The sequence below is a fragment of the Oryzias latipes genome, chromosome 13, assembly GCF_053564925.1.
Source record: "Oryzias latipes strain Hd-rR chromosome 13, Olatipes_Hd-rR_3.1".
NCBI lineage: Eukaryota > Metazoa > Chordata > Actinopteri > Beloniformes > Adrianichthyidae > Oryzias > Oryzias latipes.
In genome coordinates, this window is record NC_136249.1 from 2,610,655 (window position 1) to 3,044,421 (window position 433,767).

The following is a 433,767-nucleotide window of genomic DNA, read 5'->3' on the forward strand; positions in this document are numbered from 1 at the left end:
TATTTTTTTAGCTGATGTAGTCTGGTTCCCCCGTTGCCGGTCCCCAGCCCGGATAAATGACAGGGTGGTGTCAGGAAGGACGTCCAGCATAAAACTCCCCGCCAGACCATTGAAAGCTGATTCACTGTGACAATCCCCGAAAGGACACAATGGGGCAAAAAAGTAGCTTTTGCCCCATTGTGACACAAACAGAAAAGCCCTGGTGTCAGCGCAGGTTCCAGGGTTTAGAGGGAGAAATGTGTTGTTGTTGTTCTGGTCCGCCCGGGATCAGCTGTGCTCCCAGTCTCCTCCGCAAGGAACAACAAACCCGAAGCAGCCGGGCAGTTTCATTCACAAAAAGAGAAGGGGGTGCAGGCGCACGCGCTGCAGGCAGAGGAAGCTGCAGACGGAGGGGCTGCAGACGGAGGAAGCACCTCATTGGTAGTTGCGGTTTTGTCTGCCTCCGCTGAAAACTCGCTCGGTTCCGTCAGTAACTCGGTTCTGTTCGTTTTTGGGAACAACACTGTTGGTCATCTTTTAAATCAGAAGCGCGTGGGGCCGGTTATGGATGGAGGGAAATAGAAACTGGAAACATGTTTCCTGGAGAGGTCAGACTATCCCTCCCAAAGGTCACGTTTTCCAGTGAATGAAACCCTGGACTGGTTTGTGTCCATAGTCACGCGCTCCGTCTGACATAACGTCACGACCACCTTTGAACGTCGATGCAATATATTATATAGATATGTGTTTCATTGCCACGCGCGTTGTCTTTATGTAATTGCAACATTTGATCAGTTGTTTGGCTCGGTATTACTCCGCGTTGTCGTAACCGGCCGGCTCCAACGCCCCACGGTCCACACAACATGAGATTCCACGTGCGCGGGGAGACTTGTTTATATAAAGCGACGGACAGCCTCCCGGGCCAATCAGACGCCGACGCTGCGATTCCGTAACGTTCTCCATGGAAACCCCTCGCTTTCAGCCAATCGGGTGGCGCTGTGGGAGGAGTCTGAAATGAGGTCGAGCACGGCGCTCGCTGATTGGTCCGTGGCTCCTGACCGGCGAAAGCTGGGAGGGCGCTGCGTCTTACTGTGTCACCCAGTCTGGAGAGCGGCTCCCGTTCAGGAATACCGCGCGTCTCCGGTTAACGTCTTCACCGGCGGCGCTTTCTCCCGGTTTTCGTCGTAGACGAACGCAGAGGCGAATCCTTCACCTGACACGTAGGTAGGTTTTCATTTTCTCCCTCCATTCAGTCTTAAAGCGTGAAAAATAAGTTGCATAACAAAATAGCGAACTGCGCATGCGCGATTTCCCTAAACGCTCTACTTATTGCCCTTTTTCGCCCAAAAGCGCTTCCCTGAACCCCCCCCCCCGGTGCACATACGTGAAACAGACTGACATCGGCTCGTCCAACGAGCCTTTCTGGTGTGAAAAGCGAGCGTTTGGGGGCCACATTTGATGGAAACGGCCACTTTTACATAACTGTGTCAGTGTACCGTGCTGTGGATTGCAGGTCAACGTGTGTGGATTTCTATAGCAGGTCAATGGGAAGTGGGAGGGGCGGATTCCTTTTGCTGAAGTTTGGGGGCTTTATCGTTAGTTTTTATCAGCTGACATTTACGTATGTCATTAATTAGTAAAAAAGAAAGAAAAGTTAAAAGTTTATTTTGTTAGGTTGCGTAGAAAAACTCTGACCTTTCACAAGAAAAGTCGGTTTAACTAGAAAAAAAAGCTTTTCAAGCCTCATTAGCTTTTCTTACACAAACAGAACACACTTTTACTTTAGTAAAAAATGTGTTTTTTTTTAATCTAAAGGCCCACCAAACTAAATAAAAGAACCTCTTCTGCTTTCTCTACCTGTCCAAATGTAACCACAACGCATGTGTATGTGTGTGAGAGGCGAACACACACACACACACACACACACACACATCTAAACAACCTGGAGTGAAGTAGCAGCAGCTGAAGCTGCTATTTGTGTGAAATCACTAAGACGTTTCCTATGTCTCCATTTGCATGCTGAATCTTGCATAACAGCGTGAATGTGCTGCTCTGCAGGCCCGTGTGGTGCTGTATGAAACACAAAGTGTCATGTAACTTCCCTGGTGTGGTCACTTTCAAGGAATCCTCATGTAGACGGTTTTTCCTGATTAAGCAGAAAAACTGTCACTTGTGTTTTTTGTCGTGTTGTGTTTCAAAATCATGACAAAAGTGTATTTTTTCATGCATTGGGAGCAACAGAGTCATGGGCTATAATGTCAGTATTTCAGTGGGAAAGTTCAAGAAGAACGGCAGTGATTGGTGGGAGGCTGCAGGCTTTATGAAACAGATCTGTCAGCGCTGTGCTGATCGCTGCATCCATGTGACTGGAGCAGGGCTTGTGTAATGCCCCAGATCTGTGCCGCCGGGGCCGCCGGGGCCGCCGGCTCTGAGCTCACTTGGAGGCAGAACGGCTCCTGCTGATCTCTGGCTCTTCCCATTCATGCCTGTTTGACGTTTGGAGGGTTTTGAGGAGTGGGTGTGGCTGTTTCTGGTGGAGGTCGTAGAGGTCAGGGTCTCAGGTAAGTCCAGCTTTATGCTATGAACTACCATGACACGGTTTGTTACAGCTGTGAGGGAAAGTTAAAGGAGGTTTTAATCCCATGTTTTAAAATTGGATTCTTCCAAATGGTGGCGCCTGCTTTGAATGTTTCATCCATCTATTGGTGACGGGCTCATCCAGATGTGTGTGTGTGTGTGTGTGCTAAATGTCAGATCCGCCGTGTCCCGTTCCCGGTTGTTCCTGGTGTTTTGCCGTAACCAGGAAGGTGGGTTTGGGAAATCTGGTGGGTTTCTGGCAGAGAAATCAACACAAGTCAAATAAAGAGGCAGCAGGGTGACGGGGGTCAAGATCTACCGGCAAGAAGCTCCTTTCTTCTTCTGGAAGCTCATTGGTGCACAATTTAAAATCCACATGAAGGCGTTTGTGAGACTTTGACATGGCTGATGTCTTTATCTTTGCCACCTCTAGATATGTTATTAATTCATGTGAAAATGAAAAGTGTCCTTTTCTAAAGGTGCAACAGGTCATCAAGCTGTAATCAATGACCTAAGAGGTTGAGAACTGTGGACCTGGGGGTGTCGGCGTGCGATGGGGGGTACAGAGCAGCTGTGAATGAATGAAACCAGCTGCTGCTTGTTTAAATCTTGATTCTTCAATCTGTCACACAGAAAATCCTATGTTTGCTATATTCTTCCAGTTAAATTGTCCAAAGCGTCTGTGCCTGAAGTACCTGAGCGTTCCCGGCTGTTGTCGCCAGCCTGGTAACGTGTTTGTAACCGTGACGCCTCAGCAGTCTCAGCAGCTTCATGTTGTTGATGCTTGTTAAGGATCTGGATCACCGTGGTCAGAGGCTTAACCCCCCCTCAGGGAGGGCAGGCCTGTGTGCTGCTCTTATTATGAAAGCAGGATGGCGGTGTGTGACATCACAGGCCTCTCTGTCCTTTGATTTTTATCGGCGTGCAGAGACAGCCGGCCGTCTGCATCAGGGTGACGCCTGCTGGACTTTTCATGAGGTTTCAGGCTTTTTCTATTCATTGAAAGTGCTCTGAATTATTGCTCTGAGTAATTTCCCTTTTCTCTTCCCTCCCTCCCAGATTGCCCCCCCCTGGTCTTCTGAAGCCTCCTCCTCCTTTGCCTCCCAGGGTCTCACACCTCATGCTTTTGCCATGTAAACAGTTCCCTGATCTGCCACTCTCCGCCTTTGGGGCCGTTTTAATTAGGAGGATCCAAAGCAGAAGCGGTTCTCAGCTCTGTCCGGCAGCCAGCAGCACCGGGACGGAGCGGATTCCAGACTAAGGAAGAGCAGGGCCCTCTTTGTGGCTCTATGAGCCAATTGCAGCGCATGGCCAGCAGTTACGGCAACGCGTGTGGCGGTCAGGGCGGCGTGGAGCTCGACCCTGACCTGGGACTGGCCTCTGAAGGCAGCGACAGCAGCCACGAAAATGCAGCCCTGCTGGGCTCCCCCCACGACGACAGGAAGCGGCAGCGGCCGGCGTTGCACGAGGATGTAGAGATGGGCGGCAGCGGCTCGAGCGGCAGCGGGACCGAATCCCACGGAAACGAGTCGCACGGTAACGAGTCCCACTGCAACGAGTCCGTGGTGAGCTCCAACGGCAACGGAAAGGATTCGGCTCTTCTGGAGTCTTCAGGGAGCAACAAGAGGTGAGCCACTGTCTGTCCGTGCACAGAATCACCTTTTTAGCTCTCCCTGCAGGGGACACGCCGTGTAGGTCAAGGCGGTAAAGGTCACAGAACCCTGAGTCATGTCTGCAGCCAGGAATCCTCACACTGAGGTCATGATCCACACCAAACCCTGTTACCAGGAGGCCTTTAGATCCAGACTCTTCCAGCAGTCAGTCTCATTCATGCTGTTTTATATTTAACTTCAATTAGGATTCAAGTCTGTGCAAAACGGGTTTAAACTGATTCAATTCTTTCTCGTCTTGTTACTTGCAGGACCTTGAATAGCCTTGATTCATCGATTTCTGTACCTTTTTTATTTTTTCACACGGCCCTGGCGTCTGTCTGTCACTCCAACCAGCAGTCTGGAAAAAGGGGATCAACGACTAGAAAGTGTTTTGTTGCATAACTAGTGCTGCTGTGTTTCCTCCTTTGTCCTCATGGGGACGTGGAGAAGAAGAAACCGTGATGACATGTCCTCACTGAGATTCCACAACCCACCTGCTGCAGGTTTATCTGATCATGCCATAGTCTCTGTGGGTAAATGGATCCACTGCCTCCGTCACAACTGCCCTGATGGGTGGAGACGGCCTCCTCAGCACTCGGACGGGTCGACCACTTTCTTCATTAAGCGTCAAAACATTCACAAATACATCTAATGACATGGAAAACAGCATCAAATAGCTGCTTTTTGCACAGGAATGCCGTGACCTTAACGTGTCGTAGGCATGACCACATGCGTCTTCCTAGGAACAAATGCTTGCAGCTTGGTGGTGAAAACGAAGCCTTTTTTTGAGTCCCGGCAGCACAAATGCAGTTTCATGGGAAGCTTTCGTTTGCTCGTCATGTGAGAAGCTGCGCTCGATGAATTCATGTCACCAACACGAGTCGAGAGGAAGCCGTTTGAAAAAGGTAGTCGGTTTGACGGTGAACCTACAGTGGGCGGGGCCAAAGCTGCTCTGCTCCATTCTGATCATCCACTGTCAGACATGCAGATCCATGAAGGCCTTTGGAGAGCATGTAGACACAAGGACTATGGGAAATGGGACTTGGTTGGTTGCACACAGACCCAGCCTCTCATGGCTGTTAGAGCGTCAAGCAGGAAGAAGGTCATAATGGAGCCGCTGTCGCCAAAGACCAGAGTTTCGGTTGGACACCACAGTCCATAGATGCATGTGAAAGCACTTTGTGCCGCTCCACAGCAAGTTCTGGAGTTTTAAAAACATTTCACTCTTTTTCTCAAACAATAAAGGAAAGGTTTTGTGTTTTCCAGCTCCAACTCCCACAGTCCCTCCCCTCCGAGCAGTTCCAACGCCTTCAGCCTGGTCAGCTCCGAGCAGGACAACCCTTCCACCAGCGGCTGCAGGTCAGTGACACGGCCAGACTGGCCTTTTCTAGAAACGTCTGCAGGTTCCCATGGCAGAGGGCGCACGCCTCTTCCTCGCGCTCTGCTTCGGCGTGAACACCGACTGTGTCGTTGCTGGTGAGATGCTGTCATCCTGAAGCACACGTGTCTGCCTCTGACATTCAACAGCAGCGAGCAGTCGGCCAAAGCCAAGACGCAGAAGGAGCTGTTCAAGACCCTCAAGGAGCTGAAGATGCATCTGCCCTCGGAGAAAAGGAACAAGGGCAAGTCCAGCACCGTCAACACGCTCAAGTACGCGCTGCGGTGCATCAAACAGGTCAAAGGTGAGGCCCGGCCGCCGTTAATGTGTCACCTTTCTGAATCCAATGTTTCCTTTGGGAACACAATCTCCAACAGTCCATTGCAACGTTTTCATGCTTCTGTTTGGCAGCCAACGAGGAATACTACCAGATGCTGATGATCAATGACAGTCAGCCTCCGGGGTTCGATGTGTCATCCTACACCATCGAGGAGATCAACACCATCACGTCAGAGTACACCCTCAAAAACACGGTGAGTTTCCCGCTCTGCAGCTCACGGTTAGAAAGCACTTCCTCACCAGTCTCCGGTCACAGCTGGTGTCAAAAGCTGAACAATGGCACCGTCTGCTCTGGGCTCCCCGCCTTCCAGAAGAGTCTCAGGAGGCTTTCTGTTAAAGCTGCCGACTCCCCCAGGGATCAAGCGGATCCGTAGTTGTAGATCAGGAAGGATCCCTTCAGACCGGATCCTGCCCGTTTGGAGGAGGCATGCTCACAAACGGCACATGACCGTTCATGAATCCACCGGGTTCTGATGATAAAAGAACCAGTTTGAATGACAAATCATTCAAAGGCAATGCATTGTGGTCTATCATCTCCAATCTCGTCAGCATCAATGCACACCAGACTTCTGAGCATTTCTAGAGCGTTTCTCCCACAAAATGGCAAACGGTCTACACAGAGCACTTAGTACAGAGTCAGTTTGGACTCAGGCAGTGGAAAAAAACACAAAACCAAGCAAGAAATGTAGAAAAGGTTTGTGAAAAGGGGCTTATTTTTGGTGTGAAGTGAAATCTTTTGAGTCTGCCTCTAGTGGTCATGTGACAGCAGTGTCCTCACGCGCCTCACGAAGCAGTTGAACACACAACTTCGTCATGCTTGCCCAGCAAACATGACTAATGTTGCATGTCTTTGACACTCCTGCAGGACATATTTGCCGTCGCCGTGTCCCTCATCACTGGGAAGATCGTCTACATCTCCGACCAGGCTGCTTCCATCCTGAACTGCAAGAGGGAGGTGTTCAAGAACGCCAAGTTCGTGGAGTTCCTGACGCCGCAGGACGTCAGCGTGTTCTACAGCTTCACCACGCCCTACCGCCTCCCGTCATGGAGCATGTGCACCGGAGCAGGTACGCATGTGGGATGTCTTCACCGTGGATCTGTGGAGCTCCAAATGCCAGCACGTTGCAAAGCCACATGTAGCATGACCCACATCACCTACACACGCACATGTCTCCCCATCCTTAACACGTATTTTATTAACACGCCGAGTCACTCGCCTAAAAACAGAACCCTGGAAGATCAGCTGAATGTGGGATCACATATGGATGCCGACAGAAACTGTGACCAGAGCGGCTCCTTCCATTCAATGTGTTCAGCAAAAGTCTCAAAAGCATTTGGAATGGGCTTTGATCTGAAGGGCAGATAGGAACATTCTTAATTGGAATGAATCCCATGATTGTCTGTGGTTTCTGTTTGTCATTTGACAAAGACTAGATTTAAAAAAATATTGCATCCAATTCAATCATTACACAGTATTGACCAATCAAATCAGTTCATCTTTATTATTTTCTTGTATTTTTCAGACATGAAGCAGTTTGTAATTTAAGAATTTACCATTTTACCTTTGAAAGTTCTGCTTTTGTTGTGTTTAAATCCCTGTTTGTGTGGAAAACTGTAGTTTTAGAACAAAGAGTGGCACAAATAAATGACATGTATTCCAATTGTGTTGAATCAGCTCAGTCAAAGACTTTGTAGAAGATGCTCAGTCCAGCAGAACTTCAGGGTTGTTTTAGTCAGAGTTCCTGGGCTTCCCTCCATCAGACGGGGTTTTAAAACCTTTTCAATACTCCGAACAGGCGGGCGAGCAGAAGCCGGGCCGGCTGAAATGCAGATGCTCACCACAGGTTTTGCTTTCTTGCACAGAGTCGTCCCCCACGGAGTGCATGCAGGAGAAATCCTTCTTTTGTCGCATCAGGTGAGTGATCGCGGCGCATCTTTGAGGTTTTCTACTCACAACACTTCTGATTTCACAAAGCAAAATGACACACTACAATTCGTCACAAAACTAAAAAAATAGCTCACAGCACACAATAACTCACAACACAACACTTTAACTCAAAACGGAACGCAACTTTGTGTTCCGTTTTGAGTAAAACTGTTGTGTTTTGAGTTAATTTTTTTAGTGTTTTGGCTAATTGCAGTGTGTCATTTTGTGTTGCGAAATCTAAAATGTCATTTTTGTGACCCTTCACGGCCACCATAGTTTTCTGCTCAGACAGTCCTCAGCTGGAGGGCAGAATGGCAGAGAAACGTTTTGTCTCCATCTAGTGGCCAGATGAAATATTACCTCTTGTTGATAAATTTAGCAACACCTCAACTTCCTGCCGAGCTCTATTATTATTTATTTATTTATTCATCCATCTACTGTCTTTCATGATAAGAGACCGACATCTCATTATAAAGGCATTCGTAACAGAAAGCCAAAGCTCTGCAGGAGCGTTTAGTCCATTTCCTTGTTCAAAACACTAGAATTTAACAAAGCAACAGTTATTTTTAAACATCCATAAATACACAATAAAAGGGAAGCTAATGCAGAGCTCTTCTCTGACACAAACGGCATCGTTTCGTGAGTTCAAACCCCTTTGGCTAGAAACGTCCAGACAGCTCTGAAATGAAGATGAAACGCACTTTCAGACGTTTGTCTCACGGCGCCGTCTTCCCGTTGCAGCGGTGGGAAGGAGCGCGAGGGGGACCTGCAGTACTACCCTTTCCGCATGACGCCGTACCTGATGAAGGTGCAGGACGCCGAGCTGTCTGAGGAGCAGTTCTGCTGCCTGCTGCTGGCTGAGAGGGTGCACTCCGGCTACGAAGGTGAGCCCCTTTGACCGTGAGGCGCCACAAGGAGGAGGAGAAAGCGTCCAGATGCTGCATTCTGTGTCTCAGCCAAGAGAACGAGAGTCATTGCTGAGTTCAGACGTCAGATGAATCACGGCTTCTTTTAAACCATGCAGCAGCAGCTAGGGGTGTGACGATCACAGCATCACCGCGGTGATCAAAAATCCCAGACCGTCACAGCTCTACCAGCAGCTGCTCTGCTTCTTCCCCACGACATGTGGGTCGGCAGTGGATGCTGTGCCGTGGGGAAAAACACCAACCCCTGCAGCACAAGGCAGAAGACAGGCAGAATATTCGCATGGTGTAGATTTCCAAGAAAGATTCTATTTTTGTGTGATTGACAGGAGGAATTCACTTAGACCGCCCCAAAAAACAACCACTAGAATAATCCAGGGATGACTGATCTGACCTCGTTATCAGAGTCGATTCAGACGCCTTCAGAATCGGATGCTGTGTGCTGATCAGGGACGCTGATGAAACTGTGTTCTATTCTTGTTTTGATCAGCTCTGGGTATTTCCAGCTCATTATTATCAAATCAATGCCTTAGAAGTCTGGATATCATGACCGCATCACGACATTTAGTATCCGTGAAGTGCAGCAGAAAACAACCCTATTTAGAGCAAGAAGCACACAGTTATCAGGATATTCACAGACTCAATAAGTTCATGTTTAAACTGACAGCAAGTGTGTCTATTGGGTTGTTTTAATGCCATCAACGACCTACAAAGGCTGATCAATAGAAAAAAGATATGAGACGGCTGCTGAGGGACCGTCTGCAAAGTTTAAGCCTCAGGAAAAGGTCATTAAAAAAACAGAACTAATAAATGGTTACATTAATATGAGCCTCATCATTATAGTTTTGTTTTTCATTTTTAATGGTCCAAAAAGATCAGAAGGTCTGGAGATGCTTTAAAAAGCTGCTTGGTTTGGATGTTTCATCTGCAAATATGTCTTCCGTGTCCCTTTCAGCCCCCAGAATACCCCCGGACAAAAGGATCTTCACCACCACACACACCCCCAACTGTGTGTTCCAGGATGTGGATGAGAGGTGGGTTCTCTGGCTGCTTTCTCTGCCGCTGTGACGTGCGCTGTTGCCGTTCGATGACGCCTTGCTCTGGTTTCTCCAAAAGGGCCGTGCCTCTGTTGGGCTACCTCCCCCAGGACCTGATTGGGACACCGGTGCTTCTCAACCTGCACCCGAGCGACCGCCCCCTGATGCTGGCCGTACATCGCAAGAGTAAGGAGCCTTTGCTGAAACCAGCCAGAGTGTTGCATTCAAGAGCTTCAGGATCCTTCTGGGCTTCCTGGGAGACTCACCGCCGCTGCTTCTTCTCCTTCCATAGTTCTGCAGTACGCTGGTCAGGCGTTCGACCACTCTTCCATCCGCTTCTGTGCGAGAAACGGCGAATACATCACCATCGACACCAGCTGGTCCAGCTTTGTCAACCCCTGGAGCCGCAAGGTCTCCTTTGTTATCGGCAGGCACAAAGTGCGCATGTGAGTATTTCCCTGCTTGTGCTTCGGCTTTGCCCACTTTGCTCTGGCTCTGAACGGGATGAGTGACGGCGCTCGACCTGCTTTCAGGGGACCCGTCAACGAAGATGTTTTTGCAGCTCCGGCTTTCCACGAAGGGAAGATGATGGATTCCGACATCCAAGAAATAAGCGAGCAGATCCACAGACTGTTACTTCAGGTGAGCTGGGCAGCCTTTACGACCAGACCCTGAAGACGTTTGGCGTTTAACACCACGTTTGTTTTCTCTGCAGCCGGTTCACAACATGGGCTCCAGCGGCTACGGAAGCCTCGGCAGCAACGGTTCTCATGAGCAGCAGGTGAGCATCAGCTCGTCCAGCGAAAGCAACGGCAACCTCCCAGCGGCAAACGCAGCAGAGGAGACGTGCAAGACCAAGCCCTCCAGGACGTTCCAAGAGATCTGCAAAGGAGTCCACATGCTGAAGAACCAGGACGCGCAGGTCGGCCTGCACTCCTCCTCATGCTCAGCGTGGCCGTCCAGACACGACCAGAGAAAAGCAGCAGACAGTGAGTTCCTTCCCTCTTTTGTTTTCACTTTTATCATTAGTTTTTGTTCACACTGGCAGCAGCTGAAAACCATTGACTGTAGATGAGACCTGGACTGGGTGAGCGTGACGTCATCCATAGAAAACGGTTTACTTCTGGCAGTGTTTTGTGGTATGGATGTCGCCATGTTGGAGCCAGATGGAGTCAGTAGCAGTGATGGGTCCGAGTTGGTCTGAGCCAGAGGTGGGCACTGAGGGCCGCATTCCTGCATGTTTTCCAGCATACCCTGCTCTGGCATGTTCTAATTGGCTGGACACACCTGAACCAGGTAATCAGACATGAGTAGGGCAAGACTATCTGGAAATCATGCAGACACACCGGCCCTCGAGGCCTGGAATTGCCCACCCCTGGTCTGAGCCTTTCTTTGGATGGAAACCACTCTCACCAATCAGGAGTGAGCTTTTTGGAAGGCCACACCCCTTCCACTAAAAGCCGGCTCAGGAGAATCCATCAGTCAAATTTTTTGAGCATTTACCGCGAAACCACATGACCACAGACCACGGATTGGTCAGTTTATGACCCGAAGAACTCAAAATGACAAAATTGTATTATTAGAAGATGTAAAAAAAGGCGTCTGATCCAGAACAGCTCTCCTGACCAATAGAATGATTGAGGAACAGCTGATTGTTTCTCTATAAAAGTCTGTGGGGTTTTGGCTTCTTGGAGCCAGCAGGTACTTCCTGTTTGCAACGCCAGGGGGAGGGGTCACTCAGTCCACTTCTCATATACAGTCAATGGTCAAAACTGTTGTTGAAATCATGTCTTGAAAATGGATGTAAAAGAATCCAAATGTATTTGCAATTCTGAGTCTGCTACTTGCTCTTTTGATGGGAAGCAAAGACAAAGTTCAGCAGAAAAATGTCTTCTGGGCTCAAAAGGACCAAATTCTTTAGGGGGTTCTGAAAAGCGTCTAACGTTTCTTCTCTCTCTGTTCGCCTGGAGCAGCTCAGAAACACTGTGCGGTTCGCACGAGGGACTCGTCCCCCCCCGTCCACGTCAGAGACGGCCCTGCAGCCAGCATGGAGGACTTTGCCTGCAAAGACCAGAGCGTCTGCTCGTACCAGCAGATCAGCTGCCTGGACAGCGTCATCAGGTAAAGAGATGACACAACCTAGAATGTCATGAGAGGAAAGGCCCGCTCCAGTCAGAACCGTCTTTCTAACTCATTTTGCTCATGAGGGAGGACATTTATAAAGAAAATTAAGATTAAAACGGCAGTTTTTTGAGTCGGGAGCAGACAAACGATGCTGTTTGAGAAAGATCGCAACAGAGCTTTCAGCAATGGGAAAGGGAAGGGCGGTGGGGTTGCTTGTGGGTTGATATGAGACATAAAAGCGTTCTGGGGTTGCTAATGGTCACGCCCACAATTTCTAATAAACTCCTGCAGAAACTATGTGCTAGAAAACGACAGGATTTTGATTTAACGGCATTGTCGTCACTAAAAGCCCACAGGGGACACTGAAAACAGATCAGAGGATGACTGGAGAGGATATTCAGACCTTTTTGGTTTTATTCAAAGGTATCTGGAGAGTTGCAACATCCCTATTACAGTGAAACGGAAGTACCAGTTCTCCTCCAACACCACCTCCTCCAACTCTGACGATGACAAGAAGGGCTCAGAGGACGGCATGCAGGGCGCCCACCCAGGTACGCCGGACCGCCGTGCTTCCTGTCCCTGCATGGGCGCTGAGATGTGCTGACATGAAGCAACGATTCTCTCCACCCCCAGATCCTCTGCTAGACACGCAGTCAGGCCTGTCCAACCTGAAGGCACCTAAGAAACCTCCATCCGGGGCAGCTCCTGTGGTGGGGGGCACGCTGGCTCCCCTGACGCTGCCTAGCAAGGCTGAAAGCGTGGTGTCCATCACGTCACAGTGCAGCTACAGCAGCACCATCGTGCACGTGGGCGACAAAAAGCCTCAGCCGGAGTCAGGTGAGGTCCTGACAGAGTGACAAACACCACTGAGTGTGTTGTTCTTTGACATCACAGCGTGCTTTTGTGTCGCAGAGATCATCGAGGACGTTGCAGAGAGCCCCGCGCCTCCCGCTGCCCCCGTCAGCGTGGTGTCCCCCCCCAGCCAAGAGAAGGAGGCCTACAAAAGGCTGGGCTTGACGAAGCAGGTGCTGGCCGCACACACCCAGAAGGAGGAGCAGGCCTTCCTGAACCGCTGCCGAGAGCTGCGCAGCGCCAGGAGCCTCCAGAGGGAAGGCTCCTCCCACCTGCACCGACAGAGGAGTCCGGCCAACGCTGCAGGTACTGCCGGCACCGCCAAAGCGGTTGACACTCCAGAGCGGCTCACTCATGGGCCAGAAAACAGCTCGTCTTACGACTTTGCCCCGCCCACTGTAGTTTCTGCGTCACATATACGATCTTTCCAAACTGCATTTTTTTTTGTCTGCTCCTGATTTACAACGATTTGCATAAAAAAATACTCAGAAGTGCAATTTAGAGTTAAATCATCTTTAATATATGTCCTCCGTCACGATGAAGATGCCTCATGTTCAATCCACCAAAACACAATTATCATTGGAGGGGGTCTGTCTGTGGGTCTGACTACTAGCAGTTGCCTAAACTAACTTTCCGTCATCTTTTCCTCCCCTCAACCCAGAAACATCTGGATTTCGAGGCGCTGCCAAACAAAGCATCACCAAGCCTGAAACTGCAACCACCACCAAGAAAGGCAACTACCGCAACCGCAAGTCCAAGAAGCCCCGAATGAAGCATCCCGACTCATCCGACAGCGCCGTGTCCAACCGCAGACCTCGTCCCCCTCTCCAGGGTCTCAACCAGACCTCATGGTCCCCGTCTGAGGCCTCTCAGTCCGCCTTCAGCGTCTCCTACCCCACCATGGTTCCCGCATACCCGCTCTACCCCCCAACACCCGCCGCCCCAACTCAGGCCCCCCGCCCTGACCCGTCTCTTCCCGCCGGCTTTGGGGAAGTGCCAAACACCCAGGTTCCGGCTCCAGCAGCCCCCTTCCCGACCCCCATTGTGACGCCCGTCGTTGCTCTGGTGCTGCCAAACTACCTCTTCCCTCAAATAGGACAGTTGGGTCAGATGGGATCTGCCCCGAGACCCGCTTTCTTCACAGAGCAGACCCAGCCCGCATACTCTGCCCCGCAGCCCTTTCCCGCCTCGCAGCCAGCCTACGCCCTGCAAACACAGCCCCCCTTCAGCAGCCAGGAGCCCTATCCTGTGCAAACGGCCTTCTCCCCCCCCCCCTTCACCGCCCAGCAGCCCTTCCAGGGCCCTCAGGCTGCCTACACTACCCAGCAGCCCTTTGCGCCCCAGCCATCTTTCGCCGTGCAAACTCAGTTTGTGGCTCAGGCCCCGTTCCCGCCTCAACCCTTCCCCTACGCCATGGCTCCAGAACTCCCCAAAGCTCCTGCTGTGGAGCCCAGAGAAGGCGCCGCGTCCCGCTCCTCCACCCCGGCCTCCGGAGCACGAGAGCCCACCACGTCACCGCCGCTCTTTGAGTCCCGCTGCAGTTCTCCCCTGCAGCTCAACCTGCTGATCATGGAGGAGGGCCAGCGCTCAGTGGAACGGCAGGACAACACGGCGCCCCCTGCTGGAGGCCAGGCCGGCACTGCAGCCGGCGCCTCATATATGGGAAAGAACGGAGGCGCCGCCAAGGCCGACGATCCCCAACAGGTGAGACCTGCAGTGGGATTCACAGACACTCTGTGGGGGCGCAGCAGCACATTTACCCCCGGCTGCCTTTCAGGTGGAGTCTCCATGCGATGGTGCGCACAGTGACGATAAATCCTCGTCCTGTGACCTCCTGGACCTCCTGCTGCAGAAACAGGAGGACTCTCACTCTGGCACCGGATCGGCCACCTCTGGCTCCATGGGCTCTGGATCCGGCTCCGGCTGCCAAACCTCTGCCAGCGAAGCATCTGCCAGCCAAACAGGTCAGCTGAGAATTCAGTGGATCATCACAAGAGAAAACGTCACATTTTCCCAAGATTTAAATGCATTTTGTGCCTCTTAAACGTGATGTACTCTGTAAACAAAACCACGTTTCTGGGCATGCTCAGTAGCTAATGTGTGCAGGTTAAAAATAAGCTCAGAAGTCCTTCATGAGGACGGAACAAAGCAGTTTTTAGGTGGTTTAAACATTTCCTTGGGTAAATATAGAAAAGTCTTCTTTTAAGCTGATGACGTTTTCTTTACCGTGACTGCATGCAGGGAGCAGCAACACCAGCAAGTACTTTGGCAGCGTCGACTCCCTGGAGCATGATCCCAACGGGAAAGCCAAAATGAGGGGAGAAGGAGCCTCCGGATGCACCAAGTCACAGGTCAAAGCCGCAGCCCATGAAGAGGGGGAGCATTTCATCAAATGTGTCCTGCAAGAGCCGCTCTGGCTGCTGATGGCCAACGCAGATGAGAAGGTCATGATGACGTACCAGATGCCGTCCAGGTGAGCTGGAACGCTTCCTTTTCTGTTTTACATCTGATGTGGGGTCACTCATAGCCCTCTGCGTCGCCCCCTCTAACCCCCAGAGACATCCAGAGGGTTCTGCGAGAAGATAAGGAGCAGCTGAGGCAGATGCAGAAAAGCCAGCCTCACTTCACCTCAGACCAGCGGCGGGAGCTGGTGGAGGAGCATCCCTGGATGAGGAGGGGGGGTCTGCCTGCAGCCATCAATGTGAAGGTGAGCATCACACGGACGGACGCTGACCAGCCTTGTAGCTCCAGAGCACAGACTGAGCGCGGTGTGTTTTTCCTCAGGAGTGTGTGTACTGTGAAGATGTAGCCGCTGCTCCTCTAGAAGAGGACCTGCCAGACATGGACATGGGCGAGCTGACTGAGGATCTGAGCAGAGAGGGTCGCAGCTCCCACAGCCAATCAGCAGAGACTCCACCCCAGCCGGACTCTGGCTCCTGAACCAGCAGGCGGACCCACTCACCCGGGCGGAGCTTGTTGGGATTCCTGCCGGCAGACACTCGTGTGTCATCCCCACAGAAAGACAATGGAAGCCGGTGTTGATAGATGTACGCACACGTGTGTTGGTGTGTGTGTGAGGCTGGTGGAGCGTCTGCCGCCACTCGTGGGGTTCTCCGGGACGATCCAGTTGTGTTTACGAGGGGTCCCGTAGGAAAACCCCCCATGTGGCGTTTTAAACACCTTTTACCGCCACTTTTTAACTTCTGCTCCAAGAGAGCCGTTATTCCAGAACAGGCCCAGCTCAACAGTCATGTGCCCCTTGAATTAGTTTTTTAAGAGTTTTATTTTTACAAAAAAAAAAAAAAAAAAAGGTTGTGATAAAAATGTTCCTATCAGGCTGTCTGGGATCATTGTTTTTTCTTTTTATTTGTATGTATTTGATTCCCTGCAGCCTTCAAAGCTGCTGCTTTCCCCCTACATGTATGACAGAGAGCCCAAAGGCAGGTGCTTACACGCGTGTGTCATGAATGCATTTGCATGTCACTGTTATCTGTGGGGTTTTGAGGCTCACAGCAGTGTCTGCATTTAAAGTCCTTTAAACTGGACGATGACCTCAGTGGCGACAATCTCATAATCTTTCCTTAAAGTATATTATTTATTGTTTTTTGCTAATGTTTGCAGAGTACACTTCAACTTCAAGCCAAAAGAGCAGAGCTATAGGATAATATATGAACACTTTATGAACTCGGACAGAAAGCATTGTACTTCTTAAAGGGGGGCAAAGCCCCGCCCCTTCATTTCTGCATATGACGTGTAGTCAAGCCTCCACTTAAAACGGCACAGGTGCTATTAAAAAAGTGGGAATCACAAAAGGTTACGGAGCTTTTCTAGTGTTTTTCTAAAGACTGTCAGGATCTTTAAAATGATGCCCATAAAGATTGTGTTGGCTGAGATTGGAGGCTCAGAGCCGTAGAACCGTGGGAACAGACGTGCACCTTTGCTCAGTGACAACTTTCATGATACAAGTTCCATTTATTGCAGATTTTAACGAATAGTCTTTATATCCTTGTTCTGACAGACTGAGGCAGCACTACATCCCCCATCATGCAGAGCTGCAGGGTTTCCATTGCACCTTGTGGTTGCTCTCTTCAAAAGTTGCTGCTTTGCAGCCCTATTGTTATTCAATGAGTCAGCAGCTTTGAAGCGGTTTCTGGCTGTTTGTGTGTTTGTTGTGGCTCAGCGGCGTGCAGGAGTCTGCAGCAAACCAGAGGAAACTCCCAACCATAGGTGTAGCAAAACGGGGATCTGTGACGGCAGGTTTAGCCCAGAAGAGGGTCAACGGGGTTCATGAAAGCCCCCCTTTCACCAAGTATTAACCCCACTGTGACCCACTCCAGGACCTAGAACAATGCAGAAAAACCAGAGCTTGTGAATGTTACACAAGCTGGACCAAGAGCATCTCCCTGCCTTCATGTTTCATTTCCAGTCTCGTCAGAACGTTTTTGTAATTATTCTATTTTTCTATGTGTCTCCTCGTGTGTGTTTTAATGTAATTTTTTGGGGGGGGGCGAAGCCCACCTCTGCTGTTTCCAGGCCTGGTTACTGCAGGCCGGGTGTGAGGGTGGAGCAGAACAGAAACTGAAATGCACCCTGGGAGTCGTGATGTAGACTGTCACATTCCCCTCTGCCTGCTCCCCAACTCTACGCCCAAATGCACAGGAAGTCCAGGCATCCATGAGCGCCTTTAGCAACCGAACTCTATCTCTGTCTTTTGCCCGTTGTGGGCGGGACGTCTGGAAGGGGCCTCCGTTTTGAACCTGCGTATAAACTTAGGAAGGCCAGTATGTCGGTGAAATGTTTGAAGAACAACGCGCTTTGGTGCGTCCAAGCATAAGAGAAAAACACTTTTGAATGACTTGCACACTAGTCGCCTTTTAGAGACTCCCTGATCTGTACAAGAGCAGTCAGCACTGACACACCATGCTGTTGATAGTCATGTACATTTGTCTCATTGCCACTGTATGTTATATATACCAGCACATTTTGTGCTGTTTTGTAGCTGAGATGTGTGGTTTGTAACTTTGAAGCAAAGCTGTAATAAAACTACAGCGAAATAACCGACTCATTGATTTCATGTCATGTGATGAAGTGCAAATCTCACCAAGTCATCACTCCATGCTCAAACACAACGACAATTAAAGAATAAATACTAAAGACACAAGATGACATTCTAGAAATAAACACAGAAACCAAAAAAAATTAACTAAATAACAATAAAACATTTTGGGGGAAAAACACAATTAGAATTACAATTAGAGACAAGAAAAAGTAGGTACTAAGGGTCATTGCTGATTGGATGGTGACTTTGTCTTTTATTATTTTATTTCTAACTTGTCCTGTCCAACAGCTGAGCAAGCAGATCAGAGCTGAAGGCCTCTTCTGTTGGACAGACTTTACTGTTACAATCAGGTTTATGGATCTTCAGACAAACAGAGTTTATTTGGATAAACCCCTTTTGTATTTGAGGCTAAGCTTTATTTATAATTATTATATTTCTATGCATTCCTTGTTGGACCGGACGGAAGAAATAAACAGAGAGAGAGAGAAGGATGTTGGAATTAGGGAGGGGGGGGGGGGGGGGGTTCAATAATACAGAATAAAAACACAAGTGTTTCATAAGTAAATTTCAGGACTTAGTTCTCACAGACACACACCAACACATAGTCTGCACACAACTATTTACAGGTTTTGAGTGTTTTCATACCTTCATGATGGAAGATTTAGCTCACTAGAATTCTGCACACAGACAGACACACACTAGATCTGCATAAGCAATATTCTAGAAGAGGGGGGTAAAGACTACCCATGCCCATATTGGTGCAAAAGTGAACAAGCAGGTGGGTTGAATGAATGTGAGCTTCTTTTGGGAGTTCTTGGATGCCGATCCAGGCAGGCATTGTAAAGAGGTTTAAACATGAGTCAGCACTTTTAATTTCCAGTCTGAATTCTTATTTGGAAGAAATTCCACAATTTGGCTTATTTTACGATGAAATTAAAAAGCCACAAACAAGAATGTTTATGTTTAGATTTGAAGATGAACAATTAATCTTCATATTCCTGTGCATGAAGGCAAATGACTCAGAGATAATCTAAAATTCAATTTATTGTTCCCATATTACACAAATTATTTGGTTAAGAATTTAGAAGCAGATTAGAGAAGATTTAACCCATTATCTGATTTGATCATAAAATGCTGCAATGTTATTGACACTGAAACGATAGTGAACTATCCAGGATGACACCCAGACTCTTCACCTGCGGGGGGGGGGCGGCAGAAGATAAGTCGATGGAAAGAGTCAGATCTGGAACCAACGACCAATTTGATTCCAAAAGGAACTTTTGTTCATCCAGCTACGTATTCATACTTTTCTAATGGACAACTTTATAATATCAGCTTTTATCAAATGTGTCCTTTTTCAGTTATAATCAATTAAAGGACATTTCCACAGAATCCATTTTATTCAAAAACACGCATTTCTTCACAAAGCTCCAAGTTTCATCTTCCAAATCTGCAAAACTGCTGCATGAAAGTGAAAACCTCAACATTCCATTTGTTCAACTGTGTATGAACGCTCACTGCCTTCATTCAAATTGCCCAACTCTTTGAAGTTGCAGTAGTTTTTGTTCTGGATTTTTGGGGGGTGGGGTTGTAAACAGGTCTAAGTGGGTTTCTTTACACTCTTTTGTATTTTCATATTCTTTCTTCATGTAGAGTTGTAGATGGATTTACATTTTAAATGCACATCTTTGCATTTATCCTGTAACATCTCTTTTTTTCTATAGATTTTTCTGCCCACTTTAACCCTTGTGCTATCTTAGATGACCCCCCCCCCCCCTTCCATTGACGTGTTCTCCCTACCATGACAAAGGTGGATAAAGGTGGAAAGATTTCATGTAATCCATGGACACCAGTGAAGATCACAAATCATTGAAGAAAAAAGGTTCAGAGCACTGTCTAGTGGGTCTAGATGACCCCACTCCCAACGTTAAAGTGCCTAGGATAGCACAAGGGTTAAAGAGGACTGCCCCTGCATCTCATTCTGCATATCTAATGCTTTCTATTCCACTCTATTCTAAACTCACGTTTTTCTTATGGGCAGAGGAAATGGTCCTATTTGGGTTTGCTGTGATTCTTACACTTTGAACTGGAACAAAGAGCAACGCGTTGGTCGGTCGGTCGCTCCACGGCTGTTGCTGTCCTGAGAGGGGACTGTTCCCTCGGCCACAGACGGTTGAAAAGCCCCCGAGGACGACCAGGCTCCCCCGGGGATCCGTTTCAGCACCAGATGCTCTCCTCTGCCGTTGGCTTTCTTGGACCAACTGTTGCACTGCAGTGACCTGTGACCTCAGAATTCATTTGCTCTGTCACAAACTCACAGATTTAGGTCAGCGAGTGTCTGACGTCTGCTTTCCCTTTCTAAAGCTGAATTTGTCCAGTCTGTCCTTTTCAACCAGCAGATTGAGCAACAAGGATTTCTCACGGTTATTTGTTGAGGTTTGCTCGCGTACTGACTTTGTTTGGATTTCTAAAATGTAATGTTAATAAAATGCTTTGTTCATTGTCAGAGTGTGAATGTGTGTGTGCTTCAGGACTTAAGGTAAAAAAGTGTTGTATGGTTAGGCCTGCATGCCATGTACCGTTTGTCTCTGTTTGGGAGGAGCACCAACAGCAGCACGAGCTTCTCCACGGTGGTTCTAGACTCCACCTGCTGATCACTTCCTGAGGGCCTCAGTGATTGGTTGACAGGACATGAATTTACGCCCAAGTTCCGACCTTTCCCTGGAGGATTCGACTTTTGCTGGCCTTCATAATTGTGCTGCAAAGCCCAAAACTCCCAGATGAAGCCGGTTTGGACCTCTTACTGCATGTTCACAGACACCAGCGTTTTTCTCGTGGTTACAAGGTTCTCTTGTTGTGAATTTGAATTGATTAACTGTGAACCCTGGGTTAACAGTCAAACCTGTTAACATGTTTACATCTGCAGCAGTTTCCACATCTGTCTTATCATGGTTCCATCATCAGGTGCTTCTGTGGGGAGTCTTCACAGCCTCCTATACCAGAGATTTGGACTCGAGTCACATGACCTGGACTCGAGTCACATGACGTGGACTCACACATTGGACCAACATCCAAAGATGAAAATGTATGCAGACAAAGTGTGCCTTGCTGTCTCTGTCCCTCTGTGTGTGCATCTGTGGGCACTTTCAGCACAACATCCAATCAAATTAGGTTCACATTTTGTTTGAGCTGACAATCCAACCAATCAAATTGCAGAATAACAGATGAGACAATCTGTCAATCAAAGCAACAGTTCCTGTTTGCAGGCATTATAAGTTCCAGTATAAAAGTTCCAGTTGTGCTCAAACGTTTACATACCCTGGCAGAAAGTATGAATATAGATGATAACACAAAAACTTGTTCCGCTCATGGTTTGGGCTTGAATTAAGCCGTGGTTCTACTCTGTATGACTGAAGACACAATCGATACAGTGAGTCTGCCTGCAAGCGCCGTCAAGGGTCTTTGCCTTGTCTATTCTATCCTGTCAAGGCAAAGACACTTGACAGGATAGAATAGACATTCAATAGAATACGCCAAGCAAACTCCCTTCCTTCAACCCCTTACCCTGGTTACTACGTTTCCCATTTGTATTATTTGAAGAAGCCAGGTCCACCAAGAGAACAAACTACTGCCATAACTGTTTTGGCTGAATTGGATTTGATCCTTTGAAGAACTCCCCCCCCCATTTCACAGAGCTTCCTATTCGATGGGACAATTCTCGTAACATTCACTCAGAGGTGAAACATGCTTACTAAATATATAACATGCATTGGAAACAAGCAGATATTTCTACTTGAATGACACCCACTGGGTGATTGACTGTGTGACACTGCAGAAGAAATGAGGGCGGTTGACCGCTGGTCCGGCAGGATGTAACAGGCGTCTGTGAAGAGCTGGGCTGCAGGTGACAAGAAGGACACTTTTGGGGAAAGCACGCACTGTTCAACTGTCCTGAGGGCTAAAGGGACAAAAGATGTTTGAACAAATGTTCTGACACACCTCTCCAAAAATAACAACAAAACACCACACGCTGTTTCTACGCTTCTAAAGGTGCCTTTTTTTTGGCTACATCCACTTATCAAACTTATTTGAATTTGTGTGAGTGCCATTTTTAGAAGCTTTTATCTGTAAACACAGGCATTTTACTGTTATTACTGTGTTTTATTAATAGTTACTCAGACCAGAAAAAAGCCATCCAGATGCAAACTTTATTGAACCAGGTTTAAAATGATTACTTGCATCTCTATAAGCATTACAATGTAAAGAGTAGCTAGTTTATCGATGAACTAGAAAATACCGTTAAAATATTTATATTAAAAGAAGCATTGCAGAAACAAACTGGTTCTAAAAAGAGCTTTTCTTCTCTCCAGTGACACACAAAAAACAGTCTTTTGTTGAGTTACGAGGCTTGAAAGGGAAGGCTTTTTTTCAGCAGGTGTGAAGGGAAGTGTCAGGGTGTCGCGAGGGGGGGGTCCTTTCAGGGGGTCCCTGTCTGGAGGGGGGGCCATGACAGACAGTGAGATAAAAGAGAGCTGCAGCTTCTAACAAATCCCAATTGCTTCAAGCGACTTTTCTGATTTTGTTTCATCAACTTGAAATGTCTCCATCCGTGTCAGAAGGAGGAGGAAAGAGCGGAAGCTTCTGCATTTGGCTTTACAAGTCAAGAAACGTTATATTCCATTCGGAGCTGCTCTGTATCCTCAACTCTGGACTTGTGCTACCAAGGTCTCCACATGAAGCGAGGATAGGCCACGGTGGGCATGCTCAGACCCCCTCGGCTCCCAGCAGCCACCTCTGTGGAGCTCTGGTGGTGCTCGCCGTCGACCTCGTCCAGGTCCGAGCACGAGTCCTCGCTGGACGGGGACGTGGCCGGAGAGAGGGCCGACGCCTCACAGCCGGAGAGGCTGCCTCCTCCTGGGGAAGCCAGAGTGCTGCTGTTGCAGGCGGACGTGTCCGTGATCAGGTCCATCAGCACGTCCTGCAGGTGGTCCTCGTTCAGCGGCATGCACTCCAGCAGATGGTTGAGAAGCTCGGCCGCCACTGCTGCGTCGATCCCCGGACAGCTGGTCACGAACGTGTGGACCTCGTGCATGCACTGGATGTAGCCGGCTGCAAACCTCTCACTGGCCTCCCGGTTCAGAGCGTCCTTCTCTGTGATGAGAAAAGAAGATGTGACCGGAGAAATGTTGGGTTTAGGAAGGGTCAAACCTTCTGGGTTCAAGAAGCAAAAACCTGCTTCTAAATGAGGAGTGCTAGAGACCCGCTCTGATGAAAGTTGTGTCTTTGGTTTTTTAACACGATCCTATGGCATTTTTCTCACATTTATATAGAAAATTAAGCATAAAATTGCTTTCCTTTGTATTTCTTCATTGCCATTTGTCAAATACAGTGACGACCCCGCTCTGCTCCTTTCTGATCATCCACCTGCAGACAAACCATGAACGTCTCTGTTTTCCTGGTCTGAGCTGGAATCTGGATCACATATTGCTGGCCAGTGTTGTTAGCTTGAAGTTGTTAGGGGCTGTAAGCTAGTGGGAGAAGGTGTAAACAGATGGATGATGGGATATGGAGAGAGGGTACACTCCCGTCCACAATTCAGAGGCAGGTTTTGGATTTGGCCTAAACGTCATCATCATCATTGAAAGACACTTTGATAATAGATCAGACGATGATCAGAGGGGGACTTTAGGAGCTCCTTCTCTCCACTTTCTCCAAATCCTGCTGTCTCCAACAGCAGCTTTCTGGCTAACATCAAGAAAATGGTTGCATCAGTCGTCCACATGACAGCTGCTCCTCAAAGCCAGAGCGGACCTCAGAACAGAGGAGAAAGTGGATTTCTGAAGCTGCTTTTGAACGGATTAAAGGAACTAGATGTCATCTACTGTGTGCCAGCCCAGAGAGCCACCAGAACAGTCAGACTGAAAGGGGACAGTTAGTCAGCAGCAGCAGCAGCACAGAAACACGCAGAAGGCCGTTCATGACCAAAGTATGTGGAGCATCAGAGCTGATGAAACTACAAAGTCTGACATTCTGTAGCCTGTTTGTCATCAATATTCTGACCTCTTCTTTTAGAACCACAGTGTTACAGTGTGTGTGTGTGGGGGGGGGGGGGGGTTCCCCCACATCACAAAGTCCAGATGATCTCACGTTACTTTGGAGCAGAGATTAGAAATTACAAGGATTTTGGCTGCATCTGGAGCAAAAACGCTGCATTAGACATGGAAGGAGGTGCAAAACAACAGCCGCCTGCTTCTGAACGGCGTGACAGGCTGAAGGAGGCCGGGCTCACCTTGGCTCCGGCTCTTCAGGATGTCCTCCACCTTCTTCACCGTCACCTCCAGAACCTCTGCGTTCTCCATCTTCGAGTTAAACTGTGAAAACAACCCAACAGCGCCATCAGAAGCAGATCTCTTCCTCAGACCGGTTCCTCGGACCCCACAGGGCGCCGCACTCGGACACGCGCGCTCATCACTCACGTCTGCGTCCGCGAGCAGCGTCCGCAGCTCCTGCAAGCTCTCGTTGATGCGAGCGCGCCTCTTCTTCTCCACCAGAGGTTTCCTGACCTGCGGGAGAGCAGAACTGTTCAATCATTTTGCTTGTCAATAAAGACAGGATCGAGCTGCTCCTGCTGCACACGCAGAGTGACAGGTGCGTTTCCGTGCGGGGACCACCCCGCAGCAGGTACCTACCTTTCTGTCTGCTCTCTGGATCCCGTAGGGCTCGTCATCCTCCGTGCACACGTCGCTGCTGCTGCTGCTGCTGCTGCTGGGCTGGACCGACGGGGCCATGTTGGCTGTCTGTCTGCAGCTGAAGCTTTCTCCCGCGTCTGCAGCCAAAGAGCCGTTTCATGCAAAGGAAACCATGGATGGAGGAAGCGAGGCGAGGCGAGGCGCCCTCCGTTTATTGTGCGGCCCTATAGAGTCGTGCTGCCGGCGCTGAGTGGCTGTTCTTAGTATTTATAGCAGCTTATTAACATGTGAATGGGGGCCGAGCTGCTCGCGCTGGGGACAACAGGGCGCACATGGCTGGAGCCAATGAGCGCGCAGCCCTTTTGTGTGTGTGGTCAACCCCGCTCTGCGCCCTGAGGAGCTGCACGGGCTTTAATCAGGCATTGTGTTGGCTTAGTCCCCCCCCCGCCCCCCAGTCTCCTCCTGTTCACTCAGATTCAGCTGCGCGTATTAATTATGCAGACAAAGAACAGTTCATTCCAGCCTCATTTTTGACAGACCAAACTGTCGTGTTGACTTTAGCTTTAGGCGGAAGGAGAAAACCTCAAACATTTGCAGATTCTAATGTCCCTCTGAATAAACATGACTTGATCTGATCTTCTGGTTTCATCTCCACACGGCCGTCTGCTGCTGCCACTGCTGCTGCGTGTCTTCCTCTCCTCCTTTGTGTGCGCGCCGCGGCGCGTTTCCCCCCTCTCTGTTCCGCGGATGTAACGCGATGCCTTCAGTTGGCAGCTGCTCTGCTGCCGCCGGCGGCCCCTCGGCCTGAACTGAGCCAGCCGGTGGAAACAAGGGCCCTTCTGCAAAGGCAGCGACAGGTGTTGGCCTGCGCCTCGTCTGTTGTTTGGCCACTTCTGTTTGGTGTGAGACATGCGCTCTCACGCCGCGTGGCACTGGTGTTGGCGCTTTGACGAAAACAAATAATCAAAAGTTTTGCGCGTGGAAAAATGTTTTGCTGTTGCGCGCGGTCACCACCTGTCTATTTGTTTTAGTCCAAGAGACTGTGCCTCCCTCATTATACATGTTCTGTACACATCATTATCATGCTAATCATCCCCACAATGGAGCAGAGCCTCCTGTTCATGGAGGGGGGCAGCAGCTGCCAGTACAGTCTGTACATCCATCCAGGTGGGTTTCTTTTTCCGGGTTTCCTTGCACTTTGACGCACAGCCTTTCCATGATTGCGCCACAACAGCAGCAAAGTGTAGTGCAGTGAAGGAAGCGCGGCAGACCCTTTGAAGTGCAGGCTTTTTTGCCCCCCCCCCAAACACACACACCCGCGCGCACATACACGCACACGTTACTGCCTCTGAGTTTTAATGGTGTAGACTGCAAAGAGAGGGAGAGCAGCTGTCTGGCTCTCCTTTGTTCGAGAACTCCAGTGACCCCCCCCCCCCCCCCACACACACACATACAAACACACACAGACCCACCACCTTGCTCCATGTAACAGTCGAACATCACTGTAGGAAATCAGATCTTGGTGAATGATCTCCCCCCTTTCTCTTGCTACAGCTGATGGGGCGTTTTGCCCCCCCCCCTCCCCCCGCAGGGGTTAACTAGGAAGTTGTAAAAACTTTCTAACTATATGTAGAAAAAAAACATCTAATTTGTATCTCAGTGTTGGTTTAAAATGACCTAATTTATCATGTAGCCAGTAATACTTTTATTACATGATCTCTTTTTTTGGCTGATACAATATTGCTGTTTTGATGTACAATGAGAAAGAGAGCTTGTTCTTCATGGAAACTGTACATGTGCTGGCTCAACAAAAGTTATTAAAAAATCTAAAATCCATTACATTTCAGCCACATAGACATCTTTTCATGGGGTAGCACCTTCAGACTCAGATCATTCTTCATTCAGATTCAAGAAATAAAAGCATGAATATTTTGTCTTTATATTAAACTTGTTTTGATTACACACCACTAAAACAGTGATATTACAGGTTGGAATATGGACTCCAAAGCTGATTAAAAGTAACTGTGTCGATCCAGAGCCCTTTTTCTGGAATCAAAATTTGCTCCTGGGGAGTTAAAGTGCAGAGTAAATTCCTGCTGCAACCACAGGGTGGATCTGGACTTCAATCAACAGCTTTCTCAGCTCATCAGACAGATCAGAACAAGAGGATTCAGTCATCAAAGAACTGCTCTTAGGCCTCTGCTGCACCCAAGGACGATTCTAAAACAATCCACGTTCACTGTGAACTCCAGGAGAGGGGTCACATCTGCCCACCACCTCACCTCGCAACACAAACCCAAAAAGCACAGTTTCTTTACGTTTTCTCCTCACATTCAATGTGAAATTTAAATTCTAATTCAAACAGCAGTATTTATCCCCGAGGGGCAATTCTTTTTAATATGCAGACAGCAGCTATGAAAAATTAACATGACACATTAAAAAGATGACTAATAGAGGCCTAATAGTACACAATAAAAAACAAAATACACACACACAAAACCAAAAATAACATGAAGTGACAGTGTGTGCATGTTCAAGTGAGTCTATTGCACTGATTAGCTAGACTGTGAGTTAGCGTTAAGCAGCTGGACTCCCCTGGGGAGAAAGGTTGTCTTCTTTTTGCATCCAGGAAGGGAAAGTCTGCAATGCTTAACATGGGAGGGGTCCTGGAGGACCCCGTGGGCTTTTTGGTTGTTTGCTGATCACATAAAGGGACACGAGTTCTGACTAGCTGCTCAGTGATTTTTGAGGTGGGTGTGAGATGGTTTCAGTTCTGTACAGTTAGGGAGTGAAAGCAGCAGATGAACAAGGAGGTTCTAACATTTTCAGTGAAAGGACAATAGAATCTGGTCAGAATGTCACTGCTGGCTCCACATAGCTTTACCCTTCTCAGGAGGTATTGCCTCTCACTGCCCTTTGTCAAAACATCCTCAGTTTGGTCATCAGAGATGGTTCCCAGGTATTTGTATTCATTAATAATCTAATAAGCATAACTTTGAAGATCTAAACAGATGGGCTGTTACTTTCCCTGCAGCCCATGCACTGCTCAGTAATGGACCGGTACGCACACCTCACTAACGAGTAGGGTGCAGCTTCCATACGGCAACATCAACATCATAAGTCATTTACATTTTCCCTACATGATACACTTACCACACACTCAACATTGGTACGTTCCACTTTCATGACATCCCTTAAGTAGCCACATGCACCTCCAGAGAACTGCAAGACCTGCACTCCCTGTACGACCGTCTACGGGCCCGGACAACCCAAAAACCAGATTCCGCCAAACAAACGTTTTGAAATAAGTAGTTGTAGAGTTAGATAAGTTAATTGTTCTCTATGAGTTCTGGCATCGCCTGTCCGTCCTGGGGGAGGATCCCTCCTTCATGTGGACACCCCTGAGGTTTCTTCTTTTTTTTAGGAGTTTTTCCTTACAGAGGAGGAGGGTCTAAGGGCAGGGATGCCAGTTTAGTTTAGAATTGAATTGAATTGACAACAACACACAAAAGTGTCATGGGACCTCGGAGGTTAAAGACTCCTCAAACAATTCTTTTTGGTTCAAAATAAAATTCCAGTTTGATTTTTTACTTTTGAAAGCTTTTGAACCGCAAATTTTTTATGGTCAGACAAAATGACATTTTTTTTCTCAGATTGGATGCATTTTATAGCTAAACTACATTACACAACTGAGTCTAGAACCAACTTCATCTGAACTTCATGAGGTAAAACTGTGTGAAAATAATCTAAACTCAATAAAACACCAAATCTTGAGCGACTGCAGATGATGGTCTCAGCAGTGCATGTGTGGCCATTTGCATAATTCTGTTTTCCTGCATGGTTTATTTTGCTCTACTCATTTCCTTGACTGCTCAGTCAAGTACTTGATGACATATCAAAAACGTATTTTCAAAAATAGGGATTGCATGTATTATTGAAAAAAGTCAAATCGAAAGAGAAAAAAAACGTTCCTCATTGCCTTTTTTCCATAAAGGGTTACGGACGGATCTAAGGTGACATTTGATGTCACATTCTTTCCATTAGGTTGAGTGGATTTTAGGTCCTCTGCTGCAAACCTCCACCTCAGCCCCTGCTGCGACTGGATACAGAGGTTTTACAGCTTTGATTAAAAGTTGCTATATTGTCATGAATGGCTTTTATCTCTTTTGTGAGGTTTTGCTTAGGCCATCATTCCGTGCATAAGTCCCTAAAACATAAGAATAAATTCTATGTGTTTGAAAAGTTTAGCTTCTGTTATTTGAAAATCAGTGTAAATGCCACTGCAAAAACTAAAGAAAAATGATCTTTCCGAGAACGTTTGTCAATAAAACACATGTCACAGTGATTTTTTTTAATAAGACTTCTTAGTAAGACCTTTTTCTTTTTCCCATTGGCAGATTCTTGTTACAACAATTTTTGACTTATTTCTAAGGAGCCGGTTTTTAGAGTGTAGTTAAAGTAGTGACGTCCAAATCCAAGCCCTCTGTGTTCTGCTGCTTCTCCGTCTTTCCCTCCTCTGACTGCTCTTCATCGAGGGAGAATAGCTGATTCAGATCATCTGCAGCAGGCAGGAAAGGAATTTATTCAAACAACGATCATGCAGGATTGGGATTTTACACCCCAGGGTCCTTGTATTTTCATTCAGTGAGACACAATCCATTTTCCTTATCTGTGTTTTTTTTCTTGAAGTCAAGGTTCTTCAAACTTTATCCTGCTAGAATTGTAAAGTATCTCTAAAAATATATTAAAGGGTGAATTAGTCTTATTTTATTGTTTTTTTTTCTATTTTCTTGAGAAAAGACACAAGCTGAACTAAAAAAACAACAACAAAATCTTTCCAAACGTGTGGTTAACTTTATTTTATAATAACAAATTCTTAAAGGTTAATTATTCTGAAAAGAGGAAATGATAGTAATAAGCAAGTAGTCTAAGATACAATTACAAGCTTTATAAAATCAAATAAATACAGGGGTTAGTACAATAAATAGCTGAAGGATTAATAACAGCCTTCTACAATTCAGGCTACAAGAGGTCACCTTCTTCAGGGAAGTACAGAGAAAAGGTTATCCTAGGAATATAATGACTGGAACAAAAGCGCCCCACTTTTTGTCTTCTGAGCTGCATATCTATAAGATACATAACACCGGATGAGCTAACCAAACGGATAACCAAGATCATTCAAGCCCTCGTCTTCACCAGGGCCTCCACATCTCCATCATGCTCAGATGACTGCTGTGGAGTTCTGGCCTCTCCTGCTGTCCCCCCAGCAGAGGGGGCGAACCCTCCTTCTGACGTGGCTTTTTGGGGAGCCCTCTGAGGGGCGTGGCCAACACGGATCGCAGAGGGACATCTAAAAGGGCATCGTGTCTGGGCTGGTTCCGGCTGGAGTCGTCAGTGGACCTGGGCAGTGATTTGAGGAGGTGGTTGAGCAGCCTGGAGCCCAGAGTCTTGTCCATCCAGTCGCAGGTGAGAAGCATGTTGTGGACCTCGTGCATGCACTGAATGTACCCTGTGCTGTATCTCTGCTGGGCCTCCAGGCCAAGTGTTGGATCTGGAGGTGAAGGAGAAGATGTCATGTGTGTAGAGTGTGTAGAGACCCCTGGTGGTGAAAGTGCAAAGTGCCGCTAGTTCTTTCAGAGCGTGGGCTCAGCTCCTAACCCAGGCATCAACACACCTACACGTGTGCAGCGCCGCCTCTCAGAAACAACATGCATGTCTTACCGGGCATTTGAGAGTTCTGAATATTCTGCAGGTGTTTCACTGTCATCTCCAGAATATCCGCTTTTTCCAGTTTGGATTGCTGAGGAGATAAAGGAGGTCAGCTTCTCTGCCACCACCATGACGGCCAAAGAAGGGAGGGAAGGGACTCACATCAAGCCTGAACGCTCCGATCACCGTTTCCTTCAGCTGATCCAGACAGTTGTTAATCCTCTCCCGTCGTTTCCTCTCAATCAGCGGCTTTCTCATCTGAAAACATCATCACAAGGCTTAGACAACCCGCATTCCTCTCTTCAGGAGCTAAAATGTCCACATCTAAAATACCTTTCTCTCCTCTTTGGCACTGGGATGTTTATCCACGTCCTGCACCACAGAGGAGGCAGTCATGTTTGTCCCTGCTGCGCTTCTTCTCTCCTCCAGATCTCCTCTCCAGAGTCCTCGGCAAAGGTTGGACCCTCTTTTTTATAGGACAAAATTAGCATGTGAATGCTCCCAACTCTTTGCCTGCAGGATTTTCCCACACACGGGGCCCGATCAGTCAAGATTGGCAGGTCACTGGCTCCATTCAAAGGCCTGGAAGGAGAGAGTTAGGGAGAGGGGAGGAGAGAAAAACCCCTCCGGCGACAGATGTCCAGCCTGAAACCACGCTCGCCTCTCCCTCCATCCATCTAGCCCCACAACAGAAAAACAGCAGCCTTCTTTTCTCCCGCTGAGGAACAAGAGTGTGCAATTACGCAGCTTTACTCCCGGGAGCCCCCTCCCTCATTCTTTTCCAGAGCAACACAGAACCATGCTGTCCTCATCACAAAACCTGCTTCCGCGGGACACAACCAGCAAAACACCACAATATAACAGCGTTGTTCAGTTCAAACCTGCAAACGTGTGTACTTTCATCAAAACTAGAGAGTTTGCAGCATGTGGGAGGTCATGACCCGCTGCCCGGAGCTGCATCCGTTTCATACTGACATATTAGCAGATGTCAGATTGAGCAGATGTACGCCCCCCCCACACACACACCTTTTCCTCTGCCCCTTCCCTAAGGCTGGGGCCCTTGGTTAGGAGCCACGCGACTGCAAGGCGAATGCCGGGTCGTGGGAAACGGAGCCAAACAAAAGCCTCCATTCACCCAAACCCAACCAGCATGAAGAGAGTAATGACCGTCAGAGGAGGAAGAGGAGGAAGAGGAGGAAGAGGGGGAAGAGGTGGACGCCGAACGCTGGCAGGTGACCGTTGTTGACCAGGTGAGGGGTGAAAGCAGCAATGCATCCATTGGAAAACGTCAAAGAGAAATTCCTTTGTTGGAAAGTCATATGACTGTAGGCACGGACTGGTTAAAGTCTCTCTCTGACCATCTTTTGACCCATCGTCAAAGCGTTCTCGGTGGTCTTTTCATGATGATCATGACGTTTTTAGCCAAAACCTACTATCAATCTCTAGGAAATAGTTTCTGCAGAGCGGCAATAGTTCATTAGAAATTCAGCCCTGAAATGTGGGCGGGACCGTTGGTGAAGAACAAACCCCACTTCCTGTCACCCACAACTGAGCTCTCTGTTTAGACTCTCCCACTAGCTTACAGCCCCTCACCACACAACCTAAATTTAGCGGTGCAAAAAAAATGGCAGCATCATCGTAGATGTCCTTCCATCCGGTTTAGATGTGGATTCAAGCTCAGGACCAGGAAAACAAAGACGTTCATGGATCTGCTTGTCTGGAGGTGGATGATCAGAATGGAGCAGAGCAGGGAGACTCTGACCCTGCCCAGCGTAGTTTCACTATCAAAGCTACAATATTTTTAAAACTGCATTTTTTTGTCTGCTCCTTATTAACAACAAGTTTGATAAATGAAATACTCAGATTGTGGAGATTTCACACTGAACCTTCAGCAGCTACTGGACCTCTAGCACCTATTGGACCTCTAGCAGCTACTGGACCTCTAGCACCTATCGGACCTCCAGCAGTTACTGGACCCTCAGCAGTTACTGGACCTCTAGCAGCTGCTAGAACTCCAGCAACTACTGTACCCCTAGCAGCTACTGGACCTCTAGCAGCTACTGGACCTCTAGCACCTATCGGACCTCCAGCAGTTACTGGACCTTCAGCAGCTACTGGACCTCTAGCAGCTACTGGACCTCTAGCAGGTACTGGACTTCTAGCAGCTATTGGACCTCTAGCAACTACTGGACCTCGAGCAGGTATTGGACCTCTAGCAGATACTAGACCTTCAGCACCTATCGGACCTGCAGCAGCTTCTGGACCTCCAGCAGCTACTGGACCTCTAGCAGCTACTGGACCTCTAGCAGCTACTGGACTTCTAGCAGCTATTGGACCTCTAGCAGATACTGGACCTTCAGCAGCTACTGGACCTCTAGCACCTATTGGACCTCTAGCAGCTACTGGACCTCTAGCACCTATCGGACCTCCAGCAGTTACTGGACCTTCAGCAGCTACTGGACCTCTAGCACCTATCGGACATCCAGCAGCTTCTGGACCTCCAGCAGCTACTGGACCTCTAGCACCTATTGGACCTCTAGCAGCTACTGGACCTCTAGCACCTATCGGACCTCCAGCAGTTACTGGACCCTCAGCAGCTACTGGACCTCTAGCAGCTGCTAGAACTCCAGCAACTACTGGACCTCTAGCAGCTACTGGACCTCTAGCAGCTGCTAGAACTCCAGCAACTACTGGACCTCTAGCAGCTACTGGACCTCTAGCAGCTACTGGACCTCTAGCAGCTACTGGACCTCTAGCACCTATCGGACCTCCAGCAGTTACTGGACCTTCAGCAGCTACTGGACCTCTAGCAGCTGGTAAAACTCCAGCAACTACTGGACCTCTAGCAGCTACTGGACCTCTAGCAGCTACTGGACCTCTAGCAGCTACTGGACCTCCAGCACCCATCAGACCTCCAGCAGCTACTGGACCTTCAGCAGCTTCTGGACCTCGAGCAGCTACTGGACCTCTAGAGGCTGCTAGAACTCCAGCAACTACTGGACCTCGAGCAGCTATTGGACCTCTAGCAGATACTAGACCTTCAGCACCTATCGGACCTGCAGCAGCTTCTGGACCTCCAGCAGCTACTGGACCTCTAGCAGCTCCTGGACCTCTAGCAGCTACTGGACCTCTAGCACCCATCGGACCTCTAGCAGCAGTTACTGGACCTTCAGCAGCTACTGGACCTCTAACAGCAACTGGACCTCGAGCAGTTACTGGACCTTCAGCAGCTACTGGACCTCTAGCAGCAACTGGACCTCGAGCAGCTACTGGACCTCTAGCACCCATCGGACTTCCAGCAGCTACTGGACCTTCAGCAGCTACTGGACCTCTAGCAGCAACTGGACTTCGAGCAGATACTGGACCTTCAGCACCTATCGGACCTCCAGCAGCTTCTGGACCTCCAGCAGCTACTGGACCTCTAGCACCTATTGGACCTCTAGCAGCTACTGGACCTCTAGCAGCTGCTAGAACTCCAGCAACTACTGGACCTCTAGCAGCTACTGGACCTTCAGCACCCATCGGACCTCCAGCACCAATCGGACCTCCAGCAGCAACTGGACCTTCAGCAGCTTCTGGACCTCTAGCAGCTGCTAGAACTCCAGCAACTACTGGACCTCTGGCAGCTACTGGACCTCTAGCACCCATCGGACCTCCAGCAGCTACTGGACCTTCAGCAGCTTCTGGACCTCGAGCAGCTACTGGACCTCTAGCAGCTGCTAGAACTCCAGCAACTACTGGACCTCGAGCAGCTATTGGACCTCTAGCAGATACTTGACCTTCAGCACCTATCGGACCTGCAGTAGCTTCTGGACCTCCAGCAGCTACTGGACCTCTAGCAGCTACTGGACCTCTAGCACCCATCGGACCTCCAGCAGCTACTGTACCTTCAGCAGCTACTGGACCTCTAGCAGCTACTGGACTTCTAGCACCCATCGGACCTCTAGCAGCAGTTACTGGACCTTCAACAGCTACTGGACCTCTAGCAGCTACTGGACCTCTAGCACCCATCAGACCTCCAGCAGCTACTGGACCTCTAGCAGTTATTGGACCTCTAGCAGCTACTGGACCTCTAGCACCCATCAGACCTCTAGCAGCAGTTACTGGACCTTCAGCAGCTACTGGACCTCGAGCAGCTACTGGACCTCTTGCAGCTGCTGGAACTCCAGCAACTACTGGACCTCTAGCAGCTGCTGGACCTTCAGCAGCTACTGGAGCTTTAGCAACTACTAGACCTCTAGCACCCATCGGACCTCCAGCAGCTACTGGACCTTCAGCAGCTACTGGAGCTTTAGCAACTACTAGACCTCTAGCACCCATCGGACCTCCAGCAGCTACTGGTCCTTCAGCAGCTACTGGACCTCTAGCAGCTATTGGACTTCTAGCAGCTTCTGGACCTTCAGCACCTATAGGACTTCCAGCAGCTTCTGGACCTCCAGCAGCTACTGGACCTCTAGCACCCATCGGATCTCCAGCAGTTACTGAACCTTCAGCAGCTACTGGACCTCTAGCAGCTACTGGACCTCTTGTAGCTACTGGTCCCCCAGCAGTTACTGTACCTTTAGCAGCTACTGGACCTCCAGCAGCTACTGGACCGTCAGTGGGTATTGGATCTTTGGCAGCTACTGGACCTCTAGCAGCTGCTAGAACTCCAGCAACTACTGGACCTCTTGCAGCTACTGGACCTTCAGCAGTTACTGGAGCTCTAGCAGCTTCTGGACCTCTAGCAGCTACTGGACCTCTAGCAGCTACTGGACCCCCAGCAGTTACTGGACCTTTAGCAGCTACTGGACCTCCAGCAGCTACTGGACTTCCAGTGGGTACTGGACCTCCAGCAGCTACTGGACCTCCAGCAGCTACTGGATCTTTAGCAGCTACTGGACCTCACAGTCTAAAGACCATCAAATCTGTCGAAAACTCACTTGAAAGTCCAACAAGTTCAAGCCTTTGTTCATGTCTTTGTTAGGTTCTGAATTAAACACTAGTTCATGGGATTTAGCACTGCTAAAATTCAAGTAATCATTTTACAGAAATCCTTATGGTATTCAGAATGATATGGATCACTATTGAAAAATAAACTAAATATGTTTTTTTTTAAATCTTGATTTCATTAATAGTTTATTTAGTTAAACTACCTACTAAAAAGAACAAGTCAGATAAGTCCTCATCAAAAGGCTTGGAGAATACTCAGCAAATTAGAGCGATCTTCATGAGAAAAAGAGTGCTTTACGCCTTGTGCTATCCAAGGCACTTTAAAATTGGGAGTTGGGTCATCTAGACCCACTAGACAGTGCTCTGAACCTTTTTTCTTCAATGATTTGTGATCTTCACTGGTGTCCATGGATTACATGAAATCTTTCCACCTTTATCCACCTTTGTCATGGTGGGAGAACACGTCAATGTAAGGATCGGGTCATCTGAACCCCGTAGGATAGCACAAGGGATAAAGACCCACTCCAATGAAAATGGTGTTTTTAGCATGTTGTCGTAATGTTTCTCTCATGATGGAGGACATAGATAAAATAATTTTCTTTATGTAAATTGCGATGAATCAGAAGTAGATGAAAAAATGCGGTTTGAAAAAGCTCTCTGTGATTCAGCAAGTGAAATGGGTGGAAACAAAGTCTCCCTGCTCTGCTCCATTCTGATCATCCACCTGCAGACACACAGATCCATGAACGGCTTGGTTTTCCTGGTCTGAGCTGGAATCTGGATCTAAAGTGTACAACTGGATGGCTTAAATATTGTTTACCATTTTTTTGCACCGCAAAAAAAGGTTAGGGGCTGTAAGCTTGCGGGAGAGAATGCAAACAAAGGGATGATGGGATATCAACAGACGATTACTTCCGCCTCAAGAGTCCTGCTCACAATTTAGTGGAACGTTGTTCTAGAAAACGACAGTTTTTTTAAAAATTTAGGCTAAAAATAGCATAATCATAATTAAAAGACCACTGAGACCACTTTGACTATAGATGATTGGAGTGGGACTTCAATTCAATCAGCCATCCCTTCCATAATAATGGATGGATGATATAACTGCACTTGGGTCAAATGATTTTTCTTTGGGGGATCTTTTGGGCCAGGGCTGAGTCTGTGGTTATTGGCGCCATTCTCTGGTGGACCCTGCTGCTGTCCCGGTCCAGGTAGGCATTCTGGACCAGTGTTCCTGAGTCTGAGCTGCCTCCTGGTATAAATATATTCCCAACATGTTTTTGCTTCACAGCTCAGTCAACCCATGGGTTTCTTATACAAGAAGTATTCATTGGTTGGGGTCATTCATAGATAGATTCATAGTGTTCATAGAGGGGGAGGGTAAAGGGTGGATTCGTTTTTATTTTAATTTATGTGCCTTTGTTTTGCTTTCAGATGTAATTTTTATTGTTTGTAATTGAAATTAATTTAATTTGAGCTGCACAAAGAAGTGCTTATTATGAATAAAGGTTGATTTGGGGAGTAATGTATAGTAGAAAATAATATTCTGTGATTTGTTGGTATTGTTGTGAATGTAATAGATTAACTACCTTTACCTATTATTACCCTGATTTGAATAAAAAATGTAATCATTAGGCTATCCATCATATTTAAGTATATTGACCCTTTTTCTTGGCACAATGCGCCCTCTTATGGCCAACGGGCGCCTCTGCTACTGCGTTACCATAAAGCGTCCAGCAGGGGCGCTCGCGGGCGCTGCGGGTGTCAGCCTCTCCGTTTCAATAGTTACCGCACGCGCTCAGAGAAAGGACTCGGAGGTAACAGAGGCCGCCGTCATCAACACTAGAATCGAGTGGGGGCGAGCAGGCAAAACAAGCCGTATTTGTCATAAGGAGTCTCTACCTTTTTCTGTGCTGTCTTTATCATTGGGAGGGGAAACCGGTGGAGACGCTCTTGCAAGGTAAAGGCTCGTGCTTTTCCGGGAAATGTCACGATTTTACCTTTAAATCTCCCCAGTCGTGTCTGAGTGGCTTTAGCCGAAAGCTAGCCCGCTGCTGAGGTTTGAACTGCTGGCACGGGGACACTGGGAGGCCTAGCTAGGCTAAGTTGACGAGTTAACATGACGATACGTGGATATAAACCCGATGATCCGAGGTCCAGTTTGTGTATTTTGATCTTGTGTCGCTGCTTAGCCGGTTTAAACGTCTGAAGTAGCGGGACGTCAAGCTAGCAGCCGCAGAGTTGTGTGGGGCGCTGTGATTGAAATGGTACAGGCCACGCCGACTTGACACCAATGGGAAGTTATATGAGCAAACACGCAACGAAAAAACGGCTAATTATTCTAACTCGGCGCTGAAATTCAGCCCTCTAGCTAGCTAGCTAGGGGTTAGTTTTGTGGGCTCTGTGGCGAGCTGGCCGGCGCCGGCAGAGCATCCCAGCCCGGCCACGGAGACCCAGATGGGCGGTACTCACTGTCAGCTTCCATGATCAGGTGCTGTGCGGCTCTAAAGCTTCTCCTCGTCTGCCTGGAGCCTTCAATCCTCACAAAGGGCCCCGGGCCGCAGGTGATCGCTCACTGTCAGGAGGTGGAACATCTGTCTGGACTGACTGAGGCTCCGGCTGCTGCTGGGGGGCCTGTTTTCTACGTGGGTGCGTGTCTTTGAGCTTTACCTGGAGGGGTGATGACCACTGTGCTGTTTTGCATTTGGAGGAGAGGACATCGGTTTACCATCTCTCTGTAGCTGTGACATTAAAGTCCAGCAGTTTTTGTGGCCCCATTTTTTACATTGGAATCAAACCAAACATTTTGTTTGAAGGGCCAGAGATCATGGTCAGACGACAAGAGTCAGAAAGCTGGTAGAGGAGGGTGTGTGGTGACTGGCTGGTACTGAACCCGCCATATGTGGAGTCTTCCTGTGTGCGTCACTGAAGTGGGTCATGAGGAGAGAGGCGGTTCTGCTGCCTTCTGGCTTCATTACTGGGCATTAGACGGATTTGGCCACCTGCTGAAAGGTTGGAGGTCTGTCTGTTTGGTGTCACCGGTCTGCACGCTTCAGCCCGTGCTCGCCTGGTGAGGCCAGATTTTTGTCTTTGGGCCGGGTCACACATGACGCAGCGTACAAAGGGGAGATCTGTACCTCCCACTCGCCTCCCTCTCAGTTCATATTCCTGGCCTCAACATTTCGTTCTAAATGTGGACTCCTTGCCGGTGCGCGTGTGACTGCTCCAGAGTTTGCACTTCTAGGATCACGGCAGGACAAAAGGTTGGTGTCCGGTTTTGTAGCCTCTTAGAATATGAACACGGGTATTATGGTCTGTCATAAGGTGATTTCCTGATAACCTAATAGATGTTTTTGATTTGAGAAGTTTAAAAATATTCATTATCTTAAGCTGGATGGTACATTTTCATACTTGGATCAGGCGCCGTCTTAGTGGTATGTTCAGAGAAATGTGGACTTTGTTTTGGCTTGTTCTTGTTGGACAGGCAGTTGTAACAGCTGAGCCGTCTTTGGAGCCTCATCCCCCTTTTCTGTTTGTAGTGTGACACAGTTTTTCCTCAGTATTTTTTGTTGTTTGGTAAATCATTTACCGAGAGTAGCTGGTTTGTCACAGTGAAGGCAGTTGGTCATTGGAAGGTCTGAGGTGATGTTGGTGTGTTGAGGTTTGTGTCAGAGCAAACATTTCATGGTTAATCATTTACCGTTACTGGAGTCAGTTTTCAGGCGTGTGGCCGTTCTCACTGAACCGTTGCAGGTATGTGGATGTCAGCGTAAATATGCCAACTCCAATGAAAATGGTGTCTTTGGTTTTTAACATGTTCATGTAGCATTATTCTCATGATTGATGACAAATACAAAAAAAAAAAAAGATTAAAAAAGTATTTTTCAGTAGTTTGTTATTAAAATCAGGAAAAAAAAGCTCTCTGACGTAGAAACTGAAATGGGTGGGGCAAAGTCTCCATGCTCCGCCCCTTTCTGATCATCCACTGTCAGACCAACAGAGCCATGAATGTCTCTGTTTTCCTGGTCTGTGCTGGAATCTGGATCAGAACTGGACAGATGGACAGATCTGATGTTGATCACTGTTTTTGTTGCACCGCTAATGTTAGCTTGGGGGTGTGAGGGGCTGTAAGCTAGCGGGAGTGGGGTTAGATGGAGAGTTCTCAGCAACCGGGAGGAGAATGAAGGGCAATCGGTCCCGCCCACAACTTGCAGGCATCTGATGATGTACTGCTGCTCTGCAGAAACTATGTCCTGTAAAACTACAGGTGTTTTTATTTTGGCTAAAAACATCATCTTTGTTCGTAAAAGACCACTGAAAACACTTTGAAAATAGATCAAAAGATGATCAGTGTCGACTTTCAGAAGTTTATCTGGTATAAAAATGTTAGCAGTTAATCAGAAATGAAAGTTTGTTTTTGCTTTATTTGAGTTTGTTCAGGATAAGTAAACCCTGTCTGTCTGTAACAGTAAGTCTAAAGATCTGCAAGTCAGCCCTTCTCTAAATAGCAATCTGCACGGTCTGTAAATGCATAAAATAAACCCCCTTTATTTCTGACATCTCCTTTTTTTAGGTGGACAGTCTGCTGCTTGCTTCCTCGTGGTAACTTCCCACCATGCCTTTCCCCTTTGGCAAGTCCCACAAGTCGCCGGCAGACATTGTCAAGAACCTTAAGGACAGCATGACGGTGCTGGAGAAGCACGATATCTCGGACAAGAAGGCTGAAAAGGTATGAAAAAAGCTGCAGAAGCTCTCAGGAGCTCCACCACAGCTCTGACAGAAGTTGGCGTTAAAACATGTCCACTGTGCAAAAGGGAGACAGAAATGATTACCTGAAAGTGGAACTGTCATTTCCTGCTCATTTGTTCTTCAGTAACATCCACACTCTTAGTTAGATCTAGCATAAAGATAAACTGATGCCTGATTTGGGGCTTTTTTTGGACTAAAGAGGATATTTTTTAAGAAAGCTCCAAAATATCACAGTTGCTACACATGATGGCTCAGTTGGCTGCGTTTGGGCAAACCAGCTTCTGTTTCCCAGGAGCCGTGATGAGTTTCATCCAGTGTGGTCCTTGAGCAAGACCCCTTCACGCTACTGTCTAATTATGTACCTACATGGGGGCCCAAGTCTGGCTTCCCTTGTGCCGGTCCCCAGCCCGGAAAAATCCATGGTTGTGTCCACAGAAAAAATCCGCCACACCACCTGTGTGAATCAGTTCAAGCTGATTCGCTGTGGCGACCCCTGAAGGGATTTGCCAAAAGGAGATCAACAACAACACACATTTGAAGTTTTTTTGTTGTTGTTTTTCAGGCTACAGAGGAGGTGTCAAAGAGCCTGGTCGCCATGAAGGAGATCCTCTATGGTACCAATGAAAAGGAGCCCCAGACGGAAGCGGTGGCCCAGTTAGCACAGGAGCTCTACAACAGCGGCTTACTCAGCACTCTGATTGCAGACCTGCAGCTCATTGACTTTGAGGTGAGACTTCGCTTCTCCTGATGTGGAGTACAATTAGCCTTTGACACTACAAGAACTGAAAAAGTAGAAAAGACGAACACAGCAAGTGAATAGAAAGTTATCCACATCTGTTTTTTTATATTTATGAACTGAAATATCATTAAGCACTCTTTGCTTTTGCTAGAAGTTTGACATCAGTATGAAGTCAAGTCTTTTTACCACATGTCAGTCTGCAGCTGGGAATATTAGGGCTGTGTTGATATAATCGATTAATCGATCTGGATTGATCCAAGCTTAATAGATCAATAATCAATCCATAACAGATCAATCCTTCATGCCTTTCCTTTTCCGGTGACCTGACGAACAACAGCAGTAACGCCAAAGTCTGCTAGCTTGATGCTAACGTTTAATGGAATTTCCCATAGAACGGCTAATGCTAACAGTCTTCCAACCTAAACATACGTTGGTGACTACATAAACAGCTTTATATAATCACAGGCAGGAATTTTACAAACTCTTTTAAGGAAACATTTTAAAAATAACCGTTTGTAGTATAAAGCACAGTTTTTTCTCTCTCAAATCTTCTGGACTGAAGTTTAATGCTATAGCGCCAGCTCCACCTAGTGGCCAAACGGAAACGTCCTCCAGGAGAAGCAGAACATTTATTTTACAATTACAATTTAGAATTTAATGATCTGCACATTTTTGTTGGAGTTTCTCTGTTTGCAAAACCATGTAACACTGTAAGGTGTTGATTATTTCACTGATGCATTATGTGAACTAAATCTGATTCATATGAGGATCTTCAAAACGTCAATGCGACGGTTAGGGACCAGAGCAGTAATGTATATTACTGGGTTGGCCTTCATGTGACATACGACGTGACGCGCATGCGTCATCGCTATGCATTTAGTCGTGCTCGTCTGGTCGAGTAAAGAAAAGACGAGGTCCAAACAAGTCCAAAAAGAATCTCATTCGGGGACGCAAGGTTTTGCAATCAACTGCAAAAATTATGGCAACAAAATGATCCGATCAAGAGGAATCACCTGTCACAGCTCATTTCTATGAAGACTCTCATTCATCCAGGTAAATGACAACTTTAAACTTCTACTATACTGTCACTGCTCAGTAATCACATTTTAATAGAGAAAAATCTGGCTGGGAAGCGTGAAGTGGCTGCTAGAAAGTAGCATGCTAGTTTGATTCATCGATGTATATTTTCTAGAAAGTAAGTATTTGCACGCAATTTTCTAAATATGTGCAGCGTGTGCTGAACTGGCGGATGTTATTCGCACATATTTATGTGTGACCAGCACAGGAACTGATGGAAATTCAGGTATTTTAGGTGTGTCCAAGGCTAAATGTTGCTGTTGGTCTTACATATTTAAAGTTTAAGTCCCATTAGTTGTCACGCATCTACTTGTGACATTTGTACTCCCCATCCCCTGGTACTTTATAACGCATTAGGGGGGTTTGTGCCTTAAAACCAGGATTCTGTGCTTCCTCCCAGTTTAGTGTCGGAGGTCCTGCAGTGCGGTTTAAGTGTCGGGCACGACCCTCAGTCCAGCAGCAGCGTGATTTGAGCGTCACTTCCTCCAGAACAGCCTGGTTTCATCCACCATTCATTCATCCAGATGATGATTATTCCGCGCGATTATCTTCCTCAGCTATCAAAAAATATTCCTGTCGCTTCTGAATTAGCCGATGCCACAGGTAGACGTGCCGGCGTGGTCTTCATCGCTGCTCCCCTCCTCCTCCGCTGCACCTCCCTCAGACACAAATGTCTCATACAAGCGTCGTGAGCTGAGTTTTTGTATTAGGGGTGTTGGAAACAATCGTTTCGGCGATATATCGTGATAGTCCATTTGATGATACTTGTATGGATTCCAAATTCTGTCAGGATGATATTCATTTAATTATTTCTGAGCGTCCTTCAGCGTCTGACTCTTGTCTTCACTTCAACCTCCAACCACTAGTTGGCAGCAGAGAACATGGAGGCTCTTTGAGCAGCTCTACACCACAAAACTACAAGACCTCAGAGAAGCAGCTGGTTCTGTTGCTATCAGACATGAACGACTTTGTTTTTACTTAGAATGGATACAGAACCCAAACTCTGTTCCATGTTGCTGTCGGTATCGTATAAAAACACAGATTGTGGTTCTTTGTAGCTCAGATCAGAACCAGTGAAGCTCTGCAGCTGCACAGCGGCTGATGCACGGAGACAAAATGCTGTCTGCAAAGCGGGCCAAAGTTCTGCAGAACCTCGCAGCAATAGATTCTAGTTCTGATGGATCAGAATGATGTGTCCAACGCTCTGGAAAAAGGCCACTGTGGTGGAGATGAGCGTTAAAGTCCGTGTTTACTTCCACGTGTGAGAAAGTGCAGCTGCAGAGCAGACTGTGGTGGAAATAAAGCATCTTAGCCACATTAAAGCTCTTCATCCTGTCATGCTGCCTCATCATCATCACTTTATTGTTTCTGGATAGAATTAGTGTTTTATTTCTTTTTTTCTTTATGTTTGAAGTACTGGTCAGATTCCTGAATAGTTTAAAAATACTGGAGAAGCTACATTAATGTTGGAAATAAACAGCACTTTATTTCCCCAATAGAAACTTATTGGTTAAGGCTCATTTATTCTATTTTTTTTCTTATACTGTAAAATATTTGGTTGTGGAAATCGGACAACGCTGACTGTTCCCTTTCTATATTTAAAGTTACCAAAATAAAAGCCCTGTGAGTTTGCCTGGGTAAAACCAACTTCTATATGAGACACAGTTGCAGTGCTTAACACTGTGATCATTGAATAAACAGAATTACTTATTATTTTTTCAAAGTCATACTTGTGTTCCGGTACAATATCAGGATACTTGTCGTATCGCGACAGACTCTTGCCAATACGCACCCCTAGTTTCTATACAAATATGTCTAAATGTGTTAACCGTATACATTTAAAACTGAATTGCATCAAGTGGATCGAAAGATTGGCAAAAAATCGTGAATCCAATCCATCCAGGCTCTGGTCAATTGAATGAAATCAATTCTGGAAATGATTGGTGATTCCCAGCCCTAGTGAATAGCAGATGCTAATGGCTTTCCTGACTCACCTATTCACTCCATTAGTCATGGCGTGGCGGCCGTGGCCACTCGCTGTTGTACACACTCTAGAAAACACTGCTGGTTACAAGTCACCCGTCAGAGAATTTACATGTCTTTGAAATTTAGAATACTTTGGATGCTGCAAAAAATAGACTTTATTACTAAAACTATTGGCTTATCTGTTTTACATGCATACGAGCTCAACCAACATCCTGTTCTTAATCCGTTGGCCTAATCTGATGTCGGCCCATCCTTTACAGCTGGATCTGCTCCCTCTTTCCGGATGTTTAGGAGTGTTGATGGGAATTTCTGGCCGTTCCTTCAGAAGGACACAAGTCATCGTGTCTCAGTTGGATTTATCCAAAAGGCCTTCTGTTGAAATTAGATCAAGACTGAATTCTTCCGCAGAAAACTGGCTCCTCCGTGTCTTATTGGAATAATGTTGGAACTAATGGACCCTCCCCAAATTGTTACGATAGAGGTCCTAAAACTAAGCCCACAGCCACCAAACTTCACAATGCTGTCATACTCGTGCAGCTCTTGGATTTCTAGACATGGAAGCATAGTTTGCCTCTCCAGAGAACACATCTCCTTGTTCTAGAGTCCAGAGGAGGCGTGTTTTACCGCACCTGAAGCTCTCAGCGCCGTTCTAATGGTCACCATCTGTTCACCATGAGCTTCAGACTCTACTGAGCTGCTGTCACTTTAACTAGCGACCACTCTCTAACCTCCACTTTGTTAACCCTTTAACCCCAGAGATGTCGTCGGCAACACCTAAATAACACGCGCACTTTGACCTGCTGTAACTCTCTGACCTTTTAACCCAATCAACATAAATCAGCTGATTCTGACGTGAAGAAAAGGGGCTTTTCATATCGGCGCAAGGCCGCTTTTCTCCAAAACACATTGACTGATTTATGTTGGTTGTGTAAGCATGTTGTTACTGTATAGTGTTGTATATCAGTGCACAGTTGCTGCTCTCCACTTCAGAATGACCTTAAATGCGTGAACAGTGGAAGATTCTTCCGGTAGTCGAAAGAATCATTCCTTAACATCGAAGCTAAGAATTAAAAAAGCGCTGAAAGTTGGTGTAGGAATTTTTAGTAATGTGAAAATGTCATGTTTGGGATTGTTGCAGAGGTGTCGTCTTTAAAAACCTTTTGTAGTAGCAGTCTGTCTGGACGCATTTATTTCGCCAAACGCGTGACGATGGAAGAGGCTAGAACACCTAAACTCCATCAAACTCTTTGTCAAGAGCGTGTTTCTTGCTTTTCTGTGTTATGTGTCGTATCCTGGCATTCATTAATGTATTCATTTAAATCTAAATGAAAAAGCATAATTCAGTGATTCTATTATTTTTCCTTTTTTTTTTTTTGCTTTAGACCCCAATCTGTTCTTTATGAAAAATGCATCCCTTTTATGTAAAAATAAATCTGCTTTTTATCCCACTTGTTTTTTTTTATAAACAGGGTAAAAAAGATGTAGCCCAGATCTTCAACAACATCTTAAGGCGGCAGATTGGCACTCGGACCCCCACTGTGGAGTACCTGTGCACCCAGCAGAATATCCTCTTCATGCTTCTGAAAGGGTAAGAAGATCGGATTGGATCACAGCACCCCCACATTGAACTGAGCAACGGGTTTGCTTCCTGTTTGGAGGAACAGCAGTGGAAGTCTGAATGTCGTAAAATAGTCAAGCAGTTAGAGGAAGAAAGACATAAAGGGTCAGTATAAGGCCTTAACAATGCAAAGTGGGCCGTGCAGAAGATGCAGAAGTGCTGCACGGCAACGGTAAAAGTCAGCAGCAGACAAAGATTTGTGGAATCTTATTGAGGTAATTTTCTATTACACTGCATATTCACCTTTGTACTCAATACTTCTGCATTAACTGCACCTTTTCCATAAGAATTCCTGCTGTTGGTTTGTTTACTTTTCTTTGGTTGGAAAATAGTTTGGCTCCCAGTCAAAAGGGAGACATGACCATATCTGCAGGTGTTTTTTCTTATTGGAAAGCATGACTGATGAAGAGTAAAGTCTACCTGTACATAAGAACTCACTCCTTGCATAACTCAAGCTCTTATTAAAGTCACAGAGGTGCAACAAAAGGCTTTGGGAGAGAAACGACGACACTCCAAACTAGAAAGACAAACACAAATGTCTGTTTTTTTAAAAATGGCCCCCCCAAAAAAAAGTAAGAATAAGAAATGGCCTCCATTTGTAGCTACAAGTGCTACAGTTTGTGATGTTAGGTCTACTCTTCGTGTGTACGTTCAGGTGAACTGCGCTGCCTTTTTTGGCTTCTGAAGGAAAACCACAAGAACTGGACTGAGCGAGCGTTACTTCCTGCCTCACTTCCGGCTCCAACCAAATGAAGGCAATTCAGTCACCTTTTTGTTTTTACAGTACGGGTGTCGCCATGTTGGAAGCAGATGAGGTCAGTGAGGGGTGATTGGTCCAAGAGTCACCATTTCTATGACAACCACTCTCACCAACTGGCATTGACCTGTCAGAGGGCCACACCCCTACCACTGGAAAGCAGACTTGAGCTCAGGCCCCGGCTCAGGCTTCGATGCAATTTCACATACTTTCATTGAGGCATCTGATTGGTCAGCTGATAACTTAAAATATAAAAAAAAGAGAATGATCAAGAAGATGTTAAAAAAGGTATCAGAGTCAGAACGGTTCTTCTGACCAATGGAACGACTCAGGAACAGCTGTTTATATATAGAGGTCTATGGGACTTTGGCTTTTTGGAGCCACTTCCTGTTTGGAATGTGGGGAGGGAGGGGTCACTCAGCCCAGTTCTCATATACAGTCGATGATAAAAACACGTTTTCATTTATTGAAATTGGCTGGAATTGACATGACTGCATCCATTTTGTGGTCTGCATTTCCTCATTTGGTTCACTAGATTCCACCAATCACACAGCAGAAAACTCACTTTAGTAGTCTGTTAGTTACTTCAGTTTAGTATTTTTTCATTGAATTCTATGTATTCATGATCCCTTTGATTTTTGGTATACTTTACAATCACCGGTACGAAGCCCAGTGAGACGACTGCTGTTGTAATCGAAATAAAATGGAATTCAATATATGCTGTAATGCGCTGTAATCCCAACGTAATTGGACTGATTGGAACTTCTGTTCTCTGAGGTCGATTGGATCCGGTCCGTCTGTGGTTCAAACACCATCAGCGGCCTCAGTCACTGCTTTTTATTGTTCTTTAATACAACATCTGCAAACAGCAGATTTACCCCCTTTAAATCGGGTTTATCTACATGTTTTTCATACACTGTTTATAGAAAAAAAGGGAGATCATAACCATTGTATTCTGGGATGCACATGTAACGATGATCGGTCCTACTATGAGTTCAGTGTCAAAAGGAGCTCGAGTCAAAACAAATCAATGACGGTAGTGCTGAGCATCAAAAATCAACTCATCTTAGTCAAACTTCCTTAAAAGATAAATATTGATTCATCAAATCCATACGCCATTTACCATTTATTTTTGTTTAAAGTCATTGTTTTTTGTGAGATTACGTTGTGAGATTCTTAATAATAATGAAAGTTTCTCCTTTGTCCACAAAGGAGTCAATGATCTAATCTATTTTTAAGCTTCTTGAGGTCCCTCCAATTATCCAATCCCTGCCTGATTTCTTGAATGGACATGTAGACTGAAAAAACTCTCTTTTAACCAATAATGGCATTATAATCCAATAATAACCTATCAAAATAACAAGTGAATTTAGTCAATCCTTTCTGTCTTGTCTGGCTCTTTGTCCAAAAGCTGATCATCTTCACATGTGTAAACAAGACAAAGCAGAGTCGTGTGGCATATCCAAGGAAACTGCCTTTTGGTCGCAGAGTCAAACTGAGGGCACTAGACGCGTCTTCACTGTACAAATGTAGCTCCTACATAAACCTCGGTGTTTACGATGAACAGACGGGCCTTGTTCTCTTTTTCCTTTGTGTATGTAGTTCTCTGAAATCAACCAGACAATAGGCCGCCATGGAGAGCGGTGACCTTTTTATGGTCACATGTCCACAGTCTCTATCGTGAAAAATCTGGTATTAAGGCAGTTAGACCTGTCCAATGGAAGGGCACCAAGCTCTGTCTATCTATGGGTAGAAGTTTCACCTTAAGTCGACATGCAATCAATTAAAAACAAGACTTACAAACACGTGGAGAAAACTTGTTGTTTCTGCGTTTTAAAATGTTTCCCCCTGAGCTCCAGCGTTTACGTCCTTTCCACTACTGGAACTTCAGCCATAACGTACCTCCAGTGGATTCTGAAAAGGAGAAAAGCAGCCGTGTGCTTTGCTGTAGTGAAGTGTTTACGCGATTCACGTGTTCCACATCAGCTGGTTCTTCCGTGGAGAAAAGTTTTCTGTGAGCAAAGCTGACGCGAAAAGCCGCTTTTCCAATATTTCCAGAATGTTAGAGCGTGTGTTACTGAGGGTTGTCGGCAACATCTCTGGGGTCAAAGGCTCAATCAGTTGCCTTTTTATGCATTAAACAACAGATTTGATGTTGCAGTTCATTTACTCATTGGTCCACTGTCTAAGGCTGATTGTTAAGGAGTGAGCAGTGCTTGTTTGTGGTCGAGGCCTCATTTTTCTGACCTTTTCTGCAGGTACGAGTCGCCGGACATTGCGCTGAACTGCGGTATCATGCTGAGAGAGTGCATCAGACACGAGCCGCTGGCCAAAATCACGCTGGGGTCAGAGCAGTTCTATGACTTCTTCAGATACGTGGAGATGTCGACGTTTGACATCGCTTCAGACGCTTTTGCCACCTTCAAGGTGAGGGGTCCGTTTCCCCCCCTCAGAGATGTCATGATTCCACAACTGTCTTCTTGACACGGTTCACTCTTTAGTCTCCTGTACTTCCAAAGCGTAACAGAAATAATACTGATAATTGATTGAAAACAAAACAAAGACATGTGCTTGTCACATTTTCTGTGGAGATACTGATGCAGAGGAAAGCAGCCTCACACTGAATGACCCAAAGCATGCAGCTGTACACCACAACACTGCCGTTTCACAGCAGCACAACACACTGGAAGATATTCTAACCCAGTGCAGAACACACACAAAGGAAACGGGTGTTTGCTTCTTTCTTCCAGGACCTTCTCACAAGACACAAGCTACTGAGTGCTGAGTTTCTGGAGCAACATTATGACAAAGTAGGTGCACACAGGAGTAAGGCTTGGAGCACCATAACATGCCTGGAAAGCCAATTATCCATCATAACAGATAATGCAAAAATCCCCAGCAGATGTTGTTGATTGTGTTGTGTGTCGGAGCTGCCCTTTGATCTAGTAGAGGTCATTGATAAAAGCCTCAGCTGGCTAATCTGCATTTTGGCAGACGTCAGATCAAGCAGCACATCTGAGAATGATTACCGTATGTTTTGGATTGTGCTTTTAATGCATTTTGCTGTTTTGTGAAGCACTTCCTGTATGAAATTTGGAACACAGTTTGAACGGTGAAAACTCAGTTACTGTCCGTCTGAGAAGTTTCCTCCTTCTGGAACGCCAACATCCCAAACTGTGTTCAGTTGGTGAACTTTTGTCTGTCGTCCTGTTGTAGTTCTTCAGTGAATATGAGAAGTTACTGCACTCAGAGAACTATGTGACTAAACGGCAGTCGCTCAAGGTAAAACCCTCCTCCTGCTTTTACTGATTTGGTGGGATCAGTGTTTTCCCCTCGGCTTTCAGTTTACTTGTAGAAAATGGAAAGTATTTGTTGTAAAACAATTGTTGACATTTTGAAGCTAAACTATTAAGTTACAGAGTATTTTCTCTTTTTATCCCATCTTTTTCTTTGAGGGGAGACATTTTCTTTCTTTATGTGAAGGTTGAAGGAAAAGTGTTGATGAAATGTGGACCATTTCCTTTCTCTCGCCCTGAAACAAACCAGTTGCTGGGAGAGCTGCTTCTCGACAGGCACAACTTCACCATAATGACCAAGTACATCAGCAAGCCAGAGAATCTCAAGCTGATGATGAATCTTCTACGGGACAAGAGTCGCAACATCCAGTTTGAGGCTTTCCACGTCTTCAAGGTGAGATGTGAAAAACATCTCTGGAAGCAGAAGAGCCATGCTCCTGTTCATCTCAACCGTCTCTGAAAGCTGACGTCATCAACCGCCTTTACATACCCAACAGTTTTCCCGCCATCAGATTTCTTGTGCTATCGGATTTTTTTTTACTTGTCCAGACGAACAGCAGCAGCAGCAGCAGCAAGCAGATCAGAGCGGAAGGCCTCGTATGTTAGACAGACTTGACTGTTACAATCAGGTTTATGGATCTTCAGTTATGTTTAGGACTCCCACATTTGATTTGAAGTCATCTTGACACCAAATATGATTTATTTCAGTTTCAGTTTGAGTCTTTTGTCCCAAGAAAAAAAGGCTTTCACTGGGGCTCCGTGTTTTTAACACTTGTGCACAAATGACGTCTCTGTTGCACAGAGCGATTCTGATTGGGAGTCTTCCTGAGGGACAGGCTTTACGTTGGTGGCTTGAATATTTTTAGGGACTTTATTAATCAGCAAATCAATAAACTTTGAGTTGCTGTCAATTTGTTGAAAAAAAGCTTTTGTTTTTCTGACCAGGTGTTTGTGGCCAACCCCAACAAAACCCAGCCCATCCTGGACATCCTGCTGAAGAACCAGGCCAAGCTCATCGAGTTTCTCAGCAAGTTCCAGAACGACCGAACGGAAGACGAACAGTTCAACGATGAAAAGACTTATCTAATCAAACAGATCAGGGACCTGAAGAGGCCTGCCCCCCAGGAGGCCTGAATCATGCACAGGAGTGGAAGGACCCACAAAGGAGCCGGTCCGGGCGGCGTCCAGACGGCGTCAGGACGGCGTCCAGACGGCGCCGCTGGATGGACCCGACGGCGGCTGTTTGTTTCAACAAAAAACACTGAGGAACAAAGAAAAAGCAGCCAGATCCCCAGCAGCTCCTCTGCAGGTCGCCAGGTCCTCTGCCCCTCTGAACGTTCAAGACCCTCCTCTCTTTGCTCCCGTCTTTTTTCTTCTTGTCAAAAGAATTGAGAATAGTAGTTGCTGCTGCTTTCTTGCACATTGAAATATTTAAGGTATCCATGTTCACGGGAGCCCATTAGACGCTGACAGACAGTAAACCCGTTTACGACACGCTTATCACAAAACGACACAACGCACACGCTCCACAACCCAACCGTACAGGCACTGAGGGGAACGGGGCGGAGCTTCCCCTGAACCGGTGCCTGCCCAGTCTGTCACAACCGCTTCCACCACGCCGCCGGTTTGAATCCCACCAATACTTGGCGCAGACCCATGCTCTGCTGTGACAGACCCTAACGCACATGCAGAGCAGAGGGAATGCTGGGTATTGAAAGGGGAGCACGGTTGATATGTACATATTCCTCTTTTCTTTTTAGTTTGGGTTCTACGGTGACACATAAAAAAATGACCTGAAACCAGACGTTTTCGGTCAGAAACGGCTGCTGGTTGACGGGTTTCCCTGTGACTTTGAGCGCCGCCGCCGTTCAGCTGACCTGTAGGCGATGAACAAACTGTACAGCGGAGGAATGTTTTTGTCAGAGCTCCGGTCGTGTCGCGGCTCCTCCGCAGAGGGGGAGGAGCCTGCACAGGAGATGCTGGATGATCGATGTCGTTTAACTGGAAGTGCGGGTGTTTTCTTATTTTTCAGCCAGAACCCCCCCCCTTACACTAAATCTCTGAGTGCCATGTGAAGCCAGTTATTGCTTTTCAGCTGTAAACTTGATGTCATCTTGCATATTTTCCGGGCACAACATTGCCTCTTTTTGCTGTCCGTTGTGTTGTGGGGCTTTGACCGAGGCGTCATAAATCCGGCACAACAGCGAGTGCACAGCATTGTGGGTAACTGTTCTGCAAGCGTGCATGATGCTTAAAACAAGACTGAAGAAAGCGTCACACTCTGCAGTAACTAAACGTATACATCCTGAACGAAGCCACTGGAGGTGAGAAGGAGACCCCCCCCTCCATGCACAGCATGTTGCTGCACTACAGCTGGACTGGAGTTTTATTTTCCCCCCTCTGACATATTAAACAGCGTTCAGACGACATGAAGAACTCTGGGCTGCAGACTCATAGGATCTGCAGGTGAGCTTAAAGTGGGGGTGCTTTCAGATGTGTCAAAGGCCTGGGCCCAACAGTTGAAATAAAGAGACGTTTTAAATATATCAAGTGGTTGTTTTTGACATTGATGTAGAAAAAATGTCCCCTTTTATTCACAGGAAATCTGCACCTAAAATTGTAAAGGTCCTTTTTCCTTAGTTTAATTAGGAAAAAAAAAGAATTGGCTCATGCAATAAGTTCTTTAGACCAGTGTTTTTCAACCAGTGTGCCGCGGCACACTAGTGTGCCGTTGGAGATGGTCAAGTGTGCCGTGGAAAATTGCCCTCATTAACTGATCTAAAAGCATTTCCCATCTCCAGGATATCAGCTCTGTGTTCATCCAAACAGGTCCTGATAAAACACTGAGTAGTTAGGAATATAAACGATCATAAAATACTTTTTTCTTTGTGTTTATTTGATTCTATTAAAGACATTATGATAAGAATGACGGTAACGCGAAATAGCTGCAGCTATAACTGTGTAAGGAAAAGTCCCGCAGCTTTTACTGTCTCCACGACTCCACCAATCATTCTTGAAGGCTTAATCACATGTCATCAGTCTGACCAATCAGAAGTGGTTAAAGTCTCCACTTCCTTGTTCCAATTTAGCTCATAACTCAGTCAGTTCCGACAAAAACACCAGCTAAAGCTCGTCTTTAGCGGTGTAGCTTTCCACAGAATCCGGTATCAGACCGTGGAACAAGTGAACAAAACCATGAAGCTCAGAGACGCGAGTCTTTCTGCCGTTTTCTCGCAGTTTTCAGACTACACCTCCCATGATGCATTGGCTTAAAGGGACAGCGTCTTGAAAACACAACGAACATACAGTTTGTATGTAACTTAACTTTTATTACATCTTTTAGAAAAACATCTGCAACTTCCTGCTTTTTCTGCCACAATTATCACAAAAATGCACGTCAGATTGCCGGGGGGGGGGGGGGGGGGGGCGCTGTAGATCAAAACAGACTATGAGTTTCTGCTTTTTATTTTATTTTTGGATGCTGGTGTGCCGCGGGATTTTTGTCAAGGTTAAAGTGTGCCGTGGCTCAAAAAAGGTTGAAAAACACTGCTTTAGACCAACCGTTTCCTTTCTTAAAAATTGACGTATTTTAAAAGTAAATGTTTTTTGTTGGGCAATATTTAACTAACTCAACCTTATGGAACTATATGGAATCCTATACTGTTCACAATTAAATAAATATTTAATTAAATAAATAAATATGACCTCATACAAATACACAATCAACCAATAAATCTCTCATAAATATATAAAAAGATCAAGAAATTGTGAAAAACCTGCACACTGATTTTAAATTAGCCATTATATTATTCAATATATTTCATTTTGCTTTAAAAACCTGTTCATTATTTTTTTATTTTTTTTTTTTTTTATTTGTTTATTTTTTTAACTTGTCCTGTCCAACAGCTGGGCAGACAGATGAGAGCTGAGGGCCTCTTGTGTTGGACATATTTTATTTTAACAAGAGGGGTTATTAATCTTCAGACAAACCAAAGGTATGTCTGAATAAACCCCTTTTGTAATTGAGGCCAAACTTTATTAATTTCAATCATGTTTGAAAATCTTTGGTGTTGGACCGGACGGAAAAGGAAAGAAGGGAAGAAGAGAGAGGGATGTTAGAGAGGGGGGGGGTGATAGTGGGAGGGGGGGGGATAAGACCATGAAGCAGCATAGAGCAGACAGGTTTACTGGTTGTTTATCATTACGGTACGGTTCAAATGTAGTACAAAAAGGGCGGGGCCTGTCCACACACACACACTCAAATGTTATCAACACATCACATGTCAACATGAACACAAAACAGATAGTGTTCATAAACGCATACTTGTGCCTTTAAACCAACTAGTGTGAAATATTTCATTCATTCTATCACGCAAACTATTAGTGCAAAGGTGAGCTAACACCTGTGCTCAGGTGAGTGTTTATATTCTTCTAAAATGGATGGTGGAATGTGAAAAGAAGGAGGAGGAGCGCCCAGCCACACCCAGACCCCCACCGCAGCAGCAGCGGCAGCCGGAACCCCCCAACGCCACACGGCAGCAGGCAGGGGACAACCGCCCCCCCGGGCGACCAAATCCGCCACTCAGGCCAGGACCAGCAGGACCGCCGCGAGGCCCCCAGAGCCAGAGAGCAGGGAAGTACGGGGGAAAGAGAGCGGCGCCCCAGCCCAACCAGGAGAGCAGCCCCCCCCGCCGCGCCGGAAGAGCCCAACGCAGGGCCCCACCCGAGAAGGGCACCCACAGCCCCAGACGAGCACCCCATCACCACCCAGGAGTTCCGGGCATGCCCCCGCCCCAACCCCAGGTACGAGCCAGGACCCCCCAAGGGAGACCCGCTCCGCGCTCCAGGCAGCCACCCACCTGGCCCATGGTTGGTCCAGGGAGGAGCAAGGCATGGGCCAGCCACCCCCACCCCGTAGGGGTGTACCACGGGGAGAAAGGGGGGCCCACAAGGGGTGTTGTAAACGTGGCCCCACCAGGCTCGGCCACTGTTGGAAGTTTGGCGGGGCCCAGCGCCCAGGGGCAATGACCATGACCCACCCCCATGGGACACGAACACCCCCAGCTCAGGTGTAATGTGAACCCCCCCCCCGAGCAGAGAGAGCACCGCCGGGCCTAGGAGACCGGCACCCAGGGGACATGGCAGCCGCCGCCATGGGACCCGTACCCCCCACCAGGGAAGGGGCAGGGGACAGATGGTCCTAGGTCCCACCTTCCTTGCAAAATGTGTGTGTGCGTGTATGTGTGTTTGTGAGGGTGTGTGTGTGCATGTGTGTGTGTTATATGTTGGAGTGTATATTTTGAGGGGGAAGGGGTGTGTGTACTAAGGGGGGTGCAGTTAAAATTGGCGGGTAGGGCACTGAGGGGACATCTCCTGATTACTCACAGTGATGTCCCCTCACCCTCCCCACCAAGGGGCCCTAAATGTCTACGGTGCGGTTAAAATCGGCGGGTAGGGTGCTAGGAGGACATCCGCTGCTTGCTGGCAGTGATGTCCAAGCACCCCCCCCACCAAGGGCCCTACATGTCTAAGGTGCAAATAAAACCGAAAGAGCAGGGCCCACTTTATACGGCAACCATGGGAGGGGTACCACTGACAAGTAGCTCCCCCCCCAAGGCGCATCGCAGGCTAAACCCCCCACCCCTTCACCCTAATATGAGGATATATGAGGAAGGGGGTAGGTTGGGGACAGCTGGTAGACTGTCCCCCCGGCGGTCAAACAGCCGTCCCCCAGCCCCCCCCCCCCCCCCCCCCCCCCCCAGCCCAGGGACCCCATCCCCCGAGGAGCCGACACCCCAGGCCCAGCACCACCCACCCCACACAGAGAGAGAGGAGCCAGAAAGCGCCGCCCCCCCCGGAGCAAGCCCAGGCCCCCCCCCAAGCGCCGACCCTAGAAGAGCTCTGGTCAGGCCTCGACGGGACCGAGGCAGCCAACCGGCCGGGGCAACCGCCGATTGCCTCAGCGGAGACCCCGACCCGTCAACCCCCCAAGGCCCCGTACCAATAGTGGGCTCCCCCTCCCCCCCCCAGAACGGCCCCCCACAGGACAGGGCCGACAAGCCCCCCCACCCCCCACCCCCACCCCAGACCCCGCAGCCGAAGCGGATGACCCCCAGAGCGACCGGGGGCCCCAAGAGGGTATTCCCGTCCCGTCCCAGAGCCAGGGAAGGGCCGATCCCAGCCCCAGGTGTAGATGGTCAGCCTGCCCAGCGCCGCTGCCCCCCCCCCCCCCCCCCCCCCCCCCCCCCCCGAGCAGGGCCCCCCGCCGACCCCCCCCAGCACAGGCAAAGGGACCACCCCCCCACCGCTCCCGCCAGGCACCGGAGACCCCGACCCCAAACCACGGCAGAAGGGCAAGGAGCAGCGACGACCAGGCCCCCCACCCCCTAAGTCATGGAGTTAGCTATGGGAGACCAGAGAGACTGAATTCTTTCAAAGTTACTTGAACTTTGGGCTGACATTTTTTCCAAGCTGATATGATCAAGCAGCAGATTTCTGTATTGACTTACAGTAATATTTTTATTGTTTTTCCAGTTTATTAAAATTGTTTTTTAGCAATACAAAGAGATATGAAAATGATAGATAATAATCCTCCTTCTACATCGATGGCACTCATGTCAACAAGCACACAAAGTGATGGTAAAGCAGTGATTGAAACCTTAAGCCAGACTGATAGATCGGCACATACCTGCTGCCAGAGAGCCTGGACAGGCGTACAGAACCACAGTGCGTGCATGTAACTGTCGGGTAGATTACTGTCACAGTGCTCGCAAATGTCTGAGTTACTGAGACCCATCTTGAACATCCTCTGTCCAGTGTAGTAAATTCTGTGAAGAGTTTTGAGATGGATTAGCTGAAAATTTGGACTTTTTGTCAGTTTAAAGGTGTTTAGACAAAGTTCTGACCAGAAGCTTTCATCTGTGCTGATGCTCAAATCTGCATCCCATTTTGTTGTCGGAAGTGAAATATTGTTATCTAAATTACATAAAAGTTTGTATATTTTGGAGAGAGTTCTATTCATTGAAAAATTAATCAGAGTGGTAACTACATCTGGTAGCTTTAAATTGTTGTCTTTATATTTAAACTTTTTAGTAATAATTGATTTAAGTTGCTGATATTCCAAGAAGTTATTTATTCCATGTTTGTCTTGAAGTTCCTGGGGAGTTATGAATCTTCTATCAATAATTACGTGCTCTAGTTGTTTTATGCCCCCTGCTTGCCAAGCTGGGAAGTGAATCATTTTTTTGTTTATAAGGATGTCCGGGTTGTTCCAGATGGGTGTCATTTTGCACGGTTGAATTGATGATTTTGATATTTTGAGAAATTCCCACCAGGCTGTTAAAGTGGCGTTTATATTAATAGTTTTGAAACAATCCTGTTTTTTAACTGTTTGGCTAATAAATGGTAGCTCTGAGAGGTTGATCTTTCCACATAACGCCTGTTCCAAGTCTAACCATGAGTTGGTTTCTGTTATCTGTTCATTATTTTAAAACAGCATTGCTGCAGCAAACATGGACGACTCTGTTTTTGTAGTTTGAGGGTTTGTTTGGACCAAACCACAGAGGAGCTCTGGTCGTCCACGTCTACAAGTCCCCCGTTGAAACACTCCTCATTCTTACGCCATTCACTCAGAGCTCACATCGTGCCTTATGTCGGCTCGCAGGAGGCGAGCTGGCGGACCGACAGACTCAGACCAGGCAGCTGTGCAAAGCGGAACACGCCTGCTCAGGCCTCCTGAACCTTATGATATTTTTCTATTTTCAATGAGACAATGATTATAATCAGGTCCTCTGATTTTATTTTTTGCTCCCGGGAAAATGTTGAACCTTTCCTGCGACGTTTCTGACCGTGGTCGGAAAACGCAGCGGAGATCCGGGATTGATTGAGCAATTCTGCAGCCAGGGTTTACTCCAAGAATCAGGCTCTATACTTTGGAGGAAACCTTTTTTTACTATTACTTTTCCGGGGGACTAGGCAACAGACCCTTAACTTGCGCTCATACATACACTCTCGCGCTGCCTGGGCGCTCTGATTTACACGTAATTTAAGACGTAGTGACTGCAGGACCTGAAGCAGAGACTCTGGGATGATCACGGAGCTGACCAAGATGGCGGCTTGAGCAGACGCTACTTTTCAACCTGTTGTGCCTAACTTTGAAAAATACTGCGGAAAGCTACTATTTAAACGCTACTTGCACATTTCTTGCTGTTATAACCAAAAAGGAAACAATTTTACTGTCCAATGCCATCTCGAGAGCGGAAAAGAACCTCTAAGGAGAGCAAAGCCATGGCTAACACTAACAGCAGCGGTGCTGTCAGTGGTGCAGGACACGACTATACTCTGAAGACAAATCCTGAACAAGACATGATCATCCCGGATGAAGAAGATTTTCCAGCCCTGCCTATTTCAGCTGAAGGGACCCCATGTAAAGAACCAGCTTTAAAAAAAGCATTACTGGCAACACCGCAAGGTGAGGGGAGAAGCAGCAGCGCTGGTAACAACGATGTTATTGATGTTCTTTCAAGCCTAATTAACATCCGCTTTGACGCCATGGAGAAATTAATCAATGACAATTCGCTCAAAATCGAGGGCCTACAAAAATTCGTTGACTTTGCCTTTGAAGAAATAAAAGATGTAAAGACAAGAATGGACATAGTTGAAAAGAAAACAAATAGAGATGAAGCTACTGTTCTGCGGCTGCAGGAAAGACTCCTGGAATCTGAACGCTACTCAAGACATGGAATTTAAAATTATATGGAGTACCGGAAACAGTGTCCAGAGAAGATGTGAGAAGAGAAACCATCAACATTTGTCAAATGATTTTCCCGGAGGGAAAACAGAAGCTTCCAGATGTGATCGACACTGTGCACCGTTTGGGAAAGCTGAAAGAAAACGAGAGGAAGCCCAGAGGGATCATTCTCCAGTTTTCATCCAGAACCTACAGAGATGCCGTGTGGAAAGCCGCAAAAAACAATCCCATCCTGAAGGAGCGTCATCTCCGCTTCACGGAGGACCTGTGCCCAGCCGACCGGGACACCAGAGCAGCGCTTTGGCCCTTAATACAAGCAGCAAGAAGAGAAGGGAAAATCGCCTACTATGTGGGGGCCCGAGCCTATATTAACGGTAAAGAAGTGGGTCTTCCAGAGAACTCAGACCCTCAGAAATGACTGCATCCTGAGCAGCTTTTGCTGTTAAAGCCTTAATGAAAAACACACATTTTGTTCTGATCTCACGAGTTCTGCCATTTATTTCTTTAAGCCATGTTGACAGTTAATTACATTGAGATGTTATTATAATAAGTTTTTGTTTGTGTTAAATCCAGGTTGGCAGCTAAAGCAAGTTCTGAATGTGATACATATTTGCTCTTTTTTTGTATATTTTAATTTAATTCTTCAAAGTGGCGTAAAGGTTATTTAAAATACTTTTTCCCCACTCTACGTGCAATTTGGCGCACAGATTGAAAGTAACAACACTCCTATTTACTCAGATTTATTTTTTCTCTCTTTTTTATTTTAAATCTTGTCTTTATCTTTAGGTTCTTTAAATGTCAGGGGATTAAAAAATGCCATAAAACGTAAAGCGCTGTTTCTATTCGCTAAACAATTGAAAACAGACTTTTTTCTTTCAAGAATCACATTCTACCAGTAATGATATAAACTTCTGGAAATCTCAATGGGGTGAAAGTTTATATCCATCACATGGTAGTCAGCATTCAGCTGGAAGTCTCACAGTTAAAAATACATTTGAGGGTGACATTCTTCTGAGCAAATGTGACAGTCAGGGTCATTATGTTTTTCTGATAATATCCACTCAAAATAAGATCTTTATTACTATTAACATATATGGTTACAACTCCAAACTTGAAAACGTTGAGCTCCTTTCTTTGATTGAAAATGATGTAATTTTTGGTCTAAACAAATTTCCTGATGCAATTATTATAATAGGAGGGGATTTTAATATAGCTTTAAATAATCAGCTAGACAAATGGCCCCCACGTGCTCTATCTTCTGATAGTCCCTTACATTCATTCATGCAGAGATATAACTTGAAAGATGTCTGGAGAGAAAAATTCCCATCAGATTAATAATAATAATAATAATGAATTTTATTTATATGGCGCCTTTCTAGACACCCAAGGTCGCCTTACAGATAGAGAACAATAAAATACAGAACACAATAAGATTGTGTTTTTACCTGGAGTAATAATGATGGATCCAAACAATCTCACATAGATTACTGGCTGGTGTCTGATTGTCTAAGTGCAGATGATATTGAAGTAAATATTCTTCCTTCTCCACTAACAGATCATAAAGCAATTTACATTTCTATTAAATTATCCGAAACTAGATCCCAAAATAAGAAAGCATACTGGATGTTAAATAACTCCCTGATTAAGATAGACATAGTACAACAAAAGGTTTCTGAATTCATCTCTTACTTTTATAATCTACTAAAGAAGAAAATTGTTACGGTAAAAACTGGGAACTTTTTAAATTTGAAATCACTAATTTTCTTAGAAAGCTTAGTTCAGAACCAAATAAAACTAAAAAGGCTAAAGAAAGCCAAATTATCAATGACATTATGACAATTTCAAAAAAAAATCCTGCAGAGTTATCAGATGATGATAAAATAAATTTGGCATTATTCCAAAAAGAATTAGACAGTATTTATAAGAACAGAGCTGAAGGAGCCTTTGTAAGATCAAGGCTGAAATGGTTAGAAGAGGGGGAAAATAATTCCTCTTATTTTTTTCAATTGGAGAAATGTTGTGCCAAGACAAATACACTACAGCAATTAAACATTGAAGACCAGATTACCTCTGATCCCAAAATGATTGCAAATTACGTTAGCCTGTTCTACAGTAAACTGTCTGCCTTTGAACCCAGTGAAGATCCTGATCACTTCTTAAACTATAATCTACAACAAATCCAGGCCTCTGAACGGGATCTCTGTGATTCTCCTCTTTCAGAAAATGAAGTACTTTTTTCTATTAACCACCTTAAGAACAACAAATCTCCTGGACCAGATGGCTTAACGGGAGAATTTTATAAACAATTTAGTGATAAAATTACCCCCTTTCTAACACAGGTATTTATTGAGAGCAGAGAAAAAGGCTTCCTTCCTCCAACATTAAATCAAGGTGTTCTTACTCTGATACCCAAACCCAACAAAGATGGACTTCTCATTGACAACTGGCGTCCCATATGTCTATTAAATAATGATTACAAGATTCTTGCATCTGTCTTTGCAAAAAGACTTAAATCTGTTCTAAAGCTGTTCTAAGCAGTTTTAGACCCATTTCTAACCTTCCTTTCATGTCTAAAATTTTAGAAAAGGTTGTTGCCAAACAACTTACAGCTGCTCTCGACAGTCATGGGATACTTGATCATTTTCAGTCAGGTTTTCGCAGAGCTCACTCCACTGAAACAGCCCTTCTCAGAGTCACTAATGACATCCTGATGCAGGGTGATGCAGGAAAATGCTCTGTGTTACTGTTATTGGACCTGACCGCAGCCTTTGACACTGTGGACCATTACACCCTCTTGGACAGGCTGAAAAACTGGGTTGGGGTCTCCGGATCAGCCTTAAACTGGTTTTCATCATATTTGACTGGCAGATCTTTCTCTGTTGTCTTCTCCAAGTTTAAGTCTTCCTCTGCTCCTCTCACTTCTGGTGTGCCCCAAGGCTCAGTTTTGGGACCTTTATTGTTTATTTTATATCTGCTGCCTTTACAGCATATTTTAAGTTCTTTTAATGACATTTCTTATCACTTTTATGCTGACGATATTCAGCTTTATGTGTCTTTTAAACCCCAGGATGTTTTTAAAATACAGACTTTACAAAAGTGTCTGGATTCAGTTAAGAGCTGGATGAATCACAACTTTCTCCAACTCAATGAAGCCAAAACTGAGGTCCTAGTTTGTGCTCCTGACAGTTGTCTCCCCAAGATAATCCATGAGCTCGGCTCACTTGCTTCTTTTATCAAGCCCTCTGTCAGGAACCTAGGTGTAACTTTAGACCCGGTTTTATCCCTGGACTCCCATGTCGGGTCACTCGTTCGCTCTTGTTTTTATCATCTTAAAAACATTGCAAAATTGAGTCCAGTTGTGTCCCGTTCTGAGATGGAGATGCTCATTCACAGTTTTATATCCTCCCGTCTCGACTATTGCAACTCCATCTTCACATGTTTAAGTAAAAAATCTCTAGAACGGCTCCAGATTGTCCAGAACGCTGCTGCTAGGCTTTTAACCAAGTCATCCAAGTTCTCACACATCACCCCGTTGTTAATGCAGCTGCACTGGCTCCCCATTCACTACAGAGTGCATTTTAAAATCCTGGTCTTAACATACAGAGCTCTTAATGACCAAGCACCAGTCTACATAAAAGACCTGGTGCAGCCATACACTCCCAGCAGGTCACTGAGGTCATGTGACCAGGGTCTGCTGGCTGTTAAGAGAACCCGTTTAAAGACTAAAGGAGACAGAGCCTTTGCCACGGTGGCCCCATCCCTCTGGAACTCTCTTCCTCTCAGCCTCAGATCTGTGGACTCAGTGTTTTCTTTTAAAAAGCAGCTAAAAACATATCTTTTTAAAATAGCTTTTTCTTAATTTCTTTTTAACATGTGTTTTTACTGTGTTTTACTGTTGTTTTATCGTGTTGTACTGTGAAGCACTTTGTGATTTTTATCTGGAAAGGTGCTATACAAATAAAGTTATTAAACTCAGTTATTGCAGAGACACATAAGGATTCATGCAAAACAGACACATCTCCAATAACATTCGTCTTGTTCTTGATATTTTAGATTGCTCACACCTGATCTCTGATGACAGTTTTATACTCTTTTTAGACTTTTACAAAGCGTTTGACTCTGTTAATCATCATTTTATCTTCAGCTGTCTTCATAAATTTGGTTTTGGCCCTTTCTTCTGTAATACAGTTAGAACTCTGTATAATAATGCTAATTGTTCTGTCAAACTAAAACATGGCACCTTCCCTAGATTCAATCTTAATAGAAGAATCAGACAGGGGTGTCTTTTTCACCGTATCTTTTTCTTCTAGTTACCCAAACTCTTGCTGATTATATTACTATTCATAAGTTAAAAGGCATCTCAGTTCTTACTAAAGAAATTTTAATTACCGGTAGTCAGCTAGCTGATGACACAGTCAGGTTTCCTGTGCTCTGAACCTTATTCAGTCTTTCTCTGATGTCTCAGGTCTACGTCTCAATCTAAACAAATGTGAACTTCTTTCTGTTAAAGATTTTTCTTTAGAATCCATCTGCAACATTCCTGTAAAAGAAAATGTAACATATTTAGGTGTTATTATTTCCAAAAATAATTTAGGAAGATGCTCATTAAATTTCACTCCCCTCATTGATAAAGCCAAGAAACGTTTGAACCAATGGCTGAGTCTGAGAGGAAGAATTTGACTCTCCAAAGCAGAAGGGATTTCTAGACTAACTTACTCCGCTCTTTCTCTGCACCTGGACAATCAGACTCTTAAATCTATTGATCAAATGCTACTAAACTTCATCTAGAAAAACCGTATTCATTATTTAAAAAAATCTGTATTAATGAACTCCTATGAAAAAGGAGGCCTAAATTTTCTTGATTTTACTACTTTAAATAATACTTTTAAAATAAACTGGATTAAGTCATATTTAAAATATCCACTCTCCATTTGGAATATTTTCTCTCATCAAATGTTTACTAAAGTAGGTGGTCTCCATTTTCTTATGCTTTGTGATTATAATATCAACAAAAATCCTAGTGAAACTTTCTGCTTTTCACAGACAAACTCTTCTTTCATGGGCACTTATCTATAAACACAAGTTTTCCCCTCATAAGTTTTTTATTTGGAATAACAGATATATCCTTTACAAGAACAAATCTTTATTTTACAATAATTGGTTTGACAATAATATCCTACTGGTGGGTCAGCTCTTTAACCACGATGGTCAATTACTTAGAAATGAGGAATTTAACCTTAAATACAACCTTGCTGTTCCTCCTAAAGAGTATGCCATTGTTTTTGATGCTGTCACTAATGAAATCTGTGAACTCATTGGTCTTGTTGTTAGACCTTGGTCACAGGGACACGGTGATTGGCCAATGATTGGCAGCAAAGCACGCTGGGAAACGTGACGTACTGCTATTGTTGTTATGCTACAAGCTAAAGGTAAGTGCTTTAGGCGAAGCATCCAGCCTAATATGATATTTTTCAGATTTTCATCGAGAAAATAACAGATCGACCATTCTTGCTTTTATTTTTACCCCTATTGAATGCTCACAGAGACACGGAAGTAGCGGCAGGAAGCGGCTTTTGCAGCAAGATGACTGAGGGCGTACCAGATCAGGATGTGAATGAACGTGAATACGATGGATGCTTTTGTGCTTTTAGAAATAAATAAATCTGTTTTCTAAACATCCTCCGTGTCTTCAATGCAATGTAATGAGACACACACAGACAGAAATGTGAAGGTATCTGCTGTAAATCTATGACGTAAATTAATAACAGGATATGATCGGCTAGTCAGTTAGCATGTAGCCTAATAGCCTTCGAATGTAAAGCGACTGACTGCTAAAGTTAATGAAAGACAAGTCCTGAATATTATTATTCCTATTCGACCCTAAACTACCATATCAGCTGTCTGACAACAGACCAGCCAGTTGCCCAAATGCCGGCATACATCAAAGAGCTCTGTGGCGGCGCTAGTAGTAGCCTAGCAGGAGCTATCGTATGACAAAGCAGCCTAGTTATCATAAATCTTTTGATATTTTTCTTATATTCATTGAGACAGTAATAAAGTGATCATTTTTGTTTTTCATGTTCCTTTTTTGAACAAATATGGGTCACAGAGACACGGAAGTTACCGCTGAAAGCGGCTTAGTTTTGCCGGCGTACAGAGAGCATAGCCGCGTGAATGACTTATGACGTGAATAATTATTGCGTTCGAACGGATTAATTATTGCGTTCGAACGACATAATTATTGCGTTCGCACCAGTTAATCATTTCGAGGGAACGGAATAGTATTTTGAGGGAACGCAATAGTATCTTGTGGGAACGAATAGTATTTCGTGCGAACGAGATAATAATCTGTGGGAACAAGATATATTTTTATATTTTAATGTCAGGACACGGGCTCCGTAAGTTTAAACAAAAAGGCCATACATATTTATGAAAACTGTCTGTCTGAATATTTTCAATGCATAGCATCGGTAATCTTTTTGTAATACATGTACCATCCCCTGACATTGTTGTTTTTATGACTATTGTTCCTGTCAAACATATCTGTTCTATTTGTGTTGAATAAGAACGTTTAAAAAAAAACTTAAAAAAAAAAGACTCTGGGATGATCTCATGAACTCAAACATGGAAACATTGTTATCATGAGAAACTATTCAAAATAAATAAACCTGATCTTTTAACACTCCATGTACATTGTGCATCCATGCATTTTTACTGAGATAAGCGCAGGCAACCGCTCCATGTGGCTATCAGGCTAAAAACATTAGCTGGTAGCCCCTCCCATACGCGGCATGTTGCGTTCATGGAACACCAGTTCATAGAAATTTTGTGGAACTCCAACAACCACCCAGCCTAACTTAGACCACTACTAGATGTTCATGAGAAGATGAAAATTGCCGAACCGACCAGAAAATCACCAGAATTATGCACACTCGCCCAAAGCCATTTTTATCCGCAAATTTAGAACAAAAACTGCCCAATTTTGTGTAACACTGTGGATGTGTTGAGGTGCATACTCCCCCTAGTGTTGAGGAGTGTGGATTGCGCCGTCAGGTTTGGTGAAGCATCTTCAATCGATGTAGTCAGGGTGCTGCTGCTCATGTCTGAGTTAAGGAGTAGCCAATCACAAAAGTGTCTCCGCCTTGTCTGGTTTGATTGACAGATAGACTCAGTCTCCTGAAAAAGTTCTTCATAAAATAAATACTCCACATGATTAAAATGAATATTTTAAAATGCTGTTTTAAAATAATGAACAGGTTTTTAAAGCACAATTAAATATATTGAATAATATAATGGCTAATTTAAAATTTGTGTGCAGGTTTTTCACCATTTCATGATCTTTTTATATATTTATGAGAGATTTATTGGTATATTGTGTATTTGCATGAGGCCATATTTATTTATTTAATTAAATATTTATTTATTTAATTATGAACAGTATAGGGGCCTGTTTCAGAAAGGAGGTTCAACCAACTCTGAGGTTAAACTTGAACTCTGAGTTGGTCAATCGGGAGATTAACAACTCTGGGTTTTCTGTTTCAGAGAAGCTGATCGGAGTTAGGTCAATCAACTCTGAGTGGACTGATTCGGAGGTAAAAGTGCGCACCGCGACTATAAGAAGCCATTATCAATGGAGCGCAGATATTGCGAGTCACCATGGCAACCGTGGAAAAAAAGAGGTCTGCGTATTTTTCGCCAGCTGAACTTGACGTGCTGCTGCAGAGTTACAGTGAATATGAGCACATATTCCAGAAGAAAAGCAACACCGCTGCATCTGCAAAACAGAGACAGTTAGCGTGGGAAAACATAGCTGCTCAAGTTAATACGCAAGTTTGCATTTAAATCATTGTTATAAAATATTGACTGTAATAACTTTCTAAATAGCGTAAGGTGTGAAATAAAAAATGGCGATATTTAGGTGTACTTTTGAAGTGTTATTCCTGGTGTAATTGCATGAAATGCTGCATAATGTACAGAACCAATCTGGGGGGAAAATGCATTTAATGTTGATAATGTTTAGAGGACTTTTTTGTTAACCTTCCCCTTTTGCAAACGTTGGTCAGTTTAATATTAATACATGCAATTGTGTTTTTAAAAGTGAACTTTTGTCTACCCTTGTATTGATCAAGTGGTATAGGTTTATATGGGATTAAGAAAGTAAGCAGTGCTAGAAAATTGTGTTTCCAAAAAGTAATTGTTACATTAATCTAATTCAATGTCCCTGATTTCATTTTCATGTAGATGCAATCCTGCAGGAATTAAAAGAACATGGCAGCAGCTAAAAATGAAGTATAAAAACATAATTCAATCAGGTCAAATTTGAGCATGTCATGGATGTAGGGTTTGTTGACAATATTTGACATATGAAACATCTACATAGCAATACATATCTAATGTTGTTTTCATTGTATATATGTAATTGACTGCAACGAAAAACGGTAACGCTCAAACAAAAACGTATGGGGAAATGACAAAAAATCGAGTCTAGGTCTCAAAATCCTCGTACGACGTAAATGTAATTCTCTACGAATTAATGCAGCCTCCTCGTCTATTGGGTCCTCCAAAAAAGGACAAGCCATTCTTGTCACTTAGACCGTCTCTGTGTGACGGAAATTTGGGCAATGAAGGTTAAAGCGACAAATACCGCTTCGTCTTTAAAAAGGGGAGGGGACCGGCAGAAACCTTGAGTTTGGAGAATAAAACCTGCTCCCGACCAGGTTAGGTTCACAGCATAAGTAACCATGGACACCGACTCCGAGTATAAGTTACCTCTCTTTCAGAAATGGGTTTGACTTACTCTGCTTCCTCTGGTTTAACAAACGTCCCATTCTGAAACAGAAAACCCAGGTTTTCCCTGATTTCAGGGTTAACGCACTCAGAGTTTACACTTAACCTCCTTTCTGAAACAGGCCCTAGGACTCCATAGGAACTAAACTTGTACCAAACAATAGAAAATGTTGAAACCGTGTTTTGGTTGTTTTTCATGGGAAAGGTGAGAACAGGGTTCTGTCGGCCTCTAGTGGTTAGCTGTAGAAACTACATTTAGAAAATAAATTAAATATGACTGTGGTCTTGACTAAAGTAGTCAAGCATGTTTGCAGTAGTGCTATTTTTATCTGCATTTGGGAGAAAAAAACTTAACTTTAACCTTTAATCTATAACCTTTTTTTTACTGACTTCAAAAAAAGTTTTGGATACAATTAATGGACATTTTTTTAATCCAATCACAACAAAGTGGAATGGGATTCAAACTGTTCTCCAACGTCTTCCTCCTGGACTCCCATGTTTGGGATCCCGAGGTTCTGCCAGATGGGTGACGTACTATATAAACAGTAAACCCCAGAGAGAATAGCGAGGGCTGGGATTAACGACCACGAGGAGAATTGGTGCAACAGGTCATAGACTCAGGCAAAGAATTGAATCAAAACCATAATTACACAAATACTTTATTAGGTTTGTGGTCAGATTACATTTAACAGCTGAAATTTGAGTTTCATTGAAATTCCTTTGATCTTTACTATAATGGGACACATTTCTCTGCAGTCGGAGTCTCTGAGAACATTTAATGTGTTTCTGTAATCAGATTACATTTTGTTTCCTAGAAAAGTCTGTTGGTCCCTCCACCTCTGAGGAAGAACCTTGGATCTGTTACTGTTATCAAATTACATGATTTAGAGTTACTTTGCATCTTGAGGATCTTTTAATCCACTGCTAGAATCCTATTACCTTTTTAGTCATTTAGAATACCTCTGCCATCTCAGCCTACGTGAGGAGAAACCAAATATCCAATATTGTAACCAGATTACATTCTGAGAGTATTAGAGTTACCCTTCGGTTTGAGTCTCTGGGATGTGAAGCTTTTGATGTATCAATGTAATCAAATTTCAGTCTGACTGCAGAATACCTGAGTCTGTCAAAGTTGCTCTTCAACATGCAACTTGATGGGTAAAGTTGAAAACCTTTGGAATAAAACCCGGGTTTGGGTCTACTGCGACTTCCACCTGGCTGAGAATGATGGGGGGGGGGGTCACTGTGGGGTCCCGGTCATGGATGCTGTGGCAGAGTCGGTGGTGACCCCCATCAGGCTGGAGGACGGGCTGTAGGGCGAGATCAGACAGAAGACACAGCCGGCTTCCTGGAAGGCCTGACGCATCTCCATCTGCAGGAGAAGAAGAGGAGCTGGTCAGACACCGGGACGCACCTCTGCAGGGCGGGGATCTACTTCTACCAGATGGGGGGGGGCGCGAATCGGAAGGTAGGAACAAAAGCCAACTAGCCAGTTTTGTGGGGACCTCCTTTTATCAGTGTTTCTATGTTTTGGTTTTGATTATGTCTGTAATTTCTCCCTTAGGTGTGAATGTGAGTGCGATCGGTCGTCTGTGACGGCGGCGTCTCCAACCCTGTTCCTCATGAACTACGGCCCTGCTTGTTTTGGAGCTAACCCTGCTTCAGTACTGCCGGATTAGCTGCATTGAGTGAGCCAAGTTTCTGATTGATTGTACAGACCTGATCCAGGTGAGCAGTGATTACTGAAACAAGGTTGGCTGAAAAGCAAGCAGTGGCTGGGATAGGCTCCAGCATCCCTGTGACCCCAAAAAGGATTAAATTGGGTTTGCAAAAGGCTTGGGTGGAAGGTTGGTTTGAGGTATTGTCACTACATTTCCAATGAGCACTAAACCATGAAATTAGAGGAAATTCTATCCAGTAATTGGCTATGTCCTGACTTTAGCTCACTTGGGTAAAGTAGGGGTTTGCCTGGATGAAATTTTAACAAGTTATTATGTTGAGATGATTGAACTGTGGAAAACTAAGAAAACAAACTTTACGACTGTGTAGAAAATAACACCAAAAAGAGAACTGAAAGTTTCTGAAATGTGTCAGATTAAGAGGGACGAAAGACCCAAGTTTTAAAAGGGGCTCCAAAAAAACTTGGAACATGTTAAACAAATACGGAGTTGGGGAAAATTAATTGCATTGAGGTGAAACTAAAGTATACTAAATGTAGGTTTCTGTAGTGTAGTGGTTATCACATTCGCCTAACATGCGAAAGGTCCCCAGCTCAAAACTGGGCAGAAACATTACTCTTTAGTGCAAAACAATAAAAGACCTTGTAGTGACATGACAATTTACATAATGCTACCAGATTCCTTTGCTCAAAACGTGACTACTAAAAATCCTGTGACGACAAGCGGTCAGCTAACAATGACGCAAAACAAATGTACGTGAATAGTATTGTCCATCTATTCTAAGATGATAATACTCGTGATTATGCAACTAAATCATCATGTAAAGGCTAGAACACATGGGTCACATTCAAAAGAAAAGTCATTTGAACCTCATGATAAAATGGTAAACAGGTTAAATCAGCACAAATTTCACACAATGTTTCTCCCTGATTTTCTATAAACTATCCCTAAAGTTCCATGAGCAAATCTGGTAGCCATTAAGGTTTCTGTAGTGTAGTGGTTATCACGTTCGTCTTACACGCGGGGGCCAGCCGTATATACCTGTAACACGGAACAGCCAATCAAATTGCAGCTACTGCAGCATAGTCAGCCAATCAAACTGTGGCTTGTGTAGCGCTGTCCAAGCTGATGAAATCCTTTGGTCCCGAGTTCGAACCCCGGTTAGAGTGATGTCAGTCAGAAGTTGTGGTATAATAAATGTTTTTGTTAAACTGAATATGACATTTCATAATTATTGTTTTCTACTTCTGTCTCTCCTTGTTCCAAATAACAGTCATGATCTGTTGCTCATTTCAATTTCAACTATGTTTTATTAAGAAATCAACATGAAAATAAATAAAACACAGTATTTAACACAAAATGTACCAAAATGTTCAACCATGGATTTACAATTGAAGGGCAGAAGGGTTTAAACAGGCAAAACTTTAATACAAGTATTTTAAAGGTGTAAAATGAATTGAGGAAGTAGTAAATATGTTTGCTTTTTCTATCAAAACTAAACACTAATAATAAATATGTAAGAAAATTGTATTCACAAAATAGATTTCACAAACTAAATTACAAATATTTTCACATTGATAGATAACACCACGAGTTCTATCATAATCAGTGTGTTATCAGAAGAGAACTTAATACAGGCAAACATATAGACAGGTTTAGCAGAGATTTTGACGTTTTACACTTATTTCTCATCCAATATGACAAGCTGAGGTAAAATGAGACAAAAGTGGTCAAAACAGCAACATCTTTTGATAACAAATAGAACAGACATAAAAGCTATCTCTTTCCCTCTTCTGCTTGCCGGCCAGCAGCCCACCTCATCTTTTCAGCCTCATAAAAAGGAGACTGAGAGAACTCCTCCCAGGTCATTTCTTGAGTCATCCCATTTGCCCGGTGGAGGGACAAGACTCTGGCAGGACAGTAAACATACTTCCCCACAACACCAGGGAACCCGGTGTGTATGTGTGGACTCTCTGGACCTTGTTTCAGTGGTTTGTGGCAGAACCTGCACAGACGCCCACTGGGATGCTGCTCCCTTGCCTTTCTTTTCTGTCGGTCCTCCAAAACCTTTCTGCATTGTGCAGACCTCTGCTTTGCAGCCTTTAACTCTCTCTCAAAAAATGGCGTGGCAGCAAAGTCTGCAAATGGCATCCTGGGGTTTGTAAGGCCTTCTGCTGCATAGATCTGGAGTACTTTTTTGGAGCAGTAGAAGTATCTCACATCCCCAGACTGATAAAAGAAATGAACAGAAGATCCATCACCAAGGTAACGAGACTTTGGCTGCCCACAAGCAAGACAGTTCCTTGTCATTTTTTTTTCAGGTTTCTGCTGTTGTTGCTGCAGACCTACAATCTCCTTCACCATTTTTTCAACGTCAGTCTTCGTTAAAGGAGCTTCATCTGGTTTAGAGCTGGGGGGGTTCACTGGAGCAGGAGGGAGAGTCACAACTGGCACAGTGACAGTTTCACTGCCTTCAGTGAGTTTATGCCACAGCTGCTGGGTTTCCAAAAGTTTTTCGGGACTAGTGTTCATAGACGAACTTCTGTTAATCATCTTCGCCATGTGCTTCACGTAGCGGGAGATGTGCTGTTTAGTGGTGGGGTGGAGGAGGCTGTTGGGATTCCTGGAGGCAGTTTGAACAAGGGCGGCATACTCTGCGTCTACCTTGCTCAGAAAGTCCTTTTGTCCATGGTGCTTTGCCAGAAGGACATCAATGGCATCTCTCATTGGATTTGTCCAACGAGAATGGTCCAGGACAAAAAGCAGACCCCCTGCTTTGATAGGACCAGTGCGAGCTGCGCGTGGAGAGGCAGCAAAAGGCAGTGGTGGTGGTGTCGTTGAGACATCTGATGGAGAGGAAAAAAGAGAAAAGTTAACCCTTCTCACTTCTCTTTCCTTGAATGCAATGCACAAATAAATTAAAAAAGGCTGAAAATTTGAACTAAATTACCTTTCACTTCAGGGGCTTGGGTCATTGCTAGTGAGTCATCAGCAACCACACCTAAGACATTATCCTGAAACATTGGACCATTCAGTTAGTTTAAACTTGTTATGTAGCTGCAGTTTTATTGTAATAGAGTGAGGATGTTTGTTACAACAAACTTACATGAGCAGAGTGTTCTTCTCCATGTTCTTCAGGCAGGTCGATGACTGTTTCATTGGAAGGAGGTGGTTCTGGAGACAAACGCTCTTCTTCCTCAACAACCGGGTCTCTCTGAGACTTGTGTTTGTCCCAGTGAAGAGGAACCGGACGGCAGCCAGGCTCCACATACTGCAGTCCAAACCTTTCCCCAGTGTCGGCCTGTGACAAGACTAAGGCAGGGTACTTAGCTTGTCCTGTCACTTCCTTTGACAGTTTGTTCAGCTGTACAATCAGAGCTGGATTAAAAACTGAAGGAAGCTTCAGACCAGGTTGCTTCAGGCTCACAAGGCGCTGGAAGTTCCACCGAGCTACTCCAGTCATGCCTTGGGCCTGGAAAAGTTCTGTCGAGACCTGATTTCCTGTCACCCATTTGGACTGGTGGAAATGAAATCCCTCCTGCTGGGATGTTCCTCGCACCGGGATCCAGATCGGTACCGCTGCCGCTTCCCCCTTGATGTGGTTCAGCTGTAACGTGCCACCGTGTCTGTAGAGGATCCCGTCTCCCACCTCCGGGTCGCTCAGACAGCCCCTGAGGATGTGAACGCGCTGAATCCTCCACACTTTCAGCATTGTTGCCTTAAACAGTGGTATGCCATCTGGATCCGATTCCAAAAAGAACCTCTTCAGAACACTCTCCACCCGCACCAGCAGCTCTCTGGGTTCTGGGATCTTGGTGCGGCAGTGCTCCCTGATGTGCTGCTTTGTGGGGTTAGCTGGCTGGATCCCACAGAAGGTGTAGGCCTCCTTCAGCCTCTGAAGATCGGTTTGGTCCACCACACAAAAAGCTGCCGAAAGGAACTTGCAGAAGGAGCTGTGAAGTGGATGATGCTCTGAGATGCACTCCCTGGTGAACCGCCGCATGCAGTGAAACAAGTCCAGCTTGATGCTTATTTCTCTGTTGTATTTGGTACGGGATGCACATCTATTGGTGAAGTCTCCAGATGTTGCTTCACCCACTATAGCCTCTGTGGTCTTCCAGGAATCCCAGAGAAGATGCTCCTGAGGCTGGGAGTTTGGGATCCTGAATGGAGAGCAGCAATCCCTGTCCATGCACACAGGTAAAGCACCTTTTAATTGTTTATTGTGCAAATAAAGGGATTGTTTTTAAAACAATATTTACTTATGTTTTTCACGTTTTTACTGTTGAAACCATTAAATTAGAAGTAAAATGAACAAAGTTTTGTCTCACCTGTCAACCCACTGGTACTTTGCTTTTGGCAGCGCTGCAGAAATGTAACGCCGGGACAGCCCGTCGTACATTGGCTCCAGAGACTTGTCGCTTTCTGACTGCAGCATCACCCAGGACAAAATCATCCAGTTTTCATTCATAACTGCATAAGATGACATTGTGCCTGATGCCAGGACAACCTTCCGTGCCACCTTTCGGGTGTGGTCAGCCCTCAAGACCTCACCAAAAGTGCCTTGAAGGAGCAGATTGAGCGTGCCCTCCTCCCTATGGTACTCCTGAATGAGGCAGTCCACCAGGTAGTGTGAAGTCACTGTTACCCCACACCAGCCATCTATGTCTGTATACCCACCAAAAGGATCTGGTGTGGATGTTTTCCTCATTGCCCCCGTGATTGTCTGCTGGCCATATAGTCCGCTCTCTCCATCCAGAACATTCTTCACTGTCCCCAGATAAGCCACGTGTGCACGCTCGTATCTTAGGTGAAGAGCTTCATTTAGCTGATTGGCCATATCACCTGGAGACTTTGCTGTACGCCGCAGCTCATCCATCACAGTCTTGCATACTGCCTTTTTGTGGGTCAGGAAGGCTGGAAAAATCTCCTGAAAACGACGAGGCAGCATGTCCATCCATGAAGGTTTGTCTGCAAACCAGTGCTTCTTGCAGACTTTACAGGTCAGCCGAGAAGCAAGTATGTAGTACTGACCACTTGTGCCAATTATGACACGGGGCCGACCTGTTCCAGAGGAGACCACGAGGGGTTTTGGGCAGCCATGCAGACACGGGAGGGGGTAGTTGTTACGCACTCTTTCCATTATTGCATGGTCTGGTTTCCAGATAAAAAAAGGATGGAGGTGAAAGTACTTTGGGGATGGTAGCTCATAAATTGAGTCAATGAGTTCCGGCTGAGGTGGGTTACGCCACAAGGAGATCATATTCATGGCATGTCTTACAGGTGGAGACCCAGGCCACAGTCCTAAGGCTTCCATCTCTGTTTTCATCCAGATCCTCTGCTGGGGAGAGCAGTTCCAGCTGCTAACATCCTGGTCATAAGATGGAAGTGGTGAAGCAGCAGGCGTTGGCTGAAAGTGAGCAGGAGAAGGAGCTGCAGACTGAGCTGAGGGTCTTCCAACGACTGCTGCAAAAATAAAAAAATACCTTGAGTTGTTGTTGAATAAAATATTATCTCAAAGTCCAAATGAATACAGTACTTTGCATTTTTGTCAAAGTTAATGCACTGACTGTAGGTTTTATCCTGGACACGTTGAGGCAGTTCCAAAGCGAGCAACTCTGGTGGTACTGGCAGAGGAGTCTTCACTGGAGCTGAAGTAACTGGTGAAAAAGACAGTCAGAAACAGACAGGAAGCTGCAGCAGAGTAAAGCTGACAAATGATCCTCAACACTCACCTGCATGTGTGGCAGCAGGACAGCTGGACCTCTCAGGCTGGTCTGGATTCAGATCAACAGAAATATCCATCAGTAATGGCCAAATCATTGACAGTTCTTTGGTAGTAACTGTGCAAAACACTCAAAACCATGCAAGAAAACATGCTCAATAGAACAGGTGTGGTATGAAAATCAATAAATTAACTATTAGTTTCATCTTTTTATCTTTTGATTGACCAGGAAAGGTTCCATTATGATGTAATAATCCATGTGTAACCACTTTACTCTGACGTGTTAAGACATGTACTTTTGTTGTAATTCTGCTTTTTAAGACTGGTTTCCTTCAATCATTTTCATACCAAACCTATAACCAAACCCATGCAAATAACATAAGTCTGTACTTACCCTCGACGACGAACAATGAATACCTTCAGCATCATAAAAGCAGTCAAACAAAACACCTGCATTAGAACAGGCCTGAACGTGGCCAACCAGCAAACAGAGGAAAGGAAAAGGTGATCCTGGTTTACGACAGAACCATCAGGTACCAGCGGCGGCGGTGGCAGTGGCAGCAGCAGCATCTAGACCTTTACTCAGTGAACCTGAAAGAAAATAAACCAATGAATATTCTTCTTTTTGAACAGACACATTTAAAAGTGCTGAGTGTAAAGAAAGGACTGATCTAAGACTAACATGTAGTCTAATATCAGTTTTTCAACTACCAGTACTACTACTCCACATACAGAAACATAACACGTGATGCATGATGTGTGCACGTTGGTGCTGCTCACTTGGTTGGGTTGGGATTGTTTCTAAACATGTTGGGCCTGTCATCTTCTTCACTAAATGTCTCTGCTCTTTAGTAAAAAAAATAAGAAAACAGGTTTGAATTAGAAGTAGTAATTAACACTCAGTGTGTACTTGTGTGTGATTTAGTTTTACCTTGTAAAGGGAGGAGTTTGGATGGAGAGACAGAAAGCATCATTCTCTCCAACTCTTCATCATCTTCCATCTCTAACGAAGATACTGAAAAGATGGGAAACATCATTTCTACCATCTTTCCTAACATCAGCATTAACGTCTAGTCTGCCACAGACCTGGAGGACTAGAAGAAGGTTTAGTAAGAGCAGGTTCTGAAGAGCTCTGAGTCTGAGCCTCTTTCTTCTTCAGGTACTGCTGGAGCAGGAACATTTTGCTGCCTGAAACACACTGTTTCCTGAGGATAAATGATGCATATCCATCTTCTCTTTTCTCCCAGACATCCTTCCAGGTCTTCTTAGAATGCACACCAAATCCAACCAGCTGGTTGTCCTCACTACTTGAAGGTGGCTCCACTGATCTTTCAGCTAAACAGTTTCTCAGATCTCTGATTTCGTGAAAGTGTCGGGTATAATCCAGAAATGAAAAGAGACTCTCCTTCTTTGGTCCCTCGGCATTAAAGAGTCCAGCTCTCTCCTCTTCCTCAACCTTGTTAATTAAATAAATGGTGTAGCCAATATCATTTTCTAGCAGCCACCGAAAGGACTTCCCCTTGTATTTGCCAAATTGAAGAACATACTCCCCCAACACCTCCTGCCTGTCAGATGTATCTCCACCCCTAATGAAGACTTTTGACAGGGCGTTTTCCTTCACTTTTTCCTCTCTCTGGGGAGCAGACTTGTCCTGGAGCTCAGGATTTTTTTTGATCCTCTTGGCTTCATCTGAAGGGTCCTGCCTGAGAAACCCAGTTGGGCCTCGTCTGAAGCTCACGCAGATTTTTCCAGGAAAAATTAATTTCCTCTTCATTCTGGAGATCTATAACCAAAGATACATTTATTGTCGTTAGTGGGTGAAGTAGCCCAGGTCTACTGTAACTCAAAAATAGTTAAAAAAAAACAACAACATACAAATATATATATATATATATATATATATATATATATATATATATATATATATATATATATATATATATATATATATATATATATATATATATATGTGTGTGTGTGTGTGTGTGTAAATGCACATATAGATATTATTAAAGTTATCTACCTTTGGTAAAATTCAAAAGCTTTTGAAAACACACACAAACTATCATGACTAAGTTTGAAGAGGTTTTTCATCTCTTACGAGTAGCCGTATCCTCACCGCTGGAGTTTCAGACCTTTCATGCTCAACAAAAAATAACGGGAAGAGAAATGTCTTCAAACTAGGAACAGTTTTTTTTTTAACTTTTTACTTACATCAGACTTTAACTTGACTTTAACTTGTTGTGCTCTTGTGTTTTAACAGCGATCGGATCAAATCTGGCCGCAGGATTATTGTTGTTTTGTCTTCCTAAAGGCTCTTCCTGTGAAAACCTTACTACTAAGACGATGTGGAAACAGCGCCCCCAAAATCTCGCTAGTGGTGAAAAAGTATATTACATCCGTAGTGTTAAGAACTACCATAGAGAATGAATGAGAAAAGTTAAGAGAGTTAAGCTTAACCATTTTCGGCTCCCGCACGAAAGGACCCCAGCTCGAACCTGGGCAGAGACAGGACTTTCCCTTCTTAAATTGAAGACGTCAGAAGATTCGACTTTTTTCTAACACCGCTCCTGTTCTAAAAAAAAAAGTTCCTGATCATGTCTAACAAAACCGTTGTACCAACAAGCAGTAAGTCTTTCAGAGGCCAGTTAGCTCAGCTGGTTTAGAGCGTGGTGCTAATAACGCCAAGGTCGTGGGTTCAATCCCCATACTGGCCAAAGACTGTTTCTTATGACAGCTGTGAAATGCCACAGTTGAGTTCCAAGTCTGTCTTCATGCTGTCTACAGAATTCAGTGCTTGATTAAAGACATTCACAATGGTTCAAGAGATTAAAAAACTAAGCCTGTTGTGTCTTTTGACAACAAACAAAAGAAGAAATTTCCAAGTGGATCAAATCATTATAGGACTTCCTTTGTCAAGTGTTTCTACTTTTTTGTGTAATTTTCCCACACTTGAAGAGGGCTGAGTGTCCAACGTTGAAGATCGATTTACTCAGACTGCCACTTGAGATCAATTTCCAAACTTTAATTAATTTCCATTTGATCTGGCAGCAATCAATAGGTAAAAACCTTAAACACACACAATAACAGTAATAAATATTTACAAATTCAACATACACATTAAGAACAAACATTTATGTAGTTTATAGTGCCTCAGTTAATTAGCAACATTACTCATTTACTTTAATAACATTCTTATTTAAGTTAATGTATTAATTCCAAATTTATTCAAGAATTACTTTAAAATCTCATTATTTAGCAAAAATTCACATTCATAAAGAACTTCCCAGTGTAAATTTACAAAAGTTACAAAGCACACCGACGAAATAAACATCTAATCCTTAATGCTGAAAATTCCCACTGGTACCTGAAGTACACACAAACATTTGCGAAGCGCACACTCCGGTCCCACAACACACCAAACAAACAAGGAAACAAATGATCGCGCAATTTTAGCGGCCAGATAAAGTCTCTTCTTACCGGCTGCCTCTTCAACAAATTAATATGGACCACTCAATTGCACACAGGTACGAAACAAGCTTTATGCATGGACTGACAAGGCTTGTGTCTCGCCGGTGCTTTTTCCTGAATGAAGTGCATGCGTCGCCATTAAATAAATGACGCGGCCCGCTCAGCTGTTCAATCCATATCACGTGACCAGTCAGATGCTTTGCGCAACACCTCCCACTCGAGCTTTATGCGCATGCGCCATAAAGGTCGCATAAGTCAAAGTTCATGTCAGAGAGTCTGTTCTTCGGCTGGAAGAAGGACCACAAGGCGGCGAACATCCCGATGAAGCACCACACCATTAAATGTTTTGCTCTCCCTTAGAGACTGAATGCTTGGGATAGCAGACTTTTGTGTTGAATGTGGCACGCTGTGTCCTGGAACGACGATAACATCAACGTCCCTCACGATGCCCTTGTGATCTGGGACTGCAGCCACGACTCTTCCAAGACGAAACTGACCTCGCAGAGTGTTTTGATCACACAACCACACGACATCTCCAACAGCAACATTCCGCTGTAGCGTGTGCCACTTGCTTCTGATGAACAGATTCGGTCCAGCAAGTTGAGACCATGCTCTCCAGAAGTTGTTTAACTTGCATCTCGATTTCCTGTAGACGCTTGAAAGAATAATTTTCAAAACTGAAGGTCTTGACATCTCCACTGTGATACGCTCGCCCCATAAGCAGTGTATTAGGTGACACATAGTGGATGCAATCCTCTTGACTTTGAACCCTAGCGTCGATTGGTCGCTCGTTTGCTAAATTAGCAGCAAGTTGTAGTACAGTCAGAAATTCGCTGAAGGTTAGATTGAGTGATTTATTTAGACTTTGAAGAGCTCTCTTTACGATTCGAACTGCAGCCTCAGCAGCTCCATTTCGATTTGGGGAATCAGCAGGAAGCACTTTCCAAGTCCAGTTTGTCCCATTCCTGATGGCATATTCCTCCAGTTCAGTTTTGTTTTGGGCCTGCAGGAACTTGTATAAATCTTCAAGTATGGGTTTTGCCCCAATAAAGTTGGTCCCAGGATCTGACCAAACCTTCTGGGGGTGTCCTCTCAGAGCGGTGAACCGTTGATAAGCCATAAGAAAGCTCTCTGTAGACATACTGTTAACAAGTTCAACATGCAATGCTCTGCTTGCCATACAGCTGAATACAACTCCCCAGACTTTCATGGTCACTCTTCTCTTCACATCATCTTTCACCAAGTAAGGACCGAACATATCCACCGCAATGAACTGGAAGGGCGCAGAAGGCTTCGTTCTTTCGACTGGCAAGTCACCCATTACTTGTTGACACACCTTTGCTTTTACCTTGCGACAAGTAATACACTGGTTAACAGTCTTTTGTGTGAGTCTTCTCCCCTGTATAACCCAAGCTTTCTTCCTCATCCTTAGCAATGTTCCAGCAACACCTTCATGACCTTCATCATGACTTTTTTCTTGCCAACAAAACTCCAAGCCAGCAGTTGGGAGGGATTAGTGGTACCCCAATTTCACTGTTCTTGAAGTGCTGAATTCTGCCTCCACACAACAACAGTCCGCTTGCTTCATCCTTGTACACAACAAGTCTCTCAATTGCAGTATTTGGAAAGACAAAGCCTCTTTGAGCTTCTGCACAGAGATCTCGAAATGCGTCTTCTCGTTTGTGTAGTGTGGGAACCCCAGAGGACTTGAATGCATCCCACTTTGGTCTTTCAACATCTTTGACTTGAATGGCTTTAAAGAACCTTTTAGCAGCTCTCCAAATGATGGCGATGGTTCGAAGCAACTTCTGCAGGTTACTGAAACGCTTGATATAAACCAGCTGATTGATAACAGTACCAGCAGGAGGTCTGTGCATCTCTTGGTCCTCAGTGGACTGGGATTTTGCACTGGCTCTAGTTGTTACCGCTACAAATACTTTCTTTTGAAGCTTCATGATGTTTTCTCGTGCGGTATCAGCAAGTTCTCTCGCAGACTTGACTGGCCAACTGCTTTCTGGCAGATAAAGAAACTTGGGGCCACTTTGCCACTCAGAGCCTTGACTTAATTCATCTGGCCTGGCTCCTCTTGAGATTATATCAGCAATGTTTACTGATCCAGGGATCCACAACCAGTCCTGAATATTTGTACTGCTTTGGATTTCTCCAATTCTTTTGGCAAAAAATGTCTGGTATCCATAGCTCTCTCGCTGAACAGCACCTAGTACGGTTTGGCTATCTATCAGATGGAACCACTTCTGCACTTGAATTGTGCAATTCTTCTCAAAATACTTTTTGAGCCTTGCAGCATAGACTGCACCACAGACTTCAGCCATCACAGCATCCCCCTTATGGTCCAATGGTGTTAATTTAGCTTTTGACTCAACCATCCGAATGACTGTATCCTGCTGACAACTCCACCTCAGGTACAGCACTGCTCCATAGGAGTGCTCACTACTATCAGAGAACGTGATGCCATAAGGTGGATTTGTTGCGTTTGGTGGTGTCAGTGCTCTGGGAAACCTTAATTTGTTGACCTTAGCATTGTCTTCTAGCAGGCATATGGCATCTTCCCTCAGATTGTCAGACAATGCAGTGTCCCACGTACTCTCCACTCGACTGCATTTGCCTTTTACTTCCTGAAATGCTCTCCTGACGAGGATTGCACCTTTTTGCTTAACAGGTGTAACAAAGCCCAGAGGATCATCGAGTCCGGAGACTTGATTTAAAAGTTCTCTTCGAGTGAGTGGGTTTGGTGCCTGTTGCCTCACTTCCTCTTTTGATAGATCTTTTCCCAACCTCATCTTTTTCCGTCTTTTCGAAAAGTTTACAGACACCATGAGGTGGAATTCATCAGGGACTGGGGTATATCCCATGCTGAGTGCCTTATTGTCCTCCTCTGACAGTTGGTTTGGGAGTACAAGGACTGTGGAATCCACTTCTTTCCTATAGTCTTCGGGATGCTCCCTCCCACTTTGACCTGAGCAGATCCAAGGTTTGAGTTTGAACCCACCTGCTCTCAGAATCTTCTCCACATTAGTCATTATTTGTTGAAGCTGAGCCCAGTCGTTATGCGAGGTGAGTATGTCATCAACGTATGTGTCCTCTTCAAGCACTCTACGTTCAGCCTTGAGATGAGAAAACTCTGGTAGACTCGCTGTCTCCCTCATAGCGACTTGAGCGATACAGCCGGCAGGTTTATCACCAATATTTACTCTTGTGATGGCGTATTGGCTGATTTCATCTTCCTCTGTGTCTCTCCACAAAAAGCGATGCAGGTGCATTTCTTTGTCTTCAAGCCATACAGAGTTATACATTTTCTTTATGTCCCCGAGCGCAGCATAGACTCCTTCCCGGAACCGTATGAGGACAGCTCGAATGTTATTCAGGACGTCAGGACCTTTAAGAAGGATGTTGTTTAAACTCTGGCCTTTAAACACCTGGCTGCTGTTCCAGACGAGACGCACAGGGGTTGTGACTGAATGGGGATTAGGAGCGACTAGATGGCTGATGTACCATACAGGTCCATTCCAACTACTCAAAATTTCTTCTGACAATTCAACAGCAGCTTTCCTATTGACCATTTCATGAACTTGGTTCTTATAGGCTTCTTTCCACTTCGGTTCTTTAGCAAGTTGCCGCTCTGTCCTCAAGAAGGTCGCTTCCACTGCCTGCTTATTGTTTGGCAAAACCGCAGGGTCAGATGTCCATGGATATTTTGCATGCCAGTAAGGTTCGTTGCAGTGATGATCTCCAGTGACGTATATGAGACCACTTTTGATTTGTTCAAGCTCTCTCTCTTCAGAAAGACTCATTTCTTTGCCCCCCGGTTGACACTTCCCACACCAACAGCCTCCACATTTTGGATCACACGCGGCGCCAATGCTATCCCATTTCCACCACTTCAGGAAATCACAGCTGGTACTTGTGGTGGTTGCCAGCGTGGCTTCGGCATCCAAACTTTTGTGAATGACTTCTTTGTATTTTCTAGCAGCTGATCGCATAGAGCGGGCAAAATGAGTTTTTGACAGGTGAGTGGTTACATCAACTCTTTCAGAGAGATCTGGATGAGAGCCTGCCACAGTTTTCCCCAGGGGACCATCCCATAGCACAAGATCTCCAACTGAGCGGATCTTTTGAGGCACAAGCCTGCCCTCCTTGTGACTGATGAGAAGCTTTATTTTGGTGGGTCTTCTCAGTTCCTTAAGGGGGATATCTGGGAAGATTTTCTGCAGTTTACTGGGCGAGACATGGTGGTGAATCTCAGCAATACTGTCCAGACCATAACAGATCAGCTGATGAGATCTCAACGTACCTTTTGGGGTGCCAACCCGAATCTTCAAGAGGTAACGCTTTGTCTCTACAGACACCTGCATGCCACCGACTCCATGGACGAATAGTGTGACAACCTCGCTTTGCAAGTTTAGCTCATCAGCTGCCTCATGGGTTATATAGTTGGTATCTGACGCCAGATCTATTAGCGTTCCTAGCCGCTGTCCCGCATTTGCAGTGACCTCAAGGATCATCATGATGACAGGAAACTCCTGTAAGCGAGCTCCTTCCAGCAACTGCCTGCTTACAGCTGAGTTGAGTGTCTTTGCTGCCGTGTTGCAAAACACATTTCGGCATTGCTGTGCCAGTTCTGGGGTTAGTCTTGTTAAGAACTCTTCCTGGTCTTCCGTACACTTTTTATCAACTTGAGACGAAAGGCTTGGCTTTGGTTTCCCCTTGAACGGGCCTTTATTTACAGGACTTGGACACAAGAGATAATGATGTTTCATCCGTCCTCTGCAGCACTCATTCTTACAGAGAAAAGTTGCTTTGCATTAGCCTTCTTCGTGAACTTCAAGACAGTCTTTGCAACTTCCAGTTTTTTGAACTGCTTCTTTCTTTTCTTCCAAGCTGAAAACTCTGAATTTCTTGCATCTGTACAATCTCCGCTTATGCCCACTCTCTCCACAAACAATACAAGCTCCTTGTGGGCTTGTGGTTTTGGTGGCTTTAGTTCTGGCATGCTTTAGCTGTACTTTTACATCTTTCCTTTGAGGTTCTTCATCTCTCAACTGTTCCAACTCTTCATAGATTCCCTCCTTACTCTTCAAAAATGAAAGCAGCATGTCAAAGCGGTCCTTTGAGGGTTCCGCGCCTCTCTTCTCGGCCACAAACATGAGCCACTCCTTCTTTAACATCTCAGGTAGCTTGGTTTCGAGGGACTTGGTCATCAATGGATTTTTAAGTGCACCTATATCACCCAGCTCAATTGTTGATGACCTTTAATTGAAGGCAATGCTTGGAGTTCTTCAACAATTTCCAAAGCTATAGCAGTTTTATTTCCAAATCGGTTCTCCAGTGTTCTGAAAATCTCTTCTGAAGATCCGCAGGTTGACAAACGAAGATCCTTTGCAATTTTTTCTTCTAAGCTATCTAGTAGCTGAAATTTGCGAACCTCCTTTGAACCAGTAGGCTCTCCCTGTGCTTGGAGTGCTTCCCAGTCCTTTTTCCAACTGTGAAAGTGTCTTTTACAGCCATCAAACCTTGGAAGGGCAGTTGGTTTCAACTTTATTGCTGGTACTTGATGGATCACTTCTTGTTCAGATCACTTCTTGTTCAGCTTTAGATTGAATTAAACCAGCCTTTCGTGCGGCTAGTTTAGCTGAGCCAATTTCTAATTCCTTTATTCGGTGCTGAAGGTCTGGCTTCTCCTGCTCCGGTGCCCACTGATTCAACTGATTGTAGGCCTCTTTGGCTGCTTTAACTCTCATTTCTACTTGAAGTTGTAAGCTTCCAAGCTTATATCAGGAGCTGCAGCAGAAGTCGCATTGCATTCACCCTCAGCCAATTCAAGGTTCAGTGACAGCTCAGGATGCCCGAAATTAGTCCAAATTACATTCCGAATAACATTTTGCACTTCCTCCAGCTTTTCTTCACACTCCTCTGCTGTATTTTTAATGTCCTCGCGTTGTTCCTCTCTCATTGTCCCGCCATCTTTGTCCCAGGTTTCAGCCAGTGCTAATTCAAGATCGTCATTTGCATCAATTACTTTGTCTGCCTCTGCTGAAATTTTCCCAAAGGCATCTTTCAATTCATCAATTGACATATTTTTGCATGCCCTCATAATCTTGTTAGCTAGTCGAGAAAATGTCCTCTTGGCAATTGTTCTGTTGGACTTGAGGTGTTGCAGGGCTTTGGCTTCCGTCATTTTGGAGCTGGAGCGCAGGCTTTGGAGCTGGAGCGCAGGCTTTTGGAGCTGGAGCGCAGGCTTTTGGAGCTGGAGCACAGGCTTTTTAGCTGGAGCACAGGCTTTTTAGCTGGAGCACAGGCCCTCGATCTGGAGCTTTGGATCCTTTGCAGCCAATCTTAGCCGGTAGCAGTCTCTGTAGCTTTTTACTGCATCCGGTTTTTACTGTCAAGTGTTTCTACTTTTTTGTGTAATTTTCCCACACTTGAAAAGGGCTGAGTGTCCAACGTTGAAGATCGATTTACTCAGACTGCCACTTGAGATCAATTTCCAAACTTTAATTAATTTCCATTTGATCTGGCAGCAATCAATAGGTAAAAACCTTAAACACACACAATAACAGTAATAAATATTTACAAATTCAACATACACATTAAGTACAAACATTTATGTAGTTTAAAGTGCCTCAGTTAATTAGCAACATTACTCATTTACTTTAATAACATTCTTATTTAAGTTAATGTATTATTTCCAAATTTATTCAAGAATTACTTTAAAATCTCATTATTTAGCAAAAATTCACATTCATAAAGAACTTCCCAGTGTAAATTTACAAAAGTTACAAAGCACACCGACGAAATAAACATCTAATCCTTAATGCTGAAAATTCCCACTGATACCTGAAGTACACACAAACATTTGCGAAGCGCACACTCCGGTCCCACAACACACCAAACAAACAAGGAAACAAATGATCGCGCTATTTTAGCGCCCAGATAAAGTCTCTTCTTACCGGCTGCCTCTTCAACAAATTAATATGGACCACTCAATTGCACACAGGTACGAAACAAGCTTTATGCACGGACTGACAAGGCTTGTGTCTCGCCGGTGCTTTTTCCTGAATGAAGTGCGTGCGTCGCCATTAAATAAATGACGCACCCCGCTCAGCTGTTCAATCCATATCACGTGACCAGTCAGATGCTTTGCGCAACATCCTTGATGAGCATCACAAGCAAATGGTATTAGGACCGTCAGTCAAGACCCAAGTCATCAAATTGTTGTTTGGAGATTCTAATTCCTTGGGTACCTGAACCCATTTAATAGGTCACTCATTCATGTTGTAAACAAACTTGTTAGTGTACAGGTTGACATACATTTTGTAGCGTCAGCAATTCTGGGCCTTCAGACATAGTTTGGCCCTACTTTTCTATAAGGCCTCCAACAAATTGTGTTATTCTTTCTCTCCAGACACATAGGTTTCTGTAGTGTAGTGGTTATCACATTCGCCTAACACGTGAAAGGTCCCCAGCTCAGAACTGGGCAGAAACATTACTCTTTAGTGCAAAACAATAAAAGACCTTGTGGTGATATGACAATTTACATAATGCTACCAGATTCCTTTGCTCAAAACGTGACTACTAAAAATCCTGTGACGACAAGCGGTCAGCTAACAATGACGCAAAACAAATGTTCGTCAATAGTATTGTACGTGAACAGTATTGTACATCTATTCTAAGATGATAATACTCGTGATTATGCAACTAAATCATCATGTAAAGGCTAGAACACATGGTTCACATTCAAAAGAAGAGTAATTTGAACCTCATGATAAAATGGTAAACAGGTTAAGTCAGCACAAATTTCACACAATGTTTCTCCCTGATTTTCTATAAACTATCCCTAAAGTTCCATGAGCAAATCTGGTAGCCATTAAGGTTTCTGTAGTGTAGTGGTTATCACGTTCGTCTCACACACGAAAGGACCCCAGCTCGTACCTGGGCAGAAACAGGATTTTCCCTTCTTAAATTGAAGACGTCAGAAGATTCGACTTTTTTCTAACACCGCTCCTGTTCTAAAAAAAAAAAAGTTCCTGATCATGTCTAACAAAACCGTTGTACCAACAAGCAGTAAGTCTTTCAGAGGCCAGTTAGCTCAGCTGGTTTAGAGCGTGGTGCTAATAACGCCAAGGTCGTGGGTTCAATCCCCATACTGGCCAAAGACTGTTTTTATGACAGCTGTGAAATGCAACAGTTGAGTTTCAAGTCTGTCTTCATGCTGTCTACAGAAATCAGTGCTTGCTTAAAGACATTCACAATGGTTCAAGAGATTAAAAAACTAAGCCTGTTTTGTCTTTTGACAACAAACAAAAGAAGAAATTTCCAAGAGGATCAAATTATTATAGGACTTCCTTGATGAGCATCACAAGCAGATGGTATTAGGACCGTCAGTCAAGACCCAAGTCATCAAATTGTTGTTTGGAGATTCTAATTCCTTGTGTACCTGAACCCATTTAATAGGTCACTCATTCATGTTGTAAACAAACTTGTTAGTGTACAGGTTGACATACATTTTGTAGCGTCAGCAATTCTGGGCCTTCAGACATAGTTTGGCCCTACTTTTCTATAAGGCCTCCAACAAATTGTGTTTTTTTTTTTCTCTCCAGACACGTAGGTTTCTGTAGTGTAGTGGTTATCACATTCGCCTAACACGCGAAAGGTCCCCAGCTCAAAACTGGGCAGAAACATTACTCTTTAGTGCAAAACAATAAAAGACCTTTTAGTGACATGACAATTTACATAATGCTACCAGATTCCTTTGCTCAAAACGTGACTACTAAAAATCCTGTGACGACAAGCGGTCAGCTAACAATGACGCAAAACAAATGTACGTGAATAGTATTGTCCATCTATTCTAAGATGATAATACTCGTGATTATGCAACTAAATCATCATGTAAAGGCTAGAACACATGGTTCACATTCAAAAGAAGAGTAATTTGAACCTCATGATAAAATGGTAAACAGGTTAAATCAGCACAAATTTCACACAATGTTTCTCCCTGATTTTCTATAAACTATCCCTAAAGTTCCATGAGCAAATCTGGTAGCCATTAAGGTTTCTGTAGTGTAGTGGTTATCACGTTCGTCTTACACACGAAAGGACCCCAGCTCGAACCTGGGCAGAAACAGGATTTTCCCTTCTTAAATTGAAGACGTCAGAAGATTCGACTTTTTTCTAACACCGCTCCTGTTCTAAAAAATAAAAGTTCCTGATCATGTCTAACAAAACCGTTGTACCAACAAGCAGTAAGTCTTTCAGAGGCCAGTTAGCTCAGCTGGTTTAGAGCGTGGTGCTAATAACGCCAAGGTCGTGGGTTCAATCCCCATACTGGCCAAAGACTGTTTTAATGACAGCTGTGAAATGCCACAGTTGAGTTCCAAGTCTGTCTTCATGCTTTCTACAGAATTCAGTGCTTGCTTAAAGACATTCACAATGGTTCAAGAGATTAAAAAACTAAGCCTGTTGTGTCATTTGACAACAACACACAAAAGAAGAAATTTCCAAGTGGATCAAATCATTATAGGACTTCCTTGATGAGCATCACAAGCAGATGGTATTAGGACCGTCAGTCAAGACCCAAGTCATCAAATTGTTGTTTGGATATTCTAATTCCTTGGGTACCTGAACCCATTTAATAGGTCACTCATTCATGTTGTAAACAAACTTATTAGTGTAAAGGTTGACATACATTTTGTAGCGTCAGCAATTCTGGGCCTTCAGACATAGTTTGGCCCTACTTTTCTATAAGGCCTCCAACAAATTGTGTTATTTTTTCTCTCCAGACATGTAGGTTTCTGTAGTGTAGTGGTTATCACATTCGCCTAACACGCGAAAGGTCCCCAGCTCAAAACTGGGCAGAAACATTACTCTTTAGTGCAAAACAATAAAAGACCTAGTGGTGATATGACAATTTACATAATGCTACCAGATTCCTTTGCTCAAAACGTGACTACTAAAAATCCTGTGACGACAAGCGGTCAGCTAACAATGACGCAAAACAAATGTACGTGAATAGTATTGTCCATCTATTCTAAGATGATAATACTCGTGATTATGCAACTAAATCATCATGTAAAGGCTAGAACACATGGTTCACATTCAAAAGAAGAGTAATTTGAACCTCATGATAAAATGGTAAACAGGTTAAATCAGCACAAATTTCACACAATGTTTCTCCCTGATTTTCTATAAACTATCCCTAAAGTTCCATGAGCAAATCTGGTACCCATTAAGGTTTCTGTAGTGTAGTGGTTATCACGTTCGTCTTACACACGAAAGGACCCCAGCTCGAACCTGGGCAGAAACAGGATTTTCCCTTCTTAAATTGAAGACGTCAGAAGATTCGACTTTTTTCTAACACCGCTCCTGTTCTAAAAAAAGTTCCTGATCATGTGTCTACCAAAACCGTTGTACCAACAAAAAGTGAAACTTTCTGAGGCCAGTTAGCTCAGCTGGTTTAGAGCGTGGTGCTAATAACGCCAAGGTCGTGGGTTCACTCCCCATACTGGCCAAAGACTGTTTCTTATGACAGCTATGAAATGCCACAGTTCAGTTTCAAGTCTGTCTTCATGCTGTCTACAGAAATCAGTGCTTGCTTAAAGACATTCACAATGGTTCAAGAGATTAAAAAACTAAGCCTGTTGTGTCTTTTGACAACAAACAAAAGAAGAAATTTCCAAGAGGATCAAATTATTATAGGACTTCCTTGATGAGCATCACAAGCAAATGGTATTAGGACCGTCAGTCAAGACCCAAGTCATCAAATTGTTGTTTGGAGATTCTAATTCCTTGTGTACCTGAACCCATTTAATAGGTCACTCATTCATGTTGTAAACAAACTTGTTAGTGTACAGGTTGACATACATTTTGTAGCGTCAGCAATTCTGGGCCTTCAGACATAGTTTGGCCCTACTTTTCTATAAGGCCTCCAACAAATTGTGTTTTTTTTTTCTCTCCAGCCACGTAGGTTTCTGTAGTGTAGTGGTTATCACATTCGCCTAACACGCGAAAGGTCCCCAGCTCAAAACTGGGCAGAAACATTACTCTTTAGTGCAAAACAATAAAAGACCTTGTAGTGACATGACAATTTACATAATGCTACCAGATTCCTTTGCTCAAAACGTGACTACTAAAAATCCTGTGACGACAAGCGGTCAGCTAACAATGACGCAAAACAAATGTACGTCAATAGTATTGTCCATCTATTCTAAGATGATAATACTTGATATTATGCAACTAAATCATCATGTAAAGGCTAGAACACATGGTTCACATTCAAAAGAAGAGTAATTTGAACCTCATGATAAAATGGTAAACAGGTTAAATCAGCACAAATTTCACACAATGTTTCTCCCTGATTTTCTATAAACTATCCCTAAAGTTCCATGAGCAAATCTGGTAGCCATTAAGATTTCTGTAGTGTAGTGGTTATCACGTTCGTCTTACACACGAAAGGACCCCAGCTCGAACCTGGGCAGAAACAGGATTTTCCCTTCTTAAATTGAAGACGTCAGAAGATTCGACTTTTTTCTAACACCGCTCCTGTTCTAAAAAAAAAAAAAGTTCCTGATCATGTCTAACAAAACCGTTGTACCAACAAGCATTAAGTCTTTCAGAGGCCAGTTAGCTCAGCTGGTTTAGAGTGTGGTGCTAATAATGCCAAGGTCGTGGGTTCAATCCCCATACTGGCCAAAGACTGTTTCTTATGACAGCTATGAAATGCCACAGTTGAGTTTCAAGTCTGTCTTCATGCTGTCTACAGAATTCAGTGCTTGCTTAAAGACATTCACAATGGTTCAAGAGATTAAAAAACTAAGCCTGTTTTGTCTTTTGACAACAACACACAAAAGAAGAAATTTCCAAGTGGATCAAATTATTATAGGACTTCCTTGATGAGCATCACCAGCAAATGGTATTAGGACCGTCAGTCAAGACCCAAGTCATCAAATTGTTGTTTGGAGATTCTAATTCCTTGGGTACCTGAACCCATTTAATAGGTCACTCATTCATGTTGTAAACAAACTTGTTAGTGTACAGGTTGACATACATTTTGTAGCGTCAGCAATTCTGGGCCTTCAGACATAGTTTGGCCCTACTTTTCTATAAGGCCTCCAACAAATTGTGGTTTTTTTTCTCTCCAGACATGTAGGTTTCTGTAGTGTAGTGGTTATCACATTCGCCTAACATGCGAAAGGTCCCCAGCTCAAAACTGGGCAGAAACATTACTCTTTAGTGCAAAACAATAAAAGACCTTGTGGTGATATGACAATTTACATAATGCTACCAGATTCCTTTGCTCAAAACGTGACTACTAAAAATCCTGTGACGACAAGCGGTCAGCTAACAATGACGCAAAACAAATGTACGTCAATAGTATTGTACGTGAATAGTATTGTCCATCTATTCTAAGATGATAATACTCGTGATTATGCAACTAAATCATCATGTAAAGGCTAGAACACATGGTTCACATTCAAAAGAAGAGTAATTTGAACCACATGATAAAATGGTAAACAGGTTAAGTCAGCACAAATTTCACACAATGTTTCTCCCTGATTTTCTATAAACTATCCCTAAAGTTCCATGAGCAAATGTGGTAGCCATTAAGGTTTCTGTAGTGTAGTGGTTATCACGTTCGTCTTACACACGAAAGGACCCCAGCTCGAACCTGGGCAGAAACAGGATTTTCCCTTCTTAAATTGAAGACGTCAGAAGATTCGACTTTTTTCTAACACCGCTCCTGTTCTAAAAAAAAAAAGTTCCTGATCATGTCTAACAAAACCGTTGTACCAACAAGCAGTAAGTCTTTCAGAGGCCAGTTAGCTCAGCTGGTTTAGAGCGTGGTGCTAATAACACCAAGGTCGTGGGTTCAATCCCCATACTGGCCAAAGACAGTTTTTATGACAGCTGTGAAATGCCACAGTTGAGTTTCAAGTCTGTCTTCATGCTGTCTACAGAAATCAGTGCTTGCTTAAAGACATTCACAATGGTTCAAGAGATTAAAAAACTAAGCCTGTTGTGTCTTTTGACAACAAACAAAAGAAGAAATTTCCAAGAGGATCAAATTATTATAGGACTTCCTTGATGAGCATCACAAGCAGATGGTATTAGGACCGTCAGTCAAGACCCAAGTCATCAAATTGTTGTTTGGAGATTCTAATTCCTTGTGTACCTGAACCCATTTAATAGGTCACTCATTCATGTTGTAAACAAACTTGTTAGTGTACAGGTTGACATACATTTTGTAGCGTCAGCAATTCTGGGCCTTCAGACATAGTTTGGCCCTACTTTTCTATAAGGCCTCCAACAAATTGTGTTATTTTTTCTCTCCAGACACATAGGTTTCTGTAGTGTAGTGGTTATCACATTCGCCTAACACGCAAAAGGTCCCCAGCTCAAAACTGGGCAGAAACATTACTCTTTAGTGCAAAACAATAAAAGACCTTGTGGTGATATGACAATTTACATAATGCTACCAGATTCCTTTGCTCAAAACGTGACTACTAAAAATCCTGTGACGACAAGCGGTCAGCTAACAATGACGCAAAACAAATGTACGTCAATAGTATTGTACGTGAATAGTATTGTCCATCTATTCTAAGATGATAATACTCGTGATTATGCAACTAAATCATCATGTAAAGGCTAGAACACATGGGTCACATTCAAAAGAAAAGTCATTTGAACCTCATGATAAAATGGTAAACAGGTTAAATCAGCACAAATTTCACACAATGTTTCTCCCTGATTTTCTATAAACTATCCCTAAAGTTCCATGAGCAAATGTGGTAGCCATTAAGGTTTCTGTAGTGTAGTGGTTATCACGTTCGTCTCACACACGAAAGGACCCCAGCTCGAACCTGGGCAGAAACAGGATTTTCCCTTCTTAAATTGAAGACGTCAGAAGATTCGACTTTTTTCTAACACTGCTCCTGTTCTAAAAAAAATTTCCTGATCATGTCTAACAAAACCGTTGTACCAACAAGCAGTAAGTCTTTCAGAGGCCAGTTAGCTCAGCTGGTTTAGAGCGTGGTGCTAATAACGCCAAGGTCGTGGGTTCAATCCCCATACTGGCCAAAGACTGTTTCTTATGACAGCTGTGAAATGCCACAGTTGAGTTCCAAGTCTGTCTTCATGCTGTCTACAGAATTCAGTGCTTGCTTAAAGACATTCACAATGGTTCAAGAGATTAAAAAACTAAGCCTGTTGTGTCTTTTGACAACAACACACAAAAGAAGAGATTTCCAAGTGGATCAAATCATTATAGGACTTCCTTGATGAGCATCACAAGCAAATGGTATTAGGACCGTCAGTCAAGACCCAAGTCATCAAATTGTTGTTTGGAGATTCTAATTCCTTGGGTACCTGAACCCATTTAATAGGTCACTCATTCATGTTGTAAACAAACTTATTAGTGTAAAAGTTGACATACATTTTGTAGCGTCAGCAATTCTGGGCCTTCAGACATAGTTTGGCCCTACTTTTCTATAAGGCCTCCAACAAATTGTGTTATTTTTTCTCTCCAGAGACGTAGGTTTCTGTAGTGTAGTGGTTATCACATTCGCCTAACACGCAAAAGGTCCCCAGCTCAAAACTGGGCAGAAACATTACTCTTTAGTGCAAAACAATAAAATACCTTGTGGTGATATGACAATTTACATAATGCTACCAGATTCCTTTGCTCAAAACGTGACTACTAAAATTCCTGTGACGACAAGCGGTCAGCTAACAATGACGCAAAACAAATGTACGTCAATAGTATTGTACGTGAATAGTATTGTCCATCTATTCTAAGATGATAATACTCGTGATTATGCAACTAAATCATCATGTAAAGGCTAGAACACATGGGTCACATTCAAAAGAAAAGTCATTTGAACCTCATGATAAAATGGTAAACAGGTTAAATCAGCACAAATTTCACACAATGTTTCTCCCTGATTTTCTATAAACTATCCCTAAAGTTCCATGAGCAAATGTGGTAGCCATTAAGGTTTCTGTAGTGTAGTGGTTATCACGTTCGTCTCACACACGAAAGGACCCCAGCTCGAACCTGGGCAGAAACAGGATTTTCCCTTCTTAAATTGAAGACGTCAGAAGATTCGACTTTTTTCTAACACTGCTCCTGTTCTAAAAAAAATTTCCTGATCATGTCTAACAAAACCGTTGTACCAACAAGCAGTAAGTCTTTCAGAGGCCAGTTAGCTCAGCTGGTTTAGAGCGTGGTGCTAATAACGCCAAGGTCGTGGGTTCAATCCCCATACTGGCCAAAGACTGTTTTTATGACAGCTGTGAAATGCCACAGTTGAGTTCCAAGTCTGTCTTCATGCTGTCTACAGAATTCAGTGCTTGCTTAAAGACATTCACAATGGTTCAAGAGATTAAAAAACTAAGCCTGTTGTGTCTTTTGACAACAAACAAAAGAAGAAATTTCCAAGTGGATCAAATCATTATAGGACTTCCTTGATGAGCATCACAAGCAAATGGTATTAGGACCGTCAGTCAAGACCCAAGTCATCAAATTGTTGTTTGGAGATTCTAATTCCTTGGGTACCTGAACCCATTTAATAGGTCACTCATTCATGTTGTAAACAAACTTGTTAGTGTACAGGTTGACATACATTTTGTAGCGTCAGCAATTCTGGGCCTTCAGACATAGTTTGGCCCTACTTTTCTATAAGGCCTCCAACAAATTGTGGTTTTTTTTTCTCTCCAGACACATAGGTTTCTGTAGTGTAGTGGTTATCACATTCGCCTAACACGCGAAAGGTCCCCAGCTCAAAACTGGGCAGAAACATTACTCTTTAGTGCAAAACAATAAAAGACCTTGTAGTGACATGACAATTTACATAATGCTACCAGATTCCTTTGCTCAAAACGTGACTACTAAAAATCCTGTGACGACAAGCGGTCAGCTAACAATGACGCAAAACAAATGTACGTGAATAGTATTGTCCATCTATTCTAAGATGATAATACTCGTGATTATGCAACTATATCATCATGTAAAGGCTAGAACACATGGTTCACATTCAAAAGAAGAGTAATTTGAACCTCATGATAAAATGGTAAACAGGTTAAGTCAGCACAAATTTCACACAATGTTTCTCCCTGATTTTCTATAAACTATCCCTAAAGTTCCATGAGCAAATCTGGTAGCCATTAAGGTTTCTGTAGTGTAGTGGTTATCACGTTCGTCTTACACACGAAAGGACCCCAGCTCGAACCTGGGCAGAAACAGGATTTTCCCTTCTTAAATTGAAGACGTCAGAAGATTCAACTTTTTTCTAACACCGCTCCTGTTCTAAAAAAAAAAAGTTCCTGATCATGTGTCTACCAAAACCGTTGTACCAACAAAAAGTGAAATTTTCTGAGGCCAGTTAGCTCAGCTGGTTTAGAGCGTGGTGCTAATAACGCCAAGGTCGTGGGTTCAATCCCCATACTGGCCAAAGACTGTTTCTTATGACAGCTATGAAATGCCACAGTTGAGTTCCAAGTCTGTCTTCATGCTGTCTACAGAATTCAGTGCTTGCTTAAAGACATTCACAATGGTTCAAGAGATTAAAAAACTAAGCCTGTTTTGTCTTTTGACAACAACACACAAAAGAAGAAATTTCCAAGTGGATCAAATCATTATAGGACTTCCTTGATGAGCATCACAAGCAGATGGTATTAGGACCGTCAGTCAAGACCCAAGTCATCAAATTGTTGTTTGGAGATTCTAATTCCTTGGGTACCTGAACCCATTTAATAGGTCACTCATTTATGTTGTAAACAAACTTATTAGTGTAAAGGTTGACATACATTTTGTAGCGTCAGCAATTCTGGGCCTTCAGACATAGTTTGGCCCTACTTTTCTATAAGGCCTCCAACAAATTGTGTTATTTTTTCTCTCCAGACATGTAGGTTTCTGTAGTGTAGTGGTTATCACATTCGCCTAACACGCGAAAGGCTCCCAGTTCAAAACTGGGCAGAAACATTACTCTTTAGTGCAAAACAATAAAAGACCTTGTAGTGACATGACAATTTACATAATGCTACCAGATTCCTTTGCTCAAAACGTGACTACTAAAAATCCTGTGACGACAAGCGGTCAGCTAACAATGACGCAAAACAAATGTACGTGAATAGTATTGTACGTGAATAGTATTGTCCATCTATTCTAAGATGATAATACTCGTGATTATGCAACTAAATCATCATGTAAAGGCTAGAACACATGGTTCACATTCAAAAGAAGAGTAATTTGAACCTCATGATAAAATGGTAAACAGGTTAAATCAGCACAAATTTCACACAATGTTTCTCCCTGATTTTCTATAAACTATCCCTAAAGTTCCATGAGCAAATGTGGTAGCCTTTAAGGTTTCTGTAGTGTAGTGGTTGTCACGTTCGTCTCACACACGAAAGGACCCCAGCTCGAACCTGGGCAGAAACAGGATTTTCCCTTCTTAAATTGAAGACGTCAGAAGATTCGACTTTTTTCTAACACTGCTCCTGTTCTAAAAAAAAGTTCCTGATCATGTCTAAAAAAACCGTTGTACCAAAAAGCAGTAAGTCTTTCAGAGGCCAGTTAGCTCAGTTGGTTTAGAGCGTGGTGCTAATAACGCCAAGGTCGTGGGTTCAATCCCCATACTGGCCAAAGACTGTTTTTATGACAGCTGTGAAATGCCACAGTTGAGTTCCAAGTCTGTCTTCATGCTGTCTACAGAATTCAGTGCTTGCTTAAAGACATTCACAATGGTTCAAGAGATTAAAAAACTAAGCCTGTTGTGTCTTTTGACAACAACACACAAAAGAAGAAATTTCCAAGTGGATCAAATCATTATAGGACTTCCTTGATGAGCATCACAAGCAAATGGTATTAGGACCGTCAGTCAAGACCCAAGTCATCAAATTGTTGTTTGGAGATTCTAATTCCTTGGGTACCTGAACCCATTTAATAGGTCACTCATTCATGTTGTAAACAAACTTATTAGTGTACAGGTTGACATACATATTGTAGCGTCAGCAATTCTGGGCCTTCAGACATAGTTTGGCCCTACTTTTCTATAAGGCCTCCAACAAATTGTGTTATTTTTTCTCTCCAGACACGTAGGTTTCTGTAGTGTAGTGGTTATCACATTCGCCTAACACGCGAAAGGTCCCCAGCTCAAAACTGGGCAGAAACATTACTCTTTAGTGCAAAACAATAAAAGACCTTGTGGTGATATGACAATTTACATAATGCTACCAGATTCCTTTGCTCAAAACGTGACTACTAAAAATCCTGTGACGACAAGCGGTCAGCTAACAATGACGCAAAACAAATGTACGTGAATAGTATTGTCCATCTATTCTAAGATGATAATACTCGTGATTATGCAACTAAATCATCATGTAAAGGCTAGAACACATGGTTCACATTCAAAAGAAGAGTAATTTGAACCTCATGATAAAATGGTAAACAGGTTAAATCAGCACAAATTTCACACAATGTTTCTCCCTGATTTTCTATAAACTATCCCTAAAGTTCCATGAGCAAATCTGATACCCATTAAGATTTCTGTAGTGTAGTGGTTATCACGTTCGTCTTACACACAAAAGGACCCCAGCTCGAACCTGGGCAGAAACAGGATTTTCCCTTCTTAAATTGAAGACGTCAGAAGATTAGACTTTTTTCTAACACTGCTCCTGTTCTAAAAAAACTTCCTGATCATGTGTCTACCAAAACCGTTGTACCAACAAAAAGTGAAACTTTCTGGGGTCAGTTAGCTCAGCTGGTTTAGAGCGTGGTGCTAATAACGCCAAGGTCGTGGGTTCAATCCCCATACTGGCCAAAGACTGTTTTTATGACAGCTGTGAAATGCCACAGTTGAGTTCCAAGTCTGTCTTCATGCTGTCTACAGAATTCAGTGCTTGCTTAAAGACATTCACAATGGTTCAAGAGATTAAAAAACTAAGCCTGTTTTGTCTTTTGACAACAACACACAAAAGAAGAAATTTCCAAGTGGATCAAATCATTATAGGACTTCCTTGATGAGCATCACAAGCAGATGGTATTAGGACCGTCAGTCAAGACCCAAGTCATCAAATTGTTGTTTGGAGATTCTAATTCCTTGGGTACCTGAACCCATTAAATAGGTCACTCATTTATGTTGTAAACAAACTTATTAGTGTAAAGGTTGACATACATTTTGTAGCGTCAGCAATTCTGGGCCTTAAGACATAGTTTGGCCCTACTTTTCTATAAGGCCTCCAACAAATTGTGTTATTTTTTCTCTCCAGACACGTAGGTTTCTGTAGTGTAGTGGTTATCACATTCGCCTAACACGCGAAAGGTCCCCAGCTCAAAACTGGGCAGAAACATTACTCTTTAGTGCAAAACATTAAAAGACCTTGTGGTGATATGACAATTTACATAATGCTACCAGATTCCTTTGCTCAAAACGTGACTACTAAAAATCCTGTGACGACAAGCGTTCAGCTAACAATGACGCAAAACAAATGTACGTCAATAGTATTGTCCATCTATTCTAAGATGATAATACTCGTGATTATGCAACTAAATCATCATGTAAAGGCTAGAACACATGGTTCACATTCAAAAGAAAAGTAATATGAACCTCATGATAAAATGGTAAGCAGGTTAAGTCAGCACAAATTTCACACAATGTTTCTCCCTGATTTTCTATAAAATATCCCTAAAGTTCCATGAGCAAATCTGGTAGCCATGAAGGTTTCTGTAGTGTACTGGTTATCACGTTCGTCTCACACACGAAAGGACCCCAGCTCGAACCTGGGCAGAAACAGGATTTTCCCTTCTTAAATTGAAGACGTCAGAAGATTCGACTTTTTTCTAACACCGCTCCTGTTCTAAAAAAAAAAGTTCCTGATCATGTCTAACAAAACCGTTGTACCAACAAGCAGTAAGTCTTTTAGAGGCCAGTTAGCTCAGCTGGTTTAGAGCGTGGTGCTAATAACGCCAAGGTCGTGGGTTCAATCCCCATACTGGCCAAAGACTGTTTCTTATGACAGCTATGAAATGCCACAGTTGAGTTTCAAGTCTGTCTTCATGCTGTCTACAGAAATCAGTGCTTGCTTAAAGACATTCACAATGGTTCAAGAGATTAAAAAACTAAGCCTGTTGTGTCTTTTGACAACAAACAAAAGAAGAAATTTCCAAGAGGATCAAATTATTATAGGACTTCCTTGATGAGCATCACAAGCAAATGGTATTAGGACCGTCAGTCAAGACCCAAGTCATCAAATTGTTGTTTGGAGATTCTAATTCCTTGGGTACCTGAACCCATTTAATAGGTCACTCATTCATGTTGTAAACAAACTTGTTAGTGTACAGGTTGACATACATTTTGTAGCGTCAGCAATTCTGGGCCTTCAGACATAGTTTGGCCCTACTTTTCTATAAGGCCTCCAACAAATTGTGTTTTTTTTTCTCTCCAGACACGTAGGTTTCTGTAGTGTAGTGGTTATCACATTCGCCTAACACGCGAAAGGTCCCCAGCTCAAAACTGGGCAGAAACATTACTCTTTAGTGCAAAACAATAAAAGACCTTGTGGTGACATGACAATTTACATAATGCTACCAGATTCCTTTGCTCAAAACGTGACTACTAAAAATCCTGTGACGACAAGCGGTCAGCTAACAATGACGCAAAACAAATGTACGTGAATAGTATTGTCCATCTATTCTAAGATGATAATACTCGTGATTATGCAACTAAATCATCATGTAAAGGCTAGAACACATGGGTCACATTCAAAAGAAGAGTAATTTGAACCTCATGATAAAATGGTAAACAGGTTAAGTCAGCACAAATTTCACACAATGTTTCTCCCTGATTTTCTATAAACTATCCCTAAAGTTCCATGAGCAAATCTGGTAGCCATTAAGGTTTCTGTAGTGTAGTGGTTATCACGTTCGTCTTACACACGAAAGGACCCCAGCTCGAACCTGGGCAGATACAGGATTTTCCCTTCTTAAATTGAAGACGTCAGAAGATACGACTTTTTTCTAACACCGCTCCTGTTCTAAAAAATAAAAGTTCCTGATCATGTCTAACAAAACCGTTGTACCAACAAGCAGTAAGTCTTTCAGAGGCCAGTTAGCTCAGCTGGTTTAGAGCGTGGTGCTAATAACGCCAAGGTCGTGGGTTCAATCCCCATACTGGCCAAAGACTGTTTCTTATGACAGCTATGAAATGCCACAGTTGAGTTTCAAGTCTGTCTTCATGCTGTCTACAGAAATCAGTGCTTGCTTAAAGACATTCACAATGGTTCAAGAGATTAAAAAACTAAGCCTGTTGTGCCTTTTGACAACAAACAAAAGAAGAAATTTCCAAGAGGATCAAATTATTATAGGACTTCCTTGATGAGCATCACAAGCAAATGGTATTAGGACCGTCAGTCAAGACCCAAGTCATCAAATTGTTGTTTGGAGATTCTAATTCCTTGGGTACCTGAACCCATTTAATAGGTCACTCATTCATGTTGTAAACAAACTTGTTAGTGTACAGGTTGACATACATTTTGTAGCGTCAGCAATTCTGGGCCTTCAGACATAGTTTGGCCCTACTTTTCTATAAGGCCTCCAACAAATTGTGTTATTTTTCTCTCCAGCCACGTAGGTTTCTGTAGTGTAGTGGTTATCACATTCGCCTAACACGCGAAAGGTCCCCAGCTCAAAACTGGGCAGAAACATTACTCTTTAGTGCAAAACAATAAAAGACCTTGTAGTGACATGACAATTTACATAATGCTACCAGATTCCTTTGCTCAAAACGTGACTACTAAAAATCCTGTGACGACAAGCGGTCAGCTAACAATGACGCAAAACAAATGTACGTGAATAGTATTGTCCATCTATTCTAAGATGATAATACTCGTGATTATGCAACTAAATCATCATGTAAAGGCTAGAACACATGGTTCACATTCAAAAGAAGAGTAATTTGAACCTCATGATAAAATGGTAAACAGGTTAAGTCAGCACAAATTTCACACAATGTTTCTCCCTGATTTTCTATAAACTATCCCTAAAGTTCCATGAGCAAATCTGGTAGCCATTAAGGTTTCTGTAGTGTAGTGGTTATCACGTTCGTCTTACACACGAAAGGACCCCAGCTCGAACCTGGGCAGAAACAGGATTTTCCCTTCTTAAATTGAAGACGTCAGAAGATTCGACTTTTTTCTAACACCGCTCCTGTTCTAAAAAAAAAAAAGTTCCTGATCATGTCTAACAAAACCGTTGTACCAACAAGCAGTAAGTCTTTTAGAGGCCAGTTAGCTCAGCTGGTTTAGAGCGTAGTGCTAATAACGCCAAGGTCGTGGGTTCAATCCCCATACTGGCCAAAGACTGTTTCTTATGACAGCTATGAAATGCCACAGTTGAGTTCCAAGTCTGTCTTCATGCTGTCTACAGAATTCAGTGCTTGCTTAAAGACATTCACAATGGTTCAAGAGATTAAAAAACTAAGCCTGTTGTGTCTTTTGACAACAAACAAAAGAAGAAATTTCCAAGAGGATCAAATTATTATAGGACTTCCTTGATGAGCATCACAAGCAAATGGTATTAGGACCGTCAGTCAAGACCCAAGTCATCAAATTGTTGTTTGGAGATTCTAATTCCTTGGGTACCTGAACCCATTTAATAGGTCACTCATTCATGTTGTAAACAAACTTGTTAGTGTACAGGTTGACATACATTTTGTAGCGTCAGCAATTCTGGGCCTTCAGACATAGTTTGGCCCTACTTTTCTATAAGGCCTCCAACAAATTGTGTTTTTTTTTCTCTCCAGACATGTAGGTTTCTGTAGTGTAGTGGTTATCACATTCGCCTAACACGCGAAAGGTCCCCAGCTCAAAACTGGGCAGAAACATTACTCTTTAGTGCAAAACAATAAAAGACCTTGTAGTGACATGACAATTTACATAATGCTACCAGATTCCTTTGCTCAAAACGTGACTACTAAAAATCCTGTGACGACAAGCGGTCAGCTAACAATGACGCAAAACAAATGTACGTGAATAGTATTGTCCATCTATTCTAAGATGATAATACTCGTGATTATGCAACTAAATCATCATGTAAAGGCTAGAACACATGGTTCACATTCAAAAGAAGAGTAATTTGAACCTCATGATAAAATGGTAAAAAAGGTTAAGTCAGCACAAATTTCACACAATGTTTCTCCCTGATTTTCTATAAACTATCCCTAAAGTTCCATGAGCAAATCTGGTAGCCATTAAGGTTTCTGTAGTGTAGTGGTTATCACGTTCGTCTTACACACGAAAGGACCCCAGCTCGAACCTGGGCAGAAACAGGATTTTCCCTTCTTAAATTGAAGACGTCAGAAGATTCGACTTTTTTCTAACACCGCTCCTGTTCTAAAAAAAAAAAGTTCCTGATCATGTCTAACAAAACCGTTGTACCAACAAGCAGTAAGTCTTTCAGAGGCCAGTTAGCTCAGCTGGTTTAGAGCGTGGTGCTAATAACGCCAAGGTCGTGGGTTCAATCCCCATACTGGCCAAAGACTGTTTCTTATGACAGCTATGAAATGCCACAGTTGAGTTTCAAGTCTGTCTTCATGCTGTCTACAGAAATCAGTGCTTGCTTAAAGACATTCACAATGGTTCAAGAGATTAAAAAACTAAGCCTGTTGTGTCTTTTGACAACAAACAAAAGAAGAAATTTCCAAGAGGATCAAATTATTATAGGACTTCCTTGATGAGCATCACAAGCAAATGGTATTAGGACTGTCAGTCAAGACCCAAGTCATCAAATTGTTGTTTGGAGATTCTAATTCCTTGGGTACCTGAACCCATTTAATAGGTCACTCATTCATGTTGTAAACAAACTTGTTAGTGTACAGGTTGACATACATTTTGTAGCGTCAGCAATTCTGGGCCTTCAGACATAGTTTGGCCCTACTTTTCTATAAGGCCTCCAACAAATTGTGTTTTTTTTTCTCTCCAGACACGTAGGTTTCTGTAGTGTAGTGGTTATCACATTCGCCTAACACGTGAAAGGTCCCCAGCTCAAAACTGGGCAGAAACATTACTCTTTAGTGCAAAACAATAAAAGACCTTGTGGTGACATGACAATTTACATAATGCTACCAGATTCCTTTGCTCAAAACGTGACTACTAAAAATCCTGTGACGACAAGCGGTCAGCTAACAATGACGCAAAACAAATGTACGTGAATAGTATTGTCCATCTATTCTAAGATGATAATACTCGTGATTATGCAACTAAATCATCATGTAAAGGCTAGAACACATGGGTCACATTCAAAAGAAGAGTAATTTGAACCTCATGATAAAATGGTAAACAGGTTAAGTCAGCACAAATTTCACACAATGTTTCTCCCTGATTTTCTATAAACTATCCCTAAAGTTCCATGAGCAAATCTGGTAGCCATGAAGGTTTCAGTAGTGTAGTGGTTATCACATCCGGCTAACACGCGAAAGGTCCCCAGCTCAAAACTGGGCAGAAACATTACTCTTTAGTGCTAAACAATAAAAGACCTTGTGGTGATATGACAATTTACATAATGCTACCAGATTCCTTTGCTCAAAACCTGACTACTAAAAATCCTGTGACGACAAGCGGTCAGCTAACAATGACGCAAAACAAATGTACGTCAATAGTATTGTACGTGAATAGTATTGTACATCTATTCTAAGATGATAATACTCGTGATTATGCAACTAAATCATCATGTAAAGGCTAGAACACATGGGTCACATTCAAAAGAAAAGTCGTTTGAACCACATGATAAAATGGTGAGCAGGTTAAATCAGCACAAATTTCACACAATGTTTCTCCCTGATTTTCCATAAACTATCCCTAAAGTTCCATGAGCAAATCTGGTAGCCATGAAGGTTTCAGTAGTGTAGTGGTTATCACGTTCGTCTTACACACGAAAGGACCCCAGCTCGAACCTGGGCAGATACAGGATTTTCCCTTCTTAAATTGAAGACGTCAGAAGATTCGACTTTTTTCTAACACCGCTCCTGTTCTAAAAAAAAAAAAAAGTCCTGATCATGTCTAACAAAACCGTTGTACCAACAAGCAGTAAGTCTTTCAGAGGCCAGTTAGCTCAGCTGGTTTAGAGCGTGGTGCTAATAACGCCAAGGTCGTGGGTTCAATCCCCATACTGGCCAAAGACTGTTTCTTATGACAGCTATGAAATGCCACAGTTGAGTTTCAAGTCTGTCTTCATGCTGTCTACAGAAATCAGTGCTTGCTTAAAGACATTCACAATGGTTCAAGAGATTAAAAAACTAAGCCTGTTGTGTCTTTTGACAACAAACAAAAGAAGAAATTTCCAAGAGGATCAAATTATTATAGGACTTCCTTGATGAGCATCACAAGCAAATGGTATTAGGACCGTCAGTCAAGACCCAAGTCATCAAATTGTTGTTTGGAGATTCTAATTCCTTGGGTACCTGAACCCATTTAATAGGTCACTCATTCATGTTGTAAACAAACTTGTTAGTGTACAGCAGGGGTCGGGAACCTTTTTGGCCAAGAGAGCCATAAATGCCACATATTTTGAAATTTAATTTCGAAAGAGCCATACAATAATGTAGTGTCCTTTCCCCACACTGAGGCACGGAGACTTCCGATTACTGCAGACCGCAACAAACGCCCTTCAATTAATTCAGCAACTCCTGAATCTCTCCCGCCGACACGAGAGCGCTTCTCCCAACTTTATATTCCCCTGCTCCCGCTGCAGCCCTCCCATTTCCCTTATTCGGCCCATAGCTGAACCCCATTGGTCCAAACTACCTAACAACAGGCTGAGCGACAGAACTGAGGGCCAATCAGATCTCTGCTTGACGCGTTCAATGAACTCCAGAACTTTTAACGCGGCCCAACAGCCATCCAACTCAGTCCGCGACAATTTGTTTAAAACTAAATATACAAATGAATGTGTGCATTTGATTTAATTTTAACATTTTTAAAGTAAAATAAGTCTGTGGATTCTTTTTAATAACATTGTTATTCTGTTGCTAATAAATGATGAGTATTTCTCGTGGTAGTTTTGCTGATGGTCTAGTCTGGTTGATACGTGGTGAGTTTCTGCTTCGTTCAGGCGTTGAGACTTTAAACGTCATCGTAGGTCTGAATGTTCTGTAGATGTGACAAAGACTGCTCACATGCAGACGGGGAGCCAAACACACACTCACACGCTGCAGTGAGTGACGGGTTTTACGTTTTTACAATCCCTGCGCGATTCACCTGCTGCCTGTCCCCACAACCCCTCACCCCCACCCTCTGCTTTCTCCCTCACACATCCCGTCCCCGCATCTGCGCGCTCTTTCTCAGAGACGGGAGCGCGCAGTTTTAGGCACGTCAATTCACAGGTTTCCAGCTGGTACAAACTCTGTGAAATAATAGATAATAGTAACTGATAGCGCTGGCGCAGATTTCTCTCTCCAAGCACCGCTACTACTGCGCGCCTCTGACATCGCATCGCGCCCGAGAAGGACTGGTCTAATGAAAAAAAAAAACTATAATTAAAGATTTGTCTGCGAGCCACATGTGACCATCAAAAGAGCCATATATGGCTCGCGAGCCATAGGTTCCCGACCCCTGGTGTACAGGTTGACATACATTTTGTAGCGTCAGCAATTCTGGGCCTTCAGACATAGTTTGGCCCTACTTTTCTATAAGGCCTCCAACAAATTGTGTTTTTTTTTCTCTCCAGACACGTAGGTTTCTGTAGTGAAGTGGTTATCACATTCGCCTAACACGCCAAAGGTCCCCAGCTCAAAACTGGGCAGAAACATTACTCTTTAGTGCAAAACAATAAAAGACCTTGTGGTGATATGACAATTTACATAATGCTACCAGATTCCTTTGCTCAAAACGTGACTACTAAAAATCCTGTGACGACAAGCGGTCAGCTAACAATGACGCAAAACAATTGTACGTCAATAGTATTGTCCATCTATTCTAAGATGATAATACTCGTGATTATGCAACTAAATCATCATGTAAAGGCTAGAACACATGGGTCACATTCAAAAGAAGAGTAATTTGAACCTCATGATAAAATGGTAAACAGGTTAAGTCAGCACAAATTTCACACAATGTTTCTCCCTGATTTTCTATAAACTATCCCTAAAGTTCCATGAGCAAATCTGGAAGCCATTAAGGTTTCTGTAGTGTAGTGGTTATCACATCCGGCTAACACGCGAAAGGTCCCCAGCTCAAAACTGGGCAGAAACATTACTCTTTAGTGCTAAACAATAAAAGACCTTGTGGTGATATGACAATTTACATAATGCTACCAGATTCCTTTGCTCAAAACCTGACTACTAAAAATCCTGTGACGACAAGCGGTCAGCTAACAATGACGCAAAACAAATGTACGTCAATAGTATTGTACGTGAATAGTATTGTACATCTATTCTAAGATGATAATACTCGTGATTATGCAACTAAATCATCATGTAAAGGCTAGAACACATGGGTCACATTCAAAAGAAAAGTCGTTTGAACCACATGATAAAATGGTAAACAGGTTAAATCAGCACTAATTTCACACAGTTTCTCCCTGATTTTCTATAAACTATCCCTAAAGTTCCATGAGCAAATCTGGTAGCCATGAAGGTTTCAGTAGTGTAGTGGTTATCACGTTCGTCTTACACACGAAAGGACCCCAGCTCGAACCTGGGCAGATACAGGATTTTCCCTTCTTAAATTGAAGACGTCAGAAGATTCGACTTTTTTCTAACACCGCTCCTGTTCTAAAAAAAAAAAAAGTCCTGATCATGTCTAACAAAACCGTTGTACCAACAAGCAGTAAGTCTTTCAGAGGCCAGTTAGCTCAGCTGGTTTAGAGCGTGGTGCTAATAACACCAAGGTCGTGGGTTCAATCCCCATACTGGCCAAAGACTGTTTCTTATGACAGCTATGAAATGCCACAGTTGAGTTTCAAGTCTGTCTTCATAATGTCTACAGAAATCAGTGCTTGCTTAAAGACATTGACAATGGTTCAAGAGATTAAAAAATTAAGCCTGTTGTGTCTTTTGACAACAAACAAAAGAAGAAATTTCCAAGAGGATCAAATTATTATAGGACTTCCTTGATGAGCATCACAAGCAAATGGTATTAGGACCGTCAGTCAAGACCCAAGTCATCAAATTGTTGTTTGGAGATTCTAATTCCTTGGGTACCTGAACCCATTTAATAGGTCACTCATTCATGTTGTAAACAAACTTGTTAGTGTACAGGTTGACATACATTTTGTAGCGTCAGCAATTCTGGGCCTTCAGACATAGTTTGGCCCTACTTTTCTATAAGGCCTCCAACAAATTGTGTTTTTTTTTTCTCTCCAGACACGTAGGTTTCTGTAGTGTAGTGGTTATCACATTCGCCTAACACGCGAAAGGTCCCCAGCTCAAAACTGGGCAGAAACATTAATCTTTAGTGCAAAACAATAAAAAACCTTGTGGTGATATGACAATTTACATAATGCTACCAGATTCCTTTGCTCAAAACGTGACTACTAAAAATCCTGTGACGACAAGCGGTCAGCTAACAATGACGCAAAACAAATGTACGTGAATAGTATTGTCCATCTATTCTAAGATGATAATACTCGTGATTATGCAACTAAATCATCATGTAAAGGCTAGAACACATGGGTCACATTCAAAAGAAGAGTAATTTGAACCTCATGATAAAATGGTAAACAGGTTAAGTCAGCACAAATTTCACACAATGTTTCTCCCTGATTTTCTATAAACTATCCCTAAAGTTCCATGAGCAAATCTGGTAGCCATTAAGGTTTCTGTAGTGTAGTGGTTATCACGTTCGTCTTACACACGAAAGGACCCCAGCTCGAACCTGGGCAGAAACAGGATTTTCCCTTCATAAATTGAAGATGTCAGAAGATTCGACTTTATTCTAACACCGCTCCTGTTCTAAAAAAAAAGTTCCTGATCATGTCTACCAAAACCGTTGTACCAACAAAAAGTGAAACTTTCTAAGGCCAGTTAGCTCAGCTGGTTTAGAGCGTGGTGCTAATAACGCCAAGGTCGTGGGTTCAATCCCCATACTGGCCAAAGACTGTTTTTATGACAGCTGTGAAATGCCACAGTTGAGTTCCAAGTCTGTCTTCATGCTGTCTACAGAATTCAGTGCTTGCTTAAAGACATTCACAATGGTTCAAGAGATTAAAAAACTAAGCCTGTTTTGTCTTTTGACAACAACACACAAAAGAAGAAATTTCCAAGTGGATCAAATCATTATAGGACTTCCTTGATGAGCATCACAAGCAAATGGTATTAGGACCGTCAGTCAAGACCCAAGTCATCAAATTGTTGTTTGGAGATTCTAATTCCTTGGGTACCTGAACCCATTTAATAGGTCACTCATTCATGTTGTAAACAAACTTATTAGTGTAAAGGTTGACATACATTTTGTAGCGTCAGCAATTCTGGGCCTTCAGACATAGTTTGGCCCTACTTTACTATAAGGCCTCCAACAAATTGTGTTATTTTTTCTCTCCAGACATGTAGGTTTCTGTAGTCTAGTGGTTATCACATTCGCCTAACATGCGAAAGGTCCCCAGCTCAAAACTGGGCAGAAACATTACTCTTTAGTGCAAAACAATAAAAGACCTTGTAGTGATATGACAATTTACATAATGCTACCAGATTCCTTTGCTCAAAACGTGACTACTAAAAATCCTGTGACGACAAGCGGTCAGCTAACAATGACGCAAAACAATTGTACGTCAATAGTATTGTACGTGAATAGTATTGTCCATCTATTCTAAGATGATAATACTCGTGATTATGCAACTAAATCATCATGTAAAGGCTAGAACACATGGGTCACATTCAAAAGAAAAGTCATTTGAACCTCATGATAAAATGGTAAACAGGTTAAATCAGCACAAATTTCACACAATGTTTCTCCCTGATTTTCTATAAACTATCCCTAAAGTTCCATGAGCAAATGTGGTAGCCATTAAGGTTTCTGTAGTGTAGTGGTTATCACGTTCGTCTCACACACGAAAGGACCCCAGCTCGAACCTGGGCAGAAACAGGATTTTCCCTTCTTAAATTGAAGACGTCAGAAGATTCGACTTTTTTCTAACACTGCTCCTGTTCTAAAAAAAAGTTCCTGATCATGTCTAACAAAACCGTTGTACCAACAAGCAGTAAGTCTTTCAGAGGCCAGTTAGCTCAGCTGGTTTAGAGCGTGGTGCTAATAACGCCAAGGTCGTGGGTTCAATCCCCATACTGGCCAAAGACTGTTTTTATGACAGCTGTGAAATGCCACAGTTGAGTTCCAAGTCTGTCTTCATGCTGTCTACAGAATTCATTGCTTGCTTAAAGACATTCACAATGGTTCAAGAGATTAAAAAACTAAGCCTGTTTTGTCTTTTGACAACAACACACAAAAGAAGAAATTTCCAAGTGGATCAAATCATTATAGGACTTCCTTGATGAGCATCACAAGCAGATGGTATTAGGACCGTCAGTCAAGACCCAAGTCATCAAATTGTTGTTTGGAGATTCTAATTCCTTGGGTACCTGAACCCATTTAATAGGTCACTCATTCATGTTGTAAACAAACTTATTAGTGTAAAAGTTGACATACATTTTGTAGCGTCAGCAATTCTGGGCCTTCAGACATAGTTTGGCCCTACTTTTTTATAAGGCCTCCAACAAATTGTGTTTTTTTTTTCTCTCCAGACACGTAGGTTTCTGTAGTGTAGTGGTTATCACATTCGCCTAACACGCGAAAGGTCCCCAGCTCAAAACTGGGCAGAAACATTAATCTTTAGTGCAAAACAATAAAAAACCTTGTGGTGATATGACAATTTACATAATGCTACCAGATTCCTTTGCTCAAAACGTGACTACTAAAAATCCTGTGACGACAAGCGGTCAGCTAACAATGACGCAAAACAAATGTACGTGAATAGTATTGTCCATCTATTCTAAGATGATAATACTCGTGATTATGCAACTAAATCATCATGTAAAGGCTAGAACACATGGTTCACATTCAAAAGAAGAGTAATTTGAACCTCATGATAAAATGGTAAACAGGTTAAATCAGCACAAATTTCACACAATGTTTCTCCCTGATTTTCTATAAACTATCCCTAAAGTTCCATGAGCAAATGTGGTAGCCTTTAAGGTTTCTGTAGTGTAGTGGTTGTCACGTTCGTCTCACACACGAAAGGACCCCAGCTCGAACCTGGGCAGAAACAGGATTTTCCCTTCTTAAATTGAAGACGTCAGAAGATTCGACTTTTTTCTAACACTGCTCCTGTTCTAAAAAAAAGTTCCTGATCATGTCTAAAAAAACCGTTGTACCAAAAAGCAGTAAGTCTTTCAGAGGCCAGTTAGCTCAGTTGGTTTAGAGCGTGGTGCTAATAACGCCAAGGTCGTGGGTTCAATCCCCATACTGGCCAAAGACTGTTTTTATGACAGCTGTGAAATGCCACAGTTGAGTTCCAAGTCTGTCTTCATGCTGTCTACAGAATTCAGTGCTTGCTTAAAGACATTCACAATGGTTCAAGAGATTAAAAAACTAAGCCTGTTGTGTCTTTTGACAACAACACACAAAAGAAGAAATTTCCAAGTGGATCAAATCATTATAGGACTTCCTTGATGAGCATCACAAGCAAATGGTATTAGGACCGTCAGTCAAGACCCAAGTCATCAAATTGTTGTTTGGAGATTCTAATTCCTTGGGTACCTGAACCCATTTAATAGGTCACTCATTCATGTTGTAAACAAACTTATTAGTGTAAAGGTCACATACATATTGTAGCGTCAGCAATTCTGGGCCTTCAGACATAGTTTGGCCCTACTTTTCTATAAGGCCTCCAACAAATTGTGTTATTTTTTCTCTCCAGACACATAGGTTTCTGTAGTGTAGTGGTTATCACATTCGCCTAACACGCGAAAGGTCCCCAGCTCAAAACTGGGCAGAAACATTACTCTTTAGTGCAAAACAATAAAAGACCTTGTGGTGATATGACAATTTACATAATGCTACCAGATTCCTTTGCTCAAAACGTGACTACTAAAAATCCTGTGACGACAAGCGGTCAGCTAACAATGACGCAAAACAAATGTACGTGAATAGTATTGTCCATCTATTCTAAGATGATAATACTCGTGATTATGCAACTAAATCATCATGTAAAGGCTAGAACACATGGTTCACATTCAAAAGAAGAGTAATTTGAACCTCATGATAAAATGGTAAACAGGTTAAATCAGCACAAATTTCACACGTTTCTCCCTGATTTTCTATAAACTATCCCTAAAGTTCCATGAGCAAATCTGATACCCATTAAGATTTCTGTAGTGTAGTGGTTATCACGTTCGTCTTACACACAAAAGGACCCCAGCTCGAACCTGGGCAGAAACAGGATGTTCCCTTCTTAAATTGAAGACGTCAGAAGATTTGACTTTTTTCTAACACTGCTCCTGTTCTAAAAAAACTTCCTGATCATGTGTCTACCAAAACCGTTGTACCAACAAAAAGTGAAACTTTCTGGGGTCAGTTAGCTCAGCTGGTTTAGAGCGTGGTGCTAATAACGCCAAGGTCGTGGGTTCAATCCCCATACTGGCCAAAGACTGTTTTTATGACAGCTGTGAAATGCCACAGTTGAGTTCCAAGTCTGTCTTCATGCTGTCTACAGAATTCAGTGCTTGCTTAAAGACATTCACAATGGTTCAAGAGATTAAAAAACTAAGCCTGTTTTGTCTTTTGACAACAACACACAAAAGAAGAAATTTCCAAGTGGATCAAATCATTATAGGACTTCCTTGATGAGCATCACAAGCAGATGGTATTATGACCGTCAGTCAAGACCCAAGTCATCAAATTGTTGTTTGGAGATTCTAATTCCTTGTGTACCTGAACCCATTTAATAGGTCACTCATTCATGTTGTAAACAAACTTATTAGTGTAAAGGTTGACATACATATTGTAGCGTCAGCAATTTTGGGCCTTCAGACATAGTTTGGCCCTACTTTTCTATAAGGCCTCCAACAAATTGTGTTATTTTTTCTCTCCAGACACGTAGGTTTCTGTAGTGTAGTGGTTATCACATTCGCCTAACACGCGAAAGGTCCCCAGCTCAAAACTGGGCAGAAACATTACTCTTTAGTGCAAAACAATAAAAGACCTTGTGGTGATATGACAATTTACATAATGCTACCAGATTCCTTTGCTCAAAACGTGACTACTAAAAATCCTGTGACGACAAGTGGTCAGCTAACAATGACGCAAAACAAATGTACGTCAATAGTATTGTACGTGAATAGTATTGTACATCTATTCTAAGATGATAATACTCGTGATTATGCAACTAAATCATCATGTAAAGGCTAGAACACATGGGTCACATTCAAAAGAAAAGTCATTTGAACCACATGATAAAATGGTAAACAGGTTAAGTCAGCATAAATTTCACACAATGTTTCTCCCTGATTTTCTATAAACTATCCCTAAAGTTCCATGAGCAAATCTGGTAGCCATTGTTTCTGTAGTGTAGTGGTTATCACGTTCGTCTTACACACGAAAGGACCCCAGCTCGAACCTGGGCAGAAACAGGATTTTCCCTTCTTAAATTGAAGACGTCAGAAGATTCAACTTTTTTCTAACACCGCTCCTGTTCTAAAAAAAAAAGTTCCTGATCATGTCTAACAAAACCGTTGTACCAACAAGCAGTAAGTCTTTCAGAGGCCAGTTAGCTCAGCTGGTTTAGAGCGTGGTGCTAATAACGCCAAGGTCGTGGGTTCAATCCCCATACTGGCCAAAGACTGTTTTTATGACAGCTGTGAAATGCCACAGTTGAGTTCCAAGTCTGTCTTCATGCTGTCTACAGAATTCAGTGCTTGCTTAAAGACATTCACAATGGTTCAAGAGATTAAAAAACTAAGCCTGTTTTGTCTTTTGACAACAACACACAAAAGAAGAAATTTCCAAGTGGATCAAATCATTATAGGACTTCCTTGATGAGCATCACAAGCAGATGGTATTAGGACCGTCAGTCAAGACCCAAGTCATCAAATTGTTGTTTGGAGATTCTAATTCCTTGGGTACCTGAACCCATTTAATAGGTCACTCATTCATGTTGTAAACAAACTTGTTAGTGTACAGGTTGACATACATTTTGTAGCGTCAGCAATTCTGGGCCTTCAGACATAGTTTGGCCCTACTTTTCTATAAGGCCTCCAACAAATTGTGTTTTTTTTTCTCTCCAGACACGTAGGTTTCTGTAGTGTAGTGGTTATCACATTCGCCTAACACGCGAAAGGTCCCCAGCTCAAAACTGGGCAGAAACATTACTCTTTAGTGCAAAACAATAAAAGACCTTGTGGTGACATGACAATTTACATAATGCTACCAGATTCCTTTGCTCAAAACGTGACTACTAAAAATCCTGTGACGACAAGCGGTCAGCTAACAATGACGCAAAACAAATGTACGTGAATAGTATTGTCCATCTATTCTAAGATGATAATACTCGTGATTATGCAACTAAATCATCATGTAAAGGCTAGAACACATGGGTCACATTCAAAAGAAGAGTAATTTGAACCTCATGATAAAATGGTAAACAGGTTAAGTCAGCACAAATTTCACACAATGTTTCTCCCTGATTTTCTATAAACTATCCCTAAAGTTCCATGAGCAAATCTGGTAGCCATTAAGGTTTCTGTAGTGTAGTGGTTATCACGTTCGTCTTACACACGAAAGGACCCCAGCTCGAACCTGGGCAGATACAGGATTTTCCCTTCTTAAATTGAAGACGTCAGAAGATACGACTTTTTTCTAACACCGCTCCTGTTCTAAAAAATAAAAGTTCCTGATCATGTCTAACAAAACCGTTGTACCAACAAGCAGTAAGTCTTTCAGAGGCCAGTTAGCTCAGCTGGTTTAGAGCGTGGTGCTAATAACGCCAAGGTCGTGGGTTCAATCCCCATACTGGCCAAAGACTGTTTCTTATGACAGCTATGAAATGCCACAGTTGAGTTTCAAGTCTGTCTTCATGCTGTCTACAGAAATCAGTGCTTGCTTAAAGACATTCACAATGGTTCAAGAGATTAAAAAACTAAGCCTGTTGTGCCTTTTGACAACAAACAAAAGAAGAAATTTCCAAGAGGATCAAATTATTATAGGACTTCCTTGATGAGCATCACAAGCAAATGGTATTAGGACCGTCAGTCAAGACCCAAGTCATCAAATTGTTGTTTGGAGATTCTAATTCCTTGGGTACCTGAACCCATTTAATAGGTCACTCATTCATGTTGTAAACAAACTTGTTAGTGTACAGGTTGACATACATTTTGTAGCGTCAGCAATTCTGGGCCTTCAGACATAGTTTGGCCCTACTTTTCTATAAGGCCTCCAACAAATTGTGTTATTTTTCTCTCCAGCCACGTAGGTTTCTGTAGTGTAGTGGTTATCACATTCGCCTAACACGCGAAAGGTCCCCAGCTCAAAACTGGGCAGAAACATTACTCTTTAGTGCAAAACAATAAAAGACCTTGTAGTGACATGACAATTTACATAATGCTACCAGATTCCTTTGCTCAAAACGTGACTACTAAAAATCCTGTGACGACAAACGGTCAGCTAACAATGACGCAAAACAAATGTACGTGAATAGTATTGTCCATCTATTCTAAGATGATAATACTCGTGATTATGCAACTAAATCATCATGTAAAGGCTAGAACACATGGTTCACATTCAAAAGAAGAGTAATTTGAACCTCATGATAAAATGGTAAACAGGTTAAGTCAGCACAAATTTCACACAATGTTTCTCCCTGATTTTCTATAAACTATCCCTAAAGTTCCATGAGCAAATCTGGTAGCCATTAAGGTTTCTGTAGTGTAGTGGTTATCACGTTCGTCTTACACACGAAAGGACCCCAGCTCGAACCTGGGCAGAAACAGGATTTTCCCTTCTTAAATTGAAGACGTCAGAAGATTCGACTTTTTTCTAACACCGCTCCTGTTCTAAAAAAAAAAGTTCCTGATCATGTCTAACAAAACCGTTGTACCAACAAGCAGTAAGTCTTTCAGAGGCCAGTTAGCTCAGCTGGTTTAGAGCGTGGTGCTAATAACGCCAAGGTCGTGGGTTCAATCCCCATACTGGCCAAAGACTGTTTCTTATGACAGCTATGAAATGCCACAGTTGAGTTTCAAGTCTGTCTTCATGCTGTCTACAGAAATCAGTGCTTGCTTAAAGACATTCACAATGGTTCAAGAGATTAAAAAACTAAGCCTGTTGTGTCTTTTGACAACAAACAAAAGAAGAAATTTCCAAGAGGATCAAATTATTATAGGACTTCCTTGATGAGCATCACAAGCAAATGGTATTAGGACCGTCAGTCAAGACCCAAGTCATCAAATTGTTGTTTGGAGATTCTAATTTCTTGGGTACCTGAACCCATTTAATAGGTCACTCATTCATGTTGTAAACAAACTTGTTAGTGTACAGGTTGACATACATTTTGTAGCGTCAGCAATTCTGGGCCTTCAGACATAGTTTGGCCCTACTTTTCTATAAGGCCTCCAACAAATGGTGTTATTTTTCTCTCCAGCCACGTAGGTTTCTGTAGTGTAGTGGTTATCACATTCGCCTAACACGCGAAAGGTCCCCAGCTCAAAACTGGGCAGAAACATTACTCTTTAGTGCAAAACAATAAAAGACCTTGTAGTGACATGACAATTTACATAATGCTACCAGATTCCTTTGCTCAAAACGTGACTACTAAAAATCCTGTGACGACAAGCGGTCAGCTAACAATGACGCAAAACAAATGTACGTGAATAGTATTGTCCATCTATTCTAAGATGATAATACTCGTGATTATGCAACTAAATCATCATGTAAAGGCTAGAACACATGGTTCACATTCAAAAGAAGAGTAATTTGAACCTCATGATAAAATGGTAAACAGGTTAAGTCAGCACAAATTTCACACAATGTTTCTCCCTGATTTTCTATAAACTATCCCTAAAGTTCCATGAGCAAATCTGGTAGCCATTAAGGTTTCTGTAGTGTAGTGGTTATCACGTTCGTCTTACACACGAAAGGACCCCAGCTCGAACCTGGGCAGAAACAGGATTTTCCCTTCTTAAATTGAAGACGTCAGAAGATTCGACTTTTTTCTAACACCGCTCCTGTTCTAAAAAAAAAAAGTTCCTGATCATGTCTAACAAAACCGTTGTACCAACAAGCAGTAAGTCTTTTAGAGGCCAGTTAGCTCAGCTGGTTTAGAGCGTGGTGCTAATAACGCCAAGGTCGTGGGTTCAATCCCCATACTGGCCAAAGACTGTTTCTTATGACAGCTATGAAATGCCACAGTTGAGTTTCAAGTCTGTCTTCATGCTGTCTACAGAAATCAGTGCTTGCTTAAAGACATTCACAATGGTTCAAGAGATTAAAAAACTAAGCCTGTTGTGTCTTTTGACAACAAACAAAAGAAGAAATTTCCAAGAGGATCAAATTATTATAGGACTTCCTTGATGAGCATCACAAGCAAATGGTATTAGGACCGTCAGTCAAGACCCAAGTCATCAAATTGTTGTTTGGAGATTCTAATTCCTTGGGTACCTGAACCCATTTAATAGGTCACTCATTCATGTTGTAAACAAACTTGTTAGTGTACAGGTTGACATACATTTTGTAGCATCAGCAATTCTGGGCCTTCAGACATAGTTTGGCCCTACTTTTCTATAAGGCCTCCAACAAATTGTGTTTTTTTTTCTCTCCAGACATGTAGGTTTCTGTAGTGTAGTGGTTATCACATTCGCCTAACACGCGAAAGGTCCCCAGCTCAAAACTGGGCAGAAACATTACTCTTTAGTGCAAAACAATAAAAGACCTTGTAGTGACATGACAATTTACATAATGCTACCAGATTCCTTTGCTCAAAACGTGACTACTAAAAATCCTGTGACGACAAGCGGTCAGCTAACAATGACGCAAAACAAATGTACGTGAATAGTATTGTCCATCTATTCTAAGATGATAATACTCGTGATTATGCAACTAAATCATCATGTAAAGGCTAGAACACATGGTTCACATTCAAAAGAAGAGTAATTTGAACCTCATTATAAAATGGTAAAAAAGGTTAAGTCAGCACAAATTTCACACAATGTTTCTCCCTGATTTTCTATAAACTATCCCTAAAGTTCCATGAGCAAATCTGGTAGCCATTAAGGTTTCTGTAGTGTAGTGGTTATCACGTTCGTCTTACACACGAAAGGACCCCAGCTCGAACCTGGGCAGAAACAGGATTTTCCCTTCTTAAATTGAAGACGTCAGAAGATTCGACTTTTTTCTAACACCGCTCCTGTTCTAAAAAAAAAAGTTCCTGATCATGTCTAACAAAACCGTTGTACCAACAAGCAGTAAGTCTTTCAGAGGCCAGTTAGCTCAGCTGGTTTAGAGCGTGGTGCTAATAACGCCAAGGTCGTGGGTTCAATCCCCATACTGGCCAAAGACTGTTTCTTATGACAGCTATGAAATGCCACAGTTGAGTTTCAAGTCTGTCTTCATGCTGTCTACAGAAATCAGTGCTTGCTTAAAGACATTCACAATGGTTCAAGAGATTAAAAAACTAAGCCTGTTGTGTCTTTTGACAACAAACAAAAGAAGAAATTTCCAAGAGGATCAAATTATTATAGGACTTCCTTGATGAGCATCACAAGCAAATGGTATTAGGACCGTCAGTCAAGACCCAAGTCATCAAATTGTTGTTTGGAGATTCTAATTCCTTGGGTACCTGAACCCATTTAATAGGTCACTCATTCATGTTGTAAACAAACTTGTTAGTGTACAGGTTGACATACATTTTGTAGCGTCAGCAATTCTGGGCCTTCAGACATAGTTTGGCCCTACTTTTCTATAAGGCCTCCAACAAATTGTGTTTTTTTTTCTCTCCAGACACGTAGGTTTCTGTAGTGTAGTGGTTATCACATTCGCCTAACACGTGAAAGGTCCCCAGCTCAAAACTGGGCAGAAACATTACTCTTTAGTGCAAAACAATAAAAGACCTTGTGGTGACATGACAATTTACATAATGCTACCAGATTCCTTTGCTCAAAACGTGACTACTAAAAATCCTGTGACGACAAGCGGTCAGCTAACAATGACGCAAAACAAATGTACGTGAATAGTATTGTCCATCTATTCTAAGATGATAATACTCGTGATTATGCAACTAAATCATCATGTAAAGGCTAGAACACATGGTTCACATTCAAAAGAAGAGTAATTTGAACCTCATGATAAAATGGTAAACAGGTTAAGTCAGCACAAATTTCACACAATGTTTCTCCCTGATTTTCTATAAACTATCCCTAAAGTTCCATGAGCAAATCTGGTAGCCATTAAGGTTTCTGTAGTGTAGTGGTTATCACATCCGGCTAACACGCGAAAGGTCCCCAGCTCAAAACTGGGCAGAAACATTACTCTTTAGTGCTAAACAATAAAAGACCTTGTGGTGATATGACAATTTACATAATGCTACCAGATTCCTTTGCTCAAAACCTGACTACTAAAAATCCTGTGACGACAAGCGGTCAGCTAACAATGACGCAAAACAAATGTACGTCAATAGTATTGTACGTGAATAGTATTGTACATCTATTCTAAGATGATAATACTCGTGATTATGCAACTAAATCATCATGTAAAGGCTAGAACACATGGGTCACATTCAAAAGAAAAGTCGTTTGAACCACATGATAAAATGGTAAACAGGTTAAGTCAGCACAAATTTCACACAATGTTTCTCCCTGATTTTCCATAAACTATCCCTAAAGTTCCATGAGCAAATCTGGTAGCCATGAAGGTTTCAGTAGTGTAGTGGTTATCACGTTCGTCTTACACACGAAAGGACCCCAGCTCGAACCTGGGCAGATACAGGATTTTCCCTTCTTAAATTGAAGACGTCAGAAGATTCGACTTTTTTCTAACACCGCTCCTGTTCTAAAAAAAAAAAAGTCCTGATCATGTCTAACAAAACCGTTGTACCAACAAGCAGTAAGTCTTTCAGAGGCCATTTAGCTCAGCTGGTTTAGAGCGTGGTGCTAATAACACCAAGGTCGTGAGTTCAATCCCCATACTGGCCAAAGACTGTTTCTTATGACAGCTATGAAATGCCACAGTTGAGTTTCAAGTCTGTCTTCATAATGTCTACAGAAATCAGTGCTTGCTTAAAGACATTGACAATGGTTCAAGAGATTAAAAAATTAAGCCTGTTGTGTCTTTTGACAACAAACAAAAGAAGAAATTTCCAAGAGGATCAAATTATTATAGGACTTCCTTGATGAGCATCACAAGCAAATGGTATTAGGACCGTCAGTCAAGACCCAAGTCATCAAATTGTTGTTTGGAGATTCTAATTCCTTGGGTACCTGAACCCATTTAATAGGTCACTCATTCATGTTGTAAACAAACTTGTTAGTGTACAGGTTGACATACATTTTGTAGCGTCAGCAATTCTGGGCCTTCAGACATAGTTTGGCCCTACTTTTCTATAAGGCCTCCAACAAATTGTGTTTTTTTTTTCTCTCCAGACACGTAGGTTTCTGTAGTGTAGTGGTTATCACATTCGCCTAACACGCGAAAGGTCCCCAGCTCAAAACTGGGCAGAAACATTAATCTTTAGTGCAAAACAATAAAAAACCTTGTGGTGATATGACAATTTACATAATGCTACCAGATTCCTTTGCTCAAAACGTGACTACTAAAAATCCTGTGACGACAAGCGGTCAGCTAACAATGACGCAAAACAAATGTACGTGAATAGTATTGTCCATCTATTCTAAGATGATAATACTCGTGATTATGCAACTAAATCATCATGTAAAGGCTAGAACACATGGGTCACATTCAAAAGAAGAGTAATTTGAACCTCATGATAAAATGGTAAACAGGTTAAGTCAGCACAAATTTCACACAATGTTTCTCCCTGATTTTCTATAAACTATCCCTAAAGTTCCATGAGCAAATCTGGTAGCCATTAAGGTTTCTGTAGTGTAGTGGTTATCACGTTCGTCTTACACACGAAAGGACCCCAGCTCGAACCTGGGCAGAAACAGGATTTTCCCTTCATAAATTGAAGATGTCAGAAGATTCGACTTTATTCTAACACCGCTCCTGTTCTAAAAAAAAAGTTCCTGATCATGTCTAACAAAACCGTTGTACCAACAAGCAGTAAGTCTTTCAGAGGCCAGTTAGCTCAGCTGGTTTAGAGCGTGGTGCTAATAACGCCAAGGTCGTGGGTTCAATCCCCATACTGGCCAAAGACTGTTTTTATGACAGCTGTGAAATGCCACAGTTGAGTTTCAAGTCTGTCTTCATGCTGTCTACAGAAATCAGTGCTTGCTTAAAGACATTCACAATGGTTCAATAGATTAAAAAACTAAGCCTGTTTTGTCTTTTGACAACAAACAAAAGAAGAAATTTCCAAGAGGATCAAATTATTATAGGACTTCCTTGATGAGCATCACAAGCAAATGGTATTAGGACCGTCAGTCAAGACCCAAGTCATCAAATTGTTGTTTGGAGATTCTAATTCCTTGGGTACCTGAACCCATTTAATAGGTCACTCATTCATGTTGTAAACAAACTTGTTAGTGTACAGGTTGACATACATTTTGTAGCGTCAGCAATTCTGGGCCTTCAGACATAGTTTGGCAGTACTTTTCTATAAGGCCTCCAACAAATTGTGTTTTTTTTTTCTCTCCAGACACGTAGGTTTCTGTAGTGTAGTGGTTATCACATTCGCCTAACACGCGAAAGGTCCCCAGCTCAAAACTGTGCAGAAACATTACTCATTAGTAAAAGACAATAAAAGACCTTGTAGTGACATGACAATTTACATAATGCTACCAGATTCCTTTGCTCAAAACGTGACTACTAAAAATCCTGTGACGACAAGCGGTCAGCTAACAATGACGCAAAACAAATGTACGTGAATAGTATTGTCCATCTATTCTAAGATGATAATACTCGTGATTATGCAACTAAATCATCATGTAAAGGCTAGAACACATGGTTCACATTCAAAAGAAGAGTAATTTGAACCTCATGATAAAATGGTAAACAGGTTAAATCAGCACAAATTTCACACAATGTTTCTCCCTGATTTTCTATAAACTATCTTTGAAGTTCCATGAGCATATCTGGTGGCCATTAAGGTTTCTGTAGTGTAGTGGTTATCACGTTCGTCTTACACACGAAAGGACCCCAGCTCGAACCTGGGCAGAAACAGGATTTTCCCTTCTTAAATTGAAGACGTCAGAAGATTCGACTTTTTTCTAACACCGCTCCTGTTCTAAAAAAAGTTCCTGATCATGTGTCTACCAAAACCGTTGTACCAACAAAAAGTGAAACTTTCTAAGGCCAGTTAGCTCAGCTGGTTTAGAGCGTGGTGCTAATAACGCCAAGGTCGTGGGTTCAATCCCCATACTGGCCAAAGACTGTTTTTATGACAGCTGTGAAATGCCACAGTTGAGTTCCAAGTCTGTCTTCATGCTGTCTACAGAATTCAGTGCTTGCTTAAAGACATTCACAATGGTTCAAGAGATTAAAAAACTAAGCCTGTTTTGTCTTTTGACAACAACACACAAAAGAAGAAATTTCCAAGTGGATCAAATCATTATAGGACTTCCTTGATGAGCATCACAAGCAAATGGTATTAGGACCGTCAGTCAAGACCCAAGTCATCAAATTGTTGTTTGGAGATTCTAATTCCTTGGGTACCTGAACCCATTTAATAGGTCACTCATTCATGTTGTAAACAAACTTATTAGTGTAAAGGTTGACATACATTTTGTAGCGTCAGCAATTCTGGGCCTTCAGACATGGTTTGGCCCTACTTTACTATAAGGCCTCCAACAAATTGTGTTATTTTTTCTCTCCAGACATGTAGGTTTCTGTAGTCTAGTGGTTATCACATTCGCCTAACATGCGAAAGGTCCCCAGCTCAAAACTGGGCAGAAACATTACTCTTTAGTGCAAAACAATAAAAGACCTTGTAGTGATATGACAATTTACATAATGCTACCAGATTCCTTTGCTCAAAACGTGACTACTAAAAATCCTGTGACGACAAGCGGTCAGCTAACAATGACGCAAAACAATTGTACGTCAATAGTATTGTACGTGAATAGTATTGTACATCTATTCTAAGATGATAATACTCGTGATTATGCAACTAAATCATCATGTAAAGGCTAGAACACATGGGTCAATTTCAAAAGAAAAGTCGTTTGAACCACATGATAAAATGGTAAACAGGTTAAGTCAGCACAAATTTCACACAATGTTTCTCCCTGATTTTCTATAAACTATCCCTAAAGTTCCATGAGCAAATCTGGTAGCCATTAAGGTTTCAGTAGTGTAGTGGTTATCACGTTCGTCTTACACACGAAAGGACCCCAGCTCGAACCTGGGCAGAAACAGGATTTTCCCTTCTTAAATTGAAGACGTCAGAAGATTCGACTTTTTTCTAACACCGCTCCTGTTCTAAAAAAAAAAAGTTCCTGATCATGTCTAACAAAACCGTTGTACCAACAAGCAGTAAGTCTTTCAGAGGCCAGTTAGCTCAGCTGGTTTAGAGCGTGGTGCTAATAACGCCAAGGTCGTGGGTTCAATCCCCATACTGGCCAAAGACTGTTTCTTATGACAGCTATGAAATGCCACAGTTGAGTTCCAAGTCTGTCTTCATGCTGTCTACAGAAATCAGTGCTTGCTTAAAGACATTCACAATGGTTCAAGAGATTAAAAAACTAAGCCTGTTGTGTCTTTTGACAACAAACAAAAGAAGAAATTTCCAAGTGGATCAAATTATTATAGGACTTCCTTGATGAGCATCACAAGCAAATGGTATTAGGACCGTCAGTCAAGACCCAAGTCATCAAATTGTTGTTTGGAGATTCTAATTCCTTGGGTACCTGAACCCATTTAATAGGTCACTCATTCATGTTGTAAACAAACTTATTAGTGTAAAGGTTGACATACATTTTGTAGCGTCAGCAATTCTGGGCTTTCAGACATAGTTTGGCAGTACTTTTCTATAAGGCCTCCAACAAATTGTGTTTTTTTTTTCTCTCCAGACATGTAGGTTTCTGTAGTGTAGTGGTTATCACATTCGCCTAACACGCGAAAGGTCCCCAGCTCAAAACTGGGCAGAAACATTACTCTTTAGTGCAAAACAATAAAAGACCTTGTGGTGATATGACAATTTACATAATGCTACCAGATTCCTTTGCTCAAAACGTGACTACTAAAAATCCTGTGACGACAAGCGGTCAGCTAACAATGACGCAAAACAAATGTACGTGAATAGTATTGTCCATCTATTCTAAGATGATAATACTCGTGATTATGCAACTAAATCATCATGTAAAGGCTAGAACACATGGGTCACATTCAAAAGAAAAGTCATTTGAACCTCATGATGAAATGGTAAACAGGTTAAATCAGCACAAATTTCACACAATGTTTCTCCCTGATTTTCTATAAACTATCCCTAAAGTTCCATGAGCAAATGTGGTAGCCATTAAGGTTTCTGTAGTGTAGTGGTTATCACGTTCGTCTCACACACGAAAGGACCCCAGCTCGAACCTGGGCAGAAACAGGATTTTCCCTTCTTAAATTGAAGACGTCAGAAGATTCGACTTTTTTCTAACACTGCTCCTGTTCTAAAAAAAAGTTCCTGATCATGTCTAACAAAACCGTTGTACCAACAAGCAGTAAGTCTTTCAGAGGCCAGTTAGCTCAGCTGGTTTAGAGCGTGGTGCTAATAACGCCAAGGTCGTGGGTTCAATCCCCATACTGGCCAAAGACTGTTTTTATGACAGCTGTGAAATGCCACAGTTGAGTTCCAAGTCTGTCTTCATGCTGTCTACAGAATTCATTGCTTGCTTAAAGACATTCACAATGGTTCAAGAGATTAAAAAACTAAGCCTGTTTTGTCTTTTGACAACAACACACAAAAGAAGAAATTTCCAAGTGGATCAAATCATTATAGGACTTCCTTGATGAGCATCACAAGCAGATGGTATTAGGACCGTCAGTCAAGACCCAAGTCATCAAATTGTTGTTTGGAGATTCTAATTCCTTGGGTACCTGAACCCATTTAATAGGTCACTCATTCATGTTGTAAACAAACTTATTAGTGTAAAAGTTGACATACATTTTGTAGCGTCAGCAATTCTGGGCCTTCAGACATAGTTTGGCCCTACTTTTTTATAAGGCCTCCAACAAATTGTGTTTTTTTTTTCTCTCCAGACACGTAGGTTTCTGTAGTGTAGTGGTTATCACATTCGCCTAACACGCGAAAGGTCCCCAGCTCAAAACTGGGCAGAAACATTAATCTTTAGTGCAAAACAATAAAAAACCTTGTGGTGATATGACAATTTACATAATGCTACCAGATTCCTTTGCTCAAAACGTGACTACTAAAAATCCTGTGACGACAAGCGGTCAGCTAACAATGACGCAAAACAAATGTACGTGAATAGTATTGTCCATCTATTCTAAGATGATAATACTCGTGATTATGCAACTAAATCATCATGTAAAGGCTAGAACACATGGTTCACATTCAAAAGAAAAGTCATTTGAACCTCATGCTAAAATGGTAAACAGGTTAAGTCAGCACAAATTTCACACAATGTTTCTCCCTGATTTTCTATAAACTATCCCTAAAGTTCCATGAGCAAATCTGGTAGCCATTAAGGTTTCTGTAGTGTAGTGGTTATCACGTTCGTCTCACACACGAAAGGACCCCAGCTCGAACCTGGGCAGAAACAGGATTTTCCCTTCTTAAATTGAAGACGTCAGAAGATTCGACTTTTTTCTAACACCGCTCCTGTTCTAAAAAAAAAAAGTTCCTGATCATGTCTAACAAAACCGTTGTACCAACAAGCAGTAAGTCTTTCAGAGGCCAGTTAGCTCAGCTGGTTTAGAGCGTGGTGCTAATAACGCCAAGGTCGTGGGTTCAATCCCCATACTGGCCAAAGACTGTTTCTTATGACAGCTGTGAAATGCCACAGTTGAGTTCCAATTCTGTCTTCATGCTGTCTACAGAAATCAGTGCTTGCTTAAAGACATTCACAATGGTTCAAGAGATTAAAAAACTAAGCCTATTGTGTCTTTTGACAACAAACAAAAGAAGAAATTTCCAAGAGGATCAAATTATTATAGGACTTTCTTGATGAGCATCACAAGCAAATGGTATTAGGACCGTCAGTCAAGACCCAAGTCATCAAATTGTTGTTTGGAGATTCTAATTCCTTGGGTACCTGAACCCATTTAATAGGTCACTCATTCATGTTGTAAACAAACTTGTTAGTGTACAGGTTGACATACATTTTGTAGCGTCAGCAATTCTGGGCCTTCAGACATAGTTTGGCCCTACTTTTCTATAAGGCCTCCAACAAATTGTGTTTTTTTTTTCTCTCCAGACACGTAGGTTTCTGTAGTGTAGTGGTTATCACATTCGCCTAACACGCGAAAGGCCCCCAGCTCAAAACTGGGCAGAAACATTACTCTTTAGTGCAAAACAATAAAAGACCTTGTAGTGACATGACAATTTACATAATGCTACCAGATTCCTTTGCTCAAAACGTGACTACTAAAAATCCTGTGACGACAAGCGGTCAGCTAACAATGACGCAAAACAAATGTACGTGAATAGTATTGTCCATCTATTCTAAGATGATAATACTCGTGATTATGCAACTAAATCATCATGTAAAGGCTAGAACACATGGGTCACATTCAAAAGAAGAGTAATTTGAACCTCATGATAAAATGGTAAACAGGTTAAGTCAGCACAAATTTCACACAATGTTTCTCCCTGATTTTCTATAAACTATCCCTAAAGTTCCATGAGCAAATCTGGTAGCCGTTAAGGTTTCTGTAGTGTAGTGGTTATCACGTTCGTCTTACACACGAAAGGACCCCAGCTCGAACCTGGGCAGAAGCAGGATTTTCCCTTCTTAAATTGAAGACGTCAGAAGATTCGACTTTTTTCTAACACTGCTCCTGTTCTAAAAGAAAAAGTTCCTGATCATGTCTAACAAAACCGTTGTACCAACAAGCAGTAAGTCTTTCAGAGGCCAGTTAGCTCAGTTGGTTTAGAGCGTGGTGCTAATAACGCCAAGGTCGTGGGTTCAATCCCCATACTGGCCAAAGACTGTTTTTATGACAGCTGTGAAATGCCACAGTTGAGTTCCAAGTCTGTCTTGATGCTGTCTACAGAATTCAGTGCTTGCTTAAAGACATTCACAATGGTTCAAGAGATTAAAAAACTAAGCCTGTTGTGTCTTTTGACAACAAACAAAAGAAATTTCCAAGAGGATCAAATTATTATAGGACTTCCTTGATGAGCATCACAAGCAGATGGTATTAGGACCGTCAGTCAAGACCCAAGTCATCAAATTGTTGTTTGGAGATTCTAATTCCTTGGGTACCTGAACCCATTTAATAGGTCACTCATTCATGTTGTAAACAAACTTGTTAGTGTACAGGTTGACATACATTTTGTAGCGTCAGCAATTCTGGGCCTTCAGACATAGTTTGGCCCTACTTTTCTATAATGCCTCTCACAAATTGTGTTATTTTTTCTCTCCAGACACGTAGGTTTCTGTAGTGTAGTGGTTATCACATTCGCCTAACACGCGAAAGGTCCCCAGCTCAAAACTGGGCAGAAACATTACTCTTTAGTGCAAAACAATAAAAGACCTTGTAGTGACATGACAATTTACATAATGCTACCAGATTCCTTTGCTCAAAACCTGACTACTAAAAATCCTGTGACGACAAGCGGTCAGCTAACAATGACGCAAAACAAATGTACGTCAATAGTATTGTACGTGAATAGTATTGTACATCTATTCTAAGATGATAATACTCGTGATTATGCAACTAAATCCTCATGTAAAGGCTAGAACACATGGGTCACATTCAAAAGAAAAGTCATTTGAACCACATGATAAAATGGTAAACAGGTTAAGTCAGCACAAATTTCACACAATGTTTCTCCCTGATTTTCTATAAACTATCCCTAAAGTTCCATGAGCAAATGTGCTAGCCATTAAGGTTTCTGTAGTGTAGTGTTTATCACGTTCGTCTTACACACGAAAGGACCCCAGCTCGAACCTGGGCAGAGACAGGATTTTCCCTTCTTAAATTGAAGACGTCAGAAGATTCGACTTTTTTCTAACACCGCTCCTGTTCTAAAAAAAAAAAGTTCCTGATCATGTCTAACAAAACCGTTGTACCAACAAGCAGTAAGTCTTTCAGAGGCCAGTTAGCTCAGCTGGTTTAGAGCGTGGTGCTAATAACGCCAAGGTCGTGGGTTCAATCCCCATACTGGCCAAAGACTGTTTCTTATGACAGCTATGAAATGCCACAGTTGAGTTTCAAGTCTGTCTTCATGCTGTCTACAGAAATCAGTGCTTGCTTAAAGACATTCACAATGGTTCAAGAGATTAAAAAACTAAGCCTGTTGTGTCTTTTGACAACAAACAAAAGAAGAAATTTCCAAGAGGATCAAATTATTATAGGACTTCCTTGATGAGCATCACAAGCAAATGGTATTAGGACCGTCAGTCAAGACCCAAGTCATCAAATTGTTGTTTGGAGATTCTAATTCCTTGGGTACCTGAACCCATTTAATAGGTCACTCATTCATGTTGTAAACAAACTTGTTAGTGTACAGGTTGACATACATTTTGTAGCGTCAGCAATTCTGGGCCTTCAGACATAGTTTGGCCCTACTTTTCTATAAGGCCTCCAACAAATTGTGTTTTTTTTTTCTCTCCAGACACGTAGGTTTCTGTAGTGTAGTGGTTATCACATTCGCCTAACACGCGAAAGGTCCCCAGCTCAAAACTGGGCAGAAACATTACTCTTTAGTGCAAAACAATAAAAGACCTTGTAGTGACATGACAATTTACATAATGCTACCAGATTCCTTTGCTCAAAACGTGACTACTAAAAATCCTGTGACGACAAGCGGTCAGCTAACAATGACGCAAAACAAATGTACGTGAATAGTATTGTCCATCTATTCTAAGATGATAATACTCGTGATTATGCAACTAAATCATCATGTAAAGGCTAGAACACATGGTTCACATTCAAAAGAAGAGTAATTTGAACCTCATGATAAAATGGTAAACAGGTTAAGTCAGCACAAATTTCACACAATGTTTCTCCCTGATTTTCTATAAACTATCCCTAAAGTTCCATGAGCAAATCTGGTAGCCATTAAGGTTTCTGTAGTGTAGTGGTTATCACGTTCGTCTTACACACGAAAGGACCCCAGCTCGAACCTGGGCAGAAACAGGATTTTCCCTTCTTAAATTGAAGACGTCAGAAGATTCAACTTTTTTCTAACACCGCTCCTGTTCTAAAAAAAAAAGTTCCTGATCATGTGTCTACCAAAACCGTTGTACCAACAAAAAGTGAAACTTTCTGAGGCCAGTTAGCTCAGCTGGTTTAGAGCGTGGTGCTAATAACGCCAAGGTCGTGGGTTCAATCCCCATACTGGCCAAAGACTGTTTTTATGACAGCTGTGAAATGCCACAGTTGAGTTCCAAGTCTGTCTTCATACTGTCTACAGAATTCAGTGCTTGCTTAAAGACATTCACAATGGTTCAAGAGATTAAAAAACTAAGCCTGTTTTGTCTTTTGACAACAACACACAAAAGAAGAAATTTCCAAGTGGATCAAATCATTATAGGACTTCCTTGATGAGCATCACAAGCAAATGGTATTAGGACCGTCAGTCAAGACCCAAGTCATCAAATTGTTGTTTGGAGATTCTAATTCCTTGGGTACCTGAACCCATTTAATAGGTCACTCATTCATGTTGTAAACAAACTTATTAGTGTAAAGGTTGACATACATTTTGTAGCGTCAGCAATTCTGGGCCTTTAGACATAGTTTGGCCCTACTTTTCTATAAGGCCTCCAACAAATTGTGTTATTTTTTCTCTCCAGACACGTAGGTTTCTGTAGTGTAGTGGTTATCACATTCGCCTAACACGCGAAAGGCCCCCAGTTCAGAACTGGGCAGAAACATTACTCTTTAGTGCAAAACAATAAAAGACCTTGTAGCGACATGACAATTTACATAATGCTACCAGATTCCTTTGCTCAAAACCTGACTACTAAAAATCCTGTGACGACAAGCGGTCAGCTAATAATGACGCAAAACAAATGTACGTCAATAGTATTGTACGTGAATAGTATTGTACATCTATTCTAAGATGATAATACTCGTGATTATGCAACTAAATCCTCATGTAAAGGCTAGAACACATGGGTCACATTCAAAAGAAAAGTCATTTGAACCACATGATAAAATGGTAAACAGGTTAAGTCAGCACAAATTTCACACAATGTTTCTCCCTGATTTTCTATAAACTATCCCTAAAGTTCCATGAGCAAATCTGGTAGCCATTGTTTCTGTAGTGTAGTGGTTATCACGTTCGTCTTACACACGAAAGGACCCCAGCTCGAACCTGGGCAGAGACAGGATTTTCCCTTCTTAAATTGAAGACGTCAGAAGATTCGACTTTTTTCTAACACCGCTCCTGTTCTAAAAAAAAAAAGTTCCTGATCATGTCTAACAAAACCGTTGTACCAACAAGCAGTAAGTCTTTCAGAGGCCAGTTAGCTCAGCTGGTTTAGAGCGTGGTGCTAATAACGCCAAGGTCGTGGGTTCAATCCCCATACTGGCCAAAGACTGTTTCTTATGACAGCTATGAAATGCCACAGTTGAGTTTCAAGTCTGTCTTCATGCTGTCTACAGAAATCAGTGCTTGCTTAAAGACATTCACAATGGTTCAAGAGATTAAAAAACTAAGCCTGTTGTGTCTTTTGACAACAAACAAAAGAAGAAATTTCCAAGAGGATCAAATTATTATAGGACTTCCTTGATGAGCATCACAAGCAAATGGTATTAGGACCGTCAGTCAAGACCCAAGTCATCAAATTGTTGTTTGGAGATTCTAATTCCTTGGGTACCTGAACCCATTTAATAGGTCACTCATTCATGTTGTAAACAAACTTGTTAGTGTACAGGTTGACATACATTTTGTAGCGTCAGCAATTCTGGGCCTTCAGACATAGTTTGGCCCTACTTTTCTATAAGGCCTCCAACAAATTGTGTTTTTTTTTTCTCTCCAGACACGTAGGTTTCTGTAGTGTAGTGGTTATCACATTCGCCTAACACGCGAAAGGTCCCCAGCTCAAAACTGGGCAGAAACATTACTCTTTAGTGCAAAACAATAAAAGACCTTGTAGTGACATGACAATTTACATAATGCTACCAGATTCCTTTGCTCAAAACGTGACTACTAAAAATCCTGTGACGACAAGCGGTCAGCTAACAATGACGCAAAACAAATGTACGTGAATAGTATTGTCCATCTATTCTAAGATGATAATACTCGTGATTATGCAACTAAATCATCATGTAAAGGCTAGAACACATGGTTCACATTCAAAAGAAGAGTAATTTGAACCTCATGATAAAATGGTAAACAGGTTAAGTCAGCACAAATTTCACACAATGTTTCTCCCTGATTTTCTATAAACTATCCCTAAAGTTCCATGAGCAAATCTGATAGCCATTAAGGTTTCTGTAGTGTAGTGGTTATCACGTTCGTCTTACACACGAAAGGACCCCAGCTCGAACCTGGGCAGAAACAGGATTTTCCCTTCTTAAATTGAAGACGTCAGAAGATTCGACTTTTTTCTAACACCGCTCCTGTTCTAAAAAAAGTTCCTGATCATGTGTCTACCAAAACCGTTGTACCAACAAAAAGTGAAACTTTCTAAGGCCAGTTAGCTCAGCTGGTTTAGAGCATGGTGCTAATAACGCCAAGGTCGTGGGTTCAATCCCCATACTGGCCAAAGACTGTTTTTATGACAGCTGTGAAATGCCACAGTTGAGTTCCAAGTCTGTCTTCATGCTGTCTACAGAATTCAGTGCTTGCTTAAAGACATTCACAATGGTTCAAGAGATTAAAAAACTAAGCCTGTTTTGTCTTTTGACAACAAACAAAAGAAGCAATTTCCAAGTGGATCAAATCATTATAGGACTTCCTTGATGAGCATCACAAGCAAATGGTATTAGGACCGTCAGTCAAGACCCAAGTCATCAAATTGTTGTTTGGAGATTCTAATTCCTTGGGTACCTGAACCCATTTAATAGGTCACTCATTCATGTTGTAAACAAACTTATTAGTGTAAAGGTTGACATACATTTTGTAGCGTCAGCAATTCTGGGCCTTCAGACATGGTTTGGCCCTACTTTACTATAAGGCCTCCAACAAATTGTGTTATTTTTTCTCTCCAGACATGTAGGTTTCTGTAGTGTAGTGGTTATCACATTCGCCTAACATGCGAAAGGTCCCCAGCTCAAAACTGGGCAGAAACATTACTCTTTAGTGCAAAACAATAAAAGACCTTGTGGTGATATGACAATTTACATAATGCTACCAGATTCCTTTGCTCAAAACGTGACTACTAAAAATCCTGTGACGACAAGCGGTCAGCTAACAATGACGCAAAACAATTGTACGTCAATAGTATTGTACGTGAATAGTATTGTACATCTATTCTAAGATGATAATACTCGTGATTATGCAACTAAATCATCATGTAAAGGCTAGAACACATGGGTCACATTCAAAAGAAAAGTCATTTGAACCATATGATAAAATGGTAAACAGGTTAAGTCAGCACAAATTTCACACAATGTTTCTCCCTGATTTTCTATAAACTATCCCTAAAGTTCCATGAGCAAATCTGGTAGCCATTAAGGTTTCTGTAGTGTAGTGGTTATCACGTTCGTCTCACACACGAAAGGACCCCAGCTCGAACCTGGGCAGAAACAGGATTTTCCCTTTTTAAATTGAAGACGTCAGAAGATTCGACTTTTTTCTAACACCGCTCCTGTTCTAAAAAAAAAAAGTTCCTGATCATGTCTAACAAAACCGTTGTACCAACAAGCACTAAGTCTTTCAGAGGCCAGTTAGCTCAGCTGGTTTAGAGCGTGGTGCTAATAACGCCAAGGTCGTGGGTTCAATGCCCATACTAGCCAAAGACTGTTTCTTATGACAGCTATGAAATGCCACAGTTGAGTTTCAAGTCTGTCTTCATGCTGTCTACAGAAATCAGTGCTTGCTTAAAGACATTCACAATGGTTCAAGAGATTAAAAAACTAAGCCTGTTTTGTCTTTTGACAACAACACACAAAAGAAGAAATTTCCAAGTGGATCAAATCATTATAGGACTTCCTTGATGAGCATCACAAGCAAATGGTATTAGGACCGTCAGTCAAGACCCAAGTCATCAAATTGTTGTTTGGAGATTCTAATTCCTTGGGTACCTGAACCCATTTAATAGGTCACTCATTCATGTTGTAAACAAACTTATTAGTGTAAAGGTTGACATACATTTTGTAGCGTCAGCAATTCTGGGCCTTCAGACATAGTTTGGCCCTACTTTTCTATAAGGCCTCCAACAAATTGTGTTATTTTTTCTCTCCAGACATGTAGGTTTCTGTAGTGTAGTGGTTATCACATTCGCCTAACACGCGAAAGGTCCCCAGCTCAAAACTGGGCAGAAACATTAATCTTTAGTGCAAAACAATAAAAGACCTTGTGGTGATATGACAATTTACATAATGCTACCAGATTCCTTTGCTCAAAACGTGACTACTAAAAATCCTGTGACGACAAGCGGTCAGCTAACAATGACGCAAAACAAATGTACGTCAATAGTATTGTACGTGAATAGTATTGTACATCTATTCTAAGATGATAATACTCGTGATTATGCAACTAAATCATCATGTAAAGGCTAGAACACATGGTTCACATTCAAAAGAAGAGTAATTTGAACCTCATGATAAAATGGTAAACAGGTTAAGTCAGCACAAATTTCACACAATGTTTCTCCCTGATTTTCTATAAACTATCCCTAAAGTTCCATGAGCAAATCTGGTAGCCATTAAGGTTTCTGTAGTGTAGTGGTTATCACGTTCGTCTCACACACGAAAGGACCCCAGCTTGAACCTGTGCAGAAACAGGATTTTCCCTTTTTAAATTGAAGACGTCAGAAGATTCGACTTTTTTCTAACACCGCTCCTGTTCTAAAAAAAAAAAAGTTCCTGATCATGTCTAACAAAACCGTTGTACCAACAAGCAGTAAGTCTTTCAGAGGCCAGTTAGCTCAGCTGGTTTAGAGCGTGGTGCTAATAACGCCAAGGTCGTGGGTTCAATCCCCATACTAGCCAAAGACTGTTTCTTATGACAGCTATGAAATGCCACAGTTGAGTTTCAAGTCTGTCTTCATGCTGTCTACAGAAATCAGTGCTTGCTTAAAGACATTCACAATGGTTCAAGAGATTAAAAAACTAAGCCTGTTGTGTCTTTTGACAACAAACAAAAGAAATTTCCAAGAGGATCAAATTATTATAGGACTTCCTTGATGAGCATCACAAGCAGATGGTATTAGGACCGTCAGTCAAGACCCAAGTCATCAAATTGTTGTTTGGAGATTCTAATTCCTTGGGTACCTGAACCCATTTAATAGGTCACTCATTCATGTTGTAAACAAACTTATTAGTGTAAAGGTTGACATACATTTTGTAGCGTCAGCAATTCTGGGCCTTCAGACATAGTTTGGCCCTACTTTTCTATAAGGCCTCCAACAAATTGTGTTTTTTTTTCTCTCCAGACATGTAGGTTTCTGTAGTGTAGTGGTTATCACATTCGCCTAACATGCGAAAGGTCCCCAGCTCAAAACTGGGCAGAAACATTACTCTTTAGTGCAAAACAATAAAAGACCTTGTAGTGACATGACAATTTACATAATGCTACCAGATTCCTTTGCTCAAAACGTGACTACTAAAAATCCTGTGACGACAAGCGGTCAGCTAACAATGACGCAAAACAAATGTACGTGAATAGTATTGTCCATCTATTCTAAGATGATAATACTCGTGATTATGCAACTAAATCATCATGTAAAGGCTAGAACACATGGGTCACATTCAAAAGAAGAGTAATTTGAACCTCATGATAAAATGGTAAACAGGTTAAATCAGCACAAATTTCACACAATGTTTCTCCCTGATTTTCTATAAACTATCCCTAAAGTTCCATGAGCAAATCTGGCAGCCATTAAGATTTCTGTAGTGTAGTGGTTATCACGTTCGTCTTACACACGAAAGGGACCCCAGCTCGAACCTGGGCAGAAACAGGATTTTCCCTTCTTAAATTGAAGACGTCAGAAGATTCGACTTTTTTCTAACACCGCTCCTGTTCTAAAAAAAAAAAAGTTCCTGATCATGTCTAACAAAACCGTTGTACCAACAAGCAGTAAGTCTTTCAGAGGCCAGTTAGCTCAGCTGGTTTAGAGCGTGGTGCTAATAACGCCAAGGTCGTGGGTTCAATCCCCATACTGGCCAAAGACTGTTTTTATGACAGCTGTGAAATGCCACAGTTGAGTTCCAAGTCTGTCTTCATGCTGTCTACAGAATTCAGTGCTTGCTTAAAGACATTCACAATGGTTCAAGAGATTAAAAAACTAAGCCTGTTGTGTCTTTTGACAACAACACACAAAAGAAGAAATTTCCAAGTGGATCAAATCATTATAGGACTTCCTTGATGAGCATCACAAGCAAATGGTATTAGGACCGTCAGTCAAGACCCAAGTCATCAAATTGTTGTTTGGAGATTCTAATTCCTTGGGTACCTGAACCCATTTAATAGGTCACTCATTCATGTTGTAAACAAACTTATTAGTGTAAAAGTTGACATACATTTTGTAGCGTCAGCAATTCTGGGCTTTCAGACATAGTTTGGCCCTACTTTTCTATAAGGCCTCCAACAAATTGTGTTTATTTTTTCTCTCCAGACACGTAGGTTTCTGTAGTGTAGTGGTTATCACATTCGCCAAACACGCGAAAGGTCCTAAGCTCAAAACTGGGCAGAAACATTACTCTTTAGTGCAAAACAATAAAAGACCTTGTGGTGATATGACAATTTACATAATGCTACCAGATTCCTTTGCTCAAAACGTGACTACTAAAAATCCTGTGACGACAAGCGGTCAGCTAACAATGACGCAAAACAAATGTACGTGAATAGTATTGTCCATCTATTCTAAGATGATAATACTCGTGATTATGCAACTAAATCATCATGTAAAGGCTAGAACACATGGGTCACATTCAAAAGAAAAGTCATTTGAACCATATGATAAAATGGTAAACAGGTTAAGTCAGCACAAATTTCACACAATGTTTCTCCCTGATTTTCTATAAACTATCCCTAAAGTTCCATGAGCAAATCTGGTAGCCATTAAGGTTTCTGTAGTGTAGTGGTTATCACGTTCGTCTCACACACGAAAGGACCCCAGCTCGAACCTGGGCAGAAACAGGATTTTCCCTTTTTAAATTGAAGACGTCAGAAGATTCGACTTTTTTCTAACACCGCTCCTGTTCTAAAAAAAAAAAGTTCCTGATCATGTCTAACAAAACCGTTGTACCAACAAGCACTAAGTCTTTCAGAGGCCAGTTAGCTCAGCTGGTTTAGAGCGTGGTGCTAATAACGCCAAGGTCGTGGGTTCAATGCCCATACTAGCCAAAGACTGTTTCTTATGACAGCTATGAAATGCCACAGTTGAGTTTCAAGTCTGTCTTCATGCTGTCTACAGAAATCAGTGCTTGCTTAAAGACATTCACAATGGTTCAAGAGATTAAAAAACTAAGCCTGTTTTGTCTTTTGACAACAACACACAAAAGAAGAAATTTCCAAGTGGATCAAATCATTATAGGACTTCCTTGATGAGCATCACAAGCAAATGGTATTAGGACCGTCAGTCAAGACCCAAGTCATCAAATTGTTGTTTGGAGATTCTAATTCCTTGGGTACCTGAACCCATTTAATAGGTCACTCATTCATGTTGTAAACAAACTTATTAGTGTAAAGGTTGACATACATTTTGTAGCGTCAGCAATTCTGGGCCTTCAGACATAGTTTGGCCCTACTTTTCTATAAGGCCTCCAACAAATTGTGTTATTTTTTCTCTCCAGACATGTAGGTTTCTGTAGTGTAGTGGTTATCACATTCGCCTAACACGCGAAAGGTCCCCAGCTCAAAACTGGGCAGAAACATTAATCTTTAGTGCAAAACAATAAAAGACCTTGTGGTGATATGACAATTTACATAATGCTACCAGATTCCTTTGCTCAAAACGTGACTACTAAAAATCCTGTGACGACAAGCGGTCAGCTAACATTGACGCAAAACAAATGTAAGTGAATAGTATTGTCCATCTATTCTAAGATGATAATACTCGTGATTATGCAACTAAATCATCATGTAAAGGCTAGAACACATGGGTCACATTCAAAAGAAAAGTCATTTGAACCTCATGATAAAATGGTAAACAGGTTAAATCAGCACAAATTTCACACAATGTTTCTCCCTGATTTTCTATAAACTATCCCTGAAGTTCCATGAGCAAATCTGGTGGCCATTAAGGTTTCTGTAGTGTAGTGGTTATCACGTTCGTCTCACACACGAAAGGACCCCAGCTCGAACCTGGGCAGAAACAGGATTTTCCCTTCTTAAATTGAAGATGTCAGAAGATTCGACTTTTTTCTAACACGGCTCCTGTTCTAAAAAAAAAGTTCCTGATCATGTCTAACAAAACCGTTGTACCAACAAGCAGTAAGTCTTTCAGAGGCCAGTTAGCTCAGCTTGTTTAGAGCGTGGTGCTAATAACGCCAAGGTCGTGGGTTCAATCCCCATACTGGCCAAAGACTGTTTTTATGACAGCTGTGAAATGCCACAGTTGAGTTCCAAGTCTGTCTTCATGCTGTCTACAGAATTCAGTGCTTGCTTAAAGACATTCACAATGGTTCAAGAGATTAAAAAACTAAGCCTGTTGTGTCTTTTGACAACAAACAAAAGAAGAAATTTCCAAGTGGATCAAATTATTATAGGACTTCCTTGATGAGGATCACAAGCAAATGGTATTAGGACCGTCAGTCAAGACCCAAGTCATCAAATTGTTGTTTGGAGATTCTAATTCCTTTGGTACCTCAACCCATTTAATAGGTCACTCATTCATGTTGTAAACAAACTTGTTAGTGTACAGGTTGACATACATTTTGTAGCGTCAGCAATTCTGGGCCTTCAGACATAGTTTGGCCCTACTTTTCTATAAGGCCTCCAACAAATTGTGTTTTTTTTTTCTCTCCAGACACGTAGGTTTCTGTAGCGTAGTGGTTATCAGATTCGCCTAACACGCGAAAGGTCCCCAGCTCAAAACTGGGCAGAAACATTACTCTTTAGTGCAAAACAATAAAAGACCTTGTGGTGATATGACAATTTACATAATGCTACCAGATTCCTTTGCTCAAAACGTGACTACTAAAAATCCTGTGACGACAAGCGGTCAGCTAACAATGACGCAAAACAAATGTACGTGAATAGTATTGTCCATCTATTCTAAGATGATAATACTCGTGATTATGCAACTAAATCATCATGTAAAGGCTAGAACACATGGTTCACATTCAAAAGAAGAGTAATTTGAACCTCATGATAAAATGGTAAACAGGTTAAATCAGCACAAATTTCACACAAGGTTTCTCCCTGATTTTCTATAAACTATCCCTAAAGTTCCATGAGCAAATCTGGTGGCCATTAAGGTTTCTGTAGTGTAGTGGTTATCACGTTCGTCTCACACACGAAAGGACCCCAGCTCGAACCTGGGCAGAAACAGGATTTTCCCTTCTTAAATTGAAGATGTCAGAAGATTCGACTTTTTTCTAACACCGCTCCTGTTCTAAAAAAAAGTTCCTGATCATGTCTAACAAAACCGTTGTACCAACAAGCAGTAAGTCTTTCAGAGGCCAGTTAGCTCAGCTTGTTTAGAGCGTGGTGCTAATAACGCCAAGGTCGTGGGTTCAATCCCCATACTGGCCAAAGACTGTTTTTATGACAGCTGTGAAATGCCACAGTTGAGTTCCAAGTCTGTCTTCATGCTGTCTACAGAATTCAGTGCTTGCTTAAAGACATTCACAATGGTTCAAGAGATTAAAAAACTAAGCCTGTTGTGTCTTTTGACAACAAACAAAAGAAGAAATTTCCAAGAGGATCAAATTATTATAGGACTTCCTTGATGAGGATCACAAGCAAATGGTATTAGGACCGTCAGTCAAGACCCAAGTCATCAAATTGTTGTTTGGAGATTCTAATTCCTTTGGTACCTGAACCCATTTAATAGGTCACTCATTCATGTTGTAAACAAACTTGTTAGTGTACAGGTTGACATACATTTTGTAGCGTCAGCAATTCTGGGCCTTCAGACATAGTTTGGCCCTACTTTTCTATAAGGCCTCCAACAAATTGTGTTTTTTTTTTCTCTCCAGACACGTAGGTTTCTGTAGCGTAGTGGTTATCAGATTCGCCTAACACGCGAAAGGTCCCCAGCTCAAAACTGGGCAGAAACATTACTCTTTAGTGCAAAACAATAAAAGACCTAGTGGTGATATGACAATTTACATAATGCTACCAGATTCCTTTGCTCAAAACGTGACTACTAAAAATCCTGTGACGACAAGCGGTCAGCTAACAATGACGCAAAACAAATGTACGTGAATAGTATTGTCCATCTATTCTAAGATGATAATACTCGTGATTATGCAACTAAATCATCATGTAAAGGCTAGAACACATGGGTCACATTCAAAAGAAAATTCATTTGAACCTCATGATGAAATGGTGAGCAGGTTAAATCAGCACAAATTTCACACAAGGTTTCTCCCTGATTTTCTATAAACTATCCCTAAAGTTCCATGAGCAAATCTGGTAGCCATTAAGGTTTCTGTAGTGTAGTGGTTATCACGTTCGTCTTACACACGAAAGGACCCCAGCTCGAACCTGGGCAGAAACAGGATTTTCCCTTCTTAAATTGAAGATGTCAGAAGATTTGACTTTTTTCTAACACCGCTCCTGTTCTAAAAAAAGTTCCTGATCATGTGTCTACCAAAACCGTTGTACCAACAAAAAGTGAAACTTTCTGAGGCCAGTTAGCTCAGCTGGTTTAGAGCGTGGTGCTAATAACGCCAAGGTCGTGGGTTCAATCCCCATACTGGCCAAAGACTGTTTTTATGACAGCTGTGAAATGCCACAGTTGAGTTCCAAGTCTGTCTTCATGCTGTCTACAGAATTCAGTGCTTGCTTAAAGACATTCACAATGGTTCAAGAGATTAAAAAACTAAGCCTGTTGTGTCTTTTGACAACAAACAAAAGAAGAAATTTCCAAGAGGATCAAATTATTATAGGACTTCCTTGATGAGCATCACAAGCAAATGGTATTAGGACCGTCAGTCAAGACCCAAGTCATCAAATTGTTGTTTGGAGATTCTAATTCCTTGGGTACCTGAACCCATTTAATAGGTCACTCATTCATGTTGTAAGCAAACTTATTAGTGTAAAGGTTGACATACATTTTGTAGCGTCAGCAATTCTGGGCCTTCAGACATAGTTTGGCCCTACTTTTCTATAAGGCCTCCAACAAATTGTGTTATTTTTTCTCTCCAGACATGTACGTTTCTGTAGTGTAGTGGTTATCACATTCGCCTAACACGCGAAAGGTCCCCAGCTCAAAACTGGGCAGAAACATTACTCTTTAGTGCAAAACAATAAAAGACCTTGTGGTGATATGACAATTTACATAATGCTACCAGATTCCTTTGCTCAAAACGTGACTACTAAAAATCCTGTGACGACAAGCGGTCAGCTAACAATGACGCAAAACAAATGTACGTCAATAGTATTGTCCATCTATTCTAAGATGATAATACTCGTGATTATGCAACTAAATCATCATGTAAAGGCTAGAACACATGGGTCACATTCAAAAGAAAAGTCATTTGAACCTCATGATGAAATGGTAAGCAGGTTAAATCAGCACAAATCTCACACAATGTTTCTCCCTGATTTTCTATAAACTATCCCTAAAGTTCCATGAGCATATCTGGTGGCCATTAAGGTTTCTGTAGTGTAGTGGTTATCACGTTCGTCTCACACACGAAAGGACCCCAGCTCGAACCTGGGCAGAAACAGGATTTTCCCTTCATAAATTGGAGACGTCAGAAGATTCGACTTTTTTCTAACACCGCTCCTGTTCTAAAAAAAGTTCCTGATCATGTGTCTACCAAAACCGTTGTACCAACAAAAAGTGAAACTTTCTGAGGCCAGTTAGCTCAGCTGGTTTAGAGCGTGGTGCTAATAACGCCAAGGTCGTGGGTTCAATCCCCATACTGGCCAAAGACTGTTTCTTATGACAGCTGTGAAATGCCACAGTTGAGTTCCAAGTCTGTCTTCATGCTGTCTACAGAATTCAGTGCTTGCTTAAAGACATTCACAATGGTTCAAGAGATTAAAAAACTAAGCCTGTTTTGTCTTTTGACAACAACACACAAAAGAAGAAATTTCCAAGAGGATCAAATTATTATAGGACTTCCTTGATGAGCATCACAAGCAAATGGTATTAGGACCGTCAGTCAAGACCCAAGTCATCAAATTGTTGTTTGGAGATTCTAATTCCTTGTGTACCTGAACCCATTTAATAGGTCACTCATTCATGTTGTAAACAAACTTGTTAGTGTACAGGTTGACATACATTTTGTAGCGTCAGCAATTCTGGGCCTTCAGACATAGTTTGGCCCTACTTTTCTATAAGGCCTCCAACAAATTGTGTTTTTTTTTCTCTCCAGACATGTAGGTTTCTGTAGTGTAGTGGTTATCACATTCGCCTAACATGCGAAAGGTCCCCAGCTCAAAACTGGGCAGAAACATTACTCTTTAGTGCAAAACAATAAAAGACCTTGTGGTGATATGACAATTTACATAATGCTACCAGATTCCTTTGCTCAAAACGTGACTACTAAAAATCCTGTGACGACAAGCGGTCAGCTAACAATGACGCAAAACAAATGTTCGTCAATAGTATTGTACGTGAATAGTATTGTACATCTATTCTAAGATGATAATACTCGTGATTATGCAACTAAATCATCATGTAAAGGCTAGAACACATGGTTCACATTCAAAAGAAGAGTAATTTGAACCTCATGATAAAATGGTAAACAGGTTAAGTCAGCACAAATTTCACACAATGTTTCTCCCTGATTTTCTATAAACTATCCCTAAAGTTCCATGAGCAAATCTGGTAGCCATTAAGGTTTCTGTAGTGTAGTGGTTGTCACGTTCGTCTCACACACGAAAGGACCCCAGCTCGAACCTGGGCAGAAACAGGATTTTCCCTTCTTAAATTGAAGACGTCAGAAGATTCGACTTTTTTCTAACACCGCTCCTGTTCTAAAAAAAAAAAAGTTCCTGATCATGTCTAACAAAACCGTTGTACCAACAAGCAGTAAGTCTTTCAGAGGCCAGTTAGCTCAGCTGGTTTAGAGCGTGGTGCTAATAACACCAAGGTCGTGGGTTCAATCCCCATACTAGCCAAAGACTGTTTCTTATGACAGCTGTGAAATGCCACAGTTGAGTTTCAAGTCTGTCTTCATGCTGTCTACAGAAATCAGTGCTTGCTTAAAGACATTCACAATGGTTCAAGAGATTAAAAAACTAAGCCTGTTGTGTCTTTTGACAACAAACAAAAGAAGAAATTTCCAAGAGGATCAAATTATTATAGGACTTCCTTGATGAGCATCACAAGCAGATGGTATTAGGACCGTCAGTCAAGACCCAAGTCATCAAATTGTTGTTTGGAGATTCTAATTCCTTGTGTACCTGAACCCATTTAATAGGTCACTCATTCATGTTGTAAACAAACTTGTTAGTGTACAGGTTGACATACATTTTGTAGCGTCAGCAATTCTGGGCCTTCAGACATAGTTTGGCCCTACTTTTCTATAAGGCCTCCAACAAATTGTGTTTTTTTTTTCTCTCCAGACACGTAGGTTTCTGTAGTGTAGTGGTTATCACATTCGCCTAACACGCGAAAGGTCCCCAGCTCAAAACTGGGCAGAAATATTACTCTTTAGTGCAAAACAATAAAAGACCTTTTAGTGACATGACAATTTACATAATGCTACCAGATTCCTTTGCTCAAAACGTGACTACTAAAAATCCTGTGACGACAAGCGGTCAGCTAACAATGACGCAAAACAAATGTACGTGAATAGTATTGTCCATCTATTCTAAGATGATAATACTCGTGATTATGCAACTAAATCATCATGTAAAGGCTAGAACACATGGTTCACATTCAAAAGAAGAGTAATTTGAACCTCATGATAAAATGGTAAACAGGTTAAATCAGCACAAATTTCACACAATGTTTCTCCCTGATTTTCTATAAACTATCCCTAAAGTTCCATGAGCAAATCTGGTAGCCATTAAGATTTCTGTAGTGTAGTGGTTATCACGTTCGTCTTACACACGAAAGGACCCCAGCTCGAACCTGGGCAGAAACAGGATTTTCCCTTCTTAAATTGAAGACGTCAGAAGATTCGACTTTTTTCTAACACCGCTCCTGTTCTAAAAAAAAAAGTTCCTGATCATGTGTCTACCAAAACCGTTGTACCAACAAAAAGTGAAACTTTCTGAGGCCAGTTAGCTCAGCTGGTTTAGAGCGTGGTGCTAATAACGCCAAGGTCGTGGGTTCAATCCCCATACTGGCCAAAGACTGTTTTAATGACAGCTGTGAAATGCCACAGTTGAGTTCCAAGTCTGTCTTCATGCTGTCTACAGAATTCAGTGCTTGCTTAAAGACATTCACAATGGTTCAAGAGATTAAAAAACTAAGCCTGTTTTGTCTTTTGACAACAACACACAAAAGAAGAAATTTCCAAGTGGATCAAATCATTATAGGACTTCCTTGATGAGCATCACAAGCAGATGGTATTAGGACCGTCAGTCAAGACCCAAGTCATCAAATTGTTGTTTGGAGATTCTAATTCCTTGGGTACCTGAACCCATTTAATAGGTCACTCATTCATGTTGTAAACAAACTTGTTAGTGTACAGGTTGACATACATTTTGTAGCGTCAGCAATTCTGGGCCTTCAGACATAGTTTGGCCCTACTTTTCTATAAGGCCTCCAACAAATTGTGTTTTTTTTTTCTCTCCAGACACGTAGGTTTCTGTAGTGTAGTGGTTATCACATTCGCCTAACACGCGAAAGGTCCCCAGCTCAAAACTGGGCAGAAACATTACTCTTTAGTGCAAAACAATAAAAGACCTTGTGGTGATATGACAATTTACATAATGCTACCAGATTCCTTTGCTCAAAACGTGACTACTAAAAATCCTGTGACGACAAGCGGTCAGCTAACAATGACGCAAAACAAATGTACGTCAATAGTATTGTACGTGAATAGTATTGTACATCTATTCTAAGATGATAATACTCGTGATTATGCAACTAAATCATCATGTAAAGGCTAGAACACATGGGTCACATTCAAAAGAAAAGTCATTTGAACCACATGATAAAATGGTAAACAGGTTAAGTCAGCACAAATTTCACACAATGTTTCTCCCTGATTTTCTATAAACTATCCCTAAAGTTCCATGAGCAAATCTGGTAGCCATTGTTTCTGTAGTGTAGTGGTTATCACGTTCGTCTTACACACGAAAGGACCCCAGCTCGAACCTGGGCAGAGACAGGATTTTCCCTTCTTAAATTGAAGACGTCAGAAGATTCGACTTTTTTCTAACACCGCTCCTGTTCTAAAAAAAAGTTCCTGATCATGTCTAACAAAACCGTTGTACCAACAAGCAGTAAGTCTTTCAGAGGCCAGTTAGCTCAGCTGGTTTAGAGCGTGGTGCTAATAACGCCAAGGTCGTGGGTTCAATCCCCATACTGGCCAAAGACTGTTTCTTATGACAGCTATGAAATGCCACAGTTGAGTTTCAAGTCTGTCTTCATGCTGTCTACAGAAATCAGTGCTTGCTTAAAGACATTCACAATGGTTCAAGAGATTAAAAAACTAAGCCTGTTGTGTCTTTTGACAACAAACAAAAGAAGAAATTTCCAAGAGGATCAAATTATTATAGGACTTCCTTGATGAGCATCACAAGCAAATGGTATTAGGACCGTCAGTCAAGACCCAAGTCATCAAATTGTTGTTTGGAGATTCTAATTCCTTGTGTACCTGAACCCATTTAATAGGTCACTCATTCATGTTGTAAACAAACTTGTTAGTGTACAGGTTGACATACATTTTGTAGCGTCAGCAATTCTGGGCCTTCAGACATAGTTTGGCCCTACTTTTCTATAAGGCCTCCAACAAATTGTGTTTTTTTTTTCTCTCCAGACACGTAGGTTTCTGTAGTGTAGTGGTTATCACATTCGCCTAACACGCGAAAGGTCCCCAGCTCAAAACTGGGCAGAAACATTACTCTTTAGTGCAAAACAATAAAAGACCTTGTAGTGACATGACAATTTACATAATGCTACCAGATTCCTTTGCTCAAAACGTGACTACTAAAAATCCTGTGACGACAAGCGGTCAGCTAACAATGACGCAAAACAAATGTACGTGAATAGTATTGTCCATCTATTCTAAGATGATAATACTCGTGATTATGCAACTAAATCATCATGTAAAGGCTAGAACACATGGGTCACATTCAAAAGAAAAGTCATTTGAACCTCATGATAAAATGGTAAACAGGTTAAATCAGCACAAATTTCACACAATGTTTCTCCCTGATTTTCTATAAACTATCCCTAAAGTTCCATGAGCAAATGTGGTAGCCATTAAGGTTTCTGTAGTGTAGTGGTTATCACGTTCGTCTCACACACGAAAGGACCCCAGCTCGAACCTGGGCAGAAACAGGATTTTCCCTTCTTAAATTGAAGACGTCAGAAGATTCGACTTTTTTCTAACACTGCTCCTGTTCTAAAAAAAATTTCCTGATCATGTCTAACAAAACCGTTGTACCAACAAGCAGTAAGTCTTTCAGAGGCCAGTTAGCTCAGCTGGTTTAGAGCGTGGTGCTAATAACGCCAAGGTCGTGGGTTCAATCCCCATACTGGCCAAAGACTGTTTTTATGACAGCTGTGAAATGCCACAGTTGAGTTCCAAGTCTGTCTTCATGCTGTCTACAGAATTCAGTGCTTGCTTAAAGACATTCACAATGGTTCAAGAGATTAAAAAACTAAGCCTGTCGTGTCTTTTGACAACAAACAAAAGAAGAAATTTCCAAGTGGATCAAATCATTATAGGACTTCCTTGATGAGCATCACAAGCAAATGGTATTAGGACCGTCAGTCAAGACCCAAGTCATCAAATTGTTGTTTGGAGATTCTAATTCCTTGTGTACCTGAACCCATTTAATAGGTCACTCATTCATGTTGTAAACAAACTTGTTAGTGTACAGGTTGACATACATTTTGTAGCGTCAGCAATTCTGGGCCTTCAGACATAGTTTGGCCCTACTTTTCTATAAGGCCTCCAACAAATTGTGTTTTTTTTTTCTCTCCAGACACGTAGGTTTCTGTAGTGTAGTGGTTATCACATTCGCCTAACACGCGAAAGGTCCCCAGCTCAAAACTGGGCAGAAACATTACTCTTTAGTGCAAAACAATAAAAGACCTTGTAGTGACATGACAATTTACATAATGCTACCAGATTCCTTTGCTCAAAACGTGACTACTAAAAATCCTGTGACGACAAGCGGTCAGCTAACAATGACGCAAAACAAATGTACGTGAATAGTATTGTCCATCTATTCTAAGATGATAATACTCGTGATTATGCAACTAAATCATCATGTAAAGGCTAGAACACATGGTTCACATTCAAAAGAAGAGTAATTTGAACCTCATGATAAAATGGTAAACAGGTTAAATCAGCACAAATTTCACACAATGTTTCGCCCTGATTTTCTATAAACTATCCCTAAAGTTCCATGAGCAAATCTGGTACCCATTAAGATTTCTGTAGTGTAGTGGTTATCACGTTCGTCTTACACACGAAAGGACCCCAGCTCGAACCTGGGCAGAGACAGGATTTTCCCTTCTTAAATTGAAGACGTCAGAAGATTCGACTTTTTTCTAACACCGCTCCTGTTCTAAAAAAAAAAAGTTCCTGATCATGTCTAACAAAACCGTTGTACCAACAAGCAGTAAGTCTTTCAGAGGCCAGTTAGCTCAGCTGGTTTAGAGCGTGGTGCTAATAACGCCAAGGTCGTGGGTTCAATCCCCATACTGGCCAAAGACTGTTTCTTATGACAGCTATGAAATGCCACAGTTGAGTTTCAAGTCTGTCTTCATGCTGTCTACAGAAATCAGTGCTTGCTTAAAGACATTCACAATGGTTCAAGAGATTAAAAAACTAAGCCTGTTGTGTCTTTTGACAACAAACAAAAGAAGAAATTTCCAAGAGGATCAAATTATTATAGGACTTCCTTGATGAGCATCACAAGCAAATGGTATTAGGACCGTCAGTCAAGACCCAAGTCATCAAATTGTTGTTTGGAGATTCTAATTCCTTGGGTACCTGAACCCATTTAATAGGTCACTCATTCATGTTGTAAACAAACTTGTTAGTGTACAGGTTGACATACATTTTGTAGCGTCAGCAATTCTGGGCCTTCAGACATAGTTTGGCCCTACTTTTCTATAAGGCCTCCAACAAATTGTGTTTTTTTTTTCTCTCCAGACACGTAGGTTTCTGTAGTGTAGTGGTTATCACATTCGCCTAACACGCGAAAGGTCCCCAGCTCAAAACTGGGCAGAAACATTACTCTTTAGTGCAAAACAATAAAAGACCTTGTAGTGACATGACAATTTACATAATGCTACCAGATTCCTTTGCTCAAAACGTGACTACTAAAAATCCTGTGACGACAAGCGGTCAGCTAACAATGACGCAAAACAAATGTACGTGAATAGTATTGTCCATCTATTCTAAGATGATAATACTCGTGATTATGCAACTAAATCATCATGTAAAGGCTAGAACACATGGTTCACATTCAAAAGAAGAGTAATTTGAACCTCATGATAAAATGGTAAACAGGTTAAGTCAGCACAAATTTCACACAATGTTTCTCCCTGATTTTCTATAAACTATCCCTAAAGTTCCATGAGCAAATCTGATAGCCATTAAGGTTTCTGTAGTGTAGTGGTTATCACGTTCGTCTTACACACGAAAGGACCCCAGCTCGAACCTGGGCAGAAACAGGATTTTCCCTTCTTAAATTGAAGACGTCAGAAGATTCGACTTTTTTCTAACACCGCTCCTGTTCTAAAAAAAGTTCCTGATCATGTGTCTACCAAAACCGTTGTACCAACAAAAAGTGAAACTTTCTAAGGCCAGTTAGCTCAGCTGGTTTAGAGCATGGTGCTAATAACGCCAAGGTCGTGGGTTCAATCCCCATACTGGCCAAAGACTGTTTTTATGACAGCTGTGAAATGCCACAGTTGAGTTCCAAGTCTGTCTTCATGCTGTCTACAGAATTCAGTGCTTGCTTAAAGACATTCACAATGGTTCAAGAGATTAAAAAACTAAGCCTGTTTTGTCTTTTGACAACAAACAAAAGAAGCAATTTCCAAGTGGATCAAATCATTATAGGACTTCCTTGATGAGCATCACAAGCAAATGGTATTAGGACCGTCAGTCAAGACCCAAGTCATCAAATTGTTGTTTGGAGATTCTAATTCCTTGGGTACCTGAACCCATTTAATAGGTCACTCATTCATGTTGTAAACAAACTTATTAGTGTAAAGGTTGACATACATTTTGTAGCGTCAGCAATTCTGGGCCTTCAGACATGGTTTGGCCCTACTTTACTATAAGGCCTCCAACAAATTGTGTTATTTTTTCTCTCCAGACATGTAGGTTTCTGTAGTGTAGTGGTTATCACATTCGCCTAACATGCGAAAGGTCCCCAGCTCAAAACTGGGCAGAAACATTACTCTTTAGTGCAAAACAATAAAAGACCTTGTGGTGATATGACAATTTACATAATGCTACCAGATTCCTTTGCTCAAAACGTGACTACTAAAAATCCTGTGACGACAAGCGGTCAGCTAACAATGACGCAAAACAATTGTACGTCAATAGTATTGTACGTGAATAGTATTGTACATCTATTCTAAGATGATAATACTCGTGATTATGCAACTAAATCATCATGTAAAGGCTAGAACACATGGGTCACATTCAAAAGAAAAGTCATTTGAACCATATGATAAAATGGTAAACAGGTTAAGTCAGCACAAATTTCACACAATGTTTCTCCCTGATTTTCTATAAACTATCCCTAAAGTTCCATGAGCAAATCTGGTAGCCATTAAGGTTTCTGTAGTGTAGTGGTTATCACGTTCGTCTCACACACGAAAGGACCCCAGCTCGAACCTGGGCAGAAACAGGATTTTCCCTTTTTAAATTGAAGACGTCAGAAGATTCGACTTTTTTCTAACACCGCTCCTGTTCTAAAAAAAAAAAGTTCCTGATCATGTCTAACAAAACCGTTGTACCAACAAGCACTAAGTCTTTCAGAGGCCAGTTAGCTCAGCTGGTTTAGAGCGTGGTGCTAATAACGCCAAGGTCGTGGGTTCAATGCCCATACTAGCCAAAGACTGTTTCTTATGACAGCTATGAAATGCCACAGTTGAGTTTCAAGTCTGTCTTCATGCTGTCTACAGAAATCAGTGCTTGCTTAAAGACATTCACAATGGTTCAAGAGATTAAAAAACTAAGCCTGTTTTGTCTTTTGACAACAACACACAAAAGAAGAAATTTCCAAGTGGATCAAATCATTATAGGACTTCCTTGATGAGCATCACAAGCAAATGGTATTAGGACCGTCAGTCAAGACCCAAGTCATCAAATTGTTGTTTGGAGATTCTAATTCCTTGGGTACCTGAACCCATTTAATAGGTCACTCATTCATGTTGTAAACAAACTTATTAGTGTAAAGGTTGACATACATTTTGTAGCGTCAGCAATTCTGGGCCTTCAGACATAGTTTGGCCCTACTTTTCTATAAGGCCTCCAACAAATTGTGTTATTTTTTCTCTCCAGACATGTAGGTTTCTGTAGTGTAGTGGTTATCACATTCGCCTAACACGCGAAAGGTCCCCAGCTCAAAACTGGGCAGAAACATTAATCTTTAGTGCAAAACAATAAAAGACCTTGTGGTGATATGACAATTTACATAATGCTACCAGATTCCTTTGCTCAAAACGTGACTACTAAAAATCCTGTGACGACAAGCGGTCAGCTAACAATGACGCAAAACAAATGTACGTCAATAGTATTGTACGTGAATAGTATTGTACATCTATTCTAAGATGATAATACTCGTGATTATGCAACTAAATCATCATGTAAAGGCTAGAACACATGGTTCACATTCAAAAGAAGAGTAATTTGAACCTCATGATAAAATGGTAAACAGGTTAAGTCAGCACAAATTTCACACAATGTTTCTCCCTGATTTTCTATAAACTATCCCTAAAGTTCCATGAGCAAATCTGGTAGCCATTAAGGTTTCTGTAGTGTAGTGGTTATCACGTTCGTCTCACACACGAAAGGACCCCAGCTTGAACCTGTGCAGAAACAGGATTTTCCCTTTTTAAATTGAAGACGTCAGAAGATTCGACTTTTTTCTAACACCGCTCCTGTTCTAAAAAAAAAAAAAGTTCCTGATCATGTCTAACAAAACCGTTGTACCAACAAGCAGTAAGTCTTTCAGAGGCCAGTTAGCTCAGCTGGTTTAGAGCGTGGTGCTAATAACGCCAAGGTCGTGGGTTCAATCCCCATACTAGCCAAAGACTGTTTCTTATGACAGCTATGAAATGCCACAGTTGAGTTTCAAGTCTGTCTTCATGCTGTCTACAGAAATCAGTGCTTGCTTAAAGACATTCACAATGGTTCAAGAGATTAAAAAACTAAGCCTGTTGTGTCTTTTGACAACAAACAAAAGAAATTTCCAAGAGGATCAAATTATTATAGGACTTCCTTGATGAGCATCACAAGCAGATGGTATTAGGACCGTCAGTCAAGACCCAAGTCATCAAATTGTTGTTTGGAGATTCTAATTCCTTGGGTACCTGAACCCATTTAATAGGTCACTCATTCATGTTGTAAACAAACTTATTAGTGTAAAGGTTGACATACATTTTGTAGCGTCAGCAATTCTGGGCCTTCAGACATAGTTTGGCCCTACTTTTCTATAAGGCCTCCAACAAATTGTGTTTTTTTTTCTCTCCAGACATGTAGGTTTCTGTAGTGTAGTGGTTATCACATTCGCCTAACATGCGAAAGGTCCCCAGCTCAAAACTGGGCAGAAACATTACTCTTTAGTGCAAAACAATAAAAGACCTTGTAGTGACATGACAATTTACATAATGCTACCAGATTCCTTTGCTCAAAACGTGACTACTAAAAATCCTGTGACGACAAGCGGTCAGCTAACAATGACGCAAAACAAATGTACGTGAATAGTATTGTCCATCTATTCTAAGATGATAATACTCGTGATTATGCAACTAAATCATCATGTAAAGGCTAGAACACATGGGTCACATTCAAAAGAAGAGTAATTTGAACCTCATGATAAAATGGTAAACAGGTTAAATCAGCACAAATTTCACACAATGTTTCTCCCTGATTTTCTATAAACTATCCCTAAAGTTCCATGAGCAAATCTGGCAGCCATTAAGATTTCTGTAGTGTAGTGGTTATCACGTTCGTCTTACACACGAAAGGGACCCCAGCTCGAACCTGGGCAGAAACAGGATTTTCCCTTCTTAAATTGAAGACGTCAGAAGATTCGACTTTTTTCTAACACCGCTCCTGTTCTAAAAAAAAAAAAGTTCCTGATCATGTCTAACAAAACCGTTGTACCAACAAGCAGTAAGTCTTTCAGAGGCCAGTTAGCTCAGCTGGTTTAGAGCGTGGTGCTAATAACGCCAAGGTCGTGGGTTCAATCCCCATACTGGCCAAAGACTGTTTTTATGACAGCTGTGAAATGCCACAGTTGAGTTCCAAGTCTGTCTTCATGCTGTCTACAGAATTCAGTGCTTGCTTAAAGACATTCACAATGGTTCAAGAGATTAAAAAACTAAGCCTGTTGTGTCTTTTGACAACAACACACAAAAGAAGAAATTTCCAAGTGGATCAAATCATTATAGGACTTCCTTGATGAGCATCACAAGCAAATGGTATTAGGACCGTCAGTCAAGACCCAAGTCATCAAATTGTTGTTTGGAGATTCTAATTCCTTGGGTACCTGAACCCATTTAATAGGTCACTCATTCATGTTGTAAACAAACTTATTAGTGTAAAAGTTGACATACATTTTGTAGCGTCAGCAATTCTGGGCTTTCAGACATAGTTTGGCCCTACTTTTCTATAAGGCCTCCAACAAATTGTGTTTATTTTTTCTCTCCAGACACGTAGGTTTCTGTAGTGTAGTGGTTATCACATTCGCCAAACACGCGAAAGGTCCTAAGCTCAAAACTGGGCAGAAACATTACTCTTTAGTGCAAAACAATAAAAGACCTTGTGGTGATATGACAATTTACATAATGCTACCAGATTCCTTTGCTCAAAACGTGACTACTAAAAATCCTGTGACGACAAGCGGTCAGCTAACAATGACGCAAAACAAATGTACGTGAATAGTATTGTCCATCTATTCTAAGATGATAATACTCGTGATTATGCAACTAAATCATCATGTAAAGGCTAGAACACATGGGTCACATTCAAAAGAAAAGTCATTTGAACCATATGATAAAATGGTAAACAGGTTAAGTCAGCACAAATTTCACACAATGTTTCTCCCTGATTTTCTATAAACTATCCCTAAAGTTCCATGAGCAAATCTGGTAGCCATTAAGGTTTCTGTAGTGTAGTGGTTATCACGTTCGTCTCACACACGAAAGGACCCCAGCTCGAACCTGGGCAGAAACAGGATTTTCCCTTTTTAAATTGAAGACGTCAGAAGATTCGACTTTTTTCTAACACCGCTCCTGTTCTAAAAAAAAAAAGTTCCTGATCATGTCTAACAAAACCGTTGTACCAACAAGCACTAAGTCTTTCAGAGGCCAGTTAGCTCAGCTGGTTTAGAGCGTGGTGCTAATAACGCCAAGGTCGTGGGTTCAATGCCCATACTAGCCAAAGACTGTTTCTTATGACAGCTATGAAATGCCACAGTTGAGTTTCAAGTCTGTCTTCATGCTGTCCACAGAAATCAGTGCTTGCTTAAAGACATTCACAATGGTTCAAGAGATTAAAAAACTAAGCCTGTTTTGTCTTTTGACAACAACACACAAAAGAAGAAATTTCCAAGTGGATCAAATCATTATAGGACTTCCTTGATGAGCATCACAAGCAAATGGTATTAGGACCGTCAGTCAAGACCCAAGTCATCAAATTGTTGTTTGGAGATTCTAATTCCTTGGGTACCTGAACCCATTTAATAGGTCACTCATTCATGTTGTAAACAAACTTATTAGTGTAAAGGTTGACATACATTTTGTAGCGTCAGCAATTCTGGGCCTTCAGACATAGTTTGGCCCTACTTTTCTATAAGGCCTCCAACAAATTGTGTTATTTTTTCTCTCCAGACATGTAGGTTTCTGTAGTGTAGTGGTTATCACATTCGCCTAACACGCGAAAGGTCCCCAGCTCAAAACTGGGCAGAAACATTAATCTTTAGTGCAAAACAATAAAAGACCTTGTGGTGATATGACAATTTACATAATGCTACCAGATTCCTTTGCTCAAAACGTGACTACTAAAAATCCTGTGACGACAAGCGGTCAGCTAACAATGACGCAAAACAAATGTACGTCAATAGTATTGTACGTGAATAGTATTGTACATCTATTCTAAGATGATAATACTCGTGATTATGCAACTAAATCATCATGTAAAGGCTAGAACACATGGTTCACATTCAAAAGAAGAGTAATTTGAACCTCATGATAAAATGGTAAACAGGTTAAGTCAGCACAAATTTCACACAATGTTTCTCCCTGATTTTCTATAAACTATCCCTAAAGTTCCATGAGCAAATCTGGTAGCCATTAAGGTTTCTGTAGTGTAGTGGTTATCACGTTCGTCTCACACACGAAAGGACCCCAGCTTGAACCTGTGCAGAAACAGGATTTTCCCTTTTTAAATTGAAGACGTCAGAAGATTCGACTTTTTTCTAACACCGCTCCTGTTCTAAAAAAAAAAAAGTTCCTGATCATGTCTAACAAAACCGTTGTACCAACAAGCAGTAAGTCTTTCAGAGGCCAGTTAGCTCAGCTGGTTTAGAGCGTGGTGCTAATAACGCCAAGGTCGTGGGTTCAATCCCCATACTAGCCAAAGACTGTTTCTTATGACAGCTATGAAATGCCACAGTTGAGTTTCAAGTCTGTCTTCATGCTGTCTACAGAAATCAGTGCTTGCTTAAAGACATTCACAATGGTTCAAGAGATTAAAAAACTAAGCCTGTTGTGTCTTTTGACAACAAACAAAAGAAATTTCCAAGAGGATCAAATTATTATAGGACTTCCTTGATGAGCATCACAAGCAGATGGTATTAGGACCGTCAGTCAAGACCCAAGTCATCAAATTGTTGTTTGGAGATTCTAATTCCTTGGGTACCTGAACCCATTTAATAGGTCACTCATTCATGTTGTAAACAAACTTATTAGTGTAAAGGTTGACATACATTTTGTAGCGTCAGCAATTCTGGGCCTTCAGACATAGTTTGGCCCTACTTTTCTATAAGGCCTCCAACAAATTGTGTTTTTTTTTCTCTCCAGACATGTAGGTTTCTGTAGTGTAGTGGTTATCACATTCGCCTAACATGCGAAAGGTCCCCAGCTCAAAACTGGGCAGAAACATTACTCTTTAGTGCAAAACAATAAAAGACCTTGTAGTGACATGACAATTTACATAATGCTACCAGATTCCTTTGCTCAAAACGTGACTACTAAAAATCCTGTGACGACAAGCGGTCAGCTAACAATGACGCAAAACAAATGTACGTGAATAGTATTGTCCATCTATTCTAAGATGATAATACTCGTGATTATGCAACTAAATCATCATGTAAAGGCTAGAACACATGGTTCACATTCAAAAGAAGAGTAATTTGAACCTCATGATAAAATGGTAAACAGGTTAAATCAGCACAAATTTCACACAATGTTTCTCCCTGATTTTCTATAAACTATCCCTAAAGTTCCATGAGCAAATCTGGCAGCCATTAAGATTTCTGTAGTGTAGTGGTTATCACGTCCGTCTTACACACGAAAGGGACCCCAGCTCGAACCTGGGCAGAAACAGGATTTTCCCTTCTTAAATTGAAGACGTCAGAAGATTCGACTTTTTTCTAACACCGCTCCTGTTCTAAAAAAAAAAAAGTTCCTGATCATGTCTAACAAAACCGTTGTACCAACAAGCAGTAAGTCTTTCAGAGGCCAGTTAGCTCAGCTGGTTTAGAGCGTGGTGCTAATAACGCCAAGGTCGTGGGTTCAATCCCCATACTGGCCAAAGACTGTTTTTATGACAGCTGTGAAATGCCACAGTTGAGTTCCAAGTCTGTCTTCATGCTGTCTACAGAATTCAGTGCTTGCTTAAAGACATTCACAATGGTTCAAGAGATTAAAAAACTAAGCCTGTTGTGTCTTTTGACAACAACACACAAAAGAAGAAATTTCCAAGTGGATCAAATCATTATAGGACTTCCTTGATGAGCATCACAAGCAAATGGTATTAGGACCGTCAGTCAAGACCCAAGTCATCAAATTGTTGTTTGGAGATTCTAATTCCTTGGGTACCTGAACCCATTTAATAGGTCACTCATTCATGTTGTAAACAAACTTATTAGTGTAAAAGTTGACATACATTTTGTAGCGTCAGCAATTCTGGGCTTTCAGACATAGTTTGGCCCTACTTTTCTATAAGGCCTCCAACAAATTGTGTTATTTTTTCTCTCCAGACACGTAGGTTTCTGTAGTGTAGTGGTTATCACATTCGCCAAACACGCGAAAGGTCCTAAGCTCAAAACTGGGCAGAAACATTACTCTTTAGTGCAAAACAATAAAAGACCTTGTGGTGATATGACAATTTACATAATCCTACCAGATTCCTTTGCTCAAAACGCGACTACTAAAAATCCTGTGATGACAAGCGGTCAGCTAACATTGACGCAAAACAAATGTAAGTGAATAGTATTGTCCATCTATTCTAAGATGATAATACTCGTGATTATGCAACTAAATCATCATGTAAAGGCTAGAACACATGGGTCACATTCAAAAGAAAAGTCATTTGAACCTCATGATAAAATGGTAAACAGGTTAAATCAGCACAAATTTCACACAATGTTTCTCCCTGATTTTCTATAAACTATCCCTGAAGTTCCATGAGCAAATCTGGTGGCCATTAAGGTTTCTGTAGTGTAGTGGTTATCACGTTCGTCTCACACACGAAAGGACCCCAGCTCGAACCTGGGCAGAAACAGGATTTTCCCTTCTTAAATTGAAGATGTCAGAAGATTCGACTTTTTTCTAACACGGCTCCTGTTCTAAAAAAAAAGTTCCTGATCATGTCTAACAAAACCGTTGTACCAACAAGCAGTAAGTCTTTCAGAGGCCAGTTAGCTCAGCTTGTTTAGAGCGTGGTGCTAATAACGCCAAGGTCGTGGGTTCAATCCCCATACTGGCCAAAGACTGTTTTTATGACAGCTGTGAAATGCCACAGTTGAGTTCCAAGTCTGTCTTCATGCTGTCTACAGAATTCAGTGCTTGCTTAAAGACATTCACAATGGTTCAAGAGATTAAAAAACTAAGCCTGTTGTGTCTTTTGACAACAAACAAAAGAAGAAATTTCCAAGTGGATCAAATTATTATAGGACTTCCTTGATGAGGATCACAAGCAAATGGTATTAGGACCGTCAGTCAAGACCCAAGTCATCAAATTGTTGTTTGGAGATTCTAATTCCTTTGGTACCTCAACCCATTTAATAGGTCACTCATTCATGTTGTAAACAAACTTGTTAGTGTACAGGTTGACATACATTTTGTAGCGTCAGCAATTCTGGGCCTTCAGACATAGTTTGGCCCTACTTTTCTATAAGGCCTCCAACAAATTGTGTTTTTTTTTTCTCTCCAGACACGTAGGTTTCTGTAGCGTAGTGGTTATCAGATTCGCCTAACACGCGAAAGGTCCCCAGCTCAAAACTGGGCAGAAACATTACTCTTTAGTGCAAAACAATAAAAGACCTTGTGGTGATATGACAATTTACATAATGCTACCAGATTCCTTTGCTCAAAACGTGACTACTAAAAATCCTGTGACGACAAGCGGTCAGCTAACAATGACGCAAAACAAATGTACGTGAATAGTATTGTCCATCTATTCTAAGATGATAATACTCGTGATTATGCAACTAAATCATCATGTAAAGGCTAGAACACATGGTTCACATTCAAAAGAAGAGTAATTTGAACCTCATGATAAAATGGTAAACAGGTTAAATCAGCACAAATTTCACACAAGGTTTCTCCCTGATTTTCTATAAACTATCCCTAAAGTTCCATGAGCAAATCTGGTGGCCATTAAGGTTTCTGTAGTGTAGTGGTTATCACGTTCGTCTCACACACGAAAGGACCCCAGCTCGAACCTGGGCAGAAACAGGATTTTCCCTTCTTAAATTGAAGATGTCAGAAGATTCGACTTTTTTCTAACACCGCTCCTGTTCTAAAAAAAAGTTCCTGATCATGTCTAACAAAACCGTTGTACCAACAAGCAGTAAGTCTTTCAGAGGCCAGTTAGCTCAGCTTGTTTAGAGCGTGGTGCTAATAACGCCAAGGTCGTGGGTTCAATCCCCATACTGGCCAAAGACTGTTTTTATGACAGCTGTGAAATGCCACAGTTGAGTTCCAAGTCTGTCTTCATGCTGTCTACAGAATTCAGTGCTTGCTTAAAGACATTCACAATGGTTCAAGAGATTAAAAAACTAAGCCTGTTGTGTCTTTTGACAACAAACAAAAGAAGAAATTTCCAAGAGGATCAAATTATTATAGGACTTCCTTGATGAGGATCACAAGCAAATGGTATTAGGACCGTCAGTCAAGACCCAAGTCATCAAATTGTTGTTTGGAGATTCTAATTCCTTTGGTACCTGAACCCATTTAATAGGTCACTCATTCATGTTGTAAACAAACTTGTTAGTGTACAGGTTGACATACATTTTGTAGCGTCAGCAATTCTGGGCCTTCAGACATAGTTTGGCCCTACTTTTCTATAAGGCCTCCAACAAATTGTGTTTTTTTTTTCTCTCCAGACACGTAGGTTTCTGTAGCGTAGTGGTTATCAGATTCGCCTAACACGCGAAAGGTCCCCAGCTCAAAACTGGGCAGAAACATTACTCTTTAGTGCAAAACAATAAAAGACCTAGTGGTGATATGACAATTTACATAATGCTACCAGATTCCTTTGCTCAAAACGTGACTACTAAAAATCCTGTGACGACAAGCGGTCAGCTAACAATGACGCAAAACAAATGTACGTGAATAGTATTGTCCATCTATTCTAAGATGATAATACTCGTGATTATGCAACTAAATCATCATGTAAAGGCTAGAACACATGGGTCACATTCAAAAGAAAATTCATTTGAACCTCATGATGAAATGGTGAGCAGGTTAAATCAGCACAAATTTCACACAAGGTTTCTCCCTGATTTTCTATAAACTATCCCTAAAGTTCCATGAGCAAATCTGGTAGCCATTAAGGTTTCTGTAGTGTAGTGGTTATCACGTTCGTCTTACACACGAAAGGACCCCAGCTCGAACCTGGGCAGAAACAGGATTTTCCCTTCTTAAATTGAAGATGTCAGAAGATTTGACTTTTTTCTAACACCGCTCCTGTTCTAAAAAAAGTTCCTGATCATGTGTCTACCAAAACCGTTGTACCAACAAAAAGTGAAACTTTCTGAGGCCAGTTAGCTCAGCTGGTTTAGAGCGTGGTGCTAATAACGCCAAGGTCGTGGGTTCAATCCCCATACTGGCCAAAGACTGTTTTTATGACAGCTGTGAAATGCCACAGTTGAGTTCCAAGTCTGTCTTCATGCTGTCTACAGAATTCAGTGCTTGCTTAAAGACATTCACAATGGTTCAAGAGATTAAAAAACTAAGCCTGTTGTGTCTTTTGACAACAAACAAAAGAAGAAATTTCCAAGAGGATCAAATTATTATAGGACTTCCTTGATGAGCATCACAAGCAAATGGTATTAGGACCGTCAGTCAAGACCCAAGTCATCAAATTGTTGTTTGGAGATTCTAATTCCTTGGGTACCTGAACCCATTTAATAGGTCACTCATTCATGTTGTAAGCAAACTTATTAGTGTAAAGGTTGACATACATTTTGTAGCGTCAGCAATTCTGGGCCTTCAGACATAGTTTGGCCCTACTTTTCTATAAGGCCTCCAACAAATTGTGTTATTTTTTCTCTCCAGACATGTACGTTTCTGTAGTGTAGTGGTTATCACATTCGCCTAACACGCGAAAGGTCCCCAGCTCAAAACTGGGCAGAAACATTACTCTTTAGTGCAAAACAATAAAAGACCTTGTGGTGATATGACAATTTACATAATGCTACCAGATTCCTTTGCTCAAAACGTGACTACTAAAAATCCTGTGACGACAAGCGGTCAGCTAACAATGACGCAAAACAAATGTACGTCAATAGTATTGTCCATCTATTCTAAGATGATAATACTCGTGATTATGCAACTAAATCATCATGTAAAGGCTAGAACACATGGGTCACATTCAAAAGAAAAGTCATTTGAACCTCATGATGAAATGGTAAGCAGGTTAAATCAGCACAAATCTCACACAATGTTTCTCCCTGATTTTCTATAAACTATCCCTAAAGTTCCATGAGCATATCTGGTGGCCATTAAGGTTTCTGTAGTGTAGTGGTTATCACGTTCGTCTCACACACGAAAGGACCCCAGCTCGAACCTGGGCAGAAACAGGATTTTCCCTTCATAAATTGGAGACGTCAGAAGATTCGACTTTTTTCTAACACCGCTCCTGTTCTAAAAAAAGTTCCTGATCATGTGTCTACCAAAACCGTTGTACCAACAAAAAGTGAAACTTTCTGAGGCCAGTTAGCTCAGCTGGTTTAGAGCGTGGTGCTAATAACGCCAAGGTCGTGGGTTCAATCCCCATACTGGCCAAAGACTGTTTCTTATGACAGCTGTGAAATGCCACAGTTGAGTTCCAAGTCTGTCTTCATGCTGTCTACAGAATTCAGTGCTTGCTTAAAGACATTCACAATGGTTCAAGAGATTAAAAAACTAAGCCTGTTTTGTCTTTTGACAACAACACACAAAAGAAGAAATTTCCAAGAGGATCAAATTATTATAGGACTTCCTTGATGAGCATCACAAGCAAATGGTATTAGGACCGTCAGTCAAGACCCAAGTCATCAAATTGTTGTTTGGAGATTCTAATTCCTTGTGTACCTGAACCCATTTAATAGGTCACTCATTCATGTTGTAAACAAACTTGTTAGTGTACAGGTTGACATACATTTTGTAGCGTCAGCAATTCTGGGCCTTCAGACATAGTTTGGCCCTACTTTTCTATAAGGCCTCCAACAAATTGTGTTTTTTTTTCTCTCCAGACATGTAGGTTTCTGTAGTGTAGTGGTTATCACATTCGCCTAACATGCGAAAGGTCCCCAGCTCAAAACTGGGCAGAAACATTACTCTTTAGTGCAAAACAATAAAAGACCTTGTGGTGATATGACAATTTACATAATGCTACCAGATTCCTTTGCTCAAAACGTGACTACTAAAAATCCTGTGACGACAAGCGGTCAGCTAACAATGACGCAAAACAAATGTTCGTCAATAGTATTGTACGTGAATAGTATTGTACATCTATTCTAAGATGATAATACTCGTGATTATGCAACTAAATCATCATGTAAAGGCTAGAACACATGGTTCACATTCAAAAGAAGAGTAATTTGAACCTCATGATAAAATGGTAAACAGGTTAAGTCAGCACAAATTTCACACAATGTTTCTCCCTGATTTTCTATAAACTATCCCTAAAGTTCCATGAGCAAATCTGGTAGCCATTAAGGTTTCTGTAGTGTAGTGGTTGTCACGTTCGTCTCACACACGAAAGGACCCCAGCTCGAACCTGGGCAGAAACAGGATTTTCCCTTCTTAAATTGAAGACGTCAGAAGATTCGACTTTTTTCTAACACCGCTCCTGTTCTAAAAAAAAAAAAGTTCCTGATCATGTCTAACAAAACCGTTGTACCAACAAGCAGTAAGTCTTTCAGAGGCCAGTTAGCTCAGCTGGTTTAGAGCGTGGTGCTAATAACACCAAGGTCGTGGGTTCAATCCCCATACTAGCCAAAGACTGTTTCTTATGACAGCTGTGAAATGCCACAGTTGAGTTTCAAGTCTGTCTTCATGCTGTCTACAGAAATCAGTGCTTGCTTAAAGACATTCACAATGGTTCAAGAGATTAAAAAACTAAGCCTGTTGTGTCTTTTGACAACAAACAAAAGAAGAAATTTCCAAGAGGATCAAATTATTATAGGACTTCCTTGATGAGCATCACAAGCAGATGGTATTAGGACCGTCAGTCAAGACCCAAGTCATCAAATTGTTGTTTGGAGATTCTAATTCCTTGTGTACCTGAACCCATTTAATAGGTCACTCATTCATGTTGTAAACAAACTTGTTAGTGTACAGGTTGACATACATTTTGTAGCGTCAGCAATTCTGGGCCTTCAGACATAGTTTGGCCCTACTTTTCTATAAGGCCTCCAACAAATTGTGTTTTTTTTTTCTCTCCAGACACGTAGGTTTCTGTAGTGTAGTGGTTATCACATTCGCCTAACACGCGAAAGGTCCCCAGCTCAAAACTGGGCAGAAATATTACTCTTTAGTGCAAAACAATAAAAGACCTTTTAGTGACATGACAATTTACATAATGCTACCAGATTCCTTTGCTCAAAACGTGACTACTAAAAATCCTGTGACGACAAGCGGTCAGCTAACAATGACGCAAAACAAATGTACGTGAATAGTATTGTCCATCTATTCTAAGATGATAATACTCGTGATTATGCAACTAAATCATCATGTAAAGGCTAGAACACATGGTTCACATTCAAAAGAAGAGTAATTTGAACCTCATGATAAAATGGTAAACAGGTTAAATCAGCACAAATTTCACACAATGTTTCTCCCTGATTTTCTATAAACTATCCCTAAAGTTCCATGAGCAAATCTGGTAGCCATTAAGATTTCTGTAGTGTAGTGGTTATCACGTTCGTCTTACACACGAAAGGACCCCAGCTCGAACCTGGGCAGAAACAGGATTTTCCCTTCTTAAATTGAAGACGTCAGAAGATTCGACTTTTTTCTAACACCGCTCCTGTTCTAAAAAAAAAAGTTCCTGATCATGTGTCTACCAAAACCGTTGTACCAACAAAAAGTGAAACTTTCTGAGGCCAGTTAGCTCAGCTGGTTTAGAGCGTGGTGCTAATAACGCCAAGGTCGTGGGTTCAATCCCCATACTGGCCAAAGACTGTTTTAATGACAGCTGTGAAATGCCACAGTTGAGTTCCAAGTCTGTCTTCATGCTGTCTACAGAATTCAGTGCTTGCTTAAAGACATTCACAATGGTTCAAGAGATTAAAAAACTAAGCCTGTTTTGTCTTTTGACAACAACACACAAAAGAAGAAATTTCCAAGTGGATCAAATCATTATAGGACTTCCTTGATGAGCATCACAAGCAGATGGTATTAGGACCGTCAGTCAAGACCCAAGTCATCAAATTGTTGTTTGGAGATTCTAATTCCTTGGGTACCTGAACCCATTTAATAGGTCACTCATTCATGTTGTAAACAAACTTGTTAGTGTACAGGTTGACATACATTTTGTAGCGTCAGCAATTCTGGGCCTTCAGACATAGTTTGGCCCTACTTTTCTATAAGGCCTCCAACAAATTGTGTTTTTTTTTTCTCTCCAGACACGTAGGTTTCTGTAGTGTAGTGGTTATCACATTCGCCTAACACGCGAAAGGTCCCCAGCTCAAAACTGGGCAGAAACATTACTCTTTAGTGCAAAACAATAAAAGACCTTGTGGTGATATGACAATTTACATAATGCTACCAGATTCCTTTGCTCAAAACGTGACTACTAAAAATCCTGTGACGACAAGCGGTCAGCTAACAATGACGCAAAACAAATGTACGTCAATAGTATTGTCCATCTATTCTAAGATGATAATACTCGTGATTATGCAACTAAATCATCATGTAAAGGCTAGAACACATGGGTCACATTCAAAAGAAAAGTCATTTGAACCTCATGATAAAATGGTAAACAGGTTAAATCAGCACAAATTTCACACAATGTTTCTCCCTGATTTTCTATAAACTATCCCTAAAGTTCCATGAGCAAATGTGGTAGCCATTAAGGTTTCTGTAGTGTAGTGGTTATCACGTTCGTCTCACACACGAAAGGACCCCAGCTCGAACCTGGGCAGAAACAGGATTTTCCCTTCTTAAATTGAAGACGTCAGAAGATTCGACTTTTTTCTAACACTGCTCCTGTTCTAAAAAAAATTTCCTGATCATGTCTAACAAAACCGTTGTACCAACAAGCAGTAAGTCTTTCAGAGGCCAGTTAGCTCAGCTGGTTTAGAGCGTGGTGCTAATAACGCCAAGGTCGTGGGTTCAATCCCCATACTGGCCAAAGACTGTTTTTATGACAGCTGTGAAATGCCACAGTTGAGTTCCAAGTCTGTCTTCATGCTGTCTACAGAATTCAGTGCTTGCTTAAAGACATTCACAATGGTTCAAGAGATTAAAAAACTAAGCCTGTCGTGTCTTTTGACAACAAACAAAAGAAGAAATTTCCAAGTGGATCAAATCATTATAGGACTTCCTTGATGAGCATCACAAGCAAATGGTATTAGGACCGTCAGTCAAGACCCAAGTCATCAAATTGTTGTTTGGAGATTCTAATTCCTTGTGTACCTGAACCCATTTAATAGGTCACTCATTCATGTTGTAAACAAACTTGTTAGTGTACAGGTTGACATACATTTTGTAGCGTCAGCAATTCTGGGCCTTCAGACATAGTTTGGCCCTACTTTTCTATAAGGCCTCCAACAAATTGTGTTTTTTTTTTCTCTCCAGACACGTAGGTTTCTGTAGTGTAGTGGTTATCACATTCGCCTAACACGCGAAAGGTCCCCAGCTCAAAACTGGGCAGAAACATTACTCTTTAGTGCAAAACAATAAAAGACCTTGTAGTGACATGACAATTTACATAATGCTACCAGATTCCTTTGCTCAAAACGTGACTACTAAAAATCCTGTGACGACAAGCGGTCAGCTAACAATGACGCAAAACAAATGTACGTGAATAGTATTGTCCATCTATTCTAAGATGATAATACTCGTGATTATGCAACTAAATCATCATGTAAAGGCTAGAACACATGGTTCACATTCAAAAGAAGAGTAATTTGAACCTCATGATAAAATGGTAAACAGGTTAAATCAGCACAAATTTCACACAATGTTTCGCCCTGATTTTCTATAAACTATCCCTAAAGTTCCATGAGCAAATCTGGTACCCATTAAGATTTCTGTAGTGTAGTGGTTATCACGTTCGTCTTACACACAAAAGGACCCCAGCTCGAACCTGGGCAGAAACAGGATTTTCCCTTCTTAAATTGAAGACGTCAGAAGATTTGACTTTTTTCTAACACCGCTCCTGTTCTAAAAAAACTTCCTGATCATGTGTCTACCAAAACCGTTGTACCAACAAAAAGTGAAACTTTCTGGGGCCAGTTAGCTCAGCTGGTTTAGAGCGTGGTGCTAATAACGCCAAGGTCGTGGGTTCAATCCCCATACTGGCCAAAGACTGTTTTTATGACAGCTGTGAAATGCCACAGTTGAGTTCCAAGTCTGTCTTCATGCTGTCTACAGAATTCAGTGCTTGCTTAAAGACATTCAAAATGGTTCAAGAGATTAAAAAACTAAGCCTGTTGTGTCTTTTGACAACAACACACAAAAGAAGAAATTTCCAAGTGGATCAAATCATTATAGGACTTCCTTGATGAGCATCACAAGCAAATGGTATTAGGACCGTCAGTCAAGACCCAAGTCATCAAATTGTTGTTTGGAGATTCTAATTCCTTGGGTACCTGAACCCATTTAATAGGTCACTCATTCATGTTGTAAACAAACTTATTAGTGTAAAAGTTGACATACATTTTGTAGCGTCAGCAATTCTGGGCCTTCAGACATAGTTTGGCCCTACTTTTCTATAAGGCCTCCAACAAATTGTGTTATTTTTTCTCTCCAGACACGTAGGTTTCTGTAGTGTAGTGGTTATCACATTCGCCTAACACGCGAAAGGTCCCCAGCTCAAAACTGGGCAGAAACATTACTCTTTAGTGCAAAACAATAAAAGACCTTGTGGTGATATGACAATTTACATAATGCTACCAGATTCCTTTGCTCAAAACGTGACTACTAAAAATCCTGTGACGACAAGCGGTCAGCTAACAATGACGCAAAACAAATGTACGTCAATAGTATTGTACGTGAATAGTATTGTCCATCTATTCTAAGATGATAATACTCGTGATTATGCAACTAAATCATCATGTAAAGGCTAGAACACATGGGTCACATTCAAAAGAAAAGTCATTTGAACCTCATGATAAAATGGTAAACAGGTTAAATCAGCACAAATTTCACACAATGTTTCTCCCTGATTTTCTATAAACTATCCCTAAAGTTCCATGAGCAAATGTGCTAGCCATTAAGGTTTCTGTAGTGTAGTGTTTATCACGTTCGTCTCACACACGAAAGGACCCCAGCTCGAACCTGGGCAGAGACAGGATTTTCCCTTCTTAAATTGAAGACGTCAGAAGATTCGACTTTTTTCTAACACCGCTCCTGTTCTAAAAAAAAGTTCCTGATCATGTCTAACAAAACCGTTGTACCAACAAGCAGTAAGTCTTTCAGAGGCCAGTTAGCTCAGCTGGTTTAGAGCGTGGTGCTAATAACGCCAAGGTCGTGGGTTCAATCCCCATACTGGCCAAAGACTGTTTCTTATGACAGCTATGAAATGCCACAGTTGAGTTTCAAGTCTGTCTTCATGCTGTCTACAGAAATCAGTGCTTGCTTAAAGACATTCACAATGGTTCAAGAGATTAAAAAACTAAGCCTGTTGTGTCTTTTGACAACAAACAAAAGAAGAAATTTCCAAGAGGATCAAATTATTATAGGACTTCCTTGATGAGCATCACAAGCAAATGGTATTAGGACCGTCAGTCAAGACCCAAGTCATCAAATTGTTGTTTGGAGATTCTAATTCCTTGTGTACCTGAACCCATTTAATAGGTCACTCATTCATGTTGTAAACAAACTTGTTAGTGTACAGGTTGACATACATTTTGTAGCGTCAGCAATTCTGGGCCTTCAGACATAGTTTGGCCCTACTTTTCTATAAGGCCTCCAACAAATTGTGTTTTTTTTTTCTCTCCAGACACGTAGGTTTCTGTAGTGTAGTGGTTATCACATTCGCCTAACACGCGAAAGGTCCCCAGCTCAAAACTGGGCAGAAACATTACTCTTTAGTGCAAAACAATAAAAGACCTTGTAGTGACATGACAATTTACATAATGCTACCAGATTCCTTTGCTCAAAACGTGACTACTAAAAATCCTGTGACGACAAGCGGTCAGCTAACAATGACGCAAAACAAATGTACGTGAATAGTATTGTCCATCTATTCTAAGATGATAATACTCGTGATTATGCAACTAAATCATCATGTAAAGGCTAGAACACATGGGTCACATTCAAAAGAAAAGTCATTTGAACCTCATGATAAAATGGTAAACAGGTTAAATCAGCACAAATTTCACACAATGTTTCTCCCTGATTTTCTATAAACTATCCCTAAAGTTCCATGAGCAAATGTGGTAGCCATTAAGGTTTCTGTAGTGTAGTGGTTATCACGTTCGTCTCACACACGAAAGGACCCCAGCTCGAACCTGGGCAGAAACAGGATTTTCCCTTCTTAAATTGAAGACGTCAGAAGATTCGACTTTTTTCTAACACTGCTCCTGTTCTAAAAAAAATTTCCTGATCATGTCTAACAAAACCGTTGTACCAACAAGCAGTAAGTCTTTCAGAGGCCAGTTAGCTCAGCTGGTTTAGAGCGTGGTGCTAATAACGCCAAGGTCGTGGGTTCAATCCCCATACTGGCCAAAGACTGTTTTTATGACAGCTGTGAAATGCCACAGTTGAGTTCCAAGTCTGTCTTCATGCTGTCTACAGAATTCAGTGCTTGCTTAAAGACATTCACAATGGTTCAAGAGATTAAAAAACTAAGCCTGTCGTGTCTTTTGACAACAAACAAAAGAAGAAATTTCCAAGTGGATCAAATCATTATAGGACTTCCTTGATGAGCATCACAAGCAAATGGTATTAGGACCGTCAGTCAAGACCCAAGTCATCAAATTGTTGTTTGGAGATTCTAATTCCTTGTGTACCTGAACCCATTTAATAGGTCACTCATTCATGTTGTAAACAAACTTGTTAGTGTACAGGTTGACATACATTTTGTAGCGTCAGCAATTCTGGGCCTTCAGACATAGTTTGGCCCTACTTTTCTATAAGGCCTCCAACAAATTGTGTTTTTTTTTTCTCTCCAGACACGTAGGTTTCTGTAGTGTAGTGGTTATCACATTCGCCTAACACGCGAAAGGTCCCCAGCTCAAAACTGGGCAGAAACATTACTCTTTAGTGCAAAACAATAAAAGACCTTGTAGTGACATGACAATTTACATAATGCTACCAGATTCCTTTGCTCAAAACGTGACTACTAAAAATCCTGTGACGACAAGCGGTCAGCTAACAATGACGCAAAACAAATGTACGTGAATAGTATTGTCCATCTATTCTAAGATGATAATACTCGTGATTATGCAACTAAATCATCATGTAAAGGCTAGAACACATGGGTCACATTCAAAAGAAAAGTCATTTGAACCTCATGATAAAATGGTAAACAGGTTAAATCAGCACAAATTTCACACAATGTTTCTCCCTGATTTTCTATAAACTATCCCTAAAGTTCCATGAGCAAATGTGGTAGCCATTAAGGTTTCTGTAGAGTAGTGGTTATCACGTTCGTCTCACACACGAAAGGACCCCAGCTCGAACCTGGGCAGAAACAGGATTTTCCCTTCTTAAATTGAAGACGTCAGAAGATTCGACTTTTTTCTAACACTGCTCCTGTTCTAAAAAAAATTTCCTGATCATGTCTAACAAAACCGTTGTACCAACAAGCAGTAAGTCTTTCAGAGGCCAGTTAGCTCAGCTGGTTTAGAGCGTGGTGCTAATAACGCCAAGGTCGTGGGTTCAATCCCCATACTGGCCAAAGACTGTTTTTATGACAGCTGTGAAATGCCACAGTTGAGTTCCAAGTCTGTCTTCATGCTGTCTACAGAATTCAGTGCTTGCTTAAAGACATTCACAATGGTTCAAGAGATTAAAAAACTAAGCCTGTCGTGTCTTTTGACAACAAACAAAAGAAGAAATTTCCAAGTGGATCAAATCATTATAGGACTTCCTTGATGAGCATCACAAGCAAATGGTATTAGGACCGTCAGTCAAGACCCAAGTCATCAAATTGTTGTTTGGAGATTCTAATTCCTTGGGTACCTGAACCCATTTAATAGGTCACTCATTCATGTTGTAAACAAACTTATTAGTGTAAAGGTTGACATACATATTGTAGCGTCAGCAATTTAGGGCCTTCAGACATATTTTGGCCCTACTTTTCTATAAGGCCTCCAACAAATTGTGTTATTTTTTCTCTCCAGACACGTAGGTTTCTGTAGTGTAGTGGTTATCACATTCGCCTAACACGCAAAAGGTCCCCAGCTCAAAACTGGGCAGAAACATTACTCTTTAGTGCAAAACAATAAAAGACCTTGTGGTGATATGACAATTTACATAATGCTACCAGATTCCTTTGCTCAAAACGTGACTACTAAAAATCCTGTGACGACAAGCGGTCAGCTAACAATGACGCAAAACAAATGTACGTCAATAGTATTGTACGTGAATAGTATTGTCCATCAATTCTAAGATGATAATACTCGTGATTATGCAACTAAATCATCATGTAAAGGCTAGAACACATGGGTCACATTCAAAAGAAAAGTCATTTGAACCTCATGATGAAATGGTAAGCAGGTTAAATCAGCACAAATCTCACACAATGTTTCTCCCTGATTTTCTATAAACTATCCCTAAAGTTCCATGAGCATATCTGGTGGCCATTAAGGTTTCTGTAGTGTAGTGGTTATCACGTTCGTCTCACACACGAAAGGACCCCAGCTCGAACCTGGGCAGAAACAGGATTTTCCCTTCATAAATTGGAGACGTCAGAAGATTCGACTTTTTTCTAACACCGCTCCTGTTCTAAAAAAAGTTCCTGATCATGTGTCTACCAAAACCGTTGTACCAACAAAAAGTGAAACTTTCTGAGGCCAGTTAGCTCAGCTGGTTTAGAGCGTGGTGCTAATAACGCCAAGGTCGTGGGTTCAATCCCCATACTGGCCAAAGACTGTTTCTTATGACAGCTGTGAAATGCCACAGTTGAGTTCCAAGTCTGTCTTCATGCTGTCTACAGAAATCAGTGCTTGCTTAAAGACATTCACAATGGTTCAAGAGATTAAAAAACTAAGCCTGTTTTGTCTTTTGACAACAACACACAAAAGAAGAAATTTCCAAGAGGATCAAATTATTATAGGACTTCCTTGATGAGCATCACAAGCAAATGGTATTAGGACCGTCAGTCAAGACCCAAGTCATCAAATTGTTGTTTGGAGATTCTAATTCCTTGTGTACCTGAACCCATTTAATAGGTCACTCATTCATGTTGTAAACAAACTTGTTAGTGTACAGGTTGACATACATTTTGTAGCGTCAGCAATTCTGGGCCTTCAGACATAGTTTGGCCCTACTTTTCTATAAGGCCTCCAACAAATTGTGTTTTTTTTTCCTCTCCAGACACGTAGGTTTCTGTAGTGTAGTGGTTATCACATTCGCCTAACACGCGAAAGGTCCCCAGCTCAAAACTGGGCAGAAACATTACTCTTTAGTGCAAAACAATAAAAGACCTTGTAGTGACATGACAATTTACATAATGCTACCAGATTCCTTTGCTCAAAACGTGACTACTAAAAATCCTGTGACGACAAGCGGTCAGCTAATAATGACGCAAAACAAATGTACGTCAATAGTATTGTACGTGAATAGTATTGTCCATCTATTCTAAGATGATAATACTCGTGATTATGCAACTAAATCATCATGTAAAGGCTAGAACACATGGTTCACATTCAAAAGAAGAGTAATTTGAACCTCATGATAAAATGGTAAACAGGTTAAATCAGCACAAATTTCACACAATGTTTCTCCCTGATTTTCTATAAATTATCCCTAAAGTTCCATGAGCAAATGTGGTAGCCATTAAGGTTTCTGTAGTGTAGTGGTTGTCACGTTCGTCTCACACACGAAAGGACCCCAGCTCGAACCTGGGCAGAAACAGGATTTTCCCTTCTTAAATTGAAGACGTCAGAAGATTCGACTTTTTTCTAACACTGCTCCTGTTCTAAAAAAAAGTTCCTGATCATGTCTAAAAAAACCGTTGTACCAACAAGCAGTAAGTCTTTCAGAGGCCAGTTAGCTCAGTTGGTTTAGAGCGTGGTGCTAATAACGCCAAGGTCGTGGGTTCAATCCCCATACTGGCCAAAGACTGTTTTTATGACAGCTGTGAAATGCCACAGTTGAGTTCCAAGTCTGTCTTCATGCTGTCTACAGAATTCAGTGCTTGCTTAAAGACATTCACAATGGTTCAAGAGATTAAAAAACTAAGCCTGTTGTGTCTTTTGACAACAACACACAAAAGAAGAAATTTCCAAGTGGATCAAATCATTATAGGACTTCCTTGATGAGCATCACAAGCAAATGGTATTAGGACCGTCAGTCAAGACCCAAGTCATCAAATTGTTGTTTGGAGATTCTAATTCCTTGGGTACCTGAACCCATTTAATAGGTCACTCATTCATGTTGTAAACAAACTTATTAGTGTAAAGGTTGACATACATATTGTAGCGTCAGCAATTTTGGGCCTTCAGACATAGTTTGGCCCTACTTTTCTATAAGGCCTCCAACAAATTGTGTTATTTTTTCTCTCCAGACACGTAGGTTTCTGTAGTGTAGTGGTTATCACATTCGCCTAACACGCGAAAGGTCCCCAGCTCAAAACTGGGCAGAAACATTACTCTTTAGTGCAAAACAATAAAAGACCTTGTGGTGATATGACAATTTACATAATGCTACCAGATTCCTTTGCTCAAAACGTGACTACTAAAAATCCTGTGACGACAAGTGGTCAGCTAACAATGACGCAAAACAAATGTACGTGAATAGTATTGTCCATATATTCTAAGATGATAATACTCGTGATTATGCAACTAAATCATCATGTAAAGGCTAGAACACATGGTTCACATTCAAAAGAAGAGTAATTTGAACCTCATGATAAAATGGTAAACAGGTTAAGTCAGCACAAATTTCACACAATGTTTCTCCCTGATTTTCTATAAACTATCCCTAAAGTTCCATGAGCAAATGTGGTAGCCATTAAGGTTTCTGTAGTGTAGTGGTTGTCACGTTCGTCTCACACACGAAAGGACCCCAGCTCGAACCTGGGCAGAAACAGGATTTTCCCTTCTTAAATTGAAGACGTCAGAAGATTCGACTTTTTTCTAACACTGCTCCTGTTCTAAAAAAAAGTTCCTGATCATGTCTAAAAAAACCGTTGTACCAACAAGCAGTAAGTCTTTCAGAGGCCAGTTAGCTCAGTTGGTTTAGAGCGTGGTGCTAATAACGCCAAGGTCGTGGGTTCAATCCCCATACTGGCCAAAGACTGTTTTTATGACAGCTGTGAAATGCCACAGTTGAGTTCCAAGTCTGTCTTCATGCTGTCTACAGAATTCAGTGCTTGCTTAAAGACATTCACAATGGTTCAAGAGATTAAAAAACTAAGCCTGTTGTGTCTTTTGACAACAACACACAAAAGAAGAAATTTCCAAGTGGATCAAATTATTATAGGACTTCCTTGATGAGCATCACAAGCAAATGGTATTAGGACCGTCAGTCAAGACCCAAGTCATCAAATTGTTGTTTGGAGATTCTAATTCCTTGGGTACCTGAACCCATTTAATAGGTCACTCATTCATGTTGTAAACAAACTTATTAGTGTAAAGGTCACATACATATTGTAGCGTCAGCAATTTTGGGCCTTCAGACATAGTTTGGCCCTACTTTTCTATAAGGCCTCCAACAAATTGTGTTATTTTTTCTCTCCAGAGACGTAGGTTTCTGTAGTGTAGTGGTTATCACATTCGCCTAACACGCGAAAGGTCCCCAGCTCAAAACTGGGCAGAAACATTACTCTTTAGTGCAAAACAATAAAAGACCTTGTGGTGATATGACAATTTACATAATGCTACCAGATTCCTTTGCTCAAAACGTGACTACTAAAAATCCTGTGACGACAAGCGGTCAGCTAACAATGACGCAAAACAAATGTACGTCAATAGTATTGTCCATCTATTCTAAGATGATAATACTCGTGATTATGCAACTAAATCATCATGTAAAGGCTAGAACACATGGGTCACATTCAAAAGAAAAGTCATTTGAACCACATGATAAAATGGTAAACAGGTTAAGTCAGCATAAATTTCACACAATGTTTCTCCCTGATTTTCTATAAACTATCCCTAAAGTTCCATGAGCAAATCTGGTAGCCATTGTTTCTGTAGTGTAGTGGTTATCACGTTCGTCTTACACACGAAAGGACCCCAGCTCGAACCTGGGGAGAAACAGGATTTTCCCTTCTTAAATTGAAGACGTCAGAAGATTCGACTTTTTTCTAACACCGCTCCTGTTCTAAAAAAAAAAAAAAGTTCCTGATCATGTCTAACAAAACCGTTGTACCAACAAGCAGTAAGTCTTTCAGAGGCCAGTTAGCTCAGCTGGTTTAGAGCGTGGTGCTAATAACGCCAAGGTCATGGGTTCAATCCCCATACTGGCCAAAGACTGTTTTTATGACAGCTGTGAAATGCCACAGTTGAGTTCCAAGTCTGTCTTCATGCTGTCTACAGAATTCAGTGCTTGCTTAAAGACATTCACAATGGTTCAAGAGATTAAAAAACTAAGCCTGTTTTGTCTTTTGACAACAACACACAAAAGAAGAAATTTCCAAGTGGATCAAATCATTATAGGACTTCCTTGATGAGCATCACAAGCAGATGGTATTAGGACCGTCAGTCAAGACCCAAGTCATCAAATTGTTGTTTGGAGATTCTAATTCCTTGGGTACCTGAACCCATTAAATAGGTCACTCATTTATGTTGTAAACAAACTTATTAGTGTAAAGGTTGACATACATATTGTAGCGTCAGCAATTTTGGGCCTTCAGACATAGTTTGGCCCTACTTTTCTATAAGGCCTCCAACAAATTGTGTTATTTTTTCTCTCCAGACATGTAGGTTTCTGTAGTGTAGTGGTTATCACATTCGCCTAACACGCGAAAGGTCCCCAGCTCAAAACTGGGCAGAAACATTACTCTTTAGTGCAAAACATTAAAAGACCTTGTGGTGATATGACAATTTACATAATGCTACCAGATTCCTTTGCTCAAAACGTGACTACTAAAAATCCTGTGACGACAAGCGGTCAGCTAACAATGACGCAAAACAAATGTACGTCAATAGTATTGTACGTGAATAGTATTGTACATCTATTCTAAGATGATAATACTCGTGATTATGCAACTAAATCATCATGTAAAGGCTAGAACACATGGGTCACATTCAAAAGAAAAGTCATTTGAACCACATGATAAAATGGTAAACAGGTTAAGTCAGCATAAATTTCACACAATGTTTCTCCCTGATTTTCTATAAACTATCCCTAAAGTTCCATGAGCAAATCTGGTAGCCATTGTTTCTGTAGTGTAGTGGTTATCACGTTCGTCTTACACACGAAAGGACCCCAGCTCGAACCTGGGGAGAAACAGGATTTTCCCTTCTTAAATTGAAGACGTCAGAAGATTCGACTTTTTTCTAACACCGCTCCTGTTCTAAAAAAAAAAAAAGTTCCTGATCATGTCTAACAAAACCGTTGTACCAACAAGCAGTAAGTCTTTCAGAGGCCAGTTAGCTCAGCTGGTTTAGAGCGTGGTGCTAATAACGCCAAGGTCGTGGGTTCAATCCCCATACTGGCCAAAGACTGTTTTTATGACAGCTGTGAAATGCCACAGTTGAGTTCCAAGTCTGTCTTCATGCTGTCTACAGAATTCAGTGCTTGCTTAAAGACATTCACAATGGTTCAAGAGATTAAAAAACTAAGCCTGTTTTGTCTTTTGACAACAACACACAAAAGAAGAAATTTCCAAGTGGATCAAATCATTATAGGACTTCCTTGATGAGCATCACAAGCAGATGGTATTAGGACCGTCAGTCAAGACCCAAGTCATCAAATTGTTGTTTGGAGATTCTAATTCCTTGGGTACCTGAACCCATTAAATAGGTCACTCATTTATGTTGTAAACAAACTTATTAGTGTAAAGGTTGACATACATTTTGTAGCGACAGCAATTCTGGGCTTTCAGACATAGTTTGGCCCTACTTTTCTATAAGGCCTCCAACAAATTGTGTTATTTTTTCTCTCCATACATGTAGGTTTCTGTAGTGTAGTGGTTATCACATTCGCCTAACACGCCAAAGGTCCCCAGCTCAAAACTGGGCAGAAACATTACTCTTTAGTGCAAAACAATAAAAGACCTTGTAGTGACATGACAATTTACATAATGCTACCAGATTCCTTTGCTCAAAACGTGACTACTAAAAATCCTGTGACGACAAACGGTCAGCTAACAATGACGCAAAACAAATGTACGTGAATAGTATTGTCCATCTATTCTAAGATGATAATACTCGTGATTATGCAACTAAATCATCATGTAAAGGCTAGAACACATGGTTCACATTCAAAAGAAGAGTAATTTGAACCTCATGATAAAATGGTTAACAGGTTAAGTCAGCACAAATTTCACACAATGTTTCTCCCTGATTTTCTATAAACTATCCCTAAAGTTCCATGAACAAATCTGGTAGCCATTAAGGTTTCTGTAGTGTAGTGGTTATCACGTTCGTCTTACACACGAAAGGACCCCAGCTCGAACCTGGGCAGAAACAGGATTTTCCCTTCTTAAATTGAAGACGTCAGAAGATACGACTTTTTTCTAACACCGCTCCTGTTCTAAAAAATAAAAGTTCCTGATCATGTTTAACAAAACCGTTGTACCAACAAGCAGTAAGTCTTTCAGAGGCCAGTTAGCTCAGCTGGTTTAGAGCGTGGTGCTAATAACGCCAAGGTCGTGGGTTCAATCCCCATAATGGCCAAAGACTGTTTCTTATGACAGCTATGAAATGCCACAGTTGAGTTTCAAGTCTGTCTTCATGCTGTCTACAGAAATCAGTGCTTGCTTAAAGACATTCACAATGGTTCAAGAGATTAAAAAACTAAGCCTGTTGTGTCTTTTGACAACAACACACAAAAGAAGAAATTTCCAAGTGGATCAAATCATTATAGGACTTCCTTGATGAGCATCACAAGCAAATGGTATTAGGACCGTCAGTCAAGACCCAAGTCATCAAATTGTTGTTTGGAGATTCTAATTCCTTGGGTACCTGAACCCATTTAATAGGTCACTCATTCATGTTGTAAACAAACTTATTAGTGTAAAGGTTGACATACATATTGTAGCGTCAGCAATTTTGGGCCTTCAGACATAGTTTGGCCCTACTTTTCTATAAGGCCTCCAACAAATTGTGTTATTTTTTCTCTCCAGACACGTAGGTTTCTGTAGTGTAGTGGTTATCACATTCGCCTAACACGCGAAAGGTCCCCAGCTCAAAACTGGGCAGAAACATTACTCTTTAGTGCAAAACAATAAAAGACCTTGTGGTGATATGACAATTTACATAATGCTACCAGATTCCTTTGCTCAAAACGTGACTACTAAAAATCCTGTGACGACAAGCGGTCAGCTAACAATGACGCAAAACAAATGTACGTGAATAGTATTGTCCATCTATTCTAAGATGATAATACTCGTGATTATGCAACTAAATCATCATGTAAAGGCTAGAACACATGGGTCACATTCAAAAGAAAAGTCATTTGAACCTCATGATGAAATGGTAAGCAGGTTAAATCAGCACAAATCTCACACAATGTTTCTCCCTGATTTTCTATAAACTATCCCTAAAGTTCCATGAGCATATCTGGTGGCCATTAAGGTTTCTGTAGTGTAGTGGTTATCACGTTCGTCTCACACACGAAAGGACCCCAGCTCGAACCTGGGCAGAAACAGGATTTTCCCTTCATAAATTGGAGACGTCAGAAGATTCGACTTTTTTCTAACACCGCTCCTGTTCTAAAAAAAGTTCCTGATCATGTGTCTACCAAAACCGTTGTACCAACAAAAAGTGAAACTTTCTGAGGCCAGTTAGCTCAGCTGGTTTAGAGCGTGGTGCTAATAACGCCAAGGTCGAGGGTTCAATCCCCATACTGGCCAAAGACTGTTTCTTATGACAGCTATGAAATGCCACAGTTGAGTTTCAAGTCTGTCTTCATGCTGTCTACAGAATTCAGTGCTTGCTTAAAGACATTCACAATGGTTCAAGAGATTAAAAAACTAAGCCTGTTTTGTCTTTTGACAACAACACACAAAAGAAGAAATTTCCAAGTGGATCAAATTATTATAGGACTTCCTTGATGAGCATCACAAGCAAATGGTATTAGGACCGTCAGTCAAGACCCAAGTCATCAAATTGTTGTTTGGAGATTCTAATTCCTTGTGTACCTGAACCCATTTAATAGGTCACTCATTCATGTTGTAAACAAACTTGTTAGTGTACAGGTTGACATACATTTTGTAGCGTCAGCAATTCTGGGCCTTCAGACATAGTTTGGCCCTACTTTTCTATAAGGCCTCCAACAAATTGTGTTTTTTTTTCTCTCCAGACATGTAGGTTTCTGTAGTGTAGTGGTTATCACATTCGCCTAACACGCGAAAGGTCCCCAGCTCAAAACTGGGCAGAAACATTACTCTTTAGTGCAAAACAATAAAAGACCTTGTGGTGATATGACAATTTACATAATGCTACCAGATTCCTTTGCTCAAAACGTGACTACTAAAAATCCTGTGACGACAAGCGGTCAGCTAACAATGACGCAAAACAAATGTACGTGAATAGTATTGTCCATCTATTCTAAGATGATAATACTCGTGATTATGCAACTAAATCATCATGTAAAGGCTAGAACACATGGGTCACATTCAAAAGAAAAGTCATTTGAACCTCATGATAAAATGGTAAACAGGTTAAATCAGCACAAATTTCACACAATGTTTCTCCCTGATTTTCTATAAACTATCCCTAAAGTTCCATGAGCAAATGTGCTAGCCATTAAAGTTTCTGTAGTGTAGTGTTTATCACGTTCGTCTCACACACGAAAGGACCCCAGCTCGAACCTGGGCAGAAACAGGATTTTCCCTTCTTAAATTGAAGACGTCAGAAGATTCGACTTTTTTCTAACAATGCTCCTGTTCTAAAAAAAATTTCCTGATCATGTCTAACAAAACCGTTGTACCAACAAGCAGTAAGTCTTTCAGAGGCCAGTTAGCTCAGCTGGTTTAGAGCGTGGTGCTAATAACGCCAAGGTCGTGGGTTCAATCCCCATACTGGCCAAAGACTGTTTTTATGACAGCTGTGAAATGCCACAGTTGAGTTCCAAGTCTGTCTTCATGCTGTCTACAGAATTCAGTGCTTGCTTAAAGACATTCACAATGGTTCAAGAGATTAAAAAACTAAGCCTGTTTTGTCTTTTGACAACAACACACAAAAGAAGAAATTTCCAAGTGGATCAAATCATTATAGGACTTCCTTGATGAGCATCACAAGCAAATGGTATTAGGACCGTCAGTCAAGACCCAAGTCATCAAATTGTTGTTTGGAGATTCTAATTCCTTGGGTACCTGAACCCATTTAATAGGTCACTCATTCATGTTGTAAACAAACTTATTAGTGTAAAGGTTGACATACATATTGTAGCGTCAGCAATTTTGGGCCTTCAGACATAGTTTGGCCCTACTTTTCTATAAGGCCTCCAACAAATTGTGTTATTTTTTTCTCTCCAGACACGTAGGTTTCTGTAGTGTAGTGGTTATCACATTCGCCTAACACGCGAAAGGTCCCCAGCTCAAAACTGGGCAGAAACATTACTCTTTAGTGCAAAACAATAAAAGACCTTGTTGTGATATGACAATTTACATAATGCTACCAGATTCCTTTGCTCAAAACGTGACTACTAAAAATCCTGTGACGACAAGCGGTCAGCTAACAATGACGCAAAACAAATGTACGTGAATAGTATTGTCCATCTATTCTAAGATGATAATACTCGTGATTATGCAACTAAATCATCATGTAAAGGCTAGAACACATGGTTCACATTCAAAAGAAGAGTAATTTGAACCTCATGATAAAATGGTAAACAGGTTAAATCAGCACAAATTTCACACAATGTTTCTCCCTGATTTTCTATAAACTATCCCTAAAGTTCCATGAGCAAATCTGGTACCCATTAAGGTTTCTGTAGTGTAGTGGTTATCACGTTCGTCTTACACACGAAAGGACCCCAACTCGAACCTGGGAAGAAACAGGATTTTCCCTTCTTAAATTGAAGACGTCAGAAGATTCGACTTTTTTCTAACACCGCTCCTGTTCTAAAAAAAGTTCCTGATCATGTGTCTACCAAAACCGTTGTACCAACAAAAAGTGAAACTTTCTGAGGCCAGTTAGCTCAGCTGGTTTAGAGCGTGGTGCTAATAACGCCAAGGTCGTGGGTTCAATCCCCATACTGGCCAAAGACTGTTTTTATGACAGCTGTGAAATGCCACAGTTGAGTTCCAAGTCTGTCTTCATGCTGTCTACAGAATTCAGTGCTTGCTTAAAGACATTCACAATGGTTCAAGAGATTAAAAAACTAAGCCTGTTGTGTCTTTTGACAACAAACAAAAGAAGAAATTTCCAAGTGGATCAAATCATTATAGGACTTCCTTGATGAGCATCACAAGCAAATGGTATTAGGACCGTCAGTCAAGACCCAAGTCATCAAATTGTTGTTTGGAGATTCTAATTCCTTGGGTACCTGAACCCATTTAATAGGTCACTCATTCATGTTGTAAACAAACTTATTAGTGTACAGGTTGACATACATTTTGTAGCGTCAGCAATTTTGGGCCTTCAGACATAGTTTGGCCCTACTTTTCTATAAGGCCTCCAACAAATTGTGTTATTTTTTCTCTCCAGACACGTAGGTTTCTGTAGTGTAGTGGTTATCACATTCGCCTAACACGCGAAAGGTCCCCAGCTCAAAACTGGGCAGAAACATTACTCTTTAGTGCAAAACAATAAAAGACCTTGTGGTGATATGACAATTTACATAATGCTACCAGATTCCTTTGCTCAAAACGTGACTACTAAAAATCCTGTGACGACAAGTGGTCAGCTAACAATGACGCAAAACAAATGTACGTGAATAGTATTGTCCATATATTCTAAGATGATAATACTCGTGATTATGCAACTAAATCATCATGTAAAGGCTAGAACACATGGTTCACATTCAAAAGAAGAGTAATTTGAACCTCATGATAAAATGGTAAACAGGTTAAGTCAGCACAAATTTCACACAATGTTTCTCCCTGATTTTCTATAAACTATCCCTAAAGTTCCATGAGCAAATGTGGTAGCCATTAAGGTTTCTGTAGTGTAGTGGTTGTCACGTTCGTCTCACACACGAAAGGACCCCAGCTCGAACCTGGGCAGAAACAGGATTTTCCCTTCTTAAATTGAAGACGTCAGAAGATTCGACTTTTTTCTAACACTGCTCCTGTTCTAAAAAAAAGTTCCTGATCATGTCTAAAAAAACCGTTGTACCAACAAGCAGTAAGTCTTTCAGAGGCCAGTTAGCTCAGTTGGTTTAGAGCGTGGTGCTAATAACGCCAAGGTTGTGGGTTCAATCCCCATACTGGCCAAAGACTGTTTTTATGACAGCTGTGAAATGCCACAGTTGAGTTCCAAGTCTGTCTTCATGCTGTCTACAGAATTCAGTGCTTGCTTAAAGACATTCACAATGGTTCAAGAGATTAAAAAACTAAGCCTGTTGTGTCTTTTGACAACAACACACAAAAGAAGAAATTTCCAAGTGGATCAAATCATTATAGGACTTCCTTGATGAGCATCACAAGCAAATGGTATTAGGACCGTCAGTCAAGACCCAAGTCATCAAATTGTTGTTTGGAGATTCTAATTCCTTGGGTACCTGAACCCATTTAATAGGTCACTCATTCATGTTGTAAACAAACTTATTAGTGTAAAGGTTGACATACATATTGTAGCGTCAGCAATTTTGGGCCTTCAGACATAGTTTGGCCCTACTTTTCTATAAGGCCTCCAACAAATTGTGTTATTTTTTCTCTCCAGACATGTAGGTTTCTGTAGTGTAGTGGTTATCACATTCGCCTAACACGCGAAAGGTCCCCAGCTCAAAACTGGGCAGAAACATTACTCTTTAGTGCAAAACAATAAAAGACCTTGTGGTGATATGACAATTTACATAATGCTACCAGATTCCTTTGCTCAAAACGTGACTACTAAAAATCCTGTGACGACAAGCGGTCAGCTAACAATGACGCAAAACAAATGTACGTCAATAGTATTGTACGTGAATAGTATTGTCCATCTATTCTAAGATGATAATACTCGTGATTATGCAACTAAATCATCATGTAAAGGCTAGAACACATGGGTCACATTCAAAAGAAGAGTAATTTGAACCTCATGATAAAATGGTAAACAGGTTAAGTCAGCACAAATTTCACACAATGTTTCTCCCTGATTTTCTATAAATTATCCCTAAAGTTCCATGAGCAAATGTGGTAGCCATTAAGGTTTCTGTAGTGTAGTGGTTATCACGTTCGTCTTACACACGAAAGGACCCCAGCTCGAACCTGGGCAGAAACAGGATTTTCCCTTCTTAAATTGAAGACGTCATAAGATACGACTTTTTTCTAACACCGCTCCTGTTCTAAAAAATAAAAGTTCCTGATCATGTTTAACAAAACCGTTGTACCAACAAGCAGTAAGTCTTTCAGAGGCCAGTTAGCTCAGCTGGTTTAGAGCGTGGTGCTAATAACGCCAAGGTCGTGGGTTCAATCCCCATAATGGCCAAAGACTGTTTCTTATGACAGCTATGAAATGCCACAGTTGAGTTTCAAGTCTGTCTTCATGCTGTCTACAGAAATCAGTGCTTGCTTAAAGACATTCACAATGGTTCAAGAGATTAAAAAACTAAGCCTGTTGTGTCTTTTGACAACAACACACAAAAGAAGAAATTTCCAAGTGGATCAAATCATTATAGGACTTCCTTGATGAGCATCACAAGCAAATGGTATTAGGACCGTCAGTCAAGACCCAAGTCATCAAATTGTTGTTTGGAGATTCTAATTCCTTGGGTACCTGAACCCATTTAATAGGTCACTCATTCATGTTGTAAACAAACTTATTAGTGTAAAGGTTGACATACATATTGTAGCGTCAGCAATTTTGGGCCTTCAGACATAGTTTGGCCCTACTTTTCTATAAGGCCTCCAACAAATTGTGTTATTTTTTCTCTCCAGACACGTAGGTTTCTGTAGTGTAGTGGTTATCACATTCGCCTAACACGCGAAAGGTCCCCAGCTCAAAACTGGGCAGAAACATTACTCTTTAGTGCAAAACAATAAAAGACCTTGTGGTGATATGACAATTTACATAATGCTACCAGATTCCTTTGCTCAAAACGTGACTACTAAAAATCCTGTGACGACAAGCGGTCAGCTAACAATGACGCAAAACAAATGTACGTCAATAGTATTGTACGTGAATAGTATTGTCCATCTATTCTAAGATGATAATACTCGTGATTATGCAACTAAATCATCATGTAAAGGCTAGAACACATGGGTCACATTCAAAAGAAAAGTCATTTGAACCTCATGATGAAATGGTAAGCAGGTTAAATCAGCACAAATCTCACACAATGTTTCTCCCTGATTTTCTATAAACTATCCCTAAAGTTCCATGAGCATATCTGGTGGCCATTAAGGTTTCTGTAGTGTAGTGGTTATCACGTTCGTCTCACACACGAAAGGACCCCAGCTCGAACCTGGGCAGAAACAGGATTTTCCCTTCATAAATTGGAGACGTCAGAAGATTCGACTTTTTTCTAACACCGCTCCTGTTCTAAAAAAAGTTCCTGATCATGTGTCTACCAAAACCGTTGTACCAACAAAAAGTGAAACTTTCTGAGGCCAGTTAGCTCAGCTGGTTTAGAGCGTGGTGCTAATAACGCCAAGGTCGAGGGTTCAATCCCCATACTGGCCAAAGACTGTTTCTTATGACAGCTGTGAAATGCCACAGTTGAGTTCCAAGTCTGTCTTCATGCTGTCTACAGAAATCAGTGCTTGCTTAAAGACATTCACAATGGTTCAAGAGATTAAAAAACTAAGCCTGTTTTGTCTTTTGACAACAACACACAAAAGAAGAAATTTCCAAGAGGATCAAATTATTATAGGACTTCCTTGATGAGCATCACAAGCAAATGGTATTAGGACCGTCAGTCAAGACCCAAGTCATCAAATTGTTGTTTGGAGATTCTAATTCCTTGTGTACCTGAACCCATTTAATAGGTCACTCATTCATGTTGTAAACAAACTTGTTAGTGTACAGGTTGACATACATTTTGTAGCGTCAGCAATTCTGGGCCTTCAGACATAGTTTGGCCCTACTTTTCTATAAGGCCTCCAACAAATTGTGTTTTTTTTTTCTCTCCAGACACGTAGGTTTCTGTAGTGTAGTGGTTATCACATTCGCCTAACACGCGAAAGGTCCCCAGCTCAAAACTGGGCAGAAACATTACTCTTTAGTGCAAAACAATAAAAGACCTTGTAGTGACATGACAATTTACATAATGCTACCAGATTCCTTTGCTCAAAACGTGACTACTAAAAATCCTGTGACGACAAGCGGTCAGCTAACAATGACGCAAAACAAATGTACGTCAATAGTATTGTCCATCTATTCTAAGATGATAATACTTGTGATTATGCAACTAAATCATCATGTAAAGGCTAGAACACATGGTTCACATTCAAAAGAAGAGTAATTTGAACCTCATGATAAAATGGTAAACAGGTTAAATCAGCACAAATTTCACACAATGTTTCTCCCTGATTTTCTAAAAACTATCCCTAAAGTTCCATGAGCAAATCTGGTAGCCATTAAGATTTCTGTAGTGTAGTGGTTATCACGTTCGTCTTACACACGAAAGGACCCCAGCTCGAACCTGGGCAGAAACAGGATTTTCCCTTCTTAAATTGAAGACGTCAGAAGATTCGACTTTTTTCTAACACCGCTACTGTTCTAAAAAAAAAAAAGTTCCTGATCATGTCTAACAAAACCGTTGTACCAACAAGCAGTAAGTCTTTCAGAGGCCAGTTAGCTCAGCTGGTTTAGAGCGTGGTGCTAATAATGCCAAGGTCGTGGGTTCAATCCCCATACTGGCCAAAGACTGTTTCTTATGACAGCTATGAAATGCCACAGTTGAGTTTCAAGTCTGTCTTCATGCTGTCTACAGAATTCAGTGCTTGCTTAAAGACATTCACAATGGTTCAAGAGATTAAAAAACTAAGCCTGTTTTGTCTTTTGACAACAACACACAAAAGAAGAAATTTCCAAGTGGATCAAATTATTATAGGACTTCCTTGATGAGCATCACAAGCAAATGGTATTAGGACCGTCAGTCAAGACCCAAGTCATCAAATTGTTGTTTGGAGATTCTAATTCCTTGTGTACCTGAACCCATTTAATAGGTCACTCATTCATGTTGTAAACAAACTTGTTAGTGTACAGGTTGACATACATTTTGTAGCGTCAGCAATTCTGGGCCTTCAGACATAGTTTGGCCCTACTTTTCTATAAGGCCTCCAACAAATTGTGTTTTTTTTTCTCTCCAGACATGTAGGTTTCTGTAGTGTAGTGGTTATCACATTCGCCTAACACGCGAAAGGTCCCCAGCTCAAAACTGGGCAGAAACATTACTCTTTAGTGCAAAACAATAAAAGACCTTGTGGTGATATGACAATTTACATAATGCTACCAGATTCCTTTGCTCAAAACGTGACTACTAAAAATCCTGTGACGACAAGCGGTCAGCTAACAATGACGCAAAACAAATGTACGTCAATAGTATTTTACGTGAATAGTATTGTACATCTATTCTAAGATGATAATACTCGTGATTATGCAACTAAATCATCATGTAAAGGCTAGAACACATGGTTCACATTCAAAAGAAGAGTAATTTGAACCTCATGATAAAATGGTAAACAGGTTAAGTCAGCACAAATTTCACACAATGTTTCTCCCTGATTTTCTATAAACTATCCCTAAAGTTCCATGAGCAAATCTGGTAGCCATTAAGGTTTCAGTAGTGTAGTGGTTATCACGTTCGTCTCACACACGAAAGGACCCCAGCTCGTACCTGGGCAGAAACAGGATTTTCCCTTCTTAAATTGAAGACGTCAGAAGATTCGACTTTTTTCTAACACCGCTCCTGTTCTAAAAAAAAAAAAAGTTCCTGATCATGTCTAACAAAACCGTTGTACCAACAAGCAGTAAGTCTTTCAGAGGCCAGTTAGCTCAGCTGGTTTAGAGCGTGGTGCTAATAACGCCAAGGTCGTGGGTTCAATCCCCATACTAGCCAAAGACTGTTTCTTATGACAGCTATGAAATGCCACAGTTGAGTTTCAAGTCTGTCTTCATGCTGTCTACAGAAATCAGTGCTTGCTTAAAGACATTCACAATGGTTCAAGAGATTAAAAAACTAAGCCTGTTGTGTCTTTTGACAACAAACAAAAGAAGAAATTTCCAAGAGGATCAAATTATTATAGGACTTCCTTGATGAGCATCACAAGCAGATGGTATTAGGACCGTCAGTCAAGACCCAAGTCATCAAATTGTTGTTTGGAGATTCTAATTCCTTGTGTACCCGAACCCATTTAATAGGTCACTCATTCATGTTGTAAACAAACTTGTTAGTGTACAGGTTGACATACATTTTGTAGCGTCAGCAATTCTGGGCCTTCAGACATAGTTTGGCCCTACTTTTCTATAAGGCCTCCAACAAATTGTGTTTTTTTTTTCTCTCCAGACACGTAGGTTTCTGTAGTGTAGTGGTTATCACATTCGCCTAACACGCGAAAGGTCCCCAGCTCAAAACTGGGCAGAAACATTACTCTTTAGTGCAAAACAATAAAAGACCTTGTTGTGATATGACAATTTACATAATGCTACCAGATTCCTTTGCTCAAAACGTGACTACTAAAAATCCTGTGACGACAAGCGGTCAGCTAACAATGACGCAAAACAAATGTACGTGAATAGTATTGTCCATCTATTCTAAGATGATAATACTCGTGATTATGCAACTAAATCATCATGTAAAGGCTAGAACACATGGTTCACATTCAAAAGAAGAGTAATTTGAACCTCATGATAAAATGGTAAACAGGTTAAATCAGCACAAATTTCACACAATGTTTCTCCCTGATTTTCTATAAACTATCCCTAAAGTTCCATGAGCAAATCTGGTACCCATTAAGGTTTCTGTAGTGTAGTGGTTATCACGTTCGTCTTACACACGAAAGGACCCCAACTCGAACCTGGGAAGAAACAGGATTTTCCCTTCTTAAATTGAAGACGTCAGAAGATTCGACTTTTTTCTAACACCGCTCCTGTTCTAAAAAAAGTTCCTGATCATGTGTCTACCAAAACCGTTGTACCAACAAAAAGTGAAACTTTCTGAGGCCAGTTAGCTCAGCTGGTTTAGAGCGTGGTGCTAATAACGCCAAGGTCGTGGGTTCAATCCCCATACTGGCCAAAGACTGTTTTTATGACAGCTGTGAAATGCCACAGTTGAGTTCCAAGTCTGTCTTCATGCTGTCTACAGAATTCAGTGCTTGCTTAAAGACATTCACAATGGTTCAAGAGAGTAAAAAACTAAGCCTGTTGTGTCTTTTGACAACAAACAAAAGAAGAAATTTCCAAGTGGATCAAATCATTATAGGACTTCCTTGATGAGCATCACAAGCAAATGGTATTAGGACCGTCAGTCAAGACCCAAGTCATCAAATTGTTGTTTGGAGATTCTAATTCCTTGGGTACCTGAACCCATTTAATAGGTCACTCATTCATGTTGTAAACAAACTTATTAGTGTAAAGGTTGACATACATATTGTAGCGTCAGCAATTTTGGGCCTTCAGACATAGTTTGGCCCTACTTTTCTATAAGGCCTCCAACAAATTGTGTTATTTTTTCTCTCCAGACACGTAGGTTTCTGTAGTGTAGTGGTTATCACATTCGCCTAACACGCGAAAGGTCCCCAGCTCAAAACTGGGCAGAAACATTACTCTTTAGTGCAAAACAATAAAAGACCTTGTGGTGATATGACAATTTACATAATGCTACCAGATTCCTTTGCTCAAAACGTGACTACTAAAAATCCTGTGACGACAAGTGGTCAGCTAACAATGACGCAAAACAAATGTACGTGAATAGTATTGTCCATATATTCTAAGATGATAATACTCGTGATTATGCAACTAAATCATCATGTAAAGGCTAGAACACATGGTTCACATTCAAAAGAAGAGTAATTTGAACCTCATGATAAAATGGTAAACAGGTTAAGTCAGCACAAATTTCACACAATGTTTCTCCCTGATTTTCTATAAACTATCCCTAAAGTTCCATGAGCAAATGTGGTAGCCATTAAGGTTTCTGTAGTGTAGTGGTTGTCACGTTCGTCTCACACACGAAAGGACCCCAGCTCGAACCTGGGCAGAAACAGGATTTTCCCTTCTTAAATTGAAGACGTCAGAAGATTCGACTTTTTTCTAACACTGCTCCTGTTCTAAAAAAAAGTTCCTGATCATGTCTAAAAAAACCGTTGTACCAACAAGCAGTAAGTCTTTCAGAGGCCAGTTAGCTCAGTTGGTTTAGAGCGTGGTGCTAATAACGCCAAGGTCGTGGGTTCAATCCCCATACTGGCCAAAGACTGTTTTTATGACAGCTGTGAAATGCCACAGTTGAGTTCCAAGTCTGTCTTCATGCTGTCTACAGAATTCAGTGCTTGCTTAAAGACATTCACAATGGTTCAAGAGATTAAAAAACTAAGCCTGTTGTGTCTTTTGACAACAACACACAAAAGAAGAAATTTCCAAGTGGATCAAATCATTATAGGACTTCCTTGATGAGCATCACAAGCAAATGGTATTAGGACCGTCAGTCAAGACCCAAGTCATCAAATTGTTGTTTGGAGATTCTAATTCCTTGGGTACCTGAACCCATTTAATAGGTCACTCATTCATGTTGTAAACAAACTTATTAGTGTAAAGGTTGACATACATATTGTAGCGTCAGCAATTTTGGGCCTTCAGACATAGTTTGGCCCTACTTTTCTATAAGGCCTCCAACAAATTGTGTTATTTTTTCTCTCCAGACATGTAGGTTTCTGTAGTGTAGTGGTTATCACATTCGCCTAACACGCGAAAGGTCCCCAGCTCAAAACTGGGCAGAAACATTACTCTTTAGTGCAAAACAATAAAAGACCTTGTGGTGATATGACAATTTACATAATGCTACCAGATTCCTTTGCTCAAAACGTGACTACTAAAAATCCTGTGACGACAAGCGGTCAGCTAACAATGACGCAAAACAAATGTACGTCAATAGTATTGTACGTGAATAGTATTGTCCATCTATTCTAAGATGATAATACTCGTGATTATGCAACTAAATCATCATGTAAAGGCTAGAACACATGGTTCACATTCAAAAGAAGAGTAATTTGAACCTCATGATAAAATGGTAAACAGGTTAAGTCAGCACAAATTTCACACAATGTTTCTCCCTGATTTTCTATAAATTATCCCTAAAGTTCCATGAGCAAATGTGGTAGCCATTAAGGTTTCTGTAGTGTAGTGGTTATCACGTTCGTCTTACACACGAAAGGACCCCAGCTCGAACCTGGGCAGAAACAGGATTTTCCCTTCTTAAATTGAAGACGTCAGAAGATACGACTTTTTTCTAACACCGCTCCTGTTCTAAAAAATAAAAGTTCCTGATCATGTTTAACAAAACCGTTGTACCAACAAGCAGTAAGTCTTTCAGAGGCCAGTTAGCTCAGCTGGTTTAGAGCGTGGTGCTAATAACGCCAAGGTCGTGGGTTCAATCCCCATAATGGCCAAAGACTGTTTCTTATGACAGCTATGAAATGCCACAGTTGAGTTTCAAGTCTGTCTTCATGCTGTCTACAGAAATCAGTGCTTGCTTAAAGACATTCACAATGGTTCAAGAGATTAAAAAACTAAGCCTGTTGTGTCTTTTGACAACAACACACAAAAGAAGAAATTTCCAAGTGGATCAAATCATTATAGGACTTCCTTGATGAGCATCACAAGCAAATGGTATTAGGACCGTCAGTCAAGACCCAAGTCATCAAATTGTTGTTTGGAGATTCTAATTCCTTGGGTACCTGAACCCATTTAATAGGTCACTCATTCATGTTGTAAACAAACTTATTAGTGTAAAGGTTGACATACATATTGTAGCGTCAGCAATTTTGGGCCTTCAGACATAGTTTGGCCCTACTTTTCTATAAGGCCTCCAACAAATTGTGTTATTTTTTCTCTCCAGACACGTAGGTTTCTGTAGTGTAGTGGTTATCACATTCGCCTAACACGCGAAAGGTCCCCAGCTCAAAACTGGGCAGAAACATTACTCTTTAGTGCAAAACAATAAAAGACCTTGTGGTGATATGACAATTTACATAATGCTACCAGATTCCTTTGCTCAAAACGTGACTACTAAAAATCCTGTGACGACAAGCGGTCAGCTAACAATGACGCAAAACAAATGTACGTCAATAGTATTGTACGTGAATAGTATTGTCCATCTATTCTAAGATGATAATACTCGTGATTATGCAACTAAATCATCATGTAAAGGCTAGAACACATGGGTCACATTCAAAAGAAAAGTCATTTGAACCTCATGATGAAATGGTAAGCAGGTTAAATCAGCACAAATCTCACACAATGTTTCTCCCTGATTTTCTATAAACTATCCCTAAAGTTCCATGAGCATATCTGGTGGCCATTAAGGTTTCTGTAGTGTAGTGGTTATCACGTTCATCTCACACACGAAAGGACCCCAGCTCGAACCTGGGCAGAAACAGGATTTTCCCTTCATAAATTGGAGACGTCAGAAGATTCGACTTTTTTCTAACACCGCTCCTGTTCTAAAAAAAGTTCCTGATCATGTGTCTACCAAAACCGTTGTACCAACAAAAAGTGAAACTTTCTGAGGCCAGTTAGCTCAGCTGGTTTAGAGCGTGGTGCTAATAACGCCAAGGTCGAGGGTTCAATCCCCATACTGGCCAAAGACTGTTTCTTATGACAGCTGTGAAATGCCACAGTTGAGTTCCAAGTCTGTCTTCATGCTGTCTACAGAAATCAGTGCTTGCTTAAAGACATTCACAATGGTTCAAGAGATTAAAAAACTAAGCCTGTTTTGTCTTTTGACAACAACACACAAAAGAAGAAATTTCCAAGAGGATCAAATTATTATAGGACTTCCTTGATGAGCATCACAAGCAAATGGTATTAGGACCGTCAGTCAAGACCCAAGTCATCAAATTGTTGTTTGGAGATTCTAATTCCTTGTGTACCTGAACCCATTTAATAGGTCACTCATTCATGTTGTAAACAAACTTGTTAGTGTACAGGTTGACATACATTTTGTAGCGTCAGCAATTCTGGGCCTTCAGACATAGTTTGGCCCTACTTTTCTATAAGGCCTCCAACAAATTGTGTTTTTTTTTTCTCTCCAGACACGTAGGTTTCTGTAGTGTAGTGGTTATCACATTCGCCTAACACGCGAAAGGTCCCCAGCTCAAAACTGGGCAGAAACATTACTCTTTAGTGCAAAACAATAAAAGACCTTGTAGTGACATGACAATTTACATAATGCTACCAGATTCCTTTGCTCAAAACGTGACTACTAAAAATCCTGTGACGACAAGCGGTCAGCTAACAATGACGCAAAACAAATGTACGTCAATAGTATTGTCCATCTATTCTAAGATGATAATACTTGTGATTATGCAACTAAATCATCATGTAAAGGCTAGAACACATGGTTCACATTCAAAAGAAGAGTAATTTGAACCTCATGATAAAATGGTAAACAGGTTAAATCAGCACAAATTTCACACAATGTTTCTCCCTGATTTTCTAAAAACTATCCCTAAAGTTCCATGAACAAATCTGGTAGCCATTAAGGTTTCTGTAGTGTAGTGGTTATCACGTTCGTCTTACACACGAAAGGACCCCAGCTCGAACCTGGGGAGAAACAGGATTTTCCCTTCTTAAATTGAAGACGTCAGAAGATTCGACTTTTTTCTAACACCGCTCCTGTTCTAAAAAAAAAAAAAAAGTTCCTGATCATGTCTAACAAAACCGTTGTACCAACAAGGTCTTTGGCCAGTAAGTACTGGCCAAAGACTGTTTTTATGACAGCTGTGAAATGCCACAGTTGAGTTCCAAGTCTGTCTTCATGCTGTCTACAGAATTCAGTGCTTGCTTAAAGACATTCACAATGGTTCAAGAGATTAAAAAACTAAGCCTGTTTTGTCTTTTGACAACAACACACAAAAGAAGAAATTTCCAAGTGGATCAAATCATTATAGGACTTCCTTGATGAGCATCACAAGCAGATGGTATTAGGACCGTCAGTCAAGACCCAAGTCATCAAATTGTTGTTTGGAGATTCTAATTCCTTGGGTACCTGAACCCATTAAATAGGTCACTCATTTATGTTGTAAACAAACTTATTAGTGTAAAGGTTGACATACATATTGTAGCGTCAGCAATTTTGGGCCTTCAGACATAGTTTGGCCCTACTTTTCTATAAGGCCTCCAACAAATTGTGTTATTTTTTCTCTCCAGACATGTAGGTTTCTGTAGTGTAGTGGTTATCACATTCGCCTAACACGCGAAAGGTCCCCAGCTCAAAACTGGGCAGAAACATTACTCTTTAGTGCAAAACAATAAAAGACCTTGTGGTGATATGACAATTTACATAATGCTACCAGATTCCTTTGCTCAAAACGTGACTACTAAAAATCCTGTGACGTCAAGCGGTCAGCTAACAATGACGCAAAACAAATGTACGTGAATAGTATTGTCCATCTATTCTAAGATGATAATACTCGTGATTATGCAACTAAATCATCATGTAAAGGCTAGAACACATGGTTCACATTCAAAAGAAGAGTAATTTGAACCTCATGATAAAATGGTAAACAGGTTAAGTCAGCACAAATTTCACACAATGTTTCTCCCTGATTTTCTATAAACTATCCCTAAAGTTCCATGAACAAATCTGGTAGCCATTAAGGTTTCTGTAGTGTAGTGGTTATCACGTTCGTCTTACACACGAAAGGACCCCAGCTCGAACCTGGGCAGAAACAGGATTTTCCCTTCTTAAATTGAAGACGTCAGAAGATTCGACTTTTTTCTAACACCGCTCCTGTTCTAAAAAAAAAAAAAAGTTCCTGATCATGTCTAACAAAACCGTTGTACCAACAAGCAGTAAGTCTTTCAGAGGCCAGTTAGCTCAGCTGGTTTAGAGCGTGGTGCTAATAATGCCAAGGTCGTGGGTTCAATCCCCATACTGGCCAAAGACTGTTTCTTATGACAGCTATGAAATGCCACAGTTGAGTTTCAAGTCTGTCTTCATGCTGTCTACAGAATTCAGTGCTTGCTTAAAGACATTCACAATGGTTCAAGAGATTAAAAAACTAAGCCTGTTTTGTCTTTTGACAACAACACACAAAAGAAGAAATTTCCAAGTGGATCAAATTATTATAGGACTTCCTTGATGAGCATCACAAGCAAATGGTATTAGGACCGTCAGTCAAGACCCAAGTCATCAAATTGTTGTTTGGAGATTCTAATTCCTTGTGTACCTGAACCCATTTAATAGGTCACTCATTCATGTTGTAAACAAACTTGTTAGTGTACAGGTTGACATACATTTTGTAGCGTCAGCAATTCTGGGCCTTCAGACATAGTTTGGCCCTACTTTTCTATAAGGCCTCCAACAAATTGTGTTTTTTTTTCTCTCCAGACATGTAGGTTTCTGTAGTGTAGTGGTTATCACATTCGCCTAACACGCGAAAGGTCCCCAGCTCAAAACTGGGCAGAAACATTACTCTTTAGTGCAAAACAATAAAAGACCTTGTGGTGATATGACAATTTACATAATGCTACCAGATTCCTTTGCTAAAAACGTGACTACTAAAAATCCTGTGACGACAAGCGGTCAGCTAACAATGACGCAAAACAAATGTACGTCAATAGTATTTTACGTGAATAGTATTGTACATCTATTCTAAGATGATAATACTCGTGATTATGCAACTAAATCATCATGTAAAGGCTAGAACACATGGTTCACATTCAAAAGAAGAGTCATTTGAACCTCATGATAAAATGGTAAACAGGTTAAGTCAGCACAAATTTCACACAATGTTTCTCCCTGATTTTCTATAAACTATCCCTAAAGTTCCATGAGCAAATCTGGTAGCCATTAAGGTTTCTGTAGTGTAGTGGTTATCACGTTCGTCTCACACACGAAAGGACCCCAGCTCGTACCTGGGCAGAAACAGGATTTTCCCTTCTTAAATTGAAGACGTCAGAAGATTCGACTTTTTTCTAACACCGCTCCTGTTCTAAAAAAAAAAAAAGTTCCTGATCATGTCTAACAAAACCGTTGTACCAACAAGCAGTAAGTCTTTCAGAGGCCAGTTAGCTCAGCTGGTTTAGAGCGTGGTGCTAATAACGCCAAGGTCGTGGGTTCAATCCCCATACTAGCCAAAGACTGTTTCTTATGACAGCTATGAAATGCCACAGTTGAGTTTCAAGTCTGTCTTCATGCTGTCTACAGAAATCAGTGCTTGCTTAAAGACATTCACAATGGTTCAAGAGATTAAAAAACTAAGCCTGTTGTGTCTTTTGACAACAAACAAAAGAAGAAATTTCCAAGAGGATCAAATTATTATAGGACTTCCTTGATGAGCATCACAAGCAGATGGTATTAGGACCGTCAGTCAAGACCCAAGTCATCAAATTGTTGTTTGGAGATTCTAATTCCTTGTGTACCCGAACCCATTTAATAGGTCACTCATTCATGTTGTAAACAAACTTGTTAGTGTACAGGTTGACATACATTTTGTAGCGTCAGCAATTCTGGGCCTTCAGACATAGTTTGGCCCTACTTTTCTATAAGGCCTCCAACAAATTGTGTTATTTTTTCTCTCCAGACACGTAGGTTTCTGTAGTGTAGTGGTTATCACATTCGCCTAACACGCGAAAGGTCCCCAGCTCAAAACTGGGCAGAAACATTACTCTTTAGTGCAAAACAATAAAAGACCTTGTTGTGATATGACAATTTACATAATGCTACCAGATTCCTTTGCTCAAAACGTGACTACTAAAAATCCTGTGACGACAAGCGGTCAGCTAACAATGACGCAAAACAAATGTACGTGAATAGTATTGTCCATCTATTCTAAGATGATAATACTCGTGATTATGCAACTAAATCATCATGTAAAGGCTAGAACACATGGTTCACATTCAAAAGAAGAGTAATTTGAACCTCATGATAAAATGGTAAACAGGTTAAATCAGCACAAATTTCACACAATGTTTCTCCCTGATTTTCTATAAACTATCCCTAAAGTTCCATGAGCAAATCTGGTACCCATTAAGGTTTCTGTAGTGTAGTGGTTATCACGTTCGTCTTACACACGAAAGGACCCCAACTCGAACCTGGGAAGAAACAGGATTTTCCCTTCTTAAATTGAAGACGTCAGAAGATTCGACTTTTTTCTAACACCGCTCCTGTTCTAAAAAAAGTTCCTGATCATGTGTCTACCAAAACCGTTGTACCAACAAAAAGTGAAACTTTCTGAGGCCAGTTAGCTCAGCTGGTTTAGAGCGTGGTGCTAATAACGCCAAGGTCGTGGGTTCAATCCCCATACTGGCCAAAGACTGTTTTTATGACAGCTGTGAAATGCCACAGTTGAGTTCCAAGTCTGTCTTCATGCTGTCTACAGAATTCAGTGCTTGCTTAAAGACATTCACAATGGTTCAAGAGATTAAAAAACTAAGCCTGTTTTGTCTTTTGACAACAACACACAAAAGAAGAAATTTCCAAGAGGATCAAATCATTATAGGACTTCCTTGATGAGCATCACAAGCAGATGGTATTAGGACTGTCAGTCAAGACCCAAGTCATCAAATTGTTGTTTGGAGATTCTAATTCCTTGGGTACCTGAACCCATTTAATAGGTCACTCATTCATGTTGTAAACAAACTTGTTAGTGTACAGGTTGACATACATTTTGTAGCGTCAGCAATTCTGGGCCTTCAGACATAGTTTGGCCCTACTTTTCTATAAGGCCTCCAACAAATTGTGTTTTTTTTTTCTCTCCAGACACGTAGGTTTCTGTAGTGTAGTGGTTATCACATTCGCCTAACACGCGAAAGGTCCCCAGCTCAAAACTGGGCAGAAACATTACTCTTTAGTGCAAAACAATAAAAGACCTTGTAGTGACATGACAATTTACATAATGCTACCAGATTCCTTTGCTCAAAACGTGACTACTAAAAATCCTGTGACGACAAGCGGTCAGCTAATAATGACGCAAAACAAATGTACGTCAATAGTATTGTACGTGAATAGTATTGTCCATCTATTCTAAGATGATAATACTCGTGATTATGCAACTAAATCATCATGTAAAGGCTAGAACACATGGTTCACATTCAAAAGAAGAGTAATTTGAACCTCATGATAAAATGGTAAACAGGTTAAATCAGCACAAATTTCACACAATGTTTCTCCCTGATTTTCTATAAACTATCCCTAAAGTTCCATGAGCAAATCTGGTACCCATTAAGATTTCTGTAGTGTAGTGGTTATCACGTTCGTCTTACACACAAAAGGACCCCAGCTCGAACCTGGGCAGAAACAGGATTTTCCCTTCTTAAATTGAAGACGTCAGAAGATACGACTTTTTTCTAACACCGCTCCTGTTCTAAAAAAACTTCCTGATCATGTGTCTACCAAAACCGTTGTACCAACAAAAAGTGAAACTTTCTGGGGCCAGTTAGCTCAGCTGGTTTAGAGCGTGGTGCTAATAACGCCAAGGTCGTGGGTTCAATCCCCATACTGGCCAAAGACTGTTTTTATGACAGCTGTGAAATGCCACAGTTGAGTTCCAAGTCTGTGTTCATGCTGTCTACAGAATTCAGTGCTTGCTTAAAGACATTCAAAATGGTTCAAGAGATTAAAAAACTAAGCCTGTTGTGTCTTTTGACAACAACACACAAAAGAAGAAATTTCCAAGTGGATCAAATCATTATAGGACTTCCTTGATGAGCATCACAAGCAAATGGTATTAGGACCGTCAGTCAAGACCCAAGTCATCAAATTGTTGTTTGGAGATTCTAATTTCTTGGGTACCTGAACCCATTTAATAGGTCACTCATTCATGTTGTAAACAAACTTATTAGTGTAAAAGTTGACATACATTTTGTAGCGTCAGCAATTCTGGGCCTTCAGACATAGTTTGGCCCTACTTTTCTATAAGGCCTCCAACAAATTGTGTTATTTTTTCTCTCCAGACACGTAGGTTTCTCTAGTGTAGTGGTTATCACATTCGCCTAACACGCGAAAGGTCCCCAGCTCAAAACTGGGCAGAAACATTACTCTTTAGTGCAAAACAATAAAAGACCTTGTGGTGATATGACAATTTACATAATGCTACCAGATTCCTTTGCTCAAAACGTGACTACTAAAAATCCTGTGACGACAAGCGGTCAGCTAACAATGACGCAAAACAAATGTACGTCAATAGTATTGTACGTGAATAGTATTGTACATCTATTCTAAGATGATAATACTCGTGATTATGCAACTAAATCATCATGTAAAGGCTAGAACACATGGGCCACATTCAAAAGAAAAGTCATTTGAACCACATGATAAAATGGTAAACAGGTTAAGTCAGCATAAATTTCACACAATGTTTCTCCCTGATTTTCTATAAACTATCCCTAAAGTTCCATGAGCAAATCTGGTAGCCATTGTTTCTGTAGTGTAGTGGTTATCACGTTCGTCTTACACACGAAAGGACCCCAGCTCGAACCTGGGGAGAAACAGGATTTTTCCCTTCTTAAATTGAAGACGTCAGAAGATTCGACTTTTTTCTAACACCGCTCCTGTTCTAAAAAAAAAAAAAGTTCCTGATCATGTCTAACAAAACCGTTGTACCAACAAGCAGTAAGTCTTTCAGAGGCCAGTTAGCTCAGCTGGTTTAGAGCGTGGTGCTAATAACGCCAAGGTCGTGGGTTCAATCCCCATACTGGCCAAAGACTGTTTTTATGACAGCTGTGAAATGCCACAGTTGAGTTCCAAGTCTGTCTTCATGCTGTCTACAGAATTCAGTGCTTGCTTAAAGACATTCACAATGGTTCAAGAGATTAAAAAACTAAGCCTGTTGTGTCTTTTGACAACAACACACAAAAGAAGAAATTTCCAAGTGGATCAAATCATTATAGGACTTCCTTGATGAGCATCACAAGCAGATGGTATTAGGACCGTCAGTCAAGACCCAAGTCATCAAATTGTTGTTTGGAGATTCTAATTCCTTGGGTACCTGAACCCATTAAATAGGTCACTCATTTATGTTGTAAACAAACTTATTAGTGTAAAGGTTGACATACATTTTGTAGCGTCAGCAATTCTGGGCCTTCAGACATAGTTTGGCCCTACTTTTCTATAAGGCCTCCAACAAATTGTGTTATTTTTTCTCTCCAGACATGTAGGTTTCTGTAGTGTAGTGGTTATCACATTCGCCTAACACGCGAAAGGTCCCCAGCTCAAAACTGGGCAGAAACATTACTCTTTAGTGCAAAACATTAAAAGACCTTGTGGTGATATGACAATTTACATAATGCTACCAGATTCCTTTGCTCAAAACGTGACTACTAAAAATCCTGTGACGACAAGCGGTCAGCTAACAATGACGCAAAACAAATGTACGTGAATAGTATTGTCCATCTATTCTAAGATGATAATACTCGTGATTATGCAACTAAATCATCATGTAAAGGCTAGAACACATGGTTCACATTCAAAAGAAGAGTAATTTGAACCTCATGATAAAATGGTAAACAGGTTAAGTCAGCACAAATTTCACACAATGTTTCTCCCTGATTTTCTATAAATTATCCCTAAAGTTCCATGAGCAAATCTGGTAGCCATTAAGGTTTCTGTAGTGTAGTGGTTATCACGTTCGTCTTACACACGAAAGGACCCCAGCTCGAACCTGGGCAGAAACAGGATTTTCCCTTCTTAAATTGAAGACGTCAGAAGTTTCGACTTTTTTCTAACACCGCTCCTGTTCTAAAAAAAAAAGTTCCTAATCATGTCTAACAAAACCGTTGTACCAACAAGCAGTAAGTCTTTTAGAGGCCAGTTAGCTCAGCTGGTTTAGAGCGTGGTGCTAATAACGCCAAGGTCGTGGGTTCAATCCCCATACTGGCCAAAGACTGTTTCTTATGACAGCTATGAAATGCCACAGTTGAGTTTCAAGTCTGTCTTCATGCTGTCTACAGAAATCAGTGCTTGCTTAAAGACATTCACAATGGTTCAAGAGATTAAAAAACTAAGCCTGTTGTGTCTTTTGACAACAAACAAAAGAAGAAATTTCCAAGAGGATCAAATTATTATAGGACTTCCTTGATGAGCATCACAAGCAAATGGTATTAGGACCGTCAGTCAAGACCCAAGTCATCAAATTGTTGTTTGGAGATTCTAATTCCTTGGGTACCTGAACCCATTTAATAGGTCACTCATTCATGTTGTAAACAAACTTGTTAGTGTACAGGTTGACATACATTTTGTAGCGTCAGCAATTCTGGGCCTTCAGACATAGTTTGGCCCTACTTTTCTATAAGGCCTCCAACAAATTGTGTTATTTTTTCTCTCCAGACACGTAGGTTTCTGTAGTGTAGTGGTTATCACATTCGCCTAACACGCGAAAGGTCCCCAGCTCAAAACTGGGCAGAAACATTACTCTTTAGTGCAAAACAATAAAAGACCTTGTGGTGACATGACAATTTACATAATGCTACCAGATTCCTTTGCTCAAAACGTGACTACTAAAAATCCTGTGACGACAAGCGGTCAGCTAACAATGACGCAAAACAAATGTACGTGAATAGTATTGTCCATCTATTCTAAGATGATAATACTCGTGATTATGCAACTAAATCATCATGTAAAGGCTAGAACACATGGGTCACATTCAAAAGAAGAGTAATTTGAACCTCATGATAAAATGGTAAACAGGTTAAGTCAGCACAAATTTCACACAATGTTTCTCCCTGATTTTCTATAAACTATCCCTAAAGTTCCATGAGCAAATCTGGTAGCCATTAAGGTTTCTGTAGTGTAGTGGTTATCACGTTCGTCTTACACACGAAAGGACCCCAGCTCGAACCTGGGCAGATACAGGATTTTCCCTTCTTAAATTGAAGACGTCAGAAGATACGACTTTTTTCTAACACCGCTCCTGTTCTAAAAAATAAAAGTTCCTGATCATGTCTAACAAAACCGTTGTACCAACAAGCAGTAAGTCTTTCAGAGGCCAGTTAGCTCAGCTGGTTTAGAGCGTGGTGCTAATAACGCCAAGGTCGTGGGTTCAATCCCCATACTGGCCAAAGACTGTTTCTTATGACAGCTATGAAATGCCACAGTTGAGTTTCAAGTCTGTCTTCATGCTGTCTACAGAAATCAGTGCTTGCTTAAAGACATTCACAATGGTTCAAGAGATTAAAAAACTAAGCCTGTTGTGCCTTTTGACAACAAACAAAAGAAGAAATTTCCAAGAGGATCAAATTATTATAGGACTTCCTTGATGAGCATCACAAGCAAATGGTATTAGGACCGTCAGTCAAGACCCAAGTCATCAAATTGTTTTTTGGAGATTCTAATTCCTTGGGTACCTGAACCCATTTAATAGGTCACTCATTCATGTTGTAAACAAACTTGTTAGTGTACAGGTTGACATACATTTTGTAGCGTCAGCAATTCTGGGCCTTCAGACATAGTTTGGCCCTACTTTTCTATAAGGCCTCCAACAAATTGTGTTATTTTTCTCTCCAGCCACGTAGGTTTCTGTAGTGTAGTGGTTATCACATTCGCCTAACACGCGAAAGGTCCCCAGCTCAAAACTGGGCAGAAACATTACTCTTTAGTGCAAAACAATAAAAGACCTTGTAGTGACATGACAATTTACATAATGCTACCAGATTCCTTTGCTCAAAACGTGACTACTAAAAATCCTGTGACGACAAACGGTCAGCTAACAATGACGCAAAACAAATGTACGTGAATAGTATTGTCCATCTATTCTAAGATGATAATACTCGTGATTATGCAACTAAATCATCATGTAAAGGCTAGAACACATGGTTCACATTCAAAAGAAGAGTAATTTGAACCTCATGATAAAATGGTAAACAGGTTAAGTCAGCACAAATTTCACACAATGTTTCTCCCTGATTTTCTATAAACTATCCCTAAAGTTCCATGAGCAAATCTGGTAGCCATTAAGGTTTCTGTAGTGTAGTGGTTATCACGTTCGTCTTACACACGAAAGGACCCCAGCTCGAACCTGGGCAGAAACAGGATTTTCCCTTCTTAAATTGAAGACGTCAGAAGATACGACTTTTTTCTAACACCGCTCCTGTTCTAAAAAATAAAAGTTCCTGATCATGTTTAACAAAACCGTTGTACCAACAAGCAGTAAGTCTTTCAGAGGCCAGTTAGCTCAGCTGGTTTAGAGCGTGGTGCTAATAACGCCAAGGTCGTGGGTTCAATCCCCATACTGGCCAAAGACTGTTTCTTATGACAGCTATGAAATGCCACAGTTGAGTTTCAAGTCTGTCTTCATGCTTTCTACAGAAATCAGTGCTTGCTTAAAGACATTCACAATGGTTCAAGAGATTAAAAAACTAAGCCTGTTGTGTCTTTTGACAACAAACAAAAGAAGAAATTTCCAAGAGGATCAAATTATTATAGGACTTCCTTGATGAGCATCACAAGCAAATGGTATTAGGACCGTCAGTCAAGACCCAAGTCATCAAATTGTTGTTTGGAGATTCTAATTCCTTGGGTACCTGAACCCATTTAATAGGTCACTCATTCATGTTGTAAACAAACTTGTTAGTGTACAGGTTGACATACATTTTGTAGCGTCAGCAATTCTGGGCCTTCAGACATAGTTTGGCCCTACTTTTCTATAAGGCCTCCAACAAATTGTGTTTTTTTTTCTCTCCAGACACGTAGGTTTCTGTAGTGTAGTGGTTATCACATTCGCCTAACACGTGAAAGGTCCCCAGCTCAAAACTGGGCAGAAACATTACTCTTTAGTGCAAAACAATAAAAGACCTTGTGGTGACATGACAATTTACATAATGCTACCAGATTCCTTTGCTCAAAACGTGACTACTAAAAATCCTGTGACGACAAGCGGTCAGCTAACAATGACGCAAAACAAATGTACGTGAATAGTATTGTCCATCTATTCTAAGATGATAATACTCGTGATTATGCAACTAAATCATCATGTAAAGGCTAGAACACATGGGTCACATTCAAAAGAAAGGTAATTTGAACCTCATGATAAAATGGTAAACAGGTTAAGTCAGCACAAATTTCACACAATGTTTCTCCCTGATTTTCTATAAACTATCCCTAAAGTTCCATGAGCAAATCTGGTAGCCATTAAGGTTTCTGTAGTGTAGTGGTTATCACGTTCGTCTTACACACGAAAGGACCCCAGCTCGAACCTGGGCAGAAACAGGATTTTCCCTTCTTAAATTGAAGACGTCAGAAGATTCGACTTTTTTCTAACACCGCTCCTGTTCTAAAAAAAACAGTTCCTGATCATGTCTAACAAAACCGTTGTACCAACAAGCAGTAAGTCTTTCAGAGGCCAGTTAGCTCAGCGGGTTTAGAGCGTGGTGCTAATAACGCCAAGGTCGTGGGTTCAATCCCCATACTGGCCAAAGACTGTTTTTATGACAGCTGTGAAATGCCACAGTTGAGTTTCAAGTCTGTCTTCATGCTGTCTACAGAAATCAGTGCTTGCTTAAAGACATTCACAATGGTTCAAGAGATTAAAAAACTAAGCCTGTTTTGTCTTTTGACAACAAACAAAAGAAGAAATTTCCAAGAGGATCAAATTATTATAGGACTTCCTTGATGAGCATCACAAGCAAATGGTATTAGGACCGTCAGTCAAGACCCAAGTCATCAAATTGTTGTTTGGAGATTCTAATTCCTTGGGTACCTGAACCCATTTAATAGGTCACTCATTCATGTTGTAAACAAACTTATTAGTGTAAAGGTTGACATACATTTTGTAGCGTCAGCAATTCTGGGCCTTCAGACATAGTTTGGCAGTACTTTTCTATAAGGCCTCCAACAAATTGTGTTTTTTTTTTCTCTCCAGACACGTAGGTTTCTGTAGTGTAGTGGTTATCACATTCGCCTAACACGCGAAAGGTCCCCAGCTCAAAACTGTGCAGAAACATTACTCATTAGTAAAAGACAATAAAAGACCTTGTAGTGACATGACAATTTACATAATGCTACCAGATTCCTTTGCTCAAAACGTGACTACTAAAAATCCTGTGACGACAAGCGGTCAGCTAACAATGACGCAAAACAAATGTACGTGAATAGTATTGTCCATCTATTCTAAGATGATAATACTCGTGATTATGCAACTAAATCATCATGTAAAGGCTAGAACACATGGTTCACATTCAAAAGAAGAGTAATTTGAACCTCATGATAAAATGGTAAACAGGTTAAATCAGCACAAATTTCACACAATGTTTCTCCCTGATTTTCTATAAACTATCTTTGAAGTTCCATGAGCATATCTGGTGGCCATTAAGGTTTCTGTAGTGTAGTGGTTATCACGTTCGTCTCACACACGAAAGGACCCCAGCTCGAACCTGGGCAGAAACAGGATTTTCCCTTCTTAAATTGAAGACGTCAGAAGATTCGACTTTTTTCTAACACCGCTCCTGTTCTAAAAAAAGTTCCTGATCATGTGTCTACCAAAACCGTTGTACCAACAAAAAGTGAAACTTTCTAAGGCCAGTTAGCTCAGCTGGTTTAGAGCGTGGTGCTAATAACGCCAAGGTCGTGGTTTCAATCCCCATACTGGCCAAAGACTGTTTTTATGACAGCTGTGAAATGCCACAGTTGAGTTCCAAGTCTGTCTTCATGCTGTCTACAGAATTCAGTGCTTGCTTAAAGACATTCACAATGGTTCAAGAGATTAAAAAACTAAGCCTGTTTTGTCTTTTGACAACAACACACAAAAGAAGAAATTTCCAAGTGGATCAAATCATTATAGGACTTCCTTGATGAGCATCACAAGCAAATGGTATTAGGACCGTCAGTCAAGACCCAAGTCATCAAATTGTTGTTTGGAGATTCTAATTCCTTGGGTACCTGAACCCATTTAATAGGTCACTCATTCATGTTGTAAACAAACTTATTAGTGTAAAGGTTGACATAAATTTTGTAGCGTCAGCAATTCTGGGCCTTCAGACATGGTTTGGCCCTACTTTACTATAAGGCCTCCAACAAATTGTGTTATTTTTTCTCTCCAGACACGTAGGTTTCTGTAGTCTAGTGGTTATCACATTCGCCTAACATGCGAAAGGTCCCCAGCTCAAAACTGGGCAGAAACATTACTCTTTAGTGCAAAACAATAAAAGACCTTGTGGTGATATGACAATTTACATAATGCTACCAGATTCCTTTGCTCAAAACGTGACTACTAAAAATCCTGTGACGACAAGTGGTCAGCTAACAATGACGCAAAACAATTGTACGTCAATAGTATTGTACGTGAATAGTATTGTACATCTATTCTAAGATGATAATACTCGTGATTATGCAACTAAATCATCATGTAAAGGCTAGAACACATGGGTCACATTCAAAAGAAAAGTCATTTGAACCATATGATAAAATGGTAAACAGGTTAAGTCAGCACAAATTTCACACAATGTTTCTCCCTGATTTTCTATAAACTATCCCTAAAGTTCCATGAGCATATCTGGTAGCCATTAAGGTTTCTGTAGTGTAGTGGTTATCACGTTCGTCTTACACACGAAAGGACCCCAGCTCGAACCTGGGCAGAAACAGGATTTTCCCTTCTTAAATTGAAGACGTCAGAAGATTCGACTTTTTTCTAACACCGCTCCTGTTCTAAAAAAAAAAAAGTTCCTGATCATGTCTAACAAAACCGTTGTACCAACAAGCAGTAAGTCTTTCAGAGGCTAGTTAGCTCTGCTGGTTTAGAGCGTGGTGCTAATAACGCCAAGGTCGTGGGTTCAATCCCCATACTGGCCAAAGACTGTTTCTTATGACAGCTATGAAATTCCACAGTTGAGTTTCAAGTCTGTCTTCAAGCTGTCTACAGAAATCAGTGCTTGCTTAAAGACATTCACAATGGTTCAAGAGATTAAAAAACTAAGCCTGTTGTGTCTTTTGACAACAACACACAAAAGAAAGAAGTTTCCAAGAGGATCAAATTATTATAGGACGTCCTTGATGAGCATCACAAGCAAATGGTATTAGGACCGTCAGTCAAGACCCAAGTCATCAAATTGTTGTTTGGAGATTCTAATTCCTTGGGTACCTGAACCCATTTAATAGGTCACTCATTCATGTTGTAAACAAACTTGTTAGTGTACAGGTTGACATACATTTTGTAGCGTCAGCAATTCTGGGCCTTCAGACATAGTTTGGCCCTACTTTTCTATAAGGCCTCCAACAAATTGTGTTTTTTTTTTCTCTCCAGACACGTAGGTTTCTGTAGTGTAGTGGTTATCACATTCGCCTAACACGCGAAAGGTCCCCAGCTCAAAACTGGGCAGAAACATTACTCTTTAGTGCAAAACAATAAAAGACCTTGTAGTGACATGACAATTTACATAATGCTACCAGATTCCTTTGCTCAAAACGTGACTACTAAAAATCCTGTGACGACAAGCGGTCAGCTAACAATGACGCAAAACAAATGTACGTGAATAGTATTGTCCATCTATTCTAAGATGATAATACTCGTGATTATGCAACTAAATCATCATGTAAAGGCTAGAACACATGGGTCAATTTCAAAAGAAAAGTCGTTTGAACCACATGATAAAATGGTAAACAGGTTAAGTCAGCACAAATTTCACACAATGTTTCTCCCTGATTTTCTATAAACTATCCCTAAAGTTCCATGAGCAAATCTGGTAGCCATTAAGGTTTCAGTAGTGTAGTGGTTATCACGTTCGTCTTACACACGAAAGGACCCCAGCTCGAACCTGGGCAGAAACAGGATTTTCCCTTCTTAAATTGAAGACGTCAGAAGATTCGACTTTTTTCTAACACCGCTCCTGTTCTAAAAAAAAAAAGTTCCTGATCATGTCTAACAAAACCGTTGTACCAACAAGCAGTAAGTCTTTCAGAGGCCAGTTAGCTCAGCTGGTTTAGAGCGTGGTGCTAATAACGCCAAGGTCGTGGGTTCAATCCCCATAATGGCCAAAGACTGTTTCTTATGACAGCTATGAAATGCCACAGTTGAGTTTCAAGTCTGTCTTCATGCTGTCTACAGAAATCAGTGCTTGCTTAAAGACATTCACAATGGTTCAAGAGATTAAAAAACTAAGCCTGTTGTGTCTTTTGACAACAAACAAAAGAAGAAATTTCCAAGAGGATCAAATTATTATAGGACTTTCTTGATGAGCATCACAAGCAAATGGTATTAGGACCGTCAGTCAAGACCCAAGTCATCAAATTGTTGTTTGGAGATTCTAATTCCTTGGGTACCTGAACCCATTTAATAGGTCACTCATTCATGTTGTAAACAAACTTGTTAGTGTACAGGTTGACATACATTTTGTAGCGTCAGCAATTCTGGGCCTTCAGACATAGTTTGGCCCTACTTTTCTATAAGGCCTCCAACAAATTGTGTTTTTTTTTTCTCTCCAGACACGTAGGTTTCTGTAGTGTAGTGGTTATCACATTCGCCTAACACGCGAAAGGCCCCCAGCTCAAAACTGGGCAGAAACATTACTCTTTAGTGCAAAACAATAAAAGACCTTGTAGTGACATGACAATTTACATAATGCTACCAGATTCCTTTGCTCAAAACGTGACTACTAAAAATCCTGTGACGACAAGCGGTCAGCTAACAATGACGCAAAACAAATGTACGTGAATAGTATTGTCCATCTATTCTAAGATGATAATACTCGTGATTATGCAACTAAATCATCATGTAAAGGCTAGAACACATGGTTCACATTCAAAAGAAGAGTAATTTGAACCTCATGATAAAATGGTTAACATGTTAAGTCAGCACAAATTTCACACAATTTTTCTCCCTGATTTTCTATAAACTATCCCTAAAGTTCCATGAGCAAATCTGGTAGCCATTAAGGTTTCTGTAGTGTAGTGGTTATCACGTTCGTCTTACACACGAAAGGACCCCAGCTCGAACCTGGGCAGAAGCAGGATTTTCCCTTCTTAAATTGAAGACGTCAGAAGATTCGACTTTTTTCTAACACTGCTCCTGTTCTAAAAGAAAAAGTTCCTGATCATGTCTAACAAAACCGTTGTACCAACAAGCAGTAAGTCTTTCAGAGGCCAGTTAGCTCAGTTGGTTTAGAGCGTGGTGCTAATAACGCCAAGGTCGTGGGTTCAATCCCCATACTGGCCAAAGACTGTTTTTATGACAGCTGTGAAATGCCACAGTTGAGTTCCAAGTCTGTCTTGATGCTGTCTACAGAATTCAGTGCTTGCTTAAAGACATTCACAATGGTTCAAGAGATTAAAAAACTAAGCCTGTTGTGTCTTTTGACAACAACACACAAAAGAAAAAAATTTCCAAGAGGATCAAATTATTATAGGACTTCCTTGATGAGCATCACAAGCAAATGGTATTAGGACCGTCAGTCAAGACCCAAGTCATAAAAATTGTTGTTTGGAGATTCTAATTCCTAGGGGACCTGAACCCATTTAATAGGTCACTCATTCATGTTGTAAACAAACTTATTAGTGTAAAGGTTGACATACATTTTGTAGCGTCAGCAATTCTGGGCCTTCAGACATGGTTTGGCCCTACTTTTCTATAAGGCCTCCAACAAATTTTGTTATTTTTCTCTCCAGCCACGTAGGTTTCTGTAGTGTAGTGGTTATCACATTCGCCTAACACGCGAAAGGTCCCCAGCTCAAAACTGGGCAGAAACATTACTCTTTAGTGCAAAACAACAAAAGACCTTGTGGTGATATGACAATTTACATAATGCTACCAGATTCCTTTGCTCAAAACCTGACTACTAAAAATCCTGTGACGACAAGCGGTCAGCTAACAATGACGCAAAACAAATGTACGTCAATAGTATTGTACGTGAATAGTATTGTACATCTATTCTAAGATAATACTCGTGATTATGCAACTAAATCATCATGTAAAGGCTAGAACACATGGGTCACATTCAAAAGAAAAGTCATTTGAACCACATGATAAAATGGTAAACAGGTTAAGTCAGCACAAATTTCACACAATGTTTCTCCCTGATTTTCTATAAACTATCCCTAAAGTTCCATGAGCAAATCTGGCAGCCATTGTTTCTGTAGTGTAGTGGTTATCACGTTCGTCTTACACACGAAAGGACCCCAGCTCGAACCTGGGCAGAGACAGGATTTTCAATTCTTAAATTGAAGACGTCAGAAGATTCGACTTTTTTCTAACACCGCTCCTGTTCGAAAAAAAAAAAGTTCCTGATCATGTCTAACAAAACCGTTGTACCAACAAGCAGTAAGTCTTTCAGAGGCCAGTTAGCTCAGCTGGTTTAGAGCGTGGTGCTAATAACGCCAAGGTCGTGGGTTCAATCCCCATACTGGCCAAAGACTGTTTCTTATGACAGCTATGAAATGCCACAGTTGAGTTTCAAGTCTGTCTTCATGCTGTCTACAGAAATCAGTGCTTGCTTAAAGACATTCACAATGGTTCAAGAGATTAAAAAACTAAGCCTGTTGTGTCTTTTGACAACAAACAAAAGAAGAAATTTCCAAGAGGATCAAATTATTATAGGACTTCCTTGATGAGCATCACAAGCAAATGGTATTAGGACCGTCAGTCAAGACCCCAGTCATCAAATTGTTGTTTGGAGATTCTAATTCCTTGTGTACCTGAACCCATTTAATAGGTCACTCATTCATGTTGTAAACAAACTTGTTAGTGTACAGGTTGACATACATTTTGTAGCGTCAGCAATTCTGGGCCTTCAGACATAGTTTGGCCCTACTTTTCTATAAGGCCTCCAACAAATTGTGTTTTTTTTTTCTCTCCAGACACGTAGGTTTCTGTAGTGTAGTGGTTATCACATTCGCCTAACACGCGAAAGGTCCCCAGCTCAAAACTGGGCAGAAACATTACTCTTTAGTGCAAAACAATAAAAGACCTTGTAGTGACATGACAATTTACATAATGCTACCAGATTCCTTTGCTCAAAACGTGACTACTAAAAATCCTGTGACGACAAGCGGTCAGCTAACAATGACGCAAAACAAATGTACGTGAATAGTATTGTCCATCTATTCTAAGATGATAATACTTGTGATTATGCAACTAAATCATCATGTAAAGGCTAGAACACATGGTTCACATTCAAAAGAAGAGTAATTTGAACCTCATGATAAAATGGTAAACAGGTTAAGTCAGCACAAATTTCACACAATGTTTCTCCCTGATTTTCTATAAACTATCCCTAAAGTTCCATGAGCAAATCTGGTAGCCATTAAGGTTTCTGTAGTGTAGTGGTTATCACGTTCGTCTTACACACGAAAGGACCCCAGCTCGAACCTGGGCAGAAACAGGATTTTCCCTTCTTAAATTGAAGACGTCAGAAGATTCAACTTTTTTCTAACACCGCTCCTGTTCTAAAAAAAAAGTTCCTGATCATGTGTCTACCAAAACCGTTGTACCAACAAAAAGTGAAACTTTCTGAGGCCAGTTAGCTCAGCTGGTTTAGAGCGTGGTGCTAATAACGCCAAGGTTGTGGGTTCAATCCCCATACTGGCCAAAGACTGTTTTTATGACAGCTGTGAAATGCCACAGTTGAGTTCCAAGTCTGTCTTCATGCTGTCTACAGAATTCAGTGCTTGATTAAAGACATTCACAATGGTTCAAGAGATTAAAAAACTAAGCCTGTTTTGTCTTTTGACAACAACACACAAAAGAAGAAATTTCCAAGTGGATCAAATCATTATAGGACTTCCTTGATGAGCATCACAAGCAGATGGTATTAGGACCGTCAGTCAAGACCCAAGTCATCAAATTGTTGTTTGGAGATTCTAATTCCTTGGGTACCTGAACCCATTTAATAGGTCACTCATTTATGTTGTAAACAAACTTATTAGTGTAAAGGTTGACATACATTTTGTAGCGTCAGCAATTCTGGGCCTTTAGACATAGTTTGGCCCTACTTTTCTATAAGGCCTCCAACAAATTGTGTTATTTTTTCTCTCCAGACATGTAGGTTTCTGTAGTGTAGTGGTTATCACATTCGCCTAACACGCGAAAGGTCCCCAGCTCAAAACTGGGCAGAAACATTACTCTTTAGTGCAAAACAATAAAAGACCTTGTAGTGACATGACAATTTACATAATGCTACCAGATTCCTTTGCTCAAAACGTGACTACTAAAAATCCTGTGACGACAAGCGGTCAGCTAACAATGACGCAAAACAAATGTACGTGAATAGTATTGTCCATCTATTCTAAGATGATAATACTCGTGATTATGCAACTAAATCATCATGTAAAGGCTAGAACACATGGTTCACATTCAAAAGAAGAGTAATTTGAACCTCATGATAAAATGGTAAACAGGTTAAATCAGCACAAATTTCACACAATGTTTCTCCCTGATTTTCTATAAACTATCCCTAAAGTTCCATGAGCAAATGTGGTAGCCATTAAGGTTTCTGTAGTGTAGTGGTTATCACGTTCGTCTCACACACGAAAGGACCCCAGCTCGAACCTGGGCAGAAACAGGATTTTCCCTTCTTAAATTGAAGACGTTAGAAGATTCGACTTTTTTCTAACACTGCTCCTGTTCTAAAAAAAAGTTCCTGATCATGTGTAACAAAACCGTTGTACCAACAAGCAGTAAGTCTTTCAGAGGCCAGTTAGCTCAGCTGGTTTAGAGCGTGGTGCTAATAACGCCAAGGTTGTGGGTTCAATCCCCATACTGGCCAAAGACTGTTTTTATGACAGCTGTGAAATGCCACAGTTGAGTTCCAAGTCTGTCTTCATGCTGTCTACAGAATTCAGTGCTTGCTTAAAGACATTCACAATGGTTCAAGAGATTAAAAAACTAAGCCTGTTTTGTCTTTTGACAACAACACACAAAAGAAGAAATTTCCAAGTGGATCAAATCATTATAGGACTTCCTTGATGAGCATCACAAGCAGATGGTATTAGGACCGTCAGTCAAGACCCAAGTCATCAAATTGTTGTTTGGAGATTCTAATTCCTTGGGTACCTGAACCCATTTAATAGGTCACTCATTTATGTTGTAAACAAACTTATTAGTGTAAAGGTTGACATACATTTTGTAGCGTCAGCAATTCTGGGCCTTTAGACATAGTTTGGCCCTACTTTTCTATAAGGCCTCCAACAAATTGTGTTATTTTTTCTCTCCAGACATGTAGGTTTCTGTAGTGTAGTGGTTATCACATTCGCCTAACACGCGAAAGGTCCCCAGCTCAAAACTGGGCAGAAACATTACTCTTTAGTGCAAAACAATAAAAGACCTTGTAGTGACATGACAATTTACATAATGCTACCAGATTCCTTTGCTCAAAACGTGACTACTAAAAATCCTGTGACGACAAGCGGTCAGCTAACAATGACGCAAAACAAATGTACGTGAATAGTATTGTCCATCTATTCTAAGATGATAATACTCGTGATTATGCAACTAAATCATCATGTAAAGGCTAGAACACATGGTTCACATTCAAAAGAAGAGTAATTTGAACCTCATGATAAAATGGTAAACAGGTTAAATCAGCACAAATTTCACACAATGTTTCTCCCTGATTTTCTATAAACTATCCCTAAAGTTCCATGAGCAAATGTGGTAGCCATTAAGGTTTCTGTAGTGTAGTGGTTATCACGTTCGTCTCACACACGAAAGGACCCCAGCTCGAACCTGGGCAGAAACAGGATTTTCCCTTCTTAAATTGAAGACGTTAGAAGATTCGACTTTTTTCTAACACTGCTCCTGTTCTAAAAAAAAGTTCCTGATCATGTCTAACAAAACCGTTGTACCAACAAGCAGTAAGTCTTTCAGAGGCCAGTTAGCTCAGTTGGTTTAGAGCGTGGTGCTAATAACGCCAAGGTCGTGGGTTCAATCTCCATACTGGCCAAAGACTGTTTTTATGACAGCTGTGAAATGCCACAGTTGAGTTCCAAGTCTGTCTTCATGCTGTCTACAGAATTCAGTGCTTGCTTAAAGACATTCACAATGGTTCAAGAGATTAAAAAACTAAGCCTGTTGTGTCTTTTGACAACAACACACAAAAGAAGAAATTTCCAAGTGGATCAAATCATTATAGGACTTCCTTGATGAGCATCACAAGCAAATGGTATTAGGACCGTCAGTCAAGACCCAAGTCATCAAATTGTTGTTTGGAGATTCTAATTCCTTGGGTACCTGAACCCATTTAATAGGTCACTCATTCATGTTGTAAACAAACTTATTAGTGTAAAGGTTGACATACATATTGTAGCGTCAGCAATTTTGGGCCTTCAGACATAGTTTGGCCCTACTTTTCTATAAGGCCTCCAACAAATTGTGTTATTTTTTCTCTCCAGACACGTAGGTTTCTGTAGTGTAGTGGTTATCACATTCGCCTAACACGCGAAAGGTCCCCAGCTCAAAACTGGGCAGAAACATTACTCTTTAGTGCAAAACAATAAAAGACCTTGTGGTGATATGACAATTTACATAATGCTACCAGATTCCTTTGCTCAAAACGTGACTACTAAAAATCCTGTGACGACAAGCGGTCAGCTAACAATGACGCAAAACAAATGTACGTGAATAGTATTGTCCATCTATTCTAAGATGATAATACTCGTGATTATGCAACTAAATCATCATGTAAAGGCTAGAACACATGGTTCACATTCAAAAGAAGAGTAATTTAAACCTCATGATAAAATGGTAAACAGGTTAAATCAGCACAAATTTCACACAATGTTTCTCCCTGATTTTCTATAAACTATCCCTAAAGTTCCATGAGCAAATCTGGTACCCATTAAGATTTCTGTAGTGTAGTGGTTATCACGTTCGTCTTACACACGAAAGGACCCCAGCTCGAACCTGGGCAGAAACAGGATTTTCCCTTCTTAAATTGAAGACGTCAGAAGATTTGACTTTTTTCTAACACCGCTCCTGTTCTAAAAAAACTTCCTGATCATGTGTCTACCAAAACCGTTGTACCAACAAAAAGTGAAACTTTCTGGGGCCAGTTAGCTCAGCTGGTTTAGAGCGTGGTGCTAATAACGCCAAGGTCGTGGGTTCAATCCCCATACTGGCCAAAGACTGTTTTTATGACAGCTGTGAAACGCCACAGTTGAGTTCCAAGTCTGTCTTCATGCTGTCTACAGAATTCAGTGCTTGCTTAAAGACATTCAAAATGGTTCAAGAGATTAAAAAACTAAGCCTGTTGTGTCTTTTGACAACAACACACAAAAGCAGAAATTTCCAAGTGGATCAAATCATTATAGGACTTCCTTGATGAGCATCACAAGCAAATGGTATTAGGACCGTCAGTCAAGACCCAAGTCATCAAATTGTTTTTTGGAGATTCTAATTCCTTGGGTACCTGAACCCATTTAATAGGTCACTCATTCATGTTGTAAACAAACTTATTAGTGTAAAAGTTGACATACATTTTGTAGCGTCAGCAATTCTGGGCCTTCAGACATAGTTTGGCCCTACTTTTCTATAAGGCCTCCAACAAATTGTGTTATTTTTTCTCTCCAGACACGTAGGTTTCTGTAGTGTAGTGGTTATCAGATTCGCCTAACACGCCAAAGGTCCCCAGCTCAAAACTGGGCAGAAACATTACTCTTTAGTGCAAAACAATAAAAGACCTTGTGGTGATATGACAATTTACATAATGCTACCAGATTCCTTTGCTCAAAACGTGACTACTAAAAATCCTGTGACGACAAGCGGTCAGCTAACAATGACGCAAAACAAATGTACGTCAATAGTATTGTACGTGAATAGTATTGTCCATCTATTCTAAGATGATAATACTCGTGATTATGCAACTAAATCATCATGTAAAGGCTAGAACACATGGGTCACATTCAAAAGAAAAGTCATTTGAACCTCATGATAAAATGGTAAACAGGTTAAATCAGCACAAATTTCACACAATGTTTCTCCCTGATTTTCTATAAACTATCCCTAAAGTTCCATGAGCAAATGTGCTAGCCATTAAGGTTTCTGTAGTGTAGTGTTTATCACATTCGTCTCACACACGAAAGGACCCCAGCTCGAACCTGGGCAGAAACAGGATTTTCCCTTCTTAAATTGAAGACGTCAGAAGATTCGACTTTTTTCTAACACTGCTCCTGTTCTAAAAAAAATTTCCTGATCATGTCTAACAAAACCGTTGTACCAACAAGCAGTAAGTCTTTCAGAGGCCAGTTAGCTCAGCTGGTTTAGAGCGTGGTGCTAATAACGCCAAGGTCGTGGGTTCAATCCCCATACTGGCCAAAGACTGTTTTTATGACAGCTGTGAAATGCCACTGTTGAGTTCCAAGTCTGTCTTCATGCTGTCTACAGAATTCAGTGCTTGCTTAAAGACATTCACAATGGTTCAAGAGATTAAAAAACTAAGCCTGTTTTGTCTTTTGACAACAACACACAAAAGAAGAAATTTCCAAGTGGATCAAATCATTATAGGACTTCCTTGATGAGCATCACAAGCAGATGGTATTAGGACCGTCAGTCAAGACCCAAGTCATCAAATTGTTGTTTGGAGATTCTAATTCCTTGGGTACCTGAACCCATTTAATAGGTCACTCATTTATGTTGTAAACAAACTTATTAGTGTAAAGGTTGACATACATTTTGTAGCGTCAGCAATTCTGGGCCTTCAGACATAGTTTGGCCCTACTTTTCTATAAGGCCTCCAACAAATTGTGTTATTTTTTCTCTCCAGACATGTAGGTTTCTGTAGTGTAGTGGTTATCACATTCGCCTAACACGCGAAAGGTCCCCAGCTCAAAACTGGGCAGAAACATTACTCTTTAGTGCAAAACATTAAAAGACCTTGTGGTGATATGACAATTTACATAATGCTACCAGATTCCTTTGCTCAAAACGTGACTACTAAAAATCCTGTGACGACAAGCGGTCAGCTAACAATGACGCAAAACAAATGTACGTGAATAGTATTGTCCATCTATTCTAAGATTATAATACTCGTGATTATGCAACTAAATCATCATGTAAAGGCTAGAACACATGGTTCACATTCAAAAGAAGAGTAATTTGAACCTCATGATAAAATGGTAAACAGGTTAAGTCAGCACAAATTTCACACAATGTTTCTCCCTGATTTTCTATAAACTATCCCTAAAGTTCCATGAGCAAATCTGGTACCCATTAAGGTTTCTGTAGTGTAGTGGTTATCACGTTCGTCTTACACACGAAAGGACCCCAGCTCGAACCTGGGCAGAAACAGGATTTTCCCTTCTTAAATTGAAGACGTCAGAAGATTCAACTTTTTTCTAACACCGCTCCTGTTCTAAAAAAAAAAAGTTCCTGATCATGTCTAACAAAACCGTTGTACCAACAAGCAGTAAGTCTTTTAGAGGCCAGTTAGCTCAGCTGGTTTAGAGCGTGGTGCTAATAACGCCAAGGTCGTGGGTTCAATCCCCATACTGGCCAAAGACTGTTTCTTATGACAGCTATGAAATGCCACAGTTAAGTTTCAAGTCTGTCTTCATGCTGTCTTCAGAAATCAGTGCTTGCTTAAAGACATTCACAATGGTTCAAGAGATTAAAAAACTAAGCCTGTTGTGTCTTTTGACAACAAACAAAAGAAGAAATTTTCAAGAGGATCAAATTATTATAGGACTTCCTTGATGAGCATCACAAGCAAATGGTATTAGGACCGTCAGTCAAGACCCAAGTCATCAAATTGTTGTTTGGAGATTCTAATTCCTTGGGTACCTGAACCCATTTAATAGGTCACTCATTCATGTTGTAAACAAACTTGTTAGTGTACAGGTTGACATACATTTTGTAGCGTCAGCAATTCTGGGCCTTCAGACATAGTTTGGCCCTACTTTTCTATAAGGCCTCCAACAAATTGTGTTTTTTTTTCTCTCCAGACACGTAGGTTTCTGTAGTGTAGTGGTTATCACGTTCGCCTAACACGCGAAAGGTCCCCAGCTCAAAACTGGGCAGAAACATTACTCTTTAGTGCAAAACAATAAAAGACTTTGTGGTGACATGACAATTTACATAATGCTACCAAATTCCTTTGCTCAAAACGTGACTACTAAAAATCCTGTGACGACAAGCGGTCAGCTAACAATGACGCAAAACAAATGTACGTGAATAGTATTGTCCATCTATTCTAAGATGATAATACTCGTGATTATGCAACTAAATCATCATGTAAAGGCTAGAACACATGGGTCACATTCAAAAGAAGAGTAATTTGAACCTCATGATAAAATGGTAAACAGGTTAAGTCAGCACAAATTTCACACAATGTTTCTCCCTGATTTTCTATAAACTATCCCTAAAGTTCCATGAGCAAATCTGGTAGCCATTAAGGTTTCTGTAGTGTACTGGTTATCACGTTCGTCTTACACACGAAAGGACCCCAGCTCGAACCTGGGCAGAAACAGGATTTTCCCTTCTTAAATTGAAGACGTCAGAAGATACGACTTTTTTCTAACACCGCTCCTGTTCTAAAAAATAAAAGTTCCTGATCATGTCTAACAAAACCGTTGTACCAACAAGCAGTAAGTCGTTCACAGGCCAGTTAGCTCAGCTGGTTTAGAGCGTGGTGCTAATAACGCCAAGGTCGTGGGTTCACTCCCCATACTGGCCAAAGACTGTTTCTTATGACAGCTATGAAATGCCACAGTTCAGTTTCAAGTCTGTCTTCATGCTGTCTACAGAAATCAGTGCTTGCTTAAAGACATTCACAATGGTTCAAGAGATTAAAAAACTAAGCCTGTTGTGTCTTTTGACAACAAACAAAAGAAGAAATTTCCAAGAGGATCAAATTATTATAGGACTTCCTTGATGAGCATCACAAGCAAATGGTATTAGGACCGTCAGTCAAGACCCAAGTCATCAAATTGTTGTTTGGAGATTCTAATTCCTTGGGTACCTGAACCCATTTAATAGGTCACTCATTCATGTTGTAAACTAACTTGTTAGTGTACAGGTTGACATACATTTTGTAGCGTCAGCAATTCTGGGCCTTCAGACATAGTTTGGCCCTACTTTTCTATAAGGCCTCCAACAAATTGTGTTATTTTTCTCTCCAGACACGTAGGTTTCTGTAGTGTAGTGGTTATCACATTCGCCTAACACGCGAAAGGTCCCCAGCTCAAAACTGGGCAGAAACATTACTCTTTAGTGCAAAACAATAAAAGACCTTGTGGTGATATGACAATTTACATAATGCTACCAGATTCCTTTGCTCAAAACCTGACTACTAAAAGTCCTGTGACGACAAGCGGTCAGCTAACAATGACGCAAAACAAATGTACGTCAATAGTATTGTACGTGAATAGTATTGTACATCTATTCTAAGATGATAATACTCGTGATTATGCAACTAAATCATCATGTAAAGGCTAGAACACATGGGTCACATTCAAAAGAAAAGTCGTTTGAACCACATGATAAAATGGTAAACAGGTTAAGTCAGCACAAATTTCACACAATGTTTCTCCCTGATTTTCTATAAACTATCCCTAAAGTTCCATGAGCAAATCTGGTAGCCATTGTTTCTGTAGTGTAGTGGTTATCACGTTCGTCTTACACACGAAAGGACCCCAGCTCGAACCTGGGCAGAGACAGGATTTTCCCTTCTTAAATTGAAGACGTCAGAAGATTCGACTTTTTTCTAACACCGTTCCTGTTCTAAAAAAAAAAAAAGTTCCTGATCATGTCTAACAAAACCGTTGTACCAACAAGCAGTAAGTCTTTCAGAGGCCAGTTAGCTCAGCTGGTTTAGAGCGTGGTGCTAATAACGCCAAGGTCGTGGGTTCAATCCCCATACTGGCCAAAGACTGTTTCTTATGACAGCTATGAAATGCCACAGTTGAGTTTCAAGTCTGTCTTCATAATGTCTACAGAAATCAGTGCTTGCTTAAAGACATTGACAATGGTTCAAGAGATTAAAAAATTAAGCCTGTTGTGTCTTTTGACAACAAACAAAAGAAGAAATTTCCAAGAGGATCAAATTATTATAGGACTTCCTTGATGAGCATCACAAGCAAATGGTATTAGGACCGTCAGTCAAGACCCAAGTCATCAAATTGTTGTTTGGAGATTCTAATTCCTTGGGTACCTGAACCCATTTAATAGGTCACTCATTCATGTTGTAAACAAACTTGTTAGTGTACAGGTTGACATACATTTTGTAGCGTCAGCAATTCTGGGCCTTCAGACATAGTTTGGCCCTACTTTTCTATAAGGCCTCCAACAAATTGTGTTTTTTTTTTCTCTCCAGACACGTAGGTTTCTGTAGTGTAGTGGTTATCACATTCGCCTAACACGCGAAAGGTCCCCAGCTCAAAACTGGGCAGAAACATTACTCTTTAGTGCAAAACAATAAAAGACCTTGTAGTGACATGACAATTTACATAATGCTACCAGATTCCTTTGCTCAAAACGTGACTACCAAAAATCCTGTGACGACAAGCGGTCAGCTAACAATGACGCAAAACAAATGTACGTGAATAGTATTGTCCATCTATTCTAAGATGATAATACTCGTGATTATGCAACTAAATCATCATGTAAAGGCTAGAACACATGGGTCACATTCAAAAGAAGAGTAATTTGAACCTCATGATAAAATGGTAAACAGGTTAAGTCAGCACAAATTTCACACAATGTTTCTCCCTGATTTTCTATAAACTATCCCTAAAGTTCCATGAGCAAATCTGGTAGCCATTAAGGTTTCTGTAGTGTAGTGGTTATCACGTTCGTCTTACACACGAAAGGACCCCAGCTCGAACCTGGGCAGAAACAGGATTTTCCCTTCTTAAATTGAAGACGTCAGAAGATTCGACTTTTTTCTAACACCGCTCCTGTTCTAAAAAAAACAGTTCCTGATCATGTCTAACAAAACCGTTGTACCAACAGGCAGTAAGTCTTTCAGAGGCCAGTTAGCTCAGCGGGTTTAGAGCGTGGTGCTAATAACGCCAAGGTCGTGGGTTCAATCCCCATACTGGCCAAAGACTGTTTTTATGACAGCTGTGAAATGCCACAGTTGAGTTTCAAGTCTGTCTTCATAATGTCTACAGAAATCAGTGCTTGCTTAAAGACATTGACAATGGTTCAAGAGATTAAAAAATTAAGCCTGTTGTGTCTTTTGACAACAAACAAAAGAAGAAATTTCCAAGAGGATCAAATTATTATAGGACTTCCTTGATGAGCATCACAAGCAAATGGTATTAGGACCGTCAGTCAAGACCCAAGTCATCAAATTGTTGTTTGGAGATTCTAATTCCTTGGGTACCTGAACCCATTTAATAGGTCACTCATTCATGTTGTAAACAAACTTGTTAGTGTACAGGTTGACATACATTTTGTAGCGTCAGCAATTCTGGGCCTTCAGACATAGTTTGGCCCTACTTTTCTATAAGGCCTCCAACAAATTGTGTTTTTTTTTTCTCTCCAGACACGTAGGTTTCTGTAGTGTAGTGGTTATCACATTCGCCTAACACGCGAAAGGTCCCCAGCTCAAAACTGGGCAGAAACATTACTCTTTAGTGCAAAACAATAAAAGACCTTGTAGTGACATGACAATTTACATAATGCTACCAGATTCCTTTGCTCAAAACGTGACTACCAAAAATCCTGTGACGACAAGCGGTCAGCTAACAATGACGCAAAACAAATGTACGTGAATAGTATTGTCCATCTATTCTAAGATGATAATACTCGTGATTATGCAACTAAATCATCATGTAAAGGCTAGAACACATGGGTCACATTCAAAAGAAGAGTAATTTGAACCTCATGATAAAATGGTAAACAGGTTAAGTCAGCACAAATTTCACACAATGTTTCTCCCTGATTTTCTATAAACTATCCCTAAAGTTCCATGAGCAAATCTGGTAGCCATTAAGGTTTCTGTAGTGTAGTGGTTATCACGTTCGTCTTACACACGAAAGGACCCCAGCTCGAACCTGGGCAGAAACAGGATTTTCCCTTCTTAAATTGAAGACGTCAGAAGATTCGACTTTTTTCTAACACCGCTCCTGTTCTAAAAAAAACAGTTCCTGATCATGTCTAACAAAACCGTTGTACCAACAGGCAGTAAGTCTTTCAGAGGCCAGTTAGCTCAGCGGGTTTAGAGCGTGGTGCTAATAACGCCAAGGTCGTGGGTTCAATCCCCATACTGGCCAAAGACTGTTTTTATGACAGCTGTGAAATGCCACAGTTGAGTTTCAAGTCTGTCTTCATAATGTCTACAGAAATCAGTGCTTGCTTAAAGACATTGACAATGGTTCAAGAGATTAAAAAATTAAGCCTGTTGTGTCTTTTGACAACAAACAAAAGAAGAAATTTCCAAGAGGATCAAATTATTATAGGACTTCCTTGATGAGCATCACAAGCAAATGGTATTAGGACCGTCAGTCAAGACCCAAGTCATCAAATTGTTGTTTGGAGATTCTAATTCCTTGGGTACCTGAACCCATTTAATAGGTCACTCATTCATGTTGTAAACAAACTTGTTAGTGTACAGGTTGACATACATTTTGTAGCGTCAGCAATTCTGGGCCTTCAGACATAGTTTGGCCCTACTTTTCTATAAGGCCTCCAACAAATTGTGTTTTTTTTTTCTCTCCAGACACGTAGGTTTCTGTAGTGTAGTGGTTATCACATTCGCCTAACACGCGAAAGGTCCCCAGCTCAAAACTGGGCAGAAACATTACTCTTTAGTGCAAAACAATAAAAGACCTTGTAGTGACATGACAATTTACATAATGCTACCAGATTCCTTTGCTCAAAACGTGACTACCAAAAATCCTGTGACGACAAGCGGTCAGCTAACAATGACGCAAAACAAATGTACGTGAATAGTATTGTCCATCTATTCTAAGATGATAATACTCGTGATTATGCAACTAAATCATCATGTAAAGGCTAGAACACATGGGTCACATTCAAAAGAAGAGTAATTTGAACCTCATGATAAAATGGTAAACAGGTTAAGTCAGCACAAATTTCACACAATGTTTCTCCCTGATTTTCTATAAACTATCCCTAAAGTTCCATGAGCAAATCTGGTAGCCATTAAGGTTTCTGTAGTGTAGTGGTTATCACGTTCGTCTTACACACGAAAGGACCCCAGCTCGAACCTGGGCAGAAACAGGATTTTCCCTTCTTAAATTGAAGACGTCAGAAGATTCGACTTTTTTCTAACACCGCTCCTGTTCTAAAAAAAACAGTTCCTGATCATGTCTAACAAAACCGTTGTACCAACAGGCAGTAAGTCTTTCAGAGGCCAGTTAGCTCAGCGGGTTTAGAGCGTGGTGCTAATAACGCCAAGGTCGTGGGTTCAATCCCCATACTGGCCAAAGACTGTTTTTATGACAGCTGTGAAATGCCACAGTTGAGTTTCAAGTCTGTCTTCATGCTGTCTACAGAAATCAGTGCTTGCTTAAAGACATTCACAATGGTTCAAGAGATTAAAAAACTAAGCCTGTTTTGTCTTTTGACAACAAACAAAAGAAGAAATTTCCAAGAGGATCAAATTATTATAGGACTTCCTTGATGAGCATCACAAGCAAATGGTATTAGGACCGTCAGTCAAGACCCAAGTCATCAAATTGTTGTTTGGAGATTCTAATTCCTTGGGTACCTGAACCCATTTAATAGGTCACTCATTCATGTTGTAAACAAACTTGTTAGTGTACAGGTTGACATACATTTTGTAGCGTCAGCAATTCTGGGCCTTCAGACATAGTTTGGCAGTACTTTTCTATAAGGCCTCCAACAAATTGTGTTTTTTTTTTCTCTCCAGACACGTAGGTTTCTGTAGTGTAGTGGTTATCACATTCGCCTAACACGCGAAAGGTCCCCAGCTCAAAACTGTGCAGAAACATTACTCATTAGTAAAAGACAATAAAAGACCTTGTAGTGACATGACAATTTACATAATGCTACCAGATTCCTTTGCTCAAAACGTGACTACTAAAAATCCTGTGATGACAAGCGGTCAGCTAACAATGACGCAAAACAAATGTACGTGAATAGTATTGTCCATCTATTCTAAGATGATAATACTCGTGATTATGCAACTAAATCATCATGTAAAGGCTAGAACACATGGTTCACATTCAAAAGAAGAGTAATTTGAACCTCATGATAAAATGGTAAACAGGTTAAATCAGCACAAATTTCACACAATGTTTCTCCCTGATTTTCTATAAACTATCCCTAAAGTTCCATGAGCATATCTGGTGGCCATTAAGGTTTCTGTAGTGTAGTGGTTATCACGTTCGTCTTACACACGAAAGGACCCCAGCTCGAACCTGGGCAGAAACAGGATTTTCCCTTCTTAAATTGAAGACGTCAGAAGATTCGACTTTTTTCTAACACCGCTCCTGTTCTAAAAAAAGTTCCTGATCATGTGTCTACCAAAACCGTTGTACCAACAAAAAGTGAAACTTTCTAAGGCCAGTTAGCTCAGCTGGTTTAGAGCATGGTGCTAATAACGCCAAGGTCGTGGGTTCAATCCCCATACTGGCCAAAGACTGTTTTTATGACAGCTGTGAAATGCCACAGTTGAGTTCCAAGTCTGTCTTCATGCTGTCTACAGAATTCAGTGCTTGATTAAAGACATTCACAATGGTTCAAGAGATTAAAAAACTAAGCCTGTTTTGTCTTTTGACAACAACACACAAAAGAAGCAATTTCCAAGTGGATCAAATCATTATAGGACTTCCTTGATGAGCATCACAAGCAAATGGTATTAGGACCGTCAGTCAAGACCCAAGTCATCAAATTGTTGTTTGGAGATTCTAATTCCTTGGGTACCTGAACCCATTTAATAGGTCACTCAATCATGTTGTAAACAAACTTATTAGTGTAAAGGTTGACATACATTTTGTAGCGTCAGCAATTCTGGGCCTTCAGACATGGTTTGGCCCTACTTTACTATAAGGCCTCCAACAAATTGTGTTATTTTTTCTCTCCAGACATGTAGGTTTCTGTAGTGTAGTGGTTATCACATTCGCCTAACATGCGAAAGGTCCCCAGCTCAAAACTGGGCAGAAACATTACTCTTTAGTGCAAAACAATAAAAGACCTTGTGGTGATATGACAATTTACATAATGCTACCAGATTCCTTTGCTCAAAACGTGACTACTAAAAATCCTGTGACGACAAGCGGTCAGCTAACAATGACGCAAAACAATTGTACGTCAATAGTATTGTACGTGAATAGTATTGTACATCTATTCTAAGATGATAATACTCGTGATTATGCAACTAAATCATCATGTAAAGGCTAGAACACATGGGTCACATTCAAAAGAAAAGTCATTTGAACCATATGATAAAATGGTAAACAGGTTAAGTCAGCACAAATTTCACACAATGTTTCTCCCTGATTTTCTATAAACTATCCCTAAAGTTCCATGAGCAAATCTGGTAGCCATAAAGGTTTCTGTAGTGTAGTGGTTATCACGTTCGTCTTACACACGAAAGGACCCCAGCTCGAACCTGGGCAGAAACAGGATTTTCCCTTCTTAAATTGAAGACGTCAGAAGATTCGACTTTTTTCTAACACCGCTCCTGTTCTAAAAAAAAAAAAGTTCCTGATCATGTCTAACAAAACCGTTGTACCAACAAGCAGTAAGTCTTTCAGACGCTAGTTAGCTCAGCTGGTTTAGAGCGTGGTGCTAATAACGCCAAGGTCGTGGGTTCAATCCCCATACTGGCCAAAGACTGTTTCTTATGACAGCTATGAAATGCCACAGTTGAGTTTCAAGTCTGTCTTCATGCTGTCTACAGAAATCAGTGCTTGCTTAAAGACATTCACAATGGTTCAAGAGATTAAAAAACTAAGCCTGTTGTGTCTTTTGACAACAACACACAAAAGAAAGAAATTTCCAAGAGGATCAAATTATTATAGGACTTCCTTGATGAGCATCACAAGCAAATGGTATTAGGACCGTCAGTCAAGACCCAAGTCATCAAATTGTTGTTTGGAGATTCTAATTCCTTGGGTACCTGAACCCATTTAATAGGTCACTCATTCATGTTGTAAACAAACTTGTTAGTGTACAGGTTAACATACATTTTGTAGCGTCAGCAATTCTGGTCCTTCAGACATAGTTTGGCCCTACTTTTCTATAAGGCCTCCAACAAATTGTGTTTTTTTTTTCTCTCCAGACACGTAGGTTTCTGTAGTGTAGTGGTTATCACATTCGCCTAACACGCGAAAGGTCCCCAGCTCAAAACTGGGCAGAAACATTAGTCTTTAGTGCAAAACAATAAAAGACCTTGTAGTGACATGACAATTTACATAATGCTACCAGATTCCTTTGCTCAAAACGTGACTACTAAAAATCCTGTGACGACAAGCGGTCAGCTAACAATGACGCAAAACAAATGTACGTGAATAGTATTGTCCATCTATTCTAAGATGATAATACTCGTGATTATGCAACTAAATCATCATGTAAAGGCTAGAACACATGGGTCACATTCAAAAGAAAAGTCGTTTGAACCACATGATAAAATGGTAAACAGGTTAAGTCAGCACAAATTTCACACAATGTTTCTCCCTGATTTTCTATAAACTATCCCTAAAGTTCCATGAGCAAATCTGGTAGCCATTAAGGTTTCTGTAGTGTAGTGGTTATCACGTTCGTCTTACACACGAAAGAACCCCAGCTCGAACCTGGGCAGAAACAGGATTTTCCCTTCTTAAATTGAAGACGTCAGAAGATTCGACTTTTTTCTAACACCGCTCCTGTTCTAAAAAAAAAAAGTTCCTGATCATGTCTAACAAAACCGTTGTACCAACAAGCAGTAAGCCTTTCAGAGGCCAGTTAGCTCAGCTGGTTTAGAGCGTGGTGCTAATAACGCCAAGGTCGTGGGTTCAATCCCCATACTGGCCAAAGACTGTTTTTATGACAGCTATGAAATGCCACAGTTGAGTTCCAAGTCTGTCTTCATGCTGTCTACAGAAATCAGTGCTTGCTTAAAGACATTCACAATGGTTCAAGAGATTAAAAAACTAAGCCTGTTGTGTCTTTTGACAACAAACAAAAGAAGAAATTTCCAAGTGGATCAAATTATTATAGGACTTCCTTGATGAGCATCACAAGCAAATGGTATTAGGACCGTCAGTCAAGACCCAAGTCATCAAATTGTTGTTTGGAGATTCTAATTCCTTGGGTACCTGAACCCATTTAATAGGTCACTCATTCATGTTGTAAACAAACTTATTAGTGTAAAGGTTGACATACATTTTGTAGCGTCAGCAATTCTGGGCCTTCAGACATAGTTTGGCAGTACTTTTCTATAAGGCCTCCAACAAATTGTGTTTTTTTTTTCTCTCCAGACATGTAGGTTTCTGTAGTGTAGTGGTTATCACATTCGCCTAACACGCGAAAGGTCCCCAGCTCAAAACTGGGCAGAAACATTACTCTTTAGTGCAAAACAATAAAAGACCTTGTGGTGATATGACAATTTACATAATGCTACCAGATTCCTTTGCTCAAAACGTGACTACTAAAAATCCTGTGACGACAAGCGGTCAGCTAACAATGACGCAAAACAAATGTACGTCAATAGTATTGTACGTGAATAGTATTGTACATCTATTCTAAGATGATAATACTCGTGATTATGCAACTAAATCATCATGTAAAGGCTAGAACACATGGGTCACATTCAAAAGAAAAGTCATTTGAACCACATGATAAAATGGTAAACAGGTTAAGTCAGCACAAATTTCACACAATGTTTCTCCCTGATTTTCTATAAACTATCCCTAAAGTTCCATTAGCAAATCTGGTAGCCATTAAGGTTTCTGTAGTGTAGTGGTTATCACGTTCGTCTTACACACGAAAGGACCCCAGCTCGAACCTGGGCAGAAACAGGATTTTCCCTTCTTAAATTGAAGACGTCAGAAGATTCGACTTTTTTCTAACACCGCTCCTGTTCTAAAAAAAAAAAAGTTCCTGATCATGTCTAACAAAACCGTTGTACCAACAAGCAGTGAGTCTTTCAGAGGCCAGTTAGCTCAGCTGGTTTAGAGCGTGGTGCTAATAACGCCAAGGTCGTGGGTTCAATCCCAATACTGGCCAAAGACTGTTTCTTATGACAGCTGCGAAATGCCACAGTTGAGTTCCAAGTCTGTCTTCATGCTGTCTACAGAATTCATTGCTTGCTTAAAGACATTCACAATGGTTCAAGAGATTAAAAAACTAAGCCTGTTTTCGCTTTTGACAACAACACACAAAAGAAGAAATTTCCAAGTGGATCAAATCATTATAGGACTTCCTTGATGAGCATCACAAGCAAATGGTATTAGGACCGTCAGTCAAGACCCAAGTCATCAAATTGTTGTTTGGAGATTCTAATTCCTTGGGTACCTGAACCCATTTAATAGGTCACTCATTCATGTTGTAAACAAACTTATTAGTGTAAAAGTTGACATACATTTTGTAGCGTCAGCAATTCTGGGCCTTCAGACATAGTTTGGCCCTACTTTTCTATAAGGCCTCCAACAAATTGTGTTATTTTTTCTCTCCAGACACGTAGGTTTCTGTAGTGTAGCGGTTATCACATTCGCCTAACACGCGAAAGGTCCCCAGCTCAAAACTGGGCAGAAACATTACTCCTTAGTGCAAAACAATAAAAGACCTTGTGGTGATATGACAATTTACATAATGCTACCAGATTCCTTTGCTCAAAACGTGACTACTAAAAATCCTGTGACGACAAGCGGTCAGCTAACAAAGACGCAAAACAAATGTACGTGAATAGTATTGTCCACATATTCTAAGATGATAATACTCGTGATTATGCAACTAAATCATCATGTAAAGGCTAGAACACATGGGTCACATTCAAAAGAAAAGTCATTTGAACCTCATGATGAAATGGTAAGCAGGTTAAATCAGCACAAATTTCACACAATGTTTCTCCCTGATTTTCTATAAACTATCCCTAAAGTTCCATGAGCAAATGTGGTAGCCATTAAGGTTTCTGTAGTGTAGCGGTTATCAGGTTCGTCTCACACACGAAAGGACCCCAGCTCGAACCTGGGCAGAAACAGGATTTTCCCTTCTTAAATTGAAGACGTCAGAAGATTCGACTTTATTCTAACACCGCTCCTGTTCTAAAAAAAAAAGGTCCTGATCATGTCTAACAAAACCGTTGTACCAACAAGTAGTAAGTCTTTCAGAGGCCAGTTAGCTCAGCTGGTTTAGAGCGTGGTGCTAATAACGCCAAGGTCGTGGGTTCAATCCCCATACTGGCCAAAAACTGTTTTTATGACAGCTGTGAAATGCCACTGTTGAGTTCCAAGTCTGTCTTCATGCTGTCGACAGAATTCAGTGCTTGCTTAAAGACATTCACAATGGTTCAAGAGATTAAAAAACTAAGCCTGTTTTGTCTTTTGACAACAACACACAAAAGAAGAAATTTCCAAGTGGATCAAATCATTATAGGACTTCCTTGATGAGCATCACAAGCAAATGGTATTAGGACCGTCAGTCAAGACCCAAGTCATCAAATTGTTGTTTGGAGATTCTAATTCCTTGGGTACCTGAACCCATTTAATAGGTCACTCATTCATGTTGTAAACAAACTTGTTAGTGTACAGGTTGACATACATTTTGTAGCGTCAGCAATTCTGGGCCTTCAGACATAGTTTGGCCCTACTTTTCTATAAGGCCTCCAACAAATTGTGTTTTTTTTTTCTCTCCAGACACGTAGGTTTCTGTAGTGTAGTGGTTATCACATTCGCCTAACACGCGAAAGGTCCCCAGCTCAAAACTGGGCAGAAACATTACTCTTTAGTGCAAAACAATAAAAGACCTTGTAGTGACATGACAATTTACATAATGCTACCAGATTCCTTTGCTCAAAACGTGACTACTAAAAATCCTGTGACGACAAGCGGTCAGCTAACAATGACGCAAAACAAATGTACGTGAATAGTATTGTCCATCTATTCTAAGATGATAATACTCGTGATTATGCAACTAAATCATCATGTAAAGGCTAGAACACATGGGTCAATTTCAAAAGAAAAGTCGTTTGAACCACATGATAAAATGGTAAACAGGTTAAGTCAGCACAAATTTCACACGATGTTTCTCCCTGATTTTCTATAAACTATCCCTAAAGTTCCATGAGCAAATCTGGTAGCCATTAAGGTTTCTGTAGTGTAGTGGTTATCACGTTCGTCTTACACACGAAAGGACCCCAGCTCGAACCTGGGCAGAAACAGGATTTTCCCTTCTTAAATTGAAGACGTCAGAAGATTCGACTTTTTTCTAACACCGCTCCTGTTCTAAAAAAAAAAAGTTCCTGATCATGTCTAACAAAACCGTTGTACCAACAAGCAGTAAGCCTTTCAGAGGCCAGTTAGCTCAGCTGGTTTAGAGCGTGGTGCTAATAACGCCAAGGTCGTGGGTTCAATCCCCATACTGGCCAAAGACTGTTTTTATGACAGCTATGAAATGCCACAGTTGAGTTCCAAGTCTGTCTTCATGCTGTCTACAGAAATCAGTGCTTGCTTAAAGACATTCACAATGGTTCAAGAGATTAAAAAACTAAGCCTGTTGTGTCTTTTGACAACAAACAAAAGAAGAAATTTCCAAGTGGATCAAATTATTATAGGACTTCCTTGATGAGCATCACAAGCAAATGGTATTAGGACCGTCAGTCAAGACCCAAGTCATCAAATTGTTGTTTGGAGATTCTAATTCCTTGGGTACCTGAACCCATTTAATAGGTCACTCATTCATGTTGTAAACAAACTTATTAGTGTAAAGGTTGACATACATTTTGTAGCGTCAGCAATTCTGGGCCTTCAGACATAGTTTGGCAGTACTTTTCTATAAGGCCTCCAACAAATTGTGTTTTTTTTTTCTCTCCAGACATGTAGGTTTCTGTAGTGTAGTGGTTATCACATTCGCCTAACACGCGAAAGGTCCCCAGCTCAAAACTGGGCAGAAACATTACTCTTTAGTGCAAAACAATAAAAGACCTTGTGGTGATATGACAATTTACATAATGCTACCAGATTCCTTTGCTCAAAACGTGACTACTAAAAATCCTGTGACGACAAGCGGTCAGCTAACAATGACGCAAAACAAATGTACGTGAATAGTATTGTCCATCTATTCTAAGATGATAATACTCGTGATTATGCAACTAAATCATCATGTAAAGGCTAGAACACATGGGTCAAATTCAAAAGAAAAGTCATTTGAACCTCATGATGAAATGGTAAGCAGGTTAAATCAGCACAAATTTCACACAATGTTTCTCCCTGATTTTCTATAAACTATCCCTAAAGTTCCATGAGCATATCTGATGGCCATTAAGGTTTCTGTAGTGTAGTGGTTATCACGTTCGTCTCACACACGAAAGGACCCCAGCTCGAACCTGGGCAGAAACAGGATTTTCCCTTCTTAAATTGAAGACGTCAGAAGATTTGACTTTTTTCTAACACCGCTCCTGTTCTAAAAAAAAAAGTTCCTGATCATGTCTAACAAAACCGTTGTACCAACAAGCAGTAAGTCTTTCAGAGGCCAGTTAGCTCAGCTGGTTTAGAGCGTGGTGCTAATAACGCCAAGGTCGTGGGTTCAATCCCCATACTGGCCAAAGACTGTTTTTATGACAGCTGTGAAATGCCACAGTTGAGTTCCAAGTCTGTCTTCATGCTGTCTACAGAATTCAGTGCTTGCTTAAAGACATTCACAATGGTTCAAGAGATTAAAAAACTAAGCCTGTTGTGTCTTTTGACAACAACACACAAAAGAAGAAATTTCCAAGTGGATCAAATCATTATAGGACTTCCTTGATGAGGATCACAAGCAAATGGTATTAGGACCGTCAGTCAAGACCCAAGTCATCAAATTGTTGTTTGGAGATTCTAATTCCTTGGGTACCTGAACCCATTTAATAGGTCACTCATTCATGTTGTAAACAAACTTATTAGTGTACAGGTTGACATACATTTTGTAGCGTCAGCAATTTTGGGCCTTCAGACATAGTTTGGCCCTACTTTTCTATAAGGCCTCCAACAAATTGTGTTATTTTTTCTCTCCAGACACGTAGGTTTCTGTAGTGTAGTGGTTATCAGATTCGCCTAACACGCGAAAGGTCCCCAGCTCAAAACTGGGCAGAAACATTACTCTTTAGTGCAAAACAATAAAAGACCTTGTGGTGATATGACAATTTACATAATGCTACCAGATTCCTTTGCTCAAAACGTGACTACTAAAAATCCTGTGACGACAAGCGGTCAGCTAACAATGACGCAAAACAAATGTACGTCAATAGTATTGTACGTGAATAGTATTGTCCATCTATTCTAAGATGATAATACTCGTGATTATGCAACTAAATCATCATGTAAAGGCTAGAACACATGGTCACATTCAAAAGAAGAGTAATTTGAACCTCATGATAAAATGGTAAACAGGTTAAGTCAGCACAAATTTCACACAATGTTTCTCCCTGATTTTCTATAAACTATCCCTAAAGTTCCATGAGCATATCTGGTGGCCATTAAGGTTTCTGTAGTGTAGTGGTTATCACGTTCGTCTTACACACGAAAGGACCCCAGCTCGAACCTGGGCAGAAACAGGATTTTCCCTTCTTAAATTGAAGACGTCAGAAGATTCGACTTTTTTCTAACACCGCTCCTGTTCTAAAAAAAAAGTTCCTGATCATGTCTAACAAAACCGTTGTACCAACAAGTAGTAAGTCTTTCAGAGGCCAGTTAGCTCAGCTTGTTTAGAGCGTGGTGCTAATAACGCCAAGGTCGTGGGTTCAATCCCCATACTGGCCAAAGACTGTTTTTATGACAGCTGTGAAATGCCACAGTTGAGTTCCAAGTCTGTCTTCATGCTGTCTACAGAATTCAGTGCTTGCTTAAAGACATTCACAATGGTTCAAGAGATTAAAAAACTAAGCCTGTTTTGTCTTTTGACAACAACACACAAAAGAAGAAATTTCCAAGTGGATCAAATCATTATAGGACTTCCTTGATGAGCATCACAAACAGATGGTATTAGGACCGTCAGTCAAGACCCAAGTCATCAAATTGTTGTTTGGAGATTCTAATTCCTTGGGTACCTGAACCCATTTAATAGGTCACTCATTCATGTTGTAAACAAACTTATTAGTGTAAAGGTTGACATACATTTTGTAGCGTCAGCAATTCTGGGCCTTCAGACATAGTTTGGCCCTACTTTTCTATAAGGCCTCCAACAAATTGTGTTATTTTTTCTCTCCAGACATGTAGGTTTCTGTAGTGTAGTGGTTATCACATTCGCCTAACACGCGAAAGGTCCCCAGCTCAAAACTGGGCAGAAACATTACTCTTTATTGCAAAACATTAAAAGACCTTGTGGTGATATGACAATTTACATAATGCTACCAGATTCCTTTGCTCAAAACGTGACTACTAAAAATCCTGTGACGACAAGCGGTCAGCTAACAATGACGGAAAACAAATGTACGTCAATAGTATTGTACGTGAATAGTATTGTACATCTATTCTAAGATGATAATACTCGTGATTATGCAACTAAATCATCATGTAAAGGCTAGAACACATGGGTCACATTCAAAAGAAAAGTCATTTGAACCACATGATAAAATGGTAAACAGGTTAAGTCAGCACAAATTTCACACAATGTTTCTCCCTGATTTTCTATAAACTATCCCTAAAGTTCCATGAGCAAATCTGGTAGCCATTGTTTCTGTAGTGTAGTGGTTATCACGTTCGTCTTACACACGAAAGGACCCCAGCTCGAACCTGGGGAGAAACAGGATTTTCCCTTCTTAAATTGAAGACGTCAGAAGATTCGACTTTTTTCTAACACCGCTCCTGTTCTAAAAAAAAAAAAAGTTCCTGATCATGTCTAACAAAACCGTTGTACCAACAAGCAGTAAGTCTTTCAGAGGCCAGTTAGCTCAGCTGGTTTAGAGCGTGGTGCTAATAACGCCAAGGTCGTGGGTTCAATCCCCATACTGGCCAAAGACTGTTTTTATGACAGCTGTGAAATGCCACAGTTGAGTTCCAAGTCTGTCTTCATGCTGTCTACAGAATTCAGTGCTTGCTTAAAGACATTCACAATGGTTCAAGAGATTAAAAAACTAAGCCTGTTTTGTCTTTTGACAACAACACACAAAAGAAGAAATTTCCAAGTGGATCAAATCATTATAGGACTTCCTTGATGAGCATCACAAGCAGATGGTATTAGGACCGTCAGTCAAGACCCAAGTCATCAAATTGTTGTTTGGAGATTCTAATTCCTTGGGTACCTGAACCCATTTAATAGGTCACTCATTTATGTTGTAAACAAACTTATTAGTGTAAAGGTTGACATACATTTTGTAGCGTCAGCAATTCTGGGCCTTCAGACATAGTTTGGCCCTACTTTTCTATAAGGCCTCCAACAAATTGTGTTATTTTTTCTCTCCAGACATGTAGGTTTCTGTAGTGTAGTGGTTATCACATTCGCCTAACACGCGAAAGGTCCCCAGCTCAAAACTGGGCAGAAACATTACTCTTTAGTGCAAAACATTAAAAGACCTTGTGGTGATATGACAATTTACATAATGCTACCAGATTCCTTTGCTCAAAACGTGACTACTAAAAATCCTGTGACGACAAGCGGTCAGCTAACAATGACGCAAAACAAATGTACGTGAATAGTATTGTCCATCTATTCTAAGATTATAATACTCGTGATTATGCAACTAAATCATCATGTAAAGGCTAGAACACATGGTTCACATTCAAAAGAAGAGTAATTTGAACCTCATGATAAAATGGTAAACAGGTTAAGTCAGCACAAATTTCACACAATGTTTCTCCCTGATTTTCTATAAACTATCCCTAAAGTTCCATGAGCAAATCTGGTACCCATTAAGGTTTCTGTAGTGTAGTGGTTATCACGTTCGTCTTACACACGAAAGGACCCCAGCTCGAACCTGGGCAGAAACAGGATTTTCCCTTCTTAAATTGAAGACGTCAGAAGATTCAACTTTTTTCTAACACCGCTCCTGTTCTAAAAAAAAAAGTTCCTGATCATGTCTAACAAAACCGTTGTACCAACAAGCAGTAAGTCTTTTAGAGGCCAGTTAGCTCAGCTGGTTTAGAGCGTGGTGCTAATAACGCCAAGGTCGTGGGTTCAATCCCCATACTGGCCAAAGACTGTTTCTTATGACAGCTATGAAATGCCACAGTTAAGTTTCAAGTCTGTCTTCATGCTGTCTTCAGAAATCAGTGCTTGCTTAAAGACATTCACAATGGTTCAAGAGATTAAAAAACTAAGCCTGTTGTGTCTTTTGACAACAAACAAAAGAAGAAATTTTCAAGAGGATCAAATTATTATAGGACTTCCTTGATGAGCATCACAAGCAAATGGTATTAGGACCGTCAGTCAAGACCCAAGTCATCAAATTGTTGTTTGGAGATTCTAATTCCTTGGGTACCTGAACCCATTTAATAGGTCACTCATTCATGTTGTAAACAAACTTGTTAGTGTACAGGTTGACATACATTTTGTAGCGTCAGCAATTCTGGGCCTTCAGACATAGTTTGGCCCTACTTTTCTATAAGGCCTCCAACAAATTGTGTTTTTTTTTCTCTCCAGACACGTAGGTTTCTGTAGTGTAGTGGTTATCACGTTCGCCTAACACGCGAAAGGTCCCCAGCTCAAAACTGGGCAGAAACATTACTCTTTAGTGCAAAACAATAAAAGACTTTGTGGTGACATGACAATTTACATAATGCTACCAAATTCCTTTGCTCAAAACGTGACTACTAAAAATCCTGTGACGACAAGCGGTCAGCTAACAATGACGCAAAACAAATGTACGTGAATAGTATTGTCCATCTATTCTAAGATGATAATACTCGTGATTATGCAACTAAATCATCATGTAAAGGCTAGAACACATGGGTCACATTCAAAAGAAGAGTAATTTGAACCTCATGATAAAATGGTAAACAGGTTAAGTCAGCACAAATTTCACACAATGTTTCTCCCTGATTTTCTATAAACTATCCCTAAAGTTCCATGAGCAAATCTGGTAGCCATTAAGGTTTCTGTAGTGTACTGGTTATCACGTTCGTCTTACACACGAAAGGACCCCAGCTCGAACCTGGGCAGAAACAGGATTTTCCCTTCTTAAATTGAAGACGTCAGAAGATACGACTTTTTTCTAACACCGCTCCTGTTCTAAAAAATAAAAGTTCCTGATCATGTCTAACAAAACCGTTGTACCAACAAGCAGTAAGCCTTTCAGAGGCCAGTTAGCTCAGCTGGTTTAGAGCGTGGTGCTAATAACGCCAAGGTCGTGGGTTCAATCCCCATACTGGCCAAAGACTGTTTCTTATGACAGCTATGAAATGCCACAGTTGAGTTTCAAGTCTGTCTTCATGCTGTCTACAGAAATCAGTGCTTGCTTAAAGACATTCACAATGGTTCAAGAGATTAAAAAACTAAGCCTGTTGTGCCTTTTGACAACAAACAAAAGAAGAAATTTCCAAGAGGATCAAATTATTATAGGACTTCCTTGATGAGCATCACAAGCAAATGGTATTAGGACCGTCAGTCAAGACCCAAGTCATCAAATTGTTGTTTGGAGATTCTAATTTCTTGGGTACCTGAACCCATTTAATAGGTCACTCATTCATGTTGTAAACAAACTTGTTAGTGTACGGGTTGACATACATTTTGTAGCGTCAGCAATTCTGGGCCTTCAGACATAGTTTGGCCCTACTTTTCTATAAGGCCTCCAACAAATTGTGTTATTTTTCTCTCCAGCCACGTAGGTTTCTGTAGTGTAGTGGTTATCACATTCGCCTAACACGCGAAAGGTCCCCAGCTCAAAACTGGGCAGAAACATTACTCTTTAGTGCAAAACAATAAAAGACCTTGTGGTGATATGACAATTTACATAATGCTACCAGATTCCTTTGCTCAAAACGTGACTACTAAAAATCCTGTGACGACAAGCGGTCAGCTAACAATGACGCAAAACAAATGTACGTGAATAGTATTGTCCATCTATTCTAAGATGATAATACTCGTGATTATGCAACTAAATCATCATGTAAAGGCTAGAACACATGGGTCACATTCAAAAGAAGATTAATTTGAACCTCATGATAAAATGGTAAAAAAGGTTAAGTCAGCACAAATTTCACACAATGTTTCTCCCTGATTTTCTATAAACTATCCCTAAAGTTCCATGAGCAAATCTGGTAGCCATTAAGGTTTCTGTAGTGTAGTGGTTATCACGTTCGTCTTACACACGAAAGGACCCCAGCTCGAACCTGGGCAGAAACAGGATTTTCCCTTCTTAAATTGAAGACGTCAGAAGATTCGACTTTTTTCTAACCCCGCTCCTGTTCTAAAAAAAAAGTTCCTGATCATGTCTAACAAAACCGTTGTACCAACAAGCAGTAAGTCTTTCACAGGCCAGTTAGCTCAGCTGGTTTAGAGCGTGGTGCTAATAACGCCAAGGTCGTGGGTTCACTCCCCATACTGGCCAAAGACTGTTTCTTATGACAGCTATGAAATGCCACAGTTCAGTTTCAAGTCTGTCTTCATGCTGTCTACAGAAATCAGTGCTTGCTTAAAGACATTCACAATGGTTCAAGAGATTAAAAAACTAAGCCTGTTGTGTCTTTTGACAACAAACAAAAGAAGAAATTTCCAAGAGGATCAAATTATTATAGGACTTCCTTGATGAGCATCACAAGCAAATGGTATTAGGACCGTCAGTCAAGACCCAAGTCATCAAATTGTTGTTTGGAGATTCTAATTCCTTGGGTACCTGAACCCATTTAATAGGTCACTCATTCATGTTGTAAACTAACTTGTTAGTGTACAGGTTGACATACATTTTGTAGCGTCAGCAATTCTGGGCCTTCAGACATAGTTTGGCCCTACTTTTCTATAAGGCCTCCAACAAATTGTGTTATTTTTCTCTCCAGACACGTAGGTTTCTGTAGTGTAGTGGTTATCACATTCGCCTAACACGCGAAAGGTCCCCAGCTCAAAACTGGGCAGAAACATTACTCTTTAGTGCTAAACAATAAAAGACCTTGTGGTGATATGACAATTTACATAATGCTACCAGATTCCTTTGCTCAAAACGTGACTACTAAAAATCCTGTGACGACAAGCGGTCAGCTAACAATGACGCAAAACAAATGTACGTGAATAGTATTGTCCATCTATTCTAAGATGATAATACTCGTGATTATGCAACTAAATCATCATGTAAAGGCTAGAACACATGGGTCACATTCAAAAGAAGAGTAATTTGAACCTCATGATAAAATGGTAAACAGGTTAAGTCAGCACAAATTTCACACAATGTTTCTCCCTGATTTTCTATAAACTATCCCTAAAGTTCCATGAGCAAATCTGGTAGCCATTAAGGTTTCTGTAGTGTAGTGGTAATCACATTCGCCTAACATGCGAAAGGTCCCCAGCTCAAAACTGGGCAGAAACATTACTCTTTAGTGCTAAACAATAAAAGACCTTGTGGTGATATGACAATTTACATAATGCTACCAGATTCCTTTGCTCAAAACCTGACTACTAAAAGTCCTGTGACGACAAGCGGTCAGCTAACAATGACGCAAAACAAATGTACGTCAATAGTATTGTACGTGAATAGTATTGTACATCTATTCTAAGATGATAATACTCGTGATTATGCAACTAAATCATCATGTAAAGGCTAGAACACATGGGTCACATTCAAAAGAAAAGTCATTTGAACCACATGATAAAATGGTAAACAGGTTAAGTCAGCACAAATTTCACACAATGTTTCTCCCTGATTTTCTATAAACTATCCCTAAAGTTCCATTAGCAAATCTGGTAGCCATTAAGGTTTCTGTAGTGTAGTGGTTATCACGTTCGTCTTACACACGAAAGGACCCCAGCTCGAACCTGGGCAGAAACAGGATTTTCCCTTCTTAAATTGAAGACGTCAGAAGATTCGACTTTTTTCTAACACCGCTCCTGTTCTAAAAAAAAAAAAGTTCCTGATCATGTCTAACAAAACCGTTGTACCAACAAGCAGTAAGTCTTTCAGAGGCCAGTTAGCTCAGCGGGTTTAGAGCGTGGTGCTAATAACGCCAAGGTCGTGGGTTCAATCCCCATACTGGCCAAAGACTGTTTTTATGACAGCTGTGAAATGCCACAGTTGAGTTTCAAGTCTGTCTTCATGCTGTCTACAGAAATCAGTGCTTGCTTAAAGACATTCACAATGGTTCAAGAGATTAAAAAACTAAGCCTGTTTTGTCTTTTGACAACAAACAAAAGAAGAAATTTCCAAGAGGATCAAATTATTATAGGACTTCCTTGATGAGCATCACAAGCAAATGGTATTAGGACCGTCAGTCAAGACCCAAGTCATCAAATTGTTGTTTGGAGATTCTAATTCCTTGGGTACCTGAACCCATTTAATAGGTCAATCATTCATGTTGTAAACAAACTTATTAGTGTACAGGTTGACATACATTTTGTAGCGTCAGCAATTTTGGGCCTTCAGACATAGTTTGGCCCTACTTTTCTATAAGGCCTCCAACAAATTGTGTTATTTTTTCTCTCCAGAGACGTAGGTTTCTGTAGTGTAGTGGTTATCACATTCGCCTAACACGCGAAAGGTCCCCAGCTCAAAACTGGGCAGAAACATTACTCTTTAGTGCAAAACAATAAAAGACCTTGTGGTGATATGACAATTTACATAATGCTACCAGATTCCTTTGCTCAAAACGTGACTACTAAAAATCCTGTGACGACAAGCGGTCAGCTAACAATGACGCAAAACAAATGTACGTGAATAGTATTGTCCATCTATTCTAAGATGATAATACTCGTGATTATGCAACTAAATCATCATGTAAAGGCTAGAACACATGGTTCACATTCAAAAGAAGAGTAATTTGAACCTCATGATAAAATGGTAAACAGGTTAAATCAGCACAAATTTCACACAATGTTTCTCCCTGATTTTCTATAAACTATCCCTAAAGTTCCATGAGCAAATCTGGTACCCATTAAGGTTTCTGTAGTGTAGTGGTTATCACGTTCGTCTTACACACGAAAGGACCCCAGCTCGAACCTGGGCAGAAACAGGATTTTCCCTTCTTAAATTGAAGACGTCAGAAGATTCGACTTTTTTCTAACACCGCTCCTGTTCTAAAAGAAAAAGTTCCTGATCATGTCTAACAAAACCGTTGTACCAACAAGCAGTAAGTCTTTCAGAGGCCAGTTAGCTCAGTTGGTTTAGAGCGTGGTGCTAATAACGCCAAGGTCGTGGGTTCAATCCCCATACTGGCCAAAGACTGTTTTTATGACAGCTGTGAAATGCCACAGTTGAGTTCCAAGTCTGTCTTCATGCTGTCTACAGAATTCAGTGCTTGCTTAAAGACATTCACAATGGTTCAAGAGATTAAAAAACTAAGCCTGTTTTGTCTTTTGACAACAACACACAAAAGAAGAAATTTCCAAGTGGATCAAATCATTATAGGACTTCCTTGATGAGCATCACAAACAGATGGTATTAGGACCGTCAGTCAAGACCCAAGTCATCAAATTGTTGTTTGGAGATTCTAATTCCTTGGGTACCTGAACCCATTTAATAGGTCACTCATTCATGTTGTAAACAAACTTATTAGTGTAAAGGTTGACATACATTTTGTAGCGTCAGCAATTCTGGGCCTTCAGACATAGTTTGGCCCTACTTTTCTATAAGGCCTCCAACAAATTGTGTTATTTTTTCTCTCCAGACATGTAGGTTTCTGTAGTGTAGTGGTTATCACATTCGCCTAACACGCGAAAGGTCCCCAGCTCAAAACTGGGCAGAAACATTACTCTTTATTGCAAAACATTAAAAGACCTTGTGGTGATATGACAATTTACATAATGCTACCAGATTCCTTTGCTCAAAACGTGACTACTAAAAATCCTGTGACGACAAGCGGTCAGCTAACAATGACGGAAAACAAATGTACGTCAATAGTATTGTACGTGAATAGTATTGTACATCTATTCTAAGATGATAATACTCGTGATTATGCAACTAAATCATCATGTAAAGGCTAGAACACATGGGTCACATTCAAAAGAAAAGTCATTTGAACCACATGATAAAATGGTAAACAGGTTAAGTCAGCACAAATTTCACACAATGTTTCTCCCTGATTTTCTATAAACTATCCCTAAAGTTCCATGAGCAAATCTGGTAGCCATTGTTTCTGTAGTGTAGTGGTTATCACGTTCGTCTTACACACGAAAGGACCCCAGCTCGAACCTGGGGAGAAACAGGATTTTCCCTTCTTAAATTGAAGACGTCAGAAGATTCGACTTTTTTCTAACACCGCTCCTGTTCTAAAAAAAAAAAAAGTTCCTGATCATGTCTAACAAAACCGTTGTACCAACAAGCAGTAAGTCTTTCAGAGGCCAGTTAGCTCAGCTGGTTTAGAGCGTGGTGCTAATAACGCCAAGGTCGTGGGTTCAATCCCCATACTGGCCAAAGACTGTTTTTATGACAGCTGTGAAATGCCACAGTTGAGTTCCAAGTCTGTCTTCATGCTGTCTACAGAATTCAGTGCTTGCTTAAAGACATTCACAATGGTTCAAGAGATTAAAAAACTAAGCCTGTTTTGTCTTTTGACAACAACACACAAAAGAAGAAATTTCCAAGTGGATCAAATCATTATAGGACTTCCTTGATGAGCATCACAAGCAGATGGTATTAGGACCGTCAGTCAAGACCCAAGTCATCAAATTGTTGTTTGGAGATTCTAATTCCTTGGGTACCTGAACCCATTTAATAGGTCACTCATTTATGTTGTAAACAAACTTATTAGTGTAAAGGTTGACATACATTTTGTAGCGTCAGCAATTCTGGGCCTTCAGACATAGTTTGGCCCTACTTTTCTATAAGGCCTCCAACAAATTGTGTTATTTTTTCTCTCCAGACATGTAGGTTTCTGTAGTGTAGTGGTTATCACATTCGCCTAACACGCGAAAGGTCCCCAGCTCAAAACTGGGCAGAAACATTACTCTTTAGTGCAAAACATTAAAAGACCTTGTGGTGATATGACAATTTACATAATGCTACCAGATTCCTTTGCTCAAAACGTGACTACTAAAAATCCTGTGACGACAAGCGGTCAGCTAACAATGACGCAAAACAAATGTACGTGAATAGTATTGTCCATCTATTCTAAGATTATAATACTCGTGATTATGCAACTAAATCATCATGTAAAGGCTAGAACACATGGTTCACATTCAAAAGAAGAGTAATTTGAACCTCATGATAAAATGGTAAACAGGTTAAGTCAGCACAAATTTCACACAATGTTTCTCCCTGATTTTCTATAAACTATCCCTAAAGTTCCATGAGCAAATCTGGTACCCATTAAGGTTTCTGTAGTGTAGTGGTTATCACGTTCGTCTTACACACGAAAGGACCCCAGCTCGAACCTGGGCAGAAACAGGATTTTCCCTTCTTAAATTGAAGACGTCAGAAGATTCAACTTTTTTCTAACACCGCTCCTGTTCTAAAAAAAAAAGTTCCTGATCATGTCTAACAAAACCGTTGTACCAACAAGCAGTAAGTCTTTTAGAGGCCAGTTAGCTCAGCTGGTTTAGAGCGTGGTGCTAATAACGCCAAGGTCGTGGGTTCAATCCCCATACTGGCCAAAGACTGTTTCTTATGACAGCTATGAAATGCCACAGTTAAGTTTCAAGTCTGTCTTCATGCTGTCTTCAGAAATCAGTGCTTGCTTAAAGACATTCACAATGGTTCAAGAGATTAAAAAACTAAGCCTGTTGTGTCTTTTGACAACAAACAAAAGAAGAAATTTTCAAGAGGATCAAATTATTATAGGACTTCCTTGATGAGCATCACAAGCAAATGGTATTAGGACCGTCAGTCAAGACCCAAGTCATCAAATTGTTGTTTGGAGATTCTAATTCCTTGGGTACCTGAACCCATTTAATAGGTCACTCATTCATGTTGTAAACAAACTTGTTAGTGTACAGGTTGACATACATTTTGTAGCGTCAGCAATTCTGGGCCTTCAGACATAGTTTGGCCCTACTTTTCTATAAGGCCTCCAACAAATTGTGTTTTTTTTTCTCTCCAGACACGTAGGTTTCTGTAGTGTAGTGGTTATCACGTTCGCCTAACACGCGAAAGGTCCCCAGCTCAAAACTGGGCAGAAACATTACTCTTTAGTGCAAAACAATAAAAGACTTTGTGGTGACATGACAATTTACATAATGCTACCAAATTCCTTTGCTCAAAACGTGACTACTAAAAATCCTGTGACGACAAGCGGTCAGCTAACAATGACGCAAAACAAATGTACGTGAATAGTATTGTCCATCTATTCTAAGATGATAATACTCGTGATTATGCAACTAAATCATCATGTAAAGGCTAGAACACATGGGTCACATTCAAAAGAAGAGTAATTTGAACCTCATGATAAAATGGTAAACAGGTTAAGTCAGCACAAATTTCACACAATGTTTCTCCCTGATTTTCTATAAAATATCCCTAAAGTTCCATGAGCAAATCTGGTAGCCATTAAGGTTTCTGTAGTGTACTGGTTATCACGTTCGTCTTACACACGAAAGGACCCCAGCTCGAACCTGGGCAGAAACAGGATTTTCCCTTCTTAAATTGAAGACGTCAGAAGATACGACTTTTTTCTAACACCGCTCCTGTTCTAAAAAATAAAAGTTCCTGATCATGTCTAACAAAACCGTTGTACCAACAAGCAGTAAGCCTTTCAGAGGCCAGTTAGCTCAGCTGGTTTAGAGCGTGGTGCTAATAACGCCAAGGTCGTGGGTTCAATCCCCATACTGGCCAAAGACTGTTTCTTATGACAGCTATGAAATGCCACAGTTGAGTTTCAAGTCTGTCTTCATGCTGTCTACAGAAATCAGTGCTTGCTTAAAGACATTCACAATGGTTCAAGAGATTAAAAAACTAAGCCTGTTGTGCCTTTTGACAACAAACAAAAGAAGAAATTTCCAAGAGGATCAAATTATTATAGGACTTCCTTGATGAGCATCACAAGCAAATGGTATTAGGACCGTCAGTCAAGACCCAAGTCATCAAATTGTTGTTTGGAGATTCTAATTTCTTGGGTACCTGAACCCATTTAATAGGTCACTCATTCATGTTGTAAACAAACTTGTTAGTGTACGGGTTGACATACATTTTGTAGCGTCAGCAATTCTGGGCCTTCAGACATAGTTTGGCCCTACTTTTCTATAAGGCCTCCAACAAATTGTGTTATTTTTCTCTCCAGCCACGTAGGTTTCTGTAGTGTAGTGGTTATCACATTCGCCTAACACGCGAAAGGTCCCCAGCTCAAAACTGGGCAGAAACATTACTCTTTAGTGCAAAACAATAAAAGACCTTGTGGTGATATGACAATTTACATAATGCTACCAGATTCCTTTGCTCAAAACGTGACTACTAAAAATCCTGTGACGACAAGCGGTCAGCTAACAATGACGCAAAACAAATGTACGTGAATAGTATTGTCCATCTATTCTAAGATGATAATACTCGTGATTATGCAACTAAATCATCATGTAAAGGCTAGAACACATGGGTCACATTCAAAAGAAGATTAATTTGAACCTCATGATAAAATGGTAAAAAAGGTTAAGTCAGCACAAATTTCACACAATGTTTCTCCCTGATTTTCTATAAACTATCCCTAAAGTTCCATGAGCAAATCTGGTAGCCATTAAGGTTTCTGTAGTGTAGTGGTTATCACGTTCGTCTTACACACGAAAGGACCCCAGCTCGAACCTGGGCAGAAACAGGATTTTCCCTTCTTAAATTGAAGACGTCAGAAGATTCGACTTTTTTCTAACCCCGCTCCTGTTCTAAAAAAAAAGTTCCTGATCATGTCTAACAAAACCGTTGTACCAACAAGCAGTAAGTCTTTCACAGGCCAGTTAGCTCAGCTGGTTTAGAGCGTGGTGCTAATAACGCCAAGGTCGTGGGTTCACTCCCCATACTGGCCAAAGACTGTTTCTTATGACAGCTATGAAATGCCACAGTTCAGTTTCAAGTCTGTCTTCATGCTGTCTACAGAAATCAGTGCTTGCTTAAAGACATTCACAATGGTTCAAGAGATTAAAAAACTAAGCCTGTTGTGTCTTTTGACAACAAACAAAAGAAGAAATTTCCAAGAGGATCAAATTATTATAGGACTTCCTTGATGAGCATCACAAGCAAATGGTATTAGGACCGTCAGTCAAGACCCAAGTCATCAAATTGTTGTTTGGAGATTCTAATTCCTTGGGTACCTGAACCCATTTAATAGGTCACTCATTCATGTTGTAAACTAACTTGTTAGTGTACAGGTTGACATACATTTTGTAGCGTCAGCAATTCTGGGCCTTCAGACATAGTTTGGCCCTACTTTTCTATAAGGCCTCCAACAAATTGTGTTATTTTTCTCTCCAGACACGTAGGTTTCTGTAGTGTAGTGGTTATCACATTCGCCTAACACGCGAAAGGTCCCCAGCTCAAAACTGGGCAGAAACATTACTCTTTAGTGCTAAACAATAAAAGACCTTGTGGTGATATGACAATTTACATAATGCTACCAGATTCCTTTGCTCAAAACGTGACTACTAAAAATCCTGTGACGACAAGCGGTCAGCTAACAATGACGCAAAACAAATGTACGTGAATAGTATTGTCCATCTATTCTAAGATGATAATACTCGTGATTATGCAACTAAATCATCATGTAAAGGCTAGAACACATGGGTCACATTCAAAAGAAGAGTAATTTGAACCTCATGATAAAATGGTAAACAGGTTAAGTCAGCACAAATTTCACACAATGTTTCTCCCTGATTTTCTATAAACTATCCCTAAAGTTCCATGAGCAAATCTGGTAGCCATTAAGGTTTCTGTAGTGTAGTGGTAATCACATTCGCCTAACATGCGAAAGGTCCCCAGCTCAAAACTGGGCAGAAACATTACTCTTTAGTGCTAAACAATAAAAGACCTTGTGGTGATATGACAATTTACATAATGCTACCAGATTCCTTTGCTCAAAACCTGACTACTAAAAGTCCTGTGACGACAAGCGGTCAGCTAACAATGACGCAAAACAAATGTACGTCAATAGTATTGTACGTGAATAGTATTGTACATCTATTCTAAGATGATAATACTCGTGATTATGCAACTAAATCATCATGTAAAGGCTAGAACACATGGGTCACATTCAAAAGAAAAGTCATTTGAACCACATGATAAAATGGTAAACAGGTTAAGTCAGCACAAATTTCACACAATGTTTCTCCCTGATTTTCTATAAACTATCCCTAAAGTTCCATTAGCAAATCTGGTAGCCATTAAGGTTTCTGTAGTGTAGTGGTTATCACGTTCGTCTTACACACGAAAGGACCCCAGCTCGAACCTGGGCAGAAACAGGATTTTCCCTTCTTAAATTGAAGACGTCAGAAGATTCGACTTTTTTCTAACACCGCTCCTGTTCTAAAAAAAAAAAAAGTTCCTGATCATGTCTAACAAAACCGTTGTACCAACAAGCAGTAAGTCTTTCAGAGGCCAGTTAGCTCAGTTGGTTTAGAGCGTGGTGCTAATAACGCCAAGGTCGTGGGTTCAATCCCCATACTGGCCAAAGACTGTTTTTATGACAGCTGTGAAATGCCACAGTTGAGTTCCAAGTCTGTCTTCATGCTGTCTACAGAATTCAGTGCTTGCTTAAAGACATTCACAATGGTTCAAGAGATTAAAAAACTAAGCCTGTTTTGTCTTTTGACAACAACACACAAAAGAAGAAATTTCCAAGTGGATCAAATCATTATAGGACTTCCTTGATGAGCATCACAAACAGATGGTATTAGGACCGTCAGTCAAGACCCAAGTCATCAAATTGTTGTTTGGAGATTCTAATTCCTTGGGTACCTGAACCCATTTAATAGGTCACTCATTCATGTTGTAAACAAACTTATTAGTGTAAAGGTTGACATACATTTTGTAGCGTCAGCAATTCTGGGCCTTCAGACATAGTTTGGCCCTACTTTTCTATAAGGCCTCCAACAAATTGTGTTATTTTTTCTCTCCAGACATGTAGGTTTCTGTAGTGTAGTGGTTATCACATTCGCCTAACACGCGAAAGGTCCCCAGCTCAAAACTGGGCAGAAACATTACTCTTTATTGCAAAACATTAAAAGACCTTGTGGTGATATGACAATTTACATAATGCTACCAGATTCCTTTGCTCAAAACGTGACTACTAAAAATCCTGTGACGACAAGCGGTCAGCTAACAATGACGGAAAACAAATGTACGTCAATAGTATTGTACGTGAATAGTATTGTACATCTATTCTAAGATGATAATACTCGTGATTATGCAACTAAATCATCATGTAAAGGCTAGAACACATGGGTCACATTCAAAAGAAAAGTCATTTGAACCACATGATAAAATGGTAAACAGGTTAAGTCAGCACAAATTTCACACAATGTTTCTCCCTGATTTTCTATAAACTATCCCTAAAGTTCCATGAGCAAATCTGGTAGCCATTGTTTCTGTAGTGTAGTGGTTATCACGTTCGTCTTACACACGAAAGGACCCCAGCTCGAACCTGGGGAGAAACAGGATTTTCCCTTCTTAAATTGAAGACGTCAGAAGATTCGACTTTTTTCTAACACCGCTCCTGTTCTAAAAAAAAAAAAAGTTCCTGATCATGTCTAACAAAACCGTTGTACCAACAAGCAGTAAGTCTTTCAGAGGCCAGTTAGCTCAGCTGGTTTAGAGCGTGGTGCTAATAACGCCAAGGTCGTGGGTTCAATCCCCATACTGGCCAAAGACTGTTTTTATGACAGCTGTGAAATGCCACAGTTGAGTTCCAAGTCTGTCTTCATGCTGTCTACAGAATTCAGTGCTTGCTTAAAGACATTCACAATGGTTCAAGAGATTAAAAAACTAAGCCTGTTTTGTCTTTTGACAACAACACACAAAAGAAGAAATTTCCAAGTGGATCAAATCATTATAGGACTTCCTTGATGAGCATCACAAACAGATGGTATTAGGACCGTCAGTCAAGACCCAAGTCATCAAATTGTTGTTTGGAGATTCTAATTCCTTGGGTACCTGAACCCATTTAATAGGTCACTCATTCATGTTGTAAACAAACTTATTAGTGTAAAGGTTGACATACATTTTGTAGCGTCAGCAATTCTGGGCCTTCAGACATAGTTTGGCCCTACTTTTCTATAAGGCCTCCAACAAATTGTGTTATTTTTTCTCTCCAGACATGTAGGTTTCTGTAGTGTAGTGGTTATCACATTCGCCTAACACGCGAAAGGTCCCCAGCTCAAAACTGGGCAGAAACATTACTCTTTATTGCAAAACATTAAAAGACCTTGTGGTGATATGACAATTTACATAATGCTACCAGATTCCTTTGCTCAAAACGTGACTACTAAAAATCCTGTGACGACAAGCGGTCAGCTAACAATGACGGAAAACAAATGTACGTCAATAGTATTGTACGTGAATAGTATTGTACATCTATTCTAAGATGATAATACTCGTGATTATGCAACTAAATCATCATGTAAAGGCTAGAACACATGGGTCACATTCAAAAGAAAAGTCATTTGAACCACATGATAAAATGGTAAACAGGTTAAGTCAGCACAAATTTCACACAATGTTTCTCCCTGATTTTCTATAAACTATCCCTAAAGTTCCATGAGCAAATCTGGTAGCCATTGTTTCTGTAGTGTAGTGGTTATCACGTTCGTCTTACACACGAAAGGACCCCAGCTCGAACCTGGGGAGAAACAGGATTTTCCCTTCTTAAATTGAAGACGTCAGAAGATTCGACTTTTTTCTAACACCGCTCCTGTTCTAAAAAAAAAAAAAAGTTCCTGATCATGTCTAACAAAACCGTTGTACCAACAAGCAGTAAGTCTTTCAGAGGCCAGTTAGCTCAGCTGGTTTAGAGCGTGGTGCTAATAACGCCAAGGTCGTGGGTTCAATCCCCATACTGGCCAAAGACTGTTTTTATGACAGCTGTGAAATGCCACAGTTGAGTTCCAAGTCTGTCTTCATGCTGTCTACAGAATTCAGTGCTTGCTTAAAGACATTCACAATGGTTCAAGAGATTAAAAAACTAAGCCTGTTGTGCCTTTTGACAACAAACAAAAGAAGAAATTTCCAAGAGGATCAAATTATTATAGGACTTCCTTGATGAGCATCACAAGCAAATGGTATTAGGACCGTCAGTCAAGACCCAAGTCATCAAATTGTTGTTTGGAGATTCTAATTTCTTGGGTACCTGAACCCATTTAATAGGTCACTCATTCATGTTGTAAACAAACTTGTTAGTGTACGGGTTGACATACATTTTGTAGCGTCAGCAATTCTGGGCCTTCAGACATAGTTTGGCCCTACTTTTCTATAAGGCCTCCAACAAATTGTGTTATTTTTCTCTCCAGCCACGTAGGTTTCTGTAGTGTAGTGGTTATCACATTCGCCTAACACGCGAAAGGTCCCCAGCTCAAAACTGGGCAGAAACATTACTCTTTAGTGCAAAACAATAAAAGACCTTGTGGTGATATGACAATTTACATAATGCTACCAGATTCCTTTGCTCAAAACGTGACTACTAAAAATCCTGTGACGACAAGCGGTCAGCTAACAATGACGCAAAACAAATGTACGTGAATAGTATTGTCCATCTATTCTAAGATGATAATACTCGTGATTATGCAACTAAATCATCATGTAAAGGCTAGAACACATGGGTCACATTCAAAAGAAGATTAATTTGAACCTCATGATAAAATGGTAAAAAAGGTTAAGTCAGCACAAATTTCACACAATGTTTCTCCCTGATTTTCTATAAACTATCCCTAAAGTTCCATGAGCAAATCTGGTAGCCATTAAGGTTTCTGTAGTGTAGTGGTTATCACGTTCGTCTTACACACGAAAGGACCCCAGCTCGAACCTGGGCAGAAACAGGATTTTCCCTTCTTAAATTGAAGACGTCAGAAGATTCGACTTTTTTCTAACCCCGCTCCTGTTCTAAAAAAAAAGTTCCTGATCATGTCTAACAAAACCGTTGTACCAACAAGCAGTAAGTCTTTCACAGGCCAGTTAGCTCAGCTGGTTTAGAGCGTGGTGCTAATAACGCCAAGGTCGTGGGTTCACTCCCCATACTGGCCAAAGACTGTTTCTTATGACAGCTATGAAATGCCACAGTTCAGTTTCAAGTCTGTCTTCATGCTGTCTACAGAAATCAGTGCTTGCTTAAAGACATTCACAATGGTTCAAGAGATTAAAAAACTAAGCCTGTTGTGTCTTTTGACAACAAACAAAAGAAGAAATTTCCAAGAGGATCAAATTATTATAGGACTTCCTTGATGAGCATCACAAGCAAATGGTATTAGGACCGTCAGTCAAGACCCAAGTCATCAAATTGTTGTTTGGAGATTCTAATTCCTTGGGTACCTGAACCCATTTAATAGGTCACTCATTCATGTTGTAAACTAACTTGTTAGTGTACAGGTTGACATACATTTTGTAGCGTCAGCAATTCTGGGCCTTCAGACATAGTTTGGCCCTACTTTTCTATAAGGCCTCCAACAAATTGTGTTATTTTTCTCTCCAGACACGTAGGTTTCTGTAGTGTAGTGGTTATCACATTCGCCTAACACGCGAAAGGTCCCCAGCTCAAAACTGGGCAGAAACATTACTCTTTAGTGCTAAACAATAAAAGACCTTGTGGTGATATGACAATTTACATAATGCTACCAGATTCCTTTGCTCAAAACGTGACTACTAAAAATCCTGTGACGACAAGCGGTCAGCTAACAATGACGCAAAACAAATGTACGTGAATAGTATTGTCCATCTATTCTAAGATGATAATACTCGTGATTATGCAACTAAATCATCATGTAAAGGCTAGAACACATGGGTCACATTCAAAAGAAGAGTAATTTGAACCTCATGATAAAATGGTAAACAGGTTAAGTCAGCACAAATTTCACACAATGTTTCTCCCTGATTTTCTATAAACTATCCCTAAAGTTCCATGAGCAAATCTGGTAGCCATTAAGGTTTCTGTAGTGTAGTGGTAATCACATTCGCCTAACATGCGAAAGGTCCCCAGCTCAAAACTGGGCAGAAACATTACTCTTTAGTGCTAAACAATAAAAGACCTTGTGGTGATATGACAATTTACATAATGCTACCAGATTCCTTTGCTCAAAACCTGACTACTAAAAGTCCTGTGACGACAAGCGGTCAGCTAACAATGACGCAAAACAAATGTACGTCAATAGTATTGTACGTGAATAGTATTGTACATCTATTCTAAGATGATAATACTCGTGATTATGCAACTAAATCATCATGTAAAGGCTAGAACACATGGGTCACATTCAAAAGAAAAGTCGTTTGAACCACATGATAAAATGGTAAACAGGTTAAGTCAGCACAAATTTCACACAATATTTCTCCCTGATTTTCTATAAACTATCCCTAAAGTTCCATGAGCAAATCTGGTAGCCATAAAGGTTTCAGTAGTGTAGTGGTTATCACGTTCGTCTTACACACGAAAGGACCCCAGCTCGAACCTGGGCAGATACAGGATTTTCCCTTCTTAAATTGAAGACGTCAGAAGATTCAACTTTTTTCTAACACCGCTCCTGTTCTAAAAAAAAAAAGTTCCTGATCATGTCTAACAAAACCGTTGTACCAACAAGCAGTAAGTCTTTCAGAGGCCAGTTAGCTCAGCTGGTTTAGAGCGTGGTGCTAATAACGCCAAGGTCGTGGGTTCAATCCCCATACTGGCCAAAGACTGTTTCTTATGACAGCTATGAAATGCCACAGTTGAGTTTCAAGTCTGTCTTCATGCTGTCTACAGAAATCAGTGCTTGCTTAAAGACATTCACAATGGTTCAAGAGATTAAAAAACTAAGCCTGTTGTGTCTTTTGACAACAAACAAAAGAAGAAATTTCCAAGAGGATCAAATTATTATAGGACTTCCTTGATGAGCATCACAAGCAAATGGTATTAGGACCGTCAGTCAAGACCCAAGTCATCAAATTGTTGTTTGGAGATTCTAATTCCTTGGGTACCTGAACCCATTTAATAGGTCACTCATTCATGTTGTAAACAAACTTGTTAGTGTACAGGTTGACATACATTTTGTAGCGTCAGCAATTCTGGGCCTTCAGACATAGTTTGGCCCTACTTTTCTATAAGGCCTCCAACAAATTGTGTTATTTTTTCTCTCCAGACATGTAGGTTTCTGTAGTGTAGTGGTTATCACATTCGCCTAACACGCGAAAGGTCCCCAGCTCAAAACTGGGCAGAAACATTACTCTTTAGTGCAAAACAATAAAAGACCTTGTGGTGATATGACAATTTACATAATGCTACCAGATTCCTTTGCTCAAAACCTGACTACTAAAAGTCCTGTGACGACAAGCGGTCAGCTAACAATGACGCAAAACAAATGTACGTCAATAGTATTGTACGTGAATAGTATTGTACATCTATTCTAAGATGATAATACTCGTGATTATGCAACTAAATCATCATGTAAAGGCTAGAACACATGGGTCACATTCAAAAGAAAAGTCGTTTGAACCACATGATAAAATGGTAAACAGGTTAAGTCAGCACAAATTTCACACAATGTTTCTCCCTGATTTTCTATAAACTATCCCTAAAGTTCCATGAGCAAATCTGGTAGCCATTGTTTCTGTAGTGTAGTGGTTATCACGTTCGTCTTACACACGAAAGGACCCCAGCTCGAACCTGGGCAGAGACAGGATTTTCCCTTCTTAAATTGAAGACGTCAGAAGATTCGACTTTTTTCTAACACCGCTCCTGTTCTAAAAAAAAAAAAAGTTCCTGATCATGTCTAACAAAACCGTTGTACCAACAAGCAGTAAGTCTTTCAGAGGCCAGTTAGCTCAGCTGGTTTAGAGCGTGGTGCTAATAACGCCAAGGTCGTGGGTTCAATCCCCATACTGGCCAAAGACTGTTTCTTATGACAGCTATGAAATGCCACAGTTGAGTTTCAAGTCTGTCTTCATAATGTCTACAGAAATCAGTGCTTGCTTAAAGACATTGACAATGGTTCAAGAGATTAAAAAATTAAGCCTGTTGTGTCTTTTGACAACAAACAAAAGAAGAAATTTCCAAGAGGATCAAATTATTATAGGACTTCCTTGATGAGCATCACAAGCAAATGGTATTAGGACCGTCAGTCAAGACCCAAGTCATCAAATTGTTGTTTGGAGATTCTAATTCCTTGGGTACCTGAACCCATTTAATAGGTCACTCATTCATGTTGTAAACAAACTTGTTAGTGTACAGGTTGACATACATTTTGTAGCGTCAGCAATTCTGGGCCTTCAGACATAGTTTGGCCCTACTTTTCTATAAGGCCTCCAACAAATTGTGTTATTTTTTCTCTCCAGACATGTAGGTTTCTGTAGTGTAGTGGTTATCACATTCGCCTAACACGCGAAAGGTCCCCAGCTCAAAACTGGGCAGAAACATTACTCTTTAGTGCAAAACAATAAAAGACCTTGTGGTGATATGACAATTTACATAATGCTACCAGATTCCTTTGCTCAAAACCTGACTACTAAAAGTCCTGTGACGACAAGCGGTCAGCTAACAATGACGCAAAACAAATGTACGTCAATAGTATTGTACGTGAATAGTATTGTACATCTATTCTAAGATGATAATACTCGTGATTATGCAACTAAATCATCATGTAAAGGCTAGAACACATGGGTCACATTCAAAAGAAAAGTCGTTTGAACCACATGATAAAATGGTAAACAGGTTAAGTCAGCACAAATTTCACACAATGTTTCTCCCTGATTTTCTATAAACTATCCCTAAAGTTCCATGAGCAAATCTGGTAGCCATTGTTTCTGTAGTGTAGTGGTTATCACGTTCGTCTTACACACGAAAGGACCCCAGCTCGAACCTGGGCAGAGACAGGATTTTCCCTTCTTAAATTGAAGACGTCAGAAGATTCGACTTTTTTCTAACACCGCTCCTGTTCTAAAAAAAAAAAAAGTTCCTGATCATGTCTAACAAAACCGTTGTACCAACAAGCAGTAAGTCTTTCAGAGGCCAGTTAGCTCAGCTGGTTTAGAGCGTGGTGCTAATAACGCCAAGGTCGTGGGTTCAATCCCCATAATGGCCAAAGACTGTTTCTTATGACAGCTATGAAATGCCACAGTTGAGTTTCAAGTCTGTCTTCATAATGTCTACAGAAATCAGTGCTTGCTTAAAGACATTGACAATGGTTCAAGAGATTAAAAAATTAAGCCTGTTGTGTCTTTTGACAACAAACAAAAGAAGAAATTTCCAAGAGGATCAAATTATTATAGGACTTCCTTGATGAGCATCACAAGCAAATGGTATTAGGACCGTCAGTCAAGACCCAAGTCATCAAATTGTTGTTTGGAGATTCTAATTCCTTGGGTACCTGAACCCATTTAATAGGTCACTCATTCATGTTGTAAACAAACTTGTTAGTGTACAGGTTGACATACATTTTGTAGCGTCAGCAATTCTGGGCCTTCAGACATAGTTTGGCCCTACTTTTCTATAAGGCCTCCAACAAATTGTGTTTTTTTTTTCTCTCCAGACACGTAGGTTTCTGTAGTGTTTTGGTTATCACATTCGCCTAACACGCGAAAGGTCCCCAGCTCAAAACTGGGCAGAAACATTACTCTTTAGTGCAAAACAATAAAAGACCTTGTGGTGATATGACAATTTACATAATGCTACCAGATTCCTTTGCTCAAAACGTGACTACCAAAAATCCTGTGACGACAAGCGGTCAGCTAACAATGACGCAAAACAAATGTACGTGAATAGTATTGTCCATCTATTCTAAGATGATAATACTCGTGATTATGCAACTAAATCATCATGTAAAGGCTAGAACACATGGGTCACATTCAAAAGAAGAGTAATTTGAACCTCATGATAAAATGGTAAACAGGTTAAGTCAGCACAAATTTCACACAATGTTTCTCCCTGATTTTCTATAAACTATCCCTAAAGTTCCATGAGCAAATCTGGTAGCCATTAAGGTTTCTGTAGTGTAGTGGTTATCACGTTCGTCTTACACACGAAAGGACCCCAGCTCGAACCTGGGCAGAAACAGGATTTTCCCTTCTTAAATTGAAGACGTCAGAAGATTCGACTTTTTTCTAACACCGCTCCTGTTCTAAAAAAAACAGTTCCTGATCATGTCTAACAAAACCGTTGTACCAACAGGCAGTAAGTCTTTCAGAGGCCAGTTAGCTCAGCGGGTTTAGAGCGTGGTGCTAATAAAGCCAAGGTCGTGGGTTCAATCCCCATACTGGCCAAAGACTGTTTTTATGACAGCTGTGAAATGCCACAGTTGAGTTTCAAGTCTGTCTTCATGCTGTCTACAGAAATCAGTGCTTGCTTAAAGACATTCACAATGGTTCAAGAGATTAAAAAACTAAGCCTGTTTTGTCTTTTGACAACAAACAAAAGAAGAAATTTCCAAGAGGATCAAATTATTATAGGACTTCCTTGATGAGCATCACAAGCAAATGGTATTAGGACCGTCAGTCAAGACCCAAGTCATCAAATTGTTGTTTGGAGATTCTAATTCCTTGGGTACCTGAACCCATTTAATAGGTCACTCATTCATGTTGTAAACAAACTTGTTAGTGTACAGGTTGACATACATTTTGTAGCGTCAGCAATTCTGGGCCTTCAGACATAGTTTGGCAGTACTTTTCTATAAGGCCTCCAACAAATTGTGTTTTTTTTTTCTCTCCAGACACGTAGGTTTCTGTAGTGTAGTGGTTATCACATTCGCCTAACACGCGAAAGGTCCCCAGCTCAAAACTGTGCAGAAACATTACTCATTAGTAAAAGACAATAAAAGACCTTGTAGTGACATGACAATTTACATAATGCTACCAGATTCCTTTGCTCAAAACGTGACTACTAAAAATCCTGTGATGACAAGCGGTCAGCTAACAATGACGCAAAACAAATGTACGTGAATAGTATTGTCCATCTATTCTAAGATGATAATACTCGTGATTATGCAACTAAATCATCATGTAAAGGCTAGAACACATGGTTCACATTCAAAAGAAGAGTAATTTGAACCTCATGATAAAATGGTAAACAGGTTAAATCAGCACAAATTTCACACAATGTTTCTCCCTGATTTTCTATAAACTATCCCTAAAGTTCCATGAGCATATCTGGTGGCCATTAAGGTTTCTGTAGTGTAGTGGTTATCACGTTCGTCTTACACACGAAAGGACCCCAGCTCGAACCTGGGCAGAAACAGGATTTTCCCTTCTTAAATTGAAGACGTCAGAAGATTCGACTTTTTTCTAACACCGCTCCTGTTCTAAAAAAAGTTCCTGATCATGTGTCTACCAAAACCGTTGTACCAACAAAAAGTGAAACTTTCTAAGGCCAGTTAGCTCAGCTGGTTTAGAGCATGGTGCTAATAACGCCAAGGTCGTGGGTTCAATCCCCATACTGGCCAAAGACTGTTTTTATGACAGCTGTGAAATGCCACAGTTGAGTTCCAAGTCTGTCTTCATGCTGTCTACAGAATTCAGTGCTTGATTAAAGACATTCACAATGGTTCAAGAGATTAAAAAACTAAGCCTGTTTTGTCTTTTGACAACAACACACAAAAGAAGAAATTTCCAAGTGGATCAAATCATTATAGGACTTCCTTGATGAGCATCACAAGCAAATGGTATTAGGACCGTCAGTCAAGACCCAAGTCATCAAATTGTTGTTTGGAGATTCTAATTCCTTGGGTACCTGAACCCATTTAATAGGTCACTCATTCATGTTGTAAACAAACTTATTAGTGTAAAGGTTGACATACATTTTGTAGCGTCAGCAATTCTGGGCCTTCAGACATGGTTTGGCCCTACTTTACTATAAGGCCTCCAACAAATTGTGTTATTTTTTCTCTCCAGACATGTAGGTTTCTGTAGTGTAGTGGTTATCACATTCGCCTAACATGCGAAAGGTCCCCAGCTCAAAACTGGGCAGAAACATTACTCTTTAGTGCAAAACAATAAAAGACCTTGTGGTGATATGACAATTTACATAATGCTACCAGATTCCTTTGCTCAAAACGTGACTACTAAAAATCCTGTGACGACAAGCGGTCAGCTAACAATGACGCAAAACAATTGTACGTCAATAGTATTGTACGTGAATAGTATTGTACATCTATTCTAAGATGATAATACTCGTGATTATGCAACTAAATCATCATGTAAAGGCTAGAACACATGGGTCACATTCAAAAGAAAAGTCATTTGAACCATATGATAAAATGGTAAACAGGTTAAGTCAGCACAAATTTCACACAATGTTTCTCCCTGATTTTCTATAAACTATCCCTAAAGTTCCATGAGCAAATCTGGTAGCCATAAAGGTTTCTGTAGTGTAGTGGTTATCACGTTCGTCTTACACACGAAAGGACCCCAGCTCGAACCTGGGCAGAAACAGGATTTTCCCTTCTTAAATTGAAGACGTCAGAAGATTCGACTTTTTTCTAACACCGCTCCTGTTCTAAAAAAAAAAAAGTTCCTGATCATGTCTAACAAAACCGTTGTACCAACAAGCAGTAAGTCTTTCAGACGCTAGTTAGCTCAGCTGGTTTAGAGCGTGGTGCTAATAACGCCAAGGTCGTGGGTTCAATCCCCATACTGGCCAAAGACTGTTTCTTATGACAGCTATGAAATGCCACAGTTGAGTTTCAAGTCTGTCTTCATGCTGTCTACAGAAATCAGTGCTTGCTTAAAGACATTCACAATGGTTCAAGAGATTAAAAAACTAAGCCTGTTGTGTCTTTTGACAACAACACACAAAAGAAAGAAATTTCCAAGAGGATCAAATTATTATAGGACTTCCTTGATGAGCATCACAAGCAAATGGTATTAGGACCGTCAGTCAAGACCCAAGTCATCAAATTGTTGTTTGGAGATTCTAATTCCTTGGGTACCTGAACCCATTTAATAGGTCACTCATTCATGTTGTAAACAAACTTGTTAGTGTACAGGTTGACATACATTTTGTAGCGTCAGCAATTCTGGTCCTTCAGACATAGTTTGGCCCTACTTTTCTATAAGGCCTCCAACAAATTGTGTTTTTTTTTTCTCTCCAGACACGTAGGTTTCTGTAGTGTAGTGGTTATCACATTCGCCTAACACGCGAAAGGTCCCCAGCTCAAAACTGGGCAGAAACATTAGTCTTTAGTGCAAAACAATAAAAGACCTTGTAGTGACATGACAATTTACATAATGCTACCAGATTCCTTTGCTCAAAACGTGACTACTAAAAATCCTGTGACGACAAGCGGTCAGCTAACAATGACGCAAAACAAATGTACGTGAATAGTATTGTCCATCTATTCTAAGATGATAATACTCGTGATTATGCAACTAAATCATCATGTAAAGGCTAGAACACATGGGTCACATTCAAAAGAAAAGTCGTTTGAACCACATGATAAAATGGTAAACAGGTTAAGTCAGCACAAATTTCACACAATGTTTCTCCCTGATTTTCTATAAACTATCCCTAAAGTTCCATGAGCAAATCTGGTAGCCATTAAGGTTTCTGTAGTGTAGTGGTTATCACGTTCGTCTTACACACGAAAGAACCCCAGCTCGAACCTGGGCAGAAACAGGATTTTCCCTTCTTAAATTGAAGACGTCAGAAGATTCGACTTTTTTCTAACACCGCTCCTGTTCTAAAAAAAAAAAGTTCCTGATCATGTCTAACAAAACCGTTGTACCAACAAGCAGTAAGCCTTTCAGAGGCCAGTTAGCTCAGCTGGTTTAGAGCGTGGTGCTAATAACGCCAAGGTCGTGGGTTCAATCCCCATACTGGCCAAAGACTGTTTTTATGACAGCTATGAAATGCCACAGTTGAGTTCCAAGTCTGTCTTCATGCTGTCTACAGAAATCAGTGCTTGCTTAAAGACATTCACAATGGTTCAAGAGATTAAAAAACTAAGCCTGTTGTGTCTTTTGACAACAAACAAAAGAAGAAATTTCCAAGTGGATCAAATTATTATAGGACTTCCTTGATGAGCATCACAAGCAAATGGTATTAGGACCGTCAGTCAAGACCCAAGTCATCAAATTGTTGTTTGGAGATTCTAATTCCTTGGGTACCTGAACCCATTTAATAGGTCACTCATTCATGTTGTAAACAAACTTATTAGTGTAAAGGTTGACATACATTTTGTAGCGTCAGCAATTCTGGGCCTTCAGACATAGTTTGGCAGTACTTTTCTATAAGGCCTCCAACAAATTGTGTTTTTTTTTTCTCTCCAGACATGTAGGTTTCTGTAGTGTAGTGGTTATCACATTCGCCTAACACGCGAAAGGTCCCCAGCTCAAAACTGGGCAGAAACATTACTCTTTAGTGCAAAACAATAAAAGACCTTGTGGTGATATGACAATTTACATAATGCTACCAGATTCCTTTGCTCAAAACGTGACTACTAAAAATCCTGTGACGACAAGCGGTCAGCTAACAATGACGCAAAACAAATGTACGTCAATAGTATTGTACGTGAATAGTATTGTACATCTATTCTAAGATGATAATACTCGTGATTATGCAACTAAATCATCATGTAAAGGCTAGAACACATGGGTCACATTCAAAAGAAAAGTCATTTGAACCACATGATAAAATGGTAAACAGGTTAAGTCAGCACAAATTTCACACAATGTTTCTCCCTGATTTTCTATAAACTATCCCTAAAGTTCCATTAGCAAATCTGGTAGCCATTAAGGTTTCTGTAGTGTAGTGGTTATCACGTTCGTCTTACACACGAAAGGACCCCAGCTCGAACCTGGGCAGAAACAGGATTTTCCCTTCTTAAATTGAAGACGTCAGAAGATTCGACTTTTTTCTAACACCGCTCCTGTTCTAAAAAAAAAAAAGTTCCTGATCATGTCTAACAAAACCGTTGTACCAACAAGCAGTGAGTCTTTCAGAGGCCAGTTAGCTCAGCTGGTTTAGAGCGTGGTGCTAATAACGCCAAGGTCGTGGGTTCAATCCCAATACTGGCCAAAGACTGTTTCTTATGACAGCTGCGAAATGCCACAGTTGAGTTCCAAGTCTGTCTTCATGCTGTCTACAGAATTCATTGCTTGCTTAAAGACATTCACAATGGTTCAAGAGATTAAAAAACTAAGCCTGTTTTCGCTTTTGACAACAACACACAAAAGAAGAAATTTCCAAGTGGATCAAATCATTATAGGACTTCCTTGATGAGCATCACAAGCAAATGGTATTAGGACCGTCAGTCAAGACCCAAGTCATCAAATTGTTGTTTGGAGATTCTAATTCCTTGGGTACCTGAACCCATTTAATAGGTCACTCATTCATGTTGTAAACAAACTTATTAGTGTAAAAGTTGACATACATTTTGTAGCGTCAGCAATTCTGGGCCTTCAGACATAGTTTGGCCCTACTTTTCTATAAGGCCTCCAACAAATTGTGTTATTTTTTCTCTCCAGACACGTAGGTTTCTGTAGTGTAGCGGTTATCACATTCGCCTAACACGCGAAAGGTCCCCAGCTCAAAACTGGGCAGAAACATTACTCCTTAGTGCAAAACAATAAAAGACCTTGTGGTGATATGACAATTTACATAATGCTACCAGATTCCTTTGCTCAAAACGTGACTACTAAAAATCCTGTGACGACAAGCGGTCAGCTAACAATGACGCAAAACAAATGTACGTGAATAGTATTGTCCACATATTCTAAGATGATAATACTCGTGATTATGCAACTAAATCATCATGTAAAGGCTAGAACACATGGGTCACATTCAAAAGAAAAGTCATTTGAACCTCATGATGAAATGGTAAGCAGGTTAAATCAGCACAAATTTCACACAATGTTTCTCCCTGATTTTTTATAAACTATCCCTAAAGTTCCATGAGCAAATGTGGTGGCCATTAAGGTTTCTGTAGTGTAGTGGTTATCAGGTTCGTCTCACACACGAAAGGACCCCAGCTCGAACCTGGGCAGAAACAGGATTTTCCCTTCTTAAATTGAAGACGTCAGAAGATTCGACTTTATTCTAACACCGCTCCTGTTCTAAAAAAAAAAGGTCCTGATCATGTCTAACAAAACCGTTGTACCAACAAGTAGTAAGTCTTTCAGAGGCCAGTTAGCTCAGCTGGTTTAGAGCGTGGTGCTAATAACGCCAAGGTCGTGGGTTCAATCCCCATACTGGCCAAAAACTGTTTTTATGACAGCTGTGAAATGCCACTGTTGAGTTCCAAGTCTGTCTTCATGCTGTCGACAGAATTCAGTGCTTGCTTAAAGACATTCACAATGGTTCAAGAGATTAAAAAACTAAGCCTGTTTTGTCTTTTGACAACAACACACAAAAGAAGAAATTTCCAAGTGGATCAAATCATTATAGGACTTCCTTGATGAGCATCACAAGCAAATGGTATTAGGACCGTCAGTCAAGACCCAAGTCATCAAATTGTTGTTTGGAGATTCTAATTCCTTGGGTACCTGAACCCATTTAATAGGTCACTCATTCATGTTGTAAACAAACTTGTTAGTGTACAGGTTGACATACATTTTGTAGCGTCAGCAATTCTGGGCCTTCAGACATAGTTTGGCCCTACTTTTCTATAAGGCCTCCAACAAATTGTGTTTTTTTTTTCTCTCCAGACACGTAGGTTTCTGTAGTGTAGTGGTTATCACATTCGCCTAACACGCGAAAGGTCCCCAGCTCAAAACTGGGCAGAAACATTAGTCTTTAGTGCAAAACAATAAAAGACCTTGTAGTGACATGACAATTTACATAATGCTACCAGATTCCTTTGCTCAAAACGTGACTACTAAAAATCCTGTGACGACAAGCGGTCAGCTAACAATGACGCAAAACAAATGTACGTCAATAGTATTGTACGTGAATAGTATTGTACATCTATTCTAAGATGATAATACTCGTGATTATGCAACTAAATCATCATGTAAAGGCTAGAACACATGGGTCACATTCAAAAGAAAAGTCATTTGAACCACATGATAAAATGGTAAACAGGTTAAGTCAGCACAAATTTCACACAATGTTTCTCCCTGATTTTCTATAAACTATCCCTAAAGTTCCATTAGCAAATCTGGTAGCCATTAAGGTTTCTGTAGTGTAGTGGTTATCACGTTCGTCTTACACACGAAAGGACCCCAGCTCGAACCTGGGCAGAAACAGGATTTTCCCTTCTTAAATTGAAGACGTCAGAAGATTCGACTTTTTTCTAACACCGCTCCTGTTCTAAAAAAAAAAAAGTTCCTGATCATGTCTAACAAAACCGTTGTACCAACAAGCAGTAAGTCTTTCAGAGGCCAGTTAGCTCAGCGGGTTTAGAGCGTGGTGCTAATAACGCCAAGGTCGTGGGTTCAATCCCCATACTGGCCAAAGACTGTTTTTATGACAGCTGTGAAATGCCACAGTTGAGTTTCAAGTCTGTCTTCATGCTGTCTACAGAAATCAGTGCTTGCTTAAAGACATTCACAATGGTTCAAGAGATTAAAAAACTAAGCCTGTTTTGTCTTTTGACAACAAACAAAAGAAGAAATTTCCAAGAGGATCAAATTATTATAGGACTTCCTTGATGAGCATCACAAGCAAATGGTATTAGGACCGTCAGTCAAGACCCAAGTCATCAAATTGTTGTTTGGAGATTCTAATTCCTTGGGTACCTGAACCCATTTAATAGGTCAATCATTCATGTTGTAAACAAACTTATTAGTGTACAGGTTGACATACATTTTGTAGCGTCAGCAATTTTGGGCCTTCAGACATAGTTTGGCCCTACTTTTCTATAAGGCCTCCAACAAATTGTGTTATTTTTTCTCTCCAGAGACGTAGGTTTCTGTAGTGTAGTGGTTATCACATTCGCCTAACACGCGAAAGGTCCCCAGCTCAAAACTGGGCAGAAACATTACTCTTTAGTGCAAAACAATAAAAGACCTTGTGGTGATATGACAATTTACATAATGCTACCAGATTCCTTTGCTCAAAACGTGACTACTAAAAATCCTGTGACGACAAGCGGTCAGCTAACAATGACGCAAAACAAATGTACGTGAATAGTATTGTCCATCTATTCTAAGATGATAATACTCGTGATTATGCAACTAAATCATCATGTAAAGGCTAGAACACATGGGTCACATTCAAAAGAAGAGTCATTTGAACCTCATGATGAAATGGTAAGCAGGTTAAATCAGCACAAATTTCACACAATGTTTCTCCCTGATTTTCTATAAACTATCCCTAAAGTTCCATGAGCAAATGTGGTAGCCATTAAGGTTTCTGTAGTGTAGTGGTTATCACGTTCGTCTCACACACGAAAGGACCCCAGCTCGAACCTGGGCAGAAACAGGATTTTCCCTTCTTAAATTGAAGACGTCAGAAGATTCGACTTTTTTCTAACACTGCTCCTGTTCTAAAAAAAAGTTCCTGATCATGTCTAACAAAACCGTTGTACCAACAAGCAGTAAGTCTTTCAGAGGCCAGTTAGCTCAGTTGGTTTAGAGCGTGGTGCTAATAACGCCAAGGTCGTGGGTTCAATCCCCATACTGGCCAAAGACTGTTTTTATGACAGCTGTGAAATGCCACAGTTGAGTTCCAAGTCTGTCTTCATGCTGTCTACAGAATTCAGTGCTTGCTTAAATACATTCACAATGGTTCAAGAGATTAAAAAACTAAGCCTGTTGTGTCTTTTGACAACAAACAAAAGAAGAAATTTCCAAGTGGATCAAATCATTATAGGACTTCCTTGATGAGCATCACAAGCAAATGGTATTAGGACCGTCAGTCAAGACCCAAGTCATCAAATTGTTGTTTGGAGATTCTAATTCCTTGGGTACCTGAACCCATTTAATAGGTCACTCATTCATGTTGTAAACAAACTTATTAGTGTAAAGGTTGACATACATATTGTAGCGTCAGCAATTTTGGGCCTTCAGACATAGTTTGGCCCTACTTTTCTATAAGGCCTCCAACAAATTGTGTTATTTTTTCTCTCCAGACACGTAGGTTTCTGTAGTGTAGTGGTTATCACATTCGCCTAACACGCGAAAGGTCCCCAGCTCAAAACTGGGCAGAAACATTACTCTTTAGTGCAAAACAATAAAAGACCTTGTGGTGATATGACAATTTACATAATGCTACCAGATTCCTTTGCTCAAAACGTGACTACTAAAAATCCTGTGACGACAAGCGGTCAGCTAACAATGACGCAAAACAAATGTACGTGAATAGTATTGTCCATCTATTCTAAGATGATAATACTCGTGATTATGCAACTAAATCATCATGTAAAGGCTAGAACACATGGTTCACATTCAAAAGAAGAGTAATTTGAACCTCATGATAAAATGGTAAACAGGTTAAATCAGCACAAATTTCACACAATGTTTCTCCCTGATTTTCTATAAACTATCCCTAAAGTTCCATGAGCAAATCTGGTACCCATTAAGATTTCTGTAGTGTAGTGGTTATCACGTTCGTCTTACACACGAAAGGACCCCAGCTCGAACCTGGGCAGAAACAGGATTTTCCCTTCTTAAATTGAAGACGTCAGAAGATTTGACTTTTTTCTAACACCGCTCCTGTTCTAAAAAAACTTCCTGATCATGTGTCTACCAAAACCGTTGTACCAACAAAAAGTGAAACTTTCTGGGGCCAGTTAGCTCAGCTGGTTTAGAGCGTGGTGCTAATAACGCCAAGGTCGTGGGTTCAATCCCCATACTGGCCAAAGACTGTTTTTATGACAGCTGTGAAATGCCACAGTTGAGTTCCAAGTCTGTCTTCATGCTGTCTACAGAATTCAGTGCTTGCTTAAAGACATTCAAAATGGTTCAAGAGATTAAAAAACTAAGCCTGTTGTGTCTTTTGACAACAACACACAAAAGCAGAAATTTCCAAGTGGATCAAATCATTATAGGACTTCCTTGATGAGCATCACAAGCAAATGGTATTAGGACCGTCAGTCAAGACCCAAGTCATCAAATTGTTTTTTGGAGATTCTAATTCCTTGGGTACCTGAACCCATTTAATAGGTCACTCATTCATGTTGTAAACAAACTTATTAGTGTAAAAGTTGACATACATTTTGTAGCGTCAGCAATTCTGGGCCTTCAGACATAGTTTGGCCCTACTTTTCTATAAGGCCTCCAACAAATTGTGTTATTTTTTCTCTCCAGACACGTAGGTTTCTGTAGTGTAGTGGTTATCAGATTCGCCTAACACGCCAAAGGTCCCCAGCTCAAAACTGGGCAGAAACATTACTCTTTAGTGCAAAACAATAAAAGACCTTGTGGTGATATGACAATTTACATAATGCTACCAGATTCCTTTGCTCAAAACGTGACTACTAAAAATCCTGTGACGACAAGCGGTCAGCTAACAATGACGCAAAACAAATGTACGTCAATAGTATTGTACGTGAATAGTATTGTCCATCTATTCTAAGATGATAATACTCGTGATTATGCAACTAAATCATCATGTAAAGGCTAGAACACATGGGTCACATTCAAAAGAAAAGTCATTTGAACCTCATGATAAAATGGTAAACAGGTTAAATCAGCACAAATTTCACACAATGTTTCTCCCTGATTTTCTATAAACTATCCCTAAAGTTCCATGAGCAAATGTGCTAGCCATTAAGGTTTCTGTAGTGTAGTGTTTATCACATTCGTCTCACACACGAAAGGACCCCAGCTCGAACCTGGGCAGAAACAGGATTTTCCCTTCTTAAATTGAAGACGTCAGAAGATTCGACTTTTTTCTAACACTGCTCCTGTTCTAAAAAAAATTTCCTGATCATGTCTAACAAAACCGTTGTACCAACAAGCAGTAAGTCTTTCAGAGGCCAGTTAGCTCAGCTGGTTTAGAGCGTGGTGCTAATAACGCCAAGGTCGTGGGTTCAATCCCCATACTGGCCAAAGACTGTTTTTATGACAGCTGTGAAATGCCACAGTTGAGTTCCAATTCTGTCTTCATGCTGTCTACAGAATTCAGTGCTTGCTTAAAGACATTCACAATGGTTCAAGAGATTAAAAAACTAAGCCTGTTGTGTCTTTTGACAACAACACACAAAAGAAGAAATTTCCAAGTTGATCAAATCATTATAGGACTTCCTTGATGAGCATCACAAGCAAATGGTATTAGGACCGTCAGTCAAGACCCAAGTCATCAAATTGTTGTTTGGAGATTCTAATTCCTTGGGTACCTGAACCCATTTAATAGGTCACTCATTCATGTTGTAAACAAACTTATTAGTGTAAAGGTTGACATACATATTGTAGCGTCAGCAATTTTGGGCCTTCAGACATAGTTTGGCCCTACTTTTCTATAAGGCCTCCAACAAATTGTGTTATTTTTTCTCTCCAGACACGTAGGTTTCTGTAGTGTAGTGGTTATCACATTCGCCTAACACGCGAAAGGTCCCCAGCTCAAAACTGGGCAGAAACATTACTCTTTAGTGCAAAACAATAAAAGACCTTGTGGTGATATGACAATTTACATAATGCTACCAGATTCCTTTGCTCAAAACGTGACTACTAAAAATCCTGTGACGACAAGTGGTCAGCTAACAATGACGCAAAACAAATGTACGTGAATAGTATTGTCCATATATTCTAAGATGATAATACTCGTGATTATTCAACTAAATCATCATGTAAAGGCTAGAACACATGGTTCACATTCAAAAGAAGAGTAATTTGAACCTCATGATAAAATGGTAAACAGGTTAAATCAGCACAAATTTCACACAATGTTTCTCCCTGATTTTCTATAAACTATCCCTAAAGTTCCATGAGCAAATCTGGTACCCATTAAGGTTTCTGTAGTGTAGTGGTTATCACGTTCGTCTTACACACGAAAGGACCCCAGCTCGAATCTGGGCAGAAACAGGATTTTCCCTTCTTAAATTGAAGACGTCAGAAGATTCGACTTTTTTCTAACACCGCTCCTGTTCTAAAAGAAAAAGTTCCTGATCATGTCTAACAAAACCGTTGTACCAACAAGCAGTAAGTCTTTCAGAGGCCAGTTAGCTCAGTTGGTTTAGAGCGTGGTGCTAATAACGCCAAGGTCGTGGGTTCAATCCCCATACTGGCCAAAGACTGTTTTTATGACAGCTGTGAAATGCCACAGTTGAGTTCCAAGTCTGTCTTCATGCTGTCTACAGAATTCAGTGCTTGCTTAAAGACATTCACAATGGTTCAAGAGATTAAAAAACTAAGCCTGTTTTGTCTTTTGACAACAACACACAAAAGAAGAAATTTCCAAGTGGATAAATTCATTATAGGACTTCCTTGATGAGCATCACAAACAGATGGTATTAGGACCGTCAGTCAAGACCCAAGTCATCAAATTGTTGTTTGGAGATTCTAATTCCTTGGGTACCTGAACCCATTTAATAGGTCACTCATTCATGTTGTAAACAAACTTATTAGTGTAAAGGTTGACATACATTTTGTAGCGTCAGCAATTCTGGGCCTTCAGACATAGTTTGGCCCTACTTTTCTATAAGGCCTCCAACAAATTGTGTTATTTTTTCTCTCCAGACATGTAGGTTTCTGTAGTGTAGTGGTTATCACATTCGCCTAACACGCGAAAGGTCCCCAGCTCAAAACTGGGCAGAAACATTACTCTTTATTGCAAAACATTAAAAGACCTTGTGGTGATATGACAATTTACATAATGCTACCAGATTCCTTTGCTCAAAACGTGACTACTAAAAATCCTGTGACGACAAGCGGTCAGCTAACAATGACGGAAAACAAATGTACGTCAATAGTATTGTACGTGAATAGTATTGTCCATCTATTCTAAGATGATAATACTCGTGATTATGCAACTAAATCATCATGTAAAGGCTAGAACACATGGTTCACATTCAAAAGAAGAGTAATTTGAACCTCATGATAAAATGGTAAACAGGTTAAATCAGCACAAATTTCACACAATGTTTCTCCCTGATTTTCTATAAACTATCCCTAAAGTTCCATGAGCAAATCTGGTACCCATTAAGGTTTCTGTAGTGTAGTGGTTATCACGTTCGTCTTACACACGAAAGGACCCCAGCTCGAACCTGGGCAGAAACAGGATTTTCCCTTCTTAAATTGAAGACGTCAGAAGATTCGACTTTTTTCTAACACCGCTCCTGTTCTAAAAGAAAAAGTTCCTGATCATGTCTAACAAAACCGTTGTACCAACAAGCAGTAAGTCTTTCAGAGGCCAGTTAGCTCAGTTGGTTTAGAGCGTGGTGCTAATAACGCCAAGGTCGTGGGTTCAATCCCCATACTGGCCAAAGACTGTTTTTATGACAGCTGTGAAATGCCACAGTTGAGTTCCAAGTCTGTCTTCATGCTGTCTACAGAATTCAGTGCTTGCTTAAAGACATTCACAATGGTTCAAGAGATTAAAAAACTAAGCCTGTTTTGTCTTTTGACAACAACACACAAAAGAAGAAATTTCCAAGTGGATCAAATCATTATAGGACTTCCTTGATGAGCATCACAAACAGATGGTATTAGGACCGTCAGTCAAGACCCAAGTCATCAAATTGTTGTTTGGAGATTCTAATTCCTTGGGTACCTGAACCCATTTAATAGGTCACTCATTCATGTTGTAAACAAACTTATTAGTGTAAAGGTTGACATACATTTTGTAGCGTCAGCAATTCTGGGCCTTCAGACATAGTTTGGCCCTACTTTTCTATAAGGCCTCCAACAAATTGTGTTATTTTTTCTCTCCAGACATGTAGGTTTCTGTAGTGTAGTGGTTATCACATTCGCCTAACACGCGAAAGGTCCCCAGCTCAAAACTGGGCAGAAACATTACTCTTTATTGCAAAACATTAAAAGACCTTGTGGTGATATGACAATTTACATAATGCTACCAGATTCCTTTGCTCAAAACGTGACTACTAAAAATCCTGTGACGACAAGCGGTCAGCTAACAATGACGGAAAACAAATGTACGTCAATAGTATTGTACGTGAATAGTATTGTACATCTATTCTAAGATGATAATACTCGTGATTATGCAACTAAATCATCATGTAAAGGCTAGAACACATGGGTCACATTCAAAAGAAAAGTCATTTGAACCACATGATAAAATGGTAAACAGGTTAAGTCAGCACAAATTTCACACAATGTTTCTCCCTGATTTTCTATAAACTATCCCTAAAGTTCCATGAGCAAATCTGGTAGCCATTGTTTCTGTAGTGTAGTGGTTATCACGTTCGTCTTACACACGAAAGGACCCCAGCTCGAACCTGGGGAGAAACAGGATTTTCCCTTCTTAAATTGAAGACGTCAGAAGATTCGACTTTTTTCTAACACCGCTCCTGTTCTAAAAAAAAAAAAAGTTCCTGATCATGTCTAACAAAACCGTTGTACCAACAAGCAGTAAGTCTTTCAGAGGCCAGTTAGCTCAGCTGGTTTAGAGCGTGGTGCTAATAACGCCAAGGTCGTGGGTTCAATCCCCATACTGGCCAAAGACTGTTTTTATGACAGCTGTGAAATGCCACAGTTGAGTTCCAAGTCTGTCTTCATGCTGTCTACAGAATTCAGTGCTTGCTTAAAGACATTCACAATGGTTCAAGAGATTAAAAAACTAAGCCTGTTTTGTCTTTTGACAACAACACACAAAAGAAGAAATTTCCAAGTGGATCAAATCATTATAGGACTTCCTTGATGAGCATCACAAGCAGATGGTATTAGGACCGTCAGTCAAGACCCAAGTCATCAAATTGTTGTTTGGAGATTCTAATTCCTTGGGTACCTGAACCCATTTAATAGGTCACTCATTTATGTTGTAAACAAACTTATTAGTGTAAAGGTTGACATACATTTTGTAGCGTCAGCAATTCTGGGCCTTCAGACATAGTTTGGCCCTACTTTTCTATAAGGCCTCCAACAAATTGTGTTATTTTTTCTCTCCAGACATGTAGGTTTCTGTAGTGTAGTGGTTATCACATTCGCCTAACACGCGAAAGGTCCCCAGCTCAAAACTGGGCAGAAACATTACTCTTTAGTGCAAAACATTAAAAGACCTTGTGGTGATATGACAATTTACATAATGCTACCAGATTCCTTTGCTCAAAACGTGACTACTAAAAATCCTGTGACGACAAGCGGTCAGCTAACAATGACGCAAAACAAATGTACGTGAATAGTATTGTCCATCTATTCTAAGATTATAATACTCGTGATTATGCAACTAAATCATCATGTAAAGGCTAGAACACATGGGTCACATTCAAAAGAAGAGTAATTTGAACCTCATGATAAAATGGTAAACAGGTTAAGTCAGCACAAATTTCACACAATGTTTCTCCCTGATTTTCTATAAACTATCCCTAAAGTTCCATGAGCAAATCTGGTACCCATTAAGGTTTCTGTAGTGTAGTGGTTATCACGTTCGTCTTACACACGAAAGGACCCCAGCTCGAACCTGGGCAGAAACAGGATTTTCCCTTCTTAAATTGAAGACGTCAGAAGATTCAACTTTTTTCTAACACCGCTCCTGTTCTAAAAAAAAAAGTTCCTGATCATGTCTAACAAAACCGTTGTACCAACAAGCAGTAAGTCTTTTAGAGGCCAGTTAGCTCAGCTGGTTTAGAGCGTGGTGCTAATAACGCCAAGGTCGTGGGTTCAATCCCCATACTGGCCAAAGACTGTTTCTTATGACAGCTATGAAATGCCACAGTTAAGTTTCAAGTCTGTCTTCATGCTGTCTTCAGAAATCAGTGCTTGCTTAAAGACATTCACAATGGTTCAAGAGATTAAAAAACTAAGCCTGTTGTGTCTTTTGACAACAAACAAAAGAAGAAATTTTCAAGAGGATCAAATTATTATAGGACTTCCTTGATGAGCATCACAAGCAAATGGTATTAGGACCGTCAGTCAAGACCCAAGTCATCAAATTGTTGTTTGGAGATTCTAATTCCTTGGGTACCTGAACCCATTTAATAGGTCACTCATTCATGTTGTAAACAAACTTGTTAGTGTACAGGTTGACATACATTTTGTAGCGTCAGCAATTCTGGGCCTTCAGACATAGTTTGGCCCTACTTTTCTATAAGGCCTCCAACAAATTGTGTTTTTTTTTCTCTCCAGACACGTAGGTTTCTGTAGTGTAGTGGTTATCACGTTCGCCTAACACGCGAAAGGTCCCCAGCTCAAAACTGGGCAGAAACATTACTCTTTAGTGCAAAACAATAAAAGACTTTGTGGTGACATGACAATTTACATAATGCTACCAAATTCCTTTGCTCAAAACGTGACTACTAAAAATCCTGTGACGACAAGCGGTCAGCTAACAATGACGCAAAACAAATGTACGTGAATAGTATTGTCCATCTATTCTAAGATGATAATACTCGTGATTATGCAACTAAATCATCATGTAAAGGCTAGAACACATGGGTCACATTCAAAAGAAGAGTAATTTGAACCTCATGATAAAATGGTAAACAGGTTAAGTCAGCACAAATTTCACACAATGTTTCTCCCTGATTTTCTATAAACTATCCCTAAAGTTCCATGAGCAAATCTGGTAGCCATTAAGGTTTCTGTAGTGTACTGGTTATCACGTTCGTCTTACACACGAAAGGACCCCAGCTCGAACCTGGGCAGAAACAGGATTTTCCCTTCTTAAATTGAAGACGTCAGAAGATACGACTTTTTTCTAACACCGCTCCTGTTCTAAAAAATAAAAGTTCCTGATCATGTCTAACAAAACCGTTGTACCAACAAGCAGTAAGCCTTTCAGAGGCCAGTTAGCTCAGCTGGTTTAGAGCGTGGTGCTAATAACGCCAAGGTCGTGGGTTCAATCCCCATACTGGCCAAAGACTGTTTCTTATGACAGCTATGAAATGCCACAGTTGAGTTTCAAGTCTGTCTTCATGCTGTCTACAGAAATCAGTGCTTGCTTAAAGACATTCACAATGGTTCAAGAGATTAAAAAACTAAGCCTGTTGTGCCTTTTGACAACAAACAAAAGAAGAAATTTCCAAGAGGATCAAATTATTATAGGACTTCCTTGATGAGCATCACAAGCAAATGGTATTAGGACCGTCAGTCAAGACCCAAGTCATCAAATTGTTGTTTGGAGATTCTAATTTCTTGGGTACCTGAACCCATTTAATAGGTCACTCATTCATGTTGTAAACAAACTTGTTAGTGTACGGGTTGACATACATTTTGTAGCGTCAGCAATTCTGGGCCTTCAGACATAGTTTGGCCCTACTTTTCTATAAGGCCTCCAACAAATTGTGTTATTTTTCTCTCCAGCCACGTAGGTTTCTGTAGTGTAGTGGTTATCACATTCGCCTAACACGCGAAAGGTCCCCAGCTCAAAACTGGGCAGAAACATTACTCTTTAGTGCAAAACAATAAAAGACCTTGTGGTGATATGACAATTTACATAATGCTACCAGATTCCTTTGCTCAAAACGTGACTACTAAAAATCCTGTGACGACAAGCGGTCAGCTAACAATGACGCAAAACAAATGTACGTGAATAGTATTGTCCATCTATTCTAAGATGATAATACTCGTGATTATGCAACTAAATCATCATGTAAAGGCTAGAACACATGGGTCACATTCAAAAGAAGATTAATTTGAACCTCAAGATAAAATGGTAAAAAAGGTTAAGTCAGCACAAATTTCACACAATGTTTCTCCCTGATTTTCTATAAACTATCCCTAAAGTTCCATGAGCAAATCTGGTAGCCATTAAGGTTTCTGTAGTGTAGTGGTTATCACGTTCGTCTTACACACGAAAGGACCCCAGCTCGAACCTGGGCAGAAACAGGATTTTCCCTTCTTAAATTGAAGATGTCAGAAGATTCGACTTTTTTTCTAACACCGCTCCTGTTCTAAAAAAAAAAGTTCCTGATCATGTCTAACAAAACCGTTGTACCAACAAGCAGTAAGTCGTTCACAGGCCAGTTAGCTCAGCTGGTTTAGAGCGTGGTGCTAATAACGCCAAGGTCGTGGGTTCACTCCCCATACTGGCCAAAGACTGTTTCTTATGACAGCTATGAAATGCCACAGTTCAGTTTCAAGTCTGTCTTCATGCTGTCTACAGAAATCAGTGCTTGCTTAAAGACATTCACAATGGTTCAAGAGATTAAAAAACTAAGCCTGTTGTGTCTTTTGACAACAAACAAAAGAAGAAATTTCCAAGAGGATCAAATTATTATAGGACTTCCTTGATGAGCATCACAAGCAAATGGTATTAGGACCGTCAGTCAAGACCCAAGTCATCAAATTGTTGTTTGGAGATTCTAATTCCTTGGGTACCTGAACCCATTTAATAGGTCACTCATTCATGTTGTAAACTAACTTGTTAGTGTACAGGTTGACATACATTTTGTAGCGTCAGCAATTCTGGGCCTTCAGACATAGTTTGGCCCTACTTTTCTATAAGGCCTCCAACAAATTGTGTTATTTTTCTCTCCAGACACGTAGGTTTCTGTAGTGTAGTGGTTATCACATTCGCCTAACACGCGAAAGGTCCCCAGCTCAAAACTGGGCAGAAACATTACTCTTTAGTGCTAAACAATAAAAGACCTTGTGGTGATATGACAATTTACATAATGCTACCAGATTCCTTTGCTCAAAACGTGACTACTAAAAATCCTGTGACGACAAGCGGTCAGCTAACAATGACGCAAAACAAATGTACGTGAATAGTATTGTCCATCTATTCTAAGATGATAATACTCGTGATTATGCAACTAAATCATCATGTAAAGGCTAGAACACATGGGTCACATTCAAAAGAAGAGTAATTTGAACCTCATGATAAAATGGTAAACAGGTTAAGTCAGCACAAATTTCACACAATGTTTCTCCCTGATTTTCTATAAACTATCCCTAAAGTTCCATGAGCAAATCTGGTAGCCATTAAGGTTTCTGTAGTGTAGTGGTAATCACATTCGCCTAACATGCGAAAGGTCCCCAGCTCAAAACTGGGCAGAAACATTACTCTTTAGTGCTAAACAATAAAAGACCTTGTGGTGATATGACAATTTACATAATGCTACCAGATTCCTTTGCTCAAAACCTGACTACTAAAAGTCCTGTGACGACAAGCGGTCAGCTAACAATGACGCAAAACAAATGTACGTCAATAGTATTGTACGTGAATAGTATTGTACATCTATTCTAAGATGATAATACTCGTGATTATGCAACTAAATCATCATGTAAAGGCTAGAACACATGGGTCACATTCAAAAGAAAAGTCGTTTGAACCACATGATAAAATGGTAAACAGGTTAAGTCAGCACGAATTTCACACAATATTTCTCCCTGATTTTCTATAAACTATCCCTAAAGTTCCATGAGCAAATCTGGTAGCCATAAAGGTTTCAGTAGTGTAGTGGTTATCACGTTCGTCTTACACACGAAAGGACCCCAGCTCGAACCTGGGCAGAGACAGGATTTTCCCTTCTTAAATTGAAGACGTCAGAAGATTCGACTTTTTTCTAACACCGTTCCTGTTCTAAAAAAAAAAAAAGTTCCTGATCATGTCTAACAAAACCGTTGTACCAACAAGCAGTAAGTCTTTCAGAGGCCAGTTAGCTCAGCTGGTTTAGAGCGTGGTGCTAATAACGCCAAGGTCGTGGGTTCAATCCCCATACTGGCCAAAGACTGTTTCTTATGACAGCTATGAAATGCCACAGTTGAGTTTCAAGTCTGTCTTCATAATGTCTACAGAAATCAGTGCTTGCTTAAAGACATTGACAATGGTTCAAGAGATTAAAAAATTAAGCCTGTTGTGTCTTTTGACAACAAACAAAAGAAGAAATTTCCAAGAGGATCAAATTATTATAGGACTTCCTTGATGAGCATCACAAGCAAATGGTATTAGGACCGTCAGTCAAGACCCAAGTCATCAAATTGTTGTTTGGAGATTCTAATTCCTTGGGTACCTGAACCCATTTAATAGGTCACTCATTCATGTTGTAAACAAACTTGTTAGTGTACAGGTTGACATACATTTTGTAGCGTCAGCAATTCTGGGCCTTCAGACATAGTTTGGCCCTACTTTTCTATAAGGCCTCCAACAAATTGTGTTTTTTTTTTCTCTCCAGACACGTAGGTTTCTGTAGTGTAGTGGTTATCACATTCGCCTAACACGCGAAAGGTCCCCAGCTCAAAACTGGGCAGAAACATTACTCTTTAGTGCAAAACAATAAAAGACCTTGTAGTGACATGACAATTTACATAATGCTACCAGATTCCTTTGCTCAAAACGTGACTACCAAAAATCCTGTGACGACAAGCGGTCAGCTAACAATGACGCAAAACAAATGTACGTGAATAGTATTGTCCATCTATTCTAAGATGATAATACTCGTGATTATGCAACTAAATCATCATGTAAAGGCTAGAACACATGGGTCACATTCAAAAGAAGAGTAATTTGAACCTCATGATAAAATGGTAAACAGGTTAAGTCAGCACAAATTTCACACAATGTTTCTCCCTGATTTTCTATAAACTATCCCTAAAGTTCCATGAGCAAATCTGGTAGCCATTAAGGTTTCTGTAGTGTAGTGGTTATCACGTTCGTCTTACACACGAAAGGACCCCAGCTCGAACCTGGGCAGAAACAGGATTTTCCCTTCTTAAATTGAAGACGTCAGAAGATTCGACTTTTTTCTAACACCGCTCCTGTTCTAAAAAAAACAGTTCCTGATCATGTCTAACAAAACCGTTGTACCAACAGGCAGTAAGTCTTTCAGAGGCCAGTTAGCTCAGCGGGTTTAGAGCGTGGTGCTAATAACGCCAAGGTCGTGGGTTCAATCCCCATACTGGCCAAAGACTGTTTTTATGACAGCTGTGAAATGCCACAGTTGAGTTTCAAGTCTGTCTTCATGCTGTCTACAGAAATCAGTGCTTGCTTAAAGACATTCACAATGGTTCAAGAGATTAAAAAACTAAGCCTGTTGTGCCTTTTGACAACAAACAAAAGAAGAAATTTCCAAGAGGATCAAATTATTATAGGACTTCCTTGATGAGCATCACAAGCAAATGGTATTAGGACCGTCAGTCAAGACCCAAGTCATCAAATTGTTGTTTGGAGATTCTAATTCCTTGGGTACCTGAACCCATTTAATAGGTCACTCATTCATGTTGTAAACAAACTTGTTAGTGTACAGGTTGACATACATTTTGTAGCGTCAGCAATTCTGGGCCTTCAGACATAGTTTGGCAGTACTTTTCTATAAGGCCTCCAACAAATTGTGTTTTTTTTTTCTCTCCAGACACGTAGGTTTCTGTAGTGTAGTGGTTATCACATTCGCCTAACACGCGAAAGGTCCCCAGCTCAAAACTGTGCAGAAACATTACTCATTAGTAAAAGACAATAAAAGACCTTGTAGTGACATGACAATTTACATAATGCTACCAGATTCCTTTGCTCAAAACGTGACTACTAAAAATCCTGTGATGACAAGCGGTCAGCTAACAATGACGCAAAACAAATGTACGTGAATAGTATTGTCCATCTATTCTAAGATGATAATACTCGTGATTATGCAACTAAATCATCATGTAAAGGCTAGAACACATGGTTCACATTCAAAAGAAGAGTAATTTGAACCTCATGATAAAATGGTAAACAGGTTAAATCAGCACAAATTTCACACAATGTTTCTCCCTGATTTTCTATAAACTATCCCTAAAGTTCCATGAGCATATCTGGTGGCCATTAAGGTTTCTGTAGTGTAGTGGTTATCACGTTCGTCTTACACACGAAAGGACCCCAGCTCGAACCTGGGCAGAAACAGGATTTTCCCTTCTTAAATTGAAGACGTCAGAAGATTCGACTTTTTTCTAACACCGCTCCTGTTCTAAAAAAAGTTCCTGATCATGTGTCTACCAAAACCGTTGTACCAACAAAAAGTGAAACTTTCTAAGGCCAGTTAGCTCAGCTGGTTTAGAGCATGGTGCTAATAACGCCAAGGTCGTGGGTTCAATCCCCATACTGGCCAAAGACTGTTTTTATGACAGCTGTGAAATGCCACAGTTGAGTTCCAAGTCTGTCTTCATGCTGTCTACAGAATTCAGTGCTTGATTAAAGACATTCACAATGGTTCAAGAGATTAAAAAACTAAGCCTGTTTTGTCTTTTGACAACAACACACAAAAGAAGCAATTTCCAAGTGGATCAAATCATTATAGGACTTCCTTGATGAGCATCACAAGCAAATGGTATTAGGACCGTCAGTCAAGACCCAAGTCATCAAATTGTTGTTTGGAGATTCTAATTCCTTGGGTACCTGAACCCATTTAATAGGTCACTCATTCATGTTGTAAACAAACTTATTAGTGTAAAGGTTGACATACATTTTGTAGCGTCAGCAATTCTGGGCCTTCAGACATGGTTTGGCCCTACTTTACTATAAGGCCTCCAACAAATTGTGTTATTTTTTCTCTCCAGACATGTAGGTTTCTGTAGTGTAGTGGTTATCACATTCGCCTAACATGCGAAAGGTCCCGAGCTCAAAACTGGGCAGAAACATTACTCTTTAGTGCAAAACAATAAAAGACCTTGTGGTGATATGACAATTTACATAATGCTACCAGATTCCTTTGCTCAAAACGTGACTACTAAAAATCCTGTGACGACAAGCGGTCAGCTAACAATGACGCAAAACAATTGTACGTCAATAGTATTGTACGTGAATAGTATTGTACATCTATTCTAAGATGATAATACTCGTGATTATGCAACTAAATCATCATGTAAAGGCTAGAACACATGGGTCACATTCAAAAGAAAAGTCATTTGAACCATATGATAAAATGGTAAACAGGTTAAGTCAGCACAAATTTCACACAATGTTTCTCCCTGATTTTCTATAAACTATCCCTAAAGTTCCATGAGCAAATCTGGTAGCCATAAAGGTTTCTGTAGTGTAGTGGTTATCACGTTCGTCTTACACACGAAAGGACCCCAGCTCGAACCTGGGCAGAAACAGGATTTTCCCTTCTTAAATTGAAGACGTCAGAAGATTCGACTTTTTTCTAACACCGCTCCTGTTCTAAAAAAAAAAAAGTTCCTGATCATGTCTAACAAAACCGTTGTACCAACAAGCAGTAAGTCTTTCAGACGCTAGTTAGCTCAGCTGGTTTAGAGCGTGGTGCTAATAACGCCAAGGTCGTGGGTTCAATCCCCATACTGGCCAAAGACTGTTTCTTATGACAGCTATGAAATGCCACAGTTGAGTTTCAAGTCTGTCTTCATGCTGTCTACAGAAATCAGTGCTTGCTTAAAGACATTCACAATGGTTCAAGAGATTAAAAAACTAAGCCTGTTGTGTCTTTTGACAACAACACACAAAAGAAAGAAATTTCCAAGAGGATCAAATTATTATAGGACTTCCTTGATGAGCATCACAAGCAAATGGTATTAGGACCGTCAGTCAAGACCCAAGTCATCAAATTGTTGTTTGGAGATTCTAATTCCTTGGGTACCTGAACCCATTTAATAGGTCACTCATTCATGTTGTAAACAAACTTGTTAGTGTACAGGTTGACATACATTTTGTAGCGTCAGCAATTTTGGGCCTTCAGACATAGTTTGGCCCTACTTTTCTATAAGGCCTCCAACAAATTGTGTTTTTTTTTTCTCTCCAGACACGTAGGTTTCTGTAGTGTAGTGGTTATCACATTCGCCTAACACGCGAAAGGTCCCCAGCTCAAAACTGGGCAGAAACATTAGTCTTTAGTGCAAAACAATAAAAGACCTTGTAGTGACATGACAATTTACATAATGCTACCAGATTCCTTTGCTCAAAACGTGACTACTAAAAATCCTGTGACGACAAGCGGTCAGCTAACAATGACGCAAAACAAATGTACGTGAATAGTATTGTCCATCTATTCTAAGATGATAATACTCGTGATTATGCAACTAAATCATCATGTAAAGGCTAGAACACATGGGTCACATTCAAAAGAAAAGTCGTTTGAACCACATGATAAAATGGTAAACAGGTTAAGTCAGCACAAATTTCACACAATGTTTCTCCCTGATTTTCTATAAACTATCCCTAAAGTTCCATGAGCAAATCTGGTAGCCATTAAGGTTTCTGTAGTGTAGTGGTTATCACGTTCGTCTTACACACGAAAGAACCCCAGCTCGAACCTGGGCAGAAACAGGATTTTCCCTTCTTAAATTGAAGACGTCAGAAGATTCGACTTTTTTCTAACACCGCTCCTGTTCTAAAAAAAAAAAGTTCCTGATCATGTCTAACAAAACCGTTGTACCAACAAGCAGTAAGTCTTTCAGAGGCCAGTTAGCTCAGCTGGTTTAGAGCGTGGTGCTAATAACGCCAAGGTCGTGGGTTCAATCCCCATACTGGCCAAAGACTGTTTTTATGACAGCTATGAAATGCCACAGTTGAGTTCCAAGTCTGTCTTCATGCTGTCTACAGAAATCAGTGCTTGCTTAAAGACATTCACAATGGTTCAAGAGATTAAAAAACTAAGCCTGTTGTGTCTTTTGACAACAAACAAAAGAAGAAATTTCCAAGTGGATCAAATTATTATAGGACTTCCTTGATGAGCATCACAAGCAAATGGTATTAGGACCGTCAGTCAAGACCCAAGTCATCAAATTGTTGTTTGGAGATTCTAATTCCTTGGGTACCTGAACCCATTTAATAGGTCACTCATTCATGTTGTAAACAAACTTATTAGTGTAAAGGTTGACATACATTTTGTAGCGTCAGCAATTCTGGGCCTTCAGACATAGTTTGGCAGTACTTTTCTATAAGGCCTCCAACAAATTGTGTTTTTTTTTTCTCTCCAGACATGTAGGTTTCTGTAGTGTAGTGGTTATCACATTCGCCTAACACGCGAAAGGTCCCCAGCTCAAAACTGGGCAGAAACATTACTCTTTAGTGCAAAACAATAAAAGACCTTGTGGTGATATGACAATTTACATAATGCTACCAGATTCCTTTGCTCAAAACGTGACTACTAAAAATCCTGTGACGACAAGCGGTCAGCTAACAATGACGCAAAACAAATGTACGTCAATAGTATTGTACGTGAATAGTATTGTACATCTATTCTAAGATGATAATACTCGTGATTATGCAACTAAATCATCATGTAAAGGCTAGAACACATGGGTCACATTCAAAAGAAAAGTCATTTGAACCACATGATAAAATGGTAAACAGGTTAAGTCAGCACAAATTTCACACAATGTTTCTCCCTGATTTTCTATAAACTATCCCTAAAGTTCCATTAGCAAATCTGGTAGCCATTAAGGTTTCTGTAGTGTAGTGGTTATCACGTTCGTCTTACACACGAAAGGACCCCAGCTCGAACCTGGGCAGAAACAGGATTTTCCCTTCTTAAATTGAAGACGTCAGAAGATTCGACTTTTTTCTAACACCGCTCCTGTTCTAAAAAAAAAAAAGTTCCTGATCATGTCTAACAAAACCGTTGTACCAACAAGCAGTGAGTCTTTCAGAGGCCAGTTAGCTCAGCTGGTTTAGAGCGTGGTGCTAATAACGCCAAGGTCGTGGGTTCAATCCCAATACTGGCCAAAGACTGTTTCTTATGACAGCTGCGAAATGCCACAGTTGAGTTCCAAGTCTGTCTTCATGCTGTCTACAGAATTCATTGCTTGCTTAAAGACATTCACAATGGTTCAAGAGATTAAAAAACTAAGCCTGTTTTCGCTTTTGACAACAACACACAAAAGAAGAAATTTCCAAGTGGATCAAATCATTATAGGACTTCCTTGATGAGCATCACAAGCAAATGGTATTAGGACCGTCAGTCAAGACCCAAGTCATCAAATTGTTGTTTGGAGATTCTAATTCCTTGGGTACCTGAACCCATTTAATAGGTCACTCATTCATGTTGTAAACAAACTTATTAGTGTAAAAGTTGACATACATTTTGTAGCGTCAGCAATTCTGGGCCTTCAGACATAGTTTGGCCCTACTTTTCTATAAGGCCTCCAACAAATTGTGTTATTTTTTCTCTCCAGACACGTAGGTTTCTGTAGTGTAGCGGTTATCACATTCGCCTAACACGCGAAAGGTCCCCAGCTCAAAACTGGGCAGAAACATTACTCCTTAGTGCAAAACAATAAAAGACCTTGTGGTGATATGACAATTTACATAATGCTACCAGATTCCTTTGCTCAAAACGTGACTACTAAAAATCCTGTGACGACAAGCGGTCAGCTAACAATGACGCAAAACAAATGTACGTGAATAGTATTGTCCACATATTCTAAGATGATAATACTCGTGATTATGCAACTAAATCATCATGTAAAGGCTAGAACACATGGGTCACATTCAAAAGAAAAGTCATTTGAACCTCATGATGAAATGGTAAGCAGGTTAAATCAGCACAAATTTCACACAATGTTTCTCCCTGATTTTCTATAAACTATCCCTAAAGTTCCATGAGCAAATGTGGTGGCCATTAAGGTTTCTGTAGTGTAGTGGTTATCAGGTTCGTCTCACACACGAAAGGACCCCAGCTCGAACCTGGGCAGAAACAGGATTTTCCCTTCTTAAATTGAAGACGTCAGAAGATTCGACTTTATTCTAACACCGCTCCTGTTCTAAAAAAAAAATGGTCCTGATCATGTCTAACAAAACCGTTGTACCAACAAGTAGTAAGTCTTTCAGAGGCCAGTTAGCTCAGCTGGTTTAGAGCGTGGTGCTAATAACGCCAAGGTCGTGGGTTCAATCCCCATACTGGCCAAAAACTGTTTTTATGACAGCTGTGAAATGCCACTGTTGAGTTCCAAGTCTGTCTTCATGCTGTCGACAGAATTCAGTGCTTGCTTAAAGACATTCACAATGGTTCAAGAGATTAAAAAACTAAGCCTGTTTTGTCTTTTGACAACAACACACAAAAGAAGAAATTTCCAAGTGGATCAAATCATTATAGGACTTCCTTGATGAGCATCACAAGCAAATGGTATTAGGACCATCAGTCAAGACCCAAGTCATCAAATTGTTGTTTGGAGATTCTAATTCCTTGGGTACCTGAACCCATTTAATAGGTCACTCATTCATGTTGTAAACAAACTTGTTAGTGTACAGGTTGACATACATTTTGTAGCGTCAGCAATTCTGGGCCTTCAGACATAGTTTGGCCCTACTTTTCTATAAGGCCTCCAACAAATTGTGTTTTTTTTTTCTCTCCAGACACGTAGGTTTCTGTAGTGTAGTGGTTATCACATTCGCCTAACACGCGAAAGGTCCCCAGCTCAAAACTGGGCAGAAACATTACTCTTTAGTGCAAAACAATAAAAGACCTTGTAGTGACATGACAATTTACATAATGCTACCAGATTCCTTTGCTCAAAACGTGACTACTAAAAATCCTGTGACGACAAGCGGTCAGCTAACAATGACGCAAAACAAATGTACGTGAATAGTATTGTCCATCTATTCTAAGATGATAATACTCGTGATTATGCAACTAAATCATCATGTAAAGGCTAGAACACATGGGTCAATTTCAAAAGAATAGTCGTTTGAACCACATGATAAAATGGTAAACAGGTTAAGTCAGCACAAATTTCACACGATGTTTCTCCCTGATTTTCTATAAACTATCCCTAAAGTTCCATGAGCAAATCTGGTAGCCATTAAGGTTTCTGTAGTGTAGTGGTTATCACGTTCGTCTTACACACGAAAGGACCCCAGCTCGAACCTGGGCAGAAACAGGATTTTCCCTTCTTAAATTGAAGACGTCAGAAGATTCGACTTTTTTCTAACACTGCTCCTGTTCTAAAAAAAAGTTCCTGATCATGTCTAACAAAACCGTTGTACCAACAAGCAGTAAGCCTTTCAGAGGCCAGTTAGCTCAGCTGGTTTAGAGCGTGGTGCTAATAACGCCAAGGTCGTGGGTTCAATCCCCATACTGGCCAAAGACTGTTTTTATGACAGCTATGAAATGCCACAGTTGAGTTCCAAGTCTGTCTTCATGCTGTCTACAGAAATCAGTGCTTGCTTAAAGACATTCACAATGGTTCAAGAGATTAAAAAACTAAGCCTGTTGTGTCTTTTGACAACAAACAAAAGAAGAAATTTCCAAGTGGATCAAATTATTATAGGACTTCCTTGATGAGCATCACAAGCAAATGGTATTAGGACCGTCAGTCAAGACCCAAGTCATCAAATTGTTGTTTGGAGATTCTAATTCCTTGGGTACCTGAACCCATTTAATAGGTCACTCATTCATGTTGTAAACAAACTTATTAGTGTAAAGGTTGACATACATTTTGTAGCGTCAGCAATTCTGGGCCTTCAGACATAGTTTGGCAGTACTTTTCTATAAGGCCTCCAACAAATTGTGTTTTTTTTTTCTCTCCAGACATGTAGGTTTCTGTAGTGTAGTGGTTATCACATTCGCCTAACACGCGAAAGGTCCCCAGCTCAAAACTGGGCAGAAACATTACTCTTTAGTGCAAAACAATAAAAGACCTTGTGGTGATATGACAATTTACATAATGCTACCAGATTCCTTTGCTCAAAACGTGACTACTAAAAATCCTGTGACGACAAGCGGTCAGCTAACAATGACGCAAAACAAATGTACGTCAATAGTATTGTACGTGAATAGTATTGTACATCTATTCTAAGATGATAATACTCGTGATTATGCAACTAAATCATCATGTAAAGGCTAGAACACATGGGTCACATTCAAAAGAAAAGTCATTTGAACCACATGATAAAATGGTAAACAGGTTAAGTCAGCACAAATTTCACACAATGTTTCTCCCTGATTTTCTATAAACTATCCCTAAAGTTCCATTAGCAAATCTGGTAGCCATTAAGGTTTCTGTAGTGTAGTGGTTATCACGTTCGTCTTACACACGAAAGGACCCCAGCTCGAACCTGGGCAGAAACAGGATTTTCCCTTCTTAAATTGAAGACGTCAGAAGATTCGACTTTTTTCTAACACCGCTCCTGTTCTAAAAAAAAAAAAGTTCCTGATCATGTCTAACAAAACCGTTGTACCAACAAGCAGTAAGTCTTTCAGAGGCCAGTTAGCTCAGCGGGTTTAGAGCGTGGTGCTAATAACGCCAAGGTCGTGGGTTCAATCCCCATACTGGCCAAAGACTGTTTTTATGACAGCTGTGAAATGCCACAGTTGAGTTTCAAGTCTGTCTTCATGCTGTCTACAGAAATCAGTGCTTGCTTAAAGACATTCACAATGGTTCAAGAGATTAAAAAACTAAGCCTGTTTTGTCTTTTGACAACAAACAAAAGAAGAAATTTCCAAGAGGATCAAATTATTATAGGACTTCCTTGATGAGCATCACAAGCAAATGGTATTAGGACCGTCAGTCAAGACCCAAGTCATCAAATTGTTGTTTGGAGATTCTAATTCCTTGGGTACCTGAACCCATTTAATAGGTCAATCATTCATGTTGTAAACAAACTTATTAGTGTACAGGTTGACATACATTTTGTAGCGTCAGCAATTTTGGGCCTTCAGACATAGTTTGGCCCTACTTTTCTATAAGGCCTCCAACAAATTGTGTTATTTTTTCTCTCCAGAGACGTAGGTTTCTGTAGTGTAGTGGTTATCACATTCGCCTAACACGCGAAAGGTCCCCAGCTCAAAACTGGGCAGAAACATTACTCTTTAGTGCAAAACAATAAAAGACCTTGTGGTGATATGACAATTTACATAATGCTACCAGATTCCTTTGCTCAAAACGTGACTACTAAAAATCCTGTGACGACAAGCGGTCAGCTAACAATGACGCAAAACAAATGTACGTGAATAGTATTGTCCATCTATTCTAAGATGATAATACACGTGATTATGCAACTAAATCATCATGTAAAGGCTAGAACACATGGGTCACATTCAAAAGAAGAGTCATTTGAACCTCATGATGAAATGGTAAGCAGGTTAAATCAGCACAAATTTCACACAATGTTTCTCCCTGATTTTCTATAAGCTATCCCTAAAGTTCCATGAGCATATCTGGTGGCCATTAAGGTTTCTGTAGTGTAGTGGTTATCACATTCGTCTTACACACGAAAGGACCCCAGCTCGAACCTGGGCAGAAGCAGGATTTTCCCTTCTTAAATTGAAGACGTCAGAAGATTTGACTTTTTTCTAACACCGTTCCTGTTCTAAAAAAAAGTTCCTGATCATGTCTAACAAAACCGTTGTACCAACAAGCAGTAAGTCTTTCACAGGCCAGTTAGCTCAGCTGGTTTAGAGCGTGGTGCTAATTACGCCAAGGTCGTGGGTTCAATCCCCATACTGGCCAAAGACTGTTTTTATGACAGCTGTGAAATGCCACAGTTGAGTTCCAAGTCTGTCTTCATGCTGTCTACAGAATTCAGTGCTTGCTTAAAGACATTCACAATGGTTCAAGAGATTAAAAAACTAAGCCTGTTTTGTCTTTTGACAACAACACACAAAGGAAGAAATTTCCAAGTGGATCAAATCATTATAGGACTTCCTTGATGAGCATCACAAGCAGATGGTATTAGGACCGTCAGTCAAGACCCAAGTCATCAAATTGTTGTTTGGAGATTCTAATTCCTTGGGTACCTGAACCCATTTAATAGGTCACTCATTTATGTTGTAAACAAACTTATTAGTGTAAAGGTTGACATACATTTTGTAGCGTCAGCAATTCTGGGCCTTTAGACATAGTTTGGCCCTACTTTTCTATAAGGCCTCCAACAAATTGTGTTATTTTTTCTCTCCAGACATGTAGGTTTCTGTAGTGTAGTGGTTATCACATTCGCCTAACACGCGAAAGGTCCCCAGCTCAAAACTGGGCAGAAACATTACTCTTTAGTGCAAAACAATAAAAGACCTTGTAGTGACATGACAATTTACATAATGCTACCAGATTCCTTTGCTCAAAACGTGACTACTAAAAATCCTGTGACGACAAGCGGTCAGCTAACAATGACGCAAAACAAATGTACGTGAATAGTATTGTCCATCTATTCTAAGATGATAATACTCGTGATTATGCAACTAAATCATCATGTAAAGGCTAGAACACATGGTTCACATTCAAAAGAAGAGTAATTTGAACCTCATGATAAAATGGTAAACAGGTTAAATCAGCACAAATTTCACACAATGTTTCTCCCTGATTTTCTATAAACTATCCCTAAAGTTCCATGAGCAAATGTGGTAGCCATTAAGGTTTCTGTAGTGTAGTGGTTATCACGTTCGTCTCACACACGAAAGGACCCCAGCTCGAACCTGGGCAGAAACAGGATTTTCCCTTCTTAAATTGAAGACGTCAGAAGATTCGACTTTTTTCTAACACTGCTCCTGTTCTAAAAAAAAGTTCCTGATCATGTCTAACAAAACCGTTGTACCAACAAGCAGTAAGTCTTTCAGAGGCCAGTTAGCTCAGTTGGTTTAGAGCGTGGTGCTAATAACGCCAAGGTCGTGGGTTCAATCCCCATACTGGCCAAAGACTGTTTTTATGACAGCTGTGAAATGCCACAGTTGAGTTCCAAGTCTGTCTTCATGCTGTCTACAGAATTCAGTGCTTGCTTAAAGACATTCACAATGGTTCAAGAGATTAAAAAACTAAGCCTGTTGTGTCTTTTGACAACAAACAAAAGAAGAAATTTCCAAGTGGATCAAATCATTATAGGACTTCCTTGATGAGCATCACAAGCAAATGGTATTAGGACCGTCAGTCAAGACCCAAGTCATCAAATTGTTGTTTGGAGATTCTAATTCCTTGGGTACCTGAACCCATTTAATAGGTCACTCATTCATGTTGTAAACAAACTTATTAGTGTAAAGGTTGACATACATATTGTAGCGTCAGCAATTTTGGGCCTTCAGACATAGTTTGGCCCTACTTTTCTATAAGGCCTCCAACAAATTGTGTTATTTTTTCTCTCCAGACACGTAGGTTTCTGTAGTGTAGTGGTTATCACATTCGCCTAACACGCGAAAGGTCCCCAGCTCAAAACTGGGCAGAAACATTACTCTTTAGTGCAAAACAATAAAAGACCTTGTGGTGATATGACAATTTACATAATGCTACCAGATTCCTTTGCTCAAAACGTGACTACTAAAAATCCTGTGACGACAAGCGGTCAGCTAACAATGACGCAAAACAAATGTACGTGAATAGTATTGTCCATCTATTCTAAGATGATAATACTCGTGATTATGCAACTAAATCATCATGTAAAGGCTAGAACACATGGTTCACATTCAAAAGAAGAGTAATTTGAACCTCATGATAAAATGGTAAACAGGTTAAATCAGCACAAATTTCACACAATGTTTCTCCCTGATTTTCTATAAACTATCCCTAAAGTTCCATGAGCAAATCTGGTACCCATTAAGATTTCTGTAGTGTAGTGGTTATCACGTTCGTCTTACACACGAAAGGACCCCAGCTCGAACCTGGGCAGAAACAGGATTTTCCCTTCTTAAATTGAAGACGTCAGAAGATTCGACTTTTTTCTAACACCGCTCCTGTTCTAAAAAAACTTCCTGATCATGTGTCTACCAAAACCGTTGTACCAACAAAAAGTGAAACTTTCTGGGGCCAGTTAGCTCAGCTGGTTTAGAGCGTGGTGCTAATAACGCCAAGGTCGTGGGTTCAATCCCCATACTGGCCAAAGACTGTTTTTATGACAGCTGTGAAACGCCACAGTTGAGTTCCAAGTCTGTCTTCATGCTGTCTACAGAATTCAGTGCTTGCTTAAAGACATTCAAAATGGTTCAAGAGATTAAAAAACTAAGCCTGTTGTGTCTTTTGACAACAACACACAAAAGCAGAAATTTCCAAGTGGATCAAATCATTATAGGACTTCCTTGATGAGCATCACAAGCAAATGGTATTAGGACCGTCAGTCAAGACCCAAGTCATCAAATTGTTGTTTGGAGATTCTAATTTCTTGGGTACCTGAACCCATTTAATAGGTCACTCATTCATGTTGTAAACAAACTTGTTAGTGTACGGGTTGACATACATTTTGTAGCGTCAGCAATTCTGGGCCTTCAGACATAGTTTGGCCCTACTTTTCTATAAGGCCTCCAACAAATTGTGTTATTTTTCTCTCCAGCCACGTAGGTTTCTGTAGTGTAGTGGTTATCACATTCGCCTAACACGCGAAAGGTCCCCAGCTCAAAACTGGGCAGAAACATTACTCTTTAGTGCAAAACAATAAAAGACCTTGTGGTGATATGACAATTTACATAATGCTACCAGATTCCTTTGCTCAAAACGTGACTACTAAAAATCCTGTGACGACAAGCGGTCAGCTAACAATGACGCAAAACAAATGTACGTGAATAGTATTGTCCATCTATTCTAAGATGATAATACTCGTGATTATGCAACTAAATCATCATGTAAAGGCTAGAACACATGGGTCACATTCAAAAGAAGAGTAATTTGAACCTCATGATAAAATGGTAAAAAAGGTTAAGTCAGCACAAATTTCACACAATGTTTCTCCCTGATTTTCTATAAACTATCCCTAAAGTTCCATGAGCAAATCTGGTAGCCATTAAGGTTTCTGTAGTGTAGTGGTTATCACGTTCGTCTTACACACGAAAGGACCCCAGCTCGAACCTGGGCAGAAACAGGATTTTCCCTTCTTAAATTGAAGACGTCAGAAGATTCGACTTTTTTTCTAACACCGCTCCTGTTCTAAAAAAAAAAGTTCCTGATCATGTCTAACAAAACCGTTGTACCAACAAGCAGTAAGTCGTTCACAGGCCAGTTAGCTCAGCTGGTTTAGAGCGTGGTGCTAATAACGCCAAGGTCGTGGGTTCACTCCCCATACTGGCCAAAGACTGTTTCTTATGACAGCTATGAAATGCCACAGTTCAGTTTCAAGTCTGTCTTCATGCTGTCTACAGAAATCAGTGCTTGCTTAAAGACATTCACAATGGTTCAAGAGATTAAAAAACTAAGCCTGTTGTGTCTTTTGACAACAAACAAAAGAAGAAATTTCCAAGAGGATCAAATTATTATAGGACTTCCTTGATGAGCATCACAAGCAAATGGTATTAGGACCGTCAGTCAAGACCCAAGTCATCAAATTGTTGTTTGGAGATTCTAATTCCTTGGGTACCTGAACCCATTTAATAGGTCACTCATTCATGTTGTAAACTAACTTGTTAGTGTACAGGTTGACATACATTTTGTAGCGTCAGCAATTCTGGGCCTTCAGACATAGTTTGGCCCTACTTTTCTATAAGGCCTCCAACAAATTGTGTTATTTTTCTCTCCAGACACGTAGGTTTCTGTAGTGTAGTGGTTATCACATTCGCCTAACACGCGAAAGGTCCCCAGCTCAAAACTGGGCAGAAACATTACTCTTTAGTGCTAAACAATAAAAGACCTTGTGGTGATATGACAATTTACATAATGCTACCAGATTCCTTTGCTCAAAACGTGACTACTAAAAATCCTGTGACGACAAGCGGTCAGCTAACAATGACGCAAAACAAATGTACGTGAATAGTATTGTCCATCTATTCTAAGATGATAATACTCGTGATTATGCAACTAAATCATCATGTAAAGGCTAGAACACATGGGTCACATTCAAAAGAAGAGTAATTTGAACCTCATGATAAAATGGTAAACAGGTTAAGTCAGCACAAATTTCACACAATGTTTCTCCCTGATTTTCTATAAACTATCCCTAAAGTTCCATGAGCAAATCTGGTAGCCATTAAGGTTTCTGTAGTGTAGTGGTAATCACATTCGCCTAACATGCGAAAGGTCCCCAGCTCAAAACTGGGCAGAAACATTACTCTTTAGTGCTAAACAATAAAAGACCTTGTGGTGATATGACAATTTACATAATGCTACCAGATTCCTTTGCTCAAAACCTGACTACTAAAAGTCCTGTGACGACAAGCGGTCAGCTAACAATGACGCAAAACAAATGTACGTCAATAGTATTGTACGTGAATAGTATTGTACATCTATTCTAAGATGATAATACTCGTGATTATGCAACTAAATCATCATGTAAAGGCTAGAACACATGGGTCACATTCAAAAGAAAAGTCGTTTGAACCACATGATAAAATGGTAAACAGGTTAAGTCAGCACAAATTTCACACAATATTTCTCCCTGATTTTCTATAAACTATCCCTAAAGTTCCATGAGCAAATCTGGTAGCCATAAAGGTTTCAGTAGTGTAGTGGTTATCACGTTCGTCTTACACACGAAAGGACCCCAGCTCGAACCTGGGCAGATACAGGATTTTCCCTTCTTAAATTGAAGACGTCAGAAGATTCAACTTTTTTCTAACACCGCTCCTGTTCTAAAAAAAAAAAGTTCCTGATCATGTCTAACAAAACCGTTGTACCAACAAGCAGTAAGTCTTTCAGAGGCCAGTTAGCTCAGCTGGTTTAGAGCGTGGTGCTAATAACGCCAAGGTCGTGGGTTCAATCCCCATACTGGCCAAAGACTGTTTCTTATGACAGCTATGAAATGCCACAGTTGAGTTTCAAGTCTGTCTTCATGCTGTCTACAGAAATCAGTGCTTGCTTAAAGACATTCACAATGGTTCAAGAGATTAAAAAACTAAGCCTGTTGTGTCTTTTGACAACAAACAAAAGAAGAAATTTCCAAGAGGATCAAATTATTATAGGACTTCCTTGATGAGCATCACAAGCAAATGGTATTAGGACCGTCAGTCAAGACCCAAGTCATCAAATTGTTGTTTGGAGATTCTAATTCCTTGGGTACCTGAACCCATTTAATAGGTCACTCATTCATGTTGTAAACAAACTTGTTAGTGTACAGGTTGACATACATTTTGTAGCGTCAGCAATTCTGGGCCTTCAGACATAGTTTGGCCCTACTTTTCTATAAGGCCTCCAACAAATTGTGTTATTTTTTCTCTCCAGACATGTAGGTTTCTGTAGTGTAGTGGTTATCACATTCGCCTAACACGCGAAAGGTCCCCAGCTCAAAACTGGGCAGAAACATTACTCTTTAGTGCAAAACAATAAAAGACCTTGTGGTGATATGACAATTTACATAATGCTACCAGATTCCTTTGCTCAAAACCTGACTACTAAAAGTCCTGTGACGACAAGCGGTCAGCTAACAATGACGCAAAACAAATGTACGTCAATAGTATTGTACGTGAATAGTATTGTACATCTATTCTAAGATGATAATACTCGTGATTATGCAACTAAATCATCATGTAAAGGCTAGAACACATGGGTCACATTCAAAAGAAAAGTCGTTTGAACCACATGATAAAATGGTAAACAGGTTAAGTCAGCACAAATTTCACACAATGTTTCTCCCTGATTTTCTATAAACTATCCCTAAAGTTCCATGAGCAAATCTGGTAGCCATTGTTTCTGTAGTGTAGTGGTTATCACGTTCGTCTTACACACGAAAGGACCCCAGCTCGAACCTGGGCAGAGACAGGATTTTCCCTTCTTAAATTGAAGACGTCAGAAGATTCGACTTTTTTCTAACACCGTTCCTGTTCTAAAAAAAAAAAAAGTTCCTGATCATGTCTAACAAAACCGTTGTACCAACAAGCAGTAAGTCTTTCAGAGGCCAGTTAGCTCAGCTGGTTTAGAGCGTGGTGCTAATAACGCCAAGGTCGTGGGTTCAATCCCCATACTGGCCAAAGACTGTTTCTTATGACAGCTATGAAATGCCACAGTTGAGTTTCAAGTCTGTCTTCATAATGTCTACAGAAATCAGTGCTTGCTTAAAGACATTGACAATGGTTCAAGAGATTAAAAAATTAAGCCTGTTGTGTCTTTTGACAACAAACAAAAGAAGAAATTTCCAAGAGGATCAAATTATTATAGGACTTCCTTGATGAGCATCACAAGCAAATGGTATTAGGACCGTCAGTCAAGACCCAAGTCATCAAATTGTTGTTTGGAGATTCTAATTCCTTGGGTACCTGAACCCATTTAATAGGTCACTCATTCATGTTGTAAACAAACTTGTTAGTGTACAGGTTGACATACATTTTGTAGCGTCAGCAATTCTGGGCCTTCAGACATAGTTTGGCCCTACTTTTCTATAAGGCCTCCAACAAATTGTGTTTTTTTTTTCTCTCCAGACACGTAGGTTTCTGTAGTGTAGTGGTTATCACATTCGCCTAACACGCGAAAGGTCCCCAGCTCAAAACTGGGCAGAAACATTACTCTTTAGTGCAAAACAATAAAAGACCTTGTAGTGACATGACAATTTACATAATGCTACCAGATTCCTTTGCTCAAAACGTGACTACCAAAAATCCTGTGACGACAAGCGGTCAGCTAACAATGACGCAAAACAAATGTACGTGAATAGTATTGTCCATCTATTCTAAGATGATAATACTCGTGATTATGCAACTAAATCATCATGTAAAGGCTAGAACACATGGGTCACATTCAAAAGAAGAGTAATTTGAACCTCATGATAAAATGGTAAACAGGTTAAGTCAGCACAAATTTCACACAATGTTTCTCCCTGATTTTCTATAAACTATCCCTAAAGTTCCATGAGCAAATCTGGTAGCCATTAAGGTTTCTGTAGTGTAGTGGTTATCACGTTCGTCTTACACACGAAAGGACCCCAGCTCGAACCTGGGCAGAAACAGGATTTTCCCTTCTTAAATTGAAGACGTCAGAAGATTCGACTTTTTTCTAACACCGCTCCTGTTCTAAAAAAAACAGTTCCTGATCATGTCTAACAAAACCGTTGTACCAACAGGCAGTAAGTCTTTCAGAGGCCAGTTAGCTCAGCGGGTTTAGAGCGTGGTGCTAATAACGCCAAGGTCGTGGGTTCAATCCCCATACTGGCCAAAGACTGTTTTTATGACAGCTGTGAAATGCCACAGTTGAGTTTCAAGTCTGTCTTCATGCTGTCTACAGAAATCAGTGCTTGCTTGAAGACATTCACAATGGTTCAAGAGATTAAAAAACTAAGCCTGTTTTGTCTTTTGACAACAAACAAAAGAAGAAATTTCCAAGAGGATCAAATTATTATAGGACTTCCTTGATGAGCATCACAAGCAAATGGTATTAGGACCGTCAGTCAAGACCCAAGTCATCAAATTGTTGTTTGGAGATTCTAATTCCTTGGGTACCTGAACCCATTTAATAGGTCACTCATTCATGTTGTAAACAAACTTGTTAGTGTACAGGTTGACATACATTTTGTAGCGTCAGCAATTCTGGGCCTTCAGACATAGTTTGGCAGTACTTTTCTATAAGGCCTCCAACAAATTGTGTTTTTTTTTTCTCTCCAGACACGTAGGTTTCTGTAGTGTAGTGGTTATCACATTCGCCTAACACGCGAAAGGTCCCCAGCTCAAAACTGTGCAGAAACATTACTCATTAGTAAAAGACAATAAAAGACCTTGTAGTGACATGACAATTTACATAATGCTACCAGATTCCTTTGCTCAAAACGTGACTACTAAAAATCCTGTGATGACAAGCGGTCAGCTAACAATGACGCAAAACAAATGTACGTGAATAGTATTGTCCATCTATTCTAAGATGATAATACTCGTGATTATGCAACTAAATCATCATGTAAAGGCTAGAACACATGGTTCACATTCAAAAGAAGAGTAATTTGAACCTCATGATAAAATGGTAAACAGGTTAAATCAGCACAAATTTCACACAATGTTTCTCCCTGATTTTCTATAAACTATCCCTAAAGTTCCATGAGCATATCTGGTGGCCATTAAGGTTTCTGTAGTGTAGTGGTTATCACGTTCGTCTTACACACGAAAGGACCCCAGCTCGAACCTGGGCAGAAACAGGATTTTCCCTTCTTAAATTGAAGACGTCAGAAGATTCGACTTTTTTCTAACACCGCTCCTGTTCTAAAAAAAGTTCCTGATCATGTGTCTACCAAAACCGTTGTACCAACAAAAAGTGAAACTTTCTAAGGCCAGTTAGCTCAGCTGGTTTAGAGCATGGTGCTAATAACGCCAAGGTCGTGGGTTCAATCCCCATACTGGCCAAAGACTGTTTTTATGACAGCTGTGAAATGCCACAGTTGAGTTCCAAGTCTGTCTTCATGCTGTCTACAGAATTCAGTGCTTGCTTAAAGACATTCACAATGGTTCAAGAGATTAAAAAACTAAGCCTGTTTTGTCTTTTGACAACAACACACAAAAGAAGCAATTTCCAAGTGGATCAAATCATTATAGGACTTCCTTGATGAGCATCACAAGCAAATGGTATTAGGACCGTCAGTCAAGACCCAAGTCATCAAATTGTTGTTTGGAGATTCTAATTCCTTGGGTACCTGAACCCATTTAATAGGTCACTCATTCATGTTGTAAACAAACTTGTTAGTGTACAGGTTGACATACATTTTGTAGCGTCAGCAATTCTGGGCCTTCAGACATAGTTTGGCAGTACTTTTCTATAAGGCCTCCAACAAATTGTGTTTTTTTTTTCTCTCCAGACACGTAGGTTTCTGTAGTGTAGTGGTTATCACATTCGCCTAACACGCGAAAGGTCCCCAGCTCAAAACTGTGCAGAAACATTACTCATTAGTAAAAGACAATAAAAGACCTTGTAGTGACATGACAATTTACATAATGCTACCAGATTCCTTTGCTCAAAACGTGACTACTAAAAATCCTGTGACGACAAGCGGTCAGCTAACAATGACGCAAAACAAATGTACGTGAATAGTATTGTCCATCTATTCTAAGATGATAATACTCGTGATTATGCAACTAAATCATCATGTAAAGGCTAGAACACATGGTTCACATTCAAAAGAAGAGTAATTTGAACCTCATGATAAAATGGTAAACAGGTTAAATCAGCACAAATTTCACACAATGTTTCTCCCTGATTTTCTATAAACTATCTTTGAAGTTCCATGAGCATATCTGGTGGCCATTAAGGTTTCTGTAGTGTAGTGGTTATCACGTTCGTCTTACACACGAAAGGACCCCAGCTCGAACCTGGGCAGAAACAGGATTTTCCCTTCTTAAATTGAAGACGTCAGAAGATTCGACTTTTTTCTAACACCGCTCCTGTTCTAAAAAAAGTTCCTGATCATGTGTCTACCAAAACCGTTGTACCAACAAAAAGTGAAACTTTCTAAGGCCAGTTAGCTCAGCTGGTTTAGAGCATGGTGCTAATAACGCCAAGGTCGTGGGTTCAATCCCCATACTGGCCAAAGACTGTTTTTATGACAGCTGTGAAATGCCACAGTTGAGTTCCAAGTCTGTCTTCATGCTGTCTACAGAATTCAGTGCTTGCTTAAAGACATTCACAATGGTTCAAGAGATTAAAAAACTAAGCCTGTTTTGTCTTTTGACAACAACACACAAAAGAAGCAATTTCCAAGTGGATCAAATCATTATAGGACTTCCTTGATGAGCATCACAAGCAAATGGTATTAGGACCGTCAGTCAAGACCCAAGTCATCAAATTGTTGTTTGGAGATTCTAATTCCTTGGGTACCTGAACCCATTTAATAGGTCACTCATTCATGTTGTAAACAAACTTATTAGTGTAAAGGTTGACATACATTTTGTAGCGTCAGCAATTCTGGGCCTTCAGACATGGTTTGGCCCTACTTTACTATAAGGCCTCCAACAAATTGTGTTATTTTTTCTCTCCAGACATGTAGGTTTCTGTAGTGTAGTGGTTATCACATTCGCCTAACATGCGAAAGGTCCCCAGCTCAAAACTGGGCAGAAACATTACTCTTTAGTGCAAAACAATAAAAGACCTTGTGGTGATATGACAATTTACATAATGCTACCAGATTCCTTTGCTCAAAACGTGACTACTAAAAATCCTGTGACGACAAGCGGTCAGCTAACAATGACGCAAAACAATTGTACGTCAATAGTATTGTACGTGAATAGTATTGTCCATCTATTCTAAGATGATAATACTCGTGATTATGCAACTAAATCATCATGTAAAGGCTAGAACACATGGGTCACATTCAAAAGAAAAGTCATTTGAACCATATGATAAAATGGTAAACAGGTTAAGTCAGCACAAATTTCACACAATGTTTCTCCCTGATTTTCTATAAACTATCCCTAAAGTTCCATGAGCAAATCTGGTAGCCATAAAGGTTTCTGTAGTGTAGTGGTTATCACGTTCGTCTTACACACGAAAGGACCCCAGCTCGAACCTGGGCAGAGACAGGATTTTCCCTTCTTAAATTGAAGACGTCAGAAGATTCGACTTTTTTCTAACACCGTTCCTGTTCTAAAAAAAAGTTCCTGATCATGTCTAACAAAACCGTTGTACCAACAAGCAGTAAGTCTTTCACAGGCCAGTTAGCTCAGCTGGTTTAGAGCGTGGTGCTAATAACGCCAAGGTCGTGGGTTCAATCCCCATACTGGCCAAAGACTGTTTTTATGACAGCTGTGAAATGCCACAGTTGAGTTCCAAGTCTGTCTTCATGCTGTCTACAGAATTCAGTGCTTGCTTAAAGACATTCACAATGGTTCAAGAGATTAAAAAACTAAGCCTGTTGTGTCTTTTGACAACAACACACAAAAGAAGAAATTTCCAAGTGGATCAAATCATTATAGGACTTCCTTGATGAGCATCACAAGCAAATGGTATTAGGACCGTCAGTCAAGACCCAAGTCATCAAATTGTTGTTTGGAGATTCTAATTCCTTGGGTACCTGAACCCATTTAATAGGTCACTCATTCATGTTGTAAACAAACTTGTTAGTGTACAGGTTGACATACATTTTGTAGCGTCAGCAATTCTGGGCCTTCAGACATAGTTTGGCCGTACTTTTCTATAAGGCCGCAAACAATTTGTGTTATTTTTTCTCTCCAGACACATAGGTTTCTGTAGTGTAGTGGTTATCACATTCGCCTAACACGCGAAAGGTCCCCAGCTCAAAACTGGGCAGAAACATTACTCTTTAGTGCAAAACAATAAAAGACCTTGTGGTGATATGACAATTTACATAATGCTACCAGATTCCTTTGCTCAAAACGTGACTACTAAAAATCCTGTGACGACAAGCGGTCAGCTAACAATGACGCAAAACAAATGTACGTGAATAGTATTGTCCATCTATTCTAAGATGATAATACTCGTGATTATGCAACTAAATCATCATGTAAAGGCTAGAACACATGGGTCACATTCAAAAGAATAGTAATTTGAACCTCATGATAAAATGGTAAAAAAGGTTAAGTCAGCACAAATTTCACACAATGTTTCTCCCTGATTTTCTATAAACTATCCCTAAAGTTCCATGAGCAAATCTGGTGGCCATTAAGGTTTCTGTAGTGTAGTGGTTATCACGTTCGACTCACACACGAAAGGACCCCAGCTCGAACCTGGGCAGAAACAGGATTTTCCCTTCTTAAATTGAAGACGTCAGAAGATTCGACTTTTTTCTAACACCGCTCCTGTTCTAAAAAAAAGTTCCTGATCATGTGTCTAACAAAACCGTTGTACCAACAAGCAGTAAGTCTTTCAGAGGCCAGTTAGCTCAGCTGGTTTAGAGCGTGGTGCTAATAACGCCAAGGTTGTGGGTTCAATCCCCATACTGGCCAAAGACTGTTTCTTATGACAGCTGTGAAATGCCACAGTTGAGTTTCAAGTCTGTCTTCATGCTGTCTACAGAATTCAGTGCTTGCTTAAAGACATTCACAATGGTTCAAGAGATTAAAAAACTAAGCCTGTTGTGTCTTTTGACAACAACACACAAAAGAAGAGATTTCCAAGTGGATCAAATCATTATAGGACTTCTTTGATGAGCATCACAAGCAAATGGTATTAGGACCGTCAGTCAAGACCCAAGTCATCAAATTGTTGTTTGGAGATTCTAATTCCTTGGGTACCTGAACCCATTTAATAAGTCACTCATTCATGTTGTAAACAAACTTATTAGTGTAAAGGTTGACATACATTTTGTAGCGTCAGCAATTTTGGGCCTTCAGACATAGTTTGGCCCTACTTTTCTATAATGCCTCCAACAAATGGTGTTATTTTTTCTCTCCAGACACGTAGGTTTCTGTAGTGTAGTGGTTATCACATTCGCCTAACACGCGAAAGGTCCCCAGCTCAAAACTGGGCAGAAACGTTACTCTTTAGTGCAAAACAATAAAAGACCTTGTGGTGATATGACAATTTACATAATGCTACCAGATTCCTTTGCTCAAAACGTGACTACTAAAAATCCTGTGACGACAAGCGGTCAGCTAACAATGACGCAAAACAAATGTACGTGAATAGTATTGTACGTGAATAGTATTGTCCATCTATTCTAAGATGATAATACTCGTGATTATGCAACTAAATCATCATGTAAAGGCTAGAACACATGGGTCACATTCAAAAGAAAAGTAATATGAACCTCATGATAAAATGGTAAGCAGGTTAAGTCAGCACAAATTTCACACAATGTTTCTCCCTGATTTTCTATAAACTATCCCTAAAGTTCCATGAGCAAATGTGGTAGCCATTAAGGTTTCTATAGTGTAGTGGTTATCACGTTCATCTTACACACGAAAGGACCCCAGCTCGAACCTGGGCAGAAACAGGATTTTCCCTTCTTAAATTGAAGACGTCAGAAGATTCGACTTTTTTCTAACACTGCTCCTGTTCTAAAAGAAAAAGTTCCTGATCATGTGTCTACCAAAACCGTTGTACCAACAAGCAGTAAGTCTTTCAGAGGCCAGTTAGCTCAGTTGGTTTAGAGCGTGGTGCTAATAACGCCAAGGTCGTGGGTTCAATCCCCATACTGGCCAAAGACTGTTTCTTATGACAGCTGTGAAATGCCACAGTTGAGTTCCAAGTCTGTCTTCATGCTGTCTACAGAATTCAGTGCTTGCTTAAAGACATTCACAATGGTTCAAGAGATTAAAAAACTAAGCCTGTTGTGTCTTTTGACAACAACACACAAAAGAAGAAATTTCCAAGTGGATCAAATCATTATAGGACTTCCTTGATGAGCATCACAAGCAAATGGTATTAGGACCGTCAGTCAAGACCCAAGTCATCAAATTGTTGTTTGGAGATTCTAATTCCTTGGGTACCTGAACCCATTTAATAGGTCACTCATTCATGTTGTAAACAAACTTATTAGTGTAAAGGTTGACATACATTTTGTAGCGTCAGCAATTTTGGGCCTTCAGACATAGTTTGGCCCTACTTTTCTATAATGCCTCTCACAAATTGTGTTATTTTTTCTCTCCAGACACGTAGGTTTCTGTAGTGTAGTGGTTATCACATTCGCCTAACACGCGAAAGGTCCCCAGCTCAAAACTGGGCAGAAACATTAATCTTTAGTGCAAAACAATAAAAGACCTTGTGGTGACATGACAATTTACATAATGCTACCAGATTCCTTTGCTCAAAACGTGACTACTAAAAATCCTGTGACGACAAGCGGTCAGCTAACAATGACGCAAAACAAATGTACGTGAATAGTATTGTCCATCTATTCTAAGATGATAATACTCGTGATTATGCAACTAAATCATCATGTAAAGGCTAGAACACATGGTTCACATTCAAAAGAAGAGTAATTTGAACCTCATGCTAAAATGGTAAACAGGTTAAATCAGCACAAATTTCACACAATGTTTTTCCCTGATTTTCTATAAACTATCCCTAAAGTTCCATGAGCAAATCTGGTACCCATTAAGGTTTCTGTAGTGTAGTGGTTATCACGTTCGTCTTACACACGAAAGGACCCCAGCTCGAACCTGGGCAGAAACAGGATTTTCCCTTCTTAAATTGAAGACGTCAGAAGATTCGACTTTTTTCTAACACCGCTCCTGTTCTAAAAAAAAAAAGTTCCTGATCATGTCTAACAAAACCGTTGTACCAACAAGCAGTAAGCCTTTCAGAGGCCAGTTAGCTCAGCTGGTTTAGAGCGTGGTGCTAATAACGCCAAGGTCGTGGGTTCAATCCCCATACTGGCCAAAGACTGTTTTTATGACAGCTGTGAAATGCCACAGTTGAGTTCCAAGTCTGTCTTCATGCTGTCTACAGAATTCAGTGCTTGCTTAAAGACATTCACAATGGTTCAAGAGATTAAAAAACTAAGCCTGTTGTGTCTTTTGACAACAACACACAAAAGAAGAAATTTCCAAGTGGATCAAATCATTATAGGACTTCCTTGATGAGCATCACAAGCAAATGGTATTAGGACCGTCAGTCAAGACCCAAGTCATCAAATTGTTGTTTGGAGATTCTAATTCCTTGGGTACCTGAACCCATTTAATAGGTCACTCATTCATGTTGTAAACAAACTTATTAGTGTAAAGGTTGACATACATTTTGTAGCGTCAGCAATTTTGGGCCTTCAGACATAGTTTGGCCCTACTTTTCTATAAGGCCTCCAACAAATTGTGTTATTTTTTCTCCCCAGACATGTAGGTTTCTGTAGTGTAGTGGTTATCACATTCGCCTAACACGCGAAAGGTCCCCAGCTCAAAACTGGGCAGAAACATTACACTTTAGTGCAAAACAATAAAAGACCTTGAGGTGATATGACAATTTACATAATGCTACCAGATTCCTTTGCTCAAAACGTGACTACTAAAAATCCTGTGACGACAAGCGGTCAGCTAACAATGACGCAAAACAAATGTACGTGAATAGTATTGTCCATATATTCTAAGATGATAATACTCGTGATTATGCAACTAAATCATCATGTAAAGGCTAGAACACATGGTTCACATTCAAAAGAAGAGTAATTTGAACCTCATGCTAAAATGGTAAACAGGTTAAATCAGCACAAATTTCACACAATGTTTCTCCCTGATTTTCTATAAACTATCCCTAAAGTTCCATGAGCAAATCTGGTACCCATTAAGGTTTCTGTAGTGTAGTGGTTATCACGTTCGTCTTACACACGAAAGGACCCCAGCTCGAACCTGGGCAGAAACAGGATTTTCCCTTCTTAAATTGAAGACGTCAGAAGATTCGACTTTTTTCTAACACCGCTCCTGTTCTAAAAAAAATTCCTGATCATGTGTCTACCAAAACCGTTGTACCAACAAAAAGTGAAACTTTCTGAGGCCAGTTAGCTCAGCTGGTTTAGAGCGTGGTGCTAATAACGCCAAGGTCGTGGGTTCAATCCCCATACTGGCCAAAGACTGTTTTTATGACAGCTGTGAAATGCCACAGTTGAGTTCCAAGTCTGTCTTCATGCTGTCTACAGAATTCATTGCTTGCTTAAAGACATTCACAATGGTTCAAGAGATTAAAAAACTAAGCCTGTTTTGTCTTTTGACAACAACACACAAAAGAAGAAATTTCCAAGTGGATCAAATCATTATAGGACTTCCTTGATGAGCATCACAAGCAAATGGTATTAGGACCGTCAGTCAAGACCCAAGTCATCAAATTGTTGTTTGGAGATTCTAATTCCTTGGGTACCTGAACCCATTTAATAGGTCACTCATTCATGTTGTAAACAAACTTATTAGTGTAAAAGTTGACATACATTTTGTAGCGTCAGCAATTCTGGGCCTTCAGACATAGTTTGGCCCTACTTTTCTATAAGGCCTCCAACAAATTGTGTTATTTTTTCTCTCCAGACACGTAGGTTTCTGTAGTGTAGTGGTTATCACATTCGCCTAACACGCGAAAGGTCCCCAGCTCAAAACTGGGCAGAAACATTACTCTTTAGTGCAAAACAATAAAAGACCTTGTGGTGATATGACAATTTACATAATGCTACCAGATTCCTTTGCTCAAAACGTGACTACTAAAAATCCTGTGACGACAAGCGGTCAGCTAACAATGACGCAAAACAAATGTACGTCAATAGTATTGTACGTGAATAGTATTGTCCATCTATTCTAAGATGATAATACTCGTGATTATGCAACTAAATCATCATGTAAAGGCTAGAACACATGGGTCACATTCAAAAGAAAAGTAATTTGAACCTCATGATAAAATGGTAAACAGGTTAAATCAGCACAAATTTCACACAATGTTTCTCCCTGATTTTCTATAAACTATCCCTAAAGTTCCATGAGCAAATGTGGTAGCCATTAAGGTTTCTGTAGTGTAGTGGTTATCACGTTCGTCTCACACACGAAAGGACCCCATCTCGAACCTGGGCAGAAACAGGATTTTCCCTTCTTAAATTGAAGACGTCAGAAGATTCGACTTTTTTCTAACACTGCACCTGTTCTAAAAAAAAAGTTCCTGATCATGTCTAACAAAACCGTTGTACCAACAAGCATGAAGTCTTTCAGAGGCCAGTTAGCTCAGCTGGTTTAGAGCGTGGTGCTAATAACGCCAAGGTCGTGGGTTCAATCCCAATACTGGCCAAAGACTGTTTCTTATGACAGCTGCGAAATGCCACAGTTGAGTTCCAAGTCTGTCTTCATGCTGTCTACAGAATTCAGTGCTTGCTTAAAGACATTCACAATGGTTCAAGAGATTAAAAAACTAAGCCTGTTTTCGCTTTTGACAACAACACACAAAAGAAGAAATTTCCAAGTGGATCAAATCATTATAGGACTTCCTTGATGAGCATCACAAGCAAATGGTATTAGGACCGTCAGTCAAGACCCAAGTCATCAAATTGTTGTTTGGAGATTCTAATTCCTTGGGTACCTGAACCCATTTAATAGGTCACTCATTCATGTTGTAAACAAACTTATTAGTGTAAAAGTTGACATACATTTTGTAGCGTCAGCAATTCTGGGCCTTCAGACATAGTTTGGCCCTACTTTTCTATAAGGCCTCCAACAAATTGTGTTATTTTTTCTCTCCAGACACGTAGGTTTCTGTAGTGTAGCGGTTATCACATTCGCCTAACACGCGAAAGGTCCCCAGCTCAAAACTGGGCAGAAACATTACTCCTTAGTGCAAAACAATAAAAGACCTTGTGGTGATATGACAATTTACATAATGCTACCAGATTCCTTTGCTCAAAACGTGACTACTAAAAATCCTGTGACGACAAGCGGTCAGCTAACAATGACGCAAAACAAATGTACGTGAATAGTATTGTCCATATATTCTAAGATGATAATACTCGTGATTATGCAACTAAATCATCATGTAAAGGCTAGAACACATGGTTCACATTCAAAAGAAGAGTAATTTGAACCTCATGCTAAAATGGTAAACAGGTTAAATCAGCACAAATTTCACACAATGTTTCTCCCTGATTTTCTATAAACTATCCCTAAAGTTCCATGAGCAAATCTGGTACCCATTAAGGTTTCTGTAGTGTAGTGGTTATCACGTTCGTCTCACACACGAAAGGACCCCAGCTCGAACCTGGGCAGAAACAGGATCTTCCCTTCTTAAATTGAAGACGTCAGAAGATTCGACTTTTTTCTAACACCGCTCCTGTTCTAAAAAAAGTTCCTGATCATGTGTCTACCAAAACCGTTGTACCAACAAAAAGTGAAACTTTCTGAGGCCAGTTAGCTCAGCTGGTTTAGAGCGTGGTGCTAATAACGCCAAGGTCGTGGGTTCAATCCCCATACTGGCCAAAGACTGTTTTTATGACAGCTGTGAAATGCCACAGTTGAGTTCCAAGTCTGTCTTCATGCTGTCTACAGAATTCAGTGCTTGCTTAAAGACATTCACAATGGTTCAAGAGATTAAAAAACTAAGCCTGTTGTGTCTTTTGACAACAACAAACAAAAGAAGAAATTTCCAAGTGGATCAAATCATTATAGGACTTCCTTGATGAGCATCACAAGCAAATGGTATTAGGACCGTCAGTCAAGACCCAAGTCATCAAATTGTTGTTTGGAGATTCTAATTCCTTGGGTACCTGAACCCATTTAATAGGTCACTCATTCATGTTGTAAACAAACTTATTAGTGTAAAAGTTGACATACATTTTGTAGCGTCAGCAATTTTGGGAGTTCAGACATAGTTTGGCCCTACTTTTCTATAATGCCTCCAACAAATGGTGTTATTTTTTCTCTCCAGACACGTAGGTTTCTGTAGTGTAGTGGTTATCACATTCGCCTAACACGCGAAAGGTCCCCAGCTCAAAACTGGGCAGAAACATTACTCTTTAGTGCAAAACAATAAAAGACCTTGTGGTGATATGACAATTTACATAATGCTACCAGATTCCTTTGCTCAAAACGTGACTACTAAAAATCCTGTGACGACAAGCGGTCAGCTAACAATGACGCAAAACAAATGTACGTGAATAGTATTGTCCATCTATTTTAAGATGATAATACTCGTGATTATGCAACTAAATCATCATGTAAAGGCTAGAACACATGGGTCACATTCAAAAGAAAAGTCATTTGAACCTCATGATGAAATGGTGAGCAGGTTAAATCAGCACAAATTTCACACAATGTTTCTCCCTGATTTTCTATAAACTATCCCTAAAGTTCCATGAGCAAATGTGGTAGCCATTAAGGTTTCTATAGTGTAGTGGTTATCACGTTCATCTTACACACGAAAGGACCCCAGCTCGAACCTGGGCAGAAACAGGATTTTCCCTTCTTAAATTGAAGACGTCAGAAGATTCGACTTTTTTCTAACACCGCTCCTGTTCTAAAAAAAAGTTCCTGATCATGTCTAACAAAACCGTTGTACCAACAAGCAGTAAGTCTTTCCGAGGCCAGTTAGCTCAGCTTGTTTAGAGCGTGGTGCTAATAACGCCAAGGTCGTGGGTTCAATCCCCATACTGGCCAAAGACTGTTTCTTATGACAGCTGTGAAATGCCACAGTTGAGTTCCAAGTCTGTCTTCATGCTGTCTACAGAATTCAGTGCTTGCTTAAAGACATTCACAATGGTTCAAGAGATTAAAAAACTAAGCCTGTTTTGTCTTTTGACAACAACACACAAAAGAAAAAAATTTCCAAGTGGATCAAATCATTATAGGACTTCCTTGATGAGCATCACAAGCAAATGGTATTAGGACCGTCAGTCAAGACCCAAGTCATCAAATTGTTGTTTGGAGATTCTAATTCCTTGGGTACCTGAACCCATTTAATAGGTCACTCATTCATGTTGTAAACAAACTTATTAGTGTAAAGGTTGACATACATTTTGTAGCGTCAGAAATTCTGGGCCTTCAGACATGGTTTGGCCCTACTTTTCTATAAGGCCTCCAACAAATTGTGTTATTTTTTCTCTCCAGAGACGTAGGTTTCTGTAGTGTAGTGGTTATCACATTCGCCTAACACGCGAAAGGTCCCCAGCTCAAAACTGGGCACAAACATTACTCTTTAGTGCAAAACAATAAAAGACCTTGTGGTGATATGACAATTTACATAATGCTACCAGATTCCTTTGCTCAAAACGTGACTACTAAAAATCCTGTGACGACAAGCGGTCAGCTAACAATGACGCAAAACAAATGTACGTGAATAGTATTGTCCATCTATTCTAAGATGATAATACTCGTGATTATGCAACTAAATCATCATGTAAAGGCTAGAACACATGGGTCACATTCAAAAGAAAAGTCATTTGAACCTCATGATGAAATGGTAAACAGGTTAAGTCAGCACAAATTTCACACAATGTTTCTCCCTGATTTTCTATAAACTATCCCTAAAGTTCCATGAGCAAATCTGGTAGCCATTAAGGTTTCTGTAGTGTAGTGGTTATCACGTTCGTCTTACACACGAAAGGACCCCAGCTCGAACCTGGGCAGAAACAGGATTTTCCCTTCTTTAAATTGAAGACGTCAGAAGATTCGACTTTTTTCTAACACTGCTCCTGTTCTAAAAGAAAAAGTTCCTGATCATGTCTAACAAAACCGTTGTACCAACAAGCATGAAGTCTTTCAGAGGCCAGTTAGCTCAGCTGGTTTAGAGCGTGGTGCTAATAACGCCAAGGTCGTGGGTTCAATCCCCATACTGGCCAAAGACTGTTTCTTATGACAGCTGTGAAATGCCACAGTTGAGTTCCAAGTCTGTCTTCATGCTGTCTACAGAATTCAGTGCTTGCTTAAAGACATTCACAATGGTTCAAGAGATTAAAAAACTAAGCCTGTTTTGTCTTTTGACAACAACACACAAAAGAAGAAATTTCCAAGTGGATCAAATCATTATAGGACTTCCTTGATGAGCATCACAAGCAAATGGTATTAGGACCGTCAGTCAAGACCCAAGTCATCAAATTGTTGTTTGGAGATTCTAATTCCTTGGGTACCTGAACCCATTTAATAGGTCACTCATTCATGTTGTAAACAAACTTATTAGTGTAAAGGTTGACATACATTTTGTAGCGTCAGCAATTTTGGGCCTTCAGACATGGTTTGGCCCTACTTTTCTATAAGGCCTCCAACAAATTGTGTTATTTTTTCTCTCCAGAGACGTAGGTTTCTGTAGTGTAGTGGTTATCACATTCGCCTAACACGCGAAAGGTCCCCAGCTCAAAACTGGGCACAAACATTACTCTTTAGTGCAAAACAATAAAAGACCTTGTGGTGATATGACAATTTACATAATGCTACCAGATTCCTTTGCTCAAAACGTGACTACTAAAAATCCTGTGACGACAAGCGGTCAGCTAACAATGACGCAAAACAAATGTAAGTGAAAAGTATTGTCCATCTATTCTAAGATGATAATACTTTTGATTATGCAACTAAATCATCATGTAAAGGCTAGAACACATGGGTCACATTCAAAAGAAAAGTAATTTGAACCGCATGATGAAATGGTGAGCAGGTTAAATCAGCACAAATTTCACACAATGTTTCTCCCTGATTTTCTATAAACTATCCCTAAAGTTCCATGAGCAAATCTGGTGGCCATTAAGGTTTCTGTAGTGTAGTGGTTATCACGTTCGTCTCACACACGAAAGGACCCCAGCTCGAACCTGGGCAGAAACAGGATCTTCCCTTCTTAAATTGAAGACGTCAGAAGATTCGACTTTTTTCTAACACCGCTCCTGTTCTAAAAAAAAAAGTTCCTGATCATGTCTAACAAAACCGTTGTACCAACAAGCAGTAAGTCTTTCAGAGGCCAGTTAGCTCAGTTGGTTTAGAGCGTGGTGCTAATAACGCCAAGGTCGTGGGTTCAATCCCCATACTGGCCAAAGACTGTTTTTATGACGGCTGTGAAATGCCACAGTTGAGTTCCAAGTCTGTCTTCATGCTGTCTACAGAATTCAGTGCTTGCTTAAAGACATTCACAATGGTTCAAGAGATTAAAAAACTAAGCCTGTTTTGTCTTTTGACAACAACACACAAAAGAAGAAATTTCCAAGTGGATCAAATCATTATAGGACTTCCTTGATGAGCATCACAAGCAAATGGTATTAGGACCGTCAGTCAAGACCCAAGTCATCAAATTGTTGTTTGGAGATTCTAATTCCTTGGGTACCTGAACCCATTTAATAGGTCACTCATTCATGTTGTAAACAAACTTATTAGTGTAAAGGTTGACATACATTTTGTAGCGTCAGCAATTTTGGGCCTTCAGACATAGTTTGGCCCTACTTTTCTATAATGCCTCTCACAAATTGTGTTATTTTTTCTCTCCAGACACGTAGGTTTCTGTAGTGTAGTGGTTATCACATTCGCCTAACACGCGAAAGGTCCCCAGCTCAAAACTGGGCAGAAACATTAATCTTTAGTGCAAAACAATAAAAGACCTTGTGGTGACATGACAATTTACATAATGCTACCAGATTCCTTTGCTCAAAACGTGACTACTAAAAATCCTGTGACGACAAGCGGTCAGCTAACAATGACGCAAAACAAATGTACGTGAATAGTATTGTCCATCTATTCTAAGATGATAATACTCGTGATTATGCAACTAAATCATCATGTAAAGGCTAGAACACATGGTTCACATTCAAAAGAAGAGTAATTTGAACCTCATGATAAAATGGTAAACAGGTTAAATCAGCACAAATTTCACACAATGTTTCTCCCTGATTTTCTATAAACTATCCCTAAAGTTCCATGAGCAAATCTGGTAGCCATTAAGGTTTCTGTAGTGTAGTGGTTATCACGTTCGTCTTACACACGAAAGGACCCCAGCTCGAACCTGGGCAGAAACAGGATTTTCCCTTCTTTAAATTGAAGACGTCAGAAGATTCGACTTTTTTCTAACACTGCTCCTGTTCTAAAAGAAAAAGTTCCTGATCATGTCTAACAAAACCGTTGTACCAACAAGCAGTAAGTCTTTCAGAGGCCAGTTAGCTCAGCTGGTTTAGAGCGTGGTGCTAATAACGCCAAGGTCGTGGGTTCAATCCCCATACTGGCCAAAGACTGTTTCTTATGACAGCTGTGAAATGCCACAGTTGAGTTCCAAGTCTGTCTTCATGCTGTCTACAGAATTCAGTGCTTGCTTAAAGACATTCACAATGGTTCAAGAGATTAAAAAACTAAGCCTGTTTTGTCTTTTGACAACAACACACAAAAGAAGAAATTTCCAAGTGGATCAAATCATTATAGGACTTCCTTGATGAGCATCACAAGCAAATGGTATTAGGACCGTCAGTCAAGACCCAAGTCATCAAATTGTTGTTTGGAGATTCTAATTCCTTGGGTACCTGAACCCATTTAATAGGTCACTCATTCATGTTGTAAACAAACTTATTAGTGTAAAGGTTGACATACATTTTGTAGCGTCAGCAATTTTGGGCCTTCAGACATGGTTTGGCCCTACTTTTCTATAAGGCCTCCAACAAATTGTGTTATTTTTTCTCTCCAGAGACGTAGGTTTCTGTAGTGTAGTGGTTATCACATTCGCCTAACACGCGAAAGGTCCCCAGCTCAAAACTGGGCACAAACATTACTCTTTAGTGCAAAACAATAAAAGACCTTGTGGTGATATGACAATTTACATAATGCTACCAGATTCCTTTGCTCAAAACGTGACTACTAAAAATCCTGTGACGACAAGCGGTCAGCTAACAATGACGCAAAACAAATGTACGTGAATAGTATTGTCCATCTATTCTAAGATGATAATACTCGTGATTATGCAACTAAATCATCATGTAAAGGCTAGAACACATGGGTCACATTCAAAAGAAAAGTCATTTGAACCTCATGATGAAATGGTAAACAGGTTAAGTCAGCACAAATTTCACACAATGTTTCTCCCTGATTTTCTATAAACTATCCCTAAAGTTCCATGAGCAAATCTGGTAGCCATTAAGGTTTCTGTAGTGTAGTGGTTATCACGTTCGTCTTACACACGAAAGGACCCCAGCTCGAACCTGGGCAGAAACAGGATTTTCCCTTCTTTAAATTGAAGACGTCAGAAGATTCGACTTTTTTCTAACACTGCTCCTGTTCTAAAAGAAAAAGTTCCTGATCATGTCTAACAAAACCGTTGTACCAACAAGCAGTAAGTCTTTCAGAGGCCAGTTAGCTCAGCTGGTTTAGAGCGTGGTGCTAATAACGCCAAGGTCGTGGGTTCAATCCCCATACTGGCCAAAGACTGTTTCTTATGACAGCTGTGAAATGCCACAGTTGAGTTCCAAGTCTGTCTTCATGCTGTCTACAGAATTCAGTGCTTGCTTAAAGACATTCACAATGGTTCAAGAGATTAAAAAACTAAGCCTGTTGTGTCTTTTGACAACAACACACAAAAGAAGAAATTTCCAAGTGGATCAAATCATTATAGGACTTCCTTGATGAGCATCACAAGCAAATGGTATTAGGACCGTCAGTCAAGACCCAAGTCATCAAATTGTTGTTTGGAGATTCTAATTCCTTGGGTACCTGAACCCATTTAATAGGTCACTCATTCATGTTGTAAACAAACTTATTAGTGTAAAGGTTGACATACATTTTGTAGCGTCAGCAATTTTGGGCCTTCAGACATAGTTTGGCCCTACTTTTCTATAATGCCTCTCACAAATTGTGTTATTTTTTCTCTCCAGACACGTAGGTTTCTGTAGTGTAGTGGTTATCACATTCGCCTAACACGCGAAAGGTCCCCAGCTCAAAACTGGGCAGAAACATTAATCTTTAGTGCAAAACAATAAAAGACCTTGTGGTGACATGACAATTTACATAATGCTACCAGATTCCTTTGCTCAAAACGTGACTACTAAAAATCCTGTGACGACAAGCGGTCAGCTAACAATGACGCAAAACAAATGTACGTGAATAGTATTGTCCATCTATTCTAAGATGATAATACTCGTGATTATGCAACTAAATCATCATGTAAAGGCTAGAACACATGGGTCACATTCAAAAGAAAAGTCATTTGAACCTCATGATAAAATGGTAAACAGGTTAAATCAGCACAAATTTCACACAATGTTTCTCCCTGATTTTCTATAAACTATCCCTAAAGTTCCATGAGCAAATCTGGTGGCCATTAAGGTTTCTGTAGTGTAGTGGTTATCACGTTCGTCTCACACACGAAAGGACCCCAGCTCGAACCTGGGCAGAAACAGGATTTTCCCTTCTTAAATTGAAGACGTCAGAAGATTCGACTTTTTTCTAACACCGCTCCTGTTCTAAAAAAAAGTTCCTGATCATGTCTAACAAAACCGTTGTACCAACAAGCAGTAAGTCTTTCAGAGGCCAGTTAGCTCAGCTGGTTTAGAGCGTGGTGCTAATAACGCCAAGGTCGTGGGTTCAATCCCCATACTGGCCAAAGACTGTTTCTTATGACAGCTGTGAAATGCCACAGTTGAGTTCCAAGTCTGTCTTCATGCTGTCTACAGAATTCAGTGCTTGCTTAAAGACATTCACAATGGTTCAAGAGATTAAAAAACTAAGCCTGTTGTGTCATTTGACAACAACACACAAAAGAAGAAATTTCGAAGTGGATCAAATCATTATAGGACTTCCTTGATGAGCATCACAAGCAAATGGTATTAGGACCGTCAGTCAAGACCCAAGTCATCAAATTGTTGTTTGGAGATTCTAATTCCTTGGGTACCTGAACCCATTTAATAGGTCACTCATTCATGTTGTAAACAAACTTATTAGTGTAAAGGTTGACATACATTTTGTAGCGTCAGCAATTCTGGGCCTTCAGACATAGTTTGGCCCTACTTTTCTATAAGGCCTCCATCAAATTGTGTTATTTTTTCTCTCCAGACACGTAGGTTTCTGTAGTGTAGTGGTTATCACATTCGCCTAACACGCGAAAGGTCCCCAGCTCAAAACTGGGCAGAAACATTAATCTTTAGTGCAAAACAATAAAAGACCTTGTGGTGACATGACAATTTACATAATGCTACCAGATTCCTTTGCTCAAAACGTGACTACTAAAAATCCTGTGACGACAAGCGGTCAGCTAACAATGACGCAAAACAAATGTACGTGAATAGTATTGTCCATCTATTCTAAGATGATAATACTCGTGATTATGCAACTAAATCATCATGTAAAGGCTAGAACACATGGGTCACATTCAAAAGAAGAGTAATTTGAACCTCATGATAAAATGGTAAACAGGTTAAATCAGCACAAATTTCACACAATGTTTCTCCCTGATTTTCTATAAACTATCCCTAAAGTTCCATGAGCAAATCTGGTGGCCATTAAGGTTTCTGTAGTGTAGTGGTTATCACGTTCGTCTCACACACGAAAGGACCCCAGCTCGAACCTGGGCAGAAACAGGATTTTCCCTTCTTAAATTGAAGACGTCAGAAGATTCGACTTTTTTCTAACACCGCTCCTGTTCTAAAAAAAAGTTCCTGATCATGTCTAACAAAACCGTTGTACCAACAAGCAGTAAGTCTTTCAGAGGCCAGTTAGCTCAGCTGGTTTAGAGCGTGGTGCTAATAACGCCAAGGTCGTGGGTTCAATCCCCATACTGGCCAAAGACTGTTTCTTATGACAGCTGTGAAATGCCACAGTTGAGTTCCAAGTCTGTCTTCATGCTGTCTACAGAATTCAGTGCTTGCTTAAAGACATTCACAATGGTTCAAGAGATTAAAAAACTAAGCCTGTTGTGTCTTTTGACAACAACACACAAAAGAAGAAATTTCCAAGTGGATCAAATCATTATAGGACTTCCTTGATGAGCATCACAAGCAAATGGTATTAGGACCGTCAGTCAAGACCCAAGTCATCAAATTGTTGTTTGGAGATTCTAATTCCTTGGGTACCTGAACCCATTTAATAGGTCACTCATTCATGTTGTAAACAAACTTATTAGTGTAAAGGTTGACATACATTTTGTAGCGTCAGCAATTCTGGGCCTTCAGACATAGTTTGGCCCTACTTTTCTATAAGGCCTCCATCAAATTGTGTTATTTTTTCTCTCCAGACACGTAGGTTTCTGTAGTGTAGTGGTTATCACATTCGCCTAACACGCGAAAGGTCCCCAGCTCAAAACTGGGCAGAAACATTACTCTTTAGTGCAAAACAATAAAAGACCTTGTGGTGATATGACAATTTACATAATGCTACCAGATTCCTTTGCTCAAAACGTGACTACTAAAAATCCTGTGACGACAAGCGGTCAGCTAACAATGACGCAAAACAAATGTAAGTGAAAAGTATTGTCCATCTATTCTAAGATGATAATACTTTTGATTATGCAACTAAATCATCATGTAAAGGCTAGAACACATGGGTCACATTCAAAAGAAAAGTAATTTGAACCGCATGATGAAATGGTGAGCAGGTTAAATCAGCACAAATTTCACACAATGTTTCTCCCTGATTTTCTATAAACTATCCCTAAAGTTCCATGAGCAAATCTGGTGGCCATTAAGGTTTCTGTAGTGTAGTGGTTATCACGTTCGTCTCACACACGAAAGGACCCCAGCTCGAACCTGGGCAGAAACAGGATCATCCCTTCTTAAATTGAAGACGTCAGAAGATTCGACTTTTTTCTAACACCGCTCCTGTTCTAAAAAAAAAGTTCCTGATCATGTCTAACAAAACCGTTGTACCAACAAGCAGTAAGTCTTTCAGAGGCCAGTTAGCTCAGTTGGTTTAGAGCGTGGTGCTAATAACGCCAAGGTCGTGGGTTCAATCCCCATACTGGCCAAAGACTGTTTTTATGACGGCTGTGAAATGCCACAGTTGAGTTCCAAGTCTGTCTTCATGCTGTCTACAGAATTCAGTGCTTGCTTAAAGACATTCACAATGGTTCAAGAGATTAAAAAACTAAGCCTGTTTTGTCTTTTGACAACAACACACAAAAGAAGAAATTTCCAAGTGGATCAAATCATTATAGGACTTCCTTGATGAGCATCACAAGCAAATGGTATTAGGACCGTCAGTCAAGACCCAAGTCATCAAATTGTTGTTTGGAGATTCTAATTCCTTGGGTACCTGAACCCATTTAATAGGTCACTCATTCATGTTGTAAACAAACTTATTAGTGTAAAGGTTGACATACATTTTGTAGCGTCAGCAATTTTGGGCCTTCAGACATAGTTTGGCCCTACTTTTCTATAATGCCTCTCACAAATTGTGTTATTTTTTCTCTCCAGACACGTAGGTTTCTGTAGTGTAGTGGTTATCACATTCGCCTAACACGCGAAAGGTCCCCAGCTCAAAACTGGGCAGAAACATTAATCTTTAGTGCAAAACAATAAAAGACCTTGTGGTGACATGACAATTTACATAATGCTACCAGATTCCTTTGCTCAAAACGTGACTACTAAAAATCCTGTGACGACAAGCGGTCAGCTAACAATGACGCAAAACAAATGTACGTGAATAGTATTGTCCATCTATTCTAAGATGATAATACTCGTGATTATGCAACTAAATCATCATGTAAAGGCTAGAACACATGGTTCACATTCAAAAGAAGAGTAATTTGAACCTCATGATAAAATGGTAAACAGGTTAAATCAGCACAAATTTCACACAATGTTTCTCCCTGATTTTCTATAAACTATCCCTAAAGTTCCATGAGCAAATCTGGTGGCCATTAAGGTTTCTGTAGTGTAGTGGTTATCACGTTCGTCTCACACACGAAAGGACCCCAGCTCGAACCTGGGCAGAAACAGGATTTTCCCTTCTTAAATTGAAGACGTCAGAAGATTCGACTTTTTTCTAACACCGCTCCTGTTCTAAAAAAAAGTTCCTGATCATGTCTAACAAAACCGTTGTACCAACAAGCAGTAAGTCTTTCAGAGGCCAGTTAGCTCAGCTGGTTTAGAGCGTGGTGCTAATAACGCCAAGGTCGTGGGTTCAATCCCCATACTGGCCAAAGACTGTTTCTTATGACAGCTGTGAAATGCCACAGTTGAGTTCCAAGTCTGTCTTCATGCTGTCTACAGAATTCAGTGCTTGCTTAAAGACATTCACAATGGTTCAAGAGATTAAAAAACTAAGCCTGTTTTGTCTTTTGACAACAACACACAAAAGAAGAGATTTCCAAGTGGATCAAATCATTATAGGACTTCCTTGATGAGCATCACAAGCAAATGGTATTAGGACCGTCAGTCAAGACCCAAGTCATCAAATTGTTGTTTGGAGATTCTAATTCCTTGGGTACCTGAACCCATTTAATAGGTCACTCATTCATGTTGTAAACAAACTTATTAGTGTAAAGGTTGACATACATTTTGTAGCGTCAGCAATTCTGGGCCTTCAGACATAGTTTGGCCCTACTTTTCTATAAGGCCTCCATCAAATTGTGTTTTTTTTTTCTCTCCAGACACGTATGTTTCTGTAGTGTAGTGGTTATCACATTCGCCTAACACGCGAAAGGTCCCCAGCTCAAAACTGGGCAGAAACATTACTCTTTAGTGCAAAACAATAAAAGACCTTGTGGTGATATGACAATTTACATAATGCTACCAGATTCCTTTGCTCAAAACGTGACTACTAAAAATCCTGTGACGACAAGCGGTCAGCTAACAATGACGCAAAACAAATGTAAGTGAAAAGTATTGTCCATCTATTCTAAGATGATAATACTTTTGATTATGCAACTAAATCATCATGTAAAGGCTAGAACACATGGGTCACATTCAAAAGAAAAGTAATTTGAACCGCATGATGAAATGGTGAGCAGGTTAAATCAGCACAAATTTCACACAATGTTTCTCCCTGATTTTCTATAAACTATCCCTAAAGTTCCATGAGCAAATCTGGTGGCCATTAAGGTTTCTGTAGTGTAGTGGTTATCACGTTCGTCTCACACACGAAAGGACCCCAGCTCGAACCTGGGCAGAAACAGGATCTTCCCTTCTTAAATTGAAGACGTCAGAAGATTCGACTTTTTTCTAACACCGCTCCTGTTCTAAAAAAAAAGTTCCTGATCATGTCTAACAAAACCGTTGTACCAACAAGCAGTAAGTCTTTCAGAGGCCAGTTAGCTCAGTTGGTTTAGAGCGTGGTGCTAATAACGCCAAGGTCGTGGGTTCAATCCCCATACTGGCCAAAGACTGTTTTTATGACGGCTGTGAAATGCCACAGTTGAGTTCCAAGTCTGTCTTCATGCTGTCTACAGAATTCAGTGCTTGCTTAAAGACATTCACAATGGTTCAAGAGATTAAAAAACTAAGCCTGTTGTGTCTTTTGACAACAACACACAAAAGAAGAGATTTCCAAGTGGATCAAATCATTATAGGACTTCCTTGATGAGCATCACAAGCAAATGGTATTAGGACCGTCAGTCAAGACCCAAGTCATCAAATTGTTGTTTGGAGATTCTAATTCCTTGGGTACCTGAACCCATTTAATAGGTCACTCATTCATGTTGTAAACAAACTTGTTAGTGTACAGGTTGACATACATTTTGTAGCGTCAGCAATTCTGGGCCTTCAGATATAGTTTGGCCCTACTTTTCTATAAGGCCTCAAACAATTTGTGTTATTTTTTCTCTCCAGACACATAGGTTTCTGTAGTGTAGTGGTTATCACATTCGCCTAACACGCGAAAGGTCCCCAGCTCAAAACTGGGCAGAAACATTACTCTTTAGTGCAAAACAATAAAAGACCTTGTGGTGATATGACAATTTACATAATGCTACCAGATTCCTTTGCTCAAAACGTGACTACTAAAAATCCTGTGACGACAAGCGGTCAGCTAACAATGACGCAAAACAAATGTACGTGAATAGTATTGTCCATCTATTCTAAGATGATAATACTCGTGATTATGCAACTAAATCATCATGTAAAGGCTAGAACACATGGGTCACATTCAAAAGAAAAGTCATTTGAACCTCATGATAAAATGGTAAACAGGTTAAATCAGCACAAATTTCACACAATGTTTCTCCCTGATTTTCTAAAAACTATCCCTAAAGTTCCATGAACAAATCTGGTGGCCATTAAGATTTCTGTAGTGTAGTGGTTATCACGTTCGTCTCACACACGAAAGGACCCCAGCTCGAACCTGGGCAGAAACAGGATTTTCCCTTCTTAAATTGAAGACGTCAGAAGATTCGACTTTTTTCTAACACCGCTCCTGTTCTAAAAAAAAGTTCCTGATCATGTCTAACAAAACCGTTGTACCAACAAGCAGTAAGTCTTTCAGAGGCCAGTTAGCTCAGCTGGTTTAGAGCGTAGTGCTAATAACGCCAAGGTCGTGGGTTCAATCCCCATACTGGCCAAAGACTGTTTCTTATGACAGCTGTGAAATGCCACAGTTGAGTTCCAAGTCTGTCTTCATGCTGTCTACAGAATTCAGTGCTTGCTTAAAGACATTCACAATGGTTCAAGAGATTAAAAAACTAAGCCTGTTGTGTCTTTTGACAACAACACACAAAAGAAGAAATTTCCAAGTGGATCAAATCATTATAGGACTTCCTTGATGAGCATCACAAGCAAATGGTATTAGGACCGTCAGTCAAGACCCAAGTCATCAAATTGTTGTTTGGAGATTCTAATTCCTTGGGTACCTGAACCCATTTAATAGGTCACTCATTCATGTTGTAAACAAACTTGTTAGTGTACAGGTTGACATACATTTTGTAGCGTCAGCAATTTTGGGCCTTCAGACATAGTTTGGCCCTACTTTTCTATAATGCCTCCAACAAATTGTGTTATTTTTTCTCTCCAGACACGTAGGTTTCTGTAGTGTAGTGGTTATCACATTCGCCTAACACGCGAAAGGTCCCCAGCTCAAAACTGGGCAGAAACATTACTCTTTAGTGCAAAACAATAAAAGACCTTGTGGTGATATGACAATTTACATAATGCTACCAGATTCCTTTGCTCAAAACGTGACTACTAAAAATCCTGTGACGACAAGCGGTCAGCTAACAATGACGCAAAACAAATGTACGTGAATAGTATTGTCCATCTATTCTAAGATGATAATACTCGTGATTATGCAACTAAATCATCATGTAAAGGCTAGAACACATGGTTCACATTCAAAAGAAGAGTAATTTGAACCTCATGATAAAATGGTAAACAGGTTAAGTCAGCACAAATTTCACACAATGTTTCTCCCTGATTTTCTATAAACTATCCCTAAAGTTCCATGAGCAAATCTGGTAGCCATTAAGGTTTCTGTAGTGTAGTGGTTATCGCGTTCGTCTTACACACAAAAGGACCCCAGCTCGAACCTGGGCAGAAACAGGATTTTCCCTTCTTAAATTGAAGACGTCAGAAGATTCGACTTTTTTCTAACACTGCTCCTGTTCTAAAAGAAAAAGTTCCTGATCATGTCTAACAAAACCGTTGTACCAACAAGCAGTAAGTCTTTCAGAGGCCAGTTAGCTCAGTTGGTTTAGAGCGTGGTGCTAATAACGCCAAGGTCGTGGGTTCAATCCCCATACTGGCCAAAGACTGTTTTTATGACAGCTGTGAAATGCCACAGTTGAGTTCCAAGTCTGTCTTCATGCTGTCTACAGAATTCAGTGCTTGCTTAAAGACATTCACAATGGTTCAAAAGATTAAAAAACTAAGCCTGTTTTGTCTTTTGACAACAACACACAAAAGAAGAAATTTCCAAGTGGATCAAATCATTGTAGGACTTCCTTGATGAGCATCACAAGCAAATGGTATTAGGACCGTCAGTCAAGACCCAAGTCATCAAATTGTTGTTTGGAGATTCTAATTCCTTGGGTACCTGAACCCATTTAATAGGTCACTCATTCATGTTGTAAACAAACTTGTTAGTGTACAGGTTGACATACATTTTGTAGCGTCAGCAATTCTGGGCCTTCAGATATAGTTTGGCCCTACTTTTCTATAAGGCCTCCAACAAATTGTGTTATTTTTTCTCTCCAGAGGAGTAGGTTTCTGTAGTGTAGTGGTTATCACATTCGCCTAACACGCAAAAGGTCCCCAGCTCAAAACTGGGCAGAAACATTACTCTTTAGTGCAAAACAATAAAAGACCTTGTGGTGATATGACAATTTACATAATGCTACCAGATTCCTTTGCTCAAAACGTGACTACTAAAAATCCTGTGACGACAAGCGGTCAGCTAACAATGACGCAAAACAAATGTACGTGAATAGTATTGTCCATCTATTCTAAGATGATAATACTCGTGATTATGCAACTAAATAATCATGTAAAAGGCTAGAACATATGGGTCACATTCAAAAGAAAAGTCATTTGAACCTCATGATGAAATGGTGAGCAGGTTAAATCAGCACAAATTTCACACAATGTTTCTCCCTGATTTTCTATAAACTATCCCTAAAGTTCCATGAGCAAATCTGGTGGCCATTAAGGTTTCTGTAGTGTAGTGGTTATCACGTTCGTCTCACACACGAAAGGACCCCAGCTCGAACCTGGGCAGAAACAGGATCTTCCCTTCTTAAATTGAAGACGTCAGAAGATTTGACTTTTTTCTAACACCGCTCCTGTTCTAAAAAAAAGTTCCTGATCATGTGTCTACCAAAACCGTTGTACCAACAAGCAGTAAGTCTTTCAGAGGCCAGTTAGCTCAGCTGGTTTAGAGCGTGGTGCTAATAACGCCAAGGTCGTGGGTTCAATCCCCATACTGGCCAAAGACTGTTTCTTATGACAGCTGTGAAATGCCACAGTTGAGTTCCAAGTCTGTCTTCATGCTGTCTACAGAATTCAGTGCTTGCTTAAAGACATTCACAATGGTTCAAGAGATTAAAAAACTAAGCCTGTTTTGTCTTTTGACAACAACACACAAAAGAAGAAATTTCCAAGTGGATCAAATCATTATAGGACTTCCTTGATGAGCATCACAAGCAAATGGTATTAGGACCGTCAGTCAAGACCCAAGTCATCAAATTGTTGTTTGGAGATTCTAATTCCTTGGGTACCTGAACCCATTTAATAGGTCACTCATTCATGTTGTAAACAAACTTGTTAGTGTACAGGTTGACATACATTTTGTAGCGTCAGCAATTCTGGGCCTTCAGATATAGTTTGGCCCTACTTTTCTATAAGGCCTCAAACAATTTGTGTTATTTTTTCTCTCCAGACACATAGGTTTCTGTAGTGTAGTGGTTATCACATTCGCCTAACACGCGAAAGGTCCCCAGCTCAAAACTGGGCAGAAACATTACTCTTTAGTGCAAAACAATAAAAGACCTTGTGGTGATATGACAATTTACATAATGCTACCAGATTCCTTTGCTCAAAACGTGACTACTAAAAATCCTGTGACGACAAGCGGTCAGCTAACAATGACGCAAAACAAATGTACGTGAATAGTATTGTCCATCTATTCTAAGATGATAATACTCGTGATTATGCAACTAAATCATCATGTAAAGGCTAGAACACATGGGTCACATTCAAAAGAAAAGTCATTTGAACCTCATGATGAAATGGTAAACAGGTTAAATCAGCACAAATTTCACACAATGTTTCTCCCTGATTTTCTATAAACTATCCCTAAAGTTCCATGAGCAAATCTGGTGGCCATTAAGGTTTCTGTAGTGTAGTGGTTATCACGTTCGTCTCGCACACGAAAGGACCCCAGCTCGAACCTGTGCAGAAACAGGATTTTCCCTTCTTAAATTGAATATGTCAGAAGATTCGACTTTTTCCTAACACCGCTCCTGTTCTAAAAAAAAGTTCCTGATCATGTCTAACAAAACCGTTGTACCAACAAGCAGTAAGTCTTTCAGAGGCCAGTTAGCTCAGCTGGTTTAGAGCGTGGTGCTAATAACGACAAGGTCGTGGGTTCAATCCCCATACTGGCCAAAGACTGTTTTTATGACAGCTGTGAAATGCCACAGTTGAGTTCCAAGTCTGTCTTCATGCTGTCTACAGAAATCAGTGCTTGCTTAAAGACATTCACAATGGTTCAAGAGATTAAAAAACTAAGCCTGTTGTGTCTTTTGACAACAACACACAAAAGAAGAAATTTCTAAGTGGATCAAATCATTATAGGACTTCCTTGATGAGCATCACAAGCAAATGGTATTAGGACCGTCAGTCAAGACCCAAGTCATCAAATTGTTGTTTGGAGATTCTAATTCCTTGGGTACCTGAACCCATTTAATAGGTCACTCATTCATGTTGTAAACAAACTTATTAGTGTAAAGGTTGACATACATTTTGTAGCGTCAGCAATTCTGGGCCTTCAGACATGGTTTGGCCCTACTTTTCTATAAGGCCTCCAACAAATTGTGTTATTTTTTCTCTCCAGAGGAGTAGGTTTCTGTAGTGTAGTGGTTATCACATTCGCCTAACACGCAAAAGGTCCCCAGCTCAAAACTGGGCAGAAACATTACTCTTTAGTGCAAAACAATAAAAGACCTTGTGGTGATATGACAATTTACATAATGCTACCAGATTCCTTTGCTCAAAACGTGACTACTAAAAATCCTGTGACGACAAGCGGTCAGCTAACAATGACGCAAAACAAATGTACGTGAATAGTATTGTCCATCTATTCTAAGATGATAATACTCGTGATTATGCAACTAAATAATCATGTAAAAGGCTAGAACATATGGGTCACATTCAAAAGAAAAGTCATTTGAACCTCATGATGAAATGGTGAGCAGGTTAAATCAGCACAAATTTCACACAATGTTTCTCCCTGATTTTCTATAAACTATCCCTAAAGTTCCATGAGCAAATCTGGTGGCCATTAAGGTTTCTGTAGTGTAGTGGTTATCACGTTCGTCTCACACACGAAAGGACCCCAGCTCGAACCTGGGCAGAAACAGGATTTTCCCTTCTTAAATTGAAGACGTCAGAAGATTCGACTTTTTTCTAACACCGCTCCTGTTCTAAAAAAAAGTTCCTGATCATGTCTAACAAAACCGTTGTACCAACAAGCAGTAAGTCTTTCAGAGGCCAGTTAGCTCAGTTGGTTTAGAGCGTGGTGCTAATAACGCCAAGGTCGTGGGTTCAATCCCCATACTGGCCAAAGACTGTTTTTATGACAGCTGTGAAATGCCACAGTTGAGTTCCAAGTCTGTCTTCATGCTGTCTACAGAATTCAGTGCTTGCTTAAAGACATTCACAATGGTTCAAGAGATTAAAAAACTAAGCCTGTTTTGTCTTTTGACAACAACACACAAAAGAAGAAATTTCCAAGTGGATCAAATCATTATAGGACTTCCTTGATGAGCATCACAAGCAAATGGTATTAGGACCGTCAGTCAAGACCCAAGTCATCAAATTGTTGTTTGGAGATTCTAATTCCTTGGGTACCTGAACCCATTTAATAGGTCACTCATTCATGTTGTAAACAAACTTGTTAGTGTACAGGTTGACATACATTTTGTAGCGTCAGCAATTCTGGGCCTTCAGATATAGTTTGGCCCTACTTTTCTATAAGGCCTCAAACAATTTGTGTTATTTTTTCTCTCCAGACACATAGGTTTCTGTAGTGTAGTGGTTATCACATTCGCCTAACACGCGAAAAGTCCTCAGCTCAAAACTGGGCAGAAACATTACTCTTTAGTGCAAAACAATAAAAGACCTTGTGGTGATATGACAATTTACATAATGCTACCAGATTCCTTTGCTCAAAACATGACTACTAAAAATCCTGTCACGACAAGCGGTCAGCTAACAATGACGCAAAACAAATGTACGTGAATAGTATTGTCCATCTATTCTAAGATGATAATACTCGTGATTATGCAACTAAATCATCATGTAAAGGCTAGAACACATGGTTCACATTCAAAAGAAGAGTAATTTGAACCTCATGATAAAATGGTAAACAGGTTAAGTCAGCACAAATTTCACACAATGTTTCTCCCTGATTTTCTATAAACTATCCCTAAAGTTCCATGAGCAAATCTGGTGGCCATTAAGGTTTCTGTAGTGTAGTGGTTATCACGTTCGTCTCACACACGAAAGGACCCCAGCTCGAACCTGGGCAGAAACAGGATTTTCCCTTCTTAAATTGAAGACGTCAGAAGATTCGACTTTTTTCTAACCCCGCTCCTGTTCTAAAAAAAAAGTTCCTGATCATGTCTAACAAAACCGTTGTACCAACAAGCAGTGAGTCTTTCACAGGCCAGTTAGCTCAGCTGGTTTAGAGCGTGGTGCTAATAACGCCAAGGTCGTGGGTTCAATCCCCATACTGGCCAAAGACTGTTTTTATGACGGCTGTGAAATGCCACAGTTGAGTTCCAAGTTTGTCTTCATGCTGTCGACAGAATTCAGTGCTTGCTTAAAGACATTCACAATGGTTCAAGAGATTAAAAAACTAAGCCTGTTGTGTCTTTTGACAACAAACAAAAGAAGAAATTTCCAAGAGGATCAAATTATTATAGGACTTCCTTGATGAGGATCACAAGCAAATGGTATTAGGACCGTCAGTCAAGACCCAAGTCATCAAATTGTTGTTTGGAGATTCTAATTCCTTGGGTACCTGAACCCATTTAATAGGTCACTCATTCATGTTGTAAACAAACTTGTTAGTGTACAGGTTGACATACATTTTGTAGCGTCAGCAATTCTGGGCCTTCAGACATAGTTTGGCCCTACTTTTCTATAAGGCCTCAAACAATTTGTGTTATTTTTTCTCTCCAGACACATAGGTTTCTGTAGTGTAGTGGTTATCACATTCGCCTAACACGCGAAAGGTCCCCAGCTCAAAACTGGGCAGAAACATTACTCTTTAGTGCAAAACAATAAAAGACCTTGTGGTGATATGACAATTTACATAATGCTACCAGATTCCTTTGCTCAAAACGTGACTACTAAAAATCCTGTGACGACAAGCGGTCAGCTAACAATGACGCAAAACAAATGTACGTGAATAGTATTGTCCATCTATTCTAAGATGATAATACTCGTGATTATGCAACTAAATCATCATGTAAAGGCTAGAACACATGGGTCACATTCAAAAGAAAAGTCATTTGAACCTCATGATGAAATGGTGAGCAGGTTAAATCAGCACAAATTTCACACAATGTTTCTCCCTGATTTTCTATAAACTATCCCTAAAGTTCCATGAGCAAATCTGGTGGCCATTAAGGTTTCTGTAGTGTAGTGGTTATCACGTTCGTCTCACACACGAAAGGACCCCAGCTCGAACCTGGGCAGAAACAGGATTTTCCCTTCTTAAATTGAAGACGTCAGAAGATTCGACTTTTTTCAAACACCGCTCCTGTTCTAAAAAAAAGTTCCTGATCATGTCTAACAAAACCGTTGTACCAACAAGCAGTAAGTCTTTCAGAGGCCAGTTAGCTCAGCTGGTTTAGAGCGTGGTGCTAATAACGCCAAGGTCGTGGGTTCAATCCCCATACTGGCCAAAGACTGTTTTTATGACAGCTGTGAAATGCCACAGTTGAGTTCCAAGTCTGTCTTCATGCTGTCTACAGAATTCAGTGCTTGCTTAAAGACATTCACAATGGTTCAAGAGATTAAAAAACTAAGCCTGTTGTGTCTTTTGACAACAACACACAAAAGAAGAAATTTCCAAGTGGATCAAATCATTATAGGACTTCCTTGATGAGCATCACAAGCAAATGGTATTAGGACCGTCAGTCAAGACCCAAGTCATCAAATTGTTGTTTGGAGATTCTAATTCCTTGGGTACCTGAACCCATTTAATAGGTCACTCATTCATGTTGTAAACAAACTTGTTAGTGTACAGGTTGACATACATTTTGTAGCGTCAGCAATTCTGGGCCTTCAGATATAGTTTGGCCCTACTTTTCTATAAGGCCTCAAACAATTTGTGTTATTTTTTCTCTCCAGACACATAGGTTTCTGTAGTGTAGTGGTTATCACATTCGCCTAACACGCAAAAGGTCCCCAGCTCAAAACTGGGCAGAAACATTACTCTTTAGTGCAAAACAATAAAAGACCTTGTGGTGATATGACAATTTACATAATGCTACCAGATTCCTTTGCTCAAAACGTGACTACTAAAAATCCTGTGACGACAAGCGGTCAGCTAACAATGACGCAAAACAAATGTACGTGAATAGTATTGTCCATCTATTCTAAGATGATAATACTCGTGATTATGCAACTAAATCATCATGTAAAGGCTAGAACACATGGGTCACATTCAAAAGAAAAGTCATTTGAACCTCATGATGAAATGGTAAACAGGTTAAATCAGCACAAATTTCACACAATGTTTCTCCCTGATTTTCTATAAACTATCCCTAAAGTTCCATGAGCAAATCTGGTGGCCATTAAGGTTTCTGTAGTGTAGTGGTTATCACGTTCGTCTCACACACGAAAGGACCCCAGCTCGAACCTGTGCAGAAACAGGATTTTCCCTTCTTAAATTGAATATGTCAGAAGATTCGACTTTTTCCTAACACCGCTCCTGTTCTAAAAAAAAGTTCCTGATCATGTCTAACAAAACCGTTGTACCAACAAGCAGTAAGTCTTTCAGAGGCCAGTTAGCTCAGCTGGTTTAGAGCGTGGTGCTAATAACGACAAGGTCGTGGGTTCAATCCCCATACTGGCCAAAGACTGTTTTTATGACAGCTGTGAAATGCCACAGTTGAGTTCCAAGTCTGTCTTCATGCTGTCTACAGAAATCAGTGCTTGCTTAAAGACATTCACAATGGTTCAAGAGATTAAAAAACTAAGCCTGTTGTGTCTTTTGACAACAACACACAAAAGAAGAAATTTCTAAGTGGATCAAATCATTATAGGACTTCCTTGATGAGCATCACAAGCAAATGGTATTAGGACCGTCAGTCAAGACCCAAGTCATCAAATTGTTGTTTGGAGATTCTAATTCCTTGGGTACCTGAACCCATTTAATAGGTCACTCATTCATGTTGTAAACAAACTTATTAGTGTAAAGGTTGACATACATTTTGTAGCGTCAGCAATTCTGGGCCTTCAGACATGGTTTGGCCCTACTTTTCTATAAGGCCTCCAACAAATTGTGTTATTTTTTCTCTCCAGAGGAGTAGGTTTCTGTAGTGTAGTGGTTATCACATTCGCCTAACACGCAAAAGGTCCCCAGCTCAAAACTGGGCAGAAACATTACTCTTTAGTGCAAAACAATAAAAGACCTTGTGGTGATATGACAATTTACATAATGCTACCAGATTCCTTTGCTCAAAACGTGACTACTAAAAATCCTGTGACGACAAGCGGTCAGCTAACAATGACGCAAAACAAATGTACGTGAATAGTATTGTCCATCTATTCTAAGATGATAATACTCGTGATTATGCAACTAAATAATCATGTAAAAGGCTAGAACACATGGGTCACATTCAAAAGAAAAGTCATTTGAACCTCATGATGAAATGGTGAGCAGGTTAAATCAGCACAAATTTCACACAATGTTTCTCCCTGATTTTCTATAAACTATCCCTAAAGTTCCATGAGCAAATCTGGTGGCCATTAAGGTTTCTGTAGTGTAGTGGTTATCACGTTCGTCTCACACACGAAAGGACCCCAGCTCGAACCTGGGCAGAAACAGGATTTTCCCTTCTTAAATTGAAGACGTCAGAAGATTCGACTTTTTTCTAACACCGCTCCTGTTCTAAAAAAAAGTTCCTGATCATGTCTAACAAAACCGTTGTACCAACAAGCAGTAAGTCTTTCAGAGGCCAGTTAGCTCAGTTGGTTTAGAGCGTGGTGCTAATAACGCCAAGGTCGTGGGTTCAATCCCCATACTGGCCAAAGACTGTTTTTATGACAGCTGTGAAATGCCACAGTTGAGTTCCAAGTCTGTCTTCATGCTGTCTACAGAATTCAGTGCTTGCTTAAAGACATTCACAATGGTTCAAGAGATTAAAAAACTAAGCCTGTTTTGTCTTTTGACAACAACACACAAAAGAAGAAATTTCCAAGTGGATCAAATCATTATAGGACTTCCTTGATGAGCATCACAAGCAAATGGTATTAGGACCGTCAGTCAAGACCCAAGTCATCAAATTGTTGTTTGGAGATTCTAATTCCTTGGGTACCTGAACCCATTTAATAGGTCACTCATTCATGTTGTAAACAAACTTGTTAGTGTACGGGTTGACATACATTTTGTAGCGTCAGCAATTCTGGGCCTTCAGACATAGTTTGGCCCTACTTTTCTATAAGGCCTCCAACAAATTGTGTTATTTTTTCTCTCCAGACACATAGGTTTCTGTAGTGTAGTGGTTATCACATTCGCCTAACACGCGAAAAGTCCTCAGCTCAAAACTGGGCAGAAACATTACTCTTTAGTGCAAAACAATAAAAGACCTTGTGGTGATATGACAATTTACATAATGCTACCAGATTCCTTTGCTCAAAACGTGACTACTAAAAATCCTGTCACGACAAGCGGTCAGCTAACAATGACGCAAAACAAATGTACGTGAATAGTATTGTCCATCTATTCTAAGATGATAATACTCGTGATTATGCAACTAAATCATCATGTAAAGGCTAGAACACATGGTTCACATTCAAAAGAAGAGTAATTTGAACCTCATGATAAAATGGTAAACAGGTTAAGTCAGCACAAATTTCACACAATGTTTCTCCCTGATTTTCTATAAACTATCCCTAAAGTTCCATGAGCAAATCTGGTGGCCATTAAGGTTTCTGTAGTGTAGTGGTTATCACGTTCGTCTCACACACGAAAGGACCCCAGCTCGAACCTGGGCAGAAACAGGATTTTCCCTTCTTAAATTGAAGACGTCAGAAGATTCGACTTTTTTCTAACCCCGCTCCTGTTCTAAAAAAAAAGTTCCTGATCATGTCTAACAAAACCGTTGTACCAACAAGCAGTGAGTCTTTCACAGGCCAGTTAGCTCAGCTGGTTTAGAGCGTGGTGCTAATAACGCCAAGGTCGTGGGTTCAATCCCCATACTGGCCAAAGACTGTTTTTATGACGGCTGTGAAATGCCACAGTTGAGTTCCAAGTTTGTCTTCATGCTGTCGACAGAATTCAGTGCTTGCTTAAAGACATTCACAATGGTTCAAGAGATTAAAAAACTAAGCCTGTTGTGTCTTTTGACAACAAACAAAAGAAGAAATTTCCAAGAGGATCAAATTATTATAGGACTTCCTTGATGAGGATCACAAGCAAATGGTATTAGGACCGTCAGTCAAGACCCAAGTCATCAAATTGTTGTTTGGAGATTCTAATTCCTTGGGTACCTGAACCCATTTAATAGGTCACTCATTCATGTTGTAAACAAACTTGTTAGTGTACAGGTTGACATACATTTTGTAGCGTCAGCAATTCTGGGCCTTCAGACATAGTTTGGCCCTACTTTTCTATAAGGCCTCAAACAATTTGTGTTATTTTTTCTCTCCAGACACATAGGTTTCTGTAGTGTAGTGGTTATCACATTCGCCTAACACGCGAAAGGTCCCCAGCTCAAAACTGGGCAGAAACATTACTCTTTAGTGCAAAACAATAAAAGACCTTGTAGTGACATGACAATTTACATAATGCTACCAGATTCCTTTGCTCAAAACGTGACTACTAAAAATCCTGTGACGACAAGCGGTCAGCTAATAATGACGCAAAACAAATGTACGTCAATAGTATTGTCCATCTATTCTAAGATGATAATACTCGTGATTATGCAACTAAATCATCATGTAAAGGCTAGAACACATGGGTCACATTCAAAAGAAAAGTCATTTGAACCTCATGATGAAATGGTGAACAGGTTAAGTCAGCACAAATTTCACACAATGTTTCTCCCTGATTTTCTATAAACTATCCCTAAAGTTCCATGAGCAAATCTGGTGGCCATTAAGGTTTCTGTAGTGTAGTGGTTATCACGTTCGTCTCACACACGAAAGGACCCCAGCTCGAACCTGGGCAGAAACAGGATTTTCCCTTCTTAAATTGAAGACGTCAGAAGATTCGACTTTTTTCTAACACCGCTCCTGTTCTAAAAAAAAAGTTCCTGATCATGTCTAACAAAACCGTTGTACCAACAAGCAGTAAGTCGTTCACAGGCCAGTTAGCTCAGCTGGTTTAGAGCGTGGTGCTAATAACGCCAAGGTCGTGGGTTCAATCCCCATACTGGCCAAAGACTGTTTTTATGACGGCTGTGAAATGCCACAGTTGAGTTCCAAGTTTGTCTTCATGCTGTCGACAGAATTCAGTGCTTGCTTAAAGACATTCACAATGGTTCAAGAGATTAAAAAACTAAGCCTGTTGTGTCTTTTGACAACAAACAAAAGAAGAAATTTCCAAGAGGATCAAATTATTATAGGACTTCCTTGATGAGGATCACAAGCAAATGGTATTAGGACCGTCAGTCAAGACCCAAGTCATCAAATTGTTGTTTGGAGATTCTAATTCCTTGGGTACCTGAACCCATTTAATAGGTCACTCATTCATGTTGTAAACAAACTTGTTAGTGTACAGGTTGACATACATTTTGTAGCGTCAGCAATTCTGGGCCTTCAGACATAGTTTGGCCCTACTTTTCTATAAGGCCTCAAACAATTTGTGTTATTTTTTCTCTCCAGACACATAGGTTTCTGTAGTGTAGTGGTTATCACATTCGCCTAACACGCGAAAGGTCCCCAGCTCAAAACTGGGCAGAAACATTACTCTTTAGTGCAAAACAATAAAAGACCTTGTAGTGACATGACAATTTACATAATGCTACCAGATTCCTTTGCTCAAAACGTGACTACTAAAAATCCTGTGACGACAAGCGGTCAGCTAATAATGACGCAAAACAAATGTACGTCAATAGTATTGTCCATCTATTCTAAGATGATAATACTCGTGATTATGCAACTAAATCATCATGTAAAGGCTAGAACACATGGGTCACATTCAAAAGAAAAGTCATTTGAACCTCATGATGAAATGGTGAGCAGGTTAAATCAGCACAAATTTCACACAATGTTTCTCCCTGATTTTCTATAAACTATCCCTAAAGTTCCATGAGCAAATCTGGTGGCCATTAAGGTTTCTGTAGTGTAGTGGTTATCACGTTCGTCTCACACACGAAAGGACCCCAGCTCGAACCTGGGCAGAAACAGGATTTTCCCTTCTTAAATTGAAGACGTCAGAAGATTCGACTTTTTTCTAACACCGCTCCTGTTCTAAAAAAAAAGTTCCTGATCATGTGTCTACCAAAACCGTTGTACCAACAAGCAGTGAAACTTTCTGAGGCCAGTTAGCTCAGCTGGTTTAGAGTGTGGTGCTAATAACGCCAAGGTCGTGGGTTCAATCCCCATACTGGCCAAAGACTGTTTCTTATGACAGCTGTGAAATGCCACAGTTGAGTTCCAAGTCTGTCTTCATGCTGTCTACAGAATTCAGTGCTTGCTTAAAGACATTCACAATGGTTCAAGAGATTAAAAAACTAAGCCTGTTTTGTCTTTTGACAACAACACACAAAAGCAGAAATTTCCAAGTGGATCAAATCATTATAGGACTTCCTTGATGAGCATCACAAGCAAATGGTATTAGGACCGTCAGTCAAGACCCAAGTCATCAAATTGTTGTTTGGAGATTCTAATTCCTTGGGTACCTGAACCCATTTAATAGGTCACTCATTCATGTTGTAAACAAACTTATTAGTGTAAAGGTTGACATACATTTTGTAGCGTCAGCAATTTTGGGCCTTCAGACATAGTTTGGCCCTACTTTTCTATAATGCCTCCATCAAATTGTGTTATTTTTTCTCTCCAGACACGTAGGTTTCTGTAGTGTAGTGGTTATCACATTCGCCTAACACGCGAAAGGTCCCCAGCTCAAAACTGGGCAGAAACATTACTCTTTAGTGCAAAACAATAAAAGACCTTGTGGTGATATGACAATTTACATAATGCTACCAGATTCCTTTGCTCAAAACGTGACTACTAAAAATCCTGTGACGACAAGCGGTCAGCTAACAATGACGCAAAACAAATGTACATGAATAGTATTGTCCATCTATTCTAAGATGATAATACTCGTGATTATGCAACTAAATCATCATGTAAAGGCTAGAACACATGGGTCACATTCAAAAGAAAAGTCATTTGAACCTCATGATGAAATGGTGAGCAGGTTAAATCAGCACAAATTTCACACAATGTTTCTCCCTGATTTTCTATAAACTATCCCTAAAGTTCCATGAGCAAATCTGGTGGCCATTAAGGTTTCTGTAGTGTAGTGGTTATCACGTTCGTCTCACACACGAAAGGACCCCAGCTCGAACCTGGGCAGAAACAGGATTTTCCCTTCTTAAATTGAAGACGTCAGAAGATTCGACTTTTTTCTAACACCGCTCCTGTTCTAAAAAAAAAGTTCCTGATCATGTCTAACAAAACCGTTGTACCAACAAGCAGTAAGTCGTTCACAGGCCAGTTAGCTCAGCTGGTTTAGAGCGTGGTGCTAATAACGCCAAGGTCGTGGGTTCAATCCCCATACTGGCCAAAGACTGTTTTTATGACGGCTGTGAAATGCCACAGTTGAGTTCCAAGTTTGTCTTCATGCTGTCGACAGAATTCAGTGCTTGCTTAAAGACATTCACAATGGTTCAAGAGATTAAAAAACTAAGCCTGTTGTGTCTTTTGACAACAAACAAAAGAAGAAATTTCCAAGAGGATCAAATTATTATAGGACTTCCTTGATGAGGATCACAAGCAAATGGTATTAGGACCGTCAGTCAAGACCCAAGTCATCAAATTGTTGTTTGGAGATTCTAATTCCTTGGGTACCTGAACCCATTTAATAGGTCACTCATTCATGTTGTAAACAAACTTGTTAGTGTACAGGTTGACATACATTTTGTAGCGTCAGCAATTCTGGGCCTTCAGACATAGTTTGGCCCTACTTTTCTATAAGGCCTCAAACAATTTGTGTTATTTTTTCTCTCCAGACACATAGGTTTCTGTAGTGTAGTGGTTATCACATTCGCCTAACACGCGAAAGGTCCCCAGCTCAAAACTGGGCAGAAACATTACTCTTTAGTGCAAAACAATAAAAGACCTTGTAGTGACATGACAATTTACATAATGCTACCAGATTCCTTTGCTCAAAACGTGACTACTAAAAATCCTGTGACGACAAGCGGTCAGCTAATAATGACGCAAAACAAATGTACGTCAATAGTATTGTCCATCTATTCTAAGATGATAATACTCGTGATTATGCAACTAAATCATCATGTAAAGGCTAGAACACATGGGTCACATTCAAAAGAAAAGTCATTTGAACCTCATGATGAAATGGTGAGCAGGTTAAATCAGCACAAATTTCACACAATGTTTCTCCCTGATTTTCTATAAACTATCCCTAAAGTTCCATGAGCAAATCTGGTGGCCATTAAGGTTTCTGTAGTGTAGTGGTTATCACGTTCGTCTCACACACGAAAGGACCCCAGCTCGAACCTGGGCAGAAACAGGATTTTCCCTTCTTAAATTGAAGACGTCAGAAGATTCGACTTTTTTCTAACACCGCTCCTGTTCTAAAAAAAAGTTCCTGATCATGTGTCTACCAAAACCGTTGTACCAACAAGCAGTGAAACTTTCTGAGGCCAGTTAGCTCAGCTGGTTTAGAGTGTGGTGCTAATAACGCCAAGGTCGTGGGTTCAATCCCCATACTGGCCAAAGACTGTTTCTTATGACAGCTGTGAAATGCCACAGTTGAGTTCCAAGTCTGTCTTCATGCTGTCTACAGAATTCAGTGCTTGCTTAAAGACATTCACAATGGTTCAAGAGATTAAAAAACTAAGCCTGTTTTGTCTTTTGACAACAACACACAAAAGCAGAAATTTCCAAGTGGATCAAATCATTATAGGACTTCCTTGATGAGCATCACAAGCAAATGGTATTAGGACCGTCAGTCAAGACCCAAGTCATCAAATTGTTGTTTGGAGATTCTAATTCCTTGGGTACCTGAACCCATTTAATAGGTCACTCATTCATGTTGTAAACAAACTTATTAGTGTAAAGGTTGACATACATTTTGTAGCGTCAGCAATTTTGGGCCTTCAGACATAGTTTGGCCCTACTTTTCTATAATGCCTCCATCAAATTGTGTTATTTTTTCTCTCCAGACACGTAGGTTTCTGTAGTGTAGTGGTTATCACATTCGCCTAACACGCGAAAGGTCCCCAGCTCAAAACTGGGCAGAAACATTACTCTTTAGTGCAAAACAATAAAAGACCTTGTGGTGATATGACAATTTACATAATGCTACCAGATTCCTTTGCTCAAAACGTGACTACTAAAAATCCTGTGACGACAAGCGGTCAGCTAACAATGACGCAAAACAAATGTACGTGAATAGTATTGTCCATCTATTCTAAGATGATAATACTCGTGATTATGCAACTAAATCATCATGTAAAGGCTAGAACACATGGGTCACATTCAAAAGAAAAGTCATTTGAACCTCATGATGAAATGGTGAGCAGGTTAAATCAGCACAAATTTCACACAATGTTTCTCCCTGATTTTCTATAAACTATCCCTAAAGTTCCATGAGCAAATCTGGTGGCCATTAAGGTTTCTGTAGTGTAGTGGTTATCACGTTCGTCTCACACACGAAAGGACCCCAGCTCGAACCTGGGCAGAAACAGGATTTTCCCTTCTTAAATTGAAGACGTCAGAAGATTCGACTTTTTTCTAACACCGCTCCTGTTCTAAAAAAAAGTTCCTGATCATGTGTCTACCAAAACCGTTGTACCAACAAGCAGTAAGTCTTTCAGAGGCCAGTTAGCTCAGCTGGTTTAGAGCGTGGTGCTAATAACGCCAAGGTCGTGGGTTCAATCCCCATACTGGCCAAAGACTGTTTCTTATGACAGCTGTGAAATGCCACAGTTGAGTTCCAAGTCTGTCTTCATGCTGTCTACAGAATTCAGTGCTTGCTTAAAGACATTCACAATGGTTCAAGAGATTAAAAAACTAAGCCTGTTTTGTTTTTTGACAACAACACACAAAAGAAGAAATTTCTAAGTGGATCAAATCATTATAGGACTTCCTTGATGAGCATCACAAGCAAATGGTATTAGGACCGTCAGTCAAGACCCAAGTCATCAAATTGTTGTTTGGAGATTCTAATTCCTTGGGTACCTGAACCCATTTAATAGGTCACTCATTCATGTTGTAAACAAACTTATTAGTGTAAAGGTTGACATACATTTTGTAGCGTCAGCAATTCTGGGCCTTCAGACATAGTTTGGCCCTACTTTTCTATAAGGCTTCCAACAAATTGTGTTATTTTTTCTCTCCAGACACATAGGTTTCTGTAGTGTAGTGGTTATCACATTCGCCTAACACGCGAAAAGTCCCCAGCTCAAAACTGGGCAGAAACATTACTCTTTAGTGCAAAACAATAAAAGACCTTGTGGTGATATGACAATTTACATAATGCTACCAGATCCCTTTGCTCAAAACGTGACTACTAAAAATCCTGTGACGACAAGCGGTCAGCTAACAATGACGCAAAACAAATGTACGTGAATAGTATTGTCCATCTATTCTAAGATGAAAATACTCGTGATTATGCAACTAAATCATCATGTAAAGGCTAGAACACATGGTTCACATTCAAAAGAAGAGTCATTTGAACCTCATGATGAAATGGTAAGCAGGTTAAATCAGCACAAATTTCACACAATGTTTCTCCCTGATTTTCTATAAACTATCCCTAAAGTTCCATGAGCAAATGTGGTAGCCATTAAGGTTTCTGTAGTGTAGTGGTTATCACGTTCGTCTTACACACGAAAGGACCCCAGCTCGAACCAGGGCAGAAACAGGATTTTCCCTTCTTAAATTGAAGACGTCAGAAGATTTGACTTTTTTCTAACACCGCTCCTGTTCTAAAAAAAAAGTTCCTGATCATGTGTCTACCAAAACCGTTGTACCAACAAGCAGTAAGTCTTTCAGAGGCCAGTTAGCTCAGCTGGTTTAGAGCGTGGTGCTAATAAAGCCAAGGTCGTGGGTTCAATCCCCATACTGGCCAAAGACTGTTTTTATGACAGCTGTGAAATGCCACAGTTGAGTTCCAAGTCTGTCTTCATGCTGTCTACAGAATTCAGTGCTTGCTTAAAGACATTCACAATGGTTCAAGAGATTAAAAAACTAAGCCTGTTGTGTCTTTTGACAACAACACACAAAAGAAGAAATTTCCAAGTGGATCAAATCATTATAGGACTTCCTTGATGAGCATCACAAGCAAATGGTATTAGGACCGTCAGTCAAGACCCAAGTCATCAAATTGTTGTTTGGAGATTCTAATTCCTTGGGTACCTGAACCCATTTAATAGGTCACTCATTCATGTTGTAAACAAACTTATTAGTGTAAAGGTTGACATACATTTTGTAGCGTCAGCAATTTTGGGCCTTCAGACATAGTTTGGCCCTACTTTTCTATAATGCCTCCAACAAATTGTGTTATTTTTCTCTCCAGCCACGTAGGTTTCTGTAGTGTAGTGGTTATCACATTCGCCTAACACGCGAAAGGTCCCCAGCTCAAAACTGGGCAGAAACATTACTCTTTAGTGCAAAACAATAAAAGACCTTGTGGTGACATGACAATTTACATAATGCTACCAGATTCCTTTGCTCAAAACGTGACTACTAAAAATCCTGTGACGACAAGCGGTCAGCTAACAATGACGCAAAACAAATGTACGTGAATAGTATTGTCCATCTATTCTAAGATGATAATACTCGTGATTATGCAACTAAATCATCATGTAAAGGCTAGAACACATGGTTCACATTCAAAAGAAGAGTCATTTGAACCTCATGATGAAATGGTAAACAGGTTAAATCAGCACAAATTTCACACAATGTTTCTCCCTGATTTTCTATAAACTATCCCTAAAGTTCCATAAGCAAATGTGGTAGCCATTAAGGTTTCTGTAGTGTAGTGGTTATCACGTTCGTCTCACACACGAAAGGACCCCAGCTCGAACCTGGGCAGAAACAGGACTTTCCCTTCTTAAATTGAAGACGTCAGAAGATTCGACTTTTTTCTAACACCGCTCCTGTTCTAAAAAAAAGTTCCTGATCATGTGTCTACCAAAAGCGTTGTACCAACAAGCAGTAAGTCTTTCAGAGGCCAGTTAGCTCAGCTGGTTTAGAGCGTGGTGCTAATAACGCCAAGGTCGTGGGTTCAATCCCCATACTGGCCAAAGACTGTTTCTTATGACAGCTGTGAAATGCCACAGTTGAGTTCCAAGTCTGTCTTCATGCTGTCTACAGAATTCAGTGCTTGCTTAAAGACATTCACAATGGTTCAAGAGATTAAAAAACTAAGCCTGTTTTGTCTTTTGACAACAACACACAAAAGAAGAAATTTCCAAGTGGATCAAATCATTATAGGACTTCCTTGATGAGCATCACAAGCAAATGGTATTAGGACCGTCAGTCAAGACCCAAGTCATCAAATTGTTGTTTGGAGATTCTAATTCCTTGGGTACCTGAACCCATTTAATAGGTCACTCATTCATGTTGTAAACAAACTTGTTAGTGTACAGGTTGACATACATTTTGTAGCGTCAGCAATTCTGGGCCTTCAGACATAGTTTGGCCCTACTTTTCTATAAGGCCTCAAACAATTTGTGTTATTTTTTCTCTCCAGACACGTAGGTTTTTTTGTAGTGTAGTGGTTATCACATTCGCCTAACACGCGAAAGGTCCCCAGCTCAAAACTGGGCAGAAACTTTACTCTTGAGTGCAAAACAATAAAAGACCTTGTGGTGATATGACAATTTACATAATGCTACCAGATTCCTTTGCTCAAAACGTGACTACTAAAAATCCTGTGACGACAAGCGGTCAGCTAACAATGACGCAAAACAAATGTACGTGAATAGTATTGTCCATCTATTCTAAGATGATAATACTCGTGATTATGCAACTAAATCATCATGTAAAGGCTACAACACATGTTTCACATTCAAAAGAAAAGTCATTTGAACCTCATGATAAAATGGTAAACAGGTTAAGTCAGCACTAATTTCACACAGTTTCTCCCTGATTTTCTATAAACTATCCCTAAAGTTCCATGAGCAAATGTGGTAGCCATTAAGGTTTCTGTAGTGTAGTGGTTATCACGTTCGTCTCACACACGAAAGGACCCCAGCTCGAACCTGGGCAGAAACAGGATTTTCCCTTCTTAAATTGAAGACGTCAGAAGATTCGACTTTTTTCTAACACCGCTCCTGTTCTAAAAAAAAAGTTCCTCATCATGTCTAACAAAACCGTTGTACCAACAAGCAGTAAGTCTTTCAGAGGCCAGTTAGCTCAGCTGGTTTAGAGCGTGGTGCTAATAACGCCAAGGTCGTGGGTTCAATCCCCATACTGGCCAAAGACTGTTTCTTATGACAGCTGTGAAATGCCACAGTTGAGTTCCAAGTCTGTCTTCATGCATTCTACAGAATTCAGTGCTTGCTTAAAGACATTCACAATGGTTCAAGAGATTAAAAAACTAAGCCTCTTTTGTCTTTTGACAACAACACACAAAAGAAGAAATTTCCAAGTGGATCAAATCATTATAGGACTTCCTTGATGAGCATCACAAGCAAATGGTATTAGGACCGTCAGTCAAGACCCAAGTCATCAAATTGTTGTTTGGAGATTCTAATTCCTTGGGTACCTGAACCCATTTAATAGGTCACTCATTCATGTTGTAAACAAACTTATTAGTGTAAAGGTTGACATACATTTTGTAGCGTCAGCAATTCTGGGCCTTCAGACATAGTTTGGCCCTACTTTTCTATAAGGCTTCCAACAAATTGTGTTATTTTTTCTCTCCAGACACGTAGGTTTCTGTAGTGTAGTGGTTATCACATTCGCCGAACACGTGAAAAGTCCCCAGCTCAAAACTGGGCAGAAACATTACTCTTTAGTGCAAAACAATAAAAGACCTTGTGGTGATATGACAATTTACATAATGCTACCAGATTCCTTTGCTCAAAACGTGACTACTAAAAATCCTGTGACGACAAGCGGTCAGCTAACAATGACGCAAAACAAATGTACGTGAATAGTATTGTCCATCTATTCTAAGATGATAATACTCGTGATTATGCAACTAAATCATCATGTAAAGGCTAGAACACATGTTTCACATTCAAAAGAAAAGTCATTTGAACCTCATGATAAAATGGTAAACAGGTTAAGTCAGCACTAATTTCACACAGTTTCTCCCTGATTTTCTATAAACTATCCCTAAAGTTCCATGAGCAAATGTGGTAGCCATTAAGGTTTCTGTAGTGTAGTGGTTATCACGTTCGTCTCACACACGAAAGGACCCCAGCTCGAACCTGGGCAGAAACAGGATTTTCCCTTCTTAAATTGAAGACGTCAGAAGATTCGACTTTTTTCTAACACCGCTCCTGTTCTAAAAAAAAAGTTCCTCATCATGTCTAACAAAACCGTTGTACCAACAAGCAGTAAGTCTTTCAGAGGCCAGTTAGCTCAGCTGGTTTAGAGCGTGGTGCTAATAACGCCAAGGTCGTGGGTTCAATCCCCATACTGGCCAAAGACTGTTTCTTATGACAGCTGTGAAATGCCACAGTTGAGTTCCAAGTCTGTCTTCATGCTGTCTACAGAATTCAGTGCTTGCTTAAAGACATTCACAATGGTTCAAGAGATTAAAAAACTAAGCCTGTTGTGTCTTTTGACAACAACACACAAAAGAAGAAATTTCCAAGTGGATCAAATCATTATAGGACTTCCTTGATGAGCATCACAAGCAAATGGTATTAGGACCGTCAGTCAAGACCCAAGTCATCAAATTGTTGTTTGGAGATTCTAATTCCTTGGGTACCTGAACCCATTTAATAGGTCACTCATTCATGTTGTAAACAAACTTGTTAGTGTAAAGGTTGACATACATTTTGTAGCGTCAGCAATTCTGGGCCTTCAGACATGGTTTGGCCCTACTTTTCTATAAGGCCTCCAACAAATTGTGTTATTTTTTCTCCCCAGACATGTAGGTTTCTGTAGTGTAGTGGTTATCACATTCGCCTAACACGCGAAAGGTCCCCAGCTCAAAACTGGGCAGAAACATTACTCTTTAGTGCAAAACAATAAAAGACCTTGTGGTGATATGACAATTTACATAATGCTACCAGATTCCTTTGCTCAAAACGTGACTACTAAAAATCCTGTGACGACAAGCGGTCAGCTAACAATGACGCAAAACAAATGTACGTCAATAGTATTGTCCATCTATTCTAAGATGATAATACTCGTGATTATGCAACTAAATCATCATGTAAAGGCTAGAAAACATGTTTCACATTCAAAAGAAGAGTAATTTGAACCTCATGATAAAATGGTAAACAGGTTAAATCAGCACAAATTTCACACAATGTTTCTCCCTGATTTTCTATAAACTATCCCTAAAGTTCCATGAGCAAATGTGGTAGCCATTAAGGTTTCTGTAGTGTAGTGGTTATCACGTTCGTCTTACACACGAAAGGACCCCAGCTCGAACCTGGGCAGAAACAGGATTTTCCCTTCTTAAATTGAAGACGTCAGAAGATTCGACTTTTTTTTAACACCGCTCCTGTTCTAAAAAAAAAGTTCCTGATCATGTCTAACAAAACCGTTGTACCAACAAGCAGTAAGTCTTTCAGAGGCCAGTTAGCTCAGCGCTGGTTTAGAGCGTGGTGCGAATAACGCCAAGGTCGTGGGTTCAATCTCCATACTGGCCAAAGACTGTTTTTATGACAGCTGTGAAATGCCACAGTTGAGTTCCAAGTCTGTCTTCATGCTGTCTACAGAATTCAGTGCTTGCTTAAAGACATTCACAATGGTTCAAGAGATTAAAAAACTAAGCCTGTTTTGTCTTTTGACAACAACACACAAAAGAAGAAATTTCCAAGTGGATCAAATCATTATAGGACTTCCTTGATGAGCATCACAAGCAAATGGTATTAGGACCGTCAGTCAAGACCCAAGTCATCAAATTGTTGTTTGGAGATTCTAATTCCTTGGGTACCTGAACCCATTTAATAGGTCACTCATTCATGTTGTAAACAAACTTATTAGTGTAAAGGTTGACATACATTTTGTAGCGTCAGCAATTCTGGGCCTTCAGACATAGTTTGGCCCTACTTTTCTATAAGGCCTCCAACAAATTGTGTTATTTTTTCTCTCCAGACAAGTAGGTTTTTTTGTAGTGTAGTGGTTATCACATTCGCCTAACACGTGAAAGGTCCCCAGCTCAAAACTGGGCAGAAACTTTACTCTTGAGTGCAAAACAATAAAAGACCTTGTGGTGATATGACAATTTACATAATGCTACCAGATTCCTTTGCTCAAAACGTGACTACTAAAAATCCTGTGATGACAAGCGGTCAGCTAACAATGACGCAAAACAAATGTACGTGAATAGTATTGTCCATCTATTCTAAGATGATAATACTCGTGATTATGCAACTAAATCATCATGTAAAGGCTAGAACACATGGTTCACATTCAAAAGAAGAGTCATTTGAACCTCATGATGAAATGGTAAGCAGGTTAAATCAGCACAAATTTCACACAATGTTTCTCCCTGATTTTCTATAAACTATCCCTAAAGTTCCATGAGCAAATCTGGAAGCCATTAAGGTTTCTGTAGTGTAGTGGTTATCACGTTCGTCTTACACACGAAAGGACGCCAGCTCAAAACTGGGCAGAAACATTACTCTTTAGTGCAAAACAATAAAAGACCTTGTGGTGATATGACAATTTACATAATGCTACCAGATTCCTTTGCTCAAAACGTGACTACTAAAAATCCTGTGACGACAAGCGGTCAGCTAACAATGACGCAAAACAAATGTACGTGAATAGTATTGTCCATCTATTCTAAGATGATAATACTCGTGATTATGCAACTAAATCATCATGTAAAGGCTAGAACACATGTTTCACATTCAAAAGAAGAGTAATTTGAACCTCATGATAAAATGGTAAACAGGTTAAATCAGCACAAATTTCACACAATGTTTCTCCCTGATTTTCTATAAACTATCCCTAAAGTTCCATGAGCAAATGTGGTAGCCATTAAGGTTTCTGTAGTGTAGTGGTTATCACGTTCGTCTTACACACGAAAGGACCCCAGCTCGAACCTGGGCAGAAACAGGATTTTCCCTTCTTAAATTGAAGACGTCAGAAGATTCGACTTTTTTCTAACACCGCTCCTGTTCTAAAAAAAAGTTCCTGATCATGTGTCTACCAAAAGCTTTGTACCAACAAGCAGTAAGTCTTTCAGAGGCCAGTTAGCTCAGCTGGTTTAGAGCGTGGTGCTAATAACGCCAAGGTCGTGTGTTCAATCCCCATACTGGCCAAAGACTGTTTTTATGCCAGCTGTGAAATGCCACAGTTGAGTTCCAAGTCTGTCTTCATGCTGTCTACAGAATTCAGTGCTTGCTTAAAGACATTCACAATGGTTCAAGAGATTAAAAAACTAAGCCTGTTGTGTCTTTTGACAACAACACACAAAAGAAGAAATTTCCAAGTGGATCAAATCATTATAGGACTTCCTTGATGAGCATCACAAGCAAATGGTATTAGGACCGTCAGTCAAGACCCAAGTCATCAAATTGTTGTTTGGAGATTCTAATTCCTTGGGTACCTGAACCCATTTAATAGGTCACTCATTCATGTTGTAAACAAACTTATTAGTGTAAAGGTTGACATACATTTTGTAGCGTCAGCAATTCTGGGCCTTCAGACATAGTTTGGCCCTACTTTTCTATAAGGCCTCCAACAAATTGTGTTATTTTTTCTCTCCAGACACGTAGGTTTCTGTAGTGTAGTGGTTATCACATTCGCCTAACACGCGAAAAGTCCCCAGCTCAAAACTGGGCAGAAACATTACTCTTTAGTGCAAAACAATAAAAAACCTTGTGGTGATATGACAATTTACATAATGCTACCAGATTCCTTTGCTCAAAACGTGACTACTAAAAATCCTGTCACGACAAGCGGTCAGCTAACAATGACGCAAAACAAATGTACGTGAATAGTATTGTCCATCTATTCTAAGATGATAATACTCGTGATTATGCAACTAAATCATCATGTAAAGGCTACAACACATGTTTCACATTCAAAAGAAAAGTCATTTGAACCTCATGATAAAATGGTAAACAGGTTAAGTCAGCACTAATTTCACACAGTTTCTCCCTGATTTTCTATAAACTATCCCTAAAGTTCCATGAGCAAATGTGGTAGCCATTAAGGTTTCTGTAGTGTAGTGGTTATCACGTTCGTCTCACACACGAAAGGACCCCAGCTCGAACCTGGGCAGAAACAGGATTTTCCCTTCTTAAATTGAAGACGTCAGAAGATTCGACTTTTTTCTAACACCGCTCCTGTTCTAAAAAAAAAGTTCCTCATCATGTCTAACAAAACCGTTGTACCAACAAGCAGTAAGTCTTTCAGAGGCCAGTTAGCTCAGCTGGTTTAGAGCGTGGTGCTAATAACGCCAAGGTCGTGGGTTCAATCCCCATACTGGCCAAAGACTGTTTCTTATGACAGCTGTGAAATGCCACAGTTGAGTTCCAAGTCTGTCTTCATGCTGTCTACAGAATTCAGTGCTTGCTTAAAGACATTCACAATGGTTCAAGAGATTAAAAAACTAAGCCTGTTGTGTCTTTTGACAACAACACACAAAAGAAGAAATTTCCAAGTGGATCAAATCATTATAGGACTTCCTTGATGAGCATCACAAGCAAATGGTATTAGGACCGTCAGTCAAGACCCAAGTCATCAAATTGTTGTTTGGAGATTCTAATTCCTTGGGTACCTGAACCCATTTAATAGGTCACTCATTCATGTTGTAAACAAACTTATTAGTGTAAAGGTTGACATACATTTTGTAGCGTCAGCAATTCTGGGCCTTCAGACATAGTTTGGCCCTACTTTTCTATAAGGCTTCCAACAAATTGTGTTATTTTTTCTCTCCAGCCACGTAGGTTTCTGTAGTGTAGTGGTTATCACATTCGCCGAACACGTGAAAAGTCCCCAGCTCAAAACTGGGCAGAAACATTACTCTTTAGTGCAAAACAATAAAAGACCTTGTGGTGATATGACAATTTACATAATGCTACCAGATTCCTTTGCTCAAAACGTGACTACTAAAAATCCTGTGACGACAAGCGGTCAGCTAACAATGACGCAAAACAAATGTACGTGAATAGTATTGTCCATCTATTCTAAGATGATAATACTCGTGATTATGCAACTAAATCATCATGTAAAGGCTAGAACACATGTTTCACATTCAAAAGAAAAGTCATTTGAACCTCATGATAAAATGGTAAACAGGTTAAGTCAGCACTAATTTCACACAGTTTCTCCCTGATTTTCTATAAACTATCCCTAAAGTTCCATGAGCAAATGTGGTAGCCATTAAGGTTTCTGTAGTGTAGTGGTTATCACGTTCGTCTCACACACGAAAGGACCCCAGCTCGAACCTGGGCAGAAACAGGATTTTCCCTTCTTAAATTGAAGACGTCAGAAGATTCGACTTTTTTCTAACACCGCTCCTGTTCTAAAAAAAAAGTTCCTCATCATGTCTAACAAAACCGTTGTACCAACAAGCAGTAAGTCTTTCAGAGGCCAGTTAGCTCAGCTGGTTTAGAGCGTGGTGCTAATAACGCCAAGGTCGTGGGTTCAATCCCCATACTGGCCAAAGACTGTTTCTTATGACAGCTGTGAAATGCCACAGTTGAGTTCCAAGTCTGTCTTCATGCTGTCTACAGAATTCAGTGCTTGCTTAAAGACATTCACAATGGTTCAAGAGATTAAAAAACTAAGCCTGTTGTGTCTTTTGACAACAACACACAAAAGAAGAAATTTCCAAGTGGATCAAATCATTATAGGACTTCCTTGATGAGCATCACAAGCAAATGGTATTAGGACCGTCAGTCAAGACCCAAGTCATCAAATTGTTGTTTGGAGATTCTAATTCCTTGGGTACCTGAACCCATTTAATAGGTCACTCATTCATGTTGTAAACAAACTTGTTAGTGTAAAGGTTGACATACATTTTGTAGCGTCAGCAATTCTGGGCCTTCAGACATGGTTTGGCCCTACTTTTCTATAAGGCCTCCAACAAATTGTGTTATTTTTTCTCCCCAGACATGTAGGTTTCTGTAGTGTAGTGGTTATCACATTCGCCTAACACGCGAAAGGTCCCCAGCTCAAAACTGGGCAGAAACATTACTCTTTAGTGCAAAACAATAAAAGACCTTGTGGTGATATGACAATTTACATAATGCTACCAGATTCCTTTGCTCAAAACGTGACTACTAAAAATCCTGTGACGACAAGCGGTCAGCTAACAATGACGCAAAACAAATGTACGTCAATAGTATTGTCCATCTATTCTAAGATGATAATACTCGTGATTATGCAACTAAATCATCATGTAAAGGCTAGAAAACATGTTTCACATTCAAAAGAAGAGTAATTTGAACCTCATGATAAAATGGTAAACAGGTTAAATCAGCACAAATTTCACACAATGTTTCTCCCTGATTTTCTATAAACTATCCCTAAAGTTCCATGAGCAAATGTGGTAGCCATTAAGGTTTCTGTAGTGTAGTGGTTATCACGTTCGTCTTACACATGAAAGGACCCCAGCTCGAACCTGGGCAGAAACAGGATTTTCCCTTCTTAAATTGAAGACGTCAGAAGATTCGACTTTTTTTTAACACCGCTCCTGTTCTAAAAAAAAAGTTCCTGATCATGTCTAACAAAACCGTTGTACCAACAAGCAGTAAGTCTTTCAGAGGCCACTTAGCTCAGCGCTGGTTTAGAGCGTGGTGCGAATAACGCCAAGGTCGTGGGTTCAATCTCCATACTGGCCAAAGACTGTTTTTATGACAGCTGTGAAATGCCACAGTTGAGTTCCAAGTCTGTCTTCATGCTGTCTACAGAATTCAGTGCTTGCTTAAAGACATTCACAATGGTTCAAGAGATTAAAAAACTAAGCCTGTTTTGTCTTTTGACAACAACACACAAAAGAAGAAATTTCCAAGTGGATCAAATCATTATAGGACTTCCTTGATGAGCATCACAAGCAAATGGTATTAGGACCGTCAGTCAAGACCCAAGTCATCAAATTGTTGTTTGGAGATTCTAATTCCTTGGGTACCTGAACCCATTTAATAGGTCACTCATTCATGTTGTAAACAAACTTATTAGTGTAAAGGTTGACATACATTTTGTAGCGTCAGCAATTCTGGGCCTTCAGACATAGTTTGGCCCTACTTTTCTATAAGGCCTCCAACAAATTGTGTTATTTTTTCTCTCCAGACAAGTAGGTTTTTTTGTAGTGTAGTGGTTATCACATTCGCCTAACACGTGAAAGGTCCCCAGCTCAAAACTGGGCAGAAACTTTACTCTTGAGTGCAAAACAATAAAAGACCTTGTGGTGATATGACAATTTACATAATGCTACCAGATTCCTTTGCTCAAAACGTGACTACTAAAAATCCTGTGACGACAAGCGGTCAGCTAACAATGACGCAAAACAAATGTACGTGAATAGTATTGTCCATCTATTCTAAGATGATAATACTCGTGATTATGCAACTAAATCATCATGTAAAGGCTAGAACACATGGTTCACATTCAAAAGAAGAGTCATTTGAACCTCATGATGAAATGGTAAGCAGGTTAAATCAGCACAAATTTCACACAATGTTTCTCCCTGATTTTCTATAAACTATCCCTAAAGTTCCATGAGCATATCTGGTGGCCATTAAGGTTTCTGTAGTGTAGTGGTTATCACGTTCGTCTTACACACGAAAGGACGCCAGCTCAAAACTGGGCAGAAACATTACTCTTTAGTGCAAAACAATAAAAGACCTTGTGGTGATATGACAATTTACATAATGCTACCAGATTCCTTTGCTCAAAACGTGACTACTAAAAATCCTGTGACGACAAGCGGTCAGCTAACAATGACGCAAAACAAATGTACGTGAATAGTATTGTCCATCTATTCTAAGATGATAATACTCGTGATTATGCAACTAAATCATCATGTAAAGGCTAGAACACATGTTTCACATTCAAAAAAAGAGTAATTTGAACCTCATGATAAAATGGTAAACAGGTTAAATCAGCACAAATTTCACACAATGTTTCTCCCTGATTTTCTATAAACTATCCCTAAAGTTCCATGAGCAAATGTGGTAGCCATTAAGGTTTCTGTAGTGTAGTGGTTATCACGTTCGTCTTACACACGAAAGGACCCCAGCTCGAACCTGGGCAGAAACAGGATTTTCCCTTCTTAAATTGAAGACGTCAGAAGATTCGACTTTTTTCTAACACCGCTCCTGTTCTAAAAAAAAGTTCCTGATCATGTGTCTACCAAAAGCTTTGTACCAACAAGCAGTAAGTCTTTCAGAGGCCAGTTAGCTCAGCTGGTTTAGAGCGTGGTGCTAATAACGCCAAGGTCGTGTGTTCAATCCCCATACTGGCCAAAGACTGTTTTTATGCCAGCTGTGAAATGCCACAGTTGAGTTCCAAGTCTGTCTTCATGCTGTCTACAGAATTCAGTGCTTGCTTAAAGACATTCACAATGGTTCAAGAGATTAAAAAACTAAGCCTGTTGTGTCTTTTGACAACAACACACAAAAGAAGAAATTTCCAAGTGGATCAAATCATTATAGGACTTCCTTGATGAGCATCACAAGCAAATGGTATTAGGACCGTCAGTCAAGACCCAAGTCATCAAATTGTTGTTTGGAGATTCTAATTCCTTGGGTACCTGAACCCATTTAATAGGTCACTCATTCATGTTGTAAACAAACTTATTAGTGTAAAGGTTGACATACATTTTGTAGCGTCAGCAATTCTGGGCCTTCAGACATAGTTTGGCCCTACTTTTCTATAAGGCCTCCAACAAATTGTGTTATTTTTTCTCTCCAGACACGTAGGTTTCTGTAGTGTAGTGGTTATCACATTCGCCTAACACGCGAAAAGTCCCCAGCTCAAAACTGGGCAGAAACATTACTCTTTAGTGCAAAACAATAAAAAACCTTGTGGTGATATGACAATTTACATAATGCTACCAGATTCCTTTGCTCAAAACGTGACTACTAAAAATCCTGTCACGACAAGCGGTCAGCTAACAATGACGCAAAACAAATGTACGTGAATAGTATTGTCCATCTATTCTAAGATGATAATACTCGTGATTATGCAACTAAATCATCATGTAAAGGCTACAACACATGTTTCACATTCAAAAGAAAAGTCATTTGAACCTCATGATAAAATGGTAAACAGGTTAAGTCAGCACTAATTTCACACAGTTTCTCCCTGATTTTCTATAAACTATCCCTAAAGTTCCATGAGCAAATGTGGTAGCCATTAAGGTTTCTGTAGTGTAGTGGTTATCACGTTCGTCTCACACACGAAAGGACCCCAGCTCGAACCTGGGCAGAAACAGGATTTTCCCTTCTTAAATTGAAGACGTCAGAAGATTCGACTTTTTTCTAACACCGCTCCTGTTCTAAAAAAAAAGTTCCTCATCATGTCTAACAAAACCGTTGTACCAACAAGCAGTAAGTCTTTCAGAGGCCAGTTAGCTCAGCTGGTTTAGAGCGTGGTGCTAATAACGCCAAGGTCGTGGGTTCAATCCCCATACTGGCCAAAGACTGTTTCTTATGACAGCTGTGAAATGCCACAGTTGAGTTCCAAGTCTGTCTTCATGCTGTCTACAGAATTCAGTGCTTGCTTAAAGACATTCACAATGGTTCAAGAGATTAAAAAACTAAGCCTGTTGTGTCTTTTGACAACAACACACAAAAGAAGAAATTTCCAAGTGGATCAAATCATTATAGGACTTCCTTGATGAGCATCACAAGCAAATGGTATTAGGACCGTCAGTCAAGACCCAAGTCATCAAATTGTTGTTTGGAGATTCTAATTCCTTGGGTACCTGAACCCATTTAATAGGTCACTCATTCATGTTGTAAACAAACTTATTAGTGTAAAGGTTGACATACATTTTGTAGCGTCAGCAATTCTGGGCCTTCAGACATAGTTTGGCCCTACTTTTCTATAAGGCTTCCAACAAATTGTGTTATTTTTTCTCTCCAGCCACGTAGGTTTCTGTAGTGTAGTGGTTATCACATTCGCCGAACACGTGAAAAGTCCCCAGCTCAAAACTGGGCAGAAACATTACTCTTTAGTGCAAAACAATAAAAGACCTTGTGGTGATATGACAATTTACATAATGCTACCAGATTCCTTTGCTCAAAACGTGACTACTAAAAATCCTGTGACGACAAGCGGTCAGCTAACAATGACGCAAAACAAATGTACGTGAATAGTATTGTCCATCTATTCTAAGATGATAATACTCGTGATTATGCAACTAAATCATCATGTAAAGGCTAGAACACATGTTTCACATTCAAAAGAAAAGTCATTTGAACCTCATGATAAAATGGTAAACAGGTTAAGTCAGCACTAATTTCACACAGTTTCTCCCTGATTTTCTATAAACTATCCCTAAAGTTCCATGAGCAAATGTGGTAGCCATTAAGGTTTCTGTAGTGTAGTGGTTATCACGTTCGTCTCACACACGAAAGGACCCCAGCTCGAACCTGGGCAGAAACAGGATTTTCCCTTCTTAAATTGAAGACGTCAGAAGATTCGACTTTTTTCTAACACCGCTCCTGTTCTAAAAAAAAAGTTCCTCATCATGTCTAACAAAACCGTTGTACCAACAAGCAGTAAGTCTTTCAGAGGCCAGTTAGCTCAGCTGGTTTAGAGCGTGGTGCTAATAACGCCAAGGTCGTGGGTTCAATCCCCATACTGGCCAAAGACTGTTTCTTATGACAGCTGTGAAATGCCACAGTTGAGTTCCAAGTCTGTCTTCATGCTGTCTACAGAATTCAGTGCTTGCTTAAAGACATTCACAATGGTTCAAGAGATTAAAAAACTAAGCCTGTTGTGTCTTTTGACAACAACACACAAAAGAAGAAATTTCCAAGTGGATCAAATCATTATAGGACTTCCTTGATGAGCATCACAAGCAAATGGTATTAGGACCGTCAGTCAAGACCCAAGTCATCAAATTGTTGTTTGGAGATTCTAATTCCTTGGGTACCTGAACCCATTTAATAGGTCACTCATTCATGTTGTAAACAAACTTGTTAGTGTAAAGGTTGACATACATTTTGTAGCGTCAGCAATTCTGGGCCTTCAGACATGGTTTGGCCCTACTTTTCTATAAGGCCTCCAACAAATTGTGTTATTTTTTCTCCCCAGACATGTAGGTTTCTGTAGTGTAGTGGTTATCACATTCGCCTAACACGCGAAAGGTCCCCAGCTCAAAACTGGGCAGAAACATTACTCTTTAGTGCAAAACAATAAAAGACCTTGTGGTGATATGACAATTTACATAATGCTACCAGATTCCTTTGCTCAAAACGTGACTACTAAAAATCCTGTGACGACAAGCGGTCAGCTAACAATGACGCAAAACAAATGTACGTCAATAGTATTGTCCATCTATTCTAAGATGATAATACTCGTGATTATGCAACTAAATCATCATGTAAAGGCTAGAAAACATGTTTCACATTCAAAAGAAGAGTAATTTGAACCTCATGATAAAATGGTAAACAGGTTAAATCAGCACAAATTTCACACAATGTTTCTCCCTGATTTTCTATAAACTATCCCTAAAGTTCCATGAGCAAATGTGGTAGCCATTAAGGTTTCTGTAGTGTAGTGGTTATCACGTTCGTCTTACACACGAAAGGACCCCAGCTCGAACCTGGGCAGAAACAGGATTTTCCCTTCTTAAATTGAAGACGTCAGAAGATTCGACTTTTTTTTAACACCGCTCCTGTTCTAAAAAAAAAGTTCCTGATCATGTCTAACAAAACCGTTGTACCAACAAGCAGTAAGTCTTTCAGAGGCCAGTTAGCTCAGCGCTGGTTTAGAGCGTGGTGCGAATAACGCCAAGGTCGTGGGTTCAATCTCCATACTGGCCAAAGACTGTTTTTATGACAGCTGTGAAATGCCACAGTTGAGTTCCAAGTCTGTCTTCATGCTGTCTACAGAATTCAGTGCTTGCTTAAAGACATTCACAATGGTTCAAGAGATTAAAAAACTAAGCCTGTTTTGTCTTTTGACAACAACACACAAAAGAAGAAATTTCCAAGTGGATCAAATCATTATAGGACTTCCTTGATGAGCATCACAAGCAAATGGTATTAGGACCGTCAGTCAAGACCCAAGTCATCAAATTGTTGTTTGGAGATTCTAATTCCTTGGGTACCTGAACCCATTTAATAGGTCACTCATTCATGTTGTAAACAAACTTATTAGTGTAAAGGTTGACATACATTTTGTAGCGTCAGCAATTCTGGGCCTTCAGACATAGTTTGGCCCTACTTTTCTATAAGGCCTCCAACAAATTGTGTTATTTTTTCTCTCCAGACAAGTAGGTTTTTTTGTAGTGTAGTGGTTATCACATTCGCCTAACACGTGAAAGGTCCCCAGCTCAAAACTGGGCAGAAACTTTACTCTTGAGTGCAAAACAATAAAAGACCTTGTGGTGATATGACAATTTACATAATGCTACCAGATTCCTTTGCTCAAAACGTGACTACTAAAAATCCTGTGACGACAAGCGGTCAGCTAACAATGACGCAAAACAAATGTACGTGAATAGTATTGTCCATCTATTCTAAGATGATAATACTCGTGATTATGCAACTAAATCATCATGTAAAGGCTAGAACACATGGTTCACATTCAAAAGAAGAGTCATTTGAACCTCATGATGAAATGGTAAGCAGGTTAAATCAGCACAAATTTCACACAATGTTTCTCCCTGATTTTCTATAAACTATCCCTAAAGTTCCATGAGCAAATCTGGTAGCCATTAAGGTTTCTGTAGTGTAGTGGTTATCACGTTCGTCTTACACACGAAAGGACGCCAGCTCAAAACTGGGCAGAAACATTACTCTTTAGTGCAAAACAATAAAAGACCTTGTGGTGATATGACAATTTACATAATGCTACCAGATTCCTTTGCTCAAAACGTGACTACTAAAAATCCTGTGACGACAAGCGGTCAGCTAACAATGACGCAAAACAAATGTACGTGAATAGTATTGTCCATCTATTCTAAGATGATAATACTCGTGATTATGCAACTAAATCATCATGTAAAGGCTAGAACACATGTTTCACATTCAAAAGAAGAGTAATTTGAACCTCATGATAAAATGGTAAACAGGTTAAATCAGCACAAATTTCACACAATGTTTCTCCCTGATTTTCTATAAACTATCCCTAAAGTTCCATGAGCAAATGTGGTAGCCATTAAGGTTTCTGTAGTGTAGTGGTTATCACGTTCGTCTTACACACGAAAGGACCCCAGCTCGAACCTGGGCAGAAACAGGATTTTCCCTTCTTAAATTGAAGACGTCAGAAGATTCGACTTTTTTCTAACACCGCTCCTGTTCTAAAAAAAAGTTCCTGATCATGTGTCTACCAAAAGCTTTGTACCAACAAGCAGTAAGTCTTTCAGAGGCCAGTTAGCTCAGCTGGTTTAGAGCGTGGTGCTAATAACGCCAAGGTCGTGTGTTCAATCCCCATACTGGCCAAAGACTGTTTTTATGCCAGCTGTGAAATGCCACAGTTGAGTTCCAAGTCTGTCTTCATGCTGTCTACAGAATTCAGTGCTTGCTTAAAGACATTCACAATGGTTCAAGAGATTAAAAAACTAAGCCTGTTGTGTCTTTTGACAACAACACACAAAAGAAGAAATTTCCAAGTGGATCAAATCATTATAGGACTTCCTTGATGAGCATCACAAGCAAATGGTATTAGGACCGTCAGTCAAGACCCAAGTCATCAAATTGTTGTTTGGAGATTCTAATTCCTTGGGTACCTGAACCCATTTAATAGGTCACTCATTCATGTTGTAAACAAACTTATTAGTGTAAAGGTTGACATACATTTTGTAGCGTCAGCAATTCTGGGCCTTCAGACATAGTTTGGCCCTACTTTTCTATAAGGCCTCCAACAAATTGTGTTATTTTTTCTCTCCAGACACGTAGGTTTCTGTAGTGTAGTGGTTATCACATTCGCCTAACACGCGAAAAGTCCCCAGCTCAAAACTGGGCAGAAACATTACTCTTTAGTGCAAAACAATAAAAAACCTTGTGGTGATATGACAATTTACATAATGCTACCAGATTCCTTTGCTCAAAACGTGACTACTAAAAATCCTGTCACGACAAGCGGTCAGCTAACAATGACGCAAAACAAATGTACGTGAATAGTATTGTCCATCTATTCTAAGATGATAATACTCGTGATTATGCAACTAAATCATCATGTAAAGGCTAGAACACATGGTTCACATTCAAAAGAAAAGTCATTTGAACCTCATGATAAAATGGTAAAAAGGTTAAGTCAGCACTAATTTCACACAATGTTTCTCCCTGATTTTCTATAAACTATCCCTAAAGTTCCATGAGCAAATCTGGTAGCCATTAAGGTTTCTGTAGTGTAGTGGTTATCACGTTCGTCTTACACACGAAAGGACGCCAGCTCAAAACTGGGCAGAAACATTACTCTTTAGTGCAAAACAATAAAAGACCTTGTGGTGATATGACAATTTACATAATGCTACCAGATTCCTTTGCTCAAAACGTGACTACTAAAAATCCTGTGACGACAAGCGGTCAGCTAACAATGACGCAAAACAAATGTACGTGAATAGTATTGTCCATCTATTCTAAGATGATAATACTCGTGATTATGCAACTAAATCATCATGTAAAGGCTAGAACACATGGGTCACATTCAAAAGAAAAGTCATTTGAACCTCATGATGAAATGGTGAGCAGGTTAAATCAGCACAAATTTCACACAATGTTTCTCCCTGATTTTCTATAAACTATCCCTAAAGTTCCATGAGCAAATCTGGTGGCCATTAAAATTTCTGTAGTGTAGTGGTTATCACGTTCGTCTTACACACGAAAGGACCCCAGCTCGAACCTGGGCAGAAACAGGATTTTCCCTTCTTAAATTGTAGACGTCAGAAGATTCGACATTTTTCTAACACCGCTCCTGTTCTACAAAAAGTTCCTGATCATGTGTCTACCAAAACCGTTGTACAAACAAACAGTAAGTCTTTCTGAGGCCAGTTAGCTCAGCTGGTTTAGAGCGTTGTGCTAATAACGCCAAGGTCGTGGGTTCAATCCCCATACTGGCCAAAGACTGTTTTTATGACAGCTGTGAAATGCCACAGTTGAGTTCCAAGTCTGTCTTCATGCTGTCTACAGAATTCAGTGCTTGCTTAAAGACATTCACAATGGTTCAAGAGATTAAAAAACTAAGCCTGTTGTGTCTTTTGACAACAACACACAAAAGAAGAAATTTCCAAGTGGATCAAATCATTATAGGACTTCCTTGATGAGCATCACAGGCAAATGGTATTAGGACCGTCAGTCAAGACCCAAGTCATCAAATTGTTGTTTGGAGATTCTAATTCCTTGGGTACCTGAACCCATTTAATAGGTCACTCATTCATGTTGTAAACAAACTTATTAGTGTAAAGGTTGACATACATTTTGTAGCGTCAGCAATTTTGGGCCTTCAGACATAGTTTGGCCCTACTTTTCTATAAGGCCTCCAACAAATTGTGTTATTTTTTCTCTCCAGACACGTAGGTTTCTGTAGTGTAGTGGTTATCAGATTCGCCTAACACGCCAAAGGTCCCCAGCTCAAAACTGGGCTGAAACATTACTCTTTAGTGCAAAACAATAAAAGACCTAGTGGTGATATGACAATTTACATAATGCTACCAGATTCCTTTGCTCAAAACGTGACTACTAAAAATCCTGTGACGACAAGCGGTCAGCTAACAATGACGCAAAACAAATGTACGTGAATAGTATTGTCCATCTATTCTAAGATGATAATACTCGTGATTATGCAACTAAATCATCATGTAAAGGCTAGAACACATGGGTCACATTCAAAAGAAAAGTCATTTGAACCTCATGATAAAATGGTAAACAGGTTAAGTCAGCACTAATTTCACACAATGTTTCTCCCTGATTTTCTATAAACTATCCCTAAAGTTCCATGAGCAAATGTGGTAGCCATTAAGGTTTCTGTAGTGTAGTGGTTATCACGTTCGTCTCACACACGAAAGGACCCCAGCTCGAACCTGGGCAGAAACAGGATTTTCCCTTCTTAAATTGAAGACGTCAGAAGATTTGACTATTTTCTAACACCGCTCCTGTTCTAAAAAAAAAGTTCCTGATCATGTCTAACAAAACCGTTGTACCAACAAGCAGTAAGTCTTTCAGAGGCCAGTTAGCTCAGCTGGTTTAGAGCGTGGTGCTAATAACGCCAAGGTCGTGGGTTCAATCCCCATACTGGCCAAAGACTGTTTCTTATGACAGCTGTGAAATGCCACAGTTGAGTTCCAAGTCTGTCTTCATGCTGTCTACAGAATTCAGTGCTTGCTTAAAGACATTCACAATGGTTCAAGAGATTAAAAAACTAAGCCTGTTTTGTCTTTTGACAACAACACACAAAAGAAGAGATTTCCAAGTGGATCAAATCATTATAGGACTTCCTTGATGAGCATCACAAGCAAATGGTATTAGGACCGTCAGTCAAGACCCAAGTCATCAAATTGTTGTTTGGAGATTCTAATTCCTTGGGTACCTGAACCCATTTAATAGGTCACTCATTCATGTTGTAAACAAACTTATTAGTGTAAAGGTTGACATACATTTTGTAGCGTCAGCAATTCTGGGCCTTCAGACATAGTTTGGCCCTACTTTTCTATAAGGCTTCCAACAAATTGTGTTATTTTTTCTCTCCAGACACGTAGGTTTCTGTAGTGTAGTGGTTATCACATTCGCCGAACACGTGAAAAGTCCCCAGCTCAAAACTGGGCAGAAACATTACTCTTTAGTGCAAAACAATAAAAGACCTTGTGGTGATATGACAATTTACATAATGCTACCAGATTCCTTTGCTCAAAACGTGACTACTAAAAATCCTGTGACGACAAGCGGTCAGCTAACAATGACGCAAAACAAATGTACGTGAATAGTATTGTCCATCTATTCTAAGATGATAATACTCGTGATTATGCAACTAAATCATCATGTAAAGGCTAGAACACATGTTTCACATTCAAAAGAAAAGTCATTTGAACCTCATGATAAAATGGTAAACAGGTTAAGTCAGCACTAATTTCACACAGTTTCTCCCTGATTTTCTATAAACTATCCCTAAAGTTCCATGAGCAAATGTGGTAGCCATTAAGGTTTCTGTAGTGTAGTGGTTATCACGTTCGTCTCACACACGAAAGGACCCCAGCTCGAACCTGGGCAGAAACAGGATTTTCCCTTCTTAAATTGAAGACGTCAGAAGATTCGACTTTTTTCTAACACCGCTCCTGTTCTAAAAAAAAAGTTCCTCATCATGTCTAACAAAACCGTTGTACCAACAAGCAGTAAGTCTTTCAGAGGCCAGTTAGCTCAGCTGGTTTAGAGCGTGGTGCTAATAACGCCAAGGTCGTGGGTTCAATCCCCATACTGGCCAAAGACTGTTTCTTATGACAGCTGTGAAATGCCACAGTTGAGTTCCAAGTCTGTCTTCATGCTGTCTACAGAATTCAGTGCTTGCTTAAAGACATTCACAATGGTTCAAGAGATTAAAAAACTAAGCCTGTTTTGTCTTTTGACAACAACACACAAAAGAAGAAATTTCCAAGTGGATCAAATCATTATAGGACTTCCTTGATGAGCATCACAAGCAAATGGTATTAGGACCGTCAGTCAAGACCCAAGTCATCAAATTGTTGTTTGGAGATTCTAATTCCTTGGGTACCTGAACCCATTTAATAGGTCACTCATTCATGTTGTAAACAAACTTATTAGTGTAAAGGTTGACATACATTTTGTAGCGTCAGCAATTCTGGGCCTTCAGACATAGTTTGGCCCTACTTTTCTATAAGGCTTCCAACAAATTGTGTTATTTTTTCTCTCCAGCCACGTAGGTTTCTGTAGTGTAGTGGTTATCACATTCGCCGAACACGTGAAAAGTCCCCAGCTCAAAACTGGGCAGAAACATTACTCTTTAGTGCAAAACAATAAAAGACCTTGTGGTGATATGACAATTTACATAATGCTACCAGATTCCTTTGCTCAAAACGTGACTACTAAAAATCCTGTGACGACAAGCGGTCAGCTAACAATGACGCAAAACAAATGTACGTGAATAGTATTGTCCATCTATTCTAAGATGATAATACTCGTGATTATGCAACTAAATCATCATGTAAAGGCTAGAACACATGTTTCACATTCAAAAGAAAAGTCATTTGAACCTCATGATAAAATGGTAAACAGGTTAAGTCAGCACTAATTTCACACAGTTTCTCCCTGATTTTCTATAAACTATCCCTAAAGTTCCATGAGCAAATGTGGTAGCCATTAAGGTTTCTGTAGTGTAGTGGTTATCACGTTCGTCTCACACACGAAAGGACCCCAGCTCGAACCTGGGCAGAAACAGGATTTTCCCTTCTTAAATTGAAGACGTCAGAAGATTCGACTTTTTTCTAACACCGCTCCTGTTCTAAAAAAAAAGTTCCTCATCATGTCTAACAAAACCGTTGTACCAACAAGCAGTAAGTCTTTCAGAGGCCAGTTAGCTCAGCTGGTTTAGAGCGTGGTGCTAATAACGCCAAGGTCGTGGGTTCAATCCCCATACTGGCCAAAGACTGTTTCTTATGACAGCTGTGAAATGCCACAGTTGAGTTCCAAGTCTGTCTTCATGCTGTCTACAGAATTCAGTGCTTGCTTAAAGACATTCACAATGGTTCAAGAGATTAAAAAACTAAGCCTGTTGTGTCTTTTGACAACAACACACAAAAGAAGAAATTTCCAAGTGGATCAAATCATTATAGGACTTCCTTGATGAGCATCACAAGCAAATGGTATTAGGACCGTCAGTCAAGACCCAAGTCATCAAATTGTTGTTTGGAGATTCTAATTCCTTGGGTACCTGAACCCATTTAATAGGTCACTCATTCATGTTGTAAACAAACTTGTTAGTGTAAAGGTTGACATACATTTTGTAGCGTCAGCAATTCTGGGCCTTCAGACATAGTTTGGCCCTACTTTTCTATAAGGCCTCCAACAAATTGTGTTATTTTTTCTCTCCAGACAAGTAGGTTTTTTTGTAGTGTAGTGGTTATCACATTCGCCTAACACGTGAAAGGTCCCCAGCTCAAAACTGGGCAGAAACTTTACTCTTGAGTGCAAAACAATAAAAGACCTTGTGGTGATATGACAATTTACATAATGCTACCAGATTCCTTTGCTCAAAACGTGACTACTAAAAATCCTGTGACGACAAGCGGTCAGCTAACAATGACGCAAAACAAATGTACGTCAATAGTATTGTCCATCTATTCTAAGATGATAATACTCGTGATTATGCAACTAAATCATCATGTAAAGGCTAGAACACATGTTTCACATTCAAAAGAAGAGTAATTTGAACCTCATGATAAAATGGTAAACAGGTTAAATCAGCACAAATTTCACACAATGTTTCTCCCTGATTTTCTATAAACTATCCCTAAAGTTCCATGAGCAAATCTGGTAGCCATTAAGGTTTCTGTAGTGTAGTGGTTATCACGTTCGTCTTACACACGAAAGGACCCCAGCTCGAACCTGGGCAGAAACAGGATTTTCCCTTCTTAAATTGAAGACGTCAGAAGATTCGACTTTTTTTTAACACCGCTCCTGTTCTAAAAAAAAAGTTCCTGATCATGTCTAACAAAACCGTTGTACCAACAAGCAGTAAGTCTTTCAGAGGCCAGTTAGCTCAGCTGGTTTAGAGCGTGGTGCGAATAACGCCAAGGTCGTGGGTTCAATCTCCATACTGGCCAAAGACTGTTTTTATGACAGCTGTGAAATGCCACAGTTGAGTTCCAAGTCTGTCTTCATGCTGTCTACAGAATTCAGTGCTTGCTTAAAGACATTCACAATGGTTCAAGAGATTAAAAAACTAAGCCTGTTTTGTCTTTTGACAACAACACACAAAAGAAGAAATTTCCAAGTGGATCAAATCATTATAGGACTTCCTTGATGAGCATCACAAGCAAATGGTATTAGGACCGTCAGTCAAGACCCAAGTCATCAAATTGTTGTTTGGAGATTCTAATTCCTTGGGTACCTGAACCCATTTAATAGGTCACTCATTCATGTTGTAAACAAACTTATTAGTGTAAAGGTTGACATACATTTTGTAGCGTCAGCAATTCTGGGCCTTCAGACATAGTTTGGCCCTACTTTTCTATAAGGCCTCCAACAAATTGTGTTATTTTTTCTCTCCAGACAAGTAGGTTTTTTTGTAGTGTAGTGGTTATCACATTCGCCTAACACGTGAAAGGTCCCCAGCTCAAAACTGGGCAGAAACTTTACTCTTGAGTGCAAAACAATAAAAGACCTTGTGGTGATATGACAATTTACATAATGCTACCAGATTCCTTTGCTCAAAACGTGACTACTAAAAATCCTGTGACGACAAGCGGTCAGCTAACAATGACGCAAAACAAATGTACGTGAATAGTATTGTCCATCTATTCTAAGATGATAATACTCGTGATTATGCAACTAAATCATCATGTAAAGGCTAGAACACATGTTTCACATTCAAAAGAAGAGTAATTTGAACCTCATGATAAAATGGTAAACAGGTTAAATCAGCACAAATTTCACACAATGTTTCTCCCTGATTTTCTATAAACTATCCCTAAAGTTCCATGAGCAAATCTGGTAGCCATTAAGGTTTCTGTAGTGTAGTGGTTATCACGTTCGTCTTACACACGAAAGGACCCCAGCTCGAACCTGGGCAGAAACAGGATTTTCCCTTCTTAAATTGAAGACGTCAGAAGATTCGACTTTTTTCTAACACCGCTCCTGTTCTAAAAAAAAGTTCCTGATCATGTGTCTACCAAAAGCTTTGTACCAACAAGCAGTAAGTCTTTCAGAGGCCAGTTAGCTCAGCTGGTTTAGAGCGTGGTGCTAATAACGCCAAGGTCGTGTGTTCAATCCCCATACTGGCCAAAGACTGTTTTTATGCCAGCTGTGAAATGCCACAGTTGAGTTCCAAGTCTGTCTTCATGCTGTCTACAGAATTCAGTGCTTGCTTAAAGACATTCACAATGGTTCAAGAGATTAAAAAACTAAGCCTGTTGTGTCTTTTGACAACAACACACAAAAGAAGAAATTTCCAAGTGGATCAAATCATTATAGGACTTCCTTGATGAGCATCACAAGCAAATGGTATTAGGACCGTCAGTCAAGACCCAAGTCATCAAATTGTTGTTTGGAGATTCTAATTCCTTGGGTACCTGAACCCATTTAATAGGTCACTCATTCATGTTGTAAACAAACTTATTAGTGTAAAGGTTGACATACATTTTGTAGCGTCAGCAATTCTGGGCCTTCAGACATAGTTTGGCCCTACTTTTCTATAAGGCCTCCAACAAATTGTGTTATTTTTTCTCTCCAGACACGTAGGTTTCTGTAGTGTAGTGGTTATCACATTCGCCTAACACGCGAAAAGTCCCCAGCTCAAAACTGGGCAGAAACATTACTCTTTAGTGCAAAACAATAAAAAACCTTGTGGTGATATGACAATTTACATAATGCTACCAGATTCCTTTGCTCAAAACGTGACTACTAAAAATCCTGTGACGACAAGCGGTCAGCTAACAATGACGCAAAACAAATGTACGTGAATAGTATTGTCCATCTATTCTAAGATGATAATACTCGTGATTATGCAACTAAATCATCATGTAAAGGCTAGAACACATGGTTCACATTCAAAAGAAAAGTCATTTGAACCTCATGATAAAATGGTAAAAAGGTTAAGTCAGCACTAATTTCACACAATGTTTCTCCCTGATTTTCTATAAACTATCCCTAAAGTTCCATGAGCAAATCTGGTAGCCATTAAGGTTTCTGTAGTGTAGTGGTTATCACGTTCGTCTTACACACGAAAGGACGCCAGCTCAAAACTGGGCAGAAACATTACTCTTTAGTGCAAAACAATAAAAGACCTTGTGGTGATATGACAATTTACATAATGCTACCAGATTCCTTTGCTCAAAACGTGACTACTAAAAATCCTGTGACGACAAGCGGTCAGCCAACAATGACGCAAAACAAATGTACGTGAATAGTATTGTCCATCTATTCTAAGATGATAATACTCGTGATTATGCAACTAAATCATCATGTAAAGGCTAGAACACATGGGTCACATTCAAAAGAAAAGTCATTTGAACCTCATGATGAAATGGTGAGCAGGTTAAATCAGCACAAATTTCACACAATGTTTCTCCCTGATTTTCTATAAACTATCCCTAAAGTTCCATGAGCAAATCTGGTGGCCATTAAGGTTTCTGTAGTGTAGTGGTTATCACGTTCGTCTTACACACGAAAGGACCCCAGCTCGAACCTGGGCAGAAACAGAATTTTCCCTTCTTAAATTGTAGACGTCAGAAGATTCGACATTTTTCTAACACCGCTCCTGTTCTACAAAAAGTTCCTGATCATGTGTCTACCAAAACCGTTGTACAAACAAACAGTAAGTCTTTCTGAGGCCAGTTAGCTCAGCTGGTTTAGAGCGTTGTGCTAATAACGCCAAGGTCGTGGGTTCAATCCCCATACTGGCCAAAGACTGTTTTTATGACAGCTGTGAAATGCCACAGTGGAGTTCCAAGTCTGTCTTCATGCTGTCTACAGAATTCAGTGCTTGCTTAAAGACATTCACAATGGTTCAAGAGATTAAAAAACTAAGCCTGTTGTGTCTTTTGACAACAACACACAAAAGAAGAAATTTCCAAGTGGATCAAATCATTATAGGACTTCCTTGATGAGCATCACAGGCAAATGGTATTAGGACCGTCAGTCAAGACCCAAGTCATCAAATTGTTGTTTGGAGATTCTAATTCCTTGGGTACCTGAACCCATTTAATAGGTCACTCATTCATGTTGTAAACAAACTTATTAGTGTAAAGGTTGACATACATTTTGTAGCGTCAGCAATTTTGGGCCTTCAGACATAGTTTGGCCCTACTTTTCTATAAGGCCTCCAACAAATTGTGTTATTTTTTCTCTCCAGACACGTAGGTTTCTGTAGTGTAGTGGTTATCAGATTCGCCTAACACGCCAAAGGTCCCCAGCTCAAAACTGGGCTGAAACATTACTCTTTAGTGCAAAACAATAAAAGACCTAGTGGTGATATGACAATTTACATAATGCTACCAGATTCCTTTGCTCAAAACGTGACTACTAAAAATCCTGTGACGACAAGCGGTCAGCTAACAATGACGCAAAACAAATGTACGTGAATAGTATTGTCCATCTATTCTAAGATGATAATACTCGTGATTATGCAACTAAATCATCATGTAAAGGCTAGAAAACATGGGTCACATTCAAAAGAAAAGTCATTTGAACCTCATGATAAAATGGTAAACAGGTTAAGTCAGCACTAATTTCACACAATGTTTCTCCCTGATTTTCTATAAACTATCCCTAAAGTTCCATGAGCAAATGTGGTAGCCATTAAGGTTTCTGTAGTGTAGTGGTTATCACGTTCGTCTCACACACGAAAGGACCCCAGCTCGAACCTGGGCAGAAACAGGATTTTCCCTTCTTAAATTGAAGACGTCAGAAGATTTGACTATTTTCTAACACCGCTCCTGTTCTAAAAAAAAAAAGTTCCTGATCATGTCTAACAAAACCGTTGTACCAACAAGCAGTAAGTCTTTCAGAGGCCAGTTAGCTCAGCTGGTTTAGAGCGTGGTGCTAATAACGCCAAGGTCGTGGGTTCAATCCCCATACTGGCCAAAGACTGTTTCTTATGACAGCTGTGAAATGCCACAGTTGAGTTCCAAGTCTGTCTTCATGCTGTCTACAGAATTCAGTGCTTGCTTAAAGACATTCACAATGGTTCAAGAGATTAAAAAACTAAGCCTGTTGTGTCTTTTGACAACAACACACAAAAGAAGAAATTTCCAAGTGGATCAAATCATTATAGGACTTCCTTGATGAGCATCACAAGCAAATGGTATTAGGACCGTCAGTCAAGACCCAAGTCATCAAATTGTTGTTTGGAGATTCTAATTCCTCGGGTACCTGAACCCATTTAATAGGTCACTCATTCATGTTGTAAACAAACTTATTAGTGTAAAGGTTGACATACATTTTGTAGCGTCAGCAATTCTGGGCCTTCAGACATAGTTTGGCCCTACTTTTCTATAAGGCTTCCAACAAATTGTGTTATTTTTTCTCTCCAGCCACGTTGGTTTCTGTAGTGTAGTGGTTATCACATTCGCCGAACACGTGAAAAGTCCCCAGCTCAAAACTGGGCAGAAACATTACTCTTTAGTGCAAAACAATAAAAGACCTTGTGGTGATATGACAATTTACATAATGCTACCAGATTCCTTTGCTCAAAACGTGACTACTAAAAATCCTGTGACGACAAGCGGTCAGCTAACAATGACGCAAAACAAATGTACGTGAATAGTATTGTCCATCTATTCTAAGATGATAATACTCGTGATTATGCAACTAAATCATCATGTAAAGGCTAGAACACATGGGTCACATTCAAAAGAAAAGTCATTTGAACCTCATGATAAAATGGTAAACAGGTTAAATCAGCACAAATTTCACACAATGTTTCTCCCTGATTTTCTATAAACTATCCCTAAAGTTCCATGAGCAAATGTGGTAGCCATTAAGGTTTCTGTAGTGTAGTGGTTATCACATTCGTCTTACACACGAAAGGACCCCAGCTCGAACCTGGGCAGAAGCAGGATTTTCCCTTCTTAAATTGAAGACGTCAGAAGATTTGACTTTTTTCTAACACCGCTCCTGTTCTAAAAAAAAGTTCCTGATCATGTCTAACAAAACCGTTGTACCAACAAGCAGTAAGTCTTTCAGAGGCCAGTTAGCTCAGCTGGTTTAGAGCATGGTGCTAATAACGCCAAGGTCGTGGGTTCAATCCCCATACTGGCCAAAGACTGTTTCTTATGACAGCTATGAAATGCCACAGTTGAGTTTCAAGTCTGTCTTCATGCTGTCTACAGAAATCAGTGCTTGCTTAAAGACATTCACAATGGTTCAAGAGATTAAAAAACTAAGCCTGTTGTGTCTTTTGACAACAAACAAAAGAAGAAATTTCCAAGTGGATCAAATTATTATAGGACTTCCTTGATGAGCATCACAAGCAAATGGTATTAGGACCGTCAGTCAAGACCCAAGTCATCAAATTGTTGTTTGGAGATTCTAATTCCTTGGGTACCTGAACCCATTTAATAGGTCACTCATTCATGTTGTAAACAAACTAGTTAGTGTACAGGTTGACATACATTATGTAGCGTCAGCAATTCTGGGCCTTCAGACATAGTTTGGCCCTACTTTTCTATAAGGCCTCCAACAAATTGTGTTATTTTTTCTCTCCAGACACATAGGTTTCTGTAGTGTAGTGGTTATCACATTCGCCTAACACGCGAAAGGTCCCCAGCTCAAAACTGGGCAGAAACATTACTCTCTAGTGCAAAACAATAAAAGACCTTGTGGTGACATGACAATTTACATAATGCTACCAGATTCCTTTGCTCAAAACGTGACTACTAAAAATCCTGTCACGACAAGCGGTCAGCTAACAATGACGCAAAACAAATGTACGTCAATAGTATTGTACGTGAATAGTATTGTACATCTATTCTAAGATGATAATACTCGTGATTATGCAACTAAATCATCATGTAAAGGCTAGAACACATGGGTCACATTCAAAAGAAAAGTCATTTGAACCTCATGATAAAATGGTAAACAGGTTAAATCAGCACAAATTTCACACAATGTTTCTCCCTGATTTTCTATAAACTATCCCTAAAGTTCCATGAGCAAATGTGGTAGCCATTAAGGTTTCTGTAGTGTAGTGGTTATCACGTTCGTCTTACACACGAAATGACCCCAGCTCAAACCTGGGCAGAAACAGGATTTTCCCTTCTTAAATTGAAGACGTCAGAAGATTTGACTTTTTTCTAACACCGCTCCTGTTCTAAAAAAAAAAGTTCCTGATCATGTCTAACAAAACCGTTGTACCAACAAGCAGTAAGTCTTTCAGAGGCCAGTTAGCTCAGCTGGTTTAGAGCGTGGTGCTAATAACGCCAAGGTCGTGGGTTCAATCCCCATACTGGCCAAAGACTGTTTCTTATGACAGCTGTGAAATGCCACAGTTGAGTTCCAAGTCTGTCTTCATGCTGTCTATAGAATTCAGTGCTTGCTTAAAGACATTCACAATGGTTCAAGAGATTAAAAAACTAAGCCTGTTGTGTCTTTTGACTAAACGCACAAAAGAAGAAATTTCCAAGTGAATCAAATCATTATAGGACTTCCTTGATGAGCATCACAAGCAAATGGTATTAGGACCGTCAGTCAAGACCCAAGTCATCAAATTGTTGTTTGGAGATTCTAATTCCTTGGGTACCTGAACCCATTTAATAGGTCACTCATTCATGTTGTAAACAAACTAATTAGTGTACAGGTTGACATACATTTTGTAGCGTCAGCAATTCTGGGCCTTCAGACATAGTTTGGCCCTACTTTTCTATAAGGCCTCCAACAAATTGTGTTATTTTTCTCTCCAGACACGTAGGTTTCTGTAGTGTAGTGGTTATCAGATTCGCCTAACACGCCAAAGGTCCCCAGCTCAAAACTGGGCAGAAACATTACTCTTTAGTGCAAAACAATAAAAGACCTTGTGGTGATATGACAATTTACATAATGCTACCAGATTCCTTTGCTCAAAACGTGACTACTAAAAATCCTGTGACGACAAGCGGTCAGCTAACAATGACGCAAAACAAATGTACGTCAATAGTATTGTACGTGAATAGTATTGTCCATCTATTCTAAGATGATAATACTCGTGATTATGCAACTAAATCATCATGTAAAGGCTAGAACACATGGGTCACATTCAAAAGAAAAGTCATTTGAACCTCATGATGAAATGGTAAGCAGGTTAAATCAGCACAAATTTCACACAATGTTTCTCCCTGATTTTCTATAAACTATCCCTAAAGTTCCATGAGCATATCTGATGGCCATTAAGGTTTCTGTAGTGTAGTGGTTATCACGTTCGTCTTACACACGAAAGGACCCCAGCTTGAACCTGGGCAGAAACAGGATTTTCCCTTCTTAAATTGAAGACGTCAGAAAATTTGACTTTTTTCTAACACCGCTCCTGTTCTAAAAAAAAAAAGTTCCTGATCATGTCTAACAAAACCGTTGTACCAACAAGCAGTAAGTCTTTCAGAGGCCAGTTAGCTCAGCTGGTTTAGAGCGTGGTGCTAATAACGCCAAGGTCGTGGGTTCAATCCCCATACTGGCCAAAGACTGTTTTTATGACAGCTGTGAAATGCCACAGTTGAGTTCCAAGTCTGTCTTCATGCTGTCTACAGAATTCAGTGCTTGCTTAAAGACATTCACAATGGTTCAAGAGATTAAAAAACTAAGCCTGTTGTGTCTTTTGACAACAACACACAAAAGAAGAAATTTCCAAGTGGATCAAATCATTATAGGACTTCCTTGATGAGCATCACAAGCAAATGGTATTAGGACCGTCAGTCAAGACCCAAGTCATCAAATTGTTGTTTGGAGATTCTAATTCCTTGGGTACCTGAACCCATTTAATAGGTCACTCATTCATGTTGTAAACAAACTTATTAGTGTACAGGTTGACATACATTTTGTAGCGTCAGCAATTTTGGGCCTTCAGACATAGTTTGGCCCTACTTTTCTATAAGGCCTCCAACAAATTGTGTTATTTTTTCTCTCCAGACACGTAGGTTTCTGTAGTGTTGTGGTTATCAGATTCGCCTAACACGCGAAAAGTCCCCAGCTCAAAACTGGGCAGAAACATTACTCTTTAGTGCAAAACAATAAAAGACCTTGTGGTGACATGACAATTTACATAATGCTACCAGATTCCTTTGCTCAAAACGTGACTACTAAAAATCCTGTGACGACAAGCGGTCAGCTAACAATGACGCAAAACAAATGTACGTGAATAGTATTGTCCATCAATTCTAAGATGATAATACTCGTGATTATGCAACTAAATCATCATGTAAAGGCTAGAACACATGGGTCACATTCAAAAGAAGAGTAATTTGAACTTCATGATAAAATGGTAAACAGGTTAAGTCAGCACAAATTTCACACAATGTTTCTCCCTGATTTTCTATAAACTATCCCTAAAGTTCCATGAGCAAATGTGGTAGCCATTAAGGTTTCTGTAGTGTAGTGGTTATCACGTTCGTCTCACACACGAAAGGACCCCAGCTCGAACCTGGGAAGAAACAGGATTTTCCCTTCTTAAATTGAAGACGTCAGAAGATTTGACTTTTTTCTAACACCGCTCCTGTTCTAAAAAAAAAGTTCCTGATCATGTCTAACAAAACCGTTGTACCAACAAGCAATACGTCTTTCAGAGGCCAGTTAGCTCAGCTGGTTTAGAGCGTGGTGCTAATAACGCCAAGGTCGTGGGTTCAATCCCCATACTGGCCAAAGACTGTTTTTATGACAGCTGTGAAATGCCACAGTTGAGTTCCAAGTCTGTCTTCATGCTGTCTACAGAATTCAGTGCTTGCTTAAAGACATTCACAATGGTTCAAGAGATTAAAAAACTAAGCCTGTTGTGTCTTTTGACAACAACACACAAAAGAAGAAATTTCCAAGTGGATCAAATCATTATAGGACTTCCTTGATGAGGATCACAAGCAAATGGTATTAGGACCGTCAGTCAAGACCCAAGTCATCAAATTGTTGTTTGGAGATTCTAATTCCTTGGGTACCTGAACCCATTTAATAGGTCACTCATTCATGTTGTAAACAAACTTATTAGTGTACAGGTTGACATACATTTTGTAGCGTCAGCAATTTTGGGCCTTCAGACATAGTTTGGCCCTACTTCTCTATAAGGCCTCCAACAAATTGTGTTATTTTTTCTCTCCAGACACGTAGGTTTCTGTAGTGTAGTGGTTATCACATTCGCCTAACACGCCAAAGGTCCCCAGCTCGAAACTGGGCAGAAACATTACTCTTTAGTGCAAAACAATAAAAGACCTAGTGGTGATATGACAATTTACATAATGCTACCAGATTCCTTTGCTCAAAACGTGACTACTAAAAATCCTGTGACGACAAGCGGTCAGCTAACAATGACGCAAAACAAATGTACGTGAATAGTATTGTCCATCTATTCTAAGATGATAATACTCGTGATTATGCAACTAAATCATCATGTAAAGGCTAGAACACATGGGTCACATTCAAAAGAAAAGTCATTTGAACCTCATGATGAAATGGTAAGCAGGTTAAATCAGCACAAATTTCACACAATGTTTCTCCCTGATTTTCTATAAACTATCCCTAAAATTCAATGAGCATATCTGGTGGCCATGAAGGTTTCTGTAGTGTAGTGGTTATCACGTTCGTCTCACACACGAAAGGACCCCAGCTCGAACCTGGGCAGAAACAGGATTTTCCCTTCTTAAATTGAAGACGTCAGAAGATTCCACTTTTTTCTAACACCGCTCCTGTTCTAAAAAAAAGTTCCTGATCATGTGTCTACCAAAAGCTTTGTACCAACAAGCAGTAAGTCTTTCAGAGGCCAGTTAGCTCAGTTGGTTTAGAGCGTGGTGCTAATAACGCCAAGGTCGTGGGTTCAATCCCCATACTGGCCAAAGACTGTTTTTATGACAGCTGTGAAATGCCACAGTTGAGTTCCAAGTCTGTCTTCATGCTGTCTACAGAATTCAGTGCTTGCTTAAAGACATTCACAATGGTTCAAGAGATTAAAAAACTAAGCCTGTTGTGTCTTTTGACAACAACACACAAAAGAAGAAATTTCCAAGTGGATCAAATCATTATAGGACTTCCTTGATGAGCATCACAAGCAAATGGTATTAGGACCGTCAGTCAAGACCCAAGTCATCAAATTGTTGTTTGGAGATTCTAATTCCTTGGGTACCTGAACCCATTTAATAGGTCACTCATTCATGTTGTAAACAAACTTATTAGTGTACAGGTTGACATACATTTTGTAGCGTCAGCAATTTTGGGCCTTCAGACATAGTTTGGCCCTACTTTTCTATAAGGCCTCCAACAAATTGTGTTTTTTTTTTCTCTCCAGACACGTAGGTTTCTGTAGTGTAGTGGTTATCACATTCGCCTAACACGCGAAAGGTCCCCAGCTCAAAACTGGGCAGAAACATTACTCTTTAGTGCAAAACAATAAAAGACCTTGTAGTGACATGACAATTTACATAATGCTACCAGATTCCTTTGCTCAAAACGTGACTACTAAAAATCCTGTGACGACAAGCGGTCAGCTAATAATGACGCAAAACAAATGTACGTCAATAGTATTGTACGTGAATAGTATTGTCCATCTATTCTAAGATGATAATACTCGTGATTATGCAACTAAATCATCATGTAAAGGCTAGAACACATGGTTCACATTCAAAAGAAGAGTAATTTGAACCTCATGATGAAATGGTAAGCAGGTTAAATCAGCACAAATCTCACACAATGTTTCTCCCTGATTTTCTATAAACTATCCCTAAAGTTCCATGAGCAAATGTGGTGGCCATTAAGGTTTCTGTAGTGTAGTGGTTATCACGTTCGTCTCACACACGAAAGGACCCCAGCTCGAACCTCGGCAGAAACAGGATTTTCCCTTCCTAAATTGTAGACGTCAGAAGATTTGACTATTTTCTAACACCGCTCCTGTTCTAAAAAAAAAGTTCCTGATCATGTCTAACAAAACCGTTGTACCAACAAGTAGTAAGTCTTTCAGAGGCCAGTTAGCTCAGCTTGTTTAGAGCGTGGTGCTAATAACGCCAAGGTCGTGGGTTCAATCCCCATACTGGCCAAAGACTGTTTCTTATGACAGCTGTGAAATGCCACAGTTGAGTTCCAAGTCTGTCTTCATGCTGTCTATAGAATTCAGTGCTTGCTTAAAGACATTCACAATGGTTCAAGAGATTAAAAAACTAAGCCTGTTGTGTCTTTTGACTAAACGCACAAAAGAAGAAATTTCCAAGTGAATCAAATCATTATAGGACTTCCTTGATGAGCATCACAAGCAAATGGTATTAGGACCGTCAGTCAAGACCCAAGTCATCAAATTGTTGTTTGGAGATTCTAATTCCTTGGGTACCTGAACCCATTTAATAGGTCACTCATTCATGTTGTAAACAAACTAATTAGTGTACAGGTTGACATACATTTTGTAGCGTCAGCAATTCTGGGCCTTCAGACATAGTTTGGCCCTACTTTTCTATAAGGCCTCCAACAAATTGTGTTATTTTTCTCTCCAGACACGTAGGTTTCTGTAGTGTAGTGGTTATCAGATTCGCCTAACACGCCAAAGGTCCCCAGCTCAAAACTGGGCAGAAACATTACTCTTTAGTGCAAAACAATAAAAGACCTTGTGGTGATATGACAATTTACATAATGCTACCAGATTCCTTTGCTCAAAACGTGACTACTAAAAATCCTGTGACGACAAGCGGTCAGCTAACAATGACGCAAAACAAATGTACGTCAATAGTATTGTACGTGAATAGTATTGTCCATCTATTCTAAGATGATAATACTCGTGATTATGCAACTAAATCATCATGTAAAGGCTAGAACACATGGGTCACATTCAAAAGAAAAGTCATTTGAACCTCATGATGAAATGGTAAACAGGTTAAGTCAGCACAAATTTCACACAATGTTTCTCCCTGATTTTCTATAAACTATCCCTAAAGTTCCATGAGCATATCTGATGGCCATTAAGGTTTCTGTAGTGTAGTGGTTATCACGTTCGTCTCACACACGAAAGGACCCCAGCTCGAACCTGGGCAGAAACAGGATTTTCCCTTCTTAAATTGAAGACGTCAGAAGATTCGACTTTTTTCTAACACCGCTCCTGTTCTAAAAAAAAAGTTCCTGATCATGTCTAACAAAACCGTTGTACCAACAAGCAGTAAGTCTTTCAGAGCCCAGTTAGCTTAGCTGGTTTAGAGCGTGGTGCTAATAGCGCCAAGGTCGTGGGTTCAATCTCCATACTGGCCAAAGACTGTTTTTATGACAGCTGTGAAATGCCACAGTTGAGTTCCAAGTCTGTCTTCATGCTGTCTACAGAATTCAGTGCTTGCTTAAAGACATTCACAATGGTTCAAGAGATTAAAAAACTAAGCCTGTTGTGTCTTTTGACAACAACACACAAAAGAAGAAATTTCCAAGTGGATCAAATCATTATAGGACTTCCTTGATGAGCATCACAAGCAAATGGTATTAGGACCGTCAGTCAAGACCCAAGTCATCAAATTGTTGTTTGGAGATTCTAATTCCTTGGGTACCTGAACCCATTTAATAGGTCACTCATTCATGTTGTAAACAAACTTATTAGTGTACAGGTTGACATACATTTTGTAGCGTCAGCAATTTTGGGCCTTCAGACATAGTTTGGCCCTACTTTTCTATAAGGCCTCCAACAAATTGTGTTATTTTTTCTCTCCAGACACGTAGGTTTCTGTAGTGTTGTGGTTATCAGATTCGCCTCTCACGCGAAAAGTCCCCAGCTCAAAACTGGGCAGAAACATTAATCTTTAGTGCAAAACAATAAAAGACCTTGTGGTGACATGACAATTTACATAATGCTACCAGATTCCTTTGCTCAAAACGTGACTACTAAAAATCCTGTGACGACAAGCGGTCAGCTAACAATGACGCAAAACAAATGTACGTCAATAGTATTGTCCATCTATTCTAAGATGATAATACTCGTGATTATGCAACTAAATCATCATGTAAAGGCTAGAACACATGGGTCACATTCAAAAGAAAAGTCATTTGAACCTCATGATGAAATGGTAAGCAGGTTAAATCAGCACAAATCTCACACAATGTTTCTCCCTGATTTTCTATAAACTATCCCTAAAGTTCCATCAGCATATCTGGTGGCCATTAAGGTTTCTGTAGTGTAGTGGTTATCACGTTCGTCTCACACACGAAAGGACCCCAGCTCGAACCTCGGCAGAAACAGGATTTTCCCTTCCTAAATTGTAGACGTCAGAAGATTTGACTATTTTCTAACACCGCTCCTGTTCTAAAAAAAAAGTTCCTGATCATGTCTAACAAAACCGTTGTACCAACAAGCAGTAAGTCTTTCAGAGGCCAGTTAGCTCAGCTTGTTTAGAGCGTGGTGCTAATAACGCCAAGGTCGTGGGTTCAATCCCCATACTGGCCAAAGACTGTTTCTTATGACAGCTGTGAAATGCCACAGTTGAGTTCCAAGTCTGTCTTCATGCTGTCTATAGAATTCAGTGCTTGCTTAAAGACATTCACAATGGTTCAAGAGATTAAAAAACTAAGCCTGTTGTGTCTTTTGACTAAACGCACAAAAGAAGAAATTTCCAAGTGAATCAAATCATTATAGGACTTCCTTGATGAGCATCACAAGCAAATGGTATTAGGACCGTCAGTCAAGACCCAAGTCATCAAATTGTTGTTTGGAGATTCTAATTCCTTGGGTACCTGAACCCATTTAATAGGTCACTCATTCATGTTGTAAACAAACTAATTAGTGTACAGGTTGACATACATTTTGTAGCGTCAGCAATTCTGGGCCTTCAGACATAGTTTGGCCCTACTTTTCTATAAGGCCTCCAACAAATTGTGTTATTTTTCTCTCCAGACACGTAGGTTTCTGTAGTGTAGTGGTTATCAGATTCGCCTAACACGCCAAAGGTCCCCAGCTCAAAACTGGGCAGAAACATTACTCTTTAGTGCAAAACAATAAAAGACCTTGTGGTGATATGACAATTTACATAATGCTACCAGATTCCTTTGCTCAAAACGTGACTACTAAAAATCCTGTGACGACAAGCGGTCAGCTAACAATGACGCAAAACAAATGTACGTCAATAGTATTGTACGTGAATAGTATTGTCCATCTATTCTAAGATGATAATACTCGTGATTATGCAACTAAATCATCATGTAAAGGCTAGAACACATGGGTCACATTCAAAAGAAAAGTCATTTGAACCTCATGATGAAATGGTAAGCAGGTTAAATCAGCACAAATCTCACACAATGTTTCTCCCTGATTTTCTATAAACTATCCCTAAAGTTCCATGAGCATATCTGGTGGCCATTAAGGTTTCTGTAGTGTAGTGGTTATCATGTTCGTCTCACACACGAAAGGACCCCAGCTCGAACCTGGGCAGAAACAGGATTTTCCCTTCTTAAATTGAATATGTCAGAAGATTCGACTTTTTTCTAACACCGCTCCTGTTCTAAAAAAAAAGTTCCTGATCATGTCTAACAAAACCGTTGTACCAACAAGTAGTAAGTCTTTCAGAGGCCAGTTAGCTCAGCTTGTTTAGAGCGTGGTGCTAATAACGCCAAGGTCGTGGGTTCAATCCCCATACTGGCCAAAGACTGTTTTTATGACAGCTGTGAAATGCCACAGTTGAGTTCCAAGTCTGTCTTCATGCTGTCTACAGAATTCAGTGCTTGCTTAAAGACATTCACAATGGTTCAAGAGATTAAAAAACTAAGCCTGTTGTGTCTTTTGACAACAACACACAAAAGAAGAAATTTCCAAGTGGATCAAATCATTATAGGACTTCCTTGATGAGGATCACAAGCAAATGGTATTAGGACCGTCAGTCAAGACCCAAGTCATCAAATTGTTGTTTGGAGATTCTAATTCCTTGGGTACCTGAACCATTTAATAGGTCACTCATTCATGTTGTAAACAAACTTATTAGTGTACAGGTTGACATACATTTTGTAGCGTCAGCAATTTTGGGCCTTCAGACATAGTTTGGCCCTACTTTTCTATAAGGCCTCCAACAAATTGTGTTATTTTTTCTCTCCAGACACGTAGGTTTCTGTAGTGTAGTGGTTATCAGATTCGCCTAACACGCCAAAGGTCCCCAGCTCAAAACTGGGCAGAAACATTACTCTTTAGTGCAAAACAATAAAAGACCTTGTGGTGATATGACAATTTACATAATGCTACCAGATTCCTTTGCTCAAAACGTGACTACTAAAAATCCTGTGACGACAAGCGGTCAGCTAACAATGACGCAAAACAAATGTACGTGAATAGTATTGTCCATCTATTCTAAGATGATAATACTCGTGATTATGCAACTAAATCATCATGTAAAGGCTAGAACACATGGGTCACATTCAAAAGAAGAGTAATTTGAACCTCATGATAAAATGGTAAACAGGTTAAGTCAGCACAAATTTCACACAATGTTTCTCCCTGATTTTCTATAAACTATCCCTAAAGTTCCATGAGCATACCTGGTGGCCATTAAGGTTTCTGTAGTGTAGTGGTTATCACGTTCGTCTTACACACGAAACGACCCCAGCTTGAACTTGGGCAGAAACAGGATTTTCCCTTCTTAAATTGAAGACGTCAGAAGATTTGACTTTTTTCTAACACCGCTCCTGTTCTAAAATAAAAGTTCCTGATCCTGTCTAACAAAACCGTTGTACCAACAAGCAGTAAGTCTTTCAGAGCCCAGTTAGCTCAGCTGGTTTAGAGCGTGGTGCTAATAACGCCAAGGTCGTGGGTTCAATCCCCATACTGGCCAAAGACTGTTTTTATGACAGCTGTGAAATGCCACAGTTGAGTTCCAAGTCTGTCTTCATGCTGTCTACAGAAATCAGTGCTTGCTTAAAGACATTCACAATGGTTCAAGAGATTAAAAAACTAAGCCTGTTGTGTCTTTTGACAACAACACACAAAAGAAGAAATTTCCAAGTGGATCAAATCATTATAGGACTTCCTTGATGAGCATCACAAGCAAATGGTATTAGGACCGTCAGTCAAGACCCAAGTCATCAAATTGTTGTTTGGAGATTCTAATTCCTTGGGTACCTGAACCCATTTAATAGGTCACTCATTCATGTTGTAAACAAACTTATTAGTGTAAAGGTTGACATACATTTTGTAGCGTCAGCAATTTTGGGCCTTCAGACATAGTTTGGCCCTACTTTTCTATAAGGCCTCCAACAAATTGTGTTATTTTTCTCTCCAGACACGTAGGTTTCTGTAGTGTAGTGGTTATCAGATTCGCCTAACACGCGAAAGGTCCCCAGCTCAAAACTGGGCAGAAACATTACTCTTTAGTGCAAAACAATAAAAGACCTTGTGGTGATATGACAATTTACATAATGCTACCAGATTCCTTTGCTCAAAACGTGACTACTAAAAATCCTGTGACGACAAGCGGTCAGCTAACAATGACGCAAAACAAATGTACGTCAATAGTATTGTACGTGAATAGTATTGTCCATCTATTCTAAGATGATAATACTCGTGATTATGCAACTAAATCATCATGTAAAGGCTAGAACACATGGGTCACATTCAAAAGAAAAGTCATTTGAACCTCATGATGAAATGGTAAACAGGTTAAATCAGCACAAATTTCACACAATGTTTCTCCCTGATTTTCTATAAACTATCCCTAAAGTTCCATGAGCAAATGTGGTAGCCATTAAGGTTTCTGTAGTGTAGTGGTTATCACGTTCGTCTTACACACGAAAGGACCCCAGCTCGAACCTGGGCAGAAACAGGATGTTCCATTCTTAAATTGAAGACGTCAGAAGATTCGACTTTTTTCTAACACCGCTCCTGTTCTAAAAAAAAAAAGTTACTGATCATGTCTAACAAAACCGTTGTACCAACAAGCAGTAAGTCTTTCAGAGGCCAGTTAGCTCAGCTGGTTTAGAGCGTGGTGCTAATAACGCCAAGGTCGTGGGTTCAATCCCCATACTGGCCAAAGACTGTTTTTATGACAGCTGTGAAATGCCACAGTTGAGTTCCAAGTCTGTCTTCATGCTGTCTACAGAATTCAGTGCTTGCTTAAAGACATTCACAATGGTTCAAGAGATTAAAAAACTAAGCCTGTTGTGTCTTTTGACAACAACACACAAAAGAAGAAATTTCCAAGTGGATCAAATCATTATAGGACTTCCTTGATGAGGATCACAAGCAAATGGTATTAGGACCGTCAGTCAAGACCCAAGTCATCAAATTGTTGTTTGGAGAATCTAATTCCTTGGGTACCTGAACCCATTTAATAGGTCACTCTTTCATGTTGTAAACAAACTTATTAGTGTACAGGTTGACATACATTTTGTAGCGTCAGCAATTTTGGGCCTTCAGACATAGTTTGGCCCTACTTTTCTATAAGGCCTCCAACAAATTGTGTTATTTTTTCTCTCCAGACACGTAGGTTTCTGTAGTGTAGTGGTTATCACATTCGCCTAACACGTGAAAGGTCCCCAGCTCAAAACTGGGCAGAAACATTACTCTTTAGTGCTTAACAATAAAAGACCTTGTGGTGATATGACAATTTACATAATGCTACCAGATTCCTTTGCTCAAAACGTGACTACTAAAAATCCTGTGACGACAAGCGGTCAGCTAACAATGACGCAAAACAAATGTACGTGAATAGTATTGTCCATCTATTCTAAGATGATAATACTCGTGATTATGCAACTAAATCATCATGTAAAGGCTAGAACACATGGGTCACATTCAAAAGAAAAGTCATTTGAACCTCATGATGAAATGGTAAGCAGGTTAAATCAGCACAAATCTCACACAATGTTTCTCCCTGATTTTCTATAAACTATCCCTAAAGTTCCATGAGCATATCTGGTGGCCATTAAGGTTTCTGTAGTGTAGTGGTTATCATGTTCGTCTCACACACGAAAGGACCCCAGCTCGAACCTGGGCAGAAACAGGATTTTCCCTTCATAAATTGAAGATGTCAGAAGATTCGACTTTTTTCTAACACCGCTCCTGTTCTAAAAAAAAAGTTCCTGATCATGTCTAACAAAACCGTTGTACCAACAAGCAGTAAGTCTTTCAGAGGCCAGTTAGCTCAGCTGGTTTAGAGCGTGGTGCTAATAACGCCAAGGTCGTGGGTTCAATCCCCATACTGGCCAAAGACTGTTTTTATGACAGCTGTGAAATAACACAGTTGAGTTCCAAGTCTGTCTTCATGCTGTCTACAGAATTCAGTGCTTGCTTAAAGACATTCACAATGGTTCAAGAGATTAAAAAACTAAGCCTGTTGTGTCTTTTGACAACAAACAAAAGAAGAAATTTCCAAGTGGATCAAATCATTATAGGACTTCCTTGATGAGCATCACAAGCAAATGGTATTAGGACCGTCAGTCAAGACCCAAGTCATCAAATTGTTGTTTGGAGATTCTAATTCCTTGGGTACCTGAACCCATTTAATAGGTCACTCATTCATGTTGTAAACAAACTTATTAGTGTACAGGTTGACATACATTTTGTAGCGTCAGCAATTTTGGGCCTTCAGACATAGTTTGGCCCTACTTTTCTATAAGGCCTCCAACAAATTGTGTTATTTTTTCTCTACAGACACGTAGGTTTCTGTAGTGTAGTGGTTATCACATTCGCCTAACACGCCAAAGGTCCCCAGCTCAAAACTGGGCAGAAACATTACTCTTTAGTGCAAAACAATAAAAGACCTTGTGGTGATATGACAATTTACATAATGCTACCAGATTCCTTTGCTCAAAACGTGACTACTAAAAATCCTGTGACGACAAGCGGTCAGCTAACAATGACGCAAAACAAATGTACGTGAATAGTATTGTCCATCTATTCTAAGATGATAATACTCGTGATTATGCAACTAAATCATCATGTAAAGGCTAGAACACATGGGTCACATTCAAAAGAAAAGTCATTTGAACCTCATGATAAAATGGTAAACAGGTTAAATCAGCACAAATTTCACACAATGTTTCTCCCTGATTTTCTATAAACTATCCCTAAAGTTCCATGAGCAAATGTGGTAGCCATTAAGGTTTCTGTAGTGTAGTGGTTATCACGTTCGTCTTACACACGAAAGGACCCCAGCTCGAACCTGGGCAGAAACAGGATGTTCCCTTCATAAATTGAAGACGTCAGAAGATTCGACTTTTTTCTAGCACCGCTCCTGTTCTAAAAAAAAAGTTCCTGATCATGTCTAACAAAACCGTTGTACCAACAAGCAGTAAGTCTTTCAGAGGCCAGTTAGCTCAGCTGGTTTAGAGCGTGGTGCTAGTAACGCCAAGGTCGTGGGTTCAATCTCCATACTGGCCAAAGACTGTTTTTATGACAGCTGTGAAATGCCACAGTTGAGTTCCAAGTCTGTCTTCATGCTGTCTACAGAATTCAGTGCTTGCTTAAAGACATTCACAATGGTTCAAGAGATTAAAAAACTAAGCCTGTTGTGTCTTTTGACAACAACACACAAAAGAAGAAATTTCCAAGTGGATCAAATCATTATAGGACTTCCTTGATGAGCATCACAATCAAATGGTATTAGGACCGTCAGTCAAGACCCAAGTCATCAAATTGTTGTTTGGAGATTCTAATTCCTTGGGTACCTGAACCCATTTAATAGGTCACTCATTCATGTTGTAAACAAACTTATTAGTGTACAGGTTGACATACATTTTGTAGCGTCAGCAATTTTGGGCCTTCAGACATAGTTTGGCCCTACTTTTCTATAAGGCCTCCAACAAATTGTGTTATTTTTTCTCTCCAGACACATAGGTTTCTGTAGTGTTGTGGTTATCAGATTCGCCTCTCACGCGAAAAGTCCCCAGCTCAAAACTGGGCAGAAACATTAATCTTTAGTGCAAAACAATAAAAGACCTTGTGGTGATATGACAATTTACATAATGCTACCAGATCCCTTTGCTCAAAACGTGACTACTAAAAATCCTGTGACGACAAGCGGTCAGCTAACAATGACGCAAAACAAATGTACGTGAATAGTATTGTCCATCTATTCTAAGATGATAATACTCGTGATTATGCAACTAAATCATCATGTAAAGGCTAGAACACATGGGTCACATTCAAAAGAAAAGTCATTTGAACCTCATGATGAAATGGTAAGCAGGTTAAATCAGCACAAATCTCACACAATGTTTCTCCCTGATTTTCTATAAACTATCCCTAAAGTTCCATGAGCATATCTGGTGGCCATTAAGGTTTCTGTAGTGTAGTGGTTATCACGTTCGTCTCACACACGAAAGGACCCCAGCTCGAACCTCGGCAGAAACAGGATTTTCCCTTCCTAAATTGTAGATGTCAGAAGATTCGACTTTTTTCTAACACCGCTCCTGTTCTAAAAAAAAAAAGTTCCTGATCATGTCTAACAAAACCGTTGTACCAACAAGCAGTAAGTCTTTCAGAGGCCAGTTAGCTCAGCTGGTTTAGAGCGTGGTGCTAATAACGCCAAGGTCGTGGGTTCAATCCCCATACTGGCCAAAGACTGTTTTTATGACAGCTGTGAAATGCCACAGTTGAGTTCCAAGTCTGTCTTCATGCTGTCTACAGAATTCAGTGCTTGCTTAAAGACATTCACAATGGTTCAAGAGATTAAAAAACTAAGCCTGTTGTGTCTTTTGACAACAACACACAAAAGAAGAAATTTCCAAGTGGATCAAATCATTATAGGACTTCCTTGATGAGCATCACAAGCAAATGGTATTAGGACCGTCAGTCAAGACCCAAGTCATCAAATTGTTGTTTGGAGATTCTAATTCCTTGGGTACCTGAACCCATTTAATAGGTCACTCATTCATGTTGTAAACAAACTTATTAGTGTAAAGGTTGACATACATTTTGTAGCGTCAGCAATTCTGGGCCTTCAGACATAGTTTGGCCCTACTTTTCTATAAGCCCTCCAACAAATTGTGTTATTTTTTCTCTCCAGACACGTAGGTTTCTGTAGTGTTGTGGTTATCAGATTCGCCTAACACGCGAAAAGTCCCCAGCTCAAAACTGGGCAGAAACATTACTCTTTAGTGCAAAACAATAAAAGACCTTGTGGTGACATGACAATTTACATAATGCTACCAGATTCCTTTGCTCAAAACGTGACTACTAAAAATCCTGTGACGACAAGCGGTCAGCTAACAATGACGCAAAACAAATGTACGTGAATAGTATTGTCCATCTATTCTAAGATGATAATACTCGTGATTATGCAACTAAATCATCATGTAAAGGCTAGAACACATGGTTCACATTCAAAAGAAGAGTAATTTGAACCTCATGATAAAATGGTAAACAGGTTAAGTCAGCACAAATTTCACACAATGTTTCTCCCTGATTTTCTATAAACTATCCCTAAAGTTCCATGAGCATATCTGGTGGCCATTAAGGTTTCTGTAGTGTAGTGGTTATCACGTTCGTCTCACACACGAAAGGACCCCAGCTCGAACCTGGGCAGAAACAGGATTTTCCCTTCATAAATTGAAGACGTCAGAAGATTCGACTTTTTTCTAGCACCGCTCCTGTTCTAAAAAAAAAGTTCCTGATCATGTCTAACAAAACCGTTGTACCAACAAGTAGTAAGTCTTTCAGAGGCCAGTTAGCTTAGCTTGTTTAGAGCGTGGTGCTAATAACGCCAAGGTCGTGGGTTCAATCCCCATACTGGCCAAAGACTGTTTTTATGACAGCTGTGAAATGCCACAGTTCAGTTCCAAGTCTGTCTTCATGCTGTCTACAGAATTCAGTGCTTGCTTAAAGACATTCACAATGGTTCAAGAGATTAAAAAACTAAGCCTGTTGTGTCTTTTGACAACAACACACAAAAGAAGAAATTTCCAAGTGGATCAAATCATTATAGGACTTCCTTGATGAGGATCACAAGCAAATGGTATTAGGACCGTCAGTCAAGACCCAAGTCATCAAATTGTTGTTTGGAGAATCTAATTCCTTGGGTACCTGAACCCATTTAATAGGTCACTCTTTCATGTTGTAAACAAACTTATTAGTGTACAGGTTGACATACATTTTGTAGCGTCAGCAATTCTGGGCCTTCAGACATAGTTTGGCCCTACTTTTCTATAAGGCCTCCAACAAATTGTGTTATTTTTCTCTCCAGCCACGTAGGTTTCTGTAGTGTAGTGGTTATCTGATTCGCCTAACACGCCAAAGGTCCCCAGCTCAAAACTGGGCAGAAACATTACTCTTTAGTGCAAAACAATAAAAGAATAAATAAATAAAAGAAAAAATAAAAGACCTTGTGGTGATATGACAATTTACATAATGCTACCAGATTCCTTTGCTCAAAACGTGACTACTAAAAATCCTGTGACGACAAGCGGTCAGCTAACAATGACGCAAAACAAATGTACGTCAATAGTATTGTCCATCTATTCTAAGATGATAATACTCGTGATTATGCAACTAAATCATCATGTAAAGGCTAGAACACATGGTCACATTCAAAAGAAGAGTAATTTGAACCTCATGATAAAATGGTAAACAGGTTAAGTCAGCACAAATTTCACACAATGTTTCTCCCTGATTTTCTATAAACTATCCCTAAAGTTCCATGAGCATACCTGGTGGCCATTAAGGTTTCTGTAGTGTAGTGGTTATCACGTTCGTCTTACACACGAAACGACCCCAGCTTGAATTTGGGCAGAAACAGGATTTTCCCTTCTTAAATTGAAGACGTCAGAAGATTTGACTTTTTTCTAACACCGCTCCTGTTCTAAAATAAAAGTTCCTGATCCTGTCTAACAAAACCGTTGTACCAACAAGCAGTAAGTCTTTCAGAGCCCAGTTAGCTCAGCTGGTTTAGAGTGTGGTGCTAATAACGCCAAGGTCGTGGGTTCAATCCCCATACTGGCCAAAGACTGTTTTTATGACAGCTGTGAAATGCCACAGTTCAGTTCCAAGTCTGTCTTCATGCTGTCTACAGAATTCAGTGCTTGCTTAAAGACATTCACAATGGTTCAAGAGATTAAAAAACTAAGCCTGTTGTGTCTTTTGACAACAACACACAAAAGAAGAAATTTCCAAGTGGATCAAATCATTATAGGACTTCCTTGATGAGGATCACAAGCAAATGGTATTAGGACCGTCAGTCAAGACCCAAGTCATCAAATTGTTGTTTGGAGATTCTAATTCCTTGGGTACCTGAACCCATTTAATAGGTCACTCATTCATGTTGTAAACAAACTTATTAGTGTACAGGTTGACATACATTTTGTAGCGTCAGCAATTTTGGGCCTTCAGACATAGTTTGGCCCTACTTTTCTATAAGCCCTCCAACAAATTGTGTTATTTTTTCTCTCCAGACACGTAGGTTTCTGTAGTGTTGTGGTTATCAGATTCGCCTAACACGCGAAAAGTCCCCAGCTCAAAACTGGGCAGAAACATTAATCTTTAGTGCAAAACAATAAAAGACCTTGTGGTGATATGACAATTTACATAATGCTACCAGATTCCTTTGCTCAAAACGTGACTACTAAAAATCCTGTGACGACAAGCGGTCAGCTAACAATGACGCAAAACAAATGTACGTGAATAGTATTGTCCATCTATTCTAAGATGATAATACTCGTGATTATGCAACTAAATCATCATGTAAAGGCTAGAACACATGGTTCACATTCAAAAGAAGAGTAATTTGAACCTCATGATAAAATGGTAAACAGGTTAAGTCAGCACAAATTTCACACAATGTTTCTCCCTGATTTTCTATAAACTATCCCTAAAGTTCCATAAGCATATCTGGTAGCCATTAAGGTTTCTGTAGTGTAGTGGTTATCACGTTCGTCTCACACACGAAAGGACCCCAGCTCGAACCTGGGCAGAAACAGGATTTTCCCTTCTTAAATTGAAGACGTCAGAAGATTTGACTTTTTTCTAACACCGCTCCTGTTCTAAAAAAAAGTTCCTGATCATGTTTAACAAAACCGTTGTACCAACAAGCAATACATCTTTCAGAGGCCAGTTAGCTCAGCTGGTTTAGAGCGTGGTGCTAATAACGACAAGGTCGTGGGTTCAATCCCCATACTGGCCAAAGACTGTTTTTATGACAGCTGTGAAATGCCACAGTTGAGTTCCAAGTCTGTCTTCATGGTGTCTACAGAATTCAGTGCTTGCTTAAAGACATTCACAATGGTTCAAGAGATTAAAAAACTAAGCCTGTTTTGTCTTTTGACAACAACACACAAAAGAAGAAATTTCCAAGTGGATCAAATCATTATAGGACTTCATTGATGAGGATCACAAGCAAATGGTATTAGGACCGTCAGTCAAGACCCAAGTCATCAAATTGTTGTTTGGAGATTCTAATTCCTTGGGTACCTGAACCCATTTAATAGGTCACTCATTCATGTTGTAAACAAACTTATTAGTGTAAAGGTTGACATACATTTTGTAGCGTCAGCAAATCTGGGCCTTCAGACATGGTTTGGCCCTACTTTTCTATAAGGCCTCCAACAAATTGTGTTATTTTTTCTCTCCAGACACGTAGGTTTCTGTAGTGTAGTGGTTATCACATTCGCCTAACACGCGAAAGGTCCCCAGCTCAAAACTGGGCAGAAACATTACTCTTTAGTGCAAAACAATAAAAGACCTTGTGGTGATATGACAATTTACATAATGCTACCAGATTCCTTTGCTCAAAACGTGACTACTAAAAATCCTGTGACGACAAGCGGTCAGCTAACAATGACGCAAAACAAATGTACGTGAATAGTATTGTCGATCTATTCTAAGATGATAATACTCGTGATTATGCAACTAAATCATCATGTAAAGGCTAGAACACATGGGTCACATTCAAAAGAAAAGTCATTTGAACCTCATGATGAAATGTAAGCAGGTTAAATCAGCACAAATCTCACACAATGTTTCTCCCTGATTTTCTATAAACTATCCCTAAAGTTCCATGAGCATATCTGGTGGCCATTAAGGTTTCTGTAGTGTAGTGGTTATCACGTTCGTCTCACACACGAAAGGACCCCAGCTCGAACCTGGGCAGAAACAGGATTTTCCCTTCATAAATTGAAGACGTCAGAAGATTCGACTTTTTTCTAGCACCGCTCCTGTTCTAAAAAAAAAGTTCCTGATCATGTCTAACAAAACCGTTGTACCAACAAGTAGTAAGTCTTTCAGAGGCCAGTTAGCTTAGCTTGTTTAGAGCGTGGTGCTAATAACGCCAAGGTCGTGGGTTCAATCTCCATACTGGCCAAAGACTGTTTTTATAACAGCTGTGAAATGCCACAGTTCAGTTCCAAGTCTGTCTTCATGCTGTCTACAGAATTCAGTGCTTGCTTAAAGACATTCACAATGGTTCAAGAGATTAAAAAACTAAGCCTGTTGTGTCTTTTGACAACAACACACAAAAGAAGAAATTTCCAAGTGGATCAAATCATTATAGGACTTCCTTGATGAGGATCACAAGCAAATGGTATTAGGACCGTCAGTCAAGACCCAAGTCATCAAATTGTTGTTTGGAGAATCTAATTCCTTGGGTACCTGAACCCATTTAATAGGTCACTCTTTCATGTTGTAAACAAACTTATTAGTGTACAGGTTGACATACATTTTGTAGCATCAGCAATTTTGGGCCTTCAGACATAGTTTGGCCCTACTTTTCTATAAGGCCTCCAACAAATTGTGTTATTTTTTCTCTCCAGACACGTAGGTTTCTGTAGTGTAGTGGTTATCACATTCGCCTAACACGTGAAAGGTCCCCAGCTCAAAACTGGGCAGAAACATTACTCTTTAGTGCAAAACAATAAAAGACCTTGTGGTGATATGACAATTTACATAATGCTACCAGATTCCTTTGCTCAAAACGTGACTACTAAAAATCCTGTGACGACAAGCGGTCAGCTAACAATGACGCAAAACAAATGTACGTGAATAGTATTGTCCATCTATTCTAAGATGATAATACTCGTGATTATGCAACTAAATCATCATGTAAAGGCTAGAACACATGGGTCACATTCAAAAGAAAAGTCATTTGAACCTCATGATGAAATGGTAAGCAGGTTAAATCAGCACAAATCTCACACAATGTTTCTCCCTGATTTTCTATAAACTATCCCTAAAGTTCCATGAGCATATCTGGTGGCCATTAAGGTTTCTGTAGTGTAGTGGTTATCATGTTCGTCTCACACACGAAAGGACCCCAGCTCGAACCTGGGCAGAAACAGGATTTTCCCTTCTTAAATTGAATATGTCAGAAGATTCGACTTTTTTCTAACACCGCTCCTGTTCTAAAAAAAAAGTTCCTGATCATGTCTAACAAAACCGTTGTACCAACAAGTAGTAAGTCTTTCAGAGGCCAGTTAGCTCAGCTTGTTTAGAGCGTGGTGCTAATAACGCCAAGGTCGTGGGTTCAATCCCCATACTGGCCAAAGACTGTTTTTATGACAGCTGTGAAATGCCACAGTTGAGTTCCAAGTCTGTCTTCATGGTGTCTACAGAATTCAGTGCTTGCTTAAAGACATTCACAATGGTTCAAGAGATTAAAAAACTAAGCCTGTTGTGTCTTTTGACAACAACACACAAAAGAAGAAATTTCCAAGTGGATCAAATCATTATAGGACTTCCTTGATGAGGATCACAAGCAAATGGTATTAGGACCGTCAGTCAAGACCCAAGTCATCAAATTGTTGTTTGGAGATTCTAATTCCTTGGGTACCTGAACCATTTAATAGGTCACTCATTCATGTTGTAAACAAACTTATTAGTGTACAGGTTGACATACATTTTGTAGCGTCAGCAATTTTGGGCCTTCAGACATAGTTTGGCCCTACTTTTCTATAAGGCCTCCAACAAATTGTGTTATTTTTTCTCTCCAGACACGTAGGTTTCTGTAGTGTAGTGGTTATCAGATTCGCCTAACACGCCAAAGGTCCCCAGCTCAAAACTGGGCAGAAACATTACTCTTTAGTGCAAAACAATAAAAGACCTTGTGGTGATATGACAATTTACATAATGCTACCAGATTCCTTTGCTCAAAACGTGACTACTAAAAATCCTGTGACGACAAGCGGTCAGCTAACAATGACGCAAAACAAATGTACGTCAATAGTATTGTCCATCTATTCTAAGATGATAATACTCGTGATTATGCAACTAAATCATCATGTAAAGGCTAGAACACATGGTCACATTCAAAAGAAGAGTAATTTGAACCTCATGATAAAATGGTAAACAGGTTAAGTCAGCACAAATTTCACACAATGTTTCTCCCTGATTTTCTATAAACTATCCCTAAAGTTCCATGAGCAAATCTGGTGGCCATTAAGGTTTCTGTAGTGTAGTGGTTATCACGTTCGTCTTACACACGAAACGACCCCAGCTTGAACTTGGGCAGAAACAGGATTTTCCCTTCTTAAATTGAAGACGTCAGAAGATTTGACTTTTTTCTAACACCGCTCCTGTTCTAAAATAAAAGTTCCTGATCCTGTCTAACAAAACCGTTGTACCAACAAGCAGTAAGTCTTTCAGAGCCCAGTTAGCTCAGCTGGTTTAGAGCGTGGTGCTAATAACGCCAAGGTCGTGGGTTCAATCCCCATACTGGCCAAAGACTGTTTTTATGACAGCTGTGAAATGCCACAGTTGAGTTCCAAGTCTGTCTTCATGCTGTCTACAGAATTCAGTGCTTGCTTAAAGACATTCACAATGGTTCAAGAGATTAAAAAACTAAGCCTGTTGTGTCTTTTGACAACAACACACAAAAGAAGAAATTTCCAAGTGGATCAAATCATTATAGGACTTCCTTGATGAGGATCACAAGCAAATGGTATTAGGACCGTCAGTCAAGACCCAAGTCATCAAATTGTTGTTTGGAGATTCTAATTCCTTGGGTACCTGAACCCATTTAATAGGTCACTCATTCATGTTGTAAACAAACTTATTAGTGTAAAGGTTGACATACATTTTGTAGCGTCAGCAATTTTGGGCCTTCAGACATAGTTTGGCCCTACTTTTCTATAAGGCCTCCAACAAATTGTGTTATTTTTCTCTCCAGACACGTAGGTTTCTGTAGTGTAGTGGTTATCAGATTCGCCTAACACGCGAAAGGTCCCCAGCTCAAAACTGGGCAGAAACATTACTCTTTAGTGCAAAACAATAAAAGACCTTGTGGTGATATGACAATTTACATAATGCTACCAGATTCCTTTGCTCAAAACGTGACTACTAAAAATCCTGTGACGACAAGCGGTCAGCTAACAATGACGCAAAACAAATGTACGTCAATAGTATTGTCCATCTATTCTAAGATGATAATACTCGTGATTATGCAACTAAATCATCATGTAAAGGCTAGAACACATGGGTCACATTCAAAAGAAAAGTCATTTGAACCTCATGATGAAATGGTAAGCAGGTTAAATCAGCACAAATCTCACACAATGTTTCTCCCTGATTTTCTATAAACTATCCCTAAAGTTCCATGAGCATATCTGGTGGCCATTAAGGTTTCTGTAGTGTAGTGGTTATCATGTTCGTCTCACACACGAAAGGACCCCAGCTCGAACCTGGGCAGAAACAGGATTTTCCCTTCATAAATTGAAGATGTCAGAAGATTCGACTTTTTTCTAACACCGCTCCTGTTCTAAAAAAAAAGTTCCTGATCATGTCTAACAAAACCGTTGTACCAACAAGCAGTAAGTCTTTCAGAGGCCAGTTAGCTCAGCTTGTTTAGAGCGTGGTGCTAATAACGCCAAGGTCGTGGGTTCAATCCCCATACTGGCCAAAGACTGTTTTTATGACAGCTGTGAAATAACACAGTTGAGTTCCAAGTCTGTCTTCATGCTGTCTACAGAATTCAGTGCTTGCTTAAAGACATTCACAATGGTTCAAGAGATTAAAAAACTAAGCCTGTTGTGTCTTTTGACAACAAACAAAAGAAGAAATTTCCAAGTGGATCAAATCATTATAGGACTTCCTTGATGAGCATCACAAGCAAATGGTATTAGGACCGTCAGTCAAGACCCAAGTCATCAAATTGTTGTTTGGAGATTCTAATTCCTTGGGTACCTGAACCCATTTAATAGGTCACTCATTCATGTTGTAAACAAACTTATTAGTGTACAGGTTGACATACATTTTGTAGCGTCAGCAATTTTGGGCCTTCAGACATAGTTTGGCCCTACTTTTCTATAAGGCCTCCAACAAATTGTGTTATTTTTTCTCTCCAGACACGTAGGTTTCTGTAGTGTAGTGGTTATCAGATTCGCCTAACACGCGAAAGGTCCCCAGCTCAAAACTGGGCAGAAACATTACTCTTTAGTGCAAAACAATAAAAGACCTTGTGGTGACATGACAATTTACATAATGCTACCAGATTCCTTTGCTCAAAACGTGACTACTAAAAATCCTGTGACGACAAGCGGTCAGCTAACAATGACGCAAAACAAATGTACGTGAATAGTATTGTCCATCTATTCTAAGATGATAATACTCGTGATTATGCAACTAAATCATCATGTAAAGGCTAGAACACATGGGTCACATTCAAAAGAATAGTCATTTGAACCTCATGATGAAATGGTAAGCAGGTTAAATCAGCACAAATTTCACACAATGTTTCTCCCTGATTTTCTATAAACTATCCCTAAAGTTCCATGAGCATATCTGGTAGCCATTAAGGTTTCTGTAGTGTAGTGGTTATCACGTTCGTCTCACACACGAAAGGACCCCAGCTCGAACCTGGGCAGAAACAGGATTTTCCCTTCTTAAATTGAAGACGTCAGAAGATTCAACTTTTTTCCAACACCGCTCCTGTTCTAAAAAAGAAGTTCCTGATCATGTCTAACAAAACCGTTGTACCAACAAGCAGTAAGTCTTTCAGAGGCCAGTTAGCTCAGCTGGTTTAGAGCGTGGTGCTAATAACGCCAAGGTCGTGGGTTCAATCCCCATACTGGCCAAAGACTGTTTTTATGACAGCTGTGAAATGCCACAGTTGAGTTCCAAGTCTGTCTTCATGCTGTCTACAGAATTCAGTGCTTGCTTAAAGACATTCACAATGGATCAAGAGATTAAAAAACTAAGCCTGTTGTGTCTTTTGACAACAACACACAAAAGAAGAGATTTCCAAGTGGATCAAATCATTATAGGACTTCCTTGATGAGCATCACAAGCAAATGGTATTAGGACCGTCAGTCAAGACCCAAGTCATCAGTAAAGATCAAAAATTATTGAAGGTTCAGAGCACTGTCTTGTGGGGTCCAGATGACCCCACTCCCAATGTGAACGTTCCTAGGATAGCACAAGGGTTAAAAGTCTCCAAGAGCGTAACGTCTCTTATCGCCTGTGGCAACTGATTCCATAGTTTAGGAGCCAACGCAGCAAACCCACGTGGGAACCATTAACACAAACTGGTTGGCGGAACATAAGGGCTGTAAAGGGGAATATTTCAAAAGCAGACTGGAGAGGTAAGAAGGTGCCGTACCTGCCAGAGACTTAAAAGTAAGGACCAGAATTTTAATAAAAAGTATTCCACTGGAAGCCAGTTCAAAGAGACCAAGATCAGTGTTATGTGGTCAAACTTCTTTGCCCCACATAATTCTGGCTGCTGCGTTTTGGACCAGCTGCAGTCTGGCAATGGATACCTTGGGTAAGCCTTCATAGAAAGAACTGCAATAATTTAGTCTGGACAAGAAGGCATGGTGACCATTTCAAGATTTGTTTTTGATATAAAAGACTTAATCTTAGCCAGGTGTTGCATCTGAAAAAAGCGGGTCCTGGCCACTGCGTTTATTTGGAGGTGGAGCACCAGAGGAGCATCAAGATTAACATCCCGGTTCATGACCACAGACTGTTCAAAAGGATCAAGAGAGAGGAGAACAAGAACATGATCTTTTAGACCACTAGTGGTAAACACAATTACCTCAGTTTTGCTTTCATTTAGGCCAAGAAAGTTCCAAACATCCACAAACTAACTTCAGCAAGGCAATCAATCATTGTGTTCATTGTGCGGTCGAGTCCCTTAAATATAGGGAAATGAATTTGGCAGTCGTCAGCATAAAGGGGGAAGTACATCTAATGATTTTGAAGCAGCATTCCCAGTGGCAGCAAGTAAATAGAACAACTGGCACAGAACTGACCCCCGAGGGATCCTCCACTTCAGGGGGCAACACTTGGATGAGTGAGGGGCCATTCTAACACAGAAAGACCTGTCTGTAAGGTAAGACTACCGGTACATCCATCCCCAGAAAGCCCTGCTCATTGTTCTAGCCGGCCAATCAGGATCTCATGATCAACTGTGTCAAAAGCTGCAGACAGATCCAATAATCAAAGATCAACAGGTTCACATGCATCAGTTGCCATCAGGACATCATTAAAATATTTTAGAAGAGTGTTGCAGATACAAATTAGAGTCTGCCCAACATGATTTTGCTGAGCTTGAACACCATCTAGCACAGCTAATGCACAGCTAATTAGATGGAAGGCATCAAAACCAGGGAGGAAAGCAGATAAAAAATAACAATTATTATAGGATTCTAAAAATCCATGATAAACAGTTATATTTTATCCCTTTATTAGGGGGATTTGTTTATCAATATTTACCTTTATGACTAAACAATGGGACAACTTCTATGATTAAGTGGGCTTTTTGACCTTTATTGCTTTGATCAGCAAACATGTATTTTCACACATTTTTACTTATCCATTTTGTTTCTTCTGTAATCTCTACAGTATGTAAAACTGTGTGTCTGAATAGGGATTCCATGACATCCTCCCCAAACGCAATGGCGTTCATCGGGCTCTTCCTATGTTTCTATGCAAGGTCCTTAGAAATGTTTTGTTGTGTATTAATGCAGATAATTAATAAAACAGCTAACTTACCTGTGTTTATTATGCGCATACAGTTTTTATGCTTTTTATATAAATGGGAACATGGGAACACACAATGTATGGATCACACACATAAGCACCCCATCCCTGTAACCCCTTGTGCTATCCTAGGCACTTTAACATTGGGAGTTGGGTCATCTAGACCCACTAGACAGTGCTCTGAACCTTTTTTCTTCAATGATTTGTGATCTTCACTGGTGTCCATGGATTACATGAAATCTTTCCACCTTTATCCATCTTTGTCATGGTAGGGAGAACACGTCAATGGAAGGGGGGGTCATCTAAGATAGCACAAGGGTTAAATCCACATAGGCAGACACATAATATTGTCATCATACAAAAACATTTATCTTGTGACTTGTGGTAATAAATGTAGGCATTTTTGAAATTGCATTTCTCCAAAGTACTCAAGAGTATCTTGAGCGTTTGGGTATTTTCTTATTTTTTGCCAAACAATTCAGTGATAAAACTCAATTCTTCATGATGTTCAGTAAAATAATTCACTTTATATGTCCTTTGACTTAAATTTAATTTCACACATCACCTAAATTCTCTGGTAAAAGAAATTATGTACGCAGAACATTAATCTTTTTTATTTTCCTCTTTTACAGTGACACCTATTTATTTTTTGGTTAAAAAAAAGTATAGGATTAAGATAAATTATGCTGTGTGAGCTTTTCACATGTTACATTGTAATTTAACTGTCCTCTTTCTTCTGTTAGAGCAGTTCTGATGATTCAGAGCTTGATGACACGGCTGTGGCCCTTCTTGTTTTTATCAGTAAAACTCTGTTGTCATAGAAAGTGATGTTGTGGTTTGTCTCCCCAGGTTTGCTGATGCCTTCCTGATATTGTGCGGACCCATCTATGCACTAAACCTCCGATATCCTATCAGAGTTTAACCCTCACCAGTTTGGCCTGATCCAGACACAACCCCACCACGGCGCCACCGCTGCCAGGAAACTTCACTGCCGAACCGAACTGGAAGAAGTAGCAGAAGCAGAAAGTGTCCTGAACAGCTCCTTACAGTGAGTCTGAAGCTGCGTTCACACACAATTTGCGCGACAAATTCGAGGCGCAGCGAATTTCCTGCTGTCCAAAAGCTTGACACCCCAGACATGTGTGGCAGGAGCTATAGCCAGCTGTTTTCAGTCTGATCTCTACACGGAGCAGTGTCTGTGTTTATCTCATTTATAATGCATGGAAGACATGGAAGATGTGTAGAGATCCGGTTTATTTATTTTTGAAGCGCTCTACAAAAGCATAGGTAATCCCGTCTCCATGTCTGGGTTCATGAATCCTTCAGATACTCTCCGGTACGGTGAGCCTCGCCGTCTACTGCGAGAGCTACATCTGAATGACGGCCGCTGGTGAAGACTTGCTGTACTGCATTAGTCCAAGGAGGGAAAAATAAAATAAAAAACAAAATTAGAGGAACTTTTTTTATTGTCTTGATGCAAATAAGAAATAAGTCATAAAGTTGGGGAGGCCCGGGATCGCTCCAGCCCCATGGGCCCTATGACAGACTGGCGATCTGTGGCCCGCCATCCCATCCATTAAGAAAATGGAGGGATGGATGGAAATTCAAGATGAGAATGCTAGGAATGATCCTCCGTTTTGGGTTTGTACTCCACCCACTGATCAAATGACTAGACACATAACATGCCCACAGCTGAGTCCGTGATTGGTTGACGCGATGTGGCGACCTTGCTGAAGAACAGATTTTTAACCCTGGACGCGTTGCGCCACCTAAATCGTACCGCACCACTCCGGTCGAACTGCTACTGGACTGACGCACCATGCCTGATGCTCAAAGCGCTCCGCAGGACCTTTGATCACATGTGTACATTGACTTAACGTTGAAAGTGGACACTCCCGATGCTTGAATCACGCTTGGTGCGAACGCAGCTTCAAGGAGAGCAGCGCCTACCTGTCTTGCCAGTCGAATCATCATCATGTTACCCGGACCCAGACAGTCATCTGTGTAGATGGACCTGGAGGGAGAGCGGAGTTAGCATGCTGTACACAAGAGCAGCAAAAGCAAAACCAAACAGACTGTTCTCTTCTGGATTCACACAGTGAGGTACAGGTGCTCTTCCTTCTTCATTTCAGCATCACAGCAATCGAATACTTTCTGGAAGAACCCATGTGGGGGTCCAGGCAGTTGGATCAGAACCAGATTGCCACCATTTCCGAGGTGATGACTTTAAGCCTCCTCCGCCCTGCGGCGGTCTGATACCAACATCCAGATGCATCTGATATCGTCTCCCTTTACCTGCAATGTAGACGATTCACCTGGTGATGTCCAGCTGGACCTCATTGACATGCAGCCTGATATCATACTGGCAGAATATGAATTTTACAGCTTCCCAAACACGAGGAGACGTGCCCAGAGGACGTTGGTTCTCTTTGGAACTAGATCCACTCATTTATCAGCAGCAAAATTGTTCAAATGCAATGCATTGTGGTCTATATTCACCGATCTAGTGAACATTGATGCACACTGGTTTTTCGCAGAGACTTCTGGGAAATTTCTAGGGCACTGGATTTTGGAATTATAGATTCGTACAGCACTACAGAATGGAGAACACACTATAGAGTGAGTAGGGAAGGAATTCAGACACAACGTAAGTCTATGAGGACAGAAACAAACCAAAGACTGGCAGCCCTGAGGCACGGAGGAGGATGCTTAATGCTGTGGGACTGCAGGTTTTAGGAGCACCACTGGAACAAACCCAAGGAACATCTGGGAGCAAAGCATGGAGGAAACCCAAATCAACTACCTGCGCAAGTCCAAGTTCTGGTCCATGAGCTGAGCCAGGCTAATCCAGTCTTGGTTCTCAATGGCAGTCCTGCAGGGAAGAAGAAGACCGCTTTCAGACGGAAGCTCCTCTGGTGCATGATGGGATTTTTTTTATTACCTGGCCTGATCTGTGAGCTCAGCAAAAGACTTGATGGCCTCCAGTACTGTGTCCTCACCTGTGGAGAGACAGAGAGGTAAAGGGGAGAGTAACAGAAGGAGGAGGGGGTCCTGTGACCTTGAAGTGTCCCATCTGAAAAATGCTGCAGCTTTTACAAAAAGTTAAAGGACAGACAAGACAAATGGGGAAAAGAGATTAGGAAGTCCCCACAGGGGAAATTTGAAGACAGACAAATGAACATAAAGGTAGGAATGGGAGAAACTCTTCATCAACATTTTTACATTATATTTATTTTTGATTGTTTTGAATTCATGAAGCAGATTAGTACAAATGTACAAATTAGTACAAATTAGTACAAATTCTATTCCATAGTTTGTCTATAACCATTAGACGCCACATGTTCATCCATGTGAAGGACATTAAACAAGCAGAAACAACCCGGTCTGTCCATTTAAAGCTCTGAAGGTTATTTCAAAGTTAATACGCCACCTGATCAGTGCAAGCAGGATCAAATTGGGGTGATGTGGGGCCTTTTGTCCGATCCTGTTGAAAGCCTTGCAGCAGTGTTTTGAAAATCTTATTATATTACATTCACCCACACCTGGTGGCTAATAATGCCCAAATCTAAAAGTGGTTGCCACCACTGAGGTTTAAAAGCCCCCAACTGCTCAGTTTGTTGTTTGTTTTAAAAAGTTTGTTTAAAATTAGGTTTGAGTTGTTTCTAAAGTCTACAGCAATGTCAAAATCAAGGGCTGCAGGCCACATCCAGCCCGACGTGGGATTATATCCGCCCAGCGAGATCATTTTATATTGTTGGTATTGATAGCACAGAGGTTGGTAGCACTGGTAACATATTAAACTACATATCCCATAATGCAGCGCTTCCACTGCCTTGCCAAACACTCCCCAATTCAATCAAGTCTAGCTTATGATGCTGCAAGTTATTGTGAAGCTTGTCCTCATGATACCCAAAAGAAAAGTTGACTCTGAATTCTTTAAAGCCCTGATGGGAGGCAGAGTATATCTTTACTGGCATTGCAATTGCAATTCACAATTCAATATGCAATTCTGGCTTGGAATAGAAAAATACATTTTGCAATTTAGAAGTCAATACTAAAAATCACAATTCAATTTGACAGTTAAAAAGGTAAAATATTAAACTAGAAACATTGCATTACCTGCAATAATGCTAGTGTGAATGCTTCCTGCTGAATGTGGCTGTTCAAAATGCTTTGGCAATTTAAGAAATTGCTGAGAAAAATCTGCTAAAAATGCTAAAAAAATTTGAATAACCCTAACCTGAAAATTTTAACTGAACTCCAAATTATCTTTAATAGTTGCCTAATTGGCCAAAAAAAGGCAGCACATCGGTAAACTACAAATAAGCCAGCTTAACTCAAAATAGTTAGCGCGTTGCTATAAAATTAGCCAAAAACGGTATCTGTTTTGTCATTAATTAACAAAAGAAAATGTTGATCCACATTTGATGGAGGATATTTCTTGCAGTAAAAGCGATCTAGGAAACTACTTGTGGACTTTATTTGATTGAAACCAAATTTGGCTTTATCATAAAAGTTGCCTTTTCCCTCTGAAATGATGTTTTGTATCACGTATCTTGAGGTTTAGCAAATATTAAATTTAAAAAAATTAAATATTAATTAAAAAATCGATTAAATGAATTAATTCAAATTTTTTGTTACGGGCGATTTATAAAAAGACTAAATCGAGTTTTTGTGTAATGGCGCATTTTTGGCTCCCCAGAGCTTCCGTAGCGTTAGTTTCACACAACATCACAGCACACATGAAACAGCAAGTGACAAACAACAACATCACAGCACACACGAAACAGCAAGTGACAAACAACAACATCACAGCACACACGATCAGCAAGCGACAAACAACAACATCACAGCACACACGATCAGCAAGCGACAAACAACAACATCACAGCACACACGATCAGCAAGCGACAAACAACAACATCACAGCACACACGAAACAGCAAGCGACACACAACAACATCACAGCACACACGATCAGCAAGCGACAAACAACAACATCACAGCACACACGAAACAGCAAGCGACAAACAACAACATCACAGCACACACGAAACAGCAAGCGACAAACAACAACATCACAGCACACACGATCAGCAGGCGACAAACAACAACATCACAGCACACACGAAACAGCAAGCGACAAACAACAACATCACAGCACACACGATCAGCAGGCGACAAACAACAACATCACAGCACACACGATCAGCAAGCGACAAACAACAACATCACAGCACACACGATCAGCAAGCGACAAACAACAACATCACAGCACACACGATCAGCAAGCGACAAACAACAACATCACAGCACACACGATCAGCAAGCGACAAACAACAACATCACAGCACACACGATCAGCAAGCGACAAACAACAACATCACAGCACACACGATCAGCAAGCGACAAACAACAACATCACAGCACACACGATCAGCAAGCGACAAACAACAACATCACAGCACACACGATCAGCAAGCGACAAACAACAACATCACAGCACACACGATCAGCAAGCGACAAACAACAACATCACAGCACACACGAAACAGCAAGCGACAAACAACAACATCACAGCACACACGATCAGCAAGCGACAAACAACAACATCACAGCACACACGAAACAGCAAGCGACAAACAACAACATCACAGCACACACGAAACAGCAAGCGACAAACAACAACATCACAGCACACACGATCAGCAAGCGACAAACAACAACATCACAGCACACACGAAACAGCAAGCGACAAACAACAACATCACAGCACACACGATCAGCAAGCGACAAACAACAACATCACAGCACACACGAAACAGCAAGCGACAAACAACAACATCACAGCACACACGATCAGCAAGCGACAAACAACAACATCACAGCACACACGATCAGCAAGCGACAAACAACAACATCACAGCACACACGATCAGCAAGCGACAAACAACAACATCACAGCACACACGATCAGCAAGCGACAAACAACAACATCACAGCACACACGATCAGCAAGCGACAAACAACATCACAGCACACACGATCAGCAAGCGACAAACAACAACATCACAGCACACACGATCAGCAAGCGACAAACAACAACATCACAGCACACACGAAACAGCAAGCGACAAACAACAACATCACAGCACACACGATCAGCAAGCGACAAACAACAACATCACAGCACACACGAAACAGCAAGCGACAAACAACAACATCACAGCACACACGAAACAGCAAGCGACAAACAACAACATCACAGCACACACGATCAGCAAGCGACAAACAACAACATCACAGCACACACGAAACAGCAAGCGACAAACAACAACATCACAGCACACACGATCAGCAAGCGACAAACAACAACATCACAGCACACACGAAACAGCAAGCGACAAACAACAACATCACAGCACACACGAAACAGCAAGCGACAAACAACAACATCACAGCACACACGATCAGCAAGCGACAAACAACAACATCACAGCACACACGATCAGCAGGCGACAAACAACAACATCACAGCACACACGATCAGCAAGCGACAAACAACAACATCACAGCACACACGATCAGCAAGCGACAAACAACAACATCACAGCACACACGAAACAGCAAGCGACAAACAACAACATCACAGCACACACGATCAGCAAGCGACAAACAACAACATCACAGCACACACGAAACAGCAAGCGACAAACAACAACATCACAGCACACACGAAACAGCAAGCGACAAACAACAACATCACAGCACACACGATCAGCAAGCGACAAACAACAACATCACAGCACACACGATCAGCAGGCGACAAACAACAACATCACAGCACACACGATCAGCAAGCGACAAACAACAACATCACAGCACACACGATCAGCAAGCGACAAACAACAACATCACAGCACACACGATCAGCAAGCGACAAACAACAACATCACAGCACACACGATCAGCAAGCGACAAACAACAACATCACAGCACACACGATCAGCAAGCGACAAACAACAACATCACAGCACACACGAAACAGCAAGCGACAAACAACAACATCACAGCACACACGATCAGCAAGCGACAAACAACAACATCACAGCACACACGAAACAGCAAGCGACAAACAACAACATCACAGCACACACGAAACAGCAAGCGACAAACAACAACATCACAGCACACACGATCAGCAAGCGAAAAACAACAACATCACAGCACACACGATCAGCAGGCGACAAACAACAACATCACAGCACACACGATCAGCAAGCGACAAACAACAACATCACAGCACACACGATCAGCAAGCGACAAACAACAACATCACAGCACACACGATCAGCAAGCGACAAACAACAACATCACAGCACACACGATCAGCAAGCGACAAACAACAACATCACAGCACACACGATCAGCAAGCGACAAACAACAACATCACAGCACACACGATCAGCAAGCGACAAACAACAACATCACAGCACACACGATCAGCAAGCGACAAACAACAACATCACAGCACACACGATCAGTAAGCGACAAACAACAACATCACAGCACACACGATCAGCAAGCGACAAACAACAACATCACAGCACACACGATCAGCAAGCGACAAACAACAACATCACAGCACACACGATCAGCAAGCGACAAACAACAACATCACAGCACACACGATCAGCAAGCGACAAACAACAACATCACAGCACACACGATCAGCAGGCGACAAACAACAACATCACAGCACACACGATCAGCAAGCGACAAACAACAACATCACAGCACACACGATCAGCAAGCGACAAACAACAACATCACAGCACACACGATCAGCAGGCGACAAAGAACAACATCACAGCACACACGATCAGCAGGCGACAAACAACAACATCACAGCACACACGATCAGCAAGCGACAAACAACAACATCACAGCACACACGATCAGCAGGCGACAAACAACAACATCACAGCACACACGATCAGCAAGCGACAAACAACAACATCACAGCACACACGATCAGCAGGCGACAAACAACAACATCACAGCACACACGATCAGCAAGCGACAAACAACAACATCACAGCACACACGATCAGCAGGCGACAAACAACAACATCACAGCACACACGATCAGCAAGCGACAAACAACAACATCACAGCACACACGATCAGCAAGCGACAAACAACAACATCACAGCACACACGATCAGCAAGCGACAAACAACAACATCACAGCACACACGATCAGCAAGCGACAAACAACAACATCACAGCACACACGATCAGCAAGCGACAAACAACATCACAGCACACACGATCAGCAAGCGACAAACAACAACATCACAGCACACACGATCAGCAAGCGACAAACAACAACATCACAGCACACACGAAACAGCAAGCGACAAACAACAACATCACAGCACACACGATCAGCAAGCGACAAACAACAACATCACAGCACACACGAAACAGCAAGCGACAAACAACAACATCACAGCACACACGAAACAGCAAGCGACAAACAACAACATCACAGCACACACGATCAGCAAGCGACAAACAACAACATCACAGCACACACGAAACAGCAAGCGACAAACAACAACATCACAGCACACACGATCAGCAAGCGACAAACAACAACATCACAGCACACACGAAACAGCAAGCGACAAACAACAACATCACAGCACACACGAAACAGCAAGCGACAAACAACAACATCACAGCACACACGATCAGCAAGCGACAAACAACAACATCACAGCACACACGATCAGCAGGCGACAAACAACAACATCACAGCACACACGATCAGCAAGCGACAAACAACAACATCACAGCACACACGATCAGCAAGCGACAAACAACAACATCACAGCACACACGAAACAGCAAGCGACAAACAACAACATCACAGCACACACGATCAGCAAGCGACAAACAACAACATCACAGCACACACGAAACAGCAAGCGACAAACAACAACATCACAGCACACACGAAACAGCAAGCGACAAACAACAACATCACAGCACACACGATCAGCAAGCGACAAACAACAACATCACAGCACACACGATCAGCAGGCGACAAACAACAACATCACAGCACACACGATCAGCAAGCGACAAACAACAACATCACAGCACACACGATCAGCAAGCGACAAACAACAACATCACAGCACACACGATCAGCAAGCGACAAACAACAACATCACAGCACACACGATCAGCAAGCGACAAACAACAACATCACAGCACACACGATCAGCAAGCGACAAACAACAACATCACAGCACACACGAAACAGCAAGCGACAAACAACAACATCACAGCACACACGATCAGCAAGCGACAAACAACAACATCACAGCACACACGAAACAGCAAGCGACAAACAACAACATCACAGCACACACGAAACAGCAAGCGACAAACAACAACATCACAGCACACACGATCAGCAAGCGAAAAACAACAACATCACAGCACACACGATCAGCAGGCGACAAACAACAACATCACAGCACACACGATCAGCAAGCGACAAACAACAACATCACAGCACACACGATCAGCAAGCGACAAACAACAACATCACAGCACACACGATCAGCAAGCGACAAACAACAACATCACAGCACACACGATCAGCAAGCGACAAACAACAACATCACAGCACACACGATCAGCAAGCGACAAACAACAACATCACAGCACACACGATCAGCAAGCGACAAACAACAACATCACAGCACACACGATCAGCAAGCGACAAACAACAACATCACAGCACACACGATCAGTAAGCGACAAACAACAACATCACAGCACACACGATCAGCAAGCGACAAACAACAACATCACAGCACACACGATCAGCAAGCGACAAACAACAACATCACAGCACACACGATCAGCAAGCGACAAACAACAACATCACAGCACACACGATCAGCAAGCGACAAACAACAACATCACAGCACACACGATCAGCAGGCGACAAACAACAACATCACAGCACACACGATCAGCAAGCGACAAACAACAACATCACAGCACACACGATCAGCAAGCGACAAACAACAACATCACAGCACACACGATCAGCAGGCGACAAAGAACAACATCACAGCACACACGATCAGCAGGCGACAAACAACAACATCACAGCACACACGATCAGCAAGCGACAAACAACAACATCACAGCACACACGATCAGCAGGCGACAAACAACAACATCACAGCACACACGATCAGCAAGCGACAAACAACAACATCACAGCACACACGATCAGCAGGCGACAAACAACAACATCACAGCACACACGATCAGCAAGCGACAAACAACAACATCACAGCACACACGATCAGCAGGCGACAAACAACAACATCACAGCACACACGATCAGCAAGCGACAAACAACAACATCACAGCACACACGATCAGCAAGCGACAAACAACAACATCACAGCACACACGATCAGCAAGCGACAAACAACAACATCACAGCACACACGATCAGCAAGCGACAAACAACAACATCACAGCACACACGATCAGCAAGCGACAAACAACAACATCACAGCACACACGATCAGCAAGCGACAAACAACAACATCACAGCACACACGATCAGCAAGTGACAAACAACAACATCACAGCACACACGATCAGTAAGCGACAAACAACAACATCACAGCACACACGATCAGCAAGCGACAAACAACAACATCACAGCACACACGATCAGCAAGCGACAAACAACAACATCACAGCACACACGATCAGCAAGCGACAAACAACAACATCACAGCACACATGAAACAGCAAGTGACAAACAACAACATCACAGCACACACGATCAGCAGGCGACAAACAACAACATCACAGCACACACGATCAGCAAGCGACAAACAACAACATCACAGCACACACGATCAGCAAGCGACAAACAACAACATCACAGCACACACGATCAGCAAGCGACAAACAACAACATCACAGCACACACGATCAGCAAGCGACAAACAACAACATCACAGCACACACGATCAGCAAGCGACAAACAACAACATCACAGCACACACGATCAGCAAGCGACAAACAACAACATCACAGCACACACGATCAGCAAGCGACAAACAACAACATCACAGCACACACGATCAGCAAGCGACAAACAACAACATCACAGCACACACGATCAGCAGGCGACAAACAACAACATCACAGCACACACGATCAGCAAGCGACAAACAACAACATCACAGCACACACGATCAGCAAGCGACAAACAACAACATCACAGCACACACGATCAGCAAGCGACAAACAACAACATCACAGCACACACGATCAGCAAGCGACAAACAACAACATCACAGCACACACGATCAGCAAGCGACAAACAACAACATCACAGCACACACGATCAGCAGGCGACAGCATGGCTACCGGGGAGAGTGGGAAGTTTGTTCCCAGGAAAGGAATCAAATCATCTGTTGTTTGGAACTGGTCTGGGTTTTCTGCCACCGTTATCAGTACAAAATCTTAATTTTGACTTTTAGGGCCCTTCATTCTCAAGCTCCTCCGTATGTTTGTGATCTGATCGCCCCTTACAGACCATCTCGTGCACTGAGGTCTGCAAATCAGAATCTGCTGATGGTCCCTCGCACACGGTTCCGAACTAGAGGAGAAAGATCCTTCAAGGCTGTCGCTCCCAACCTCTGGAATGAACTTCCATTTTCCCTACCTTCCCTGGACTCTGTGAATTATTTTAAAAGTCAACTAAAAACTTTTTATTATTGCAAAGCATTTTAACTGAAACTGCTTTTATTGGGCTTGAGATGATTGTTTTACGTGGTTTATGCTTTTTATTTTTTATGTTTTTAATATTTATTGTGTCATGCACCTGTTCTAGCTGCACCAGACCCCTCTAGGCCTTTTGTGCTGGAAGTTGATGCCAGCCAAAAGGGTGTTGGCGCAGTCCTTCTGCAGGAGAATGCAGATGGCGTTGAACCTCTGGTCTGTTACTTTTCCAAAAGGTTTAACAAACAACAGCAAACTATTCCACCATAGAACAGGAAACTTTGGCGTTGTTGCTCTCACTTCAACATTTTGATGTGTATGTTGGATCTAGTTCTCTGCCAGTTGTTGTTCGCACTGACCATAACCCACTTGTTTTCCTATCTCGTATGTATAATCACAACTAGCGTCTCATGCGTTGGGCTTTGTTGGTGCAGGACTACAACCTTCAAATCCATCACAAAAAAGGTACAGAGAACCTGATAGCAGATGCACTGTCCAGGTCTGGGTGATTCCGGTTTTTCCATCGTTTTGGTAATGTTTCATATACACACTTGATTTTGTTTGGTGGTTTTGGTTACAAACCTTTAGGGTTAGGGGTTTGCAACTTAAGGGGAGGGGTGTTACGGCCCCAGGCCTTTTGGTGTGTGTATGTGTGTGTTGTGTGTGTGGTTGTGTGTCTTTTGCAGAAGCCTCCACCACATCAGTTGACTTCACCTCCTGCAGGAGATGATTGCAGCTTTTTCTCTCCTCCAATCACCAGGCTGGGCGGGAAGCATAAAAGCCTGGAGCAGCCTATGTTCCAGTGGCAGCTGAATTCCTGGGAGGAATCTGTTTGATCAGCTGACCCCCTGTTGTTGGACTTGGCGTTAGAGCCTGTTGGAAACTGCCTGGTTTTCCCCTCTGATTGTGAACTGTGTTTTGGACTATGTTTTGTATTTTAGTGATGTCTATCTAGTTAAATTTTCTTTTGGTTATTTATTGCATTAGTGCCTGAGCATTTAAGTTTGTTACCTTCTTTATAGTTGCAGCTGTCATTTAAAATAAACGGCTGCACTGACAGCCATTCAACCCTTACCGGCTTAAAATAATTTCTTTATGTTACCTATTTTCTCCCTCCCTCTGGGTGGGATGTAACATGTATATATACATATTTTAACCTGTGAAGCACCTTGTGACTTTTGTCTGTGAAAGGTGCTATACAAATAAAATGTATTTACTTACTTACTTACTTACAGACATGGAGGAAGAGACCCCCCCCACACTGCAACATTAGCCTAAAGCCCATCACAGTCAAAGGCAGCAGCACCAAAAACCTATTCCAACACCTGGGGGGAACCTTTTTTAACTGTTCTCCTTCAATCTGTGACTCCCCAACACTCCCAACACTTGTGCACGCTCTCACTCACTCTCGTGCGGCATGTGCTCATTCCTCTTACACACGCAGCGCGCTGACACACATAAACACACATATAGTCATTCTACAACACCTATATAGTTAGTTCATTAATTAGATGGTTACAGTTATTTGTTCATAAAGAATACTGCGTTGTAATTATGAATTGTATTCATTTGTGACACGCCCGCTGGAGGATTTTCATCACTGCGGTGATCAAAAATCCCACAACGTCACAGCTCTAGTTTATGTCTTATGGGACACAAAAAAATGCGACTTCTCCAGTACCAATAGCAGAACCGTTGAGTTCAGATCTTAACGATGCTGCGGTCTTGAAGAATGTTGCCCTGGGGCTCGTTCAATACCGGGGCTCGGTACCCATCACTAGGAAAGGGGCACGGTGGAAAACAATCACCATATATACCGTGGAGAAGACGGTGTTTATTAATTTCATTAATAAACACGGGCGGCAGTGGCTCAGGCGGTTGAGCGGGTCGTCCAATGATCGAAGGGTTGGCGGTTCGATCCCCAGCCAAATGTCGTTGTGTCCTTGGGCAAGACACTTCACCCTCCTTGCCTCCAGTGTGGCTCCACATGTGTGTGAATGTCCCGGTGATGGTCAGAGGGGCCGTAGGCCTCTGTCAGTCTGCCCCAGGGCAGCAGTGGCTACAACCGTAGTATGAATGAGGAGTGAATTAATAATGGACACACTGTAAGCGTCTGGAAAAGCACAGGTAAATCTAATCCATTATTATTAATTAAAATCTTAGACCCAAGATATGAGCTGTGTTGGTAATCCTTGCATTACCAACACATGTGTTTGTCGCCTTTTAGTCTAGACACCACGCTGCACCATGGGGCGGCCGTGGTGCAGCGGTAGGGCGGCGACCCATGATCATAAGACTGCAGGTTCGATTCCCGCCTTGCACGCCCATGTGTCAAAGTGTCCGTGGGCAAGACACTGAACCCCACCTTGCCTCTGGTGGGAGGATGGCACCAGTGTTCGGCAGCGGAGCCGCCGCCAGTGTGTGAATGTGTGTGTGCATGGGTGAATGGGACTGTGACTGTAAAGCGCCTTGGGCCTTCGTAAGAAGGTAGAAAACACTATATATGTATACACCATTTACCATTTAGACTACAAAGTGTGACTTAAAACCCAGCTGGGACTTTGATTGCAAGAGTGTGTTCATTTATTTATTATTCATCCCAGAAATGGGGGTTACATTTGTCTTGCATTTGATTAAATAAATAAAATTTGCTTTAAGTTGTCTGCATTTGTACTTATTGCTTTCCTTAAGTAGGGGGGACAAATCAGGAAAAAGTCAGAAATCGAATAAAAAAAAAAAAAAAATCTGAGATTTTAATTTTAGGCCATATCGCCCAGCCCTAGCAGATACACTATTGTCTTCCACCGGGTAGTCCTCGTACCCCTCCTGCAGCAAAGCAGGGTAACAGCTTGGTAGCCGTTACCGTGACAACGCGTTACACCGCACAACAAATAGTCATTTTAGACATTAAAAAAAGATGATTAAGGTATAAATATTCATTTCATGGGACGGTTTACTCCTCCGTGTCAGCCATTCATTTCTAAAATGTACACGGTCTGTTACTTATAGAGGATCCTACTGTATAGTAACAGATTTGACCTATTTTTAAAAGCAGCACAGAAAAGCTAAATGTAATTTCCAAAATATCATAGTTCCATGTTTCCATGTTTGCTCTCAGAGAGCAGGGTTCCTGGTCATTTGACCCACAATCACACGCTCACACTGGCACATACCGTTGAGCCAGCGCTGCCGGATGTTGCTGTGGATCCTCCCAGAGTCACTGGGGTCGCTCAGGTAGGCCAGCCAGAACGTCGGCAGGTTCTTCATATCCATAGAGACGTAGCTCCCTGAGAGTAGGAGGCAGGTGAACAAGACGGACCTGCGTCTAGAACCGGTCCTGCATCAGACAGAATTATCGAAGCGCTGGTACCATAGCCCTGCTGCTCCATGAGATGCTTGCTGAAGTCCATGTAAACCAAACCCTCGTAAACCTGCAGACAGACGGGGAGATCCTGTCACTGCCACCTGGAGGAACCCAGCAAATCCTCGCTGGTTAACCAGACCTGCACCACTCGGTCCTGCAGACCGGCTGTGATGAACAGTTCCTCCGTCTCCACGCTGAGGATGAAGTTGGCACGGATGGGTTTGGGGAGATCCTGCAGTAGATGAAAAAGAAAACTCTTTCTCACAAAACTGGGAGAAAAAATGGGATTCATGCAAATAAGGTGAAGGACTCCATGTTTAAACAAAATGGTATAGCTTTTTTTGTCTAAAAAAACCTGTTCCAAATATAAAAGAAATAATAAAGTGATTTTAGAAAAAAATAACAACAAAACTCCAAAAACAATTTGCACATTTTTTTCCTAATTCTAAAGATTTAAAAGAATTTCTGAGAAGCTCTTTGTGAAAATCTTCTTTGGAAACCAAAGAAGATTTTTCACAATATTTTTAAAGCTTGTTTTCTAAAAATGACCTCCAAAGGTTACGGTATGTCTGAAAATAATTTCTGGAAAAAAAAAGAATTTTAAATATATATTCCAAAGTACACTCACTAGACATTTTATTAGGCCCAGTTTTCCAACTGTTCCTTTTAGATCCACTCTGATGTAAGTTTTAAACATGTACGTTTTTCTCATATACGGTGTTCGCCTGCTGATTCGTGTTTCATCACAGAACTCAGACAACTCAAGACGCATGTATGAGACTTTTGGGTCTGAGGGAGGAGCTGCTAGAATTTAAGAAGGGGGGCGGAGATGAATAGCAGGCCGGCCAGTCGGCCTTCAACGGCTGGTTCCAGCGGTTGATGAATGGCTATAACCAAAGTTTGTGCCTCTGCACAGAGAAATGGCATCAGCTGAATCAGAAACGGAGGGACAATGTCCTAAAACGCTGAAGAAGATCATCACGGAGAATAATTATCATTGGGATGAATGAAGGAGGAATGAAGGTGGCCTCTCTGGGAAGAGGATGACCTCTGACACTGAACTGATGAAGGAGGAAGAACGGTCCCCTGGTTTTAAGGCACATAGAGACAGAGAGACACTCCTAATGTTATGAAACACACTACGGTCTATTGGTCTGATACCAACATCCTGATGTTGAGCAATGTTCTTTAATAAATGTTTCACAAAGCATCAGAAATGTTTCAGAAGGTCTTTTTAACGGGTAAGGATTGGTGATGGACACTCTTCGGCTGTGGGGGGGTCTCTGTACTTGTGGACTCTACGTATTGGCGGGTGTCTCTGGTCCCTAACCGCCGTGAATACGGGGGGATACTGTATAAAGAAAATTAGGATTAAAACTGTTTTTCTGAGTATATCTGTTCTCAAATCGACAAAAAAGAAAAAAAAATGCCTTTTAAAAAAGCTTGCATCTTAAACTATCTTGAGAAGATCACCTAAAGGATTTCTGGGAGGGATCAAAAAGTAGATTTTTAAAAAAGATTCATTCATCCATCTTCTAAACCTGCTTTGTCCCTTTCGGGGTCACGGGGCTGCTGGAGCCTATCCTTGCCACTTGTGGGCTGAGGCAGAGGACATCCTGGACAGGTCGCCAGTCTGTCGCAGGGTTTTTTTAAAACGATTTCTTGTAAAAAAAAAAAAAATTTGGATAGACATAATTTTTATGATGCGTTTCTTTATTTTATTTGGAATATTAATCTCTGAAAATATATTCAGATAGTAAAGTAGAATTTGCAGTGTGATCTGGGAAAATGAAGTATTAAAAGTGCAGAAAGCTGCCTTACAGCGTCAGTTATGTTGTAGAACTTCATCAGACACTTGAGCGTGGCGGATACGATGGCACTGAGGCGAGAGCGGGAAGACTTCAGCGAGGCACCTCAAACTGGGAGACCTGCATGACCTCAGAGTATTTACCTGCTTCCAGCCAGGCCCTGACACGACACACAGAGCAGACGGTCACACACTGAGCATGCTCACAATTAGACCGGGGTCGGAACTCTCCTCACCACTTGTCGAGGAATGTTGGTGTCGTACTTCAGGGTGAAGTTCTGCTTGGTCAGAGCGATCCTGCAGAAGAAAACAGACAGCACTGCCCTGAAATACTATGGAGGCATTTCTGTAGTATCATTGAAAATAAAATTCAATAGCAGAAATGCTTTTTCATTTCTGCTATTGACTTTTATTTTTGATGATGCTACAGAAATGCCTCCATCGTTAAAAGCCTGCATCAGCTTGAAGAGCTTTGAGTGCTCTCACCCTTGTTTGGAGCAGAACTGATAGAACTTTTTGCATGTGGCTTGCAGCAACCGCAGACCACCCAGGTACCTGCAGAGAACAGAGGGCCGCATTAAACTGTAAGGTGGACCTCTTCGGCCCTGTGGACAAGCGTCCTACCCCTCCTTTCTGCTGATGCAGAACAGGTCCTGCAGACTGCCAAACTCTGTGGGGTCGTTCAGAGGGTGAGGGACTAACGCCTGCAGAACAGAACCACACAGAACCTTAGGTCCTGCACAGCATATTCATCATCAGTTCCACCGTCTACTTACCAAAGTCTGGCTTTCCAGCAGAGTGACTTCAGCCCAAAAGTTAGAGATGGTCATGGCGATGGTCTTACCGTTGAATCCATCTGACGGGTTTCCCATCAGCCCAACTCTACGAGGCAGCAGAAAGCTTCCATCAGCGGGGGCGAGGCGGGGGAAAGCTCTGTGGAGTGTGTCGCCCTCACCTGGCATATGAGCGGCAGGTGATGGCCACAGCCATGCAGTCCTGCTTTTTAGCAGAGTAATGGGTGAGCCACTTGGTGTAGTCCGAGAGTCCCTGAAAGTGTACGAGAGTCAAAACAGAACCACCACCAAACAGAGACAAGTTTAAAAAACAACAACGTTTAAATACCCATTCTGACGGGAACTCTGTTTTGGGTGTTTTTAATTTGTTCTTGTGGTATTTTTCTCATGATGAAGGACACATATACGAAAAATTACGTATTACTTTAGTCAAATGGTTATGAACCAGCTTGTGAGTGCGACGTACAAGTTAGTACAGCAAGCCACAGTCTCTCTGCTCCGCTCCATTCTGATCATCCACTGTCAGACCAACGGATCCATGAACGTCTCTGTTTTCCTGGTCTGAGCTGGAATCTGGATCAGAACTGGACGGATGGACAGACTTGATCCTGATCACCATTTTTGTTGCATAAGTAATGTTGGGTTGGGGGTGTGAGGGGCTGTAAGCTAGTGGGACAGTGTGTGAACAGTTAGATGATGAGAATGGGGGCAGGCTGACTCTGCACTAACAGTCCCACCTCCCAAACTCAGAGGTGAATTTCTAGCGGACTCTTGTTGCTCTGCAGAAACAGTGTTCTAGAAAACGACAGGATCTTGGATTTGAGAATAATCCTTCATTAAAAATAGATCAAAAGATGATCAGAGTGGGACTTTAACCCTTTTCCACCATTTACGTTCTTTCGACTTTTCAACCGCAATTCCAGCAAGAAAAGCCGCATTCATGGATATGCATCCCTGTACTGTAGTGAAGTGCTAACAAAATCCACGCATGTCAGCTGATTCTGTAGCTGTAAGAAGTGGCTTTGTGTTGTTGTGCAACACTTTGCGTGAGTAATGTGCTGCATAACGACACAAAGCCGATATGAAAAGCCACTCCTCTCTGCATCAGAGGATTCCCGTTGACGGCGTGAACGGTCGGGGGGGTTACAGTATGTCTGTTCAGCGGGGGTCGACAGTGACAGCTCATGTGTTAGAAGGCTAACGCAGTTCCACTGCTAAAAAGACCAGAAATGCAGAGATGCCTGCAGAGAAGCTCCAGGACCACCAAGAACCAGTCTGGTAATCTGATTCTCACCATCATGTTCGTTTGACACCGTTGGCTTAAATCAGTGTTTGCTCATTGGTGCTCACACCTTTACTTCTTTCCACCCACGGTTGGATTAGTTAGAGCTTTTATCAGTGAAACAGTTTAATTCACAAGTCCGTCACTTCTTGCAGCATTTATTAGGCGCTCAACATTCCTGCATAGCGTTACTCTTGTGACTTGACACGGCGGCGAAGCATCAGAAAGTGTCAGGCCATTGTCTGAGCTGTCCATGATCCCACTCCTTCACATGGCGGATGAAAGATGGAACCACATGCAAGATTTTCTTTAGGTCTAAAACCTTCCTGGTCCTGCTGGCTCAGCAGCAGCAACAGAACGAAAGAAAAGTTCTAACACACCCACCACTTGTCCGATAAGCTGGAAGCCCGTGGGAAGTTTCATGCCAAACACGTCCATTCGCTTCTCGTTGACGAGCCACTCCTGCAGAAAACACGGGGACATCTGTCACTGCTCTCTGAGCAGATGGATGGTGTGGAAACCATCAAACATCTGCAAAGCAAGGATTTCAACGCTGAAAACTTCATTGCAACAGAAAGGAGAGAGGCAAAGAGGAAAGAGCAGCATAAAAAAGGGGAAAAACAGGAGGAAGTACAGGGGAGGCAGCAGAAGAACTTCAGGAAAACCAGGAAAAACAACAGCAGGAAAACATGGAAGATGCACTGCAAAAACAGGCCCCTAAAAATAAGTCAATAACTCCTATATTGTAAATATTTTTATTTAAATGAGCAAAAAATCTGCCCATGGGGTAAAAAAAATGGGATTAGCAAGAATGCGTATTTTGAAAAGAAAAATACTGGGATACGTTTTTTTAAATAAGATTATTTTGTTATTTTCTTTCAAGACAGAAATGAAGATCATTTTTCTTCTGGGTCTTTTTACTTTCGTAAGGTTTGGTTTTTGCACTGTGAACAGAAGAACAAGGTAGAATGTACTCCAGGTAGAAAAAGGAAGAATAGGAGGAAGTAAAAGAGAGTTTATAAAACATCTGAAAATATCGCTGATTCAGTCATTCCCACACGGCAAACTGAAAGATGGAGCCAGGAGTCGAACGCACTTTGTTTCATTTGGAATTGTTTGCTGAAATAAATGTGTACTGAACTGCTATTCTATTCTATTCAGTTTCCATTCCTAACCTCTGACGACCTGACGAGGCCCTGTCCTGTTCCCACGCTGCACAAACGTGCACGTGTGTAGGGTGAACGGGTTGTAAAGCGCTTCGAGGAAGGTAGAAAAGCACCGTACAGTTATATACACCATTTACCATGCACATCCTACACGTCAGTGTTGGATGCGTGTCACATTTGGACCATTTAAATGGTTTCATTATTTATCCATTTACATGCAAGTGTTTCGATCCAATGAGTACAGACTTTTAACTTTGAAACTATGAATACTTTTTTGTCTTACGTGCCGTTTTTATTGCTGAGTTTATGCGTTTGTTGTCGCCAGGGACTACAGCTGAAATAATGGTTTACAGAAATATTAAACAAATAATGACATTTGCAAACCAGATCAGCTCAAACACGGCGAGGACACAGCGTTCCCTGAAGAAACCTGACTGTGGATGTGCAGTCTTTGCTGAAGTCCACCCCTTCGTCCCACCACCATCAGCTGAGGCAGCAGGCATCTAGTAAAACGGCTCTACTATTTTCCCATTCATTAAATCATTGATTCATTGAGGAGCAGCAGGAGAAAGTGAAGCTGAAAAAAAGCAGTATAGAAAAACGCAAGGAGGACGAACGAGAGGCAGAAGGGGGGTCTGAAAAGACACACCCAGAACTGTCCAAAGGTCTTTTGAGGGGCTTCCTGCTGCAGCTCCAGGAACTGGGACATGTAGGACAGGGTGTCTTTTTGGATGCAGTAGAACACAACGCTGGCCAGCCGAGAGACCGTCTCACCTTCTTGAGGTTTTTCCAGAAAGCGTGTGATCCTGATGAGAGGACAAGCGAGGGGTAAAACCAAACTAAACTACCGCTGATGAAGCGCTTGGTGTGGCGCTCTACAGCCTCACCTGTGCGTTTCAGGACACACTTCCACAATCCCCCTGGAGCTGCTCTCCTCACCGTCTTCCAGCTCATAGAAGATGATCAGCTCCCCCGGCTGCAACACAAAGACAAAAGCCTGATCCAGCTGAACCCCTTTGACACTGGAGCTTTAGCTCCGGTGTATTCGTTCTTTCAGTAGCTTTCATCGCTCTGCAGGTTTTACATTTGTATTTCATTGCTTATTTTGAAGAGTTTGTGTTATTTTGGTGCCGCTGGCGACACCGTCAGTGTTTAAGGGTTAAGGGAGCCTACTAACAGCTTCCACCCATTTTCTTTGAAGGAAAAGGGGATGTCTCTGGATTCACCAGGAACTCTGTCTTCAGCTTCATTGACGATATCAATCAACCACTATAAAGGCTAAAACGGATGTACTGCGAAAACAAGCCCTTGAGAAAGAAATCAAACATCATTACAAAATTGTTTTCTTCAAATAAGCAAAAATAAATCAGTCAGTCTGGTGAGAAAAATGGTCTCACCAAGAATTCCTATTTTTTTTAAAAGACACAAAGCATGTTTTTGTCAGACGTCTGAACTCTGTCTCCCCCTCTGGTCACCGGTGGGAACTGTCTCCTAGGATCTAGCCACACTTCAGTTGCCAGCAACCCCAGCAAACACTTCCTGGATACTCTCGTTCATTCATCAACTACAGTATATTTAAGCTCTGGACTGAGTGAAGCTCAGTATTGTGAAGTATTGTTTGTGCCGCTCTGCCTTCATCACTGAGCGTTATATCTGGACCTGATCTTCTGTCTCCTGAATCGGTTTTCCTGCTGCCTGCCCCGACTCTCGCCTGGATCCGTCTCTCCTCTGATGATCTTATGCCTGTTATCGACTCCTGCCTGCTTGTGGACTTTTAGCTGAGCTAATAAACCTGCTGCATTTGGATCCAGCCATCTGTCGGTTCTTCTGACAGTTTTCTCAAACGATTATTACTGTGCTATTGAAAATCTTTTTTTGATAACATTATTTTCTTTGAACGTTTTTCCTAAACTAGGGTCTTTTTGACTTTCTTAAGATTCTGTTTTTGCGTACTCGGTGGTTTTCCCATCCAAGAACTAACCAGGGACGCTCCTGCTAGCTTCAGAGACAAGACCGAGCTGACAGTTGTGATGGAAGCTGAAAACCAAGTCCAGAATGACAATAAGGTAGGATGATGACAAATTATTTTAACCCGATTTGATTCCCATCTTAATTTGTGGTCGCTGATACGTTTCAGAGACGATATTGGTTTATTTTGAACGATCCGATTCACTGACCTAAAATGGATCCAGGACATCTTTGGCCAAAACATTTACCAGCCTAGGCCTCTTCAGGGCTGACACTACTGTCTGTTGCTGCAGCTGCAGCCTCAGCGGGACGGGTTCACTTGGACAGTCAGCATTGTGGGAAATTCCATGTCATTTTAAAAGGCGGTTGGAGAGTTTAGGTGTGTTGCTGTAGTCTTTTACTAAACGCTTTAAACAGCTAGTGACTTATTTAAAACGTCTCCAAATCCAAAGTATTCCACACATTGGATCGTAATGGTCTTTTTTTTGTTTGGCATTTTCTCCTCTGCCACTCGCCATCACGTATGTGACATCCGCTGTGCTGGCGCTCGGTCATGACATCACAAACAGGCAGAGTAAACTGAGTTCTTTGTGTTATTGTAAATACTGGACTGTACCTCAATCCAAATGCTAATTTCCCAATATTGATATAATCCATTTATTTCCCTTTGAAACTACTTTATAATGGTATAGCTCATTTCCATAACAACTTGCTTCAAACAGATCAATCTGGTTGGATCAGAGGAATATAAATTGATGTATGGATGCATCGATGGAAGTGTTACCCCACTGTATAAGACATGTTAAAGAGAGATTCATTCCATTTATTAATTACAGGTTAATTGCTAAAGAAATTAAATCGCATGACGGCACAAATTTTGTTTGCTATAATTAACAGCAATGGGTCCCTTGAGTTAACCATGAAGGTAAAAATGAATTACGATGGAGGCTGAAAATTCATCTCAATGAAAGAAAAAGGTTATTTTGACACGGGCTGAAAACGCTTGGGTTCGAGGACCAGCATTGCGGTTGAACGTCGTCCATTTAGGTGCTTCTCTGTTCTAGGACTGGAGGGGTGTTAAAGTGAAAACCATCATGATGCAGGTTTAAGAGCCCCCTAAAGCTCCCCGACCTTTGACCTGAAGAAGCGAACCACTTGTCCGATGTCAAAGTTCTGGTCGGCACACAGCATGTCTCCAGCGATCTGAAGACAGGAAGTGATGTAATCAGCAGACAATTGTAGAAGGAATGAACACGGTCAACTGCAGCGGCTACCCTACCACCATGATGTCATCCTGCAGCCTCCGGCTGCGTACGGCGAGCACAAGGTCAGCCACGGCGCCGAGCTGGTCCTGCAGCGTGGTGCTGCCGTTGTTCACGATGTTCTCCACAGGGAAGTCGTTAGCTGTTGCCCAGCGCTCATAATGTTTGTACCTGAGAAAGCCGCACAGCCTCAGCTTATGGGGACACATTCACCTTTGACCATGAAGAGGACCGGACTCACTTATCTGCATTGGTGACCAGGTAGACCTCGGTGAACAGCTGCCGCCTAGAAAACGGTACGAGTTACAGATTCTGGAAGTGTGATGAGGATGGGTGTTCCACAAATCCCAAACGTAATCATTCTCAGTGAATTTACTGTATCCCTTGTGCTGTCTTGTAGGGTCCAGATGACCCCACTCTGGGGTTATCTGGACCCTACAAGACAGCACAAGGGATGTACATATATACATCAGAATAGACAAGATGGGAGCTCAATCCTCATTGCCCCCACTGCAACCAACCTCTCCCTCTTATGTGGTTCAAGCCCCTCCCATTAAGCTGAATACCAATCATCCCTGATTAGGCATTTTCTTCCCCACATTCTGGCCATTTCTGCAAACCATTTATACAGAAAATACATAGAATAATCCACCTTATTCAGCAATAAATCCCTCCACCCCAAAATCCTACACACAGTAATATTGAATAATAAAATGAAGAATTTGTTTTTCCCACACACTTGTTTGGTGACTTCATTTCCGCCCACTGATCCCGTCTAAAAACAGCTGACTAGGAGCGCTCGCTCCGCGACATCGTGGTGTGTGTGTGTGCATGTGGCTACATATAGAGGCGCTCTGTCACAAGAATAAAACACCAAAACACATGAAGCTTCAAATGAACTTACAAGTTCACGGTTTCCCACCAAAAGTCCAGGATCTTCTTTCCCCCAATGCCAGGGAGCATGGCCTTTGGAACCCCCGCCAAGTGGCGATACAGACCCGTGTCATCATTCTGTACAGAGAAATAACTCCAGATCACCCACAGTGATACAAACTATTGGGTTTGTGCAGATGTTTGCACATTTCTCACACTTTAAAATATCAGAGACTACAAGAAAATACTTTTTTTAAAGACCAAAGGATCCTCTGAAGCGCAGAGTCCCTTCACGCTAGAAAAGAGTTTGAGAAACCAATCTGTCTGGAGAGAGTTAGAAGAACATTTGATATGTTTTCACATCTTTGGGACTCCCGAGAACCACTGCACAGCCCTGATCGACATCTGAAGGCAGCATGCAACAGTAGAAATGAATCCAAGGACACAACATGGGCTCATCTTGGATGTCACCAAACCGAAAACAACATCAAATAGTTATGGAACTCTGCTTGGCTCAGGTAAGTTCAGAGGTCATGACTCCTATGAGAAGAAGACTAGAAAAAAAGGTTTTCTTGACAGAATAAAGGGCTGAAACTGCTGCTAAGCAAGTCCAGGTTTGACACCAAATGTCTTCATGATTCTCTGTACTTTGGGAAAAGTTCTTAGTGGACTGAGACCAAGTTCAAGTTTCTTGACGCTGTGTGTATCATCTGGTGTGAAGTTACACCTCAACAGTGAAACAAGTGGTGGTAGTGTGATGGTCTGGGGCCATATTGCTGCTGTTCAGGAAAGGTAGACTTATCCTCAACCATGTCAAACTACTAAATGTCTACCTAAAACCCCCGAAAGTTCTTCAAGACTCACTCTGATCATCTTTTGATCTGTTGTAAATGTGGCCTTTATATTTATGCTGTTTTTAGCCAAAATACCTATGTGGTTTTCTGAAAGCCCGTTCACACCGGGACATATTTCGCGCGTGAAATTCGCCGACGTTTAACGCCTCGTGACTAAACAAAGGGCACCAATGTGAGTGTGCACACCGACGCGAAAAACGCCACGCGTCAAAGCGTCACTTTTTAAAAAAAACCTCAAGTTTGTTTTTTTGGTTTGACGCGCCGCGTCAAAAACTATACGACCAATGAGAATGGCGCTTTTGCACACGTGTCTGGAGCTTCTGAAGTTACAGTAAAACACAACTTGGGGGTGCTCAAACACAAAACTGTCTTGCTGAGCACACATACCAGCGAAGAAGATAGACGCCAAGTAGCGTCTACACAGCCGCGAAGAAATAAAATATCCCCGAAAAAGCTCATGATACATTTTCCGCTCTAGTACCAGTTGATAAAACTCCCCATGTTCTTCTCTTCTCGTAACTATGGGATGTACCCAAAATCGGCGTCTTTTAACGCGTCTTTCATCATTCAACACAACAATAATTTCTTCATCCCTGAAACTGGAGCTGGAGCTACTGGTGCTTGAAATATTCATGTTTTCTGTGTATGATTCTGACAATCGCGTAAATACTTGCTCTCTTCTTCTGAGTGAAAAGCGACTTCAAGAAGAGTGAAGTTGCGCAGCGCCACCTTGTGTACAGGGAGTATTTCTGTTTTAAATTAAGCGCCATCTAATGTCAGGGAATGAAATTGCATGTTCGCTCGGCTCATCGTCAGCGAAAATCGCCTGGGTGTGAACACAAAAAACGTGGCGAAAAACGCTGGCGAATAACGGCTGGCGAATATTCGTCCCGATGTGTACGGGCCTTGAGACATACTTTCTTCAGGGCAGCAGGAGTTCATCAGAAATTTGCGGGACTGTTGGTGCAGAGTAAGCCCACCCTCCACATCCACTCATCATCCTTCTGTTTACCCTCTCTCCAGCTAGCTTACAGCCTCTCACAACCCAAAGCTAACATTAGCGGTGCAACAAAAATGGTGATCAGTATCAGATCTATCCATCCGTCCAGTTTAGATCCAGATTCCAGCTCAGATCAGGAAAACACAGATGTTCATGGATCTGTTTGTCTGACAGATGATCAGAATGGAGCAGAGTGGGGAGACGTTGGGCTGCCGTTGTATCTTCAACATCACACCTACAAGCTTTTTCACAACAATTTGAATAAAGAAATGATCAGAAATGCAGTTTTAAGCTTAATTTTCTTTATAAATGTCATCCATCAATAAAAACACCATTTTTATTGGAATGGGTCTTTAATGCCATTGAACACATGAAAAGCTATGTATGCAAGTATCGTCTCTGTTTGATCTAGCAGAATACAAGTCTGTTACAAACTGACTCATTTTATGTTTTGGAGGTTAAATTTGTTCAGCAAAACTTTTCAGCATAAAAGCCCCTCAATGCTGGGGCATTATAGAGCGAGACGTGGGAATGACAAATAATGTGGTGTTTAGTTTATGTAACCCTTGTGCTATCCTAGGCACTTTAACATTGGGAGTTGGGTCATCTAGACCCACTAGACAGTGCTCTGAACCTTTTTTCTTCATTGATTTGTGATCTTCACTGGTGTCCATGGATTACATGAAATCTTTCCACCTTCATCCACCTTTGTCATGGTAGGGAGAACACGTCAATGTAAGGGTGGGGTCATCTAAGATAGCACAAGGGTTAATTAATAAATCAGTGAACTTTCTTAACTTGGTTGCCTGCAATGATGTTTTCGGTCCAGCAGGAGTCAGTATTGAGTGACACAGTATTGACACAGTCAATGAGTTACATACAGTACTAGGACTAGGCTATTATAGTAATATAGATTTATACATTTCTGAATCAGTGACTGAACTTTTCTTGCAGGTTTCCAATGGAGTCAGTCTTCAGGAAAAAGTGGGCCTTAACTATAAAAAGAGTTAACCCAGATGGATCACTGTGGTACCAACTAGTAATACAGTCTGGTTATGTTCAAAACATTTGTGGAAACACATTTTGATAAGAGGGCAGACTGTTTGCTTGAAACCCGACACCATAACATCTGTGTTACACAAATTGATCACTAACGTGAATCAGTGAATCTATTGTTTTTTTTAAGGGTAAATCTATTGTTGACTTATTATTGATTTATTATTATTATTTATTGAATTACTATTGATTTGTTGTTATTATTATTATTATTGACTTGTTATTGACTTATTGTTGGGCTTTTCCAAATAATTTAAATTACCTGTCAAAGAGGTCTAAAACTTCCAAATGTTAAGAAATTATTTTTAAAAATTATTGTAATATTTTTTTTTATTTGTACGGAGTCCTGCAACAATGCATTTTTCATGAAAGTTTGAGCTTCTGACAAATTATATATATATATATATATAGCCCCACCTCCTTTTCGCGCGAACGCGCCGCCTCAAACCGCTGGTTCTAATCTACTGCGCATGCTTACCGGCTGCCAATGCAGCTTTGAGGGCTCGTGTCGCCGCGAACTTTGCACCCCTGGCGTGCACACCACAAACACACAAACAAACAAACAAACAAACAAGAACACAAGGCTGAGACCTTGATCTGCGCCTCCAACACGGCTCCATGCCCGGCCACCAGCAGCACGCAGATCATCGCGGGACTTTGGCTCACTGTCCCGGGACAGTCAAAGGAAGGAGACCCGTTGAACCGAGAAAAAGCTGCGCTCCCCTTCACAATAAAACACCTACTTGTCTTAGAGAGCGAGAGCGATAACCGGAAAAGGAAGTAACTACGTAGAGTTACTTCCGGAAAAACCGGATCAGGTACAAAAATGAAACATTATCAAAGTGCAATTTAAAAACATGAGACAACTCCGAAATATATTCACAATTACACTTAGTTTTTTAGTAGTGTTAACAAATAGAATTATTTAATTTGACACAAAGAGAAAGAAAAAAAAAACAAGGAGAGTTAATTTACATAAAGAATCCTAAGGATTTACAGGCTTAAATTAGGCTTAAATAAGAAAAGTTTAGGCTTTTCATTTAAAAAATAGTTTTTGTGATGGTGAAATTTACAAACCACAAATACAAACAAATTTCAAAAAAGAAAGTATCAAATTTTGTGATTAAAACTCTAAAAACCAAAAAGGAAGTTTTTCTGATAAAGTTGAAAATCAGCAAAAGCAGAGTCGGAGATGAATTTGTGGATGTTTTTTTCAGAATTTGTAGGTAGATTCACAGGACCAGAGGGAATGACAGCATGTTTCAGGTTGCTTTGGCGGAAAGTACAACCGGCCTTCAAGTCAGCTTTAAATCTAGATGAAGATTTTTTTGCAGGATAAAAAATGTTATTGTTTAACTGAGATACTTTGACCTTGTTAGTTCAAAAGAATTCCTGTGGTAAAGACCAGCCTTTTTTTTACCTTTCAATGTTAGACACAAAGTCGGCCTAATAAAAAGTAGCGGATGGAACAGAAACAATGAAGCTCAGATAGTTCAAAAGTTTGGCAAAGAAAAGCAGAAACTACCCTGAGGAGATTGTGGCAGAGGAGGAGAGTGTAGAAACCCCTGAATAACTTGCAAAGCCCAAACCGCATGGCATCAAACACTACTGCCATGTTATTGGTGTATTATAATAAATTCTAAATAACTACACAACAACCCAGGTTCTTCGAACAATTGACTTTTCAAAGAATTGCTGTTATTAAACCAGTTATTTAAAAACTGCTTTGTTTTAGAAACATTACAGTTATTCCAGATAAAACAACCTCAGCTCCAACCTCAACAACTCTGGAAAAACCTCAGAGCCCTACAAAGCCATGACATCTGTAAAGAAAGTCTTTTTAATCATGCCTCTTAGAACTGTGTGTCCTTCTCATTTTTATAGTGTTTTCATTGCTGCATTGTACTGCAGCAGTTTGAGTTTTTTTCAAAATGCAATGCACATTTCTTTCTAAATAAAATGTATTAATTAAAACAACTCTGGAGAGAAGTTTTGCTAGATCAATGCCCAACCTAAGAGAACCTGTTGATGGAAGTTTGAAAGGAGTTTTTGGAATTCTGTTATTGCAGCACAGCAGAAAATTAAGGCCACCTACATTTGAAAATACAAAATGTGGAATAAAGTTCCAAATAGATGTGGGGTTATTTCTTAATCCAGATTACCGTGAGTGTATTATCAAGTGCACAAAAACCAATAAAAGTTCAATCTCCTTCATCAGAGGAATGTGAAGTCAAACTTTTGTAGATAGCGACTTTTATGTCTCCCTAAAAAGTGATGTAAAATTTAATTAATTGCATTGCAGACTCTGTGTTATCAACATGTAAGCATTGAGCAGCATATTTAAACGAGACAACCCTTCTGCCAAAAATCGTTGGTTAAAGTCATAGACAGTACATCACTGGACAGCTTGACTCCTCTCCCCTGGCATCCAAACAGGAAGTGGCTCCAAGAAGCCAAAATCCCACAGAATTCTATAGAGACATAAACAGCTGTTCCTCCGTCTTTCTATTGGTCAGAAGAACCGTTCTGGAACTGATACCTTTTTCTTAACATCTTCTTGATAATCCTCTTTTTAAAACTTACTACTGATTGGCGAAAGTACTTGCCCAGGAGATGTGACTTGGACCAATCACTGTCGTCTGGTTCCAAATAACGGTGTCATATCGCGGAAAAATGGCGACTGAATTGGCTTCATTTCGTTTGAACTGGAGGTAAGACATCTCCCCATGGATTACGCCACACCCGCGTTGTCCATCTTTATTTCCCGTCAATCATTAAAATGGAATTTGACCAGTCCTTTTCTGTAACATGTCATCCGTTTCTGTGACATTCCCACGTTTACAGGCATCAGAGATTGTCATTTATACACTGTAATTTAATTTCCCACAATAAAATTGTTTTACAGGGTCTGACCTTCTAGCGTTTTGTCAATACACGTGTGGACGATTGGCCTTCGTTTTCACAATCCTCTGAAAAGCCTGAGTGAGTTAGCAAAAACAGGCTTTTATTGTGAAAACAGACGCATGGAAGCTGTACAGCCAGGTGTCTGTTGTGAGCACAGAACCAGATTTAAGCAAAAGGCATGAAGACGACCCCGACGCCTCCTTTGATAGACGACGGGCGCTGGTGCTGTGGTAAAAATCTGAGTGTATCTGCTGTAACTCACTGTTCTCATCTGTCGCCGTGTTTTTTAACGACTCATCGTGGGAGTCGCTTTGTGTTTATTTGCATAATAATGATTTAATGAAAACAGTGTCATTGGCACATTTCTAGAATTTATCTTGTTCTGCACGTTATAGAAACACAGCTACAGAATGACCCAAGATTTCACTTTCAGGCCTACACTACTAGATATCGACCAAAGTTGCTTTTAAAGCCTATTTATTATGAACCGTTTACATATGTACTCACACACGTCCATCCTTCATAGATGCTCATGTTTACTGTGGTGACTGCCTGACATGAGGGCTCTCTAAAGGGTTCCAGACTCTGGCAGACATGCTGGTCATTTTTGAAAAAGCCAAGGTTTGATGACACCAAAATGGTTGTCCCGTCCGCGCAAAACAGTTGAATGTGCAACACAAACACCTTGGGACTGGAATTAAACAGCTGTAATATGTGTAGCTCCTCATTTCTCCAGATCAAAGAGCAGACAGAGTCCTGCGCATGCGCAGTCAGGGCGGAGCATCTGCTATTTTAATATAAAGACATACACTGTGCTACTATGCTGATCACAGTCCTTATTCAGGCTTCACAAAAGGTAGAAAAATACAAAGAAAGAGAAGCATGACTGATGAAGACACCATCAAGATAAAGTAAAAGCGAAGCATCTGGAGGAGAGGAGCTGAAACCTCATGGGAGGAGCCATGAACCCGTTAAAAGTCCTCAATATTATCAGTCTGTTCTGTTCTCATCACGAGGCTCCTCAGACCTCAGTGATCTGGATCCGTCTACCCAAAACATGCAGGAAACAGCCTGAAAGGCGAGCGCGTGGGAGTGGAGGCTCCTGCCTGGAGGATGTCCCGTCACGGTGCGTGTGCTGTAGGAAGAAGCTGAAAACAATCTTCAGAGCTTCAGGTGAGCTTATGCAAAGTTTCTGCGGCCGGGGGCAGTCTCCTCAGCACAGGACGCCTCACTGAGAGTCGCTGCTCGACGATCCTGTGATGCCGTGCTGCCGCAAAAGGTTCCTCAGGATCTGGTTCTTGGACTTCCAATCCTCTACCTGTGAAACACAAATGCAGGTTCACAAACAACAGAACCACCAGGTTCAACTTGGGTTTTCCTGATTGGGCTACATTTTGGTGCAGTGACAAGTTTAGGCTTCACAAGGTCTGAACCAGGTCATGGGGGGAGACCCTGGGTCAATCATCCAGAACCAGAGTGGTTCCTTGAGCCCAGTACCACTGAGACTACCTCGACATGGTTCAAGGCTGCCCTTTGGTTGTTTAATTGGACTGTCTGCTAATTTTGCATGAATCCCTGCTGCACACAGGTATTTACATGTAGCACGTGTGCTTAGGGTGAGCGATTAATTGATTTAATCCAATAATTCAAATATTTTGTTTTTGATTTGTTTTTTGGGAAAGTTGAGATTTTATTTTCCCAGCTCTCTGTTCTCTTCCATTGTTGAGAGTAAAGTCAGTCAACCGGTCTCTCCAAAGTGCAGACGTGAAAACAGCAGCGAGGAAAGAGGAGATACTTCCATGAGGCTACCATGCTAAATGCTATGATGCTAGTATGCTAAGATGCTAAATGCTATGATGCTACCATGCTAAATGCTACCATGCTAAATGCTACGATGCTACCATAGAAGAAGATATTATGCGGTCCGTTGTAATCAAACAGAGCTCAGACACAGAGAGAGATAATCTTCTGAATGTGCCTTTATTCTTATTATGATTATTATTAAGTGCATTGCAGCCGAACGGACAGCGGTCCGAACCCTTCTCCAGACCACACACTGTAACAAAGCATCTTCCCTGCCTCTGAACCAGAAGCTATGAGACTCCAGCTGCTCTGCTCAGAGACACGGTTCTCTTGTGTGGAGCAGCAGGTTCATTCTAACAGCCACAGATCTTTTTACAAAGTGGGTTGTGGCAAAATCTCTCTATAAACTTTACAAAGAATAATGTCAGACACAACTTAAGAGGGAAAAGAACTTTAGGTTATGTTACAAAAGGAAATGTGAAATGAAAACATGTAGAGCCCGAACAGATCTCCACGCTACATAGTTTGTCCAAGTGGGGCTACCGTAGTGTGACGTCATCCTCAGTCGAAAGGACCCCGAATGGTTATTGCAGGCCGAATGGTTATGGTACTCACACTGATTCAAAGTCAGACTTTATTTTCACGGAGCGTACTTTAAGACATGGCGGATAAAAGCAACAAAATCAAATCATAGAACATTTGTAAAACTGTATTTTATTAATATAAGAAGAGAGACTTTGTATGAAGCTTTATTCGTAGTGTCTTTGTATCATTAGAGAGCCGGTGTTGAGCTGAAAAAAGCTAGAGGCAGAATCAGAAAAAAAGAGCTTTTTCTGTCAGTCTGCTGCCCTTCAGTAAATCTGTCCTTCTTTTCTCAGCAGCTTTGAATCTTCAAACAACTCATTTGGGATTAAAAAATCAAACATTTCATAGACAGCGTGAAAACGCCAAAAGCAGAGAACAAAGATGGATTAGAAATTAAGTCAGGAGTTCCTTTGAAAAAAAACATGTTTTTATCTAATGTTTTCATGATGTTGTGACTTCATCTTTGTTTGCATTTAACATAATATCAGTTTTTTAGACAACACCTATAGTTTTTCTTTGTAAAATAATGGAATCATTTGGTCTGTACATTTTTTTTATCTAACAAACAACAAAATCAGATTTTGGTCTCTGGTTGTAACTTCAAACTTGGAGCATCAAACCACAAACAGCTGAATCCGTTTCTAGGCTGTTGCTCCTAGAAATGTTCTGCAGAGTCGTTCTAGTATTTCTCTTTGTGAGATGATCAAGCTAGCAACAGCTCACAAACATCTGCTGCTTTGATCTGCAGACATCTTGCAGCTGGGATTTAGCTGAACTTTGTGTTGGAGCCAATTTCCTAAGGAGATGTTCAAATAAAACAGCTTTTGTTCAATATTTTCCATAATTTGTCATTTTTGTTAAATAAAGGAAAGCAGATGAAAAAATTGATTAAAATCAAATTTGACATGATTTTGGCCATATCGCCATGGTCCACATGTGCTCAATCATTCAGAACTTGGTATGACCCGGTTCATCAGTAAACACAACAGGCATTTGTAGCAGGACAACAGCCTTCCAGGTCCAGGTTTGGACAACCGTTGGACAGAGCTTCAGCCAACAGAGGACGGGGTAGGGACGCCCGACTGTCCCGGTCCCAGGCACACACACTGACCTCCTGCCGTAGCAGCTGGTTGTCGACCCGCAGCCGGTCCAGGCCGCCGACTTCCTCTGCCAGCTTCATGTTGTTCTGTCTGAGCTCCTTGATGTACTCGCAGGCTTTGGATAAGATACCCCCTTTGCTCTGCAACAGCACACGCAGTGGAGAGGGTCAGGCCCGCGGTGCTGCTCAGGTTTGGCGGACAGCGGGTTCGGACTCACCTGGCCAGTCTTGGTATAGTCAATGTTGCAGTCTGGGATGGTCTTTGACAGCTGCACGATCCAGTTGTTGATCTTGTCCCTGCGCCGGCGCTCCACTGTTGAGCAAACAGAGTCAGACCTGGATTTGAACCCCCGCTCAGCCTCTCACACAACACCGGTACCCACCTTCGTTGTGCTGGGCTCGCCGCTTCTCATCCCTGGAGGCGCGAGGAGCTTCCTGTTTCCTGCAGACACAAGGGAGGACAGGCGTGGACACACCTCCTTACCGGGCAGGGCCCCAAGTGCATAAACCTTTGAAGGCATTTACGTGATGTACGGCTGAGTGCGTGGAGCGATTGTCCGCTGGTTGGATCCCGTCAGAACCTCCTGGGGTGACATCATCACGTACACCTGTCCTGAAAGGCAGCAGGTCTCAGTGAGCAGCATGAGGGGGTCAAGAGGACCAAGGAGTGCACGTGCTCAGTGTCTACCAGCGGGGGTGGTCTGTCCCAGCAAAGTGTCGGAGGCCTGAACCGTGGTCACCATGGTGCCTGTGTTGGCATCGGCGATGGTGGCCGGGTAGTAGGTGTACTGGGCCTCTGCGCTGCCGTCTCCCTCTAACCCGTCCGGCTGGGAGAAGACGGCCTGAAAAAAGCAGCACAGCAGGAGTCAGGGGGTCCGCTTCTCGTCTCCATCTCAAACTTTTTCCAGCTCTGACAGGAAGCAGGGATGGTCAACCCCGACCGCGCGTTGTCGGGGATAACAGCTCTGCTTTGCCCCACACTCCTTTCTCATCCGTGGAGGGGGACTTGTCCCAGTGTGCGGCTGAAGGTGTCTCCTGTGACTTTCCCAAAAAACCTTTAAATCCCATCCAGACCACACCGATCCCGTCTGTGGGATGCAGCTGGGATCCTTCTGTCATGGCCTTCACCTGGTGCTGTCCCACCCCCCTAAAAAACCCAAAACGGTTTGGTTTTGACTTAAGACTAAGTCACCCGTCAGACTGATGTCCAAGCGAGGCACCGTTTGGGGGGACTTTAGCAAACCTTTGGGGCCAAACACAGATTTCCATCTTCCGGCTGCCGTGGCTCCAACACAGAAACTCTGAGCCTCAAAGTCCCACTCCCATCATCTTTCCATCTATTTTCAAAGTGTGGTCTGTCAATCATCATCACACTGATTTTAGCCTAAACCCATCTCCAAGACACTGCTGATTGGAGAGTGGTTGCCATGGAAAAGATGACTCGGACCAATCACTGATTACTGATGACGTCTGACTCCAACATGTCGGCGCCCGTATTGTGGAAAAATGGCCACTGAATTGGCTTTGTTTGGTTGGAGCCGGTGAACCGTTTACAGTCAGTGGGAGGGACTGGGGGCTGGGCTAGTGTCCTCCCGGGGTGTGATTGGTCTCTTCCGGATGGACGCCATCAGGCTCCTCATTGATCACAGCAAGCGTCTGTGTGGCTCCAATGAATGGTTTTAATGGTTTGTAAATGTTTTTATGGTCATTTAAATGATATTCTTTTAAAGTATGAGCCCTCGCAGACCCTTAGGTCCTCTGGCATGGACATCTTAGTTGTTCCTCAGGTGAGGACCAAAACATACGGTGAGGCTTCGTTCCACCATTACGCTCCTCGCCTGTGAACAGCCTGCCAGAGAGCCTCAGGTCTGCAGAGTCTACAGAGGTTTTTAAGAAGAGGCTGAAGTTTAATTACTAATATTCTTAGATCTTATTTTATTTTTATTGTTGTTATTTTATCATAATGTTTATTCTAATGTTCCTCTTGGGGATCCATTGTTCTGGGGCACTACCAGCTTCACCTGTAGGGGGTGCTGTTGCTGCGGTGCTCGTTCTCATTGGGCGGGCTGGGGTCCTGCTCTGTGGTCTAATAGCCATGGAGGGGGCCCTGGGCTGCTCTGTGTTGGGGGGCGCTGTGGTGATGACCCCTGTGGTTGGGCTGGGCCCTGGAATAAATGGATCCCCGTGACATCACTTCCTGACAGCAGAACCGAGCCAGACCTTCTTTAAGCTGCAGTTCTTTGTGTGTTCAGGGTTCTACTGGGGGACGGGGTGGGCGGAGGGAGGAATCTGGTGAGGGAGGGGGTCCCATCTATGTGTGATTGTCCTGTGTTTTCTGTTTTTAATCATTTTCATTTATTATGACTATTTTATCTGCTTTTATGTTAAGCTCTTTTTGTTTTTAACTAAATGAAAGGCGATATGTAAATCAATAAAGTTTGAAGTTTGACTGACATGTACGCTGATGGATGGAGAGGTTTGACAGCGAGAGAACCACAGAGGAACAGACACCGGACAGAATGTTCTGCTGCTACAACCTTCAAACGGGTCTTTGGCGGTTCTTGGTGCTTGCGCATGGAGAACAGGCCTGTTGTTCACAGCGCTGTCCTCACCTGTGGAACGGTCTGGGAGGTCGCAGGGAAGCCCGCCACCAGGCTGACCGCGGCGGCAGCCTCCGTTTGCCCCTCAAGCTGCCCATCTGCCACCTGGATCACCCTGTAGGTCACCTGTGGAGCAGAGAGGGTCGCTGAGCATCCTCAGATGCAGGTGCACCCACCCCCCTCCCTCAGGACCAGTCTGTTTCCGGCCTACCTGTCCCCCCGCCCCTTCGGTCTTGAACAGGTATTTGACGGGCTGGTCTGGAAAGGTGGCGGCGGACTGGATGTTGGTGATGGCAGCCGGATCCTCAGCGGTGGCAACGGAACCTGGAGGACAATGATGTAATAATACAGTCAAACCCGGTCGGCCCGGTTCCGACTCAGTCTGTCTGGCGCTGGTCTTACCTTCCTCGCTGACGATGACGGCTCTTTCCGGTTCCGGGCTTTTCTGCTGGCTGCCGAACACAAGCAGAATCGTCAGAACCGAGCGTTGGTTGTGTCAGGAACAAAGGCGCGCGCTCCCACCACGACTCACCTCTTCATTTTAGAGCTCGCTGCCACGCGCGCCCCACGTTTTACAGGTGATCCCTGATCCGTCGCGTGCGCGTGCACACGCGGCACCGTTTACCTGAGAACGTGACACACCGAGAACCGACGGAGTCTTCCCCCAGACGAGGAAACACCGAAGACAGTCAGCAGCTAGCTGGTAGCACAGCTAACGTTACTATGGAAACGGAAGCTGGCTCACACTGTTCTTCAAAATAAAAGTCTCCAGACGGAAATAAAAAAAACACCTCAAAATAAACGCCGCTGCGCTGAAGAGAGAGACGTGTCTCCATCATATTCATGATTTTACTGATGAAAATAATCTGAATATATCTTAAATAATTGATCTGCATGTGCTGTGAAGATTTCTGATACAGTGTTATGTCTATTTTACATAATTATTAAGTACTTCATCGTTGTCATGTGATTTGTTGATCCTTAAGTATTCTTAATGAGCTGGAATTGTGTTAATAAGGCATAGATGTCTAATAAAAGTTATGAACACAAGAATGATAAATCATGTAATAAAATGGTTACAGTAGAACAGGGTGGGATTATATATATTCGCTTCCTTCTATTCCCTTTCAAGCAATATTTAATTTAATGTCTAATTATTATGAGCCATGTCTTTGTATGAATGTATAACTGCTGATTGTATTGTTTTGCGTATTATATTTGCTTTGTTTGCTTAAAAATAAACAGGTTTTTTTTAACTTAAGGTAGCTCTTACGAACATGTGCTGAACATTTTTCAACTGGGTAATAAAAAGTACACTAGTACAAAGAGGGACTTGAGTCTTTTAATGATGTTTATGTCACTTTTTCCCTTTCAGATAGACACGTCAGGGTCTTCATGTCAAAACAAACCAGTCCTGTCTTAGTTTGAAGGGCTCCAAGTTATTAATATCTCACTGATAAGAATGTCTTACTAATAGATACAGAATTAAAATTAGAAATTGTCCAAATTAATGTGTTGATAGTGAGCTGGCTGTGGCCTTAGAAAAGGTCAATGTGACCTCAGGCCTCAAATGTGCTCAGAGGCGTTAGGAACCCTCACAGAGTTGCTTTCCATACATTTATTTGGGAAAGGAGCAGAGACCAGATAGTTATGGGCCGAGACAGTTTAGTGAGTAAAGAACTCTTTTGGCGTAATTCATTTATTTTAATACTTGGCCATTCCTGCTCAGGGTCACAAGATGCGGGACCCTACCCAGGCAAAGACAGGGGACACCCTGGACATTTGACTATAGCAGGGCCACACAGACACACATTCACACCTGAGGAACAGTAGAAAACCACCAATTAATCTATGGAGCAGGTTTGGGGACTGATGACGCGCAGTGGCACAGAATACCAACTTTGTTGTTATGTTAATTACTTCACCTATGGGAGTCTTTCTTTGTGCTTTTCTTCAGAATAAGGATGTAAAATCAACAGAAGCATCCATCCATAGTTGATTATTTCCGTGCGGTGTCACAGGAATGTTGGAGCCCATTCCAGCTACTGTGGGCCAAAGGCGGGGTACACCCTTGACAGGCTGCCAATCCATCATCCGGCCACACAAAGACAACCACACAGACTCACATCTAAAGACAATTTATATCATCAGTCAACCTATGAAGGTGCTATTAAAACATGGGAGGAAACCGGACTGCCTGAAAAAAAATCCATGAATGCCCAAGGAAACCATGCAGCACCTGAGAGGAGAAACCCACCAAGGATCTGGACCAGGACCCTCTAGCTGTACAGCAAGAGGGCTAACCACTATACCATAAGGCAGAAGCACCTTAGGAAAATCCATTTAAACATTCAAATTTTTATATTCTTTGTTTTTTAAATTCACACTTTTATCTACTGATACGAAATGTTTAATTCACAGTGTTGTATGTCAAGGCGATCAAACGTTTAACTTGACAGACTTTTTACAGATGATCAGACTCAGCAATAACCAATGTAGCTGAATGCCACCCCAAATCCCAAACGAATGCCTTCACAGCACCTGTCAAACATATCACATCCTTTCCTGACAAATTACAATATTAAATGGAAAACAACACTTCATGAACATTTAGGCAACATTCTTACAAACACATTTTAAGAACAGGTGTTCAGTTTAGATTAGGGATGTATTAATCGAAACGTAATCAAATAAATGGTTTCCATTCCTATGATCCAACCAGATCTGTCTGAGGCAAGTTGTTAATTGAATTAAATTATATCAACCTATACCATTAAAAAATGTGTTTGAAAAAGAACCACAAAGAGCTGCATTTCCAGAAGAAAATGTAGGGTTGAATGCTGTACTGCTGAAGTTTTTAGTAGGCTGCTAGAAGTTGAAGCTGGGGAAACTATGGTGCACTGGGGTTCTGTCCTCTATTCTCGTCTACTTCTACTCTCCTTCTCTTCTCTTTTTGATCATTATTTATCATTTAGTTCTCCATGCCTCTGTTTGGTGCAGTGCGATTCATGTACTGTCCCTCTGGGAGTGCTTCCAGATTCCAGTTGGCTCATCCATGCTCCTGTTTCTGACTGTGTCCCTCGTCTCTGGCTTGCCCCTACTACTGCTCCTACACCTGGCTGTTAATCCTGTTTCTGGTGCCCCAGCCGTTCCCCAACTCCATCTGGATGAAGCTCATCTGTTGGACTATTTAAACATGTAATTGTACAGTTAAATAAGTTAATTCTTCTCTCAAAGTTCTGGTACATGGCCTGTCTGTCCTGGGGGAGGATCCCTCCTTCATGTGGACACCCCTGAGGTTTCTTCGTTTCTTCCGGATTCAGGTTTTTTAACAGTTTTTCGTTACAGAGAAGGAGGGTCTGAGGGCAGGGATGCCAGTTTAGTTTAGTCTGTGTAGTTTAGTTTAATATTATCCTATTGAATTCTATGCATTTATGATCCTTTTGATTGTATGTTCACTTTACAATTACCTGTATGAAGCCCATTGAGACAACTGTTGTTGTGGATTTGGGCTATACAAATAAAATTGAATTGAATTGAATTGAATGAAATGAAAATGAAACTTTAAGGGTAATAATTGGCAAAAAGAAAGAATTATCAAAGTTGACTATAACTAAAGTGTAAAAGCACAATTATAAAAAAGACATGTTTTTGAAAAAATGCAGGCCTCAGGTGTCAAACCAGCAAAGTTGTGCACCACAACTCATGCGCCATGCTATTAAACCACTAACCAGGTACAGGACATATGATCCATATAATCCTGGAATATCTGGAAAAGTTCAAGGATTTAAAGGACCAAACATCATAGCTGAAAAAAGCTGAAAGAGCTGAACATTTGAATCGGTGGATGGAGGAAGATACTAGGATAAAGAAAGAAAAAGAGGAAAACAATGGTTGAAGGATTTATAGCATTCAACCAAATAATTTGTTTATGATCGATATTGGAAAATACCATTTGGATTGAGGTACAGTGGTTTATTTGACTATAATGTAAAAACGACCAAGTACTTCACCGGACAACACACATGTGATGCAGCAAAAGCGGATCAATCCATCATTCCAGTCCAATGTGTGGAAAGGCTTTGGATTTATCTAAGACGCGACCAGCTTGAGCTGAATGATGCATCTGAAGACCCTGAAGCTGTTAACTGAAACTGCTGAAGCGATGAGGTCAATGCTACAACAGTTCAAGAGGTTTACTTAAACAAAAATATGTCATACATTGCTAAAGATATTTGGATAAAACACTTCGGCAATTATCCTAATAGTGAAATAGCTGAAGGTTCATACCAAATCTAAAATGTTGGGTGTATTCTCAAAGTTTACAAAAGCTTAAAAAGAACTTAGAAAAACTAAAAAAGATGCTGAAACTTCCAGATTAATTGCTAAATTAAGAACTGAAAGATGAAGAACTGTGGGTAATTTCAATTAATCATTCCAAAAATTGTGTTCATTTTATTCATTCATTCATTTTCTTAACCGTTTTATCCCTTTCGGGGTCACGGGGCTGCCGGAGCCTATCCCGGCCACTTGTGGGCGAAGGCAGGGGGGACACCCTGAACAAGTCGCCAGTTTGTTGCAGGGTAGAATGTCCTCACTCACACACTCATTCACTCCCGCACTCACACCTATGGTCAATTTAGAGTTGCCAATTAACCTATGAAGCATGTTTTTGGATGGTGGGAGGAAGCCGGAGACCCCGGAGAGAACCCACGCATGCACGGGGAGAACATGCAAACTCCACACAGAAAGGTCCCCCATTGATGTTCTGTTTTTCATGTCCCCCAGCCGGGACTTGAACCGGGGGCCTTCTTGCTGTGAGGCAAGAGCGCTAACCACTGCGCCACCGTGCAGCCCTTGTGTGTGTGTGTTCATTTTATTCTGGGTAAAATCAACACTCACTCTATAGGCTAATGCTATTCAATCTATGATTCTCAAGATCAAATGTTTGGTCAATTTGACTGACAACAGCACATGAGGGTCAAGTTGTTCATTGAAGGTAAGATTATTTTAGATCCTAAAGCTTATTGATAGCTTTGTGTGTTTTCTTCTTTTATTTTTATTATCTGGCTCAGACCAGGCCTTAGACCAGTCACACACTCACACACACACACACACACACACGCACACGCACTCACACACCGAAGGAGGAGGGTTTGGGGAAGAGACGGAGGGAGTTAAAATTGTGTGCCCTGTCTAGGCTACCCCACCTTGGTGGGACATAGTCTTGGTAAATAGAATAAAATAGAATTTTGAAAAAAGAGATAGAGAAAAACTGTTTTGGTACATGAATTTTATGTATTTTTCCAGAAAGCAGGTTATGTAAGGTGTCTGGGTAAGTTAGAGGGTAAGTTAGGTTTCCCAAAAAAAGGTTCAAGAGCCGTAAAGCAGCTTAACCTCTAAACACATTTTCTGACATTTTCTACAATGACTTTTTTTTAAAGAAACATACAATTTATTACAGAAACATAAAACCCAGCCAAAAACCGTAATAGACATCACTTGTGTTGATGCAAAAAAAAGGCTACCACATTTTCATCAAACCTAAATGAACACAGCTAAACTTTATTTTAGTCCTTCCTAACCATATCTACCATACCATATTGTTTGGGCAAAACGTCATTTCATTTTTTCAAAATTCCTCTAAAACAGAGCAGAATGTTTCCGCTCAGTTTCAAGTCATGCTAGTCATGCTTCAGTTTATTTCTTTTTATTTCTTTAAGAAGCTGTCACTCTGCTTTCAGCCTGGCGTTTTCACCATCACCTTCACTCATATTTTACAAATACAACTTTTTTCCTTTTCATTTCACAGAATGTTTATGATTACTTTAACCCATGTGCTATCCTAGGTACTTTAACATTGGGAGTTGGGTCATCTAGACCCACTAGACAGTGCGCTGAACCTTTTTTCTTCAATGATTTGTGATCTTCACTGGTGTCCATGGATTACATGAAATCTTTCCACCTTTATCCACCTTTGTCATGGTAGGAAGAACACGTCAATGTAAGGGGGGGTCATCTAAGATAGCACAAAGGTTAAACTGGGGCTGGACAGTTGTGTCGCCTCATTCTAAAAATCTTTGGTTCAAATCCCCGCCAGCTCCTTCCTGTGTTGATTTAGCCTGTTGTCTTTGGAGGTGTGGGGGACTTTCTTGTAGTTTGGTGACTCAGTGCCACAGAAGAGAGGCTGTATGCGGTCCTGCAGTGGGTTGCAGGTCAGCATAGGTATGCCACCCTCTCACCCAAAGACAGGCCTAGGACCGGTTCCAGCAATCTTACAACCTTTAAAAGGATGAAGTGGGTGTAGACAATTGTTTCTAAAAAAAATTAAATGGTAATACTTCTTAATATTTTTGGTAAATGCACAGTGGCGCAGTGGTTAGCGCTCTTGCCTCACAGCAAGAAGGCCTCCGGTTCAAGTCCCGGCTGGGGGACGTGAGAAACTACATCAACGGGGGACCTTTCTGTGTGGAGTTTGCATGTTCTCCCTGTGCATGCGTGGGTTCTCTCCAGGGTCTCCAGCTTCCTCCCACCGTCCAAAAACATGCTTCATAGCTTAATTGGCAACTCTAAATTGTCCCTGGGTGTGAGTGTGAGAGTGAATGGGTGTGTGTTTGAGGACATTCTACCCTGCGACAGACTGGCGACATGTCCAGGTTGTCCCCTGCCTTTGCCCACAAGTGGCCGGGATAGGCTCCGTGACCCCAAAAGGGAAAAAGTGGTTAAGAAAATGAATGAATGATGATGAATGAATGAATGGCATATACTCATAAAGCGCTTTCTACCCTCTTTCGAAGGCCCAAAGCGCTTTACAGTCCCAGTCCCATTCACCCATGAACACACACATTCAAACACTGATGGCGGCTCCGCTGCCAGTCGCGCCAGTCGTGTAAATGTGGTATATCACTTTTTCATGCACACCCAGCAGCCAGTCAGAATCGAGTATTCACCCAGACCTTGGTATAAAAGTGATATACCACAGGATAACCGCACGGTGAAAAAAGAAGTTCCGGCGTTATCCTGGCCGTGGCCGCACCACGAAACAAATAGTCCGCTTTTTGTGAGAAAAGTGATCCAAATTGGAAAAAAACAAGAAATAATGACTATAACCTGGTTACTATTTATTTCTTTTGTAAGTGACCATGGTATAAGCGGGTTAATGGCCTTCGAAGTGTGCATTATCACTTTTTAACGCACTTTGTTTTTCAGGTTTCCATGGAGTGCATTAAAAAGTGATAACGCACACTTCGTCGGCCATTAACCCTTACGTATATCAGTCAATATATTGCAGGACATTTTATTGTAAATCACTATATATCACATAGTATATTACTATATATGAAAACATGAATAATTGCTGGGTTTTTTTTAAACTGAAAAATGCATGACTTCCATATATGGAATACATCTCTCAATACATTGTTGCCCAATGTCTTTAGAAATATATTATTGTTTCTTAAGGGAACTGATTGTAAAATCTTATAAACTGATGGAGGGAGGATAAATAATGAAGTTGCAGACACATTTGTAGACCATTCTGAATTCATTTTATTCATTTATTCATTTTATTTTGATCCTTGCACAAAGCTCAGTGTCCTGCTGATCCTCATGGCATTGTCTCGGATTTTGTCCACTTTGTAAAGTTAAAAATGATTTTTTCATTGGCACTGGGAATGTAGCATCCAATACCTAAAATAACAGAGATAGACTTATCTTCAGCATCAGCTCAGGATGTTTGGAACTAATGTTGATTTTTGCTCACCAACATCGGGTCTTGTGATGGCACCATCTGGTTTCATGACCAGCAGCTCCCAGTAAGTCTGGTCTGCATCCTTTCCAGCCAGACCATTGATACTCTCCAGGTGTGGACCATAGTTTGGATCCTCTCTGTAGGTGAACCTAGATCCAAACATTATTAACACCAAGTAGATTCTTCATTGGACACACTAGACATGTGATGTGTGTGTGGCCCATGGTGTTCACACTGGATGAAAAGGGAGGGGCTTCTTCTTCTTTTTCTTCTTCTACAGTTTACTATCACATGTTTGCCACCCACAGTTGGAGGAGACTTGGTGTGAAATGTCACCGCGGTGCAAATCTGGTGAATCTCGCTCCAGGCTTTTTCTGTCACTGCTCTATTCCGATGTAAGAAAGACTTGGAGTCATAGAATTCCAGCCGGACTCAAACCGGAATTAGGAATTTCTCCTCAATGGTTAATTTTCAAACGTTTGGCACTTTGGTGAATTAAAGGGGCGTCACTCATACGTCACTACCAAATCCCTTATTCGTCGAAGTTTGACCTGGTTTAACTTTCAACGTGCATTCAATGGCTCTGTATCTTGAACTGTAGCACGAAAATGGTTGTAGAAACTTGCACAGCGTTTGAATGCGAGAGTTTTGAACGCTGAATCTGAAATAGGCATTTGAACCCAGTCACATAAACTTTTCATTGACAGTGGCCGCTTGAATACACGTTGCCGAGGCCCTAGAGAAAAGTTGTGAACATGGTGTTGTAGTTAAAGCAGGCAGTTCCATTCCACAAATAATTCTCAGATAATGATATTGATTCCATGGTATAGACCACAGATTTGGGTAGTGTCTTGCTTTGTGCAACACAGTCGTTCTGCAGGACATGAAATCAACTAGAGTCACCCTAGAAAAGGGGACAGAAAGCATCGTCTACAACAGGGGTCGGGAACCTATGGCTCGCGAGCCATATATGGCTCTTTTGATGGTCACATGTGGCTCGCAGACAAATCTTTAATTATACTTTCTTTTTTTTTTTCATTAGACCAGTCCTTCTCGGGCGCGATGCGATGCCAGAGGCGCGCAGTAGTAGCGGTGCTTGGAGAGAAAAATCTGTGCCAGCACTATAAGTTCACAATTGTCTATTATTTCACAGAGTTTGTACCACCCGGAAACCTGTGAATTGCCGTGCCTAAAACTGCTTGCTCCCGTCTCTGACAAAGAGCGCGCAGTTGCGGGGACGGGATGTGTGAGGAAGAAAGAAGAGGGTGGGGGGGTTGCGGGGACCGGCAGCAGGTGAATCGCGCAGGGATTATAAAAACGTAAAACCCGCTGCCCGTCACTCACTGCAGCGTGTGAGTGTGTGTTTGGCTCCAGGTGTGCATGTGATCAGTCTGTCTCACATCTACAAAACATTCAGACCTACGATCACGTTTAAAGTCTCAACGCCTGCATGAAGCAGAAACTCACCACCTATAAACCAGACTAGACCATCAGCAAAACTACCACGAGAAATACACATCATTTATCAGCAACAGAATAACAATGTTATTAAAAAGAATCCACAGACTTATTGTACTTTAAAAATGTTGAAATTACATCAAATAAACACATTCATTTGTATATTTAGTTTTAAACATATTGTCGCGGACGGAGTTGGACTGGGTGGCTGTTGGGCCGCGTTATAAGTTCTGGAGTTCATTGAAGCAAAGATCTGATTGGCTCTCAGTTCTGTCGCTCAGCCTGTTGTTAGGTAGTTTGGACCAATGGGGTTCAGCCATGGGCCGAATAAGGGAAATGGGAGGGCTGAGGCGGCAGTGAAGGAATATAAAGTTGGGAGAAGCGCTCTCGTCTCGGCGGGAGAGATTTAGGAGTTGCTGAATTAATTGTACGGCGTTTGTTGCGGTCTACAGTAACCAGAATAAAGAACCCTAAAAGAGGTTGAGTCTCCGTGCCTCAGTGTGGAAAAGAGATACCACATTATTGTATGGCTCTTTCGAAATTACATTTAAAATATGTGGCGTTTATGGCTCTCTTGGCCAAAAAGGTTCCCGACCCCTGGTCTACAATATCTCCTAAAGCTGTAGGACCATTTTTTAGTAAAAGTTAAAGGATTAGCTCAAACCCTTGAAGAAAACGCCATCCCATCACACTTTTGTCACCCAACACCACATGTGTCAGCACCCGTGCCATTCACACGTGGCTGAAATGTGCTTGACCACTCAGTCTAAAACTCAGATGAGCAATTAAGATGGTCTTACTTGAAGTTGGTGTCAGAGTCCATGAGCGTCCTCATGGCGCCCAGCAGGATCCCTCTGTGCGCCACATGGGAATTAAAGGCCAGCGGCTCCTCTTCCAGGAAGCTGTTCTTTACCACAATCTGAATGGGAGCTGGATCAAAGTCTGGCGGGAGACAGACGTGAAAGAAGACAGAACTTCTTCACTGACAGTCATCAGCTTGAGCTTACTTTGAGTCAGAGCAGCAGGAAGCAGCAGCAGCAGGGCTGCAGCGATCAGAGCTGGCTCTTTCATGGTTCACCTCGTCATCCGGCCGCCACCCACAGATGGAGCTCTTTATTCTGTCACCTCTGTTTGCTCACCAAACAGGTGGCCAAACTCTGAGGGTTTCCCATGAGCCTTTTGGGGAATTTGTTTGAGTTTCTGTTCATTTAAGCTGCTGGTTGGAAACCATCTGTCACTTGAGGCTGGATGTTAGCATGACTCAGAAGAAATGAATCAGCGTGTTTTCTTGTGTTGACTGAATATCTAATAGCAGAACTTTTTCTTCTTCTCCCCAACATTTTCGTCTTCCAAGAAATCCTGTCAATAGATCTTCAGAAAAGTAAAGTCTAAATAAGAGCAATAAAAAAATCAAGCAAAAAAAAGATTTTTAAAAAATCTGCTGCATGGCTATAAGAAAGACTCCAGTTGTGAGTTCATTCATCCCAAAACTGTTTGAGCAGCTGCTGCTGCAGTTTTCTCTGCCTGAACTCCTTTTCTGCTCCAGAGGCGAAAAAACTCAAAGGTTTGAGTCTTCTCTGAGTCCTGTTTGTGCTCACAAGATCTGCGATTCTTAGAAAACACCATCCTGTAGAGTCGACAAAGTAACTCACCACCTCCAGGAAGACTGAAGACCCTAAAAAGCAGGGTAACCAGTGTAATCAGTCATTATTTTCAGGATATAAATCCTCTTATTGAGGAAAGTTCTTAAGAGCAGAATCCATCCATTCATCCATTTTCAGAACCTGCTGAGTCCCTTTTGGGGTCGGGGTTGCTGGAGCCTATCCCAGCTACTGTTGGATAAAGGTGGGGTCTCTTGATGTTTAAATTTTTTTTACTGTTCAATCAATCAATAAATACTTTACTGTCCCATGAGGGAAATTTGTCTTGAGGAGCCCACAGCTACAACACAAAGAACACAACAGAATAAACATACACAATAAGACAACACCCACTAAAATAACAACACCCACCAAAATGGTTACTTTTGTGGGTGTTTGTTCAGCGGTGTTGTGGCTGATGGAACGAACCAGTTCTTACACCTGCTGGTTTTGTATTTCCTGCTCTGAAACATCGTCCGTAATTCATAGTCAGAAAACAGAATACGATCTCTGACGATATATTGAGCTAGACGGGTTACAGAAGACTCGTACATTTGCTGTAAAGATGGAATTTCCCGTGTACCTATGACCTTCATAGCTGTTTTCACCATGTTACCAATGCTGTTTTGTTTTGAACAGACTAACCAGACACACAGACCGTATGGATGATGCTTTCAAGTACAGATACTGTATATAAAAAGGTCCTCATCATTTTGCTACCGACTGTTGGCATGATGCAACACGGACGAGAACCTCAGCAAACAGCAGCATCACAGTCCATGTCTTCATGCGGTGGAGGTCTAAAGACAAGAATCTCTGCTTCTCTTTAAAACAGGACAGGAAATGAAAGATATTGCAAGATGTCTGATTTTGAACATTTTTATTTAAAAAACATATAAATGTTTGGGAAAATGATTTAAGGTTGTGTTTCTTGGGTTTTAAATGCAAACTGAGCTTTTGGTCATTTTCAGACGTTTTTAATCTACTTTGTTTTCACATTACAAATAGCTTGAAATGACAGAGGAGCAGGTTTTCTGTTCCTGTTTGCATAGAAACATCTGAACTCCTCTTTTGTGAAGCTCGAGAAAGTCAATGATAACTCAAAGTAACTCAAATGAAGTACCGTACGTGTCTGGAACTGGTGGGGCAGGAACCAAAATGCAGGAGACCAGGCTGGGGGGCAGAAACATCAATTTTTAACACAGCAAAACCCACGAATGCCGATGAGCTGTGGCGACCCCTGAAGGGATTTGCCGAAAGCTGAAGACCTGACAGTGACGACCTATAAAGCAGACACTTAAATACGCTGGGGGTCATTAACACAACCAATTGACCTGTGGATGATTGCCAACCTAAACTGACAAGGAAAACAGAACATGACAGAAACTGAAGAAAGAACACAAAAGTGCAGAATTCTCAATAGGGTCAACCGATAGGAGCAACAGATGCGGGTAAAAGGTGTGAAGGCGTCTGTAAGCTGGAACAGGTGGAGGAAGGTTTTAGGTGTGACGTTGGACAAGAGAGTCATCAAGAATGAAAGGAAAGGCGTAGAGGACTGTGGTGAGAGACGCCAGAGACTGATGCAGAGACAGGAGGAAGAGCTGGACGTAGCAGAGATGAAGACACCATGGCTCTCTTTGGGAGCAGGATCAGGAATAGATCCGTCACAGGACCAGATCATGGTGGACCTTCACCATGCAGGGGAGCAGATGCAGACGTTTGGACACGTTGAAAGGAGGGACAGTGATTCTGAACCTGAGGTTGGAGCTTCCAGGAACCTAGAAGAAGACCAGAGAGGAGACTCATTGATGTAGAGAAGGCAAAGCAGAGGACAGGCTAAGATGGAGGTGCATTGTTTACTGTTGTTACCCCTAAAGGGGTCCGCAAAGGCAAAGAGGCTATGGGAGAATCTTCGAGGTATAGATTCTATTGTGCCTCAAAATAATGCAAGAGTCAACATTTAAGCAATTATTGAACTTTGAAAGCATCATCATGTCATGTGTTGTATGTTCACTTTGTTTGAAATTTCCTTCAAACTAAAACTAAAACTAATCTTTGTATCCATTTTTGGTGACCCCCCCTACTGCACAGCCTTCAAAGCAAAGCTGGCTTCTCAGAAAGGATGTGGCTGGGTTCATGTGAGCAACAGAACCAGTCCACCTTGACCCCCCCCCCCCCCCCCCCCCCCCCCCACACACACACATCTGGTTACAAAACACAACAAATTACAACCTTTTATTTAATAAAAATCTGATCCCAAGAAGTAAACCAAAGTACCTAGAAATCCACAGAAGGGTGCTTTTTACTCTCTGACCTGGTCACTATCACACACACAAATTATATATATTTGTAATCGGCACAGAAAAAGCTCCAGCTGACAAAGGCGAGTAAATCATCAAACTTTCCATTTTTGA

At 40.8% G+C, this 433,767-nt stretch overlaps 8 protein-coding genes and 572 non-coding genes across 588 annotated transcripts; 574 read left to right on the plus strand and 6 right to left on the minus strand.

The window, feature by feature from the left end:
• Positions 1-983: 983 nt before the first annotated feature.
• Positions 984-17,849, plus strand: LOC101158624 (period circadian regulator 2). 2 transcript variants are annotated; one of them, XM_011483049.4, is made up of 22 exons: positions 984-1,203; positions 3,616-4,183; positions 5,475-5,567; positions 5,736-5,890; positions 5,998-6,119; positions 6,791-6,992; positions 7,789-7,840; positions 8,594-8,736; positions 9,731-9,809; positions 9,892-9,998; positions 10,105-10,258; positions 10,346-10,454; positions 10,528-10,801; positions 11,786-11,933; positions 12,360-12,487; positions 12,570-12,773; positions 12,849-13,094; positions 13,450-14,492; positions 14,566-14,752; positions 15,030-15,261; positions 15,345-15,495; positions 15,573-17,849. In XM_011483049.4, exons 2-22 carry the CDS (start codon positions 3,846-3,848, stop codon positions 15,726-15,728), a joined length of 4,323 nt encoding a protein of 1,440 aa, XP_011481351.2. In that variant the 5' UTR covers positions 984-1,203; positions 3,616-3,845; the 3' UTR covers positions 15,729-17,849. The 2 variants fall into 2 exon arrangements, with proteins under 2 accessions (XP_011481351.2, XP_020564195.1); XM_020708536.3 differs by having other exon boundaries at positions 1,050-1,199.
• A 4,715-nt stretch (positions 17,850-22,564) lies between these two features.
• Positions 22,565-24,635, minus strand: her13 (hairy-related 13). The gene is given in 4 exon segments (NM_001104812.1): positions 22,565-22,998; positions 24,137-24,218; positions 24,324-24,410; positions 24,537-24,635. Coding segments are annotated over 4 exon segments (702 nt in total).
• A 4,735-nt stretch (positions 24,636-29,370) lies between these two features.
• Positions 29,371-31,380, minus strand: her8.2 (hairy-related 8.2). Of its 2 annotated transcripts, none has more exons than XM_004075957.5 (4): positions 30,579-31,380; positions 30,408-30,503; positions 30,258-30,336; positions 29,371-30,087 (listed from the first exon to the last, which is right to left on the minus strand). In XM_004075957.5, the coding sequence occupies exons 1-4, from the start codon at positions 30,639-30,641 to the stop codon at positions 29,729-29,731; spliced, it is 597 nt and encodes a 198-aa protein (XP_004076005.1). In that variant the 5' UTR covers positions 30,642-31,380; the 3' UTR covers positions 29,371-29,728. The 2 variants fall into 2 exon arrangements, with proteins under 2 accessions (XP_004076005.1, XP_078785487.1); XM_078929361.1 differs by having other exon boundaries at positions 29,371-30,135; positions 30,579-30,778.
• Positions 31,381-31,477: 97 nt separating this feature from the next.
• On the plus strand, positions 31,478-51,945 carry cab39 (calcium binding protein 39). Of its 5 annotated transcripts, XM_078929360.1 has the most exons (10): positions 31,478-31,495; positions 36,329-36,388; positions 39,751-39,906; positions 40,489-40,653; positions 45,198-45,316; positions 48,362-48,530; positions 48,854-48,913; positions 49,320-49,385; positions 49,650-49,793; positions 50,345-51,945. In XM_078929360.1, exons 3-10 carry the CDS (start codon positions 39,793-39,795, stop codon positions 50,531-50,533), a joined length of 1,026 nt encoding a protein of 341 aa, XP_078785486.1. In that variant the 5' UTR covers positions 31,478-31,495; positions 36,329-36,388; positions 39,751-39,792; the 3' UTR covers positions 50,534-51,945. The 5 variants fall into 5 exon arrangements, with proteins under 5 accessions (XP_078785486.1, XP_004076004.1, XP_011481347.1 ...); XM_004075956.5 differs by lacking the exons at positions 31,478-31,495; positions 36,329-36,388 and adding an exon at positions 36,894-37,137; XM_011483045.4 differs by lacking the exons at positions 31,478-31,495; positions 36,329-36,388 and adding an exon at positions 36,894-36,994.
• Positions 51,946-67,576: 15,631 nt separating this feature from the next.
• Positions 67,577-412,300, minus strand: gkup (glucuronokinase with putative uridyl pyrophosphorylase). Of its 2 annotated transcripts, XM_078929363.1 has the most exons (26): positions 412,106-412,300; positions 408,636-408,742; positions 407,973-408,017; positions 407,749-407,902; positions 407,601-407,672; positions 405,389-405,477; positions 405,151-405,307; positions 403,720-403,797; positions 402,215-402,306; positions 402,036-402,141; positions 401,884-401,963; positions 401,746-401,814; positions 401,496-401,556; positions 401,404-401,420; positions 401,274-401,331; positions 399,592-399,684; positions 399,459-399,519; positions 399,262-399,375; positions 387,189-387,246; positions 387,051-387,119; positions 386,198-386,261; positions 385,177-385,248; positions 75,426-76,122; positions 75,271-75,354; positions 75,120-75,185; positions 74,718-74,930 (listed from the first exon to the last, which is right to left on the minus strand). In XM_078929363.1, the coding sequence occupies exons 1-26, from the start codon at positions 412,160-412,162 to the stop codon at positions 74,869-74,871; spliced, it is 2,682 nt and encodes an 893-aa protein (XP_078785489.1). In that variant the 5' UTR covers positions 412,163-412,300; the 3' UTR covers positions 74,718-74,868. The 2 variants fall into 2 exon arrangements, with proteins under 2 accessions (XP_023817011.1, XP_078785489.1); XM_023961243.2 differs by lacking the exons at positions 74,718-74,930; positions 75,120-75,185; positions 75,271-75,354; positions 75,426-76,122 and adding an exon at positions 67,577-68,307.
• trnav-aac (transfer RNA valine (anticodon AAC)) lies at positions 69,154-69,226 on the plus strand. Its single transcript has one exon. It is a non-coding gene; the product is annotated as a tRNA-Val (tRNA).
• LOC111948402 (uncharacterized) lies at positions 69,901-74,578 on the minus strand. Of its 2 annotated transcripts, none has more exons than XM_078929362.1 (6): positions 74,350-74,578; positions 74,185-74,274; positions 72,946-74,077; positions 71,721-72,798; positions 71,565-71,628; positions 69,901-71,460 (listed from the first exon to the last, which is right to left on the minus strand). In XM_078929362.1, the coding sequence occupies exons 1-6, from the start codon at positions 74,435-74,437 to the stop codon at positions 70,391-70,393; spliced, it is 3,522 nt and encodes a 1,173-aa protein (XP_078785488.1). In that variant the 5' UTR covers positions 74,438-74,578; the 3' UTR covers positions 69,901-70,390. The 2 variants fall into 2 exon arrangements, with proteins under 2 accessions (XP_078785488.1, XP_023817009.2); XM_023961241.2 differs by having other exon boundaries at positions 72,946-74,080.
• Positions 76,982-77,056, plus strand: trnai-aau (transfer RNA isoleucine (anticodon AAU)). Its single transcript has one exon. It is a non-coding gene; the product is annotated as a tRNA-Ile (tRNA).
• On the plus strand, positions 85,701-85,773 carry trnav-cac (transfer RNA valine (anticodon CAC)). Its single transcript has one exon. It is a non-coding gene; the product is annotated as a tRNA-Val (tRNA).
• Positions 85,907-85,981, plus strand: trnai-aau (transfer RNA isoleucine (anticodon AAU)). Its single transcript has one exon. It is a non-coding gene; the product is annotated as a tRNA-Ile (tRNA).
• Positions 86,437-86,509, plus strand: trnav-aac (transfer RNA valine (anticodon AAC)). The gene has a single exon. It is a non-coding gene; the product is annotated as a tRNA-Val (tRNA).
• Positions 86,880-86,952, plus strand: trnav-uac (transfer RNA valine (anticodon UAC)). Its single transcript has one exon. It is a non-coding gene; the product is annotated as a tRNA-Val (tRNA).
• Positions 87,085-87,159, plus strand: trnai-aau (transfer RNA isoleucine (anticodon AAU)). The gene has a single exon. It is a non-coding gene; the product is annotated as a tRNA-Ile (tRNA).
• Positions 87,616-87,688, plus strand: trnav-aac (transfer RNA valine (anticodon AAC)). Its single transcript has one exon. It is a non-coding gene; the product is annotated as a tRNA-Val (tRNA).
• Positions 88,059-88,131, plus strand: trnav-uac (transfer RNA valine (anticodon UAC)). The gene has a single exon. It is a non-coding gene; the product is annotated as a tRNA-Val (tRNA).
• Positions 88,792-88,864, plus strand: trnav-aac (transfer RNA valine (anticodon AAC)). Its single transcript has one exon. It is a non-coding gene; the product is annotated as a tRNA-Val (tRNA).
• trnav-uac (transfer RNA valine (anticodon UAC)) lies at positions 89,235-89,307 on the plus strand. The gene has a single exon. It is a non-coding gene; the product is annotated as a tRNA-Val (tRNA).
• On the plus strand, positions 89,974-90,046 carry trnav-aac (transfer RNA valine (anticodon AAC)). The gene has a single exon. It is a non-coding gene; the product is annotated as a tRNA-Val (tRNA).
• trnav-uac (transfer RNA valine (anticodon UAC)) lies at positions 90,433-90,505 on the plus strand. Its single transcript has one exon. It is a non-coding gene; the product is annotated as a tRNA-Val (tRNA).
• Positions 91,625-91,697, plus strand: trnav-cac (transfer RNA valine (anticodon CAC)). The gene has a single exon. It is a non-coding gene; the product is annotated as a tRNA-Val (tRNA).
• Positions 91,827-91,901, plus strand: trnai-aau (transfer RNA isoleucine (anticodon AAU)). The gene has a single exon. It is a non-coding gene; the product is annotated as a tRNA-Ile (tRNA).
• Positions 92,818-92,890, plus strand: trnav-cac (transfer RNA valine (anticodon CAC)). Its single transcript has one exon. It is a non-coding gene; the product is annotated as a tRNA-Val (tRNA).
• Positions 93,020-93,094, plus strand: trnai-aau (transfer RNA isoleucine (anticodon AAU)). The gene has a single exon. It is a non-coding gene; the product is annotated as a tRNA-Ile (tRNA).
• trnav-aac (transfer RNA valine (anticodon AAC)) lies at positions 93,549-93,621 on the plus strand. Its single transcript has one exon. It is a non-coding gene; the product is annotated as a tRNA-Val (tRNA).
• On the plus strand, positions 93,992-94,064 carry trnav-uac (transfer RNA valine (anticodon UAC)). The gene has a single exon. It is a non-coding gene; the product is annotated as a tRNA-Val (tRNA).
• Positions 94,199-94,273, plus strand: trnai-aau (transfer RNA isoleucine (anticodon AAU)). The gene has a single exon. It is a non-coding gene; the product is annotated as a tRNA-Ile (tRNA).
• trnav-aac (transfer RNA valine (anticodon AAC)) lies at positions 94,731-94,803 on the plus strand. Its single transcript has one exon. It is a non-coding gene; the product is annotated as a tRNA-Val (tRNA).
• Positions 95,190-95,262, plus strand: trnav-cac (transfer RNA valine (anticodon CAC)). The gene has a single exon. It is a non-coding gene; the product is annotated as a tRNA-Val (tRNA).
• Positions 95,392-95,466, plus strand: trnai-aau (transfer RNA isoleucine (anticodon AAU)). The gene has a single exon. It is a non-coding gene; the product is annotated as a tRNA-Ile (tRNA).
• Positions 95,923-95,995, plus strand: trnav-aac (transfer RNA valine (anticodon AAC)). The gene has a single exon. It is a non-coding gene; the product is annotated as a tRNA-Val (tRNA).
• trnav-uac (transfer RNA valine (anticodon UAC)) lies at positions 96,366-96,438 on the plus strand. Its single transcript has one exon. It is a non-coding gene; the product is annotated as a tRNA-Val (tRNA).
• trnav-aac (transfer RNA valine (anticodon AAC)) lies at positions 97,100-97,172 on the plus strand. The gene has a single exon. It is a non-coding gene; the product is annotated as a tRNA-Val (tRNA).
• On the plus strand, positions 97,543-97,615 carry trnav-cac (transfer RNA valine (anticodon CAC)). Its single transcript has one exon. It is a non-coding gene; the product is annotated as a tRNA-Val (tRNA).
• Positions 97,747-97,821, plus strand: trnai-aau (transfer RNA isoleucine (anticodon AAU)). Its single transcript has one exon. It is a non-coding gene; the product is annotated as a tRNA-Ile (tRNA).
• On the plus strand, positions 98,276-98,348 carry trnav-aac (transfer RNA valine (anticodon AAC)). Its single transcript has one exon. It is a non-coding gene; the product is annotated as a tRNA-Val (tRNA).
• On the plus strand, positions 98,719-98,791 carry trnav-uac (transfer RNA valine (anticodon UAC)). The gene has a single exon. It is a non-coding gene; the product is annotated as a tRNA-Val (tRNA).
• Positions 98,924-98,998, plus strand: trnai-aau (transfer RNA isoleucine (anticodon AAU)). Its single transcript has one exon. It is a non-coding gene; the product is annotated as a tRNA-Ile (tRNA).
• trnav-aac (transfer RNA valine (anticodon AAC)) lies at positions 99,452-99,524 on the plus strand. Its single transcript has one exon. It is a non-coding gene; the product is annotated as a tRNA-Val (tRNA).
• Positions 99,895-99,967, plus strand: trnav-uac (transfer RNA valine (anticodon UAC)). The gene has a single exon. It is a non-coding gene; the product is annotated as a tRNA-Val (tRNA).
• On the plus strand, positions 100,630-100,702 carry trnav-aac (transfer RNA valine (anticodon AAC)). The gene has a single exon. It is a non-coding gene; the product is annotated as a tRNA-Val (tRNA).
• On the plus strand, positions 101,074-101,146 carry trnav-uac (transfer RNA valine (anticodon UAC)). The gene has a single exon. It is a non-coding gene; the product is annotated as a tRNA-Val (tRNA).
• trnai-aau (transfer RNA isoleucine (anticodon AAU)) lies at positions 101,279-101,353 on the plus strand. The gene has a single exon. It is a non-coding gene; the product is annotated as a tRNA-Ile (tRNA).
• On the plus strand, positions 101,808-101,880 carry trnav-aac (transfer RNA valine (anticodon AAC)). Its single transcript has one exon. It is a non-coding gene; the product is annotated as a tRNA-Val (tRNA).
• Positions 102,917-102,991, plus strand: trnai-aau (transfer RNA isoleucine (anticodon AAU)). The gene has a single exon. It is a non-coding gene; the product is annotated as a tRNA-Ile (tRNA).
• Positions 106,186-106,258, plus strand: trnav-aac (transfer RNA valine (anticodon AAC)). Its single transcript has one exon. It is a non-coding gene; the product is annotated as a tRNA-Val (tRNA).
• Positions 106,629-106,701, plus strand: trnav-uac (transfer RNA valine (anticodon UAC)). The gene has a single exon. It is a non-coding gene; the product is annotated as a tRNA-Val (tRNA).
• trnai-aau (transfer RNA isoleucine (anticodon AAU)) lies at positions 106,832-106,906 on the plus strand. The gene has a single exon. It is a non-coding gene; the product is annotated as a tRNA-Ile (tRNA).
• trnav-cac (transfer RNA valine (anticodon CAC)) lies at positions 107,822-107,894 on the plus strand. Its single transcript has one exon. It is a non-coding gene; the product is annotated as a tRNA-Val (tRNA).
• Positions 108,024-108,098, plus strand: trnai-aau (transfer RNA isoleucine (anticodon AAU)). Its single transcript has one exon. It is a non-coding gene; the product is annotated as a tRNA-Ile (tRNA).
• Positions 108,556-108,628, plus strand: trnav-aac (transfer RNA valine (anticodon AAC)). The gene has a single exon. It is a non-coding gene; the product is annotated as a tRNA-Val (tRNA).
• On the plus strand, positions 108,999-109,071 carry trnav-cac (transfer RNA valine (anticodon CAC)). Its single transcript has one exon. It is a non-coding gene; the product is annotated as a tRNA-Val (tRNA).
• trnai-aau (transfer RNA isoleucine (anticodon AAU)) lies at positions 109,201-109,275 on the plus strand. The gene has a single exon. It is a non-coding gene; the product is annotated as a tRNA-Ile (tRNA).
• trnav-aac (transfer RNA valine (anticodon AAC)) lies at positions 109,731-109,803 on the plus strand. The gene has a single exon. It is a non-coding gene; the product is annotated as a tRNA-Val (tRNA).
• trnav-uac (transfer RNA valine (anticodon UAC)) lies at positions 110,171-110,243 on the plus strand. The gene has a single exon. It is a non-coding gene; the product is annotated as a tRNA-Val (tRNA).
• Positions 110,905-110,977, plus strand: trnav-aac (transfer RNA valine (anticodon AAC)). Its single transcript has one exon. It is a non-coding gene; the product is annotated as a tRNA-Val (tRNA).
• Positions 111,361-111,433, plus strand: trnav-uac (transfer RNA valine (anticodon UAC)). The gene has a single exon. It is a non-coding gene; the product is annotated as a tRNA-Val (tRNA).
• Positions 111,565-111,639, plus strand: trnai-aau (transfer RNA isoleucine (anticodon AAU)). Its single transcript has one exon. It is a non-coding gene; the product is annotated as a tRNA-Ile (tRNA).
• Positions 112,096-112,168, plus strand: trnav-aac (transfer RNA valine (anticodon AAC)). The gene has a single exon. It is a non-coding gene; the product is annotated as a tRNA-Val (tRNA).
• Positions 112,539-112,611, plus strand: trnav-uac (transfer RNA valine (anticodon UAC)). Its single transcript has one exon. It is a non-coding gene; the product is annotated as a tRNA-Val (tRNA).
• Positions 112,744-112,818, plus strand: trnai-aau (transfer RNA isoleucine (anticodon AAU)). Its single transcript has one exon. It is a non-coding gene; the product is annotated as a tRNA-Ile (tRNA).
• trnav-aac (transfer RNA valine (anticodon AAC)) lies at positions 113,272-113,344 on the plus strand. Its single transcript has one exon. It is a non-coding gene; the product is annotated as a tRNA-Val (tRNA).
• On the plus strand, positions 113,715-113,787 carry trnav-uac (transfer RNA valine (anticodon UAC)). Its single transcript has one exon. It is a non-coding gene; the product is annotated as a tRNA-Val (tRNA).
• Positions 113,919-113,993, plus strand: trnai-aau (transfer RNA isoleucine (anticodon AAU)). Its single transcript has one exon. It is a non-coding gene; the product is annotated as a tRNA-Ile (tRNA).
• trnav-aac (transfer RNA valine (anticodon AAC)) lies at positions 114,447-114,519 on the plus strand. The gene has a single exon. It is a non-coding gene; the product is annotated as a tRNA-Val (tRNA).
• Positions 114,890-114,962, plus strand: trnav-uac (transfer RNA valine (anticodon UAC)). The gene has a single exon. It is a non-coding gene; the product is annotated as a tRNA-Val (tRNA).
• trnai-aau (transfer RNA isoleucine (anticodon AAU)) lies at positions 115,095-115,169 on the plus strand. The gene has a single exon. It is a non-coding gene; the product is annotated as a tRNA-Ile (tRNA).
• trnav-aac (transfer RNA valine (anticodon AAC)) lies at positions 115,624-115,696 on the plus strand. The gene has a single exon. It is a non-coding gene; the product is annotated as a tRNA-Val (tRNA).
• On the plus strand, positions 116,068-116,140 carry trnav-uac (transfer RNA valine (anticodon UAC)). The gene has a single exon. It is a non-coding gene; the product is annotated as a tRNA-Val (tRNA).
• On the plus strand, positions 116,272-116,346 carry trnai-aau (transfer RNA isoleucine (anticodon AAU)). Its single transcript has one exon. It is a non-coding gene; the product is annotated as a tRNA-Ile (tRNA).
• On the plus strand, positions 116,801-116,873 carry trnav-aac (transfer RNA valine (anticodon AAC)). Its single transcript has one exon. It is a non-coding gene; the product is annotated as a tRNA-Val (tRNA).
• Positions 118,438-118,510, plus strand: trnav-aac (transfer RNA valine (anticodon AAC)). The gene has a single exon. It is a non-coding gene; the product is annotated as a tRNA-Val (tRNA).
• Positions 118,881-118,953, plus strand: trnav-uac (transfer RNA valine (anticodon UAC)). Its single transcript has one exon. It is a non-coding gene; the product is annotated as a tRNA-Val (tRNA).
• Positions 119,084-119,158, plus strand: trnai-aau (transfer RNA isoleucine (anticodon AAU)). Its single transcript has one exon. It is a non-coding gene; the product is annotated as a tRNA-Ile (tRNA).
• On the plus strand, positions 120,056-120,128 carry trnav-uac (transfer RNA valine (anticodon UAC)). Its single transcript has one exon. It is a non-coding gene; the product is annotated as a tRNA-Val (tRNA).
• On the plus strand, positions 120,259-120,333 carry trnai-aau (transfer RNA isoleucine (anticodon AAU)). The gene has a single exon. It is a non-coding gene; the product is annotated as a tRNA-Ile (tRNA).
• trnav-uac (transfer RNA valine (anticodon UAC)) lies at positions 121,249-121,321 on the plus strand. Its single transcript has one exon. It is a non-coding gene; the product is annotated as a tRNA-Val (tRNA).
• trnai-aau (transfer RNA isoleucine (anticodon AAU)) lies at positions 121,454-121,528 on the plus strand. Its single transcript has one exon. It is a non-coding gene; the product is annotated as a tRNA-Ile (tRNA).
• On the plus strand, positions 121,984-122,056 carry trnav-aac (transfer RNA valine (anticodon AAC)). The gene has a single exon. It is a non-coding gene; the product is annotated as a tRNA-Val (tRNA).
• Positions 122,427-122,499, plus strand: trnav-cac (transfer RNA valine (anticodon CAC)). Its single transcript has one exon. It is a non-coding gene; the product is annotated as a tRNA-Val (tRNA).
• On the plus strand, positions 122,629-122,703 carry trnai-aau (transfer RNA isoleucine (anticodon AAU)). Its single transcript has one exon. It is a non-coding gene; the product is annotated as a tRNA-Ile (tRNA).
• Positions 123,161-123,233, plus strand: trnav-aac (transfer RNA valine (anticodon AAC)). Its single transcript has one exon. It is a non-coding gene; the product is annotated as a tRNA-Val (tRNA).
• On the plus strand, positions 123,604-123,676 carry trnav-cac (transfer RNA valine (anticodon CAC)). The gene has a single exon. It is a non-coding gene; the product is annotated as a tRNA-Val (tRNA).
• trnai-aau (transfer RNA isoleucine (anticodon AAU)) lies at positions 123,809-123,883 on the plus strand. Its single transcript has one exon. It is a non-coding gene; the product is annotated as a tRNA-Ile (tRNA).
• trnav-aac (transfer RNA valine (anticodon AAC)) lies at positions 124,339-124,411 on the plus strand. The gene has a single exon. It is a non-coding gene; the product is annotated as a tRNA-Val (tRNA).
• Positions 124,782-124,854, plus strand: trnav-uac (transfer RNA valine (anticodon UAC)). Its single transcript has one exon. It is a non-coding gene; the product is annotated as a tRNA-Val (tRNA).
• On the plus strand, positions 124,986-125,060 carry trnai-aau (transfer RNA isoleucine (anticodon AAU)). Its single transcript has one exon. It is a non-coding gene; the product is annotated as a tRNA-Ile (tRNA).
• trnav-aac (transfer RNA valine (anticodon AAC)) lies at positions 125,511-125,583 on the plus strand. The gene has a single exon. It is a non-coding gene; the product is annotated as a tRNA-Val (tRNA).
• trnav-uac (transfer RNA valine (anticodon UAC)) lies at positions 125,970-126,042 on the plus strand. Its single transcript has one exon. It is a non-coding gene; the product is annotated as a tRNA-Val (tRNA).
• trnai-aau (transfer RNA isoleucine (anticodon AAU)) lies at positions 126,175-126,249 on the plus strand. Its single transcript has one exon. It is a non-coding gene; the product is annotated as a tRNA-Ile (tRNA).
• Positions 126,705-126,777, plus strand: trnav-aac (transfer RNA valine (anticodon AAC)). The gene has a single exon. It is a non-coding gene; the product is annotated as a tRNA-Val (tRNA).
• On the plus strand, positions 127,148-127,220 carry trnav-uac (transfer RNA valine (anticodon UAC)). The gene has a single exon. It is a non-coding gene; the product is annotated as a tRNA-Val (tRNA).
• On the plus strand, positions 127,354-127,428 carry trnai-aau (transfer RNA isoleucine (anticodon AAU)). Its single transcript has one exon. It is a non-coding gene; the product is annotated as a tRNA-Ile (tRNA).
• On the plus strand, positions 127,885-127,957 carry trnav-aac (transfer RNA valine (anticodon AAC)). The gene has a single exon. It is a non-coding gene; the product is annotated as a tRNA-Val (tRNA).
• Positions 128,341-128,413, plus strand: trnav-uac (transfer RNA valine (anticodon UAC)). The gene has a single exon. It is a non-coding gene; the product is annotated as a tRNA-Val (tRNA).
• On the plus strand, positions 128,546-128,620 carry trnai-aau (transfer RNA isoleucine (anticodon AAU)). The gene has a single exon. It is a non-coding gene; the product is annotated as a tRNA-Ile (tRNA).
• On the plus strand, positions 129,076-129,148 carry trnav-aac (transfer RNA valine (anticodon AAC)). Its single transcript has one exon. It is a non-coding gene; the product is annotated as a tRNA-Val (tRNA).
• Positions 129,519-129,591, plus strand: trnav-uac (transfer RNA valine (anticodon UAC)). The gene has a single exon. It is a non-coding gene; the product is annotated as a tRNA-Val (tRNA).
• On the plus strand, positions 129,722-129,796 carry trnai-aau (transfer RNA isoleucine (anticodon AAU)). Its single transcript has one exon. It is a non-coding gene; the product is annotated as a tRNA-Ile (tRNA).
• trnav-aac (transfer RNA valine (anticodon AAC)) lies at positions 130,250-130,322 on the plus strand. Its single transcript has one exon. It is a non-coding gene; the product is annotated as a tRNA-Val (tRNA).
• Positions 130,709-130,781, plus strand: trnav-cac (transfer RNA valine (anticodon CAC)). Its single transcript has one exon. It is a non-coding gene; the product is annotated as a tRNA-Val (tRNA).
• Positions 131,446-131,518, plus strand: trnav-aac (transfer RNA valine (anticodon AAC)). Its single transcript has one exon. It is a non-coding gene; the product is annotated as a tRNA-Val (tRNA).
• trnav-aac (transfer RNA valine (anticodon AAC)) lies at positions 132,637-132,709 on the plus strand. The gene has a single exon. It is a non-coding gene; the product is annotated as a tRNA-Val (tRNA).
• trnav-uac (transfer RNA valine (anticodon UAC)) lies at positions 133,080-133,153 on the plus strand. The gene has a single exon. It is a non-coding gene; the product is annotated as a tRNA-Val (tRNA).
• trnai-aau (transfer RNA isoleucine (anticodon AAU)) lies at positions 133,287-133,361 on the plus strand. Its single transcript has one exon. It is a non-coding gene; the product is annotated as a tRNA-Ile (tRNA).
• trnav-cac (transfer RNA valine (anticodon CAC)) lies at positions 134,262-134,334 on the plus strand. Its single transcript has one exon. It is a non-coding gene; the product is annotated as a tRNA-Val (tRNA).
• On the plus strand, positions 134,999-135,071 carry trnav-aac (transfer RNA valine (anticodon AAC)). Its single transcript has one exon. It is a non-coding gene; the product is annotated as a tRNA-Val (tRNA).
• On the plus strand, positions 135,442-135,514 carry trnav-cac (transfer RNA valine (anticodon CAC)). The gene has a single exon. It is a non-coding gene; the product is annotated as a tRNA-Val (tRNA).
• trnav-cac (transfer RNA valine (anticodon CAC)) lies at positions 136,617-136,689 on the plus strand. The gene has a single exon. It is a non-coding gene; the product is annotated as a tRNA-Val (tRNA).
• trnav-uac (transfer RNA valine (anticodon UAC)) lies at positions 137,791-137,863 on the plus strand. Its single transcript has one exon. It is a non-coding gene; the product is annotated as a tRNA-Val (tRNA).
• trnai-aau (transfer RNA isoleucine (anticodon AAU)) lies at positions 137,994-138,068 on the plus strand. Its single transcript has one exon. It is a non-coding gene; the product is annotated as a tRNA-Ile (tRNA).
• Positions 138,522-138,594, plus strand: trnav-aac (transfer RNA valine (anticodon AAC)). Its single transcript has one exon. It is a non-coding gene; the product is annotated as a tRNA-Val (tRNA).
• trnav-cac (transfer RNA valine (anticodon CAC)) lies at positions 138,965-139,037 on the plus strand. The gene has a single exon. It is a non-coding gene; the product is annotated as a tRNA-Val (tRNA).
• Positions 139,168-139,242, plus strand: trnai-aau (transfer RNA isoleucine (anticodon AAU)). The gene has a single exon. It is a non-coding gene; the product is annotated as a tRNA-Ile (tRNA).
• trnav-aac (transfer RNA valine (anticodon AAC)) lies at positions 139,700-139,772 on the plus strand. The gene has a single exon. It is a non-coding gene; the product is annotated as a tRNA-Val (tRNA).
• Positions 140,159-140,231, plus strand: trnav-cac (transfer RNA valine (anticodon CAC)). The gene has a single exon. It is a non-coding gene; the product is annotated as a tRNA-Val (tRNA).
• Positions 140,895-140,967, plus strand: trnav-aac (transfer RNA valine (anticodon AAC)). Its single transcript has one exon. It is a non-coding gene; the product is annotated as a tRNA-Val (tRNA).
• Positions 141,338-141,410, plus strand: trnav-uac (transfer RNA valine (anticodon UAC)). The gene has a single exon. It is a non-coding gene; the product is annotated as a tRNA-Val (tRNA).
• trnai-aau (transfer RNA isoleucine (anticodon AAU)) lies at positions 141,544-141,618 on the plus strand. The gene has a single exon. It is a non-coding gene; the product is annotated as a tRNA-Ile (tRNA).
• Positions 142,076-142,148, plus strand: trnav-aac (transfer RNA valine (anticodon AAC)). The gene has a single exon. It is a non-coding gene; the product is annotated as a tRNA-Val (tRNA).
• Positions 142,532-142,604, plus strand: trnav-uac (transfer RNA valine (anticodon UAC)). Its single transcript has one exon. It is a non-coding gene; the product is annotated as a tRNA-Val (tRNA).
• On the plus strand, positions 142,734-142,808 carry trnai-aau (transfer RNA isoleucine (anticodon AAU)). Its single transcript has one exon. It is a non-coding gene; the product is annotated as a tRNA-Ile (tRNA).
• trnav-aac (transfer RNA valine (anticodon AAC)) lies at positions 143,264-143,336 on the plus strand. The gene has a single exon. It is a non-coding gene; the product is annotated as a tRNA-Val (tRNA).
• On the plus strand, positions 143,707-143,779 carry trnav-cac (transfer RNA valine (anticodon CAC)). Its single transcript has one exon. It is a non-coding gene; the product is annotated as a tRNA-Val (tRNA).
• On the plus strand, positions 143,909-143,983 carry trnai-aau (transfer RNA isoleucine (anticodon AAU)). Its single transcript has one exon. It is a non-coding gene; the product is annotated as a tRNA-Ile (tRNA).
• On the plus strand, positions 144,438-144,510 carry trnav-aac (transfer RNA valine (anticodon AAC)). Its single transcript has one exon. It is a non-coding gene; the product is annotated as a tRNA-Val (tRNA).
• trnav-uac (transfer RNA valine (anticodon UAC)) lies at positions 144,881-144,953 on the plus strand. The gene has a single exon. It is a non-coding gene; the product is annotated as a tRNA-Val (tRNA).
• On the plus strand, positions 145,086-145,160 carry trnai-aau (transfer RNA isoleucine (anticodon AAU)). The gene has a single exon. It is a non-coding gene; the product is annotated as a tRNA-Ile (tRNA).
• On the plus strand, positions 145,616-145,688 carry trnav-aac (transfer RNA valine (anticodon AAC)). The gene has a single exon. It is a non-coding gene; the product is annotated as a tRNA-Val (tRNA).
• On the plus strand, positions 146,059-146,131 carry trnav-uac (transfer RNA valine (anticodon UAC)). The gene has a single exon. It is a non-coding gene; the product is annotated as a tRNA-Val (tRNA).
• On the plus strand, positions 146,262-146,336 carry trnai-aau (transfer RNA isoleucine (anticodon AAU)). The gene has a single exon. It is a non-coding gene; the product is annotated as a tRNA-Ile (tRNA).
• On the plus strand, positions 146,790-146,862 carry trnav-aac (transfer RNA valine (anticodon AAC)). Its single transcript has one exon. It is a non-coding gene; the product is annotated as a tRNA-Val (tRNA).
• trnav-cac (transfer RNA valine (anticodon CAC)) lies at positions 147,249-147,321 on the plus strand. Its single transcript has one exon. It is a non-coding gene; the product is annotated as a tRNA-Val (tRNA).
• trnav-aac (transfer RNA valine (anticodon AAC)) lies at positions 147,986-148,058 on the plus strand. Its single transcript has one exon. It is a non-coding gene; the product is annotated as a tRNA-Val (tRNA).
• Positions 149,178-149,250, plus strand: trnav-aac (transfer RNA valine (anticodon AAC)). The gene has a single exon. It is a non-coding gene; the product is annotated as a tRNA-Val (tRNA).
• trnav-uac (transfer RNA valine (anticodon UAC)) lies at positions 149,621-149,694 on the plus strand. The gene has a single exon. It is a non-coding gene; the product is annotated as a tRNA-Val (tRNA).
• On the plus strand, positions 149,828-149,902 carry trnai-aau (transfer RNA isoleucine (anticodon AAU)). Its single transcript has one exon. It is a non-coding gene; the product is annotated as a tRNA-Ile (tRNA).
• Positions 150,803-150,875, plus strand: trnav-cac (transfer RNA valine (anticodon CAC)). The gene has a single exon. It is a non-coding gene; the product is annotated as a tRNA-Val (tRNA).
• On the plus strand, positions 151,540-151,612 carry trnav-aac (transfer RNA valine (anticodon AAC)). The gene has a single exon. It is a non-coding gene; the product is annotated as a tRNA-Val (tRNA).
• Positions 152,731-152,803, plus strand: trnav-aac (transfer RNA valine (anticodon AAC)). The gene has a single exon. It is a non-coding gene; the product is annotated as a tRNA-Val (tRNA).
• Positions 153,381-153,455, plus strand: trnai-aau (transfer RNA isoleucine (anticodon AAU)). Its single transcript has one exon. It is a non-coding gene; the product is annotated as a tRNA-Ile (tRNA).
• trnav-cac (transfer RNA valine (anticodon CAC)) lies at positions 154,355-154,427 on the plus strand. Its single transcript has one exon. It is a non-coding gene; the product is annotated as a tRNA-Val (tRNA).
• On the plus strand, positions 155,530-155,602 carry trnav-cac (transfer RNA valine (anticodon CAC)). Its single transcript has one exon. It is a non-coding gene; the product is annotated as a tRNA-Val (tRNA).
• On the plus strand, positions 156,704-156,776 carry trnav-uac (transfer RNA valine (anticodon UAC)). Its single transcript has one exon. It is a non-coding gene; the product is annotated as a tRNA-Val (tRNA).
• Positions 156,907-156,981, plus strand: trnai-aau (transfer RNA isoleucine (anticodon AAU)). The gene has a single exon. It is a non-coding gene; the product is annotated as a tRNA-Ile (tRNA).
• trnav-aac (transfer RNA valine (anticodon AAC)) lies at positions 157,435-157,507 on the plus strand. Its single transcript has one exon. It is a non-coding gene; the product is annotated as a tRNA-Val (tRNA).
• trnav-cac (transfer RNA valine (anticodon CAC)) lies at positions 157,878-157,950 on the plus strand. The gene has a single exon. It is a non-coding gene; the product is annotated as a tRNA-Val (tRNA).
• Positions 158,081-158,155, plus strand: trnai-aau (transfer RNA isoleucine (anticodon AAU)). Its single transcript has one exon. It is a non-coding gene; the product is annotated as a tRNA-Ile (tRNA).
• On the plus strand, positions 158,613-158,685 carry trnav-aac (transfer RNA valine (anticodon AAC)). The gene has a single exon. It is a non-coding gene; the product is annotated as a tRNA-Val (tRNA).
• On the plus strand, positions 159,072-159,144 carry trnav-cac (transfer RNA valine (anticodon CAC)). The gene has a single exon. It is a non-coding gene; the product is annotated as a tRNA-Val (tRNA).
• Positions 159,808-159,880, plus strand: trnav-aac (transfer RNA valine (anticodon AAC)). Its single transcript has one exon. It is a non-coding gene; the product is annotated as a tRNA-Val (tRNA).
• Positions 160,251-160,323, plus strand: trnav-uac (transfer RNA valine (anticodon UAC)). Its single transcript has one exon. It is a non-coding gene; the product is annotated as a tRNA-Val (tRNA).
• On the plus strand, positions 160,457-160,531 carry trnai-aau (transfer RNA isoleucine (anticodon AAU)). Its single transcript has one exon. It is a non-coding gene; the product is annotated as a tRNA-Ile (tRNA).
• On the plus strand, positions 160,989-161,061 carry trnav-aac (transfer RNA valine (anticodon AAC)). Its single transcript has one exon. It is a non-coding gene; the product is annotated as a tRNA-Val (tRNA).
• trnav-cac (transfer RNA valine (anticodon CAC)) lies at positions 161,432-161,504 on the plus strand. The gene has a single exon. It is a non-coding gene; the product is annotated as a tRNA-Val (tRNA).
• Positions 161,634-161,708, plus strand: trnai-aau (transfer RNA isoleucine (anticodon AAU)). The gene has a single exon. It is a non-coding gene; the product is annotated as a tRNA-Ile (tRNA).
• Positions 162,163-162,235, plus strand: trnav-aac (transfer RNA valine (anticodon AAC)). Its single transcript has one exon. It is a non-coding gene; the product is annotated as a tRNA-Val (tRNA).
• Positions 162,606-162,678, plus strand: trnav-uac (transfer RNA valine (anticodon UAC)). Its single transcript has one exon. It is a non-coding gene; the product is annotated as a tRNA-Val (tRNA).
• trnai-aau (transfer RNA isoleucine (anticodon AAU)) lies at positions 162,809-162,883 on the plus strand. Its single transcript has one exon. It is a non-coding gene; the product is annotated as a tRNA-Ile (tRNA).
• Positions 163,340-163,412, plus strand: trnav-aac (transfer RNA valine (anticodon AAC)). The gene has a single exon. It is a non-coding gene; the product is annotated as a tRNA-Val (tRNA).
• trnai-aau (transfer RNA isoleucine (anticodon AAU)) lies at positions 164,001-164,075 on the plus strand. Its single transcript has one exon. It is a non-coding gene; the product is annotated as a tRNA-Ile (tRNA).
• Positions 164,531-164,603, plus strand: trnav-aac (transfer RNA valine (anticodon AAC)). The gene has a single exon. It is a non-coding gene; the product is annotated as a tRNA-Val (tRNA).
• trnav-cac (transfer RNA valine (anticodon CAC)) lies at positions 164,974-165,046 on the plus strand. Its single transcript has one exon. It is a non-coding gene; the product is annotated as a tRNA-Val (tRNA).
• trnai-aau (transfer RNA isoleucine (anticodon AAU)) lies at positions 165,176-165,250 on the plus strand. The gene has a single exon. It is a non-coding gene; the product is annotated as a tRNA-Ile (tRNA).
• Positions 165,705-165,777, plus strand: trnav-aac (transfer RNA valine (anticodon AAC)). Its single transcript has one exon. It is a non-coding gene; the product is annotated as a tRNA-Val (tRNA).
• trnai-aau (transfer RNA isoleucine (anticodon AAU)) lies at positions 166,350-166,424 on the plus strand. Its single transcript has one exon. It is a non-coding gene; the product is annotated as a tRNA-Ile (tRNA).
• Positions 167,337-167,409, plus strand: trnav-cac (transfer RNA valine (anticodon CAC)). Its single transcript has one exon. It is a non-coding gene; the product is annotated as a tRNA-Val (tRNA).
• trnai-aau (transfer RNA isoleucine (anticodon AAU)) lies at positions 167,540-167,614 on the plus strand. The gene has a single exon. It is a non-coding gene; the product is annotated as a tRNA-Ile (tRNA).
• trnav-aac (transfer RNA valine (anticodon AAC)) lies at positions 168,073-168,145 on the plus strand. Its single transcript has one exon. It is a non-coding gene; the product is annotated as a tRNA-Val (tRNA).
• trnav-cac (transfer RNA valine (anticodon CAC)) lies at positions 168,532-168,604 on the plus strand. Its single transcript has one exon. It is a non-coding gene; the product is annotated as a tRNA-Val (tRNA).
• Positions 168,734-168,808, plus strand: trnai-aau (transfer RNA isoleucine (anticodon AAU)). Its single transcript has one exon. It is a non-coding gene; the product is annotated as a tRNA-Ile (tRNA).
• Positions 169,265-169,337, plus strand: trnav-aac (transfer RNA valine (anticodon AAC)). Its single transcript has one exon. It is a non-coding gene; the product is annotated as a tRNA-Val (tRNA).
• Positions 169,708-169,780, plus strand: trnav-cac (transfer RNA valine (anticodon CAC)). Its single transcript has one exon. It is a non-coding gene; the product is annotated as a tRNA-Val (tRNA).
• Positions 169,910-169,984, plus strand: trnai-aau (transfer RNA isoleucine (anticodon AAU)). The gene has a single exon. It is a non-coding gene; the product is annotated as a tRNA-Ile (tRNA).
• Positions 170,440-170,512, plus strand: trnav-aac (transfer RNA valine (anticodon AAC)). Its single transcript has one exon. It is a non-coding gene; the product is annotated as a tRNA-Val (tRNA).
• Positions 170,880-170,952, plus strand: trnav-uac (transfer RNA valine (anticodon UAC)). Its single transcript has one exon. It is a non-coding gene; the product is annotated as a tRNA-Val (tRNA).
• Positions 171,088-171,162, plus strand: trnai-aau (transfer RNA isoleucine (anticodon AAU)). The gene has a single exon. It is a non-coding gene; the product is annotated as a tRNA-Ile (tRNA).
• On the plus strand, positions 171,619-171,691 carry trnav-aac (transfer RNA valine (anticodon AAC)). The gene has a single exon. It is a non-coding gene; the product is annotated as a tRNA-Val (tRNA).
• On the plus strand, positions 172,075-172,147 carry trnav-uac (transfer RNA valine (anticodon UAC)). The gene has a single exon. It is a non-coding gene; the product is annotated as a tRNA-Val (tRNA).
• Positions 172,282-172,356, plus strand: trnai-aau (transfer RNA isoleucine (anticodon AAU)). The gene has a single exon. It is a non-coding gene; the product is annotated as a tRNA-Ile (tRNA).
• On the plus strand, positions 173,256-173,328 carry trnav-uac (transfer RNA valine (anticodon UAC)). The gene has a single exon. It is a non-coding gene; the product is annotated as a tRNA-Val (tRNA).
• Positions 173,993-174,065, plus strand: trnav-aac (transfer RNA valine (anticodon AAC)). The gene has a single exon. It is a non-coding gene; the product is annotated as a tRNA-Val (tRNA).
• On the plus strand, positions 174,436-174,508 carry trnav-cac (transfer RNA valine (anticodon CAC)). The gene has a single exon. It is a non-coding gene; the product is annotated as a tRNA-Val (tRNA).
• trnav-aac (transfer RNA valine (anticodon AAC)) lies at positions 175,171-175,243 on the plus strand. The gene has a single exon. It is a non-coding gene; the product is annotated as a tRNA-Val (tRNA).
• Positions 175,614-175,686, plus strand: trnav-cac (transfer RNA valine (anticodon CAC)). Its single transcript has one exon. It is a non-coding gene; the product is annotated as a tRNA-Val (tRNA).
• trnai-aau (transfer RNA isoleucine (anticodon AAU)) lies at positions 175,816-175,890 on the plus strand. The gene has a single exon. It is a non-coding gene; the product is annotated as a tRNA-Ile (tRNA).
• On the plus strand, positions 176,348-176,420 carry trnav-aac (transfer RNA valine (anticodon AAC)). Its single transcript has one exon. It is a non-coding gene; the product is annotated as a tRNA-Val (tRNA).
• Positions 176,994-177,068, plus strand: trnai-aau (transfer RNA isoleucine (anticodon AAU)). The gene has a single exon. It is a non-coding gene; the product is annotated as a tRNA-Ile (tRNA).
• Positions 177,522-177,594, plus strand: trnav-aac (transfer RNA valine (anticodon AAC)). Its single transcript has one exon. It is a non-coding gene; the product is annotated as a tRNA-Val (tRNA).
• trnav-cac (transfer RNA valine (anticodon CAC)) lies at positions 177,965-178,037 on the plus strand. The gene has a single exon. It is a non-coding gene; the product is annotated as a tRNA-Val (tRNA).
• trnai-aau (transfer RNA isoleucine (anticodon AAU)) lies at positions 178,167-178,241 on the plus strand. Its single transcript has one exon. It is a non-coding gene; the product is annotated as a tRNA-Ile (tRNA).
• On the plus strand, positions 178,698-178,770 carry trnav-aac (transfer RNA valine (anticodon AAC)). The gene has a single exon. It is a non-coding gene; the product is annotated as a tRNA-Val (tRNA).
• trnav-uac (transfer RNA valine (anticodon UAC)) lies at positions 179,157-179,229 on the plus strand. Its single transcript has one exon. It is a non-coding gene; the product is annotated as a tRNA-Val (tRNA).
• Positions 179,894-179,966, plus strand: trnav-aac (transfer RNA valine (anticodon AAC)). Its single transcript has one exon. It is a non-coding gene; the product is annotated as a tRNA-Val (tRNA).
• trnav-cac (transfer RNA valine (anticodon CAC)) lies at positions 180,353-180,425 on the plus strand. The gene has a single exon. It is a non-coding gene; the product is annotated as a tRNA-Val (tRNA).
• Positions 181,089-181,161, plus strand: trnav-aac (transfer RNA valine (anticodon AAC)). The gene has a single exon. It is a non-coding gene; the product is annotated as a tRNA-Val (tRNA).
• trnav-uac (transfer RNA valine (anticodon UAC)) lies at positions 181,532-181,604 on the plus strand. The gene has a single exon. It is a non-coding gene; the product is annotated as a tRNA-Val (tRNA).
• trnav-aac (transfer RNA valine (anticodon AAC)) lies at positions 182,270-182,342 on the plus strand. Its single transcript has one exon. It is a non-coding gene; the product is annotated as a tRNA-Val (tRNA).
• On the plus strand, positions 183,466-183,538 carry trnav-aac (transfer RNA valine (anticodon AAC)). The gene has a single exon. It is a non-coding gene; the product is annotated as a tRNA-Val (tRNA).
• trnai-aau (transfer RNA isoleucine (anticodon AAU)) lies at positions 184,112-184,186 on the plus strand. Its single transcript has one exon. It is a non-coding gene; the product is annotated as a tRNA-Ile (tRNA).
• Positions 184,640-184,712, plus strand: trnav-aac (transfer RNA valine (anticodon AAC)). Its single transcript has one exon. It is a non-coding gene; the product is annotated as a tRNA-Val (tRNA).
• Positions 185,083-185,155, plus strand: trnav-cac (transfer RNA valine (anticodon CAC)). Its single transcript has one exon. It is a non-coding gene; the product is annotated as a tRNA-Val (tRNA).
• On the plus strand, positions 185,285-185,359 carry trnai-aau (transfer RNA isoleucine (anticodon AAU)). The gene has a single exon. It is a non-coding gene; the product is annotated as a tRNA-Ile (tRNA).
• Positions 185,816-185,888, plus strand: trnav-aac (transfer RNA valine (anticodon AAC)). Its single transcript has one exon. It is a non-coding gene; the product is annotated as a tRNA-Val (tRNA).
• trnav-uac (transfer RNA valine (anticodon UAC)) lies at positions 186,275-186,347 on the plus strand. The gene has a single exon. It is a non-coding gene; the product is annotated as a tRNA-Val (tRNA).
• Positions 187,012-187,084, plus strand: trnav-aac (transfer RNA valine (anticodon AAC)). Its single transcript has one exon. It is a non-coding gene; the product is annotated as a tRNA-Val (tRNA).
• Positions 187,471-187,543, plus strand: trnav-cac (transfer RNA valine (anticodon CAC)). Its single transcript has one exon. It is a non-coding gene; the product is annotated as a tRNA-Val (tRNA).
• On the plus strand, positions 188,207-188,279 carry trnav-aac (transfer RNA valine (anticodon AAC)). Its single transcript has one exon. It is a non-coding gene; the product is annotated as a tRNA-Val (tRNA).
• On the plus strand, positions 188,650-188,722 carry trnav-uac (transfer RNA valine (anticodon UAC)). The gene has a single exon. It is a non-coding gene; the product is annotated as a tRNA-Val (tRNA).
• trnav-aac (transfer RNA valine (anticodon AAC)) lies at positions 189,324-189,396 on the plus strand. The gene has a single exon. It is a non-coding gene; the product is annotated as a tRNA-Val (tRNA).
• Positions 189,767-189,839, plus strand: trnav-uac (transfer RNA valine (anticodon UAC)). Its single transcript has one exon. It is a non-coding gene; the product is annotated as a tRNA-Val (tRNA).
• Positions 190,507-190,579, plus strand: trnav-aac (transfer RNA valine (anticodon AAC)). The gene has a single exon. It is a non-coding gene; the product is annotated as a tRNA-Val (tRNA).
• Positions 190,966-191,038, plus strand: trnav-cac (transfer RNA valine (anticodon CAC)). The gene has a single exon. It is a non-coding gene; the product is annotated as a tRNA-Val (tRNA).
• On the plus strand, positions 191,702-191,774 carry trnav-aac (transfer RNA valine (anticodon AAC)). The gene has a single exon. It is a non-coding gene; the product is annotated as a tRNA-Val (tRNA).
• trnai-aau (transfer RNA isoleucine (anticodon AAU)) lies at positions 192,348-192,422 on the plus strand. The gene has a single exon. It is a non-coding gene; the product is annotated as a tRNA-Ile (tRNA).
• trnav-aac (transfer RNA valine (anticodon AAC)) lies at positions 192,880-192,952 on the plus strand. Its single transcript has one exon. It is a non-coding gene; the product is annotated as a tRNA-Val (tRNA).
• On the plus strand, positions 193,339-193,411 carry trnav-uac (transfer RNA valine (anticodon UAC)). The gene has a single exon. It is a non-coding gene; the product is annotated as a tRNA-Val (tRNA).
• Positions 193,542-193,616, plus strand: trnai-aau (transfer RNA isoleucine (anticodon AAU)). The gene has a single exon. It is a non-coding gene; the product is annotated as a tRNA-Ile (tRNA).
• trnav-uac (transfer RNA valine (anticodon UAC)) lies at positions 194,529-194,601 on the plus strand. The gene has a single exon. It is a non-coding gene; the product is annotated as a tRNA-Val (tRNA).
• On the plus strand, positions 194,737-194,811 carry trnai-aau (transfer RNA isoleucine (anticodon AAU)). The gene has a single exon. It is a non-coding gene; the product is annotated as a tRNA-Ile (tRNA).
• trnav-aac (transfer RNA valine (anticodon AAC)) lies at positions 195,268-195,340 on the plus strand. Its single transcript has one exon. It is a non-coding gene; the product is annotated as a tRNA-Val (tRNA).
• Positions 195,711-195,783, plus strand: trnav-uac (transfer RNA valine (anticodon UAC)). The gene has a single exon. It is a non-coding gene; the product is annotated as a tRNA-Val (tRNA).
• Positions 195,915-195,989, plus strand: trnai-aau (transfer RNA isoleucine (anticodon AAU)). The gene has a single exon. It is a non-coding gene; the product is annotated as a tRNA-Ile (tRNA).
• On the plus strand, positions 196,444-196,516 carry trnav-aac (transfer RNA valine (anticodon AAC)). The gene has a single exon. It is a non-coding gene; the product is annotated as a tRNA-Val (tRNA).
• Positions 196,887-196,959, plus strand: trnav-uac (transfer RNA valine (anticodon UAC)). The gene has a single exon. It is a non-coding gene; the product is annotated as a tRNA-Val (tRNA).
• trnai-aau (transfer RNA isoleucine (anticodon AAU)) lies at positions 197,092-197,166 on the plus strand. The gene has a single exon. It is a non-coding gene; the product is annotated as a tRNA-Ile (tRNA).
• On the plus strand, positions 197,620-197,692 carry trnav-aac (transfer RNA valine (anticodon AAC)). Its single transcript has one exon. It is a non-coding gene; the product is annotated as a tRNA-Val (tRNA).
• trnav-uac (transfer RNA valine (anticodon UAC)) lies at positions 198,063-198,135 on the plus strand. The gene has a single exon. It is a non-coding gene; the product is annotated as a tRNA-Val (tRNA).
• On the plus strand, positions 198,268-198,342 carry trnai-aau (transfer RNA isoleucine (anticodon AAU)). The gene has a single exon. It is a non-coding gene; the product is annotated as a tRNA-Ile (tRNA).
• On the plus strand, positions 198,797-198,869 carry trnav-aac (transfer RNA valine (anticodon AAC)). Its single transcript has one exon. It is a non-coding gene; the product is annotated as a tRNA-Val (tRNA).
• Positions 199,240-199,312, plus strand: trnav-uac (transfer RNA valine (anticodon UAC)). Its single transcript has one exon. It is a non-coding gene; the product is annotated as a tRNA-Val (tRNA).
• trnav-cac (transfer RNA valine (anticodon CAC)) lies at positions 200,416-200,488 on the plus strand. The gene has a single exon. It is a non-coding gene; the product is annotated as a tRNA-Val (tRNA).
• On the plus strand, positions 201,609-201,681 carry trnav-uac (transfer RNA valine (anticodon UAC)). Its single transcript has one exon. It is a non-coding gene; the product is annotated as a tRNA-Val (tRNA).
• trnav-aac (transfer RNA valine (anticodon AAC)) lies at positions 202,349-202,421 on the plus strand. The gene has a single exon. It is a non-coding gene; the product is annotated as a tRNA-Val (tRNA).
• On the plus strand, positions 202,792-202,864 carry trnav-uac (transfer RNA valine (anticodon UAC)). Its single transcript has one exon. It is a non-coding gene; the product is annotated as a tRNA-Val (tRNA).
• On the plus strand, positions 203,527-203,599 carry trnav-aac (transfer RNA valine (anticodon AAC)). The gene has a single exon. It is a non-coding gene; the product is annotated as a tRNA-Val (tRNA).
• On the plus strand, positions 203,970-204,042 carry trnav-uac (transfer RNA valine (anticodon UAC)). The gene has a single exon. It is a non-coding gene; the product is annotated as a tRNA-Val (tRNA).
• On the plus strand, positions 204,174-204,248 carry trnai-aau (transfer RNA isoleucine (anticodon AAU)). The gene has a single exon. It is a non-coding gene; the product is annotated as a tRNA-Ile (tRNA).
• On the plus strand, positions 204,706-204,778 carry trnav-aac (transfer RNA valine (anticodon AAC)). Its single transcript has one exon. It is a non-coding gene; the product is annotated as a tRNA-Val (tRNA).
• Positions 205,159-205,231, plus strand: trnav-uac (transfer RNA valine (anticodon UAC)). The gene has a single exon. It is a non-coding gene; the product is annotated as a tRNA-Val (tRNA).
• Positions 205,364-205,438, plus strand: trnai-aau (transfer RNA isoleucine (anticodon AAU)). Its single transcript has one exon. It is a non-coding gene; the product is annotated as a tRNA-Ile (tRNA).
• On the plus strand, positions 205,894-205,966 carry trnav-aac (transfer RNA valine (anticodon AAC)). The gene has a single exon. It is a non-coding gene; the product is annotated as a tRNA-Val (tRNA).
• Positions 206,337-206,409, plus strand: trnav-uac (transfer RNA valine (anticodon UAC)). The gene has a single exon. It is a non-coding gene; the product is annotated as a tRNA-Val (tRNA).
• On the plus strand, positions 206,542-206,616 carry trnai-aau (transfer RNA isoleucine (anticodon AAU)). Its single transcript has one exon. It is a non-coding gene; the product is annotated as a tRNA-Ile (tRNA).
• trnav-aac (transfer RNA valine (anticodon AAC)) lies at positions 207,073-207,145 on the plus strand. Its single transcript has one exon. It is a non-coding gene; the product is annotated as a tRNA-Val (tRNA).
• On the plus strand, positions 207,516-207,588 carry trnav-cac (transfer RNA valine (anticodon CAC)). The gene has a single exon. It is a non-coding gene; the product is annotated as a tRNA-Val (tRNA).
• On the plus strand, positions 207,718-207,792 carry trnai-aau (transfer RNA isoleucine (anticodon AAU)). The gene has a single exon. It is a non-coding gene; the product is annotated as a tRNA-Ile (tRNA).
• trnav-aac (transfer RNA valine (anticodon AAC)) lies at positions 208,249-208,321 on the plus strand. The gene has a single exon. It is a non-coding gene; the product is annotated as a tRNA-Val (tRNA).
• On the plus strand, positions 208,692-208,764 carry trnav-cac (transfer RNA valine (anticodon CAC)). Its single transcript has one exon. It is a non-coding gene; the product is annotated as a tRNA-Val (tRNA).
• On the plus strand, positions 209,425-209,497 carry trnav-aac (transfer RNA valine (anticodon AAC)). The gene has a single exon. It is a non-coding gene; the product is annotated as a tRNA-Val (tRNA).
• On the plus strand, positions 209,868-209,940 carry trnav-uac (transfer RNA valine (anticodon UAC)). The gene has a single exon. It is a non-coding gene; the product is annotated as a tRNA-Val (tRNA).
• On the plus strand, positions 210,071-210,145 carry trnai-aau (transfer RNA isoleucine (anticodon AAU)). Its single transcript has one exon. It is a non-coding gene; the product is annotated as a tRNA-Ile (tRNA).
• Positions 211,061-211,133, plus strand: trnav-cac (transfer RNA valine (anticodon CAC)). The gene has a single exon. It is a non-coding gene; the product is annotated as a tRNA-Val (tRNA).
• On the plus strand, positions 211,263-211,337 carry trnai-aau (transfer RNA isoleucine (anticodon AAU)). The gene has a single exon. It is a non-coding gene; the product is annotated as a tRNA-Ile (tRNA).
• On the plus strand, positions 211,794-211,866 carry trnav-aac (transfer RNA valine (anticodon AAC)). Its single transcript has one exon. It is a non-coding gene; the product is annotated as a tRNA-Val (tRNA).
• On the plus strand, positions 212,237-212,309 carry trnav-uac (transfer RNA valine (anticodon UAC)). Its single transcript has one exon. It is a non-coding gene; the product is annotated as a tRNA-Val (tRNA).
• Positions 212,442-212,516, plus strand: trnai-aau (transfer RNA isoleucine (anticodon AAU)). The gene has a single exon. It is a non-coding gene; the product is annotated as a tRNA-Ile (tRNA).
• On the plus strand, positions 212,971-213,043 carry trnav-aac (transfer RNA valine (anticodon AAC)). Its single transcript has one exon. It is a non-coding gene; the product is annotated as a tRNA-Val (tRNA).
• Positions 213,414-213,486, plus strand: trnav-uac (transfer RNA valine (anticodon UAC)). The gene has a single exon. It is a non-coding gene; the product is annotated as a tRNA-Val (tRNA).
• trnav-aac (transfer RNA valine (anticodon AAC)) lies at positions 214,147-214,219 on the plus strand. The gene has a single exon. It is a non-coding gene; the product is annotated as a tRNA-Val (tRNA).
• trnav-uac (transfer RNA valine (anticodon UAC)) lies at positions 214,603-214,675 on the plus strand. Its single transcript has one exon. It is a non-coding gene; the product is annotated as a tRNA-Val (tRNA).
• On the plus strand, positions 214,810-214,884 carry trnai-aau (transfer RNA isoleucine (anticodon AAU)). Its single transcript has one exon. It is a non-coding gene; the product is annotated as a tRNA-Ile (tRNA).
• On the plus strand, positions 215,340-215,412 carry trnav-aac (transfer RNA valine (anticodon AAC)). The gene has a single exon. It is a non-coding gene; the product is annotated as a tRNA-Val (tRNA).
• On the plus strand, positions 215,783-215,855 carry trnav-uac (transfer RNA valine (anticodon UAC)). Its single transcript has one exon. It is a non-coding gene; the product is annotated as a tRNA-Val (tRNA).
• Positions 216,516-216,588, plus strand: trnav-aac (transfer RNA valine (anticodon AAC)). The gene has a single exon. It is a non-coding gene; the product is annotated as a tRNA-Val (tRNA).
• Positions 216,959-217,031, plus strand: trnav-uac (transfer RNA valine (anticodon UAC)). The gene has a single exon. It is a non-coding gene; the product is annotated as a tRNA-Val (tRNA).
• Positions 217,692-217,764, plus strand: trnav-aac (transfer RNA valine (anticodon AAC)). Its single transcript has one exon. It is a non-coding gene; the product is annotated as a tRNA-Val (tRNA).
• Positions 218,135-218,207, plus strand: trnav-uac (transfer RNA valine (anticodon UAC)). Its single transcript has one exon. It is a non-coding gene; the product is annotated as a tRNA-Val (tRNA).
• On the plus strand, positions 219,311-219,383 carry trnav-uac (transfer RNA valine (anticodon UAC)). The gene has a single exon. It is a non-coding gene; the product is annotated as a tRNA-Val (tRNA).
• trnai-aau (transfer RNA isoleucine (anticodon AAU)) lies at positions 219,514-219,588 on the plus strand. The gene has a single exon. It is a non-coding gene; the product is annotated as a tRNA-Ile (tRNA).
• Positions 220,045-220,117, plus strand: trnav-aac (transfer RNA valine (anticodon AAC)). The gene has a single exon. It is a non-coding gene; the product is annotated as a tRNA-Val (tRNA).
• trnav-uac (transfer RNA valine (anticodon UAC)) lies at positions 220,504-220,576 on the plus strand. Its single transcript has one exon. It is a non-coding gene; the product is annotated as a tRNA-Val (tRNA).
• On the plus strand, positions 221,244-221,316 carry trnav-aac (transfer RNA valine (anticodon AAC)). The gene has a single exon. It is a non-coding gene; the product is annotated as a tRNA-Val (tRNA).
• Positions 221,687-221,759, plus strand: trnav-uac (transfer RNA valine (anticodon UAC)). Its single transcript has one exon. It is a non-coding gene; the product is annotated as a tRNA-Val (tRNA).
• trnai-aau (transfer RNA isoleucine (anticodon AAU)) lies at positions 221,892-221,966 on the plus strand. Its single transcript has one exon. It is a non-coding gene; the product is annotated as a tRNA-Ile (tRNA).
• On the plus strand, positions 222,421-222,493 carry trnav-aac (transfer RNA valine (anticodon AAC)). The gene has a single exon. It is a non-coding gene; the product is annotated as a tRNA-Val (tRNA).
• trnav-uac (transfer RNA valine (anticodon UAC)) lies at positions 222,880-222,952 on the plus strand. Its single transcript has one exon. It is a non-coding gene; the product is annotated as a tRNA-Val (tRNA).
• On the plus strand, positions 223,618-223,690 carry trnav-aac (transfer RNA valine (anticodon AAC)). Its single transcript has one exon. It is a non-coding gene; the product is annotated as a tRNA-Val (tRNA).
• Positions 224,265-224,339, plus strand: trnai-aau (transfer RNA isoleucine (anticodon AAU)). The gene has a single exon. It is a non-coding gene; the product is annotated as a tRNA-Ile (tRNA).
• Positions 224,797-224,869, plus strand: trnav-aac (transfer RNA valine (anticodon AAC)). The gene has a single exon. It is a non-coding gene; the product is annotated as a tRNA-Val (tRNA).
• trnav-uac (transfer RNA valine (anticodon UAC)) lies at positions 225,240-225,312 on the plus strand. Its single transcript has one exon. It is a non-coding gene; the product is annotated as a tRNA-Val (tRNA).
• On the plus strand, positions 225,445-225,519 carry trnai-aau (transfer RNA isoleucine (anticodon AAU)). The gene has a single exon. It is a non-coding gene; the product is annotated as a tRNA-Ile (tRNA).
• Positions 225,974-226,046, plus strand: trnav-aac (transfer RNA valine (anticodon AAC)). Its single transcript has one exon. It is a non-coding gene; the product is annotated as a tRNA-Val (tRNA).
• trnav-cac (transfer RNA valine (anticodon CAC)) lies at positions 226,417-226,489 on the plus strand. The gene has a single exon. It is a non-coding gene; the product is annotated as a tRNA-Val (tRNA).
• Positions 226,621-226,695, plus strand: trnai-aau (transfer RNA isoleucine (anticodon AAU)). The gene has a single exon. It is a non-coding gene; the product is annotated as a tRNA-Ile (tRNA).
• Positions 227,610-227,682, plus strand: trnav-uac (transfer RNA valine (anticodon UAC)). The gene has a single exon. It is a non-coding gene; the product is annotated as a tRNA-Val (tRNA).
• On the plus strand, positions 228,344-228,416 carry trnav-aac (transfer RNA valine (anticodon AAC)). Its single transcript has one exon. It is a non-coding gene; the product is annotated as a tRNA-Val (tRNA).
• Positions 228,800-228,872, plus strand: trnav-uac (transfer RNA valine (anticodon UAC)). The gene has a single exon. It is a non-coding gene; the product is annotated as a tRNA-Val (tRNA).
• Positions 229,007-229,081, plus strand: trnai-aau (transfer RNA isoleucine (anticodon AAU)). Its single transcript has one exon. It is a non-coding gene; the product is annotated as a tRNA-Ile (tRNA).
• On the plus strand, positions 229,538-229,610 carry trnav-aac (transfer RNA valine (anticodon AAC)). Its single transcript has one exon. It is a non-coding gene; the product is annotated as a tRNA-Val (tRNA).
• On the plus strand, positions 229,981-230,053 carry trnav-uac (transfer RNA valine (anticodon UAC)). Its single transcript has one exon. It is a non-coding gene; the product is annotated as a tRNA-Val (tRNA).
• trnai-aau (transfer RNA isoleucine (anticodon AAU)) lies at positions 230,185-230,259 on the plus strand. Its single transcript has one exon. It is a non-coding gene; the product is annotated as a tRNA-Ile (tRNA).
• Positions 230,714-230,786, plus strand: trnav-aac (transfer RNA valine (anticodon AAC)). Its single transcript has one exon. It is a non-coding gene; the product is annotated as a tRNA-Val (tRNA).
• Positions 231,157-231,229, plus strand: trnav-uac (transfer RNA valine (anticodon UAC)). Its single transcript has one exon. It is a non-coding gene; the product is annotated as a tRNA-Val (tRNA).
• trnai-aau (transfer RNA isoleucine (anticodon AAU)) lies at positions 231,362-231,436 on the plus strand. The gene has a single exon. It is a non-coding gene; the product is annotated as a tRNA-Ile (tRNA).
• Positions 231,890-231,962, plus strand: trnav-aac (transfer RNA valine (anticodon AAC)). Its single transcript has one exon. It is a non-coding gene; the product is annotated as a tRNA-Val (tRNA).
• Positions 232,334-232,406, plus strand: trnav-uac (transfer RNA valine (anticodon UAC)). The gene has a single exon. It is a non-coding gene; the product is annotated as a tRNA-Val (tRNA).
• Positions 233,065-233,137, plus strand: trnav-aac (transfer RNA valine (anticodon AAC)). Its single transcript has one exon. It is a non-coding gene; the product is annotated as a tRNA-Val (tRNA).
• trnav-aac (transfer RNA valine (anticodon AAC)) lies at positions 233,508-233,580 on the plus strand. Its single transcript has one exon. It is a non-coding gene; the product is annotated as a tRNA-Val (tRNA).
• Positions 233,967-234,039, plus strand: trnav-uac (transfer RNA valine (anticodon UAC)). The gene has a single exon. It is a non-coding gene; the product is annotated as a tRNA-Val (tRNA).
• trnav-aac (transfer RNA valine (anticodon AAC)) lies at positions 234,701-234,773 on the plus strand. The gene has a single exon. It is a non-coding gene; the product is annotated as a tRNA-Val (tRNA).
• Positions 235,144-235,216, plus strand: trnav-uac (transfer RNA valine (anticodon UAC)). Its single transcript has one exon. It is a non-coding gene; the product is annotated as a tRNA-Val (tRNA).
• On the plus strand, positions 235,348-235,422 carry trnai-aau (transfer RNA isoleucine (anticodon AAU)). Its single transcript has one exon. It is a non-coding gene; the product is annotated as a tRNA-Ile (tRNA).
• Positions 235,879-235,951, plus strand: trnav-aac (transfer RNA valine (anticodon AAC)). The gene has a single exon. It is a non-coding gene; the product is annotated as a tRNA-Val (tRNA).
• Positions 236,335-236,407, plus strand: trnav-uac (transfer RNA valine (anticodon UAC)). The gene has a single exon. It is a non-coding gene; the product is annotated as a tRNA-Val (tRNA).
• trnai-aau (transfer RNA isoleucine (anticodon AAU)) lies at positions 236,542-236,616 on the plus strand. Its single transcript has one exon. It is a non-coding gene; the product is annotated as a tRNA-Ile (tRNA).
• Positions 237,073-237,145, plus strand: trnav-aac (transfer RNA valine (anticodon AAC)). The gene has a single exon. It is a non-coding gene; the product is annotated as a tRNA-Val (tRNA).
• trnav-uac (transfer RNA valine (anticodon UAC)) lies at positions 237,516-237,588 on the plus strand. Its single transcript has one exon. It is a non-coding gene; the product is annotated as a tRNA-Val (tRNA).
• trnai-aau (transfer RNA isoleucine (anticodon AAU)) lies at positions 237,720-237,794 on the plus strand. The gene has a single exon. It is a non-coding gene; the product is annotated as a tRNA-Ile (tRNA).
• Positions 238,249-238,321, plus strand: trnav-aac (transfer RNA valine (anticodon AAC)). Its single transcript has one exon. It is a non-coding gene; the product is annotated as a tRNA-Val (tRNA).
• Positions 238,692-238,764, plus strand: trnav-uac (transfer RNA valine (anticodon UAC)). Its single transcript has one exon. It is a non-coding gene; the product is annotated as a tRNA-Val (tRNA).
• Positions 238,897-238,971, plus strand: trnai-aau (transfer RNA isoleucine (anticodon AAU)). Its single transcript has one exon. It is a non-coding gene; the product is annotated as a tRNA-Ile (tRNA).
• On the plus strand, positions 239,425-239,497 carry trnav-aac (transfer RNA valine (anticodon AAC)). Its single transcript has one exon. It is a non-coding gene; the product is annotated as a tRNA-Val (tRNA).
• On the plus strand, positions 239,869-239,941 carry trnav-uac (transfer RNA valine (anticodon UAC)). Its single transcript has one exon. It is a non-coding gene; the product is annotated as a tRNA-Val (tRNA).
• trnav-aac (transfer RNA valine (anticodon AAC)) lies at positions 240,600-240,672 on the plus strand. The gene has a single exon. It is a non-coding gene; the product is annotated as a tRNA-Val (tRNA).
• Positions 241,043-241,115, plus strand: trnav-aac (transfer RNA valine (anticodon AAC)). The gene has a single exon. It is a non-coding gene; the product is annotated as a tRNA-Val (tRNA).
• trnav-uac (transfer RNA valine (anticodon UAC)) lies at positions 241,502-241,574 on the plus strand. The gene has a single exon. It is a non-coding gene; the product is annotated as a tRNA-Val (tRNA).
• On the plus strand, positions 241,709-241,783 carry trnai-aau (transfer RNA isoleucine (anticodon AAU)). The gene has a single exon. It is a non-coding gene; the product is annotated as a tRNA-Ile (tRNA).
• On the plus strand, positions 242,240-242,312 carry trnav-aac (transfer RNA valine (anticodon AAC)). The gene has a single exon. It is a non-coding gene; the product is annotated as a tRNA-Val (tRNA).
• Positions 242,696-242,768, plus strand: trnav-uac (transfer RNA valine (anticodon UAC)). Its single transcript has one exon. It is a non-coding gene; the product is annotated as a tRNA-Val (tRNA).
• Positions 242,903-242,977, plus strand: trnai-aau (transfer RNA isoleucine (anticodon AAU)). The gene has a single exon. It is a non-coding gene; the product is annotated as a tRNA-Ile (tRNA).
• On the plus strand, positions 243,434-243,506 carry trnav-aac (transfer RNA valine (anticodon AAC)). Its single transcript has one exon. It is a non-coding gene; the product is annotated as a tRNA-Val (tRNA).
• trnav-uac (transfer RNA valine (anticodon UAC)) lies at positions 243,890-243,962 on the plus strand. The gene has a single exon. It is a non-coding gene; the product is annotated as a tRNA-Val (tRNA).
• Positions 244,098-244,172, plus strand: trnai-aau (transfer RNA isoleucine (anticodon AAU)). The gene has a single exon. It is a non-coding gene; the product is annotated as a tRNA-Ile (tRNA).
• On the plus strand, positions 244,625-244,697 carry trnav-aac (transfer RNA valine (anticodon AAC)). The gene has a single exon. It is a non-coding gene; the product is annotated as a tRNA-Val (tRNA).
• Positions 245,069-245,141, plus strand: trnav-uac (transfer RNA valine (anticodon UAC)). Its single transcript has one exon. It is a non-coding gene; the product is annotated as a tRNA-Val (tRNA).
• trnav-aac (transfer RNA valine (anticodon AAC)) lies at positions 245,800-245,872 on the plus strand. Its single transcript has one exon. It is a non-coding gene; the product is annotated as a tRNA-Val (tRNA).
• On the plus strand, positions 246,243-246,315 carry trnav-aac (transfer RNA valine (anticodon AAC)). Its single transcript has one exon. It is a non-coding gene; the product is annotated as a tRNA-Val (tRNA).
• Positions 246,907-246,981, plus strand: trnai-aau (transfer RNA isoleucine (anticodon AAU)). Its single transcript has one exon. It is a non-coding gene; the product is annotated as a tRNA-Ile (tRNA).
• Positions 247,436-247,508, plus strand: trnav-aac (transfer RNA valine (anticodon AAC)). The gene has a single exon. It is a non-coding gene; the product is annotated as a tRNA-Val (tRNA).
• trnav-uac (transfer RNA valine (anticodon UAC)) lies at positions 247,892-247,964 on the plus strand. The gene has a single exon. It is a non-coding gene; the product is annotated as a tRNA-Val (tRNA).
• trnai-aau (transfer RNA isoleucine (anticodon AAU)) lies at positions 248,099-248,173 on the plus strand. Its single transcript has one exon. It is a non-coding gene; the product is annotated as a tRNA-Ile (tRNA).
• trnav-aac (transfer RNA valine (anticodon AAC)) lies at positions 248,628-248,700 on the plus strand. The gene has a single exon. It is a non-coding gene; the product is annotated as a tRNA-Val (tRNA).
• On the plus strand, positions 249,084-249,156 carry trnav-uac (transfer RNA valine (anticodon UAC)). Its single transcript has one exon. It is a non-coding gene; the product is annotated as a tRNA-Val (tRNA).
• Positions 250,264-250,336, plus strand: trnav-uac (transfer RNA valine (anticodon UAC)). The gene has a single exon. It is a non-coding gene; the product is annotated as a tRNA-Val (tRNA).
• trnav-uac (transfer RNA valine (anticodon UAC)) lies at positions 251,440-251,512 on the plus strand. The gene has a single exon. It is a non-coding gene; the product is annotated as a tRNA-Val (tRNA).
• Positions 251,643-251,717, plus strand: trnai-aau (transfer RNA isoleucine (anticodon AAU)). Its single transcript has one exon. It is a non-coding gene; the product is annotated as a tRNA-Ile (tRNA).
• Positions 252,174-252,246, plus strand: trnav-aac (transfer RNA valine (anticodon AAC)). Its single transcript has one exon. It is a non-coding gene; the product is annotated as a tRNA-Val (tRNA).
• Positions 252,633-252,705, plus strand: trnav-uac (transfer RNA valine (anticodon UAC)). Its single transcript has one exon. It is a non-coding gene; the product is annotated as a tRNA-Val (tRNA).
• On the plus strand, positions 253,373-253,445 carry trnav-aac (transfer RNA valine (anticodon AAC)). The gene has a single exon. It is a non-coding gene; the product is annotated as a tRNA-Val (tRNA).
• On the plus strand, positions 253,816-253,888 carry trnav-uac (transfer RNA valine (anticodon UAC)). The gene has a single exon. It is a non-coding gene; the product is annotated as a tRNA-Val (tRNA).
• Positions 254,021-254,095, plus strand: trnai-aau (transfer RNA isoleucine (anticodon AAU)). Its single transcript has one exon. It is a non-coding gene; the product is annotated as a tRNA-Ile (tRNA).
• trnav-aac (transfer RNA valine (anticodon AAC)) lies at positions 254,550-254,622 on the plus strand. The gene has a single exon. It is a non-coding gene; the product is annotated as a tRNA-Val (tRNA).
• trnav-uac (transfer RNA valine (anticodon UAC)) lies at positions 255,009-255,081 on the plus strand. Its single transcript has one exon. It is a non-coding gene; the product is annotated as a tRNA-Val (tRNA).
• Positions 255,747-255,819, plus strand: trnav-aac (transfer RNA valine (anticodon AAC)). The gene has a single exon. It is a non-coding gene; the product is annotated as a tRNA-Val (tRNA).
• On the plus strand, positions 256,190-256,262 carry trnav-cac (transfer RNA valine (anticodon CAC)). The gene has a single exon. It is a non-coding gene; the product is annotated as a tRNA-Val (tRNA).
• On the plus strand, positions 256,394-256,468 carry trnai-aau (transfer RNA isoleucine (anticodon AAU)). Its single transcript has one exon. It is a non-coding gene; the product is annotated as a tRNA-Ile (tRNA).
• trnav-aac (transfer RNA valine (anticodon AAC)) lies at positions 256,926-256,998 on the plus strand. The gene has a single exon. It is a non-coding gene; the product is annotated as a tRNA-Val (tRNA).
• trnav-uac (transfer RNA valine (anticodon UAC)) lies at positions 257,385-257,457 on the plus strand. The gene has a single exon. It is a non-coding gene; the product is annotated as a tRNA-Val (tRNA).
• On the plus strand, positions 258,119-258,191 carry trnav-aac (transfer RNA valine (anticodon AAC)). Its single transcript has one exon. It is a non-coding gene; the product is annotated as a tRNA-Val (tRNA).
• On the plus strand, positions 258,562-258,634 carry trnav-cac (transfer RNA valine (anticodon CAC)). The gene has a single exon. It is a non-coding gene; the product is annotated as a tRNA-Val (tRNA).
• Positions 258,764-258,838, plus strand: trnai-aau (transfer RNA isoleucine (anticodon AAU)). Its single transcript has one exon. It is a non-coding gene; the product is annotated as a tRNA-Ile (tRNA).
• On the plus strand, positions 259,292-259,364 carry trnav-aac (transfer RNA valine (anticodon AAC)). The gene has a single exon. It is a non-coding gene; the product is annotated as a tRNA-Val (tRNA).
• On the plus strand, positions 259,735-259,807 carry trnav-uac (transfer RNA valine (anticodon UAC)). Its single transcript has one exon. It is a non-coding gene; the product is annotated as a tRNA-Val (tRNA).
• Positions 259,938-260,012, plus strand: trnai-aau (transfer RNA isoleucine (anticodon AAU)). Its single transcript has one exon. It is a non-coding gene; the product is annotated as a tRNA-Ile (tRNA).
• On the plus strand, positions 260,928-261,000 carry trnav-cac (transfer RNA valine (anticodon CAC)). The gene has a single exon. It is a non-coding gene; the product is annotated as a tRNA-Val (tRNA).
• On the plus strand, positions 261,130-261,204 carry trnai-aau (transfer RNA isoleucine (anticodon AAU)). Its single transcript has one exon. It is a non-coding gene; the product is annotated as a tRNA-Ile (tRNA).
• Positions 261,661-261,733, plus strand: trnav-aac (transfer RNA valine (anticodon AAC)). The gene has a single exon. It is a non-coding gene; the product is annotated as a tRNA-Val (tRNA).
• On the plus strand, positions 262,104-262,176 carry trnav-uac (transfer RNA valine (anticodon UAC)). The gene has a single exon. It is a non-coding gene; the product is annotated as a tRNA-Val (tRNA).
• trnai-aau (transfer RNA isoleucine (anticodon AAU)) lies at positions 262,308-262,382 on the plus strand. The gene has a single exon. It is a non-coding gene; the product is annotated as a tRNA-Ile (tRNA).
• trnav-aac (transfer RNA valine (anticodon AAC)) lies at positions 262,839-262,911 on the plus strand. Its single transcript has one exon. It is a non-coding gene; the product is annotated as a tRNA-Val (tRNA).
• Positions 263,298-263,370, plus strand: trnav-uac (transfer RNA valine (anticodon UAC)). Its single transcript has one exon. It is a non-coding gene; the product is annotated as a tRNA-Val (tRNA).
• Positions 263,502-263,576, plus strand: trnai-aau (transfer RNA isoleucine (anticodon AAU)). The gene has a single exon. It is a non-coding gene; the product is annotated as a tRNA-Ile (tRNA).
• trnav-aac (transfer RNA valine (anticodon AAC)) lies at positions 264,033-264,105 on the plus strand. Its single transcript has one exon. It is a non-coding gene; the product is annotated as a tRNA-Val (tRNA).
• On the plus strand, positions 264,489-264,561 carry trnav-uac (transfer RNA valine (anticodon UAC)). Its single transcript has one exon. It is a non-coding gene; the product is annotated as a tRNA-Val (tRNA).
• trnai-aau (transfer RNA isoleucine (anticodon AAU)) lies at positions 264,696-264,770 on the plus strand. The gene has a single exon. It is a non-coding gene; the product is annotated as a tRNA-Ile (tRNA).
• trnav-aac (transfer RNA valine (anticodon AAC)) lies at positions 265,227-265,299 on the plus strand. The gene has a single exon. It is a non-coding gene; the product is annotated as a tRNA-Val (tRNA).
• Positions 265,670-265,742, plus strand: trnav-uac (transfer RNA valine (anticodon UAC)). The gene has a single exon. It is a non-coding gene; the product is annotated as a tRNA-Val (tRNA).
• trnai-aau (transfer RNA isoleucine (anticodon AAU)) lies at positions 265,874-265,948 on the plus strand. The gene has a single exon. It is a non-coding gene; the product is annotated as a tRNA-Ile (tRNA).
• Positions 266,403-266,475, plus strand: trnav-aac (transfer RNA valine (anticodon AAC)). Its single transcript has one exon. It is a non-coding gene; the product is annotated as a tRNA-Val (tRNA).
• On the plus strand, positions 266,846-266,918 carry trnav-uac (transfer RNA valine (anticodon UAC)). The gene has a single exon. It is a non-coding gene; the product is annotated as a tRNA-Val (tRNA).
• trnai-aau (transfer RNA isoleucine (anticodon AAU)) lies at positions 267,051-267,125 on the plus strand. Its single transcript has one exon. It is a non-coding gene; the product is annotated as a tRNA-Ile (tRNA).
• On the plus strand, positions 267,579-267,651 carry trnav-aac (transfer RNA valine (anticodon AAC)). The gene has a single exon. It is a non-coding gene; the product is annotated as a tRNA-Val (tRNA).
• On the plus strand, positions 268,023-268,095 carry trnav-uac (transfer RNA valine (anticodon UAC)). Its single transcript has one exon. It is a non-coding gene; the product is annotated as a tRNA-Val (tRNA).
• On the plus strand, positions 268,756-268,828 carry trnav-aac (transfer RNA valine (anticodon AAC)). Its single transcript has one exon. It is a non-coding gene; the product is annotated as a tRNA-Val (tRNA).
• trnav-aac (transfer RNA valine (anticodon AAC)) lies at positions 269,199-269,271 on the plus strand. The gene has a single exon. It is a non-coding gene; the product is annotated as a tRNA-Val (tRNA).
• Positions 269,658-269,730, plus strand: trnav-uac (transfer RNA valine (anticodon UAC)). Its single transcript has one exon. It is a non-coding gene; the product is annotated as a tRNA-Val (tRNA).
• trnai-aau (transfer RNA isoleucine (anticodon AAU)) lies at positions 269,865-269,939 on the plus strand. Its single transcript has one exon. It is a non-coding gene; the product is annotated as a tRNA-Ile (tRNA).
• On the plus strand, positions 270,395-270,467 carry trnav-aac (transfer RNA valine (anticodon AAC)). Its single transcript has one exon. It is a non-coding gene; the product is annotated as a tRNA-Val (tRNA).
• Positions 270,838-270,910, plus strand: trnav-uac (transfer RNA valine (anticodon UAC)). Its single transcript has one exon. It is a non-coding gene; the product is annotated as a tRNA-Val (tRNA).
• Positions 272,014-272,086, plus strand: trnav-uac (transfer RNA valine (anticodon UAC)). The gene has a single exon. It is a non-coding gene; the product is annotated as a tRNA-Val (tRNA).
• Positions 272,217-272,291, plus strand: trnai-aau (transfer RNA isoleucine (anticodon AAU)). The gene has a single exon. It is a non-coding gene; the product is annotated as a tRNA-Ile (tRNA).
• On the plus strand, positions 273,207-273,279 carry trnav-uac (transfer RNA valine (anticodon UAC)). The gene has a single exon. It is a non-coding gene; the product is annotated as a tRNA-Val (tRNA).
• trnav-aac (transfer RNA valine (anticodon AAC)) lies at positions 273,947-274,019 on the plus strand. Its single transcript has one exon. It is a non-coding gene; the product is annotated as a tRNA-Val (tRNA).
• Positions 274,390-274,462, plus strand: trnav-uac (transfer RNA valine (anticodon UAC)). The gene has a single exon. It is a non-coding gene; the product is annotated as a tRNA-Val (tRNA).
• trnai-aau (transfer RNA isoleucine (anticodon AAU)) lies at positions 274,595-274,669 on the plus strand. The gene has a single exon. It is a non-coding gene; the product is annotated as a tRNA-Ile (tRNA).
• Positions 275,124-275,196, plus strand: trnav-aac (transfer RNA valine (anticodon AAC)). Its single transcript has one exon. It is a non-coding gene; the product is annotated as a tRNA-Val (tRNA).
• Positions 275,583-275,655, plus strand: trnav-uac (transfer RNA valine (anticodon UAC)). Its single transcript has one exon. It is a non-coding gene; the product is annotated as a tRNA-Val (tRNA).
• Positions 276,321-276,393, plus strand: trnav-aac (transfer RNA valine (anticodon AAC)). Its single transcript has one exon. It is a non-coding gene; the product is annotated as a tRNA-Val (tRNA).
• On the plus strand, positions 276,764-276,836 carry trnav-cac (transfer RNA valine (anticodon CAC)). Its single transcript has one exon. It is a non-coding gene; the product is annotated as a tRNA-Val (tRNA).
• Positions 276,969-277,043, plus strand: trnai-aau (transfer RNA isoleucine (anticodon AAU)). The gene has a single exon. It is a non-coding gene; the product is annotated as a tRNA-Ile (tRNA).
• Positions 277,501-277,573, plus strand: trnav-aac (transfer RNA valine (anticodon AAC)). Its single transcript has one exon. It is a non-coding gene; the product is annotated as a tRNA-Val (tRNA).
• On the plus strand, positions 277,944-278,016 carry trnav-uac (transfer RNA valine (anticodon UAC)). The gene has a single exon. It is a non-coding gene; the product is annotated as a tRNA-Val (tRNA).
• Positions 278,146-278,220, plus strand: trnai-aau (transfer RNA isoleucine (anticodon AAU)). Its single transcript has one exon. It is a non-coding gene; the product is annotated as a tRNA-Ile (tRNA).
• On the plus strand, positions 278,675-278,747 carry trnav-aac (transfer RNA valine (anticodon AAC)). Its single transcript has one exon. It is a non-coding gene; the product is annotated as a tRNA-Val (tRNA).
• Positions 279,134-279,206, plus strand: trnav-uac (transfer RNA valine (anticodon UAC)). Its single transcript has one exon. It is a non-coding gene; the product is annotated as a tRNA-Val (tRNA).
• Positions 279,868-279,940, plus strand: trnav-aac (transfer RNA valine (anticodon AAC)). The gene has a single exon. It is a non-coding gene; the product is annotated as a tRNA-Val (tRNA).
• trnav-uac (transfer RNA valine (anticodon UAC)) lies at positions 280,311-280,383 on the plus strand. The gene has a single exon. It is a non-coding gene; the product is annotated as a tRNA-Val (tRNA).
• trnav-aac (transfer RNA valine (anticodon AAC)) lies at positions 281,044-281,116 on the plus strand. Its single transcript has one exon. It is a non-coding gene; the product is annotated as a tRNA-Val (tRNA).
• trnav-cac (transfer RNA valine (anticodon CAC)) lies at positions 281,487-281,559 on the plus strand. The gene has a single exon. It is a non-coding gene; the product is annotated as a tRNA-Val (tRNA).
• Positions 281,689-281,763, plus strand: trnai-aau (transfer RNA isoleucine (anticodon AAU)). Its single transcript has one exon. It is a non-coding gene; the product is annotated as a tRNA-Ile (tRNA).
• On the plus strand, positions 282,217-282,289 carry trnav-aac (transfer RNA valine (anticodon AAC)). Its single transcript has one exon. It is a non-coding gene; the product is annotated as a tRNA-Val (tRNA).
• On the plus strand, positions 282,660-282,732 carry trnav-uac (transfer RNA valine (anticodon UAC)). Its single transcript has one exon. It is a non-coding gene; the product is annotated as a tRNA-Val (tRNA).
• trnai-aau (transfer RNA isoleucine (anticodon AAU)) lies at positions 282,863-282,937 on the plus strand. Its single transcript has one exon. It is a non-coding gene; the product is annotated as a tRNA-Ile (tRNA).
• trnav-aac (transfer RNA valine (anticodon AAC)) lies at positions 283,393-283,465 on the plus strand. Its single transcript has one exon. It is a non-coding gene; the product is annotated as a tRNA-Val (tRNA).
• trnav-uac (transfer RNA valine (anticodon UAC)) lies at positions 283,837-283,909 on the plus strand. The gene has a single exon. It is a non-coding gene; the product is annotated as a tRNA-Val (tRNA).
• trnav-aac (transfer RNA valine (anticodon AAC)) lies at positions 284,570-284,642 on the plus strand. Its single transcript has one exon. It is a non-coding gene; the product is annotated as a tRNA-Val (tRNA).
• On the plus strand, positions 285,013-285,085 carry trnav-aac (transfer RNA valine (anticodon AAC)). Its single transcript has one exon. It is a non-coding gene; the product is annotated as a tRNA-Val (tRNA).
• trnai-aau (transfer RNA isoleucine (anticodon AAU)) lies at positions 285,677-285,751 on the plus strand. The gene has a single exon. It is a non-coding gene; the product is annotated as a tRNA-Ile (tRNA).
• On the plus strand, positions 286,206-286,278 carry trnav-aac (transfer RNA valine (anticodon AAC)). Its single transcript has one exon. It is a non-coding gene; the product is annotated as a tRNA-Val (tRNA).
• Positions 286,662-286,734, plus strand: trnav-uac (transfer RNA valine (anticodon UAC)). Its single transcript has one exon. It is a non-coding gene; the product is annotated as a tRNA-Val (tRNA).
• trnai-aau (transfer RNA isoleucine (anticodon AAU)) lies at positions 286,869-286,943 on the plus strand. Its single transcript has one exon. It is a non-coding gene; the product is annotated as a tRNA-Ile (tRNA).
• On the plus strand, positions 287,399-287,471 carry trnav-aac (transfer RNA valine (anticodon AAC)). Its single transcript has one exon. It is a non-coding gene; the product is annotated as a tRNA-Val (tRNA).
• On the plus strand, positions 287,842-287,914 carry trnav-uac (transfer RNA valine (anticodon UAC)). The gene has a single exon. It is a non-coding gene; the product is annotated as a tRNA-Val (tRNA).
• Positions 289,018-289,090, plus strand: trnav-uac (transfer RNA valine (anticodon UAC)). Its single transcript has one exon. It is a non-coding gene; the product is annotated as a tRNA-Val (tRNA).
• trnai-aau (transfer RNA isoleucine (anticodon AAU)) lies at positions 289,221-289,295 on the plus strand. Its single transcript has one exon. It is a non-coding gene; the product is annotated as a tRNA-Ile (tRNA).
• On the plus strand, positions 290,196-290,268 carry trnav-uac (transfer RNA valine (anticodon UAC)). The gene has a single exon. It is a non-coding gene; the product is annotated as a tRNA-Val (tRNA).
• Positions 290,399-290,473, plus strand: trnai-aau (transfer RNA isoleucine (anticodon AAU)). Its single transcript has one exon. It is a non-coding gene; the product is annotated as a tRNA-Ile (tRNA).
• On the plus strand, positions 290,930-291,002 carry trnav-aac (transfer RNA valine (anticodon AAC)). The gene has a single exon. It is a non-coding gene; the product is annotated as a tRNA-Val (tRNA).
• trnav-uac (transfer RNA valine (anticodon UAC)) lies at positions 291,389-291,461 on the plus strand. Its single transcript has one exon. It is a non-coding gene; the product is annotated as a tRNA-Val (tRNA).
• Positions 291,591-291,665, plus strand: trnai-aau (transfer RNA isoleucine (anticodon AAU)). The gene has a single exon. It is a non-coding gene; the product is annotated as a tRNA-Ile (tRNA).
• Positions 292,122-292,194, plus strand: trnav-aac (transfer RNA valine (anticodon AAC)). The gene has a single exon. It is a non-coding gene; the product is annotated as a tRNA-Val (tRNA).
• Positions 292,566-292,638, plus strand: trnav-cac (transfer RNA valine (anticodon CAC)). The gene has a single exon. It is a non-coding gene; the product is annotated as a tRNA-Val (tRNA).
• Positions 292,770-292,844, plus strand: trnai-aau (transfer RNA isoleucine (anticodon AAU)). Its single transcript has one exon. It is a non-coding gene; the product is annotated as a tRNA-Ile (tRNA).
• On the plus strand, positions 293,302-293,374 carry trnav-aac (transfer RNA valine (anticodon AAC)). Its single transcript has one exon. It is a non-coding gene; the product is annotated as a tRNA-Val (tRNA).
• Positions 293,967-294,041, plus strand: trnai-aau (transfer RNA isoleucine (anticodon AAU)). The gene has a single exon. It is a non-coding gene; the product is annotated as a tRNA-Ile (tRNA).
• On the plus strand, positions 294,499-294,571 carry trnav-aac (transfer RNA valine (anticodon AAC)). The gene has a single exon. It is a non-coding gene; the product is annotated as a tRNA-Val (tRNA).
• trnav-uac (transfer RNA valine (anticodon UAC)) lies at positions 294,942-295,014 on the plus strand. Its single transcript has one exon. It is a non-coding gene; the product is annotated as a tRNA-Val (tRNA).
• Positions 295,147-295,221, plus strand: trnai-aau (transfer RNA isoleucine (anticodon AAU)). Its single transcript has one exon. It is a non-coding gene; the product is annotated as a tRNA-Ile (tRNA).
• On the plus strand, positions 295,678-295,750 carry trnav-aac (transfer RNA valine (anticodon AAC)). Its single transcript has one exon. It is a non-coding gene; the product is annotated as a tRNA-Val (tRNA).
• On the plus strand, positions 296,121-296,193 carry trnav-uac (transfer RNA valine (anticodon UAC)). Its single transcript has one exon. It is a non-coding gene; the product is annotated as a tRNA-Val (tRNA).
• trnai-aau (transfer RNA isoleucine (anticodon AAU)) lies at positions 296,324-296,398 on the plus strand. Its single transcript has one exon. It is a non-coding gene; the product is annotated as a tRNA-Ile (tRNA).
• Positions 296,855-296,927, plus strand: trnav-aac (transfer RNA valine (anticodon AAC)). Its single transcript has one exon. It is a non-coding gene; the product is annotated as a tRNA-Val (tRNA).
• On the plus strand, positions 297,314-297,386 carry trnav-cac (transfer RNA valine (anticodon CAC)). The gene has a single exon. It is a non-coding gene; the product is annotated as a tRNA-Val (tRNA).
• trnav-aac (transfer RNA valine (anticodon AAC)) lies at positions 298,049-298,121 on the plus strand. The gene has a single exon. It is a non-coding gene; the product is annotated as a tRNA-Val (tRNA).
• Positions 298,492-298,564, plus strand: trnav-cac (transfer RNA valine (anticodon CAC)). The gene has a single exon. It is a non-coding gene; the product is annotated as a tRNA-Val (tRNA).
• Positions 298,695-298,769, plus strand: trnai-aau (transfer RNA isoleucine (anticodon AAU)). The gene has a single exon. It is a non-coding gene; the product is annotated as a tRNA-Ile (tRNA).
• On the plus strand, positions 299,226-299,298 carry trnav-aac (transfer RNA valine (anticodon AAC)). Its single transcript has one exon. It is a non-coding gene; the product is annotated as a tRNA-Val (tRNA).
• trnav-uac (transfer RNA valine (anticodon UAC)) lies at positions 300,847-300,919 on the plus strand. The gene has a single exon. It is a non-coding gene; the product is annotated as a tRNA-Val (tRNA).
• Positions 301,052-301,126, plus strand: trnai-aau (transfer RNA isoleucine (anticodon AAU)). Its single transcript has one exon. It is a non-coding gene; the product is annotated as a tRNA-Ile (tRNA).
• Positions 302,027-302,099, plus strand: trnav-cac (transfer RNA valine (anticodon CAC)). The gene has a single exon. It is a non-coding gene; the product is annotated as a tRNA-Val (tRNA).
• Positions 302,231-302,305, plus strand: trnai-aau (transfer RNA isoleucine (anticodon AAU)). Its single transcript has one exon. It is a non-coding gene; the product is annotated as a tRNA-Ile (tRNA).
• Positions 302,762-302,834, plus strand: trnav-aac (transfer RNA valine (anticodon AAC)). Its single transcript has one exon. It is a non-coding gene; the product is annotated as a tRNA-Val (tRNA).
• On the plus strand, positions 303,205-303,277 carry trnav-uac (transfer RNA valine (anticodon UAC)). The gene has a single exon. It is a non-coding gene; the product is annotated as a tRNA-Val (tRNA).
• trnai-aau (transfer RNA isoleucine (anticodon AAU)) lies at positions 303,410-303,484 on the plus strand. Its single transcript has one exon. It is a non-coding gene; the product is annotated as a tRNA-Ile (tRNA).
• Positions 304,385-304,457, plus strand: trnav-uac (transfer RNA valine (anticodon UAC)). The gene has a single exon. It is a non-coding gene; the product is annotated as a tRNA-Val (tRNA).
• trnai-aau (transfer RNA isoleucine (anticodon AAU)) lies at positions 304,590-304,664 on the plus strand. Its single transcript has one exon. It is a non-coding gene; the product is annotated as a tRNA-Ile (tRNA).
• trnav-aac (transfer RNA valine (anticodon AAC)) lies at positions 305,122-305,194 on the plus strand. Its single transcript has one exon. It is a non-coding gene; the product is annotated as a tRNA-Val (tRNA).
• Positions 305,565-305,637, plus strand: trnav-cac (transfer RNA valine (anticodon CAC)). The gene has a single exon. It is a non-coding gene; the product is annotated as a tRNA-Val (tRNA).
• trnai-aau (transfer RNA isoleucine (anticodon AAU)) lies at positions 305,767-305,841 on the plus strand. Its single transcript has one exon. It is a non-coding gene; the product is annotated as a tRNA-Ile (tRNA).
• trnav-aac (transfer RNA valine (anticodon AAC)) lies at positions 306,299-306,371 on the plus strand. The gene has a single exon. It is a non-coding gene; the product is annotated as a tRNA-Val (tRNA).
• Positions 306,742-306,814, plus strand: trnav-cac (transfer RNA valine (anticodon CAC)). The gene has a single exon. It is a non-coding gene; the product is annotated as a tRNA-Val (tRNA).
• On the plus strand, positions 306,944-307,018 carry trnai-aau (transfer RNA isoleucine (anticodon AAU)). Its single transcript has one exon. It is a non-coding gene; the product is annotated as a tRNA-Ile (tRNA).
• Positions 307,476-307,548, plus strand: trnav-aac (transfer RNA valine (anticodon AAC)). Its single transcript has one exon. It is a non-coding gene; the product is annotated as a tRNA-Val (tRNA).
• trnav-cac (transfer RNA valine (anticodon CAC)) lies at positions 307,919-307,991 on the plus strand. Its single transcript has one exon. It is a non-coding gene; the product is annotated as a tRNA-Val (tRNA).
• trnai-aau (transfer RNA isoleucine (anticodon AAU)) lies at positions 308,122-308,196 on the plus strand. Its single transcript has one exon. It is a non-coding gene; the product is annotated as a tRNA-Ile (tRNA).
• trnav-aac (transfer RNA valine (anticodon AAC)) lies at positions 308,653-308,725 on the plus strand. Its single transcript has one exon. It is a non-coding gene; the product is annotated as a tRNA-Val (tRNA).
• Positions 309,096-309,168, plus strand: trnav-cac (transfer RNA valine (anticodon CAC)). The gene has a single exon. It is a non-coding gene; the product is annotated as a tRNA-Val (tRNA).
• Positions 309,298-309,372, plus strand: trnai-aau (transfer RNA isoleucine (anticodon AAU)). Its single transcript has one exon. It is a non-coding gene; the product is annotated as a tRNA-Ile (tRNA).
• Positions 309,831-309,903, plus strand: trnav-aac (transfer RNA valine (anticodon AAC)). Its single transcript has one exon. It is a non-coding gene; the product is annotated as a tRNA-Val (tRNA).
• trnav-cac (transfer RNA valine (anticodon CAC)) lies at positions 310,274-310,346 on the plus strand. Its single transcript has one exon. It is a non-coding gene; the product is annotated as a tRNA-Val (tRNA).
• trnai-aau (transfer RNA isoleucine (anticodon AAU)) lies at positions 310,477-310,551 on the plus strand. The gene has a single exon. It is a non-coding gene; the product is annotated as a tRNA-Ile (tRNA).
• On the plus strand, positions 311,008-311,080 carry trnav-aac (transfer RNA valine (anticodon AAC)). Its single transcript has one exon. It is a non-coding gene; the product is annotated as a tRNA-Val (tRNA).
• On the plus strand, positions 311,451-311,523 carry trnav-cac (transfer RNA valine (anticodon CAC)). The gene has a single exon. It is a non-coding gene; the product is annotated as a tRNA-Val (tRNA).
• On the plus strand, positions 312,185-312,257 carry trnav-aac (transfer RNA valine (anticodon AAC)). The gene has a single exon. It is a non-coding gene; the product is annotated as a tRNA-Val (tRNA).
• Positions 312,628-312,700, plus strand: trnav-uac (transfer RNA valine (anticodon UAC)). The gene has a single exon. It is a non-coding gene; the product is annotated as a tRNA-Val (tRNA).
• Positions 312,832-312,906, plus strand: trnai-aau (transfer RNA isoleucine (anticodon AAU)). Its single transcript has one exon. It is a non-coding gene; the product is annotated as a tRNA-Ile (tRNA).
• trnav-cac (transfer RNA valine (anticodon CAC)) lies at positions 313,807-313,879 on the plus strand. Its single transcript has one exon. It is a non-coding gene; the product is annotated as a tRNA-Val (tRNA).
• Positions 314,011-314,085, plus strand: trnai-aau (transfer RNA isoleucine (anticodon AAU)). The gene has a single exon. It is a non-coding gene; the product is annotated as a tRNA-Ile (tRNA).
• Positions 314,543-314,615, plus strand: trnav-aac (transfer RNA valine (anticodon AAC)). Its single transcript has one exon. It is a non-coding gene; the product is annotated as a tRNA-Val (tRNA).
• trnaa-cgc (transfer RNA alanine (anticodon CGC)) lies at positions 314,986-315,058 on the plus strand. Its single transcript has one exon. It is a non-coding gene; the product is annotated as a tRNA-Ala (tRNA).
• trnav-cac (transfer RNA valine (anticodon CAC)) lies at positions 316,163-316,235 on the plus strand. Its single transcript has one exon. It is a non-coding gene; the product is annotated as a tRNA-Val (tRNA).
• Positions 316,365-316,439, plus strand: trnai-aau (transfer RNA isoleucine (anticodon AAU)). The gene has a single exon. It is a non-coding gene; the product is annotated as a tRNA-Ile (tRNA).
• trnav-cac (transfer RNA valine (anticodon CAC)) lies at positions 317,339-317,411 on the plus strand. The gene has a single exon. It is a non-coding gene; the product is annotated as a tRNA-Val (tRNA).
• Positions 317,542-317,616, plus strand: trnai-aau (transfer RNA isoleucine (anticodon AAU)). Its single transcript has one exon. It is a non-coding gene; the product is annotated as a tRNA-Ile (tRNA).
• Positions 318,070-318,142, plus strand: trnav-aac (transfer RNA valine (anticodon AAC)). The gene has a single exon. It is a non-coding gene; the product is annotated as a tRNA-Val (tRNA).
• trnav-cac (transfer RNA valine (anticodon CAC)) lies at positions 318,513-318,585 on the plus strand. The gene has a single exon. It is a non-coding gene; the product is annotated as a tRNA-Val (tRNA).
• trnai-aau (transfer RNA isoleucine (anticodon AAU)) lies at positions 318,715-318,789 on the plus strand. The gene has a single exon. It is a non-coding gene; the product is annotated as a tRNA-Ile (tRNA).
• Positions 319,689-319,761, plus strand: trnav-cac (transfer RNA valine (anticodon CAC)). The gene has a single exon. It is a non-coding gene; the product is annotated as a tRNA-Val (tRNA).
• trnav-cac (transfer RNA valine (anticodon CAC)) lies at positions 320,866-320,938 on the plus strand. Its single transcript has one exon. It is a non-coding gene; the product is annotated as a tRNA-Val (tRNA).
• Positions 321,068-321,142, plus strand: trnai-aau (transfer RNA isoleucine (anticodon AAU)). Its single transcript has one exon. It is a non-coding gene; the product is annotated as a tRNA-Ile (tRNA).
• trnav-cac (transfer RNA valine (anticodon CAC)) lies at positions 322,042-322,114 on the plus strand. The gene has a single exon. It is a non-coding gene; the product is annotated as a tRNA-Val (tRNA).
• Positions 322,245-322,319, plus strand: trnai-aau (transfer RNA isoleucine (anticodon AAU)). Its single transcript has one exon. It is a non-coding gene; the product is annotated as a tRNA-Ile (tRNA).
• Positions 322,773-322,845, plus strand: trnav-aac (transfer RNA valine (anticodon AAC)). Its single transcript has one exon. It is a non-coding gene; the product is annotated as a tRNA-Val (tRNA).
• trnav-cac (transfer RNA valine (anticodon CAC)) lies at positions 323,216-323,288 on the plus strand. The gene has a single exon. It is a non-coding gene; the product is annotated as a tRNA-Val (tRNA).
• Positions 323,419-323,493, plus strand: trnai-aau (transfer RNA isoleucine (anticodon AAU)). Its single transcript has one exon. It is a non-coding gene; the product is annotated as a tRNA-Ile (tRNA).
• trnav-aac (transfer RNA valine (anticodon AAC)) lies at positions 323,947-324,019 on the plus strand. The gene has a single exon. It is a non-coding gene; the product is annotated as a tRNA-Val (tRNA).
• On the plus strand, positions 324,390-324,462 carry trnav-cac (transfer RNA valine (anticodon CAC)). The gene has a single exon. It is a non-coding gene; the product is annotated as a tRNA-Val (tRNA).
• Positions 324,595-324,669, plus strand: trnai-aau (transfer RNA isoleucine (anticodon AAU)). Its single transcript has one exon. It is a non-coding gene; the product is annotated as a tRNA-Ile (tRNA).
• On the plus strand, positions 325,127-325,199 carry trnav-aac (transfer RNA valine (anticodon AAC)). The gene has a single exon. It is a non-coding gene; the product is annotated as a tRNA-Val (tRNA).
• trnav-cac (transfer RNA valine (anticodon CAC)) lies at positions 325,570-325,642 on the plus strand. Its single transcript has one exon. It is a non-coding gene; the product is annotated as a tRNA-Val (tRNA).
• trnai-aau (transfer RNA isoleucine (anticodon AAU)) lies at positions 325,773-325,847 on the plus strand. The gene has a single exon. It is a non-coding gene; the product is annotated as a tRNA-Ile (tRNA).
• On the plus strand, positions 326,301-326,373 carry trnav-aac (transfer RNA valine (anticodon AAC)). Its single transcript has one exon. It is a non-coding gene; the product is annotated as a tRNA-Val (tRNA).
• Positions 326,744-326,816, plus strand: trnav-cac (transfer RNA valine (anticodon CAC)). The gene has a single exon. It is a non-coding gene; the product is annotated as a tRNA-Val (tRNA).
• On the plus strand, positions 326,948-327,022 carry trnai-aau (transfer RNA isoleucine (anticodon AAU)). The gene has a single exon. It is a non-coding gene; the product is annotated as a tRNA-Ile (tRNA).
• On the plus strand, positions 327,480-327,552 carry trnav-aac (transfer RNA valine (anticodon AAC)). The gene has a single exon. It is a non-coding gene; the product is annotated as a tRNA-Val (tRNA).
• trnav-cac (transfer RNA valine (anticodon CAC)) lies at positions 327,923-327,995 on the plus strand. The gene has a single exon. It is a non-coding gene; the product is annotated as a tRNA-Val (tRNA).
• trnai-aau (transfer RNA isoleucine (anticodon AAU)) lies at positions 328,127-328,201 on the plus strand. Its single transcript has one exon. It is a non-coding gene; the product is annotated as a tRNA-Ile (tRNA).
• Positions 328,659-328,731, plus strand: trnav-aac (transfer RNA valine (anticodon AAC)). The gene has a single exon. It is a non-coding gene; the product is annotated as a tRNA-Val (tRNA).
• Positions 329,102-329,174, plus strand: trnav-uac (transfer RNA valine (anticodon UAC)). Its single transcript has one exon. It is a non-coding gene; the product is annotated as a tRNA-Val (tRNA).
• On the plus strand, positions 329,837-329,909 carry trnav-aac (transfer RNA valine (anticodon AAC)). Its single transcript has one exon. It is a non-coding gene; the product is annotated as a tRNA-Val (tRNA).
• Positions 330,280-330,352, plus strand: trnav-cac (transfer RNA valine (anticodon CAC)). The gene has a single exon. It is a non-coding gene; the product is annotated as a tRNA-Val (tRNA).
• trnai-aau (transfer RNA isoleucine (anticodon AAU)) lies at positions 330,484-330,558 on the plus strand. The gene has a single exon. It is a non-coding gene; the product is annotated as a tRNA-Ile (tRNA).
• trnav-cac (transfer RNA valine (anticodon CAC)) lies at positions 331,459-331,531 on the plus strand. The gene has a single exon. It is a non-coding gene; the product is annotated as a tRNA-Val (tRNA).
• trnai-aau (transfer RNA isoleucine (anticodon AAU)) lies at positions 331,662-331,736 on the plus strand. The gene has a single exon. It is a non-coding gene; the product is annotated as a tRNA-Ile (tRNA).
• Positions 332,635-332,707, plus strand: trnav-cac (transfer RNA valine (anticodon CAC)). Its single transcript has one exon. It is a non-coding gene; the product is annotated as a tRNA-Val (tRNA).
• Positions 332,838-332,912, plus strand: trnai-aau (transfer RNA isoleucine (anticodon AAU)). Its single transcript has one exon. It is a non-coding gene; the product is annotated as a tRNA-Ile (tRNA).
• Positions 333,370-333,442, plus strand: trnav-aac (transfer RNA valine (anticodon AAC)). Its single transcript has one exon. It is a non-coding gene; the product is annotated as a tRNA-Val (tRNA).
• trnav-uac (transfer RNA valine (anticodon UAC)) lies at positions 333,813-333,885 on the plus strand. Its single transcript has one exon. It is a non-coding gene; the product is annotated as a tRNA-Val (tRNA).
• On the plus strand, positions 334,994-335,066 carry trnav-uac (transfer RNA valine (anticodon UAC)). Its single transcript has one exon. It is a non-coding gene; the product is annotated as a tRNA-Val (tRNA).
• On the plus strand, positions 335,437-335,509 carry trnav-uac (transfer RNA valine (anticodon UAC)). Its single transcript has one exon. It is a non-coding gene; the product is annotated as a tRNA-Val (tRNA).
• Positions 336,172-336,244, plus strand: trnav-aac (transfer RNA valine (anticodon AAC)). Its single transcript has one exon. It is a non-coding gene; the product is annotated as a tRNA-Val (tRNA).
• On the plus strand, positions 336,613-336,685 carry trnav-cac (transfer RNA valine (anticodon CAC)). The gene has a single exon. It is a non-coding gene; the product is annotated as a tRNA-Val (tRNA).
• On the plus strand, positions 336,816-336,890 carry trnai-aau (transfer RNA isoleucine (anticodon AAU)). The gene has a single exon. It is a non-coding gene; the product is annotated as a tRNA-Ile (tRNA).
• trnav-cac (transfer RNA valine (anticodon CAC)) lies at positions 337,789-337,861 on the plus strand. The gene has a single exon. It is a non-coding gene; the product is annotated as a tRNA-Val (tRNA).
• trnai-aau (transfer RNA isoleucine (anticodon AAU)) lies at positions 337,992-338,066 on the plus strand. Its single transcript has one exon. It is a non-coding gene; the product is annotated as a tRNA-Ile (tRNA).
• Positions 338,524-338,596, plus strand: trnav-aac (transfer RNA valine (anticodon AAC)). The gene has a single exon. It is a non-coding gene; the product is annotated as a tRNA-Val (tRNA).
• trnav-uac (transfer RNA valine (anticodon UAC)) lies at positions 338,967-339,039 on the plus strand. The gene has a single exon. It is a non-coding gene; the product is annotated as a tRNA-Val (tRNA).
• Positions 340,148-340,220, plus strand: trnav-uac (transfer RNA valine (anticodon UAC)). The gene has a single exon. It is a non-coding gene; the product is annotated as a tRNA-Val (tRNA).
• trnav-uac (transfer RNA valine (anticodon UAC)) lies at positions 340,591-340,663 on the plus strand. The gene has a single exon. It is a non-coding gene; the product is annotated as a tRNA-Val (tRNA).
• trnav-aac (transfer RNA valine (anticodon AAC)) lies at positions 341,326-341,398 on the plus strand. Its single transcript has one exon. It is a non-coding gene; the product is annotated as a tRNA-Val (tRNA).
• Positions 341,767-341,839, plus strand: trnav-cac (transfer RNA valine (anticodon CAC)). Its single transcript has one exon. It is a non-coding gene; the product is annotated as a tRNA-Val (tRNA).
• trnai-aau (transfer RNA isoleucine (anticodon AAU)) lies at positions 341,970-342,044 on the plus strand. Its single transcript has one exon. It is a non-coding gene; the product is annotated as a tRNA-Ile (tRNA).
• On the plus strand, positions 342,943-343,015 carry trnav-cac (transfer RNA valine (anticodon CAC)). The gene has a single exon. It is a non-coding gene; the product is annotated as a tRNA-Val (tRNA).
• On the plus strand, positions 343,146-343,220 carry trnai-aau (transfer RNA isoleucine (anticodon AAU)). Its single transcript has one exon. It is a non-coding gene; the product is annotated as a tRNA-Ile (tRNA).
• trnav-aac (transfer RNA valine (anticodon AAC)) lies at positions 343,678-343,750 on the plus strand. The gene has a single exon. It is a non-coding gene; the product is annotated as a tRNA-Val (tRNA).
• On the plus strand, positions 344,121-344,193 carry trnav-uac (transfer RNA valine (anticodon UAC)). The gene has a single exon. It is a non-coding gene; the product is annotated as a tRNA-Val (tRNA).
• On the plus strand, positions 345,302-345,374 carry trnav-uac (transfer RNA valine (anticodon UAC)). The gene has a single exon. It is a non-coding gene; the product is annotated as a tRNA-Val (tRNA).
• trnav-uac (transfer RNA valine (anticodon UAC)) lies at positions 345,745-345,817 on the plus strand. Its single transcript has one exon. It is a non-coding gene; the product is annotated as a tRNA-Val (tRNA).
• trnav-aac (transfer RNA valine (anticodon AAC)) lies at positions 346,480-346,552 on the plus strand. The gene has a single exon. It is a non-coding gene; the product is annotated as a tRNA-Val (tRNA).
• On the plus strand, positions 346,923-346,995 carry trnav-uac (transfer RNA valine (anticodon UAC)). Its single transcript has one exon. It is a non-coding gene; the product is annotated as a tRNA-Val (tRNA).
• trnav-uac (transfer RNA valine (anticodon UAC)) lies at positions 347,366-347,438 on the plus strand. The gene has a single exon. It is a non-coding gene; the product is annotated as a tRNA-Val (tRNA).
• Positions 348,543-348,615, plus strand: trnav-cac (transfer RNA valine (anticodon CAC)). The gene has a single exon. It is a non-coding gene; the product is annotated as a tRNA-Val (tRNA).
• On the plus strand, positions 348,746-348,820 carry trnai-aau (transfer RNA isoleucine (anticodon AAU)). Its single transcript has one exon. It is a non-coding gene; the product is annotated as a tRNA-Ile (tRNA).
• trnav-cac (transfer RNA valine (anticodon CAC)) lies at positions 349,719-349,791 on the plus strand. The gene has a single exon. It is a non-coding gene; the product is annotated as a tRNA-Val (tRNA).
• trnai-aau (transfer RNA isoleucine (anticodon AAU)) lies at positions 349,922-349,996 on the plus strand. The gene has a single exon. It is a non-coding gene; the product is annotated as a tRNA-Ile (tRNA).
• Positions 350,895-350,967, plus strand: trnav-cac (transfer RNA valine (anticodon CAC)). Its single transcript has one exon. It is a non-coding gene; the product is annotated as a tRNA-Val (tRNA).
• Positions 351,098-351,172, plus strand: trnai-aau (transfer RNA isoleucine (anticodon AAU)). Its single transcript has one exon. It is a non-coding gene; the product is annotated as a tRNA-Ile (tRNA).
• Positions 352,075-352,147, plus strand: trnav-uac (transfer RNA valine (anticodon UAC)). The gene has a single exon. It is a non-coding gene; the product is annotated as a tRNA-Val (tRNA).
• Positions 353,254-353,326, plus strand: trnav-uac (transfer RNA valine (anticodon UAC)). The gene has a single exon. It is a non-coding gene; the product is annotated as a tRNA-Val (tRNA).
• On the plus strand, positions 353,989-354,061 carry trnav-aac (transfer RNA valine (anticodon AAC)). The gene has a single exon. It is a non-coding gene; the product is annotated as a tRNA-Val (tRNA).
• trnav-uac (transfer RNA valine (anticodon UAC)) lies at positions 354,432-354,504 on the plus strand. The gene has a single exon. It is a non-coding gene; the product is annotated as a tRNA-Val (tRNA).
• On the plus strand, positions 354,875-354,947 carry trnav-uac (transfer RNA valine (anticodon UAC)). The gene has a single exon. It is a non-coding gene; the product is annotated as a tRNA-Val (tRNA).
• On the plus strand, positions 356,052-356,124 carry trnav-cac (transfer RNA valine (anticodon CAC)). The gene has a single exon. It is a non-coding gene; the product is annotated as a tRNA-Val (tRNA).
• On the plus strand, positions 356,257-356,331 carry trnai-aau (transfer RNA isoleucine (anticodon AAU)). Its single transcript has one exon. It is a non-coding gene; the product is annotated as a tRNA-Ile (tRNA).
• Positions 357,232-357,304, plus strand: trnav-uac (transfer RNA valine (anticodon UAC)). The gene has a single exon. It is a non-coding gene; the product is annotated as a tRNA-Val (tRNA).
• trnai-aau (transfer RNA isoleucine (anticodon AAU)) lies at positions 357,434-357,508 on the plus strand. Its single transcript has one exon. It is a non-coding gene; the product is annotated as a tRNA-Ile (tRNA).
• trnav-aac (transfer RNA valine (anticodon AAC)) lies at positions 357,963-358,035 on the plus strand. The gene has a single exon. It is a non-coding gene; the product is annotated as a tRNA-Val (tRNA).
• Positions 358,422-358,494, plus strand: trnav-uac (transfer RNA valine (anticodon UAC)). The gene has a single exon. It is a non-coding gene; the product is annotated as a tRNA-Val (tRNA).
• trnai-aau (transfer RNA isoleucine (anticodon AAU)) lies at positions 358,626-358,700 on the plus strand. The gene has a single exon. It is a non-coding gene; the product is annotated as a tRNA-Ile (tRNA).
• trnav-uac (transfer RNA valine (anticodon UAC)) lies at positions 359,615-359,687 on the plus strand. The gene has a single exon. It is a non-coding gene; the product is annotated as a tRNA-Val (tRNA).
• trnai-aau (transfer RNA isoleucine (anticodon AAU)) lies at positions 359,820-359,894 on the plus strand. The gene has a single exon. It is a non-coding gene; the product is annotated as a tRNA-Ile (tRNA).
• trnav-cac (transfer RNA valine (anticodon CAC)) lies at positions 360,794-360,866 on the plus strand. The gene has a single exon. It is a non-coding gene; the product is annotated as a tRNA-Val (tRNA).
• Positions 360,997-361,071, plus strand: trnai-aau (transfer RNA isoleucine (anticodon AAU)). Its single transcript has one exon. It is a non-coding gene; the product is annotated as a tRNA-Ile (tRNA).
• trnav-cac (transfer RNA valine (anticodon CAC)) lies at positions 361,971-362,043 on the plus strand. The gene has a single exon. It is a non-coding gene; the product is annotated as a tRNA-Val (tRNA).
• On the plus strand, positions 362,175-362,249 carry trnai-aau (transfer RNA isoleucine (anticodon AAU)). The gene has a single exon. It is a non-coding gene; the product is annotated as a tRNA-Ile (tRNA).
• Positions 362,707-362,779, plus strand: trnav-aac (transfer RNA valine (anticodon AAC)). Its single transcript has one exon. It is a non-coding gene; the product is annotated as a tRNA-Val (tRNA).
• On the plus strand, positions 363,166-363,238 carry trnav-cac (transfer RNA valine (anticodon CAC)). Its single transcript has one exon. It is a non-coding gene; the product is annotated as a tRNA-Val (tRNA).
• Positions 364,358-364,430, plus strand: trnav-cac (transfer RNA valine (anticodon CAC)). Its single transcript has one exon. It is a non-coding gene; the product is annotated as a tRNA-Val (tRNA).
• On the plus strand, positions 365,535-365,607 carry trnav-cac (transfer RNA valine (anticodon CAC)). Its single transcript has one exon. It is a non-coding gene; the product is annotated as a tRNA-Val (tRNA).
• On the plus strand, positions 366,727-366,799 carry trnav-cac (transfer RNA valine (anticodon CAC)). Its single transcript has one exon. It is a non-coding gene; the product is annotated as a tRNA-Val (tRNA).
• trnav-uac (transfer RNA valine (anticodon UAC)) lies at positions 369,095-369,167 on the plus strand. The gene has a single exon. It is a non-coding gene; the product is annotated as a tRNA-Val (tRNA).
• Positions 369,300-369,374, plus strand: trnai-aau (transfer RNA isoleucine (anticodon AAU)). The gene has a single exon. It is a non-coding gene; the product is annotated as a tRNA-Ile (tRNA).
• On the plus strand, positions 369,831-369,903 carry trnav-aac (transfer RNA valine (anticodon AAC)). Its single transcript has one exon. It is a non-coding gene; the product is annotated as a tRNA-Val (tRNA).
• Positions 370,274-370,346, plus strand: trnav-cac (transfer RNA valine (anticodon CAC)). The gene has a single exon. It is a non-coding gene; the product is annotated as a tRNA-Val (tRNA).
• On the plus strand, positions 370,477-370,551 carry trnai-aau (transfer RNA isoleucine (anticodon AAU)). The gene has a single exon. It is a non-coding gene; the product is annotated as a tRNA-Ile (tRNA).
• Positions 371,448-371,520, plus strand: trnav-uac (transfer RNA valine (anticodon UAC)). The gene has a single exon. It is a non-coding gene; the product is annotated as a tRNA-Val (tRNA).
• On the plus strand, positions 371,651-371,725 carry trnat-agu (transfer RNA threonine (anticodon AGU)). Its single transcript has one exon. It is a non-coding gene; the product is annotated as a tRNA-Thr (tRNA).
• trnav-cac (transfer RNA valine (anticodon CAC)) lies at positions 372,625-372,697 on the plus strand. The gene has a single exon. It is a non-coding gene; the product is annotated as a tRNA-Val (tRNA).
• Positions 372,830-372,904, plus strand: trnai-aau (transfer RNA isoleucine (anticodon AAU)). Its single transcript has one exon. It is a non-coding gene; the product is annotated as a tRNA-Ile (tRNA).
• Positions 373,804-373,876, plus strand: trnav-cac (transfer RNA valine (anticodon CAC)). The gene has a single exon. It is a non-coding gene; the product is annotated as a tRNA-Val (tRNA).
• Positions 376,184-376,256, plus strand: trnav-cac (transfer RNA valine (anticodon CAC)). Its single transcript has one exon. It is a non-coding gene; the product is annotated as a tRNA-Val (tRNA).
• On the plus strand, positions 376,917-376,989 carry trnav-aac (transfer RNA valine (anticodon AAC)). The gene has a single exon. It is a non-coding gene; the product is annotated as a tRNA-Val (tRNA).
• Positions 377,359-377,431, plus strand: trnav-cac (transfer RNA valine (anticodon CAC)). Its single transcript has one exon. It is a non-coding gene; the product is annotated as a tRNA-Val (tRNA).
• trnav-aac (transfer RNA valine (anticodon AAC)) lies at positions 378,093-378,165 on the plus strand. The gene has a single exon. It is a non-coding gene; the product is annotated as a tRNA-Val (tRNA).
• trnav-cac (transfer RNA valine (anticodon CAC)) lies at positions 378,536-378,608 on the plus strand. Its single transcript has one exon. It is a non-coding gene; the product is annotated as a tRNA-Val (tRNA).
• Positions 380,887-380,959, plus strand: trnav-cac (transfer RNA valine (anticodon CAC)). Its single transcript has one exon. It is a non-coding gene; the product is annotated as a tRNA-Val (tRNA).
• Positions 382,061-382,133, plus strand: trnav-cac (transfer RNA valine (anticodon CAC)). Its single transcript has one exon. It is a non-coding gene; the product is annotated as a tRNA-Val (tRNA).
• On the plus strand, positions 382,264-382,338 carry trnai-aau (transfer RNA isoleucine (anticodon AAU)). Its single transcript has one exon. It is a non-coding gene; the product is annotated as a tRNA-Ile (tRNA).
• A 2,872-nt stretch (positions 412,301-415,172) lies between the features above and the next one.
• Positions 415,173-421,260, minus strand: usf1 (upstream transcription factor 1). The gene is made up of 10 exons (XM_004075955.5): positions 421,038-421,260; positions 420,908-420,957; positions 420,717-420,829; positions 420,518-420,631; positions 418,594-418,747; positions 418,431-418,518; positions 418,289-418,347; positions 418,124-418,218; positions 417,918-418,046; positions 415,173-415,736 (listed from the first exon to the last, which is right to left on the minus strand). Exons 1-10 carry the CDS (start codon positions 421,043-421,045, stop codon positions 415,647-415,649), a joined length of 900 nt encoding a protein of 299 aa, XP_004076003.1. The 5' UTR covers positions 421,046-421,260; the 3' UTR covers positions 415,173-415,646.
• Positions 421,261-428,029: 6,769 nt separating this feature from the next.
• On the minus strand, positions 428,030-430,878 carry LOC144996860 (uncharacterized). The gene is made up of 4 exons (XM_078956615.1): positions 430,721-430,878; positions 430,514-430,655; positions 428,268-428,404; positions 428,030-428,194 (listed from the first exon to the last, which is right to left on the minus strand). Exons 1-4 carry the CDS (start codon positions 430,782-430,784, stop codon positions 428,112-428,114), a joined length of 426 nt encoding a protein of 141 aa, XP_078812741.1. The 5' UTR covers positions 430,785-430,878; the 3' UTR covers positions 428,030-428,111.
• Positions 430,879-433,767: the final 2,889 nt, after the last annotated feature.

Coding starts and splice junctions, on each gene's coding strand:
- LOC144996860 (XM_078956615.1), bottom strand. CDS start 430,784: ATGAAAGAGCCAGCTCTGATCGCTGCAGCCCTGCTGCTGCTGCTTCCT. Junction 430,656..430,720: donor TCCTGCTGCTCTGACTCAAA/GTAAGCTCAAGC, acceptor GTCTCCCGCCAG/ACTTTGATCCAGCTCCCATT. Junction 428,405..430,513: donor GACTCTGACACCAACTTCAA/GTAAGACCATCT, acceptor GTTTGGATCTAG/GTTCACCTACAGAGAGGATC.
- cab39 (XM_078929360.1), top strand. CDS start 39,793: ATGCCTTTCCCCTTTGGCAAGTCCCACAAGTCGCCGGCAGACATTGTC. Junction 48,914..49,319: donor TGGAGCAACATTATGACAAA/GTAGGTGCACAC, acceptor GTCCTGTTGTAG/TTCTTCAGTGAATATGAGAA. Junction 49,794..50,344: donor AGGCTTTCCACGTCTTCAAG/GTGAGATGTGAA, acceptor TTTTCTGACCAG/GTGTTTGTGGCCAACCCCAA.
- LOC111948402 (XM_023961241.2), bottom strand. CDS start 74,437: ATGATTTGGCCATTACTGATGGATATTTCTGTTGATCTGAATCCAGAC. Junction 74,081..74,184: donor TGTCCAGGATAAAACCTACA/GTCAGTGCATTA, acceptor TTATTTTTGCAG/CAGTCGTTGGAAGACCCTCA. Junction 71,461..71,564: donor CCAAGCCCCTGAAGTGAAAG/GTAATTTAGTTC, acceptor CCTCTCCATCAG/ATGTCTCAACGACACCACCA.
- usf1 (XM_004075955.5), bottom strand. Junction 418,748..420,517: donor CCTCCCAGACCGTTCCACAG/GTGAGGACAGCG, acceptor TGCTTTTTTCAG/GCCGTCTTCTCCCAGCCGGA. Junction 418,519..418,593: donor GGGACAGACCACCCCCGCTG/GTAGACACTGAG, acceptor GCTGCCTTTCAG/GACAGGTGTACGTGATGATG.
- her8.2 (XM_078929361.1), bottom strand. CDS start 30,641: ATGACTGCCTCCTCTGTGGTGCAGGACGTGGATAAACATCCCAGTGCC. Junction 30,504..30,578: donor GTGCCAAAGAGGAGAGAAAG/GTATTTTAGATG, acceptor TGATGTTTTCAG/ATGAGAAAGCCGCTGATTGA. Junction 30,136..30,257: donor TCAGAACTCTCAAATGCCCG/GTAAGACATGCA, acceptor TTTCACCACCAG/GGGTCTCTACACACTCTACA.
- gkup (XM_078929363.1), bottom strand. CDS start 412,162: ATGATCTGCGTGCTGCTGGTGGCCGGGCATGGAGCCGTGTTGGAGGCG. Junction 402,142..402,214: donor ACCTGCCGCTCATATGCCAG/GTGAGGGCGACA, acceptor GCTGCCTCGTAG/AGTTGGGCTGATGGGAAACC. Junction 74,931..75,119: donor AACAATCCCAACCCAACCAA/GTGAGCAGCACC, acceptor ATTTTCTTTCAG/GTTCACTGAGTAAAGGTCTA.
- LOC101158624 (XM_011483049.4), top strand. CDS start 3,846: ATGAGCCAATTGCAGCGCATGGCCAGCAGTTACGGCAACGCGTGTGGC. Junction 5,568..5,735: donor CCTTCCACCAGCGGCTGCAG/GTCAGTGACACG, acceptor GACATTCAACAG/CAGCGAGCAGTCGGCCAAAG. Junction 7,841..8,593: donor TCCTTCTTTTGTCGCATCAG/GTGAGTGATCGC, acceptor TTCCCGTTGCAG/CGGTGGGAAGGAGCGCGAGG.